Source organism: Symphalangus syndactylus, chromosome 7 (genome assembly GCF_028878055.3).
Source record: "Symphalangus syndactylus isolate Jambi chromosome 7, NHGRI_mSymSyn1-v2.1_pri, whole genome shotgun sequence".
Taxonomy (NCBI): domain Eukaryota; kingdom Metazoa; phylum Chordata; class Mammalia; order Primates; family Hylobatidae; genus Symphalangus; species Symphalangus syndactylus.
Window position 1 is genome coordinate 135,955,014 of NC_072429.2, and position 576,716 is coordinate 136,531,729.

The window sequence follows — 576,716 nt, forward strand, 5'->3', positions numbered from 1 at the left end:
ACTCACAGGTGGGAATTGAACAATGAAAACACTTGGACACAGGGTGGGGAACATCACACACTGGGGCCTGTTGTGGGGTTGGGGGGAGGGGGGAGGGATAGCATTAGGAGGTATACCTAATGTAAATGATGAGTTAATGGATGCAGCACACCAACATGGCACATGTATACATATGTAACAAACATGCACATTGTGCACAAGTACCTTAGAACTTAAAGTATATATATAAAAAAAGATTCTATGTAAAACACTCTCCTTTTCAGTTTCCACGGTTCTCACTATCATGAGAACAGCATGGAGGCAACTGTCCTCGTGATTCAATTACCTCCGCTTGGTCTCTCCTTTGACACGTGGGGATTATGAGAATTACAATTCAAGATGAGATTTTGGGTGGGGCACAGCCAAACCATATAAATAACATTATGAGAAAGGTACTATTATTATCACTTCCATTTTACAGATAAGTAAACTGAGGCACAGACAGCATGAGCCAAAGCAGAGATTCAATCTCAGAGTCCATTGTCACTCTAGGTACAACCTTAAAGCCACGATTTGACCACTAGGCCATGCACCCTCTTACAAATGAAATTTGTACAAGGCTTTCTTTGAATTAATTTAAACCCCAAACTTATGGAAAAATAATAAAATACAGTGGTAATAATATTGGCAGCTTCTGAACCCATACGTCTTCTTCTAGAAGAGATACATTCAAGCCAATACACACCTCAAGTGACCTGTAAATGGTTATTTAATACATTAGACAGTTTTTAGTAGAGTCCATATTTTAGTAAAATTCCAACCATATTGATTTGCTTTTCTTTTTTTTTTGTTTTTGTTTTTTTTTTTTTTTTTTTTTTTTTTGCGACTGCCTATCTCTGTGGGAAAAAATGGAATGAGAAATCTGCAAGTACTCAATTTTAAACATCCGTCTCCACACTCAGGGCTCTGAAAACTGGAATCACTCTGTCTCAATCCAGCTGGTAGGTTTATCACACCCTAGTGAGGGAAGTGATTGTCAGTTGGTCTTTCTTTTTGCCTTTATTGTAGGGAAGTTTTTTTTGTTTTTTTTCTTTCAAAGTGATTCACAGGGCTTTGTAATTAGGCAGGCTGATTAGAATATCTCTAGTCGCATGCAGAGGATTGCCTTCTGAGAGATGAGTGAAGGTGGTATCTGCTTTGTCTCAGGAGATACCCTGTTGGTAACCCCCCCACAGGGCTTTGTTAGGAAATGCTTCCTTTTAGAAATGGACCCCCACTTCCCTTTGAATTTGGTCTTTCCTCAAGCCAGAACAAACCCACCTGGTCACTCAGCATGACAGTTACTAGATATAAGGAAGAAAACCACAGGAGTTGGAATCCTTTCCAAGATAAATAATTCTAACACACTGCTGACTTACAATAAGGATTAACTGTTCTAGCACTCATCTAGGGAAATATCTACCTACTGGGAAGCCGCTCCTTTCCAATATATTAAGGATTAATTGCTTGCTTTATGATTGTTATTAGCTAGGCTAAATATTCCACTTACACTACAGAGGTCCCCAGACACACTGAAAATAGGGAATGGAATACAGTGGAATGGACTGATGATAAATTTTTTGGCTCCTTGTTAAGATTGTATGTAAAACACTCTCTTTTTCCATTTCCATGGTTCTTGTCCATTTTATTTGTTTTTTCCTACATATCTTCCTATCAATAACTCTTCTGTGTCTTCCTCTTCTACCTCAACCTTATATATAGTACTGTTGGGTTCTCTTGTGTCTCTTTTTGTTTAATCTCTGGATCTTCTTGAGTTTAATTTGTGGATCTTTTGAATCTCCTACTCCAATAATTCTAACTAATCCTACATAATCATTACTCCCAAATCCTCATCTCTAGTATAGATCCTTTGTCTGACATCATATTGGGATGAGCTACCGGCTCCCTCAGATAACAACAACAACATTAGCCATGTTCTCATAGTTTAATGGTGACTGTTGGCATGCTGTTCTAGAAGCTGTCATTCACTGAGTACTAATTACATGCCTAGCACATTGTTATACACTTTAAGTACATTTAATTAGGCTTTACAGCTTAAATAATTGGTAACAAGTTAATGGCTGAGCATGAACTTGAATCTATGTTTATTTGACAAAAAGTCTTGTAAAGACTTTGGACAACTCAATGAAGTGACTGGTAATCATGAATTATTGACTGCCAGAACAAGTCTGTTTATCTGCTTTGAGATTCTCAAGTTTTCTTTACTCAATGCACTATTATTCTCTCCTAGATCCCTCAGACTGTTAAAAGATTAGATTCAGATCCTAATGTCCAAGCTGTCTCCCCAGGCCAAGTAGTATTATTACTTTTATGTGTTTATTCACAGCAAAGACAATAATCTTAATCACTCTATTTAAACCAAAGGGTTTGTTCTTTTTAAACACAATGCTAGTTACAATCACAGTAAATCCACACACCCATGAACATGAAGTCCTGCCATTTCTCCACAAATTTGTCGTCCAACACTTGTGACCTTAAATATAGTCAAGAGAGTGAACTCAAGGCTGTTGGCCCAGGAGTGATGTTATATACGTATTTATGGTGCCTGGCCCCAGAAACACTGACAGAAGATTAAGGTCTGTTTTGTGGTTTCTATGTGTATTAGGGCATTCTTGTATTACTATAAAGAAATACCCAAGACTAGGTAATTTATAAAGAAAAGAAGTTTAATTGGCTCATGGTTCTGCAGGCTATACAGGAAGCATGGTGTTGGCATCTCCCCAGCTTCTGGTGAGGCCTTGACAAGCTTACAATCATGATGGAAGGTGAAGCAGGAGCCAGCACTATACATGGTGGGAGCAGGAGCAACAGGTGGCAATGTAGGGGTGTTGGGGAGGTGCCACACTTTACAACAACCAGATCTCTCGTGAGAATTCAGTCACTATCACAAGGATAACACCAAGTCATAAGGGATCTTCCCCCATGACCCAAACACCTCGCACCACCTCCAACATTGGGAACTACATACATTTCAACATGACATTTGGGCATGGACAAATATCTAAAGCATATCTGCATAGAGTTTGTGAACTGTCACACAAATGTCATTTGCACACTTACATATCAGAATGTCCATATATGGCATTCAAATTCTCTACAAATCACTTGTTAGCAAAGATGGATTGTAAAAAAAAAACTATAGATGGAAATTTAGAAAGAAAGAATATCTGAAGTTGTCTGTTTCAATTAACCATGGGCCTAACAAGTGACAATTTAAAGTATCTTCCAAATAATGTATAAGTATAGGGGAAAACCCTTTTTTTTTGTTGTTGTGGTTGAGACATCTCAGCAGTGACTGGTTCTTTGTCACAAAGGGTCATGTTCATGGGCACATAGTGTGGGATCCTGAAATCATCCTGCCCTAAGAATCAAGTCTAGCAGATACTAAGATTTTGAATGAACTTACAGGAGCAATAAGCATCTGAAATAGGCATCAATCACTAAGAAATTTAATTACCTTTCTATTATACCTCCATTTACCATAAACATGATTTTTGTATTGATCTAATTTTGCTAATATTGAGTGTTTGTCTAATTTATGAGAATATGTTATTGGAAAGAAAGAATGAGTAATATTCAACCTTGCAATATCATAATATGATAGAATGTCTGTGTAATTGCTAATATATTTCCTCAAAACATAGTAGCTAAAAGCAATGACAGCATTTATTTTACTGCAAAATGTGCAAGTTGGATAGAGGGAGGTGAATATAGCTCATCTCTGCCTCAACATCATCTAGAGTGGCTACAAGAGTGGCATTATGTGAAGGATCACTTACGAGCCTGCAAGTTGATGCTACTAGTTGAGAGCTGGGATGGAAGTATTGGTTAGAATATCTACACGTGGCCTCTTCATATGGATGGGGCTTCCTCACAATATGGCAGCTGCTTTCAATGGCTGTTATCCTGAGAGAAAACTGGTCAAGCACAAACTCAATCACCTTTATAGCCTAATCTGAAATGTGACCAAAAGTCATTCCCCTCACATAATATTCATTAGAACCTGGATGCAAAGGCTGGCTCATGCTCATATTCAAGGGGAGGTGGGAGGTAAAGGAGATCTTACTGATTAATGGAGAAGTGTCAACATCCCATTGCAGGAATAAAAGGAGTGATGAGATTTAGTGGTGGAATTGCTCTTGGAAATTTCAATCTGCTACACAATGTCTGGCATACACATTTTTTAAAATATAAAGGTTATATTAGAAAAAAATAAAGGAAGGAAGGAAGAAAAGGAGAAAAGGATGCAGAATAAAACTATTTACAGTTTACATCTGGTCATCACCTCCCACTACCTTAATTTCTATTCCACATGACTAGGTCTAATATATTTTTGTGCCTCCTAAGTATTTACTACATCTTTGCCCCAGACACGGACACCCTCTAAATTATTAAACTGTGTTTGAACAATCCCAATAGTAGTCTCTTTGTATTTCTTCCTTGCAGCTTTTTAGTCATAATTTCCTCCTAAGCATGATCTATAATATGTATAGGATATTTTTCTAGTATAGAAAAGATCATGTCAAGTGGTTAAATTTTCTTCAATCTTCCCTCACTGCTAATACACTAGTGCCCAAACATATACAGACTATGATAAACTGATGTATGCTACGTTCACAGAATCCGTTTCTTCTCTTGTAATCTGTTATTGACTTTGGGTTTATGCCAAATTTACTTTAATTACATTCGAGGATCAAGTGGAAGGGGGTTAGCAGTGGGAGGCATTGCCCAAATCCACCTTTTCCTATAGTGGAAAGGCTCCATTTCATTCTTAAGAGAATGATCTTTTTCACAAGCACCATCCCCTGCATGTTGTTTTTTTGCTTTGCTTTCACTATTTATTTAATTTTTCTTTCTTTCACTGTCAACAGTTTCACCATATGAAGGTGCCTATGGCTTTTCCCCTTTAGGAAACAAGGCATCAGCAAAGCAGACATCTGCATCCCAGTATGGAGTAGTAGAATTTGTCTGAAGTGCCACTCACTGGGCTCTGTGCATTGCAAATCCTAGTCATTGAAACAGGGCTTGGATTGCTTCCTTGACCTCTTCTTCAAATAAGATTGCCTCTTCCAGCATTTCAACAGCACTTACTAGGCTTGCCCAGCCTTGACTCTGAGGAAGCGGTACCTGCTGATAAAACATTTATGGGTTCCAAGGGAGGCCATCACCCACTCAATGGGAGCAGTTTTTCTGGGGCTGCATTTCTCCCCATACTATGTGCTTGTTCATTTTGTTGTTGCCAGAGGAATGAAAGCATTTATAAAATTGAAAATATCTAAGAAATAGTTTTGGAGGAAGAACTCTCTCCTCTCCTCCCCTTTCCTCCTCTCCCTTCCTCCCCTTCCCTCCCCTCCCCCTTCTCCTAATTCTTCCCCTTTCTCTCCCTCCCTCCCATTCTCTCTCTCTCTCACTGTACCAAAGTGCCCCAAGAAAAGATTAAATGCAACATGCAATTACTCAATATGAGTTTGCAAAATCATTTTTCTGGAAATATTTTGTCTTAAACATAATTTTTCCCATGTGTATTTGGCCTAAAACCCAGGTCATTCTAATTGTTACAGGAAAGGGGGTCCCGATCCAGATCCCAAGAGAGGGTTCTTGGATCTCCTGCAAGAAAGAATTCAGGGTGAGTCCACAATGCAAACTGAAAGCAAGTTTATTAAGAAAGTAAAAGAATAAAAGAATGGCTACTTAATAGGCAGAGCAGCCCAAAGGCTGCTGGTTGACCTTTTTTTTTTATGGTTATTTCTTGATGATATGCTAAGGGGTGGATTATTCATGCCTCCCTTTTTTATACCATATAGGGTAACTTCCTGATGTTGCCATGGTATTTGTAAACTGTCATGGCACTGGTGGGTGTGTAGTAGTGAGGATGACCAGACGTCAAACTCATCGCCATTTCAGTTTTCATGAGTTTGGGCCAGCTCCTTTACTGCAATCTGTTTTATCAGCAAGGTCTTTATGATCTGTATTTTGTGCCAACCTCCTACCTTATTCTGTAACTTAGAATGCCTTAACCAGCTGGGAATGCAGCCCAGTAGGTTTCAGCCTCATTTTACCCAGCTCCTGTTTAATTAAGATGGAGTTGCTTTGGTTCACATGTCTCTGATATAATCATAAAGACAATTGATGCGACTTATTTTTTTCTTTATCAGGAAACACTAAACATGTATTCAAATGAAGAACCCTCACAGTCATTTTAGAATCCTAGAAGATCGAAGGTAGAGGATGTCTGAGTGTCTGAGATTATTTAGGTAATGTCAGTTGATTCAGAAAATGAATATAAGTGGGTATGAGACTATGTGGACATACAAATTCTCAGCAAATGGTAGGTGTTCAATGAATGCAGAATGGGTAAGTAAATGAGTGAGTGAACCAGGAATGTATAAATTTTAGATTCAGGATATCTGAGAATTCAGGAAATCTGGATTTCAAATTTGAGGGTTTTGCTGGGCCCTGTTGGAATGACGTAATAACTAACTCTTACTGAGCTGCTTGCCATATGCCTGTTGTGGTTCTAAGTGTGTACAATTCATCTAGTCTCCACAACAGTGCTATCGGCCTAATACAAATATTGGCCCCACTTCTACAGGTCAGGAAAGTGAAGTTCAGATAGCCTCAGTAACTTGCCAAAGGCTGCACGGCAGGTAAATTTAGATCTGGAAGCAATTCCAGCTTTGTGACTCCAATGTCTGTCTTTCTATCTGTGGTATTAAAATACAAGACCTGACTTTTTGTGTGTCAAAATTGCTCGCATTTTGGTAGAGGAAACATACAAACAATATAGAAATCAAGTGCTGTAAAAAGTAGGTATATCATAGAGTGTGATAAGTATAATTTGTATCTTCTTATTTTAGGAGTGAGTGGTTTAGAAGATAAAAAGGTGAACCAACATTGCTGCTTTTAACCTACTAATTTAATATTGGAAAATATGCGCTGAAATTATTCTTACTTATTCTGGGGCTTGATCTAGTTATATTTTTCCTTGCACACACCTTTCCACAATCATCTTAGTCCCTTCTTTGTTATACCTAAAAATATGTCGTGAATGTTTAAAACACCTGATTTAAGCCAATTTTCTCTTATGAAAACCTATACATAGAGAAAGTTGCAGTGATAAGGGTTTCCTTTTTCATAGATAATGCATATGGGGCTTAATATAAAGGTACTAGCTACGTACCAGGTGGTGACTATGTGGTAGGTACTTCGCCCATATTTTCCATTTTGACAATTACAGTATTATGAGGGAGGTAATTTGATCTGTTTTTAACTGAAGACATCAGAGATTTAGAAATGTTGAGTGATGTACCTAAAGGAGGTAGAAAGTCCAGAACTGTAATCCAAGTCTCTGATCCCTGATCCAGGTTTTTTCTTCTACTGCAAGATGCTGCCACATTAAAAAAAAATGCCTGAGATATTTGTTGTATGTTCAAACTATATTGCCTTCCTATGCCTTTATCCACTGACTTCAAAATATATTGATACAGAGTAAATAATCAAATCAGCTTTAGGATCCCAACACATTTAAAAGAGATAAGACCTCATATAATCAGATCAAGGCAGATATAGGCAAAGTTTAAATTTTTAAATAGTATTTGGTTCTCTAAAAGTCATAGTAAAAAGATAAATTAATCCTCTTATGTTCGCTGAGCTGTCAGAGTGCTTTCAGTATCATTATCTTCCCTAATAAAACAGGTCTATGGTGGAGAGCTAACTTTATTTCAATCTTTCAACTTATCACTTGCTCTCCTTGGCACCACTTGAAAATATGTCATCTAGTATTTAAATATGTGGATTTTCATTCTAACTTCATAGATCAGAAAGTTGAAATGCAAAAAAATGAGGTCACTTTCCAAGGTTATACAATTTTGAAGTAAAAATCTGGCTATCAAAACCAAATCCACCTAACCCCAAGTCAATGTTCATGAAACTGTGAAAAATACCTCTGCATGGAGGAGACTAGAATTGTCAAATTTGTCTGAGAGTTTGGAATGTCAGTAACAGTTTTGTGCTTTTCTTCTAAAAATCCTAAATTCCTATTGTATATGTGTCTATGTGTAGGCTAGGGCAACATAACCCTTCGGAGCCATATATGAATAAAAGGAGGGCAGCCATCTGTTGCTTATCCTTTTCAAAATTTTATTTATTTACTTAAAACCTTTACATGTCCCCCAAATATTCTTATGTTGAAATCCTAACCCCAAGTACTTCAGAATGTGATTTTATTTGGAGAGAGTCTTTATAAAGGTAATCAAATTAAATTAGGTTATTAGGGGGAATTCTAATCTGAAATGACTGGTACTGTAAATAGGGGAAATTTGAAAACAGAAATGCACACAGGTAGAACACCATGTGACCATGAAGGCGGTTATTGGGCTGATGTTTCAACAAGTCAGATAGTGCCAAAGAGTGCCAGCAAATTACCAGATGCTGGGGGCGTGGCACGGGGCAAATTCTCCCTTGCCTCCCTCCTAAGGAACCAACACTGCTCACCCCTTGATCTCACAGACTTCTGGCTTCCAGAACTGTGAGAGAGTAAATTTCTGTGTCTTAAGCCACTTAGTTTGTGGTACTTTTTTATTATAGCCTTACAAAAGCAATACAGATGCTGCGCATTAAGATTCAAAATATACTGGATTTTCTTTAAAGACTGGAAATAATCTCCTTTTCCAGATTACACATACAGACTGCATCAGTATTTCTTCTATCTCTAAATAAAGGAAATTCCATTAAAACAATAAATAAAACATTTTACCATGGCTGCTACAGAAGGCATTTAAGTAGCTCTGGCTACCACGTGGACTAAATTTTTCAATTATGACTGCCATCCATGTGCTTCAGACAGTTTGACAAGAGCAGCTGAATCAGCGACAGACACCAAGTCCATGAGAGGGAACAAGAGCACCATAAATGAATTAAGAGTTGGGTGACAGAGGGTCCTCATGGAGAGCCTGATGTGAAAGGAAAAGCATGAGTAAGTGTGAGTCTAAATAGCAACCTACCCCACCCCAACAAACTCCATCCCGTTCTGCCCAATCCCCTGCATGCCATGGATTTGGGACCTAAGGAAGGCTTCTTTGATGTATTTGATAAGCCTGGAACAAATCTATTAATAAGCACAACTGCTTGGCTACAAAACACTTGTACTCTCTCCCTTTACCCTTTTGGTGAATTAAAAAAAAAAAAAAAAAGACATCTCCCTTTGAGGAGGAGACAGGTGGATCATGAAGAGACATGGCCAGACTGTGGTTATATAACTGCGAAAGGATGAATTGGTGGGCACTGGCATTGGAGTGGGGCAGCAGGCAGAGGGGGAATTGTTCAGTTGAACATTGTATGATACCACATGCAGCATTCTAGAGGAGGTGGCCGCAAGCTGAGCTAGCAGGGAGAGGGAGGTTGAGCAAGCAGGAAACTGGGAGCAACCGGAGTACTGCCAGCAGTACTGTTCAAATCGTGTGTAAAACAATTTCTCATATGTGCTCAAGGTCTTTGAGTAAGGAAAGAATGATAAAATTACTCTCATCAGCATCCACAAAATGTGCTTCTGAGAAGGCATGAGGGCTACGTGTCTAATATGCTGGAATTGGTGCTAACATAGGAGAAGTATACATTGAGTGTTTTGCCAACCATTTATTCTGCTTCCAGTGGTCAGGGAGGAGACGACATTTGAGCTGGCCTTGAAGGATATAGACAGCATTCATCTTCTGATTTCACATGCCTCTGCTCATCCCAGAGACCTCTGAACTTATCGGCTTTATACAAAAACGTTAGTGACAGTTGGCTAGCTTGAGCAATAACACTTCTCTGAGCAAACCAAATTGTCTCAAGCTTTCATCATTTTGTTGGTGGGTGTTCAGATGCTGTGGAATAATCTAGCTATCCAGCTGCATCAAATGCTGCATTACCAAAGAAAATCATTTCTTCAACTGAACATGAGAAGTTCAAGGCTGCCTGCAGACACAATCCATCTGTGAACGCAGCTTTCCTTTGCCCTGGTGACTGAATAGTACGTTAAGCTCCATGATATATGCACGTCCCAGGGTTCATCTTTGAGGATGAAATCTTAAATAAAGGAAAAAAATGATAACATGGCCTTTGGGTCATGTCCTTTTCCACGAGTTTCCCCAAGTAATTTTTTGCAAAAGAATAAGCTTTTTGTGTGGTAGTATGCATACCACACCGTGCAGAAATTGGAAATCAAAGGACAGTATTATACTAGTCACCCTCACCACTGACCATTTTAACATAGCAGAGGCATTGCTGCCTAGTGGTTAAACCTGCCCATTCTGTAGCCAGATCCTTGGATTCAAATTGGAGTTCCTCTGCTTACAAACTGAATGATCCCTGGAAATTACTTAATGTCTCAATACCTCAGTTTCTTTATTAGTAAAAAGGGAATTATCATAGTGCTCATCTTATATTGAGAATTAACTCTACTTCTAAAGCTCAACAAAAGTTGGTTGTAGCAGATCAATTTCTGAAATGTTGGATACTCCTTAGGATTCCTGGTAGACTCCATCTCAAATTTTTATCATCTCTGAAATTGACTATACACAAAAAAGTGTCTATTAAGCCTCTTAAAACAATGTTGATTACAATGATTTTAAGAATGACATTGTGATAGCAACAGCAATGACAATTCTTTAAAAATAGTTGTACCTAAGATTCTTCAGTGATTGTATATGCTCTGGGCTCAATGGTTTGTTCCACATCATGTTATTTAATCCTTCTCCAAGCCCTATACAATGAGAGTTATGGTTCTTCACATTTTATGGAAACAAAGAGAGATGTTCATAGCAACTAGGTAATTGGCTGTGCCTCTCATCTCTGATAAGTGCCAGGACCTGGATTTAAATTAGATTGGCTGACTCTAGAACCTCTGATCTTAATCTAATTACTTTAGTTTCTCATGTATCACTCTGCACTGCATTCATCAATGTAAGTACTGTATCTCCCTGTAGATTGAGATATAGAAGCTGCATTTTCTTCTCATTTCTCTTGTACCGTTCTGCAAAACCCCGATCTTTTCTACATCATGCCAATACTGTTAACAATGCTTATTGCTGGTGGTTCTTAGTTTGTTTATCTTCATACAGTCATTGATCTTTTAGCACTTAGTTTCTAATTTTTCTCCTCATCCCATTTCCTGCTTTTAAATCAAATCTGATCATATCAGGACTCTACTTAAAATTCATCAATGGCTCCTCATTTTGGGGGGAGGGAGTGAAAACCAGATCATTACCACAACCTGCAAACTTTGCACGATCCAGCCCTGTCAATATTTTGTTTCATGTGACTTGCTGTTTCCTCTTCATCTCTGCACTTCAACCACATGGTTTTCTTTTTTCCTATTCCTAATATAAGCCTTGATCTATCAAATCACAGGGTATTTTATATCCTATCTCCTCAGTTTAAGCATTCCTTCCTTCTGCATTTGTACAGGTTTTCCCCGTTCTTCCTAGAAATTTAAAATCAGTAAATGTTTCCTTGTGGAAGACTTCCTGGAGCTAACATTAGACATTGTCAAGCTGCTGTGTACCTCTCTTCTGTGGCACCTGTTGCAGATTACCTTGTCTGTTAGACCCCAAACTCTATTAGGGCAAGAGCCAGGTCTTTTAATAGAAATAGAAAATAATTCATTTTGACTACAAATATATAAAAGGGTGTGTGTATATAAAAGGGCCCTCAGTTCACTATCATTGAAAAATGCATTAATTATATTTTCACCATAATGGAGAAGATGAGATTTTGTGATTGCACATACAGACACACACATATAAACATACACAGACTGCAGACTTGTCTCTAAACTAATTGAGCTTGTTTTTCTAAGCAGATTTCAGTAAAGCAAATGTAAAATTGCAGTCAGAGCGTTAATGGGATCCCACTGGGAGAATCAGCATCACGGGGTATAGTCATGAGTGGTCCCTCTTTGCTATTTGATGTCTTCCACCACATGATCCCCAAGTGTCTATTCAGTCTCATCTGAGACATGCTGTCAACCCATTATAAAACATCACACTGCATCTCACCTCTTACACATCTGGCTTGTGACCTGCCTGGGCTCACTCCCAGATCTCATGCCTCCCTAGGCTCTTGCTTGCTTCATTCCCTGCCTCAATGTTGTCCCTGTTCTTTCCAATTGTCTTATTAACAGTGCTACTTCAAGAGCAGATATGTGGAGTTAGTGTTCAAGACCTATTTGTCAAATGAGAATGGTTCCACAGTGATGCTGTGAAGGTGTCCAGAGATGAAGACTGATGTGTAATAGGCCATGAATAAATGTTATTCTACCATACTCCATTATTCAGAAACCAGAGCTAAGTCCATCTTCTGCAGGAAGCCTCCATGGATTGCACCCATCCAAACTGACACTCCACCTCCACATTACACTACCATGTGCTATCTACGCTGTGCATTTCTACTCATCTCATCCCCTGGGATGGTTCTGTAACTATTTGATAGGTACATATGTGGCCTTTTAAATAGATTACTCATATACCAAGGGCAGAAAACTTGTCTCGTGTTAACTTCTTATTCTCATTCACAGAGCCTCATAATAAGTGAATATTAGAGCAGTTTAACTTTTAAGGAGTGAAATTTATATCATACTTATCAGCCACCCTGTATTGTGTGGGGGTATTAAGTATCTCACCTCATTAATTTCTGTGATAAAGAAGGCACTGTGGATATCTAACTTTAGCTTACTAAATAAGCACTCAGTCTTTTTGGTAATAAATAGCTTTGGCTTAAAGGAAGTATCCATATGGGAGAAAATATTCTGTCAATATATTTATTTTAGTCCTATCATTGCATGGTTCCACTAAGGTATCTAAATAATTGTATTATTGATTTACACATGCATGTGTACATATATTTGGCAAAATTTTGAAGATGTAAAAATATTCACCATGTAATATTAATTGAAAATAGGAGAATAAATGGTGTGTATTGTGATCTCCACTCTGTATAATGTAAAACTATCAGCTGGGCACGATGGTTCATGCCTGTAATTCCAGAATTTTGGGAGGCCAAGGTGGGCAGATCATGAGGTCAGGAGATCGAGGCCATCCTGGTTAACATGGTGAAACCCCGTCTCTACTAAAAATAATAATAATAAAAAAATTAGCCAGATGTGATGGTGGGCACCTGTAGTACCAGGTACTCGGGAGGCTGAGGCAGGAGAATGGCATGAACCTGGGAGGTGGAGCTTGCAGTGAGTGGAGATAGCACCACTGCACTCCATCCTGGGCGATAGAGCAAGACTCCGTCTCAAAAAAAAAAAAAAGAAAAGAAAAAATATTAAAACTAAAATTATCAATTACATACTAGAAGGAAAGTCATTAAATGTTAACAGAAACTGAATCTAAATATTAACAGAAACTTAATCTAAATATTTAGATATGATGTTCAAATATATTTATATTCATTACTATTATTTTCAATACATGTCATAAATGGCTATTACTTGCTCAAATTTTTCATTACATCGGTGTAAGATCTAGAAGTTGTAAACTTATAAACTCTTAATAAAATGCAATATTCTGTATAAAAATTGGCAATATGTTCATTAATTACTGTATCAGTCCATTGTCACACTGCTGTAAAGAACTACCTGAGACTGGCTAATTTAAAAATAAAAGACGTTTAATTGTCTCACAGTTCCACATGGCTGGAGAGGCCTCAGGAAACTTACAATCATGGTGGAAGGTGACAGGGAAGCAAGGCACTTCTAACATGGCAGCCAGAGAGAGAGAGAGCCAGGGAGGAAATGCCAAACCATCAGATCTCATGAGAATGAACTCACTATCACAAGAACAGCATGGAGGAAACTGCCTCTATGATCCAACCGCCTCTCACCAGGTCCATCCCTTGACACATGGAGATTAAAATTCGAGATGAGATTTGGGTGGGACACAGAGCCTAACTATATTAACTACCATATTTTTAAACTAAATGCTTTTGGTGAGTGTTTATTATGTGTTTCTGCTGGTGCATAATACAGTTTACTAGGTACAGAGAAAATAATAGCAGAATGTCAGTATTTTGAAAGCTTAAGTATCTACCTTTAGTCTATTGGGAAGTAAAGATAAGTTCAAGCCTAAAAATGTACTCAAAGTGAAATAATATAGTAATATAAGTTAATAATGGAGGTCATAAAAATCTTTCAAAGAGTATGATCACTAAAATAAAATGTAAAGTATAATAGGTGTTATATAAGTAAAGAAGAAAAAGTATGTGTGTGTGTGTGTGTGTGTGTGTATGTGCATGTGCTGGTATGGCTTATGATATGCATTTTAGACCTGTGTATGTAGAAGCATATTGATTTGTGTTTCTGTTGGCATATGTGTGGGAAAGGTTTGCAGGGGGTCAAGTAAAACTATGAACAGGCAATGCAGTTCAGGAAGGACCTTGAGAGGAACTGACCTCAAAAACCTTGGAAGAAATCTTGTTCCTAAGAGTCAAATCATGCATTTAGTCTGGGCATGGTGGCTCACACCTGTAATCCCAGCACTTTGGGAGGCCGAGGCGGGTGGGTCACCTGAGGTCGGGAGTTGGAGACCAGCCTGACCAACATGGAGAAACCCCATCTCTACTAAAAATACAAAATTAGCTGGGCATGGTGGCGCATGCCTGTAATCCCAGCTACTCGGGAGGCTGAGGCACGAGACTTACTTGAACCCTGGAGGTGGAAGTTGCGGTGAGCCAAGATCACGCCATTGCACTCCAGCATGGGCAACAGGAGTGAAACTCCATCTAAAAAGAAAAGAGAAGAGAAAGAAAAAGAAAAGAAAGAAATTTCCTCTGTCAGATACCCTAAATCATCTCTCTCAAGTTCAAAGTTCCACAAATCTCTAGAGCAGGGGCAAGGTGCCACTAGTTTCTTTGCTGAAGCATAGCAAGGGTGACCTTTACTCCAGTTCACAAGTTCCTCATCTCCATCTGAGACCACTTCAGCCTGGACTTCATTGTCCATATCACTATCAGCATTTTGGTCAAAGCCATTCAACAAGTTTCTAGGAAGTTCCAAACTTTTCCACATCTCCCTGCCTTCTTCTGAGGCCTCCAAACTGTTTCAACCTCTACTTGTTACCCAGTTCCAAAGTCGGTTTTACATTTTTATGTATCTTAATAGTAGCACCCCACTCTCTGCAGTACCAATTTAGTGTATTAGCCTCTTTTCTTGCTGCCATTAATAAGTATGTGAGACTGGATAATTTAAAAGAAAAGAGGTTTACTTGACTCATAGTTCCACATGGCTGGGGAGGCCTCAGGAAACTTGCAATCATGGTGGAAGGCACCTCTTCACAGGACAGCAGGAGAGACAGTGAGTGCAAGCAGGGGAAATGCCAGATGCTTATAAAACCATCGGATCTTGTGAGACTCACTCACTATTATGAGAACAGCATGGGAGAAATAGCCTCTATGATCCAATTACCTCCACCTGGTCTGCCCTTGGCACATGGGGACTATGAGGATTACAATTCAAGATGAGATTTTGGATGGGGACACCGCCAAACTGTATCAGAGATATTTCACCTGGTATCACAGTCCAGCAGCCAGGTGTATAATTGCCCTGAATGGGTTGCAGAACGTTGTGCGTGTTACTAAGCACTTTCTGCTGAGTTTGGGATGTTTGGTTATGCAGCAGTATTGTGGTGTGGCCAACGAATTCAGTTGCCATTCCCTTAAATTCTTATTATTTCCACATCTACTTAAAACACTGCCATATTTACTTGAACCACATGGAAGATGAGCCCTTAGTAACTTGAGACAAGTTAAGAGAATGGGCCAAGTTTATCCAGCTGGAAGGTAATGAGGACATGCTAGGGAGCCTAAACCTTGTCTGGGATAGATGCTTCCCAGAAGCAGCTGCTTTTAATTTATTCAGATTAAGGGATATAGTCAGCTGCCTAATCGCTAAGAAATTACAATTTACTCGTCAAATGAAAGCTTATTGAATACTTATTGAATACAAGTAATTATTAGCTCACGGTAACGTGAGGAGCTTCTGATGGAAGTCAGACATTCAAACCTTTTGACGCAATGACACTAAGATACCTGAGGATTTGAGCAGGTTTTGAAATTATCCACTCATGATAATGACTGGTAGGACAAAAAGGGACTGTTTTATATTGAGGATCCTGTGCCCCATAGACAAAATTACCCTGAGTCAATCTCGATATGAAAAATGAGAGCTCAAAATAAATGATCTCTAAAGGGTCTCTAGCTCTAAAATTCTAAACTGTAATGATTATGGCAGGCCTCTAGACTATATATTTCTGGTATTATTCATCAACATTTTCAACATTTCATCATGGGGAAACGACTTTATGACATGAAAAGTGTTACAAGTGTATATGTTATATTTGTGTGATGCTTTAGAGTTTCCAATGTACTTACAATGTATTGTCTTCTTGTATCCACAAAAATGTCCTCTGAAGTAGAAAGGACAGAATTTCAATGCACATTTAGTGGTTTTATTGACAGTGACCCTGAGTAGTTTAAAAATTCCCTAAAATTCGACAGAAAATTAAGGACACTGAGCTTGAAATCATATTTCTTAAAAATCTAACCTGTTTTTGACACACTATCTGTAAGGAGAACACACATATGTATAGAATATGCAGACAGAGACTTTTTTGTCTTTTTATTTTTCATTCATTAGTTGATTCAGTCATTCATTGATGTAATTATGAAATAACCAATTTATTAATTTTGTTTAAGAAAGTATTTTAAAAGTATTAAAACCAAAGAATTTGTAGTCAGTTGCCAGCGTTTGTATCTTAGTTCTGCCAGTATTCAGCTGCATGTCATGCCACTTATCTGCAGAATGGAATCAGTCATAGACTCTATCTTATAATTTTAAGACAATGAAAATACTAATAGATATTAAGGCTCAAGGTAGCACTTGTCCGATGGTACATACGTTATGCCCATTCTTATGCTTCTGCACTGTCTATGCTTGTATTGAGGGAAGAAAGGAGAATAAAATGTTGAACTTGGCTTGTAGTTGGGAGTAGGGGAAAGAAGGGGAATTGGTAAGTAATTTTATTTGTAAATAATTACACAAATGTTTTTAAAATGTTATGATGAATTAGGTGCAGTCTGAAAGCAGTTGACCTCTGTTCTAAAAACTCTCTAGTAATTGTGACTTTAAAAAATGTTGCCTTTGAGTTCAGACAATAGCCTCGGAGTTTCAGGATGAGCAGATGTCTGGTTTCCTACAAGGATCCCACTCTTCATTCTTCTGCATGTCACAAATATTCCTTAGAGAACTCTTCCCCAGTGAGCAGGAGGTGCATGGCTGGCATAAGCTCACCTCCATCCCCAGCTCCAGCAGCAAGCCTTCTTCCACTCTTGCCAATTATCTGGGTCCACAGTGGAGAGCCAACATTAGGATAAAGATGACTCCATGGGAGGCAGTAGGAAGAGGAAGTCATCATATGCTTAAGTGAATTTTTGACCTTCCGAGTTTCTCTCAAACCAAAACCACCTCCGATCCTGGAATGTACAGTAAATAAACCAATAAATCCAGTAACTAGCTTCTATTGTTTAAGCCAGTTTGAGGTATGCTTTGGCTTGCATCAAAATTTTTCCTAATTGATATCAATAACTTAGATCCATAAAACCGGGATAGTGCACTTAGTGGAGTCAAGTGCAAATTCCCCCAGGCATCCAGGTGTGATGTCCCACCACTGCTACCACCAGCCCCTTCCCAAGTCCACATCCCCATCTCAAGGCATATGTAATTGATCAGTCATGACCTCACCTGCCCTTCCTCTTCATTCTTGGGTTTATCTCTGAAACTGTATGCCTGCAGGTCTAAAGCCTAGGTGATATGATTTCAACTTCATGTAGCCCTAGCCCTGCTCATCAGACTATAGCACGAAAAATTGACTTCTGCTCTGCCATTCATGTTTTCTTCCTAGCACAAAAGGTGATCTTTCTATCTATTACTAATATATAAGGCCTGTATTCAATTAATATATTAATAGCTAACAAGAACCCACTTTTTCATAAAAAGAGAAACACAAGGTGAACAGGACTTGATATAAATGTTTCAGTAATCATTATGACTTGTAAGAGAGTGAGATTATAAAAAAGATTTCAGAAAACTCCATTTCAAGCTCTTCTTTCTTCTCTACTTTCTGTCTTCTCAGAATGTTAAAGAGATTTCTAGGTCCTAAGTGTGCTTCGGTTTATTTGTTTCCTGACCATTAAAGTATGTAAATAAATAATAAAAACTCATAACAACTGACTTGTCTTATAAACTCATCCAGCCCTTTCTAAGTTAAGTTGAAAAATCTTGATGCTTTTTGCATTAGCTCTCTCCTTTAAAATTCTTCTCACATTTATTATTCTATGAATTAAAATGTCTATTTTTTAAAATCTCATATTTCTTTCCTGGATCTTATCACTCTCTGTTTCTGCCTCCCTGATTTTCCATGGTGTCTTCAACTAATTTATTTCCATCTCTTTATAGCAAATAACATTTCCTTAACCTTTCTCTATCAGACATTACAAAGGATATTACTCACAGTGCTTAATTCCTTCCCACCTTTCTGGCAATTTTATGCTCAGTGAGGTGCTGTCAAAGGCGACAGAGAATTTACCAGGTAACATATAAACCTAAATACCTCCATAAAAAAATAAAGCCCCCTGTGGTTTGCCTGTTTTCCAGAATTATATCGATTACAATGTTTATTCTATCAGCTGTATATTTTGCATTTGTTAGGTTTTATATTCTCCCCATATCTGTGTGGGTTTTCTCCACGTACCACAGTTTTCTCCCACATCCCAAAGCTGTGCATGTTCTGTGAATTGGCATGTCTACATTGTCACAGTCTGAGTGAGTGTGGGTGTTGGTGTAAGCGAACCCTGTGATGAAATGACGTCCTTCCATGGTTGGTGCCCGCCTTGAGCTACTGGAATAGGCTCCAGCCACCTGAGACCCTGAACTGGAATAAACAGTTTGGAAAATGATGATTGATTGAATACAAATGATTGTAAACTAAACATTTGGAAAGCCCACAATAATTGCATAAATGCACGACAATAAACGATGCAGTAGGAAAGCATTCAGCAAGCTCGCCACATTTGTGGTTGTTTGATGTTGAAATGCGTGGTGCCAGGAGGTGCTCCTTATAATTTTTGATTTGCAAACATTTATCCATTGATTTAACCCACTACCACTACAATGGTCACTACTCACTGATTCACCAAAAATTGAGTAAATAATTATCTTACCTGCTTTTATTAATCTATCTTAAATATATGTATAGCCCACATTCATTTCAATGTTTAAAATTTGAAGTGTTTGGGGTCTTTATTTAGAAGTTTCATGATGTTTTTGTCACCAGAAATATGCCACAGGAAGTTGACACTTGTTCATATCAAATAGCCTATGATAAAGCTGGTTTAATTATGCCTCATTTTACTTAAAGTCACAGTTTCCAGTAATCTATCAACAACATTAAGTGAGGACTTAGTGTTTTGGAGAAAGAGATATACCCAGACCTTCTGGGGTTCTGAGTTAACACCAACCCATCAGAAGCCAAAATGCCTTTGTGGTCGGGGTGAGAGCTTATAGAAGTCAGGCAATAATGGACACTTGGCCTGAGTGGGTAACACAGGGGGTCCATAGAAGGTCCATTCTGTGGTTATTTCCCTAGTTTCTCAATGTGCAGTTGGAATAGAACTATTTAGCAACTGACGAGATCTCCATTTTCATTCCTTAGCAGGTTGAGTAAAAGCCAACACTGATTTTGAAGCATGACTGTGAATTACAGTAAACTTTATCACATGTTAGTACTAATCACAGGATGTGTTCCAGATTTAAACTCTTTACAAAGCAAGTCAACAGCTCCTGGCAAAACAACAACAACAACAACAACAAATAAAAAAATACACAGCTACCAAGCTACCAATTGACTTATCAAATGTTTTGTTTCTCATTCCCAATTAATATATGCACTTGGAAATCATCCACTTTACCAGGCAAGAACAGCAATACTTCTTTACTCTGTTATTTTAGGACTATATGAACTTTAATGTGCTTTTTCTTTATATATTCTGCAAAAATTTAGTCATATTAATTTCTTCCAGTATATCATGCTGTTGGTTATATAACATAAATGATGTTGTGCTCATTGGATTATATGAGACAGACATACAAAACCTTAAATACTTAAATTGGAGATATTATGCCAGAGAAAATTCAGTGGCATTTATACATCAATATAGTTTCTAGGGGGTTAATTGTCTGAAACAGGTTTGGATACAGCTTCTAAAGTAAATGGCATTTTCCTGTACCCTGCACCATTTGTCATAGTAAAAAAATATATATAAAGTATATTCCTTGTTTGGAAATTTGGGTTTGGGAGATAGATATACCACATAAGTGTGTGCTGCTTTGCTCCATTTATGGAAAAACTCAAAACTCTGACAATTGATTTAAGTTAATAGACTTTATTTATTAGAGGGTTTTTAGATTTCATAAAAATTGAGCAGAAAAGTACAAAAAGTTTGATTATATTTCTTTTTCTCCAACATAATCTTCTCTGTAATTAACATCTTGTATTAATGTGGTACAATCATTGCAATTGATTGGCCAATATGAATGCACCATTATTAACTAAAGTCCACAGTTTAGATTAGGGTTCACTCTGTATTAGAATGTTCTGTGGGTTTTGATAAATGTATAACATCATGTATCCATCATTGGAGTGTCATGCAGAAGTTTCATTGCCCTAAAAATCTCTTGTGCTCCAGCTATTTATCCATCTTTCCCTACCCAAAACCCTGGCAACCACGGATCATTTTTGAAAATACTTGTGTTAAAATATACATAACATAAAATGTACCATCTTAACTCTTTTAAGTGTGCAATTCAGTAGTGTTAAATGCATTTATATTGCTGTGCAACAATCTCAAGAACTCCTTTCATTTTCCAGAACTGAAACTCTACACCATTAACAATAACCGCCTATCTCTTCCTTTTTCCAGCCTCTAGGAAACATCATGCTACTTTCTTTTTCTATGAATCTGACCTAGGTACTTCATATAAGGGAAATACTATGGTGTTTGTTTGTCTTTTTGTGGCTGGTTTATTTCACTCAGCATAATGGCCTCAAGATTCATCTATGTTGTAGCATGTGTCAGAATTTCCTTCCTTTCTAAAGCTGAATAACATCCCATCGTAAGGGTATATTACATTGTTTGTCCAGTTATCTGTAGATGGTCACGTGATTGCTTTCACATTTTGGCTATTGCAAATAATGCTGCTGTGAAGACAGGTGCATGAATATCTCCTTGAGATCCTGTTTTTAACTCTTTGAGTATATAGTCAAAGTAGAATTACTGGATCACAGAGTAATTCTATTTATAATGTTTTGAGTAGCCACTATACTGTTTTCCATAGAATTATCCACAAATCTGACAGTTTTGTGGGCTATAATACAGGTTAATTATTTGAAACAAGCTTCCCTGACATATGGTCCTCATGATCCAGTAGATTCTAAGGGTACTTTATGTGATGCGTTGGTTAGGGATGCAGTATAAGGTCTTCAGTAAATTAAAATAAACATAATAAAGCTGAATATACACAGTAGTGTTTCATCCGTACAGGGAAGTAATTATGTAAGATCAGACCTTAGCAGATTCAATTTTCAAAGAGGGAAACAGATACTAATCTCTTCATTAGAATAGTGGGAGCCTCAAGTCATACATTTCTATCAAAGGATCAATGCACAACCTTGTTTTAGATGTGCTTCTGTTTAAAGACACCATGTTTAGTACGTATTGTTGATTCACTAACATTAAACTCACAGACAACAGCTCTATAATTCATGCCTGAAAGAAGCTTATTTCAATAAAAGTGTTTTTGCCCTATAAGACACATAACAACTGCCTTGTGCTTAAGGACACTAGATGACACGTCAGGCCTGCACTTGGGGATCATTTTAAAGAGCAAAATCACCAACAGAAAGCACAAAAAATAAAAAAGAGAAACACAGCACTGCACAGATATCAAAAAGACACTTGTTTACAGCCTGGGAGTAGAAACAAAAAAGCAACGCATTGCCTCGTTTCATCCCACTGGTAACGTATGTGTTGGGCAACTCAAACTTTTTGCCAATAACAAGGAAAACACAGAGATTATTACTTTTGATATTACAAATACATTTTAGCAAGTGGACAAATTATCAAACATGGAATCCATAAGTGATGAAGATGGACTGTATAAGAATATGTACCCCTATGTTTGGAAAATACAATCTGCTGTACGTCACACTCAGAGGGAATGAAAAAATAAAAAGCCTTCTCAGTGTCTGATTTTCCGATAGAGTGCCGGATTTTCTACTTTGCATGTTATGAAAGTTGTTTTAGGTGATCAAAAGCTTATAAAGAACAGGATGAGATTATTGATGATAAGACAGTAGGACCCAGAGCCATAATTATGCACCTCTCAGAATAGATACAGTAGACATAATACCCTTGCCTATATAAAAGCCTTGAAAAAGGCTTAACTGAAATTCAACAGCTCAACTGCCTGGATTTTATTTAATAAGCAGGTGGGAAAATGACACATTCTATAAATGCCGGTCTTTCCTCTGGCACTCTGGCATTTGCTATGTGGGCCTGTGTGCTGAGTACAGACAGAGAAGAGTGCTATACATAGACTCAACAATGTGGCTGCTAATGAGTGCCTGAGTTGCCAAAAGCAGAGGCTAAAGCTGAACCCTGATAATGCACCATGAGTGTATTAACCAGCCATCTGGGAGGAGGCTGATTGCACTGGTCCCCTTCTATTAAGGACAGTGATTTGTTGCACAGGAATAAATATAGATTTGCCTTTCCTGCCCCCACATCCCCTGCCATCATCGCTTCTCAGTGTATGTCTTATTCACATTGATGTTCTTCCACTCGACATTGCTTTTTACAAGAGAATAATGATAATGTTGCAGCAAGCAAAGTTTGAAAATGCACTGATGCCCATGGGATTCACTGATCTTATCACATACATCATCACCAGGAACAGCTGGCTTGGTAGGATAATGAAATGCCCTAGTGACATTTAGTAGTTATCACCTTAGAGAAACACCACCAGAGGACTTGGGATGCTGTTTTACAGCATGTAGAACAGGCTACACATAATAGATGAGTATATCTTGCCATTTTCCTCTTAGTCAAAATACATGAATCCATTTGCTAGGAAGAGATGTATGGGTGGTCTCTTTCACTATTACAAATAATAATTATCTTATACAACTTTTGTTCACCTTCTTTACAACCTTGAGTTTGATTGGTTGGAAGTCCCTTAGATGGAAGCTGAAAATATCCCCTGACCACTTGCATTCTTGTGTTACTAAGGAAAACGGGTTATCTTAGCTAGGGTCATTTGATCCTGATTACCAAGGACAAATTAGTTATTGTGTAGGATGTAGGGGGTTTTCTGGGTTTCTCTTAATATTTTTCTTAGGTTCAATAACATTATACCAATGGAACGAATAAAGACAGTACAAATAATTCAAATCCTGTGACAACATATTTATAAAATGGGCCTAATAAGAGTAGAATGATCTTGTGGAGGAGTGATGATTAAAATAAGTTAATAAATTCAAGAAATTTAGAACAATGCTGGAATATATCATGTACTATATATTTTTGGAATTTTTACTATTATTTTTGTCTCACAAATTTGATAGCTGAAAGCCATCACATCCAGTAAAATATAGCTAGGTTAAAACTTAAAAAAAAAGAAACAAAACAAAAAGATTTCATATCCCACCAATTTTCTCCACCCAGTTCTCCATCCACCTCATTTTCTCACAATGTCCACAACCCTCCCAAATGCAGTTCAGTCCATCTTTGAATAGCTTTGCACTTTCCTTTTTTTTTCTCTTCCATAGATTCAAAATTGGCATTTACTTATAAATTATGGCATGTCTGTTGTGTGGATACACTACGTGTTTCTCTCCCTGCCATCTCCCACCCCAAACACACACATTCCTTAGGGCTGCTGTGCTCTTTACTTAGACTATTTGAGACAATTTCCCCTGCTCCCTGCTATCTGGTGTATTCACAATCATCACTTACCTTTGTGGTAAGCATTTATTACCCCAAGTCATCTGTTTCCATGTTTTACTCTCAATACAGAGTAAACTTCCTGGGGTAGAAATAGTGTGCATGTGTATACACACACACACACACACACCACACACGCACACTCAACATATTTTTACTGATTAGTTTTCAGAACCTTATATGAATGCCTACATGAATTTGTTAATACATGCACCAGTATTTAGCTTGATCCCTTAAAATATTTCTGGAAACTGAACATTTTAAGAAGTTGGATAAGACAAACCAGCTAGCAAAGAAAATGTTTCTTCATGTTTCCAGATTATAGTAACCCACTTCCCCTTTCACTTGCCTGGTCTGTTGATTCTGTCTCTGCCTCTTATCAGCAAAATACCTCTCTAAATAATGGTCTTTCACTATAACTGTATCCTCTCTCCACTTTTCCTCTGTATATCACTTATCAGTTCCCACACTCATTCCTTTGGTAAATTTTATAAACAACATTCGCCCCCGGCTAGTAATTTTAGTGTGTCTTTTAAGGCAATTCTATGATTCTTTTAATTCAGAAAGTGACTTGATATTCTTTGCTTTTTCTAGAAACTTTATAAAATGATGATCGAGTGGGTTCAATAACAACCATGTGAAGAAGAATTCTCTTTGCTTATATTTATCAAAAATAAGTAAGGAGGAAAAACAAGAGATAAAAAGAGATAAAAAAATATGCAACAGTATGCATACTTGCGTTGTTTCCATGGTCATAGCCCAAATCGTAGTGAACTAGGTCTGGAGCTTTGGTATCATGCTTTTTCCTTGAGCTGGAGCTGCAGTTCCATCAAAATGTGCTTTACCTGATAAGGATGAATTTAGCCATCATTTGATCGTTAACTGAGATTTTTGAGAAGTAGCAACTTCGTTTGAATTAAAATCTTCTTAAAAATCTAGTGTCGTACCCTCCAATACTCTGTTGTTCTTTTGGACATACCTTCTCTTAGCCATCCTGGGCCATCTTTCACTTGGGTACAAGATCCATGCCTTCCTTTCCTCCTTTGCACAAACAGACGGAAACCAATTATTTAATGTTTTGCTTTCTTCTTTATTTTCCAACTCTAAATCTCAATCACCATTCTTAAGCAAACCTACGTTTTTTTGTTTCAATATCACTTATCATGAACAAGAAGAAATGATTGCCTTTGTTCAGAGAAGCAGATTACACGTAGGTTATTATAATTCACAAAAACACTCAATTGTTTTGTTGAATGGCTTCCTTTTCCATGTGTTTCTTTGACTTTACTGTTTTGTAGCCAAGGTATCTAATTATCAAATTGGTTCCTTCCTTTGAAATGCTTTTGATGCGTCTTATTGTCTTGATTACATCATGGTCTAATCACCTTGCCTATGTCTCCTGCTGTCTTTATTTGACAATTAGGCCACTATTTATGAAACAAGTATATCATTTACAGGACAATGGTTGGAAGGAAATATACCTATCCTAAGTAAATTGCCGGTTTTCATGATTCATCATTCCCACTCTCTATTTCTCTGGCAAAAAAATCCATTAACATCATACTAAGAAAGTGAACATTTCTATGAATCATAAATTATGGTTGTTTTTTCATGTCCTGTGAAGGATTACTTATGGGAAATATTTTGTTTACATTTAGACTCCTACAAATGAAAGAAGAAATAGTTCATTGAAACTTGTCTATAGTGAGTAGGTTTTAAAGATTTCATGAATTTTAATCTTAGTAGGCAAGCCCTTTTTGCCCAGTTTCTCTCTATGCAAGTCTGGGAAATATAGTAGTTACTATTTTACTGTTAGCAAAACTCCCAGATTTCTATATTTAGCCCCCAATTCACATCAAATTTACAAACCCACCACTGTGCTAGACAACTAGATTATATATTTCAGACATTATAAAATCAGTATATACCAAAGCAAATGCTGCATGTCTTTTTTAACCAACATTACCTCATAGTGAGGCACAGTTAGGCACTGCATACATAAAATATCCCCAAAACATTGAATTTATAATTTTAATAGTTAATCTCAATATCTAACCAGAAAAACAGGCAAGAAACTTAGGGTTTGTCCTTGCCTGTTTATTTTCGTAGCGTGTACGTAGGAGCTTGTTTGCTTATATTTTTTATGCATCTTCCTAAAGAGTACTTTAATGATTTCCCATTGGTCTGTTTGTTCTGGCATAAAGACTGTTGAAATTACCATCAAACTTCCATTTTTGACTATTAATACAAGTTTTCTAACACTATAAATGGGATGATTCTAAGATTTCTATCTTGTCAACTGACTTATCTATTCTACATCAGTGAGGATTTTCATTACTGTCGGAATTAACTCCCAATTAAGTTAGGTGAGGTAGGACATCGTATCAAAGACTCTACATCATCTGTACTGATGTTATAGCTGTTAGCTTTCACTCATCTAAACTGGAGCTTTTCTCGTCTGTACTTTGTTGATGTTGGTGTTAATGCTGGCAATTCCATTCCATGCCATCTATGCATGGTATCGTGCTCACTCACTTGTGACTGTGGGGAGAATGAGGCTCGCTCACTCAATCCACATGTGGATTTTTTTATACCTGTTTCATTAAGAAGCAAGCCTACATAGCATCTCATACTAATTGATCCCAGAAAGTTGTCTGTGGCACACATGAAGATACTATAATTTTTGGCACTACTTCTGAAGTGATTAGTGGAATCATATTATCAGCATTTAAAATAAAATTACTACCCAAAGATAAAAGTTCCTCTCTGTATCTATAATGTTTTCATGGACAGTCATGCACACACTATTGGATACTTAACTCCACAGTCCATTATGTTGCTGTGGTCTTTCAACAGAACTTTTTACTGCCTTGGCAGTGCCCCTTTTTACAAACTCAAGTGTTTTTTTTTTTTTTTTGGTTCTTGCTAGACATTGCACTAAACCCCTTACCTCCAACTGTAAGCTTTCATCTTCTCTATATAGCATGTGAAAAACAGCTGGTTTTCATAAGTCATGTAATACTTTTTAACATAGCACTAAAATTTTCCACTTTTACTTCCCCAAAGGTCAAATGTACACATTTCTCCAGTTTGGGTTATATATGGAAAAAATAAATTTACTATTTCCCTTATCAAATAGATAACACACTGCTATAAGCAATATAGACATTCTGTATTTTATGGCAGTTATTTTTCTCTGAGTCGTATTTTGTAAGTTCTATTCTAAGCTCCTTGAGGATGTGAATAAGTATAAAAGCCATGGTGTACCTTTTGTAGTGAAATCTAATCAAACAAAGTCACAATTCTATACCATGAACATATCCTGAATTACAAGGTAAGACAGATGGAATCTGGGTCCACATTGCTGTTTTAGCTCAAAGTACCCCATTCACAAGATAAATTCTATTTCTTTACTTAAAAAATATAAAGTAAATTGGCTGAGTTAGATGAACCCTTAGCAGGTGTAGTGTAAGTTAAGAAAGAGTCATCTAAGGTATGGGCTAGCTGCCTTGGGGCAGTCCTACCTAGGGAGAGTCATAGATTGAAAAGAAGTAGCAAAGCTGGAGTCAAGGAAGTCCATAGCAGTAGATGTTGACATAATAGAAGTGGATAGGGGAAAATATTCCATACTCAGCTTATCACTAGTAACCAAAATGCCACATTTTGGGGTGTTTAGCAGCCTAATTGTGGCAACAGTTGTGTGGCCTTATAAAATACAAAATCGGGAAGACTCTAAATTTCCATTAAACATTTACAATTCTATTTATAGATTTTTCTTGAAAGCAGATATACATCATTGACAAAAATAAATAGCACCCTTAGGTATAGGCCCTTTGTTAAAAGCTTGCATGAATCACAGCCCTCTCATAAAATCATAGCACTGTTATTATGATACTAATATAAACACCTTTTAATGTCTGCTGCACTTAATTTGCATAGGTAATTGACAGCTCATTAGAAATAATGAAAGCATAATTATGAAAACAAGTCTAGAAGAAAGGACAAAGCCTCGACTGATGAATTGTATATAGCTAAGTGTATATTTTATTTTATATTATGGGCTTGTTATTATGCACATTAATTAAGTTATTTTCCCTCTAAGACCCTCACTCTAAGAAATCAGAAAGTGAGGTGCAAATACATACAAAAAAATATTAAACAGTATATGCATAGCCAGGCAGAAAGTCAAAGTCTCAATTGAAATTTACCACCATGTCATCAAGTTCATGATACAGTAATACTGTAAAATTTAGTTGGAATTTCAGAATTCCAGCTCAATAATAAAGTGCTTTAAACTTTACCTTAAAGATTAAACATGTCTGTTAACTTTAAAGGTCTACTAACTTCCCCATGAAGTTATAGATCTCTCCTCATGAATTTAAAGATATCTCCATTAACATAATATCTACACCATATATTGGATCAATGTATCTAATTATGTATTTATTAATTTAATGTATAATTATTAAAAGCCTAACTGTGGCTAACAATCCTGAATGAAATAAAAATATAAGATTTATAGATTCAGGAGTGTCTCAATAAAATATAAATAACTTTTAAAATGACAGAGACAATTACCCACAAGATACAAAAATGGGCAATATATGAACTAATAGTTCACAGAAGAATAAATGTTTACCATTAAACTTAAAAGAAGGTATGTTGTAGTGTATTTTTCCTCTAATATGAAAAGAATGCAAATTAAAACTACACTGAGAAAAACTTTCACATCTGGCAGTGGTGGAGTATCTCCTAGTGGTTTTATCATCCCATAGATAACTTCTTACACTCTTAAAACATAAAATGGAAACCAATTACAGACACAGAGGAGTGATAACATTAGGCAGAAACTAGAGGAAACGCTAACCTTAGAAAAGAGGCGCTTCTTTTGATAATGCTTGGACTGAGGGTAGCCTCTATTCGGGTATGAGGGGTACCTAGAACTTCAAGAGAAACTTGAAATCTTTTTGGTTTTGAAAAGTAGAGGACAGGGTTCTAGGCAATGACAACATCTGGAATGTGTGGTGAATATTGCAGAAATGAAACAGAGAGAAAAAGCTATGAATTCTGCATACAGTGTCTGCCCAAAGCTTTCACTGATTTTTGAACTACACATGTATGGGGCATATTTTTAGCATTCCAGCTAAGGTTAAAACACATATTTCAACTATTGCCCTGTGTAGTAGAGGCACTAGAGGTTGAGTTCAGTTGAGTCAACTGACTGCTTGAGAAAGCAAAGCAAAGCAAAATAAAAACAAAATTAATAGTGTTGAGAGGAACATAACAGAATTTCTAAAATACATTGTTCACAAGGCCCAAGATATGATTTTAAATTATCCAAATTGTTAGATACATGAAAAAGAAAAAACATGACTTACATATAAGAGACAAGAAACAAAGATCAACCCTGAAATGACAGGTGATAAAATATGCAGATGATGATTTTAAAGCAGCTATTATAATCATTCTCAAGAATAATAAAAAAGATGCTCATGGTGAATAAGTAATAAATCTTAGTAAAAAAATAGAAACTATAAAGAACAAAATGGGATTTCTGGAAATGAAAAATACATTTGAATTTAAAAAACACATATGTACATTATTTTCATGGAGTTACCAACATTGAAATTTAAAAAAGAATTAGTGAACTTGCAGATAGATTAATCTATAAAAATTATTCAATTGGAAGAATTGTGAGCAAATATATATTATACACATCTCCTTCCTATATATGTATATATACACACACGTACATATATATTATGTGTATATATACACGCTTACATATATACAGTATATATGTATCTATATACACACATACACATTATATATGTATCTATATACACATATACATATATAATTGACACATTTATACATATGTATATATGTAAAGATATATTTGCATATGTGCATATATAATGCATGCATATATGCATTATATATGCACATATATACATATATTATTGATCCATTATAGTATTATAGTAACTATGTACACATATGTGTATAATGTATACATTGTACATGTTTATATTTGGGTTAAATACATAGATACATGTTTATGTATGGGTTTACATAGATACATGTTTATATGGATACATGTTTACATATGGGTTCATAATGTATATATGTGTGTGTATATATACACATATATAATTTATATGTATGTGTATATATAAAGAACTAATGCTATATATATGTTTACATATAGACATGTATATATGTGTATGCAGAATTCAGAGCCTTTTCTCTCTAGCTTTCTTATTTCTGTATACACACATATGTACACATATCTATATCTATGTGTGTATGTATATATTCAATTGGAAGAATTGTGAGCACACGTATATGTCAGAGTCTCAGTGATATGTGGGACAGTATCCAAAATAACATACTTATAATTGAAGTTCCAGAAGAAAAGGAAGTGAGAATGGGTCAGAAAGAAATTTTTTTTTCTTTTTCTTTTTAATTATACTTTAAGTTCTGGGGTACATGAGCAGAACGTGCAGGTTTGTTACACAGGTATACACATGCCATGGTGGTTTGCTGCACCCATCAACCTGTCATCTACATTAGGTATTTCTCCTAATGCTAACCCTTCCCTAGCCCTCCACCCTCTGACAGGCCCCGGTGTGTTTTGTTCCCGTCCCTGTGTCCATGTGTTCTTATTGTTCAACTCCCACTTATGAACGAGAACATGCGGTGTTTGGTTTTCTGTTCTTGTGTTAGTTTGCTGAGAATCACGGTTTCCAGCTTCATCCATGTCCCTGCAAAGGACATGAACTCATCCTTTCTGTGGCTGCATGGTATTCCACGGTGTATATGTGCCACGTTTTCTTTATCCAGCCTGTCATTGATGGGCATTTGGGTTGGTTCCAAGTAGTGCTCAGAAAGATCCCCCAAGTTGTAGAATACATAAATTTATAGATTGAACAAGTTTAGTGAACCCTACGGAAGGTAAGTCCAAAACTAGAAATAACACGTTCATCTTGTTAGAAATCAAAGTTAAATTTTGACAGGATGCAGAGACTAGTGCAGTGATCCCTAGAGGAAAACGGCAATAAAAATGGCTGCCAACATCTCATCAGAAAGAATGCAGGCCAGAAGAGAGTAGAAACACAAATCTAGAATGGCAAGAGAAGACGATCATCTCAAAAAAAAATATTATGTTCATACTTTTTTTACAATTAAGGAAGAATAAGGCATTTTTCTTTATTCTTCCTTAATTGTAAATGAGCAAAAAAAAGGGAATTTTTACCAGCAGACCTGCAGTATGTGAAATACTATGGGAAGATTTTTAGGCTGAAGGGAAACAAGACCAGAGGGAATCTTAGATAAGGAATACAGAGTCCTAGAAATAATAAATGGAGGGTGTAAACATAAAGTGATTTTTTCCTTAATCTTTTAAACTATATACGGAGTCACAAGTAAAGAATATACTGTCACTGTAGATTTATTTTGTATGCCAGTATTAAATATACAACTACTTTGTATAAAGGAGAGGGATGGTGTTAAATTAAACTTCGTTATTGCATGGTTCTTATATTTTATGTATAGTGTTTAAATATTATGTCTGATATTGTATTCTCCAGAATAACCACTTAAAAATGAAAAGAATTATAGCAAAAAGAAAACTGACAAATCAAAATGATACTGAAATAATTGAAAGTGCATTGAAAAGCAAATACAGAAACCTCCCAAAGATTTAGAAATTTAACATGCTGACAAATGTTAAGGAAGAAATTACAATCAAATTTTAAAAAATATCTCAAATTTATTTACAATAAAAATAAAATATCAGAATTTGTGGGATGTAGATAGAGCAGTGCTCAGTGAAAAATATAGCTTTTAATTTTGATATTACAAATGAAACAAACTATATAAAGTCAATGACCTAAGATTCTTTGTCAAGCGTCTAGATTAAGATGAGCAAGGTAAACACAAAATAAGTAAAATGAAGAAATTTATAAAGATTGGAGCAGAAATAAATGATACAGAAGTAAATAATGAAGAAAGAAATAATCTAAATTTCCATCAAAAGATGAGTGGAAAAAGAAAATGTGATATATATATAGATCAAATAACATTTAGCCTTATAAAAGAAGGAAATTGTACCAGTTTCAATAGTATGAATGAATTTAAAGGATATTTTTTCTAAGTTAATAAATTGATTATGGAAAGAGCTAATAATATATGATTTCACTTATATGAGGTATCTAAAATAGTCAAATTCATAGAAGCATAAAATAGAATGGCATTTATTAGTAACTAAAGAGGGGGAATTGGAGAATTGAAATTCAATGGGTATAAAGTTTCAGTTCTGCAAGATGAGTAAGTTCTAGAGATCTGCCATACAATATAGTGTCTGTAGTTAATATTTCAGTATTGTGCACTTTAAAATATCTTAAAAGAATAGATATCATAGCATGTGTTCTTACAACAAATGCATGTAAAAGCGCACACACACACATACACAAACAAAGGACAAAGGACATTTTAGGAGATTTTATATATTTATATATAAAATATTATTTTATATTATTTATATAAAATATTATTATATATTATTTATATAAAATATTATTTTATATCATATATATAAAATATTATTTTCTATTATATATAAAATATTATTTTCTATTATATATAAAATATTATTATTTTCTATTATATATATAAAATATTATTTTATATTATATATATATAAAATAGTGCCTTGATTGTGTTGATGGTATCACAGGTTTATACATATGTTTAAACTGAAATAAACGTATACATTAAATACGTTCAATTTTTTATATTAATTATACCAAAATAAAACTTTAAAAATAATACAAAATTCAAAAAATTAAGTTATTAGAACTTTCAAATATTAACATAAAATACTTTCAGAACTCATAGATATGAACTGAGGAGAGAATACTTTGTCTCTTGTTTTATGAGGCAGACATAAGTCTTATACCAAAACTTGACAAGGAAATCACACACACACACAAACGTACACACATACAAATAAGTTATGGATTGATATCTTTCATGACTATATATATAAAAATCTTTAACATTATATTAGTAAATAAAATTGTGCAATGTATATTCACTATGGAAGATTTTGAAAAATATCTCATTCAGAAAATTAGCAATTAAAGGGAAAATGTTAAACATATATCCAGCTTTCCTTACATAAACTGCATTTCAGTGAAATAACAATAATTGATGAGGGTTAGTTTTATATAAAATAAATATAGATAATTAAAATAGAAGGAATTATAGGCTTAGAAAAAATCACCTTATTGCCAGGCAACAAATATCAATGGATGAAATTATTAGATGAAATATTCATTAAATACACATCCACACACACAAACAGAGAGAAATTCTCAGTGGAGTCATCCGTCAGTCATCTTCTTAGATTCTGAGGCCATTAATGAAATTTAAGTTAATCAAAAGTGAGATACAAAAAGATTTTGCAACTGATATTTGCATACAGCAAAGCATATGAAGTATTCTTGCCAAAAATGTCTAACTTTAGTTAAATCAATAATTTAGTGCTAATTTTATTTTTTACAAGAAAAATGGGACAAAAGACTAAGTTAAGTATCATTTTGAAACAGCAAATAGACCGTTATGGAATATGGGATAGTACACAGGACAAAACCTAGGTCTTTCAAAAATCAATTTAATGATTAAAAATAAATAAATAATTATACATATATATAAAAAATTGAGGACAAGAATTTACATTTAAAGAGTCAATATTTATTTTTAAAAACATAATAGGTAAAATCTGTTTGGATCCTAATTATTTTAAAAGATACATTTTAGACTATTGAGAAAATTTAAATGCAGCCTAGATATTAGATAAGAACAAATAATTATTCATAAGTTTTTGATGTTTTTTAAGAATACATTCAAAATTTTATATATGTGTTAAAATATAAATGGGTAACATCATATATTTCTTTCTTTGTAATAAAACAGTATATAAAATATTTAAAATAAGATTGGAAGTTGAAGTAGCAACTATTACAACATCTTGATAATTTCTACTGATGGTTGGCAGTTATATAGAGGTGAATTAATATACCCCTCTTTACTTTTACGAATGCTTAAAAGTACTCATCATTAACAAACATACCTACACACGCATTTCTGAATTTTACAGACTCCACTATAAGCATACTATATCTAAGTTAATTTAATATTGGTTTTCACATACTTTAAAAAGTTATCAACTTTAATTTTCTCAACTAACAAAAATTAGGCAAAATTTTTTATAAACATTTTAAAAATTCTATATTGTATATTTTAATTTTTTTCTTATTAAACTGGGGAAACTTTTATACAAATTTTTTATTATTTTAGAACTGAAATATAGATGCAATTAGAAAAAAAAGAAACTCCTCTAAGTTTTGTTTTGGTTCTGACTCTTCCAGTATAAGCAAGAGGACATGGAATGTAGAAACCTTCAGAAATGATAGCTTTCATGTGTTAATTGTGAAACTTCTAACAAGAATCAAATGAGATAATGTAATCAAAACCCTTTCCTAGACCATTAATCACACAAGTGAAATTCATTCCAAATTGAAAAGAGAGATGAGTAGAGGGTTTAAAACTCACAATTGAATGTGTATTAATGCATACAGGTATCTTAACAATCCACTAATAGAATGTTAAAGTCTAACAAAGACCCAAGAAATGGCCAGATAATGCACTGATCCAGAACTAAATTTTATAAAGTCCTTTATTGGCTTCCTGTTGTTTGATCATTGTGTCTGAACATTTTAAAAGCATGTTGCAGCTTTACAGAACCGTGAGATCCAGTTATTAAGTAAAAATAACACTAGCTACTATAACAAATAAAACTCAAATCTCAGGGACCTATCATAGCATAACAAAGATCTATTTCTTACAGAGGCAAAATTTGATGCAGTTGTTATTTGTTTGTGCAAGTCTCCTCCATCGCTTCCTTCCAGGTGGTGAAGTCAGTGAGGATGGCCCCTTCCATCATGTGGTCTTGTATCTCTCTCTTCTGCATCCAGCTTCATGGAGAGAGTGTGGAGAATCTTGTAAAAACAATTTAGTAACTAGACCTGGGAGTGGCAAACATCATCCATTACATTTAATGGCCAGAATGGGCCCCACTCAAATACAAGAAAACTAGAAGCTGTGGTCTTTTTGTGTATCTAGGTGGGGAAAAAAATGATTTGTAAGCACACAGGAATAATTCTGCCTAATATTTTTACTAAAATCTTCTAGTACGTATTCTGCAATTATACAGCCATTTTATAGTTATATATTTTATAGTTATATATCTTTTAAGAGATATATCTTTCAAAAATGTCTTATCCCATACCAAATCATATACTTTTTTAAAAACCTGTTTTCTGTTTCAAAGCAACATGAGTTATAGTCTAATTGTGCTCAGAGGTCAGCTATCATGCTTCTTGCACCATTTTGGGAACACTTACAAAAGAAGAGTCATGCTGAATAAGAGAACATGTGTCAGAACACCGTGTTTTAGGGCTGCTCAGAGATTCCACTTTAATTCTACTTTTACCTACTCATTGCTGTCTAATAATAATTGATTCTGTTTCGCTACACTATGAGGACTTTAGTTTCAGCCTGAAACCCGAATCACTTTCTATAAGAATTTGTGTAAGATCAGCACAAACAGCTTGGAGTTGTTTTTAAGTTAAAGATTTAAAAGCAATATGATTTCTTAGTGCATACGTATCTCCAGACTGCTGAATATCAACTTTTTTTAGAAGTTAAAAACAGTTGAAAAATTGTCTTAAAGCACAGCACTTAATCAAGAGGAAAACTTCCACTACATCTAAACTTGAGGGTTTCTGCTGTTGAAGCCTGGCAGGTTCAGTTTGCATAGATACTTTTCACTGTTTATGGCTGTTTTCAGCATTATTTACCACCTTGTAGGCCATCCCACATTCGTGGTGGAATGAAGTTCGGGAACATTGTAGCACAGCTCTCTCAATACATGGGAAAGGGAAGAGAACCTGCGAAGTTAGACTGAGCCAGGCTTTGAATAAATATCTTCACAGTTCTAGGTAAGAGCTAATCTAGACATTGCTGGAAATCCAGACACTAGAACCACATTACCAAAGGAGTGATATGGATAAAATAATGATGATACAGTCATCTTACAGGCATGCGTTCTGCTTTACTCACATTGTGTATCTTGAAATGCTCTGGTTTGCCATGCTTGTTTTCATTCATTTGCTTTCGCATAAGCCCTTTCTACTCTGTGAGAGCAACCACTGCTTATATTCTGAGTTTTACAGCAGGAATTGGCTTTCCCCCCACTCCCAGGCTAGAGTGCAGTGGTGCAATCTCAGCTCACTGCAACTTCTGCCTCCAGGGTTCAAACAATTCTCATGCCTCAGCTTCCCAAGCAGCTGAGATGACAGGCGTGCACCACCAAGCCCAACTAATATTCTGTATTTTTAATAGAGAACAGGTTTCACCACATTGGCCAGGCTGGTCTTCAACTCCTGACCTTAAGTGATCCTCCCGCCTCAGCCTCCCAAAGTACTGGGATTACAGGTATGAGCCACCTTACCCAGCCTGGTGGCTCTTTTTTTTTGTATCCAGCAGTAGACTGTCTTGAGCTCCTGCTGCTCTGTAGGTCCTCAAATATTCTGATGCCCTGTGTTTCTCCTCCTCTCTTCCACCCTTCCCCATCGTAGAATAAAGATGCATGCATAAGTTTGTTCGTACATTTTTTCAGTTTTTATTATATCATAAATTTCACCCCAAGACATGTTAGAAGGTGGCATCATATTAATTAAGAGCTGAAGAGTATAAAGTCTCACTTTTGAATTCTGACTCAGATGCTTATTGATTGATTAGTTATTAGGCTAGCTTGAAAACATCCTAGAGTTCAGTTCCTTAATGTAAAGCAGAACAATAACAGCTAGCTCTTATGTTTACAGAGAGCATTTAATGAGATCATCCATCTAAAGCAAGGTCAACAGATTTAGCAAGTAAAAGTACAGGATGTCCAGTTAAATTTCAATTTTAGATAAACAACATTTGTTTTTGTTGTTGTTGAAATAGTGCATTAATTTCCTACGTTTGCCATAACAAATTAACACAAACAGGGTGGCTTTAAAACAACAGACATCTACTCACTCATAGTTCAGGATTTTACAGGTCCAAAATGAAGATGTCAGCAGGTCTGTTTCCTTCTGAGCCTGTGACAGATAATCTATTTCAGGCCTCCCTCCTGGTTTCTAGTGGCTGCTGGAAGTCCTTGGTGCCCCTTGGCATGCAGATGTTTCACTCCGAATTGCCTCGATGTTCACATCGTGTGTGTGTGTGTGTGTGTTTGTGTGTGTGTGTGTGTGTGTGTTCTTCCCCCTTTTTATAAGGATACTCGCCATTACGTTTAGGGCCCTTTCTAATTCCAAGATGACTCATCTCCAGAACCTTAATTACATCTGCAAAACCTTTTTCTAAGTAGGTCATTTTCACAGGTTCCAGGTGTTAGCACCATGAACATACCTTCTTTCAAGGCCATTACTCCAGTCACTATATATAGGTATCAAATATTGCATACGATATATGTAAGCTAAAACTTCTTTTCTGCTTACCTGGAATTCAAGAATTTGAATTCCTGTCTTTTATTTGCTAAAGTAAATACAATGTCCTGAACTGGATACCTAAAACTTAGTAATAGCTAAAATGAATGAATAAATAACTGTAGATGGTTATTAAAAATAAAGAAACTACCATCAGAGTGAACAGACAACCTACAGAATGGGAGAAAATGTTTGCAGTCTGCTCATCTGACAAAGGACTAATATCCAGAATCCACAATGAACTCATACAAATTTACAAGAAAAAAACAAACAACCCCATCAAAAAGTGGGCAAAGGATATGAACAGACACTTCTCAAAAGAAGACATTTGCGGCACTATTCACAATAGCAAAGAGTTGGAACCAACCCAAATGTCCAACAACGATAGACTGGATTAAGAAAATGTGGCACATATACACCATGGAATACTATGCAGCCATAAAAAATGATGAGTTCATGTCCTTTGTGGGGACATGGATGAAACTGGAAAACATCATTCTTAGTAAACTATCGCAAGGACAAAAAACCAAACACCGCATGTTCTCACTCATAGGTGGGAATTGAACAATGAGAACACATGGACACAGGAAGGGGAACATCACACTCCACTCCAGGGACTGTTGTGGGGTTGGGGGAGGGGGGAGGGACAGCATTAGGAGATATACCTAATGCTAAATGACGAGTTAATGGGTGCAGGAAATCAACATGGCACATGGATACATATGTAACAAACCTGCACATTGTGCACATGTACCCTAAAACCTAAAGTATAATAAAAAAAAAAAAGACATTTATGCAGCCAAAAGACACATGAAAAAATGCTTGTCATCCCTGCCCATCAGAGAAATGCAAATCAAAACCACAATGAGATACCATCTCACACCAGTTAGAATGGCGATCATTAAAAAGTCAGGAAAAAACAGGTGCTGGAGAGGATGTGGAGAAATAGGAACACTTTTACACTGTTGGTGGAACTGTAAACTAGTTCAACCATTGTGGAAGACAGTGTGGGGATCCCTCAACGATCTTGAACTAGAAATACCATTTGACCCAGCCATCCCATTACTGGGTATATACCCAAAGGATTATAAACCATGCTGCTATAAAGACAAATGCACACATATGTTTATAGTGGCACTATTCACAATAGCAAAGACTTGGAACCAAGCCAAATGTCCAACAATGATAGACTGGATTAAGAAAATGTGGCACATATACAGCATGGAATACTATGCAGCCATAAAAAATGATGAGTTCATGTCCTTTGTAGGGACATGGATGAAGCTGGAAACCATCATTCTCAGCAAACTATCGCAAGGACAAAAAACCAAACACCACATGTTCTCACTCATAGGTGGGAATTGAACAATGAGAACACACGGACACAGGAAGGGGAACATCACACACCGGGACCTGTTGTGAGGTGGGGAGAGCATGGAGGGATAGCATTAGGAGACATACCTAATGTTAAATGACGAGTTACTGGGTGCAGCACACCAACATGGCACATGGATACATATGTAACAAACCTGCACATTGTGCACATGTACCCTAAAACTTAAAGTATAATAAAAATATATATATATATAATTTGTTTTAATAGAAATATAGTATACATAATTATTAACTAAAAATTAATATAGTCTCTGCCACACTTATTTGCAATTTTGATGTTTTAGAAAACAGATTAAACTTAACTTTTGGGTCAATCATCATTAATGTGGTAAATATATTGCATTGCAATGAACTACCCTGCTTTAATATAAAAAGTCTTCACCTTTGAGTATCTTATAATTTAGTGAGAAAATATGCAGATGTCTACATTTAAAATACAATTCTGTTTAAGAAATCTGCTATCCACCCCCATCTCAATGTAAGAAATTATTGAAACTGATAGGATGATTAATGCAAGGGGACGTGAACAAAAAGTTGGGAATAAGGTAGCAATTATGTCCCTTTACAGAGAATTCCTAAACTGCTCATATCGTTATTGAAAAGGAAATAAAGAGCATGAGGGAGAATAGAGAGGGAAAGAGAGAGAGTAAAGGGAAGATCTTAGTTCTCAAGGTATTTTTCATAAACTTTAAACATGTTTCTGTATTCTTTTAGTTTTTCTCTGTGGAAAAGTCTGGAAGGTAACTTGGATATATAATCTACAAGACAAAGCTCTTACTTAATCACCCATCCCACAGCTGCTGGCCTGTTTCTCATGAAGAACCTTAATTTTTATATTATCATCTTTACAATGAACTAAAACTTGTGAGATTCCTCTTTGTATCTTATTGAAATAATATGTAATTTATTATGTTTTTCTTTAATGACAAAATGGTGATGACTTTCTTTTTTTTTTTTTCTCTGCCACTTCTTTATAGACTCATTATTCAGATGCCAACGTATCACCCATGTTCTCTTGTACAACTGGAGATTTAATTTAAAATATCTCTGTATGGATGTGCATGTTTTATGTCAAAACATTAAAAAGAACAAGCTGCCAGTGAGAGTAGTAGTTTTGTATTTACATTTAAGTCTTTAATCCATTTTTAGTTAATTTTTGTGAATGGTGAGAGATAAGGGTCTGGTCTTCTGCATGTGAATATTCAATTTTCTCATTACCATTTATTGAAAAGGCTTTCCTTTACTCGTTATTTTTACTTGACACTTTTGTCAAAAATCAGTTAGCCCTAGACGTGTGGGTTTATTTCTGTGCCCTCTATTCTGCTCCATTGGTCTGTGTGTTCTTTTTATTCCAATACCATGCTATTTTCATTACTATAACTTTGTAGTACGTTTTGAGGTTTGGTAGTGTGAGGTCAACAGTTTTGGTCTTCTTGCTCAAGATTGCTGTGGCTATCCTAGGTCTTTCATGGCTCCACACAGATTTCAGGATATATATATTTTTTCTTTTTTTGTAAAGAATGTCCTTGGGATTTTGATAGAAATTGCATTGAAGTTATAGGTCACTCTGGGTAGTATGCACATTTTAGAAATATTATTCCATGTATGTACATGGTATGTCTTTGTGTGTGTATGTGTGTTTGTATGTGTGTGTGTGTTTCTTCAATTTCTTTCATCAATGTTTTATAATTTTCATCGTAAAGATCTCTAACCTCCTTGGCTAAATTTCTTCCTGCTACTGTAAAACTGTAAAATGGATGGCTTTCCTGATTTCTTTTCCACATAATTCACTAGTGGCATAATGAAACTACTGAATTTGTATGTTAATTTTGTATCCTGCCGCTTTACTGAATTTTTTAATTAGTTCTAATAGTTTTCATGGAGTCCTTGGAGTTCTCCATAGATAAGATTGTTTAATCTCCAAACAGGGTCAATTTGATTTCTTCCTTTACCATTTGGATGCCCTTTATTTCTTCCTTTTGTCTGAGATTTCTGGCTAGGGCTTCCAGCAGTATGTTGAACAAAAGTGGGGAAAGTGGACATGATTATTGTATTTCAGAACTTACAGAGAAAGTGTTGAGCTTTTCCCCATTCAGTATGATGTTAGCTGTAGATTTGTGGTTACCAGAGAATGGGAAGAGGAGGCTGAAAGGGAGATGATGAGGGATTGGTCAACAGGTACAAAGTTATAGTTAGATAAAAGAGGTAAGTTCTAGTGGTCTATTGTATACTAGAATTACTAGTGTTAAAATTTTTTTTTTTTTTTTTTTTTTTTGAAACAGAGGCTCTCTCTGTCACCAGGCTGGAGTGCAGCGGTGTGATCTCGGCTCACTGCAACCTCCGCCTCCTGGTTTCAAGCGATTATCCTGCCTCAGCCTCCTGAGTAGCTGAGATTACAGGTGCCCACCACCACACCCAGCTAATTTTCGTATTTTTAGTAGAGACAAGGTTTCACCATGTTGGCGAGGATGGTCTTGATCTCTTGATCTCGTGACCTGCCCGCCTCAGCCTCCCAAAGTGCTAGGATTATAGGCGTGAGCCACCGCACCCAGCTGTATTGTATGCTTTTAAGTGGCTAGAAAATAGGCTTTCAGATGTCATTATGAAGAAATAATAAGTGTTTAAAGTGTTGGGTATGCTAATTACGCTGATTCAATCATTATGTAATTTATGCATGTGCCAAAATCTCATACTGTACTCAAGAAATATGCACAATAAAAAATCTTAGCCAGTCTGATGAGACAATGTTATTTTTCGTACATTTTTCAAACTCCCGTTCAAATGCCATCTGTTTTCGGGACTGTCTCCTGAACTTGTCTATCCTAATTGCTCAATCCCTGTCCTAGGTTACCATTACACCAGGCCTGTGGTTGTGCTGTGACTGTTATTCCACTTCATTACTTTAATCTGCTGTCCTCTGGCAATAGACCTGGCATTCTTCTGGAGCTATATCCATGTTTTATTTACTTTTGTTTCCCATGAGTTTAGCCTGGTATCTATATGCAGTAGCCACTAGGGAATACTAAATGGATTAAAATTATGACTTCTTCAAATATTTGCTTAATAAAGCTATCATTCATAGCATAAATGTGCCTATACCACCATTGGCCTATTACTGTTATGCAGAATCTCAGTTGAATATACTTCGGTCAGATTTTAAGTCCTCATATTAATGGATCCATAGGTTTAGACCTCTTGCATCAGTTGAAATTTCTCCACTTAGAGATCACAGATGCTGCCCCTCACTTCAGAAAACCCTCTTACCAGAGTAAGCAAGAACCATGGATCAGGAGTAAGATGATCTCACTGTCAATCCAAGTTTACTATTACAATAACAACCAAAAATGAAAATCATGAAAATATGGGGTAGGCAGTGACTTCTCTATGCAGAAATGTAGATTTTCTTCATTTTTCTTTAACAGCTTTATTAAAATATAATGAAAACACCATAAACTATACATATGTAAACTGTACAATTTGATAGGGTCTGACATAAACATAAATTTATGAAACACTTCTGTGATCAGAGAGTGGACATATTAATTACTCATAAAAGTTTATTTTCATCTATTTGTATATCTGTCAATTTCTAATATAAAAAAACCTCTCTGTGACTATATATCAGAATCAGAGAACAGATAACCTGTCCATAGGTAATCATGCATTTGAGTATATTTCACTTTCTCATATTTGCAGATTCTGTCATTATCTGTTGTATGTTGTTTTTATGAAGAATCTGTAGGGGAAGAATTTGAGGGATGATTTAAATAGGCTTTGTATTTGACCTTGCCTTATGAAGAGCTGTTGCAGTTTCCACTGAAATCTTCCCATTACTCTGTTAAGTCTAGGCCTAATGAAGACATTAACCTCCTAATTAAATCACATATGTGTTAATTTCTAATTCACAAGGCTAGAGCTGACACAATCTCCTATGGTTTTAAGTTGTTTAATATCTGCTAAGATGTTCTATTTCCCTTTTATTCATCTGCTATGTTCTACTTCTCATTCTAGACTCAGTTCAGAGGCTACCCCTCTAACAGGGAAACTGTCTTGAATGTCTTCACCACCCCCCACCTCCATAAATAGATGCATGTTTTTTCTTGTGTTTATTCAGATTAACTTTTACTTTCATCTGACAATTTAAAGGTGTTATATGGAGATTGCTGATGTACTTATCTTTCATATTAGTCTGGGAATTCCCCATGGTGGGGGCTGTATCTGATCCACCTTGTGAATCCAGGGCTTGACACAGTATCAAGCCCAGTGAACTCGATGAGTGACTCGTGGCAGGGAGGAAATGGAATCCCCTCAAAAAATAAACATTGATTTAAAAAATGTCCAAAATATAAACACTGTGGCAATAAATAGTCTAAGACCAGAAAAAGAAAGTTTCTATATTTAACATTCCTCAAATAATATTCATCTAGTATCTTTCACATACTTCCACTAATATTTCTAATTTCTATAGTTATTATGTATTTAAATATTACCAAAGCCCCAAACCTAAACAGTTTTACCTTTTTCTTTGACTCATTCAATTTTTCATGGATCGTTAATAAAAATTTCATGGCTTGTCAATGGCTTGTCATTGCCTGAATGATAAAATTTTTATATCATTCTAACAGATAATTGATTTACTACATTAAATAAAAGGATAGCTATTCAATGGGTACATGGTTTCAGTTATGCAAGGTGAATATTTCTACAGATTTGTTGTACAATATTTTGCCTTTTACAATACTATATTGTACACTTAAATATTTTTAAGAGGCTATAGCCTATGTTAAGTATTATTATCACAAAGAACAGACAAATAAACAAAAATGACATTGTCTTTTGGATTAATGCTGCATGTAGAAACAAATTGTATAAAACAATAGTACAGAAAACAGAAGGTTACAAAAATCTATATTACTTTGATTTATATTGTAATAAAATAAAGATTGCGTGTGTGTGTGTGTGTAGATATACACATATACATAGGGAAGTTATTTCTAAAGCTATAGAAAAGATAAACCAATAGTGGATAGCATGGAATTTTATATGATATACAATTAATCTAAAACCTGGCAGACAATAAGTAAGTAAATTTTAAAGAACAAACAAGCACAAAACAAATAAGATAGTATGTTTAATTCCATAATATCAATAATTAATTCAAATATAACTGGTATAAAAACAAAAATTAAAACACGTGATTGTTAGATTAGATAAAAATCAAGACCCAAATATATGCTATCTATAAGAAGATTTCCTTACATATAATGATAGAGATAAAACATGAACAGAAGAAATGCATAAGGATCATCAAGTCACTTATCAAAAAAAAAGTGGTGTGACTAAATTGTAATAGGGATGAGTATGTCCCAGAACAAAGATAAATAATAAACCAATAAAGTGATAAAGAATCCAAATCTCCAAAAAGACATATAAAAGTCAAGGAGGAATTCAAAATAAATGAAGAAAGAACTCATAGAACTGCAAGAAGGAATAGAGGAATCTATAATTACAGTTTGGATTTTGTCTCCTCTCTCTCAGTAATCTATAGAACAAATGGACATAAAATCACAAAAGATATAGAAAACCTGAACAATTATCAACAAACTTTTTCCAAATTGACATTTATAGAAAAACTTCACCCAACTATAGCAGAATGAAACCATTTTCAAGTACATATAAAACATTTCCTGGTGAAACCCCGTCTCTACTAAAAATACAAAAAATTAGCTGGGCATGGTGGTGGGCACCTGTAGTCCCAGCTACTCGGGAGGCTGAGGCAGGAGAATGGCTTGAACTCGGGAAGCGGAGCTTGCAGTGAGCCGGGATCACGCCACTGACTCCAGCCTGGGCAACAGAGGATGACTCCGTCTCAAAACAAAACAAAAAATACAACAAAAAACATTTCCTAAGGTAGAACATATTCTGGGTCGTAATATATATCTCAACAATTTTAGTCAAACTGTAATTATACAATATATGTTCCATAAAATGTAACATTGAAAATAAATGACAGAAATATTTTTGGAAAAACATAAAATGTTTTAAAATTGAAGACCACAATTCTATATAATCCAGTAAGGAGAAAGTGGAAGTCATAAAGAAAATTAGAATATGGCTTAGGATTTTAAGAAAATGAAAACACAATATATCAAAATGTGTAGGATGTAGCGAAAGTAGTGTTTAAGGACATTTCAAAACATTAAATGCTTATACTAAGACAGAAATGAAGTCTCAAATCAGTAATATAAACTTCTATCTCAAGAAACTATAAAATGAAGAGCAAATTAAACCCAAAGCAAGAAGAAAAAAGGGAATAAAGGATAGAACAAAAATATATTAAAGTAAAAACAGAAAAACTAATGGAGAAAAATCAATGAAATCAGTTGATTTTTGGAAAAAGTTAATAAAATTGATAAACATCTAGCTAGATTGACAGAGAGATAAGACCCATATTACCAATCTCAAGAATGAGAGAACAATAATAAATAACTCATAGACATGAAAAGGATAATAGAGAAATATATAGAAATACTATGCACAAAATGTGGCAACTTAAATGAAACAGAAATATTTATTGAAAACAGGACTACCAAATCTCACTGAAAAACTAAATAAAATGAATAGTGTCATATTTATTAAGGATGCTGAATCTGTAGTTGAAAACTTTCCAATAATGAAACTTGCAGATTCAGATGACTTTACCAGAAAATACTACCAAACATTTAAAGAAGAAATTCTACAAAAAGTAATCAACAGAGTTTAAAAGTAATCAACAGAGTTCAGTGTCTAACATTTCAATAATTTGATAGATACTTGATAAAAAGAAGGAAAACATGAGTTGTTACCAAGTATTTTTTGTAATTGAGATTATCCATTTGTCAACATTTCACAGCAGTTTCAATTTAACTGTGTGTTTATAAATATATTTGTAATTTTTGATAAATATCAATTCAACCCCATTGGTAGATTTACTGGAAGCTGTTGATCACAGTCATGATTATTTACTATGCAAAGAATTATTTGCTTGTGCAACACAATCAATTCCAAGTACATAGAAGCCTTGTTGATTTCTTAATTCAGCAAGAACCTTGCTTTTACCATAGCAATGTACTCCTCCAAAATTTTTATTATTAGCACCAGAATAACCACTAATTTCTATCTTCAATTTTAAACAGGCTAAATTTTAGATTAGATTTTCAGAGCACTCCTATTAATGTCAGATGTTTTACCCTCAACTTAACAAATTTCTGGAATATTTATTTGATTCTATGAATTGAATGAAAAATATAAATAGAACCACTATTGGAATTAAGAGATGCTATGGTTTGAATGTTTCCCTAAAAGTTAAGATGTTAAAAAATTAATCTCAAATTAAAGTGTTGTAAGGTGACCTTTAAGATATCATTCAATCATGAAGGAACTGCCCTCAGTAATGGATTAATGACATTATTTTGGAAATAAGTTTCCGATAAAGTAATGAGTTTTGCCCAATTCCTCTTGCTTTCTCTCACAGGCTCTCCTGCAATTCTATTACCTGTTTGAATGTGAAGATGGGATGATGTAGCAAGAAGGACCTCACAAAATACCTCCCCGACCACCCCACCATCTTGCACTTTCCAGTCTGCAGAAATGTGAGAGAGAAATTTTTAAAATTATTATTATACTTTAAGTTCTAGAGTACATGTGCATAATGTACAGGTTTGTTACATAGGTGTACATGTGCCATGTTGGTTTACTGCACCCATCAACTCGTCATTTACATTAGGTATTTCTCCTAATGCTATCCCTCCCCCAGCCCCCCGACCCTGATAGGCCCCGGTGTGTGATGTTCCCCTTCCTGTGTCCATGTGTCCTCATTCAACTCCCACCTGTGAGTGAGAACACATGGTGTTTGGTTTTCTGCCCTTGTGACATTTTGCAGAGAATGATGGTTTCCAGCTTCATCCGAGTCCCTGCATAGGACATGAACTCCTTTTTTATGGCTGCATAGTATTCCATGGTGTATATGTGCCACATTTTCTTAATCCAGTCTATCATTCATGGACATTTGGTTTGGTTCCAAGTCTTTGCTATTGTGAATAGTGCCACAATAAACATACATGTGCATGTGTCTTTAGTAGCATGGTTTATAATCCTTTGGGTATATACCCAGTAATGGGATCGCTGTGTCAAGTGGTATTTCTAGTGCTAGATCCTTGAGGAATTGCCACACTGTCTTCCCAAAAGGTTGAACCAATTTACACTCCTACCAACAGTATAAAAACTTTCCTATTTCTCCACATCCTCTCCAGCATCTGTTGTTGCCTGACTTTTTAATGATCGCCATTCTAACTGGCATGAAATAGTATCTCATTGTGGTTTTGATTTGCATTTCCCTGATGACCAGTGATGATGAGCATTTTTTCATATGTCTGTTGGCTGCATAAATGACTTTTTTTTGAGAAGTATCTGTTCATATCCTTGATGGGGTTGTTTGACTTTTTCTTCTAAATTTGTTTAAGTTCTTTGTAGATTCTGGAGATTAGCCGTTTGTCAGATGGGTAGATTGTAAAAATTTTCTCCCATTCTGTAGGTTGCCTGTTCACTCTGATGGTAGCTTCTTTTGCTGTGTAGAAGTATGGCAGTATGGCTTTTTTATTCCTTTTTTCTTGCCTACTTCTCCATTTTGGAATAGGAATGTCTAGCCTATGCTTGCTCCAACACTGTTTTGGAAGCACGTAACTTGTTAATTTCACGGGCTTACAGCTGTAAAGGAACTTGCTTCTGGATGAATCATGCTGTTAATCTCACCCATCTCTGATAAGACTCTGAACTCTGGACATTTGAGTTGGTGCTGGAAATAGTTAAGACTTTGGGGCTACTGAGATTTAATAAATGTATTTTACATGAGAGAAGGACATGAATTTTGGAGATCATGAGCAGAATATTATGGTTTGCATGTGCCCCCAAAATTCATGTTTTGGAAACCTAATCCTCAATGCAAAAGTATGAATAAGTGGGACCTTTATAAGGTGATTAGGTTATGAGGGCTCTGCCATCACTAATGGATTAATGCTATTATTTAGAGTGAGTTCCTGATAAAAAGGATGAGTTTAGCTTCCTTCCTCTTGCTCTCTCTTTCCCTTTTGCAATAAATTATGCAGCAAGAAAGCCCTCACCAGATGCCAGCTACCTCCCTGTTGAGATTACCAGTCTTCAGAATGTAAGAAATAGCTCTCTATGTTTTATAAATTATCCGGCGTATGGTATTTATTATAGCAACACAAAATATACTAAGAAAACATATATCATATTTGAGGCATCTAATTTAAAATAAAAACAACTTTAAACACATGAACTTTTTTTCTGTCTTTTTATACTGCAGAAGGAAACATGAAATAAACATAAATAAACTTAAAACAATAGGTGTTTTGTCAACATTTAAAGTGAAGCTTCACAGATTGATGAGCAAAACCAACCAGATTGGTAAAATTTCTATCTTCAGGCAGAGACATGTTAAAATTACTCTACTGTTTTAGGTAGATGCTGAGACAGGTTGATGTTTATTGGTTTTTCACATGGTCAGAGACATCACTGGTGGAAAGTGATGTGATTTGGCTGTGTCCCCACCAAATCTCATCTTGAATTCCCACGTGTTGTGAGAAGGACAAGTGGGAGGTAATTGAATCATACAGTCAGGTCTTTCTGGTGCTGCTCTCATGATAGTGAATAAGTCTCATGAAATCTGATGGTTTTATAAGCAGAAATTTCCCTACACAAGCTCCCTCTTTTTGCCTACTGCCATCCATGTAAGATGTGACTTGCTCCTCCTTGCCTTCTGCCGTGATTGTGAAGCCTCCCAAGCCATGTGGAACTGTTATTCCATTAAACATATTTTTGTTCCCAGTCTCAGGTATATCTTTATCAGCAGTGTGAGTATGGACTAATATAGTATATTGGTACCAGTAAAGTGGGGTGCTGCTGAAAAGATACCTGAAAATGTGGAAGCAACTTTGGAACTGGGTAAAAAGCAGAGGTTGGAACAGTTTGGAGGGCTCAGAAGAAGACAGGAAAATGTGGGAAAGTTTGGAACTTGCTAGAGACTTGTTGAATGGCTTTGACCAAAATGTTGATAATGATATGGGCAATAAGATCCAGGCTGAGGTGGTCTCAGATGAAGAAGAGGAACTTGTTGGAAACTGGAGTAAAGGTAACTCTTGCTATGTTTTAGCAAAGAGACTGGTAGCATTTTACTTCTGCCCTAGAGATTTGTGGAACTTGAGAGAGATGATTTGGGGTATCTGGCAGGATAAATTTCTAAGCAGAAAGGCATTCAAGATGTGACTTGAGTGCTATTAAGGGCACTCAGTTTTATAAGGGAAGCAGAGCATAAAATTTCAGAAAATTTGCAGCCTGACAATGTGATAGAAAAGAAAAAATCCATTTTCTGAGGGGAAAATCAAGCTGGCTGCAGAAATTTGCATAAGTAGTGAGGAGCCAATGTTAGTCCCCAAGACCATGGGGAAACTGTCTCCAGGGCCTATCGGAGGTCTTCATGGCAGCCTTTCATAACAGGTCTAGGAGAAAAATGTGATTTTGTAGGCTGGGCCCAGGGTCCCCATGCTGTGTTCAGCCTAGGGACATGGTGCTCTGTATCCCAGCTGCTCTGGTTGTGGCTTAAAGGGGCGGACATAGAGCTTGGGCTGTGGCTTCGGAGGGTGCAAGCCTCAAGCTTTGGCAGCTTCCATGTGGTGTTGAGCTTGCCAGTGCACAGAAGTAAAGAATTGGGCTTTGGGAACCTCTGCCTAGATTTCAGAGGATGTATGGAAACTCCTGGATGTCCAGGCAGAAGTTTGCTGCAGGGGGAAGGCTCTCATGGATAACCTCTGCTACGGCAGTATGAAAGAAAAATGTGGGGTTGGAGCTCCCACAGAGTCTCTACTGAGGCACTGCCTTGTGGAGCTGTGAGAAGAGGCACACCATCTTCCAGACCCCAGAATGCTATGTCCACTGATAGCTTACACCATGTGCCCAGGAAAGCTGCAGACGCTCAACCCCAGCCCATGAAAGCAGCCAGAAGGAAAGCTGTGCCCTGCAAAGCCACAGGAGTGGAGCTGCCCAAGACCATGGGAACCCACCTCTTGCATCAGTGTGACCTGGATGTGAGACGTGGAGTTAAAGGAGATCATTTTAGAGCCTTAAGATTTGACTGCTCAGCTGTAATTTGGACTTGTATGGGGCCTGTAACACCTTTGTTTTGGCCAATTTCTCCCGTTTAGAATGGCTGTATTTACCCAATGCCTGTACCCACATTGTACCTAGGAAGTAAATAACTTGCTTTTGATTTTATAGGCTTATTAGCAGAAGGGACTTGCCTTGTCTCAGATGAGAAGTTGGACTGTGGACATTTGAGTTAATGCTGGAATGAGTTAAGACTTTGGGGAAGGCATAATTCATTTTGAAATGTGAGGAAATGAGATTTGGGAGGGCCCAGGGGAGGAATGATATGATTCGGCTGTGTCCCCACCCAAATCTCATCTTGAATTCCCATGTGTTGTGGGAGGGATCCAGTGGGAGTTACTTGAATCATGGGAGTAGGTCTTTCTCATGCTGTTTTCATGATAGTAAATAAGTCTCATGAGATCTGACAGTTTTATAAGGGTGAGTTTCCCTGCACAAGCTCCCTCTTTTTGCTGGCTGCCATCTATGTAAGATATGATTGCTTCTCCTTGCCTTCTGCCATGATCGTGAGGCCTCCCAAGCCATGTGAAACGGTAAATCTGTTAAACCTAGTTTTGTTTCCAGCCTTGGGTATATCTTTATCAGCAGCATAAAAATGGACTAATAAAGAAGGCAAATATCAACAAATATGTTGTGCAAATTTTACATGCATCATCAATTTGAGAAATAGAAATGTGGTACTTGATATTTTTACAAAACTTTTATCTCATTGCTGTTGAAAAGATTCAGTTACATTAAAGTATTGTCAAAAATACAACGAATACATAGTTATGCATATAATAAATGGCAAAAACACTATGGCAATATGTTGAGGCTATTCTCTATTCCATAGTCAACAAAACTGTCTGTAAAGAGACAGCCATTTTATTCTTTTTAGGCCATACAATCTCTGTCACAATTACTCAGCCCTGCCACTGTAACAAAACAGTAGCCATAGAATATACAGGTGCTCCTCAACTTACGCTGGAGTTTCATCCCAATAAACTCATTATAAGTCAAAAATGCATTTAATACGCCCAAGCTACTGAACATCACATCTTAGCCCAACCCACCTTAAATGTGCTCAGAACACTTACAAAGCCCACCATTGGGTAAAATTATCTAACACAAAAGCTATTTTATAATTAAGTGTTGAATTTCTTATGTAATTTATTGAATACTGAATGTGAAAAACAGAATGGTTTTATGGGTACTTGAAGTACAGTTTCTACTGAATGTGTATCCCTGGTGCACCATTATAAAGCTGAAAAATTGTAACTCAAGCCATCATAAGTTGGGGACTGGCTGTATATAAAATAGAAAACATGGTCATGTTCCAGTAAAACTTTATTTACAAACAAGAAAAAATGTTTTATGTAATTATTGTGTCATAAAATATATTTGTTTCCAGCTAGTTAGAAATGTAAATGCCATTTGAACTTTGCATTTTTGTCTTATTTTGTTCAGGCTGCTACAATAGAATATCTTAGGCTGGTAGCTAAGAAATTTATTTCTCATGGTTCTGGAGGCTATGAATTCCAATGAGAAGATGCCAGCACATTTGGTATTTGGTGAGGCCTGTGTCCTGGTTCATAGATGGCCATCTATGTCCTCTGGACACTAACCCATTTATGAGGGCTCTGACCTCATGACTTAATCACCTCACAAAGGCCCCACCTCCAAGTACCATTATATTGAGGATTAAGTTTCATTGTATGAATTTGGAGAGACATAAATATTTAGTCTATAGCATAGGTAGTACCAAAATATTTAGCAGGACAGATTTGGCCAATGGGTGGCAATTTGCTGACCCTTTCTCTATACACTCTATGGAACATATTTTTATGCTCCCAGCTGTAATGTTTAAGTATATCAGAATGGATAGTCACCACAGTTAGAGGCCAAAGTTGATAGCATTGCACAAGAAGAATTAGTGAGCCAGGAAAAAGTTTGGAATCCATAATAATAAACTATGCAGAGTGTCAGAGAAGTGACCCTTAAGGATCCAGCAGTTTGGGGTTATCAGAAAGCCATAAAAGGATATCAACATAAACCATGACATTCCTGTGATGAGCAGGGGCAGAAAGAGGTTTCTACCAACTGATTTGCAGGTAGGGGATGTGGACAAGCAGGAGTTGAAGTAGGTGAGAGAGAATTGAGCCATTTGGGTAATGCCTGCTGGCTGCTGCTGCTAAGAAAACATTTTATTTGACTTCATCTTGTCTCTCAAAAGTACCAAGGGGATTTCTCTCTCAGATATAGTTGCTCTCTGGCCAGGGCACATACACAGACAGACATTTATTTCTCTGGAAGTTTTCCTAGCTCATTTCATTGGCTTTGTTACTTACTTTTCTGATCTACTTCTGCACCACAAAATTATATAGCAGGTCTTACAGGTTATCGTACTCATTTACTGCATGTCAGTCTCCCGCAATGAGACTGAGCTTCTTAAAGCTATGGGCAGTTCTTTCTTTACCTTTGTAACTGCAGGACCTAGGACAATGCTTGAAACTGAGTTACAAACTCCTTAAGTATGTGTTGTGCAAAACCTAATTATAGCATAGATATGATTTTGCATTCTGCCTTTGTCACTCAATATTTTATTATAAGCATTTCATTTTGTTTTATAGTCTTCGTAATTATCATTTTAATGGCTGCATAAAAGTCCATCAATTTCATGTGTCATAATTTTCTGTACTATTTCTGCTTTGTATATTGAAGTTATCTTCACAGTTTTACTATTAGTTAAGTATTTAATTAGATATTCTTTATCATTTTAAAATTTGGAAGGCTTGAAGGCTTGATTTGGATTACCCATTTCTTTTGAAAAATATTTATAAGAGAATGACTACTTTTCCTCAAACACATCCTTTATTAATGAAAGTCGTATTTAATATAACAAGAATATACATATGAACAAAGAATATAAAATATATATACATAAACATACATAGACATGTAAATATATAAAGTATAAATCCTAGATATTAATATTTAAGTATGTATATTAACATAAGATATGTTTAGCATATCTTTCAGGGGGAAAAAAGACCTTATATTTAAGTTGAAAAAGTCTGAAGCAAGATTTCAGTCTGGTAGAACTCCATTACTAAGAAAAATCTAGTGCCAGAGATAGAAAATACTCAGTAAAATTTGGTACATAGGTGCCAATAATTATAACCTGGAAATTAAGGGGCCAGATGACGGATATATAGTTTATTCATTCTTCTTTAATTGATTTAATCCAAATATAATTCACTAGATGTTTAAATTATTTATATGTAATTATTAATCAAACTTCAAAAAGCATTACCAGTAATTTACTTTTTAAACAATGTTATTGAGGTATACTAAACCTACAAGAAACCACATAAATTGTATTGAAGGGGTACCATGGGATAGGTTCTGTTATGTGTATGCACACATGAAGCCATGGGCACAATCAAGATTGTGTACAATGGCATCGTCCCCACATTTTCTTGTGTCTCTTTCTGTTCCCTCACTGCAACCATTCCTTGCATCCCCTAGTAACCAGACAACCACCTATCTGCTCTTGGTCACCAGAGATTAGTTTGCTTTTTCTATTTTTATATAAAATGAGTTATACAGCATGTAGTGTATTTTATCTGATTTACTACATGCCAGCAGTTATGGCAAAAGTGTGTGATATGGTTTGGCTGTGTCCCCACCCAAATCCCATCTTGAATTGTAGCTCCCATAATCCTCACATGTCATTGGAGGGATCCAGTGGGAGGTAATTGAATCATGGGAGCGTGTTTTTCCCATGCCGTTCTCTTGATAGTAAATAAGTCTCAGGAGATCTGATGGTTTTATAAAGGGCAGGTCCCCTGCACATGCTCTCTTTCCTGACACCATGTAAGATGTGCCTTTGCTCCTCCTTCACCTTCCACCTTAATTGTAAGGCCTCCCAGCCATGTGGAGCTATGGGTCCATTAAACCCCCTTTTGTTAATAAATTGCCCAATCTCAGGTATGTCTTTTTTAGCAGTATGAGAACAGACTAATACTGTTTGACACTGATTTTTATGAGTGTCAAATTCTTTTGATGGCACAAGACAAGAGATAGGTTCAACATTCCTACCTGAATTCTCATTCTGCTTTATGGACTTTTTACACTCACACACTGTGGAACTGGCCCCTGAGAAAAAGAAAATGATCTGACTCCTCTCTTGTTTAACACAGTACTTATCCCAAAACCTTGCACTAGTCCTGCAAGGCATATTTGTGTTGATATAAATCAAATTAGTATGGACTAAATTTAGAGCACCAGATAGAGTTCTACCCAATGACTCATGAAATCCCTTTTTAAGAAATGTCTGACTAAAGAATAATCAGTCACACTGAGTGATCTTGATTGCCTACAAGCCTGGAAATGAACTGTTTTGAGTTGGCCCCACAAAGTATGTGGCAACACTTATGATCTTTTCGTATTATAAAAATTTAAAAATATATATTGAAAAACAGGACTTTGAGACCCTATGTGTGCATATCCACATTTCAGAATATTTGCATAAAGAAAATCAACCTGTACAGCGTTGTTATAGCACGATCAGATTCTTGCTCAGTGCACGGTGACCAATCAATGCATCCAAACAGCAGGAATTGCAGTAGATGAAGAGTTTAATAATCAAACAGCAGCCAAAGAAAAAGATGAGAGGGAACCTCAAATCTACCTCTCCTAGAAGTTTTGGACTGGGGTTTTTAAGGGAATTTTGGTGGGTAGAGAGCTGAGGAGCTAGGGTTGCTGATTGTTTGCAAAGTGAGAGGTTGAGTCATGGGATAGGGAGATGAAGAAACCACATTCCTATACCGAGTGGCTTCCTCAGAGGGGGTCTTCAGGCTGGCTGGCATCAATAGACTTGTTGGAATGCAGGATCTGCTAAATATCTCAAATGAAAAATGAGGTTTATTAGTGGTAAGGATGTTATCTACAGAAGTTAGGATCTTGTGATGGGGGTAGGTGACTTCTAAGTGGTAGCTTTAAGGAAGCGGCTCTAGGGCAAGCTGGTTCAGGCTTTGCTCTGCGTCTACTCCAAGCTTCCGTTTGTGTTAAGAATCCAGCAATTAAGTTGTATTAATTTTATTAGGACAGTTTCAGTGTCAAATTACAAGGGTTCAAGGCATAGTTCTAACATTTCCTACAGCGTGATGTCACTTGAATTTTTTTTTTTTTTTGGAATTCCAATTACCTCTTGTGGTACATATAGATAAAAGAAACCAATTCAAAGGGCTATTTTTGTAAGGGTAAAGTAAAAATGGATAATATGTAAAAATATCAAGTGGAAGGCTCTGTGCATTGTCTTTCATGAATAATTGTGAATCGAATTAATTGAGAAATTAGATGGAATCTGGACACATATTTGAAAACACCGTTAGGAGACAGGGAAGCTAGACATAAGATCAGCTAGCATTTGAAGCTTGATTCAGTCAGCCTCTCTCATTCAATGATTTTGACCTGTCTTCTTTGGTTAAAATTATATCATTGGTCAGTGTTTATCATTATGAACCTGAAGACTAGAAGGCTTCCATTTAAGCCAGGGTTAATTAATGACTATGTATTCAGCCTTGGGCAAGCCATTCAGTCTCTCTCAATCTCAATGGACTTATTTATAAAATGGTAATAATTGTACCTATTTGTCTTATCTCACAGCGTTATTTTGAGAAATAAATAGGATAATATATGTGAAATCCCTTTGCAAATGACCACATATGCTGCTAGAAAATTGTCAGAGTGTGACCATTTATTGAGCCCTAGAGCAACCATCTGGGTGATTAGCTTTATTCACACTCACCCTTTCTGAGACTGCTACCTTTTGTTCCATTGAGAAGGGATTCACAGCATTTGATTGACTAGATCTATTACACTCCTAAGGGTCATACTGACACATCTCTTAACCTGAGGTTAGGCTGGAAACTGACATGAATGGAAAGACTCTGGTTAGTGAATGAGATGCCCATGGCAGCTCCAAGTCTTCTCACCATCAAGAAGGCTGTCAGCTCCAAATGACAGCTGATGGTGCTACAGCCCCGGTGCTGCAGCTGTCCCTGAGCAGAGAGCCTTTTGTTCTTATTATGCAGCTGTCAAGGTGGTGGCAGGCAGCATCATCTAACGACACAAACCGGTGTCAGAACTTCCCAAAAAGATTTGTAGGTTTCTCAATGACCATTTCATCTCATTACAAATGCCACAGGCCTCAGTGAGTCCTCTTTCAATGTGTCACACTCTTAAAGTCATTTTGTGATGATCTTCTCTGCCACGGCTTCTTCTGAAGGAAGCCTTGTAGTCTGCCAGAACAGGGATGAGCCCCTGTCCTATTCCAAGAACAAATTAATCAAATATGACTGGAAGGAAAGTCCTGCGCTTTGTTTTCTGGTGACATAAGACATAATACACCCAGACAGGTCTACAAATGTCAAACAATGAAAAAAGGTAATAATTACTATCAAAGAGATGTTTGTAAAATATGATAGAATTTCAGTGGTAGAAAGGAATTTATTTATACTGTTATTTAATAAATAATTTGATTTTTGACAAATATTTGTTGGTGACTATCAAGGCCGACTCGCAGCTCTCTGTCTGTCTTGGTGTATAATGAACAGGCTGGAAATGATGCCGGCTCCCTTGATACTAGTGTCCCCCATGGGAAGGCACACATACATTTAAAAAATACATGCTTAAATATAAAGAATGGGTAAATAATTTTTTGAGGGTGTCATGGTCCTCTCAAACCAAGTTTATAATAAAATGCATAAGAAATGTTTCTATGTTGAGTAAATTAAACCTCTAATTTTGGCTAAATAGAGATTTATGGTCTAATTCTAGAAGCAGAATCTAGAGCTATGATTCTTTTAAGTTTCTTGCTCTTATAACTATGAAATCAATAGTTTTGTTTTGCTATAAGAGCATAAGAAGTAGCACACTGTATTCAAGAGTTCCAGAGTTTTTTTTATTATTGTGAATTCCAAAAAATGACCAAAAATAATCAAAGATTCTAAGATATTATTTGGCCTCTAGAAGGAGCCTGGGGCAGAGAGATCCAAGGCTGAGCACAGCTGGGATTTAGAGTGACTGGTATATGTGTAGGTAGAAAGGGTAGCAGAGAATGGCAGTAATGGTATCAGGCCGTTACACATCCTCGCAGACTTGGCTTTAGGATCTGGCCAAATGCATCTACCTCTTAACACGCCCAGCCTCCCCTTCACTCTTCAAATGACTGAAGTGTTTTCTGGATTCACAGGTGGAATCAAGATACAAACTGTGGTGGAACAATCAATTTGGGCAACTCCTGTTGTAGTCTTCCTTCTGGAAAGAAAGGGCAGCAATTTAAGGCCAGATGATGCTTGGAAATATCCAGGAATAGAAAGTTGTGTGTAGCAACTCAGGCAGAATCACCAGGACTCAATTTCTTTCTCTTGTCATCTCTTGGTTTGATTTCTTCTGTTGTGGCTTTATGTTGAAGAAGATGCTTGGAATATACTTCAAAGATAAATCTGGTTGAAAAACAAAACAAAGGAGGAGAAAGAGAGAGGGAGGAGTCGGGGAGACAGATAGAGAGCTAGAGAGAAAGAGAGAGAGAGAGAGTCAGAATACTAGGTAACCTGGATACAAGAAACAGAATCAATACCATTAATACCACTGAAAAGATGTTATATGGCCAGAATAAAATCATGCATACCAAATTCGGTGGTATTGTTAGTGTCAGCATATCATAGATGCTCAGTTAATATTGGTAGCTGAATCTAAATTTAATGAATGCCTGTTTGGCTATCAAAATACCTTTCTTCCTCATCCAGTATCATTTACATTGTAAATATAATAAGAAAAACTATATAAGAAAAAAATAACAAGAGACAACCACTGGACCTCCAGAGTCAGCTAAGAGAGAAAGCCTTGTGAAATACAGCCAATGTAGCTTCTAGCTCCCAGTTCTACTAACATAAATTAGAATTACTGTAGCTCATTTTTATCAGTATATGTTCTAGATATTTTATGCTGAAAGCTTTTAAGTGGAGTAGAATAACAATTATCAACTTTGTCATCATATATTCCTGATTTTAATCCTCAGTCACTACCTATTTATTGTCTGCACAAATGTTAACAAATTGCTAACTCCTCTGAACAGATAAAATGAGGCCAATATTGTGTATTTCATCAGGTCATTGAGAAGTCCAATTTTGAGAATATTAGTACAGTGACTAGCATGCAGTACTTTCTACATAAATGGATATCATAGAAGTATAAATGACAAGAAGGTGTGAAGCCTGTCTCTCTACTTTTCTCACTTAATTATCAATGAAATTTCATGCAGCTTAGGGATTTTTAATTGTCTATAACTTCTTTAACATTTGCCAGTTTGTTAATAATGCTATTAAAAACAACTTGGATTCCATGAATTGTAATACAATTCAGAAAGCTACAGCATAAAGCTGATAAAAATGTTTTCATTGGTGGGGCTTAAATGTTTATTTTAATGAAAAGACACATTAAGGTGAGTTGATTCCTGATTCCTGTCTTTGTGCTTGTTGTTATCTACTTATTCAATTCCAATAAAATTGGTTCATCAAATATTCGGAGGCTCCTGAGTATAGTGGTCATGAGAAATGGTAAATTTCTGAAATTAGCCTTCCCCCAGCATTGCTACTTAATATCTCTGTAATCTTTGGCAGTTTGAACATGCAACTCTTATAAGTAAATTTCCCCTGTCCTTCCCGCCCTGCTAGCTTAAGTTAGACCCCATATCTCTGTACTCTTTTTTTCCTCCCCTATGAATAACTTTACAGTAACATTGTGGTATTTTCTTTCCATCTTACTGGTAGACAGCAAATTCCTCAAGGGGATTAGTTACATCTGGATTGGCATAGAGGAGGTACTTGGTGAATAATAATTGAATGAATGAATGAGCGTGTCTTACACTAAAAATAGTAATGCGCACAGCAGTTCCTGTAGGTAGAGCAGTATTGTTACAGAGGTAACAATAATACAAAAGTAACAAACAATTAATTAAAATTAATGCTGAACTCTTAAGATTGACTAGGCACTATTCCAAGGGCTTTATTATATTCATTCAATTATTTTCTCATTGCAAGAGACTACGAGGTATTTACTACATTTTCCCACTTGCATAGATAAGAAATCAGAGGCAAAGGAAACTTTATAACCCTCTTAGGATCACATAGTTAATGAATGTCGAAATGGGGATCAAAATATAAGCAACATCAGTTTTCTGAGGATCCTAAAATTTCAGAGGGTCTAGTTAGTGTTAGGTGTGTGTATTTAAATTTCGTGGCTTCAGTTTTCTCCTATGGAGAGGTTGGACTCCATCATCTCCAAGATACTCTCCAATGGTCATTCTTGTGATTCTGTCCTTTCTTTCTTGACTCTGTTGTCCTTCTTGGCCACCTCAGCCCATCTCCTGTCTTCTCCTTTAATGGGATCACACTTGCCCTGGGGTCTTTGGTCCCAAGGGCTCAGGCTCCCCTGATAGTGTGTCTGTGCTGCTGTTCAACTTTCTCCCATGCATTGTTCATTCTCTTTCTAGAGGGGAAATCAACTGTAGTCAGGGGAGTAATTAGCTGGCTGATTACTGCTGATCTATTAATTGGGAAGTGCTGTAGGCCCTATTTAGAGTGATCTGACTAATAAAATCACAGTATCTTTAATCAAGGATTCAGTGATGTTTCTAGCTAGTGGAAATGGGATATATTTTACTGGTGAAAATATTCCTCCTCCTTCACCATGATGTTTCGTGAATGCAGCTCCACATTCAAACTGCTATGCCCTAAGCCTCTCATTGCTTGTACGTTCACTTTATTGTGTCTGTCACTAGACTATTAGTGTTATAAGGGCAGGTACTTGGTGGATTTTATCCGTGAGTCTCTAGAATCTGTCTCATTGCCTCACACAGGATAGGAACTCAGTAAATGTAGGTAGACTGCTCAAAGCTTCAGCGTTTGTCCTTTGTACAAAGAGGATATTAATAGATACTTTGTTGGGTTATCAAGCGTTATCTCAAGAGTGTATATAATGATAGTGGTGGTTGTCAATATATAAAAAGAAGATAGTAAAGAGTAAGTGCCCTTCATATTATGATTAAGCTGTGGGAATAAATTCTTATGGTTGTGAATGACTAATAATAAATTGACAAAAGAAGTGAATGAATGGATTGTTGAATAAATGACAGAATAATTTAACTCAGAGGTAACCTTTAAGTCCGATTTATTTGATTACTACACATATTAACTATAGCCCAGTATGTCTTCTTTCTTAATGAAACTCACCACTTACTCTCATTTGGTTCTGATGTCACTAGCCAATTACTATTCTGCCTTGAGAGAACATTGTAGCTTTTTCCTCCTGCATGATGGTTACTAACATTTCTAGATAAAAAGAAATATCTTGGGGATACTATCATATGTAGTCATTTGTTAAGTTGTTTTACATTTCTTTATGAATAGAGAATAAACTAGTATGCTGGGTACTATTAATTGGTTGCTTTAACCTTCATTTCAACCTCCTAGTTGGAGAAGCTAAAAGGTTAAAAATGGCATTTCAAAAACTACCTTTAACCAGGGTTCTGGATATAAAATAAAGTTCTATGAACTGAATACATTTGTATGACACCCAGATACCAGATATAAAACAAAGACCACATTTCAGCATAATTTGATTTTTTCTGATGCCAAGAAAACCCACAGACACGAGAAGTTTCCTTCAGCCTCACTCCAGGGTTTATTCTCCTTTTACTGGGCTAAAGGGGGACATTGTGGAGACCCCAGTGGCAAGATTGTCTTTTTGACTCCAGAGTAGAAAGTACGGGCATAAGTCCAGTAATTATGTCTAAAGTAGGGCTCAATGATGGGTGCCTTCTGCATTGACATGGGAATCATTCCTAGACACTAAGCCTATAAACTACTGCTTTAGGCCTGGTATCCTTTATTAAATCACTTCCTGCTTAAAAAGACCTGGAGTGATTTTTTAAATTTATTTCACGGAACCCTAACCAAAAGGTAGAGTGTAATATTGAACATGACTGTAAAAAACACTTGCTAGGCTGGGCGTAGTGGTTCATGCCTGTAATTCCAGCACTTAGGGAAGCCAAGGTGGGCGGATCACTTGATGTCAGAAGTTCGAGGCCAGCCTGGCCAACATGGTGAAAACCGATCTCTACTAAAAATACAAAAAAAACTGGCTGGGTATGGTGGCTCGTGCCCGTAGTCCCAGCCACTCGGGAGGCTGAGGCATGAGATATGAGAATTGCTTGAACCTGGGAGGTGGAGGTTGCAGTGAGCCAAGATCTCACCACTGCACTCCAGCCTAGTGACAGAGCGAGACCATGTCTTAAAACAACAACAACCAAGCAAACAAAAAACATGCTGAACCTGGAGGTAGTGGGTCCAACTGCATTTTCACCCCTTCACTAGCATCCCATCAGTCCCCAGAACAGCCCTCTGTATACAAGAGCTGCTCACAGCTTCTTTTAAAACATTCCCAATATGTAGAATATATGGATGATACATACTCTCATAGACCTAGAACATTTATACCTGGATATAAGCATCTTTTCTATCAAGGCTTGTTAGGCCAAGGCATTCACATGCTTGTGCTAGAAGAGTCTTCGCTCATTAGAGAGTTCACACATACAAGGATCATAAGATCCACAAGCAATATCTCTCTATGGACATCAAAATGGTAATTCAGATGGCTGCACATTCTTTCAACAGTGGAAAAGCCAGCGCTTACTTGAACGTACCCTTATTTTTTCATTTTGATATTTAATAATATAGTTAGAAAAACAATCAATGTTTTCAGTATATTGTCATCTTCACTCAATTTTTTTTTCCTTTGTGATACATTTCTATAAAATTTGCTCAGGTTAAAACATGACTTGTAATTGATTTAAAAAATGAAATCACTTTTCTTCTCTCTGTTCTCTAACTTAACAATGACTCTGTGGTGAAGAGAGAAATACATTAATCTCTAAATTACATGATTCTATTGCAAATCTTCTCCACAATCCTCTTCTCTCCTCATTGTAGCCTTGTTCCCTGGCAACAAATCCCAGAGTAGGGGATGGTGGAAGAAAAAGCACCTTTTTTTTCCCCCAAGAAATAACAGTTGAATTCAGTGAAGGTAAGATGTCTAGCTACCATGAGAATGCCTTGTACATTTTTAATTCATTTTTTCATCATAAATTGTTATAGAAAATTAATGGCTATTTTCCATTCTTTCAATATAGTTACCATTTTTGTCTAAATTTGTATATGAAAATTGTCTATTTTTTGTCTTTCTTATAGAATTAGATTTTTAAAAATCTTGATAGAACAAACTCTCTGCCTATAGAACTGCTGCTTAGACCAAATTGGTTGGTCAGGTCGTGGAAGCAGAATGTGGGCCAGGGCAGTGGGTGGTTGGTATGGACAGTCACTGTTTTAATTTGAGACATCAAACATGAATACATACATAGGGTACAAAATTTGCCCAGTGTTATACAAATACCTATTTAAAGAATCACAGATCCTCAGTCCTTGACTTTTCCACCATGACATTCTTTAGAGAAGACAAATACAAACACACACATGCATACACACACATGCACGCACATACACACACACACACAGACAACACAGTTATTTATTTTTAAAAAATCAAGTTTCCCCAAGGCTATATCCAAACACAGTATTAGGTTTTTAACATCAGTCCAGGAAGCCTGGAGTCATAATGTGGAATTGGGGCAGAAACAAAGGAGCGGGGGCGTACTGGCTGTTTGGTTAAGCTTGTTTGAGAATTTATTTTCAAACTTCTTCTAATATATTTACAAGATAATCTTAAAAGCCAACCTTAAAAATATCAAAGAGGTCACCCTTCTGCAGAATTTGCTAGAGAGTAACTACTTTTGTAGCAAAACTTCTCTTTGCAAAATATAGTTTATGACTGAATATGTAGAATTCATATGTTCACAGGCTGTTTTTCCTTTCCCAAAATAACACTAGAAGCAACTATTCTGAAGATCCTTTTAACAGGCAATGAATACGCTTCATGAAGGCACTTTGATCCCCAGAGAGTCCTGTCTGAGTTAAATTTCCTGGAACACAAAGGCACAGATTCTGCCCTCAAGTTGGTCAGGATGCATGAAGAAAGCATGGATGACATGGCACTCTGGTGACTGTGACAGACACAAAATACCAAGAAACTGAGCGTGGAGACAGCACCCAGAGAGAGGACAAACTCTGTCCTGGTGGGGCAGAGCCAGGTTCTCAGGAGCATTGACATCTGAGTTTCTACTTTGTTTGAAGATGAAGAGAAGTTAGTTGTCTGATTGGAGGGTGTGGAAAACAGGTTTGCCTGGATGAGGGTGACATATGTGGAAAGGTGAGCAGTGATGAGCTCTAGCAGATTCTTAGTGGCAAGTGAAGAAAAGTCTAGTTCGAATGGGAGCAGTATAAGTGCTGGTGAGGGACTTTTTAATGTTTTTATTGTATGTTGCTTTCTATACATCTTTTATTTCCATTTATTTGAGATTTTAGCTACTTAAAAAGCCTCTTCCTAATTTCAATAGATTTTCTAATCTTTCTGGTGATGTAGCTTTGGTATTTGATAGCCCAAACATAATCAGAAATTTGTTTGGTTCTGAGCACTGTTGATTTTAAACTCCAATTTGCATTTTCATTTAATTATATTTGATGGCTATGCCTTCCTTTTTATATTGCTGCATCGCTATCCAAGCCAGTACTCACCGCTTTCCTGAATACCTTGAAATCCGAGTGTAACCTCTAACAGAAATAAAGAACTTTGAACAAAACAATTTCAATGCCCCACTCCAGGAAGGAGGATGGAGGGGAGGCGGGGAAAAATCTGGAAGAGAGACTTGAAATATTATTTTCTCAGACCTAGGAATTTCAGGCTTTGAAAGTGAAAGCCGGCAAGCGTTTAAAGACTGCCTTTGTTAAAAAGAGAAGCTCTAGGGGAAACGATTCCATTCTGGGTATCTTATAATCTCATTTTAAGAGCGTGACACTTCCAAGTTCTCTTTGGCACTAATTGCCTTTCTCCGATCAAACTCTCCTGTCTCTAACCCTGACAGTCTGTCTCCAGTCAAGTTTATATCTATATCTGTATTCTACAGCTCTGACGAAAAGCTTGTCTGTGCTCAGTGGTTAAGGTTTCCTCTGAGAAGAGTGACTATCTCACCACAGCATCTGCATTTTGAATCATTATTTCTTCAGAAAGGTGTATCTCTGATTGCTGGATTTTGGATTGCACTCATGGGAGATTCCATGCCTTCTCTTTTGATAGATTTAATAATATTTTGTGCAAGAAGAAAAGTAAATAGGAAACTGTTATGAAAATGATGAGAGGCAATGCATGGTATGAGCTGACATCTAATGTGAATTTGTAAGCGATCTGATAAATAGGAGTTTCACTTCTGCCCCTAATCAGTCAGAAAGTCATGGGTTTTAATCTCAACTTGATTTTTAATTAGGCAAATTAGCCTTCTTGTTTTTATGCCCTGTTCTTCTTTCCCTCTTCCCATTATTAATTTTAGATGATGTGACTCTTTTTGCCCACTGGGCTGTGAGTATTTGAGAAGATGGATAGTGCCCTAATGATTTTGTATCCTGTCACCCAGCTCAATGCTTATCCAAGTGTGTCCATGTGATATATGTTTCATAAATGAACAAATCTATTCTATCATGTTCTTCCCATTCACTTTCTAATACGTGAGAAAGATTGATCCAATTCCTCAATATTATTGAGTGCTGTCTTCTCCCCCCATCTCCACTCCACCACTCTCAGGAAATACTGCTTTGTGCATGCATTCACAGATCTTCAAAAAGAAAACAGTTCTACATTACACCCAATATTGCTAATCAGCTATATGGGTAGATAAATGTGGCATCCTTATTTGAATTAGTAAAACAAGTTATGGGTAGGGAAGTTTGTTTGTTCTTTTGAATTTGAAACAACAGCACAATTTGTAGTTAGTCCTTAATACAGGCATGGGGTGTCAATTATTTTAATTTTCAGGGATTAATTTTCAGAACTTTGGCATTTTGGTCCCCACAAGGACATAACTTTCATTAGTATGGAGAGTAGATAATTTGCTTACACTTCATGGTGTTTATTGTCAACTTTAATTGTTATTTCCAGCACGGTTCTCAATACTTCATCTTAATTGCTGCTGATGAAGCAAATGACAGAGAGGCTAACTTGACTTTGTGTCACCAACAGGCTCTGTCAAAATTTTAAAACCCACTGACAGGGTTAGAGAGATCATTGAGGCAGGAAATTAACGAAGATATTCAGGACCTAAATTCAACACTTGACCAAATGGACCTAACAGAAATCTACAGAATATTCCACCCATTAATAACAAATATATATATTATTCTCATCTGCACATGGCACATACTGTAAGATCAATCACTTGCTTGGCCATAAGGAAATTCTCAACAAACTTCAAAAAATGAAATTATACCAATCACGCTGTTGGACCACAGTGCAATAAACTAGAAATGAATACCAAGAAGATCTCTCAAAACCATATAATTACATGAATGTTAAACAAACTGCTCTTGAATGACTTTTGGGCAAAGAATGAAATAAAGGCAGATATCAAAAAAATTTTTGAAACTAATGAGAACAAAGATAAACTATACCAGAATCTCTGGAACACAGCTAAAAGAATGTTAAAAGGGAAGTTTATAGTGCCAAACACCTACATTGAGAAGACAGAAAGATCTACAATTAAAAATCTAACATCACACCTAGAGGAACTAGAATAACAAGAGCAAACCAACCCCAAAGCTATCAGAAGAAAGGAAATAAGCAAAATCAGACCTGAGCTGAATGAAATTGACAGGCAAAAAAAAATACATACAAAAGATCTATAAAACCAAAAGTTGGTAAAAAAAAAAATAAAAAGATTGATAGACTGCTAGCTAAATTAAGAAGAGTAAGAAAAAAGAGAGACTATCCAAATAAACGCAACCAGAGATGACAAAGGTGACATTATGACCAATCCCACAGAAATACAAAATATTAATAACACCTTCAGAGACTATAATAAACACCTCCATGCACACAAACTAGAAAACATGAAAGAAATGGATACATTCCTGGAAACCTATAGCCACTCAAGATTAAAGCAGGAAAAAATTGAAAAAACAATTGAGTTTGAAAATTGAATCAGTAATAAAAAAACTTACCAACCAGAAAAAGCCTTGTGTCAGATGGAGTCACAGCTGAATTTTAACACATGTATAAAGAAGAGCAGATTCCAATCCTACCAAAATTACACCAAAAAATGTAGGAAGAGGGACTCCTCCCTAACTCGTTATATGAGGCCAGCATAATTCTGATACCAAAACCTATGAGAGACAAAATGAAAAAAACAACAAAAAAAAAGGAAATTTCAGGTAAATATCCCTGGTGAACATAGACACAAAAATTCTCAAAAAGAAATTAGAAAAATTAAATCCAGCAGCACATCAAAAGGCTAATCCACCACAATCAAGTAGGCTTTATTCCTGCAATGGAAGGTTGGTCCAACATATGCAAATCAATAAATGTGATTCATCACATAAACAGAACTAAAAGACAAAAAAAAATTAGATGCAGAAATGACTTTTGATAAAATTCAATATTCTTTTATGTAAAAGACCTTAAAAAACTAGGAATCAAAGGAACATACCTCAAAATTAGAAGAGTCATCTGTGAAAAACCCACTGCCAACATTAGGTAGTTTAACTTAAAAGAGTCATCTATGAAAAATCCACTGCGATTCCAGTGAAAACAAAACAGATAAGTGGGACCTAATAAAAATAAGGAGCTTCTGCACAGCAAAAGAGACTATCAACAGGGTAAACAGACAACCTATAGAATGGGAGAAAATATTTGCAAAGTATGCATCTTACAAAAGTCTAATATTCAGAATCTATAAGGAACTTAAATCAACAAGCAAAAAATAAACAACCCCATGTGCAAAGGACAGGAACAGATACTTCTGAAGTACATAAGAAACTACAAAGGACAATGAACATGAACATGTGTTTAAAAAGACATACGTGAGTCTAACGAGCATATGAAAAAATGTTCAACATCACTAATCATTGGACAAATCTAAATCCAAACCACAATGAGATATTATCTCAAAATAGTCAGAATAGGTGTAATTAAAAAGTCAAAAATAACAATTGTTGGCAAGGTTGAGGAGAAAAAGGAATGTTTATAAACTGCTGGTGGGAATGTAATTAGTTCAGCCAATGTAGAAAGCAGTTTGGAGATTTTTCAAAGAATTTAGAACAGAACTGGTATTTGACCTTGCAATCCCATTACTCAGTATATACCCAAACGAATGTAAATCATTCCATTGAAAAGATGTGTGTACTCTCATGTTCATTGCAGCACTATTCACAATAGAAAAGACATGGAATCAAACTAGATGTCCATTAGTGGTCGACTGGATAAAAAAAAATACCATACATATACACTCTGGAATACTATGCAGCCACAAAAAAGAACAGTCATGCCATTTGCAGCAATATGGATGGAACTCAAGCCCTATATGAATTAATGAACAGGAAACCAACTATACCACATATTCTCATTTGCAAGAGGGAACTAAATATTGAATACACATGCACACAAAAATGGAAAGGGAAACCCAGGGCCTACTTGAGCATGGAGTGTAGGAGGAGGGTGAGGATCAAAAAACTACCAATCAGGTGCTATGCTCAGTACCTGGGTAATGAAAGTATTTGTACACCAAAGCTCAGCAATTTACTCATGCAACACAATTTACTCATGCAACAAACCTGCACATGTATTCCCTGAATCTAAAATAACCAATTGTTTATAACAATAGTTATAATAAAATAAAAGTTGAAAAAGAAAAAATATATTTAATTAGAGGTCATGGAATGAATCTATTATTAGTAAAAATACTACAAACCACTGCTCAGTGAAATCAGAGATGGCACAAACAGAAAAACATTTCATGCTCACGGATATGAAGAATTGACATCATTAAAATGGCCATACTACCCAAAGCAATTTATAGATTCAATGCTATTCCCATTAAATTACCAATGTCATTCTTCACAGAACTAGATAAAACTATTTTAAAATTCTTATGGAACATAACAGAGTCCAAATAGCCAAGACAATCATAAGCAAAAAAAGCTGGAGGCATCATGTTACCCTACTTCAAACTGTACTACAGGGCTATAATAACTAAAACAGCATGGTACTGGCAGAAAAACAGACACATAGACCAATGAGACAGAATAGAGAACCCAGAAAAAAGACCACACACCTACAACTATTTGATCTTCAACAAACCTGACAAAAACAAGCAATGGGAAAATGATTCCCTATTCAACAAATGGTGCTGGAATAACTGGATAGCCATATGCAGAAAATTGAAACTAGATCCCTTCCTTACGCCATATACAAAAATTAACTCAAGATGGATTAAAGACTTACACGTAAAACCCCAAACTATAAACACTCTGGAAGACAACCTAGACAATGTCATTCAATGCCATTCAGGACACAGGCACAGGCAAAGATTTCATCATGAAAATGCCAAAAGCAATTGCAATGGAAGTAAAAATTGACAAATAGGATCCAATTAAACTAAAGAGGGTCTGCACAGCAAAAGAAGATATCAAAAGAGTAAACTGACATCTGCAGAAAATTTTTGCAAACTATGCATCTAACAAAGGTCTAATATTGAGCATCTATACGGAACTTAAACAAATTTACAAGAAAAAAGCAAACAACCCCAGTAAAAAGTGGGCAAAGGACATGAACAGACACTTTTCCAGAGAAAACATGAATGTGGCCAAGAAATATATGAAAGAAAGCTCAACATCACTGAACATTAGAGAACTGCAAATCAGAACCACAATGAGATACTGTCTCAAACCAGTCAGAATGGCTATTACTAAAAGTCGAAAAATAACAGATGCTGGCAACGTTGTGGAGAAAAGGGAATGCTTATACACTCTTGGTGGGAGTGTAAATTAGTCCAACCATTGTGGAAGACAGTGTGGCGATTCCTCAGAGACCTAAAGACAGAAATACCATTAGACCCAGCAATTCCATTACTGGGTATATACCCATAGAAATATAATTTGTTCTATTATAAAGACACATGCATGCACATGTTCATTGCAGCACTATTCACAGAGCAAAGACATGGAATTAATCTAAACGCCCATCAATGTCAGATGGGATAAAGAAAATATAGTACATCTACACTGTGGAATGCTATGCATCGATAAAAAATAATGAGATCACGTATTTTCCTGGGACATGGATGAAGCTGGAGGCCATGGTCTTTAGGAAACTAACGCAGAAACAGAAAATCAAATACCAAATACCACATGTTCTCACTTATAAGTGGGAGCTAAATAATAACACATAGACACATAGTGGGGAACAACACACACTGGGGCCTATGAAGAAGGTGGAAGGTGGGAGAAGAGAGAGGATCAGGAAAAATAATTAATTAGTACTAGACTTAATAACTGGGTAATAAAATAATCTGTACAAGAAACCCCCATGACAAGTGTTTACCTATGTGACAAACTTGCACATGTACCCCTGAACCTAAGATAATAGTAAAAAGAAATACACAATTCTTTCATTTAATTATCAAGAATGGTACCTATCAAATGTTAGAAGACCCGCTACAGCAAAGATTTCAAGATCAATAGAATACAGCTTTGTCTTTAGAGGAAATTACAGGCTAGTTAGGAAGACATATATTTAAAACAATCATTAGTGGCCAACTGTCTGACTCAGGGACTGCACAAACGGGGTTCATGAATTATGCTCGGGGGTAGGAAATTCAATAAGGCTTCACAGAGAAAGACCTGCTGAGACTTCAGCATCAAAACATGGTTCTTGGGTGCACTAAACTCCAAGAATTCACCACTATACAATTCATTCACATAACAAAAAACCACTTGTACCACAAAAGCTTTCGAAATTTAAAAATATTGAACATATAAAGTTAATGTAAGACAAAAAAGATATTGTTCTCAAGCTGAATAAGGAGTACAGGACATTACAAAAAGAAAAATACATTTCTGCAGCTCTTAGTATTAAAAAAAAGCATGCGTGTTCTCGGAAGTCTAAGTAAGTGAAGTGACTAGAGTGTAGGTATATACAGACAAGTGAGTTTAATTGTAGAGTTTCACAGGGTAGAGATCACAGAGGGATTTGAATGACATGCCGCAGAGTTTCAATTACATAAGGATCCAGCACAGCTGTGCCTATTTCTCTGCTTTCATGTGGGAAAATGAATCCCATATCTTTCTAAGTATAGCTAATAGAAATATGAAAGTTTCTGAATATGGGTTTCTGGTCAATAAAGATTTTCATTTCAGGGTGTTTAATTAGCTTTACAACATCCCCATGCCTGACTTGGCTTGCACATAGCTATCAGATAACCATAGCATGGACATATGCAGCAAGAATCCACTGAACACTTTATTAATCACTGAGGCAACTGAGTCTGGTCTCGTGGACATGGGCTTTAGGACCTACTCCGCTGCTAGTTAAAAGTAAAAAGATAAATAATTCACCGTATGTGGAGTTTGTAAAATTAAAAGAAGGAATCAGCTTTGTATTGGCGGCATAGTTTAAAAAGTCATTTCCCAATGCTTAAAAAAGTGGGATATTTATCACAAACAACCTGATATGAGGCTTTGCTTGGAAGAAGTTATGGTAAGATGGAAGCAGGCACTCACAAGGCAACCATGAGCAGGACCTGAGATGGAGCTGCCACATCTGATGGAGCTTGAGGGCCCTCCTTTGCCAAAATCTCCTCTACTTCCTGTGAAACACACATGCTCAGGACAAGTGCCAACCATCATTTATCATCGCTACTGCATTGTTGATTTTCTTCATTTAGAGTTATAAGAAAAGTGAAATACTTGCTGAGCTTAACCTTCCATTACGTGTTGGGGGTGAAAAAGGGTAGTTCTGGCTATGCTGTATATTTCAAGAAAATATAAGTTGTACATATATATTTTTTTAACCGAGAAACATTTCTCTGATTTCAACATGCAAATAAAGTGTTCATGGGCCCTTGGAATTAACATGAGATAAAATTGTGAGCCCATCTTGATTTATTCCTTTCCATACTAACTCAGGAAATTTATTGTAATAGAAACTCTCTGGACATCAGCCTCCTCTTTGTGCCCCAGGTTCAAGGTAACTTACCTATCTCCTGTCTGGCCTCTGGAGCACTGTGAACACTGCTGTCTCACAAAAAGAGGTCTAATCCTGTGTTCTGAGCAGAAAGGGTCAAGTAGCTACCAGGCCTGGCCTCCAGCAAGTTGTTTAAATTTTCTTGTCTTTGGTGTTTTTGTCTTTAAAATCAAATAAAAGTCCTACTTGTTCCATTCTATAAGATGACTTTTAAATACCTAGAATGATAATACACAAACAGTAGATTCCTTATTTTATCTTATTACATTATTTATACCGTAGCTAAAGCAACATATTTTAGTGCACTTGAGGGTCTTAATAATAAAATATTGGCTACTATATATGGGCAGCATTTTATTAGTAAGCTCAGAACTGCTAAGTAGTGTCAATAGATTTTTTTTGTTTAATTCACCAAAAACAAATACATGATTCTATAACCCCTATCCAAACCCAGTTTTACAGATGAGGAAACTGAGACCCAGGAGTCATAGCTAATTTGTAATCCCATATTCATTCTATTGCAAATCCTGTGCTTTTATTTTGTCAAATGGGCCCCTGACAAACAACTAGTAAACAGTGTGTCAGGATTTGAACCAAATATGAACTCCAACCCAATGGCGTTAGCTGTAAGGCTAGACTCTAATTTTACAATTCTTTGTGCCTAGATTGGCTATTGAATACCAGGATCTAATATGTGAGTAAAGAATGCTTTAATGACTGTGTAGATGAAATATATCCATAAAACATATAAAATATATACATACTATTTACAAACATACGTACAAACTCATATTCATGAACTCTCTCTGATTTTCTTTGGCAAATATTCTAGAATTCAGCACAGCTAAAAATCATTTCAGTTATTTCATGTGTTGGCAATACCATCTTAATAGCTCTCCTTTGTTTATGTAATTTTGAATAGAAAGAAACATTTCCAACTCACTTCAGGCTTATAGCAAAAATAATCCCACATTAATAAACTGCCATAGCCATCATTTACTTTGACAACATAAAAATCATACATGTCATGAGATAATTTATATACATCGTCTCTATTAACAGTCAGTTTTCCTATGTGATTACCTCATGAGGCAAGCCTGTTCATCTTTATTTTATAGAAAGGAAACCGAGGTTCAGGAAAGTTGGCTCATTTATCTAAGGTGTCACAGCTAATAACTTTCAGAACTGTATCTTCAATCCAGGTATCTGACTCCGAAACATATTCTACCTCCAACTTCAATTCACACATTGCCTGCATCAATGTTGATCCATCTCTTCTGGATGGCAAATGTCCATCATATGACACAGATTCATTGTTTGAAATGTCCATGTGTGATTTGGAGACCAGTCTATAAATAAACAATCTTGGTCAAACTGCCCCAAACCATATGACTATAGAAATAGAGATTTTCCACTGTGGCTTCAAAATTGTTTTCTGTATGTTATCTACTCTCTGAACCCACTTTCCAGCTCACATGCTCTCAGAATATCAGACTAGATAAAGGTTGCAATAATAAATCCTGATATTTCTGTCTCATCTTGGCTAAAGCAATGAAGCAAACTGACATTAAATTTTCCTTCTTTCTGCTTTCTTTCTCCACTTGGCCCTTCACCTGTAAATTCCCAGCTCAATTTAACTGAAGGTTGTACTGAGAGACCAAAGGCTAAGACATTTGTAGCTTAATGCATGACATAAATGATGGCAGAACTTTGATGAACTGGATAAATGAAACACTCCATTATTTGAAGGAATACCTCTCCAAACTATCAGGGCAAGAGTGGGGGTGGCAGCTCTAGCTTATACACTGCTTTCTTTTTTTTTTTTTTTTTTTTTGAGACGGAGTCTCGCTTTTTCACCCAGGCTGGAGTGCAGTGGCTCAATCTCGGCTCACTGCAAGCTCCGCCTCCCGGGTTCACGCCATTCTCCTGCCTCAGCCTCTCCGAGTAGCTGGGACTACAGGCGCCCGCCACCACGCCCGGCTAATTTTTTGTATTTTTAGTAGAGACAGGGTTTCACCGTGGTCTCGATCTCCTGACCTCGTGATCCGCCCGCCTCGGCCTCCCAAAGTGCTGGGATTACAAGCGTGAGCCACCGCGCCCGGCCTTATACACTGCTTTCTAAAATCTTTAGCATCTGTGTGTAGTGATGAAAGCTGAGAGAGCCCCGAGATTAACCAAAGGAAGTGCTTCAGAACCATAAGAGTCAAGTGGCACCTGGCCACACAGCTGTGCAGTCTTACAATGTCCTTCAATCAATACTTTCCTGAAACTCAGCTTCCTCCTCTGCTAAGTTAAGACTAAAATATCTATCTCTGAGCATCATTGTGCCAAGACCAGCTCAGTCAGGGAGACCCTAACCCAGTGGCGCTAGAGGAATTAAAGACACACAAACAGAAATATAGACGTGTGAAGTGGGAAATCAGGGGTCTCACAGCCTTCAGAGCTGAGAGCCCCGAATAGAGATTTCCCCCCGTATTTATTAACAGCAAGCCAGTCATAAGCATTGTTTCTATAGATATTAAATTAACTAAAAATATCCATTATGGGAAATGAAGGCATGGGCCAAATTAAAGGAATAGGTTGGGCTAGTTAACTGCAGCAGGAGCATGCCCTTAAGGCACAGATCACTCATGCTATTGTTTGTGGCTTATGAATGCCTTTAAGGGGTTTTCCACCCTGGGCGGTCCAGGTGTTCCTTGCCCTCATTCCCGTAAACCCACAACCTTCCAGCGTGGGTGTTAGGGCCATTATGAACATGTTACAGTGCTGCAGAGATTTTGTTTATGGCCAGTTTTGGGGCCAGTTTATGGCCAGATTTTGGGGGGCCTGCTCCCAACATCATTGGGATAAGGTTTACTAATCGTTTTGAAATGATCAATTTAATAAATGGAACATAGGTGACCATTAAATGGTAGAGAACGTTATTGCTGTTTTAAGTAATACATACATGCAATGTATAATATTATATAATAGTAGTAACTACAAAGTGACAGTTCAGGTTGAATTAGGGAAGACAAGCTAACAGAGAAGTCTGATGTGGTGGGGAGCAGTGTACCAATAAAATCAGGCAGCAAGGAAAGAACAAAAAGAATTGTATAGTGGTTGAGAACTAGGATTCATGTCAGCCAGATCCCCTTTCTGCCATTTAACACTTGAACGACCATGGTCGAGTTAGTTAACCTTTAAGGGTCGGTTTCCCTATCTTTGAACTAAGCACAATACTGGTTTTATCTAATAGACTTTCTGCAGCTATATATATATATATATATATACGTATATATATGTATATATACGTATACATATATATACGTATATATATATATACACACATATATATAAATTAATACAGATTTTAACATATTAAATAATACATGTTTATATATTCTTTAAATATATGTACTTATATTTAATATACAATATGTATTATTAAGTAGATATTTGAATCCATATATATTAAAATATTTATGTAAATCACTTATGTACCTGACACACATTGAGCCCTCAACCAACATTACTTATTTCCCATTATTATTCATTAAGGACTACATAATACCTGACACATGATCAAAATATTTAACCTAATTCTCTCCACTAGCTACACCTCTAAATTCATTTGTGTTTCTCTCTAACCCAGGATAATTTACTTCATACGTCATGGCTAACTTCCCCTACAGTGAGGATTCTAGGAGAACCTGCTAGAAAACGACAAGGCTTCTTATAACCTATCCTTAAAAATCTCAGAACATCACATTTCTTAAATTCTATTGGCCTAGCAAGACACTAAGGCCAGTCTGAGTTCAAGAGAGCAGAAACTGTATGCTACCTCTCCATGGGAGTGGTACCAAAGAATTTATAGCTAACTTTAACCTATCGCAAGGAGCAAACCCACAGTGAAAAGCTGCGTTACTCCACTTGGGCTGCCATAAGAAACTACCATAAACTGGGTGGCTGAAACAACAGGAATTTATTTTCTTACAGTTCTGGAGGCTGGAAGTCCAGAGATCAGGGTGTCAGCAGGGTCCTGTTCTGATGAAGGTGCTCTTTCTGGCTTACAGGCTTCTGACTGTGTCCTCATGTGGTCTTCCTCTGTGAAAGCTCACTCTTCTTGTAAGGGTACCAATCCTGTCGGATTAGGACCACATCCTTATGATCTCATTTCACCATCTTGAAAGCCCTTTCTCCAAAGATGGTCACACTGGGGGTTTGGGTTTCAACATCTGAATTTTCAGTGGGCACAGTGCAATCAGTAGCAACATCAGAGAAATGAACAAGGTACACATAACATCCCTTGAGCAATTGTATCCAGTCATGCCTGAAGCTATGTCTGCCACCAGAATTCCTTAATAATGAGAACCAGTAAATTCTATTTTATTTTATATAAGCCAATTTCGATGAGATCTTCTGTTATTTGTAACAGAAAGTGTCCTGGTTGATACAACAGGCAACTCTTTAGTGCCACCTTACAGGTCGCCAAGGGCAAAAATGGGATTTGTGAGAAGAAATTAGAGTCCTGAAACAGAAGCACACACAGGAAATAGTGACATCAATCGAGGATCTAAAGCTACAATGATTTAATTCAGAAAGGTGATCTGTTTCTAGCTTGAAGCTACTTTTAAAACACAGGATATGAACTTTCTAATTTACTGTAGAAAATCTTAAAGGCACATTCAGTACCCGAGAATCAAAAGCTAAAAAACATCACAGTTGAATTCAAACGACTTCTAGAATGTAACATAGATGCCACTTAGAGACTCTTGAGTTTGATTAGAAATGAATTTATTCACAAGACTGATTATATTCAGTTTCTTCTCTTTATGGAAGAGAAAACCAATGGCCAGAGATTCAAAGCAATGTTGCATCCTGGAGTATAAAAACACTAGCTTTTACAGTAAAGAACTTGACTCATATTTAACTTAAGCATAATATTTTCTGCTTTTCAGAAAGCAACAACTCTCCATTTATTATAACCCTGTCCTCACTCTGATTATTCACTTCGAAGGAAGGACAATCAGGGTGAGTCAGTGGCCCTGAAGGCAAAAAAGAGGGTTTTCAAGCACAGGTGGGGAAATAAGGGAGTATCTCCAAACAACAAAGGTGACCTGAGGTTTACTAAGGTAAGATGCCCAGAATAGATGCCTATTAATCCCTGTCGCACAGGTCACAGGCCCCTCTGTCAACCAAATGTGTGGCTGTGTACCTAACGGTGTGTGTTCAGCCAGGATATTAAGGCACAGAGAGCAATACATCTCTCTGCCGCCCTTCCTGCCCCTGCTGAATGCATTAGGTCAGCATCCTACTCTGACTGCAGAGAAGAAAATGACATGTGCATAGAACAACATGGAAAGGAAATAAACGTCCTTGAGCAGAGACAGATGAGAAAAATTATTTTATATGGTATGTTAAAGAAGGGAGAGAAAACTCAGCAGGTTTATACTCCTGGGGCCTTAATAAACTGACTAAAAATAAAATAATTATCCTAATGGTTCTCATATGATAGTTTTCTCTTCAAAGGATACTCCTTAGCCACTTTTTTCACAAAAAGAGATCACTTCTTTTTATATAAGCACTAATCGTGTTATATATTTGTTAACCTATGTTTCCCCCTTTCATTTCCTCTCTCTCTATTTTTCTCACATATAACACGTGTACACTAAGTATGGATGAAATTAAGAAATCAGTGCATGATTACGTATTGTTATAAGTGACTTCATCCTCCTTTATTTCTGCCTTGTATTGTTTCTCTCTGTTAAATCCCTGATGCAAAATTTGCCAAAAATTCTGCAGTTTAAATGTCATGGGCTATGAACAAAAAGAATGGATGAGATAAAAATGTTTGGAAAGGTGGGGGAAAAGTCTGTAAATGTTAATAAAAACTCAAATTTGTGCTCGCTTTGGCAGCACATATACTAAAATTGGAACGACACAGAGAAGATTAGCATGGCCCCTGCACAAGGATGACACGCCAATTTGTGAAGTGTTCCATATTTTTCCAATTTGTAATACAGATACTTTTTAAAATTAAAAAAACCCCTCGAATTTGTTAGAATGTTTGGGGAACTGGGACTCTGGGGAATTGGATTTGCTGTCGATGAGCTCCCTTATTTCAGTTCTCATCAGAATGATTGCAAATACCTAAGTCCCTAGTCATCCTTCATCAACCTAACGTGATTGCATCTTTGCTTAATGAATCTGAGTTCTTTGAGATCTTGGGCTCATCAGTGTTCACTATGTGGAATTTGATGTTGATGTAAATGTTTTAGGAGGTAGAGTTTGTTTACTTCTGAGTTTAGAATGCAAATACCAATGAACTTTTATGGTTTTGGTGGAATCTCGATATACTTGTATATGAAGTATCAGAAAATATTAGAGAAATTTGATAGTAATATAATGTCTGTGATTATCTACTGTTTACTATAATCAGGCATTGCAAGTTTTTCATGTGCATTACTTCATTTATCTCTGAAAACCACACTAGGAGTTTGATGCTAGGAATCTCTTTTACAGAAGATGAACTGCTGGGCTAGAGCAGAGTTTCTCAAACATTAGTATTCTTTCAAACCACCCGGGGGATCTAATTAAAATGCCAATTCTGAATCAAATACCTTGTTTCAGGCCTGAGATTATGCATTTCCGACAGTTTCCTAGGCAATGTCAATGATAAACACTAGGAGAAATGAGGACTTTGAAACTTCCCGGCCTCCTAGCTAGTTGAGAAACTAGACTAGCACTTGTGAATTCAGATGACTACCCTTGACCACCATCAGGTTCAGCAAACACACAAGAAGCTGCTGGGATTCCTTCCCGGTCTATGGCAGACACTAACATTGTACTCCAGCATTCTCTCCTTCCCAGCCAGGAAAATGAACTCACATTTCTCCTCAATAAAAAAATTCCAAAAATTCACTGGTAATAAACCAATCAGGATAGGCCTGTGACATGAAGCTTCGTTTCATGATGCTACAGTTTCTACTTTGGCCAAAAGGCTTACATGTCAATCTTCCTAGAAAGAAAGAGTAAATCAGTTGTTTCTAAAATTATTATTTAAAATGAGTTCCCTGAGAAGCATAGATTCTTATAGTGATATATAAAAACAAAAGGAGAAAATAGTATCTATAATCTCACTACTCAGAGACAAGGACTTTGCAGATATTCATCCAATCATTTTCTTGTCCATGAATTTTTTTTGCAAAGCTTTGATTGTACAGTATATAAACTTTTGTGTTCTGATAAAATATATTATTTGTCTTTTTAAAAATGAGTACATACTCTATAAAGCAGATACATCATGAATTAATTGAAAATTGTCTATATGAGCTTCCACCCCTGATTTTACTATTAATTTGCTAATTTTACTGTTAATATAAAACTGGGAATAATATATTTCTGCCAGGCTTTTCTTCTGTACATCAATTTTATGTCAATTTATTGATTAGAACATTCTAAATTCTGACTCTCTTTGTTTTTGTTTTTCAATTTTGTATGTGCTTCAAAAGAGTAGGATGGCCTCTTTTAGGTATGCATTTGGCATATTTTACACATTTTCACTGATTCAACTGCACACATGATCTATACTTCCTGCTATCTGATACACATTTGGTAGGTTTTTGTTTTTTACCCAAACACATATTCTATCTCAGAGATTGTGCTGTAACACAAAGACTTCTGTTTGAAGAGAGTTCTAGGTATAAAAGAAAGTAAAATAATTGAAGTAATTATCCTTTCAAACCTTTCATTTTTAAAACAAAAATTAGCTCAACATGAATTCTCTTCTTGATTTGTACTTCACCGTCTTTCCCCCGCTGCCCATGGCTTGATTAAAACACAAGAATGTAATTATCTGTTAATTTGGAGTCTGAACTGATTAAAACAGAAAGAACTTGCACAGGTCAGAGGTTATCATGGTGCATAATTAATTGTCCAACATCATCTTAATCAACATCTCTTCAGTTTGAGCATCCTGCATTTCTTGGACAGTAAGGGGGAGGAGAGATGTGCGATTTAATCAACTATGCCTGAGTTGTCAGAAATGGATTTGGGAGGCGTCATCCCCCAGTTATTAAAGAAAGAACTGAAGTGTTTCACCCTTCAGAGACAGGTCGTGCATTACCAAGTTTGTAAGATACAAAGCGCATTATTGAATACAAGGCTTCCTGCATGTGGCTAGCTTCAACTTGATTAATAAATTGAAGTATTAGATCTGAGAAGGAAAGGTGTGCACATCTGAATGTAATCTAACATTATATGAATTATTAGCCACAAAAAGCCATTGCCTTTTACCAATGTTAGATTTGTTGTGCTATTACCAATGTGCATTAAAGTATAGAATCAGTCCTTTTGAAAAAATCACAATAATGTCACATTTTCCGTCACATTTTCATAAACATGCTTTAGGTCAAATCAGATAACAATAGAGAATGTAAGTTTCAGGCAAAGTCTGGTCTTATACATTCAAATAATAGAGAATCCTATTCATGCTCTAGAATGCTGCCTGGACTATCTATGGATTTTCAGCATGGGGTCACAGAATTAATATGCCTTTTTCTCTTATTTAATTAGCATAACACTATGTTAAGGTCGAGATTATTGTTCCCATCTTACATAGGTGGAAACTGAGATTTTGAGCAACTAATTCTCTTTATTACTGACTTGTTGGTAGGAAGTGGCCCAAGTTGAAACCTGTGTCCTTTGGTTTCTGCCAATCCTGGATATGGTGTGAAGTTGGTTACAATAAACAAGCATTTCTATGTTGCTTGATCACACTTGTACATTGCTTTGGTTATTTCATCAGCTTCTTCTCTTTCTCTTTTTTTTCTCCCCCAATTTGCCATACATGTCTGCATCATAGAGTCTTTGAATAGCAATGTCACTAGAAATTTTGGGTTATTTTTCCTGAGGCAGAATTATTGCTGGTTTTCCTTTTTTTTATTGCTGGTTTTCCTTTTTTTTTTTTTTTTTGAGATGGAGCCTTGCTCTGTCGCCCAGGCTGGAGTGCAGTGGCGCGATCTGGGCTCACTGCAAGCTCCACCTCCCAGGTTCACGCCATTCTCCTGCCTCAGCCTCCTCAGTAGCTGGGACTACAGGTGCCCGCCAGCACGCCTGGCTAATTTTTTGTATTTTTTTAGTAGAGACGGAGTTTCACTGTGTTAGCCAGGATGCTCTGGATCTCCTGACCTCGTGATCCGCCTGTCTCGGCCTCCCAAAGTGCTAGGATTACAGGGGTGAGCCACTGTGCCTGGCCTGGTTTTTGTTTTTTACTGATCTGTCTTTCCAAGTGAGGATGAGTATTTGTGGGGAATTTTGTGTATTTTATGATTCTATAGAACTTAGATCAACATCCAGCTCATTAAATGTATAAAATATGTTTGTAGAATAAATTAGTAAAATCAACAAATGTTTGAGTGGATTGATGAACAAAAAATGCATAGATAGGTGGAAATATGAATGGTTGGATGAAAACATGGATGGATGAGAGAAAACTAGGCTAGGTCCCAAAGGGAAATTGAGAAGCAGAATATGTTGGGTTAACCCTGTGATTCAGCAGTGGGAAAAAGAGAGCTGCAAGTTGCTGTAAAGTGTTGAAGACTTTCCAGAAGCCTCTCCACTCTGTTGTCTGTTGTTTTATCACCACTATTATAACAGAGGAAGCCTTAAGGATGATCGTTTTATTCCAATGTTGTAATTATTAAAATAATAGTTTTTTAGTGTTTTGTCTTTTTTATTGATGCATACTATTTGTACATATTTATGGTGTACACGTGATATTTTGTTGCATGCATAGAATGTCAAAATCAAGTAAGCTGAATGCTGGGTAAGCCTAAAGTTCAGGCAAGGTCGGAAATACACAGAGAAAATCAAGGGCATAAAAATAGATAGACCATGAAATGGGCTTGTGGGAGAGAACATGACAGTGGCAAAGTCCAGAGAAACAATTGGGAGAAATTTCACTGACATTTGGTATGGTTATTTAACTAGCAGAGAACTCTGGACAGAGATCTCATAGACAGCTGGGGTCTCTATCTCTCTTGTAGACCACCGCATTAGCATTTCTGAGTTACATGGCTACCCCAAGTAATATGCAAGTTTTTGTGGATTCATTAATTAATCCGTAAGCAAGTGAATTATATTTAACAATTATCAAGTGCTTTTTCAAAGAGTAAGGACTTCAACATCCTGTCCACCACTGTAGGTTTGTAGCCCTGCCTTGCATCCCTGCTCATGTCCGTCTCCTCAGCTTTCAGTTAACCAGGAGACTTTCTGATTCTCCAGAGTAGACTCCCCACCCACCATTATATATGCTTATACTGTACCACTTCTTTAGAGCACTCCCTACATTTATTGATATTGATTTGCTCTGATGTCTATAAGCCACAACAAAGACACGAATAGTTGATTCATCAAACATTTACTGAGTAACTCCAATGTGGCACAGAAGATTCAGCAGTGAGGAAGGCAGAAGAGGTGTTTGAGCTCCTGGAGCCAGCATTTTGTCTACTGTTGGGACTGAGCATGTTCTAAAAAGTGAAGCATAAACATGATAAATTCAGAAAATGAGCAATTATAGAAAGAGTACAATTATGGGAATGGTGATATATTAGAATATACCAAATTTTGTTTATCTATTTATCAGTTGATGGACATACGAGTTGTTTCAATCTTTTTATTATTATGAATAATGCTGCTATCAATATTTGTATACAAGGCTTTGTAAAGACATATGTTTTCAATTTTCTTGGATAAATTCCTAGAAACGGAATTGCTGACTCATATGGTAACTCTAGATGTAACATTTTGAGAAGCCGACAAACTGTTTACAGGGAGGCTACAGCATTTAACATTCTCACCAGGAGTATATAAGGTTCCCATTTTTCCTTATACTCATCAACACATGATAGTTTCTCTCTTTATAATTTTATCTATCTAGTAGATGCGAAGTGGTATCTCTTTGTGATTTTGATTTCGATGTTACTTTTAATGGCAAAAACCGCCTGTAATTTTCCACCAACCTAATAACATTGAGTGTCTGGTGCACCCCTTGACATTAGATGGTGAGGTGAGCCCTTTGAAGAGTAGCTGAGATGAAAATGATAGAGGAACTAAGGAGAGAACTTTCTTTACAAAGAGAACATGTTCTCCCCATTCAAAAGCCTTAACAAGTCTAGCTTTGAAAGTCTGGGTAAGACATTCAGATTATGTTTTAAATATGATACGATGTATGTACCTTAAAGTTCATCTTGTCAACAGGGTGGAGAATGGGTTGTTGTGGCTCAAGGAGAAAAGGGGTTTGTAGTATCCTCTCATTAGTGTAACTCTAATGGTTAAGATAATGCATGGCCCAAAGCTCAGTAAATGTTTGTTAAACGAAATAAATGAATGAATTATTCTCAGAAAGTTTATTCTCCACCATTGCAGGTCATTTACACTTATAAAATTGAAAGATTTTACTTCCTTCCTCAGTGTTTTTGACAAAGAAATAAATCAGAATATATCCAGAATCATAGACTGGTTTGGAGAAAATTTCTCTCACCTTTCTCATTCAGAATACTAGTCTTCTTCAAAATCTAAGAGCATCATTTTTTCCCTGCAATAAAATTTCTCTCATTCACTTTTAAAGTGTTTTCCAATATAACACTGCAAAATTAACTGTCACTGTAAGCACAATTTGGCTAAATCTAACAAGACTTGCAGTATTGGTTTTCTCCTATATTTCTATAATAAAATGCTCTGAATACAGATTAACATTATTTCCTCAGTATTTGTTATTGTTTTACCTACTTCAAAACACAAACTGAAAGTTCTTTGATAAATGGACATAAAACTCGTTGGGTTTTACTTTATTGTCAGCAACCTCTGTTTTCTCATGCAAAATGTGATTTTGTAATTTTCTGCAGAAATACAGCCCAGCAGAACTCAGCTAATGCCTAGATGTCTAAGTTTCTTACTGAATGACTCTCCCTGACTCCCTGCCTTATGTTACTATTATAACTGCCACCAGTAACAGAGCCAGTTTTAGGTGTTGCTTGCTTTTAGCCCTGGGCACAGTGAAGATTTAGAGTGAGTAGATCCTGTTAGGTTTGGAAATCAGATGTCAATCCAGAATCTGGTCCTTTTGGAGGTCTCCAAAGATGTAAGAAGCTCCAACTCATAGAGGATGGAGAGGAGCTCAAGAGCTAAAAGGTGAACAAGAGTACAAAGTCATGCAACCTGAAATGAGGTTTGTTTACTTCTTTAATAAACAATTACATTTTTACTGAGATATAATTGACATAACATACAATTTACTCCTTAAAGTGTATATATAATTCAGCAATTTTTAGTAAATTTGCAGAGTTGTGCAAACATCATCATTGTGTAATTTTAGAAAATTATACCCTTGTACTCAGTCCTCATTGCCCCCTCATTGCTAATCTACTTTCTCTCTCTGTATTTGCTTATTCTGGAATTTTTATATAAATGGAGTCATACAAATATGGCCTTTTGTGGTTGGCTTCATTCTGTAAGCATAATGTTTTCAAGGTTCATTCATTTTGTAGTATATATCGGTACTTCATTTCATTTTATTGCTAAATAATATTCTATTGAGTAGATATACTAAATTTTATTTATCAGTTGATGGACATATGGGTTGTTTTAATCTTTTTATTATTATGAATAATTCTGCTATCAATATTTGTATACAAGGCTTTTTGAAGACATATGTTTTCAATTTTCTTGGGTAAATTCCTAGAAATAGAATTGCTGACTCATATGGTAACTCTAGATGTAACATTTTGAAAAGTTGACAAAGTATTGTCTCTATAAAAACATGAAAAATTAGCCAGGTGTTGTGGTGGGCGCCTGTAGTCCCAGCTACTCGGGGGGCTGGGGCAGGAGAATGGCGTGAACCCAAGAGGTGGAGCTTGCAGCGAGCCTAGATTGCGCCACTGCACTCCAGCCTGGGCGACAGAGCGAGACTCCGTCTCAAAAATAAAAAAATAAAAAATAAAAAATAAAATAAAAATGAAATAAAATGAAAAGTTGACAAAGTGTTTACAGGGAGGCTGCAACATTTAGCAGTATTTAAGGGTTCCAATTTTTCCGTACCCTCATCAAGACATGATAGTTTCTCTGTAATTTTATCTATCCTACTAGATGCAAAGTGGTACCTCATTGTGATTTTGATTTCCGTGATGATGTTGAATACCTTTGCATATATTTATTAACAATTTTTGTATCTTCTTTGAAGAATTATCTATTCAAGTTATTTGGCCATTGAAAATTAAATTTTCTATATGTTTGTTGAGTTATAAGTGTTCTTTCTATATTCTGGATACAAGTGCCTTATCAGATATATGATTTGAAAATACATCCCCCCATTCTGTGGCTGATTATCGCTTTCTTGATGATTTTCTGTGAAGTATAATTTTTTTTCTAATTTTCGTGAAAATCCTATTTTTTTTTTTTTTGCTCTTGCATTTTGTATCATATCCAGGAAACACTGCTTAACCCCGAATCATGGATATTTATTCCTATTTCCTTCTATGAGTTTTATAGTTTTTGGTCTTAACATTTATGTCAATAATAAATAATATGTGATATGTCAATGATCCATTTTGGTCTATATAACAATTTCTGTTACATGTAGCATGGAGTAGGAGTCCAGAATAATTATTTTGCCCATAGGTATCCTATTGTACCAGTATGATTTGCTGAAAAGATTATTCTTCTCCCATTGGCACACTTTCTGAAAATCAACTGACCACAAATGTAAGAGTATATTTCTTGACCCTCAATTCCATTCTTTCTATAAGTCTTTATGACAATACCACACTGTCCCAATTAGAGTAATTTTATAATAACTTTTTGAAATCAAGAATTGTAAGATCTTCAAATTTTTTTATTTTTATTTTATTTTATTATTATTAATATTCTTTTAAGTTTTAGGGTACATGTGCACAACGTGCAGGTTTGTTACATACGTATACATGTGCCATGTTGGTGTGCTGCACCCATTAACTCGTCATTTAGCAATAGGTATATCTCCTAATGCTATCCCTCCCCGCTCCCGTCACCCCACAACAGTCCCCGGTGTGTGATGTTCCCCTTCCTGTGTCCATGAGTTTTCATTGTTCAATTCCCACCTATGAGTGAGAACATGCGGTGTTTGGTTTTTTGTCCTTGCGATAGTTTGCTGAGAATGATGTTTTCCACTTTCATCCATGTCCCTACAAAGGACATGAACTCATCATTTTTTATGACTGCATAGTATTCCATGGTGTATATGTGCCATATTTTCTTAATCCATACTATCGTTGTTGGACATTTAGGTTGGTTCCAAGTCTTTACTATTGTGAATAGTGCCACTATAAACATATGTGTGCATCTGTCGTTATAGCAGCATGATTTATAATCCTTTGGGTATATGCCCTGTAATGGGATGGCTGGGTCAAATGGTATTTCTAGTTGATCCCTGAGGAATCGCCACACTGACTTCCACCATGGTTGAACTAGTTTACAGTCCCACCAACAGTGTAAAAGTGTTCCTATTTCTCCACATCCTCTCCAGCACCTGTTTTTTCCTGACTTTTTAATGATAGCCATTCTAACTGGCGTGAGATGGTATCTCATTTTGGTTTTGATTTGCATTTCTCTGATGACCAGTGATGATGAGCATTTTCTCATGTGTTTTGGCCATGCTAGGACTTTTTAATGTCCATATGGATTTAGGACCAGATTGTGAGTTGTTTTTCTTTTTTTTTTTCCAAAAAATCCATCTAGTATTTGATAAGGGTTATTTTAGATCTGTAGCTCAATTTAGGGAGGGTTCCCATCTTAACTATGTTATATCTTCATATCTATGAACATAAAAATATAAAATGTCTTTTCATCGATTTATGCCTTCTTTAATTTCCTTCAACAATGTTTTGTAGTTTATGGTGTACAAGTTTTATGCTTCTTTTGTTAAATGTATTCCCAAGTTTCTTTTTTATTTTTCCAGATGTTATTAGAAATTAATATATTTTTATTATTTCCATTTTGGATGATTCATTGACAAAGTATACAAAAACAATTGATTTATTTATATTGATCTTATATTCTAAAACCTTGCTGAAGTCATTTATTTTTCTGATTGTAGATTCCTTACTATTTTTTATTCAATTTAATGTCATCTGTAAATAGAGATTTACTTTTATCCTTTTAAATATTAATGCTTTATATTTTACTTTTATTCCTAATTACTCTAGGTAGTATGTCTAAAACCATGTTGAATAGATGTGGTGAGAACAAATATTCTTGCCTTGTTCCTAATTTGATGAAAAAAATTTTCGATCTTTCACTATTAAGTATGAAGGTAGCTATGGTCTTTAACAGTTTGAAGGAATTCCCTTCTATTCCAATTTGTTGAGTATTTTCTTTTTAAAGCATGTTTGATTTGTGAAATGATTTTAATTCTTTATCTATTGAGAAGATCATTTGTTTTTTTTCTTTATTCTATTATTATGGGATATTACATTGATTTTCATATGTCAGACAAACCTTGAATTTCTGATATAAATTCCACCTGGATGTTGTATATAATTCTTTTTATATATGGTAGATTCAGCTCAATAGTATTTTGTTGGGGATTTTTGCTTCTTTATTCATAGAGGATGTTGTCCGAAGTTTCCTTATAATTTCTTGGTGTGGTTTTGTTATCAGAGCAATACTAAATTTATGCAGTTGGTTATAAAGTGTTTTGTCCTTTGCGATTTTTAAAAAAACAATGTATAAAGATTGGTGTAAATTCTTTAAAGACTTAGTAGAATTCATAATTGAAACAATTTTGGGACTGGGACTGTTTTGTGATAAGCCTTAATAATAACAATTCAATTGTTTTACTTGTTATAAAACCAGTCACATTTTCTATTTCTTCCTGAGTCAATTTCAGTAGCTTAGGTCTCTCTATGGAATGTCTATGTCATCTAAATTACACAATTTGATGACACACAACTGCTTACACTATTTCTTTATAATATTTTAATTACTATTATTTCCATAAGATCAGTAGTAAGTCCACTGTTTCATTCTACACTTTAGTAATCTGACTCCTCTCTTTTTTTTAATTTAAAGTTTTTTCAGTTTTGTTGCTGGTTCTTTCCAAAGAAGCAACTTTTGGTTTTGCTAAATTTCTCTATTATTTTTCTATTGTTTTTTAATTATTTTCACTCTAATCTTCATTATCTCTTCCCATTTGGGCTTTCTGAGCTTAGTTAGGTCTTCTGTTCTAGTTTCTTAAGGTATAAACTTAAGTTGCTGATTGGAGATACTTCTTCATTCATATAGGTGCTTACAGGCATGAAGCATTTCCTTAGATGCATGCCACACACTTTGTTATGCTATATCTTTATTTTCATTCATTTTAAAATATTTTAAAACTTATTTTAGTGATTATTTGACCTATTGCCTATTATCACATTATGACATATTATTATCAATATTAATTGTGTCCAGAATTGGTGGGTTCTTGGTCTCGCTGACTTCAAGAATGAAGCCGCAGACTCTTGCGGTGAGTGTTACGGTTCTTAAAGATGGTGTGTCCAGAGTTTGTTCCTTCAGATGTGTCCGTAGTTTCTTCCTTCTGGTGGGTTCATGGTCTCGCTGACTTCAGCAGGGAAGCAGCAAACCTTCGCGGTGAGTGTTACAGCTCTTAAAGGTGGCGCGTCTGGAGTTGTTTGGTCCTTCCTGTGGGTTCATGGTCTCATGGCCTTGCTGGCTTCAGGAGTGAAGCTGCATACCTACACCGTGAATGTTACAGCTCATAAAGGCAGCGCTGACTTTATGAGTCAGAGAGTGAGCAGCAGCAAGATTTATTGCAAAGAGCAAAAAAACAAAGCTTCCCGCACTGAAGGAGACCCTAGCGGGTTGCAGCTGCTGACTTGGGTGGCCTGCTTTTATTCCCTTATCTGGCCCCACCCACATCCTACTGATTGGTCTATTTTACAGAGAGCTAATTGCTCCATTTTACAGAGAGCTGATTTGTCCGTTTTACAGAGAGCTGATTGGTCCATTTTGACAGAGTGCTGATTGGTGCATTTACAAAACTTTTGCTAGACACAGAGTGCTGATTGCTGTGTTTACAATCCTTTAGCTAGACAGAAAAATTCTGCAAGTCCCCACGTCCCAGAAGCCCAGCTGGCTTCACCTCTCACTGGCACTGGCAGTGGGAACGCAGGCACCCACCTGGAACCCACACTGGCCCGGGGCTCTCCCTCCACACCTCCCCGGGAGCAGAGAGAGCCAGCTCCGGCCTTGGCCAGCCCCAGAGAGGGGCCCCCACAGCACAGTGGTGGGCTGAAGGGCTCCTCAAGTGCAGCCAGAGCTAACACTGAGGCAGAGGAGACGCCAAGAGCGAGAGAGGGTTGCTAGCACGAGATATTTCGTCTTCATTAATATAGGTGTTTATAGACATGAAGCATTTCCTTAGATGCATGCCACACACTTTGTTATGCTGTCTTTATTTTCATTCATTTTGACGTATTTTAAAATTTATTTTAATGATTATTGTTTGACCTATTGCTTATTATCACATTATCACATAATAGCATTATCAATATCAGTATTATTAATAATTAATATAATATAGATATATTAATTATTAATTTTAATTGTTATTAAAGTAAAATTATTTACTATTGCTTATAATTTTTAATATTTTTAATTAATTAAGTGATTATTACAAATATATTAAATATTTGATATTTATATTATACATTAATAATATAAATAATTTTATGTTATGGTGTAAAATATATTAATATATTTTTAAAACAAAGATGTTATAAATACATTATTTATAAATATGTTAAAATGCATTTAAAAATATGTCTTCACATGTTTTTTAATTTCTCAAATACTTTTTGTATTAATTTTAAATTTTATTTTGTTCAGTTGAGAGAATGTAGTTTTACTTTAATTGTTTTAAGTATACAGGGTCTTGTTTTACGGCATAGTATATAATCTGTTCTGAAGAAGTTTTCATGTGCCCTTGGGAGGAATGCATATTTTGATGATAGTGGATGGAGAAACAAATATAGATGTGTTAACACTAGTTGCTTTGTTGTTAAGTCTTCTGTTTCCTTGTTGATCCTTGTGTATTTTTTTAATTCATTATTGAAAAGTAAGATATTCAAATATCCAACTATCATTGTTGGTTTGTGTATTTCTCTACTCAATTCTCTTAGTTTTTTTCCATGTATATTGGAGTTCAGTTATTAGGTGCATGAAGTAAAGCTTTGTAGAATATGACGATCTTCTTGGGGCACTGCCAAAAGTTCTTCCCGTAAAAATACTGCCTTGAGACTTGTCAACCTAAAATAATCAAAAGGGTCTGAATCAAATTTAAAGAAAATTTATTCAAGTGCAAAGTTTGAGGATGGACCACCCAGAAAAATCAACTCCAAAGAAATGGAGTAAGTGTTTTGAAGTAAGACAGTGAAGGATTTATTTATATAGTCAGGGACAGAGAACTTTTCAGCATTTTTAGTATTTTTTCATACAAAATTGGTGCATAATTACAAAAATTTGATTAGCTATAGGCAGTTTCCTTTTTGGGAAGGGTATATTTACTATTTTTTATAGGTGTTGTAATAGTCATGGCTTTTCTGTCATCTGGTCTAAGCAGAGTGGGAAAACACAAGGGAAGTTAATTTTTAACAAGGTTTGTTACTTAAGAAGGCAAGAGATTTTTGTCCCTGACGCTTAATTCTCTGTAGTTACTGTGCAGAAAAAGAAAAATGAGAAAGTGAGTTAGTCTATCATCTGAGAAACAGAAATCACAATCATATGTGACTCAGATCGCTATTGTCTCTCTCTCTCAAGGCTTAAAGTACTTTGAGTGTTCTAACAGCTTTTAAGTTTTATTTATTTTTAAAAACTAGAAAATCTACAACATTTTACAGATGCATACTTCTCTAATCCCACTTTATACCCCTCATCTTTATGGACCCCGGTCCTTACTGGACCCTAAGTTCAGCTGGATTGAGTGATTTTTCATCCGCTGAACACATCATCATGCACTCTACTGCCATTGAGTTCCCAGCTATTTTCTTATCTGGAATTTCTTTTTCTCTACATAGCTATACTTTTTCCAATCCACCCTGCAGTCGTCTGTATGAATCTTTTGTCTTTTGATTTCTCAAATCTCAAAATGTCTGCTATTTCCAGGGATAAGTAGCTATTTGAGAAATATTTGTGACCAAAAAATGCATGTGTGAGAAATGAGTATTTGGACAAAGAAGTCTTTTTTCTGGATATTTATAGATATCTCAATTCATACATTGTGCAGTTTAACTCATCTAAAATTTCCTCAAGAAATGTAACTTCTGTTTGTTGACATGTAATATGGAAGCAGTGCTGTTAATGAGAAGAGCACCGGCTATAAAATCAACATTCACAGCTCAGAATAAAAGCCCTGTCACTATCCATATTTCAGAAAACTTACTAGTTTCTTAATTGAAGAGGTTTCACTTTTCCATCTAAAATGGGGATTATGACTATATATCACTGTTTTATTGTTGGTATTGTTATTATTGATATATTTCTGGTTATGTTTTGTTATCTGTTTACTTTTTAGGATTAAATGACATATGTAATACAATATCTAGCCCTAAGCAGGTGGTAGATTCAGAATAGTTAGAAACGTGAGTCTAAACTTGTGTAAAGTTCACTTTGAAAAATAAAATTGCTCCATATAAGTAAATATGGTCTTCCTTCTTAGGAAAAAAAAAAAAAACCTGGAGGACAAACTTTTGTGTGTATTGTGATACTTTGACTTCAGAAAACCTGGTATTTGGATCTAATGGATCTAAGTCTTTGAGGAAAGATAAAAATTTCCATCAATTGACATGGAGACATTGCTTGTTTCCTGAAAATACATCAGAAACATATTGGGAAGTTTTAAATGCCTCAAGAAAACAAAAGTATTTTAAAAAATCCTGTGTTAAATAGGAATCTAGAGAAGCTGGGCAATGCACAAGCATTTATCATGACTCAACTATGTGTGAATACTGCATTACAAATGAGGAGAGATAAACCATGTTACACACAAGCTCACATTTTGTTTCATTATCTTGGGCTGATAATGCCCTCTTCCCATCTTAAGGTTAAAGGCTACACTACTTTTTTTTTTTTTTTTTTTTTTTTATCAATTTCAACTGCTTCTTCCATGAAACCTTTCATAATTAAAGATGTGAAGCTTCATCCATGCAAAAGAATGGCTACTGTATTAGGTATCCTTTAAATCAACATTTGAATTTTGTTTTGTAGTTATTGTGTTAATCTGTGGAAGAGGAATCTGAAAAACAGGCTGCTTTCTGAATTTCTGTCAGCATTTGGGTTCTTGATGAACATTAGAAAACCAAATAATAAAATAAGATTCCTACTATCAGGCTATTTTATTTTTCTTTTAATTTTTATTTTCAATTAGTCTAAAAGCTGTACATTATTACTTAAGATCATCTGTGCACCTCTCTTTTGTCTGTCCCCAGCAAGAAACCTAAAGACCCCAAAATTTAATTTTAAATCTCATTTTAGAGCTTATCCTCTGTCTGACCTTGGGCATGTCACTGCCATCACCTATAAAGCTACAGGTGTTCTTCAGGTGACATCTTGTCAACAAATGAACCAACCAAATAGACAAAAGCAAAAAGTATTTCTTAGAATCATATCATTAGAGCTAACACATTTCTTGCAGCTCTCTATGTCTATGAGTAATCAAATGGAAGCAAAAGCTGAGACATTTTTTGATTAATTCAATATAGTAGAAAAAAACCTTGCTGCAAACTCCTGAATTTCTAAACTATAACACCCTCTGACATATATAGACACCTCATTTTTTTTTAATTTTAAATTCTGGAGTACATGTGCAGAATGTGCAGGTTTGTTACATAGGTAAATATGTACTATGGTGGTTTGTTGCACCTATTAACCCATCACCTAGCTATTAAGCCCAACAGGCTTTCACTATTTTTTTTAAGCTCTCCCTCCCTCCATACTACCCCCTTGAAAGGCTCCAGTGTATGTTGTTCCCCTCCCTGTGTCCATGAGTACTCATTTTTCAGCTCCCACTTGTAAGTGAAACCATGCGGTGTTTGGTTTTCTGTGTCTGTGTTAGTTTGCCGAGGATAATGGCTTCCAGCTCCATCCACGTCCCTGAAAATCACATAATCTCATTCCTTTTTTAAGGCTGCATAGTATTCCATTGTGTATATGTACCATATTTTCTTTATCCAGTCTGTCACTGATGGGCATTTGGGTTGATTCCATTTCTTTGCTGTTGTGAATAGTGCTGCAATGAACACAGTTGTGCTGTATCTTTATAATAGAATGATTTCTATTCCTTTGGGTATGTACCCAATAATGGGATTGCTGCATCAGATGGAATTTCTGGTTCTAGATCTTTGAGGAATTGCCACACTGTCTTCCATAATAATTGAACTAATTTGCATTCCCACCAAAAGTGTAAAAGCATTCCTATTTCTCCACAACCTTGCCAGCATCTTTTGTTCCTTAGCCTTATAATAATCACCATTCTGACTGGCATGAAATGGTATCTCATTTTGGTTTTGATTTGCATTTCTCTAATGATCAGTGATGTTGAGCTTTATTTCATGTTTGTGGGCTGCATAAATATCTTCTTTGAGAAATGTCTTTTCATGTTCTTTGCCCACTTTGTAATGGGGTTGTTATTTCTTATAAATTTAAATTTTTTTAGACTCTGTTTATTAGACCTTTGTCAGATAAATAGATCACAAAAATTTTCTCCCATTCTGTAGGTTGTCTGCTCTCTTGGATGATAGTTTATTTTTCTGTGCAGAAGCTTGATAGTTTAATTAGATATCATTTGTCAATTTTTGCTTTTGCTGCAATTGCTTTTGATGTTTTTGCCATGAAATCTTTACCCATGTCTACTTCCTGAGTCATATTGCCTAGATTTTCTTATAGGGTTTTTATAGTTTTGGGTTTTACATTTAAGTCCTTAATTCATCTTGAGTCAATTTTTGTATAAGGTGTAAGGAAGGGGTACAGTTTTAACTTTCTGCATATGGCTAGCCAGTTATCCTGGTGCCATTTATTAAATAGAGAATACTTTCCCTATTGCTTCTTTTTGTCCAGTTTGTCAAAGATCAGATGGTTATAGATGTGCGGTCTTATTTCTGAGTTCTCTATTCCTTTCTGTTGGTCTGTGTGTCTGTTTTTGTACCAGTCTCATGCTGTTTCGGTTACTGTAGCCTTGTAGTATAATTCAAGTTGGGTAGCATGATGCCTCCGGCTTTGTTCTTTTTGCTTAGATTTGTCTTTGCTATATGGGCTTTTTTTGGTTCCCAATGAATTTTAAAATGTTTTTTTTTTTCTCTAATTCTGTGAAGAATGTCAATGGTGTTTCAATGGGAATAGCATTGAATCTACAAATTACCTTACAAATAACTTACAAATAACATATATATTAGAGCTAAGGTAAAAACTAATGCAAGCAAGAAGGGGAGATTTTAAATGGAAAGGCTAGGGAATGTCTCACTTTGGAGGCAACCCATGAGTAAAGATGAGAAATGCGTGAGGAAGTAAGCAGCCAGGAGCTCAGAGGAAGAACATGCCAGCCACCTTTGTGATTGGCAGGGGAAAAGATGCTGAGACAACAAAAATGGTGTTCTGCTGGAGCAGAGTAAACCAGGGAAGGAGAAATGGGTGTCAAGTTGAGAGGCAGCAGAAAGCCTGATGATGCATGGCCTTGGATACGTTGAAACCATTTTGACATTTTTAAAAAATAAAGGAAATGAAAAATCACTCCAGGGTTTTAGCAAAGGGATGGCATGATCTGGTTCTTGTTTTTTTTTTTTTTTTTTTTTTTTGAGACGGAGTCTCGCTCTGTCGCCCAGGCTGGAGTGCAGTGGCGCAATCTCGGCTCACCGCAAGCTCCGCCTCCCGGGTTCACGCCATTCTCCTGCCTCAGCCTCCGGAGTAGCTGGGACTACAGGCGCCCGCCACCACGCCCGGCTAATTTTTTGTATTTTTAGTAGAGACGGGGTTTCACCGTGTTAGCCAAGATGGTCTCGATCTGCTGACCTCGTGATCCGCCCGCCTCGGCCTCCCAAAGTGCTGGGATTACAGGCTTGAGCCACCGCGCCCGGCCCTGGTTCTTGTTTTAAAGGCTGACTCTGGCTTCTTGTGAAATAATGAAGTTTATTGTCACTATGACTCAATAAATATAAAACCATGAACAAAATTATATAAGGATAAGAACAATTACAAAGTTGATTTCAAAGCAAAATAAAGTAGATTAGATTTACTCAAATTGTAACATGTATGGCTTTATGGTTTTTGTTGCATTTGACCACATATTTAATCACATATTTAATACACATACTACAATTGGAAAATAGTTTATAAGCTACATCTAAATATCTTCTTATTTTATTGCAATGATATAATACATTTGCATTTATTGTTATAACACATATTTGATCATTTAGATCTGTACCTTTTGTGTTTTTACACTTACTTTAATGGATACTTGTTTTACATCTTTAACACATGAAAAATGCTTAATTGACTACTTTTATGTTCAATTTGTTTAAAGAGCACACATTATGTGGACCATTTCATATTCTTCCAAAGTAGGATGTAGAATGAAAACTATAATCTTTTCTGTTTTCTTAATTGCTTATTTTTGGCTTACAATGTAAATAGATAAAATGTAAATAGATTACAGGTGGGTACCTGTAATCTCAGCTACTCGAGAGGGAGGCTGAGGCAGGAGAATCACTTTAACTCTGGCAGTGGAGGTTGCAGTGAGCTGAGATGACATCACTGCACGCCTGTCTGGGTAACAGAGCAAGACTCTGCCTAAATAAATAAATAAATATAAAAATAAATTAAAAAATAGTTTTATTGAATAGACTGGAGTCAGAGTTCTATTTGCTAACAAAGTTTATTTTTATTTTTATGTGTAGTAGTTAGACTGCTAGTTTTGTTTGTATCTATATTCTATTTACATTTTAAGCCAAAATTCTCATGTTTGTAGTTGCCAGCATGTTAAACAATGAAAACTGGTTAAGTGAAAGAAGTGATAAATCAAATATCATTTGATTACATTTATATGAAATGTCCAGAACAGCAAAACATAGATATGAAAAGATTAGTGGTTGTCCAAGGCTGGGGTGTGGGGTGGAGTGGTATAAGGGGGTGATGATTAAGGAATTTAGGGTTGCTTTCTGGAATAATGAAAATGTTCTATAATTGTTTGTGATCATAGAAACACAACTCTGTGAATATACTAAGAGCCATTGAATTACACACTCTGAAAGGGTAATCTGTATGGTATGTGAATTAGAGTCAAATATTTTAATATAATAGGAACATCTTAAACATGTACAAATATGTTTATAAAAATAACATCTTTATAAATAATTTTATATTTACAACCACAGGCTTTGGAATCACATATAACACAGTGTGAATTCTTGATTTCCTATTTATTAGCCATCTTAAATATTTTTCTTAATCTCTCTAAGCTTTGGTATTAATTAAGTGTATAATGAAGAAATAATGTTCTTATTTTAGGCTTGTTTTATTTAACATATTTGGTGAACTTCCTGTAGTATCCCTTAAAAGTGCAGGTAGTAAAATTATCATCTAATCAGATTTATTTAAAAAAACAAAACTATTTAGGCTTAGCTCTACACTTTTAACAAAACTTTTAGTGTAAAGTTTCAGGTTTGCAGCTTGATCTGTACTGGAGAGCTGTTATACAACATCGTGCCTAAGATTCACTTTCTCTAATTTCTTTATGTTGTTTTATTTTTGAACTGGAGAAATCAATTTTGTTTTTGTTTTTTCCCCCCTCCACAAAATCAGTACACTAAAAGTAAAAATGATGAACATTTGCATATTTGAGAATATATTTTAGTTATCTTACACCTGAGTGACAATATGAAATCATAAAGTATTTTGTCAACTCAGAAGCATTCCCTTACAAATGCAAAATTCTGAATGCTTTCAGAATTTCGTTTTATTGGGCTGAGTGTGGTGGCTTATGCCTGTATTCCCAGCACTTTGGGAGATTGAAGCAGGTGGATAACCTGAGGTCAGGAGTTTGAGACCAGTCTGGCCAACATGGCGAAACCCCATGTCTACTAAAAATACAGAAATTAGCAGGGCATGGTGTTGGGTGCCTGTAATCCCAGCTACTCGGGAGGGAGGCTGAGGCAGGAGAATCACTTTAACTCTGGCAGTGGAGGTTGCAGTGAGCTGAGATGACACCACTGCATGCCCGTCTGGGTAACAGAGCAAGACTCTAACTTAATAAATAAATAAATATAAATTAAAAAGTAGTTTTATTGAATAGACTGGAGTCAGATTTCTATTTGCTAACAAAGTTTATTTTTATTTTTATGTGTAGTAGTTAGACTGCCAGTTTTGTTTGTGTCTGTATTCCCTACAATAAATGTCACCAGGATGTATTGTATGTTTTCATCAATAGACAGAGACATTTTGTCTGTTAGTTTTCTTGGTAATTATATCCTGTATCCTTCTGCTCTGAAAATTTCCAATGCTTCTTTAGGGTTATCTATGTGTTTTAAAGCAGTAAATCTCAGTCCTCAATTAAGCTCATCATTACTAGTTGAATAATATATTAGTTATTAACATAATCTTCAAGAAGAATTAGCAAGTCAAAAAACAAGAGAAAGCGATTTTTTATTAAAAGAACTAGAGATAAAACCAAAAAATAAGTTTAAATGAGTACATTTAAAATTTTTCAAGAAACAAGCCAACATTGACCATAAAGTATGGAGCAGTTAAGTCTTAAGAAAAACATAATTTAGAGAACTAAATCTATATGCTAAAATTAAAATATGATAATTGACAAAGAACACAAGCACAGTTAGAACAATGTGACACAGCTGAAGAGTGATTTGCTAAATTAGAAATGAGATTAAAAAAAAAATTAGCCAGAATGAGGCTAAGTAAAATAAAGAGTAATAAAGAGTTGGAATATATAAATATATATGTGTGTGTGTATATAAATATATGTGTATGTGTGTGTGTGTATATATATATACACACATATATACACATATATACACATATATACATATATACACATATATGTATATATACATATATACACATATATGTATATATACATATATACACATATATGTATATATACATATATACACATATATGTATATATACATATATACACATATATGTATATATACATATATACATATATATGCATATATATACACATATGTGTATATATACACATACATATATACATATATATGTGTATACATATATACATATATATTATGTATATATACACATATATATGTATATATATATATAACAAAAATAAAGATACTTGGAAGATAGAGAGTCCAGCAAATATCTAATAAGAATTCCAGAGAAAATATTGGGTAAAGGCAAATCCTGAAGATGAAATAATGAATACTTAAAACCTGGAAAATAAAAGCAGGAGTCTATAGGTAATAAGAACATTGAAGATTAACATAAACAAGGAGAAAATTGAACATAAGCAAAGAAAATGGGATCACAAAGCAATGCTAAGCCAATCATTCTTCATATGCATTCAGATATCCAAATAAATATTGCCTATAGTGATATGGGTCTGGTGGTGGTTGTAGTAGATACTTTTTTTTCTTTTATTCTGTTTATCCTAGAGAAATTAGCGTTTAGTGAGCGCTTACTCTTTGGCATTGCAGTAACATATATGAACTATTTTAATTCTTATAACCACACTATGGTTATAAGATTACTATAGTTATCTTTATATTATATGCATATTTTTAAAAAGAAATCAAAGGTTAAGCCATTACCTAAGGAAAGCGTGTAAGCAAGTAGAAGGGTACAAAATTCAATCCTAGAATTCTGGCTTTGAGCCCACGTCTTAACTGCTAGGATATAGTATTATAATTAAATACTAGTTAACATAGACAAGGATTACTAAATTCTCATGTTTGTAGTTGCCAGTGTGTTAAACGGTTAAAATTAGTTAAGTGAAAGAAGTGATAAATCAAATATCATTTGATTACATTTATATGAAATGTCCAGAACAGCAAAACATAGATACGAAAAGATTAGTGGTTGTCCAAGGCTGGGGGTGTGGGTGGAGTGGTATAAGGGGGTGATGGTTAAGGAATATGGGTTGCTTTTTGGAATAATGAAAATGTTCTGTAATTGTTTGTGATCATAGAAACACAACTCTGTGAATATACTAAGAGCCATTGAATTACCCACTCTGAAAGGGTAATGTGTATGGTATGTGAATTAGAGCCAAATAAAGCTGTTCACATTTGTGCACAGCATTTGAAGCAAAAAATATATACACATCTTACAGAATTTTAGAGAGAAAAAGTTCCAGTAATCTTATAAAAGCTTGAAACTAACAAATTATAAGTAAAATGATCATTAAAATTAAATAATAAGGCAAAAAGTCTAGTGTATATTTAATTTCAGTAATTCTGGACAGATTAAATTCCCTTGTTAAAACTAGAAATTTTCAGAAAAGCTTTAAAAAATCTAGCTATATTTTATTTGACATGGATATTAACAAAAAACTTCACAAGACGTTTGAATAGATGAAATATTCTAGATAAATATTAAGCTAAATAAATTAACTGTAACAATGGTTTATACTAATATAAATGAATACAGAAAGTATTAAGACAAGTCTATTATTTAATGATAAGTGGAAAAATCCATCTAGAGTATGTCATAGCTGCAAACTTTTATGCACTTCATTTTTTCTTGGGAAAGACAAAAAATAAATCAAAGTAATAAAATCAGGATAATAATTCTGATCAGATACTTATCATCATTATAATGAGATCCTAACCCCTAAACATTCCAGGAGAAAACGGTGGGATTGGTGAGCATGAGGGACTTTATATAGTGTGTACTTGGAAGGCCTCTGATGAACTGCAATTAAGCTGAGATCCTAAAGAAATGTTGAGAGGTAACATAGAGATATCTAGCTCATAAACATTGGAACAAGTGCCCTGAGGAAGAAAAGAGCTGCTATTTTAAAGAGTGAATGATAAGGTCTGTGTGGCTAGAGAAGAAGACATAATAAGGGGACTGATGAGGCACGTGGTCAGAGCCAAGAGCAGGTCATGAAGGGCATTGCAGGCAAACAGTGTAAGAAATTTGAATATCATGCTATTTGCTGTGGTAAGTCATGAGAGCATCTTAAGTAGGATTTTAAGTATGCCACGATTAACTTGGAGTTCAGAAAGATCATAGTGGTTTACAAATATGGTGGATTGCAGGAGTAGGTTTAGCACAAGGATTTGGAGACAAATACAAGAGATAGCAGTGGCAACCCTTCAGGATGGTTGCTAGGTAGGGAGATAATTGTAGGAGGGAGGATTCAGCACATACTGTGAAGATAGTGTCTATGGAATTTATTGATGTTTTGGTCATGACAAGGAGAGAAGTCAGAGATTTTTCAGCCAATGTACTGTGTTCGGTCTCTGTCATGGCTCTGAAGAAGAGCACACTGAGCCTTGTCTTTTGCTTGAACTCCATGCATGTCAAGCTTGTGTCCAGGGTTGCTCTGCTTAACATGGCATGGACTGCCAACTTCACTCTCTCATTTCTTTTCAATATTAGTCAACAGGAATATATGTAGACATACAGTTATTCTTGCCTGGTCTTCATCTGCTATGATTTTCCTTCGGGAATCCTCCTCCCTAGAGAAGCAATGCAGCATCACCAATCTACACAGTCCTAGGCTTCGGGTCTTTATTGTAAAGTCCTCATTTAATGAGAGCGCAATCCTGTAGATTAATGAAGAGCATAGGCTATCTCTTAGAGGCAGAACCTGAGAAACAAGAAACTCCTCTGTTTACTGTGATATGAATCCTATGACTTTAGGTTACAGTAAGAGACTGAGGAAAGTGTTTACCTATCTTCTTCTAGTGTTACAGATTATTTCTATGCACATATAAGATATAGTTACATACATGCATTTAATTATCCTTGGCAATCAGTATTCTATGCATTTCCCTTCTTTCATTTTTTAATGTAATATGCTTTCATTTTTAATCTCATGCATGTATTATATTGAGAAAATGAGAAATACTGAGTCAAAATCGGCACTGAGGTTTCTGTGGGAAAAAAAATCACACACACAGAAAATGTTGATATTCAAAAAGTGATATTCAACAATGAGTCTTACGTAGCATCTAAAATAAAGGCTGGCCTAATACAAAACAAACACAAAAAATAATTATTTGTTTTAATAAGTTGTTTAGACTCTGCTAAACTTATTATCTGCATTAATTATGAATCAACATACTAGCCAAATTTGGAAAAGACAACAAAGTTTAAAATACATTGCATTTCTTGATTTTTAATTAAAAATAATTATTCATTCGGTGCAGAGACAGACAAATACACAACCTATTTTTAATTAAAACCATCTCAAATGCATTTTTGTAAAAGTGGACTGGCTTTGGAAAAAGGAGTGAATTTTAAATAGACAAACTAAATGAAACAGGCTATTACTCTTATGGTGATAAAATATAAAGCTTACTATAAGGAAACACGTTTTTAAAAATATGTATTTTTAGACTGCCATGGATATTTTGATTTGCAAATAAACACTCTTTCCACAAGGAATATTTGATATTTGATTCTTGCTAGATTTTATGTTTTACTTGATGCAATCTTCCCTTTATCTTGTCAGATTCTTACAACAATCTTGTGAATTACATTAGAAAGTCACTTTGTCTTCTTTAATGTAAAACTGATTTGTCCAAGGTTAACATAGCATGTGAGTGGCAGAGCCAGGATATTAATATTGTAACCCTGTGGGTTTTTCCTCCTCTAATTTCTTTACGCTTGGCATGATACAATAGCATAGGATGTACCCTGGATTTTTCAAGACATTTATATGGAGGGTGCCACTGTTCCCATTTGAATTATTCAATCATATGCATACTTGAAGTCACATTTTAAGTTGGAAACTATGGTAATTATAATAAACTGTTAACTCCATTGTTTTTTCAAAACCATAAACAACTACAAAGTTTCCTGCAATATTGAGCAATCAGAGATAGAGGGAACTCCATTCTAAAACAAGAAAAATAGGGGAACTAATAAATAAATGTCATCCATCTTAGTTGATCATTGGCTTCTCATGTTTTACTTGGAGAAATGTTCTCTCTACATAATTCCTCAGAAAAGACTAAAATTTAACGTATCAGCAACTTGATGAGATAAGCTGTAACCTTTGAGTAATCACCCTGTCACCCAGCTCCTCGATTCTAGAATGCTGGAAATATTAACAAAAATTTAATTTACACATCAAAGTTCTCGTTTGAAATAGTATAATATTTCATTCTATTAATTCAAAAATATTAATATTTATAATAATCTGCTTTATCTTGAAATCCAGTACACTGTGTTCCAAGGACATTATAATTTGGTTGTATTTTAACATGCTCTGTGAAGGTCACAGATTAAATTCCTGATGTGTGGCATTAAACATTATAAAAGTGGCCTATATTTCTGTGAAAGAAGAATCCTCAGTTACGATTTTATTAAAAGAATAGAAATTTACAAATGCAAATCTAATATCTGGAGAGACATGGAGTAAATGCATAGGATGTGGCACCAAATGAGCTTTAGGTATAAAAACAGGCCACCTTTTGAAGCTGTGCTTGAAAGGCAAGGACTCTTACTGCTCATCCATTCTGCGGAGGAGAAGAGGAGGCCTAGTAATTGAGAGTGTAAGACCTCACGAGGCTTTGCAAAGTGGGGAACCATTAGGAACAATGACTTGACATCAGTCTCTTGCTGTTTGTGACAATAACTCTCTGAATATCTCCACCAGGTCATCCCAGAATACTTTACACTTCAGCATCTGGTTTCCTCCACTTACCTCTCTTGGAGATTCTCAGTATAGACAAAAATTATTTGTCCATTTTTTAGGAGCTCAAAAGATATTTTTTGAATGTATGGCATCTGAGTGAGCAGATCAAACGTGCTAAGATCTTTTTAAGAGTAAAACTACTTTAAATATCCATTTCATCTTTATCACTGAAGAGTAATCGAGAACGCTATGAATTTAACCTTTCTGCACCTCAGTGTTCTCACCTGCCATGATTCAGGTAATAATACCTCACTCAGGGACTTATTCTAATTGTGAAAACGTTGTCATTTACAAAAGTCCCTAGATCAGTGCCTGGCATATGTAAGATACACAATATGTATGAATTTCTCTTTTTCTTTCAAAGGACTGCTGGAGCCAGTCCAGGCTCTGAGGATCTGAGGGGGGCAGAGAGAGTGGACCCAAAAAGTGAGGAGGAGATGGTGAAGCAAGCTCTGAAGGCAACTTCACCGCCTGCAGTTAAACCTGCAGTGTCTCTAGGCAGGACCTGATTGTGCCACGGCAAATCAGTGAAGAAGCTGTTTTGAGTAAGAAAAATCTTTGGTTCTAAAACTCAAACTTGAAAATCAGACAATGCCAATTAACCCCTGGACTTCTGGTGATCATGGTCTATGGTAAATAATGTTATTAAACAAGACCGTAATAGCATATTGATTTCACATTTTGAGGGGCCTTGGATGAATTATACTATTGTTTAATTTTATGTGGCCAATAATAGGGAACTCATGATATTTCTAAAAAGCACTGTGAAACAACTTGATAATGCAAAGGTTGATTTCATTTCAGTGTGGAAGTGATAAATTAGGGGTTGGAAAGATTAGAGTCAGGGAGGCCAATGATGACGATTGTTTAAAAAGATCAATCTCCCTACAAAATAACCTCTTCCTGAAATCATAGCCCTGTCTAATATATGCAACACAAATCTCTATTCTCTTGAACATAATTTTGATTTGTAATTTAGATTAACTTGGAAAAAACATTGCGAACCCAACTAGTGACTGTATATTGCATGTCACTTCCTTGAGGATTTTCTTTATCTTTAAAAAAAATTTCCTAGAATAGCTACCATATCTTGCAGTTATTCAAGTTATTTTTTCCTGATTACTTTTATCTTCTTTTGCCTATTGAGCTCATTTTATTTAATAAGTTATTGTTTGAAGTGTTATTTATTGAGCACTTCCCAAGTGGTAAGTACACTACGAAACATTTTGCGTACATTACCACATTTAATCCTCACAACAAATCTCTGGGTACTGCTTCCCTGTTAGAGACACGGATGCCAATACTGAAATGTTTAGTTAACTTAGCCAAGGTCAAAGAGACTGTACAAGTCATTGGCTAAAGGGTAAAACTCATATTCTGTGGAGAACAAAAATCTATAGTATCTTCCTTCTTGAAGTCTGACCTAACTCAGAAAAATAAAGAAAATTACCTTTGAAATCAGAAAGATTCAAGTTTGAATATGTGCGCTCTCTCTCTGTCTCTCTCTCTCTCTCTCTCTCTCACACACACACACACACACACAGTTTCTATCTATAAGATCATTTGCCTAAACTATTGGCACCCTTATTAGTAAAATGAAACGAATAGTATCTGCCTAATAAAACTCAGGTTGAACTTGACCTAAAATAGCAGTTGTAGAACAACCAGCTGGATTGTTCAAAAATGGCAAGTTCCTTTCTCAGCTCTATACCTACTTTTGCACAAAATCCATCGTATTTCAGTGATTAGTTAACACTTCTTCTCTGGTCTGGTCAACTGTTCATACCGAGATGGCAAGAAAGTTTTCCCATTAATCCTTGTGTTCCCAGTCCTAATTCAATGCCTGGAATTTAGGAGCTTGGCAGTCATTTAATGAACCTTTAAGTAAGTAGGCAAAGGCATAAATAGAGTGCCTTCTTCTGCTTCAATCACTCCTCCTACAGTCTTGGAAATAATAAGGCATCCAATGTAGAAGTTTAGAGAAGAGCCCTGGTGTGTGTGTGTGTGTGTGAGTGTGGCAAAGAGAGGATGGGAAAACTATCTCCAGCCATGCTCTAATATGATGCATAAACCAAATTAAAGAAAATATAAATAGAAATTAGATCTGTGGAAAACAGAAAGAACGGAATATGATAACCAAGAGACTAGTGAAGCACCAAATTATTCTCTACACTTCCTGGTTACCATGGCAAAGAGTAAAACACAGTAAGCTACGTAATTCTGATTATCAGGAAGAAAGATGCCTACTTAAATTTGTCCTGGCATCTAATTATAAAAATGTGATAAAAGGGGCTGTCAGAGGCTGAGCTCAGAGGAACATACCTGCAGAGAAGTAAAGGCTCAGAGCATCACAGTACATCTGTGAGAACCACTGTATACCGAGTGCAGCCCTCTCTAATCCCCACATTAAACTTGTTTTTGGCATGTGAAACATTCACCACATCCACCTCTTACTCACATGCACTTTCTCTGGCATGGGATCCACTTCGATTTTTTTTCCTTTCCTGTATTAACCTGGCAAGGGATTCGACCATGCCTGACCAGTGCCTCCACTCAAGTACCTAGCATTCCTGCCCTGCTCAGATTCTCTTAGTCCTTCTCTCTCCTGACTCAAGCACCTGGCTTCCTTCTTCTACCAGGAAAGTCTTCTCACATTTCCTGTTCGTAGACTGAAAATACTTGCTGGGTTTATTTGTTCCTGTAGCTGCATCCTCTGCAAGACTGAAGATAGTGAGACAAAACTCTCATTCTCATATTCAGCTCTATGTACCCAAAACTCAACATAGTGCCTGTCACAGAGCAGGTGCTCAGGAAATGTAGAGAATGTTAAATTGGGGAGTTTCATCTTGTTAAATGGCTGAAATAGTGCAGGACCTCATAAAGGAGACATAGTACTATCTAATGGACGATATACTTCAGAATGAGTCATGATTTCACTATCAAAGGATGAATGTAAACTTAGACTTCAACGAGCACATTAGTCCCGATTCAAAAAAGGAAATTGCTCTGCTTCGTGCTGCTAAAGAATAAACTTCAGTTCCTTAGCCCTGCAGTTAAATCCCTGCATGAGAATATTAATTTAAAGCCATGATCTCAATGGTATCCATATTTTAAGAATCACACTCCCGTACCCATAAAAGAATAGTTGGGCATGGATCACTAATATATGTGTAACTATTTAATAATTACATACCAGAATCACCTTATTAATGTAGTTCCTGTACCTTAATATGTTTTGTACCCAAAACCTCTGTTTTGTCTCCTTTCACATTGTGTCTGTTCCAGCATCCACAACTCTAGACGTAACAGATTGATTGCTAAGAAATTTTTATTCCTTTTTGTTTTTATACCATCTGTTCACACAGCCTTGAAAGATCTTTAGTATTTTTATTGTCCAGTATCTTGAAGACATTTAAAATGTCACCTCCTATGTGAAGACTTCCTTCATCTTTTGTTTTAATTAATAAGTCCTCTGGGCTTTCACAAGCATTTTGCTTAGTTTACATTCTTATTTCAATATGCTCGATTTGTTTGCCCTACTAGATTTAAAACTCTTAAACTGTTAGAGACAAAGACCAAGATTTTAAAAGAAAAAAAGCTTCCTGGCTTATTTGTGAGCTCAAATACACACACACACACACACATACACACACACACAGACGCTATACACACACAAAAAAATACATACATACATATGGTGATATATATTATATATACACATAATATATATAAACACACATATGCATTATACAAACACATGAGTGAAAGGTGTATTATGTATTATATATAATATATATTATATATAATATGTATATTATATATTATATATAATGCATGTAATATATAACATATGAGCTTTCAAAGTTGAACAGGCTGTCAGGGGAGCACCTCTCCAACTTTATGCTTCAACTGTATGCTTCAAACTTTGGACCTTTAACTCACATCCATGCACACACAAATTTTGTAGCTAGCCACTCATAAAATAGGACACTATGTGGCCCAATAGGGCTCCAGCTTAAGACAAGATATGACATAAATATAATGTATATAATGTATATATATATACACAATGTATATAATCTATATTATATATAATATAGATTATATGTGTAATACATACACATACATATTTACACATAAAATAGATATACACATAGCTGGGCATATACACATATATGTGCATACACATGTACCTATATATGCATGTGCATGTGCACATATGTATTCATGTGGATATACACACATGAATGCACACATATATACTTATGAACACATATATACATATATTTAGTAACATCAAAGATGGTTTTGCAAATCTAGTAACACCTAATTTTCTATAGTTTACAAGTGTTGTCAGATATATTATCTCATTTACTCAATTTGGATTAATATATTATATAATATATATTAGACATTTCACCCATGTGTTTGTATAATATATAAATATATAATATATAATACATTAAAACATATTTATATATTATATATTATTACATATATATTATATTAAATATTATTACATATATATTATAGTCTTCTATATAATATATAATATATGTAATATCCTTCACCCATGTGTATCTTTGAGTTTCCAGTGTTACACTATCATAATTTCCAACCTAAATTCAATAGTAAATAATGCTCTTTTCTTCTGCAGTCTCTTGCATTGATGTAATTTTTGGTATATATATGCATTGAAACTTTTTTTAAAACTATTGGAGCTGAAAGCTATGGTGTGTTTTCACATTATTTTGTTTGCTATTTACAACAATCTTTCAAAGAAGTTAGAAAAGGTGAGAAACTCCATTTGATTGACAAGAAAACAGAATCTTTAAGAAGTGGACTTGCTGATGGTCACAGGGCTAGCGAAAGGTGAGCATGGTACAAACAACATTTGGTGGCATAAAATGTGGTTGTCCTGTGTGTGAAAGTTCCATACGGAAGTAGCTAGAGGAAAGTGGGATATTTACTATCAATAAAAGCAACGCAGCCTCCTACTGGAGATGTATTCATCCATTGTTAAATTTTGGTCTTGAATAAACCCTAAGCTGTGTTTAAATGACTGATGAAGATATTTTCTATGACTAATTTTATGAGACTTAAGTAAGTTAATGGTCCTGAGCTCTAAGAAAAATTGCAAATATGTTCTCTTTTCCTCACATTAATTATGAGAAGCAGTTGGCTTAAACTTAGAATAAATAATTGGACCGTGGTCTGAGATACTCCTACTAAGCTATTGTGTTATGTAAGGTAAATTACCCGACCTTTCTGCAATGGAGTTCCCTTGCTTGTTAAAAATGGAAAGCTGGAGAGGTGCTCCCCTGACAGCCTGTTCAACTTTGAAAGCTCATATAATTCCATTATTACATTCAGCTAATGAAGTATGTGTGTTAGCTGAGAAGTGACTTCTTTTTCTTCAGCATGACTCATTTTTCCCAATAAATGATTTATCCAATCTATTTCCTAGGAAGAATATTTATTTTAGTCTGATGATGTACAGTATGCATTTTACCAGTAATAGAAGTTTCAATAGTTAATGAGCCATGACTATTTCTAAGCATGATATATCTTCATCTTTCCTCAGCTTCACTGGAAGAGCACCTTGCTGTAATTGACTTAAAAAGGAGGCTGTCCACCACTTTTCAAGGAAAGTTTCTTAAGCCTCAAATTCTAATAGGATTTGGCTCAAAATTAGAAGTATTTGTAATTGTATGTGTCACTTTTGACTCACGTAGCTGATTCCAATATGAAACTGAGATTACAAAACCCTATTCCTACTTATGATAAATGATGAGAAACACTGTATGCTTCAAACTTTGGACCTTTAACTCACATCCATGCACACACAAATTTTGTAGCTAGCCACCCATAAAATAGGACACTATGTGGCCCCATAGGGCTCCAGCTTAAGATAAGACATGACATAAATAATCTTTCTCTAGCCTGTTTTTTTTTTTTAACTGTTTCCTTCTCTGTCTCTCTTATGATTGCTCTCTTTATGGATAATGCTTTCCTTCTTTGCACCCAGTGACATATTTGACTTTTCTGGCATGATTATATGTTCTTCGTCCTAGAACAGATTTGTTTTCCTGTTCACTCCTTACAGCCTGTAATTGAAGTTACCCTTGGCACTGGTCAGCTTGGCTAGCTTCATACTAGATTTATTCCATATCCCTATGAAAGAGGATTTGGTGACTACAACACCAAGGGAATTTAATCCAAATTGTCTGAGTAAATGAGATAATGCATCTGACAACACTTGAAAGCTACACAAAATTAGGTAAATGTTACCAGATTTGCAAAACCATCTTTGATGTTACTAAATATATGTATATATGTGTTCATAAGTATATATGTATGCATATGTGTACATCCACATGAATACATATGTGCACATGCACATGCATATATAGGTACATGTGTATGCACATATATGTGTATATGCCCAGCTATGTGTATATCTATTTTTATGTGTAAATATGTTTTATGTGTATGTATTAGGCATGCATTTGTATGTGTACGCCCTATGTATGTATTATATAAGCATATTAGTATCTGTATATGCTATATGTGTATGTATTATGTGTGCACGTGTTTGTATGTGTTAGTTATGTGTTTGTCATAAATTTAAGTCAGTTTATTGGAGCTCTCCTTGCTGAATAGTGTCTACCACCCTATTTAACTTTATTCTTAACTAACATTAGCACAGCTCTATTCAGTTTTTGATTTCCTGTCTCAGCTTATTTCTTTCTCTAGAGGTGCAACTACCTGATTCCTTCATTGACACACGACCCTTTCCTGCTTTCTGAGGTAAGCCTTGATAGAGGGCATGAGGGATTTTTAAAGCACTCTGGTCTCATGTGCTGGGAGAGACCATTTGATGCCACTCATAACACTTGATTAGCTCCATGCCCCATTTAGATTACCTGACTTTTGCCTTGTTACTGCATATGTCCAAATCTTTAACTCAGTTCTCCCTAACATCAGAATATTCCTCTTGCCATCCCAACCCCTGCCTTTGACTAGAGTCTAGCCCCTGCACAAGAACCATGCTTCTAGCAACTGCCTGCATTGCCCTGGCTATTATCAACTCAGGGTTTCCCAATTGATCTCCGCCTGCCTGTTGGAACACTGCATTGTCTAATGTTCAACATTTTTGATACTGACAGTCATTTGTGGTTTAACCTTTCAGATAGCAGTGACAAAAAAAGTGACTATTAGGTTGGTGCAAAAGTAATCGTGGTTGTAAAAAACCACGATTACTTTTGCACCAAAGCACATATTTGTTTGCCCCCAGTGGATGTATTTTAAGACTTTTTGCAAACAGCAAACAATAGCAAGAAAGGTGAAAATGTTGTTTGATATGATTTTCTTCTAACCCACAATCACACATAGGTAGAAGATATCATTGTTGAGATCATTGTCATTCTTGGGTTAATCAAAAGAGTAAAAGAATTTAAAAATTGGGTAGGATGCAAAAATAGAAATTGCTTCAGGTATGAGTTAAAGATGTAAATTGTGTATTTACTTGAATATTTAAATAAGGGTGAAAATGTAATAATTTTGTGTTTCTGTTTTTCTAGAAATGTCTAAATTATATCTTGGATATTTCTTTAGTCACCTTATTCTACTACTTAACGTACTTCCTTTTAGCCTTACCTGCTAAAGCCTGCAAACTGCAAGGGGTTGCCCTGCCTTAGAAAATCAGAGCAGACCCTCAGATATGATTGTTTACTTTTACTTTCAACAATCTAGATGTGTTAAGCACAAGTGATAACCAAGACGTTTCCTAAACCTGAAATTCCCCTGTGCTCTTCAGCAAAATCAGAAAAATAATGAACTCTTAATAACAAAAATGAGATATGAAACACAAAGATTCTGCATTGAAATGAAAGTCTGAAAACCTTACAAAATAATTTAAAATGTTTCAAAAAACAAGCATGCAATTCCAACACTATAATATGGTGAAAAGTATATTAACACCAGAATTTAAAGGGGTGCTTCTCCTTTGCATCTGAATTATTTGGCTAACCTAAGGCAATCCATAGAAACCCTCCAAACTTCATTTGCCTCAACTAGACATTTGGAGTTATCATAGATACCTTTTCTCAAGATAGGGGCTGTCTCAGCCAATCTTGTATACTTTCATATCTGATTATGCAATTTCTACCTAATCCTTGTAGTAAGAGGAAAAGCTGAAATAGAAAGATTAGAATAGTTGTTTTCTATAGAAATGCAAGTCAAACTCATGTGCTCAGTTAGGATGCACATATGCACATCTTTCTCATTGCCACAATCTGGGCATATTGGAATCCAACCAAGCACATTAGAAACAGAGAAGTAAATACAGGAAGTACAGAACCCTGGTTTTTTCCCTATTTCACATTCAGGCTCCTCTTTAATATCTCATGTACTCACTTAGCCAACCTTCTCTTGTCCCCAACTCATCAACCCCAAACCCACTACATCCACGTGTCATCATTTATTCTTGAGAAATAAAAATAAAATCCTAAGCCTCCCAAACAGAAGAAGAGACCCCCTCTTGGCCAAGGGGGACCCACACAGAAGGTCTGACATGCCTTGCTATACCAACTTCTTCACTAACCACCATTAGACATTTTATCCTAAGGGTTAAACAGAAAGTAGTTTTTTGGGTTTTTTTTTTTAAGTCTTTCCATACCCCCTTCCTTTTTTGTGGTTTCCACAAACACCTGTCAGCATTACTTTCCGATAAAAGACCATGAGCTGTGGACTAGTTCTGGCTGGTTTAAAGGGGCAGCACACAGGGTGCCTCTGTATCCTCTGCTTCACCTTTTGACATATAAAGCATAATTTTAATGCATTTAAATGTTAAGTCTCCAACCCAGAGTGAATATGGGACATATGTAACATCACTGTTGGTTTACTATGCACGTGTGCCCCTGCTTTGTGAATATCGTAGCTCCTCCTGTAACCTGAGGAATATGTACACTTAGCCAACCCATTCTATGTAAATTCCTGTCTCATTTTTTCTTTTTCAAAGTGCTTTCAGTTTCTAGCAGACGCTGTGCCTCCCAGCCTGCAGGTTGGCCAGCCTGTAGGACACAACTTCCTATAAGAAATAAAACTCTCCACTACAAATTCATAAACCACCTGATTCTTCAGTTGACATTATTAATTCCCTCAACACAAAGTTTCTTTGCCTGGCTAAATTTTACACATTTGGGGGGTAGGTTGCCTTCTCTATATGGTCTCATAACAATATCTACCTCTACAATGTCCCTTAATCTATATTATTATATTCACTGGCATTTTGTTTCATCTCTATTAGTAAAATGTAAGCTGCTTATGGGCATAGCATATGTCCTGTTCACTATCTTAAGTGCCTTATACAGTAATATACCACTATGGTGTCATTGTTCCTGCCTAAACTTATGCTGAAGTTTTTTTTTTGTTTGTTTGTTTGTTTGTTTGTTTTTTTGAGACGGAGTCTCGCTCTGTCGCCCAGGCTGGAGTGCAGTGGCGCAATCTCGGCTCACTGCAAGCTCCGCCTCCCGGGTTCACGCCATTCTCCTGCCTCAGCCTCTCCAAGTAGCTGGGACTACAGGCGCCCGCCACCACGCCCGGCTAATTTTTTGTATTTTTAGTAGAGACGGGGTTTCGCCGTGGTCTCGATCTCCTCACCTCGTGACCCGCCCGCCTCGGCCTCCCAAAGTGCTGGGATTACAAGCGTGAGCCACTGCGCCTGGCCAACTTATGTTGAAGTTTGATCCCCAATTTGGTGGCGTTGGGAGATGGGGCCTAATGGGAGGTGTTGGAGTTATGGGGGCAGATTTATCATAAATAGATTAATGCTCTCCTGAGGGTTGTTAAAAAGAATCTGGCTTTCTTCGTTTCTCTCTTTTCCTTGCTCTCTCACCATGTCATTTCTCTGCACGTGCCAACTCTCCTTCCACTTTCCACCATGAGTTCTTCCATTTTTTGCCACGAGTTGAATAATCCTGAGGACCTTGCTAGATGCAGATGCCCAATTTTGAACTTTGCAGCTACCAGAATTGTAAGCCAATAATCTTTTTTATTAGACTACCCAGTGATGTATATTCTGTTATAACAATATTTAATGCACTAAGACACACAGTAGGTATTAAATAGCTAACTTTTGACTGAATAAATGAACACACACATACAGACAGACACACATACAGACAGACACACAGACTCAAACACATAGTTCACATGCAATATGCAAAGAAATTATAGAAGTTATAACCAGCTTTGCCTGGAATTCCTTCACTGGTTAGAAAATCATGAGGTCATATAAATCATCTTAATTTATGAACAGCTATAAATACAACAACTTTTATTTTTATGCTGGAAGCAAATATACCTCCCAGTAGCATTGACAAAATAATTACAGTTCTAATATCTGGAGTCACACATGCAATGACTAGATCTTAGTCTTCAGGATAACAATGTACAAGTGTAACTACATAACCCTTTGTAATGTAAAAAACGTCTTTTACATATCATTATTTAATTATCCCAACAACTTTATGTGATAGACTTTATTCATATCAATATTATCAGTCAGGATCTAAAGGGGTGCTAGAAATCATGCCAGCTATTTTAAAAAAGAAAAAATATATATATATAATGATTGTTAACCAGGTTTTGAATATTTGGAATAAAAAAAACGGGAACAGAAATAAAAAGTTGAAATTATTAACACTTAGAAACTCGGAGGAGGAAAGCCATAGATCTGGGAATGACACAGCTAGTGAGGTATGCTGGCCAGCTAGTGCTGGTATCTCTAGGAGTAGGTAATGTGGCTTGTTTCATGAGTGTTAGAAACACTGCAGATTTGAATAAACTGCCCACCTCTTCATGAAGGACCATTGCACCAGTGACACTCACAAGCACAGGAAGCAAAAACAGGTATATAGAGCAAACAGGAAGGGATACACCTCCGTTTTCTCCCCTTTTTTCTGGTCTTCCTCCAGAAGTCTCTATTGGCAGTTGATAAAAAGAAGCCCATTTTCAAAACAGAAGTTTAGTTGACCAAGTCATAGCCCCAGCACCACAAAGCAGAGTATAAAATGATGAGTCTGCTGTCCGGAGACAACATGATAATCACAGGCACCGAAATATGGTGTTTCAGAGCATTGGAGATCAGAGAGGTTCACCCCAAATTTTGCAATAAACTTGCAATCAGTAATGTACAACATAGACTTAGAGTTCCATATTTTTTCTACACACAGAGTGCAAAATAATTAGAACATTCCTTATTCACCCTCACATCAAGGAAAGTGCAGTGTGTGCGTGTGTGTGTGTGCGTGTGTGTGTGTGTGTGTGTGTTAGCAAACTATGGTTTGTATTTGCTGACAGTATCTAACACTGACTAACAAAGAGAAGTCTAGCAAGTTCCATTACCTTTCTAAGCCTCAATTTCTGCATCTGCAGATGCACATAATGGGTTTCCTATTGAACAACGTTGTTTAGTGAATAAATATTGAGCATCCATAATATGTAGGACACTGTGCTATGTGCTATGAATAAAATGATAAAAAGAACAATCGAGACCACCCTCTCCAGAGGTTAGAATCTTGTAGGTACAGCAGGCATTAATTAAACAACTACTGAAATGATATGGAATAAATACAGTATGTGATTGCAACTGAGATAATTGCTGTGGTGGGAAATCCTAGGCCAAAAGAATCATGCAGAGCAAAGGAAACTGATTCGTAGGGAGGTCAAGGAAAACTTCCTGGGGAAGGAAAGTTTGAAGTAAAATCTGTAGAGTGAGTATGAGGTGCCTAGATGAAAGGGTTGGGGAAAATGCAGGGGGTTACGGATGGTAGACTTCCACGTGGAAGGAGCAGCAAAATTCCTGTGGGAGAGAAAAAATGGCTCATTCAAGGACCTGAAAGAGGAACCATGGGGCTGAGTTGATGCATAGAGAGCAAGTGAGTGATAAAGAGAGGAGAATGGTACAAGAGGAGCCTGGAGAGAGAAGCAGCAGTCAGAACCTTGAGTTAATAAAGCTGAGAGCTTTGTAAACTGCTAAGTGCTAATAAAATGTCTGCATGATTATGGCTCCTCGAATAAAAAATACTGGAATTTTTACTCTGCCATTTAGAAAGTGGGTTACTGGAACCAGAAGGAAAGATTGAAACTGATATCAGTATTAGGAAAATTTTCAAAATTCATGTGTATCTCCCCCAAATCAAAGTTGCTTCCCCACCCTATGCATTAAGGGAGCCAACACTTTGCAGAGGGAAAAGAACACCAACACCTTATTGTATATATACTTTCATCAGTATTTAAAATGTAAGAATAATGTGAGCTTAAAAGGTTTGATTGCTTGATCACAGCAGCTTGTTAATTAAAGGTGCAAAGAGGAGAATGATTAGAGAGGGGAAGTTTGCACCTGAGGGAGAAATAGGATTAGTTTGCCTGAGAAATCAGATTAGCGTTCCTGGCAGCAGGCCAATTGCAAAGAAAGAGTACAGAAGCTGCAGAGAAATGAAATCTGTATCTTTCCAAGCCCTCCGTGGGAGGACAGGCCTCCCCGCTACATGTCCAAAAGCAGGAAAAAACAAACTCTTGCAGACAGCTCACCCCTGACATTGACTTGCTTCCCCAATATTAAATGTGTGTCTTGCTAATTGCTCTTGGTGGAGATAACTGTGTTTGGAATTTATTTGGCTCTGAAGTATGTGAGGTTGTGGAATCGCTGACATCACAAGATTAATGAGGAAGGTTGGTTTCCACATCCTCTGTTGCAGAGATTGGAGGCTCATCTCATCCTTAGGGCCCCCTGGGTCTGCCTCACATCACAGTGGCCTGTGTTTCATTAAATTGAGCAGCTTGGTTTCCAGAGGGGTGATTAGGAGAGAGATGATAAGGTGGGACAGCCTGAGAAGTCCGGAGTGCAATGATAAAATATAACGTGTGTACAATAGCCAAGAGGCAGTGTGGTGAAATGAAAAAGCGGGGCTTGGAAGCCAAACACGCCTGAGTTAGAACCTTGCCTTCTACAAGTAGAAGTCCTGTGACCTTGGGCAAATTAGCTTAACCTCTTTGAGCCTCAGATTACCTATTGTAAAATGAGATCATAAAACCTACCTTGAGGGGTCTCTAGAGAATTTTTAGAAAAAAAGGGCAAGCCATTCTTGGTGTGCTGCTCTTGTTCAATAAGAAAAAAGCTGTTGTTATCAAACAAAGTGTTTTCACTCATACTCTTTAACCTTGCCTGAGATTGGCCCAGAAATCCCAGTCACCAAGGAATTTACAATCCTTATTGAAATACTCTAACCACACAGTAGGCATTCTGCCACCAATGTGTTCAGTAGGGCCACCTCCCAGAAAGACAGGAGACAGTCTCGGTTTCAGCTTTCATGATTTCATTCAGTATTCCATTATCTCAGCCGTCAGTTGACACCCTCTGGATGCAGTCATTCACCTCCTAAGTCAATCCCCACTCCCCACACCAGTACCCAGCTTACCGCTCAGGCGTGGTGCATACTACTCGGCCCAGTGTGGCTCTTTAGCAAATGCAGTGGGCACATACACATTTTTTATACCATTTGCCCATGACCTTGTTCTTTTTTCTCCCACAGAATATTGGATCAATAGCATACCTTGCCTTCCTTTCCCAGTTACTTCACTGTTAATGTTCTTATAACTCCCAGCAAGTCACACACAGATTCTATGAAGAAGGTACAATTGTCTATTTTTGCCATTCTCAATTCATTGTCATAAAAAGCTGAAGCTCAGCCATGGCAAATCGCTTTTCTACGGCCAATGAGCTTATAAATAGTGATTGAGAGTTAAGTTTCAATACCTGAAACTACTTTAATGTGATGATTCCAGGATGCCCATACCATGGACTCCAAAAAGACTAATGCCACCACTCACATCTTCATTGATCTGCTGTCATTCATTCATTCAGTAATTCAGGCCAATAGTTAATTTGATTTCTTCCTTTCTCTTGTTCTTTACATCTGAACCATAAACCAACTTTGTCATTTCTACCTTCCCAATTGTGTATATCCCGAAGTCAAACCCTTTTTATCACTTCCATCTCTACCTGCTCCCCATCACCTGCCACCTGGCTATAGCATTAGCCAGTTAAGGGCCTATTGCCTCCCACTCCCACATGGCCCCTTATTGTCTATTCTGCAGAGTACACAAGGAAATTTGATGATGCCAAATGTCTTAGTTCATTCTCCCACTGCCGTAAAGAAATACCTGAGACTGGGTAAGTTATGAAATAAAGAGGTTTACTTGGCTCACGGTTCCACAAGCTGAACAGAAAGCATGGTTGGGGAGGCCTCAGGAAACTTACAATTGTGGTAGAAGCAAAAGGTCAACAGGCACCTCTTAAAAGGCTGGAGCAGGAGAAAGAGAGAGGGAGAAAGAAATGCTACACACTTTTAAACAACCAGGTCTTATGAGAACTCTATCACTAGAACAGCAAAGGGAAATCCACCCCCAGGATCCAATCACCTCTCACCATACCCCACTTCCAACACTGGGGATTACACCTTGACATGAGATTTGGGTGAAGACACAGATCCAAACTATATGACTAAATATTTGCTCAGAAGACTCAGTGGCTTCTTATGGTACTTGGAATAAACCCCAAAGTCCATATCACAATCTATAAATGCTTCTATGATCTGGCCCCTGCCTCCCTTTCTCTCCGCCTTCACATGGCCTTTCTTGCTGGCTCTACCCAAGCCTTATACTGGCCTCCTTACTGTTCTATAAGCATTTTGTCTCTTTTAGTCGTCACTGTATCTGTACTACTTAGGGCATTGACTGATGAGAAGTGCTCAATAAATCTTGTATTAGTACATTTGTAAAATAATATTAAAATGAATAAAGTAAGATTTCTGCCCATAAATTTTCAAGGAATTTACAGTCAGATGGGCCAAGTAGGATCCAACAAATTAAAATACAGCAATGCACACCGTGATACTATCTATAGAGGTTACCAGATGAAGGGCAAAGAACCCATAGTGGTCAACAGAAAACCCTGGAGTGTGACACATGAGTCACAGCTGCAATATTTACTACATGTTCAAGCTTTGGCAAGATGGTAAACCTCTGAGTAACTATATTTTGTAATCAGAGAATAAAATAGTACTTTTATTATTGCATGGTTTAGAGGATTAAATTACTTAATGAAGCACTAAGAACAGTGACTGTCACATAGTGAATACTTGATAGAATTAACTAGAAGTACTAGTTGCAGTGGGAGAAGTAAAATTATTATTATCCTCAAAGCATATGCCAGGGAACAGGGTCTGAGATTTCATAAAAATGAGTTTAAAGGTTTTGATCATCACTAACATCAAGTGTTCTCATAGCCTATGTCTGCCATGAAGGCCAGAGTACGTGACAAAGAAAGCTGCTGAAAGACCCACATATTCATAGCCCATTGAACATCTGTTTCCCACATGCAGTGCTTCCTGTTCTACAGGCTTCAGGCTGGTTGCCAGAGTTAGGGTAGCCTGGGGTAGTCGGGGGGTGGGGGGGGGCGGTCCCAGGAAATGCAACCCTATAAGGGCAAAGCTTGATAACTTTAGAGAGTGAAAAAAGCCTCCATCCCCCTTTCTGACCCACCTTTCTCTCTAGCCACCCATACCTTTCCTACACATAAGAATCCAAACAGAAAGCGAATGCACAGGGTCAGTTTCTTTACATTAACTAGTGAAAATGACCCTGCCAACCTTGCAGAGTGATTATGAGAATCTCACTAAAGCTTGCTAACTCTAATGTTTTAAAAAGGAGGCTGCTGTGGAGGAGGATGAGTGTCTGTTTCAGTTTATGCAGTAATCATGAAAAGTAGTGCTGTGTAATAAATAATTTGATTGGCTTTTTTCCCTGTTTTCTCAAAGGGAGACTAAATCCTTGGAATTTCCTGAGTAGTAAGAGTTGTTTTGTTATTCATGAGTACTGTGAGCCACACCTGAATTTATGATAAGAGGATGAATCAGGATAAGAGCCTACCATTAAAAAGACTAACCTTGCCATTAGAGGATTAGGGATTTGACCCAGTCTGACTGCCATAGAGGGTAGGACAACTGGAGAATTAGTTCAGTTGTATGACAGGTTATACAAGCAGGTATGCCTATTTAATGAAACCCCAATAAAACTCTGGATACTAAGACTTAGTGGAGCTTCTTGGCTGGTGAACACATTGATGTGCTAACAGGGTGATGCAAACTGTTTCCATAGGGAGAGGGCACAGAAGCTCTGTATTCAGGACCCTCTCTGACCTCACTCTATATACCTCTTCATTTGGCTCATCCTGATTTGTATCCTTTACAGTAATCTAATCATAAGTATAGCATTTCCATTCTAGTGAGCTCTTGTACCAGTGTGAGCACCTTGGATTTACGTCTCGTCCTGATGATCCTACTTGTGGTTCACATCTAAAGTGGGAGAAGTCTTATTGGGGACTGTGCCTTTATACCTGTAAATATGAGGCTAACTCAGGGTAGCTAGCATCCGAATTCAATTCCAATACACAAGTTAGTATCAGAGTAAGTTGGAAGAGCACCACTGTCGAGATAGTCTACACTGGCCAAAATCTGTATACTTCTTTGCTGTGTGGACTTGCACCAATTATTTACCCTATCTGAGTCTCAGTTCTACCACTGGTCAGCCTGGAATAATGAGGCCTACTTGCTGAGCTGTGGGCCATAGGAAAGAACATAAGGTAAGAAATATAAAGTACTATACGCAGTGCACTGAGTATAATAAATGCTTAATAAACGTTACTTTTGGTTATGACCATTGAATCTATCACACTGTATTACTCCAAGTTTCCATCACTGTGTTTACATCTTTGTGGCTACGTAAGAGATCAGTTGAGGGCCTAAGACATTAGGCAGTTTGCCAGTGGGGCACACAGCCCATCACTGCTGTTGCTAGTGGTGGCCTTTAATATGAATGGGTCAATGGGAAGATACACAGAGTTAGACAGAAACAGTGGCAGACACAGTTTGGCTTTGGCCTTGGTGTTTTCTGTGAGGCAGAGTCAGCAGCATCCTCTTGTCTCTTCTACAGTAGCTTGCTGTGGCATTAGAAAACAAGCAAAACAAAAGCAGACAGAATGTTCTTTTTTTTTTTTTTGTACACTCAATAGTTTTAACAAAGTTAAACTTCTTTTATCTTCATGTCTTCATGTGACGGGTTGATGCAAAGACTTGATGAAATGATGTATTGCAAAAGGGCTTAGATTAAATGTGAAACCAGGTCAGTTTCAATAACAATGTCAGTTATTACTGTAAGCCAATGGAGTGACCTAAATTTTTATTCTATAATCAAATACTAAAAGTCCAGATTAGTGGACAATGAGGTACTAAGACCTAGTTGGTGGGAAGACACCATTCCCCATTTCGCTGCCCTTAGCACAGTTTCTGGCACATTGCAGGCACTGAATAAAAATTAAGAATTGTTAATATATTTTAATCTTGAAAATGCACAGCTCAAATAGATTGCAGAAATACCCACGATGATACCCTGAAAATAATTCAATTTATTCTGCTTCTACGGGCCTTGAGAGGTTTTATGTTAGTACTGACAATTATAATATAAATCATATTCATCTGTCACATTATGAGCTATTAACAACATTTCTTGAAAGAAAATGAAAACTTCAGAAAATATGAATAAGCCTGCGTTCCATTTTTTCAGATTGACAGCAGGAATTTTATGCCTGGTTCTGTTCATTCATCTGGGGCTTATTACATTTATTTCCTAAGGGAAAGAGACCTAAAATATATCAGGTTTCCTCAATACTATACTTTCCTATATTTCTTATGAGTCCAGTGAGAAACTAACTGGGGAAAGATCTCTTATTGGAAACAAGGTAATATTTACCTTTAATATTGCTTCATGGGAAAAAAATATACAAACATTATTCATTCAGTCTCCTTCCAAGTGACATGGGCTGAGAGATAAGACTAAATGTAGATTTATATGATGATAATAATAACAACAATTATTATATTGTTTTTTCTGTCATTATTGTTGTAATACTAACAGAATAGGGGCAATCATCCATCTTATGTTAAAAGAAAACACAAAATGGAACAGCAGAGAGAAGGAAGGACTTGGAGAATAAAAACTTGGTTTAAGGCCCTGATATTTTAACTCTGAGTCAATATTGAATAATCTATACAATAGGTAACTATGATAGACAAATAAGTTTTTATACAACCATTATGGAAAACAATATGGGGGTTCCTCAGAAAACTAAAAATAGAACTACTATCTAATCCTGCAATCCTACTGGGTATGTATCCAAAGGAAGTAAAATTAACATGTTTAAGAGAGTTCTGGACTCCCCTGTTCATTATTCCATATTCACAATAGCTAAGATATGGCAGCAACCTCAATGTTCACCATCGGATGAATGAATAAACAAAATGTGGTGTATTGACACAACGGAATACTATTCAGCTTTAAAACGACAGGGGGGATCCTGTTATTTGTGACATCATAGATGAACCTGGAGGACGTTGTACTAAGTGAAATAAGCCAGTCACAGAAAGACAAATACCACATGATCTCAAGTGGAATTTTAAAGAGTTGAGCTCATAGAAGTACAGAGTAAAATAGTGGTTACTAGAGGCTGCATGAGACAGGTGGAAGGAGAAAAGGGAGATGTTGATCCAAGGGTACAAAGGTTTAGTTACACAGGAGAAATAAGCATTATCTATCTATTTCACAGAATAGTCACTATGATAAATATAATGCATTGTATATGTCTAATTGCCAAAAGAGTCGATTTTAAATGTTTTACCACAGAAGAATGTATGAGGTGATCAATTTATTAATCACACTGATTTAACCAGTCCACATTGTAAGTATATATTAAAGTATTGCATTGTATCTCAATATATATAATTGTTATCTGTCAATTAAAATTAAAATTTAAAAAATAAAAATAAATACATAAATTTATATATTCAAAAATACCTTTTCTGAACCAAAGTAACCTGTATTACTAATGCACCAGTGGGTGGGAATGATTTTCCCAGTATCTCATAGGTTCATAAGATTGTTTTTTTTTTTTAATTATTGTACTTTAAGTTTTAGGGTACATGTGCACAATGTGCAGGTTTGTTACATATGTATCCATGTGCCATGTTGGTGTGTTGCACCCATTAACTCGTCATTTAACATTAGGTCTATCTCCTAATGCTATCCCTCCCCCCTCCCCCCACCCCACAACAGTCCCCGGAGTGTGATGTTCCCCTTCCTGTGTCCATATGTTCTCATTGTTCAATTCCCACCTATGAGTGAGAACATGCAGTGTTTGGTTTTTTGTCCTTGCGATAGTCTACTGAGAATGATGGTTTCCAGTTTCATCCATGTCCCTACAAAGGACATGAACTCATCATTTTTTATGGCTGCATAGTATTCCATGGTGTATATGTGCCACATTTTCTTAATCCAGTCTGTCGTTGTTGGACATTTGTGTTGGTTCCAAGTCTTTGCTATTGTGAATAGTGCCGCAATAAACATATGTGTGCATGTGTCTTTATAGCAGCATGATTTATAGTCCTTTGGGTATATACCCACTAATGGGATGGCTGGGTCAAATGGTATTTCTAGTTCTAGATCCCTGAGGAATTGCCACACTGACTTCCACAATGGTTGAACTAGTTTACAGTCCCACCAACAATGTAAAATTGTTCCTATTTCTCCACATGCTCTCCAGCACCTGTTGTTTCCTGAGTTTTTAATGATGGCCATTCTAACTGGTGTGAGATGGTATCTCACTGTGGTCTTGATTTGCATTTCTCTGACAGCCAGTGATGATGAGCATTTTTTCATGTGTTTTTTGGCTGCATAAATGTCTTATTTCTTAATTGACTCCTTTATCACTACATAATGTCTCCTTTTTTTTTTTATCATTTTCTTTCTTCAAAAACATGGTTTGTGTGAAATTAATATAGCTACTATAGCTTTATTTTGATTAATGTTAGCCTGGTATATCCTTATTCTTCTCTTTACTTTTAATCTATCTGTGTGTTTATAGTTAAAGTGGGATTCTTGTAGACAACATATTGGTGTCGTTTGTTTGTTTCATCTACTATGACAATGCCTGTTTTTAATCAATATCTTTCCAAATAAAATGAATATTGATATAATTGGATTAATATCTTCTATATTTGTAATGTTTTCCATTTCTTAAATGTGTATTTTGGCCCTCCCCTTTTTCTGATTTCTCTGATTTTGATTGAGCATTTCTTACCATTTAGTTTTATCTTAGCATAGATAAACCATACTACTTAAAAAATAGTTAGGTGTTACCCTGAAATTTTCAATATACATGTTTTACTAATTTGATTTTACCATCAAATAACACTGTACCACTTCACATTAGTGAAGTGCTGAAGTGCCATGAAAGAGAACAGCTTCAGTGCCTCCCTCCCATATCTTATGACGCTGCTACCATTTATTTTACTTAGCAGTATGCTGAAATCACCCAGTGCAATCATGTTATTATTATTTAAAAAAAACAAGTATCTTTTAGTTCTATTTATTAGACAAATTAAATATTTTGTGCCTTCATTTTTTAATTTTAAGTCAATGTATATTTATTTTTTAATTTTTATGGGTACACAGTAGATGTATATATTAATGAAATACATGAGAAATTTTGATATAGGCATACAATGCATAATTACCACATCAGGGTAAATGTCGTACCCATCACCTGAAGCATTTATCCTTTCTTTATGTTACAAAAAAAATTCCAATTACACTGTTTAAGTTATTTAAAATGTATAATAAATTATTGTTTACTCTAGTCACCCTGTTGTACTGCCAAATACTATATCTTATTCATTCTACTTTCTTTTGTACTCATTTACCAACCCAGCCTCTGGTAACCATTCCTCTACCCTCTATCTCCATAAGTATAACTGTTTTAAATTTAGCTCCCATAAATAAGTGAGAACATGCAATGATTGCTTTTCTGTGCCTGGCTTATGTTGCTTAACATAGGGACCCCCAGTTCCATCTGTGTTGTTGCAAATGACAGGATCTTATTCTCTTTTATGGCTCAGATGGAGATGGGGAACTTGTTGGGAACTAGAGCAAAGGTCACTCTTGCTATGCAAAGAGACTGGTGACATTTTGTCCCTGTCCTAGAGATCTGTGGAACTTTGAAGTTGAGAAAGATAATGTAGGGTATGTGGCAGAAGAAATTTCTAAGCAGCAAAGTGTTCAAGAGGAAGCAGAGCATAAATGTTTGAAAAATGTATAGCCTAACAATGCAGTAGAAAAGAAAAATCCATTTTCTGGGGAGAAATTTAAGCTGCCCACAGAAATTTGCACAAGTAATGAGGAGCCAATGTTAATCACCAAGACAACAGGCAAAATGTCTCCAGGGCATGTCAGAGATCTTCAAGGCAGCCTCTCCCATCACAGGCCCAGAGGCCTAGGAGGAAGAAAATAGTTTTGTGGGCAAGGCCCAAGGACTCTCTGCTGTGTGTAGCCTGGGGACTTGGTGCCCTGCATCCCAGCAGCTCCAGTCGTGGTTAAAATGGGCCAAGATACAGCTTGGGTCATGGCTTCAGAGAGTGTAAGCCCCAAGCCTTGGCAACTTCCGTGTGGTGTTGAGCCTGAGGGTGCACAGAAATCAAGAATTGACATTTGGGAACCTCTGCCTAGATTTCAGAGGATGTATAAAATGCCTGAATGTCCAGGCAGAGGTTTGCTGCAGGTCCAGGGCCCTCAGGGAGAACCTCGGCTAGGCCAGTGCAGAAGGAAAATGTTGGGTTGGAGCCACCACACAAAGTTCCCACTGGGGCACTTCCTAGGGGAGCTGTGCGAAGAGGGCCACCATCCTTCAGACCTCGGAATGGTAGATTCACCAACAGCTTGCACTATGCAACTGAAAAAGCTGCAGACACTCAATGCCAGCCCATGGAAACAGCCGGGAGGGAGGCTTGACCCTGCAAAGCCACAGGGTGGAGCTGCCCAAAGCTATGGGAGCCCACCTCTTGCATCAGAGTGACCTGGATGTGAGACATAGAGTCAAAGGAGATTATTTTGGAGCTTTAAGATTTGACTGCCCTGCTACATTTCAGACTTGCTTGGGGCCTGTCTTTAAGTTTACTAATTGTTTGTTCTTCTTGATACTTTTTGCAGGTAAGAGACTCTGATGTATTCTTCAGTATATCAATTGCATTTTTCAACTCATGAGTTTCTGCTGGTTTCTTTTCAATTATTTCAATCTCTTTGTTAAATGTGTCTGACAAAATTCTGAATTCCTTATTTAGTTCATTTGGTGAAGTCATATTTTCCTGGATGATCTTGAAGCTTGTGGATGTTTGCAAGGTTCTGGGCATTGAAAAGTTAAGCATGAATTTTAGTCTTCACAGTCTGGCCTTGTTTATACCCATCCTTCTTGGGAAGGGTTTCCAGATATTTAAATGGACTTAGGTGTTGTAATCTAAAAATTTTTTGTTTATGAAGTCATATCTGCATTAGGAGGCACCCCAAGCCCAGTGATGCTGTAGCTCTTACAGACATGTGGAGATACCACTTTAGTGATCTCTTATAACATCCAAAAGAATACTCTGAATTAGCATGCAGTGATTTGTTCTCTTATTTCACTTTCTTCCAAACAAATAAAATCTCTCTTTCTGTGCTGAGCTGGCTGGAGCTAGGGCAAGAGTGACGTAACCACACCTGTGTCCACCACCACAAGGATTATGCTGGGTCAGACCTGAAGCCAGCACAGTACTGGGTCTCACTCAAGGCCCACAGTAACCACTTCCTGGCTACCACCTATGTTTGCCCAAGACCCTAGTGCTCTACAATCAGCAGGTGGCAAAGTCAGGCAGGCTTTTATCCTTCCCTTCTGGTGGTTGAGTTCTCCTTGGCCCCAGTGAAGTCCATAGATGATATCCTGGAACCACTGCCTACTTAGAGATGGAAATCTTAGGAATGTAGCTAGTACACTATTCTGTTGCAGCTGAGCTGGCATGAAGCCACAAGACAAAGTCTTTTCCACTCTTCCCTCCCTCTCCACAAGCAGAGGAGTCTCTCTTTATGGCCATTACCACCCCATGCCTATGGAATGTACTGCCTGGCTACCACTGACGTTGACTCAACATCCACGGGCTTTTCAGTCAGGTTGTGGTGAATGCTGCCAGGCCTGAGACTCTCCCTTAATGCCAGTGGGCTTTCTTTCAGCCAAGGGCAGGTCCAGAAATGCCATCCAAGAACCGAAGCCTGGAAGTAGGAATGCCAACAGCCCACTTGGTGCTCTACCCAATATGTCCAAGCTGATACCTAAGTTGTAAGACAAAGTCCCCTTTACTATTCCCTGTCCTTTTCTCAAGCCTAAGGAGTTTCTCCCTGTAACCACTGTATCTGGGAATTTGCTGAGTCGCACCTAAGCCATATAGTCTCTGAGTGTCACCTAGGGCCCACGACAAGTATTGCCTGGGTGTTTCTGCTGATTATTCAGGGGACAAGGGCTCTTTAATCAGCAGGTAATGAATCCTGCCATGATTGTGTCTTTCTCTTTAAAGTAGTAGGTTCCCTTCTAGCCCAGGATGTTTCTAGAAATGCCATCTTGGAGCTGGGGCCTGGAATGTAGGCCTCTTGACTCTACCTGGTGCCCTATCCTACTGTGGCTAAGCTGGTATCCAAGTTGCAAGACAAAGTCTTCTTTACTATTTCCTCTCCTTTCCTCAAGAAAAGGAAAGCAGTATCTCCCAGATCTGTGAGCTGCTCTGCCTAAGGTTGGGAAAGGGGTGGTGTGGGCACTCCTGTGGTCACTCAAGCTGATGTCTCATAGGGTCACATGCGCTCCATGTCCTCTGGCTTTAAGCCCAGCATAGCACAAGAACTTGCTCAAGAATTGCAATTCTTGTGGCCAAGGCTGCCTTTCAGATATACTTAGAAACTTAGAGCACTTGAGCCTGTGGTGGCAAGGCTTGCCGGAACTCAAGTTTCAGCTACTGAGATGAGTGGTTTCCCTCTTGCTAGGGCTGGTCTAAATACTTCTCAATGGGTGCCAGCTGAGTTCTGCTGGTGTGGCTTTCCACTGTGACAGGGCAGCACTGAGTTCCAATACAAAGTCCACCCATCACCATGTTCTTTCTTTCTGAAGCTCACAGATTCTCTTTCCACACCACATACTTGCTGCTGGGGAATGAGGGCTGCAGATAAACACTTTCCTTCCTATCACTTCAGTGCTTCTTTCTGTGACATGATGTTAAATCTAGATCCTGTGATTACAAACTTGATTTTTGGTTCTTATGAAGGTGCTTTTCTTGTGTGGATAGTGGTTCAATTTGGTGTGCCTGAGTGGAGGGTGATCAGTGAAGGCTTCTATTTAGCCATCTTCCTCTGCCTGCAGAGCAAGCTCGTATCTTTATTTTTTTCTTTCTCTGATACTCTTCCTTTATACAGATTTGTGTTTCTGACCTACATAATTTTCCTTTTCCTCGAAGAACTTTTTCTTCTTCTTGAAGAGAAGATCTTACAGCAATGCATTCTCTTAGTTTATGTTTGTCCACAAAAGTCTTTATTTCTCATTCACTTTTCACGAATAATTTTACTGAATGTAAAATTATAGATTGGTGGGTTTTTCTTTTTCTAACAACAATATAAATATTTAATCAAGTGTCTTTTTGCTTGCATCATTTGTGACAACAAGCCCTCTGTAATTCTAATTCTTGTTCCTCTACAGGTAAGTTGTGCCTCCACTGTAACCCCTGGATTCCTCCTGGTTCCTTTCAATCGTACTCTTTGTCTTTGCTTTTTTTTTTTTTTTTTTTTTTTTGAGATGGAGTCTCATTCTGCCACCCAGTCTAGAGTGCAGTGGTACCATCTCGGCTCACTTCAACCTCTGCCTCCCGAGTTCAAGCAATTCTCCTGCCTTAGCCTCCAGAGTAGCTGGGATTATATGCATTTGCTACCATGCCCAACTAATTTTTTTTTTTTGTATTTTTAGTAGAGATGAGGTTTCATCAAATTGGCCAGGCTGGTCTCAAACTCCTGACCTCAAGTGATCTGTCCACCTCAACCTCCCAAAGTGCTGGGATTACAGAGCCACCATGCCTGGTTGCCTTTGCTTTTCTGCAGTTTGAATATAATATAACTTGGTATAAATTTTTTGCTATCTATGCTGTTTGGTATTCTCTCAGTTCCCTCAATCTCTGTGTGTGTGTGTGTGTATGTGTGTGAATGTGTGTATGCATGTGTGTGTGAATGTGTGTGTTTTACATTTTCAAATGTTCTTGGTCATTTTTGCTTCAAACATTTATTCTGTTCACTGTCTTCGTCAGGCATTTCAATTAGACATATGTTATACCTTTTAAAATTTCCACACAGTTCTTGGATGTGCTGTTCTGTTTTGTATTATGTTTTCATTCTTACTGTTTGTCTTTTAATTTGGTAGTTTCTACTAACCTGTTTCAAGTTTACTAAGTCTTTCTTTGGTGATGTTCAGTCTACAGATGAACCCATTGAAAACATTCTTCATTTATGATACAGTGGTTTTTTTTAATATTTCTAACATTTTCTTTTAATTATTTCTTAATTTTTAAATTTCTGCTAACATTACCAAACTGTTACTTTATGTTGTCTACTTTTACTGATAAGCCTTAGCACACTAATTAGAGTTGTTTTTAATATTCTGTCTGATAATTCCAACATCTGTGTCAGATCGAAGTTTGGTTCTGACAATTGCTTTGTCACTTCATACATATTATTGTTTTTCTTGTCGTTTGGCATGACTTTTGATTTTTTATTGAAAGCAAAACATGATGTACCAGCTTTTAGGAACCAAAGTTAGTTGGCACTTAGTGTGAGGATTTATGGCTAAGAATTGAACTATGTTTAATTTTTATTTTATTTGAGATATTGGAATCTTCTAATTCCTCTAGTATTCTTGTTTTTGTCTTTCTTCTTGATGTTGGGTTTCCCTAAATACTTTTCTTCAGAGAGTGTGTGTCTTGAAGCTCTTTCAGCTGGTTTATCCCCTGTGAATATACTGAAGTCCTATTGGTGTGGTGGTAAACTGGAGAGAAGAAGGGTTCCATAATCTTTTGATTAACTCGTTGTTTTAGTAAGCCAGTTTTCCTGGCCTGTGACCTTTACACATATTTCTTAACCTTTGTTTTCATCCTGATATGAGATAGGATGTCTTGAGGGATCTGGAGCAGGAGACATGCTCTTTGTCTAGGTGAGATAAGGTTTTGGTAAAGTTTTATAACCTAGGAAATGGGCATTTGTTACGGATAATACTCTGGACAATTCCCAAGAATTGGCTTTCATCTCCCCATCCTAGAGTCACAAGGGAGTTTGTTTGGCTTCTTCACTATGAGAACCTGGCTGGATTCCTGTTGCCAAAGCTTACAAAAGTGTGGTGATCTTCCTAAGTCAGTAACCCTCAATAATTTCTCATTCTCACAATTGTCCAAACTTGGACATCAGCAATTCTTCAAAATTACTATTTAAGTGTTTTTTTAAACAGCTTATGGCTCCAGCATCTTCTATTCTTGGTAAGCAAATCTCGGGTATCCCTCTTTAAATTTACCTGTCTATATACATTCCAGGGTGGCGGTTTGTCATGCAACCCCAGTTCTCTGATAAGTCCAATAAAAGTTGTTTAATATCAGTTTTTCAGCTTTTTCTTTTAAGAATATGAATAATGAATTCCAAGCTCTTAACATGTTGAAATTGTGCAGTATATGAATTACATCACAATAAAACTATTTTTGAAACAAACTAACAAACAAATACGATGAACAGAAAACAGTTACAAATAAGGTGGATCATTCTAATTATATCAATAATCTTAAATGATAACGGTTGTTGTTTTCATTATGTTTATTAATTTTTTAATAAGTATTTCATGGCAGGTCGTACTGATTTTCCATTCATAGTGATAAGATGAAGTTTATATTCTTTTAATAAAAACACTTAACTAAGATGTCAGTAAAGTAAGGAGGAATGTAATTTAGATAGCATCATAAAGACTGTGCATACATTACTAAGTTTGGGACATGCTAACTCACAGCAAAGCAGCCTCCTCCCGTTAGACTGGCCTTGAAATATGGCCATTCTGGAACATGTCCCATAATCCTGTCCACTTAGAACAGCTACTCAGAAACCAGGACAGTCCAGCTGGAATATACAGCCTCCTCTGAGCTGACAAGGCAGTTCCATAATTCATCCAGTGTTAAAGCAGTGTTGTCTCATTCCTGCCAAAGTTGCCAGGGCTTCCTGTGGCAACCAGGCCTGGAGGTTGCTTCTGGGGACATGAAAGCATAGGTTAATAAGATTGAGGCTTCCTTTGCTTTTCCCTGTCAAAGTTCCCCAGTCTCATGCCTGAAGGTTGAAGCCGTCAGCAGGAGCATAATTTTCAAAGCTTGACTTTAAAGTCCCAGTGCTAGATAGGAATGTCTTCCTAGTGCACTAAAATCTCACCAGTAATTTCTTAGAACAGAAGACATCTTTTGGCATTTTGAATATTGTGTTCTGCCACATACAAAGTGGGAAATCATGTAGGGTGCAGTAAGAGGTATGAGTCCAACAAGCTGAGGTATGTTTATGTAGAACTTTATATTTTGTTAATGAGAAATGTGATATTAAATTTGGCAGTCTTTGTTTTACATTAATAAAAACTGAAGTACTTAGAAAATGATCATATTAGAAATATGGATGTCAAAGGTGTAGCATTCCAGGAGAGCATGATGTTCAGACAATATCATTACATTGATGGAACTCCACAATTAGGAACTGAACAAGGCCATGGTAGGACTGGGTAAGTAATTTCTCCCAGGATGCATCAATTCAAGGGCATGGGGGAATTGTGCACTGAGCCCCGATCTATGTTGGAGGAAATTTTAGTTGTAATGAGAGTGTCAAAGCTGAAGACCTGGGACCAGTGGAGAAATTGCTGACTGAAGAAGCTTAGTTGTGACTCAATGGGTTGCATGTGGGCAGCTGGATGAAGGAGGAGCTGCAAAGGGTTGAAGAGTGGCAGGCAATGACAAGCAACAGGTCACGTGGGAATTTCTACGGTAGTGTATTGCAGGCTCTAGAAATACAAGGTTTAAAATCCAGCAGGAAAGCACAGATCTGAATCTTGGTTTTACCTTCTTACAGTAGTCTGAAGTTAAACACTCCCAGAAAGTGGAACTAAGTGAATGTGACTGAAATTACTGGGCATGTTGGCTTTCACTACTAGTTGTTGTTGTTTTTTTTTTTCCCCGTGAGACCTTCATTTATGGGAGCTAGACCCCACCCAAATCTGCTTTACCCAAACCTCTATCCCTCTTGTGAGTCACTTTCTCAAAATCTCCTATGTCTAAATAGACCTTGAGTTTTATGACTTGGAGCAGAAGTCAGACAAGAGGGACCCACCTGAGAAAGACAGCTATTCTGCAGCTCTGCTGCCCCTACCTTTAACCTCTGTCACCTTTACTGTAAAGAGAAAAATATGATATTCCAGTTATCCTCAGACCCAAAGACATTTTTCAGCACAGTTTACCCAGAAATGCAAACCTTCAAGAATACACATATTTAAAATAAAATTTGACTTTACCTACTCTTATTCTTTGGGATATTTGTAGGGAAGAAAATAAATTACCCTAACTCGTGAACACTTCCCATCTGTATTTTCTGAATATATTATAAAAGTGAAGATAAGCTACCATTTGCTAAGAATGTACTACATAACATACATAGTTTTCTGTGAATCACATGTATTTTCTCATATAAACTTTGTAACTCTTGAGGCAGATTCAGAGACGTGAAGCACCTTGCTCAGTTACACAGCCAGTAAATGATAGAGGCAACAGTGCAACCTGCACAGTTTAGCCAGAGACAGGATAATTTCCCTGTGCTACCTCTCTGTAACCAAAGGCATCGGTTCTTGAAATGCACTACTATTTGTATTGGAAAGGCTCCCTGTCCATGCTGCCAGAATAGGACCACTCAATTACATTTCCAGTCCAACTGCCATAAGCTGCTTTGCCATACAAACTGAGGAACGGCCAGGTGCTCAAGAATTACAGAAGGTAGTCATTTCACCAATAGCTTTGACCACCTCCCCACAAAGCATTTATCTTCCTCTCCTCAAGTGCCAAATGTACACCCCATTTATTTTTTGTAACTTGTCTCCACATTATTGCTTCCTGAGCAGAGAGACAGGACAGAGGCTCACATTTGTGCAAATAACAGACGTGTAAGGAATCTCAGCATATCTTGGGATCTACAAGTAGCCCTGCATTACTGGAGCAAAGAGTAATGCTTGTTTGATTTTTAAATTATTTTAACATTATCTGGACACCACCACCACCTGCTGAATAAAAGCGCCACGAGATTAGGTACCTTGTCTACGTATTTAGGGCTACCCTCTGCCCACCCTGCTTTCTGACCTAGAATAAAGCCTGCTATATAAAAAATGTTCAATCAAACCATATAATAAATAAACATAAGCACCAGGACAATGGTGGGCAACATAGTGGATGACAATAAAGATTATAGTCCCTAGAGTTTTAATAACAAAAACAGGATACTAAGATAAGGAATTTAGGTGGATTCTTCTATAAACAAGTAAGCAGTCACTGAAAACTGAGGGAAAGTGGGGTAGGATGATGTGATGATTCTCTAAGGCAACAACTAGGGTTGTCTAAAATACATCTCCTAGAATATTCTTCCCAGTCAGATGGGGACACCACAGAGGTTCTCGCCAGTTTTGCTGCTTATCTGGTATTTTGGCTTGCAATTGTTCTACCTTCCCTGGATTCTCATTCAGCTTTTCTGGCTCCTATCTATGTGTGTTTACCTCCATGATGATGAGACCCTGGTTTCTTCAGGATATCCGTGTGCCAAGACCAGTGGCAACAAAATAGATACAAATTTCAGTCTATTTGTGTGCTGTCCAGTTTATGCTCAAAGGATTTCATCCTGCTCAACATATTCCCTGCCTGCCTGCCTGCCTGTGGACTTTAAGCTGTAGGAAAACTGCTCATAGAGATTACTTAACTAGACCCACAATAGCATAAGCCAAATTCTCTGTAACAAATAAGTGTGTGTGTGTGTGTGTGTGTGTGTGTGTCTTAGTGTAGTAGTTTTGCTTCTCTGGTTGATGCCTGACTGATAAGGATTATTAGTTTAAGTATCAGACAAAGGGTTTTACAACAATGTCAGATACATATGGGAGAGGGAGGTAATTCTAGAAGGTGAGATTTCAGGAGCCACATAATAATTTTGAACTGAGAAATGAATTGATTCACTTCAGCTTGACTGGGTATTGTGTTCAGCCCTGGAGATAAGTCAGTGAATACAACATGGTCATGTTTTGGCATCGGTGAATGTGATCAATGGGAAGGAAGTGTCATGTGTAACACAGAACATGCCAGGTAACTATTGATAGAGTAAAAGCTGAGTTAAAATGCCCAGAAAAAGGGCCACAGAATCAAAAGCTAAAAGATGGTGAAATATAGAAAACAAAACATAGCGAGCTTTCTTTTTCTCATAGTAAATTAAGGAAGAATGTGTGGTATTCTAGGACGTGTATACTCTTATCTTATATAAAATATTGAGTTGCAAGAAAGACAAATTTTTTATCTTTCCCAGCTGCTTACAGTACTACCCTGCCATCTTCAGTGGGGTCCCTGGATCATTAAAGAAGAGTTACATTCTTTGGAGATGCACCTGATAATTATCAGTCAGAAAAGGCAGGTAGAGGGCCATGGAAATGAATTAGCACCTCCTGTCACCAGGTGGCCACTTTGCAGTGATTCTCTGTTTTGAGGCCACCTCTATATGCCAGGGATTCAGTAGTTTGGAAATTAGACTTATTAGGCTATTCTGCAATGACATGGTATAATCTGGCCCACAGATAATCATAAACTACAGTGAGAAAAGACTTTTTTTTTTTTTTTTTTTTTTGGCAGAGTCTCACTCTCTCGCCCAGGCTGGAGTGCAATGGCACAATCTTGGGTCACTGCAACATTTGCCTCCTGGGTTCAAGCAATTCTTATGCCTCAGCCTTCTGAATAGCTGAGATTACAGGTGTTCACCAACACGCCCAGCTAATTTTTGCATTTTTAATAGAGACAGGGTTTTGCCATGTCTTGGTCTTAAGTGATCCGTCCACCTCAGCCTTCCAAAGTGCTGAGATTACAGGCATGAGTCACTGAGCCCAGCCAGAAAAGACATTTTTAAATTTGTCTAGATTCCATAAACAAAAGGAGAGGTGTTCTTCTTCCGATTCATCCTCTCTGGAAGACTCAGACATCTCATGGCCCATAGTAAACACATAACATATTTTAGCTATAATTGTTGTTCTGATTATAACTAAAACTTTATTTAAGGACTGGAAAGTTAGCATTTCTCACAAACATTTTAAAAATAAAAGCAGTGTACTAGAGTGGAAAGAATTTGGGTTTTGTGAGAGAGAATATGGTTCAAATCTTTGCTCTACGTGACTCTGAGCCATCAGGTCTTTCCTCAGTGAGAAGGGAATGCCACTGACACTGTTGCAAAGACTTCAAGAACTATGGAACCTCCATGCATTGTGAACCTCCACGCCTCCTATGGAGTTAACATTAAACATATTTTTTTTTTTCTTTTAAATCTTCATCTTCACACCACATCCCTATTCATTTCCCCTTTGGAAAAAGTCACCTCTCTGGGAGGCAAATTCTCATCTATAAAATGCTTACATGAAGAAGTTTTAAGGACTAAGTGGGCTAATTTATTCATATATAAGTGATCTACAAGCATTTAATTATATGGCTCTGGGTCAGTTATTTAAGAAAGTATCTTATTCTTTAGGAAGAAGGAAAGCATTATTTTCTTATTTGCACAGATGGGAATATTCAATATGTAGGTGCATTTACTCCAAGAATAATGGCTCAATGGCCTCCTTTGATGAATTAAGGAGGTCGTTGGAAGAGGTAGCAGTATAAAGTAAAATTGTTCCCAAAATGTCATCACAATGCAATAGTGAGTTTTATCAACTTGTTGAAAATTTCATGTAATTTGGGATGAAACAGATAGCCTGCTAAGAAAAACAATATTAAAATAATTGTAGATATGGGGAAAAAAATGAGTATCTCTTTTAACATTTAATGGTTTCTAATCTGAGGAGGAGAGTCCTTTTAAATTAGTCATCAGCACAGCCTTAGAAATAATAACGCATTGAACCACAGTTTTAACATCATGTGGGATATGGAAATGAACATTGATGTGCCATCCAGATCCTTCTTTCAGGAATGACAGGATAAGTCCCTCAGCTGCTGGGAGTGTTGTCAGTGAAAAGCTATGCTTTGTCAGCCCCCTGTGGGAATTGTCTCAGATGGAGAACACAAGCTTTGTCAAAATCACACCACCTTCCATGGCCATACCATATTTAATGACTGATGGAGTGAAGATGAAAATAGCAGCTCCCCCAATCCCAAATCAGAACAACTCTGAAGGGTCATCAAAGCATTAGAATCTCCCTTAGGTTGAGACCTCCAATGAGATTACCTCATAAATTCACATTTCCTTTTACCCAGTCCTGCTTTCTCAGTTACCATGAGTGCAGTTCATCCCAGAAACACTTCCTAATAATTTTTCTGCATGCTAACATCTATCTAAGAGTCTGCTTCTGAAGAAATCCACAACTGGTACTGGAAATGATCTGAGAAAGCTGATCCTGGGATGAGAGTTGGAAATTTAGCACCTATCCCCTGCTGACAATGAGGATCCCATCACAAATTAGGACTTTACAAAAAGTAGCAGTGCATTTATTAAAGGTTTTGTTGGTGTTGAAGTGGAATGGCGTGCCATTAGAAAGCAATTCATTATCTGGTACAATAAATATGTTATTTGAAAAAATATGGGGAAAATAGCCACTGTGAAAACAATGAAATTGGGAATCTATAGCTACGCCCAAGTCTTGCTTAAAAAATAAATAATAAGAAGTTGAGATTGTTTAATCAGCAAGTAAGAGCTTAATGTGAAAACCAGAGGGTGTCTTTGGAACACATAAGAGAGGATCTCGTCTCCTGCAGCTGTATGGCAGAGAAAGATGCGGACATGGTCAATTACTTAATTGTAGGAGTAGTCAAACTCCAAAAATAAACTCCCAACTAGGAACATCTTTTATGCCATTCCAGAATCCTGGTTATGAAAGAATGAGATTCTGATACATCTTAGCTGATGCATGAAAAAGTTTTGAATCTGTATGTTCCCCTGAATCTCCTGATCCTGCAGAAGTACCTACTGTCCTATTGCTTGAAGATGATAAGAAACTTCTTCCTAGAAGGACAACATGTCCCCATGTAGATCTTCCCTCAACTCCTCTCCTGGATGTTAGGCCAATAACTAGGGTTAAGTCACAACATATTCTGACGGGACAAGTTTGTCCTTGTAAAGGAAGAAAGGGGCTATGCATCAAATAAACTGCAGGACCTAAGGAACATCCACTGACAGCAGTTGGCAAAGGTCACATGGGTTTGGATTCTGAGGGTGCTATAAAAAGATAAGGTGCAGAATTTAAGATTAAATAGAGGGGAATTTACCAATTTGGGAAGACTCTTCCAAGTCATAGAATTTAATGTCTTGGCAAAGTGCCCAGGAGATAGTGCAAACATGCTACAATGGTAGTTCTAGATGCGTGGTAAAATTGGTGGCTCACATACTCGAAATGCCTGAATTGCATTGCAGATGGTTCCAGATAGGATAAAAAGGATGATACAAGTAGGCATCATTAAGAACATATATTGTGTAATACTGGAACCACCAATACTCCCTGACCCCCAACAGAAGATTATGTTCCACAGAAGAGCCCAGAAGACGTATCATTTACCAAAATAATAAAGAATGCACAAATAGGAAGTACATCACCACCCTGAGAATTTCAGTAATGGCTTTCCTCTTTATGTCAGGCGCATGCTACAGAAAGGGCATTGAAGAATGAAACTCACTCCTAGAGATGTGGTTAATAGTATCGTGATACAAATGAGGCCAGGTTGTAGTATTTAACCTGCAGATATCACATTGTTATGTGAAGTCAAGATCTTTTTTCAAGAATGAAGGACTTAATTCCTCAACTTCAAGTCCGAAGACACATTTCCTTCCTAAAGTGACCTGCCTCTAGTGACTCTTAGACATGGAAGTGTAGTGGCTCAGCCTCCTTACCTCATCTTGGAACAACTCTCAATGACCATTTGAGGTTTAAGATTTCCATGGGGCTGGCTGAGGACTGCACTGAGACTGCACTGAAGGTCAGCTTCTCCTCCTGCCTGAACATACTTTTTTAACCTTTATCTCACAGTCATTAATTCCATAATCATAAGAATTCCTTAATATAAAGCTCACTCATGGAAATCTCTCTCCCCCAGGGAAGCCATTTGGTAACAAATGTCACTTAAATCTACATTGATGGGGCTGTCTTATCTTACACGTGTGTTTTCATCTTAGTTTTTCAACTCTGTAAGGAACATTTGTACCTCCGTGTCTCTAAAGACTTATTTTTAAAAAATTTATAAACAATGTAAATATGGTGCCATTCTTAACTCTTTTCTTCATGTTGATTTTATCCATTTATTTTTCACTATAATAATAGTAAAGTTTAGTATTTGATGAATTATCATTTTATGCAAGGTACTATGCTAAAATGAAAAAAACTTGCCTTGGGTCCTCATGCATCCCCACTATTTATAGAGCTTGAGCATTCAGGTATATTACAACCTCTCTGAGTTTCTGTGTATTTAACTATAATTTGACAGAGAATGCCTCCCTCACAATAATGGAAGGTTTACATTTATGTGGCAAGAAACTAGGTACCTTTATAAATGGTACAAGGGACACCAAAGAACTCTCATTGTCATAGGCATTGGTTACTCATGAAAGCAACATCAGATCCATGGGCAAAATAACAAATACAAAAAGGCATTCACATTAGTAATAATCCATCGAATTATTGTAAGTCATTTCTCATCCATAGCTAGGATATGAGCTTTGGAATCTGGAAAAAGTTAGATTTGACTTCTATCTCTACCATTAATTTCTGGGTGAATTTGGAAAAATTTAGGTTGACTCTTTTGTGACTGATTTTTTAAATCTATAAATCTATAAATAAATGCTATTTATTTCACAAAATTTTTGTAAGGACTGAATGGGGTAACATATGCAAAGTACTTAGTTAGCACTTAGACATATGTATGCTAAGCCCTAAAGGAATGAGAACAATTATTGGTTTTATTTTACTGATTGCTGCTATTTCCATAAATCTTTGCTCTATACCTATGAAATAGACTGGAATGAGATTATTAGTCCCGTTTAGGACAAAGAACAAGAAATAAAGTAAGTAAGTTTCCAGTCATATAGCTAGAAAGTGGTGAAGCTGGGTTTTCAGCCAAACTCTTTCATGTTCCTATATGTGTGATGTTCATTCCATTAGGCCTGGTCCTATAACTTACTTGGGATCTAAACAATACTACTGAATAGGGGTTCAGGTTATGTTGAGTGTTAAGGTGTTGGGTGACAAAGGTGTAAAGAGTCTTAGCCCTTAACTTTTGGAGAAAATTTTAGTTTCTCAGTATTCTCTATCATCCAGCCCAGTGGTTTATTTAATGCCTCAATCCTTCAGGCCATAACCTGACTTCTGATTCCACAGGAGTTTCTTACATTAACCTTTTTCCTAACTCAGCAATTGCTCTCTTGTTGATGCCTTTTGAGGAATATCTTTAATATAGAGTTGTTTGGTATGACCTGACCTGGGAAACAAAACTCCCCTCACAAGCAAAAGAGGAAATAAGGAAACAATAACATGTCTTTGATTGCACAGTTTACATTACAGGGGTTATCATAATGATGGTTAATGTAAACACCCTGTGTTAGAGTAAAAGGAAGGAAGGAAGGAAGGAAGGAAGGAAGGAAGGAAGGAAGGAAGGAAGGAAAGAAGGAAAGAAGGAAGGGAGTGAGGGAGGGAAAGAGGGAGGGAGGGAGGACAAAATACAAAGGCCTAGAGTGGGAAATAAACAGTTTAAAAATCCTTCCTTAATGTCTGTTATTTATTTTCCATCATTTAATGAAATGTCATGGCATTAGGGTGCAGGCTGTTTATAAGATTTCATATGCTCCAACCTGCTTAAGAGAGGTCTGCTTATACCTCTTATCCTAGTATAATTATTAAGAATGACCCTTTTCACTCTCACAAAGGTCCTCTATTGGTCTAAAAGTTCTATGTTAACTCCATGTATACTTGACCAATTGTGTACTATGTTTGGTAGTATACAATTGATCAAGAAGATATGAAATAATTAAAACAACAGATTTCAGCCTTACTGAGTCCCTCATACTAATGCAGCACTTCTTAAATAGCATCCCTTTTAATTAAGACACAAGTAAGGGCAATATAATGCTTGTTGTCTGGGTTGTTCTTGGCTGTGCGCCTGGATACCAACTGCTGTTGCTGCTGCAAACCTTCATCTCCGCAGCAGAAAGGAACCTGCCAACTCGCCTAAATGTGGCAAGCCTGGAGGTCTGCAGTGTACAACCAAGAGTCCCAGGACATTTATATTTTTCTGCCTACCAAAGGCTGTGTTTGTGGAAGGAGGTGGGAGGAAGGATGTAGTAGGACTAGCTCTCTAAAGTCAAACTCAGAAAATGTCTCAGACACTCTGCTTAAGTCTGTGATGTAGAACTCCAACTGCCTTCCTCCAGATGCTGTTTTGGAGAGTTCCGCCTGATCATCAAAGGTTGTTTCAAAATTTAAATATGATTACCTCCTTTACTTTCACAAGCTAGTCTTCAAATGGTTGACCTGAGGTGAATCTTGTCTTGCCTTCTTTCTGCAGAAGATGGTAGAGAAAAACCATAATGGAAGCCATGGGCTTTATTTAGCTTTTACCCACTATCAAATGTAAGTGCTGAGGGCCAGGCGCAGTGGCTCATGCCTGTAGTTTAGCACTTTGGGAGGCCGAGACAGGTGGATCACTTGAGGTTGGGAGTTTGAGACCAGCTTAGCCTACATGATGAAACCTCATCTCTCCAAAAAAAAAAAAAGAAAGCTGGACGCATGGTGGTGCACACCTGTAATTCCAGCTACTTGGGAGGCTGAAGCAGGAGGATCACTTGAACTCAGGAGATGGAGGTTGCAGTGAGCAGAGATCACACTGCTGCACTCCAGCCTGAATGACAGAGTGAGAATCTGACCCCCCCCCAAAAAAAAAGTAAATGCTGGCTTTCTAATCTATCTTTTCTGCTTCCAGCCCTTAGTAATATTCATTCATGTTCATATTCTCTTCTGTGGTTGAGCAAATATTTTCTGATTTCAAAGAGGATTGAAGGGAACTGAGATAAAGACACTTGCACTGCTCCCCACACTCAGCTACTTAATCTTGGATATGCTATTCCTTTAGCATTTAGATAAGTTTCCCTTATTTAGTCCCACTGTCAGAACCTAGCTCTCCATGTTTTTCAAGTAAACTTATCCCACAGGCTTCTTTGGGTCCTCCTGAGTGCCAGCTATCCCTGCCATTACATCCATCAAGCAGCCTGCAGGGGCAACTTCTCCAGTAAATGTGTCCAACACCTCTCCTGCTTAAACCCTGCAGTGGCTCTCCACTGTTTGTGGTGTAAAGCAGGAACTTAGCCTGGCACCCCAGGCCTTGGAGCCACTAAGACTATTGCCACTTCTGTGCTGATGTCTACCTCCTCTTGACATGGGCTTCATGCTCTGGCCCACTCATTTTTCAGTGTTCCTTTCCCTGAATACACACTGGGGCTTATTCCTCCACATTTCTGAAGATGTCATTCAATGGGAAGTGTAGACTAAGAGCAGACCTGATGGCACGGGAAAAGGGCAAAAGATCCAGGTTAAGCAGGAGAAGTTACATGAGTAAATTCAGGAAAAGCACGTATATAAAGAAGACCTTCTGGGTGAAAGTTAGAGAAGGAAGGAGGGCTGTCATCCCTCTTGTGAATTCTTGTCAAGGTCACTGGTCAGTAATGAATCCATGTTGACTCCCTCCACCTGTGCTTTTGTGTCGTTGCTACACAGAGGCTTGGAGAAATCATCCACCCTCTCCTGGAGCCAAGTGATAGGAGCTCAGAGCATTGTGGACTGTCTGAGTCTAGAATTGCTCTCCCTCAACAGCGTTGGAACAGTCTAAAAGTGGGACATAAACCAGCCATCAAAGCTTTCTACTTCTCTTGGCTGAGAAAATCTCTTGCTCCCCACTAAGGGACAGATATTTCTCATTCTCCTAGACTGCATTTCTTCCTTTCTCTGAGAAGCCTTCTTTGATTCATCTTTCAGCAAAAACTGCACATTTCCTTTGAAATGTCTTTTGCACATTTAATACAACAGTATTCACACTCAATTGCAAAATAGCTTTACGTTTCTCCTTTTCTGCTGGAGCATTCAGTCGGTAGAGGATCAACTCATCTGCCTTTTTTCAGTGCCTAACATAATATCTGGCTGATACGGTTTGGCTGTGGCCCCACTCAAATCTCATCTTGAATTGTAGCTCCCATAATTCCCATGTGTTGTGGGAAGGACCTGGTAAAAGTTAGCTGAATCATGGGGGTAGTTCCCAGTTCTTGCCGTAGTGAATAAGTATCGTGAGATCTGATGGTTTTTATGAGGGGTTTTGCCTTTCACTTGGCTCTCATTCTCTCTTGTCTATCCTCATGTAAGACACGGCTTTCACCTTACTGTGGGTCCATTAAGTCTCTTTTTCTTTATAAATTACCCAGCCTTGGGTATGTCTTTATAAGCAGCATAAAAACAGACTAATTCGCTGGCAAAGTTGGTGCCAATTCAGTGCTAACTACATGAGTACACACACACACACACACACACACACATAGAATTTAAACTGAGGTCTTAAGTTATCCAAAGCATAAACCTTTATTCTGTATTGTATTTCATTATTTCCATGGCTATTTTAGGTATATATATTCAAGTGGAGGAAATATAACACACATGCGAGAGAATCACTTTCTGAGAGCTGAAGACCATTTGATGGACCACCATAAATTTCATCAAAGGAAACAGAGCAGAGAATTGACCAATAAAAAACAGCTGGAAATGAAAGAACTATGGGCAAGGTAGTGATAAAGTAATCACCCTGGGTTTAACTCAAGGTCTAAACTTTTCTAGTTTATTTTAATGAAACACTATGTTCTGCCTACGTAAATCATATATTTCTATTATATGGTTAGTAATAAAATGCCTATTTATATAGCTGAAAAATATGTCTGGCAGCAAGTAGGTGCTGATGGAGATAATTTGGGGTCCAGACAGATTATCTGCATTAACAGAGGAAGAGAATCTGCAGCATTTTAATGAAAATTTGAAATGAAACTAAATTAGGTATTAAAACGAAGTATAATTTCTCAAGCTAAGAATAGGAAAATAATATATTGAGTGGAGCTCTTTATAGCTTAGAGACGTAAGAATAAAAGTTTAACACAATTAAGTTATTCTTGATGTTACTCTTGAGCTAGAGATATCATCTCTTTCTTATCCTAATTGAGTTTCTCTATCTCACTTCCATTAATAACAGTTAGACTGAGATACTGGTCAAGTGGAAAAATGACCATAAATGTTCTCTTATTCTGTAGAGGATTAGGGACTTCCAATATGCACAGAATGATGATAATATGACCCTTGTTGACCTAGTCCTAAAGAAGAAGATGAATAGAAAGAAAAAATTTAAAAATAATATGTTCTAACTCTTTGAGTTTTAGATACAAAGCCAGCCTATTGAGCAACTTTTGATTAAGCATTATTATGTGTGAGATATTTTGCAAGTGCTGTGAACAAAAAAACAGTGAAAAATAATTAAGCAAAATACAATAAAATGTTGTCTCTACCCACCCACCTAAAAACAGACAAAGTAGGAAGAAAGACACATAAAACAGGAAAGAAATTATGCAAGTGCTCTATGTTGTACAAGTCTAATCAAAATGTGTAAGATGTTCTGGAGAATCCCAAATGTAGAAATATCCAGCTTTTCCAAGGTGGAAAGGGAAAGAAGGGTGGCATTGGAACAGATACCTTAAAGGATAACCAAGTATTTGAGGGGACAGTATATACCACCCCGAGTATCTTCTGACAATTCCAAGGAAATATGCATAGTGGGTAACAAAGCAACATATGTCTTGGGTATGTTCGAGGAATCTAAATGTCATGGTGAGTCTAGAATCATGATGAGAGGGGGTGTGGAAGGGGCAGTGCAGTGGCTCATCACATCCGGTGTCACTTCTCTATTTTTGGCATGTGGACAACCACTTCCCAGTCTCCTTGCAATCCGATAGAACCACATGACTGTTTCTAACCCATAAAATCTGAGCAGTATTAACGTGTGCTCTACCTGAACTGTGACTTTGAAAAGCCCCTTTTCCATATATGTCTCCAGTACATTTCTTCCCCTAAGGCAGTGAGCATGGGAGCCTTCAAAATGAAGGTATCAAAAAGGTTAAGGCAGGTTGGTTTTGGGTCACCACGTGAAGGACCATTGCAAAGAGAGTCATCTACAACAGAATTAGTGTAAACTGTGTTGTTAGGTGGTGCTTTGTGTTAAGCCATTGAGACTGAGGAATTGTTTGTGACTAAAGCATAAAATTGTCCTATCTTGACTACTAGCAAGGGTGGTGGTAAGAGTTGGACCCAGAAAGAAAGGTAAATGACATATCATATAACAGTTGAATAAACTCTCCTTTGACTTCTTAATGAGAACTAATTATTTTGTCTGATGCTTCCCAAGCCTCTCATTGGTTTTCTATTCAGCACTCATTTCCTTCTGCAGGCCCTATTGTTCCTTGTTGGTCTATTTTTCTCATTATGTTTTACAATAACATCATTCAAGTTACGTCTAGTGTAATAAAAATTCCCTGAATAACAAATACACTAAAATTTGAATACTATTCACTAAGAATATATAAATATGGAGCATGACAAGAACTCTTCTGGATTGAAAAAAAGGAAGGTGGAACAAAGTAGAACCAACCATATGGTCTATGCAATTGGAAGATTCAACAAAGATTTCTACTTTTAAGTGAAAATTTAACTTCTCAAGACAGGTGTCTTTTTTTTTTCATAACTGTATTCGGGTAAAATTGGTATAACAAAAACTGCATATAACTAATGTACACAATTTGGTGAGTGTGGGCATAGGTACACACCCATGTTAATATAACCAAAATCCAGGTAATAAACGTATCTATCACTTCCAAAAGTTTCCGTGTGTAGCTTTGTAAGTTTTTTTCTTTTTTTTTGTCTTTTTTGTTTATGTAATTTTTATTTTTGTAAAAGTTAAGATGAAATCCACCCTCTTAACAATTTTTTTAAGCATCCTATACTTTCTTGTTAACTATAGGCTCTATGCTGTTCAGCAGATATCTGGAACTTACTCACCTTGTGTAACTGCAACTTTATACCTACTAAACAACAACCCTCCATATTCCCTTCCCCTATCCCGTGGTAAACAACATTCTATTGTGTATTCCTACAACTTTGAGTATATTAGATGTCTTACATAAGAGTAATCCAACGATGTTTGTCATTCATTGACTAGCATTTTGGTGTCTTTCAGTGTGTTTGTATTTCTTCTTTTAGCAACTATCAGAGTCTCTGTACTAGAATCAGGGGCTATAGAGGAGTTGAAGGTACAATGGCCCTACTCTACAGAAGTTTGAATTCCCAGACTCCAAAGTATGGTTTCTAAAGCACAGATGCAGCCTCTATTACTTCCGCAAGTAGTATTTTAGCCTAATGTGGATCAGATTGAAACACAGAAGCAGCCATATCCTGCAATGTATCAGATGACCCCATCAAAGTTCCACAGATGGTCTTTAGGAGGCCAGCCATGCAATTATTTGCTAAATTAGATGTTCGTGTGTATAGGCATGTATATTTGGAAAAGATATTCAAAGCTTTAATTGGGTATTCCAAAGAATGGTCCACTTTGCCATATTTTTAAAGAACTGCTGATGCAGTGGGAGGCAGACATATATAAACTTCTTTCAATTTAATGTAGTAAGTGTAACAATAAATATAAAGGCATTTCTGTAGTTTTATAATGGAGTGAGTGAGGGCTTGATTATGTTGTAATCGAAGTTTATTTTGGGGGGTCTGACTATGTTTTATATGTGACGGTTCCCTTATTTTATTAATGTACAAAAATTTGAATCATAGTTAATTATGTCATTTGACAGCTGGGCAGATTTACAAATAATTAATTTTTAATTTATTTAGGAAGCCTAGTGATTATTAGACTTCTTATCAATTGACAAGCCAAGGTTCCTACAGGGAGAGCTCTGCTCTGTAAGCAGTGAACTCCCATTGCCCAAAACATTTACAAAACATTGTCAAGCTTCAACTAAAGATGTGATTGTTTTGACTTTTTGATAGTGATAGATCACCATACCAAATCAGACTTATTCTCTGCTTTGTGTATCGGGTTTTTCTGAATGCAAATAGAACATACAACAATTGATCAGTTAATTATCAACATTTTGTATGTCAGAACAGGGGAGGAAAAGCCATGTATGGCTTCCCACACCTCAATTGATAGCATGTTCATTCCAGTCATTTTCTCTCTCTCTTTCTTGGGTGCCTCATGTTCAGTTTATCCGGAAATTATCTTGTTTTTACCTTCAAAATATAGCCAGAATCTGACCAATACTCAATATAATCAAACAAAAACCTACAAGTTTTCCTTGATCTTCTATTCCTTTCCCCACCTCCACCCCACCCATCAAAACCTGTGCTCTGAATCTTCTACTTTTAAGGATATGCCAGAGTTACCACCTCCATCCATGTGTCCTTTTTTCCACTTCTATCATCCTGATCCTGGCCACCATGACCTGTCACATCCATATTTAAAACTGACTATTGTCCATTGCATATAGACATGAATAGAAACACATCATTTGAAATGTTTGATATAGTTTGCCTGTGTCCTCACCCAAATCTCATCACGAACTGTAGCTTCCATAATTCCCATGTGTTGTGGGAGGACCTGGTGAAAGATAATTGAATCATGGGGGCAGTTTCCCGCCATACTCTTCTCATGGTAGTGAATAAGTCTCATGAAATCTGATGGTTTTATAAGGGGAAACCCCTTTCACCTGGCTCTCTCATTCTCTCTTGTTTGCTGCCATGTAAGATGTGCCTTTCACCTTCTGCCATGATTGTGAGGTTGCCCCAGCCACGTGGAACTGAGTCCATTCAACCTCTTTTTCTTTATAAATTGCCCAGTCTCAGGAATGTCTTTACCTGCAGCATGAAAATGGATTAATACAATGTATATCTCCTCCAATGACATTCCAAATGACTTATAATAAAATCCAAAGTACTGCCATAAACTTCAGGGCTTGCCTTGATCTGTACCATTATGTCTCCTCTTCAGGTGCATGTCATGGTAGACCCTGTTGTGCTCAATGGATTTCAGTCATAGTGGTGTTTCCTGTGTTTTTGAATCATTGAACTTGTTCTAACCTTAGGGGCCTTGTACTTGGGATTCATTCTCCCTGTAAGTCTCTTCCTACAGATTATACCGTACCTCACAACTTTTCAGTTCTCAGTGGACTGCACCATTGAAAATACTTCTTCCCAGACTGTCCAGCCTAAATTACTTCTGCTTTCACCTGATCACCCGCTCTCATGTTATTCTGCTGTTTTATAAACATTATTGCTCTGAAAAACTTGTTTATTTATTTCCTACTGTATTCATTGTCAAATGAAATTTAGGTCCCATGAGAACAAGGACTTTGTCAGCTTTGTGCTGCTGAATTACTAGACAGTAAATGCCATACATGTAGCAGCACAAAAATTGTTGCATGAAAAAATGAGTTAGGTTGAAGGGTAAAGTATGGGGGTAAGAAAGGAATTAAAAATACTTAAGGGGATCTTTTGGGTTTTAGTTCTGACAGATAAAGAGCTTGGAAGTCATTCCACCTGTTCTCATAACAAGAAAAACATAAATGAACAAAGTGAAAATCAACGAATTTTCTTAGATACATCAGAAAATTGAGATCACTGAGCAAACAACCACCCTAAATCTAAGGAGGCAGATGGATACACAGAATAACAGCTAAGATCAGCTTACCTATAACAGTAGCTTCTCGTCCTAGTAACTGCTAAGTATATGTAAAGGCAATTTTTACAGATTTCTACACGTAAGTGTGTACTAGTTGGAGAGTTAAAAACTCCTGGGGAACTAATCCTAGGGAGGCTTACATACATTTCCCAGATTTTACCTTCAGAAGCCCTACCAGATTTTCATGATGATGATGATCAGAAAAATAGGCTCTTTCTTTTTGGGGCAGAAAAAGGAATAAACAAAAAATACAAAAAAACTGAAGCCTCAGGCATCTATAGCTACAGCAAACATTAAACACAGCCCAACTTCTAGCCAGATTAACATAAAAACTGATACTAAATATCTAATTACCTCAGGTCCTGAGGGAAGGATCAATAGGAGGTGCACAGAGAAATTTTAGGGCAGGGGAAGGACTCTATATGACACTTTTAGGGTCATATGCCATTACACATTTGTCAAAACCCATTGAACTGTGTAACACAAAGAGTGAAACTTAAACTACAGACTTTAGTTAATAATAATGCATCACTACTGGTTCATTAATTTTAACAAATGTAGCACACTTATGCAAGTTATTAATACAAGGGAAAACTGGTTGTGGGGGGGTTGTATATGGGAACTCTCTATAGAATTTTCTCAGATTTTCTGTAAAACTACAACTGTCCTAAAAAATAATGTTCACTTATTAAAACCAAAAAAAGACTCCCCAGGATTTGGGTCTGAAAAACTGGGGAAAAAATGGTGAAATAAATTTGGCACTCACAGAAAGAGTCACAGAAGGAAGGAGAATGCAAACATTTATTTATAGACCCTTTTCTGCACTGGATGCTTCAAGAATCAGAGCACTAGTCATTTCAGATATAACAGTTAAATTGCCAAGATGATGTAATAGTGCAATGACTCCTTTTAAGTTATTAATCCTGGAATTTCACAAATTTTTGTGCGTATAAATGCACTTGCTCTCCATTTAGTGTGGATGTTTATAACATATTCTTGAAATCTCAATTAATGGAGAGTGGTAGACTTTTTTAATGGAACATGACTAGAAAAAGCTGGAAGGTTGCGTAACTCGAGGGTGACACGATCCAGGAAGCTATAATAAAAACAGCTTGACATAGTTGTTGAGGAGAGGAGGCCACGAAGAAGAAATAGTCCTGCTCAATGAAGAGGTACAGCACTGTGCTTTGGGGTGAGGGCAGCAGAAGGGAAGGAGCAGCAGTCTGTCCCCAAGCCTGAAGATGTTACGTTCTCTATCACAGAGATGTTGATTTCTGTCGTACTAAAATAGGTGCAATTATCTAAGGCCACAGCAGCCTCCTCCTCGCTCAGATATTCAGGAGATTTGGAGGGGGGTCGTCTGTTGACATCATGGCCCCACTGTGCAGCTTTCTGTCTATGCAGACAACTCTGGCTATGAACAGCTACAGGTGCAAGTGCTGGTGGAGATTGTCGGAGGTGATCCCTGAGAAGCTGTGCATAATTTACTCTGCCTCAGAAGGCACAAGCTAATTTTGAACAAACCCCTGTGCTGTCATCTACTATAACAGAGACAATTTACATTAATCCTTGAACTGGGATTCCACGTGCATAATACAGTCTCCAAAACAAAGAAAGGCAAACCAGAGACACGAATAGTATCCAAATGATTGCTTAGGTTTAATGCGAAGCTCTTTTTAAAATGTCCAATTTTTAATCTCAACTGTGCAAACAAAGCCTCCATCAAAGGATTAAGAGCCTCAAAGAGGCGTCTACCAGCACAAAGAGGGCCTATATTTTAAACAAGGGGTGCCCATCCTTCTTGCCTGTTTTGACCAGATGATTTGGCTGCTAATTATACTTTAGAAAGAAAAAAACAATTCTGTGTGTGTTTCTTCAAAAGACAGTGAGAAAATAAACTTCGGATAACTTTGTTATCATGGTTTTGTAAATAATGGACCAATGGCTGCTTCTTGAATTCACTTACAATTACAGATTTACATTTAAATTAGATTGGACTTCAGTTTGCCCAATTTATCCCCAGATGTATCTCGCTCAATTGTTATGTTCCATTTACTATATTCTGATAGTTAGTATCAGGGGTTTGAGATTATTACATTTCTTAGTTCCAGCTCCAGATTGTGAGTTTGGATAAAATATTTCGTATTTCTGAGTCTATACAATGAAAATTATGATATAATTTATTTCATAAAGTTTGTGGGAAGATTGAATGTAATATGCATGAGAGGCATTTATTGCTAATCCTGTACATACACACTTAGGAACTCCTCAGGAAACCTGTGGCCTAGTAAATGTCTTGATAATATGGTAATGTAAAAGAATAACCTTTTCAGGGGTCGTAGTACTGGAAACTAGAAAGACCTAGGTACAGGCAACATCCTGGAGTTCCCATCCATGAGCAAATGGCCTCATTGCTATCCTGTTCTGACATGCTGTCCTCTGTACTTTCCTCTCTGGTTTTTCTCATTGGTTTCTTCCTCAAATTCTTGACACTTTGAAACCCAGAAATGTATTATTAAACAAGTATTTATTGAGTGTTTATGATGTGTCAGGCCAGGTGTTTGTCATTGGTGATACAGTACTAGAAATGATAGATATTAGTACTCTCTTGTGAGGCTTACAATATGTTAACAGAAAAAGCAATCATTTTTTGATGTCAATGCAGCTTGTGTTTTATGGCAAGAACTTTACCTGCATTATTAATTCAACTCATTTTCAGGCAGACATTGCTGTAATCATCTTACTGTTGAAGAGACTAAAATACAAGTAACTTACTCAAAGCTACAGCCTGTAGATAACAGAGACTTAGACCTCCATTGCTTTGATGACTTAATAGGTTTAGAGAATACATCAAGTCTTCAGGTTTTGATATGAGTTTTAGATGCCTATTGGACATTTAGTTGAAAGCTTCAAACAAGTAGGTGGGTATATATATACCTGAACCTCAGAAAAGAAAGCTGGAAATACAGCTATAAGTTATCAGCTCAGAGGAGGAATTTGGAGATATGGGAATGAATGACTTCACCTAGGGCTGAACAGCAAATAAGGGACTTATGCAAAATATCAAATGTCCTTCTTCACCTCCAGACATTTTTATTTCATTGGTTTACAGTGGGAATGGGAGATGAATGAACAATTTTTAAAATTTTTCATGTCATTTGAATAGAGATAGGATTGAATGCTCTTGACTTAGAAACACAGTGAAAAATATGAAAACAAAAAAAGAGAAGGCTCAAAACAGTCCAGAGTCTCAACTCCAACATGAAAATTAATGTAGAAAGAAAAAGGGCATCAAAGAGACAGATGAGCAGTGGGAGGAGGTAGACAGAATGCCAATGAGGAGAGTGGGAATTCGAATAGTAACATTTAGAAGTACAGAATATGGGACTGAGTGGAAATTTGGGGAAAAGAGAAAAAGGCATTCCAACTGTAATGAACGTCATAAACCATAAAGAAAAGATTGAGAATGTATAGGAAAGGCCTATTCAGATCAATTGGTCACTCAACACATTTAAGTCTTGACAGCCACTGCCCCCAGACAGACTTCAGCCCATCTCCTGTTGGCCATATCTCAAGGTCACACCAGGTTTCCATCCATAATGCAGAACCAGGTGACAGTTAATTTAGGTCATCGGATACTGTCTGGGAGTTTGAGATCCATCTACTTTTTCCAATCATCAGTTTAAAGAAGGTGACATCACTGTAAATGTCTTGCAATGCGCTGCCACTGATTGAGTGGGCAGGCACAATAGAATTCTCCAGATTGATGATTGGAATAACTCAAGAAGAAGATCTCACCCTGAATGCCTGTGGAGAGATGTGCAGTAACAAAGTTGTTTAGGAAAAGGGCAATTCTTTGATTCTTCTGTTTATCTGTTGCACTGCATAGAGTGTTGTGCTTTGTATTTTTTTTATCATATTTGAAGTCACAATTTCTTTCATAAGATAGGCGTTCCCTAAAAAGGCAGAGTTAAAATGTGCTGATTATATAGGTAATGAACACAATATGTACGAATAACCACGATTTAAATCCCAGTTATATCACTCACTTGTTCTGTTATTTGGGGCACATTACACATATTCAAACGCTCAGTTTTCTGATGTGAAAAATAGTGATACCAGTAGAACAAATATTACAAGGGCGTCAAGAATTCCTAGCATGCAATTAGGGCTCAATCAATGTCTATACTATTATAATACTATTGTTATCAATAATATTTCTCTTTTACCTTAGTTACCAGGAAGTTTTGGATCAACTGTGTTTTCTACTATGTATGCAACCCTGAGTTGTGACAGAAATATCAAGTGTAGAAGATGAAATGTCTCTGCCCTAGAGAAACATATACGCTGGTGAAAGGTGCAAACATACAAAGAGATAACTCTATGTTGCTGGTGCTGAGTACAACACAGAGTTGCCAGGCTCTATAAGAGCATTTATTTACTCATCTCAAAAATAATTTTCAGTGCTTCTCATGTGTTAATGCACCAAGTACCCGGCACATAGTAGGTACTCAATATGCAGCCTATGTACTGAATGAGCGGTTAAATCTCTATCCTAAATTATTCCTTTAGGGTATGTAAAAATCCTACGTAGAGCACAGCCTCTATGTCCTATGCCACATTATATCTAATGAATTAACATTGAAAGTGCAGCTTTAGAATAGAAAATTTCTCACTCTAATTTGTGTCAACACTTTCCATTTCATAAGTGTAATCCATTGATTTGATCATGTAGGATATCTCAGGAAGCGCCAGCTGTAGAACCCCTTCATCAATTTTTTTTGTCTTAACATGAAAATAATATGGAAAATTAAACCATAGAAGAAAAAAATACTCTCTCTCTCATTTTTCGTTTGAGCTCATTCTGCTCAAGTGAGATAATTCCCTGTGTCTGGAAGACACACTTCTCAATCTCACTAAACCACAATGCCACCAGTCTTCTTCCCATCAGCTTCTGAGTCCTCATTATTTCTCTTGTCCTCCAACCAGAGCAAGGATTTTCTCCTTCATTTAATTATTCTGAGTGTCAGCTTGTCAGTGGAAGTGTGGAGATTCCCCTCCTTTGAAATGTTGCAATTATTACTAACAGCATCACCTATAATTACCATTATTAATTGGTGGGAGTCAATAGAGCCAGTGGCATGAACATAAGACTGAGAGTTGAGGCTTGACATGCAGGCTGACTCTCAAAATAAACTCTAATGACTTGTCTGGACCCCAGTCCCAGAAATTCCTAGAGTTTACGAGCACACTTCACCTGGGTGCATGAACAAAAATCCAGACCTGGACTCCAGTTCCCTTTGCTGCTTTGCTAGGTTTTGGTTCCCGTGATCTAGTCTTCCCTTGCTTGGTAGAAAGGTGGAGAAACATAATTATCATAGACTCTTGCAGAATGGGAGGCAAACCAGCCTAGCAGGGGTTGCAGCCCAAGGAACAGAACAATGAGGGGAGAATTGGAATGACACTTACCAGTGGAGATAGATAGTTATGGTGGAAACCCTGAAAGCCCAGCACCTCACCCTTGGATGTCTCCAAACTTTCCAGAAATAGTCAATATCATTAAATAATCAAGTTTAACTAGATTTCTTACAGGTTCCTCCTCTGTAAAATTGGATAATAAGATATGCAATTAAGTGTTCCATATATCCCACAGGGAGATGAAAAGAATGCAATCAGATGAAGATTCAAAAACAATTTATACGCGTAATGTGTAACTCCTGATTACTCTTATCCCTGCTGCGATGGACTATATCATATAGTTTACGAGTTTGGTTGTGTACTATCAGGGGCCTGTGTGTGTTGCATGTGGAGGACTAATTGGGATTCAACGTTCCGTTCAACTCCACAGAGACTTAGGCAAGGGGCATCTATGCTAATTGTCATCTTTACCCCCACTGGGGTCTTATTCAGCCAGAGAAGGGGCCCTCCCTTTAACAGAGCAGCCCAGCTGATGGCTCTGATCTTGCAATTCGGTGAGAGGTAGTGGGCAGGAATTAGTGCTAATCAGTCTGTCTCTACTTGCTGAGCTTTTACAAAAGGGTGGTCACTGTGCTAGGTCTATGTTGTGCCTAAAACACTGTCAATCCATAAACTGACCAATGCTGACCCCCCAAATGAAGTACCCATTCCTGTTTTACAGTTTTTCAGGTGATTTCAAGGCCAGGGGAGAGGCAGGAAGCAGCAGTTACCATAAAAATGGCTTAAGACAATCTCAAAGCTAAATAATAATGTTATATTTATTTATCAGGGTCACACATTTACTCACAATTTACTCAAATGTATAAATAAATAAAAACAAATTTATTTTGTATTTAATCTGATCTTCTTCACAAGCCCTATCGTCTGAGTAGTAAATACTTAGATGTCATATATTTTGATAAAAATGAATCAAAGTTTATCATTTAATCATTTTTTTAGAAACAGTCTCTCAAAAATGCAACCCCTTCTCCCTCCCCATCCTTTGATGGTGGCTTCTTCTTGTGATGGAGCAAAGAAGAAGCCTGCTCATCTCTGGTGCTTCCGTGGGATCCCAGCTTTTGTCTGATGTGGAATGGCTGCTCTGGGCTCCTCTGTGGACTAATGGAAGATGAGGTGTGCTGTTGGCCCTTTGTGATGGTGTTCTAACACCCAGGACTGGTGTTCATAGAACTAGCCATATGCCGTGATCTTAAAGTCTTTTTACACTGTAGCCTCTTCACTTTGACCTCAGCCCGTCAGTTTTCAACACCTCCTTCAACACCTCCAACTCTTCCCTGGCTGTTCTGAAAACCTGATGTCCATGCATGCATTGTCAGCCATTCTAGGCATCCAGGAAAACTGCTCCAGCCACTTTCTCCAGTCATCACTTCCATTCTTCCCACACCATGCCGGGCACAATGCCCAGGTAAAGGTGAATGTTCTCCAAGGGCCATCAAGGGAGCGTGTGGAAGGAAACAGAAGGGGTGAGGGCCCTAGCCACTAACTTTCTTGCTCTCCTCTGTCTTCTCTTCCACAACATCCCCTGAGTTTAGGAAATGCCCATTTTTCCTTTACGTTCTCTTCTTTCCTAACCAAGACTTCACCTAAAATGTGAAAGTCAAATAGACTGATTTTGAAAAATTATATAGTATCCATACTAATTTATGTAAATTAAGTATAAAACATATCAATGGTATTGATGGAGTCAAAGCTTATTATTTTGAGTTTTTTTTTTAAAAAAGGCTAAAATTTTGTTTCAAATCTTTATGTGGTCCCAGAGGAGATTATTACGGGAAAAGCAGCATGAGAAAAGAAACTGGGATAAGAGGAAGGCCTGATATTGAGTGTGATATATTCGAGTTAGTTCTAGGAAGTGGTATGGTGTAGTGGAAAGTGTTTAGTCTTGCATCAGACAGATCTGTCTGTAACCAGAGCCCTGACCCCTCCAAGCTGAGTGACTTTGAACAAGTCCTTAACCTCTCTGAGCTTCACTCTAACATTTTGCAGTAAAACCCACCTTTTAGAATTGTTGTGACCATTGCGTAGTGCTTAGTCCAAGCCCTGGCACGTACATTATTCTCTGTTCTCTTTGCTGCTTTTCTTAGTAATGAATAGAAAATGATAGAGAGATAGATAAGCGATTATGAGAAACCACTAAGAAGAGCTATTCGCTTACCCTCTTGTAACATTTAGAAAATTAATGCTGCCTTTTTATAAGTGCCTGTTCTAGCATAGAAATCAGAGGCTTAAAGAAACTGGTGATTTCAATGCTAAGTTACCATCCACTTCCCTAAGCATACCAAGTGCACTTCTAAAAATTACTCCCAGTGAATGCTCTTCCGTGTTGGAGTTTCTAATTGTGGGCTTATTTTGGAAAGCAAGTCAAGGACATTCGCTAATGATATTTCAACCACACAAGCACCCTGATGACATGTGACAAATCAATTAGAAACATTATCCTGGAAATGCCTTGCCTGGAGCGGTTACCATGGCTTTTGGGAAGGAGCATGTGGCATGCAGCTTGGCGTAACTGCATTCTCACTCATCCTGGGCACTGAATTCTGAATCTTTTCACTGTGGATGTGCTTACTATCCTATTTTCTGGTGTTGTAAAAATTAAAGGAGGGAATTACATGAGTCTCATTTGTGAAGTTTGCAAATTTCTATATAAATATAAAATTACGAAACACATGCATTAAACTTTCTTTTTAATGCTAAAGACACTGGCCAACACTTTTAGATATTTATTGTCAACCATAATACTATTTACAGATTTGTAAAAAATTACTCTGGTTGCAATTTGTAAAAAGTAATGGTGACAAGTAACAAGATTAGAAATAGAATAACTAGATGGGAAGAAAGATTCATTAGTGTTTTAAACAGGGGAGAAAGTATCGGAGATATGATGGGATGGGGGACATAGGCACTGAGCGAGTTGAACGAGGGAAGAGAAAGTAAAGGAACGTTCCGTGCATTCTACTATGTGAGCAGCACAGAGAAGAAAGTAACTGCACGATTGGCCCTGAGATTAATGAGATCAGTCTAACTGGAGTAGCTGTTTTCCAGGTGGTGCTGAGATAATGGAGAATTGCGAGATTGAGACTAGTTACAGCAGAGCAAAACTCCCAGAGACCTTTGTCCCCACGATAAACAGCTTAGGGGCTGTGCACAGTGGCTCACGCCTATAATTCCAACATATTGGGAGGCCAAGCTGGGCAGATCACTTGAGGTCAGGAGTCTGAGACCAGCCTGGCCAACATGGTGAAACTCCATCTCTACTGAAAAAAAAAAAAAAAAAAAAATATATATATATATATACACAAAAATTAGCCAGGCGTGGTGGCAGGTGCCTGTAATCCCAGCTACGTGTGAGGCTGAGGCATGAGAATTGCTTGAACCCGGGAGGTGGAGTTTGCAGTGAGCCAAAATCGCACCACTGCACTCCAGCCTGGGAGACAGAGCAAGATTTAGTCTCATAAATAAATAAATAAATAAATAAATAGCTTAAGGACTAAGGAGCAATGAGGAGTTATTGACTGTTAATAAGGTAGTTAATGACAATATTAAATTTAGCTTTGGAATAATAAAATAGAAAGCATTTTGGAGTCAAAATTTCTGGATGCGATCCTCAGCATACTCCTACAACCCAGCCACGTTGCCAGAAAGAGAAGTCTCCCAGCAATTGCACTCAGTGAGCTCAACACTGACAAGGAAAGTACAAAAAACACAGAGGTGGATCATCTGGGGTCAAGTTGTGTTTCCAGAATTGGTGATGAAAGCAGAATCTTAACATGTGGATAGGAGTTCTTTGGGCAAAGAAAAGGAGAGGCATTTGATTCTGATTATGCATTCCAACACGTTTTGCTCAGGAAAGCATGTGTGAAAGTCAGGACGTGGTATTCAAGTTGCAAGGAACAAAAAGAAGGTGGTAATCTCAGAAGCCTCCTGGTTTATCAGCACTGGTCCCTGTGGCAGGAGAATCACTGGTGGACCAGGCCAAAGAAGGTGTTATACTAACTGAAATGATGCCTGAAGATTTGTCCTAAACATTTTGTCCACTTGGGCCCTCTTCCCATATCAAGGTCAATTTCTCTAACTTTGTTCTAATTTTCCAAAGCAGGATATTCAGCAATGATTTCAAACTTCATGCAAATCTGCTTTCTGTCCCTCCTGCCTGAACTGTCACAAACCCACTATGAAACCTGATTTGTTATATTCAGAGTATTTTCTTCTTAAGGCAATACTGAGTGCTCTGGAAAAGTAATGACTAAAAGGAAACTTCCCCCAGAATCTCTTGTCAATTGAAGAGAAAAAAAAAAATAGAAAGAGAGAAAAAATACCTGCCTGGCACAGATATTGTAAATGGAGCCATCAAAACTCACTGTGGGTTTTTGTGATAAATATACACACAAGGCAGGTATTTGGGTGAGAAACTATTTCTATTTTAATGCAAGACAGACAGACCAATACATCAGCCTCCTGCCTGTTAATTCTCATAATATGTTGTCTCAATTTGCCCACTTTCCTCCTGGCTATGGGACAAACTTTTAAAATACATTAGTGACATGCACTTGGTCCAATTAGACGTTAGTTCAAGGTAAAACCCTAAACTGTGATTTCCCTGAAATACCCAAAATCAGCCCATCATCATCATCATCATCAACATCATCAACAACAACAACAAAATGCTGCTCTTCTGCTCTCCGCCCTCCTAGGAAATTTATAATCTGAGAAGCCCTATGGCAGAGATTATTTTTGTGCCACCCTTGGAATTCCCAAAACTGATATCTTTGTTTGGAAATCCTAAAAGGCAGAGTCTCAATATGACTATTCTCCTTGGAATTTCTACAATTTCCTGAGTCTGAATGCACAAGTGATTAATGACACATCTCCTGAAAAAGACAAATTATGCCAAAGTTATTGAAAAGTCTATGATTAACAAAGGCAGAAGCAAATGGATACTTTAGAAGGTAAAATGCTTCCTGTTGGTTACTTTATTGACTCTGAGGACGGAACTAGAGAGATGTAGGGGAAAGGGAAACTGCATATGATCTCCTTTTGTCCACTTTCATCCTTCATTTATGGCAAGATGAATGCCCGCAGGTGACAGTGTAGCCTGATCAGCATTTGATATCTTGGAGGAGATGAGCTGGTGGTCAGGCCGCTCTTCAGACATTTCTAAAGAGAAGTTGTTACAGAAAAATAGTTTACCTTGCAGGACCTTGCTCAGAGACTTTAATACACTCGGGAGGTATTGAGGTTGGGGACACAGCACCAAACATCGCATTCTCAGACAACAGCATGTAAGATAAGAGTAGGAAGACACAATGGGGCTAAACCTTCACGTGCCATTCTTTTTACTAGGAGGGAAACCGTTCCATGAACACCTCCTCAGATCTTTCCTCAGGTCTCTTTGCCAGAATTGTGTCACATGCCCATAAAATAGCTGGAAAGGAGGTTATTAATGCAAACCTATGGCATTTTGACTCCATGGTGGGAGGTGCGAATGGTCAGTTTGGAGGAATGGGGAGAAATTGTGGAGTAGTCAGCCAACAGTGCTATGTAACTTATTCCTAACTTTTGTTGATCATGGCTCCAATCAGACAGCACCACCTCTGAGCTTTCCATGAAACCTCATTTCCCAGGTGGGATCAGTGCCACTCAGCTTTGCTTTCATCAAAACCTTTGCCTGTCATCACTGCATCTCTATGACACTGCATTGAAATTGCATGTTTTTCTATCCCTCCTTACAAAGGGTGAGCTCCTTAAAGTCAATGAACATATCTAGCTCATGATTATATAAGCACCACCTGGTGTACTGCTTGGCCTACAACAGATATTTTAAAATACATAGCATTTAACTGAATGTTTTCAAGACACATTTCATTTCTAATTTGACAGCATTTGGATTACATACTGAGAGAAAACTTGTCTACAGGTTTTGATTTTCCAACTTGTGTTTGAAAGAAAAATAATATAAAATATGAAGCTCAAGGAATAATTTCTTCTGAGGCCTGGCATTTAATCATTTCATTAGTCTCACTGAAGGGATAAATTAAGTGAGGTCTCAGAGAGAGACCTGCTTTAGCAATCTGGGCTCACTGTAGGGAACAGAAACCCCTCTAAGTATTTTAAATAAAATATAAATTAACACAAGGAATTATGTGTTTATGGAATTTTGGAAGGACTAGAGGAGCTTGCAACAGTTAAGCTTAGAATACATTCTGCCACAGGTGCTGGGGGACCCAGAAGTGGCTGATACAGCTGCCATCACCACTGCAGCAACCGCAACCACTTGTTGGTAACCACATGGCTAAAACTTTACATTCTGACAGAAATTACAGCAGGAAGACCGCCTCCTCTTCACTCCTCTCTTCTAAATCACTTAAGTGAATGTAATTGGTACAGCCAAATTTGTGTCAGAAGCCTGGTTGCAATAGAGCCAAGAAAGGTTGACTTTGCTTTCTAGCCTTTATTATATTAAAAATAGCAGAGCAAGATGACAACATGGATGTTGTCAATTGAACATATCTAATGTACTTCCTGAGAGTCATTCAATGAGTAATTTGTAGGCAAGGACCTGACCTTCTAACCTATAGTCATAGGTAATATTGATGATATCCAAGGAGTTAGCACTGTGGTAGCTCTCAATTACTGTGAGAGAGCTGGAAGATTTCTAAGGTAGACGAATTGCACAGTAAAACCGGTCTCAGTTTCTCCAGGGTATCCACTTACAGCATTCTTGACCCATAAACATTTGCTTTTCTCTTTTCAGTTTGTGGCTTTGCTGCTGCAATGGGATTATCACGACACACATGGGCTTAGTCAGGAACTTTAAAGTTGGATGCTACAGCCTATTTATTGTTACCATGCAAGGTAGAAAATACGTATTTTAAAAATCCAACTCATACTTTTAGATTTAAAAAGCGATCTATGTTAATTTAGCATTTTAGAAAAGCTTCAGAAAGGAAATAAAAATCACTTTCTAACTGAGACTCAAGCGGATGATAAGCCCTCACAAAAACCTGGGCTGATACAGTCACTATGCTTGTATAATCTGCTTAGATCTCCACTTGGAGATGACACCCAGCCTAGAGGAAGATTCCACTTCAAGTTTTACTTAATTCTGAAGTCTTACCACCATGAGCTGTGGGCAACTAGGAGGAAAAATACATTCAGGCACCTGATTTGTCAAGAGTCTGATTTGACATTATAATTGAGAACCCAGAAGTGATGCTTGAGAGTGCCCTGGCATTCCGTTCATGGCTGTAAGTCTTAAATGTGTCATCACGTCCTTCTGACCTGTCTTCGAAATGCTGCTCGTGTCTGTACACACTTAGATAGGCTCTGATGTATCTAAGGATATGTCAGACATGGGATATATCATCTAAGATGACATCTTGTTTGTTCAATTGTTCATTTATTCATTTACTATTTTAAAATCAGATGATTTAGTACAGAAAAATCTTCATATCAGGCTATCCATTCTTTATATCAAACAATCTATTCTCTATATTAATTTTTGAGTTTTCTTCTTCAAGCAGGGGTCTAATATTTCAATATTTTTTCAATTATTTGTGTCAGAAATGATGCTAGTGACTAGAGTCTAAAAATCAGATAAGCAAAGCCCTTGCCCTGAAGAAATTCATAGCCAAATGAGGCAACACATAATAGCAGTTAAACAGATGGGCTCGGCCAGGCGGGGTGGCTCACGCCTGTAATCTTAGCACTTTGGCAGGCCGAAGCTGATCATGAGGTCAGGAGATCAAGACCATCCTGGCCAACATGGTGAAACTCTGTCTGTACTAAAAATACAAAAATTAGCTGGGCATGGTGGTGTGGTGGTGTGTGCTGTAATCCCAGCTACTCAAGAGACTGAGGCAGGAGAATCGCTTAAACCAGGGAGTCAGAGGTTGCAGTGAGCCAAGATTGCACCACTTCTCTCCAGCCTGACGACAGAGTGAGACTCTGTCTCAAAATAAATATGTATCAAGTGCATGTGCTTATATGACCAGCTTGGTAGAAAATGCTTTGGCATTGGTGACCTTTTTAATGCCATCCACACAAGATTATCATGCAAATAAAATTATCCCTCATTTTTAAGTGAGAAAACTAAGTCTCAAAGTTGTATAAACTAGACAGGAAGAAAATATAACTTAGTGGTTATGATTATATGTTCATCAAATAGTCAGCAAACATTAAAATCTTGGCTCCAAAACTTATCAGTATTACTATAGGTAAGAGCTTAAGCTTCCTGTGCTTATCTCACCTGTCAAATCTCAATAAAAATAGTGCATGACTCATAGAGTGGCTACAAGGACAAAACAAAAAGGTTTATGGCATTTCTTAGGAGAGTGCTTGGTGATTAGTAAGCTGTCTAATGTCAGTTACTACAATCATATAGCTTGTCAAAAATCCTTGATGTTAAGACGTTACAGAGCTGGGATTTGCACCCAGATTTATCTCATTTCTGAACTCATTCTTTTTACAACATTGCATTAACACACCTCCAACAGCATTTTGTTGTTCAGTAAGGAGGGTAATTAGCAACACTACCCAGGTCAAATGTGCAGTCAGATATGTACCTTAGATGAAAGCTACTACTGCACATTTGAAAAGATTAAAATCTTGGAGAGACCTAAAGAAGCCAGGACCCTCCTATAGATGCTATTGTTGACTGGACTGTCACTGAATAGGTACAGACACAGTGAATTCCAATGTAAAAATTACATTTTTAATTATTGACTGTAGAAACCTGCTAAATAAGTGCAAACGAGTAAGTGAATCAGGATTGCGAATACTGTCTGAATGGTGTTATTTTGTCATGACCAGAAACTTACTTCCCTTAATGAGTACTTTATTTATTCAGGATTTCATTTTCTCCTTCAGTGAAATTTCTAACTTTTAGAAAAAATTTCATTCCATTGAAGTTATAAAATAAATTTTTGTGATGTTTTCATGGAGTATTTTTTTGTTTAAATTTCAACTCTATAAATAATTATCTCATTTTCTTTATTCCCATTGGGGTTTTTAAAGGTTTTATTGAAATATACGTACAGAAAAGAGTTCAAATATAGAGCTCAAAGCATGATCACAAAGTGAACACATCTGGTGACTAGTATCCAGTAAAACATCACCAACATCTCAGAGTTGTGCCCCTCCCAAATACTAATCTTTCTCTACTTCTCAGGATAACCATTATCTTGAATTCAAATACCAAAATTATTGTGGCCTTTTTTTTGGTCTACTTTAACATACATCGAACTAAGTATCACTTAGTTTTGCCATTTTTTCTCTTTTAGGTTATTTTTATGAATTTTGCATGGCAAATCTTTGTTTTATTCATGTTTCTTTGAGGAAGCACTGTTTACTGGTCCTTTGGATGTCCTCTTTTGATAGAGGCCTGCTTATGGCTTTACCCACCTCCTATTTTTAATTGTTGGAGTTATTTTTCCTTCTTGATTTCTAAGTGTTCTTTATGTATATTCTGGTTATGAAACTTTCATTGATTATAGGTGTTCATAACTATCTCCTCCAACTTTGTGGCTTTAGTTATCACTTTGTAATAATATATTTTGATGAATAGAAGTTTCTGATTTTAGTAGAGACTAATTTATTGATATTTTATCTTATGGCTGCTGTTTTTTCTTCCATTGAAATTTTTTTCTCTATTAATATCTGAAAGATAATCCATTTTATCTTTCACATTTAGATGTAGAATCAGGCCACATTTTATAATTCCCTTTAGTATGAGATGGGAGTCTATTGTAATATTTTACAATGTTTATATCCACTTGTCTCAGCAACATATATGAAAACACTTGTCCTTTCTTATTGTTCCATAATACCATCTTCACAGTAAACTATATATCTTTTATAAGTGGGACTAATTTTTAATTCTCTTATCAGTTATGTTTATATTAACCATCTACTACATTAAAGTCTATGCTTGTGCCGATAGAACACTGTCCTCATTACTATAACTTTCTAAAATGTGTTCACATTGAGAGAAGTAAAATATTTTGTTTTGCTGTTCTTCAATTTTGTATAGACTATCCTTGCTCATTGCATTCCCACACACAATTTAAAGTTGAGTGGAACAAACACCTGTACCTGGAGTTTTCTTTGTGAGAAGATTTTAAACTACAAATTAATGTATTTAGATATATAAGACTATTTAGATTTTTTTTACTTCTGTCAGTGTTAATAACCTGTTTTCTTTTCAGGGAACATATTTTTTATCTAGATATCCACATGTACTAACATGAAGTTACTCATTATACTCTAATATTTTTGATGATAATTGATCTGTAATAAAGTTCTCTTTTTTTATTCCTGATACTTACCTGTTTAATCTCTCCCTCTCTCTCTCAAGTTTGGCATAAACTTAACATGTTTTAGGGAAATTTTGAATAAAATAAGATGCAGATGTAGTCCCAGCATTTTGGGAGGCCGAGGTGGGCGGATCATAAGGTCAGGAGATCGAGACCATCCTGGCTAATACGGTGAAACCCCATCTCTACTAAAAATACAAAAAATTAGCCAGGCGTGGTGGCGGGCGCCTGTAGTCCCAGCTACTCAGGAGGCTGAGGCAGGAGAATGGCGTGAACCCAGGAGGCGGAGCTTGCAGTGAGCCGAGGTCACGCCACTGTACTCCAGCCTGGGTGACAGAGTGAGACTCCGTCTCAAAAAAAAAGCACAAATGTAAAGTACCCAGTTTATTGAGTTTTTATAATTTTATTCAGTCATGAAACCACTACTCCGAAAGGACAGATAATGTTTTTATTTACTCAAAAAAAAAGTGTTTTTTTAAAGAGTTGGGGAATTCAACCCCAACTCTGATGACAAAGAAAATTTCCCCAGACCACTTTCTTCTGTCAAATTCCCCACACTGGCAACCTTTTACTGATTTATGTCAACATCGATTATTTTTGCTTGACCTTGGTTTGATTCCATTTATGTGACACCAAGGTCAAGCAAAAATAATCTATGTCTTCAGTGTCTACTTCCTTCACCCAACATACTGTGTTTTGTGATTTAATTGTATAATTTTTTATATAGCATTCCTTTCTTTCTTATTGCTGAGTAATATCCCATTATATAAATATATCATAAATTGCTCATTAATTGCCCTGTTGATAGACTTTGGGTTGTTTCTAGATTTGAGCAATTATAAATAAGTCCATTATGATTATGAACTTTCTTGTATAAATTATTTATTGAATCTGTGTTTATATTTCAGGTAAATGCCCTTAGACATAGATGTGCTGCAGCAAAATGCAGACACAAGTTTACACGCACACACAGACACACACCCACACACACACACACACACACACATGCACATACATTTACTAAACAGCTTTTCCTAGTTATAATGACATTTAAAGTTTCCACCTGGAGACTCTCGGTTTATGTGTGATGCAGAGAGCTGGAAAAAACATTGCTCCACCCTTACAACAACAGAAACTGACTACAAGTTTATGACTTGTGTGAATCTGTGAGAAATAAGGTCATAGAAATATGATGCATCCAAAATCTAAGGAGACAGGTGCCTATTTATTGTTGCAATTCTCCAAAATTCTTGTTTCGTATTCAGAAAACAAAGGCAAAAAACTTGATATATGAAAGAAATTGAAAGAAGTGGGAATTCTGCAGAAATCAAATTCTGCTGTCAAGAAACTAAACACACAGAGGGCCCAGAATCGAAGGAATTGACTGAAGATCCAGGAGGAAGGGTAAACACTGGTAGGCTCAAGTTCAGCTTTGCAGTCCGATGAATCAGTAGATCAGCAAAAATGCATGTTTGCTACAAAATGGATACTGTCTCCCTCTCATCTTTCAGCCACTGGGAGAGAATCTCTGAAAACTGAAATAATACTAGAAAGGGAATTCTGGAGAGTGTAGTTCAGCCTAGGCAAGTTGACACATCAAAAATTCACCACAGCCAACTCCATGAAAATGCATTAATTATCAAAATACAAAAAATTCAAATAAACATTGTGTGGTATAAATCTAATAAATAATTCACTTACACTAGGAAAAACACCTGCCATGTTAAAATGTTTATTTTCAATTTTGTATTGTTTTAAATTAAGGTATGCCTTCAGTCTTCCAATGATGAATATAGTTCACTGATAAAATTGTTAGTGTCATCTTTATATTATATTAGTAAAAGAGAATTTTCAGGCCTAATAGCTCTTCTAGAAAAGATATATAATTGTCCCATGAAGGGTTACATTTCAGGAAAGAAGAAAGGAAAGAAAGGAAGAAAGGAAGAAAGGAAGAAAGAAAAGAAAGAAAGAAGAAAGAAAAGGAGAGAGAAAGAGGAGAGAGAAGAAAGAAAGAAAGAGAAAGGAGAGAGAAAGAGGAGAGAGAAGAAAGAAAGAAAAAGAAGAAAGAAAGAAAGAAAGAAAAAGAAAGAAAGAAAGAAAGAAAGAAAGAAAGAAAGAAAAGAAAGAAAGAAAAGAAAAGAAAAGAAAGAGAAAGGAGGAGAGAAGGAAGGAGGGAGACAGAGAGGGAAGGAGGGAGGGAGACAGGCAAGGAGGGAGGAAGGAAGAACGGAAGGAAGGATGAAAGGAAGGAAGGAAGGAAAGCAGGCAAAGAAAGCTGACACATATTTAGTGCCAAAAATTGCTAGTGACTATTCTATGAACCATGACGTGCAGTTAAATGTTCACAACTAGTCTCTCTATCATAGGGTCTACAGATAAAATACTGGAAATGCATAGAAACAGCAGAGTCTGTTGTTGTTTAGTATAAGTAAGTCTCAAGTATTGTATGTCTAATGCAACAGTATTTCAGATAACACACACACACACACACACACACACACACACAATCCTAAATATTGCAGGAGACGTATTTATTTATAGTAAAAAGTTTTTTTGAGGTTAATTTAGAATTCAAATTTAACTCGGCAGCCTACATTTTTTTTTTTTTTTTTTTTTTTTTTTTTTTGAGACGGAGTCTTGCTCTGTCCCCCAGGCTGGAGTGCAGTGGCGCTATCTGGGCTGACTGCAAGCTCCGCCTCCCGGGTTCACGCAGTTCCCTTGCCTCAGCATCCCGAGTACCTGGGACTACAGCCGCCACCACGTCCGGCTAATTTTTTTTGTATTTTTAGTAGAGACGGGGTTTCACCGTGTTAGCCAGGATGGTCTCGATCTCCTGACCTCGTGATCCACGCACCTCGGCCTCCCAAAGTGCTGGGATTACAGGCGTGAGCCACCGCGCCCGGCCCATCCTACATTTTTATTTGCTGAATCTGGTCACCATGTTTGGGAGTGAAAAAGCCTAGCTGTTTTGATTTTCCAATTTCTGTGAGGTAAATACACCTGTGGTATAAATACCCTTAACAATACTCTGTGACCAAAGTTTATATCCATTTTATAAGTGAATAAACTCGTAAAATAGAAGTTTGGTTAAGAAACATGTTTAAGTTGACATACCTAGTGTTACAGAGGGAATTCAACCCCAACTCTGATGACAAAGCTATGTTCTTTTCAGAACTGTGACTTGCTTTTCCTGGTTGATCCATCTGTGCTGGCATTATGCAGACTTTACCACAAGAGGAGAGGATGCGTAACTAGGAACTGTTTGTGAATACGTATCAAGGTTAGAAAACAGTATGTTTTTACCTCCTGAAAAGAACCAACTGTGCTTCAAGTATAATAGGTGAGAAAAAGTACAGCTAGAAGACAAATTGGGAGACACCAGCCAGTCACACCAGGGATTAGCTGTATGACTTTAGACTAGCTTCTTGGCATTTCTGAATCTCAATTTTTGTACAATTAGTAGGTTCTGTAGGAGTGAAGACTAATGCTAAATAGCCCCTCAGTAACAATGCCAAAAACGAAAACAACAATTCAGTAATTAAGAAGCCACAAGAAAGTGGAAAATCATAGTCAAAATTTATTTCATAAACATGCCCAATCCAAACGTATTTATAATGGTAAAATAATGAGAATGACTTACTATCTCTTACAAAAAAGAATTGGTAAAATTATAATCACAGAAAAGAATTAATTCTGTCATTAAAGTGATGTTTATCTCATCCTATTAGTTATCTACACTATACCTTTAAAAGCATGTTAATTGGGCAGCTTCATGCTGCGTCCTTTTTTTTTCCACTTCTCTTATTCTCTCTGGAGTGCTCTGACATCTGCATATTTTTCTGTCTTCTCAGTCCTTCCTTTCTATTTCCCTTTTTCCCAGCTTTATCTGGCCATTGAGATCAGTATCATTTGATCATCAAGAAGAATAAAAATCTTTGTTTCTCCTTAAATCTACTCAGGGGGTGCTCAAAGGGATATCAGTGGAAAGATAGTAGTAGCGAAGAGAAACAGAAAGACTAGCAAAATAATCACCATCATAACTTGAGATATAAATCTGACCTCAGACCACAACAAAAACCTAGAGAAAAAAAATGATCGTATAGGTAGTAAACCTTGCGCATTCGTTCTACTTCTGTAATTCCATGGTCTTATGAATCACAGAGGTAGCATTTGAGCTACATACTGAAAGATATTATTCACTGTTTATAGTAAGAAGGAGAAAACATCGTAAAACGCCACATAGTTAAATAACCTGAAAATTTCAACAGAGGAATAAGAAAATCCTATACAGTGTCTGAAGTTTTCATAGACAAAATATTGACACTGTTCATTTGTTTTGGTCTTTTTTTTATATAGAGTTCAACTCAGGAAAAGAAAAATCCATCCTGTATCAAAAAGCAAATAGAAAAATATGTTGTTCAGGATTAAAGTAGCCATGATGCTTTTGAAAACGAAAACCAATAATGCTGTGTGTCTCCTTTTCATATTGATTCCCTCCCCCTTGTCACACAGAGGTGACATTTTACAATTCATTTGCTTTATGAAAATTTTGAGACTTTTTTAAAGCCTTCGATTTAACTTGAATTTCTTTCTATTCAATTTCCAGTGACGGAGGTGACAGAATATTGAAGATACTTTAAGTCAAATATTTTAATACATAGACAACCAGGTTTTTCTGTTTGAGCACAGAATTTGATTTCACTGTAAGAGTACATATTTTGAATCCTGCTTAAAACAAACAAGAAAACAAACAGGAAACCTTCACACTTTATTGAGTACTTCCTATACGTTAAAATGTATACTGGCTTTTTTTCCTTATGTCATTTTATTTAACCCTTTCAAGAGTTCTGATAAGCAGACTCCTTTCTCCTAGTTTGCAGATGTAAATAATTGAAATGATTGTTTTATGACAGAGGTAAAATATATAGATAAAAGTAAACAAAGAAAGTCTCAGGGGTAATCCACATAGACTTTTATTCAGAACATTCATTGTACTATGAAGTATAAATGTGGTTATTATATGGTAATATTTAGAAGTTACTGGGAGATCCCATCCTGCTATTACACTCCTCCTTATTGTGAAAGGATTAGTGACTCTTCTCCAAATGACAGTGTTTCTAGTGAGGAAAAGGAATAAGATTTTATTACCTTGAAGTTGTTTATTAGATTCATTAATTTAAAAAAATTAATTGACCTTCCCAGTTATATTCAAAGGCTTCCTCTAAAGGATTATATGTTTATATAGGCAATTATTTCTTATCTGTTCTCAACAGAATAGCCAGCAAGATAGTTTTACTCATTAGTCAGTTATATTAAGGTTCTCCAGAGAAATAGGGCCAATAGAAAATCTATCTATGCACCTATCATCTGTCTATCTCAAGATATTTATTATGAGAAATTGGCCTAAGAAATAGCAGAACAGATGGTGTGAGCCTTAGGCTAAGAATGGGAGAAGACAGATGTCTGGGAATAAGCAATTAGGCAGGGGGAGCAAATTCTTCCTTCCTCCACTTTTTGTTCTACTTGGGCCCTCAATTGATTGATTGGATGATGGTCCCCTACATTGGTGAAGACAGCTTTTTTTTACTCAGTCTACTGATTCAAATGTTAACCTCTTCCAGAAACATTCTCACAGACACACCCAGAAATATGTTTTATCAGCTCTCCAAGCATCCTTCAGCCCAGTCAAGTTGACACAGACATTTAACCATCCTAAGTTGATTTGGGATATAGGCCCTATCACGTCTTCCCTGGAACTCATGGCAGTAGAGGACTGCTGTGGTGCAACACGAGACCTGGGTTCGAATCTGCTCACTCTCCTTCTAGCTGTGCCACCACAGACAAGCCATTTACCCTCTCTGAGCACACTGCTCATCATCAGGAAAACAGGAATAACAGTAACCTGTCTTTCAGAGGCTGCCCTTCACTATCCAATTTAAAACTTTAACAGCCCTTAACATTTGCTGTCTTTCTCCACATTATTTTCTCATTAGTATTTATCATTGTTTTACATTTTAATTTTTTTAATGATTTTCTTTTTTTGTTGTTTGTTTGTTTTTGTTTTGTTTTGTTTTGTTTTTTGAGACAGAGTCTCGCTCTGTCGCCCAGGCTGGAGTGCAGTGGTGCAATCTCGGCTCATTGCAAGCTCGACCTCCCGGGTTCACGCCATTCTCCTGCCTCAGCCTCCCGAGTAGCTGAGACTACAGGCGCCCACCACCATACCCAGCTAATTTTTTGTATTTTTTTTTTTTTAGTAGAGATGGAGTTTCACCATGTTAGCCAGGATGGTCTGGATCTCCTGACCTCGTGATCCGCCCGTCTCCGCCTCCCAAAGTGCTGGGATTACAGGCGTGAGCCACCGTGCCCGGCCTTTTTAAATGATTTTCTAAAGTAGAATATAAGCTGTAGGATAACAAGGTAGGTGCAGTCTCTATCCTCAGAACCTACATTCCTTGAAGGAAGATGTATAACTAAACCAGTAATGACAGGAATATACACTGGTATGACAGAAGCTCATGGTGCTCTGGGAATCCAGAAAAAGGGCCACTGGTCCAGGCTTGTTTAGAGAGCTAATGAAGAATCTTAGGATATTTACCATTATTCACTGTCCCTTAGATGATATAGTCTCTTTATGCTTAAGGGATAGTAGAGTCAGAGGTCCCCAGGATCTGAGCTGTGCTGTTGATTGACCACTCAAAACCAGTGTCAGAGAAATGTTCATACTGCCAGGATCCATTCAGATATATGGAAACAGATGTTGCCTGAGGACATGATGTGAGGTTCAGAGAAGTGAATCATTTTGTATGTGGCCAACAGACAATTGTGTGCTATAAATTACAGTCATTGTGACCAGATTCAAGGGTTTTTCTCCAGCAACTTTGTTCGTCTTTTGTCATAGGGTAACATGAGAAAAGAAATCACAAATATAGATGACATCAAAATATTCTCAAGAAACTAGTGGACTGCACAGGGTAAGTCAGAATAGAAAGTTCATCTCAAAGAAGCACATTGTGACTTTTCTGAAAATGGATTACACACACCCCTTCTGCAAAACACAGATCAGGATATACCTTTGATGCTTGTCTTTCTGGGACCTCATCTCTTTCAGGGCATTCACTGCATCTTTGCAGCTCCCCTATCTCTATTTTACATAGCTCATACTTCCCTTGATTTTCTAGAATTCAGGCAGGCAATTCATTTTGGAAGATTACAGATTTTTTAAAAAAAAGTATATACCACAAATATTGAAGTTTCTATAGGAGAATCATAAAATAAAATAAATATGGGGATAGGATCTATATATTTATTTTGAAATGAATAGCTAGGAAATTGAGGAATTAGGAAGTATTTATGCCAATGACTGGCCTTAAGACTATGCTGCCTTAAGATAACAGTAAGTCCATTGCTAGTAGTAAGTGAGAGAAGAAGGTTAATGCTGTGCAAATATTAAAACATTGTAACACTAAGATTCTCTGTCTTCAATATGTGTTAATTACTAGAATAGGCCTTCTGGGGAAATTAGTGTTTGGCTGGTACCCAACAGCATGGCAATTTTTTAGCTACTTATCTGCTGAGCAGGCATCCTTCCTGCCATTTTCTCCCCATATATTCAACCTCTTCCCAACTCTGAATGGTGTCCAATATGGGATGCTTTGCCTATAATGTAGTGACTAAGTCTTGATAATTATGAAAATGTGTCAATTATTAAAATGCTGTTAAAGCATGCAAATGGGATCATATGCTAAAGAGAGGGAAAAAGGATTAATTACCCCAATTACAGGTTATGAGGGAGTTAGATAAGGAATTTCTGAACAGAGAACAGTTTCCACCACTTACAAGAAACAATTTGTCTATTATTGCAATGTCTCCTAATCCTTTACAGGCCACTAGGGCTCATGGATACCTGTTACTGAGAAGCGCAAGGGAAACTCACGCCAATGCTGTTATATTGGAGGTCCCTTTGAGGTCCTTAGCACAAATCTGTAAGGGCCTCAGATTAAACCTGCTTGTTTCTAGTGTGTATCTGTTGGGTGGTTCATGAAATGCTGCAGTTAAGGTGCTGGTCTATCTGAGGCAGGCCACACCTTCTGCAGACCCCCAGTGATGAAACCTACCCATGTGCAACCAGGGTGAATGTAGCTGCCATAGTTTCCTCAAAGTCTGCCACTGCTGTGATCGTCATGATGTTTTGCCACTGCAGTTTCACTGAAAGCCACCCCACCACTCCCATGGTGGTTATTCCACAATGTCCTACTATCAACACACCTTCATGTTTTATCCCTCAATGTAATATTTGACTGGTTAACTTGCACTCAATTGAAAAATTTGAGATTATATTGCCTTTTCAACATTATTATAGGAAAAGGTGTAATGTAAGGAAGGAACAGGATGTCTTCCACCTATGGGTGAATAGAAGGATGTTGGTAAGCCTCTGTTTGGATCTAGAGAGAAGAGTGTGAGTCCTGTGGGGCTCTCAGTTACCATCTGAGAAATTCATTTCTTAATTTGTGGAACACTAGCTCAGGAAGAATAATATAAAAGAATAACACGTCTGAGCTTCTGGTCACCTTTTCATATTCACCATGTTTATAGGCTTATTTTGGTCATAGTAGAAGGCAGTAAAACCCTTGAGGAAATAGACAAGCAAACAACAACAAAAAAACAATAACAACAACAAAAAATGCATTTTTTTCTAAGAAGAAAGAAGGGGAATCACTTACAGTACTGAATTTCTCAGGTAATTTTGGTGGCTAATGGAGACAGTCATTGAGGAAGGCTGAATGCACTCTGAGTCTGGAATGCGGAAGAGTAGACAATTCTGCAGGGCAGGCCTATAGTGGAGGAGCACAGGAAAAAATTGTGGACCACCTACTTAAAGAGGAATTCCAAAGATTTGCTGTACAACGTAGTACCTCTAGTCAATAATATGGTATTGTGTGGTTTAAAATATGTTAAGAAAATAGGTCTTATATAAAGTGTTCTTACCAAAAAATGAACAAACCAACAAAAAACACAAGGAAATTTGTGGAGGTGAGAGACATTTAGTACCTTGATTGTGGTGATGGTGTCATGAGCTTATCCATCTGTCGAATTTCATCAAACTGTGCACATTAAATATGTACAATTTTGTATATCAAGTATTTTTCAATACAGCTAAAAATACATTATTTACAAAAAACATAAGATTTTTTTTGAATACAGAGCATTGAATAGTTTTAACAAAGAAAGAAGGCATCTATGGCTGGACAAGAGGAAGTTCTTAACCCTCCCTAAGCCATGGATTATCCACACTCTGTGACCTCTTCTCCCTGGGGTTATGGTCTCATTTATTTAATATGAGGGCAGGAAGGTCATTCTCTCAAACTCATGTAGATTTTCATGACAGCTAAGTGATTTATACTACAGAAATATAATCTGTTAACAATCAATTATGATATATATTTTTCTTAATGGGCAATCTGATCATAATGATAGCATTGTTTTGTATTAAAGGTTAAAATAATAAATGTAAAATTCTTAGCAGAGTGCCTGAGGCAAATAAATACTTTTTACTGTTAATAGTATTATTTATTATCATTATTTTTATTTCTAATAAGCCAGCAAATATGGTGAAATCTTCCAGATGCCCTTGCTGAAGGACTCCAGGTATCAAAGAGAAGTAGCCATTTGTTAGACAACTGTTCAGTTAACCTGTCTGTCCTGATTAAAAAAACACCTGCACATACTGTCCCCAATTCAATCAGAGCCCATGGCAGTGACAAAGTCTGTGGGATTTGGGTTACCTCATGGGTGGTGAACCATATTGTTGGATAGATCACTCTCTGAAAAGCCAGCTATCCTTCATGTTTGAAACTATTAAACATGAAAGCTCATTACAACAATAATGGCTGTTTTGATATTTCCAACTAGCTCTAGTGAGGTGGCCACCTGAGAGTCCTCAATGAGGTGTAAAGCATTGGCTATGCAGTGGGTGTGAAGCCCAACTGGCCCATTGGTTTTCACAAATCTTACCTTCTGGGGATAATGTTAAGTACAGGGATGACTTGGCACATAGTGGCCTAATTCAAAGTCAACCATCCATGTTCTTTCTACTACAAACTACTGAGGAGTCAGGTTCTTTTGATTCTTAGCACCTCTTATACTAAAAAGCACCATATAATGGTCATTTGGATGCTATTATTATTATTGATGTAACTCTGTGCACTTTACAACACTCTTCCAAACTGATTTTTTTCCTATAGTCCTTAAAATTATCCTTAAGAACAGAGTAGTTTATTATTAGTCACTTTAAACTGCAGTTTGTTATTAGCCACTATTATTTATGCCACTATTATTTAAAGATTTGGAATTTAATTCACATTTAAGCAAGTAGTAAGAGGTATGTGGCAGACACAGTCATGCCTATGCTGGCTGCCATGCAGAGCCCAAGGGAAAAGAGAAGATGTGAGTTCCCTTCAGGAGTTTGTATTCCAGGATTGGAATGAGATTTGTTCACTCACTTTTTATGTGTCTCTTTACTCAGTAGATGATATGGTTTGGCTGTGTCCCCACCCAAATCTCATCTTGAATTGTACTCCCATAATTCCAGCATTTCATGGGAGGAACCTGGTGGGAGGTAATTGAATCATGGAGGCAATCTTTCCCATGCTGTTCTTGTGATAGTGAATAAGTCTCACAAGATCTGGTGGTTTTCAAAACCGTAGTTTTCTTGCACAAGCTCTCTCTTTGCTTGCCGTCATCCATGTAAGACATGACTTGCTCCTCCTTGCCTTCTGCCATGATTATGAGGCCTCCTTAGCCATGTGGAACTGTAAGTCCATTAAATGTCTTTTTTTCATAAATTGCCCAGTCTCAAGTATGTCTTTATCAACAGCATGTAAACGGACTAATACAGTAGACTTACTTTGTGCAAAAAGTCTTTCTGCCTAAGTGGATGCAGCTGAAGGTTTTGGTACCATTCTTTGTGTAGCCGATGGTCAAGGAGAGGGTAGATGTCTATTGGAGAGGAGAGGGCCAGCAGCATGAAAATTGTTCATGGAAATTGTGCATCATGGAGATTATGCATAAGACAATCACAGGCCAAAGCCAGTTGGCCACACTGCATGACATATGATCTATGAATATGCGACCCTGACAGAATTCAATGGACGTGTAATCTAGGCTACCTGAGACAATCTCAGTCTCCATTCAGTGTTCTACACCACTGTTTAGAGCTGAATGAGATGTTTCTTTCTAAGTTCTGATTCAGAGTATACCACGATATATTGCCAACCCAGAGAAGATTAAGAGGAAGTATACAAATACTGACAAAGTGTAAAAGTCATTTGAGAGAATAACTCTTTAGTGAATGAATAATGACATTGTAAATATTGAAGGGAAACTGTGATGTCTCTAAGCTCCCTTGCTTATTTTCTTCTTTCTTTCTTCTTTCTTTCTTTTCTTTCTTTTTCTTTCTTTCTTTCTTTCCCTTCCTTCCTTCTTTCTTTCTTCCTTCCTTCTTTCCTTCCTTCCTTCCTTCTTCTTCTTTTCCTTTCTTTCTTCTTTCTTTCTTTCTTTCTTTCTTTCCTCTTTTCTTTTGCTGCCTTAAACGGCCAAAATAAAACAGTCAGTCAAGAGAAATCACCCAGGTTTGGCCTTGGTAATCATGTGCAGAACAACACAATTTTCTATATTCCTTCTTGAGATGTTCATTACCCTTTATCTCAGAAAGATATAAAAAAGGCCTCAAAGCATAGGAAACACCTTTGGGCTTCCCATCATTCAGAACCTTAGGTTCTTATACATAGAGTTTCAAAGCTAAGATAACTTAAGTCAGTCGCAACCACTATTATTCTTTGGGGAGGACAGGATGGGTGATAGGGACCTACATGCTCATCATCGAGACCATGCCACTTATTTCATAGTAAGGACACTGAGCCTTAGAATTAGGAAGTAAATGTCCAAACCACACAAAAGTTTGTACCAGGAATGTGATTAGAATACTTTTCACCAAGTTCAGAAACTTCTAAAGTTCCACTAGAGAAAGAAACAGGGTAATATTTAATAGCATGATCAATGGTTCCCAGAAACTCACTGGCACAGGTAGAAGTAATCAGGTTCCTGTCTCCCAGTCCACTCCTCTTTCCCTTGACCACATTAAATCGCTGACCAGGCTTATGGAAAACTGGACTGCAGTCTGCAAGGGCAATTGGATAAGATGAGATAGGAAATAAGTAACAGGAAGAAATGTAGAAGAAACTGAGGCTGCTTAACCTGGGAAGAAAAAACCCTAGGTATGGGTCCATAATCACTTATCTTCAGATATGCTGAAGATACTTTAGTGGGTAAGTTTCAGAATTAATCCAGCTAGTGTTTATGATCATATACTGTGGAGCTTAATTGGTTGAGTTTGAATACCAACTCTTTCTCTTACCTAATTAATTTTTCTGAGCCTAGGTTCCCAGTTGTCATGGAGATGATTGTAGCACCAGTCTTAGAATCCTGATATGAGAATTGGATAAATGTTTACATTTAAAACATCTAGCACAGAGCCTGGTAAATAGAAACCACTCGAGAACTACAAACCACTGCTCAATGAAATAAAAGAAGATAGATACAAACAAATGGAAGAACATTCCATGCTCATGGGTTGGAAGAATCAATATCGTGAAAATGGCCATACTGCCCAAGGTAATTTATAGATTCAGTGCCATCCCCATCAAGCTACCAATGGCTTTCTTCACAGAATTGGAAAAAACTACTTTGAAGTTCATATGGAACCAAAAAAGAGCCCGCATCGCCAAGTCAATCCTAAGTCAAAAGAACAAAGCTGGAGGCATCACGCTACCTGACTTCAAACTATACTACAAGGCTACAGTAACCAAAACAGCATGCTACTGGTACCAAAACAGAGACATAGATCAATGGATCAGAACAGAGCCCTCAGAAATAATGCCGCATATCTACAACTATCTGATCTTTGACAAACCTGACAAAAACAAGCAATGGGAAAAGGATTCCCTATTTAATAAATGGTGCTGGGAAAACTGGCTAGCCATATGTAGAAAGCTGAAACTGGATCCCTTCCTTACACCTTATACAAAAATTAATTCAAGATGGATTAAAGACTTACGTGTTAGACCTAAAACCATAAAAACCCTAGAAGAAAACCTAGGCAATACCATTCAGGACATAGGCATGGGCAAGGACTTCATGTCTAAAACACCAAAAGCAATGGCAACAAAAGCCAAAATTGACAAATGGGATCTAATTAAACCAAAGAGCTTCTGCACAGCAAAAAAAACTACCATTAGAGTGAACAGGCAACCTACAAAATGGGAGAAAATTTTTGCAACCTACTCATCTGACAAAGGGCTAATATCCAGAATCTACAATGAACTCAAACAAATTTACAAGAAAAAAATAAGCAACCCCATCAAAAAGTGGGCAAAGGACATGAACAGACACTTCTCAAAAGAAGACATTTATGCAGCCAAAAAACACATGAAAAAATGCTCATCATCACTGGCCATCAGAGAAATGCAAATCAAAACCACAATGAGATACCATCTCACACCAGTTAGAATGGCCATCATTAAAAAATCAGGAAACAACAGGTGCTGGAGAGGATGTGGAGAAATAGGAACACTTTTACACTGTTGGTGGGACTGTGAACTAGTTCAACCATTGTGGAAGTCAGTGTGGCGATTCCTCAGGGATCTCGAACCAGAAATACCATTTGACCCAGCCATCCCATTACTGGGTATATACCCAAAGGACTATAAATCATGCTGCTATAAAGACACATGCACACATATGTTTATTGCAGCACTATTCACAATAGCAAAGACTTGGAAGCAACCCAAATGTCCAACAATGATAGACTGGATTAAGAAAATGTGGCACATATACACCATGGAATACTATGCAGCCATAAAAAATGATGAGTTCATGTCCTTTATAGGGACATGGATGAAACTGGAAACCATCATTCTCAGTAAACTATCGCAAGGACCAAAAACCAAACACCGCATGTTCTCACTCATAGGTGGGAATTGAACAATGAGAACACATGGACACAGGAAGGGGAACATCACACTCCGGGGACTGTTGTGGGGTGGGGGGAGTGGGGAGGGACAGCATTAGGAGATATACCTAATGCTAAATGACGAGTTAATGGGTGCAGCACACCAACATGGCACATGGATACATATGTAACAAACCTGCACATTGTGCACATGTACCCTAAAACTTAAAGTATAATAATAATAATAAAAAATAAAATAAAAATAAAGGAAAAAGAAAAAAAATTAAAAAAATAATTAAAAAAAAGAAACCACTCTCTGTATAACATATCACTATGAATATTCCTTCAAGATACAGGGCCTGGTCCAAAGTGGAAAAGATAACAGGAAACTGAACTCAGTTGTCTAGGTAAGAATGATTTTCAGAGGAAAACGCTGATGGTATTAATAATTATGCTGGAACTTTGCTGGGTAAACTAGACTGTGTAATACCCTTGGTTTCTGACTATTTATGTATAACTGGATTGCATTTATGTAAGCAAAAAGTATATGTATTCATGTTATTTAAGAAACCAGTGTAAGAAAAATTCCACCTTGAACCCATCATGAGGAATGCCATCAAGACCAATTTTATTTTAAGATGTGAAGCTGTGGGACTGAATTTAGATTTTAAAAAAATAATATGATTATTTCAAGAATGGTGTCATTTGGAACTGCGCTGTCTATTCTGAACTCTGCTTTTAAGAATCCATTTGTATGTGGTCAATACTGCTCCTGGATTGGGCAATGCCGGAGACTTCTTTCATTACATAGCTCCTTAAATCTCTCTCTCTCTCTCACCTTTTTTTTGTTGTTGTTTTATTTGTTTTTGAGATGAGGTTTCTCTCTTGTTGCCCGGGCTGGAGTGCAATGGCACAATCTCAGCTCACTGCAATTTCTGTCCCCTGGGTTCAAGTGATTCTCCTGTCTCAGCCTCCTGAGTAGCAGGGATTACAGGCACCCACCACCACACCTGGCTAAATTTTTTTGTATTTTTATTAGAGACGGGGTTTCACCATGTTGGCCAGGCCAGTCTTCAACTTCTGACCTCAGGTGATCCACCTACCTAGGCCTCCCAAAGTGTTGGAATTACAGGAGTGAGCCACCGTGCCCCTCCTGATAGTTCCTTGTCTCTTAAATGCAGTCTCCTGTTAGCAATCAGTAGTCCTCCATTTTCTTGGTCAACGGTTCACCTTTATATTATTTGAGAGATCGATAAATGATCACGGAGCTGGGGAAAGAAACAAAGGCCGAAATGTTTATCTGAAGTATCTCCAGATGTTGAGAGAATAGAGGAAGAAAACAGATGACTCAAATTAAGGCAAATGTCTTCAAATTAATGAAGATGCCCTGGAAGAATGCTCACTCCTTTCATGACTACATAGCATAGGTGATTACGATGGCAGAAAGGAGTTGGAAAAGCGAGGACATGGAGATAACTATATTTCCTTCTTGCTGGAGGAAGATTGAGACCAGTTAGAGTGAGCATGAAATACCTACACATACTTGGTGCCCTCTCTATGCCTAGTGCTGTTTATAGACTCTATTCCATTTAGGGCTATTCAAGAGGAAGCATTTTCTATCCACTGTAAGTGTCCTGTCCCTGGAGTGTGCTAATGTGGTCCAAATGACCACCTAGAGGGCATGTCACTGAGACAACTCCAGTGTCTCATCAGGAAGAACTAGATAACCCTTAAAGTCCCTAAGAGTTAAATTTCCAAACTTACCTTAAGGGAAAAATAAAAATTAAAATTAAATAATTAAAAAGTCCTGGCCAGGTGCTGGTGGCTCACTCCTGTAATCCCAGCACTTTGGGAGGCTGAGGCGGGCAGATCATGAGGTCAGGAGTTCGAGACCAGCCTGGCCAACATACTGAAACCCTGTCTCTATTAAAAATACAAAAAATTAGCCGAGCATGGTGGCGAGCACCCGTAATCCCCTCGGGAGGCTGAGGCAGGAGAGTTGCTTGAACCTGGGAGGCAGAGGTTGCAGCGAGCTGAGATCACGCCATTACACTCCAGCCTGGGTGACAGGAGTCAGACTTCATCTCAAAAAAAAAAAAAAAAAAAAAAAAAAAAAAAAAAAAACAAAATTAAAAAGTCTCTGAGTCACAGAATTACAAGATTTCTACCTACAAGAACTTTGATGTATTAGTCGACCTTAAGTAAATGGTGAAAAAAAAAAATCTCCAGACTGTATCTATATGTCTATATGTAGATCTGTGTCTTTGTCTCTTTATATCTCTCTCTCTCTACCCAGCTAGATAAGTGTGCATTGGAATTAAACTTAATGACATTATTTGAATCTGTTTTTTCCCTTTCATTTTCCTGTACGGACTACATCTACTTCAATAACATTAATAATGATTATTATATTTTCAAACTCCTCTCTATTTTATGCATACCTTTTGCATATATATCATTTCATTTCTGCCTCATGACAATAAAATTATGGAAAGACCTTCATTCTTCACTTAGCCACCTTCAGAAAATAGTTCAGTTTTACCCACTAGACTGGGTAAGAAAACGTTTACTCACAATATGATTTAATTCCATCTTTTGCCACTTTTTTTCCAGATGTAATCACCACGTTTCCTCTGCAGAATTATTGACACAGAACTGGTAAGCGTGTCCCCTTGAGGAGAAAAATCACCGTAAATAACTTCTCTTTAAAGAGAAAGGCATATTGGATTTTTATAACAGACAACGTGAGTGCTTGTTAAATACAGAATGATGCTCATGTCCCCTCTGGCATTCAAAAACCCAGTGTCAAGCTCTCTCAAGCCCAAAGGTAAGTCAGAGAAAAAGGATGCCTTCATCTTTTTGGAGTGAAGTTTTGACTGCCACTGGAAATTAATAAAGCACCAAAGCAAGGAGAATGTCTTTATTTCTACCTTTGCAATCTGTTGAACCCATGTAGAGTAAACGAAGGAAAAGTTGTAGTTAATTCATTTTCAATTAGCACTCATTACTTCAAAAAGAATATTTTTCCCAATGAAAATAGTATTGTTATTTTTAAAGTTTGGCTTAGAAAAATATGAAAATCTATGCTAAATAATTTGCAACATTTGGAAATTATTCTGCCATAAGAAGCAATTCAGTTTGAATATCACCTTGAAAGAGAGACTGCTTACCTGTCCTTGCCCTTCTGGCCATTAAAAATGTGATTTGTATACTTAGGAATGTTCTGTCTGGCTGTATGATAAGGTATGATAAATAAAATACTACTTCCCTGCTCAAATTTTGAATAAATGAGAACTAACAAACACTTGGAAAATAAGCGGCAATCAGAGAATCAACATTTCATATTTATTACTGACAAAGATAGACTGGAGGATACATACCATGACAGCTAAGATGAGCTGGTTTGATCCCCATCTAATTCCTCCATAATCCACTTAGACATAGGAGAGCCCACGCATGTGAACACTTGAATCCGCAGAGTCACACTTAACCAAGTATGTTTCTCACTTTTTCACGTGCATGGAATAAAGAGAGCAAATAAAACCCTAGTATTTAAGATATTTGAGAGATTTAAGTCTATCCATGCAGGACATGTGGACTAGTGGCTGTGGCCCACCTGGCATGTAAGTAAGTCCCTCCAGGACTACAGAATCTTTTTGTGGTTCAAAATGGGAGGAGAGTTTACAGAAAATTCTTTAAAATAAAAACTAGATAAATGGGGGAACAAAATATCTCTTTCTAAAACGAATTACTCAATAATGCATATTGAAGAACACCTAAATGAATCTATTAATTAAGTCACTTTTGATAAGAGTTACAATATGTTTGAGTGCTATTAAACCTGGGGAATAAAAAAAATTTAAAAACTATATTTTACTACATGTGCTTATAGAAAATGGGAGATCAGTAGTGAGTTGGCATGTATTGAAGAATTAACATGTGCTACCTCCTTTTCTATGTACTTTATATCATTCTAATTCAATTAGCCAGAAGGTCCTATAAGGAAGGTCTTATGTTTCTTACTTAAAATATTTGGAAATTGAGACACAGGGAAATGGAGCAACTGCCTGTGTTAGTATCTTAGTCCATTTTGTGCTGCTATAACAGAATAGCACAAACTGAATAATTTATAATAAATAGCCATTTATTTGGCTCATGGTTCTGGAAAAGTCCAAGAGCATGGTTCTAACATCTAATGAGACTCTCTGTGTTAGGAAAAACATCTTCATGCATGTTCTTGAAAAAATATGACATCGCATAGAATTATGGGAGTGCAGCAGCATCAATCTACCCTGGTATGTTTTGTTTATTTTGTTGAGACATAGTCTCACTCTGTCACTCAGACCAGGCTGGAGTTCAGTGGCATGATCTCAACTCACTGCAACTTCTGCCTGCTGAGTTCAAGGGATTCTCTTGCCTCAGCCTCCCAAGTAGCTGGGATTACAGGCGCACACCACCATGCCTGGCTAATTTTTTTTTTTTTTTTCATAGAGACAGGGTTTCACCATATTGGCCATGTTGGTCTCAAACACCCATGCTCAGGTAATCCACCTGTCTTGGCCTCTCAAATGCTGAGATTACAGGCATCAGCCACCGCGCCCAGCCTATCCTGGTATGTTTTAATCTCCTTGAGAACAGAAACTATGTTTATTTCAACATTATTACACTAGGGGAGGGACTTGAAAGCTGACCAATAAATATATATTAAGTATTAAATAAAACAGTCTTCATGAATTTCCAAACAATAGCACGAATTAACTTCCAGATGCCATCATCATTCTGTGATTATTATCAACAATTTTCTATATCCATGGAGACTCACTAAGGCCAGATACAGATGACTTATGAAGACTATCTGGTTATCTGGAGGGTATGATAAACCAGCATGAGATTTTGGGTTGTGACCATACCTGTTGGCCAAAGGTCAACAATCATATAGGTAACAATAAGTGCGCTGAGAAACATCACTCAGCTTCTGGGGTGCAAAAAACTAAAAGGAATTAGATATGTTTTTCCAGATGATATCCAAGCAATATGGTGATAAAGCAAAGGGGGTACAATTGGGAAAGCAAACTATAAGTAAGTTTGGTCATAAGTACATGATACAAATAGAAAACAAGGGTATATCTGCTCACTTACATCTGAGTCCATTTCTAGCATGATATTTTGCCATAAGACATACCTTGAATTCTACCTCGGACATTGGTGCAAAATGAAGCTGTAAGTTGTAATGGAGAGTACAGGAGACATAAACTCTAATTCCTCAGGAAAAAATTCTAGTGCAAGTATCAGTACCTCCTAGTAAATAAGGGTTCTGCTGATGGGCCTGAAGCATAAATGCAGTCAGCCTTAGGAAGAATTGGCTCTGGAATTATACAAGTATTCACTTTCCAAGGATGACCAACTTTCTTCCACTGGTCTCGATAAAATGGCAAGGGATGATGAGTTCAAATAAACAACGGTGCCCAAATTTAATATATAGGAGTTCACGGTTGATTGTCCTATTTCTCCAGCCTTCAGATACTCCTGTTTGAAATCTGCCTTTGCAATCACTAGGAATGTGAATCAAATTTGATCACTAGCCATCAGACAGCACGAAAAAAAAAAGAAAAGGAGTATGCCAACAAGATTGTCTCATCTCTAAAAGTAAATAATAATAGCATCTGCCATATTTAGGTTGTTGTAAGGATTAAAAGAGGTTATAAATCACATAACATAGTGTCTATTACCTAGGAGAGTGTTGATAGAGGCGATCTGATTTTTAAACGAAATAGTGATTAAAACAGTTTAATAGCCTTAACGCAGACGCAGCTGAATTGCCCACTATCACTCACCAGATACCTGTTTACTGAGGCATAGTTTTGGTCATAGAACACATGGAACAATGCCATAGAATAATATTTATGCCACTAATGCAAGCATCCAGGGTCCTCGAGTAGGGTCCAAGCCATTTTTTTCATTCTAATATTTTGCTGTGCATGCCCAATGTGCATGCTAAGCAGATGGAAATAGAATCTATTTTCCATACCCGTGATTCACATTTATCTCTTATGTTTTTCTCTAAGATGTCAGGAATTCTCAGCCATGGGCCCTGTATTACTTCCAGGAGTAACTACATGCATTTTAAAGCAGAAATTGGTGCACATTCTGTAAAGGATCAGATAGTAAAGATATTAGGCTCTCTGTCCACAGTCTGTGTCACGATTATCCTATGCTGTTGTTGTGGCACAAAGTAAGTGGTGCACATAAATGAATGAGAGTAGCATTTCAATAAAGATGTATTTACATAAACTGGTTGTAAGTGGTTTGCCAGCCTCTACCTTAAGCCATACCAAACAGCTAGGTTAAAAATGCTGTCAGGAATTTGTACTTATGAACATGAAAATTAACTCCAGGATCTGAATTCAGAAAAGCATCAAATGTTTCTTTGATGTCTCAAAGATTTTTTGCCTAGTATAACCTTTTTTATTTCTTTTTGCTTTCTGCCAGAGTGTGATTCTGAGAATGTAAAAATTACAAAAGATTCCCTGCTGCTGATGGGAAAATGAGCAAGATCCAATGGGTAGGAGACCCTGACACGCCATTGACCTAAACTTCTAGTGTTGCTGCTGCCGAGAATTAGAATGAGATCCTCTGTCACAAAAGACATGTAAGTTTCTAACAAATTGAAAATTCTTAAAAGGGCCAAATTTTCAAACTTATGATTATTTTTTGTGTGTCACAGAAGTCTTTTCAGTGTAACAGAAATACAGAGATATTGGCAACAGGAAGGCAGATAGGTTTATATTTATATTCCAGTTTTTCCCCAAAAAATTAATTCTTTTGACACATTTAAGAAATCCTGCCATATTGTAAATACTATTCATGATACTGGGAATAAAATAATAAGCAAAAACCAATACATGGCCCATGTCATCATGGCACTTGTACTGTGCAAGCTTTATGATCTGGATAAAAGTAATGGACTCTTCTGAGGTTCAAAACTAGTTTATGTTTTGTGAGGTGGAAGGATTTAATGGACATTTGCTATATGAAGTATATATGAAGTTCTTCACATAAATGAAGGTAATTATTAGATGCCTAGATATAGTGAGTGGTTCCCTTCTCTATACCCCAAATCACATCCATTTATTATTCCCTATTGCAGGTTCTAATAAATTAAAGACATATAACATGTTGCTTGCAGTATAGGCAAAAGCTTATTAAACTAATTAAGACTATGAACAAATTATGAATTTTTTATTTCTTTAAAAAATCATAAAAGATGCAACTAATTATTGGTACCTTAGTAATATATTTACCGGTTAACAATATAAACAATTGCAAGTTTATGAGAAAGGTAAATTTGTCGGCAAATAACCACTACAGATATAGTTTAAAAAACTTAAAAATTGATAAGTACTCATAACACGTCTATGATAAGCCTGGAGGATGACTGGATTTTGTGGAATAGAAGGACCTCTGATCTGCATGTGGGCATCTCTTCTACTGTGCAGGAGGTGTAGGAGAGAATGACTATCCTTTGGGTCTTTTGGCAGGGGGTAGAAAGGCGAGGTTACTTGGTCAGGTGGAAATGGATTTGGTATGGTTTATAAAAGATCTGAGCCACACGCTTGTAATCCCGGCACTTTGGGAGGCTGAGGCGGGCGGATCACGAGGTCAGGAGATCGAGACCACGGTGAAACCCCGTCTCTACTAAAAATACAAAAAGATTAGCTGGGCGTGGTGGCGGGCGCCTGTAGTCCCAGCTACTCCGAGAGGCTGAGGCTGCAGAATGGCGTGAACCCGGGAGGCGGAGCTTGCAGTGAGCCGAGATTGCGCCACTGCACTCCAGCCTGGGCAACAGCGAGACTCTGTCTAAAAAAAAAAAAAAAAAGATCTGAGCCAAAGATTCTGAGTTTAGGAAGATAAGCCCTGCTGCTATCTCTTGTCCAACTAACGCTTCCAAGTACTGCCCATAAGAATTTAAAAGAAGATCCCCAAATCTCTCTTGAATTCCTTCAATATTATGATGTTTGGTTATCGTTGGCTTACCATCCTCTGAATGCTTCAGACAAATCTCAGCAAAATCTTATCTTATCAGGTTAGCTTTCATGCTGACAAAGTCCCATGATTACAGAAAAGGAAAAGTAACTTTCAGATTCACATAATAACAATTATATTTTCATTTCCTCTAATTCTTTTTTTGGACAGAAATAATTTTCAGTGTATTAATGTAACAATAATAAGACAATTCTGAGTAACTTTTCTGTAATGACAGACATCATGATCTAAATTTAATTATAAGCACACTCATGATTACAAATAAGTCAATAGTTTGTTGATTCCTGCAGGAGCATTTCAAGCAGAGAATGTATATATGTGCATATATATATATACACATACATGTATAAATACACACGTGTATTTATGTATATATGTATACATACACATATATGTATATATACACATGTGTATATAGACATATATAAGTATATATATACACATATGTATATATACATATATGTATACCTAGATATGTGTATATATACACATATATGTATACATACATATTATATACATATATATAATATACACATATATACATATACGTGTATGTATGTGTATATATACATATGTATATATACACATGTGTATATATACACGTGTATATATGCGTATATATACTATATATGTGTATATATACATATATACACATATAGTATACACATATACACATATGTATATGTGTATATCTATACATATATGTATAGATATACACATATAGTATGTATACATATATATGTATACAGGTATGTGTATATATATACATATATGTGTGTGTGTATATATACATATAAACATACATATATATACATATATGTGTATATACATATATGTGTATATATACCTATATATATACATATATGTGTATATATACCTATATATACACATATATGTGTATATATACCTATATATATATACATATACACATATATGTATATATACGTATGTATATATATGTATATATACATATATACATATATACGTATGTATATATGTATATATACATATATACATATATATATACATGATGAAATAGATCCTGATCACCATTACAAATCAATATTTCTCTAGTTTAGTCCTCACATACGTATACATATATATGTATATATACATATATGTGTATATATATATACACATATGTGTATATATACACATGTGTATATACACACATACATATATACGTATATATATACATATATGTATACACACATATGCGTATATATACATACTTATATATACATATATGTATATATACACATGTGTATATATACGCATATGTGTGTATATACGTATATATACCTATATGTATATACACATATATACATATATGTATATATACACATGTATGTATACATATATGTATACACGTGTGTATGTATATACATATATGTGTATATATACACGTGTATATATGTGTATATATACATATATGTATATATGTGTATATGTATGTGTATACATACGTGTATATATGTATATATACGTATATATACACATATATATGTATATATACACGTGTGTGTATATATACACATGTGTATATATACATATGTGTGTATATATGTATATATGTATATATACACATATGTGTATATATACACATATATACACATATATACATGTACATATACACATATATACACATATATACATGTACATATATACATATATACACATATATACATATATACATGTGTATATGTGTATACATATACATATATGTATATATGTATATATACATTTACAGGTATAGATACACATATATATGTATATACACACATATATGTATATACACATATATATGTATATACACACATATATGTGTATATACACATATATGTATATGTGTATATGTATATATACACATATACGTGTATGTATGTGTATATACACGCATACGTGTATACATATATGTGTATATATACATATATGTATACACGTGTGTATATATACATATATGTGTATATATACACATGTGTGACATATGTATACACATATGTGTTTGTATATATGCATATATATGTGTATATATATATATACACACACACATACACATAATCGCTGTCTTTTCCTGGGAAAGTTTTCCATCTCATAGTGACGAAAGAGGTCCAAAGTACTCAACTTGGTACCATGGGATGCTGCATTTGGAGACATATCTTTGCTCTATGTTGTTTGCAGTTTAAGCATTCAGTTGTGATGAAGTCAAACCAACCCCAGAAATGGAGGTCCATATTGTTGAATGTATGGTAAGTCTGCCACCATGGCCACTTTGTACAAGTTCAAACTGAGCTAGCACAGGAATGGCTAGGAAAGAGGCTGACAGACATTTCAGAGCATACCACCTTGTACACCTTTGTATTGAGAACCTTCTGAATCTGTTAAGAAGTCACATCACATACAAATAACTTCAATATCCGTATCCACTTCTATAGGTCCAGCTACACAGCTTTTCTTCAGATCACTTTGAGCCAATGTTTGTATGTCTCTGAAGTCCATAACCATCCAACCAAATTATTAGCAGCTACTCAGAAATCAATAATGATCTGCACTTCTGGCCAACTTTTGGTCCAACAAAATATGGAAGGTGATATAGAGAATCATAGAGCAGGATCTTAGATAGGCAGACAGGGTGTCAGATAAGCAGGGACTATTTAATGTTGACTTTATGGAAGGAGTGAGTCTAGCAGACACCTAGAGGAAAGGAACTCTGGACACAGAGGGAAAAAAGGAGGACTTACTTAGTATGTTTTAGGGACAGCAAACAGCACAGTAGGTAGACAGAGAGAATGGAGGTGGGGACATGAAAAAAACAGTGAGAGCCAGACAGCCTAGCTGTCTGAATTCTCCACTATAACACAGGCTCCAATGTTAGTCAGATAGCAAAAATCCTCACCTTCCTTCAATCTCTATGATAACACTTATGTCACTAATTGCAAGCTGTCTCAATTTTTCTTTCTTTTTCCTTTTTTTTTTTTGTGAAAGCTCATGCAATGAATGATCACAATATTCAGTCAGAAGTTTAAATTTCAAGTCAAACCTTTTCTAATTATAATTATTGGCTTTGTGATGTCAATAAAAAATTGCTAGAGCTTAATTCTGCATCTGTGAAGGATGATTGTAATTCATAATGCACTGTTTCTTATGAGCTTAAGAAAATGTCTTGGAAAAAAAATGCTTGCAAATGCTGGACACTGTATCCATGTCCAATGCAATAGAAATTCAAGTCCTCTGCTTTCCCTTTAGCAACTCTAGCTTGGAGGAAAAATAACATCATCACAACCATGATGAAATAGATCCTGATCACCATTACAAATCAATATTTCTCTAGTTTAGTCCTCACAAACAAACAAACAACTGTGGAAACTCTAATTTCCTGTACTTCCTCCCAGCTAGCTCAAGACAAATCTTTAGCAGGTAGGTACAGTGATCCTGGCTGCTTTGCATAATCCTGAATTTTCTGGAGCATACTATGGTATTTTCAAAATATTTGTTAGAGAAATTTTGCAGAAGCCACTGAAAGTTGCTTTACAACTTCTCATCCTAGAGACTTGCCTGGTATTGCCTAGGGCTACCATTAAGAAAACAATTTAAGTAAGTAGTAGCTTATGCCAGAGGGCCTGAACTCTGTCTTTTCTCTCTCTATTTGACTTGCATAACTCAAACCAAATGGGCACACATCAGCATTCTTTACCTCTACCAACAACTGATTGACTGATACTTCATTCATTCAGTAACTATTAATATTTGTCAAAGACCTTCCAGGCTCCATGTTAGGCTCTGTATCATTGAACATATCATAAGAAACTAAATGCCAAGTTTCCTGTCCTTGTGGGGCTTTTATTTCAATGGAGAGAGGAGAAGATCATAAGAACTACAGTGTATTATGAATAATATTATTTAGGGAAAGCATTGTTTTTAATAAAGAAATAGCTTGAGAGTTGGTAGGGTAAGTCACTTCGCAGTTACTTTCTCAAAGAAGGTGTTTACACTAAGAAACATGTCTTTGTTCTTATACCAATTAGTTAGATGACTCTAAAGTCTAGTTTACAAAGGACAGTGCTGGTTTATCCTGTTATCTAAGTGTTATTATTAATAGTACTCCTTCACCATGGTTTTTAGAAGATAAATCACAAAGTCATAGTAACAATATGGGTTCTATTAAAAAACTGATACCTCTGGTAATATTTTACATGAGACTGACAGTCAGTCCAGCCATAATACTTATAAAAATTTTAATATATTCCAACCTTATTGCCTATATTAGGAAACAATTTGAGGATAACACTAATTAATTTTCTGATTGATTAGATGTGATCTTGTCTATGAGACAAAGAAAAGTGCAGCAGAATCGAGTTTTATAGGAATACGTAAAATGCACAAATGTCAAGCATGTATGAGCAACCTCATTTTCTACCGGGATTATGAGCCACACCCCTTCATAGATGGTGTTACACCTTTCTGTCTGATTTCAGGTCAACATTGTTTCACCATTTCACAATATCTCACAAGTTGGAGCCCGTCTGAAACCCAAGTCCATAGGTAAGCTCCAAGCATTCTTCAAAGTAAAGTGCCACATTTACTGTAGCATGTATGCAGATCTTGACAGAGCAGGAGCATCGTCGTCTTGGACAAGCACTGCCATTCTAAAATTCCCCTTGATCAAAAACCACCTAAATCCAAAGAGCATCAGCCTAATGGCTAAGGTCAGCATGATCATAAACCACAAATGACATCTCCAACAAGAAATATTCTAACCCTAAGATAAACCTCTCCATAACCAGAGACATGCCATCCCTGAGATAACCTCCCCTCCAACCAGAGACATTCCAACCCAGCAATAAACTTCTCCCTGACACAGAAACATTCTAAGTCAGTCTGTGATAAGTTTACTCACCCTGAACCGTTAAATACTCCTAGTCTGTGAGAGAGTGCTACTGACTGAAATCGGCCAGAAGCCCCTCTCAGGTTTATTCTCCAAAATAAACCTGTCTTTGACCGTTGAGCTGCTTTTCGTGTTTCTTTCCTCTTTCTTTAACTCTTACATTTCTAAAACATTTAATATGTAAAACTGTTACCACCTTTGTATTGGATCCCTATCTATCTTTTCATTGCTTTTATGATTCACTGATGAATTGTTTTAATCTTGTGTCTCCAACCCCATTCTTCCTGTACATTCTGTGGTTTTTATTGTACAATTTTGCAAAGTGTGGTGATTTTTAGGAACCCAGAGCTCTCATTATAGCAGAAGGGACTATAGTTTCTTATTGATTCAATCATACACATTCTTTTATTTAACAGCAAGCAGTTATTAAAATCTTCTTGATTCACAATAATTAGTTTAAATAGCATGCTTTGTGTCCATCCAATGAGACTTCATGATTAACTTCCCTGCTTTCCTAGACAGCAGTTATGTGGCAGGCCAGGACTCCCTAATGGCTGAAGAGGCAAACCTCCACACCAACAGTTTCAGCACTGACTGAGTGGTTAAGTTAAATATTAAAAGCTGAAAGAGCCAGTGCCCTTAGAGAAAGGCTGGGATGTAAACAAAGCCCACCAAGAGTTTTGCCCAGGCCTTTCCTGGGCCTTGACGCATGACAAGATAGTGAAGGAATTCTTAACAGAACCCAGTTAGAATTAAACAAATTTTATTGGGGGTCTGAAGAAGTTCCCCAGGCTTCCACAAACAACTTCCACAAACCCCAAATTTTATCTGGGGTCTGAAGGAACTCTCCAAACCTCCATGACTTAGCACGAGGTAAGATAAGGGGAATCACCCCAGCACCTGGATCCATTTAGATTAAGTAAATTTGCTGAGGCTCCAGAGGAAGGTCTTTAGGACTCAGATCTTAGTTATAGATTAAAAGAAGTTGATCACTTATGTCTTTAGATGAATGTGCATAGACATATAGCTTAGAAGGTATATAAGCTTCTAAGCTATATATACTTACATGTAGAAATATAGCTTAGAAGGTATATAAGCTCTGGAAAACTTTGTAATTTTTGAGTTGGTCTGGCAATATTTTCCAGGACGTCTTCCTGTACCCGATTACAGAAATAAACTCTCTCCTTTCCCAGTTCATCTGCATCTCCTTATTGGGCTGTGAGAATAAACAGCCCAACTCTGAGTTTGGTCTGGGAACAGTTAAACACTCAGCTCAGCTCTCAGCTGAACAGAGTCAGGAAAGTACAAATAGGCAGTAAAAAAAAATAATGTTGTATGTTTCTACTACACATTATATGTTTCACTTAAATAACATTTAGTTAAACCCTATGAGGTGGATTTATAAACTCATTTTTATATGTGAAGAAAAAAGTTTAAGAATTTCAGGCCAGGCGCAGTAGCTCACACCTGTAATCCCAGCACTTTGGGAGGCTGAGGCAGGTGGATCACTTGAGGTCAGGAGTTTGAGACCAGCCTGTCCAACATGGTGAAACCCCTTCTCTACTAAAAAATACAGAAATTAGCTGGGCATGGTGGCATGCACCTGTAATTCCAGCCACTTGGGAGGCTGAGGTGGGAGAATTGCTTGAACCTGGGAGGCGGAGGTTGCAGCGAGCAGAGATTGTGCCACTGCACTCCAGCCTGGGTGAGAGAGTGAGACCCTGACTGAAGAAAAAAAAAAAAAAAAAAGCAAATTACAGTGTATCGAGTTTGTCTGTATTAATACACTGATGAATTGATCAAGTCAGAATTTTCAACTATGGTCTGTCCAATTCTAAAGCTCATAACCTGTCACTCTAGTTCTTTATTGGCTTAGATAGAGAAAAATTGATATTTCAGACTCTCAGTATTTACCATATAACTCTCTATAAGGTAAACCTGATTAAAATAAATGCTGTAGATGAAGAGGTAATTTGCGGTTTTAATTTTGTGGCTGGATGTTATAAGAGTGAATCTCTTTGATAGTCTTAAAAAAAAAAAGAGGTAGCTACCAAGTTTAAGTCACATCCATAGTCCAGTGTCTATCACAAAGCTGGTTTGAGGGGAAAAAATGATGAAGGGAGAAAGAAAGGAAGACAAAGAGAAAAAAAGACAAAGGCACACAAGAAGAAAGGGAATTAATAAATAAGTAAATATTGTTCATCTGCAGTTTATGTTTCACATCAAAATTCCTCCCCATCTGGGTCATCAGGATGTGGAAAGCAATGGATTTTCCCTGTCAAAATAAATTACCTTGATTATTCGTGCTGACGAATCCCAGGACTCACTCATGGCAAGACAAAGGATTCTGTGGTCTCCAGCTAGTTCCTGAGATCTAGAAGAGCATGCAGACCGAAGGTTAATTACAATATTTGACTAATTGCATTTCCTTGTCCTGTACCATATGGAAACAATGGAATAAATGTGTCTATAATTAAGACTTGAAAACTCTCCACTGGGTAGCCAGTGAAAGCCTCATGATGCAGGTCTTAGATGAAGAGAAATCATGGTCTTTTATCTTTCAAAGAAAAAAAGCCTCTGATAACAAACAAACAGTATATTCATGGATTCTAGATCAGTCTTGTAACTTTTTTGTCACTTTTAGAAGTCCTTGTTGGACTTGTAACAGTTAGAAGTGGGAGACATTTGGATTCTTAAATAAAACTTATAAGGACATAATGATAATAATTTAGAGTAAAATCAGACCTCCTTGTTCTCTTGCAATGTGTGACTTGATCAACAAATTACTTCCCTTTTATTTGTAATTATGATATTATCCTGTGGGACCAAAGTAAAGCTATGGATTATGCAGCTACATCTTGGAATAGAGTATAAATTAATATTAAACAAATACAAACTATACATACAGAAAATTTTAAAAGGATACTGATGGCTTTTTTTAAATTATTAAATGCAATTTCATTCAGGGTCACTAAGCTTCAACAATCTTTCCCTATTAATGTGCAAGAAAACACTGTTGGAACTAAAGTAATCTGAGTACCAATTTTATCTTCCTGGAGATGTCTGTTATACACAAAAGAAAAAAATGAAACAGCCCACTTAAAGGAGTCAATTATTTTTGGAGGCTTGTTATGTGAATGGAAGACATTTTAGCTTTATCCTGGTACTTATATAAACCAGCTTAGAGGCTTAAAGGCACCAATTCACAGATGTCCTCAAGAGAAGTGGCTAAATGGTGTGATTTCAAAAATAAAAGACTTGAATATGTAATTAGCTGGCTGTTCCTCATTCAGTCATTTGCTCTATCTAGCTGTGAATTCACCTAACTTCCTCTTTGAATATATGCATCAGATATCCATAAGTAGCAATGCATAGCATTTTTAAGGTTCTTTAAGAAATGAATTTATGACCATTTTTGTTCATATCAATTGCTTGCTTGTTCTGAATACATTCAATGGAGGGTTCTGTTAAGCAAAGAAAAGTGAGCAGTACCAGGTGCTGTTAAAGTTATTGATCAAATTACTTTTTCACGCTACATTTGTTTATTAACTGCATCTCCTTCTCACTGAACTGGCTTGGAGCAGTGCATAATAACAGATTAGCTGCATGATGCATTTGTATGGAGAGAATGGGAAGCACATTATGATCACATTTGACTCAGTCTGAACCAGTGCAATAGGTACAGTAGGTAATTGTCCTGGTTTATAGATTTGTAATGAAGATTGGAAAGATAAAATAGTAATGATAAAATTATGTATTATATTCTGGCAGACTCAGAGTTTAAATTCATGTCAGTCCAGATAACAAAAAAATAATAATAATAAAAAGAAAAAGGAAATGACTTTAGACAAGTTCCTGAGAAGTCTGGCTGTACTGCTGCCTCACTCTTAGCCATGGGCAATTCTCCTAACATCCTACATCTCAGTTTTCAATCCCTCCAATGAAGGGATTGGTTTTACCTACTAGAGATGGTGTGAGAGTCAGTGAGTTTATACAGGTTATAACCTTAGTACGGTGTCTGTCACATATAAGCATTCAGGAAATATTGACGTATAAAACAACTCTTACATTTTGCACTGTATTTTAGAGCTTTCAAAGCAATTTTATTTACTCCCCAAATTTTAAATCAGTTCATTTTCCTACCCCAATTGACAACATCACTACCAAGGGAGAAAAGCCGAGCAAGGAGGGAAGAGGGTTCAGTTTCTATGAGAATGTAATGGGTTGCACTCACTTTTCGGTTGAGCTTTAATATCCTAGTTGGCTCAGCATCTGTGTTTGCAAAGAAAAACAACCTATGTTGATAAAACAAAGCCCCATTACTAAGGTCACATAACTCTATATGAAGCAGAAGTAGGATTGGAACCCAGTTTTTAAAATTTTTGTGGGCACATAGTAGGTATATATATTTATGGGTTACATGAGATGTTTCTATACAGGCATGCAACATGAAATAAGCACATCATGGAGAATAGGGTGTCCATCTCCTCAAGCGTTTATCCCTTGAGTTACAAACAATCCAATTACACTCTTTATTTTAAAATGTGCAATTATTATTGACTATAGTCACCCTATTGTGCTATTAAGTAGTAGGTCTTATTTATTCTTTCTAACTATTTTTGCCCATTAACCAACACAACCTCCCCTCCCAGACACCCACTACCTTTCCCAGCCTCTGGTAACCATCCTTCTATGATGCCAATATGTTCAATTGTTTTGATTTTTAGATCCCACAAATAAGTGAGAACATGAGATGTTTGTCTTTCTGTGCCTGGCTTACTCAACATAATGATCTGGAGATCCCAGTTAAGTAGAACCCCGTTTTGAATGACTTGAAAATTCGTACTGTTTCCTCTATTCCAGGTGTTTGCAAACTTTGGCGTTTGGGGCAAACCCAGCCCACAGCTTTCTTTTGTTGGATGCGTGAGCTAAGGATGATTTTTACATTTTAAAATCGTTCAAAAGCATATTAAAAGAAAGAGTATATTTTATGATATGTGAAAATTACATTTTCTTTTCTTTTTTTGAGACACAGTCTGGCTCTGTCACCCAGGCTAGAGTGCAGTGGTGCAATCTCAGCTCTCTGCAACCTCTGCCTTCCAGGTTCAAGTGATTCTCATGTCTCAGCCTCCCAAGTAGCTGGGATTACAGGCGTGCACCACCACACCTGGCTAATTTTTGTATTTTTGGTAGAGATGGGGTTTCACCATGTTAGCCAGGCGGGTCTCAAACTCCTGACCTTGAGTGATCCATCCGTCTACACCCCCGCAAAGTGCTGGGATTACGAGCATGAGCCACTGCACCTGGCAGAAAATTAAATTTTATTAATATTTATTGTCCATAAATAAAGTTTTGTTGAAACACAACCACACTGATTTGTTTGTGTATTGTCTATGCCTACATTTGCATTACAACTGTAGAGTTAGAGGTTGCAACAGATGCCTTATGGCATGTAAGTCTAAAATACCACTTCGTTGGCTCTTTATGAAAATGTTTGCAGATACCTGCTCTATATTGTTACTTTCCCAATATTTTTCAATGGTTCAACAGCTCCACTGATCTTCCATATTAGCATACTAATATTATTTACTTATTTTGTATTAAAGCAATTTCATTGCTTAAATAAATTTACTTGTTAAAAAATCATTTGTTGTTACCCCCTTACATATAAAGCCTTTATTTAAAGGTAAACATAAATAAAATAAATGCATATGTATTAAATTCATTTATGAGTGTACCAGCAAAGGCATTTTTAGTATCTCCTGTGATTGGTGTAATATAGTTGGAAAACACTTTACTGTTCTATTCAATAATCAAGGTAGATTGTTTGTCATAAAAACAGACGATGCTGCAATTTTTTCCTACTTCAAGTTCTGAAGAGATGCTACCTCATGTCTTCAGAGAGCATACATCAGGGAGCAATGTAGGTTGAAGGATTAGTATTTATAAATGAATGAGAAGAGAAGGGGAGAAATTGCAGGAGCAGTGGCAGAGATCATCTCAGTAGCATAAACTATGGTAGTGACATGGGAGACTCCAGGGGGTAGTGGCCTTTTGGAAGGTACAGTGAGGTTTCTGGGAGATGTTTTGCCTCAAGTACAATACATGAAACTGCTTATAGTATTAGGGGCTTTCTAACTTGGCGCCTGGGATACCTAGATGTATTTACACATCTAATATAGGAGAACATAGAAATTAAAAAAAAAAAACAACCTATTCGCCATCACTAAGCTTGATTCATTCATTTGTTCATGGCATAACCCTGTACCAGGCACCACTCCAGGCTGTTTAGTGATCAAGAGAGACAAACGACATGCCTTTATTTATTTATGTTTTTATTATTTTGGCCGGGCGCAGTGGCTCATGCCTGTAATCCTAGCACTTTGGGAGGCCAAGGCAGGTGGATCACAAGGTCAGGAGTTCAAGACCAGTCTGGCAAAGATGGTGAAACCCCGTCTCTACTAAAACTATAAAAATTAGCTGGGTGTGGTGGCAGGTGCCTGTAATCCCAGCTACTTGGGAGGTGGAGGCAGGAGAATCACTTGAACCCGGGTAGCAGAGGTTGCAGCGAGCTGAGATTGCACCACTGCACTACAGCCTGGGAGACAGAGTGAGACTCTGTCTCAAAGAAAAAATTATTTTTTCACATCTGGCAAGATTACCTCCATCTCCCACCACCCTCCTCTCTGAAGAAGAGTAAGAAAGATTCATAACATTTCTCCTGACATTCTTTACACACTCAATTTAGTTTTCTTTCTAAACTATTAGTTTCTTCTAGGTGTTTCTCTTTCCCTTGCCATGTGTGATTACATCAGAAAATGTCTTTTCTTTCCTCCTACTTGCAGCCACAAAGGACAGCTCTGGAAATGGCCTTCTCTGTGTAGAGACAGCACTGCCTTCATTATTAAATCATCCACAAGTGCTTTGATTGGATTGCTCGTGGCTGTTATAGCTATTTCTTTTTTATTTTTCCCAATTTTTTTCTTTTAACTTCCCCTTCCTTTTATGTTGTAGATTCTGTAGACTTTTTACAAGAATTTTAGTAGACGTTCAATAAAGAGACTTTCTAGAATTTTAAGTGACTTTTATCTGAGAAAGGGTCATTGATAATTATCTGTAGAAAGGCAATACATGTGTATGGGGGGTAGCACAAAGAATAATTTCAACTAAACAAGGAAGGCTAGCATTGAAAACAGTCTCAGAGAAGGATGAACGTGGACAGTGTAGTGTGCTTAGGTATAATAAATTGCAGGCTGGGCACAGTGCTCACACCTGTAATCCCAGCACTTTGGGAGGCTGAGATGGGTGGATCACCTGAGGTCAAGAGTTCGAGACCAGCCTGGCCAACATGGTGGGACCCCCATCTCTACTAAAAATGCAAAAAGAGTTAGCTGAGCATGGTGGTGGGCACCTGTAATCCCAGCTACTCGGGAGGCTGAGGCAGGAGAATCACTTGAACCTGGAAGGCGGAGGTTGCCGAGCCAAGATCACGCCATTCCACTCCAGCCTGGGCGACAAGAGCAAATCTCCATCTCAATAAGTAAATAAATAAATTGCAAAGTTTCTCAGTGTTAATGCACAGATCCTTAATAATGTAGTCTGGTTGCTAGTAACGAAAGCAGGTCTTCTCTTCTTCCTTCTTCCTCTCTGTTTCTTTTTTGATGGTCTTTTTCACATACCCTCATAAGTCGTTTGAGGCCTGAGACTAGACCCTGTTTATCTCAGCCCTCAAGACCTACCCCAGGATGTTGCCAACTGAGGGAGGACCCTGAACAGTTACTCATGTCTTTATACCCAATAACTCTTCTTGACCCCCTTTTCCCTGTCTCATCTCCACTTTAGAGTTGGGGATAGATACATCCTCACTGTCTCAGGTCGGGCTAGCATGTGACACAATTCTGGGGAAAGCAGAATAAGTAGATATTCACTGGGGGCTTTCTGGAGGGTATCATCCACCCACCCATTTTCCCTTTGCTTTTACACAAATATGATGGCTCAGCCTTGCAGAAGTAACATATATCCATGATGGAAAACCCCAGAAAGCCCCAGATATAAAGGCCCTAATTTTATTAATTCACAGAATCCTTATTAGTAGCCATCTGTCATTAGACTTTCTTCATCATGAAGAGAATAAGTTTTATTCAAGTGAAATGTTGGGCGACTTCTGTCCAAGCACTTTACCCTCTCCTACGCACTTGCGACAGATGAGTGAAAAAACAATGAGATATTTTGCTACATGCAGATGAAAGCATTCTAGGTTCATGAAAGATGCAGTTCTTATTTTCATCAATCATTCAACCCTGAGCTGAAGTTTATCCTGACCCTTCTTAGAAGACCCTCATTACCCCTGAGGCAGTCTATGATGGTGGCTATGACAATGGAAATGCTGCTGTCCATAATAACATCTTCACATAAGTATAATCTATACATTGAGGAAAGTGGCATCTTAATATTTACAAACTTTGGCCACATCCTTGTTCTTATGGGAAAGGTACTACCTTTTGAGGCTGAGAGTGGAGGTAACAATTAGCCCAATTAATAGATAAAGATAAAAGGAAAAGTCAAAGTAAAACAAATATGAATGACTTTCCCTAAGTCATGCACAGAATAATAGAAAGATTCTAAGACTACTCTCTTCTTGTGCCAAGTGTTTAGTCACATGCTGAATATGATGGGAAGGAAGCAGTAGTACCATTTGGTATTAAAAAAGACTGCTGGTATTCCCTGCCTTGAATGATCTCAATTTCAGGAGTTATATCTGATTCACAGCCATTCAATCTCGGCTCAAGTGTTCAAATCCCTTTGACAAGTATGTCTATTTTCAACGGAAGACATTTGAGCGAACCTCTTGGCATTCAAACTAGGATGTCTATAGGATCAGCCTATGTGGATTCACATTGTAAACTAGCTTGCTTCATAGCCATTGAAGGTCAATATAGGAAAGTGGGAAATTCATTTCTCATTGAATATCTCGAAGCTTGATCTCACACTTGGGCTGTTTCAGAAGCTGAATTCTCCCACTGGAGGTCTTTGCTAGAGAAAGTTCCCTGCCTAGCCACCTCTGTGTGCCATAATCATTGAGTGTTTTATGGTGTCCAAAGCCCCAACAGGAACAATTATTTCTCTCCCTCTCTCTGACATAATCTTAGCTTTTATGAAACATCCTCTATTCATATCATAGTTCTGTCAGTAGTGATGATAATTATCTTTATAATAACCCAATCCTCCATGAAATCCTAGACGCTATTCTACAGTTTAAAGGGTGGGTCAGACAGAATAAGAAAAATATGGTTTTGTAGTTTGCACTGGAATCTAGACAAAGGTCATGAGTAATAATAAAAGTGCATATTATAATAAAATGAAATATGTACCAAATGTGAGGCACAGATGAAAACCTTAATAAGAGTGCAGGAATAACAAGAGACCATTGAGGCTACAAAATTGAGGAAAGTCTGATTAAACAGATGATATTTAATTATACCTGAAAGAAGACTAGAAGACTATTACTCAAATATATAATTTTATATATATATAATTTTATATATATATATATATATATATATGGCACATAGGAATTTTTTTCTCAGTCACTTTGCCAGCTGGAGACCTCTGGCTGGCAATGACACTGCCTGGCCTTCTTTGGGCCTGGGCTCACTGCAGGAGATGCCCTGTCTACTCAACTCATGGCTTCAGGGCTAATTCAGCCCCGGTGCTGCCTCCCATTACATGGGGTGGCTGCCCTCCACTGGCAGAGGGCAGATGGCCACTATGCTACTGCTTTCTTCATACCTACATTCGGCAGGGTCTCATGTTCTTGTCCTGCATCCAAGCAGAATGAGGTTACATTGACAATTGAAGGGTCAGGTGGGTGGAGAAAAGTTTTATTGAGAAATGAAACAGCTCTCAACAGAGATGGGATGCAAGGGAGGTTCCCCACCAGAAGTCAGAGGGTCTCTCCCTCAGTCTAGCTGGATCCAAGGTTTTTATCAGCTCAGAAAGGGGGAGTATGTGCTGATTGGTTTGTGAGTATGCAAAAGCAGCTAAAACAAAGGCACCATTCAAAGGTGGGCACGACAATGTATAAAACCAATTAGGTGGCTAACATGGTGAAACCCTGTCTCTACTAAAAATACAAAAATTAGCCATGCATGGTGACATGTGACTATAATTCCAGCTATTCAGGATGCTGACGCAGAAGAATCGCTTGAAGCCAGGAGGCAGAGGTTGCAGTGAGCCAAGATCATGCCAGTGCACTCTACCCTGGGGAACAAGAGTGAAATACCATCTCAAAAAAGAAAAAAAATTAGAGAAGGATAGGTATATGTAAATTGGGTGAAGGGTGGGGATCAATCAGAGGAAAGCCCACCAAATGGGAGAAGAGGTTCTCAATCTTGTCCATGGATTTCAGGCTTTAAAGTGTCTTTGGCTTGAAGGTGCAGTTTCACTGGGGACCTTCCCCTATCTGCCTAAGATTTGTCTGCCTCCAACTGCTATCTATATATATCTATATGTGCAGAAAAAGTATTACAGACCAGTGAAAAAGAATAAGCAAAAGCCCAGTGGTAGGAAAGAGCTTGCCATATTTGGAAGGGTTGACATCACCCACTATACTGCAATAGACAGTTGATATGTAAGAATACTGAAAAATCAGATTTGAAAGATGAGTGAGAACTGTCAGACCTCTAAGCTGAACGTCAGCCATTATAATCCCAATGACCTGCACATATATGTCCAGATGGCCTGCAGGAGCAGGAAGTCTGGAGCAGCCAAAAAACCACAAAGAAGTAAAACGGTGGGGGGGGTGGAGCCAAGATGGCCGAATAGGAACAGCTCCGGTCTCCAGCTCCCAGCCCCAGCGACACAGAAGATGGATGATTTCTGCATTTCTGCTTGAGGTACCGGTTTCATCTCACTAGGGAGTGCCTAACAGTGGGTACAGGACAGTCGGTGAAGCGCACTGTGCACGAGCCGAAGCAGGGCGAGGCATTGCCTCACTCGGAAAGCGCAAGGGGTCAGGGAGTTCCCTTTCCTAGTCAAAGAAAGGGGAAACAGACGGCACCTGGAATATCGGGTCAGTCCCATCCTAATACTGCGCTTTTCCAACGGGCCTGGAAAACGGCACACTAGGAGATTGTGTCCTGCACCTGGCTCGGAGGGTCCTATGCCCACGGAGTCTCGCTGATTGCCAGCACAGCAGTCTGTGATAAAGCTGCAAGGCAGCAGCGAGGCTGGGGGAGGGGCGCCTGCCATTGCCCAGGCTTGCTTAGGTAAACAAAGCAGCCAGGAATCTCGAACTGGGTGCAGCCCACCACAGCTCAAGGAGGCCTGCCTGCCTCTGTAGGCTCCACCTCTGGGGGCAGGGCACAGACAAACAAAAACTCAGCAAGAACCTCCACAGACTTAAATGTCCCTGTCTGACTGACAGCTTTGAAGAGAGTAGCCCAGCACGCAGCTGGAGATCTGAGAACGGACAGGCTGCCTCCTAAAGTGGGTCCCTCACCCCTGAGCAGCCTAACTGGGAGGCACCCCCGCAGTAGGGACAGACTGACACCTCATTCAGCCGGGTACTCCTCTGAGACAAAACTTTCAGAGGAACTATCAGACAGCTGAATTTGTGGTCTCACGAAAATCCGCTGTTCTGCAGCCACCGCTGCTGACACCCAGCCAAACAGGGTCTGTAGTGGACCTCTAGTAAACTCCAACAGACCTGCAGCTGAGGGTCCTGTCTGGTAGAAGGAAAACTAACAAACAGAAAGGACATCCACACCAAAAACCCATCTGTACATCACCATCATCGAAGACAAAAAGTAGATAAAACTACAAAGATGGGGAAAAAACAGAGCACAAAAACTGGAAACTCTAAAAAACAGAGCACCTCTCCTCCTCCAAAGGAACGCAGTTCCTCACCAGCAACGGAACAAACCTGGATGGAGGATGACTTTGACGAGTTGAGAGAAGAAGGCTTCAGATGATCAAACTACTCTGAGCTACGGGAGGAAATTCAAAACAATAGCAAAGAAGTTAAAAACTTTGAAAAAAAATTAGAAGAATGGATAACTAGAATAACCAATGGAGAGAAGGGCTTAAAGGAGCTGATGGAGCTGAAAGCCAAGTTTCGAGAACTACGCGAAGATTGCAGAAGCCTCAGTAGCAGATGCAATCAACTGGAAGAAAGGGTATCGCTGATGGAAGATGAAATGAATGAAATGAAGCGAGAAGGGAAGTTTAGAGAAAAAAGAATAAAAAGAAATGAACAAAGCCTCCAAGAAATTTGGGACTATGTGAAAAGACCAAACCTACATCTGATTGGTGTACCTGAAAATGATGGGGAGAATGGAACCAAGTTGGAAAACACTCTGCAAGATATTATCCAGGAGAACTTCCCCAATCTAGCAAAGCAGGCCAGCATTCAGATTCAGGAAATACAGAGAACGCCACAACGATACTCCTCGAGAAGAGCAACTCCAAGACACATAATTGTCAGATTCACCAAAGTTGAAATGAAGGAAAAAATGTTAAGGGCAGCCAGAGAGAAAGGTCAGGTTACCCACAAAGGGAAGCCCATCAGACTAACAGCTGATCTCTCAGCAGAAACTCTACAAGCCAGAAGAGAGTGGGGGCCGATATTCAACATTCTTAAAGAAAAGAATTTTCAACCCAGAATTTCCTATCCTGCCAAACTAAGCTTCATAAGTGAAGGAGAAATAAAATACTTTACAGACAAGCAAACGCTGAGTGATTTTGTCACCACCAGGCCTGCCCTAAAAGAGCTCCTGAAGGAAGCACTAAACATGGAAAGGAACAACTGGTACCAGCCACTGCAAAAACACGCCAAATTGTAAAGACCATCGAGGCTAGGAAGAAACTATAGCAACTAACGAGCAAAATAACCAACTAACATCATAATGACAGGATCAGATTCACACATAACAATATTAACGTTTAATGTAAATGGGCTAAATGCTCCAATCAAAAGACACAGACTGGCAAACTGGATAAGGAGTCAGGACCCATCAGTGTGCTGTATTCAGGAAACCCATCTCACGTGCAGAGACACACATAGACTCAAAATAAAGGGATGGAGGAAGATCTATCAAGCAACTGGAAAACAAAAAAAGGCAGGGGTTGCAATCCTAGTCTCTGATAAAATATACTTTAAACCAACAAAGATCAAAAGAGACAAAGAAGGCCATTACATAATGGTAAAGGGATCAATTCAACAAGAAGAGCTAACTATCCTAAATATATATGCACCCAACACAGGAGCACCCAGATTCATAAAGCAAGTCCTCAGTGACCTACAAAGGGACTTAAACTCCCACACAATAATAATGGGAGATTTTAACACCCCACTGTCAACATTAGACAGATCAACGAGACAGAAAGTTAACAAGGATATCCAGGAATTGAACTCAGCTCTACATAAAGTGGACCTAATAGACATCTACAGAACTCTCCACCCCAAGTCAACAGAATATACATTTTTTTCAGCACCACACCACACCTATTCCAAAATTGACCACAGAGTTGGAAGTAAAGCTCTCCTCAGCAAATGTAAAAGAACAGAAATTATAACAAACTGTCTCTCAGACCACAGTGCAATCAAACTAGAACTCAGGATTAAGAAACTCAGTCAAAACCGCTCAACTACATGGAAACTGAACAACCTGCTCCTGAATGACTATTGGGTACATAATGAAATGAAGGCAGAAATAAAGATTTTCTTTGAAACCAACGAGAACAAAGACACAACATACCAGAATCTCTGGGACATGTTCAAAGCAGTGTGTAGAGGGAAATTTATAGCACTAAATGCCCACAAGAGAAAGCAGGAAAGATCCAAAATTGACACCCTAACATCACAATTAAAAGAACTAGAAAAGCAAGAGCAAACACATTCAAAAGCTAGCAGAAGGCTAGAAATAACTAAAATCAGAGCAGAACTGAAGGAAATAGAGACACAAAAAACCCTTCAAAAAATTAATGAATCCAGGAGCTGGTTTTTTGAAAAGATCAACAAAATTGTTGGACCGCTAGCAAGACTAATAAAGAAGAAAAGAGAGAAGAATCAAATAGATTCAATAAAAAACGAAAAAGGGGATATCACCACCGATCCCACAGAAATACAATCTACCATCAGAGAATACTACAAACACCTCTATGCAAATAAACTAGAAAATCTAGAAGAAATGGATAAATTCCTCGACAAATACACCCTCCCAAGACTAAACCAGGAAGAAGTTGAATCTCTGAATAGACCAATAACAGGTTCTGAAATTGTGGCAACAATCAATAGCTTACCAACCAAAAAGAGTTCAGGACCTGATGGATTCACAGCTGAATTCTACCAGAGGTACAAGGAGGAACTGATACCATTCCTTCTGAAACTATTCCAATCGATAGAAAAAGAGGGAATCCTCCCTAACACATTTTACGAAGCCAGCATCGTCCTGATACCAAAGCCTGGCACAGACATAACCAAAAAAGAGAATTTCAGACCAATATCCTTGATGAACATTGATGCAAAAATCCTCAATAAAATACTGGCAAACCGAATCCAGCAGCACATCAAAAGGCTTATCCACCATAATCAAGTGGGCTTCATCCCTGGGATGCAAGGCTGGTTCAACATACACAAATCAATAAATGTAATCCAGCATATAAACAGAACCAAAGACAAAAACCACACGATTATCTCAAAAGATGCAGAAAAGGCCTTTGACAAAATTCAACAACCCTTCATGCTAAAAACTCTCAATAAATTAGGTATTGATGGGACGTATCTCAAAATAATAAGAGCTATCTATGACAAACCCACAGCCAATATCATACTGAATGGGCAAAAACTGGAAGCATTCCCTCTGAAAACTGGCACAAGACAGGGATGCCCTCTCTCACCGCTCCTATTCAACATAGTGCTGGAAGTTCTGGCCAGAGCAATCAGGCAGGAGAAGGAAATAAAGGGCATTCAATTAGGAAAAGAGGAAGTCAAATTGTCCCTGTTTGCAGATGACATGATTGTATATCTAGAAAACCCCATTGTCTCAGCGCAAAACCTCCTTAAGCTGATTAGCAACTTCAGCAAAGTCTCAGGATACAAAATTAATGTACAAAAATCACAAGCATTCTTGTACACCAATAACAGACAAACAGAGAGCCAAATCATGAGTGAACTCCCATTCACAGTTGCTTCAAAGAGAATAAAATACCTAGGAATCCAACTTACAAGGGATGTGAAGGACCTCTTCAAGGAGAACTACAAACCACTGCTCAATGAAATAAAAGAGGATACAAACAAATGGAAGAACATTCCATGCTCATGGGTTGGAAGAATCAATATCGTGAAAATGGCCATACTGCCCAAGGTAATTTATAGATTCAATGCCATCCCCATCAAGCTACCAATGACTTTCTTCACAGAATTGGAAAAAACTACTTTAAAGTTCATATGGAACCAAAAAAGAGCCCGCATCGCCAAGTCAATCCTAAGCCAAAAGAACAAAGCTGGAGGCATCACACTACCTGACTTTAAACTATACTACAAGGCTACAGTAACCAAAACAGCATGGTCCTGGTACCACAACAGAGACCTAGATCAATGGAACAGAACAGAGCCCTCAGAAATGATGCCGCATATCTACAACTATCTGATCTTTGACAAACCTGACAAAAACAAGAAATAGGGAAAGGATTCCCTATTTAACAAATGGTGCTGGGAAAACTGGCTAGCCATATGTAGAAAGCTGAAACTGGATCCCTTCCTTACACCTTATACAAAAATTAATTCAAGATGGATTAAAGACTTATATGTTAGACCTAAAACCATTAAAATCCTACAAGAAAACCTAGGCAATACCATTCAGGACATAGGCGTGGGCAAGGACTTCATGTCTAAAACACCAAAAGCAATGGCAACAAAAGCCAAAATTGACAAATGGGATCTCATTAAACTAAAGAGCTTCTGCACAGCAAAAGAAACTACCATCAGAGTGAACAGGCACCCTACAGAATGGGAGAAAATTTTTGCAACCTACTCATCTGACAAAGGGCTAATATCCAGAATCTACAATGAACTCAAACAAATTTACAAGAAAAAACAAACAACCAAATCAAAAAGTGGGCAAAGGACATGAACAGACACTTCTCAAAAGAAGACATTTATGCAGCCAAAAAACACATGAAGAAATGCTCATCATCACTGGCCATCAGAGAAATGCAAATCAAAACCACAGTGAGATACCATCTCACACCAGTTAGAATGGCCATCATTAAAAAATCAGGAAACAACAGGTGCTGGAGAGGATGTGGAGAAATAGGAACACTTTTACACTGTTGGTGGGACTGTAAACTAGTTCAACCATTGTGGAAGTCAGTGTGGCGATTCCTCAGGGATCTAGAACTAGAAATACCATTTGACCCAGCCATCCCATTACTGAGTATATACCCAAAGGACTATAAATCATGCTGCTATAAAGACACATGCACACGTATGTTTATTGCGGCACTATTCACAATAGCAAAGAGTTGGAACCAACCCAAATGTCCAACAACAATAGACTAGATTAAGAAAATGTGGCACATATACACCATGGAATACTATGCAGCCATAAAAAATGATGAGTTCGTGTCCTTTGTAGGGACATGGATGAAACTGGAAAACATCATTCTCAGTAAACTATCGCAAAGACAAAAAACCAAACACCGCATGTTCTCACTCATAGATGGGAATTGAACAATGAGAACACATGGACACTGGAAGGGGAACATCACACTCCGGGGACTGTTGTGGGGTGGGGGGAGGGGGGAGGGACAGCATTAGGAGATACACCTAATGCTAAATGACGAGTTAATGGGTGCAGGAAATCAACATGGCACATGGATACATATGTAACAAACCTGCACATTGTGCACATGTACCCTAAAACCCTAAAGTATAATTAAAAAAAAAAAAAAAAAAAAAAGAAGTAAAACAGCCAGTTCCTGTCTGAACTGATTAACCAACATTACAACATTCTACCATTGTGACTTGTCCATGCCCTACCTTAGGTGAGCAATTGACTTTGTGACATTCTTCTTCTGGACAATGAGTCTTATGATCTCCCCACCATGTACCTTGTGACCCCCTCCTCTGCTAACATAGATAACCACCTTTTACTGTAATTTTCCATTACCTACCCAATTCCTATAAAACAACCCCTTCCCCATCTCCCTTCACTGACTCTCTTTTTGAACCCAGCCCACCTGCACCCAGGTGAATTAAAAGCTTTATTGTTCACCCAAAGCCTGTTTGGTGGTCTCTTCACATGGACGTGCTTGAAATTTGGTGCCGAAACCTGGGATGGAACCAGGGGATGTATACGTGCAGGCTTGGGCTCAAAGGCCTGACAAGAACCACAGAGGGAAGATGTTGAATGCCAAGCCTAAGCATTAGGAATTTATGCTGTAGGCAGTGGAGCGCCTCGGGGGCGGTCTGAGCATGGTAGTGAGTTCCACATGCCAGAGAGTTGGACACCAAGTCCAACACCCCAGGCAGGAAGTGGGAGAAGACTGTGAACATATAGTCTCTCCCTCTTCTGGGTTGGATTTGAGAAAGCATTTTTCTTCATTGTAAACTTTTTCTTTGACACATAAAAGCCAACACATCCAATAGAGGGTCTCAAAAACACTGACAGTGCATTTCCTGTTTTCAATACCCCCATCTAAGAAGCAGTAGCCCTCTAATCTCATTGAATTCTGGCTTAACTTTGAACTTGCAATTCAAAATAAAACCCAGTGATTGACTATTTCATGGTGCTATTAAAAAAGTCAAAGGAATGTTAATGATTCTTAACCTTCATAATGAGTTCTATAAAAGAAAGGAAAGGTCAACAGGTACAACTGAGAAGAGAAAGGAGGTTGTCTAGCAGCCACAGTGAAAGTTCTGGAGGATGACTACAATGGGCACCAAAAGACCCTAGAAGGACCTGAGTAATTCAATTTTAGCATAATAATGTGTGAGTGCTTGAGGACCAAACATCAATGCTACTTAAGATCAGAATCTTTAATTTTCTTTAATGGCCTTCAGATAATAAGAAAAAAACATAACATTTTCAGAGGTTCTGTGGCTGTTGAAAACAGACTCTGATCAGAACATTCATTTTAATAAGTACCCAGGTGACTCTGATGAAATCAGAATCAAATCCACAGAAATAAACCTAGAGAAATTCTGGTTTGCCCTTCACTTGTTTTTGATCCTCACAAAAGCCACTTCACAAATATTTTATGTACAGAGAATCATAGACTTGAGAAGGGTTAAAAGATACAGGGCTCACAGCTCCAGAGTGGTTCTGCTGTATCTTAAAGCCATGTCTTCTAATCCAAGCACTAGTTCTTTGTCTACAGTCCCCTAGTTTATATATAATGAAACTAAATTCATAGTGAATTGCTTAATTCCAAAAGTTAAATCAGTCTCGATTCCAGAATTCAAACACGTTACTAGAGTCACAAAACCAGGCCACCATTGTCTGCAGTTCACTTATGAATTTCCCCAGATTCATGACTCCACTGACCATGATCCAGCATTGCACTATATATGCAAAACCTAACCTTTTGCTATATATGCAACACTACTATATGTGCAAAACCACTGCACTATATATATGCAAACCTAAGTTTTGCACTTGTATAAAAAGGTTCACCCCGATTGTCCTCTGAAGTCCTTGAAGGAAAGCAAATGTGATATTTTGCTTGTTTGTTTTTGTTACGATTTCAGAAACATAGTAGGTTTATCTGTGGTTTGAGGTGGAGAACAGTCAAGGGAGCTGGAGCTGAAGACAAGACACTGGGGCTCTATGTTAGTCTCTCTATTATTTGAGGACCCCTGTGAGCCACAGGAAACTCTCCCATGAATGGGATCTGCTTTTCTGTCTAGCAGCAGAACCCAGACAAGGAGTTTGAGTTAGTTTCAACTCCCACCTCAGTCTTTGATGCCTCCTCAGAAATTAGGCTTTTAATATTTATTTTGGCAAACAGCAGAGTCCCTTTTTTCCAAAAGGGTATTTGAATAAAGCAGATAAAACTGGGGCTTCTCCACTTGTAATTATGCCACAACACAGACTCCGAAGTGGCTTCTGGGGGAATCTTTGGAAATGTTTACAAATCTGACAAGCACAAGGGTAAAACTTCCAGGCCTTCAAATTCCAGGAGTGTGTAGGAAGTAGCATGAGCCTGAGAAGACCCAGGACCATTGGTTTCAGTTCCAACCAGTAACTTTAGTTACCTGCTAGAGTAACTTTTCACAGATCACATGTCTTTTGCTAAACCTATATTTTATATTTTAGAATAACCAACAATTAGCATACGTGATTTCTGAGGTTTATTCCAGCTATTTCATCCTACATTATAAGTTATAATTCAGAGCTGAGGTCAGTACTAGGGCTTTTAAAATTTTCACTAGATTGTAAGCTTCATGAGGGCATCTGCGTATGTGTGCGTAGCACTGACCATGTGGTAGGCAAGCTAAAAACACAATAAAAAAACAGCCTCAGTGGCTTTCATAATACAAAACACAGATGGCACCAAAATCATTTACATTTGATTTGGAAATGTATCTTAGATTTAGCTTTATTTTGTCAAAGAATGTTTAAAGAATGTTTTAGAGTGTGTGTTGTGTATCAATTAAACCTTTGGTATAAATGTTTGAATTATATCCCTTCATGTTTAAACTTTGCTATTTATAAGCAGTCAGTTCATGTGTGTGTGTGTGTGTGAATACACACACACACAGACATATATACTAGCACGATGCATTATACATGACAACCACTGAATAAATATTTGATGGATTATATAAGACGTGTGACATATCTATATATAGGTATGCTCATGTGTGAATGTAGCCACATGTCTGTGTGTATATGTGTATATGTGTAATTATTCAACTCTGACCTCTAAACATGCCCATGTATAGTTAAGTGAGAAAAAAACCCAGATTAATTGATCCATCTGACAATAAATCTTTTACTCAATACCTATCTGACACCTCTTAGAAAATCATTATAAATTATTAATGAGTGCTTAAAGTACAAATGCATGTTTTGTTTCCGACTATTTATTTCGATAGCCCATTTTGGCTTCTAATCAAGACAGAAAGTAATGCATCCAACATTGAGGCCTCAGGCTTTGAAAGCATTTGAGGGAAAATGCACTGGAGCATAGGCCTCCTCTGGCACAGGCATACACACACACACACACACACACACACACTCGCAGACTGATAGATCGGTGCCTGCCCTTCCTGTACATATATCCACAGTCCACTATGATTTTAGAATGAAGAGCAATTGGCATATGATCAAAATAATTTTTAACGTGCAAATAATTACCCTAAATTAGCCTTCAGTCGCCACATGAAGAAGTATTTGTTTTGATGCCTCCACGATAAGTAAGTGGCAAGACATAGCCTCAAAAATGGGCTTCTTATTTCCAGTTTGAGCCTTAGTTTTCTTTGCCTATCACACTCCACATGTCTTCTCACATGTCACTTCTAGAAATTCCAGATGTGGATTTCCTGTAGCTCCCCCTGCTACTTTCCCTTTCTGAACATAAGGCACACGTCAATGTTTTTCATTTATTTATTTGTTTGTTTGTTTATTTTGAGACGGAGTCTCACTCTGTCACCCAGGCTGGAATGTAGTGGCACAATTTTGGCTCACTGCAACCTCCACCTCTGGAGTTCAAGCAATTCTCCTGCCTCAGCCTCCTGCGTAGCTGGGATTACAGACACACACCACCACGCCCGGCTAATTTTTGTATTTTTAGTAGAGTCGGGTTCTACCATGTTGGTCAGGCTGGTCTCGAACTCCTGACCTCGTGATCTGCCCATCTCGGCCTCCTAAAGTGCTGGGATGACAGGCGTGAGCCACCACGCCTGGCCACTTCAATGTTTTATTAAGCTGTGCTATGCTTCTCCAGGCCGGTCTGTCTTCTGATTCAGCTCAGTTCTAGTATCTTGCACTCTGGCACAAATCCTCACGGATGGTGCCTTTGCCTGGTTCTCGCTAGCCCTGAAAATTGAACCCATATGCCCAAAGGGTCAGAAGACGCTCTACAAAGAAGATCAACAAGACATGATGAAAACCAAGACCTTAAACGACTATGACTACAGGCTGGAGAATGGAGGGGACTTTTCCAAGTTCATATAGTTACACTGATTTAAAGGACCTGGGCTTTCTCATTCCTAAATTGACAGCAACCTACTTTTCAGAATTTAAAAATTCCTGCAAATATGCTTACATAAAAAAGGCAGTTTCCCTGTAAAGCAGAAACAAAAGGTAGCTTTTATTAATTTAGCAGGTTACTCCAAATATTATTGTACCACCAAAGAAAGTTACTGTTATTAGCCAAAAAGCAAACCTCCTAATTCCTAACTGTCACTCTCTCTTCCTCTCTCCCTCTCTTTTACTCAAAATAATCCAGTTACTGCAAGTGCTAGATTCTATTCTCATTGATAAGCTTGGGGAAATGGTGTAAAACAATTGATTCCACCCTCAGCTCCTCTCAGTGTCTGTGATTAGCATCCCACCAATCCAGATGGGTTCCCAAAGCTGTAAATCAGAAGCCGGCTAACTCTGTGTATGCTGAATTCTGTTCAGAACCTCTCTGGCAAAAAGGAAAATGAATCAAGTTACCTGATAAAACTCCAGTATATACCCTCTCATTCAACCTATGTTGGTTAATTGCTGTAATGCCTTGTTCCAATTCACGCAGGGGTCGGCAAACTAAGACCCATGTGCTAAATCCATCTCACTGCCTAAAGGTTTATCGGAACACAGCAATGCCTCTAGTTGTTATGTATTGTCTGTGGCCACTTTCATGCTATAAAGTCAAAGTTAAGTAGTTGTGATTCTAAAGCCCCCAAATACTAAAATGTGAACTACCTGGCGCTTTACAGGAAAAAAACATTTCATCCCTGGTTTCTAAACTTGCAATTCTTGCCTTTTCATATTAGATGAGCCATGTACCAGTGGGCCAGGGATCCTGAGTTTTCTTATCCAGATATACCTGGGCCGGGCATGGTGGCTCACGCCTGTAATCCCAGCACTTTGGGATGCCGAGGCAGGCAGATCACAAGGTCAGGAGATCGAGACCATCCTGGCCAACATGATGAAACCCAATCTCTACTAAAAATACAAAAATCAGCTGTGTGTGGTGGCACGTGCCTGTAATCCCAACTACTCGAGAGGCTGAGGCAGGAGAATTGCTCAAACCAGTGAGTTGGAGGTTGAAGTGAGCCAAGATTGTGCCATTGCACTCCAGCCTGGTGGCAGAGTGACACTCTGTCTCAAAAAAAAAAAAAAAGAAAGATGTATCATCTATCTGTCAGGGTGCAGTCAGGAAATAAAGACTCATAGTGCATAGCAAGTAGCTTATTAAAGGACATTTAATACAGAAAGACGGTTATAGATATGGTTTAAAAAAAAAAGCTAAAAACATGGAATTGACTGCTTCAGAATGACACCCTTACCCCTAGGACTGAGTGATAAAGGAGAGGGTGGTTTTGCCAGCGCCAACCTACGGAGCAGGGATCGGTGAGGAGGACTCACTGAGTGGGAGCTTCTACTCTAGAAGGAAGGTTAAGCAGCAGACGTTGGAATCACAAAGACCCAGCCACTACTCCAGGTAGCACCAAAGCTGAGACAGAAGGAGAGGACACCATGGTTTCTCCTTTTCTGGTTTCACTCTTATCTCAGTGTCCCTCATTGGTCAAGCCCAGTGGAAATTTAGGAGCCAGGGAGGCCTGGAAAATGTAGTTTTCACGAGTCAGATTCCTATAAAATAGAGTGGAGCAGGCAAGGAAGTGGAGCCAACTGAGAGAAAGAGGCATATGACAAGTGCAGCTGGTATGTAATTTTCGACAAGACACTTCAGCAATCTCGGGCCTCAGCTCCCTCAGGTGCAAAACTGAGAGGCCATTTATTTGTTGGGAAGTTATTACGTGGACTTCCCTACAACAACATATTCTAACACATGTAATGTATAAGCCCACGAGACAGCAGATGCTGCATTTGTCCATGGACACTGTTCTTGACAATACTTTCCTTCTGTTTTCTTCCAGGCCCACTCCTTACCCTTCAACCCTTCCTTGTTCTGACTACAGCTATAATCACTTGAAAATTTACTGACAGGCTAAGCCTCCCCACAACTAGTATGTCCCATCTTACAGCTCATTAGAGTAAATAAGGATCTTACAGTTCTTGAGCATTAAACTTGAAGACAGGCCTTCAGTTAGTTTTGTTCCTCCTTTTCTTGGTTTTGGTACTTTGAGCCTCTGGATTAGGCCTTTGAATCTGATGTAGCCTCTTTGCTATTGTAGTTTATATGTTTATATGTATTTATTTATGTAGACTGCCAGAACTTCACTTTTTTTTTTTTTTTTTTTTTGAGATGGAATCTTGCTCTGTCACCCAGGCTAGAGTGCAGTGGCGTGATCTTGGCTCACTGCAAGCTCTGCCTCCCAGGTTCATGCCATTCTCCTGCCTCAGCCTCCTGAGTAGCTGGGACTACAGGTGCCCACCACCATGCCTGGCTAATTTTTTGTATTTTTATAAAGACGAGGTTTCACCGTGTTAGCCAGGATGGTCTCGATCTCCTGACCTTGTGATCCACCCGCCTCGGCCTTCCAAAGTGCTGAGATTACAGGCGCGAACTACCGCGCCCGGCCCAGAACTTCACTTTCATCAGGACTAGCATGCTGCTTCCATTTCTAATGTTTTTGTCCTTTTTCTATGAATGCACCAGAGATTAAAATTGAAAATTTAAATCACAAACAAGTAATAGAGATTCTCCTTCCTGCTGAGAGATATTGGTAAGCTACTATGTTTCTGAACTTCCAAATCATTTCACATTCTAGATGTCAAGTTTGACTATGCGCCAAAAAAAATTATTTTTCTTATTTGTTAGATGTTTGCAAATTTACTAGATCCATTTGGTCAGCTCAAGACTGGTTAAGAAAACTCAGGTAAACTAGTCGCTATGACATAATGGGAATGTGCAGTCCTCATGGGAAGTGCAAGTTTCCAGGGAGGCCAAGAGCAGAAAGACATTTATTCTGTCTGTGATGGTGAGGGGGACATTCAAGAAAGACTGGGCAGACAGACTTAGTATTGGAGACCAACATTTTAAAAATGAGATTTACTCATTTTGAGACAGGGAGAAAAAGTATTATTCCAGATTGAAACAATAGCATATGCAAAGATACAAAAGTATGATCAGGCATAATTTGTTGAAAAAATGATGAGCAACCCGACATAACTGGAAACAAGCTCTACTCTAGTTTCGTTGTTCTGTTTTCCCAGTGACTCAGATTCTGCAGATAATTTGTATTTTTAAGAGCAATCCCACTTGGTTTTCTAAGCCCTTTCTGATAGAAGGGAATAAATAGGAGATGAGATTTATATTGGACACTTCCAATATCCAAGCCTTGTCATAACAGATGGATTCACAGAAGTTTCCTCTGCTCTTCATCTTTGCCTCCAGCCCCACCCATATCTAAATGACTGTATTGAACACTCTTGAGTTAGAGGTGTCTCCCTGTTTCTCTTTATTACATGCTTCTCTAATTTCTGGGAGTGATGCTCTGCTTGTGTCCCTCTTTGTAACCCAGATCTTCTTTAGAATCTTGGTCTTCATGTTAGATAGGTTTTTGTCAAGATCTCCAAGCCTCAAAGCAATGTTTCCATTCTCTTATCTAATTAACATCAGTTTTAGAAGTAGAAAGAACTTTTGTCTGGGAGAAGCATTGCTATTTGGAAATCTACTACAGAAATGAATTTGGTTAAGATCTCTTTATCTCTCTCCTCTGCTCTCTCTTTCCCTCTTCCTCTGCCTTGCTACCACTAGCCCTCACTTCCTCCTCATTCTCGCTCTCGTTCTTTCTTTTATTTGAACTTCAGCGAAGGTTCACTCGTACTCCTAGATGATTAAAGCTTTTTCTCCCTGACTCCTTCAGGCCCATTTGACAAAACCTATTAGAACTTATAGAAAGATTCACTGCAACTATTTTGGAGTTGGCATGGATGAAACCCTTGTTCTTGTATCAACTTGATGTTTCATTATCCTTATGGATATTCCAAACATTTTAATAAAATTCAGAGGGATTAATGTGGCTAGTAAAGTCAATCAGTAAATTAAAATCTATGGAGTACTATCTACTTATCTCCTAAATTGTTTAGGTAGTAATAGTAAAAATATTAGAAGATAATTATACTACATATTTTCTTCAGGATATATATATATATTTTATATATATATTATATATATATTTATATATTATATATATTTATATATATTTGTATATTATATATTTATATATATTTATATATTTATATATTTATATACAATTATATATATTTATATATTTATATACAATTATATATATTTATATATTTTATATTATATATATTTATATATATTATATATATTTTTATATATATTTATATATATTATATATATATATATATATATATTTTTTTTTTTTTTTTTTTTTTTTTTTTTTTTTTTTGTGAGACGGAGTCTCGCACTTTCACCCAGGCTGGAGTGCAGTGGCGCGATCTCGGCTCACTGCAGGCTCCGCCCCCCGGGGTTCACGCCATTCTCCTGCCTCAGCCTCCCTTGTAGCTGGGACTACAGGCGCCTGCCACCTCGCCCGGCTAATTTTTTGTATTTTTAGTAGAGACGGGGTTTCACCGTGTTAGCCAGGATGGTCTCGATCTCCTGACCTTGTGATCCGCCCGCCTCGGCCTCCCAAAGTGCTGGGATTACAGGCGTGAGCCACCGCGCCCGGCATATTATATATATTTTTATATATATTTATATATATTATATATAATATATATATTATATATATTTATATATTATATAATATATATTTATATATATTATATATAATATATATATTATATATATTTATATATTATATAATATATATATTATATATATTTATATATTATATAATATATATATTATATATAATATATATTATATATATATTTTATATATATCATATAATATATAATATATATTTTATATATTATATATTTATATATTATATATATTTTTATATATATTTATATATATTATATATATTTTTATATATATTTATATATTATACATATTTATATATTATATATATTTTTATATATATTTATATATATTATATATAATTTATATATTATATATATTATATATTATATATATTTTTATATATATTTATATATATTATATATAATTTATATATTATATATTATATAAATATATATTATATATTATATATATTTATATATATAATATATAATATATATTTATATATTATATATAATATATATTTATATATATTTTATATATATTATATATAATATATATTTATATATATTTTATATATATTATATATAATATATATTTACATATATTTTATATATATTATATATAATATATATTTACATATATTATATATATATTATATATAATATATATTTACATATATTATATATTATATATTTATATATTATATATATTTATATATATTATATATATTTATATATTTTATATTTTATATATATAATATATTATATATAATATGTATATTTTATATTTTATATATAATATATTATATATAATATGTATATTTTATATATATAGTATATATATATATTTTATATGTAATATATATATCCAGAAGAGAGAGATAAAGAGATCTTAACCAAATTCATTTCTGTAGTAGATTTCCAAATAACAATGCTTCTCCCAGACAAAAGTTCTTTCTACTTCTAAAACTGATGTTAATTAGAAGAGAGAATGGAGACATTGCTTTGAGGCTTGGAGATCTTGACAAAAACCCATCTAACATGAAGATCAAGATTCTAAGGAAGATCTGGGTTACAAAGAGGAACACAAGCAGAGCATCACTCCTCCCAGAAATTAGAGAAAATAAGCATTTTATATATATATATATATATGTATGTATGTATGTATGTATATATATGTATGTATGTCCTGGAGAAAATAAGCACAATTTTAAATATATGTATAAAATATATATGTAATATATAATATACATTACATATACAGGTAATGTATATGTAATACATATATAAATATATATTATATATAATATATTATACATATAATATATTATATATTATATTTATAAATATATAATATATATTTATATGTATATTTCTTTAGAGCTCAGGGCATTTCAAATAATCTCAATAAATCTTTTTCTTGTATCTCAATGGTCAATGAATATAATGATGCCTCTTAAAAACTGTCCTGGGTTTTAATTGCAGCCAGATCAGTGGTAGATTGGAAGTAACGCCTTTCACAGTCAGACAATATGTCACAGCTGGCAGCACTCCTAGATGCAGGGTACCTGCCTCCCTTGCAATCTGTGTCATGTTGATCTGAGGCCTGTTCTCCAGCTTGGAGCTTTAATTTTGACTGTTTGTCCATAGATGTGTGAAAAATAACACGTGTAAGCATTCTCCCAGGGGATATAAATAGAAATTTCATATAGAAAATGTGATTCGCTGTCTCAGTTTTACCCTGGACTTTCCTATATTCCCTAATTGTGCACATCAATGTGGCCTTACTTACAGGTTCAGCTCCATCTGAATTTTTGGTCCTAGTATAAAGAATATCAAGGGCTGGTCAAGACAACAAGAACATGTATATCATCTCAAAGTTATGGCATCTCTTACCATGGCTGAAACACACATAAAAGATAGTAAAAGCAAAAAACAACCTTCTATCTGTTGAAGCTACTATATCCTAGTGTTATATGTATTCACAGTTAATTCTTATGTGATACAGAGAAGAATGTGCTATTATCTTCATGTAAAGAAAATACATGTATCTTCGTCCACGTGGGTTGCTATAACAAACACTTTAAGCTGGGTAATTTATAAGGGCACTAGTCCCACTCAGGAGGGCTCTGCCCTCAGGACCTAATCATCTTTCAAAGCCCCACGTCCTAATACCACTTTGGTGATTAGATTTCAACATCAGAATTCTGAGGGGACACAAACATTTAGAGAAAAGGACCATGATGAATGAATTAAAGCTTAGTGGTAAATACCAGTTCATATCACCGGTAAGAAAGATGTAAGGATTGAAATCTGAGTCTGATTCCGAGTGTGGATTTCTCCCCAATAGAATATTCTGCCCCATGACTCAGAATCCTCTTGAACTTGACCAAGTTCAAAGAAAGTGGTGTTTCTCTGAAAAGGAGGATAGTAGAGCTCTTGCTCTCCAACATGAGTAGAGCTTTGCCAAAAACACGGTATATGCATCTTGTAGATCCTTGTAAGCTAGACATTGTTATTCCCCATTTATAGATAAAAAAGCTGAGGCTCAGAGAACTTAAGAAAGTCCTAGTGAATTACATTAAGTATAGGTTCCTGAATTTCATTAACTATTTGATTCTCGTGTTATTCTACTTCCACTTCACTGAACTGCATCAGGGATGTGCTATTATTAAAGATTTTTGAAGAGTTTTTTTGTTACTTGATCTGATATATTTTTATTTTTGCCGGAAAGTAGCAAATCGACTAAATTCAAGGACATTTTTGCCATCTCCAAAACACAGCCTAGAAAATCTAGGCCGTATTCAGATTGCTTTCCTCAGAGGACAGAAGTCTTACAACCCATTACTAACACAATCACAGTGGGAGACATTTATAGCTTTAAGTGTAAGGAAGGGTAATTAAAATGTTGTTGGTATGCATTTTCTTTTTCATTTCCCAGAGTTTGTTATATGCATACTGTGCTGTGGGCATCTTCTGTTGCCCTGCAGGATATATGAGCATCCTAATTTGTTAGGGCTGTGATTTTGCTTGGAATTTTGATGAACTGCATTAAAATCTTTGAGCTCTGTACTCTGTTTGGGGGCTATGGGGACAGCTACCCCATGCATTCACAGCCAACCCACAGCGCTTACGACCAGTGACAGCTCATTTTTACTCAGCTCTTCTCTGATTCTTCACAAATCTCTAAAACGACTGAGGCCTTTAGTTATTCAGGCCCCAAGTTTTGTTCTGTTTTCCAAACCTAAGTGTTTGCTGTGGACTGAATTGCGTCTCCCTTCATATGTTGAAGTGTAAAATCCCAATGTAACTGTATAGCAAGTTAGAGATTTTATGGTCATCATTAAAATTACATAAGGTCATAGGGTGGGACCCTAATCCTATATGATTGGTGTTTTTATATGAAGAGAAAGAGACACTAGCGCTTGCTCTCTCTCCACACTGACACAGAAGAAAGGCCGTAAGAGGATACAGTAAGAATGTGGCTACCTACAAACTGGAAGGAAAACCCTCATCAGAAGCTGAATTTATCAGAACCTTGATCTTGGATGTCAAGCCTCTTGAACCACGAGAAAATGCATTTCTGTTGTTTAAACCACTAAGTCAGTGGTATTTTGTTATGGCAGCTGATGTAAAGTAATTCAGCATCTATATCCTTCTCCAATAAAGAACCATTTTTTACTCCATCATTAATAATAACTCTTTACTGTATATGACAGCATGTTTTCACTTCTTAATTTTCCAGCTCAGCCTCCCCTCCTCTAAGAGGCCTTGCTGTTCTTCCTAGGCTGGGTGACTTGGCCTTCTACATGTTCTCCGTAAAGCTTGGCACAGAGTCTTTCCAGTCACCACCATGGACAGTGGTTGGAATAATTGGTTTTCACATATTTATCCCCCATTAAACTATGACTTCTCACAGGTGCAGACAAGATTTTGCTCCTTTTCAAATCCCCAAAGTAAAAACAAACAAACAAACAAACAAAAACATTATTTGGCACATTACAGCACTCAGTACATTTGAACAAATAAATGAATTTACATTTTTGCTTTGAATCCCCATAATAAGAAATGTTGCACGTAAAAATTAAAGATAATTTTAAAAAAACCTAATTCATAGAAGAGAGTAGATATTACTTGCTGAAGACCACAGAAAATAAATATTTACATGGATAATGTAAGCCAGGACTATAGACTTTTACCCCTTGTCCTTTTTCTGCTCTTTCACTGTGAGCTGTGTTGAATAAAATTTCTGAAACTCATTCATTCTATGCTGTAAATGATTCACAAACACTGTGTGAGGGTGGTTACTTGGTAGTTAGGTGAGGGAATAACAGCACTAACTGCAATAAAATCACATAAAAATTAGTTTTTTCAACTGTAAAATATTGATAATACCACCTCTGCATAGCTCAGAAGCGTGTTGTATGAACAACTGACATAAATAATATAAAAATAGTTTTATTTTATTTTTTCTGAATATGTCAGGCAACTATAAAATATAAAATTGTAGGAGTTACTTTTAGATGATCTCTAAGCCTCTTCTGCATGGAAAATTCTAAGATACAGTTACTTTCTAAAACATAATTGTCGATATACCTGAAATGTTTAATATGCTTTATCCTTAAGAAAGGTGAAATAATTTCAAGCATTGCTCTAAGATCTACTTTAAAATCACTGTATTTGTTAAATCCCTGAGAGGTTTTCCACTACCCCAAGACACGGTCTAAGTTCAATATCATAGCACACAGCCTTCATGGTTCAGCAATCACGTGAATCTAAACCATATCTCCCAAAAGCCTTTTCACCCATCACTTAGTTTATACTTTAGCACTACTCCAGCTCTGGGAGAGGCACGCAACACACCATGCTATTCTATGACAGATTTACACAAGAATTCTCACTTCTCCGTAATATCCACAACAGATAGATATTATACCTAAAACACCGATAGTTTTATTGGGAATTTAATTCATTCTTTATGTCTCATTTCAAATAATACTATTTAGGAAAATCAAGAATTTCTCCCACTGCAAGTCATACATATTACTATTTTAATACTTATTTTATCTTATTTATTTATTTATTTTGAGACAGAGTCTTCCTCTGTCACCCAGACTGGAGTGCAGTGGCATGATAACTGCTTACTGCAACATCTGCCTCCCGGATTCAAATGATTTCCCTGCCTCAGCCTCCAGAGTAGCTGGGACTACAGGCATGCGCCACCGTGCTCAGCTAATTTTTTGTATTTTTAGTAGAGATGGGCTTTCATGGTGTGGGCCAGGATGGTCTCAATCTCCTGACCTCGTGATCCACCAGCCTCGGCCTCCCAAAGTGCTGGGATTATAGGCATCAGCCGCTGCGCCCGGCCTTGTAATACTTATCTTATGGTTTTATATGAATCTTTTTATTTTCCTACCACCCATTGCATATTTATCTAGATCATGGCTTCCTTGCCTCAGTCTTGTTGTGTTGGAATGTCTTGTGCTTTGGAGGATTTTTTAATAGCATCCTTGAGTTACCCACTAAATGCTGGTAGCATCCTTAGTTGTGACAAATAAAAAACATCTCCAGATTTTTCTGGTGCTCTTCTAGAAGCAAAACCACCCCAACTGAGAACCACTGAGTTAGAGGCTGAGAGATTTTGTCACCACCAGGCCTGCCCTACAAGAGCTCCTGAAGAAAGCACTAAACATGGAAAGGAACAACCGGTACCAGCCACTGCAAAAACATGCCAAATTGTAAAGACCATCCATGCTGGGAAGAAACTGCAACTAATGAGCAAAATAACCAGCTAATATCATAATGACAGGATCAAATTCACACATAACAATATTAACCTTAAATGTAAATGGGCTAAATGCTCCAATTAAAAGACACAGACTGGCAAATTGGATAAAGCGTCAAGAGCCATCAGTGTGCTGTATTCAGGAAACCCATCTCATGTGCAGAGACACACATAGGCTCAAAATAAAGGGAGGGAGGAAGATCTACCAAGCAAATGGAAAACAAAAAATGGCAGGGGTTGCAATCCTAGTCTCTGATAAAACAGACTTTAAACAAACAAAGATCAAAAGAGACAAAGAAGGCCATTACGTAATGGTAAAGGGATCAATTCAATAAGAAGAGCTAACTATCCTAAATATATATGCACCCAATACAGGAGCACCCAGATTCATAAAGCAAGTCCTTAGAGACCTACAAAGAGACTTAGACTCCCATACAATAATAATGGGAGACTTTAACACCCCACTTTCAACATTAGACACATCAATGAGACAGAAAGTTAACAAGGATACTCAGGAATTGAATTCAGTTCTGCATCAAGTGGACCTAATAGACATATACAGAACTCTCTACCCAAATCAACAGAATATATATTCTTCTCAGCACCACACCGCACCGATTCCAAAATTGACCACATAGTTGGAAGTAAAGCATTTCTCAGCAAATGTAAACGAACAGAAATTATAACACACTGTCTCTCGGACCACAGTGCAATCAAACTAGAACTCAGGATTAAGAAACTCACTCAAAACCGCTCAACTACATGGAAACTGAACAACCTGCTCCTGAATGACTACTGGATACATAACGAAATGAAGGCAGAAATAAAGATGTTCTTTGAAACCAACGAGAACAAAGACACAACATACCAGAATCTCTGGGACACATTCAAAGCAGTGTGTACAGGGAAATTTATAGCACTAAATGCCCACAAGAGAAAGCAGGAAAGATCTAAAATTGACACCCTAAGATCACAATTAAAAGAACTAGAGAAGCAAGAGCAAACACATTCAAATCTAGCAGAAGGCAAGAAATAATTAAGATCAGAGCAGAACTGAAGGAGATAGAGACATAAAAAACCCTTCAAAACATCAATGAATCCAGGAACTGGTTTTTTTGAAAAGATCAACAAAATTGATAGACCGCTACCGAGACTAATAAAGAAGAAAAAAGAGAAGAATCAAATAGATGCAATAAAAAATGATAAAGGGGATATCACCACCGATCCCACAGAAATACAAACTACCATCAGAGAATACTAAAAACACCTCTACGCAAATAAACTAGAAAATCTAAAAGAAAAAGATAAATTCCTTGACACAGACACCCTCCCAAGACTAAACCAGGAAGAAGTTGAATCCCTGAACAGACCAATAACAGGCTCTGAAATTGAGGCAACAATTAATAGCTTATCAACCAAAAAAAGTCCAGGACCAGATGATTCACAGCTGAATTCTACCAGACGTACAAGGAGGAGCTGGTACCATTCCTTCTGAAACTATTCCAATCAATAGAAAAACAGGGAATCCTCCCTATCTCATTTTATGAGGCCAGCATCATCCTGATACCAAAGCCTGGCAGAGACACAACAAAAAAAGAGAATTTTAGACCAATATCCCTGATGAACATCGATGCAAAAATCCTCAATAAAATACTGGCAAACCGAATCCAGCAGCACATCAAAAAGCTTATCCACCATGATCAAGTGGGCTTCATCCCTGGGATGCAAGGCTGGTTCAACATATGCAAATCAATAAACGCAATCCATCAGATAAACAGAACAAAAGGCAAAAACCACATGATTATCTCAATAGATGCAGAAAAGGCCTTTGACAAAATTCAACAACCCTTCATGCTAAAAACTCTCAATAAATTAGGTATTGATGAGACGTATCTCAAAATAATAAGAGCTATTTATGACAAACCCACAGCCAATATCATACTGAATCGGCAAAAACTGGAAGCATTCCCTTTGAAAACTGGCACAAGACAGGGATGCCCTCTATCACCGCTCTTATTCAACATAGTATTGGAAGTTCTGGCCAGGGCAATCAGGCAGGAGAAAGAAATAAAGGTATTCAATTAGGAAAAGAGGAAGTCAACCTGTCCCTGTTTGCAGATGACATGACTGTATTTCTAGAAAACCCCATTTCCTCAGCCCAAAATCTCCTGAAGCTGATAAGCAACTTCAGCAAGTCTCAGGATACAAAATCAATGTGCAAAAATCACAAGCATTCTTATACAGCAATAACAGACAAACAGAGAGCCAAATCATGAGTGAACTCCCATTCACAATTGCTTCAAAAAGAATAAAATACTTGGAATCCAACTTACAAGGGATGTGAAGGACCTCTTCAAGGAGAACTACAAACCACTGCTCAACAAAATAAAAGAGGACACAAACAAATGGAACAACATTCCATGCTCATGGATAGGAAGAATCAATATTGTGAAAATGGCCATACTGTCCAAGATAATTTATAGATTCAATGCCATCCCCATCAAGCTACCAATGACTTTCTTCATAGAATTGGAAAAAACTACTTTAAAGTTCATATGGAACCAAAAAAGAGCCTGCATTGCCAAGTCAGTCCTAAGCCAAAAGAACAAAGCTGGAGGCATCACACTACCTGACTTCAAACTATACTACAAGGCTACAGTAACCAAAACAGCATGGTACTGCTACCAAAACAGAGATATAGACCAATGGAACAGAATAGAGGCCTCAGAAATAATACCACACATCTACAACTATCTGATCTTTGACAAACCTGACAAAAACAAGCAATGGGGAAAGGATTCCCTATTTAAGAAATGGTGCTGGGAAAACTGGCTAGCCATATGTAGAAAGCTGAAACTGGATCCCTTCCTTACACCTTATACAAAAATTAATTCAAGATGGATTAAAGACTTACATCTTAGAACTAAAACCATAAAAACCCTAGAAGAAAACCTAGGCAATACCATTCAGGACATAGGCATGGGCAAGGACTTCATGTCTAAAACACCAAAAGCAATGGCAACAAAAGCCAAAATTGACAAATGGGATCTAATTAAAATAAAGAGCTTCTGCACAGCAAAAGAAACTACCATCGGAGTGAACAGGCAACCTACAGAATGGGAGAAAATTTTTGCAATCTACTCATCTGACAGAGGGCTAATATCCAGAATCTACAAAGAGCTCAAACAAATTTATAAGAAAAAAAAACCCCATCAAAAAGTGGGCAAAGTATATGAACAGACACTTCTCAAAAGAAGACATTTATGCAGCCAAAAAACACATGAAAAAATGCTCATCATCACTGGCCATCAGAGAAATGCAAATCAAAACCACAGTGAGATATCATCTCACACCAGTTAGAATGGCCATCATTAAAAAGTCAGGAAACAACAGGTACTGGAGAGGATGTGGAGAAATAGGAACACTTTTACACTGTTGGTGGGACTGTAAACTAGTTCAACCATTGTGGAAGACAGTGTGGCGATTCCTCAGGGATCTAGAACTAGAAAAACCATTTGACCCAGCCATCCCATTATTGTGTATATACCCAAAGGAATATAAATCATGCTGCTATAAAGACACATGCACACATATGTTTATTGCGGCACTATTCACAATAGCAAAGACTTGGAACCAACCCAAATGTCCAACAACTGGATTAAGAAAATGTGGCACATACACACCATGGAATACTATGCAGCCATAAAAAATGATGAGCTCATGTCCTTTGTAGGGACATGGATGAAGCTGGAAACCATCATTCTCAGCAAACTATCACAAGGACAAAAAACCAAACACCACATGTTCTCACTCATAGGTGGGAATTGAACAATGAGAACACTTGGACACAGGAAGGGGAACATCACACACCAGAGCCTGTTGTGGGGTGGGGGTATGGGGGAGGGATAACATTAGGAGATATACCTAATGTAAATGACGAGTTAATGGGTGCAGCGCACCAACATGGCACGTGTATACATATGTAACAAACCTGCACGTTGTGCACATGTACCCTAGAACTTAAAGTATAATAATAATTATATATATATATATATATATATATATATATATATATATACATATATATATAAATAAAGAGAACCACTGAGTTAGAGGCATCTATAGACAGGCATAAGCACTCAAACACACCATTACAGAGGGGTGTGGTTGGCTAAATAATGCCCTCCACCCAAAAAATTTTCATGTCTTAATGCTGAGAAACAGTGCCTGTTTTACTTTACATGTCAAAGGAAAACTTTACAAATGTGGTAAGGATCACCGGAGCACTCAGACTCATGAAACAAATATTAATAGACCTAAAGAGAGAGATAGACAGCAATACAGTCATATAGAGGAACTTCAACACCTGACTCACAGCATTACACATATTGTCTACACAGAAAATTAACAAGAAGACATTCGACCTGCCTAGGTTTGGTGGCTCACACCCATAATCCCAGCACTTTGGGAGGCCAAGGTTGGTGGTTCACTTGAGGCCAGTAGTTCAAGACCAGCCTGGACAACATGGCAGAACACTGTCTCTACTAAAAATACAAAAAAAAAAAAAAAAAAAAAAAATTAGCCAGGTGTGGTGGTATGCACCTGTAATCCCAGCTACTTGGGTGGCTGAAGCACAAGAATCTCTTGAATCCAGGAGGCATTAGGTTAAAGTGAGATGAGACTGTGCCACTGCACTCCAGCTTGGGTGACAGAGTAAGACTCCATCTGAAAAAAAAAAAAAAAGTAGAAGAAGAAGAAAAAACATTGGCACTAAATTGGACTTTAAACAAAATGAACCTAACAGACATTTACAGAACACACTAACAATTGCAGAATATACATTCTTTTCATCAGCACATGTAACATTCTCTAAGATAGGCCATATGCTAGGCAACAAAACAAATCTCAATAGATTTTTAAAAATTGAAATCATATTAAGTATCTTCGCAGAGCATAATATAACTAAACTAGAAATCAATACCAAAAAACGCTTTTGAAGCTATACAAATACATAGAAATTAAACAACATGCTCCTGCATGACCATTGGATTAAAAACAGAAGTTAAGATGGAAATGGAAAAAAAAAGGGACAAATGAAAATGAAAACACAGTATACCAAAATCTGTGGGATACAGCGAAAGCAGTTATAAGAAGGAAGATTATAGCATTAAATGCTTAATCAAAAAACTAAAAAGGTTACAAAGTCAACATACCTCAGGGAATTAGAAAAGCAAGAAAAGACCAAGCCCCAAATTAGCAGAAGAAAAAAAAAATGGAAGCAGAACTAAATGAAATTAAAAATAAGAAAACAATAAAAAGGATTAACAAGACAAAAAGTTGGTTCTTTGAAAAAAATAAACAAAGTTGATACAATGTTAGCTCTTACAAACAAAAAGTGAGAAGACCCAAGGAAGCAAAATCAGAAATGAAAGAGGACACATTAAACTGATTATCACAGAAATTCAAAAGATCATCAGACTATTTTGAACAACTATATGCTTATGAACTAAAAAACCTAGAGGAAATGGATAAATTTCTGGAAAGACACAACCTTCCAAGATTGAATCAAGAAGAAATAGAAAGCCTGAACAGACCAATAATGAGTAGCAAGATTGAATCAGTAACAAAAAATCTCCTAACAAAGAAAAGCCCGGGAACAGACGAATTCACAGCTGAATTTTACCAAACATACAAAAAAGAACGAATAACAATTATCCTGAAACTGTTCCAAAAAATCGAGGAGATATGTTTATCTAACTTGTTCTACAAGGCCATTATCACCCTGATATCAAAACCACACACACACACACACAAACAACAAAAAGAGAAAACTACAAACCAGTATCTCTAATGAACATAAACACAAAAATCTTTAGCAAAATACTGGCAAACTGAATCCAACAGCACATCAGAAAGATAATCCACAATGATCAAGTGGGTTTTATACTAGAAATGCACAAACGGTTCAACGTATGTAAATCAATAAATGTGATATATCACATAAATAGAATCAGGGACAAAAAATGTTATTTTCTCAATGGATGCAGAAAAAAGGATTTGATAAAATTCTGTATCACTTTATGATAAAAACCCTCAAGAAACTAGACATAGCATAGAAGAAACATATCTCAAAATAATGAAGGCCATATATGAAAAACCCACAGCTCATATTATACTGAATGGGTAAAATTTCAAAGTATTTCCTCTAAGAACTGAAACAAGACAAGGAGGTCCACTCTCACCAATTGTGTTCAACATATACTGATAGACCTAGTCAGGGCGATCAGGCAAGAGAAAGACATAAAAGGTATCTAAATTGGAAAAGAGGGAGTAAAATATTCTTGTTTGTCGGTGACATGATTTTATATTTATAAAATATTAAAGACTCCATCAAAAAAACTCTTAGATTTAATAAAGGAATTTAGTAAAGTTGCAGAATGCAAAATTAACGTACAAAAATTGGTCACATTTCTATACACCAATAATGTTCAAGAAGGCAATCTCATTTACAATCGCTACCAAAAAAAATCCAGAGATTAATTTAACTAAGGAGGTGAAGGATCTCTATAAGAAAAAACTACAAAACACTGATAAAAGAAATTATAGATAACAAAAACAAATGAAAAAATCCCATGATTATGAATCAAAATATTTATGTTGTTAAAATGGCCATACTGCCCAAAGCAATGTACAGTTTCAGTGCAAACTTGACCAACATACCAGCATTATTTTTCACAGAATTAGAAAGCACAATCCTAAAATTCATATGGAATCATAAAAGAGCCCGGATACTAAAGCAATCCTAAGCAAAAAGAATAAAGCTGAAGACCTCACATTATCTGCCTTCAAATAATATTATAAATATATGGTCACCAAAACAGCATGGTAGTGTTATAAAAATAAACACATAGATCAATGGAACAGAATAGAGAATCCAGAAAGAAAGCCATATATTTATGTACAGCCAACTGACCTTTAACAAAGCTGACAAGAACTTATATTGGGGAAAGGACATCCTTTTCAAAAACTTATGCTGGGAAAATGCGATTACTATATGCAAAAGAATGAAACTGGATCCCTATCTCTTACCACATATAAAAAACCAACTCAAGATAGATTAAAGACTTAAACTACGACTCTAAACTACAAAAATATTAGAAGAAAACGCAGGGGAAACTCTTCACGACATTGGTTTTGGCAAAGAATTTATGACTAAGACCCCAAAAGCAGAAGCAACAAAACGAAAAATACCCAAATTAGACTTAATTCCCTGAAAAGCTTCCACATTGCAAAAGAAACAACTGAATAAACAGACCAGTAGAATGGGAGAAAATATTTATAAACTATTCATCTGACAGGTGACTAATATCCAGAATACACACAAAACTCAAGCAACTTAACAACCACCACAAAGACAATCCCTTTAAAAACTGGGCAACGGACATTAATAGACACGTTTCAAAAGAAGACAAATAACTAACAGATACATAAAAAAATGCTCAGCATCACTAATTAGAGAAATGCAAATTAAAACTACAAGGAGATATCATTGAATAATTGTCAGAATGGCCATTATTAAAAAGACAAAAAATTAGTAACAGATGCTGGTGAGGATGTGAAGAAAAGGGAACTTTTTTTTTTCTGGGACAGTATTTCACTCTGTCACCCAGGCTGGAGTGCAGTGGGATGCTCAAGGCTTAACAAGCCTCGACTTCTTGGGTTCAAGCAATCCTCCTGCCTCAGCCTCCCAAGTAGCTGAGACTACAGGTGTGCACCAACATGCGCAGCTAATTTTTCCTTTTTTTTTTTTTTTTTATTTGCAGAGAAAAGGTCTCACTATATTGCCTAGGCTGGTCTTGAACTCCTGCGCTCAAGTGACCCTCTCACCTTAGCCTCTCAAGTGTTGGGGTTGCACATGTGAGCCACTGAGCCTGGCCCCAGGAACTCTTATACATTGTTGATGGAAATGCAAATTAGTAAAACCTCTGTGAAAAACAGCATGGAGATTTCTCAAAAAAACTTAAAAATAGAATTATCATCTGATCCAGCAATCCCAGTATTGGGTAACTACCCAAAGGAAAATACATTAATATATCAAAAAGATAAATTCACTTGTATGTTTATCATAGCACTATTCACAATAGCAAAGATATGGAATCAATCGAAACATCAATCAACAAATTAATGGATAGAAAATATGATATATATATATATACACAATGGAATACTAGTCGTCTGTAAAAAAGAATGAAATCCCATCTTTTGCAGCAACATGGACAGAGCTTGTGGTTATTATTTTAAGTGAAAGAAACCATGTACAGAAAGTCAAATATCATATATTCTCACTCATAAGTAGATGCTAAAAATGTGTACACATTGACATAGAGAGTGGAATGATAGACAAGGGAGACTCAGAAGGGTGCAGGAGTTGAAAGGGGTTGATGAGAAGTTAGTTAGTAGGTACAATGTATATTATTTGGGCTATGGATATCTTAAGAGACCTGACTTTTGACCACTACACAATCCATGCATGTAACAAAATTGCACATGTACCCCAAAAATTTGTACAACTAAAAGTAAAATAAAAGGATCTTGAGAGGGAAGATTATCCTGGATTATCTGATGTGTCTTATGTAATCAAGACTTCTTAGAGAATGACTAGAAAGTTAAAGGCAGAAGGAGATGATATCAAGGAAATAGGTTGAAATTAAGCTCTTTGAAGATGGAGAAAGTGCCTAAGGAATGCTGGTGGCTTCTAGAAGTTAGGAAAGGCAAGGAAATGGCTTGTTTTTTACAGCCTGCAGAAGCAATGCTTTGCTGATGACTCTATCCTATTAGCTCACTGAAATTGATTTTAGATTTATAATCTCTGAAAGGGCTTACATGTAGTTATAATCATCAAATGTTACTGTGATGTCCTAATTATGTTGCACACCTGTCTTTGAGCTCGCTAGGAGAGCAGTCTCCTTGATTGTGTCCACTTGCCCTTGAATTCATCCCAACTTCTAACATGACACATGGCCAAGCATCGGTGCTCCAACATATTTGTTGGATGGATAAATGACCATCAGTGAACATGGTACCTAACATAATTTCAGTGTTCCAAAACATAGAGCTGAGCTCCAACATATCAGTGAGAACATACAAGGACACAAAGGCATAAGAATGATACAATGGACTTTGGGTTCTTGTGGGGAAGAGTGGGATGGGAGAGAGGGATAAAAGACAACAAATATGGTGCAGTGTTTACTGCTCAGGTAATGCGTGCATCAGGTTCTCACAAATCTCCACTAAAGAAATTACCCATGTAACTAAATACCATCTGTACCTTAATACCTTATGGAAAAATAACTTTTTTAAAAAAGAAACATCTTAAAGGATCTTTAAAAGAATATAGAGAGATGAGAACATTATAGACTCAAATTAAACAAATAATCAAAACAGTTTAATTATGTTTAACATTTTTAGGTCAAATAACTCATCTCATTCCATTGTTTTTATAGGTAAGGTATAAAAATAATAAAATACAGGAATTTTAAAGCCAATCAGAAATGAGTTTGAAACGTGGATCAGTTATTCACTAACTGGAATATTTTGCCATATCACTAGATCTCTCTGAGACTCAATTTTCACATCTATAGTAAAGAGATAAAATACTTAGGGGGAGCGTCTTGTACTACCCTAAAGTAAGTGCCAAATTAAAAAAAAAAAAAAAAAAAAAAACCACCCACACTCAAATAGATGGTAAATCATATCAAAAGGACACAGGAGGTGAGGGGAAGACTCCCAGGGGCCATAGCTGTAATAATTTCAGCACCAAAACAAAGTGCTATTGAATTATAACCCCCAAAAATAAAATAAATGTCTATGAATCTGTCCTGGTATAAATAAGTGATTGAATAAATAAGTAAAGGAGGAAAATAGACAAATCTCCCATGCAGAAGGAATCCAAATAATTTTACCAGACACTTTATCCTCAAGGAGAGGGACCATAACTATATGTGGGTTGCCCATAGTAACTTCCTTCCAAGGAATAACAGTATGAAAGGGGGAGGAAACTAACTTACAGTGGAAAGCCACACAGAAAATACCTCAACTCTATGATCAAGATTAACATCGACAATAAGAAGTCATGCTGATAATCTGACTTCATACGATGGGATGGAAATGACACTACTCCAGTCATACTTCCCAAAATCCATAACCCTAGTCTAATTATGAGAAAATGATCAGAAACATCACAATCGAAATAGAGTATACAAAACACTCAACGAATATTCCTCAGAAATGTCAAGGTCATTACAAATACGGAAATTCTAAAAAACTTTCAGTGAAAGAGAAGCTTTAACAACAACATAATGTCACATTGAGTCCTGGAATATAATATGGATGGAGTTCTGGAAGAGAAAATGAACATTAGGTAAAAACTAAGAAAATAGGCCGGGCGCGGTGGCTCATGCCTATAATCCCAGCACTTTGGGAGGCCAAGGCAGGTGGATCACGAAGTCAGAAGTGCGAGACTGGCCTGGCCAATATGGTAAAACCCAATCTCTACTAAAAACAGAAAAATTATCTGGGTATGATGGCACGTGCCTGTAGCCCCAGCTACTCGGGAGGCTGAGGGTGAAAAATCGCCTGAACCCGGGAGGCGGAGGTTGCAGTGAGCCAGGATCGCGCCACTGCACTCCAGCCTGGGCACCAGAGTGAGAGTCTGTCTCAAAAAAAAAAAAGAAAAAAAGAAAAAAGAAAAGGCCGGGCATGGTGGCTCACGCCTGTAATCCCAGCACTTTGGGAGGCCGACACGGGTGGATCACGAGGTCAGGAGATCGAGACCATCCTGGCTAACACGGTGAAACCTCGTCTCTACTAAAAATACAAAAAAATTAGCTGGGCGTGGTGGCGGGCGCCTGTAGTCCCAGCTACTCAGGAGGCTGAGACAGGAGAATGGTGTGAACCTGGGAGCTGGAGCTTGCAGTGAGCCAAGATCGCGCCACTGCACTGCAGCCTGGGTGACAGAGAGAGACTCCATTTCAAAAAAAAAAAAAAAAAAGTGTGAGTTTAGAAAACAGTAATGTACCTGTGTTGGTTATTAATTGCAATAAATGCCTTACTAAAGTAAGATGTTAGTATTAAGGGGATCCGTGTGTAGAATATATGGGAGCTTTCTCTGTGAAGTTCACAGTTATTCTGTAAATTTAATTTTTTTCTAAATAAAAAGTTGTGTGTTTTTTTGTTTGTTTTTATGAAACCTGACAAAGAACAATAAAATGAAGTTTCAGAGTGCCAGTTAAATAGGGCTAAGCAAAAGTTTGCATTGATAACAATTGGGATATAGTAAATGCCCAATAAATATCTTGGTATCAGTTGGTCGTGACAGAGGGGCATGCCACATGGGTGTGAATGGTGAGCTCCTTGAAGGTAGGAATGGCAAGCAATTCCATCTGTCCTCTCATTTGCAGAGCAACAAGAATGGGTTTTCTTCAACTATATAAATGTAATTCCTATTTCTGTTGTCTTTAAAATAAGTAGACCTATTTATATGCCACATCTTTTATTTAAACTTTGATGATGCTTTGCTACCTGTCAGAGCATAGCTGATACATGAATCTTCCCACTGCACCTTCATGTAAGATGATTTAGGCTTCCATTCTGCAATTCTGTCATTTGTGCTTTCCTTTTTTCTATTTTGTACACACTGCATCTCTGGGACTGTATAATAGTGGATAGCATTTGTAACAGGCCTAACTCCCCGACTAGACTTTGAGGACTTCGCGGACAAGGATTATGCAGTATTTATATCTTTTAGAAATCAAAATCTTAGTGTGATATTTGACACATAGCTTATTCAATGATGAATCAAAGAATGGTTATTTGAAGGGAGGAAATGATTAAACAGATGAAATAAACTGACAACCAAAATGAAGAATGCATTTGTAGGTGCGTTATTACTTCAAACTTTACCACTATAAGCCCTAAAGAAACATGCAGAGTATGAAGCATTTTAGCTCCCTACAGATGGATCCTAAAAGCTTTCAGGTGACACTGCCTGAGCTGTCAAAGAATGACTTGCCAAATCAAAAGAGACATCTGCTATTGGAATTCTTGAGTCAGCACATGGATAAAAAATTCCATTTAAATTCTCTCCTCTCTTCTTATCCTTTGCAGAGGCATCCTTAATTTTAGAGCTGAAAATTCAGGAATCAAATCCCTGGGTCATTGATAAGCATTAAATAATATTAACAACTAATATCTTTTTTTTTTTTTTTTTTTTGAGACAGAGTCTCGCTCTGTCGCCCAGGCTGGAGTGCAGTGGCGCGATCTCGGCTCACTGCAAGCTCCGCCTCCCGGGTTCACGCCATTCTCCTGCCTCAGCCTCTCCGAGTAGCTGGGACTACAGGCGCCCGCCACTACGCCCGGCTAATTTTTTGTATTTTTAGTAGAGACGAGGTTTCACCGTGGTCTCGATCTCCTGACCTCGTGATCCGCCCGCCTCGGCCTCCCAAAGTGCTGGGATTACAAGCGTGAGCCACCGCGCCCGGCCTTATCTTTTTTAACATTTAGTTAAAAATCACACAAAAAATGTATACCACAAAATTTTTACTACCTATGGAATCAAAGAATTTTAAAGATGGTAAGCGATGTTAATTCATTCAAGTTATTGTATTTGGGTCAAATTATAAAGCAAATCTTCTCATTTGGTTAGTATACCACCACACTGACTCTAGAAGCCTCTGGTCTCTCAAAGCTCATTGAAGACAGGGCTACGAATTGGTCATTTGAGATATTCAGTATCTTTGATATTACTTGGAATACTCTTTCAGGCACTATAGTGCTGTTACAAATTACAGTAAGGAGACTCATAATCTATTCCACTCATGTAAGTGACAGGCATTGTGTTAAATGACTTATATACATTATTTATTTTGAGGCTCACAACAATTTGATATAAGTTTTCTTGTTGCCACTTGATAGAAAAATAAACTGAATCAGCGATATTAAGTGACCTAATCAAATTACACAGCTAATAAGAGGAGAATCAGGGTTTGCTGAGGAATTGTGACTCCAGAACTTTTAATTTCATATTTACAAAATCTCTTGAATCTACACAAGTTCCATTTTTATATGTGTTGCACACAGGCAGATACTTCTATTTGCAGACAATGGGGCAATTTAAACAGTTCACCACTCAAGTTTTACTCTATACGTTTGCATTAACACATTTACTAAATCTGCCCAGTGACAAATGACATCATATAATGAAACACCTAAGATATCAGAGAAATCATTCAGCACAACTGAACCAGTTTACAAAGGCAGAAAGCAAGACTCTGAGAGAGGATGAGATGGGTGTACAGTATCTTCTCTCCATAATGGTTTGTGGAGTTGGGAAAAGCGGGGCAAGACTATGTATTGCTTGATGGTTGCAGAAATGTGCTAGGGCTGCCATAACAAAGCCTCACAAACTGGGCAGCTCAAACTACAGAAATTTATTTTCTCACCATTATGGAGGCTGAAAGTCCAAGATAAAGCTGTGAGCAGACCTAGTTTTTTCTGAGGTCCATGAAAAGAGGATCTATTCTAGGCATTTCCTCTTGGCTTGTAGATGGACAATTTCCCCCTATGTCTTTACATACTCTTATTTCTGTATATGTCTGTGTCCATATTTTCTCTCCTCATAAGGACACTAATAATGTTGGATTACAGTTTACCTGAATGATTCATTTTAACTAATTACCGCTGTAAAGGCCCTCTCTCCAAATACAGTCACATCCTTAGGTACCAAAGGTTAGGACTTCAGCATATGAATTAGGTGGAGCGGGGTGGGGGCAAAAATTCAGGCCCTAACAGTGTTTTTTTCAAGCACCACGAGGTTAAGCAAGTAGAACTTTGAATTTATGGGGCTTCGATTCCTTCAGAAAAGTAAGAACTAATCCACAAGTTAACATAAATATTAAAAGAACCCTACAATTTTTTTGGCAAAGCAAGAGGATGAGTTGTCAGGTACCACATCTCAGAAGTCACAGAAAATTGGAAAAATATATGTTTTGAAGATAGAAATTCACTGAATATTTAAATTCTTTCCTTCTCCATAGCTCCGTTATGAGCCACTTTCACCTTTTCTTCTTTCAGTGTCTAGGACATTTATAGTGTTTTACACTCATTTTAGAGCTAATTGAAATACCCTTTCTATTGGTCCATCACTTATGCATGCAGCTTTCTCCCCAGAGAGAAACTCAGAACTCCTTATGACGCTTGAACCATGTCTTTTTTTTTTTAAATTATACTTTAAGTTCTAGGGTACATGTGCACAACGTGCAGGTTTGTTACATATGTATACGTGTGCCATGTTGGTGTGCTGCACCCATTAACTCGTCATTTACATTAGGTATATCTCCTAATGCTATCCCTCCCCCCTCCCCCCACCCCACGACAGTCCCCGGTATGTGATATTCCCTTTCCTGTGTCCAAGTGTTCTCATTGTTCAATTCTCACCTATGAGTGAGAACATGCAGTGTTTGGTTTTTTGTCCTTGTGATACTTTGCTGAGAATGATGGTTTCCAGCTTTATCCATGTTCCTACAAAGGACATGAACTCATCCTTTTTATGGCTGCATAGTATTCCATGGTGTATATGTGCCACATTTTCTTTTTTTTTTTTTTTTTTTTTTTTTTTGAGATGGAGTCTCGCTCTGTCACCCAGGCTGGAGTGCAGTGGCGCGATCTCAGCTCACTGCAAGCTCCACCTCCCGGGTTCACGCCATTCTCCTGCCTCAGCCTCCTGAGTAGCTGGGACTACAGGCACCCACCACGACGCCTGGCTAATTTTTCATATATTTAGTAGAGACGCCAGGATGGTCTTGATCTCCTGACCTCGTGATCCGCCCGCCTCAGCCTCCCAAAGTGCTGGGATTACAGGCATCAGCCACCACACCTGGCCTTTGCGCCACATTTTCTTAATCCAGTCTATCATTGTTGGAGTTTTGGGTTGGTTCCAAGTCTTTGCTATTGTGAATAGTGCCGCAATAAACATACGTGTGCATGTGTCTTTATAGCAGCATGATTTATAATCCTTTGGGTATATACCCAGTAATGGGATGGCTGGGCCAAATGGTATTTCTAGTTCTAGATCCCTGAGGAATCATCACACTGACTTCCACAATGGTTGAACTAGTTTACAGTCCCACCAACAGTGTAAAAGTGTTCCTATTTTTCCACATCCTCTTCAGCACCTGTTGTTTCCTGTTTCCTGACTTTTTAATGATCGCCATTCTAACTGGTGTGAGATGGTATCTCACTGTGGTTTTGATTTGCATTTCTCTGATGGCCAGTGATGATGAGCATTGTTTCATGTGTCTTTTGGCTTCATAAATGTCTTCTTATTGAACCATGTCTTATACTTAAGTGTCAAGCACAGCATCCTATGCTGGTCTGGGCTTACTCTGCAGAGGAGACGTGTACTTTAAAATACAATTCAAAGATACAGTTTAGGAGAATAGTGAGGGTGTTGGAATGTAGAGGAGAGAGGTTCTTAGTTCTCTAAATAATTATGTTCTTTCTTCCAACCTTGGGCAAAAAAAGAAAAAAATATATATATTTAGCCAATTATTTGCTAGCCACATGTATCACTCAATCATTAATTAACTAACTAGAGATTTTGATAATGCCCATGGGTAGGTGAGCAGACAGAGACCTAAGATGCTTGTGTACTCTATTCAAAATCACACATTCAGCAAAGGGAAACTTCTCAACAAAACACACTTTTGGTCTAATTTCAAAGCCCAAATTCTTTTGTCCTCAAAAATGAGGTCAAATTTCAGTCTTTACATATTGGCTTGTAGAGCCCGGAGTGTCAGCTGAGATTTGCACAGCCATGGACCTGTGAATAACACACCTCCTGTTCCTGGATGTCAAGGCCTTCAAAGCCTTGCCTGAGATTTCTGACAACACTCTAGATTGAAAACCTCAGGGCTCCCCTTTGCTCTGGGTTTCTTTGTTTCCTTCCATTTCCTGTGTGCCTCACCACAGACAAAGGATCAAACGCATCCCTCTACTGGTTTTCTCCAAATAAAAATACATAAATAAATAGCACAGTGCACAGCCTTCCTGTCTATGATAGCACATGCTGGAGAATCGAGGGGACCTAGGATGCACCATTAAACTAAAAATCCTACCAACAGTAAAGGAAACAAAGGATAACAAAAGCACAAGCCTATATTAATTTCTTAGATGTTCTTGTATTAAAAAAAAAAATCCTTTCTGACCATCATTTCCCCAGTGATTTCTCTTTTTGGGCTCTTTGATCTGACTCAGAGTCTACAAATAATGTCTTCTCTATTAATCTCTTTTTTTACTCTTCACCAATACCCCCTTCTTTTGGTACTCTCATCTCTCGAGAGAGTAAGTCAACCTCTTATTGTGTCTTCTGCAGAGAAATTCTGTCCTTTCCTGAAATCCTTGGTAGGAACTTGGGATGAGGATCTTAATGAGAGAGGAAAGCATGAGGCACGCCCTACTTTGTGCTGGAGAGGTTCTGAGAGACAGCAAGACTGCAAGGGAGGCTCTTTGTATGAGAGCATGACTAACTGTTTCCTTAAAGGATAAGAGGAATTGGCTAATAGCAGGACGTTTTAGGCACAAGAGACAACCTTCCAGAGAAAGTCAAGTTTTTCCTAAAGCATCTTTTGTAAAGTAAGTTCTGAATCCTTAGGCGAACAAGTCAAAACAAAACAAAACAAACGTCTGCATACGTCTGTAAAAAAATTCAGAGGCACCTATGAACACAATCGTATTTGTTAAAAATTTGAGGCCACCTTCTTTTTTTTTTTTTTTTTTTTTTTTGAGACGGAGTCTCGCTCTGTCACCCACACTGGAGTGCAGTGGCGCGATCTCGGCTCACTGCAAGCTCCGCCCTCTGGGTTCACGCCATTCTCCTGCCTCAGCCTCCCGAGTAGACGGGATTACAGGCGCCTGCCACCACGCCCGGCTAATTTTTTGTATTTTTAGTAGAGACGGGGTTTCACTGTGTTAGCCAGGATGGTCTCGATCTCCTGACCTCGTAATCCGCCCGCCTCGGCCTCCCAAAGTGCTGGGATTACAGGCGTGAGCCACTGCACCCGGCCTGAGGCCACCTTCTTTTCCATCACTGTGCATCAGCGTCTGTGTAGCAGAGGGCAGAGAACGCTGATGGCATTTTCTTTTCCCCCAGCAAATAGGGCACTGTGATTTTTGCCCCAATACATTTTGTGCACTTTCTCGGAGCATACTCTCTTTGTTGTGTGAATGATTCAGAGTGTGCCGCCAGGCTCTTATTTGCCTGGGCCTATAAAAGCTGCCGGAGTTGTCTTGTACTCAACAATTTAGTGTGAAAGACATGGGCACCATTATCTCTAACGCGTCTGAAAGATTATAATTAAGGGCAACGGCGTTGAAAGAGAAGTTCAGATTTTCTCCAGCAACGAGGCTATAAATTGAGGATGGTACAGGATTCGGACAATTGAACCTCCATGCAGGCACTCAGTCATAATTGGCATTGATTTAACAGTCCACAGCTCACCCCCAGCATCATAAATTGATTGGAAATGACAAGAACTGAAGATTAACACCTTTCAGAACAGCATTCACTTTAAATAAATAAATATCAGAAAAGATAAAGCGTTTAACTGTATTGCATGTCATACCTCCTTCTGCCCCATGAAAATGCCACCAAGGAGCTATAAACTAGAAGACGTTTCCCAAAGCAAATCCAGTGACTTCCAGGATAATATAAACAGGATCAGTCTCTGCTTGACTGTCATCCTGGGAGAGCTGTTTAAATCATGGAGAATTCCACCTTTTAAACTTTGCAGTTTAATAAAGGCTTATGTCTGTAGCATTTGTTTACTTTGGGCATTTAGAGTAATGATGTGGGTGCAAGCTTTGGGTCCAGAAAGCCTGCATTCAAATCTATTTGTCCCTCCTGTGAATGTGCTCTCCTGGATGAATTGCTTATTTGATTCCTCTGTGCCTCAATTGTCTGGCATTTAGAATAAAAGCAACAATGGGACCTACCTCACAAGGAAGATAAGATGGTTTAGCGGCTTCCCTAAAGGAAAGCATTAAGAAAACGCCCTTATGCTATCAATGTTAGGTATTAAAATCAGCTAGCCATCAGGGATCCTGAGTAGGGGCTCCTTACTCAGACAGGCGGATGGGGGGTATAGATGAAGCCGCTATCCTTAACAGGAATTAAATTGCTTTCTTAATTTTGAGTATAAAAGTCACATGAATCACCACTCAAAACATATTAAAATGTATATAAGAAAAACTCTCAACTTGTGTCTGCTCATTTTTGGCCCAGATGCTCCTGAATTTCTGACCCACAGGAACTGCACGAGATAGACGATAAATGTGTCCTGATATTTTATGCCAACAGGTTTTGGGTTAATTTGTTCCTTAACAATATATAACTAATATGCAATGCAAGGATTTTAGATCTGGGCAAGCTATCCTTAAACCATTGAAGCTATAGACAAAAGCATTAAATATGCAAAAAGTCAGATAATATTTTTTCCATAAACTATATTTTCTTTTTAGCCTGATAGTATTCTTCATTAGTAAGTTCACCGATCTTTTTCTATATTTTATTTTTTATAGAATCTGTTTTAATGCAGGTTCCTTTTCTAACATCATCAAATGAATGAGTTGGACTTTTATGTAGGAAGTGGCCACTGTCATCTTCAAGGCACACTCGCTTTCCATATTCCAAAGACTCTCCTATTTTCTGTTGCCAAAGAGACAGATTACCCCCTACAGTTATGGTGCATATGTTAATTTTGATGTTGCAGCCTCTCCTTTGCTTTTATAAACCAAACCCCACGGCTTGGAGAGTTTTTTCTTCTATCCCTAATTGCCCCATTATTAATATTCCAAAGAAGACATACACTTGTCTCTCTTTAGGATGTACTCCTCTCTTTTAGAAATAATGTCTTCGCTGGGATTTCCAAAATCTACTGATTCTGAGCTGGCTCATTAATCTTGACAGTCTTCTTTTTGCTTCTTCTTTTTTTTTTTTTTTTTTTTTTGAGACGGAGTCTCGCTGTCGCCCAGGCTGGAGTGCAGTGGCGCGATCTCGGCTCACTGCAAGCTCCGCCTCCCGGGTTCACGTCATTCTCCTGCCTCAGCCTCCCGAGTAGCTGGGACTACAGGCGCCCGCCAACACGCCCGGCTAATTTTTTTTGTATTTTTAGTAGAGACGGGGTTTCATTTGCTTCTTCTTTTATGTGTTCTATCTCAGCTGCTTTTAGCCACCTTTTCTCATGATTGGAAAATAGGGACTTTACCTGATAAAATACCTTTGCCAAACATGAAGTTTTTATCATGTTTCAACTTTTATTTTTTATGTTTGATAGTTTCAGGAGGGAAATGAAAAAAAATGCCAACACATTTAGCCATATTCATATAAAATCATTTAACATTTTTTCATATATCTCTCTTCTATAAGGGTTTTTTCCCCTCCAATTTTGTATCAGTACCACATGAGGCTGTTGTAGAGGTCAGATGAGAAACTACATAAATACTCAACATATGGGTGCCAGATAGACTTCAAAGAAGTATATATGTACTGTTGTTATTAACACTAATTATAAGAAAAGTTGCTTTCCTAAGAGGAGCAAGACAGTTTAAAAAAAAAAGAATGAATTTTGTAATGTACCTACCAGCATCATAGATCTTCCCACAGTGGTACCTCATTAATGCAGGAGTCACAGCACCATTCCAGGGATTTCTTTTCAGCCTTTATTTATCTTGTGTTCTGGAACTGTGGCTGCCCAAGCCTGGGAGTGTTTACTGAAGCACCGAGTCTTCTTTTCCTTTAGGTACTTTGTGCCCAGCACTTAGGAGAAATCGTGGAATATTTATTGAATAAACGGCTTCACATCGCATTTCGGTCTCTTCCGATACTCTGTTACTTCCTGTTCTTTATTCATTTAAGCAACAGTACTCTCATTTCTTAAAATATATATGCCTCTTCCTTTGCAAAAGCTGGCACCTAATACCAAACTGATTTATGCAGAAGCATATAATCGTGTGTACAATTATCAAGCTTTGGGTTTTTCAACCTTTTGGAATGATTGATTTTTCTGGCCATTTCTATTCAGATTAGTTTTAGTCTGATCCATGATGCAAACATAATGGGACCCATGAATGAATTGACCCATGTGGCCCACCATTTTCTGGGGCTACATATTAGGTTGGTGCAAAAGTCATTGCAGTTTTTGCCATTTTTTTTTTTTCTTTTTTTTTTTAGTGGCAAAACATGAAGTTATTTTTAATGGCAGAAACCGTGATAACTTTTGCATCAACCTCATAACTCCTGCACTCCAAAGACATAATCAAATCTCTGGTGTTTTCTCTACTAAATCACTTAATGGAAAGTCACAAAGAAAGCAGAACAGGGTTAAATGATGTTTATTATGAAGTAAGTGCAGTCAGGTCCACTCATGTGTGACTCTAATTTGAAGCAATGACAAGCATAATGAAAGGGCAGCATACTGTCCCTTGATAGAGAATGACCAAGAGCTGAGATAGTCCTTTTGATTTCCACAGTCAGTGCTTTATGTAGGAAAAGGGATTGGGTGAAAGATAATGCCTCTTGAACCGAGACCTTAGGAGATGAGACTATTTTAGCCAGCTGGTGCTAAAATATACCTGATAACCTGAGGGTGGGGGGAGTTCACCCATAATAGACTTTAGTGTGAATAGACTGATGAAATATATTCTTTTCTTCTCTTTGACATCAGTGCTATTTATTATCTCATATTATGCTCTTGAAAAATGGAATTCAACTTAGACAAAATGTGATTATAAGTCCTCCTTTGGTTCTTTCACAATTTTGAGCTCACTACTTTTCAGTTTAGCTATACAGAACATACTGCTTTTTGGCTTTTGTTACTTCTGAGTCATTTTGTTTTTTTGGACATGGGCTTTCAACTTCTAATTCATGGTGACAAACATACTCAGTGTGATCTCATCTAAAGTGTTTTCTGAAAGTAATCTGAAAGCAGTTGGAAAATGGATTTATTCCTAAATATGCAATTATATATTTTTGCATATTTAATACGTAACAGGTATCACTGTTTATTATCTGGATACATTTACAAACACATACACATCTCCTCCTGAGACTAAGGGGCCCAAGACAAACAGACATGTTATTAGGACACAACTTATTCCAATCGCATTTAACCAAATCTCATCCAATCAAAGGAAAGCTTTTCTTACACCTGAGCGTGCTCTTGTTTCACCAGTTTAGAGGCTCCCTATGATGCCATTGGTCATTCTCAGTCCCCTCCCTAGTAGGAGTTAGACCTTCTCCCCTCTTCTTTCTAAATGCACTACTTTATGTGTCTGTCTCCATCATACAAAGTAATCTTCTTGACCAGGGATGGGCTGTTGCTTATCACTGAGTTGTTTACTCTTAGCCCATTCTTCTGGGAAAAAAAATAAAGTCTTGTATGGAGCACCAGTTGGATCTCAAGAACTGGTTTTATTCTTGAGTAAGAGCAGCCGTTCTGGCGTGAGAATGTACCTGGCAGATTCACTACAGGGACTGTATTTGGTGCAGGACCTCCGCTGCTGTGCTTTGCAATCTATAGCTGCCCTTACATTCAGGCCACACCTTCTGCAGCTGCTCCTTACCAATAATTCCTGCAGCATGAATGCTAAGGAAAACCTACTCTTGGGAGACTTGGGGACCCTTTGTCAGATGACTTTGACTCAAGGACTTGGTGGCCCTCCTGAACCTTTAGACTACATGGAAATTGAGGGCTTCCTCTCAACCCTCTTTCCTCTTTTTAACTTGCTGTCAGCCTTGCATCATGGTCTGATGAGTCTCTCAGCCTTCCTCATCTCAGGTATTTCCCCTAATACAATCTTGATACATTTAATTATTTTATGTCATGTGCTGCATAGATGCCCTGGACATCCATCTTAGCATCTAAGAATACAATTGGGTTTTCTACTCCTCTGAAGGTTATATTTTAGTAGGAAGGGAAGAATGAAATAAACGTAGTATAAAGGAAAGAAGAAAAGAAAATAGGAAGAAAGAAAGAAGGCAGAAAAGGTGATTTAAGACACGGATATATACTACTAAGTAAAGCAAAGCATGTAAATTGTAAATTAAGGGAGGAGAATACTGTCTTACTAAAGCTGGAAAAGACTCTCTGAGGAGGTGGACATGGAGTTCTGATCTGAAATGAGAAGGAGGCATCCATGCAAAGGTAGAAAAAAACATAATGAGAAAACATGGCAACTATCGTGCAATAATCACTAGGGATGAAGGCTTATGCTATCTACGGTGCAAAAGGAAAGCTCATGACATTTAAGCAAAGGATAGAAAAGACTGAGGTAGGAGATCAAGCAGAAGCTAAATTATGGAGGATTTTAAAGCCATTTTGGAAAGTGTTTCCATGCAATATATAATTTTGGAAAGTCTCGCAGATGATGGTGAAGAAGACAGTTATGAAGATCAGAATAGGACTCAGGAAAGCAGTTTGGAGGCCACTGTGTTGTTGTGTTACCACAGTCAAGACATGACAACATGAGGACCTATTTTTTGGCAGTCAATATGGTGAAAAATGATGAGATTTAGAATATATTTTGGAGACCTGATGATGTATTGAATATGAGGTTGGGAAACTGCATGCATGAAGGTGACATGTATTCAAGTGGGAAAAGCTGTAGGGAGTACATTACATGAGGAGAATAGAATCAGCATTTTAATTTAACATTATGTTTGGGTTTTTTAAAATTAATCCTAGCAGAGGTTTGGAGAAGGAGTTTTATAGTCCTCGAGCTCAGGGAAGAAATCTAGATGGAGATACAAATTTGAAAGTCTTCAACATAGTGATACTATTTTAAGCAACAAAATGTACACAATCATCTAGTGAGACCATGAAGTAAGGAAAGTCAAATTTGTTTTTTGTTTGTGTTTTGTTTTGTTCTGAGACAGTCTCGCTCTTGTTGCCCAGGTTGGAGTGCAATGGCGCAATCTTGGCTCACTGCAACCTCCGCCTCCTGGGTTCAAGCAATTCTCCTGCCTCAGCCTCTTGAGTAGCTGGGATTACAGGCACCCACCACCATGCCCAGCTATTTTTTTGTATTTTTAGTAGAGATAGGGTTTCACTATGTTGACCAGGCTGGTCTCGAACTCCTGACCTCAGACAATCCACCCGCCTTGGCCTCCCAAACTGCTGGGATTGCAGGTGTGAGCCACCACACCTGGCCATCAAATTTGTTTTTAAAAGCTACAGGAACTTGGACAATTAACCTCTCTTTTCTCAAGTAAAAGATAAAGTTGATAAGACCAACACCACAGATTTGTTGAGAGGATTAAGTAAAGAAATGTGGCTATCAGGAAGAAGTCTGGCTGACTAGAGTTATTCCAATCAAAAGGCAGGCTTTCTTAGACCAAGACTTTGAAACTCTTCAGGCCTTGATTTCATACCAGGCTAATATCAGTTTAGGCTACAATCTGTCAGGAACCCAGCAGGAAGCAACTGGCACACCCAAAGAGGTAAAGGGAGAAAGTTCAATGAAGAATTATACATAGTTATCCACAGTGATAACATAGGGGAAATGGGGGTCGGGGGAGATGAGATCTTAGATTTACCACACCCAAGCAAGTTGGCAAGGGAAGAGAGTGGTTACTAGACCAGGGGAGGCATAGCAAATAAGACAGGGACAGCCTGATACCCCCTGAGGCCACAGGAGAGGAACTCAGCCCTCCCCAAGCATGGCCAAGGGTGGAGGCCACAAAGTAGTGTGGTTGAATGAACACTCTGACCTTTCTTTCCTTTTCCATTTGTACCCTCCTGGTGCCTCATATTGGACAAAATTTTCTGAAAACAAGAAGGCAGGGAAGCCACTTAAAACCTCACCTACTCTCTGTCTTTATATCAATGAAATGGTTCTAAAGCATACATTTAAGACCTAACTCCCATCTCTTGAAGCGTTAAATAAAATGTTTGTAAACCCTAATGTATTCCACAGAAATAAAAGGTCATTACTAGACTTCACTTAGAAGACGTTCCTTACAATGTAGTTATACTTTTTTGCTTCAATAACTAAGATTCTTGTTAAGTTTTGCTCCTTGTTTTTTTAACTTAAGAAACCACGCTCCTTGACTGCTTTTTGTTTGTGGCATACTATCCCTCCCTAAAGGTCCAGCTCACTTCCTCCTTGGAAATCTTTCACAATGCCCCACACTGGATTCCTGTTTCTTCTCTCAGATTTTTCATAGCATGCTGCTTTCATAAAACGCTGAGATTTCATTTAATAAAATAAATACTCCAAGCACTTATTTTATTCTGTTTTTAATCATTTCATTTTATTAATGTGCCTATTTCCCCAAGTACATTTAAGATCCCTCATGAAAATGAACGTTGCAATATCATTGCAAATAGCAAATGGACAGCTCCTTCCAATTCTCTGGGCCTCTCTTTTTACTGGGAGAAGGAGAATATTTCATATTAAAATCAAGAGTTAAGAGAGGGTACCCGAAGCAGAAGATGAAATGTTGGTAGAAGACATAAAAGAGTAGGGAAGTTTCTTCCTACATATTGTTCATTATCTTTCCTTTCATTGGCTCAGTGTGGCAGCTAAGAAGAGACTAAAATTCTTTCAGTTGAATTGACAAATGGCATAAGGCTCAGGTGAAAGAAAGAATGGAAAAGACGAAATGGCTGGTTCTGCTGCAGGAATTAGAAGAGAGAAGAAAATAAGGGTTCTTGATATTTCTACATGATCTAGGTGACCTTGTTTTGGCAAGGGTATACAAATGGGTTTAAGGCAGAAGATGTAATACAGCAGTAGCAGAGTGTGTATTTGCCTAGAGCACGTTTTGTCACACCTTGTATTAATCAAGTGTGATATTATCTGTTGAGTGCTGGATATCATCTTTAAATACAAAAATCAGAGTTCATGAGCATCTTGACAGAGACTAATAAGCAGGAGCTATTTTAACTCATCTCCTTAAATCCAAATTACTAACACAGGACTTTGTACTCAGGATATCCTTAATACTTGTTGAAAGAGTGAAACAACATGTTTCTCCATCCAAAAAAATAAGACCAGCAGGAATCAGTAGAATGGTGTTGCAAAGCCTAATAAAGACTATTATACAAACCAGATTTAAGATTTTGCTATTTTGAATGAGTACCCAGCAGTTAGAATTAACTGATGGATACAGCCTTTTGAGATCTTATTATTCCATCTCTTTTCAGATAGTGCACAGGACTCAGAAACATTGATGTTCTATGATTTGCTGTTTTCACGAAGGACACAAAAGTATCTGGTATGAGAAGACAGATACATTTTACTTATGGATGTTGGAAAATTGTTCTGCAGTCTCATACTACTTCACAGAACTGGCCTATAATATGAGTATTGAATCTGAGAGCTCTTGTCTCAAATGGAAATCATGACAGATTAGACTGATGTGGTCCAGGAATTAGCAACACGATTTTCCATTTTGCAGCTTGTGACTGACAAAGTATTTTCATTGTTGGAAATACTATAAACAAAATAAAAACCTGTATGACTTCCATCTTTTATACACCTGAGGAGGCAAGTGAAGACTGTGACTCTATTTCTCGTTTCACTATTTCAATCAAGGTGGCTTACTAAATTCTGCCTATGAACTAAGCTCTGCCTGTAATTATGGACCACACTTCTACCAAACTCAAAAGCCCTTTCTGAAAATTCTGGCTAGGACATGTAAGGTCCACCTTCCTTGCTGTTCATACATTGTGCCTGGTATTCATTTATTATTTTATTTTTCCTAAGCTATTGATTATTCCATCTGCTACTGGTATAGCTGACTAAACATACAACATACTATATTTTAAACTATAGTCCTGTGATTACTGTTACTTTTTCTATTCCCTCAAATAACTTGTTTTTCCTCTGGGCATCTCTGATAATTTACCTGTGGAATAGGAATAATTATAGGCCAATCATACATTTACTATGAAAACATTTATGTAGAGTGGAATTGTGAAAAATTCAATAAATATTAGTAAAGATATTACTGTTAATATTATGACCATACCCGCTACAAGGAAAATTAATAATTATAAACATCTAAAAACAATAACTAGCTTAATTAACTATAAAATTACACTTGACTATTTACTGTAAAACTAAAGACAAAAAGAACTCTACACAAACATATTGATCGATAGCTGGTAAATCTGTTTACAGAAAAATATGAATTACTAATTCTGAAATTACTTTTAGGATAATCTAGGAGTAAACAAATTGGTAAACATACTGTGTATAATGAGTGCCTGATTTTTCTATTGTTGGAGAAAGATATTAAAAATGAAGAAATAGGGAAAGCTAGAATGAGCCTTATGGTGTTGGAATGGAATCAGAATTAGCATGAACTCATGGTTTGTAATGTATGCACAAACACTAAGATATAGAAACATATATACATTGTGACACATATAAATACTTCATATACATATATATCCTAGCTTGTGTTCTAAGGAACAAGAAATAACAACACCCTAGTAGCAATGAGCATACCTAGTATGCATATCTTAGCTATTAAATCTATTCTTCAATAAAAGGAACTAGGGCTCCTTGGAGGAAATTATTCTAGAGAAACTACGAGATGACTTTGGAATGTAGAGGGGTATAAAAAATTAGGGTAGTGTTTATAAAATGATGGAGAAATTTGATTAAAAGGACACAAGCAACAACCTGGAGATACCCGTGACCAGATCTGAAATATTTTGAGTAACATGAATAAGAATATAAATTGATAAAATAAATATTCATATTCTATACTAATATAAATATAAATTTGAATACATAAATAAATGAGGGTTAATGGACAGTTTATTCTTAAAATAGAACCCCAATTAGTAAATGTAGAGTGAATGGTAAAATTAGAAAATTACCATTTGGTAAACACTGCAGTTTATATTTATTGCAGATGAGAATCAGAAATGGCTCTTGAAATCAGAGGGTGAGCAAACGGTGAGAGAAATAATATTTGCATAGTCTCAAACTATCACCCATCCTAAATTTTATCAATTACAAGGGGAAAATAAAAACTTTACAATGAAGACATCTGGCATACACTACTTTAACTATATGATCACAAGCTATCACTACCGAGAACAAGACATGAAGCCATCATGTACCTCCCAGATGATGTCCAGAGAAGAACCTAGCATCCCTTCTATCCTTTTCTTGCAAAAAATGTATAACCTTCATTTAATCAGGAGGATACATCAGAGAAACTCAATTGTAAAGGCAGTTTGCAAATTACCTGTCAGCGTAAATAATGAAATTAAGATAGAAATCAAGAAATTCTTTGAAAATATTGAGAACAAATTACCACATACTATAATCTTTGGGACACAACTAAGGCAGTGCTAAGAGGAAAATTTTTACCACTGCATACTCACATCAAAAAGTTAGAAAGATTGCAAATTAACAGTCTAACATGACAACTTAAAGAACTAGAGAGGCAAGAGCAAACCAACCCAAAGCTAGCAGAAGACAAGAAGTAGGCAAGATCAGAGCTTAACTGAAAGATATGAAGACATGAAAAACCACTTAAAAGACCAATGCGTCCAGATATATAGGCCACTTGGTAGAATAATAAAGAAGAGGCCGGGCGCGGTGGCTCACGCTTGTAATCCCAGCACTTTGGGAGGCCAAGGCGGGCGGATCACGAGGTCAGGAGATCGAGACCATGGTGAAACCCCGTCTCTACTAAAACTACAAAAAATTAGCTGGGCGTGGTGGCGGGCGCCTGTAGTCCCAGCTACTCGGAGAGGCTGAGACGGGAGAATGGCGTGAACCCGGGAGGCGGAGCTTGCAGTGAGCCGAGACTGCGCCACTGCACTCCAGCCTGGGCGACAGAGCGAGACTCCATCTCAAAAAAAAAAAAAAAAAAGAAGAAAAGAGAGAAGATCCAAATAAACACAATTAGAAATGACAAAGGGGATGTTACATCTGACCCCACAGAAATACTAATAACCATCAGAGACGACTATGAACACCTCCTGATGATGCACACAAACAAGACAACCTAGAAGAGATGGGTAAGTTTCTAGACACATACACCTTCCTGAGCCTGAATCAGGAAGAAATTGATTCCCTGAATAATGACCAATAAAGAGCTCTGAAATTGAATCAGTAATAAATAGCCTGACAATCAAAAAAGCCCAGGGCCAGACTGATTCACAGCCAAATTTAACCAGATGTTCACAGAAAAGCTGGTATCAATCCTACTGAAACTATTACAAAAATTGAGGGAGAATGACTCCTCTCTAACTCGTTATATGAGGCTAGTATCATACTGATGTCAAAACCTGGCAGAGACACAACAAAATAAGAAAACTTCAGGCCAATATCGTTGATGAACATAGATGCAAAAATCCTCAGTAAAATATTTGCAAGCCAAATCCAGAAGCATATGAAAAAGCTAATCCACCACAATGAAGTAGGCTTTATCCCTGAGCAATGTTGGTTCAACATAGGCAAATCAAGAAATGTAATTCATCACATAAACAGAACTAAAGATAAAAGCCACATGATCATCTAAATAGATGCATAAAAAGGTTTTGATAAAATTCGATATCCATATATGTGAAAAAAACTCTCAATAAACTAGATATTGAAGGAATATACCTCAAGATAATAAGAACCATCTATGACAAACCCAGGGCCAACATCATACTAAATGAGCAAAAGCTGGAACTATTCCCCTTGAAAATTGGCACAAGTCAAGGATATTCTCTCTCACTACTCTTTTTCAAAATAGTACTGGACATCCTGGCGAGAATAATCAAGCAAGAAAAAGAAATAAAGGGTATTCAAACAGGAATAGAGGAAGTAAAACTATCCTTGCCTGCAGATGACATAATTTTATATCTAGAAAACCCTATTGTTTTGGCCCAAAAGCTCCATTCGCTGATAAAAAAACTTCAACAAAATTTCAGGATACAAAATCAATGTACAAAAATCACTAACATTTCTATACATCAATAACAGCCAAGCCAGGAGCTCAATCAGAAACAAACTCCCATTCAAAACTGTCATGCACAAAACATAAAATGCCTAGAAATACAGCTAATGAGGAAAGCAAAAGATCTCTACATTGAGAACTACAAAACACTGCTCAAAGAAATCACAGATGACACAAACAAATGGAAAAACATTCCATACTCATGGATAGGAAGAAGCAACATTATTAAAATGGCCATAACACCCAAAGCAATTTTCAGAGTCAGCAAGATTCCTATCAAACTACCAATGACATTCTTTACAGAACCAGAAAATACTATTTTAAAACTCATAAAAAAACAAAAAACAAGCCCAAATAGCCAAAACAATTACAAGCAAAACTAACAAACTAGAGGCATCATGTTACCTGACTTCAAACTATACTACAGGGCTACAGTAACCAAAACAGCATGGTACTGATACAAAAACCAACACATAGATTAATGGAACAGGATACAGAGCCCAGAAATAAGGCTGCACACAAAAGACCACATGATCTTCCACAAAGCTGACAAAAACAAGCAATGGGGAAAAGACTACTTATTCAATACATAGTGCTGAGATAACTGGCTAGCCATATGTAGAAGATTGAAACCAGACCTCTTCCTTACTCCAAATACAAAAATCAACTCAAGATGGATTGATGACTTAAATGTAAAACCCAGAACTATAAAAGCTCTGGAAGACAATATAAGCAATACCATTCAGGACATAGGAACTGGAAAAGATTTCATGACAAAGACACCAAGAGCAATTACAACAAAAGTAAAAATTGAAAAGTGGTATCTAACTAAGCTTAAGAGCTTCTGCACAGCAAAGAAACTATCAACCGGTAAGCAGACAATTTACAGAATGGAGGAAAATATTTTCAAACTACGCATCTGACAAAGGTCTTATATCCAACACCTATTCTAAAGAGCTTCTGCAAAAGAAGCTACCATCAGAGTGAACAGGCAACCTGCAGAATGGGAGAAAATTTTTGCAACCTACTCATCTGACAAAGGGCTAATATCCAGAATCTACAATGAACTCAAACAAATTTACAAGAAAAAAACAAACAACTCCATCAAAAAGTGGGCAAAGGACATGAACAGACACTTCTCAAAAGAAGACATTTATGCAGCCAAAAAACACATGAAAAAATGCTCATCATCACTGGCCATCAGAGAAATGCAAATCAAAACCACAGTGAGATACCATCTCACACCAGTTACAATGGCCATCATTAACAAGTCAGGAAACAACAGGTGCTGGAGAGGATGTGGAGAAATAGGAACACTTTTACACTGTGGGTGGGACTGTAAACTAGTTCAACCATTGTGGAAGTCAGTGTGGGGATTCCTCAGGGATCTAGAACTAGAAATACCATTTGACCCAGCCATCCCATTACTGGGTATATACCCAAAGGACTATAAATCATGCTGCTATAAAGACACATGCACACATATGTTTATTGCGGCACTATTCACAATAGCAAAGACTTGGAAGCAACCCAAATGTCCAACAACGATAGACTGGATTAAGAAAATGTGGCACATATACACCATGGAATACTATGCAGCCATAAAAAATGATGAGTTCATGTCCTTTGTAGGGACATGGATGAAACTGGAAAACATCATTCTCAGTAAACTATCGCAAGGACGAAAAACCAAACACCGCATGTTCTCACTCATAGGTGGGAATTGAACAATGAGAACTCATGGACACAGGAAGGGGAACATCATACTCCGGGGACTGTTGTGGGGTGGGGGGAGGGGGGAGGGACAGCATTAGGAGATATACCTAATGCTAAATGACGAGTTAAGGGGTGCAGCAAAACAACATGGCACATGGATACATATGTAACAAACCTGCACATTGTGCACATGTACCCTAAAACCTAAAGTATAATAATAAAAAAAAGAATTTAAACAAATTTACAAGAAAAGAAAACATTTAAAAGTGGGCAAAGAACATGTACAGACAGTTTTCAAAAGAAGACAGACACGCAGCCAACAATCATGAATAAGAGCTCAACTTCATTGATCATTAGGGAAATGCAAATTGGAATCACGATGACATACCATCTCACACCAGTCAGAGCAGCTATTAAAAAAAAAAAAAAACAGAAGCTGGTAAAGTTGCAGAGAAGAGGGAATGCTTATACACTGTCGGTATAAGTGTAAATTAATTCAACTATTGTGGAAAGCAGTGTAGCGATTCCTGAAAGAACTAAAAACAGAACTAACGTTCCACCCAGCGATCTTATTGCTGGGTATATACCCAAAGGAATATAAATCTATCTATTACAAAGACACGTGAATGTGAATGTTCATTGCAGCACTAATCATAATAACAAAGACATGGAATCAACGTAAATGACTATGAATGACAAATTGGACAAAAAGAATGTGGTACACATACACCATTGAATACTACGCTACTGTGAGCCATATAAAAGAGTGAGATCATGTCTTTGGAGGAACATGAATGATGCTGGAGGCCATTACATCCTTAGCAAACTAACACAGGAACAGAAAACCAAATATTGCAGGTTCTCACTTACAAGTGGGAGCTAAATGATAAGAAGACATGCACTCAACGATGGGAACAATGGACATTGGGGCCTGCTTGAAGGCAGAGGGTGGGAGGAGAGGAAGGATCAGAAAAAAATATCTTTTGGGTGCTAGGCCTAGCACCTGGGTGGCAAAACATTCTGTACAACGAACCCCTGTGACATGAATTTACCTGTATAAGAAACCTGCTCCTGTACCGCTGAACTTAAAATAGAAGTTCAAAAACATAGGAAGTGGGCTGGGTGCGGTGGCTCACAGCTGTAATCCCAGCACTTTGAGAGGTCAAGGCAGGTGTATCCCCTGAGGTCAGGAGTTTGAGACCAGCCTGGCCAGCATGGTGAAACCCCATTTCCACTAAAAATACGAAAATTAGCAGGGCATCCTGGCACGTGCCTGATCCCAGCTACTCAGGAGGTTGAGACAGGAGAATCGCTTGAACCCAGGAGGCAGAGATTGCAGTGAGCCGAGATTGCGCCATTGCACTCCAACCTGGGCAACCAGAGCAAATCTCCGACTCAAAAAAATAAAAATAAATAAATAAAAATTAAAATATATATATATGAAGAAAATTAAATTTTAAAAAAGAAAGAAATGTTTGAACAACTGAGCATGACTGTGTGCCAATAAAATGTTATTTCTAGACACTGAAAAAAAAACTGGCCAGAACTTCCAAAATTTCAAATCATGGAAAACAAAGAAAAACTTAGGATCTGCCCCAGATTGAAGGAAACTAAGAAGTCATGACAAATAAATACAATGTGTGATCCCACATTAGATCTTGGGCATGAAAAAGGACAATGGTGAGACAGTATACAAAATATAAATTACGGATTAGCAGATTTGTTTATTACATTAATGATAATTTCTCAGATTTGATAGTTATAATTTGGTTATATAACACGTTAACATTTTGAGAAGCTAGGTGAAAGATTTATGGGAACTCTTTTGTAATATTTTAAAGTCTGAAATTATTTCAAAATAGAAAGTTAAAAATTATATACATATGCACACATACATGATCATCAAAATATAATGTAGTCGATACAACTATTAAAATTATGTACAAAATGCCATGAGATCCTAAAAGAGTGGATAATAGCATATCTACCAGTTCTTAAATTCTCTCTTGATGAGAATGAAAGGAAATATTATCAAGATTACAGCAGAGCAATAGACCTATTGACCTAGGCAAACCAGGCTACAAGTCGCCCTAGTTTCTCAAGGAACTAGCAAGTGATCATCAGATTGAAGCAGAAGATGGCATTCCAGGTAGGGAGAAAATGAGAAAGAGGAAACCAAACCAAGGAAGCACAAGATGTGCCTGAAGCCAGGAGAAAGTTCAGAGTCAGACGCCTCAGTCCATCTTCAGATCCCAAGTCCTTGACATGCTCCAGGCTCCGGTTTTACAGGGATAAAACAATAAACAACATGTAATAGGTCCTTGCATTCATGGAGCTTATACACTAGTAGGGAAAACTAAAAGTAAATTAATAAATACCTATAATATAAAATAAATCATTTTACAATGAGAGTTACGCAAATAACTGAATGAGTTCCCTTTGGATGGTGTGGTCTGGGGACATGACACTGAAACTCAGATCTGAAAGTTCAGGGAGAACTCGTATACAAACAGGTGGTGTGTGGAGGATGCATGGGTTTTGTGGGCACATATTTTAGGCAGAGAGTCAAGTAGTGCAGAATTACCATGCTGGAAATGAACTTAGCATATTCTAGGGGCCCAAAAAAGGCCAGTGTGGCTGAAAATGGGAAGACCAGAAGGAAATGATGCCAGAGAAGTGGTCAGGATCCTGAGTATTTAGTATTTCAGAAGCCTGGAAAATAAATTCACATTCCTCCCTCTCCCCTGACACACACACACCCGACTCAGTTTAAATATGTTCTTCTTAGTAATTGAAGGATTTTCAGTGGAGGAGTGAGCTGATCTGACATATATTTAGAAAAACCATTCTGGCTGCTTGAGAAATTGATTGGGGTGGAAAATGGCAAAAGAAGAGGAAAATAGTGGATTTAGAAGACTCTCCAATTTACGTAGTAGACGATGATGGAAGCAGAGAGAGAGAACCAGAAAATTTAAGACAAAATTCAGATGTAGGACTTGCTGATGGGCTTGAAAGAGAACACCAACTGGATGTTACTATTTACTAAGATGGGATTTTAGTGAAACGATTTTAAGAAGAGTGTGGCTTAGTCGAAACTGAATTTTGAGAAATAATTCTGGCTGCAGTGTTTTCTAAACCTCTGTTATTATAATATGACCTTCATAATTGTACTGCAATCCTATGAGCCTCTTGCGTTATTACATTGATATGAACTGCTGCTCTTTAAATATACTGTTAATAATTTGCATGCACTCATTTTTTTGCTTACACATGTGTTATGTTAAAAAAAAAAAAACACTTTACTTTTATTGGGAAAATATAAGCCAGTAGTAGGCTTATTTGCTAAAGGTTCTACTTTGGTATAACCAGAAGAACTTAAAATAGAAATAACTTAATCATACATAATTCAATATTTCTTTAATGTTGTGCCTGTAGAACCACATAAAATCACCAGTTAAGAAACACCAACTTAAAGGCAGAAAAAGTTGTCAAGGGCTATTAAAATTCACCAACTGATGGTATCTTCTGCTAAAATCCAATACTCTATCATAGTATTCTTTCTGAAACATTTTTGTGTGGGAGTGGAAACAACAAAAATGCATAGATATTCTTTTTCTAAAATTAATTTTAGTAAAAAGCAGGCCTATGTGATGTAAAATATTCTATTGTTGTGAAAGAGTTAATTCCCTAAGCTCTCAACTTGCTCACAGGAAATGAATTGGGTTCTGGAATGAATCCAGCTCATTTATTCTTTTACTCAAGATTCACTCATTGGCCTCGGGCTCATGATTACTGGTGAAAAATAAATATAAAACATTTACATTCAATGTGGAAGTTAAAAAAGAAGACAGGCAGGATTCCCTGTAGGTAAACCACCAACAAAATAGACTCTTGTACCATTTACTGAAGGCTGACATTGAAGCTCCAGGGAGCAGAAATGTGTGAGATATTTAGAGAAAACATAAACCATTTAGAGTTATGATTTGCACTGGGTCAGACATTCAGGAGAGGGGTTGTCAGCAGCATTGGTGAATTCAAAATAGATATTACTATTCATGGCACACATGGAGGTGCTGCCTTCTCTCATAAGTTCTTTCTCTAAAAAACTATGAAGAATAAGTGTGTATGCAGAAATATTACTCTGAGGGTTCTCCTTCATCTCACTATATTGCCTAACAAATTATAGGAAAATTTAGCGTAAACAATGTTCCCAGTGTTTCTTTTTCGGTATTCATGCACATAAGAATTAGGTTTCCTCAAATTTTTATTCCAGGTGTATTATATTCCACTCTTACGCCCATTTTTCCTTGCTTGCAGCTTACATTATTACCATTTCAACCTTACAGCCTTCCACGGTATGTCTCGCAGTCTCCCATCTCTGGGAATGAGTCCTGTCAGTCCCCTCTACTTAAAATACCTTTCTACAAACTGCCTCTCCAGAAGTCCTCCCAGCTTTCAAAAACCAGCTGAAATTCCGCATTTTCCAGCAATCTTCCCGAAATCCTTCTCACCTAGTATTTTCTAGACTCTAGATCTCACTTGAAACTGCTGCATCAGGCTGTATTGCTATTTTTAGCAAAAGCTTCCAGTGATTTTGATAACCAGAAAAATCCAGAAAACAGTTCTCTGTCAAAATCCATTGTCTTGTGTTTTTACATTTGTTTGTACATAGTGTTTTATAATTTTAAGATGTTATATGAAATAATACATTTACAGAACTGTCTCTCCTAAACTGTAACAATTATTAGCACGTTGGATTTGCCTGTTATTTACACATCTAAGACCTGCGAATTTGGGGAGTATAACAGGCATATATTGTTATACTAATTCATATGTTAATTGTTCAAAGTAGTAGTCGATGCCAGTGGTTTTATTGCTTAAATACTACATATTATACATTAATTTTAATCAAATATTAGTTAAGTTTCTACTATTTCCAGACACTGTTAAAAACTGGAGACAAGAAATATTAATAAGATGTACTCTCTAACTTGAATACACTGAATCTAGAAAAGCTAAAATGTGCTGGTGTATAAATTATGATTTTTTCATGTTCCATAAAACAGAAGTATAGACAAGGTATTAGAGTTGAGCAGATAGAAGTTGACTTCATAGAGCAGCAACTTTGGCAGACAAGTTGAGGTTCATTCTAGGGAATAATGTGGGTGGTGGCATCCATCTGCAAAACGCAGACATGTGAAACAACGAGATGCTTTCAATGATTGCCCATTTTAATGATGCTATATTTTATGGGAAAATTAAAAGATGGTCTGTATTTCTATCTCACTGGAAGATGAAGCACTGTTTTCCAAAGCCAAGTTTAAATACTACTGTCAAAGTAAAAATTGCACTGGACACGTTTAAGCAGACGAGGAGACTTTATTCAAGAATATTGTAGTAGAAGAGTAGCAGTGAATCAATCTATTAGAAAGATACTAGAGAACTTATGGGTGAGGTTGATCAATGAGATGTATCTAGAATTTTAAGGTATAGTGGCGTGATCTTGGCTCACTGCAGCCTCTGTCTTGTGGGTTCAAGTGATTCTCCTGCCTCGGCCTCCTCCAGTAGCTGGGATTACAGGTGCCTGCCACCACACCTAGCTAACTTTTTGTATTTTTAGTGGAGACGTGGTTTCACCATGTTGGCCAGGCTGGTCTCAAACTCCTGACCTCAAATGATCTGCCCACCTTGGCCTCCCAAAGTACTGGGATTACAGACGTGAGCCACAGCACCTGGCCTAAGTTGGTAAATGTTTTTCTCTGTGATTAGCCCATCCTTGTTTGCTAATTGGCTCCCATCAAAGATAGGCTCCTATCCTCCCACAGAGATCAGAATACAGGGGCACCATCTTCTGTGATGATTACATTTCAACGGTATGCCTCCAGGTTCTTGAGAACTCTATTCCTGGGTTGTAAGACTTGTGAGAGTCTTTTGAAAAGATTTACATCTCAAGGGGCCAGAAAAAGACTTTAAAGTTACAAGATTTTGAAAGCCAGTGCTCTAAGAAATGGAGCTCAGGGTGCTAGAATCAGGAAGAAGGCTATCTAAAATTCATAATTTTTAAGATGTAAGCAATAATAGTTTTGCTAAAATTTATAGCTTTTGCTAAAAATTTACAGAACTGTCTCTCTTGAACTGTGGTAATTATTAGCATAATGGATTTGCTTCTTATTTACATGCCCAAGACCTATAAATCTTGGGAGAATAATATGTGTATATGATCATACAAATCCATATGTTAATGGTAAAAAGTAGTAATACATGCTAGTGATTTTATTTACATCTCAAAGGGCCAGAAAAAGACTTTATTATTACAAGATTACTAAAGTCAGTGTTCTAAGAAGGCGGGGGTCAGGATCCTAGAATCAAGAAGAAGCCTATCTAAAGTTTAGTCAAGCTGAGAGGAACACTAAGGCCCTTTGGTACCACCTATGGTAATTTATCTATGATCTAGGTCCCAGATACAAGCAATTCCCATTCTCATTCTATGGCCAGACATTCATGCATAGTCCTGTATTTTCTATGTATTCTTGTACTGACCTGAAAGAATGAATAGGAGTTTGATAAACAGTAAAAGAGATGAGGAAGATTCTAGGTAAATGCAGCAACATGAGTGTGTTAGTCTGTTTTGCGTTGCTATAAATGAATATTGAGGCTGGATAATTTATAAAGAAAAGAGGCTTATTGGTTCATAGTTCGACAGACTGTACGAGAAGCATGGCATCAACATCTGCTTCTAATGAGGCCTCAGCAAGATTCTAATTATGACAGAAGGTGAATGAGGAGAAGACGTATCACACAGTGAGAGCAACAGCAAGAGGTGCTAGGCTCCTTTGAATAACCAGCTCTCACGTGTAATTATCATGGGAAAGACACCAAGCCATTCATGACAGATCCACCCCTATGACCCGAACATCTCTGACCAGGCCTGCTTCTCCAACACTGGGGGGTCACATTTCAACATGAGATGTGGGGCGGATAACTATCCAAACTATATCAATAAGCAAATGAGTAGAGAAAAATGAAAGCACAATGTTTAGAGTCTCAGAGGTCATGTATTTCCATTTCTTTTCTTATTGTCTATTCAGTAGAAACAAAAATATTTTGCATAATTTCTCAACTTGAATATGCAGGAAAACTTATTCTAAAATTCTAGGAACATGGCTGAAAATGTGCTTTTGGTCTAATAATTACTATATATTTGTCTAGCTACTAACTATTGACTACAATTTACTACATGCTATGCTACACATTTGACTTTATTTTTTCTAATGCTCGCAACTCTTCAAAATAAAAAATATTGGACAGGCAGAGTGGCTCATGCCTGTAATCCCGCACTTTGGGAGGCCAAGGCTGGTGGAACACCTGAGATCAGGAGTTCAAGGCCAGGCTGGTCAACATAGTGAAACCCCATCTCTACTAAAAATACCAAAATTAGCAGGGCATGGTGGCGCACACCTGGAGTCCCAGCTACTTGGGAGGCTGAGGCAGGACAATTGCCTGAACTTGGGAGGCAGAGTTTGCAGTAAGCCGAGATCACGCCACTGCACTCCAGCCTGGGTGGCAGAGCAAGACTCCATCTCAAATAAATAAATAAAATATTTAAAAAATTAAGTCAACTTACTAAGGAGAGATCTTTTGCTCAGTGAAGTTTGGAGGCTGTGTAAAGCTACAGAGTTAGTAAGCAGCAGTGTGTATTCAAGCCTTGCTCCAACCTGGCTTCAATGCTGGAACCCATTTCATTTATATCACTCTGATTCTCCACAATCTGTTTGCATTATGTTATGTTGTTTTGTTATGGTGTTTTATATTATGTTCTTTCTTCTCAAATAATCCGATGGATTTTTTTTAGAGTTTAGTATCTCTGAAGTTTCAAAGAAAGATTAAGAGACTCAAGCCTTCTCAAAGCTAAAATGTTGCCTGAGATCACAACACTTGTTACTTCTCACTTCTAGGGAATCCCCATAATTAGTATTGCTTTTCAGACACTACTCCCGGGAATTAATTGCATGATTAGAACCCAATCAAATGCTATTACATTTGTGACCAAGATGTTGAAAATCTAATATTCAGACAAACAGATCTGACTAATCATTTGAAAATGGAACAACTCTTAAATTACAAGGACTAGAAAGAAAATCTGAAATAGTTAAACTACAGCTTGGGCTCTGCAGAGAGGAATTTTTCTGCAGCCATTTCCTCTACCCTCTGATCCTTCCTGAATCATTCTCCTTTTGTCTGACAAAGACATCAAGTTGATTACCTTTTTGTGTCTCCCTTTTCAAACACTTTGCTGAAGCCAAGAGTAACTGTGCATTCAGAATTGAAAGAAAACCCATGATCACGTTAAAGTAATTGTAGCTTTTCATTCCCTGGCAAACAAGCTTTAAAGAAACGAGAGAAAATTTCATGTCAACTCTAAACAACTTTCTTCTTTGTCCTTAAAACATTTATCAATGCTTAATTTTTGAAGAGCCACATAGTCGTGAAAGGTGGTGGCAATCATGGCAAGAGAAATAACCTCAGGAGAAACAAAACAAATAAATGTCAAGAAAATGACCATAACACTGACAGCAAATGAGCTTCCACAAGTTTAATTACCAGGAAATGCATGACCCTGTTGTTACTAACAAGACTGAAATCAACTAGCCTGAAGTTTCCATGGTAGGGACTGGAACTAATTATTTGGTCAAGCTTCTTTGATAATGGACTGTGGGATATCTGCCATTGGCTTCCTACCTTGGAATTGCCTCTCTTTCTGAAAGCAGTCTTTTAACAAGAGAATTTGGAAAATATAGACAATCTCCCAAAGTAGTTCCCAAATATTAATTTAAAGTAATACAAAGAATAAAGAAACCATTTATTCTATTCCAAGAGAAGTGTGATCTCTGATCCTGTGAATTTTTTCAGACTCAATCAATAGTGGCCCTTAGTAGGCCCTCAAATATAGTTGAATATATGAGTGAAAAAAAATGCCAATGGGGATTCACTTTATTTTCATATGGTAATGTGAAAGGAAAATAAACCTTGGAGACCCCAAATCACTAAGCGAAAGGGAAAAGTCAAGCTGGGAACTGCTTGTGGCAAACCTGTCTCCCAGTCTATTCAAAGTCATCCCTCTGCTCACTGAGATAAATGCGTGACTGTCTCCTCTGGAAAAGCTAATCAGAAACTCCAAAGAATGCAACTGTTTGTCTCTCACCTACTTGTGACCAGAAGCCCCCTCGCTGCTTGAGTTGGCCCCCCTTTCCGGATAGAACCAACGTACATCTTACATATATTGATTGATGTCTCATGTCTCCTTAAAATGTATAACCAAACTGTGCTCTGACCACCTTGGGCACATGTCATCAAGACATCCTGAGGCTGTGTCATGGGCCTGTGCCCTCAACCTTGGCAAAGTAAACTTTCTAAATTAACTGAGACAGTCTCAAATATTCAGCGTTCACAGTAACTTTCAATAAAGTTTTTCTTTATTGAAAAAAGTTGTTGTCATACATAATGATGGATTCTAAATGTTCAAGACTAAATATAAAAAGTATGGTTAGACAAAAGACTCTTGAATGTCTAAGTTATTGTTTCCTTTACCTATTTATTTATTTATCCATTCATTTATAAGTATTTATTAAGTGAATTTCAGAGGTTAGCAACTATAGAATTAGTCATTAAGGGATACAAACGTGTTGTGATCATCAATTTTATGTATCAATTTGACTTGGCTAAGAAATGCCCAGATAGCTGGTGAAACATTATTTCTGAGTGTGTCTGTGAGGGTATTTCCAGAAGAGATTAGTGTTTAAACCAGCAAGCAGAGTAAAGAAAATACTTTCACCGGTATGGAACAGCATCATCTAATTAATTGAGGGACCAGATATAACAAAAAGGTGGAGGAAGGGCAAATTTATTATCTCCCTCTGAGTTGGAAGATCTATCTTCTCCTGGTTCTTGGGCCTTGGGACTAGAATTGGGACTTGAATAATTGGCTTTCCTGCTTCTAAGGCCTTTGGGCTTGAATTAGAACTACACCAGTGGCTTCCCTGGGTCTCCAACTTGCAGAAGGCAGATCAGCCTACATATGATTTATTATGTTACATGTATGATTTATTATGAGGCATTGGTTAACACTGTGAGCTTATATACATGTATGTGTCTGTGTGTATATATATATATACACACAGACACATACATGTGTGTATATATATATATACACAGACACATACATGTATATGTGTGCATGTGTAAGATTCTACCCCAGGCCTGAAAGCTTAAGGAGATGAGTAACTCCTCCCTTCTTAGGCCCAGTCCCAAGACACAAGGCCACTTGGCACCAGCAGCGTGCATCAGCAAGAGAGCAGAAGCAGGAAGAGAGCCAGATGGAAGACAGGTACCCCTGAAGTTCGAGAAAGAGGCCATCCAGGTACAACGTAGAAGTTACGTCAGACTAGGACACTTCCTGTTTACAGGAGACTATAAAACCTTTGTCCTATCCTCACTTGGGGCTGATGCCATTTTAGGCCTCAGCCTGCCTGCACCCAGGCACTCATTAAAACAACATATTGCTCCACACCGCATCGTGTTGTCTGTTGGCATGCTTTTGGGGTTTGAACCAATACAAGAACCTTACATCTGGTACCAAAACCTGGGAGTGGCTCAGGTCTGCATACCCTGTGGATCTAACCCTCCATAGGCCACAACTGCCAGACAAAGGAAGCTCCTCAGCCTCCAGTCACCTCTCTGTGCACGCACATCGGTCACTGATCTCGCCGACTGGTAAGTTTCCCAGGAGCCCGGTTAACAAGGGAAAATCCACACCGCCTCTCTTGGTTTCTCTGGTCCAAAAATCCAAAGTTAGTCCAAGAAGGCTCTGGTATGTGCCAGGCACTCGCTGATCATCTGGTCTTAGGGGGACGCCTCTAAGCCATTTGATCCCATTCCGGGAACAAGAAAAGCAGCGGTGACGATTGCTCCTTTTATCGTCTCCCTCCAGCCGTCCAGGACGGTCTCCTTTTTCCCTGTTCTCCCAAGCTGACCCTCCCTTATGGGAAACTCCCGGTCCTCCATTCCAAAAAACAGCCCTCTAGGCTGCCCCATAAAAAACCTGTAAACCTTAGGCCTCAGGCAAGATATCCACTCTAAGCGCCTTATCTTTTTTTGCAATACAGCCTGACTGCGGTACGAATTAGATAACGGGTCCAAATGGCCCGCAAATAGAACATTCGACTTTACAATTTTAACTGACTTAAGCAATTATTGCTGACTACTGGAAAAATGGGCAGAAATTCCTTATGTCCAGGCCGCTTTGCACTCAGATCACAACCTGACCTCTGCAATTCTGGCTTACCTGTTCAAATACTTCTCCTCCGTTCTCACCGCCCTAATCGCCTTTCTCTTCCCTATCCTACCTCTTTTTCCTTGTTCAATTCAGCTGACTGCTGTCCACCACTCCCAGCCCCTACATCTCCCTCTCAATCATCTTCTTTAACCCCTCAGTCTTCCTTGTCGTCTTCTCAGCTGCCGTCTTCCCAGCCGCCATCTTCCCCACCATCTTCTCAGCCGCTGTCTTCTCGGCTACCATCTTCCCACCCGCCATCTTCCCAGCTGGCATCACCTCCAAAAGTACCCACTCCTTTTCTGACACTGTCCCCTCCTCAAGACAATTCTAGTATTGCCTGTACCCATTCTCCTCCCTGACCACCCTCTCCCGAAGCCTGTAAACCCATCACGCCACCTTACATCCCTATCTATCCTCCACTGCCTATCAACTCAACCCCTCTTCCCCCTTCAAACCCTCAGCAGGAACCACTTCCAGCTTCTTCTTTCCCTCCCGCCCATACTCTCTCAGGAGCCATCATTGGCTCATGCCCTACCCTTACTTCAGTGCCGGTGCTAGAGTGCCCCCTTCAGGAAGTAGCAGGAACTGAAGGTATTGTTAGAGTTCATGTTCCCTTCTCCTCACTGATCTCTCTCAAATTAACAAAAGATGCAGTTCATTTCCAGAAGACTCTACCTCTTATATTAAGGAGTTTCAGTACCTTACCCAGTCTTATGAACTAACCTCACGTGACCTCTACATTATCCTCTCTTCCACCCTCACCTCAGAAGACCAAAACTGTATCTGGACCCTAGTTCAGGAGCATGCTGATACAATTCATCGCCAAGCTCCTGCCCAGCCTACTGGCGCAGAGGCAGTCCCCAACCAGGACCCCTACTAGGATTATCAAGACAGGGCCTCTAGACGCCACCATCAAGACCACAGGATTGTGTGTCTCCTTGCAGGACTCAAAAAAGGTGCCCATAAAAGAGTAAACTATGAAAAACTTTCAGAAATTACCCAAGGTCCTGATGAAAACCCAGCCCTTTTTCTCTCTCATGTAACTGAAGCCATGAGAAAGTATACCAACCTAGACCCAGCCGACCCAGAAAGAACCACTGTTTTAAACCTTCGGTTCATCTCTCCATCCACCCCTGGTGCAAGCTTCAGAAGCTTGACGACGGCCCTCAAACCCCACCACGAGACCTTCTTAATTTAGCCTTCAAAGTCTTTAACAATTGTGATGAGGAAAGTAAAAGGCAAAAACAGGCAGAGTTTCAAATGCTTGCCTCCACCATTAGAGGCCCTGCAGGCCCAAGAGGCTGCAGCTCCACAAAGAAGCCTCCTAGCAATCCACCTCCACCTGGTGCCTGTTTCAAGTGCAGCAATGAAGGCCACTGGTCCAGACAATGCCCAAACCCAGGTAAGCCCACCAGCCTGTGCCCCTTCTGTGGAGGACCCCACTGGAAGTCGGACCATGAGAGGCCCCTGCAAGGACCACCCCCATCCCTGCCTGAGCTGACCAAAACCTCCTACTTGGATCTCTTTGACCTTGCCGCGGAAGACTGATGGTGCTCTGGAACAGACGCCCCAGCAACTGCCATTGCTTCATTCAAGCCAATGGTAACCCTGATAGTGACAGGTAGGCCAGTATGTTTTTTAATTAATATCAAGGCCACCTACTCTGCTTTACCTAATTTTTCAGGACCCACCCAGTCCTCTCATGTCTCTGTTGTAGGAATTAACGGACAAGTCTCCAAACCCTTTTTCTTCACTCACTCTTTCTTAGTCCTGCCCTCATGCCCAACTCCGCTCCTAGGCAGAGCCATCCTTTCAAAACTCCATACTACTTTCCACTTCCACATTCCCCATAATACCCAATGCATCAACCCAGACTCCTCCGAGGCTTCTAACTTTCTTCTACTCCTCCGACCTCCCACCCTAAAACATGCAACTTTTCCTTATCCCCTATCCATAGTTAACCCCGCTATTTAAGACACTTCCACACCCTCAGTCGCAAAACACCACACCCTCGTTCCCATACCCTTAAAAACCCCACCCAGTTCCTATCACAGAAGCAGTATCCCATCCCCCAAGCAGCTCTCATAGGCCTAAAGCCTATCATTTCTCGCCTCCTTGCCAGTCACCTACTCCGCCCAACAGACTCCACTTTTAACACACCAATTCTACCTGTGAAAAAGCCGGATGGAACTTATTGCTTAGTCCAGGACCTCAGGCTCATTAACCAAGCTGTACTCCCAGTATATCCAGTAGTTCCTCACCCATACACTTTACTTTCCACAATTTCCTCCAATACCACCTATTTTTCTGTTCCAGACCTAAAGGATGCTTTTTTCACAATTCGTTTACACCCTGATTCTCAAAACCTCTTTGCCTTTACTTAGGAAGAGCCAGACACCCACCTTACACGTCAGCTCACCTGGTGTGTACTATCTCAAAGTTTCAGAAACAGCCCCCACCTTTTAGACAGGCCCTTGCTCACGACCTCTGTACCTTATCCCTAAAACTGTCCATTCTCCTTCAATGTGTTAATGATCTGCTCCTATGTAGCCCCTCTCAAGGAGACTGCAATGTCCATGCTATCTCTCTCTTTTAAACTTCCTGGCAGAACAAAGGTATTGAGTCTCCCCTAAGAAAGCACAAATATGCACCCCCTCAGTCACCTAACTAGGCCTAGCTCTTACACCGTGAATCCAAAGGCTCACAACCGACCACATATCCTTCCTCCAGTCCCTCCCGCCTCCGCAGACTAAGCAAGGTATTCTCTTTTTTCTAGGACTAGTAAGATATTTTAGGCTCGAAGTTCCCTCCTTTGCTCTCTTGCCAAACCATTATACCAAGCTACTAAAGGCCCTCTCCATGAGCCTTTAAACCCTGCACAGGCTATTACCCAACGTTTCCATCTACTCCAAAATGCTCTCATCTCAGCCCCCGTCCTCATTCTCCCAGACCTCAGCAAACCTTTTTCCTCTATACTGATGAATGCTTGGAGTTGCACTGGGTGTTCTAACCCAGTCAAAGAGAACCACCCTCTGGGTTATTGCCTACCTGTCTAAACAGCTTGAAGCCACAGTTCTCGGATGGCCTGCCTGTCTCCAGGCATTGGCGGTAGCTACTGTCCTCACCCTTGAAAGCCTAAAATTATCTCTCCATGCCAACCTAACAGTTTATTCAACCCATAACATCAAAGACATGCTAGCTCACCACAGTGTACTAAGTCTCATCTCTGCCCCACATTTCCTCCAACTGTATGCCCTATTCATAGAAACCCCTCAAATCACCATGCTAACCAGCTCCTGTCTAAACCTGGCCACACTCTTTCTTACCTGAAGCTACAACCGCCCAAAACCCTACACACTGCTGTGTAAACATTTTTCAAATCTTTCTTATACCTTTTCCAAACCTAACAGACCAACCCCTTCCAGATGCCTCCTTTATGGTTTGTAGATGGCAGATCCTTCCTACATCAAGGGCACTGGCATGCTGGCTATGCTATAGTGTCACCACTCCCTGCACACTATTGAAGGGAATCCACTCCTCCTAGGCACCATCTCCCGAAAAGCTGAACTCATCGCCCTCACTCCAGCTCTCACTCTAGCAGTCAGACAACAGATCAACATAGATTCAAATTCTTGTTATGCATTCCACATAGTGCACTCATACTCGATTCATCTGGAAAGATCAAGGTTTCCCAACTGCAAAAAACTCTCCTGTCATAAATGGCCCTTTCATCAGCAAGCTCCTTCAAGCTGCCAGGCTACCGCAGAAAGTTGCCATCCTTCATTGCAGAGGCCACCAAACCCCGGACAATCCTATATCGGCTGGAAATGCTTTAGCAGATCAGGTAGCCAAACAAGTAGCCCTACAACCCATGCAAGGCCAGTTTCTGTCCCTGTCGTTGTTCTCTCCTCTTTACTCCTCGGAAGAAAAGGAAGACTTCCAGGCCCAGAACCTTCAAAAGCAAGGACCACGGTACATCAAGGAAGGGCGCTTTGTTCTTCCTCACTCTCAAAGCCTTCCTTACCTCTAAAGACTCCACAACTCTTGCCATGGTGGTTACAAACCTCTCTTGCAACTTCTCTGCCCTATTCTCACTTGTGTTCAAGAAATTACCCAGTCCTGCGCTATCTGCCACTCAGTGTCACCCCAGGGCTCCATCTGGTCGCTGCCTTTTCCTACCCACAAAGTTGGAGGCCAGAGACTTGGGCAAGATTGGCAAGTAGACTTCACTCACATGCTGCCCAATAAACAGCTCCGCTATCTTCTAGTCTCTGTCTGTACTTTCTCCAGGCAAGTAGAAGTGTTCCCAACAACTTCAGAAGGTGCAAATGTCGTCACACAAATTTTTATCATGCATATAATTCCCCATTTCAGACTCCCAACATCCACCCAGTCCAATAACAGGCCTGCCTTCATCAGCTAAATTACCCAAGGCATCTCTACATCCTTAAAAATAAAGTAGGATCTCCACACATCCTACAGGCCTCAACCTTCAGGCAAATATGAAAAAATTAACTCTATTCTTAAAACCCAACTCACCAAGCTGGCTCTAGAAACCCATCAGTCGTGGACAAAAAATCTCCCTTTTGCCCTTACTAAGACTCCACGCAACACCAAAGGCACCATCTTTTTATAGTCCCTTTGAAATCATGTATGGCCAAACTTTTGCCTTAGGGCCTCCACCCTTACCAGACTTTGAGCCACTCAACAATTACCTCCCATCCTTAATCCAGACATGGTCTTTCATTCATGAAGCAGCAAATGAGGCCATTCATCTCCCTGTTGACACCTCCTGTCCTCTCAACATAACTGTTTTGCAGGCACAGACATGTTTCCAGACAATCCAGATGATGCTCCTGCTACGACAACACAGTGGATACCAACCCATCTCTCAAGAATAGCCCAAAAATGAAAGCTTTTCTTTTTCCAAGATGCCCACGCCACCTGCTATGTCATGCCTGAATTAGTTATTGAAAAAGTCGTCCCTTTTCCCTTTTTTCTATAACCAAATAGAAAGGAACGTAAGATCCTCCTCCCTGGGGCTTGAAAGCTTAAGGAGATGCGTAACTCCTCCCTTCACAGGCCCAGTCCCAAGACACAAGGCCACTTGGCGCCAGCAGCGTGAATCAGCAAGAGAGCAGAAGCAGGAAGAGAGCCGGCCGGAAGACACGCACCCCTGAAGATCGAGAAAGAGGCCATCCAGGTACAACGTGGCAGTTACATCAGACTAGGACACTTCCTGTTTACAGGAGACTATAAAACCTTTGTCCCATCCTCCCTTAGGGCTGATGCCATTTTAGGCCTCAGCCTGCCTGCACCCAGGCACTCATTAAACGGTATATTGCTCCACACCACCTTGTGTTGTCTGTTGGGTTGCTCTTGGGGTTTGAACCGATACAAGAACCTTACAGTGTGTATATACATAAATATGCATATACGTGTGTGTGTATATATACATCTGTGTGTATATATACATATGAATATATATATATACAGACACACACACACAGACGCACACATACACACACAAAACCAAAAACCTCCATGTGACCTTGGGGAGACCTCCCCTGCTTCTATATAGTCAGCATTATGAGAACAATGGACGAGGGACCTCCAGGGCTCTGTGTTCTCATGGGCAATCTCTACTCTGCCTCCTCACTCATACTCAGAGCCACAAGTTCCAGGTCCTGTGATGGACTTTATTGCCATTGAAGCCATTTGCCAGCATAAACTCTACAAGCCTAGTTCACTCTGCATCCCTTGGATTCTCGCTCCCATGTGGTTTTGTGTGTTTTTAAAGTGACCAGTCTTCCATTCATCACAAACCTCCTAAATATTTCCGCTCTGCTTTTAGGACACCAGTACGTTATCTGACATCTCAACATCATTCCTTGTGTTTTGTTGCCCTTCTTGCTCTAACTGGAACCTGGCTCACCGTGGAGATTGCTACTTCTCCTGAAATGTTCTGGAAACCATGATTATTTACTTGTCCACACCCGTCATGCAACTCAAGGAGTTTCCCTTTTTACTGCTGTTGCCAAAGCTTCAGTTCAACCCCTCCTTTGATTTAACCTCATTGGAACTCATGGAAGCAGGCAGTACCACACTAACACTTTAGTATGAATCACCTTCCAACCCCCAAAGTTCTTATTTATAAGAGACTGTAGTACCTGACTCATCGGGTTCTCATGGAAGCAGGCAGTACCACACTAACACTTTAGTATAAATCATCTTACTAGCCCCAAAGTTCTTATTTATAAGAGATTGTAGTACCTGACTCATTGCTATTCTCAGTAATATTCTAACTATTTTAATTTCTGGTCAGTGTAATATCCACATAGATTACATTTCCAATAATTAAATTAGATTTATTAAGGTATAATTCACACACATGAGTGTACAGCTCATAAGTTTTGACAAATGCAGGCAGTCCTGCCCACCACCACAATCAAGATATTAAAAATGTTCATCAGCCTAGAAGATCCATTTTTCTCTTATGTGGTGAAGCCCTCCATTAACCTTTAGGCTCTGGTAACCACTGATCTTTTTTATTTTTTCTATCCTTGTGACTTTTTTCTTTTCCAGATTGTCATATAAAGAAATCATATATAATATAAATGTTGGCTTTTTTCACCTAGTATAATGTATTTGAGATTCTTCCATGCTGTTCTGTGTAACAATATGTCATCTTTTATTACTTGTTAGCATTCCATTGTATGGATGTACCACTATTTGTTTACCCATTGACAAACTGAAAGATATTTGAAGTTTTACAACTTTGGTGATTATGTTTTTGTGTGAATCTAAGTATTAATTTCTCTAGTATAAATATCTAGAAGTAGAAGCACTAGATCATATGGTAAATGTATGTTTAAATTTGTAAGAAAATGCCAGACTCTTTTCCAAATTAGCTGTATCATTTTGTGTTCCTACTGGCAACGTGTGTGAATTCCAGTCACTCTGCACCTTCTCCAGCAATAGGTACATTCAGGTTTTTTGTTTTTAAGTCTTTCTTATAGGCATGCAATTTTATTTTACTGCACATTTACCCTCGACTAATGATGTTGACTATTTTTTCATATGCTTATTTGCTGTTTTTACATCTCTTTCAGTGAAATGTCTGTTCAAGTCTTTTGTCCACTTTTTAAATAGATCTCTTATTTGCTTATTATTGAGTTTTGAGTCTTAGTTGTATATTGTGGATGCATGTGTTTAATCAGATATGTTTTACAGACGTTTTCTTTTTTTTTTTTCTCTTTTTGAGACAGAGTCTTGCTCTATCGCCCAGGCTGCAGCATAGTGGTGCCATCTTAGTTCACTGAGGCCTCTGCCTCCTGAGTTCAAATGATTCTCCTGCCCCAGCCTCCTGAGTAGCTGGGATTACAAGGTGAGTACCACCATGCCCAGTTAATTGTTTTCTTTTTTATATTTTTAGTAGAGACAAAGTTTTACTATGTTAGCCAGGCTGGTCTCGAACTCCTGGCCTCAAGTGATCCACCTACCTCAGTCTCTCAATGTGCTGGGATTACAGGCATGAGCCACCTCACCTGGCTTTCAGTTAATGCACTTTTTAATACCTAGAAGTTCAATTTGGATCCTCTTTATATGTTTCAGTAGCTTCCAAAATATGTTTATACTTTCTCCACATTCTTAGACATATAGAATATATTCATATCAGCTGTTTTAACATCTATGAATTATATTATCTGTGTGATTTTTTTTGGTCTGATGATATTGATTGCTTTTTCTCCTAATAATGGCCCCATTTTACTTGTTCCTCTGATAATTTTGTATTGGATTTCAGACATGGTGAATTTATCAAATTTGGGTATTAATTATCTATTTTGTTTCTTATTTATTTAAATAGTTTTGAACTTCTGTGATGGTATATAACTCCTACGTCAAGGAAAACCACCCAAAATAATACTCTAGAACTCACTGCAATATTTGTATACTCTTTATAATCTGATTTCCAAGTTTTTCATTTTCTATCACCTCTTATTCTAACTTATTTTTTACTGACACTCAATTCCAACAATGTATTTGCCCCCCAGAAATCTGCATTTAATTGATCCTGCCACATCATTATTGCTTCTTACACTACTCATGACCTTACATGATGTTTCTTTCCATTTAGAGTCCATGACCCATCATTGTTATAGTTCATTTAAATCAAATTTCCACATACTACCCTCTGTTCCCTCACCAAATGAATCTCTTATGGTAGTGAAATGAACGTACTGGCGTTATCCTGTTTCAGCAGCCCCATAGCAAAGCATGGCTGGAGAAAAATGAAGCAAGCTACGGTTTCATGGTAACTCTATGATTCAAAGATACCCAATCTCAAATTGACTATTAATACTGCTGTCAATTCTTCATTATTTCATCAGTCCATTCAATCTTTTGATCTCCAGGATGGTTATCTTCTGATTCATCCTCTCTCCTAAAATTTCCAAAACCTCACTTATTGCTTTTATTTTCACTCTTATCTAATATGCTTCTACCTATCATATTAAGAAAGCAGAAACAATTATAAGACAACATCCACATGCTTTCACTACCACATTGATTTATCTACTTTGCTTCTCCAGTGCTGAAGTGACTCAGCCTCAGACCTCCTCAATTCTCTACCATACTTACTCCTAGGAGATTTCTTTTATTTATATGAACTTAAATACTGTATGTATGCTGAAAAATTTCAAATTTGTAGCACATATACACATAGTCCAAACTTTACTCCCAACTGTAAACTCATAGTCCAACTACCATCTAAAGATCTCTAGTTTATATGTTCCCCAAAACTCTAGACTTATTAATCAAATTACTTACTTGACCTTATTACACAATCACCTTCAAGACATCTCTGCTTAACATATTAAAAAATATATATCTTGCTTTTCCTACTTCAATATGCTCCTTCAGTCTTCTGTGTCTCAGTTCATTACACAACTAATCACCCATTTTTTGCCTCTTCTTTCCACTCACTGCTAATCTATCAAAAAATCCTATTGGATCTACCATTGAAATGAATCTGAATATATTCAATATCCTCACTTCCTCCCCTGTCACCAGCCTGACTGCACTGTTATTTCTTATTTTAAATGCACTAGCTCTTTAACCTTCCTGCTGGTCTCTCTTGCCATCCTGTCCTCTAGTGTATGTTCAACACAGCAGACAGAGTAGGAACCCTATAAATCTTAAATCAGATTATGCTACTTTTCTTCTGAAAATTCTCTTATGTTTTCTCATCTCGGCCAACACTTTTGCAGCTGTCTACAAAGCCCCCCCATGATCTGATACCTGTGATTCTCCTCCATCCAATTTCCATGACTCACTCTCTCAATCACTGTACTCCAGTCGCAATGGCCTCCTCACTGCTTCTCAAACACACTTAGCATGCGTTCTCTTTAGTGTCTTTACACACTATGGTATTGGTTTTGTATTTTCTGGGTTTACGTTCTTCTTTACGTTAAGCCTCTAAACAAACACAGCCTACTTGCTGAGGCCTTTGCTGAGTATTCTATATGATACAGTGACTCATCCCCCTTACTCTCTACTCCCTTTTGCCTGGCTCCGTTTTATATTCCTCTTGGAATTTTATCACAGTGTATATACACAAATGCATCTATAAACATATACATATTATCACAATATGTATACATAATGCATCTATAAACATATACATATTATTACAATATGTATACATAAATGCATTTATAAAATACTATTATAGGCTTGTGGTACATCCCCTTCCATAGAATATATAAGCTCCTTCAAGACAACGTTATGTGTTATATGCTATGATTATATCTGAAGTATCAAAATCTAGAAGAAAATTAAAACATGAAATAGTGTAGTCACTCTATAAATATTAAATAATTATTCTTGTAAGAATGAGTAAACAAATAAATTTACTGTCTCTGAGTCAGAGCTTAGCAGTGAAAAGGGACATTATATTTTCATAAACCTCCACACAAACATTTTAATTATTGCAATTTTTTTTTTTGAGATGGAGTCTCACTCTGTCACCCAGGCTGGGGTGCAGTGGAACCTCTGCCTCCCAGGTTCAAGTGATTCCCCTGCCTCAGCCTCCCAAGTAGCTGGGATTACAGGCACCCGACACCATAGCCAGCTAATTTTTATATTTTTAGTAGAGATGGGGTTTCCTCATGTTGGACAGGCTGGTCTCGAACTCCGGACCTCAAGTGATCCTCCCACTTCAGCCTCCCAAAGTGCTGGGATTACAAGTGTGAGCCCCCACGCCTGGCAATTTGTTGCTATACGGTAGTCCGGAAAATGAAAAATATATGTAAAATTCAAACATCAGTTAAGGCTATATTTAATAAAATGTCTTAAGTGTAAATAATAGAATTTCCCAAAATAATTTGTAGAAGCAATTTTTATGTTTATGTTTATATATTATGGTGAACGCTTAAAACTTTTTATCTCTGCTATTGATTGACATAACCTCTAGCTTAAGCAATCAAACTTGGGGAGTCAACTTTTTGCCAGAATGTAACTCTTTTGCTCTTTTCGATCACTGTTGTAGACCTCCAGCGCCTTCAAACTCTGCTCTAGTAGTCTCAGAGTTTTCCGTATGTGTCATTTTCTCAGGTGGCCTTCCCTGCCAGCACTCAGGGGCTTGCCCCTCAATCATGGATTAAGAGACAAACATATAAATAGCAAAAAAATAAAAGAAAAAATACAAGTTTGATAGTTGATCCAGGTAGCAGCACATAATAAGTACACTCTATGAGTCACATCCTAATGTAGACAAATATGTCCTTTTGGTACTCGAGGCGCAGACAGTGAGATAAGGTAGAGCAGGGAAAGAGACACTGGCAAATGCCATGAAATAGTTAAAAGTCTGCCCAGCTCTGCAGTTCAGACTTTGAGAATTCCTCCAGCTGCATCCAAAATGAAGTGCCATTTTGTGCTGTCATTCGGTTTCCAAGTTAGATCAACTGCTGAGAGGGAAGAGGTCAATGACAGTAAGATGTTTCGGCGGGGAAGGAGAAGGGGTGAAATACTCATCTCAAAGCAGCAGAAGAGAGCAAGATTATGAAAGTAGGGTGATATGTATTCTGGACAGCTCAGAGAGCTATTAGAAGTATGAAATCATAAAATTAAACCAAATTCGATCTTCCAGGCTGTGTGATTTTCTCCAGCGAGGTTCAGCTATTCTGTTATAAGCACACAGACGTTCATTTTATCTAGAAATATTTTCTTGTGTGTGAAGAAAGAGGAAAGGGGCAAGTGGATTGAAGTAGCACATGTGAGAGTATCCTGAGTGACAAACCCTGAGATTCAAACAGAACAAGAAGGTAAGTAAAGGCAGAAGTGAGAAAGCCATGGTATTTATGGACAGGTCCAAGTATGGCTAGAGCTACGGTCCTTGAGCAAGGAAAATGAAAGGATAATTATCATTACGTATTTTTAGTATGGTCTGCTTGTGAAAATGGTATCCTTTTGAGTAGTTATGACAATCAAAATACTATTGTATACAATATAAAAGAAGAAAAGTACCCAGTTCCCCTTGATAGCAAAGCTAGAGTCTTGCTATTTTCTGAAGGGGTTGACAGCACCTTAATCTGCTTCATTCTGCTGCTGGCCTCGAATCCTGTGGAGCTAATGGACCAGTCTTTCCTCTCAAAACTTAATGTTGGCTTGACATCACCTCAGGTACCACTGGGGCCAGACTGCTCCTGTGACCTATTTTACCCAAAATCTCAGCACAGTATACAGATGGGGAAAAAGCATTCCAATTTCCGAGCAACAATTATATGTTGAACTTAATGTCAGGAATAGATATGTCACAGGAATAGATAATATCAGAGGAATAGATAATGTCAGATATATATATATATATGAATTATATATATTCATTGTGTGAATGTATTTATTCAAACTAAACAGATATTATATATCTGTACATATTTATTATATATCTGTACATATCATACAGTAACTTACACGTAGTATTCAAAAATATTTTATAGACAACACAATGAAGGGATGTAATTTTATTTACCAATACTGAGGGATTGTTATTTGTTGCTTTCTCACTAGGGTACACATGGGATTCAATGTTAATAACCGTTTTTCTTTTCAAAAAAAGATAATATTATAAAAACATAGTAGCTGCTGTCACCTTTGTGTTGCGTTTCTTTACAATTAATTAGAAATACAGTTTGGATCTCTGCAGGTTAGAATGAATGACAAAATCCATTCTAATCAATAGCTCAGTGATATAATATTTGAGCTCACTACTAGATACTCTCAAGCCTAGAAATAAAATATCCTAACGGAATAGGTGGTACTATATAATCCTCATCCTGGGATTCATTACATCTACCTCTCAGAGAGGACAGCTGGTGGGTAGAAAATGGAAGTATTTCAACAGCAGGTTTGTCAGCTCATAAGTCAGCATTATTTACTTTAAAACATGCACTAAGAACACAGCCACTGAGAATTGTCAATGAATAGTTCATTGGTATGCAAAAGAGATCATCAACAATTTGCTAATATTTTAATGAAAGACTATACAGCAAATAATTATAGGGACAGACTCATCCAAGAATATTTTATCTGCACGTTGAAAAGTTAGCATTCAATAATGAGACTTGCCTGGAGACTGGAGAAAAAAGATTAAAGAAAACAAGAGGGATTAGCATGTTTGCTGGATATGAAAAGTAAGGGATATGTGAATATTTTTATGAAGAATGAGGGAAATGCATTATATATTGATTTTAGTATTGCTACAATGAAAGAAACTAATAGTTTTTAAAAAAAATTAAGATAATACACGCTATGACTATCTTTTTTGTGTAAAGCTAAAGAAACAGTGTTATCACTTCACTACAAACTCAGTTCTGATTTTGGCCATAATGTATGTTCTTGTGTCTATATCACTGGTTTCCAGAGTGTGTTCCAAGTAACATTCGTATCAAAAGAGGGAATGGTCAACATGTTGAAGAATCTGTGTATTTTAATCCTCACTGGGTATTTAGGATGCATCTTAAAGATTCTCAGATTTTCTGCAGTAAACATATCAATTAACTAAACATACCAATCCTCATCTTAGTTGACAGTATGTTTACACATCTATCTATTTATTCACCTATTTATTTATTTATTTTTTAACACCTTTCAACGTGTGTATGTGAGGGTTAAGTTTAGATGTCAACTTGACTGGATTACTGGATACCCAGATAGCTGAGACAGCATTATTTCTGGGTACATCTGTGAGGGTGTTTCTTGCACAGATTGGCATTTGAATCTGTGGGCTGAATAAGGGAGCTCTACCCTTACCCAATGTTCTTGGGCACAATCCAATCAGCTAAAGACCAGGATAGAAGAAAAAGGCAGAGAAAAGATGAACTTTCACTTTCTTCTTTTCAGGCAGAGAAAAGATGAACTTTTCTCCTTTCTTTCTTTCTATTTTCTTTCTTTCTTTTCTTTCTTTCTTTCTTTTTCTCTTTCTTTTCTCTCTTTCTTTTCTTTCTTTCTCCTTCCTTCCTTCTTTCTTTCCTTTCTCTTTCTCCTTCCTTCCCTCCTTCCTTCCTTCCTTGCAAGAAAGTGGAAACAGCCCTATCTGTAACACATTATGAATAAATTTGGAGTGGCTAAAGCTGTGATTGTCCCTTGAAACTGACTATGACAGCTTCCAGGCCACACCACTCCCTTTAAAATTGAACCCTGTGGGCATATTGAAATGTGAAATAAAAATGTTTGGCTGGTGAATCCTAGCAAATTTTATTAGTTACGTGGACTACCACATGCCATTGGAGTAAGATCCCCACCTGATCTTATGCAGAGTCAATTTCACAAAGAAGTTTTAGAATCTAAATATAACAATTTAAAAACCTTCCCACTAATCATGTTTCCACCCCTCCTGATGTGGCCCCTAAGCCATGCCCATCCATATGCATATGATGGAGTAAGAGTTATGGCGACATGAATGGGGGGCAAAAAGTATCTGGGGAAGAAGCTCACTGTGGCAACCTTTGACCTGGAAGCTTTCACTGTGTCCTTTTATAAACCAAGCAAGCCTTGTTGAGTTTTTGTGTTGTTCTCTGATGAACTTCAAATACTTAGTTTTTTCTCTTAGAGTTTGTATTCAAGATGGGGATGAGAAAAAGAACAGTTGACCCTTGAACAATACAGGTTAGAACTGGGGGACTCTACTTATAAGTAATTTTTTTCAATAAATACAATTGGCCCTCTGTATAAGTGGGTTCTGCATCCACAACCAAAGGTAAAAACAAAATTCAGAATTGGCAGGATGTGAAACTCACCTCCACAGAGGACCAGCATTTCTTAGCTGCAGGGCCCACAGGCAGGCCTTTTGGAATTGAGTAGGCATGGATTTCCGTAGCTGCAGGTGATCCTGGAACCAATCCCCTATGAATTGGGGCCATTCCAGCTACTTTTCCCTAATAGTGTATCTTTTTTTGTGCTGGCTATAATTGGATCTAAGTCCAGAGGCCCATTTGAAGAACACAGGGACTTTTATTCAGTGGTCAGTGAAGAAAAAAAACAATAAATCAGAAAAGAAAGGCAAGTAGCCAGATTTGGGATTTGACATTTGGCATATGTTACCTTATTTTTGGCTCTCCCACACTGAGATAATAGAAGGTCCTATAATGAGGACAATGTTTTGCAAAAATTAAGCCCAAAAATTTACCCCCAAGGTGGGCTCCTGTGCAGTCCTCCACTTCTGGGCCAAACCCTGAAGTTCATTGCTCTTGGGAAGGAGGTGATACTATTTCCTAGAACACAGAGGCCATCAAGAAGCCTCGAATTTTGAAACTGAGTTTCTTTAGTGACTAGCTGTTTTGTAACAATAACAACAAAAACAACTAGTCATGTTAGGAAAGGAAAGGGTTTTCCAAGTCTCTCCATACTGCAGATTGTGATCCATTAGTATGTGTCAGAAAATCAATTGAGTAGTATTAAGACAAGTTTTGAGTATTGTTTTTGGTGGGATTTTTTTTTCAGTTTGTTTTCGTTAGTTACTGATTAGGACACAACAGAATTAAGTAGAATAGGATGCAGATTGAATGCACCACTCACATCAAGAATACTGTTTTGTGAAACACATTGTGCATGTCACGGTTCTCCAGAAAAATGGAACCAATGGTATATATATATACACATACATGACAGGGGGGTTATTAAGGTAAATGGCCCACATCAGTATGGAAGCTGAGAAGTCCCACAATATGCTGTCTACATGCTGGAGAAACTAGGGGACTGCTGGTGCAAGTCCTGGCGTCTGAAGGCTGGAGAACCTGGTGTTCTGACGTCCAAGGGCAAGAGAATATGGGTGTCTCAGCTCCAGAAGAGAGAAAGAGAAGGAAGGATGGAAGGAAGGAAGGAGGGAGGGAGGGAGGGAGGGAGGGAGGGAAGGAAGGAAGGAAGGAAGGAAGGAAGGAAGGAAGGAAGGAAGGGAGGAAGGGAGGGAGGGAGGGGAAAGAGAAAGAAAAGAAAGAAAAAGAAAAAAGAAAGAAAGAAAAGAGAAGAAAGAAAAAGAAAGAAAAAAGAAAAAAGAAAGAAAGGAAGGAAGGAGAAAAGTTCATCTTTGCCTGAAAAGAAGAAAATAAAAGTTCATGTTTTCTCTGCCTTTTTCTTCTATCCTGGTCTTTAGCTGATTGGACTGTGCCCAACAACATTGGGTAAGGGTAGAGCTCCCTTATTCAGGCCACAGATTCAAACGCCAATCTGTGCAAGAAACACCCTCACAGATGTACCCAGAAATAATGCTCTCTCAGCTATCTGGGTATCCACTAATCCAGTCAAGTTGACACCTAAACTTAATCCTCACATACACATATGCATCTTAGCATGAGAGAAGAATATAATACGCAGTGAAAATCCCAGAGGCAAAGGGGAGTATGAGACGGGCTGTACAGGATGATGAGAACACCAGGGCTATGGTCCCTCTGTTCACTCCCTTTGTGGAACCCTAGTAGGGGATGCCTGGCAGTCCTCCACCTTTGCCCTTTTCTATTTTCTCAAACTTTTCATCAAACTAGGGGCAGCCATATCCAAGTGGCTTGGTGAGCAATGTTTGGTCAAGCAGAGAAGGAGCCTATTTTGTCTCCCAGGAAAGAGTCTTTGCCCCTTTATTCCAGGATGTGGCATTTAGCAGGAGGTGACATTTAGCAGGATATAGAGAGACACTGAAATCAGAATGAAATGCTGAGGGGCCCAGAGAACTGTGAATGTTGCCAAGGATTTTGGGGGCAACCTCTTTGTCTGGGAACCATAAGGCCATCACAGTTAGGGGAGTGGGCTGAGGGGAGATCTATTCAGCAGTATATTTTTCTCCCTACCACCTTCCAGCTGGCAACATCACACCACACATAAACTCAGGAACAGACCTCAGCAGAAGCCACCAGCAGAATATCCAAGGGAGGTCTCACATCACTGCTCTGCAGTCCACTGTGCAGCCAGCAAAACAAACGTGTAAACAGCAAACAAAATCCCCTGACGCAGAGACCAGAAAGGATGCAGTTGCTCCCCGTATTGAAGCACGTCCCCCACCCCCACTGTCCCTGCAACTCTTTCCTTTCTACCACCACAAGATTATGTAACTCACAAATTCTGTCAATCGTCCATGTAGCATTTGGAGGAAAGAGCTGGCAGACAAAAATCTGAATGATAGAACTTCTAAGCAGATACTGTTAACCTACAAGACTGATAGGGGTTTGCTTACCAACTCACAGTGCTTCTACCACATCACCATCTAAGAACTTAGAGAAAATTTTATCTAAGTTTACAGAATCTTCCTCAACACTATTTTAGAGCCAGGAACCCACTTTACGGCAAAGGAATAGCAACAACAAGCATGATTATAATGTATTCCAAATCACTGGAAAGTGGTCCGCTGAAAAACACACTGAAGGGTTGGGGTGGCCTATTCCAGAATGCTGCATATGCACACAGATAGCATATCTTTTATGCATGCTCCATGAGCTGGATTGCATGGATCTGTGGTCCAAATGGTCAAAGTAGAATTGGTCCTTCTCAACAGACTACTCACGTCTCGTTTGTGAAACTTGTGCTTCTTAACCTTAAAGCTTTAGCTCAGCTAATTAGAAAGCCTTGTTCCCAAGGAAGGGCAGCTTCTATCAGAACACACTGTGAAAGTGCCATTGAACTGAAAACTGCACATTCCATCCTGTCATATGGGGCATGAGGAAGGTCCAGGAGACAAGATAAGGTGTTACTCTGTTGGTGAAGCCCACTGACCCTATTGACTTCGGTTCCCTAGGGTTGTTACCTAAGCAGAGGAATAGGAATGAGAGTGCTAGAATCTAGGAAGCCCACCAGATCAGTTCCTTTTCTATCACATCCAAGGATGACTATAAATAGGTAATTACGGTAACAATGGCCCTATAAGGACAGGCAATCATAGCCTCACAGAATCATACTCAAGGCCACTCCATTAAATGAGTAATCTAGAGGGCTTAGGAAAATTAGGTATTTAAGGAGTAGATGCTGAACAACAATTGCAAGTTTGGGGAATACAGGCAGAAAAAGTAGCTCATTCTACCTCACCTAAATTAAGTCTTTTGTAGAAATTGAGCTGGCTGCCACACTGAAACTATTTGGACTTAAAGAAGGCACAAGTAAATGTGTGCTGTGATAGGAGATGGCTGTATCCCATATGCTTTACCTCACATCTTCCCAGTCAACCTTTTAGGGCTTTGGAGTTTGCAGACTTCTGATTTGATCTCTGTTGCCAGCAATATTATGGTTTAAGCTAATGGAACTAAGAAGCTGGTTTTTGACTCAGGCATCAAAAATGACCTGATCTTGCTGAATTCACATTGATGGGCCATAAGAGTCCTAGGCCTCTGCTTTACTCATCTTATTGTAGGGATCCAAAGCAACCCTAGCCAGGATGCAACTTTGAGTTTTAGTTTTAGCAAAGTGAAAACAAGATGAAAGATTCCAGCCAGAGGCAATGAGGCGACATAAGAAATGCATGGGCAGACTGGTTCACTGGTGCAAGCTGGAATCTAAATACTAAAAAGTCTGAACCCCAAAACCAAATCTCAGAGGAAGAAACAGACATTTTCACAAATGAAAGACATTGATCCCAGGGGTCAGATCTGGGGAGAAGTGTAATGTAAATGAAAATAGGTCATCAAGAAGAGTAAAAAGGCCAAAAAATTATGATAAACACCAGAATATATTAGTCATATACATATTTTGGCAGTGTAACAAAAATACTGAACATCTCAGTGGTTTACAACAAAACATAATGATTTTCCTTGCTTGGCTAGGCTAAGCAAGGCTGATCTAAGCTGAGTCCACTTGGCTTGTCTCCAGGCCACAGGTAAGATTTATTTCTGCTCCATACATCTCATTCTGAGGTCCAACCTGCAGATGCAGTAGCCATCTGGAATTTGACCTTCTTATGAAGGAATACAGCAGCACAAGAGGAAACATGAAACCAAAGAAATGTTTATTCTCTATCCATGTCCTATACCTTTATATTCCATTGTTCCAAACAAGTCATGGCCAAGCACAAAGTCATGGGAACAGGGGTATATACTCCACCCTAAGGAATATGTGCTGATCAATAATTTAATCTAGTACTACTGGGCAAATGGTGGCTTTTCCTGACGATTCTTTATGGAAATTCTTATAAATAAATAGATGTATAATATTTGTGTTTCTGTGATTAGTGTAATGGGCCAGCGGCAGAGTGTGGTGGGTCCTCAGATCTGCGGGTCCTGCAGCTCAGCTATGTCACTTTAACAAGAATGAATCAGACTATGACTCAGCTCAGCTGAGACTAATGTGCCCACCAAGATGCTCATCTATTATGCGTAATAAGTTGGCTATTTTTGCTGGGTAATCTGGACATTTATTTTGATTGAGCAGAACCTTTTCTTCTTAAACCACATCTATTAGGATGCTGGGTTAATAATTGCTTCTTGCTTGGTGAGTGTGAATTCAAAGCAGAAGGACTCAATGGCTTGGTGCCACTTGATCTTATGCTCTAAATCCCTAAAATAGAAAGGAACCACTATGGAGGCATCCAGGCTTGTTGTGGGTCAGTGTGACCCCTGTCTTAGCATCAAAAGCAGAGTGCCAGTTTGATTCTGTCATACGGATTAATCTTGGTCACTCTCTGATTGAAATTATCTTTTTCTGGTATACATAAGACAACTCATGTGAAAAGACTGGGTATTGTGCTTCCAGCATAAGTGTCATTTTGACTCTTTTAAAGTCATCTATGTAAGAGAGCATCTATATAGATTGTTTTAACTTGTCAAAAATCTCTGAATTACAAAGTTATTCATTTTTATCAAGTACAGTGGTTATATATATGTATGTTATGACCTATATGCCTTATATATTCTAGTAATTAAGTTTTAAATAGTCTGTCTCATTGTTATATGGCATACTTCTTTGGGTATAGTAAATATAGTTAATATGTAAAGAAACTTCTTAGGGAGATTGCCTTTTTTCCCCAATCAGATGCTTTTATGATGTTTACATAGATACAATGCTATAGCCATTGAAATATTAGTGATACCTGGCTTCATACTGCTGTGTACATAGTACGTTACAAAAAAACTTTTGGCATTGAGAATGTTGCTTGAATATGTTGAGTGTCTGTGTTCTCATCTGCAAATTGGGAAAACAACATGCTTGCTCTGCTTGCGCTGTAGAAATACTGAAAAGGAAATTACATAATACATGAAACAGCTGCTTGGTCTATGGGAGGGGCTCAACAACTGATTGATGCATCTGATCAAGATATTGAAGTGTTTCTATAAACTCTAAAACAATATGTAATGTAAAATAAAATTATTAAACTCACTATGGTATTTATTGTTGTTGTTATTTTACAGGCACCTTATGTTTTCTTCTTTAATGTGTTAAAAGCTTTTTTGTCAGGAGGCCAAATCATGTTATGTTTCCTACCCTACCCTTTGTTTTTCAGCCCCATTCTGCTTGTATACAGAAAAATCTTGATTGATTTATATCTATTGTTCCGTTCATCAACACATGACAATTCAAGTCAACACACAATAGGAAAAGAAAATATGAAAAACAATGGAACAATAAACCCAATTTTAATTTTACTGCAAAATCTCCCAAAGGAAGGCGGCAACAAAAATGCCTCTTTTGTCATTAGTAATATGCATTTTTCTAATTTATTCTTCTAGCATGACTCTCCCTGGTTCATTTTAATCCTGTTGGAGTACTCTATAATGGTCATTAAATTTCAAAGTACTGCACAATTAAGGATTAGTTAACTATCAGACCATGTAATGCCACTCTGATTTATGCAGGCTTCATTAAAATCTTTTTCAGCTGAGATCTGACTGGGATATGAAACGTATCAAATTTAAGAATTCAAATTAGTTTAATGAGACTTTTCTTTCCTTGAACTTCAACCATGTGCTTGTATAGTGCTAGATGTTTCAGAAGACGCAAAGGTCTATAAATGGTTGGTAATTACGAAAAAAGAGGGAATTTGTTAGTTGAATAAGAGAAGAAAATTTAAATGTAAGCAAAAACAGTCTTGTTTTGTTTGTTTGTTTTGCATGATCATAGTGGCAAAATGTAAGAAAGTTTGCATCATACTGAAGTGGTCAATTTCCACAATCCTTCTAATTTTGTTTCTAAATTAGCCTTTCTCAGTTTCATTTACTTTAATATGTGTTTGCTATTGATGTATAGACAATTATCAAATGCAGTAGCGTAAGACAACGTCCATTTATTGAATCTTAGTTTTGTGGGTCAGAAATTAGAGTGGGCTTAACTGTACCCTGCTTAGAGTATTTCAAACCTGAAAATAAGTTATTGGCTAGTCAAGCTCTTATCTGGAGCTTGTCGGGAAGAACCCACTTTCAAGCTCATTCAGGGTGCTCCAGAATTCAGTTCTTTGTGACTGTTGCATTAAGGTGCTATTTCTTTCCAGGCTGTCAACAGAGTACTCTCTTCTTCTAAAGATCATTTTCATTCTTTCTTTCTCTCCATCTTCAAACCATCAATGGCATATCCTGACCATCTCATGCTTTAAATCTGAGTTCCCTTCATGCATTCCTCTTCTTTGGTATCCAGAAAAGATTGTAGGCTTTTAGGGGCTCATCTGATTAGGTTAGGCCTGCCTGGATATTCCCTCTATCTTAATGTCAACTGCTGAGAAATCTTAATTACATCTGCAGTCTCCTCACAGCAGTACCTAGGCTACTTTCTGATTGAGTAACTGGAAAACAGAATCTTGGAAGGATCGGGAGGGGAGAGGGGAGAATGGAATTTCACTTACAACAAGCTGTAAAATGGGATTGATAAAAGGACATAACCCAGAGGATTCTTATGAAGATTCTATGATACTATGTAGGTAAAGAACTTATCACTGGCACATCATAAACTTAATGAAATTCAGCTGTTACTATTACTGTTGCTATCAATACTATTATCAAATTTAAATTTGAAAGATGGATAAATCATAAATGGACTGTCAATGTACATCGCTGTTTTATGTTAGGGTTTATTCAAGTTTAACAGAGACTTATGGATGAAACTTAGACTATACCATTCTATATCTTGAAGAGTACTTAAAATTATTTTGTTTTTAAGTAATAGAACACCAGCTAAAAATCAGCATAATCACAAAATAGTACATATTGGTTCACGAAAAAAATAAAAATACCTAGAAGAGACTGATGATGGTAGTCTCAGAAATGCAGCTCTGCTCACTCTTCACTTTGGCTTTATTCACTCCTGTTGGCTTTGATATGGTTTGGCTATGTCCCCACCTAAATCTCATCTTGAACTGTAGTTCCCATAATCCCCACGTGTTGTGGGAGGGACTTGGCGGGAGGTAATTGAATCATGGGGGTGACGATTCTATAAGGGGCTTTCCCCGCTTTGCTTGGCTCTTATTCTCTCTCCTGATGCCCTGTGAAGAGGTGCCTTCCGCCATGATTGTAAGCTTCCTGAGGCCTCCCCAGCCATGTAGAAGAACTGTGAGTCAATCAAATCTCTTTTCTTTGTAAATTACCCAGTCTAGGGTATTTCTTCACAGCAATGTGAGAATGGATTAATACAGGCTGCTTTTCAGTGGCTCACAGTTTATGCTACTTTATTTTTTAAATGTCTCATATTTCAGTTATCCTCCAAAATAAAATAATAATGCATTTAAATAAGTGACAAAACATGATAATAAAATGAATCTCTATGAACACACTATTTTAAGAACTAAAAAGTCAAAAATATCCATCACTTAATTGTTTTTCTTTCTTTTCTCAGCCACTGCTTTCTATACAAAGTCTAATTCCATCATGGATTTTCTGTATATATTTCCCTTGCTTAAAAAAAAAAAAGTTTACTAATGTATTACTCAGGAGACAGAAACACTGGTTATTTCAACTCATAATTTGACAGAAATCATTGTTAACTAGGCTTAAATGCATTATCTAGATCATTGAAAAGATAAAGAAGAGAACACTAAGGTATGGTAGTAGCAGCAGTTTCAGCTACTATCTCTGGGCCTGGGGAAACATAGGGAAGAGTTTGGAATTATTAAAGCTTAGAAGTCCTATAGAGCTGCAACTCACTTTCTAATGTAGCAAAGGATATATTTAATATAATTAATATAATAATTTAATAATTTATAATACTTTGATTTCATTGTTTTATATAAATATATATTTATATTATATTTGATCTTAAATTATATATGTGGTGGCCCTCTGAGGAGGGCACTGGTATAGACTAGAGCAGGTTTTTCTGAGCTCAGAGGAGGGGGTTTGCATGGCTGGAATCCAGTCCCTTAAATAGAGGGTGACAGCCAGTACTGGCGTTTCTGCACTTCCATGAGAGCCCCAGCCCATGGGAGTGCAGTCTCTTAAGTTCATAGAAGGGGGCACTGGAGGAAGGCCCAATCCCTAAGTTTGGAGTAAGTCTGTCTGGTACCGATATCTTTGTGTAAACACAATAAAACAGGTTATTCCAATGCCAAGGGAAAAAGAAAACTTCAAACCAGTTAAACTTTTGCCATAGCAAAGAAATTCTCATGTTTGGAATGAAGAAGGATTGACAGATTAACTCACAAGAAGAGAAAATGGGAAACAATCAGAAAACAGAAAGAAGCCAACCTTTTTTTCCTCTTCCAGTTTTTCCATGTACCCCTAGTGTCTTTTCTTGGAATAGACAAATTTGGAAGTAGCTGAGTTTGCAGATTTCCAGTGTGAGGTTCACAAAGCAAATTTTTACTTGTATGACATGCCTATTCATGACTTTTGCACATTTTTATTGTTATTTTTATCTTTCTAAAAATTATTCATAGAAAACTTTCATTTTTTGCTCACTTTAAGTTTTATATTTATCGTATACTTTTTCTTCAGTTTGTGCTTTATCTTTTCACTATCTTCAAGGTTTTATGATGAAAAGAAGACATTTTAATTTTGTTAGTATTTAAGTGAAACATAGGCTAAAAGTAAAAGGATGGAAAAATATATATTGTTAGTCAAAACAAAGTTGGAGTAGATACACTAATATCAGAAAGAGACTTCTGAAGTAGCATTTTCATTAGGCTAGAAAAGAAAGAACATTTAGAATTGCAAAATAATGATAATGGGGTAAATAAGAAAAAATGACAAAATAATTTTAAACATATGTGAACCTAAAAGCAGAGTTTCCTTAAACATGATGCAGAAAGCTGATAGAACTGAGAGGAGCAATCGGTGATGAAATTCACAATCACAGGTGGGCATACCGCACACAATTTCCTCAGCAATTAACAGGGTGAAAGATTTGAGAAGATATCTCACTGAGCACATATCGGTACAGAGAATAAGCACAGTAAAATTTGCATTAGGAAAATGCAAATCGAGTTGACAATGTGAAACCTCGACATACATATTAGAATTGCTAAAATAAAATATTAAACAGAGAAAACCATAACAATATGAAGTACTGGTGATAATGTGGAACAATCAAAATTTGCATATATTGATGATGGGAATGCATCACTTTAAAAAACTGTTTGGCAATTTCTCATTTTAAATACAGGACCACCACATGATCCAAGAATCCCATTCCTGGGTATTTGCAGATGAGAAATGAAAAATCATATTCACAAAGAAGTTTATAGGCAATTATCCACAATGGTTTTATTCATAAACACAAAAAGCAGAAAACAACCTAAATGTCTTTCAACCATTAAAGGGACAAACTGCGGAATATTCCTAAAATGGAATATTAAACACCAGCAAGAGACTTACTAATACATGCAAAAATATAAACAGACCTCATAGGCATTATACTGAATGAAAGAATCTGGAGTCAAAAGGCTAAATGCTGCATGTTTTCATTTATATGACATTCTGGAAAAAGCAAAACTATAGTTTAGTGGTTTCTAGGGCTGAATGTAGGGGTGAATAGTGGACCACGAAGAAGCATGAAAAAGTTGAGGGTATAATGGAACAATTCTTATCTTGCTTGCAGTGGTGATTATATCAATAAGGGTACATTTTACTGTTTGCATATTATGTCTTAATTAATATTTTTGAAAAAATACTGTCAAACCATTTTCAAAAATAGATGTACCAATTTACATTTCTGTGAGTCCTGTAAGAGAATTTTTGCTGTTTCATGTTCTTGCCAACACTTGATATTTTCAGTCTTTTACATTTTAGTGATTTTAATAGTATGTAGTAGCATTCTATGTAGTATTATTTTGTGTGTTTCTGATGACTAATGATTTTGATTGACTTTCGTATGTTTATAGAGCATTTGTATATTTTATATAGTCACATAGCTATTCGAAATAGTCAGTGCACATTTACCTACTGAGTTGTCTTTTTCATTGATTTGTAGTATTTCCTTGTATGTTCTAATGCAAGCCTTTTTGTAGATTGGATTTGGACTTAGAAGTTCTGGTTTGTGCTTTGCCCAGCTTAGCCACCTTCTGGCTGTATGACCCTGTTGATGTCATTTAAACTCTGCCCTATAGCTTGCTCATATACAAACAAATATATCAATTATATCAATTATGTATATTATATATAATTCTACATATTAAATATATAACTCAAGATCAAATATAATATAAATATATAATACATTTATATAAAACAATGAAATCAAAGTATTATAAATTATTAAATTATTATATTAATTATATTAAATATATCCTTTGCTACATTAGAAAGTGGTAAATGTTCTAATGATTCCTATAATACTGCTTAAAGTACTAAATCAACAGGCATATTAATCAATTGTCAATGTATATTTTAAAGATTGCAGAAATGCCTTTCTTCACACATGGACCAAAACTTCTTCATTGGTAATTCCTTATTAGGTGCATAGTGCATACAATACATGTCTGGACATTTTCTGCCTTAGAGAACTCCTACACAGTGCAGGACTCAAACTGGAGGTAATATTGTGTAGTGCATATCAATATTTTTATCACATTTTTTATTTTTAATTCATTAACTACCAACATGAGTTTTCTTGTGAAACGTCAGGAGACCTGTTGACATGGACCTGATTCCCACACACCAAAACACAGCTATAGGAAAGCAGTGCTGTACAAACTCTGTTTTCTTATTTTCTGTATTCTTGATTCTCTGGCATCTGGGGCCTCAGTGACTGGGGAGAAAGTGCCTTTCCCAGGAGGAGCCTCTTCTTAGAGAAGCAATTCTTAGAGTTATTCTGTCCAGGAGTGTAACTTTTGTTACGCAAACTAACCAATCCAGGGCCCATCACTATACTGCTCTGCCCTATTCACCCAGGGCCAGGCACCAGACAATCAGTCCTCTCCACCGCAGAGCCTGCTGAAGTTACACTGGTCAGTCCTGAATCGGCTTAGCCTGCCTCACCTTGCCTTTCCCACAAAAATCACAATAAAGACCAGTGTCATGCTTTTCCCCTGCTCCTCCTGCCTCTTTATCCTCAGCAGTGCTTCCCTGTGTGGCTCTGTACGGCATGGGGTGCCCCATGCTTTTGAAAACCATGAGTAAAAATTATCTTTTCAATGATAATTATCTCCAGATCTGTTAGCCTCAGCAAACCTAAACAATAATACATTCTACATTTTAAAAGAAGCAGCTTTTCCCTTCAGGAGGTTCTGTGGCATTCGGTTTTATCAGCCCTTTCCAATCCTAAAGGAGTGAGGGCTTTTTAGTCCCTAGGTCCTACCTTATCCTGAGTTGGGTGTCGGTAGCACTCACTGATTTGCTTACCCCAAGCCTGATTCACTCACTGTTGTGAATACTCTTATTCCAGAGGCATTTGTGTTCATAGTCCCTGACTGAACTACTAAAGAAAAAATCAGATGTAGCTGAAGTGAATGCATATCTGTATTTTTAAGAAGTAAATATATTGGCCGGGCGCAGTAGCTCACGCCTGTAATCCCAGCACTTTGGGAAGCCGAGGTGGGTGGATCATGAGGTCAGGAGATCGAGACCATCCTGGCTAACATGGTGAAACCCCATCTCTACTAAAAATACAAAAAATTAGCCAGGCATGGGGGTGGATGCCGGTAGTCCCAGCTACTGGGGAGGCTGAAGCAGCAGAATGGCTTGAACCCGGGAGGCGGAGCTTGCCGTGAGCCAAGATCGTGCCACTGCACTCCAGCCTGGGCAAAAGAGTGAGACTCCGTCTCGAAAAAAAAAGAAGAAATAAATATATTAATATTTGAGATTATCTATGATTTAGGTGCTATATGACACCTCTGTTAGAGAAGATCGTTAGGTTGTGATTACAATTCAGCTTTCAGAAATACACTAAGATATTGATGGTCTCTAATGCTTTTCCATTCTTTTATTGATAATTTATAAGGCAAAGTTTCAGCAAAATTATATATTGAGATGATCTCTGAGGTATTATATCAGCATAGAAACATTAAAGTGGAAATGTAAAATTATTTATTCGGAATATGTGGATTAAAATTATTTGTGGGGCAAAATTACTAATTTTTGCTTAATTCAATCAATAATTTTATTTTTCTTATTAGACCTTCTAAATAATTATCCAGGTGCATGCCATGTAATTTTCAATCAAATGAGCAATCAGTCATTGATACTTTCTAGTTACCTGTTAGATGCCTATTACTTTTCTAGAAATTGTGAGAAGAATATGCTTTTTAAAACTTCAAAAGCTCACAATCTAGGAACATTGACAGGAATTACTCAAAAGAAAAGGTACAAGTAATTCTACAGTATATTTTCTAGTAACCAAAATACAAAATACTACGTTTATTTCAATACATGTAACAGTGGGGTCAGTTAATGTTAGATTTATTTTATAAGTTTATGTGACACATACTCATGTTAGGTTATTAAGTCTTCCAGAAGTATACACTGAGCCAAATATTCAGGTGCAACTGATAAAGTGAGAAAATGCTCCTGGGACAGTGAGAGTTGGGTAAGGGAAGCAGGGTAGGGAAGAAGTAGAAAATAATGGTAGGCCAGGCGCCATGGCTCATGTCTACAATCCCAGCACTTTGGGAGGCCGAGGTGGGTGGATATGAGGTCAGGAGTTCAAAATCAGCCTGGCCAAGATGGTGAAACCCCGTCACTACTATAAAAAATACAAAAAAAATTAGCTGGGCGTGGTGGTGGGTGCCTGTAATCCCAGCTACTCGGGAGGCTGAGGTAGAGAATGCAGTGAGCCGAGATCGTGTCACTGCACTCCAGTCTAGGGGGCAAGAGAGGAAAACTCCATCTCAAAAAAAAAAAAAAAAAGGAAAGAAAAGAAAATAATGGTAAACCTTCAGATTAAGTCCCAGACCCATTCTAATCCTGCAGGGACCTCTGGAGTATAAATTTCACCACATAGGCATTACGACTGGAGACAGGAGAGCTGGAATATTTAAATAGCACATGGTGCTTGGTTGGCTGATAAAGTACACCCCAAGATTCTTCCATCTTTCCATGCAGGCAAGGTGACTTCATTTGTCCAAAGTCAATTGTTCGGAGAAAACGTCATATGTGAGCCTTTAGGAGCAAGGCCCACAAAGGCTGGGGGTTAGACACACAACGCTAGTAAAAGGATAGAGGGCATCCGTGTGGGCACTACAGCTTCTGGCCACAATTCTTGACCCCTTTCTAAACACAGGTGACAGAGAGATGCCAGACGTTCATTAATAATAAAGATTCTAGTAGAGAGATATGGAACAACTGAAATACAAGGTAAGACTTGCAGTTCCAGTGTCAACATGTAATGTACTTGGAAGTCATCGTTCCAGACTTAAAAGCATTGAAAAGTTAAAGAAACTGAAAATTAACTTCTCTTGACCCTATCAGGAACTGAAGATGCCAGGCATATTGCCACCACAAATTCTGGAGAGAGAACTGAATCCAGAGAGTCACAACTGAGATTTGTTTATCCAGAATGGAAGCCACTGGAGTTAAACTGTTAGGAACACTTAAGTAGTAATTTTGATGAATTACTGTTATAGGAAATTAAAAAAAGATAAACTCCCTGCCAGGCTAACCAAGAAAAAAAGAGACAATGCGAATTACCAATATCAGACATTTGAAACAACTTTATCATTATTGATCCCAGGGGAATGAAAGGCTAATGAAGGATGAGTCCACATATCTGATAATTGAGATGAAATGGGTCAATTCCTTGAAAGATATAAGCTACCAAAATCCACACAGGGAAAATATAAGTAAATGACTTTGTATCTATTAAATAAATTTAATTTATAATTAATAATCTTCTAAAAAGGAAGCACCAGGCACAGAGGATTTCGCTGGCAAATTTTGCCAACCATTTAAGAAAAAAAAAAATCAGACCTTTTTTGACAATGTCCTCCAGAAAGTAGAAACAAAGGAAGTATTTCCTAATGCAGTTTATGAAGTCAGTATCATTTTAATATCAAAAGCAGATAAAGGCATCTCAAGAAAGAAAATCTACAGATGAACATCTCTCGTGAACATAGATACAAATGTTCTCTACTAAATATTAGCGAATGCAACCCAACAGTGTAAAAAAAAGGGCAATGTCCCATGGCCAAATTGGATGGAAGCATAAGGTAATAAATGCTGCAAGAGAGAGTTCCTAAAAGTTTTACCTGAGTGTTAGCAAGGGTAATCTAACACGGATCATTTGTAGAGTCAGAGAAAGCTTTTTGGAGAAGTTAACGTGCTCTAAGATATGGAAGAACTATAGAAGGTCTCCAGCTGAAGATGTGGGAAGGCTATTTTAGAAATGGGAAGTAAGATATAGTATTTTAGAAATGGAAAGTAAAATATGCAAAATTGGTAAGAACAGCAAGGTGTGTATGAGCAATATCTCCAAAACTCTGTGTACTGTGTGGCGGAGATTTGAGACCATGGGGCTGGATAAGGAGGTAAAACTCAGCTTGTGAAAATAGCAGAGAGAAGTGATAGAGTGGGTTAAAGCATCAACTTTGTAGGACAAGGCCTGGTTTCAAACCACAACTTCCCAATTCCTGGCTGTATGACCATGGATAATTATTTGAAATTTCTGTGCCTGAGTTTTCTTGAGGAAATGGGGATGTCTCCTAGTGTTTTGATATATGTTAATACATGTAAGCCAGTATTAGTCTGTTTTCAAACTGCTGTAAAGAAATGCTTAAGATTGGATAATTTATATACATATACATATACACATACGTGTGTGTGTGTGTGTATATATGTGTGTATATATATATATATATATATATATATATATGAGGTTTAACTGACTCACAGTTTGCATGGCTGGGGAGACCTCAGGAAACTTGTAATTTTGGTAGAGGCAGAAGAAGGCACGTCTTACATGGTGGCAGGAGAGACAGAGAGTAAGTGAGAGTGCAGGAAAATCTACCATGTATGAAACCATCAGATCTCATGAGAATTCACTCATTATCATGAGAACAGCATGAGGGAAACTGCCCTCATGATCTAATCAGTTCCCTTCCTCAATGGGTAGGGATAACAGATCCCTTCCTCAACACGTGTGGATTATAATTCGAGATAAAATTTGGGTGGGGACACAGACCCAAGCCATATCAATGCCACTAAAGTCCCTGACACATAATTATGTTTTATTATTTGTTAGCTATTAATGTTACTATTCTTCTGTAATTTACGTATATTGGCAGGCATTTAGAGTGTTTTCTAATGGCAACTGGGAGTCATTGAAATATTTAAAGCAAAGAGTTTGTGCAAGATTATATTAACGAAGTAGTTTGGAAAACAGCAAGATGAATTATTGAGATGGATTTAGAGTCTTTAGTAGCTGTCCTGGACAGGAAGAATGAAATCTGGCATGAACACCATGCCATTGGGAGAGGGATTGTAGCAGGGAGACAGCTATGAGAGACGTTTAGGAGGGAGAATCAACAGGACTTGGCACCTGATTTAGTGTGGAGATGGCGGGAGAAACGCTACCCCGGGAAGCAGTAAATAATCTGCAAAGAATGAACACGCCCACAAGACAATTCTTTACTGCTGAAAACGTCACTGTGGAGCGACAGCTTTGTAAATCACTGGAGTGAGTTTCTTCAGCAACATGGAGAATCAGAACATGAACACTAACCCTTTGTGAACAGAAATTTCAGAAAAGAAGACGCTTGGAATGTGGCTTGAAGTTTGTCCAGGGAATGTATAGCAGCAAAGAAGAGGAGCAAAGATTATGTTTCTCATGCTCAAGTGATAAATCTCACTTACATATAAACATGTAGATCACGAAAAGTCTCCTCTGTCACATGGTCTAATCTGCTAGGATAAAAAAACCAAGGTTACGCACATACACACACACACAGGCACAGAGGCACATGCACGCATCATTATGTTTCCTAAAAAACATTGTAGCATTGAAGATCTCCCTAAAATATCTAGCACCACCCAGCAACTTTCTATTCTTTTGAGATATACAGTCAATAATCTCTAAGAAATCATTCAGTTCAATGCTCTCATTTTCAGATGAGAAGACTGTAGTTAAGAATTAAATTGGCCGGGTTTGTTGGCTCATGCATGTAATCCCTAATCGCAGCACTTTGGGAGGCCAAGGCAGGCGGATCACAAGGTCAGGAGATCGAGATCATCCTGGCTAATATGGTGAAACCCCATCTCTATTAAAAATACAAAACATTAGCCAGGCGTGGTGGCGGGCGCCTGTAGTCCCAGCTACTAGGGAGGCTGAGGCAGGAGAATCACCCTGGGAGGCGGAGCTTGCAATGAGCTGTGATCGTGCCACTGCACTCCAGCCAGGGCGCAGAGCGAGACTCCATTTTATATATTATATATAATATAATATATAATATATATTATATATTATATATTAATTATATATTATATATTATATATATAAAATATATTATATATATATAAAACCTTCCATATAGTTTTTGAACATAAGGTTCTTTTTGTATTCTCATCAACTCCCCCAAGCCCCAATTCTTAATGGTTGCATTTTATCTGTACAGGTAGATCATGTAGCCATGAAAACATATTCTCTCTCTCTGTCTCTTTCTCTCTCTCTTACTTTCCCTTTTCTTTATTTCTAAAAACTATTACATAAACAATGATTCCGAGGGGTCCTTTTTGTCAGTCTTTCTCCAACTATTCTGTTTTTCAGAAATTTATTTTATAATAGACTCCTTAAGAAGAACTCATATGTCCTCTGTATTTCAAGGCCACTTTAGCTGAATATAAATTTATTGGCTTACATTTTCTTTTCTTGAGTGCCTTTAAATATGTTATTCCATCTTCTTCTGCCATAAAGCATGACTCCCAAGAGTCTGATACAAAACTAATTTTCTCTTATGAATTACATACTTGTGTGTTTGCCTAAATATCCAAAATCATGTTTTTCTCACGTCTTTTAAATTCTAGCAATTTTACTCAAATGTGTGTCTTGGTGTTGGTCATTCATGGTTAACATTCTCATAGACATAATATACTGTTTGCGTACGTGGTCTCAAATGCTTTCATCAATATTTGTTATGCCTGGCTTTCATTTCTTTTTCCTTTAGGGATTCCTTCTATCATTGTTGAATCTTCTTTGCATATCTTCAATATTTTTTCTTTTTCTGAAATCATTTTATAAATCTTATTTCTCATTTGTAACAGTATTATTCCACTTTTCACTATTATAACTCTTTAAGCATCATTTATTATGTTTGTTTATTGGTGTTCCATCTGGCTTACTCTTCATTTCCAAAATTATATCCTTTTATTTATAATTCCTTCTTGAGTACTGCACCTAAGTTTTAAAAAAATTCTGATAGACATTTTCCCTTCATGCCTTGTATGAATTTCTCGACGTCTTTTAAATAGTTTTGAAATGATGTATTTCACTTTTGATCTTTCTGGCATATTGTCGTTGCCAGCAGAATGTTATTCTGCCCCTTATTCTCCTTTATCTTATAGTAACTTTGTAAAAAATTTCATCTCTGTATGTTTCTGTTGCTCATTTTGAAACAAATTCAATTCTGAAGTTTTAAAAGAGGATCAGTTTAGATAGCTACCTTAATATCACAAACCATATTCTTCTGTTGTTTTCTTGCAATAATACTAAATGTGCCAGCTGGACTTCTAATTTTCCTGGCTTCATGTTCTTTCTCCACTTGGGTATTTCTTCATTTTAAAATATTTATTGACCTTAGACTTCTTAGTTTTGATTTCACTCATAGTAGTTTCTTCTCAGCATGGGCCCCATCCTGGAAGCAAGCCCTGGTAGCTCAGTTTTCAAGGTGCGTAGGAATACAGGCTGGTCTAGACCTTTAGACTTCCCTTGGATTGGGCAAATTCCTTCACAGTTTCATCTGCTTTCTCAAATAGACCCAATAGTCTTTCCAGTGAATACTTGTGGGGGATTTTGCGGTTCCCCATTTCTCAGGTTCAACATGTTGTGTTGATTCCTCTGCTAGCGTCCACACAGACACTGATAATGTACAGGTCTTGTGGCTATTGATGGTTTATCGCCACATGTATTTTATTTTAGAGTTCATAGAAATACATCATGACCTAGTTTTGTGGAGAGTGAGAAGTGGTAAATGACACGCATGACTTTTTAGCTTTCTAATGTAGTTTCTCTGGGTCTTTAGGCAGAGCCAAATCTGTGCTCCTAATGCTGTTTCCATCTTTTCAGAATTCTCCCTTAAGCTGAGATTTTAAATGCAACATCCATGCTCCCTTCACCAATGTTTTCTCAGTAATGTTATTAACATTAAATGTGTGCATTCTTTGGTTTGAGGACAGGAGAAAAAAATTTTTTAAGTCTATGGTATGCATCCAAATCTTACGTTGCTTTCAAATTAGCAAGATAATGCAAAAGAAAAAAAAGAAGATATTATTTTGAAAGAGATGAATAGAAAGTAAGTTTGAAGTCAAATGTTTGGACCTGATTTTTAACATATTAGTTCAAACTACATAAAAATGCTGATATTAGATCATTTTGAACTCGAAAAACAGGAATTTCATATGGTTCAGCATGCTACTTCAGATGGAATAAATATCAGACAACGAAAGACAACCAAAAATAAAATGAAGTTCCGTTGATCTGGATCAGCTGGCTGAGATACATAGGTTTTTTTTTTTTGGGCCCAGAATATGAACTATCTTCGTTTATGTCCCACGGGCCCTTGAAAAGAATGTGTATTCCACTATTGTTGAATGCAGTGTTCCATAAATGTCAATTAGATTCTGCTGAGTGATGATGCTGTGGAGGTCTTCCACATCCCTGATAATTGTCTGTCTATTTGTTCTATTGGTTGTTGAGAGAGCAGTGTTGATGTCTCCGACTACAATGGTAGATTTGTTTATTCATCCTTATCTCTATCAGATTTTGCTTCTCATATTTTTCACCTCTATTATTTCATGCATACACATTTAGGATTTTTATGTCTTCTCGGTGGATTGACCCTTTTATCATTACATAACATTCCTCTCTGAGTCTGCAATTTTATTTTCTCTGAAGTCTACTTTATCTGATATTAAACTTACGCATTCTTTTGGTTACATGTACATTTTTTCTTTCATTTTTAAAAAAATACTCAACCTACCTATGTCATAGTATTTTGAGTTTATTGTAGACAGGAAGTGTTGGGTCATTTCTTTTATTCCAGTCTGCCAATATCCGTACCAATCGTTAGTATATTTAGACCATTTGCCCTGGACATCACTATTCTTATGTTAGGACTCAGAGCTGCCCTTTTTTTCCTGTTTGTTGTGATTTTTGTGTGTGTATTTTCTTTTTCTTGCCCTCTTGTGGATTACCTGAATATTTTAAAAAATTCAACCTGGATTTTTCTATAGTGTTTTTGTTATGGTTGTTCCCGCTTATTGCAATATATAAACATAACTTATCACTCTTTGCTGTGTCATTATTTTAGCAGTTTGAGTGAACTGTTGAAACTTTACTACTTTACATTCCTTTACCTTCCCTTCTTTATAATGTAACTGTGTTATATTTCCTCTCTCTGTATGTTACAACCTCCTCAGCATGTTATGATGTTTGCTTCAATCATCAACTTAGAAAACTCAAAAGGTGAAACAAAGCCTATTGTGGTTACTAATACTTTTGTTTACAATGTTCTTTCTTCCTTCCTGATGTTTATGGGTTATTAGTTCCTTCTTTATTGTTTCCTTTCTGTTTAGATAATATCCTTTGGGCATTTACTTAGGGTAGTTCCTCTGAGACAAATACTTTTGGTTTTCCTGCATCTGAGAATGTCTTGGGTTTCCCTTTATTCCTGAAGGTTATTTCACTGTGTGCAGGATTTGGGGTTGACGCATCTTTTATTTCAGCAACTGAGTTGAAACTTCATAGTTTTTTTTCATTTGTTTCACATGCGCTTCTATTTGCTGAAGCATTTTTATGATGACTCATTTAAAATCTTTGACAGAGGCTGGGTGCAGTGGCTCATGCCTATAATTCCAGCACTTTGGGATTGAGACCAGCCTGGCCAACATTATGAAACCCCCGTCTCTATTAAAAACACAAAAATTAGCCAGGTATAGTGGTGGGCACCTGTAATCCCAGCTACTCAGGAGGCTGAGGCAGGAGAATTCCTTCAACCTAAGAGGTGGAGGTTGCAGTGAGGTGAGGTCATGCCACTGCACTCCAGCCTGGGTGACAGAGCAAGACTTTCTAAATCTATATATTACATATAATATATATATATATAAATTATACGTATACACACATTTATATATATATATATATACATATTTGACAGAAAATCTTAGCATGTTTGTCATCTAGTATAGATGTGTATTGATTATCTTTGTTTCATTCAGTTTGAGATCTTTCTGGTCCTTGATATAACAAGTGATTTCCAGTTGAAAACAGCATTTTCTTATTATGTTCTGAGGCTCTGGATCTTACGTAGTCATTCTGTGACACTCACACTATTTCAGCCAGGCTTTGATGTCACCTTGTTACTGCCAGATGGTCACAAAAGTCCAGGTTCTGATTGGAGCCTTCATTGACTCGTGGTGAGGGGGTGACCCCTCATTATAACAGGGTGGAAGGGGGAATGTCAGCTCCCTGAGTGGGCTCCACTAACACCCGGATGAAAGGGGCCTCCTTACAGTCTCGGCTTCCTGTGAGTTCTTTTCTGAAACCTTCTTTGCAGAGTTGTTGGATGCCTTCTTAACGGTCTCCAAAAAGTGGAAGGTGAAGTTCTTCACTAGGCCTTTGATAATCTGGGTTTGTGGGAGACCACAGGTTTTTCTGTGGTGTTTGATGGAAGAAGAACAGTCATTGTCTTCACATTTTCTGATTTACCAAGTTGCTCCTTACCTGATCTTTGGCTGGACAGATCAGTTTTGTTTTTATTATTGTTACTGTGGTCATTATTTTTGTGTTTGTCGGTTTGTGTTTGTTGCGATTTCCAGGTTACCAAGTTTTTCAGTTTAAATTCTGGCATATTCAAGGCAAAAACAAAAGAAAAGAAAAGAAAACAAAACAAAACAAACATGGAACTTTCTAAGGTCACAAGATTTCTAGCAGTCTGCCTACCACAACCGCCTTCTTCTCTACCACTCTCGCGCACGTATGTGCGTGCATGTGTCTGTCTGTGTGTGCGTGTGTGTATGTATATGCAAAGGTCATTAGTTGTACTTAGAGGAATAGGGGAACGTACATCTATTCCATCTCCATAGGAGCAGAAGTCCCTCACCCTTGCTACTTTTAAGCTCAGGAAGTTTGGAAAAGCTTCAGCAAATATAAGCACACGCAAAACAAATGAAAAAAAAAAATTACCACATTCTAGATGACATGAGTTGCAGCCCATGACCAGATGGGTATATTTCCTACATAATAAAATATTGACTCATTCACTTGATTGAATATTTCTACAATGTATACATAGATCACAATACCACATTGTACCTATAAATATACATGACTATTATTTGTCAATTAAATACATAAATAAATTCTAACCCAGAGTTTCTTAATAATGATTGCATATAAGAAGCTTCTGGGAGGCCTTGAAACTATGCTGTTATCTGTGTCACAAGGGCAGATTCCCATAATAGGTGTAGGCTGGGAAGGCACATAGAATTCCGCAATGAGTAACGGAATCCTCAGATTTATCTCTGGAGTCTAATCTGAGGGAAGCCCCCTTTGCACCTCCTTCGGGTTGTAGGATAGATAGTGAATGAAAGGGAGAAAAGCTGGCCTTAACTTGTAGGCTGCAGATCAGCATCCCTATTCACCTCTTACTAACCTGTCACTTTGTGGTTCTAGGCAGATTACATACAAGCCATGTAGATTGCCTGGAATACATGCTGCCTGGGACTCGTCTCCCTAGCCGAGCTTGGAGGGAAACATGAAATCTGTGACAAAAGGCTGTGTCTAAGAATCATTGCTAAATTCATAGATCATTGGAGCTTATCCAAGGAAAGAATTGCTAAACGTGGATTATAACCTAATCTTGCCAAAAGATTTTCCGTGTCTCCCATGCCCCTCTTGTCAGTCTCCCCATGGTAATGCTGCCAGAGGAGTCTTGATCTCATGACACTTCTTTGTAAAAAGCCTAAATTCTTAGCATGGAATCCAGGACACGCCCTTCGTCTTCTCTCCCACCTCATCTCTCACTGTCTCCCACACTGAATGTTCCCACAGGCTGCCCTGAACTGCTGACTTTTCCTTGTCCCTTTGATTGCCTGACTCGCCCTGACATTCGTAAGCCTCAGGAAGCCTCCATCTGCCTGGGGTGCCTTTCTTCTTGTACTTAGTCAGTCCACACTTCTTTTTCAAGAACTCACTAAAATGGCCCTTCCTTTGGAAAACACCTCTGCTGCTTTCAGGGAGTTATTAAATACACACATAAATTCTAACCCAGAGAGTTGCTTAATAAGGATTGTGTATAAGAAACTTCTGGGAGGCCTTGAAACTGTGCTGTTGTCTACGTCGCAAGGGCAGATTCCCATAGTGTAGTGCCACTCAGACTGCCTGAGCTCAAATTCTAGTTTGTCATTTACTAGCTGTGTGAACCTGGATGAGCTACTTTGTTGTACCTCAGTATGCTCATATGCAAAAAGGGTTTAACAATTGTACCTCTAGATTATTTGTGGGGGTGGAGCCAAGATGGCCGAATAGGAACAGCTCTGGTCTACAGCTCCCAGCCTGAGCCACACACAAGATGGGTGATTTCTGCATTTCTGTTTGAGGTACCGGTTTCATCTCACTAGGGAGTGCCAAACAGTGGGTGCAGGACAGTCGGTAAAGCACACTGTGCGTGAGCCAAAGCAGGGCGAGGCATTGCCTCACTCGGGAAGTGCAAGGGGTCAGGGAGTTCCCTTTCCTAGTCAAAGAAAGGGGAAACAGACGGCACCTGGAATATCGGGTCAGTCCCATCCTAATACTGCGCTTTTCCAATGGGCCTGGAAAACAGCACACTAGGAGATTGTGTCCCGCACCTGGCTCGGAGGGTCCTATGCCCACGGAGTCTTGCTGATTGCTAGCACAGCAGTCTGAGATCAAACTGCAAGGCCACAGCGAGGCTGGGGGAGGGGCGCCAGCCATTGCCCAGGCTTGCTTAGGTAAACAAAGCAGCCAGGAAGCTCGAACTGGGTGGAGCCCACCACAGCTCAAGGAGGCCTGCCTGCCTCTGTAGGCTCCACCTCTGGGGGCAGGGCACAGACAAACAAAAATTCAGCAGGAATCTCTGCAGACTTAAATGTCCCTGTCTGACTGACAGCTTTGAAGAGAGTAGTGGTTCTCCCAGCACGCAGCTGGAGATCTGAGAATGGACAGACTGCCTCCTAAAGTGGGTCCCTCACCCCCGAGCAGCGTAACTGGGAGGCACACCCCAGTAGGGACAGACTGACACCTCACTCGGCCAGGTACTCCTCTGAGACAAAACTTCCAGAGGAACTATCAGACAACTGAATTTGTGGTCTCACGAAAATCCGCTGTTCTGCAGCCACCACTGCTGACACACAGCCAAACAGGGTCTGGAGTGGACCTCTAGTAAACTCCAACAGACCTGCAGCTGGGGGTCCTGTCTGGTAGAAGGAAAACTAACAAACAGAAAGGACATCCACACCAAAAACCTATCTGTACGTCACCATCATCAAAGACCAAAAGTAGATAAAACCACAAAGATGGGGAAAAAACAGAGCAGAAAAACTGGAAACTCTAAAAAGCAGAGCACCTCTCCTCCTCCAAAGGAACGCAGTTCCTCACCAGCAACGGAACAAAGCTGGATGGAGGATGACTTTGACAAGTTCAGAGAAGGCTTCAGACGATCAAACTACTCTGAGCTACAGGAGGAAATTCAAAACAATAGCAAAGAAGTTAAAAACTTTGAAAAAAAATTAGAAGAGTGGATAACTAGAATAACCAATGGAGAGAAGGGCGTAAAGGAGCTGATGGAGCTGAAAGCCAAGTTTCGAGAACTACGTGAAGATTGCAGAAGTCTCGGTAGCAGATGTGATCAACTGGAAGAAAGGGTATCGCTGATGGAAGATGAAATGAATGAAATGAAGTGAGAAGGGAAGTTTAGAGAAAAAAGAATAAAAAGAAATGAACAAAGCCTCCAAGAAATTTGGGACTATGTGAAAAGACCAAACCTACGTCTGATTGGTGTACCTGAAAATGACGGGGAGAATGGAACCAAGTTGGAAAACATTCTGCAAGATATTATCCAAGAGAACTTCCCCGATCTAGCAAGGCAGGCCAACATTCAGATTCAGGAAATACAGAGAACGCCACAAAGATACTCCTCGAGAAGAGCAACTCCAAGACACATAATTATCAGATTCACCAAAGTTAAAATGAAGGAAAAAATGTTAAGGGCAGCCAGAGAGAAAGGTCGGGTTACCCACAAAGGGAAGCCCATCAGACTAACAGCTGATCTCTCCGCAGAAACTCTACAAGCCGGAAGAGAGTGGGGGCCGATATTCAACATTCTTAAAGAAAAGAATTTTCAACCCAGAATTTCATATCCAGCCAAACTAAGCTTCATAACTGAAGGAGAAATAAAATACATTACAGACAAGCAAACGCTGAGTGATTTTGTCACCACCAGGCCTGCCCTAAAAGAGCTCCTGAAGGAAGCACTAAACATGGAAAGGAACAACTGGTACTAGCCCCTGCAAAAACATGCCAAATTGTAAAGACCATCGAGGCTAGGAAAAAACTGCATCAACTAACGAGCAAAATAACCAACTAACATCATAATGACAGGGTCAGATTCACGTATAACAATATTAACTTTAAATGTAAGTGGGCTAAATGCTCCAATTAAAAGACACAGACTGGCAAACTGGATAAGGAGTCAGGACCCATCAGTGTGCTGTATTCAGGAAACCCATCTCACGTGCAGAGACACACATAGACTCAAAATAAAGGGATGGAGGAAGATCTATCAAGCAAATGGAAAACAAAAAAAGGCAGGGGTTGCAATCCTAGTCTCTGATAAAATAGACTTTAAACCAACAAAGATCAAAAGAGACAAAAAAGGCCATTACATAATGGTAAAGGGATCAATTCAACAAGAAGAGCTAACTATCCTAAATATATATGCACCCAACACAGGAGCACCCAGATTCATAAAGCAAGTCCTGAGTGACCTACAAAGGGACATAAACTCCCACACAATAATAATGGGAGATTTTAACACCCCACTGTCACCATTAGACAGATCAATGAGACAGAAAGTTAACAAGGATATCCAGGAATTGAACTCAGCTCTGCACAAAGTGGACCTAATAGACATCTACACAACTCTCCACCCCAAATCAACAGAATATACATTTTTTTCAGCACCACACCACACCTATTCCAAAATTGACCACATAGTTGGAAGTAAAGCTCTCCTCAGCAAATGTAAAAGAACAGAAATTATAACAAACTGTCTCTCAGACCACAGTGCAATCAAACTAGAACTCAGGATTAAGAAACTCACTCAAAACCACTCAACTACATGGAAACTGAACAACCTGCTCCTGAATAACTACTGGGTACATAATGAAATGAAGGCAGAAATAAAGATGTTCTTTGAAACCAACGAGAACAAAGACACAACATACCAGAATCTCTGGGACACATTCAAAGCAGTGTGTAGAGGGAAATTTATAGCACTAAATGCCCACAAGAGAAAGCAGTAAAGATCCAAAATTGACACCCTAACATCACAATTAAAAGAACTAGAAAAGCAAGAGCAAACACATTCAAAAGCTAGCAGAAGGCTAGAAATAACTAAAATCAGAGCAGAACTGAAGGAAATAGAGACACAAAAAACCCTTCAAAAAATTAATGAATCCAGGAGCTGGTTTTTTGAAAAGATCAACAAAATTGATAGACCACTAGCAAGACTAATAAAGAAGAAAAGAGAGAAGAATCAAATAGATGTAATAAAAAATGAAAAAGGGGATATCACCACCGATCCCACAGAAATACAATACCATCAGAGAATACTACAAACACCTCTATGCAAATAAACTAGAAAATCTAGAAGAAATGGATAAATTCCTCAACAAATACACCCTCCCAAGACTAAACCAGGAAGAAGTTGAATCTCTGAATAGACCAATAACAGGTTCTGAAATTGTGGCAATAATCAATAGCTTACCAACCAAAAAGAGTCCAGGACCTGATGGATTCACAGCCAAATTCTACCAGAGGTACAAGGAGGAACTGGTACCATTCCTTCTGAAACTATTCCAATCGATAGAAAAAGAGGGAATCCTCCCTAACACATTTTATGAAGCCAGCATTGTCCTGATACCAAAGCCTGACAGAGACATAACCAAAAAAGAGAATTTCAGACCAATATCCTTGATGAACATTGATGCAAAAATCCTCAATAAAATAGTGGCAAACCGAATCCAGCAGCATATCAAAAAGCTTATCCACCATGATCAAGTGGGCTTCATCCCTGGGATGCAAGGCTGGTTCAACATACGCAAATCAATAAATGTAATCAAACAGAACCAAAGACAAAAACCGCATGATTATCTCAATAGATGCAGAAAAGGCCTTTGACAAAATTCAACAACCCTTCATGCTAAAAACTCTCAATAAATTAGGTATTGATGGGACGTATCTCAAAATAATAAGAGCTATCTATGACAAACCCACAACCAATACCATACTGAATGGGCAAAAACTGGAAGCATTCCCTTTGAAAACTGGCACAAGACAGGGATGCCCTCTCTCACCGCTACTATTCAACATAGTGCTGGAAGTTCTGGCCAGAGCAATCAGGCAGGAGAAGGAAATAAAGGGTATTCAATTAGGAAAAGAGGAAGTCAAATTGTCCCTGTTTGCAAATGACATGATTGTATATCGAGAAAACCCCATTATCTCAGCCCAAAATCTCCTTAAGCTGATTAGCAACTTCAGCAAAGTCTCAGGATACAAAATTAATGTACAAAAATCACAAGCATTCTTGTACACCAATCACAGACCAACAGAGAGCCAAATCATGAGTGAACTCCCATTCACAATTGCTTCAAAGGGAATAAAATACCTAGGAATCCAACTTACAAGGGATGTGAAGGACCTCTTCAAGGAGAACTACAAACCACTGCTCAATGAAATAAAAGAGGATACAAACAAATGGAAGAACATTCCATGCTCATGGGTTGGAAGAATCAATATTGTGAAAATGGCCATACTGCCCAAGGTAATTTATAGATTCAATGCCATCCCCATCAAGCTACCAATGACTTTCTTCACAGAATTGGAAAAAAATACTTTAAAGTTCATATGGAACCAAAAAAGAGCCCACATCGCCAAGTCAATCCTAAGCCAAAAGAACAAAGCTGGAGGCATCACACTACCTGACTTCAAACTATACTACAAGGCTACAGTAACCAAAACAGCATGGTACTGATACCACAACAGAGACATAGATCAATGGAACAGAACAGAGTCCTCAGAAATGATGCCGCATATCTACAACTATCTGATCTTTGACAAACCTGACAAAAACAAGCAATGGGGAAAGGATTCCCTATTTAATAAATAGTGCTGGGAAAACTGGCTAGCCATATGTAGAAAGCTGAAACTGGATCCCTTCCTTACACCTTATACAAAAATTAATTCAAGATGGATTAAAGACTTACATGTTAGACCTAAAGCCATAAAAACCATAGAAGAAAACCTAGGCATTACCATTCAGGACATAGGCGTGGGCAAGGACTTCATGTCTAAAACACCAAAAGCAATGGCAACAAAAGCCAAAATTGACAAATGGGATCTAATTAAACTAAAGAGCTTCTGCACAGCAAAAGAAACTACCATCAGAGTGAACAGGCAACCTACAGAATGGGAGAAAATTTTTGCAACCTACTCATCTGACAAAGGGCTAATATCCAGAATCTACAATGAACTCAAACAAATTTACAAGAAAAAAACAAACAACCCTATCAAAAAGTGGGCAAAGGACATGAACAGACACTTCTCAAAAGAAGACATTTATGCAGCCAAAAAACACATGAAAAAATGCTCATCATCACTGGCCATCAGAGAAATGCAAATCAAAACCACAGTGAGATACCATCTCACACCAGTTACAATGGCCATCATTAAAATGTCAGGAAACAACAGGTGCTGGAGAGGATGTGGAGAAATAGGAACACTTTTACACTGTTGGTGGGACTGTAAACTAGTTCAACCATTGTGGAAGTCAGTGTGGTGATTCCTCAGGGATCTAGAACTAGAAATACCATTTGACCCATCCATCCCATTACTGGGTATATACCCAAAGGACTATAAATCATGCTGCTATAAAGACACATGCACACGTATGTTTATTGCGGCACTATTCACGATAGCAAAGACTTGGAACCAACCCAAATGTCCAACAACGATAGACTGGATTAAGAAAATGTGGCACATATACACCATGGAATACTATGCAGCCATAAAAAATGATGAGTTCATATCCTTTGTAGGGACTTGGATGAAACTGGAAGACATCATTCTCAGTAAACTATTGCAAGGACAAAAAACCAAACACCACATGTTCTCACTCATAGGTGGGAATTGAACAATGAGAACTTATGGACACAGGAAGGGGAACATCACACTCCGGGGACTGTTGTGGGGTGGGAGGAGGGGGGAGGGACAGCATTAGGAGATATACCTAATGCTAAATGACGAGTTAATGGGTGCAGGAAATCAACATGGCACATGGATACATATGTAACAAACCTGCATATTGTGCACATCATTGTGCACATGTACCCTAAAACCTAAAGTATAATAATAAAAAAAAAGAGAAAAAAAAAAGTGAAAAAAAATATATTTTATCTCAAAAAAAAAAGAAAAAAAAATTGTACCTCTCTCAGAAGGTTCAGGAAAATACTATATTATACTAATTATTATACTATATACAATATTATACTAATACACAGTATTAGTAGTAAGTTTTTACTTTTTTGATTTTTGTTTTTCATTTTAGATCATAAAATTGTTAGGTCAAGAGCTGTGTTCCCTCTTCCATCCATTTTAATTTCTAATCTTTCCATCTTCTTCATCTCCTTTGTTTTCCTCTGCTCTGAAACATTTATTGGAAGACTAAGGTGTGGCAACCACTATACAAGGCAGTAAACAAACAAAACAAAACAAAAACAAGGAGGCATGATTCTTTTTTTTTTTTTTTTTTTTTGAGACAGAGTCTCGCTCTGTCGCCCAGGCTGGAGTGCAGTGGTGCAGTCTCGGCTCACTGCAAGCTCCACCTCCTGGGTTCAAGCCATTCTCCTGCCTCAGCCTCTCCGAGTAGCTGGGACTACAGGCGCCCGCCACCACGCCCGGCTAATTTTTTTGTATTTTTAGTAGAGACGGGGTTTCACCATGGTCTCGATCTCCTGACCTCGTGATCCGCCCGCCTTGGCCTCCCAAAGTGCTGGGATTACAAGCGTGAGCCACCGCGCCCGGCCAAGGGAGGCATGATTCTTTCACTGAGAAACGAACTTCCAGAACTAAGTATTAATATAATTCCTGACAGGGCAGTTACTTTAGGGACAAAGAGATGAATGGCAGTGCAGCTGTGGAGGAAGAAGTGGCATTCCTGACTGAGCTCATGTGAGGGGCATTATACAGATCAATATTTTGTCTGAGTAGAAATGAGATAGACAAAGGTAGGGAGCATTGAGGAAAGGACAGAGACAGCGCAGGTGTGTGAAGGGCACACAGTGGCCTGTCATTTGTCTTTGCCAAAGCTGCAGATCGGTGTGGAGGACTGGGGGCTGTGGGTGGAGAGTGTCTGGGCCAGGCCTGTTGGGAGTGCCTTTGATGCCATGCGAAAACCTTTGCATTATTTTGTTCTCAGACAAATAAAGGATTTTAAGTGACATAACCATTTTTTTCTTTTAGCTGTAGTGTTCCTGCTTCCATGTATAGAACTGTGTGAGAGAGGAAGAGAGAGAGAGAGAGAGAGAGAGGAAGGAAGGGAGAAGAGAGGCATTAGGAAGTAGGGGACTGAGTAACATTTTCAGACCAGGAAAGATGAAGATTTGGACTAAGTTTTAAGTGTGAGGATATTTGCTGAATACACAAGGGAGGTGTTTAATAGAGTAATGTAGTACTGGACTCAGTAGGTTTATTCCTGCTTTCTCTTTCTCTCTCTCTGTCTCTCTCTCTCTCTCTCCAGATTAATGCCACAAGTGTCTTCTCGCTCACTCCAAAAGTGATGATGCAATTTCTTGCTGTCAGAGTTCACTGTCTTCATTATAATTGTGTTTTTATCTCTTTGGCTCCAACCCTTTATGCAAGGGCTTCAAAGAATGGTTTGTTCTGCTTTCTGGTTTTATGTCTTTTTATTACACCATAGTGCAGTCTTAAAAACCCTTAGTCTTTAACATTTCCAAAACAATCTGCAAATATTAGCTAACCAATTCGCATCTTGACCCCGGGAGGCTGGGTCAGTGTGATTATTTCGGCTTTACAGATGAGCGAGCTGGATGGGGAAGGTTAAAGGATTTGCTTGGGTTTGCAAAATAAAGCAGAGAGCAAGTGCATCATTCGCAAGAGGATCATTCCTGACTGATCATATTTCTGTTTGGAGAAGCAGCTGGTGGAAAAGAGGAGGATGGTGTGGGTCAGGGGAAGTCAGAGGATAATTTTATGGTCTTGGGCAAGACATATCACAAACATGAGCTGGTTTCCTCACTGGATATAATTATCTATTTATGTGTCTCCTGCCCGTTGAGTGATTCCTGAGGAAAGGAAGAGACAAAAACTCAATGTTATAATAAGCACAATACCTGACATATAGTATGTGTTTAGTAACAATATATGTGTCTAGAATTTAGAAGGTGATAGAAATACAGACTGCTTTCCCTTCCCCAGTGTTTCTACCTGACTAGAGTATGATGAAGCGTATTAGTCACATTTACATTTATGTTTTATTTGTGGCTGTGGAGTTAGCCTATTTTCAAATTGTGTTTTCATTGCTTACATGCCTTTCAACTTTGGAAACACTGCGTAATCTTAATAAGCCTTATTTTCTTGATCTGTAAAACAAAATAAAACAAAAAGAGCAAGAACAGTATCTATTCATAGAGTTGTTGTGTCAGTGGGACTGAAATGATCTGTTCTAATTATTTCAGTTCCCATTGACACAAAAACTCTATGAAGCCGTCAATTCGTCCCTGTCTTGAATCTATGTATACACAAAAGCATTATTTTTTATTTTTATTTTGTATTTATTTATTTTATTTTATTTTATTTTATTTTATTTTTTGAGATGGAGTCTCGCTCTGTTGCCCAGGCTGGAGTGCAGTGGCGTGATCTCGGCTCACTGCAAGTTCCGCCTCCGGGGTTCACGCCATTCTCCTGCCTCAGCCTCCCAAGTAGCTGCGACCACAGGAGCCCGCCACCACGCCCGGCTAATTTTTTATATCTTTTGTAGAGACGGGGTTTCACTGTGTTAGCCAAGATGGTCTCTATCTCCCGACCTCGTGATCCGCCAGCCTCAGCCTCCCAAAATGCTGGGATTACAGGCATGAGCCACCAGGCCTGGCCCATTATTTTTTATTTTTCTGCACTGTGCCAAGTAAGAGAGTCATCAAATGTTAAATGTGACATACATATATACATATGTGTGTGTGTGATATGAGAGAAGCACTCAATTCTTCCCTGTCTTGAATATATGAACACACAAAAGCATTTTTTTTTATTTTTCTGCACTGTAGTAAGCAAAATAATCATCAAATGTTAAAAGTGGCATACATACATATACGTGTGTGTGTGTGTGTGTTTGGGAACTTACTTCCTCCATACAAACATTAGAAATACCTGAGACTAGTTGGACTAAGGTTAACCGTATAGCAAACGTCAAAGGTCTAAGCCAACTTGGTTTGATAAATGGAATTATTATATATTATATTATACTAAACACTACTTGAAATCATTTGATAGGGCAAATTCCTTTTGTTGCCATGGAAGATGTTAGAATAGGATTCCACCTATACAAGCATTAGGACAGCTGTATGTAGTAGCATTTTGCCTGTACCTAGTATAGAACTTTGAAGCCATAGGTATTTATTAAACGTTTACTATTAGGATAATTTTCTTGGAAGTAGTTTTCACTAATAGCCATTTGAGAATAATATAAGAAGAAAAATGTGTTCACTATTTGACATGAAATTGGTCAAAAATTTAACATTATAGTTATACTTACTGATATAAAATTAGAATAAAACTTCTTACATTTACAGATAGACTGATATACTAATCTGAAGATTATGTTGAGTACATTACAAGTCAGTTTTACCATTTTATCATTTTATCCTGAAATATATTTTGAAATCCACAGTATTAAAATATTATATTAATTTTCAAACTCACCAGATGTTGAATTTATCTTTTTTGAAATTTAGTTTCGGTATTTACTTTTGTGGCACTATTTACTATCAATATCATAGGGTATTCTCTCCACAGGTTTTAAAAAGTGTAATCATTTGTTTCAAATATATTTTGAGACACCTGTAACATCCCTGAGAAAATGGAAATAATCTAACTGCAGTTGAGCCAGAATTGGAAATCACTCAACACTGAAGCTTCACTTGCAAAAGAGAAAATAAAGAAGCGCAAAGTATAAAACCATGTATATTCCTAACACCTACATTCTAGATTTCCACTTCCAAAATTCTGATTCCGACTTCGCCTGCATCAGAGAAAAATAGATGAGAAAGAACACAAAATACAGATTTAAGGAAAATGGATCAATAACATATTTCCCAGAAGAAGATTACACATACAGTATGCAAATTTCTTCTTGAATCTCTTGTTGAAGCAAGAACAGAACAGCAGAAGCCATATGAACATGGAACATTCTCTGGATTACCTCACCCTAAAATAAGAAGGAAGAGGAAGAGGAAAAGGAAGCTGAACACACAGCAAAATAAACACTGAAATCTTTTCTAAAAGTACCCTGTACGTAGGTGTGTTCTTTTGAAATTAGAGGTTTTTTACATCTTTGAGTGCCATAAGAACATTTTGTACTGGATTGGAGGAAGTTTATTTTTTAGATTGTACCATCCATTTTTGGGTTTGGGGTCTCAGAAAAATGCTAATAAAACTCTTACGAGTTGCTTTTATTTGGGGGCATGTTGACACCGGGGGAAGCCCTGTTATGGGTCTGTTTCCTTGACCATGATGGTACTATCTAAATATGCAAACTTTCCATGGGCAATAGACTATAAAATAAAATAAAAAATGATTATTACAAGCATATTATTCTTGTCCCATCTATTTACAGTTTAAAAGTTCTGTCTTTAATCTTTTTTTCTCTCTCGCTTTCATTATTAACTTGTACATACCTCCATTGCAGCAGACACATTTGAATTACATTTTCTGCTTGATAAATTTCCAGTTCCCTATCTTTTCTTAAAGGTAACCCTGGAACTTAGAAGGGCTAAGTAATTGAAGAATCTCAAAATTTATTAAATTGGTAGAAAAATAAAAATGAAATTATTCTTTAAACATCTAAAAACATATTATTTGCCTATTATCATTGCAACAACTTGCAACCTAACTAGACTGTAAAACGCCTGAAGTCCATACTATTTTCAGAGGAGTTGCCTTCAAATCCACTGTAAGTGATTTTGATTTAGACTTAGATTTTGCTTTTGAGTGAAAGAGAGGCCATGCTCTTTTTAGCTGAGTTCAATTGACACGGCACGCTTTTTGTTTTGTATGCTTCTAATTGGCTGTGGTTGAATTCTGTTTGGCAAGTGGTTGATGGGGTTTGCATCATAAGCTAGTGTTAGAGTCTACTGATATAAAAATGAATAATACATGGCCTCAGATATTGAGAACTTACAGGTTAGTTATGGCAAATGGCTTGTCACCAATCATCTCATAATGGAAGTATAAGTGCCTTAAAGGAATATAGACATTAAAGTAATTAATTAAATGGAGCTCATATAGGTAACTGATGGTAATGAAAACCAGGACACAAACAAACAAAACATTAAAAAAATTAAGTTGTGCTTTAGCAATTAGAAAAGGAGCAAGGGATATTTCAAATGGAGAAAATAGCATAATCAAAGGTAAGGGCATATTGGTCTGAAACTCAAAATTATTTATCAAGAAGAGGTTCATTTTTGCACATAACAGAAAATCCAGAGTTTAAACATTACTTATATAGATTAAATATCTTGTTCTTTCCAAGTCTCCTTTCTGTCATCCCCTGTATGCTGGCTTTTGACCTGGGGCTCACCCTCTCATAATTACTGGATGCCTCAGTAGTTCTTAGCCTCATATTACAGAAACATCAAAATTCTCGGGTTATAAACATTATAGTATTGAGTCCTCTTTTAGAAACAAAGAACCCTGCCTGGAAGCCCCTTATGTCTATTGGCTAGAATTGTGTTATAAGTCAATTTTTCAATCAAACACTGGAATTGAAAATGGAACTTATATTATTGATTCAAAGTAATTAAGATTTGCTAGCAGGGCTAGGTCTGTCTTCTCTAAAGAACCTGGTACCTGAACAAGAAGAAGGTTCTTTCAACATGGAAGAAGTAGGTGTTAAGGATGAAGTGGGATTAGCTTTTTGGAAGCATCAAAAAATGAGTAAGTAAAGAGTACAGGCCGGGCACAGTGGCTCACGCCTGTAATCCCAGCACTTTGGGAGGCCGAGGCGGGTGGATCACAAGGTCAGGAGATCGAGACCATCCTGGTTAACATGGTGAAACCCCGTCTCTACTAAAAATACAAAAAAATTAGCCGGCCTGTTGGCAGGCACCTGTAGTCCCAGCTACTTGGGAGGCTGAGGCAGGAGAGTGGTGTGAACCTGGGAGGTGGAGGTTGTAGTGAGCCGAGATCATGCCACTGCACTCCAGCCTGGGCGACAGAGCGAGAATCCGTCTCAAAAAAAAAAAAACAAAAAAAAAACAAACGAAATGCAATCATAGGGATATTAAGGAACTCTGAGCAATTTGACGTGGACAGACAATAGGATTATTTGTCCAAGCCAAATATAAGGAGTTTGCATTCTGGGTGAGATAATTTGGGTACCCAAATTATTTTATCTTTTACTGGTAAGAAAAAATGTGAAGCAAGCAAAATTCAAAGTTTACTTACTTAACTACAATGTTCTTAGATGCTTGAGATCGATGAGCCTATGTATTTTCCTTACACGTATTAGGAGACAGGTATTATATCCACTTTACACATATGAAAAAATTGAGACTTGGGAGAATCAATATACTCAAAGCTTGATCAGCTAAAAAATAGTAGAAATGAAATGTAAACTTAGGGTGGTCTAGCTCCAAAGCCTGTGTGGGTTATCTAGTTCTGTGGAGGATGAGTTATCTGTGCATACCCCATTAGAATTTTATAAAACCTATAAGGGGCCGGGCGCAGTGGCTCACGCCTGTAATCCTAGCACTTTGGGAGGCCGAGGCGGGTGGATCACGAGGTCAGGAGATCGAGACAACGGTGAAACCCCGTCTCTACTAAAAATATAAAAAAAAAAATTAGCCGGGCGTGGTGGCGGGCACCTGTAGTCCCAGCTACTCGGAGAGGCTGAGGCAGGAGAATGGCATGAACCCGGGAGGCGGAGCTTGCAGTGAGCCGAGATTGCGCCATTGCACTCCAACCTGGGCGACAGAGTGAGACTCTGTCTCAAAAAAAAAAAAAAAAAAAAAAACCTATAAGGAAGATATTGTGATGTAGTAAGTTATTGAACTTTTCTTATGCCTCTTCCTGTCTCTGGTTAAGAGATGAAACAGAGTTGCAATAGCACTCAAAGGGATTTTCACTGAGGCAAGGAGGTGTGGACTTTGGTGACAGAATGCTCTCTCTACCTTCTGGGTCCCTTCTTTGCTGTCCACCATGATAGTAAAATTCAAGTTTGTCTCTGTCTTTTATTTTCAGGATGGCAGAGGTTAATAGCCTAGAGAGAATTAGGAGGGACACATTCTTCAGCCGTGGCTACTCAAGGAGCTTGTAGATCTGGCAATTGGGGCTCCTCCTCTGGGCCCTCATTCATTAGAGAACGTTACTCCATTCCTCCTCTGCTGTGCCCCATCCCTTCTTGCCCCATCCCCTGAGGGCAAGGAGTTCATGGGACAATTGGACCTATTGAAGCACCAATCCAGAACTCACTTCTTCCTTTCTAAACCATTGTTTGGAGACTCAGGTCTCTGAAATGTGTAACAGCCTCATGCCCACTTGCAGGTACACACGGATCAGTACGCAAGAGTCTTTTACAGACTAACCTGTACGTGTACATACTCTTCAGTACGACAGGTAGCAAAAAAGGTAGTGCTTTCAGAAACTGGAGTGCTGTGGAGCTTGGCTTGGATGTGAGGAAGAGCTTGTCCACAGATATGTCCACCAGATCATTTTAAGATGACATGCTGCCAGGGGTCAAAGAGAAGGCAGGGGACCTCTATTTGTGTTCTTGCCTCATGCCTTCTGAATACTATTAGTGGGCCTAAGGCTATCTCTAACTTACAAAGAAGAAGGAATAAACAGAAGCTATACAAAGTTATATGGAATAAGGGCCAGTACATTAGTAATAATAGTAGCTAGCACCTATGTATCACATTCTGTGGGCTGTGCTCATTACATGTATTGGCACGTTTAATCTTCATCACAACTCAGTCAATAAGCTGCGATGTGAATTTAACCTCTTGTGTTGTGCAAAACACAGCATGATTTGACAGCCCCAGAAATTTATAATTTAGGGCACCATTGTGTTCTCCATTTTATACATAAGGGCCTTGAAACACAGAGATAAAGCAATTCACCCATAGACACCTGGTCAGATTTGTTCCCAAGCCATCTGCCTCTAAGTCTAAGTCTGCGTTTTAACCATTGCATCATTCTCCCAGGTGGAAAGAAATTGAGAATATTGTGTCAGGAACAGGTGTGTACTTCATTGTCTTCTTGTGTCATATTTTTAGGGCCTTTGACTTTAAGTGGCAAGTTCTAGAACCCGAGAGGCGAAGAAACCCAAAAGCGGCCTTTCTTTTGCCTAGCTCTAACCCATTTCCTACCCACGGCCAGAGGAGCTCTAGTAAATGTATCTGTACCGCCTCTTGCTTAAGAACCCACAGTGGTTCCCTGTTGCTCATCGATGGATGGAATTCCAACTGTTTAAACTGACTTGCAAAAAGTTTTAATATTTGGTAATCTGTTTAACTTCTAAAATTTCACTCTTTTCCTTGTCAACTTCCATTACCATATTCTGCTATTTTCACTTCCTGACACTCATCATCTCTCCTTTGGGCATATGCTCACAGGGTTTTTACGCCCAGATCCGTTCACATTCCCCTACTCTCTTCTTCCACCCCCTTCTCCCAATTAATCCCACTTATTCTTCATGTTTTTTTTTACCTCTTATCACTTTTTTTTTTTTTTTTTTTTTTTTTGAGACGGAGTCTCGCTCTGTCGCCCAGGCTGGAGTGCAGTGGCGCAATCTCAGCTCACTGCAAGCTCTGCCTCCCGGGTTCACGCCATTCTCCTGCCTCAGCCTCTCCGAGTAGCTGGGACTACAGGAGCCCGCCACCATGCCTGGCTAATTTTTTGTATTTTTAGTAGAGACGGGGTTTCACCGTGGTCTCGATCTCCTGACCTCGTGATCCACCCGCCTCGGCCTCCCAAAGTGCTGGGATTACAAGCGTGAGCCACCGCGCCCGGCCCTCTTATCACTTTTTTAAAGAAACCTACATTGACCAATCTTCCCTTGTACTGTATGTTCATTAGCACCCTTGCAATGTTCTCTTTTGTAGCCCTCAGCAAACTTGGCTGACATTGCTTGTTTATTGTGTGTGTCATCCGTAAAACTATACATAGTTTCATAGGAGGGACTTTGTATTGTTTTTCACTGAGTCCTCCACAGCCTAGTACATAGTAAGTAAGCAAGAGTTGAACAAAAAACTGAAAACTGTCATTATTTAAGACTTAAGTTAACAAAATTTCAATAGCTTCCAAACCATGAACTCTAATTTTGGTAATAATTAGCATTATGTTTTCTTTTTTATTCTATTTCTCTTGGCAATTTGCAATGGTAGGACTTATGGTGAATGTTCACAGAGGAAAAAAATAGTAGGAAAATAAGTGGGGTGCTCCTGGACACTTAGGTGATGAAAAATACACAATTTTTAAAAATCAGGATTAGATTTAACACATTCTAACTAGTTCAGAGATTTCTTTGAAACCATATGCTTATCATCATATTTTTCTGCCATTTCCTTTTCTTTTCTATTTCAATTTTAGCAGACACATACAGTTCACATCCAGTTTTAGGTATGGTACGAGAAATTTAACATATTTTTTCAGAAGCAAGAAAATTAATTTTTTGCATTTTCACTGACTTTTAGCATAAGACTACATACCCATGAGACATCAACAACAACAACAACAAAAAGCAAAACCATATAGTCTGAGTTTGAATATGACTAGATGAAAATTAAAACTATATGTTTTAAGAAAAGGCCACCAAATGACCTAAATTCATCCTCAGTTTATAAAAAGTATGGAGCAGTATTACAGGCAATAATGAAGAAGGTAGATAAAAACAGTGCCAAAAAACTTAAAAGTGTTTCCAAATATTTACATTTGCTTAGAGATTCTAGAAGAAATTACTGATTTAAGCATTAGGCAATGAATGAGCACTTTTAATAACAATACAATACTGACACAAAGAGAAACAATCGGAAGACAGCTGCTTCTGTTCTGAAAAGCATGTGGAGTGTACACATTTGGCTTCAAAAGATAAAATGAAATTCTTGCTGGAAAAAAGAAAAGAAAAGAAAAGAAGCATCAAGAGGCACAGAGTGTTGGGTAGAAGACAAAGATGAAGATTGATGATTACTTTTATAACGGTGATGCCACAAAATATTGGGACCCTGGGAGCCATCTTCAACCCAAACCTATGAGGTTGGGCTATCCATCTCTCGTTTTCCTATAAAATGTGCACATAATATTTTAAAGCTCTAAAAATTACTCCGAGGCATAGAATAAATAAGCTGTACTGCTGTTATCTCTACATTTTCTAAGTGCTCTGTGTTATGAGAAGTAATAATAGCTTACAGAGACATGAGAGGAATAGGAAACAGCAATACAACAAGGCATAAATCCCCCAACCCTTGTCAGAAGGAGTAAGCCTCTTTGGCCATCTGTAAAATGGGCTTGTGTAGCTGAATGAATTTGTATGGTCCTGTTAAGATTGACCTATTCATTATGTAATAAATAATAATTTAGTGAGCCCTCCTGTGCAACACACATTTTTTCAGGCTCTAATACACAATCCAAATGTTAGTGTCAAGGAGAAGATAACAATCAATTAATCATAAATAAATAAACACATGATTTAAGAAAAAAGTAGTCTATATAATACAAAGATAATAGAGTTAGGTATTAAAAAGTAATTGGTTGAATAGGGAGATGGTGGATTTGAAAGAGAAATCTCAGTTGAGTATTATTTGAGCAATATGTGAAGAATCACAAAGATATGGCTATATTCAATTGCTGAGGAATAGTATTGTAAAAACCGGGGGCATCATGCAAAACAGACTATAAAATAAGAAAGAACCTGCTGTAGGCCAAGTGCGGTGGCTCATGCCTGTAATCCCAGCACTTTGGGAGGCTGAGACGGGAGGACCACCTGAGGTTGGGAGTTTGCCGACAGCCTGACCAACACGGAGAAACCCTGTCTCTACTAAAAATATAAAATTAGCCAGGCATGGTGGCAGGCACCTATAGTCCCAGCTACTTGGGAGGCCGAGGCAGGAGAATCGCTTGAACCTAGGAGGCAGAGGTTGCAGTGAGCCGAGATAGTGCCATTGCACTCCAGCCTGGGCAACAAGAGCGAAACTCCTTCTAAAAAAAATAAATAAATAAATTAGAAAGAAAGAACCTGGTGTACTCAAGAAAGAAAAAAGAGGCCAGTGGTGTGTATTGAATGAGGAAGAAAATGGTAGGAAGTATGTTCAGCAAGATACAAAGGACCATGCTACATAGACCTTTTCAAGCCATGGTAAGCAATGTGGTTTTACACGTCCTATCTGGAGATGTCACTGGAAGGCTTGCATTGTCAGGTATCAATTTGACTCAGGTTATTAAAATGCCACTTTGGCCACTGTGTGGGAAATGGATGCAAACAAGCAGGAACAAAAGCAGGCAGGACAGTGAGCTGACAATTTTGGTGGTCCAGGTGAGAGACCCTGGTGAAAAGCAACACACAGCGAGCAGTGGAGATAAAGTATCATACTTGAGAAAGATTCTTGACATAGAGAGATTAAAATCGTTCATAAATTGCAGGTGGATTCAGGTAATGTTAGAAATCAAGGGTAATTATAACTTTTGGGGCCTGAGATGTGAAATATTAGGAACAAGCCAGTTTAAGGTAAAGAACAAAAATATTTCTGGTTGGTCCATGTTTGGTTTGAAACCTCCATCTGACGTCTGGAGAAAGTGGAAGCTTGAAACATAGATGCTGTGGAGTCATCAGCATATCCATAGTTTGTAGAGACATGCACCAGATAAGAACCTCAGGAAGAGGGAATAGAGAAGGCTTCAGGGGTCATGAACAGACGCCTTCCAACCTATAGAAGTTGGGAAAAGAGAAAATAGCCTTCAAAGGAAAACAAGATCTAAATAAACATTCCCTAACTCTAGACCTGCTGGGAGGTGATAATCTCTGATCTAAGTCTCAAATATTAAGAAGTGTACATTCATCTGGCTGCTACTGTGAATGAACAGCAAAGAGTATTGAACACACTAAAGTGAAAGACGCATTTCTTTTTCTTCAATAAGCTCAATAATTGATTGGTGAGAAAAAAAGTTATTTTAAAACCTGAGTGCTAAATTCAATATGAGATGCAGATCTGACGCAGGGACTGAGATTACGCAGGAGAAGAGAGATTAGCTATTTGGAGAAAGGAAGACAGAGAGAGCCTCTTGGATAAGGTATACTAACTAGGCAAGAGGTGCTCAGAAATAAACCCTAGGATACATGTCCTAGGTGAGATATAGTCATGTACCACCTAACAGTGTTTCAATGATGGATGGGCTGCATATAAGACAGTGGTCCCATAGATTGTAATAAAGCTGAAACTTTCTTATCACCTAGTGACATTGTAACATTCTTAACCATAGCACAACACATTACTCATGTATTGGGGGTGATGCTCGTGTAAACAAACCTACTGCAATGCCAGTTATATAAAAGTATGTACTATATGGTCAATATGATGCTACATGATATTACTTGATAATGATAATAACCAACTATGTTACTGATTTACATATTTACTATCCTATACTTTTTATTTTTAATTTAGATTATACTCCTTCTACTTATTTTTTTTTTTTAATTATCCTCAGGCAGGTCCTGCAGGAGGTATCCAGAAGAAGGCATTGCTACCACAGGAGATGACAGCTCGTTGTGTGCCATTGCCCATGAAGACCTTCCAAGTGGGACAAGACGTGAAGGTAGAAGGCAATGAAATAAATTACCCTGAGCATGTGTATTAGGATAATGTGAGTTTGTGTCTTCGTTTTTAATAAAAAAATTTTAAGTAAAAAATTAATAAAGACAATTTAAAAATAGAAAAAAGCCTATAGAATAAAGAAAATACTTTTGTCTATGTGTACAATGTGTTTGTGTTTTAAGCTGATATTACAAAACAATCAAAAAGTTTTAAAGTTTAGAAAGTAAAAAAGTTCTGGTAAGCTAAGGTTAATGTATTATTGAATGATTATTATTACTATTATTATTATTATTACGGAGAAGGAGTTTTCCTCTTGTTACCCAGGCTGGAGTGAAGCGGCTTGATCTCGGCGTACTGCATCCTCCACCTCCTGGGTTCAAGGGATTCTCCTGTCTCAGCCTCCCGAGTAGATGGGATTACAGGCGCCCGCCACCACACCTGGCTAATTTTTGTATTTTTAGTAGAGAAGGGATTTCATCATATTGGTCAGGCTGGTCTTGAACCCCAGACCTCAGATTATCTGCCTGCCTTGGCCTCCCAAAGTGCTAGGATTACAGGCGTGAACCACTGCCTCCAGCCTATTGAATTTTTTAATAGAAATTTAGCATAGCCTAAGTGTATAGTGTTCACAAAGTCTATAGTAGTGTACAATAATGTGCTGGGGTTTCACATTCACTCACCACTCACTCACTGACTCACCAAAGCAACTTCCAATCCTGTAAGCTCCATTCATGCTAAGTGCCCTAGCAGGTCTAGCCTTTTTCTTTTCTACTGTATTTTCACTGTACCTTGTTTATGCTCAGGTATGTTTAGATATACAAATACCTACCATTGTCTAACAACTGCCTACAGTATTCAGTATCGTAACATGCTGCACGTTTATAGCCAAGAGCACTAGGCTATACCATATGGCCCAGGTGTGCTGTAGGTTAAATTATCTAGATTTGTGTAAGTCACTCTGTAATATTTGCACAATGGCACATTTTTCAGAAGGTATCCCATTGTTAAGTGACGTATGTGGGTCAGGTTGTCTACGTGGGGATTCACATATTGAAGTATAACCTGAATCAGACGTCCTCTTGCCAACGATGTTATCTCCACCCCCATCAGGTGCTGAGACAAGCATCCTTCCTGTAGTGTATCCCTGTTTGTTTGTGCAAAGACGTGTGCCTGCCTGTTTGTATGTGTGTTCAATAGTATGATTATTTTCCACTTAATTAAAAAGATAACATATAAACACCTAGGCCATTCAAGCTGAAGCATCTTAGTTAAAATAACTCATCTCTGCTTTGTCTCACATTCTCTGTGCACATCTCTCTGGATGGCCCAGTGGGTAAGGGCACAATGGTATTAGCTCCAGGCTTGTGTTAAGGTGCCCTAATGCACTGCACATCTGCCTAAGTCCCATGCTAAATCCTTCCAGAAGCACCATTTCTTCATCCCTGATCATTAAAGGAGCTAACGCATTTAATTCCATGCATAATAATTGGCTCTTGGGGCTGGGCACAGTGGCTCACACCTGTAACCCCAGCACTTGGAGAGGCTGAGATGGGAAGATTGCTTGAGCCCATGAGTTTGACACCAGCCTGGAAAGCACTGGAAGATCTCATCTCTACAAAAAATTTTTTAAAAATTAGCCAGGTATGATAGCACATGCCTGTGGTCCCAGCTACTAGGGAGACATAGGCAGGAGAATGATTTGAGTCTGACAGGTTAAGGTTGCAGTGAGCTGTGATTGTGCCATTGCACTCCAGCCTGAGTGACAGAGCAAGACACTATCTCAAAAATCAAAATCAAAATAATTGTTTATTGGAAATTATTGTATAAAATATTGTATGATTGAGATAGCTATTCATGTTATGCAGAATGAATATGAGGCAAGAAGCAAAACAATATTGCTTTGTTTTCAAAATAAAAAGATGAGGTGATAATATAAGCGCACTGGGTTGCCATGGGAATCAAGGAAATTAAGTGAATACAAAGATGTAAAACTAGTATTTGTTAAGTGCACACCATGCACGAAGCATTCTTCCAGGCAGACAACTCTTCTAGGTAGGAATTTCAGAGGACTGAAATTGAGACTGAGAGAGGTCAAGCAAAGGACTCAAAGTCACACAGCCAGCAGTTGGTGGAGCCAGTCTCCCTGCACTGTCTGAAGGCTGAGCCTATGCTTATCTTGCTGTCCAACACTGCCTCCCAGTGGTCTCCCTTACCCTCCACATCGAATCCGTCACACACCTTCCTGATTTCAGCTTCCGATTCTTTCTGGTTCACTCTACTTTTTAATTACTATTGCCCAAATTCAGCCTCTCAGCAGCAGAGGAACTGGTCTTCTCCAAAGTTCCTTCTTTATTTCACCTGCCACAAAAATATGTGCTTTTTACAATGTAGAACCTGCCAGTTTGAATTTTTTTCAGCGACTTCCCACTCTTGATGAAGAATTTCAAAACACATTAGGCTAGTGACTAAGACAACATGCAGATTGTCTTTAGCCTAGCTTTCCAGCATTATGTGGTACAAAGATGCTAATTTCAACTAATGCCCCTACACACACATATCATGAATCATTGGTAAGTTTGAATTCATTCTGGGTACCTCACTTAAGTGGTGGAGTCTGAGTATTATTAATAATACATTCTTTTATTTTTTTCGTGCAATGACTATTTCTGTGCTTTCTTTGTTGTAGGATGCTTTAGCTATTCTTTTTTTTTTTTTTTTTTTCTGACGAAGTCTCGTCGTGTTGCCCAGGCTGGAGTGCAGTGGTGCCAACTCAGCTCACTGCAACCTCCACCCACCCCTGGGTTCAAGCGATTCTCCTGCCTCAGCCTCCTGAGTAGCAGGGATTACAAGCACTCATCACCACGCCCAGCTAATTTTTTGTATCTTTAGCAGAGATGGGGTTTCACCATGTTGGCCAGGCTGGTCTCAAATTCCTGACCTTGTAATCCACCTGCCTCGGCCTCCCAAAGTGCTGGGATTACAGGTGTGAGCCAATGGGCCTGGCCTTTATTTTTATTTTTATTTATTTATTTATTTTTGAGATGGAGTTTCATTCTTGTTGCCCAGGCTGCAGTGCAATGATGCAATCTCAGTTCACTGCAAACTCCACCTCCCGGGTTCAAGCGATTCTCCTGCCTCAGCCCCGCAAGTAGCAGGGATTACAGGCACCCGCCACCATGCCCAGTAAATTTTTTTTTATATATCTAGTAAAGATGGGGTTTCATCATGTTGGCCACGCTGGTTTTGAACTCCTGACCTCAGGTGATCCACCCTCCTCGGCCTCGGAAATTGCTGGGATTACAGGCATGAGCCACCGCACCCGGCCAGGTATTCTTGAATATATTTAAATCTACATGATTTAAAATCTATATTTAAATCTATTTATTTGTGTGTATCTGTAAAGTGTTTATTGAAACTGGATTTAAGAAATGAATATAAATGCCAAATTATAGCAGTGTTTGTGGGTAAAATGGAAAGTTTTTATGATTTACTGAAATGAATACAGAAACAATAACATGAATAATAACTCTAGGATAGGCAAATAATCTAGGAGCAGGCACATTGCTCCCATGTTCCTGATGGAATGTAGTGTGGTATACTGCCGGCGGGGACTGAACCTAGAATATATTGTAAAAGGGTAACTAGGGGATCTCTTATTACATGCTGTGCCTTCTTCAGATCTAAATGGGAAGTTCTCATAACCTAGATATTTTGGAGCCTCATGCACCATAGTATCTGTAAAATCACATATTAGTCTGAAATTCAAACTGGCCTGGAATTAAATTCTATCAGACTCTCTACGATCTCCTGAAAACTGAAAAGGGATTAATAGCAGAGGTAGGATTTCCTGTTTACCATTTTACAACATGCAATCTTTCTTTATGTCTTTGAATAGGTTTTTATTTTTCTTACTGACTAAAATGCTCTGTGGAAGGCTAAATAATGGCCACTGTGGTATTTAAGTTTAAATCTCCAAAAACTGTGAATACATTACATGGCCTGGTAAGAGGGATTTGTAAATGTGATTAGAAGTTGAGGATCTTGATGGGACACAGTGGCTCACGGCTATAATCCCAGCACTTTGGGAGGCCGAGGCAGGTGGATCACGAGGTCAGGAGTTCGAGATCAGCCGGACCAACATGGTAAAAGCCGTCTCTACTAAAAGTACTAAATTAGCCAGGCGTGGTGGCGCATGCCTGTAATCCCAGCTACTCAGGAAGGCTGAGTCAGGAGAATCGTTTGAACCCAGGAGGCGGAGGTTGCGGTGAGCCGAGATCACTCCACTGCACGACTGCACTCCAGTCTAGGCAACAAGAGTGAAACTCGGTCTCCAAAAAAAAAAGAAAAAAGAAAAAACAAGAATATATTTTTGTATAAGTAGGTTAGAAATCTGGTAGCACTTTTGCATATTTGAGCCAAGAATGATACTGTTTTGATAAATGTTTATTCTCTACAAACACTGGCAATAACAGGAAAATCAGAAAGTGGCTGAAATTTTGCCAGGCATATCACTCATCTTGTTCACTGTGTATGAACTGTAGAGAACAATTAGTTTGAACTCTTTATCAATCAGATAAATCACATAATAAGGTTGAGCCAGTACACGTTGTTTGTCTAATTTGTTGAAAGCATTTGTAGCTGGATTTATGGACTCTGCCCTATTTGCTTCTCCAGAAAGCAGAGTGATGGTTTAGGTGGAGCCTTCTGGGAGGCATGAACCAGTGTCAATCCAAATAAATCTCTCCAATGCAAAGCAAATGAATGGAATGAGCCATGTAGCTGACTCAGAATTCTTTAAGTAATTGGGACATTCTCAAGTTTCCTGGAGCAGTTTTCTAAGGTCATTCCAAGCCTCCAATTTAGTCATCATCTCACTTTATTTTCAAAGTGTCAGTTTGGATGACACCTTCGTTAAAACCATTATGAATTTAATAATGACGATAATTCCAGAAACTGACAGCTCAGTGGCATTAGGGAAAGACGGGCTTTTGCTAATTTATACATTTTGGTGTGCTGTCAAGATGGAAGGCTGCCCAGTTCACTCTGCCCCAGCCCGTTCCTGGCATCTTTTCCTTTAGCATGATCAATGTCATAACCAGCCCCCCTGGTCAACTCAAGTATTAACAGAACCTTAGGCTACCATGATCTTAGTTTCTCCACTGTCCTCATATCTACCAGTTTTTACTTTCTATAATTTCTAATTTAAAGATACCTTTCAATCCCCTTCTCCACTTCTGCTGCCACTAACTTCAGAAGCAGACATCAAGCCCTTTCTAAAGAGGCACAGGCTGCTTGGCTTCTTCATGTTTCTAAAGTCCCCTGTCAAAGTCACACTGCTCACAAAAATAAGCAAAAAAACAGTGCAACCACATTAAAGACACCTATAAATAATAAAAGCATGAGAGTGTACAAAAAGGTTTGGGACTTGTTTTAGAATTGAGATATAACAATGGGACAAAATTAGAAGTACAGAAACAGGTCAGAGAGAGAGAAAGTCTGTATTTTTTTATTAAATACTTTTTTCTGAAAGAGAGGAGGTAACATTTCAAATCTCAGAAATGGGGTGGATTTATTAACAAATAATCCTAAGAAGACTGTTAAATTATTTGGAAAAAAAAAACCTCTGGTAGTTAATTCAAGTATCTACCAAGGCAATTTCAAATTTAAAATATTACTAATAAAATTTTAAAAGCACTATGAAGAAAATAAATAACTTTAACCAAAGGCTGGAGAATGCCTCTCTAAGAATAATACCATAGGGAAAAATCATAAAGAAAAGTATCTCTAGATTTGATGAAATAAAACTATAAAATTGTCATACATTATAAGATATAAAATATTTAAAACCAACAGCAAATTAGGAAAAATGTATTTGAAACACATAGGAAAGATATAGAGTTAATATATTTAAATGACTTTAATAAATCAGAAAAGCAATTCCCTAATAAAATAAGCAAAGAAGAAACACTCACACATACAGACACACTACACACACACTTAAAATTTCATAGAACAAAAATGTATAATAAAAATATTAAGTTTTTAATTTAACTAGTAAAAACAAATATAACTTAATTTTTTAAAAAATAATAATTGTTTTTATTGCTTACCAAATAGGCGAGATTAAACATAAAATACCTAGTGCTGATTCAGATATACTGTTCCTCCCACTTAAATTGAAAATAATCTACATTGTAGATTTTTGAAGAAAAATCTAAATTTAAAAATCTATTTTGAAGTTTCTTTTAGAAATTGGCTACTACCTGGACCAACTCTGCATTGCTGTCTCAGAACATAAACTTAGCAAGATGAGCAGCTGAAGGTGTATAAATATATTAACCCAAGTAACCTAGCACAGTGAGCCTTCTACAGTGAGCCTCCTGCTGTACCCAGTGCTGGGATGGCTCTAGAAAAAAAAAAGAAAAAAATGCCCGACCCATCCAGAATGTAAAACTGGGTCTATGGAGGCCTTCACCTCCTGTCTACTAGTCTCTTAATTCAACAGGCTGCTCTTGTTTCTCCATGAGGCTGCCTTCATCATGCCACAATTAACTGTGTGCACAGAGCATGAGTGTGCTTTGATCACTAGTTGATCCCTAGCACCAACCAGAATGTCTGGCTCTTTAGATGTGTTAAAAAAAAAATGTGTAGTGATTTCATAAATAGTTTTGGCCATTCTTGAGCATATCTGTAAATAGCTCAATTAGCTGAAAGATCAGGGCTCTTCAGAAGCATATTCACAGAAGTTGTTCTCTTGAATGTGTCAAAGACACAATCATGACCACTATTCGAAGCCAATGCTTGAACCTGCTCAGACACTCTCTGTTGCTCACACCTGTGTGAGGACAAAAAGAGGTATCAAGAAAAACATCCACAGATTGTTCATCTATTTCCAGAGCTAGGGAGCTCAAGTTAGAAAACTCTGTGGCAGCACCACCACTAAACAGTGTAAAAGGGCAGCCCCGGTGTCATCTCTGTTGTTTGTAGAACGAACATGCTCCTGAGTTTCTAGGGTCTACAATTGGTATTGCCTCCCTGCTACTCAGAAGAGATGCAGTTGCAGTTGCTGTTAGAAGGTAACACTGCAGATAAAATAAAATACAAATACAAAATTGTATCCTGGGAAGGACATTAGGAAGACTTTATTAAAATTTTCCTCCCTCTTCTAGTTAATATAAAAGAAACTAACAACCTTAGATTGAATGTGTCTTGACTAAGGTCACAGAGAAAGCTCCTTCCTTCCTTCCTCCCTTCCTTCTTCCTTCTTTAACAAAAACTCCTTGTAGTAAAAAGAATCGTCGAAGTCCCAAGCTCCTCAGAGCCAGTTGGTGGAGGCACTGAAGGAGGCCAAGGGGCTCAGACACTGATACAGACTTTTGGTGAGTGAACAGGCACCAAATATTTTCTTCACACCTGTGGAAGCTTATTATCTAGATAGGGGTAGAAAACTGTCTACATTCTAATTTTGGGTAATTGACAGAGTACACACTTGACCATTTTAGAGGAATCTCCTAAGTATTTCTACCTCTTATAATGTAAGCTCCAATGGGAAAATTATGGCATAAAGAGGAGAGACAGAGATCACAGCTCACCTTCAAATTATTTAACCAGGAATCCAACATGTTTAGGAATGTTTATAATAATATATGGAGCACAACCACCAGGGGCAATTTTGATTAGAGACAGAAATCCACCTGAGAAAGAACTTACGCTGAGTTGGTTATTAAAAATGGAAGTTATCTAACTCAAACTTATGGCAGTTAATCACTGTGGACTCAAATTATGGATCCTTGGGAAAGTGGCTCACATTAGACATGAAAATACAAACTGCCCTTTTTCTAAAACTTCCAAGCACATAAGAAGCATTAACCTCTAATTGCAGCACAAGGCTCCGAGCTTTCATAATGATGGTAGAAGATGACAGTGGTTTGGAGAATTCTGGGACACACCTCTGAAGCACATGTCAGGCACTCTGCAGGAATTCTGAGATATGTTGGTAGTAACTGAGAATTGGCAGAAGAATCTTCTTTACCAGCACTCAAAAGGAAAGAATACTATGTTAACTGATCTGATACTAGGATGCTGATTGGGACCTGTTTCCAAGTATGTTGTATAAACATGGGTCAACATGTCTTATTCTCCTATCAGTCCTTCCAATTTAACCTTCTGATTCCAAGTTCATGGAGATATCAGAACAAGACTAGTTTCTTTTCTTTTCTTTCTTTTTCACATGGGTACTTGGAATGGTAACTGCATGGTCTTTCATCCAAACCATGATAGTTTTCAGAATGAAAAGGTAATCTGTGTAAAATTAAGCTGGAACAGTGTCTATGAACTAGAATAGCTCAATCAAAGGCATATATGTAGTCACTCTGGAATTTGGCGCTAGCAAGTTCTTAGAATTTCAAAGCAGACTCTGGCTGGTAGTCAGGCAGGCATTTAAGGGGATACATCATGTTTGTTTGTGTTTTGAACCTAAGACATATTCTTTAGCACAGTTTTGCAGAGAAGTCTACTCAGGGATATCAAATACTAACATCCAAGTACCTGTCACTAATATTGTTGAATATTTTTATATTGTCCATTGTCACGGAAGGAGATGTGGTTGGGAAAGCAGAAATGAAGGATACCTATATTTTCTGGCCTTGGTATAATCTAATAGAATCCCAATCCCAACAATTCTAGTGTCTGTTGTTATGGTTAATTTTATGTGTTAACTGAGCCATGGATGCCCAGATATGTGGTTAAACATTACTTCTGGATGTGTCTGTGAGGGTGTTGCTGAAAGAGATTAACATGTGAATTAGTGCACCGACTCTCCCATCCAATTTGTTGAAAGCCTGAATAGAACAAAAATGTAGAAGAAAGTGAATTAACTTTGTCTGACTGTTTGAACTGGGATATCAATTTTCTCTTGCCCTCAGTACTCCTGATTCTCAGGTTTTCGTGCCTGGACTGGAATCTACACCATTGGCTCTTGGCCTATTAGGCTGTTGAACCCCTGCTGCTAGCTTTCCTGCCTCTCCTCCTTGCAGAAGGTAGATCTGGAGTCTTTTTAGCCTCCATAATTGCATGAACAGACACCTTATAATAAATCTCTTCCTGGATATCTACGTCTCCATCTTTCCATCTTTTTCTTTATATCTACATATCCTATTGGTTCTGTTTCTGTAGGGCACCCTGACTAAGACAGTAATACACTTGTTTTTTGTTTCAGGGTCCAAAGTCACCTGTGCATTCTTATTAAGCAATGGTACAGCTCTTCTGCTTGCATTTTCTCATTTAATGAACAAAACTATCCAACAAAATGTGTTTTCCTTTTTGTTTTCTAATACTTCATATATTTTCTAGATGATATGTCTAATCCACATGTTTTCATTGACAATTGATAGTTATCAATCAGTAAAGAACCCAGGCATGAAAATGGCTATGAAAATCTGGTTCTGTCAGTGCTAGTGGATCCAATGGCGCATGCTCATCAAGGAGAGAGTACAGGGAATAAGCTCTAAGATGGCATGATTTTTCCTGTCCATTCTGAAAATATTAATCCTAACTTTTCAGTATTTTGGTTGAGTGGATAATGTATTTTAAGGGTGGGAGTTTAAGTGGGAGAGAATTGTATAATGCGTCATTGTTAGAAAGTGTTTCTTTGGAAATGCATGTCTCATGTCAGAGGTATTTATCCTTTTTGAGACTTGAGTACAGTTTGGCCCATGTTGCATGTTGCACACTGGCTTCAGTAGAATGAAGAGAACGCCTATTTCTTCAGTAAAATAAACATACGTACTTAGGAATTAGGTGGAATTTCAGAGTGAAATGCATGAAAACACTAAGTAAAATGACAAGCTATAACGTTCTTGTTGTATTTTTTTAAAAATTTCAGTTATATTGGGATGGAGAAGAACATGCCACACAGTTGTAATTGTCTGTCTGCATGACTCTATTTGCCTTTCTCTCCTTTTTCTTCTAAAAAATACCCTTTTTAGTATCCCAATGAAATATGAATTTAAGTTCCACCCACTTTGAAAATGGAAGCATTAGACTTTTTTTAAAGAAAAAAATCTCTTGCAAGTTTTCTTCACTGATTAAATATGTGCTTTGGGTCTACAAACCTGGGTCCAATTCCAAGTTGATCCCTTGAATCTGTATGTCCTCATCAATTTCCCTTAACCTATCTGGGCTTTGATTTATTCAGCTGTTAAGTGGTGAGAGTGTTTACCATGAGCATCTTCTTGTGAACTTGTTTTTACATGACATATATAAAATACTTATCAACATGTGTGACACCAAGTATGATCAGAAATTTGATATAAAAGGCTACTCTAATACTAATACTGACCCTAGTAAAATCAATGTTTTCTAATGGAGTGCCCAGGGACATTGTGTATCAATTTATCAAAGTTCTCAGTGAAAATCGAGTTTCCTGGGTCTGACACTACACTGACAAAGCACAGGCTTGCAGGAGAGAAGGCACAAAAATCTTCAGTTTAGTTCCATATGAACTTTAAAGTAGTTTTTTCCAATTCTGTGAAGAAAGTCATTGGTAGCTTGATGGGGATGGCATTGAATCTATAAATTACCTTGGGCAGTATGGCCATTTTCACGATATTGATTCTTCCAACCCATGAGCATGGAATGTTCTTCCATTTGTTTGTATCCTCTTTTATTTCATTGAGCAGTGGTTTGTAGTTCTCCTTGAAGAGGTCCTTCACATCCCTTGTAAGTTGGATTCCTAGGTATTTTATTCTCTTTGAAGCAATTGTGAATGGGAGTTCACTCATGATTTGGCTCTCTGTTTGTCTGTGATTGGTGTACAAGAATGCTTGTGATTTTTGTACACTGATTTTGTATCCTGAGACTTTGCTGAAGTTGCTAATCAGCTTAAGGAGATTTTAGGCTGAGACGATGGGGTTTTCTAGATATACAATCATGTCATCTGCAAACAGGGACAATTTGACTTCCTCTTTTCCTAATTGAATACCCTCTATTTCCTTCTCCTGCCTGATTGCTCTGGCCAGAACTTCCAGCACTATGTTGAATAGTAGCGGTGAGAGAGGGCATCCCTGTCTTGTGCCAGTTTTCAAAGGGAATGCTTCCAGTTTTTGCCCATTCAGTATGATATTGGCTGTGGGTTTGTCATAGATAGCTCTTATTATTTTGAGATACATCCCATCAATAAGTTCACATGGAACCAAAAAAGAGCCCGCATTGCCAAGTCAATCCTAAGCCAAAAGAACAAAGCTGGAGGCATCACGCTACCTGACTTCAAACTATACTACAAGGCTACAGTAACCAAAACAGCATGGTACTGGTACCACAACAGAGACATAGATCAGTGGAATAGAGCAGAGCCCTCAGAAATGATGCTGCATATCTACAACTATCTGATCTTTGACAAACCTGACAAAAACAAGAAATGGGGAAAGGATTCCCTATTTAATAAATGGTGCTGGGAAAACTGGCTAGCCATATGTAGAAAGCTGAAACTGGATGCCTTCCTTACACCTTATACAAAAATTAATTCAAGATGGATTAAAGACTTAAATGTTAGACCTAAAACCATTATCCTACAAGAAAACCTAGGCAATACCATTCAGGACATAGGCGTGGGCAAGGACTTCATGTCTAAAACACCAAAAGCAATGGCAACAAAAGCCAAAATTGACAAATGGGATCTAATTAAACTAAAGAGCTTCTGCACAGCAAAAGAAACTACCATCAGAGTGAACAGGCAACCTACAGAATGGGAGAAAATTTTTGCAACCTACTTATCTGACAGAGGGCTAATATCCAGAATCTACAATGAACTCAAACAAATTTACAAGAAAAAAACAAACAACCCCATCAAAAAGTGGGCAAAGGACATGAACAGACACTTCTCAAAAGAAGACATTTATGCAGCCAAAAAACACATGAAAAAATGCTCATCATCACTGGCCATCAGAGAAATGCAAATCAAACCACAGTGAGATATCATCTCACACCAGTTAGAATGGCCATCATTAAAAAGTCAGGAAACAACAGGTGCTGCAGAGGATGTGGAGAAATAGGAACACTTTTACACTGTTGGTGGGACTGTAAACTTGTTCAACCATTGTGGAAGTCAGTGTGGCGATTCCTCAGGGATCTAGAACTAGAAATACCATTTGACCCAGCCATCCCATTACTGGGTATATACCCAAAGGACTATAAATCATGCTGCTATAAAGACACATGCACACATATGTTTATTGCGGCACTATTCACAATAGCAAAGACTTGGAACCAACCCAAATGTCCAACAACGATAGACTGGATTAAGAAAATGTGGCACATATACACCATGGAATACTATGCAGCCATAAGAAATGATGAGTTCATGTCCTTTGTAGGGACATGGATGAAACTGGAAAACATCATTCTCAGTAAACTATCGCAAGGACAAAAAACCAAACACCGCATGTTCTCACTCATAGGTGGGAATTGAACAATGAGAACTCATGGACACAGGAAGGGGAACATCACACTCCGGGGACTGTTGTGGGGTGGGGGGAGGGGGGAGGGACAGCATTAGGAGATATACCTAATGCTAAATGACGAGTTAATGGGTGCAGCAAACCAACATGGCACATGGATACATATGTAACAAACCTGCACATTGTGCACATGTACCCTAAAACCTAAAGTATAATAATAAAAATAAAAAATAAAAAAATAAAAAAAATCTTCAGTTTAACAAGATCTGTGTGTCTTTTGTATACACATAAACATTTTAAGAAGACTTGTTCTAGCTTTCCATAGTAATCTGGACTTCCTCACTTTTTTTTAACTTCTAGTGATTTTTTAAACATTTATTTATAATTCAATCTTTCAAACCTTTTATTTAGACTTCCATTAAAATAAACATTACATAAGGTTTTATAGCAAAACAGAAAAAAGCAACCATTCCAGCTGGGGAATGCAGCCAAAAATGTTATGTTTTCAGTCATCACAAACATGTTATCAAGGAAAACTACAGCAATGAAGCAATTATACAGAAAAACTAATGGAAAACATACTAATTATCTAAATTGTTCAGGTGAGAGAATTTTTTTCTTTCTGTTTAACTTTCCTTTCTTTAATTAACTGACAAATGAGCAGAAACCCTAACCTTGGTTTATCACATGATGTTAAAATCAAAGTTTTGTCTAACGCAAATACCAAAATGAAATACTAGACAAATGCAACTTTGCTTTTCAAGTTAAGTTTTTGAGAACTAGTTAGATGTATAAATACTCTCCCCATAGAAAAAGTGTTAAAGTGTTGAGGATTGAATGTGACAGATTTTTTTAAATTGTGTTTTATTTCAATTTTTAAATAGCTTGATCAGGATATGATTGACATACAATAAGCAATGCATATTTAAAGCATACCATTTGATCAAATTTAAAATGTATCCATGCCTGTAAGACCACTTTCATAATTAATATATTTAATATATTCATTAACTCTAAGAATTTCTGTCTGCTCTTTTATAATACATCCCTCGTTCCTTAAGCCCTTCCCTCCCATCCCTAGGCAACTGTTGATCTTTCTCTTTCATGATAAATTAATTTGTATTTTCTTTTTCTTTTTTTATTTTGTATTTGGTAAATGGAGAGATGAGTTTTAAAGAATTATTTTTGGGGCAGAGCTCTACTGTAAGTGCTGACCACCCACCATAGAGACAGAGGTACTACCTTTCTCCCAAGTCAAGTTAAGGAGACAAGGAGTTTACTGCATGCCTCCTGTAGGCTGGGGGACATGGAATTCTGGTGTTTGAGTCACACTGGAGAGAACCAACATAAACATGCACCTTTCCCCAAATAAAGCTCATATCTAGACTATCATGAGAAAAATAATTTTATAAAGCTTTTAAAATCATTCATAATCATTTATATATTTTACAAAAGAAAATAGGAGAGCTAGAGATAATGTATTATTTACAATTACCTAGCAAGTTAATGTATGAGACGACGTGCCTGGAATCTGCCTGACCTACTAACCTGTAAACTGTTTTACATGAGAAAAATAAGGCTGGAATACTAACAGTAAAAGAGGTGGTGATCCTAGTGAGACACTGACATAAATAAAAATAAGGGAGAAATTGGGTCTTTAATGAAAGTATAGTTTATATTTACTATTATACTAAGCCTGGGGTTTAGCTTTAAAGTATTGTACCAAAGTGCTCTGTTATTATTCATGATATAGTCCCATAACCTTTAGAGTTTATAAATTATGTTTCCATATGTGACCTTACTTGACTCTCCATAACTCAGTGAGATGTACTTTATTAATTCTCATTTCACAGATGATGGAAAAACAAAGTTGAAAACCTAAAGGATTTCTGTAAATAAGTAACTCACTTTAAATATTAGAAAGAATATATCAAAGAAGTGAATCATGCCAAGGAAATGAAGAGACACAAGTGGTGGAATCTGCACTACAACCCCAGCACATCTTCTAAGTCTGAATCTCAGCCCATGTATTACCTGCTACAATTGTCTCTCTAATGGTATTGAATTCATCAAGGGGTCAATTTTACAATAGGCAAAAATATAGATCAAAATATCCATTCATTATTTGTGGTGTACTTACCACTTGCTGATCATTGTGCTTGTCTTATATCATCTTTCTAATCCTCAATTCTGCTATATAATGTAAGTATAATGGTTGTCGTTTTATATATAAGGCAAAAGAAGACTCCAGAATTAAGCACTTCGTGGCAGACTCAGAGCTTGGATACTGATCTATCTGAATTTAAAGCTCATAGTCAGAGTCAGCTGCCAGTTTTGAGTTATATCTCCCTTAAAGAAAAACATTTGTCAGCCACCTACCAGGATGCAGTCAGGGCAATTTTATAAACAGTCTTCATCAGGAGTGATTTCTTGCTTGCCTTTTCAGTCTCTACTGCATAGTTATTGTAGAAGATATTCTGGTGATCCTTGAAGAACCTTCCTCTCTTTTCATGACCAAGACTCAAATTCCCCCAGCTTCCAGGACTATAGTCTGTTGATGACTCATAGCTGAGTCTTTCCCTGGAATTGGCCTTCTACAGAAGGGAGTTCCATCACCCAAGTTTACACTCCTTGCACAGAAGCAAGCTGCAGCCAATGTCTAGTTGATGCAAAGGTAAAATGGCCCAGGATACACATATCATTTAAGGACATCTCAAGGGCCTATTCCGACCCCAGAACTCTGCATATGACCAGCTGAGCCCTTTGTTGTAGCTGTATCACATTTCAATGCCTCTATACAGTTCTGCTCTCACTACTTAGCGGCATTATTCCTCAGAGCATTTCCTAATGAACTTCTCACACACAAGTCTTCAATATAGAGCCTATTCCCTGGAGAACATGACCTAAGAGACTTTGAAATGTGATTGGACCAACGAAACTCAATCTAAATGGGATTTTGGAGCTGCGTTACTTGTTGACTGGCTGGCATAAAGGCCCTTACCATTGGTGGTGGTTGGATTACTAATAGGCTCTTACAGGCTGTAACACTGCAAACACGAAAATTTTCTGGCTGTAACGTGGAATGAGAACCAGTAGAAGGGAATACACTCTTTTCTGCAATATCTCAGGTATTTGAATTCAGTGAAAAAAAAGTAATTGTAAGAAAAATGGATTGAATGACTCTCACTAAGTGCTTTGAAAGTGTTGGAACAAGTCAGTAAAAGGCTTGTGGTTATTAATCAATAATTCAAGAAAATGTGGAAAACAGACAGCTTCCTTGGCACCATATGAAGAGATTCACCTCTCTTGGAGTTAGAGTACATAAAAAAGCAAGGATTGGGATAAAATGTAATTATAAAGGGAATGGAGCCCCGAGAAGGTTGAATTTTCAGTCTCCTCTAAGGCTGCTATGCCAAGGTCAGAGGCCTGATGAGGAAGAAGAAATATGACTCAGAGACTAGATAGAGAGATATCTGAGTGACAGCACTCAAAATCCTTCAATATTAAGATTCTTCTGAACACTCTGCATGGATGCAGGTTAGTGATGCTCCTTTGCTTGGAGACAATACAGAGACATCTGACCTACATGACATCACATGTGCCCCGTCAGGATTTACTTTCATTTCTCCCCCTAATGCCCAACAAATAACTAGAACCCAGCTCGCTCTGACCAAATGTGTTGGGCCTGAAAAGAGAGAAAGGAAGCTCTTATTAAAGGTGCTTCAAAATCTAAGTAACATGGACCCGTGGCAACTGGGTGATTGTGTTTTCAGACTGGATCCTTAATATGCAAAATTGAATAGGAGCAGAACATAAAGTTGAGTGAGTTTATCAACATGAGAGCACTCTCACGACAAAGGGAATTTTATACCCTGGCAAAGTCCCTGGATGTGGTGTGATCACATGGCTAGGATATCATGGAGACTTGGGGAAAGTGATGGTCCACACTAAATAAAGTGCAAGCTCCAAATCTGCTATGGCAGACCATAGAAAGAGGGATCAAAACACATAATAATGCTGGAGTGGGTATTCTTTATAAGTCCAGAAAGCTCAGCAGTCAACTCTCCTCTGAAGAAAGGCCCTGAAGACATTGTTTACCAATGCAATGGCAATGTGATGGTGAGGGGGCACCAACATCCCTGGGAAGCTTATAGGTGACCCTTGTCTTTGTAAGAGATGCTGTTATAGACTTGGCTTCCTGATAACCGTAGAGATAAGATTCCAAATAATAGAGACCAAGTGGTGGCACATAAGCATTAAAAAACCAGGTAAGTGCAATTATCTCAATAAGTTGCAAGGTTGGTGGGGCAGCCAGAAAGATCTGACCCACTGGCTGAGCACAGTGGCTCACATCTGTAATCCCAGGACTTTGGGAGGCCAAGGTGGGCAGATCACTTGAGGCCAGTTGTTTGAGACCAGCCTGACCATCACAGCAAAATCCTGTCTCTACTAAAAATACAAAAACTAGCCAGGCATGGCACACATTCCTGTAATCTCAGCTACTTGGAAGGCTGAGGCAAGAGAATCACTTGAATCCAGGAGGCGGAGGTTGCAGTGAGCCAAGACTGTACCGCTGCACTCCAGCCCAGGTGACAGAGTGAGACTCTATCTCAAAAAAAGACCTGACCCACTGAGGGCTATTGAGATAATTAACAGAACAAGGTGACTTCAGGGGCAAATGAGATAGGTGTGGATGTCTGGAAAGGGTATTGCTCAATTTACATTATCAAAGTAAATAAAGCTGGATCAGTACACTGGTAAAAAGTAAGAATCCTTCACCATTTCCAGATATGAGGCAGTTTTCAAACCAGAATTCATAGACTGAAAGGAAAACCAGGTCCTCATGAGGAAGGACCCTGAGATGCCATGGAAACATGTCAGTTCTTTTTCCAATCATTTACCAAAGAGATCGATGGTAACTTTTTGGTTAACTTTACAGTGGAAGTAAATAAAAGCCAGGTAACCCAAAGAATGTTGGCCAAGTTTTGGCTCACAAGGAACGCACTAGGTCCACAAACCTACCCAGTGAGCATTACTCTTGTTTCTACATATATCACTGGGATGGACGTGCTTGGTAGTTAGAAGAAACATCATTTCCTTGACCTCTAGAATAAATAGTATACTAGAAAATGCCAAGTGGAAGTATCTGACACGCTCTCTCCTTAGTCAAAATAGTAAATAAAAAATAACATTTTATCATAAGAGGAATGGTGGAGATTACTCACTAAAGCAGGGGTCCCTACCCCCAGACCATGGACCCATGCTGATCTGTGGCCTGTTAGGAACAGAGCCGCACAGCACAAGGTGAGCAGAGGGCGAGTGAGCAAAGATGCATGAGTATTTGCAGCTGCTTCCCATTGTTCACATTATCACCTGAGCTCCAGCTCCTGTCAGATCAGTGGCGGCATTAGATTCTCATAGGAGTGGGAACTTACTGTGAACTGCATATACAAGGGATGTAGGTTGTACACTCCTTATGAGAATCTAACTAATGCCTGATGATCCGAGGTGGAACAGTTTCATCCCGAAACCATTCCCACTCATACCCCAAACCTGGTCCGTGGAAAAATTGTGTCCGTGAAATGGGTCCCTGGTGCCAAAAAGGTTGGAGACCACAAACCTAAAGTATGCAAGGGTTGTAGTCTTCATTATAGTCTCATTTAGCGAAAAACCAGAATGACCTTGCAGGATAGCGGGGACTACTGTGACACTCACAAGCAGTCGATCCTATTGTAGCTTTTGTGCCAGATATGGCCTCCTGACTGGAGCATATTAGTTAAAATTCAGGTACATGGTACGCAGTCATTGGTTTTGAAAACACATTTTCCTATACCTATCGTAATGGAGAACTACATGCTGTTCACATTCATATAGACAGTATATGTTTATAGTCTTTCCCTAGAGCTATGTTAACTCTTGCATTCTCAGTTATAGTATACTCTGAAGTGACCCGGGACACTCAAATATATTGCAAAATATGTGTCTACTATTTTAAAGGCATCATGATACTGGGCTAAAATTTGCAATAAGTAAAAAATTTTTGAAGACGCTTGCACTTCCAAAGGTGGGAAAGAAATGCTACAAAGATTCTCAGGCCTACTGCACCAGTGAAGTTTTTATCACTCCAGTCATGCTCAGTTCTGAGACATCCATTGCAATGTAGATGTCAAATTATTGCATCTCACACCTTTCATCATGAAGAAGGAAACACAATGCCTCATAAACCATGTTGGGCTCCCACGTATCAGGGAATTCTGAGAATACTACTCAGGCTTATTTTCTGAACGGCATGAAAGACTATAAACTTTGAGTGTGATCAAGTATAGTCAAAGGTTTTGCAACAGATCAAGGCTCTGATGCAAGCAGCTTTGCCACTGAATTATATGCCCCTGCATACACTATAATAGCTACGAATGGAAAAGATGTCATGTGTGACTTCTGGCAAGACACAATAGGTGGCTATTGGTCAGAACTGTGGTCATCCAAATATTTTCCTGGGGTTTGAAAATTCACCTCAAATCTGACTTCCATGGTTGTTAGTGTAACACACTTTCTCTCAGGCTGTTCAAATAAGGGTCTCAGGTATTTTATTTTATTATTTTATTTTATTTTTGCCAGATAGGCCTCTCCAAAGGCTGAGTGTCATGAACACATGGGGGTTCATGTGTTTTATGTGTTCATATGTTTTATTATTTCAGAGCAAGTAGTTCAAGAGCAAGTAGCACGCACCCAAGACAGAAGCCAATGCCTTTTTATAACTCAATGCCAAAAATTATGCCCCACCAATTCAACCATATTCTATTCATTTATTCATCAGACGTCATTAAGAGCAGCCCACATTCAAGAGGAGAGGATTATATCAGGACATGACATCAAGAGACAGGGATTGTCGAGGGCCATCTTACAGGCTGCTCACCACTGGAGCTGTGTCCCCAGTAGGTAGAATATACAGGAAAAATAAACCAAAAGGGAGAAATAGGAGTGGTCCTACTTACCATCCCCCTTGTGATCCACTTCGGAGGATTTGTGCTTTTCTCTTTCTACAACACTAGGCTCTGTGGAGCGAACGCTCTGGATTTCTGTAGGAAGATTGCTCCCATCAGGCAATTGTACAAGAATATCTTCAAACCCTAATCTATAGCTATTTTCTGGACATTGTGGGCTTCTTGTTCCCACAGAGCTGTAGGCGAGCGACAGTGTCATCAACATGGCCAAGGTAATTGACTCTGATTATCAGGGCTATTGTTCCGCAGTGGTGTGGGAATGAGAGAATATATTTATCACCAAGGTGACCCACCAGTGTGCGTCTTGAACTGTGGCCCAGTTTTGGTGATTGACAAGTACAAAAGCTACAGCCAAAGGAGAACATGATCAATAGTTCAGAGCCTTCAGGAAAAGGGTGTATGTTACCTCTACATGTATGCCATATAGAATGGCAGAGCTGCTATCTGAGGGTAAGGGGTGCCTAGAATGAATAGTAAAGAAAGGATAGGATGCGACTATTTGGGCTGCAGCTCATCCCACTAGCCTTTCTTTTGAAAGTTTTCACAGGAAAGGAGACTAACATGATCCTGCAGGATATCTGGTGAAGTGGCCTTATTTTATAAAGAAAGTAGAAGTAAGTAGTGCAAGAGATAGACTGTAGTCGTTGCTGTGGTGTACTATAAAGAATCCTCTGCTGGGTGTGGTGGCTCACTCCTGTAATCCCAACACTTTGGGAGGCCAAAGTGGATGGATCACCTGAGGTCAGGAGTTCGAGACCAGCCTGGCCAATATGGCGAAACCCCGTCTCTATTAAAAATATACACACACACAAATAGCTGGGTGTGGGTGTGCACACATGTAGTCCTAGCTCCTTGGGAAGCTGAGTCAGGAGAATTGCTTGAACCCAGGAGGTGGAGGTTGCAGTGAGCCGAGATTGCGTCACTGTGCTCCAGCCTGGGTGACAGAATGAGACTCCATCTTTCAAAAAATGCAAAAAAAAAAAAAAAAAAAAAATCCTCATACACTCTACAGGAGCAAGGCACCCTTTTCTCCAGCCACTGAGAGTTTTTTGCTAATGTGTCACAGCAGATTTTCTTCTCCACAATTGCTAGTGACCAGAAGTTACTGACACAGATTTACTGCCCCTCCTTGGAGAGTAAGGGTCTTGTATCCAGTGACTTTCCAATGGGGGCTACAGAGGCCTGAGCTACTTGACTCAATTTGAATTATTTTGACGGTCCATCCTAGCTCCTGAGCTTTCCATGAGATCAGCTTAAGCTTTGGTTGCAACCATATGGAAATTTAACTTCTCTCCATCCAGTCATAATGAATGTTGTTGCTGAGTAAACTCTTCAGTAAATTTCTGGCATGCAAATTACTCTCTCAGTTTCTATTTTCTGAGGCAACCCAATCTGAGATAGTCTGGTTTAAATTTTATGGGTTTTTTTTCCAAATGTATTAAAATTAAACATCTTTAGACCATTGCACTGTCCACGTCTACTCATCCTTCATTCAACAGAGTAACCCACCCAATAGACAACTGGGAAACATTTGTTCAATAAATGCATGTTTTTGTTGTTGTTTTTTAGGTTTTTTTTTTTTTTTTTCTTAAGAGAGACTTCATGTCATTTATCAACCTCTTGGGTTATAGTCCCTTTACTAATGTCCTGGAACCTAAGAAAGCAACAGTTTTAAAAACAGAAACATATAAAAGCCAAATATTACATATGTACTCAAGGGGTAAATTGAACCACTTAAGCTTATCTTCGGTCCAACTAGAAGCCCTTTGATTCCAGGTTTCTTAAAGATGATTCCAAAAGTTGTAACCAATGAAATAATGGTATAAAAATAAGGGGTAAAAGCAGTGGACAAGACACGGAAAGGAATAGACCAGTTATGATGAGATGCTTTGCTGCTTCTGAGAGGCTAAGTGCAGCCTCTTTTCATAGTAGTATTTGCAAATGTGCCTGGCAAAAATATCATTTTAAAACTCAGAGCACTATGGTCAAGACCTAGCTAAAATCTTCACAGGGGAAGACTTCAAATCTACATTTTAATAATATCTGGTGAATGTTATCTTCAAGCATGTTGGCAACAACTGTTTTTGAAGAAGTCATGCTTAAAGACTGCCAATGAGATACTAAGAAGGAGGGAAAATACAACATCAGGGGCAGTCTTGGGAGGCAAAGCCAGATGGTCTTTATGGAGAAGTCTATGCACATACACATGAAGAAAAGAAACAAAGGTTACTCCATGAGAAGTCTGGACAAGATACAAGAAGGCATAAGAAAGCCTGTGCTTTGTGAGGCTAGGACAGTCGGTTCCTCTCTCTGAGTCTCATTTCAGTGGCCTCAAGGATGTTCTTGCAGGCATGGTTTCCCAAATGTTCTTTTGTGTCCAAGTTTTTGTGATCCTCTCTTGAATGTCATTTTTTTCTAGGGGTTTAAAGGTCAGTATTGAAGAAAGGACCTGGCTATTCACTGTTGTTTCAGATCCTTAACAGCTGTTTCTCTTTTCTTTAAAATAAATTTAATATACCTATATGACGCAAGTTTTATACCAATAGCTAACACTTAACTGTCACTTGTGTGTACCAGGCTCCGCACTAAGGGCTTTACATATTACAACTCACTTAATGCTCACAGGAACTCCTGAGTTAAATACTTCTTTTTTTTTTTTTTTTTTGTCATTTTACAGGTAAGCAAACTATGTCTCAGAGCAGCAGTCCCTAATCTTTTTGGCACCAGGAACCAGTTTCATGGAAGACAAATTTTCCACTAACGGGTTAGGTGGGATGGTTTTGGAATGATTCAAGCACATTTCGTTTACTGTGCACTTTAGTTCTGTTATTATTGCATTGTAATAAATAATGAAATAATTATACAACTCGCCATAATGTAGAATTGGTAGAAGCCCTGAGCTTGTTTTCCTGGAACTAGATGGCTCCATTTGGGGGTAATGGGAGTCAGTGACAGATCTTCAGGCATTAGATTCTCATAAGGAGCGCGCAACCTAGATCCCTCACCATGTACAGTTCACAATAGGGTTCAGGCTCCTATGAGAATCTAATGCTCCCACTGATCTAACAGTAGGTGGAGCTCAGTGATGGGGAGCAGCTGTAAATACCCATAAAGCTTTGCTGCTCGCCCGCCACTCACTTCCACTGTGCAGCACAGTTCCTAACAGGCCACGGAGCGGTACCACAATAAATCATTTATTTCCGTAATAAATCATGAGAAAAGTTCTAGTCATTGCACATACACTAAGCTAGGCACCTTATATATTTTAACTTGCTTCATGTTCATGCCTACATGTAACTGGAGTATCATTTATAATTTTTTTAGAGATCAACAAGTGATACTAAAAAAAAATGAGACTACACAAGTTCTCACAATTGAAACTAAAATTTGAAAACATGTCTTAGAAACCGCAAAGCCAATGTGAATTCTGCTATACCAACTTCTATAACATGAGATATGTAGTTTAGATCTGCCCAATTCCTGATACATTGCAGGACTCAGTAATTATTCATTTTTGCCTCTCTCTTATATCAACCCCCAATAGCAGACTCCAATCTACTGAGGAATTCTTGGCTGATATTTGAGACAATGTGTGGAAATTAGGTGTGCAGGACCTCAATTATGTATGGGTTTAGGGGTACATGGCAACTTAGGGCATGTTTTACTTTGAATAATTGTGAAGGTTGATTTTATTTTTTGCATTAATTACAGAATGTCATTTAGTTTTGGACCTATTTAGAAGCAGCATATAGTCAAGGAATAAGACTCAAATCTATTGATACGTTTGGGTAAATACTCTTCATATAGTACACAAGGCAGAATTTTTGTAATTGAAAAGTGATTGTAATAGAGAATGAGTGGATTTTTCTGCTCTTCCAACCCCTTCAGTATGTGGGCTTGCTGATATTAGAAAGGTCATTGACATTTATCAATTGCGTGTGTTTCTATGTGGCACATTTAGAATCTGTAAATCATCCTTGCCCTCTAAAATATATATTTTTGTTGTTGTTCTTGATTAACAGGCATTTTCTTATCTCTAAATTAGTATTGTCTTCTTAAATTTGTCCATAGATTACATTCACCCTTCAGGCCCCACTAGCCTATCAAAAATGTTTCCCCTTATCTGACCCTAGGAAGCATTTTACCTGTGGCAATTTCTTCCTGGGAAATCTATTCATGATATCAAAGTATTGTGGCTGTAACTATAGCTCACAAAAAAACATAAAAATGAATGTGACCTTTTATTGGCACAGCTTTCTCTGTTTGTCCTTTCTTTCTTCCCATATGTAATTACCATTAGAGCCCTGTGCACATAGATGCTGGGCATGTTGACAATTAACTTTTGTCAAAAGCTACCACTAGAAATAACATAAAAATGGGCCAAATTTTTAATTCAACAGGATAGTAAATAGTAGTTAGTTTCATACTGTTTATGGCAGAGTGAAGTGGAAATAACATAGAATTTAACATGGAATTGAACAAATGTAAGATTAAATTCTAGTGTGATTTAGGGAGAAAAAGTATACCTTTTGAGAAGTAAAATGTCTCATTATACAAAGTCTTCTAAGCTTGTGTTTGGATAACAATTGGTCTAGATTTGCATAGTTGTGTAGGTTTAATACTCCAACTGTGTTTACTGTCATTGCCTGAGAGCATGATCAAATTTGAAAGGTACATCTTTGTGGTAATACATCCTTCTTAGGGACCTAGTACCCAATCCTCAGCTTAAAGATTTTCTGTTTTGTGAGTACATCTTTCTGATATATTACTTCATAAATATTGATCTGCCATATTGACTATGTTGTAAAGCTAATATGATGCATTGTTAAATAAAGTTATCAGGTAGAGTAGCATAGTAACTCTACAATAGTCAGACAGGGAGAAATATTGGCACTGATTAAACATGCAATTGCTTTAATGAAAAAAAAAATGGTTTCATGTATGGACTTCTGCCTGAGAGTACCACTTCTTGTAGCCTTACCATTAAAAACAAGCAAAGAGAATAACTTAACATTAACTAATATTGACTTCAAGGGGAGTGATATTTCTCAAAGACAGAAAGTTCAAAGCCTAGTGTCACACAGCTTAAAAATTAGTGTTGACAGGCCCAGATGTCTGTATCTACATTGCATGTTCTCCTGCAGGAAGTATCTATGGAAATCATCACCAAAACAATATCATTTCTACATCCACTTGGACTGTGTGCTTTTAATAAACAGTGCATCTGTTTAGAAGGGTAAAGTGATAATAAGATGTATTTTAATGACATACAAGTTGTACTTTTTCATAGTTTCATTTTAGAACCATAGCCAATACATCATTTAGATTCCTGCTTCATAAAAAGAAAAAAAAAGTCACATGTAAAAGTCTCCCTCAATTTCTCTTCTCCATTCTACCATATCATCACCTATTATTCCCAACTGTCTCTCTCAGAGGGAAGATGTGTCTGATGAGAGTCACTGTAGCAAAAGTCTATGAACTTGAGGACAAACAGGTCTGATTCTCATCTTGGCATTTCTCTTTATAAGCTGAATTAATTTTGATTTGTTATCCAAGTTGGTGAACCTCATTTTCCTCATCTTTCAACTAAGGATAAATATATGACAGTGTAGAGACACTTAGACATGTGTCTTTGAAAACCACTTGCCGTATATATAAAGGACTCAATCATGGAAAGAGTAGTGATGCTAATAATTACATTAGGAGAGACGGCTCTCCAATTAACAGGTTCATTTAGAAGCAAGTCTCTAAATTGTATAACTAAACATAACTAAGCATATTTCACTGAACCTATGAAATGTCAGTATGACCATATTATACTGACATTTATTATTCTTATGCCTTTAAACCTATTCTGTCTTAGATTCTTTGGGACTTCACAGTATCCATTATTCCTTCCCTTCTTCTGACTTTTGCTTGTTTCTTCCTCTTAACTTTCAAACATTCTACATTCTTTACGTTACTTTCAGTTGATACCTTATCTTAATTCCTGCTAACAACAAAGTCTTTGTTAAAGATGCCTCTGCTTGCTGCCTTTAAAAACAAAATCAGGTTTACATTTGTTTGCTCCAAAAGATATCATTGCTTTCCAAATATCACCCACTTGTCTATAACTTCAAAATGTATGTATTCATGCTCCCACCTCTACTCATCTCCAGCAAATCCTTCCTAATTAACTATCTAGATTAGCAATTAACAATTAACAAATGCATGTCCCCTAGGCACTTCCAACTCACCATGACCTACAAAATAAGCTATTATCTCTGAGGATAATCTCTACCATGTGTGTCATCCAAACAATTACTCCTCAACCCCTCAACCTCCCCTGTTTTCTCAGCCTCAAAATTGTGGTCAGACACATTCAATATATTTCTACTTGCAGAATGTCTATAATGTCTCTCCTTTCCTTTTCATCTGTAGAGGTGTTGCCTCCTTTTCTTTTTTTAAATTGTAGTTTCAAAGGGTACATACACTGGTTTGTTAAATGGATGTATTTCGTAATGCCAAAGTTTGGGATTCTGTTTAAACTCTCACCGAAATTGTGAGCATAGTACCCAACGGGTAGTTTTTCAACCCTTGTCCTCCTTTTTCCCTCCCCTCTTTTGGAGTCCCCAGTGTCTATTGTTTCTATCTTTATATCTGTGCATACTCATGGTTTAGCTCCCACATGTAAGTGAGAATATGCAGTATTGGATTTTCTGTTTCTGCATTAATTCACTTAGGATAATGGCCTCTAGCTGCATCCATGTTGCTACAAAGAACATAATTTCATTCTTTCTATGACTGCATAGTATTCCATGGTGTATACATACCACATTTTCTTTATGAAGCCCCCAGTTGCTGAGCACCTAGGTTGATTTCATGCCTTTACTTCTTGAATAGTGTGCAATAAAAATACCTGCATGCATATGTTTGTCCCTATCTTCCACCTTTGTTCTTTTGTTCAGTCTCCTCTCTGTTGTTATTTTCTTGCTAAAATCACAAATCTTACAATTTGAAAATATCTCTTTCTTCTTAGCAATCCATACTCTCAAAGCAACATAGCATACTTATTTTTGTCTATATTTTTCATTTTTTTCTAGAGCACTTAGTTCTTGAATATTACAAATATATTTAATTACTATTATATATTTTAAATAGTTTGGGGTCAAAATGTTTGTTCAAAATTTCTCTTACTCCTGAACAACTGCACAAGTACAATTGTAACAAAAAATCAATTATGATTAAATTGAGCATTTATGACAAATAGTAAAAAACAACTTTAAATAGTCACTATATGTCATTTTAAACCAATTTCAATGTGATTTGGCCCATGGATAAAAGCTGCAGAGCTAGGAGGTTATGTTAAGTGGAATTTCTGATCCATATACTCCCACCTCTTTGTTATTCTGTTTTTGTTTATTCATATTTATCTCTAGTATGCCACAACAATGTTCATCTAGCCAAAAACACATTAAATATATGCTGCAAATATTTATTTAAGGAGTTAAACAGTTAAACTTCTATGATTTCTCAGTGGGGTACATGGAGAATCCAAAGGGCAAGCAAATTTGGTTGTGAAGAAATATCATAATTTTGGAATTCTCTTAGAACTGGGGGACAGGTGAGAATATCAGGCTTACAGAGGCCCCAAAACATGTTGCCAAGACGAAGAGCCAGCTCAGCTTGTACATGCAGGGAACAGGGGAGCTACCCCCCAGAATATTCACAGACCTTCCTCTAGACTCCCTACCCCAGCCCCTACTTACTGCATGAATTTTATTATTTTTTCCTCGACTGCATTAGAGTGATTGCAAAACATCTATTATTGTCTTGCTAAATATCTGGTGCATTCAAGTAAAAACAGGCAAACAAAAACATGTTGGCTTCGGTCTTAAATGGAAAGAGGCAGTTATTAAGCTGCACAGAGCGGTTTGTTGTTAGGATACTATCCAGCCTTTCATAATATAGCTTTTCTTTCTTGCATTCGTTCATTCAAAATAATGTAATTAGCACCTTCTATGTTCCACCAACTGCACTGTCCAAAGTGTCAATTTATGGAAAAACAGAATCTAGGCATAGGCTATACAAAGTGTGCAATATGATAAAAGAGAAAGAAACAGCATTGCAGGCCTTTCTACTTGGGATTTTATATTTGTCTACTTATTTGAATAAAGTCTGCCTCCCCCACTGGACATTAAGTCCATGAAAAAGGGGTTTTGTCTCTATTTTATTCATCTCCTTGCCTATTAAACAGCACAGTGTCTGAAATATAGATGTTTAAAATATTTGGTACATAAATCATGAATAACTAATTTAGCCAATAATTTTTTTAGCTATTAATTAAAAAAAATTCCTCTAAGTGAAGTTACCTAATGTAGTTATTGCTTTAACAGATAGTTAACCAACAGTTTACTTATTTGGAAATTGGTAACCAGACACTCCTGACTCAGATAATAATATTATTTTCAGGTTCCAGTAAGCACTGATCCTCTTCAGTCAGTCAATTGGCTTATCTAATTCTGCCATAGGATCCTGGATTTATCCTTAGAATAAATATGCCACCACACTCTCTTGTAACTAGAAATAGTATAAAAGGTGTCTGCACAGGATATGCATCTTGGATCTTTCCTAGGATGACATGACCCCCTGAGAAGGTATCACCTAACAGCTTCATTGGCAGATATAGGTCAAGTTTATAGCCCTTAGGATAGCTGGGAGACTGTGCCACATGCGTAAGCAGAGATAGGGCCAGTCATCCTCTCAGACCCAGATAAATGTCCTGTACCACATTTGTTGCTAGGAGACAAATAATAAAATGTGTTCTCATCCACATCTGGTAGCAATTTTTAAATGGAAATAACAATAAGAAGAATAATGATAATAATGATAATACCTAAATCAGATAGATGTGTAAGAGATTATAAAATCATAATCTCTACAATTTCCAAGCCATTTAGTTCCCTGGCTGGATGGAACAAAAATGCAAAAGCATATTCAAATGTTGTTAAACATAACACCTATTTAAATTATTAATATCATATTGTATAAAATAAAATGGCAACTAAAAATTTATGCAGAGAAAACTCTTTCAAAAATCATGTTTGATTATGACCAGAATGTTATCTCACCCAACCATTTTTCCATGACTGAATCTATTCTGATCTCCCAAGAGCCTATTTATTCTTTGTGGGAATCTCAGCAGGAAAGTATACTATTCATTTCAACTGACAGCTCTCCAAATACTGTAAAAACAAAAACAAAAAAACCCAGAACCGAAACCAAACCAAACCAAAATAAATCTATAGGGTGGCTTCAGAACTCATGTTCTTACCTCATACTGTGATTGCTTATCTGTTATTAAGAAAAGCAATCTATTGCAAGTTCAGAAGAAAAGAATGTCAAGCTTCTAAAAGTATGTATTATAAAAGTATGTAATTTATCCAGGTGAATCCCCTGGATAAATTCACCAAATGCACTGTGGCAGATTTTAAATGGTAGAGAGAAATATAAGTAAGTGGGCAACAAAGTGAAAATAAAGGTGAGATATTTAAGAGCAGTGGCAAATCCAGAGGTATGAGAGATAGTCAAAGGAAAGATCCTGCAGGTTGACACCATGGGAAAATGCAAGGGCATAAACTTGGGAAGCTTCTCGTTGTTAAAAAAAAAAACTTCCCAATGGACATACAAAGAATCCCCGCAACATGTGCACACACAAATACACATGCACACTCCTCCAAATCAAATCAAAGGGCGTGTACTATTCCTATCTCTTTCACTGTGTTGGAAACAGTTGTCCACCTCTAGAGGTACTGCCATTACAGTATTCAAAAGATGAATCTTGACATCTTCATACTGGATGAATTGGATGCTCATGTATATTAAAATATCATAAAACTGTGCACCCCCATGGTTTTATGTAAAGCATTCTATTTTCTGGGTATCCACAGGTTGGGTACCATTGCTGAAATTTTCCTCTGTGTGATTTTAGCTACCTGGTCATAGCTACACATAGCTTTCACAAGTCTCACTCTGCAGTTATAATATTTTGTCTCGTTTTATTACTGAAGGGATAGAAGAAGGTTGTAGAACTGCAATATACAGCCCTTGGGTTCAGAGAGGATGAGCATGTTACATTTTGCAGCTTATGAACCTTAAGGACCTCCTGGTAAAGCGTGGGTACAAGCTTCATGTTGGTTCTCTAGCCCAACGCTTGCATACCATGATTACATCCCACCATGGCAGGACAATTGAACTTGGCATGTAAACCCTAATGTTGATTCTGGTTCTATGATGTATGTGTTTCAGTCACTGAACATAAAATCTCAGTTTCATCTTTTGATCAAAGAGAGAGAACAAAATTCTTACCTCATAAGAATGTTATAAGAATGTTATATACCTCATAAGGTTGTTATAATTATTTACTAGTTGTAAAACATCTTCAATTGTTTGATAGGTAAGATATTATTATTCATATTATTATTCATTCATAGGTAAGAATCTTTCTAGATTCTTGTCATGATGATAAGCTTTACTAGCCCACATATTTTAGGTAAGAACTAGAAAAATTGAGTCATTTAGCCATTGTCACTAATCGTGTCTTCAGACACTCAACATAGATCTTAGAATTAGGTTTTCCGTCTGAAGAGGAAAAAATAGTAACTCTTATTCTCATAATTGTGTTTTATTAAGACAATTGGGTATTTATGTATTTAACAAATGTTGATCAAGTACCTATTCTATCCAATTACCTGTATTAGATTTTACATAAATGTGTATGTACACATGCATACACATATGTATAAATATGTGTGTATATAATACATAAATATTTTATTTATGTGTATTTAATATACACATATTTATGGGTATATGTAAACACAAAAAGGAGTGTGTGTGTGTATTATTTAATATAGGGACCTCAACACAGCAAGTGTTCAATAACAATTGTTCAATAGCAATTGTTATTTTCTCCCCATGGTTTGAGAAGATTTAATGCTTCTGGAGCTTAAAGCCAGGTTAGTTTTTGTGAGATAGGGTTACAATAAAGTCTCCTATAAATACAGAGACATCAAAAAAAAGTGACTGATCAAAAATTTACCTCCTTATGGAGATGGGGGATAGTATGAAGACGTATTCTGTACACCAGAAATAACACATCTAAATACACAGAGGCAAAAAACATATAAAACTTCTTTTTTTTTTTTTTTTTTAGTTTACACTGAGATATTTAGCAAAATTGAGCATGTTTCCTTCGGTTAACTGTTGAAAAAGGAGCAAAACTCTTAGTTCTATATCAGCAAACGCAATAGTACAGTGGCTGAACTCCTGTATAAACGTTAGGAGCTCAGAAGCCCTGGGCTGCTCTGCTGTGACAGCTTTGCAGTCATCAAGGATGGGGGTTCTTTGTACTTTTCTTTTTTAAGCATCAATTTGTATTTCAAAATTACTACTGGAAATCCAGTCATCTCCATATTACAGGAAGGGGAAAAAGAGCAGAAGGGCATGAGCTGACTCCTTTTTGAATAAGCTGCTTTTGAGGAGGCTTCCAGGTTGCCCCTCGAATTATAGTCATCCTATATTTAATAGAACACCCCTTACTGAAAGGCAGGAGTACGTCTATTTTAACTGGGTGTATTGTTACCTGGATAAAACTACGAATCTGTCATTAAGGACAATAAAAGTTGTTTAGGCAGTTAAAAGTTTCGAAAGAAAAAAAACCTTCAGGGATGACATTGTTTCCAGTGGTCACCTACTATAGATGTTTTATGGTCAAAGTTGGAATCATTGACCTATGATGTTTCATCTAGTCTCCACACTGAAAATAAGAAATATCTTCATCGTTAGAAAGATTAGAAATCTAAATTCTGGAGGTGTTTAAATATTTGTCCAAGATCACATCAGGAGCAAATGACAGCATCAATTTTTAACCTAGATCTTCCTGAAGCCAAACCCTCATCCTACCACATAACACAGTCTTGATAAATTAATGCAGGAAAGACCCTCTGTTCCCATGACAGGGGCGATACTTTTCAAAATTGTTGCATAAGTAATAATTTAAATACTCTGCTTTGTCTGATAAACCATTGAATAATTTCACAAGAGGATAATAATGTATGCCTCCATTAAATAAACTTTGGGGTAATTATAATTTTACTTATAAGCCACTTAACTCATGTTCACTGGAGCATACTTTTCCTAAATTGCCACTGCATATTTGTATGATATTAATTCTGAATATTTTGGTGATCACGAGGGCTTCAGATTTTCTCAAGAAAGCTGGAGTAATGGCTGTACTGGCACCTTTCAGAGCCTCTGGGTACTAAGGTGCCGTAGCAAACAATGTAAAAATGGACGCCTCCTTCATCCTGTGGCTAGTGTCATCCAAATTTGCAGATACCACCTCTTTCCTAGGACAAGGTTTAATTTCATAGAAACAAAACCATCTTTTCTCTTTCTTGGAAGTATTTGCAAGACCTGGGTCTCTGTTTCCTGCTTCTTATACTCTAAGATACCCTAATTATAACCCTTAAAAATACAAGGGCTGTCCCCTCCATAAGGAAGGCAAAGCTTCTCACCTATGCTTTGGAGTTCTTTCTGTTTCATCCTTCTCAAATTCCGTTGACATTCTCTTCTCTCTCTGTTATATTTAGCCCTTCCCTTTAACTTCCACTTCTTTCAACTAGCTATTACACACATAAATCTTTCCAATTTGAACGCAAGCACCTAAAAAGGTTTTATTGACCTCATGTACACCTCCAGCTAGGACTTCCCTCTTCCATTTCACAGTTCACTGTTATTTTAAATAGGTGCCTCTAACTTCATACTCCATTTCTTCCCCTCCCAGTCTGACTCCAATAGAAATCCTTCCCCATTACTCAGATAATAGCTCTGCCAAGGTTGCTAATGACTGGTGTGACCTTACTTCTTCAACCAAAATCGTTTGCTCCTCACATTTCTTGAGCCCTAAGCAAGACTTAACCCCACTGATCACTTCCTCCTTTGAAACAGTTTATTTCCTCTGCTGCCATCTTATCCTACTTTTCTGATTTTTCTCCTAAGTCTCAAGCTACTTCTGTTTGTCTCACTCTAACCCTTTTCTAACAGCTTATTATTTATTGGTGCCTCTGCAAGCTCAATCATAGGCTCTGTCCTTCTCAGGATAACTTTATCCACAACCACAGACTTAATTGGCATCTGTGCACAGGTAGAGGCCACATTTATAAGTCAAGCTGCTATTTCCTTCCTATGCTTTCCTTAATTGTCTGGAAATCATGTAAAATTCAAGATGTCTAAGAACAAACTCAACATTGTTCATTCTCAAATTGGTCCTCTTCCAGTATTTAAGGAATGCTACCTCCATTTACTCAGTTGAGGAAATAGATACATTAGTGTTTCTCATTTTCATCTCTCATCAGAATTTAAAAACTAATTGTTTTATTAAGTTCATGTAAATATATCCCACCTTTTTTTTTCCCCACACCAGACCACGTTGGTCTACGTTATCATTTTCTCTCATTTGGATGCCTGCAGTTTTCTCCTAATTGAACTACTCACATTCCCTCCTCTATTTGCAAGGCCTCCCTCCTCCCCACCCTTACCCTATTTCCATCTGTTCTCCATAATACAGCCAAGAGAATTTAATCTCATCACAAACCCACACACTGGCAATGGCTCCACACTGCTCTGAAGATCAAAACCAAAATGCTGAACATGGCTGTGACTTTCTACTTTCCCTGACCCTCGCTTCTCTTGCCCCATCTGACACTATCTTCCTATGCCCACTGGGTGTATTTCAGACATTCTGAATTTATGCTGCAGGGCCCCTTCTATTGCAAAGCTACTGCGACACAGGAGTTCTTCTCCTTTCGGTGTCCTCTTTTCTAGTCTACCTCCAACTTCACCTCATTTATGGACTCTGCCTTGACCTGAAAGACCTTTGTTAAATCTAGGAAGTTTTTCCTACCCCCTACACTAAGTCAGATCTCACTGTTATACAAAATAGTAGCAAGTGACATTTGCCGTATTGCAAAACAGGGAAAGGCAGCCCATCTTAACTGATAATGCATTGTTAACAGTGTGCAGGTTCAATGACATAAAAACCTCGCAAAGAACAGGGCTACCTTTATTTATTTTACATTGTAGGTCTGGTGGAATCACCCTTCTGTTCTTCTTCTCCACAGGAATTATTGTCCTGTCTGTTCCTTTTTCTTTTTCAACAGTTTCTGACCGAAATGGCTTTCTCAAATTCAGAGGTTTCCAAAAGGTAAGGGCTGCCTTACTTCCTTACTTGTTGTGAATTCTTCCTTACTGGCCATGTTTGTCACCCTGCCATGACTGGTTCCAATGAGCAACCTCTTCTTTCTTTCTTTCTTTTTTTTTTTTTTGAGACGGAGTCTCCCTCTGTCACCCAGGCTGGGGTGAGTGGCACCATCTTGGCTCACTGCAACCTCTGCCTCCCAGGTTCAAGCGATTCTCCTGCCTCAGCCTCCAGGGTAGCTGAGACTACAGGCATGTGCCAACACGCCCGGCTAATTTTTTGTATTTTTCATAGAGATGGGGTTTCAGCATATTAGCCAGGATGGTCTTGATCTCCTGACCTCGTGATCCGCCTGCCTCGACCTCCCAAACTGCTGGGATTACAGGCGTGAACCACCGCGACTGGTAATTTCTTTCATTCCAAACCTGGTGAGGCCATAATTAGTACTAGTTTCGCTTACACCTTCTAAAGTGGAGCAATATTACCTTTAAAATGGCAAAAACTTGTCTTGAGGGGGGTAAATTTTCTCTTTTTATATATAAATTACAGATATACATACAGTACATAAATGAAGATATAGCATATCTATAATATCAAAGTTTGATAAGGTGAAGGAATGAGTAGAGAAAATGATGTCTAAGAAGACTTCTTGATGGGGACAGTAATGAAAAAGATTGCAAAACACTGAGTTACAGCCTGCAACCACTTCCCTTCATTTCCATTCCCTGCTCCCTGTAGAAAAAATCCCACTCCTTTTAAAGAGACAGCTCACCAAGTCCCAGCACAGTTGAAAATTCTTAAAACTTGATTATGAGCAAAAGAAAGTCTGATGCAAACCATTTTTTGTTGGCCAGGCTGGTCTCAAACTCCTGACTTCAGGTGATCTACCTGCCTCAGCCTTCCAAAGTGCTGGGATTACAGGCATGAGCCACCGTGCCCTGCCCATTGTTTATCTTTCTAAGAATCAGCTGCACTCTTTTGTGATGAAAACCACAGCATTGTCCAGTCCCAAATATTTTACAACCCTTTTAACCTAGATATGAAACATCTACTTAAATTATATCTACCATGATGAGAATTGACCAAGTCTGCAAAGATTTCAGACATTAAACTTCATGTCCATCTTTATACTCATATTTCTTTAACATAGAACCTGCCTCCAAGCAGAAGCTAAATGTCTGACAATAAATAAAACAGGAGGCACATTTTATTGAACATCTACTATACAAAGACACTGGGGTTGTATTCTAATCTTCTAGACTTAAAATAACCGTTGGGTGTTGGTGTTATTACTCCCATGCTATAGACGAGACATATGAAGAGGCTTTGTAAACGTGATCAAAGTTACACAGCCAGAACAGGACAGGCCCAGGAGGAGGACTAAGGTCTGTCTGTCACCAAGTCTCCCCCCTTCGCATTGTAGGATCAAACACCAACACCTTCGAGAATGCACTAATTCTGGTGTATTAAACTTAACAGAGCCATGTCTTACCTGTTTCATGTGCTATCTCAGTTTATTAACATTTATGAAAAGCCATTTAGCAACCTAGCTCTGATTAAGAAAATCGACACCTGTACTTTAACTCCCTTCACAGGGATGAAAACTCTTCATCTAATGAATCAATAATCAATTTTTAATGCTCTGGCAGGTTGAATAGAGAAATGCAGTAAAACTCTTAGAAGGTGGCTCTCGTCACCCCGCCAATCCCATGTGGGCTAATTATAAAGGGTAAAGGTAAAACTCGGTGAAAGATGGGAGGCTTGAGCTGGGAACTTGGGGGGTGGAGGGAGCTTTGACAAGTCTACCATAGCCTCCTGGCCCGTTCTGCCTATATCAGGTCAAAGAAAAGGATCCCAACACACCAGGATAATTATGGACTCTCCACTGCTCTCTTGGAAATGCCAGAAAGGCCCAGTATCAACAAAGGCCTTATGCATATTTAAGCCGATGTGTTCTACTCTAGTGAGTTCTAGACAGATTTTGATTAAGGAACCAGATCTTCAGAAATTTATTTTAGACAGAAGCACAAGATTTCTTCAGTCCATTTATTAGCATCAAAATAATACCACTGTGATGTTAACTTTATGTGTCAATTGACCTAGCCACAGGGTGCTCAGGTACTTGGTTGAACATTATTCTCAGTATGTCTGTGAGGAAGTTGTTGGATAAACTTAACATTTAAATTAGCAGATTGCGTAAAGAAGGTTACCCTCGCTCATGTAGGCAGGCCTCATCCAATCAGTTGAAAGACTGAATGGACCAAAAAGTCTGACCCTCCTCTGAGAAAGAGAGGATTCCTCTTGCTGATGGCATTCTAGCTGGAACATGAGTTTTTTTCCTGCCTTCATACTTGACCTGAAACATCAGCTCTTTTGGGTTTTCACCCTGTAGATCTTGGAATTTGCCAGTCTCCATAGTCACCTGAGCCAATACTGTATAATAAATCTCTTTATGTATGCATGTATATATAAATAGGCAGATATACCTATTTGTCTATCTACATACATAGAGAACCAATTGATTTATATAGATAGAAATACATTTTATAGGTTCTGTATCTCTCTCTCTCTGTGTGTGTGTGTGTGTGTGTGTGTGTCTGTGTGTATTTATATGTTTGTCATATATTGAAATGGTTTGGCTCTGTGTCCCCACCCAAATCTCATTTCAAATTGTAATTCCCACGTGTTCAGGGAAAGACCTGGTGGGAGGTGATTGGATCATGAAGGCAGTTTCCCCCATGCTATTCTTGTGGTAGTGAGTGAGTTCTCAGTAGATCTGATGGTTTAAAAGTGGCAGTTTCCCCTTCACTCTCTCTTTCCTGACACCATGTAAGATGTACCTTGCTTCGCCTTAGCCTTTAGCCATGATTGTGACTTTCCTGAAGTCTCCCCAGCCACGCAGAACTGTGAGTCAATTAAACCTTTTTTCTTTTTAAATTACCCAGTCTCAGGTAGTTTCTTTATAGCTGAGTGAAAACGAACTAATACAAATGTCTTTCTCATAGGTTTTACTTTTCTATGAAATCATGACTAATACAGTTACCTTGTATTTTTGTGATTATATTTGTTGTATATTCATGAATACATGATTTATGGGACTTATTGTATTTTCTTCAAAAAATTATTTTGTTCTACCTGAACAGAATAAAATCGTCCATCTTCTGTGCTATAGTCTGTGCACTCTAGCCTTTACGTGGGAACTTCCTCTAAATGCAGATTCTCAAGTCATAGCTCAGATATATTAAATCAGAATCTGCATTGGTAACAATGAGCAAGTGATTTGTATGAACATTTATGTCTGATAAGCTCCAGCACAGGGAACTTGAACTTTAGCCTGGCTATATACTCTGTGACGTTAAGTATGTCAATGTAGCCATCTGGACCTCATTTTCTTTATTTCTGAGGATTTGGTCAATCAGGTACTTAGGATAGGGCTTGACATAGAATAGAAAATCATTATGATATAGCTAGTAACAGGAGGCACAGATAGTAGTATAAGAAGTAACAACAACAAAATACAAAAATAATAGCATACCAGAGAGAACCTTAATTTAATAAGAAAGGATCCTGTGTCTGGGTTTGAGTACTAGCCTGGATGGTTGAATGACTTTACGTCATTTTAGCTCCTAAGGCTTGTGTCCCCCACTTCTAAATTCATGCTGCTGGACCAAGTACATTTGTGTGTCTTTATACAGGGAGGTTTGACTCTGCTTAGAGAGCAGCTATACCCATTTCATCACTCACTTAGTGTATCCTTCCTAAGCTTAAATGTTCTGCTTTAGACAGTGTCTACTTGGCCAACCTGTAAGCACCAGAAAATAATAATGGGCATTACTTCAGCATGGTTGACATCAGTGAGAAGAGGAGAAGCCACCCACAGATCCCTTTGCCTCTAATTCATTTCTAACCTGTGGCAATAGGCAGATAAGAGGATGCTCACTCATCATAGTTAACATGCTATAACATCACACCACTGAAACAAATGTCATCTGATACTTCATCGTCTAAATTCTATTTCAGGATCACACTAGGGATACTCCTGAGGCATTGTCTTACTTGAAAAATGTTATTTCAATTAGTTGCATATCACTCTTTACAGGATTTAGGTCAAATGAGGGGCAGTACTAAATCCAAACCAAACAATATGTGTCTGCAATAAATTTTTGTTCCTGAATTATTCATATGTAATGGCATAGGTGACTCTTCAAGCATTCTGAATTAAGTAGAATTGATTTCTTACTTTTTTATGCTCTGTTGTACAAGCCTTTTTGTACTTTTACTTCTTCTTAACAAATAAAGTATTGATTCATCTCCACCGAACATGTTTTATTTAAACTTTGGTCTTTGTCAGCAACTTTGTCATTGGTACCCACAATTCCCTTTCCTAACTTCCCAATTGTCTTTAATTCTGAAGGTGAAATCCGTTAACCTGGCTGCTTAGCATGAAGTAACTGCAGAGTGGGTTAAAAATTTGGCAAGAACAATATTACAGTGACTTTTTGCCTTCCCTTTGAGTTTTTACTCCATTACCACTCCCCACTCCCCAAAAATATCCTTCAAATTTTTATTCCATTTGGATGATTTAGGAATTAGCATCGGACTTGAATTGCATTGTGTTTTTATTGGAAAACCATCAAATCTCTTCTTTCTAAATCCTTGAACAAGCATGTCTGTAGGTAGATGGGTGCAGGAAACTGGGTACAATAGTAATCCCAGCATGAAGCACACAGCCTGAATCAAAATTAAAACTTGATAAATATTTGTCAAGAAAATGAATAAACTTAATTTTTACTGGGGTTTGTTTTATGTCTTCTAAAAATAGTTGACAGACCATGAGTCAGGACGCAGAGCATCTAGCTTATAATTATTAGTTAACTTCGTAGCACTCAAGTTTTATACAAAAATAAAATCTTGAAGAATTGAATTAATTAAGAAAAAAGTTGAGATTCAGGAGAGTTTATGTCCAAGCCCAGATCTATTTTTGTGTAACCTTGGCCTTTGGCCAAGTTTTTCCCTCTAGAGTAGGAAAGTATTCTGGACAGTATCTTCCTTGCCTTCCAATGCTGGGACTGTGATTGTAACACACGTGTTCTCTAGTTTACTCCCATGGGCTAAGACAGTCATGTTTATTGCCCACTTTGATTCCATGCTTCACCTGGAACTTGGCCTTTCCTCCTCTCCTTGCCAATGTTCTGTGTGATCTGTAACAGATCCCTCTTCATGGGTTTCGGCAAGCTCTTACTCATGCAGTCCATTGCAAACTGGCCACAGTACGTGGCCTTCAAAGCAAATTTTTCCTTGTCAAAGTGGCTGCTGCATATGCCCATTGAGTCACACCCCCAGGTACATTGCATAGAGAATCCCAGGCCATTCTTTCTTCTGCAGAACACTGCCATGTATGTAGATCAATCCTCTGTTCTTTTGTCCTGCTCCAAATATATTAGTTATTCAGCATGTGGAAATCACTTTTCTTTGTAAGCCAAAGGCCTGAGCTGCTGCACAAGACCATGTCAGCTTCCTGGTTTTCTCCTTCAGTAAAGAGTCAGATGCACATGTATCGAAGACATTCTCTGTAATCTGTGCTACTATGATAGGTGCTGATGATAGAGGGGTGAATTGAGCACAGCTCCTATGCTGGAGAACTTTTAGCCTGATAGGAGGCATATAAATGCAGGCATTTCCCTACAAACAGACAATTGCTTTCACCGTGGATATTTCCTATACAAACAGGTAATTTCTCTAGGCAATCACCTATAGCAGCTGTGGAGTGGAACACCAAGGCCCTCTTCTGCTTTGCATTACACTCTGAAATCAATGTTACTAAGGCTGCGTGACCTTTACTCTTATACATTTTGATGGAACAACTTATTTTCATTCGCTTCCCAACTCTAACTTCCCATATGAATTATCTAGAGGCCAGACCATTAGCCAAATATGAATACTAAACAATGGGTTCTACCCAAAAGTCCTTCCTCTGGTACTCAACTTTGCACTGAGTTAAGTTTTCACTACCTGTGAATTTCTTTTCTTAGGAGGAATTCCCTCCCTAATGGGTCCACAGTGTCTTTCTCAGAAAAAAATGACTACATTCTTTTTCTTGGCAATGTTCTAGTGAGGAATATGTACAAGCACTTGCCCTGTTGACATTTCCTCTTGCCTTCTCTATGTTTTTTACCTTTCCACCTAAATTATCCCTTACATCTGCTTGGTCAAATACCTTGGACACTCTACCTGACCGTTTTATAAATCGATTTCTCCATTAAATAGCATTTGTAGCATGACATTCCTTGTTGTTCCCCGACCCTTCATCCCTACATACCGCTTCTACAGAAAGAAGCTTTGATCCCCAAATCATCTTTAAAAAGATACTTCTGACCCCTTTTGTTAGAGGATTCACTTTAATTTCTAGTTTTGCCTACTTTTTTCTAGAGCAAACCACAAACAAAATACCTGTAAATGGATTTCAAAACATATGTTTAGAGGAGACCTCCCAAACATGTCACCTATACACAAACAATAAAAACCCATATCTGATACTTTGGAAAAAATGCTTAAGTTCACCAAGTTTGGGGTTAAATCTTGTGTAGAATGCATGTGCTAGTCAGGTTTTATGGACTTTCTCTGCATTTGTATTGTTACTCAGAGCTGAAAAAGCTGACCCAGGACTGCAGACTACTAAGTTGTGGCCCATGGGCAAATCAAACGCTCCCTCAAGAGGTGAGAAATGTGAATGAAAAAACCAATAAAATAAAGTAAAATAAAATAAAATAAGATAAAAATTGGCAGCCTTTCATGATTTACAGTCACTGTCTTTGGTGTAGTAAACCTAATCACATTGGTTACTATTTCACTGCATTTGCCGCTAGAGTCCATTAGAACAGTCTAATTTACACTGCAGTGTAATTCATCTGTTTTATTAAGGTTGTTCTTGTATTTATGTTAGAGGTAAAAGCAGCCTCTGGCTCAATGTTATACAGTCATTCTGAGAAAACGCCACAGTGCACAGCAGTTAATAAACCTGGGAACTAGATTACAGCACCCGTATTGTTGACATCTGACAAGTTTACTGTGAATGTAGTTACGATGATGCAGGATCTTATAAAAATAGACATTAGCATCATCATTACAAGCTCATTGCAAATAATTGTAGATCCCGTTTATGGAGGTACTTAAAGTTCTTTGAATACACTTTATTGAAAATGTTAGCATTTAATCTTGCCCCCATCTTCTTCCCAGGAAAACCTATTTAGGGTTAGCTTACACAGATGGTAAGAAAATTACCTCATCATAGAATGATGACAAATTGAAGATCGGGAGATTTCTTGGAAAAGGCATGCCATCATTCCAGCAAGATTAGACATTTTCATAAAAGTCAGCTTCAGCTGTGCAAAAGCTTCTCTATTCTGTAGAAGGCTCAATGGTCAATTTGTAAATAACCTGCAGCAAACCCTGACAAGGTACCTTCCATTCAACTCCCTTAGTGGCGCTCACAGACAAGACACTCTTATACTGCAGAATGCCAGTCATTCTCTGGGCATCTCCCAAGAACTTTGTTTCAAATAACTCATTATTTGCACTGGTATATGGATAGAGAATCTTATTTTCTGAAAGGAAACAAACAAGATGGAGTGTGGTACAGAATAAGCTAATGCCAGCTATAACTCATAAGATATGGAAGAGGCAGAAGAAATATAAGAGCTAAAATATTATTAAAAAAATAAACTGAAGACAGTTTTCAGCTTCGTATTTTTCTGCCTCACAGAAAGAATGTGAACTTTGGCAAGAAATAGACTTGAACTTGCATGCAGATAATACAACTCACACTCCATGAGAAGAATGCTTTGAATAATACTTGGCATGCAACAGACATCTAATGAAAGATTTATCAATAGGATTGAGGCCACAGAGGACAATACAAAGAACTACCTAGCACAATGCCTTCTATAGTGTAGATTACCATCGATATTTGTTAAAGGAGTTGATAAATTTTCTCAGTATCATTTTAACAAGACATTTACATGAACTACAGAGGATGGCACAAATGAAGGGAAAGATGTCAGGAAAAAAATATCTGACAAGTCCTGAAATCCATGACTGCTTCGATCTCCTCTTGATGTAGGAGCCATGAGGGATAACATGGCATGGCAAAAAGAATAATTTAAATTGAGGATACACAGGTTCTGGCATTGACTCTGTCTCTATCTGTTCAGTGAATTCAGAATGTAATTTTGCCTGTCTCTAATGTGTCTCTTCATTGCTAAATGAGGACATAGAAGGAGAATATTTGTATTATCCATTCTAAAACTAAAATTCCATGCTTTGACATTCACAGAAAAGCCCAGCATTTCAGATTTGTGACTCCCATAATTTGGGGGTAACCCTATTATTTCAATCTTCCAAGTCTTTTAAAGTTTTTGTTTGTTTGTTTGTTTTTGAGGTGGAATCTCGCTCTGTCACCCAGGCTGGAGTGCAGTGACGCGATCTTGGCTCACTGCAAGCTCCGCCTCCCGGGTTCACGTGATTCTCCTGCCTCAGCCTCCCTAGTAGCTGGGACTACAGGTGCCCACCACCATGCCCGGCTAATTTTTTTTTATTTTTAGTAGAGAAGGCGTTTCGCCATGTTAGCCAGGATGGTCTCGATCTCCTGACCTCGTGATAAAGTTTTTTTACATTAATCCTTACCACCTAAATTCAACAAGCCACCAATTCTTATCAGTTCTATCTCCCAATTATTTCTCAAAGGCATCATCCCTTCTGAATTACTACAGCTGTTTCCTTCGTTTGGTCCCATTAACATATCTTGCCAGGATTACTAGTGTCATTAAACTGATTCTCTGACTGTAACTTCACCATTTTCCAGTTTATGTTCTGAGTTTTCTGAAGTTCAGATAATTTAAGCCTTTTTTACATAAACTAGCAGTTTTGGTATTGACTCATCCATATCTTTTTTCATTTATTTACCAAATACTTGCCATCCACCTGACCTTGAGAAATTAGTAATACCCTTGATGCCTAAGTCTATTCGTCTGTAAAATGAGAAAAATAATAAAAATGTCTATTTCATTGGCTTTGTATGATTATTAAGTAAGTCACTATATGAAGAAAAAAAGAGCTTAGAAAAATGTCTGGCTTGTAATAACCACTCAAGGGTACAGTTTCTTGTAATACTGATACTATCACTCAGCTAATAGTACCAGGCACCATGATGAGCACCAGAGACAGATGAAATGCTAACAAGAACCTGTGGCTCCACTCCCATATGTTTGACAATGCAGTAATCACCTCCTTTAGTTTTGTCTATTAGTTGCTTAATTCTTAGGAATAAAAAGCTATGGAGTCCACTCTTCTGTTTGAATTTCATATCAAATGTATCATCAAATCTTGTTGGTTTTAACAATTTTAAACAAATCACCACTGTATGTAGCTGACACCACCATGTTTTCCCACTTGGAGTTCTGCTGGAACTTTCTAGTAGGTTCTCCTGCCCCAACTATTGCCCCATGACAGACTTCTCTGTCGCTGTCAGAGTGAAAACTATGGCAGCAGCTCAAATCCAGCAGATGCTGGAGAAAAGTCGAACCTTGAGAACATTAACCAGGTCACATTAAAGTGTGTAAGGCTATTTTTTTTTCAGACAGTCCCTCAATTCCGATGGTACTTTACAACAAACGATTAAGAAAAATCAAAATCAATACAAAACAAAACATCATGTCACACAATTATTCAATAAAATGGAGTAGAATGGAAAAAAACTCACCAGAAGTGGCCAGCATGCCCAGAACACAAACTAGAAGAAAAGAAGTATGATTAAATTAATTCATGTAATTTGGTTAGCATTAGAAAATCAAGTAATAGAATTTGTCATAGTAAGAGAATAAAAGAGAAATATCACATGGATGTCTTAATAGATGCAGAAAAAATATTTGACAGATGTCAGCACTAAATTATGACTAAAAAACACTCAGCAAATTAAAATAGAAGGGTGTATCTTCATCCTTATGAAGGATATCTACTATAAATTAACATTATTTAGCCATATGTTAAATGCCTTGCCTATAAATTTTGAAAAAAAGGGCTCTTTCTATTTAACATTGCACTGGAATTCTGACCAGTGAAACAAGACAAGAAAAATAAGAATCATATGAATCAGAAAGGAAGAAGTTTGCAGATAAAATAGTTTCCACAGAGATTGTAAGAAAACCTGCAGAAAGGATACTATAATTTAAAAATAAATTAAGCAAAGCTTAGAATACAAAATTAATATGCCACAGTTACTTGTATCTCTGAATTATCATAGCAAGCCACTGGATAGTGGAAATTAAAAAAAATAAATTCAATATACATAAAATACATTTAATTTTTATATGTAATGTGATAAATATATGTATGCATAACAGCTTCTGACATGTAGCTCAGAAATAATTTTAACAACAGACACACAAGATCTATGCCCTGGAAACTATAAAATATTTCTGAAAGAAATTAAGAAAAATCTACGTAAATGAAGAAATAACGTGCACAGATTACAAATATAAACATGTTAAGATGCCAAATTTTCCCAAATTATTCTACAGTTTCAATGCAAACATAAACAAAATCTTGACTTAATTTTTGAAAAAATTGAGAATGTAAATATAGATTTTATAGAGGCATGCAAAGGCCTTGAAACAGGTAGGGCTTATACTACCTGATTCAAGACAGTGAGGTTCTGGCGTAAGAATAGAAAGTAGATAAGCCCAGTAGAATAACAGTACAGAAAAGGACCCACACTTACACGGTCAATTAAAAGACAACAGAGTATTTAATGAGAAAAAAAATTTTCAACAACTGGTGTTGGAACTACTTATACATATTAAAAATATATACAAAGCCAAAATTGAGGTCTTGGCCATGGTTTCAAACCATATACAAAAATCATTTAGAGATAAGACTATAAACTTGCATACTAAAGCTAAATTTATAAAGATTTCGGGAAAATTACATAGTACAATATCATTATCATTGCAACATAGAAGTAGGTAAAATTTTCTTAGAATGGGCATATAATGTAGGAAATACATTATCTAGAAAAACAAGAAACGACACACTAAATCAAAATTAATTTTTTTCTCCAAAAAAAGTTTTCATTAGAAAAATGAATTGGCAAGTAGCAGATAAGAAGATATTATTTATATTAAAAAAAACTGTGTCCAGCCTATATTAAGAACTTGCACATATGAACAGACACTTCACAAAGGAAAATACATGAATGTACAAACACCACACAAAAAAACACTCAACTGTGATCAGGGAAATTCAAATGAAAACCATAATGATATTCCAATATACACTCACTGAAAAGGGTAAAATTAAAAGACTGATTACACCAAATAATGTAATTTTACACTGAAGATGTGAAAGAACCAAAGCCATATGCTTTCTAATAAGTTCCATTAAAAAACACACATTATTTTGATTTGATTCCTAGCAAAAATATATAACATGAGTTTTATGAGAAAAATTTAGACAAACACAAATTCAGTAATATTAAATAACTGCACTGTACTTTACAAATGTCAAGGTCTAGAAACTCTAACAATGGCTAAGAACTTCCAGTTTAAAGGAGATTAAAAAATGACCACTACATGCAATATGTGATCCTAGTCCTGAAAAAACTAAATAAACATGAAATTATTATTGTAACAGTTGTAAAACATGGTAAATGTTAGCTGGATTTTATAGTACTAGTACTATGTACCAATATTAACTATTCTGATTTTGGTATGTTTGCATTGTACCAAACGTACATTGTACCAAATTGCATTTGATACGTTTGCATTTTTAATGCATTTTTCTTATTCTTATAAAAGGACTTTATATCTCCAACTTACTGTTAAATAATTCAGAAATATTTGTGTGTGTGTGCATATCTTGACACATAAGTGGAGAACGAGATAAAGATTAATAAAGCAGATTGGACTATGTGTTAGTCTGTTCTCATGCTGTTAATAAAGACATACCTGAGACCGGGAAACTTAAAAAGGAAAGAGTTTTAATAGACTCACAGTTTCACATGGCTGAGGAGGCCTCACAATAATGGCAGAAAGTAAAGGAAATGCAAAGTCATGTCCTACATGGCGGCAGGCAAGAGAATGTGTGCAGGGGAACTACCCTTTATAAAACCATCAGATCTAGTTAGACTTACTATCACAAGAATGGCACAGGAAAAACTCATTACCATGATTCAATTACCTCCTAGGAGGTCCCCAGATGACATGTTTGGGTAGGACACAGCCAAAGCATATCATTTGCCCCTGGCCCCTCTCAAATCTCATGTTTTCATATTTCAAAACCAATCATGCCTTCCCATCAGTCTTAACTCATTTCAGCATTAATTCAAAAGTCCACAACCCAAAGTCTTATCTGAGACAAGGCAAGTCTCTTCTGCCTATGAGCCTGTAAAATGAAAAGCAAGTTAATTACTTCCTAGATACAATGGTGGTTCAGGCACTGGGTAAGCACAGCCATTCCAAATGGGAGAAATTGGCCAAAATGTAGAGGCTAGAGGCCCAATGCAAGGCCAAAATCCAATGGGGCAATCAAATCTTAAAGCTCCAAAATGATCTCCTTTGATGCCATGTCTCACATCCAGGTAACGGTGATGCAAGAGGTGGGTTCCCATGGTTTTGAGCATCTCCACCACCCCTGTGACATTGCAGGATACAGCCTGTTTGGCTGTTTTTTCACAGGTTTTTCCAGGTGCACAGTGCAAGCTGCAGGGGGATCTACAAATCTGGGGCTGGAGAATGGTGGCACATTTCTCACAGCTCCACTAGGCAGTGCCTCAGTGGGGACTCTGTGTGGGGGCTCCCAACCCATATTTCCCTTCTGCGCTGCCCTAGCAGATGTTCTCCATGAGGGCTCCCACCCCTGCAGCACACCTATCCTGGACATCCAGGTGTTTTCATACATCCTCTGAAATCTAGGTGGAGGTTCCCAAACCTTAATTCTTGACATCTGTGCACCCACAGGCCCAACACCACGTGTAAGCCACCAAGGCTTGGGTCTTGCAGCCTGAGTCAATGCCCTGAGCTGCACATTGACACCTGTTAGCTACAACTGGGATGCAGGGCACCAAGTCTTGAGACTACACAAAGCAGCAAGGTTTTGGACCTGGCTCACTAGCCCATTTTTTCCTCCTAGGCCTCCCAGCCTGTGATGGGAGAGGCTGCTGTGAAGACCTCTGACATGACCCGGAGACATTTTCCCCATTGCCTTAGAGATTAACATTTGGCTCCTTGTTACTTATGTGTTTTTCTGCAGGGGGCTTGAATTTCTCCTCAGAAATGGGTTTTTCTTTTCTATTGCATCATCAGGCTACAAATATTCTAAACTTTTATGTTCTGCTTCCCTTTCAAAATAGGTTCCAATCTCAAACCATATCTCTGTGAATAAATAAAACTGAATGCTTTTAAGAGCACACAAGTCACATCTTCAACACTTTGATGCTTAGAAATTTCTTCCACCAGATACCTTAAATTCTTTCTCTCAAGTTCAAAGTTCCACAGATCTCTAAGGCATGGGCAAAATACTATCAGTCTTTTTGCTAAAGCATAGCAAGAATCACCTTTGCTTTGCCTGGATTTCATTGCCCATATCACTATCAGCATTGTGGCTAAAGCCATTCAACAAGTCTCTAGGAAGTTCCAAACTTTCCCACATCTTCTTGTCTTCTGAGTCCTCCAAGTCTCTAGAAAGTTCCAAGCTTTTCCACATTTTCCTCTCTTCTTCTAAGCCCTCCATAATATTCTGACCTTTGCCTGTTATCCAATTCCAAAGTGAATTCCACATTTTCAGATACCTTTACAGCAGCACCCTACTCCTGGTACCAATTTACTATACTAGTTTTCATGCTGCTAATAATGATATACCAAAGACTAAGTAATTTCTAAAAAAAGAGGTTTAACTGATGCACAGTTCCACATGGCTGAAGAGGCCTCACAATCAAGATGGACGGTGAAAAAAAAGCAAAGTAACATCTTACATGGTGGTAGGCAAGAGAGAGTGTGCAGGGCAACTGCCCTTATAAAACCATCAGATATCATGAGTCTTATTCACTATCACAAGAACAGCATGGGAAAAAACCCACCCCCATGAATCAATTACAACCCAGTGGTCCCTCCCATGATAGGTGGGGATTATAGGAGCTACAATTCAAGATGAAATTCAGTTGGGGACATAGCCAAACCATATCAGACCACATGTCAAAAGTGGATGATTCTAGGTAAAGCGTATATGCTTGCTTTTAGTACTATTTTTGTAGCTTGTCTGCAAATCTGAAAATATATTTAAAAATAAACATAAGAGCTCATGCCACTTTCCTGATTTCAGCTTTCTAATGATATTTCATCACAATTATAATAAAATCCAACAACCTGCCATGATTTATGAGGCTTTATATAATCTTGCCTAAGAATTTACCTCTTCAATTTTATTTTTATTACTTTCCTTGCTCACTCTGCTCAGATGACACCAACCTTTTTGCCATTTCTCAAGCACTCCAAATGCAGTTTCTTCCTGTGCCTTTTGTATGTGGCAGTCTTGTTCTGCCTGAATCATTCTTTCCTCAGATGCTTCCCTATCATATCCCTGCACTTTATATGGGTCTCTGACCAAAAAAGAATTCTTTGGTCTTCCCATGTTAAAAAAAAATCTTCCCTGTTGCTCTCTGTCCCCACTTATCCTGTGTTTCGTTTCTCCACAACACTGAATGCTTATTAACATATTATTTTCTATTTATTAGTTATCTTTTATTCTAGAGTTTACGTGTAATTTTTATTCTTGTTCATATCCATGTAGCTAGAACATAGAGAAGCATTTGGCATTTGGTCTATATTCATAGTCTTGTAAGTATTGGAGGAGCACACAAATGAATTAATAAGATATTCAAGTAGTTACGTGCTACATAGAGGTTTTTCAGTCAAAGACCACAAAAACAAAAGTGTTCCCATAAGATTACAATACAGTATTTTTACCGTCCATTTTCTATATTTAGATACACAAATACTTATTTTTGTGTTGCAGTTGCCTACAGTACTCAGCACAGTAACTTGCTGTACAGATTTGTAGGCTAGGAATAGGCAATACTGTATAGCCTAGGTGTGTAACAGACTACATAATCCAGGCTTGCATAAGTACATTCTATGGCATTCTCACAACAACAAAATACCTAAGGACACATTTCTCAGAATACATCCCTGTCATTAAGCGACATATGACTATAATTGTTTGATTATGATTGGGATAATGAATGCCTCAGAAAAGGGATAATAAACCTCTAGTTTATCATAAAAGCAAAGATCAGAAAAGCTTCCTTTATTGTGTGTTTCTGTAGCCTCTCTCCATATGCTGTGTTTATTGTCCTTAAATATATTCAGAGAACCTGAACATTGTCAATGATGTGCTGTAAGTACCACCTCATCCAGAATATGAAATTCACTGGGACTTTGTCCAAGTTATTTTTTTATGTTCATGTGTACTAAATTTTTATATATACCCCAAAGAGTGTTTAGAGTTGTGAGAAATTTAATTTTATTCCCCAACTTTGTGCAATTTGTGAACTCGATAATCCTTAGTTTTCATTTCTTCTCTCAAGTTTGTGTTGGCCTTATTAAAGGTAGTGTCGGATCATCTACTAACCATAAATCATAAATGAAGAGAACTAAATAAATATCATGTATTTGAAATATAAGAGTCAAGGTAGACTTCGAAGTATTTTCTCCAAACAACTGTCAAATGATGTGTGGCTTTTGAAAATAAGAGAGCTCCATTACGTAGCATGGTTGGTCTCATTAATAGGAAGTTATAAATGTTTGCTGTTGTTGTTGAGACAGGGTCTCACTCTGTCTCCCAGGCTGAGTGCAGTGGCATGACCACGGCTCACTGCAGCCTCAACTGCCTGGGCTCAGGGATCCTCTTGCCTCAGCCTCCCAAGTAGCTGGAACTACAGTTGTGCACTACAATGCCCGGCTAATTTTTGATTTTTTTTGTAGAGACAGGAACTTGGTATGTTGCTCAGGCTGGTCCTAAACTCTTGGCTTCAAGAGATCCTCCTGCCTTGGCCTCCCAAAGTGCTGAGTTTACAGGTGCAAGCCACTGCGCTTGGCCAATAGATAGCTTTTAACAGCTGACAAGAAACGCTTACCACATAGAATTAAAACTCTGAAATGTGATGTAGTGACATGGGAACTGATTCTGGAGTGTGGGGAACTGGGTTCTGTTCTAAGCTCTGTCACTAACAGACCTACTGCCTGCTTCCACAAGTTTTTACCGTTGAAGCCTCTGTGTCTTATAACCAAAACAAGGAATTTGGGCTAGATAAAAACTAAAACTCTTTCCTGTTATAATATTCCATGATTTTAGGCTGATCCAATTCAGGGACATTATTTTTTATAAAATGATTAAGCGGCAGAAGCAGCCATGAAAACATTTGTAAGACTTCCACATTTTTAGGGGAAATATAGAGCTTACATCTCAGAGAGCACAAGGTTAACCCTGGTCCATGATGATGAGCTTTTTTAAGGTGTACGTGCCCTTTCTGTGATTCCCATCACTGCAATGTATTTAAGTCTAATTAAATCTTTTTGTACAAACTTTAAATACTCTTAATTAAAACAGGTAGACTAGGGATGATAAATTCCAAAAGTAAGTAGGTTAAAGTGCAGGCTCATTTCTTCTGCTAATTAGTTGAAGGATGATCTTCCTTGCCGAGGGGCCAAACGACAGGAGATTCATTTCTTCAATTTAAATCTGTTTTTAAATGCCTTTCTGAAGCCTTTAGGCTTTGGAATTTGGATTCTATAAAATAGAATGCTGGGGATTATCTGTTTTTCTTTTATACTTAGTTAAACCCTAAGCAGGGTTCAATAGAGATCCAAGCTTTATACAGCACCCAGTGGTCATTGAATCCACACACTCACTCAGCAAAACTGGCCACATGGTAATTTGATTGTCATTCCATCACTCGTGAGAGACTGGCCTAACTTCATCTATTATGATAGATTTTCAGAAACTGTGACTTATTCATTAAATGTTCGATCCTTTGAAATACTTAGCTTGGCACTGAAGTGATAAATTTGATTTCCCAGCACTGCAGCCATAATCATCCTGCGTGTTTAAAACTGCTCCTATTCAAGGGTCAGTAGTATGGCTGGGGAGGCATAGTCCCAATTGGTGTTGAAAATAATTCTCACAGTCCCCCAAGGTGGTGACTGCAATTTGGATTTTGTTTCATATTGTGATGAAAATGTAATCATTATACTATTACAGAAAATAAAGAATTGCGGCATATATGAGGTTGGTGAAAAAAATTGCAGTTTTTGCTATTACTTTCAATGGCAAAAACCACAATCACTTTTGCACCAACTTAATACAATCCATAATTTATGTTGCTGATTGCAAGTATTGTCTGCATTCACATCACTACATTTTATTTTATTTTGATGTTGGGGCATGATATGAGGAAGACTCCTTTTGGCATGCTAAAATGTTTCTATCTTCTATATTCTGTATAGGAATAAACATTTTTTTCTATGAAATTTCACTAATGCAGAACATGCTTGACATGAATCTGGGGGAAGGTTTGGGGGCCTCACAAAGGCCTGGTACACCTGCTGACACTAGTGTAGACATTGTGTGGTGCCTAACAGAACTCCTTTCCGTGGAGCGTCTTCTTATCATGTGAGTAATAAGTGCTAAGCATTCAAGCTGGCCTCACCTTCCTTCTATTTCTTTGCTATTATCTTAGAACCCTTCTAATGTTTCTCCTATAATAGTGTTCCAAGAACTGTACCTGCAAAAAGGGATCTATGATCTCTATAATAATTTTGAATTGTAATATACTGATGAGCTAAAAAAAAATCCAAGCATTTTTTTCTTTATTTGTCAAGTATTTATTGAAATCACTCTTCTAGGCTCTGAGAGGAAAAACTGCCCTAGTGGAGTTTTATTTGTTTGTTGAATGATAATTGAATTTATAGTTCTTGGCTCACTTTTTAAGACATTTTTAAAACCAATTTTGGGTTCACAGCAAAATTAAGAGAAATATATAGAGATTTCCCATATACTCTCTCTCCTACACATTTACAGACTCTTCAATTACCAACATCCCTCACCAGAGTGGTACATTTTTTTACAATTGATGAGCCTACACTAACACATCATGATCACCCAACGTCTTTAGTTTACATTAGGGTTCATGATTTGTGTTGTATATTCTGTGGGTTTCGACAAATGTGTAAGGACGTGTACACATGGTTGTAACAGCAAAAGAGTATTTTCACTGCTCTAAAAATCCTCTGTGCTCTTCGTATTCATCCTTCCCTCCCCTCAAACTCTCTGGAAACCACTGATTTTTTTAGTGTCTTCCTAGGTTTGCCTTTTCCAGAATGTCATGTATATGGAATCATATAGCATGTAGCCTTTTTAGACTGGCTTATTTGACTTAATAGTATGCATTTAAGGTTTGTCTATGTCTTTTCATGGCTTCATAGCTCATTTCTTTTTTGGTATGAATAATATTGCATTGTCTAGATGTACCATAGTTTATCCGTTAACTGAAGGATATCTTGATTCCTTCCAAGTTTTGACTGTCATGAGTAATACTACTGCAAATACCTGTTTGAAGGTTTTTGTGTGGACATAATTTTTAAACTAATTCCGGGAAACACTATGGAGTGTGATTGTCAGATCTTAGGGTAAAATTATAATTAGTTTTGTAAAAAACTGTCAAAATTTCTTCCAAAGTGGCTGTGCCATTTTCCATTTCCATCAGTAATGAATGAGAGTTCCTGCTGCTCCACATCCTAGCCAGAATTTGCTGTTGTCAGTGTTCCAGATTTTGGTCATTCTGATAGGTGTGTAGTGGTATATCATTGTTTATTTATTTATTTTTATTTATTTATTTGTTTTGAGATGGAATCTCACTCTGTCGCCCAGGCTGGAGTACAGTTGTGCCATCTCAGCTCATTGCAAGCTCCGCCTCCCAGGTTCATGCCATTCTCCTGCCTCAGACTCCCCAGTAGCTGGTACTACAGGCACCTGCCACAACGCCCAGCTATTTTTTTTTTTTTTTTTGCATTTTTAGTTGAGACAGGGTTTCACTGTGTTAGCCAGGATGATCTTGATCTCTTGACCTTGTGATCTGCTCGCTTCGGCCTCCCAAAACACTGGGATTACAAGCACGAGCCACCACGCCCGGCTGGTATCTCATTGTTTTAATTTGCATTTCCCTGATGATCTATGATGTGAAGCATCTTTTTATATGCTTATTTGCCATCAATAAATCTTCTTTGGTGATGTGTCTTTTAAGGTCTTTAGCCTATCTTTTAATTGGGTCAGTTTATTTGTATTGTTGAGTTTCACGAATCCTTTGTATATTTTAGATAACAGTCCTTCAGCAGAATTTTATTTTTTTTTGCAAATATCTTCACCCTGTCTGTGTCTTGTCATCTCATCCCTTTGACAGAGTATTTTGCATAGTAGAAGTTTCTAATTATAATGAAGTTCAATTTATCAATTGTTTCTTTCATGGATCATAACTTTAGTGTTGTACCTGAAAAGTCATTGCCATAGCCAAGATCATCTAGGTTTCCTCCTATTTTATCTTCCAGAAGTTTTATAGTTTTGCATTTTACAGTTAGGCCTGTGATCTATTCTAAGTTGATTTTTGTGAAGGTTATAAGGTCTGCATCTAGATTTTTTTTTTTTTTTGCTTGTTGATGTCCAATTGTCATACAACCAGTTGTTAAAAAGAATAACTTTGCTTCATTGTCCTGCAATCACCCCTTTGTCAAAGGATAGTTGGTTATAATTACGTGGGTATATTTCCGAGCTTTCTATTTCATGCCATTGATCTGTCTGTCTATTCTTTCACAATTAGCATATCGTCTTGATTACTATAACTTTATAAGACTTGAAAGCAGGTAGTGTCAGTCCTCTCACTTTTTTCTTCTCTTTCAAGATTGTCTTTGCTTTTCTGAGTCTTTTGCTCCCTTCTATAAACTTCAGAATCAGTTTAGTGTATTCATAAAATAATTTCATGGAGTTTTGATTGGGGTTGCATTTAAGGTATACATCAAGTTGGGAAGAACTGACGTCTTGACAATATTGAGTTTTCCTGTTCACAGACATGGAATATTTTTCCATTTATTTAGTTCTTTTTTGATTTATTTCATCAGAGTTTTATCATAATCATATAGATCTTGCATATATTTTGTTAGATTTATACATAAGCATTTCATTTTGAGGGATGTTAATATTAATGATACTATGTTTTTATTTTCAAATACCACTTGTACATTGCTGGAATATAGGAAAATGATTGACTATTATATAATATATTATTCTTGTGTCCTGAAATATTGCTGTAATTACTTATTTCTTCCAGCAGTTTCATTTTTTGTCAGATATTTTGAATTATCTACAAAGGTGATCATATCAGCTATAAATATTTTTTTAAATTTCTTCCTTCCCAATCCATAGACATTTTCTTTTCTTGTCTTCTTAATGATGATGTTGAAGAACAGTGGTGTAAGGGACATTCTTGTCTTGTACCTGTTCTTAGTAGGTAAGCTTGAATTTCTCACTATTTACAAAGATGTTAGCAGTAGGTTTTTCATATATATTCTTTATAAATTTGAGGAACTTTCCCTCTGTTTCTAGTTTGCCAATAATTTTTATCATAAATAAATGTTGGAGTTTGTTAAAATCTGTATCTATTAATATATGTTGTAATTTTCTTTTTTAGCATAGTGAGGCAATAAATTACAATAATTGATTTTTGAATGTGGATCCAGACTTGCATACCTGAAATAAAACCCACTTGATAATGGTGTATAATTATTTTTATTTATTTTTATTCATTGTGCAAGTATTTTGTTGAGGATTTTTACATCCTTGCTCACTAGCAATATTAATCTATAGTTAATCTATATTAATCTAATAGCTTTGTCTTCTTTTTAATATTAGGGCAATGCTGGCCCTTTTCAGTAAGGTACGAAGTATTCCCTATTTCTATCCTCCAAAAGACATTGAAAAATGGTATAATTTCTTCCTTAAATGTTCAATAGAATTCACCAGTGAACTCAGTGAAGATTAATGCATTCTGCTTTGGATTATTAAATTTTGTCTCAATTTCTTAGTATATATAAGCCTATTTAGATTGTTAATTTTTCTTCTGTGAATTTTGACAGCTCATGTTTTTAAAAGAATTGGCCTGGCTGGGTGCAATGGCTCAGGCCTGTAATCCCAGCACTTTGGGAGGCCGAGGTGGGCAGATCACAAGGTCAGGAGTTCAAGACAAGCCTGACCAACGTGGTGAAACCCTGTCTCTAATAAAAATTCAAAAATTAGCAGGGCATGGTGGCACATGCCTGTAATCTCAGCTATTCGGGAGGCTGAGGCAGGAGAATCACTTGAACCTGGGAGGCAGAGGTTGCAGTGAGCTAAGATGGCACCATTGCACTCTAGCCTGGGCAACAGAGTGAGACTTCATCTCAAAAAAAAAAAATAAAATAAAAATAAAAAAAGAAAGAATTGGCCTATTTAATCTAGGTTTTAAAATTTGTGGGCATATTATGGTTCATAGTATTCTTTCTTTGTAATTATTTTATTTTCTTAAGTTCCAGGGTACGTGTGCAGAATGTGCAGGTTTGTTTCATAGGTAAATGTGTGCCATGGTGGTTTGCTGCACCAGTCAACCCATCAACTAGGTATTAAGCCCAGCATGCATTAGCTCTTTTCCCTAATGCTCTCCTTCTTCCAACCATCCCCTGACAGGCCTCAGTAAGTGTTGTTCCCCTCCCTGCATCCAGGTGTTCTCATTGTTCAACTCCTGCTTATAAGTGAGAACACGCAGTGTTTGGTTTTCTATTCCTACATTAGTTTGCTGAGGATAATGGCTTCCAACTTCATCCATGTCCCTGCAAAGTACATGCCTGGCACAAGATAGTGATGCCCTTTCTCACCACTCCTATTCAACATAGTATTAAAAGTTCTGGCCAGTGCAATAAGGCAAGAGGCAAAAATAAAGCATATTCAATTAGAAAAAGAGGAAGTCAAATTTTCTCTGTTTGCACATGACATGACTGTATATTTAGAAAACCCCATCGTCTCAGCCCAAAATCTCCTTAAGCTGGTAAGCGACTTCAGCAAAGTCTCGGGATACAAAATCAGTGTGGAAAAACAACAAGCATTCCTATACACCAATAACAGACAAACAGAGAGCCAAATCATGAGTGAACTCCCATTCACAATTACTACAAAGAGAGTAAAATACCTAGGAATTCAACTTACAAGGGATGTGAAGGACCTCTTTCAAGGAGAACTACAAACCACTGTTCAATGAAATAAAAGAGGACACAAACAAATGGAACAACATTCCATTCTCATGGATAGGAAGAATCAATATCGTGAAAATGGCCGTACTGCCCAAGGTAATTTATAGATTCAATGCTATACCCATCAAGCTACCACTGACTTTCCTCACAGCATTGGAAAAACCTACTTTAAATTTCATATGGAGCATATTATTTATATTTTTCTTTTACTTTTTTTGTTGCTTTACAGTTTTCAATACGCATTTACAGCTAAGCCATGTCCACTTTCAAATAACACCATACTGCTTCACAGATTATATAAGTACTTATAACAACAAAATGATTCAAATTTCTTCCTCCTGTCTTTGTATCATTTCAATTCTATTATAAATGAAATGAATGGCAGCAATAATACAAAGATGAAAGCAAGAAATTAGAGTACACTTATATACTATATACACACACATATACACACTTACACAGAATATATATACACATACACAGACACACACACATACATAGAATATGTATATATATACACATACACACACATATAGACACATACATAGAATATATATCAAATAGATTGTTGCTATTGTTTTGAACAAACGTCTATCTGTTAGGTTAATTAATAGGAGAAAAAAGGTTTTATTTTACCTTCACTCATTGTTTTTCCATGTCCTTTCTTTCTTTAGGTAGGTCAGAATTTCTGATCTATATCATTTTTTCTTTTCCCTCAATAACTTTTAAATTTTTTGAAATGCATATCTACTGGCAACAAAGTTTCTCAATTTGTGTTTGTCTGAGACTGTCTTTATTTCTTCTTCGCTTTTGATTGATAATTTTTCAGGGCACAGAGTTCTATGTTGATGAAGTTTTTCTCTTTCAGCACTTTAAATATTTACTCTACTCTTTTCTTGCTACATGGTTTCTAAGGAATTGTATGTAATTCTTTGTTCCTCTATAAGTGACGAATATATATGTTTTCCTCTGACCTTGTCAAGATTTTTTTCTTTATTGTTGATTTTTTTTGTATTTTTCTGTGACGGTGGCTTTTCTTTTAATATCTTTAGCATTGTTTTTTCCTTAAGATTTTCATCTCTGTTTACGTTACCCTTCTGTTCTTGTATGCCTTCTATTTTACCCATTAAAGCTGTTGGTATATTAATTACAGTTGTTTGAAATCCTGTCACGTCTGATTTTGATATTGTTCTAACTATATAAATTATGCTTTTGGCCTTCTTTTATGCCTTGTTATTTTTTAAATGGAAAGACAAAATGTACTGGGTAAAAGAAACTGCTATAAATAGACTTTAGGTAATGTGGTGACAAGGGGGAGCGGGAGGGCCAGTGTTCCACAGTCCTGCAATTGGACCTCAGTCTTTTAGTGAGCCTATGCCTCTGAACTGTTAATTTCACAAGTGTTTCTCAGGGCTTTTTTTTTTTTTAATTTTTAATTTTATTTGTTTACCCTTCCAAAGATGGAAGAAGATGGGTAGAGTAAATTGAAGTTGGGTATTTCCCTTCTCTCACATGAAAGTTAGAGATAACGAGAGTTGTGTATTCTATTTCCCCCATATCAGTTTGGTTCTGATAGTATCCCAGCAGGTTAGGTCCTGGTTAACTAGTTTCTTCTGAGAGCAGGCCTTGTTAAGAAGAACAGAATGTTCTGGAATATTTTTAAATGGTTCATTTCCCCTCCCCCTGCTGGAAGTATGAGGGGATTATTCTCCACTATTTACTATAAGAACCTCATCAAGCTCCTGGAGGTAAATATCCACAATATTGTTGGAGTCACCTTAAGACTGTGTCCCCCCTGGGGTTTTTAACTCTCAGACTTGTCCTTCTAAGCCTTCAGCAATTCCTCAGTTATAGTACAGGTTTTCCTACCCCAGCACTGGTTTTACTCATGAGTCTTCATTCTGGGAAGCCCTGACTCTCTGTATTGACCCATCTATCTCTTCAATCATGGGGGTAGCAGTTTGTCCTGTGTCCTCAACTCTTTTCTTGCTCCAGGAACAATTATTGATGCTTCATTCTGTTCAGCTTTCTACTTGTTGTTAGGGCAGAATGAGGAGGAAAACTCAATAAGTTCCCCCACATTCAATTTGACTTTTTGTCTCGAGACATTTTGCAAAACACAACACAGGTAAGTAGATACAAAATAGAGATGAGGTTAAGAATAAAATGAGAAAGAAAGGAAAGCCATGAAAAGATCAATCATAAGAAACCTGGTTTGGATATATTGACATCAGACAAATAAGATTTCAATAGAACAAGTATTATCAGGGATAAAAAATAATATTTTGAAGAAATAAAACTTCAATTCATTAAAAAGATATAACAATGCTAAATGATTATGCACATAATAACAAAGCTTCAAAAAATGAAGCAAGAACTGACATAGCTAAGGAGAGACACAAATCTACAAATTTATTTGGGGGATTTAACACTCATGCATTAGTAACTAACAAAATGAGTAGACGTAAATCAATACAGAGGTATATCAACCAATATAATTTGAATTTATAGAATAATATTAACCAATTTGATGTAGTTAGCAAATGCAGAACAAAATACCTAACAATGGCAGAATGCAGCCTTTTCAAGTACACCGAAGACTTTCACCTAGATGAGCTATGTAAGAAATTATAATCAATTCCTAAAGATCAAAACAAAATCAGACAAAGTATTTTTCTGACAAAATTGGGATTAAATTAGAAATTGATTAAAAAACATACAGCTAATAATATACTTAATGGTTAAAGATTGAATGTTTCCTCCCTAAGATTAGAAAAAGGCAAAGATTATTTATTATTTATTATTCTTATTTATTCTATTAATCTTGAACTGGAGATCTTGGCCAGCGCAATAATACAAGTCAAAAAAAAAAAAAAAGTAAATCTTATAAAGATGGGAAACACAAAAATAAAACTTGTTTTAAAAATTTTTGGAGGACATGTTTGTGTACATAAAAAATCTTAAGCAACTTACACCAAACCACTGCTATAAGGAATAACTGAATCTAAAAACCTAGCAGGATATAAAACCAATTATACACAAATCTATTTTATTTTCATAAACTTTTTATGACAACTAAAAAATTAGGTGAAAAACATTGTTTACAATAGCATCAAAATTAAATAATGAAGAATAGAAAATTTGAAAAAAGCTGGCAGAAAGGGGCTGATTAGATGCATCCAGGAGGAACATCTGCCACTAAGGGACAAGGACACTAGGAAGACTGGTGCACTCTGAGCAGATCTTTGCAAGGAAGGGATTGAGAGTGGACAGAGGGAGGACAAAGATGCTGGGCTCAAGGGATAGGAAGCTGGGTAAACTGCATGGGCATTACATGAAGCAGGACTCATTCCTGGTCCCTAGTGACTCCTGTGATAGGGATGAGTTGAACAGACAAAGAGCAACACACTCTTACCATGGACACCTGGAATACTGGGAGCAGGAGACCCATGACCCCCACAGACACTTGAGCTAGTAGACACGGCTGCTTAGAGAGGTGGTAGGGGCAGGACTTCTGCCTGTGCAGAGCCTAGAGGGTTTGATTTGGGAATGTCTACAGGGGAGCACAGCCAATGACACCCATCCCCCAAGGCATGTCGTGATCCCATAGGAGATTCTAGCCTTAGGGAACATGTCAGACCTGAACAGAGCAGGGTGATCTTGCCTGTGAGATGGGGCCAGTTTTACCTGAGTGCAGTTCTGTCTGCTGGCCTCTCCCAGGGCTCCAGCCCGGCCGTGTCTACTTGCAATGCAGTCTTAGATGCCCAACTGAGGTGCCTCCTGGGGGCCTGCATCATAGTTCTTACACTGGCAGGTAATGCTTGACTATATCAGAGAGTTCCAGTAGAGCAGCATCCACCAACGTGCAGCAGCCTATCTCCCTCAACTGCATCTCCCTCAAGTGGGATCTTCCTCAACTGCAATCTCTCTTGTGCTAATTTGCCAGCACACCTACACTCACCTAAGGCTACCCCCCACCATAGTTTTGCCAATAAGTGTGTGCACAAGCAAACCTCACCTCCCCTTCCCTGCTGGAGCAGGGGTGTATGTGCACCTTATTGTGCCATTGTTATTGGTGTCTGTGCACCCAACCTTGCCTGCACTTCATGTTTGTTGTTGCTGCTGGTACAAGTGAATAAGAATGGATTCTGCTGCTACCACACAACAAAGCATGTTGGCTGGCACCACCTTTTGGAGTGTGGTGGCCTCCAGCCAGGGAACACTTTGGGTCCTCTAGGGCAGCAGGTTTCCAACTTCAAGGGGCCAAAGAACAAAGCTTGACTTCACATACCAGTTCCCCAGTGTTAGAGAATGAAGCCCAGGAGTGCTGAGCTAAGCCATGGTCCCCCTCAAATTTACCAGAAACGTAGGCCGTTGATTTAACCCACCTTATACCACAATCAAACTTCTAGGGATATCAAAGAAGCTAAAAGAAAAAAAAAATCCCATATAAAAGACAAACTTCAAAGATAGAAGAACATCAGCCCATACAGACCAGAAAGAACCAGCACAATAACTAGTGTAACTAAAAAAGCCAGAGTGTCCTCTTATCTCCAAATGACCATACTGGTTCCCCAGCAATGGTTCTTAACCAGGCTGAAATGGCTAAAATGACAAAAATTGAATTCAGGATATGGATAGGAACAAAGATCATTGACATTCAGAAGAAAGTCTAAACCCAATCTAAGAATTCTAAGGAATATAATACAATGGTACAGGAAATGAAAGGCAACACGGCCATTTTAAGAAAGAACCAAACTGAGCTGACAGGGCCGAAAAACTCACTTCAAGAATTTCAGAATACAACTGCAAGTATTAACAGCAGAATTGACCAAACCGAGGTCAGAATCTCAAACCTTGAAGACGTGCTCTATGAAACAACTCAGTCACACAAAAATAAAAAAACAATAAAGAGTAAACAAAACCTGCAAGAAATATGTGATCATGTAAAGAGACCAAATCTATGACACATTGACATCCCTGAAATACAAGGAGAGAAAGCAAACCACTTAGAAAATACATATTTCAGGATATCATCCATGAAAATTTCCCAACCTTGCTAGAGAGGCCAACATTCAAATTTAGAAACTGCAGAAAACCCCATGTGAAATACTGCACAAGAAGACCATCCTCAAGACACATAATTATCAAATTCTCTGAGGTCAAAATGAAAGAAAAAAATGTAAATGGCAGCTAGAGAGAAGGGGCATGCCGGTCACCTCCTAAGGGAATCCCATCAGGTTAACAGAAGACCTTTCAGGAGAAAACTACAAGCCGGAAGAGAATGGGGGCCTATATTCAGCATTCTTAAAAGAATTTTCAAGCAAGAATTTTGTATGTAGCAAAACTAAGCTTCATAAGCAGAGAAATACGACCCTTTTCAGACAAGCAAATTCTAAGGGATTTCATTACCACCAGACTTGCATTATAAAAGGTCCTGAACAGAGTGCTAAATATGGAAAGACCATTACTAGCCACAACAAAAAGCACACTTAAGTACACAGACAAGTGGCACTACAAAGCAACCACACAAAAAAGTCTGCATAATAACTAGCTAAAAACATGATGACAGGAGCAAATCTACAAATGTCAATACAAACCTTGAATGTAATTGGGCTAAATGCCCCTATTAAAAGTCATAGAGTCGCAAGTTGTATAAAGAAGCAAGACCCAATGTTGCCCTGTCTTCAAGAGACCCATCTCACTTGCAATGACACCCATAGGCTCAAATTAAATGAATGGAGAAAAATATACCAAGCAAATGGAAAACAGAAAAAAGTAGGCATTGCTATTCTAACTTCAGACAAAATAGAATTTCAATGAACAAAGATCGAAAAAGACAAAAAAAGGCATTACATAATGGGAAAGTTTTCATTTCAACAAGACTTAACTATCCTAAATTCCTCTGCACTCAACACAGAAGCATCTAGATTTATAAAGCAAATACTTAAGAGACCTACAAAGAAATTTAAATAACTACATGATAATAGTGGGAGCTTTCAATACCCCACTGATAATATTAAACAGATCACCAAGGCAGAAAACTAAAAAAGATATTCAGGACCTGAATTCAGCACTTGACCAAATAGACTAAATAAACACCTACAGAACACTTCACTCCCCATGACAGCACAAAAAAAAAAAAAAAACCCACAAAATATACATTCTTCTCATCTGCACATGGCATGTACTCTAAAATCAATTCCAAAATTGGACATAAACAGTACTCAGCAAATTCAAATAATCATACCAACTGCGTTCTGGGACTGCAATACAATAAAAGTAGAAATCAATATCAAGAAATTTGCTTACAACCAACTAATTCGATGGAAATTCAACAACCTGTTCCTGAATGACTTTTGGGTAAATAATGAAATTAAGGCAAATATCAAGAAATTCTTTGAATGAGATCAAAGATACAACATACTAGAATATCTGGAACACAATAAACACTGTGTTAAGCGGAAAATGTATAGCACTAAACACCCACATCAATAAATTAGAAAAATCTCAAATTGACAACTTAACATCAACTGAAAAAACTAGAGATATAAGAGCAAACCAACCTCAATGCTAGCAGAAGATGAGAAACAACTCACATCAGAGCTGAACTGAAAGTAATGGAGATGAGGATAACCATACAAAAGATCAACAAATACAGAAGTTTTGTTTTGATTTTTTTCATAAGATATCTAGACCGCTAGTAGAGTAATAAAGAAAAAAACAAAGAAGATCCAAATAAACACAATCAGAAATGACAAAGAGGACATTACCACTGATCCCACAGAAATGCAAATAACCCTCAGAAAGTGCTGTGTATACTCCTATGTACATAAGCTAGAAAACCTAGAAGAAATGGATAAATTCCTGGACACATACACCCTCCCAAGACTGAACCAAGAACAAATTGTATTCCTGAAGAGACCAATAAAGAACTTCAAAATTGAATCAGTAACAAAAAGCCTGCCAAACAAAAAAGCCCAGGATCAGATGGATTTACAAATTCTACCAGATGTATAATGAAGATCTGGTACCATTCCTACTGAAACTATTCCAAAAAAATTGGAGAGGAGGGACCCTAACTCATTCTATGAGGCCAGCATCATCCTGATATCAAAACCAGGCACAGACACAACAGAAAAAAAAAAAAAAAACTTCAGGTCAATATCTTTGATGAACATAGATGCAAGCATCTTCAACAGCATACTAGCAAACCAAATCCAGCAGGATATTAAAAGCTAATCCACCACAATCAAGTAGGCTTCATCACTGGGATGCAAGGTTGCTTCAACATACACAAATCAAGAAATGTCAACACAGAAACAGACCTAAAAACAAAAATTTTATGTCTATCTCAATAGATACAGAAAAGGCTTTCACTAAAATTTAACATCACTTCATATTAAAAACCCTTAACAAACTAGGCATTGAAGGAACATACTTCAAAATAATAAGAGCCATCTATTGCAAACCCACACCCAACATCATACTAGATGGGCAAAAGCTAGAAGCATTCCTTTTGAAAACCAGAAAAAGACAAGGATGCTCTCTGTCACCACTCTTATGCAAAATTGTACTGGAAGTCCTGGCCAGAGTAATCAGTCAAAAGAAAGAAATAAAAGGCATTCAAATAAAAAGAGAGGAAGCCAAAACATCCCTGTTTGCTGGTATGATTCTACACCTAGAAATCCCCATATTCTCTGCCCAAAATTCCTTCAGTTGATAAACTTCAGCAAAGTTTTGGGAAACAAAATCAATATGCAAAAATCACTAGCATTCCTATACACCAACAACAGCCAAGCCAACAGCCAAATCAGAAAGGTAATCCCATTCACAATTGCCACAAAAAGAATAAAATATTTAGGAGTACAGCTAACCAGGAAGGTAAAAGACCTCTACAATGAGAATTACGAAATAGTGCTCAAAGAAATCAGAGAAGATGCAAACAAATTGGAAAATATCCCATGCTCATAGACAGGAAGAATCAGTATCATTAAAATGGCCATACTACCCAAAGCAATTTACAGATTCAATGTTATTTCTATCACACTACCAATGATATTCTCCACAGAACTAGAAAAACTATTTTAAAATTCATATGGAACCAAAAAAAAAAAAAAAAAGCCCTAATGGTTGGGGCAATCCTAATGGGAAAAAAAAAAAAAAGCTGGAGACATCACATTACCCAACTTAAAACTATACTACAGCACTACAGTAACCAAAACAGTGTGGCACTGGCAAAAACAACAACAACAACAACAACAACAACAAAACAGGGATAAGGACCAATGCAACAGAATAGAGAACTGAGAATTAAGAGTGCACACCTATGACCATCTGAATTTTCGCAAAGTTGATGGAAACAAGCAATGGGACCAAAAGAGTGCCTATTCAATAAATGGTCATGGGATAACTGGCTAGCCGCATGCAGAAGATTGAAACTGGACCCCTTCCTTACTCCATATACAAAAATCAACTCAAGATGGATAAAGACTTAAATGTAAAACCCAAAACTATAAAAACCCTAGATGATAACTGAGGAAATACCACTCTGGACATAAGACTGGGCAAATATTTCATGACAAGAATGCCAAAATCAATTGTAACAAAAAGAAAAATTGAAAAAAATTCAACCTAATTAAACTAAAGAGCTTCTGCACAGCAAAAGAAACTATCAATGGAATAAACAAACAACCTACATAATGAGAGAATATATTTGCAACTGTGCATCTGACAAAGGTCTAATGTCTAGCATGTGTAAGAAACTTAAACAAATTTAAAGGCAAATTCATCCCAAACCACCTCACTAAAAAGTGAGGAGAGAACAGGAACAGTCTGTTTTCAAAAGAAGACGTACATGCAACCAACAAGCATATGAAAATTTTTCAACTTCACTAATCACTAGAAAAAAATGCAAATCAAAACCACAATGAGTTATCTTGTACTTGTCAGAATGACTATTATGAAAAAGTCAAAAAATTACAGATGCTGGTGAGGTTACAGCAAAAAAGGAATGTTTATACACTGTTGGTGGGAGTGTAAATTAGTTCAGCCATTATGCAAAGCAGTTTGGCGATTTCTGAAAGAACTTAAAACAAAATTACCACTCAACTTAGCAATCCCATTATTGTGTATATATCCAAAGGAACTTAAATTACTGTATTACAAAGATACATGCATGCACCATTTTCATCACAGCATAGTTACAATAGCAATGACATGGAATCAGCTTAAATGCTCATCAATGGAAGACTGGATAAAGAAAATGTGGTACCTATACTCTATGGAATACTACACAGCCATAAAAAAGAGTGAGATCATGTTCTTTGCCGCATAATGATGGAACTGGAGGTCATTATTCTAAGTAAAATAACACAGGAACACAAACCCACTTACTGCACGTTCTCATTTATAAGTGGGAGCAAAACATCAAGTATATATGGACAGAAGGAAGGGATCAACATACACCGGGGACTGCTTGAGGGTAGACAGTGGGATGAAAGTGAAGATGAGAAACTACCTATTGGGAACTATGCTTATTACCTCGTTATGAAATAATCTGTACACCAAACTCCTCCACACGCAATTTCCTATATAATAAACCTGCACATGCACCTCTGATCCTAAAATAAAAGTTGCAACATAAAAAGAATAAAGGGAATAAACTTAATGTAATGTACCTAACAAAAATATATTAAATAATTAAGTACTAAAGTAAGAAAATATATTTCAGGTGTCTGAAAGCTATAAAACATTAGTGAGACAAATTACATAACACACGTACAAAGAGATGTATCATATTTATGGATTACAAGCCTCTTTGTTGGTAAAATGCCAATTATCTCCAAATTTGTCTATAAATTTAATGAAACCCTAATCAAAATTCTTTTTTTGTAGAATTTGAGAGTCTTATATTAATATTTATTAGGAAATGCAGAAGAAATCTGGAATAAAGTTGGAGTATTTAGATGACTTATTTAAAAATGTAAAATAAAATTAGAGTACTCAAAATAGTGTAGAATTGGCATACAATAGGTTTAAATAGGTTTAAAATAAGTCCAGAAGACAGAATCAGATCTAAAAATAGATTGACATATTTTTGAGTAATTAATTTTTAACAAGGTAGCCAAAGTAATCATGAAGTAAAGAAAACATATTTTTAATAGTTAAGGCTGAAAAATACACCTATCTTCTATTTAACTCTACTTTCTAAAATTAGTTTAAATGGATTATAGGCCTATGCATAACATTTACAAAATAAGATTTCTCAACCTCTTAAGGATTGACATTTTTGGCCAGCTAGCACCTCTTTTGTAACAACTAAAATTGTCTTCACATTTTACTAAATCTGGGAGGCAAAGTGGCCTCCATTTGAAAGTCACTTCTCTAGAAGAAATAATGGAAATATATCTTCACATCCCTATAATAGGATACACCACACACACACACACGCACACACACACAATAAAAACAATAAACAACTGATAAAATATATTTTATCAAATTTAAAATTTCTTCTCGCCTAAGGACGTCATTAAGAAAACACGTAGAACACAAACTAAGAAAAATATTTACAGCAAATAAATAGACAGCTTATATTTAGAATATACAAAGAAGGATTAAAATCAATAATAAAGAGACGTTATTGCTTGGGCTTATCTTCACTCACTCTTTTGAACTTGACAAAAGGGGAAAAAGTCTATATACAAAGTCTTTATATGTAGAGTGTCTGTCTTTTTCTCCTGAAGAGCAAATAAAATTTACTCTACTTTCTTGGTAATATTCCTAGAATTAGCATCATGATACTGAGTGTACCAATAATTACATCTTTCCATCCTTGCCAATGAAGGAGACCATCAACAATCAACGTCAAATTTGTACCCCCTGGCAACTACCTTCCTGATTGTCTCAGGTTACCAGACACTCCCATAAGCATGCTGTGGCCCTTTGAAAGGACATCTGGGAGTTCCATTGAGCTTCCTGCTACTAGGTTATTCACTTGATGATTCCATTGCTCCTACTAAGATGTATTTTAATTTTCCATTTAGAGTCCTAACTCCTGAGACCACATGTTTTAGGAGGCAAAAAACACATCTAATTTTTGCATCCCCAGTTCTTGGCCCAGTAATGGCAGCACAACAGTACTCAGTAGGCATGTACTTAATTAGTAAGTAAAGAATACTCTTTTAAAACTAGTTTGTCTGAATAAGTTCTTAATCTCCCGCTGTACCTTAATTTTGCATAGAAGCAAAGCTAGAATCGTAAATGGTAGGGATGAGCATTCTCATCTTCATTAACCTTATGATGACATGGAATTTCAATGAGAATGATTTACTTAGCCAGTGTCACATGCCTCATTCCCTTTTACCTCCTCTTCCCTCTTTGGCATTTTTGTTTTGGTCCCTTCTCTGCATTATCTTGTCAAGGATGGAGGAGTTTTCAGAGCACCCCTTTGTTTTCTGACATCATATGCAAAGCACTCCCCAGGGAGAAAACCATAAGGCGCATTAGTTCTCTGCAGCCTTGGATCTGCCAAGAGAAATTAAAATATCCAAGGAGATATCACTGCTCAAAAGTCATCTAGGGGTGCATAATTGTCTAGCTTACTTCTATAATAAAAATTATTTTTCTTTAAATGTTGACCCTAAATCATGAGTTAGAACCTAAAATTGCATCCAGACCACCCCAATATCAGCATACTGCAAGGGGCTTTTCAAAGAGACTCAGGTATGTATCCCACATTTGAGAATGACTTTAGTTCTCAATGGGCACATCTTTTTCACCACACCCCCTCAGCACCCTATCACAGTCAAGTCTTAACCCTCTTTAGTTCCAGGGTAATACCTTCTCTGCTTAGGTCCTCCTTCTTGAGGTTTGCATGACAGCTTGGCATGGTGGCAAAATGGAAATATGCAGAATTAGCAGGTGGAGATCTAGGCGCATCCCTCAGCTTCACCACCTGTTGGCTTAAAGGAATCAGGGATTAATTAAATTATTTGAGTTTCAGATTAATTAAAGAAAATGTAAAAATTTTAACATAAATGTGGCTGAGTGTGGTGACTCATGCCTGTAACCCCGGCACTTTGGGGGGCCCAAGATGGGTGGATCACCTGAGGTCAGGAGTTCTAGACCAGCCTGACCAACATGGTGAAACCCTGTCTCTACTAAAAACACAAAAATTAGTCGGGCATGGTGATTGGTGCCTGTAATCTCATCTACTCGGGAGGCTGAGGCAGGAGAATCGCTTGAACCCGAGAGGAGGAGGCGGCAGTGAGCTGAGATTGTGCCACTGCATTCCAGCCTGGGCAATAAGAGTGAAACTCCATCTCACATGAAAAAAAAATTTAAAAAGGGGAAGGAAAGATGGGATGGAAAGGAGAGGAGAGGAGAGGAGAGGAGAGGAGAGGAGAGGAGAGGAGAGGAAAGGAAAGGAAAGGAAAGGAGCAAAATATGAACATAAATGGGAGAATGTGATAGGGCCCTTTAAATTATAAAAGTATATATGTGTTGGTTTTGTGTTTTCTTTTCCTTTGTATATTTTTATTAGCTATGAACAAAATATGTATGTCTTTTTTTTTTTTTTTAAGTTCTGGGATACATGTGCTGAATGTGCAGGTTTGTTACATGGGTATACATGTGCCATGGTGGTTTGCTGCACCTATCAACCCGTCATCTAGGTTTTAAGCCCTGCATGCATTGGGTGTTTGTCCAAATGCCCTCTCTCCCCTTTCCCCTCACCCCCTGACAGGCTCCAGTGTGTGATGTTCCTCTCCCTATGTCCATGTGTTCTCACTGTTCAACTCCCACTTACAAGTGAGAACAAGCAGTGTTTGGTTTTCTGTTCCTGTGTTGGTTTGCTGAGGATGATGGTTTCCAGCTTCATCCAGGTCCCTGCAAATGATCTGATTGCTGAAACAATTTTTGTAATGGCATGTTCAGCAGAGGTTTCAGCTAAAGAATCAAGAAAACAATTGACAAAAATTCAGGCATTCAGGAGTGGTAGGAGACAATCTAGACAGGACTTACACATGAAATAGCTGAAAAACAGACTGTGATCCCTCTGTAACACATAATTTGAGGGCAAAAATGGGTTAACGTTGAGGACAAGAAGTTCAGATTTATAGAATACCTGTCGGGAGAGATATAGAGTTACTTTGTATCCTGCCACTATCATTGGGGAGATATGTTGGACACAGAGTTCTATCATGCAAAGTTAAGGGAGAGAGGTTCTAATGAGATTGTTCAGACAGCATGATATACTGTTCCCCCTGTCCTTTCAAACTGAGAGATCAAAGTATATTCATAATGGACTTATACCTAGGAAATGCAAGAGAAAGTGAGAAGATAGAAGTGACTATGGCCATACATAGCAGGTTGAAACTGCACTCCCATGAATTAATGGACACAGATTCATGATTTTTGTTAATTTCATGTGTGTGGGGGGTGGGGCACATACATATGCATGAGATACACAACCTGGGTTGAAACCTACATCGGTTGCAACAATAATTGAGGCTTGAACTTGGAGTTTTAAGCAGCCAATAGCTTTTGCATCATTGAGGATAAAAATTCCCCAGCAATGTGAGTCTCCAAGGATATCATAAAAATGGTGCATTAGAAAAAAGTGTAAGCTTTACTTCCCTAGTCCAGAGAGGATTTTATGAATCACCCCTTGTGGGCACTAGAGTTTAATTCCAGCTTCAATAGAATGAGATTTATCTCACTTTCTTACCCTTCCTCCCACCCTCAGCTTTTGTTCCATAGAAGATGCAGTTAAGAGTTTCCTCTCCTACTGCAGGCTGATTTCTTTCAGCTGACCATGGCTGGGGAAGAAAAGAATCAAGGATTGTGTATGAAGTTCAGAATTAGAAGGAGACCCAGGTCATGACATATTAGTAACAGAAGTAAGACCATTCTTGTGATAAAAGGTCATTATTTTATTTGAAGTGGCCAAATGTGTGGTGGATTACGGAAAAGAAATAGAAGAAATAGAAAAGGTTGTAGGGGCAGTTGTGCGAAAGAATACAATTGCTTTATGGTTTTATTCTAAAATTGTGCTCTTTCAATCTAACATTGACATTATTATTTTTATCTTTACTATAATAATGATCATTATCTTCATCATTATTACTCTAGATGCTTGGGAAACTAAGCTAGATTTCTAATGGCTCTTTTTAAACAAAACTTAGAAAAAAAGCTTATTATGGGATTGGCTCATAATTAATCTCATAAGGATTTGGGCATTTCCTGACAAAACCACAGAATGAGTACTTGATATATTTGGCCTCCAAAGGGTCTAGTGCGGAGTTTAAAAGGAAGATGCCACACTGTTTTCTATATTATCTATCCATTCATTCACTCAATTAGCACGTATTTCTTGAGCACTTTTTAATGGGTTAGACATTATGCCAGGCGCTCGGGTGGCAAGGTAAGTATAGCAACACACTTAAAGGGCCCACAGACTGGAAATAGGAAGAAACAATTACACACTTGCAGTAAGACACAATGACCATTCTAATATGGGGGAGGATGTGCAGGGCACTAGAGGTGTGGTACATAGTGACGTGTACATAATCCAGCAATGTTCCTGGAGAAGGATGGGATCCAAGGAAAAAATTGAGGTAAGCAAAGAGTAGGAAAGGGTGTGTTCCTGTACAAAAGGAACAATGTGCTGCAAGGTTTAGGGGTTTGAGAAAGTGCAGCACGCTCTATCCATTAAGACATAAGAACTTGCAGGTAGATCTCAATTTAATTGGCAAACACTGTATGATTTTGGGCAAATTACATAAGCACTATGTAAAGTGGGGAAGAATTTAGGAAATGAGGTAAGAAATATGGCTGGGAACTTGAGGAGTATCATCAGTCATGTAAGAATTTGGGACTGGACATTTCTTAGGGAACCACTGCAATTATCCTGTGAGAAAATGGTGGTTGGTCAAGAATCAGGGCAAAATCTAGACAGAAGGAATTGAGAGTCTTGGGTGGATTCAAATGTTGAGGATATGGTTTCAAAGTTGTGAAATGGATATGAGAGAAAGGGAAGGATCGAGCATTTCTCTTATGTTTCTAGCTTAGATATGGTGGTGTTCTCTAAAACAGTAAACAGTGGAGTTAGAATCACTTGTTAATATTGCACAAGCATTATTTAAAGTACCTGCAAAATATTGGTGTCTTGTTAGAAGTCTTGTATGAAGGCTGCAATAGGGGTATGGACCTGAACAGTGGGATTTAGGTAGACAGTAAGATTTTAGAAATGGAGAACTAGTTGGTGTTCCAAATAAAAAAAAAAAGTGGAAGATATTGTCCATGAGGGAGCAGAGAGCACAGAGAAGCTAAGAGGGTCCAGAATTAAATAAATTATTCTAAAATTGCTGTGTATTTTGTTGTGCTTTTCATGTGTTTAAGTTAATGTTTTATTCAAAAATAATATAAGATATAGTTTTCATGCACGTCCATGTGAAGAGACTACCAAACAGGCTTTGTGTGAGCAATAAAGCTGTTTATTTCACCTGGGTGCAGGGGGGCTGAGTCTGAAGAGTCAGTGAAGGGAGATAGGGGTGGGGCCGATTTATAGGATTTGGGTAGGTAAAGGAAAAAGGGGGGTTGTTCTCTGGCAAGCAGGAGTTGGGGTCACAAGGTGCTCAGTAGGGGAGCTTTTGAGCCAGGATGAGCCAGGATAAGGAATTTCACAAGATAATGTCATCAGTTAAGGCAGGAACAGGCCATTTTCATTTCTTTTGTGGTGGAATGTCATCAGTTAAGGCAGGAACCAGCCATCTGGATGTGTACCTGCAGGTCACAGGGGATATGGTGGCTTAGCTTGGGCTCAGAGGCCTGACATTCCTGTCTTCTTATATAAATAAGAAAAATAAAATGAAATAGTGGTAAAGTGTTGGGATGGTGAAAATTTTTGGGGGGTGGTATGGAGAGATAATGGGTGATGTTTCTCAGGGCTGCTTTGAGTGGGATTAGGGGTGGCGTGGGAACCTAGAGTGGGAGAGATTAAGCTGAAGGAAGATTTTGTGATAAGGGGTGATATTGTGGGGTTGTTAGAAGAAACATTTGTCATTCAGAATTATTGGTGATGGCCTAGATACAGTTTTGTATGAATTGAAAAACTAAACGGAATAAGAGAAGGAGAAAAACAGGTATTAAAGGACTAAGAATTGGGAGGACCCAGGACATCTAATTAGAGAGTGCCTAAGGAGGTTCAGCATAGTCCTGCCAGCAAAGATTATTTATTTACTTCAAGAGTTAAGAGTGGCAGTTTGGGGATAGCACCAGGAGATATCAGCTGTGATGGCTTGGAGAAAGTGTAAACCAGCAGTGTAAACAAGAGCAAGGCATGTATGAGTAGTTGAGAATGGTGAATAGGAGCATGACTAGACAGAAGATAGTAGGGATGACAAGTTTTTTGGGCACAGTCTAAGTTGGTCTAGTGTCTGGAATGAGACTGGGGCTTAATAAAAAGGAGCGTCTGTACAGGAGCTCAAATGGGCTGTACCTTGTAGCATTCCAAGGACAGGCCTGAATTCTGAGAAAAGAAAGAGGTAAAAGTATTGTCTAGCCTTTTTTAAGTTGGTGGCTGAGCTTGGTGAGGTGAGTTTTTAAAAGACTATTAGTCTGTTCTACTTTTCTTGAAGACTGAGGACTGTAAGGGATATAAAGGGTTCACTGAATACTAAGAGCCTGAAAAACTGCTTGGCTGATTTGACTAATAAAGGCCAGTCTACTATCAGACTGTATAGAGGTGGGAAAGCTAAACTGAGTAATTGTGTCTGACAGAAGGGAAGAAATGACCGTGGTGGCCTTCTTGGACCCTGTGGGAAAGGCCTCTACCTATCCAGTGAAAGCGTCTAAGAGGTATTTTAGTTTCCTGACTCAGGGCATGTTGAGTAAAGCTAATTTGCCAGTCCTGGGTGGGGGTAAATCCTTGAGCTTGATGTGTAGGGAAAGGAGGGGGCCTGAATAATCCCTGAGGAGTAGTAGAATAGCAGATGGAACACTGAGAAGTTATTTCCTTGAGGATAGATTTCCACGATGGAAAGGAAATGAGAGATTCTAAGAGGCAGGCTAGTGGCTTGTACTATAGCATGGCCTGCCTTTGCTGGTGTATGGCGATTAGGCCTGGTGGAACTGCCATCAATAAACTAAGTGTGATCAGGGTGAGAAACAGGGAAGAAGGAAGTGTGGGGAAATGGAGTGAATGTCAGGTGGATCAGAGAGATGCAGTCATGAGGGTCAGGTGTGGTATCAGGAATAATGTGGGAGGCCAGATTGAAGTCCGGGCCAGGAACAATGGTAATTGTGGGAGACTCAACAAAGAGTGAGTGCAGCTGAAGGAGCCAGGGAGCAGAAAGTATATGTGTCAGGTGTGAGGAAGAAAATAGATTTTGGAAATTATGAGAGCTGTAGAGAGTGAGTTGAGCATAGTTTGTGATTTTAAGGGCCTCTAAAAGTATTAGGGCAGCAGCAGCTGCTGCACGGAGACATGATGGCTAGGCTAAAACAGTAAGGTCAAGTTGTTTGGACAAAAAGGCTACAGGACGCGATCCCAGTCCTTGCATAAGAATTCTGACTACACAGCCCTGCACTTCAGCTGTGTGTAACGAAAATGGTTGGATGAGTCAGGGAGAGCTAGGGTCGGGGCAGTCTCTAAAGCTGTCTTCAATGAATAGAAAGAGGAGTGAGGAAATGATTTAGGATCTATGGGTCAGCTAGGTTTCCTTCTGTGAGTTTATATAATGGTTTTGTTAGGATGGCAAAACCAGGTATCCAAAGGCGAAAGTATATAACTATGCCCAGGAAGGAAAGGAGTTGTTGCTTTGTAGAAGGGATTGGCGTTTGGGAGATTAGCCGGACACGATCAGCAGGGAGAGCACATGTGTTTTTTTGAGAATTATGCTGAGATAGGTAACAGATGAGGAAGAAATTTGGGCTTGACTGAAGTAATGGGGGCTGTCTGTGAAGCTTTGCGGCAGTACAGCCTATGTAATTTGCTGAGCTTGATGGGTGTCAGGGTCAGTCCAGGTGAAAGCAAAGAGAGGCTGGGATGAAGGCTGTGAAGGAATATAAAGAAAGCATGTTTGAGATCTAGAACAGAATAATGGATTGTGGAGGGAGGTATTGAGGATAGAAGAGTATATGGGTTTGGCACCATCGGGTGGATAGACAAAACAATTTGATTGATAAGGCATAGATCCTGAACTAACTTGTAAGGCTTGTCTGGTTTTTGGACAGGTAAAATGGGGGAATTGTAAGGAGAGTTTATAGGCTTTAAAAGGCCATGCTGTAGCAGGCGAGTGATAACAGGCTTTAATCCTTTCAAAGCATGCCATGGGATGGGATATTGGCACTGAGTGGGGTAAGGGTGATTAGGTTTTAATGAGATGGTAAGGGGTGCATGATCAGTTGCCAAGGAAGGAGTAGAGGTATCTTATGCTTGTGGGTTAAGGTGGGGGGATACAAGAGGAGGACACAAAGGAGGCTTTGGATTGGGAAGAAGGGCAGCAATGAGATGTAGCTGTAATCCAGGAATAGTCAGGGAAGCAGATAATTTAGTTAAAGTGTCTCAGCCTAATAAGGGAACTGGGCAGGTGGGGATAACTAAAAAGGAGTGCTTAAAAGAGTATTGTCTAAGTTGGCACCAGAGTTGGGGAGTTTTAAGAGGTTTAGAAGCCTGACTGTCAACACCCACAACAGTTATGGAGGCAAGGGAAACAGGCCCTTGAAAAGAAGGTAATGTGGAGTGGGCAGCCTCTGTATTGATTAAGAAGGGGACGGACTTACCCTCCACTGTGAGAGTTACCTAAAGCTCAGCGTCCGTGATAGTCTACGGGGCTTCTGAGGCGATCGAGCAGTGTTAGTCTTCAGCCGCTAAGCTGAGAAGATCTTGGAAGGAGTCAGTCAGAGAGCCTTGGGCCAGAGTTCCAGGGGTTCTGGCAGTGGCTGCAAGGTGAGTTGAACAGTCCAATCTCCAGTGGGGTCTTGCACAGATGGGACATGGCTTAGGAGGAATCCCGGGCTGTGGGCATTCCTTGGCCTGGTGGCCAGATTTCTGGCACTTGTAGCAAGCTCCTGGGGGAGGGGGTTCTGGAGGAATGCCTGGCCACTGCGGTTTAGGCCTTTGGAAGTTCTTGTGTGCTGGAGATGTGGCTGGGGTTTGTCTCACAGTGGAGGCAAGGAATTGCAAGTCAGAAATATGTTGCTACGTGGCTGCCTCTACTGTTATTGTACACCTTGAAGGCGAGGTTAATTAAGTCCTGTTGTGGGATTTGAGGACTGGAATTTAATTTTTGGAGTTTTATTTAATGTCGGGAGCAGATTGGGTAATAAAATGTATATTGAGAATAAGATGGCCTTTTGACCTTTTAGGGTCTAGGGCTGTAAAGCGTCTCAGGGTTGCTGCCAAACAAGCTGTGAACTGGGCTGGGTTTTTTTATATTTGATGAAAAAGAGCCTAAACGCTATCTGATTTGGCATAAAGAAAAAGGAGCACTAACCTTGACTATGCCTTTAGCTCCAGCTACCTTTTTAAGAGGAAATTGCTGGGCAGGTGGGGGAGGGCTAGTCACGGAATGAAACTGTAAGCTAGACCCGGTGTGAGGAGGGGAGGTGATAAAAGGATTATAGGGTGGAGGAGGGGAGGCTGAGGAAGAATTGGGACTTAGCTCAGCCTGGCAAGGAGGGGAGAGGTCAGATAGGTCTGTAGAAAAGGAAGATTAGAAAGACTCAGTGATGCTTGGGGTTGGGACTGAGGGGACAGGCGGGAGGGAAAGAAGGAAGATTTGGGATGAGTTGCATTGGGAACAGAGACCAGGGAGAGAGCCCGATGTGTAAAAGAATGCCTGGACATCAGGCACCTCAGACCATTTGCCCATTTAAAGACAGAATTATTTAGATCTTGTAGCATGGAAAAATTGAAAGTTCCATTTTCTGGCTATTTGGAAACTACTGTCAAGTTTGTAATGGGGTCAAGCAGTATTGCAGAAGAAAATAAGACACTTAGATTTTAGGTCAGGTGAGAGTTGAAGAGGTTTTAAGTTCTTAAGAACACAGGCTAAGGGAGAAGGAGGAGGAATGGAAGGTGGAAGCTTGCCCATAGTGAAGGAGGCAAGCCCAGAGAAAAGAGTAGAGACAGGGAGAAGGGGTGGGGGTTTCTTGCCTTCCAGAAAAGCAGAGAAGGGGTCAGGGTGTGGAAATAAGGGGTTGGGGTGCAGAGATAAGAGGTTGGGGCACGGAAATAAGGGATCAGGGAGCAGAGATAAGAGGTCGGGGCATGGAAATAAGGGATGGGGCATAGAGATAAGAGGTCAGGGTTCCTGCCCCTCCCCCAGAAAAGCAGGACTTGCCTCTAAGGGTGAAGGACCAAGGCAGGCGTCCCTGCGTGGTCTGACACTTCTGAAACCTGGGTGAATAATCAGAGAAGTGTCCCTGCAATAATTAAACACCAAGGGAAAGCCGCCTTCCCTAGTCTGTGACCGGCGCCGGAGTTTTGGGTCCACAGATAAAATGTGTCTCCTTTGTCTCTACCAGAAAATGAAAGGAATTGAAATTAAGAGAAGGGAGAGATTGAAGTGTGGCGCCAAGATTGAAAGGAGAAAGAGGTTGAGGGATAGTGAGAGAGGTTGGAGAAGAGAGTAAAAAGAGGCTGCTTACCGGATTTAAAATTGGTGAGATGTTCCTTGGGCTGGTTGGTCTGAGGACCAGAGGTCGTAGGTGGATCTTTCTCGTGGAGCAAAGAGCCGGAGGACAGGGTATTGATCTCCCAAGGGAGATCCCTCGATCCGAGTCACGGCACCAAATTTCATGCGCGTTCCTCTGAAGAGACCACCAAGCAGGCTTTGTGTGAGCAATAAAGCTGTTTATTTCACCTGGGTGCAGGTGGGCTGAGTTTGAAGAGAGAGTCAGCGAAGGGAGATAGGGGTGGGGCCGTTTTATAGGATTTGGGTAGGTAAAGGCAAAAGGGGGGTTGTTCTCTGGCAGGCAGGAGTGGGGGTCACAAGGTGCTCAGTGGGGGAGCTTTTGAGCACGGATGAGCCAGGAGAAGGAATTTCACAAGATAATGTCATCAGTTAAGGCAGGAACAGGCCATTTTCACTTCTTTTGTGGTGGAATGTCATCAGTTAAGGCAGAAACCAGCCATCTGGATGTGTACCTGCAAGTCACAGGGGATATGATGGCTTAGCTTGGGCTCAGATGCCTGACAATAGTAACCTACAATTTTAATTGAATATCATTAGGGAAACACAAAATGGACAAAATGAGAATTCTCTAATAATATGTTTAAAATTTTATAGGTAAAATCCATAATCAACTTTAAAGCATTAAAATAAAAATTCACAAGAACTTTCACTACAAAAGTAAGGAAGGCCACAATATAGGTACATAGATACATGCATATATATATAATACAAGTAATTATTAAAATAACACAAATATTCCAATTAAATAATTGGTAATAGAGCTGCAATATAAACAAAATTAAAATGCAAATGGTCAATTATTGTATGGAATATGACAGGTCATATAAATAAGAAAGAAATATTAAATGATAGTGACATATCAGTATGCTCCTCTACATTTAGAAAATATCTAAATAAATAAAATGTGTATTGAGAGCTAGGCAACCAGCAATCACATAAACAGGTATTCACATTTATATGAAGGGGTGGGTTGCCCCTCCACAGCTGTGGGTGTTTCTTGTTAGGTGGAACAAGAGACTTGGAAAAGAAAGAGACACAAAGTGTAGAGAAAGAAAAAGGGGCCCAGGGGACCGGCATTCAGCATATGGAGGATCCACACCAGCACGGGCCTCTGAGTTCCCTTAGTATTTATTGACCATTATCGTGCGTTTCCTGGAGAGGGGAATGTGGCAGGACAATAGGATAATAGTGGAGAGAAGGTCAGCAGGTAAACACGTGAACAAATGTCTCAGCATCATAAACAAGGTAAAGAAAAAAGTGCTGTGCTTTTGATGTGCGTATACATAAACATCTCAATGCCTTAAAGAGCAGTATTGCTGCCAGCATGTCCCACCTCCTGCCCTAAGGTGGTTTTCCCCTATCTCAGTAGACGGAATATACAATAGGGCTTTACACCTAGACATTCCATTGCCCAGGGATGAGCAGGATATGGAAGCCTTCCTCGTATCTCAACTGCAAAGAGGCGTTCCTTCCTCTTTTACTAATCCTCCTCAGCACAGACCCTTTACTGGTGTCAGGCTGGGGGACGGTCAGGTCTTTCCCTTCCCACGAGGCCATATTTCAGACTATCACATGGGGAGAAACCTTGGACAATACCTGGCTTTCCTAGGCAGAGGTCCCTGTGGCCTTCTGCAATGTTTTGTGTCTCTGGGTACTTGAGATTAGGGAGTGGTAATGATTCTTAACAAACAGGCTGCCTTCAAGCATTTGTTTAACAAAGCACACCCTGCACAGCCCTTAATCCATTTAACCCTGAGTTGACACAGCACATGTCTTAGGGAGCACAGGGTTGGGGGTAGGGGTACAGATTAACAGCATCTCAAGGCAGAAGAATTTTTCTTAGTACAGAACAAAATGGAGTCTCTTACGTCTACTTCTTTTGACATAGACACAGTAACAATCTGATCTCTCTTCTCTCCACATTTATGTAAGTTGGATTTGAAATTTACCAACATTTGTGCATTTATACATTCATTCCATAAATATTTATTGTGTTTGTGAATGGATGAGGTACCATTACAGATACTGTAAGTGTAAATATAAATTTTTTAGGCAGCTGTGTTCTGTGGAAGCTTTCATTCTGATTATACAGTCTGGAGCTGTGCTGTTCAATGAGATAGCCACTAGCCACATATGGCTATTGAGAACTTGAAATGCAGCAAGTCAACTGAGCTATGATTTAAGTGTAAAACACTTATTCAATTTTGAGGGCCAAGTACCATAAAACCTAGAAAATGTAATATCATTTTAATTATTCTTAAATAATTACACACTGAAATATTTTAATAAATTGGGTTAAATAAATTATTACAGTTAATTTTACTTATTTCTTCACTTGATCTTGGCCAAAAGGCCAAGAAGTGATTAACTTCATTTATTTCTTTTTACTCTTTTTAGTGTGGCCACTAGAAAACTTAAAATTATATATGTGGCTTGCATTATATTTTTATTAGCACAAATATAGAACAGATTGGAAGTTTCAAGATATTAATTTCTTTTACTGTATTGCAGTGAAGTACTCAGAGATGCATTTAGAAATCAATTTTAAAGAAAATTCATTTTCATATTGTTTATGGGACAAATAATTATAAACAATGTAAATACTTAACAATTGGAACTGTTTTCTTTTATATGGTTTAAATTGGGAATTTGGTAAACTATGTTATAATTAAATACATGAAAAAACATTCAAATTAATGTTAGAAAAGCAAAGTGAGGTAAAATTTATATTGTTTTTCTAACATTTGTCATATGTACAAATATACATATAACATATATTGAATATATATTTTGACTATACCTATAGGCATACACACATATTTATATAACATATTTGTTGAGAGTTTACTAAAAGAACAGACTTTATCACTGCAACGTAGCACCTCTACTAAGGACAGTCTATTTTGTTCATCTCTTTCTGAAATGCCTAACATTTTTGACACTGTAAAGAATAAATAATTGCCTGTTGAATGGCACTCATTTGGATGAGATACCATCCAGTGGTATCTATTTTTTAATATTTGTCAATGTAAGAATTAAAGAGGGAAGGAACATGAAAGGTGGCACGCCAGTTAATACAGGTTTATTTTAGAGAAAACAAACCTGAGAAGAGCCTTCTGGCTGAGTTAGGTCAGAGGCATACTGTCTTACAGACTAAGAGTTTTTAAGGATTTTGGCAAGCCACCTTTCATGTTTCTTTCCTCTTTTTTAATTCTTACAGTCTATACTCTCTGTACTTTTAGCACATATTTTATGTCCAATAAACAAGAATGAACTGAAAATATTAGTAAACATAAATGGTTTAGTTTCACAATTACCTTACCAAAATAGAAATTGGAGGCTTTAGAATGTTAATAATATACTAAAGGTTTAAATCTTATCTCTGGGTGAACTGAGACTAATCTGTCTCTTGATCTAGTCGTCTTCTTATTACACTGCTATTATCATTGATGTGAACTGATTGTGTGTTTAGAATAAATCAAAGGGGAAAGTGATATAGTGGAGACTGTTTAGGAAATTCATCAAGGGGCAGAGGAAATTAGTAACTGAATTAGAAATGTTATTTATTAGTTGAGAAAAACAATGTAGAGGGGAATGAATAAAAGACTACTGTACATACATTAGAGTCTGAATAATAGAAGTGGTGATAGTGTCATAAATTGAACAAGAGAGGGGATTAGGCAGGCAAGGAAGATAAATCCAACTTCAGACACAATGTATTTGAGAAACTGTAGAACACTCAGTTTGTAAGTTTCATCAGAAAGTTAAAAACACAAGGGGAAAATGTTGGAGTGATAAAGAAATATGGGAGTCAATTTATAGAGGTTAATTTTAGTAGGGTCCTCCTGTGAATCTTTTAAATTGGAAGATCTGAGTACTATCACCTGCTCACTTGAGCACAGGACAGTTTTGTAGTGTTGCAAATAGCACAATTCAACATCTTACAAAGGCATTTAAATTCTGGAAGAAACTTAGGGGTTGAAGAGAGTAAAGTATTTCTAGAGCAACTCATAAACATGACATCTATTTTTCTAAACATAACGCATGCCAGCTGTAATGTAACCTCATAATCTAAGGTTCTTCCTACACCCAATTATAGCTGGGTAATTCCTCCTGAGTGAATGGCAAAGAAAGTGTTGTATTTTTTTTTTTACAAATTCGAATTAATACTTCTTATATCTCGTGCTACTTGCATTCAAATTTTTGATATATATATATATATCTGTATATATATTTACACATATAGTTGCTCCAGATTTCCCAGTAAAACTAAGTCATCACTAAGCAAGCATACATACACACATATGCAGTATGGGTATGCACACACACACACACACACACACGGTCTAGATAGCTGTATTTGTATTAGTCTATTTTCACACAGCTAATAAAGACATACCCAAGACTGAGTAATTTACAAAGAAAAGGGGTTTAACTGACTCACAGTTCCACATGGCTGGGGAGTCCTCACAATCATGGCTGAAGGCAAAAGAGGAGAAAAATCACCTCTTACATGGCAGCAAGCAAGAGAGAACTTGTACAGGGGAACTGCCCTTTATAAAACCATCAGATCTCATGAGACTTATTCACTACCACAAGAACAGTACATGGGAAACTGCCCCCCAAATTCAATTACCTTCACCTGGGCCTGCCCTTGGCACATGGGGATTATTACAATTCAAGTTGAGATTTAGGTGGGTACACAGCCAAACCATATCATTCTACACCTGGCCCCTCCCAAATCACATGTCCTCATATTTCAAAACCAACCATGCCTTCCCAACAGTCCCCCAAAGTCTTAACTCATTTCAGCATTAACTCAAAAGTCCACAGTCCAAAATCTCACCTGAGACAAGGAAAATCCCTTCTGCCTATGAGACTGTAAAATCAAAACCAAGTTAGTTACTTCCTAAATACAATAGGGGTACAGGCATTGGGTAAATATTACCCAATTACACCCATTCCAAATAGGAGAAATTCTTCAAAACAAAAGGGCTGTAAGTCCCATGCAAGTCCAAAAGCCAAAAGGGCAGTCACTAAACCTTAAACTCCCAAAATTATCTCCTTTGACTCCATGTCTTACATCCAGGTCATGCTGATGCAAAAGGTAGGTCCCCACAGCCTTGGACAGCTCAGCCCCTGTGGTTTTGCAAGGTATAGCCCCCCTTCCAGCTGCTTTCATGGGCTGGCATTTTCCGCCACATGCTGCAAGCTGTTGGTGAATCTACGATTCTGGGGTCTGGAGGACAGTGGCCCTCTTCTCACAGCTCCACTAGGCAGTGCCCCAGTGGGTTCTCTGTGTGGGGATTCCCACCCCACATTTCCCTTCCATGCTGCCCTAGCAAAAGTTCTCCATGAGGGCTCCACTCCTGCAGTACAGCTCTACCTGGACATCCAGGCATTTCCATACATCCTCTGAAATCCAGGTGGAGGTTCTCAAACCTCAATTTTTGACTTCTATATACTGGCAGGCACAACACCACTTGGAAGCACCAAGACTTGGGGCTTGTACTCTCTGAAGTTACAGCCCAAGGTGTACCTTGGCCCCTTTTAGCCATGGCTGGAGCGGCTGGGTTGTTGAACACCAAGTCCCAAAGCTGCACACAGCAAGGGGGGCCTGGACCCAGCCCAGGAAACCATTTGTTCCCTCCTAGGACTCTGGGCCTGTGATGGGAGGGGCTGCCTCAAATGTCTCTGCCATGCCCTGGAGACATTTTCCCCATTGACTCAGTGATTGACATTTGGCTCCTTGTTACTTCTGCAAATTTCTGCAACTGGCTTGAATTTCTCCCCAGAAAACAGGTTTTTCTTTTCTACTGCTTTGTCAGGTTGCACATTTTTTCAAAGTTTTATGCTCTGCTTCCTCTTGAATGCTTTGTCACTTAAAACTTTCTTCAGCCAGATGCCCTAACTCATCTCTCTCAAGTTAAAAATTCCACAGATCTCTAGGGCAAGGGCAAAATGCCACCAGTCTCTTTGCTAACACATAGCAAAAGTCACTTCTGCTCCAGTTCCAAGCAAGTTCCTCATCTCCATCTGAGACCACCTCAGCCTGGACTTTATTGTCCATATCACTATCAGAATTTTGCTCAAAGCCATTCAACAAATCTCTAGGGCATTCCAAACTTCCCCACATCTTCCTGTCTTGTGAGCCCTCCAAGACTCTAGGAAGTTTCAAACTTCCCCACATTTTTATATCTTCTCCTGATTCCCCCAAACTGTTGCAACGTCTGCCTGTTACCCAGTTCCAAAGTCGCTTCCACATTTTTGAGTACCTTTACAGCTGCACCCTACTCTACCAGTACCAATTTACTCTATTAGTCTGTTCTCATGCTGCTATAAAAACATACCTAAGACTGGGTACCTTATAAAGAAAAGAGGTTTAATTGACTCACAGTTCCACATGCCTGGGGAGGCCTCACAATCATGGCTGAAGGTGAGTGAAGAACAAAGATACATCTTACATAGCAGCAGGCAGGAGAGCTTGTGCAGGGGAACTCCCATTTATAAAACTATCAGATCTCATAAGACTTATTAACTACCATGAGAACAGTGTGGGGGTAAACACTCCCATTATTCAAGTATCTCCACTTGGCCCTGCCCTTGACACATGGGGATTATTACAATTCAAGGTGAGATTTGGGTGGGGACACAGCCAAACCATATAAGTATTATAGACTATATATATATATATATATATATATATATATGAGATGTGTATGTATAAATGTGTATATATCTATCTATCTATATGTGTGTATATATATAAAGTGTATATATACGTATGATGGGTTTGTGTGTTCTAAAATTGAGACCCAGTGATATCTGAAGTGCTAAGATAGTCCACATGCATAAACTCATACCAACAGGTTCCTTGTCTGAGAATTCCTTAAGAAAAACATAAACATCAGCACAGGGGAGAATAAACATGTGATGCATGTAAATGCACATGTAGATGATGGGATTAGTGTCTTTAATCACCATAGAAATCAGAAATCATGCACTCACTCACTCTCTTTCCCCACCCCCCCTTTCTCTCTCTCTTTTCCAAGTGATGACACAAGGTGGCCATCAGCAAACTAGGTAGAAAACCATCATCAGAACCTGACCATGCTGGCACCCAGATCTCAAAATTCTAGCCTCCAGACAGTGAAAAAAAATAAATTTCTATTGTTTAAATTATACAATCTATGGCATTAAAAAATGTCAGCTAACACTAAAACACCCTCTAAGAAATGGAAAAGTAATAGCAATCATTTGTTTAGATTATTTAATGATTCCTTGAATGGAAGCCATTGAAGATACTGCCTGTATTGTAGTAAATTACCTGATTTAAATGCTGGAGTTTTGCTTGTGGTCAGGATAAAGTAGTTAATCACAGCCCCTGAGATGCAAATATAAATTGCTATAGAACTGAACACTGTATTTGAGAAAATAGCTACCAGGCTTTGGACAACAGGACAAGATCAAAGTTCTGTAATTCCTAGGAGAATGAAAACAAACTAGATGAGTCCCATCTTGCCATGTCTTTTTACCTGAGGGCACTTCGTGGATTGTAATGTAATTAGGTAACACCTAAGCAGAGAATGGCAGTTCCACTGAGCTAATGAGGCAGAGACAAGAGTTTAATGATACTGAAGCAGCTTTCACATGGTGAACTGAGCACTGGAGGGGAGAGAGATGAGGGTAAAGACACAGGCATAGGACTTCTCCACAGGTTCTTGTTCAAGACTTGGCCTGCATTTTTGTAGAATAAACTTTGCAATGTCTAGTAGAGAGTGGTGGCCGCAGGGATGAGAGCTAAAGAGATATGTTGAAGATATTGCAGAGCTAGTATATGCTATATTTCTGGCCTTGCAGTATGTAAAATACTCTAAATGAGCAGTTGAGGTCCTAAAAATGTCACAGATTAAGGGTAAAGGATGACATCCTCAAGTAAACATCGTAATATAGGATGATGGAGCAGATTGATATAACGAAGAATAATACCATTTCAGAAATTCAGTATCAAATATCATTAATTTAATAATATTAAGCCACAGAGAAACATAATACCCTATAAGGGAAGGCATCCTCTAGAGCCCCTACGACCAATCACTCACGACATTCAACACAATTTTAAAAGATTTCCAAACACAAAATGAACTATGATCAAGATAAAATATCAATCCGCAGAAACAAACACAAAAATGACATAAATGTTAGACTTAAAAGCATTACAATAGCTATCATAAATGTGTCGAAGAACTTAAATGAAAAAATAGACATAATGAGAAAGGTAATTTTTTAGAAAAAAAACTAATAAGATCCAAAGGAAATGATAGAACTGAAAATCAAACTATTTAAAAGGAAATGTTCAATGAACAGGCTGAGCAGAAAACTGAAGATTACAGAAAAAAAGATCAGTAGACTTGAGGGCAGATCAATACAAATAGTCAAATAAGAAAATAGATAGAAAAAAAAAATCACCTTTGGAGAAATATCAAGTGATGAGCATGCATGCAGTTAAAGTCCTAGTAGGAGAAGAGAGAAAGAGTGGAAAAGGAGAAATATTGATAAATTAATTGCCAAAACCTCCAAAAATTTGTTTTAAAAACTCGATCTACAGATCCGAGAGAAACAGTAACACCACGGCAGTAAAACCACACTCAGGCACATTTGAGTAAAACTGAACACAATAGATAAAATTTTATAAGCAGCCAGAAAAAGAATAAAGCCCTACTGCATGCAAGGAAAATAAAATAAAAGATAATTGACATTTAATCAGAAGCAATGAACAGAAGACAATAGAATGATATTCTCAAAGCAATTAAAACAATATATCAACCCAGAATTACGTGTCTAGTAGAAATATTATTCAAAGCATGTAGACAAAATAAAGACATATTGACTTGAAATCTGAAAGAATTTGCCATCATCAGAACAACGCTATATAACATGCCAAAAGTAAGTTTTATTTGTGTAATGGAAATTATACTGGGATTGGAGGGCAATCAAATCTACAGAGAACTAAATGCTTGAGGAAGAGTGTCTATGGGGATAAATATTAAAGCTGACCTTCATGTATTGTTCTTACATAATATCTTTAAAATATATGTTGCTGCTGTAAGGTAAAATGTTAACTTGCAGTTTGGAATTTATAACATCTGTAAAAATATATGGTGAAATAGCAGAAGGATAGGGTAAAGGGAATTTTAGTTTGTAAGTTTATTATGGTTTACATAGTGTAGCATAATATTAACCTAATTAGCTTTTAATTAATGAGGAATATTCATTGGAATCACTGAATCAAACATTGGGGAAAAAGTTGTAGAAAAAAGTTGATAAAGTAAAAGAACTAGAACATTATTTAGTTAAACCCTAATTCCCCCAAAAATGGCAAGAATAAGGGAACCAAGAAAAATAAAAAGCTAATAAGATAAACAGCAAATGAAGAGGAATGAATGATAAGATAGGCTCAAGCTCCACCATACAAATAATTAAATGGGAATTGACTAAATATCCAATTAAGAAATGAAGACTGGACTAAAATTCAAGATTTAAATCTGTGCTGTCTTCCAGAGGTGAATTTAAAATTTAAACATAGCTAGGGTAAAAGATAAGAGGATGGAAAAACATTAACCATGCAAACAGAAATCATAAGTGAGATGTGTGAATCATACTAAATTTAGGAAATGCAGACTTCAGGACTAGGATTTTATAGCAGATTAGAGGAAATGTTTACCATAAAGAACAGCAGCAAAATGATAAAGTGAACATAAAACAAACTTTTAAAAATTCTATTTGCATGCATAGTTTACTTTTGTGCTTCTTCCCCATCTCCCTCTTTCCCTTTCTTCCTCTATTTTTTTTTTAACTGTATTATTATTCTTTGACCAGGAACACTTTTTATTTTTAATTTACTTATGTGTATTTTTTAATTGAGTTTGGATATTTTTATTTTTATTTATGCTAACACATGATGTGACATAATGTTTTTAAAATCTACTTATTTCTATGTATTTAGGGGACACAAGTGCAGGTTTCTCACAGGCGTATATTGCACAGTCACCTTTGGATGTTGCTAAGGTGAAAATATTGTCCTAAAAAAAAATGTTTAAAATACAGGAGAGATATGTGAAATAAGATTGACAAAATGGTCATATTACTGAATCTGAGTGATAAGTGCCTAGGGTTTAATAAATATCCCTTCTGGCCGGGCACGGTGGCTCAAGCCTGTAATTCCAGCACTTTGGGAGGCCGAGGCGGGCGGATCACGAGGTCAGGAGATCGAGACCATCCTGGCTAACACGGTGAAACCCCGTCTCTACTAAAAAAAAAATACAAAATAAATAAATAAATAAATATCCCTTCTAATTTTATGTATTATCAAAATATTCTATTAATAAAGAAAGAAAGAAATGAAAGAAAGAAAGGAAGGAAAGAAAGAAATGAAAGAGAGAAAGGAAAGAAAGAAAGAAAGAGGAAGGAAGGAGGGAGGGAGGAAGAGGGAGAAAGCAAAACAAAAATAAGTGAGCCTTTTTAGGCTATTTAACATAATATGCTCAATGTTACATTCTCAAAGAATAAACTGGCACACACTAAATGCTATATAAATGTTTAAATACCTGAATTAAACTGATGCTGATTCATATAACCATGTCAAATTCAGCTAATTACATTTTCTACGTGCAGACAGTTAATTAAAAAATAAACCTATCGGCTCTGCTATATGCTACTGGTAAAAATAAAAAATAAATAAACAAAAGCTAGGTAGCAAGGATTAAAGGTGAGAACTGAAATTAAAACATGACAGGGAGTGACGTTTTGTTATAAAAAAAAATCTGGGATTTGGCATCAAAAGTTCTAGTAATGAAGACTGATTCTATTTTGGATGGGTTATATGACCTCTGCCAGTTTATATAAAGCCCATCAGAGACTCACTATTTCATCTTTCATATGTGGAAAGTCAACATCTGCCTACTTCACAGGATTGTTGTAAGGACTGAATGGAATGTATATTAAAAAACACTCTAAATTTCTGTATGTATAAAAAAATCATTCTTTGTAAAATTCAAAGATAGGCACTGAGGGATATTTTTAATGCAGAACAGCAAGTCATGCTAGAATATGGTATAGAATGTAGGAGTGAAATGATTAAAGTATTAAAAATCATAACAGCAATAATCTTTAATTTTTTTCTGGAAAACAAGGTTTTGTTTTGTGTATTTGTAGCTGTAGCCACAGCTTGGAAGCAAAAGGGAGGGTGGGAAAGTCCTGGAGAGTCAGGGTGTCTCTTGGCCCTCAGCAAGCAGAGTACAAAGGCTGCTCAGGGGCCGGCGAGGGTGTGGGTGCAGTAGCCATGGCAGCAGCACTAAACCTGGTACCCCTCTCAGGTGGGGTGCCTGGTGGACCATGGGTGATCTCTGTAGCATGGGCAAGGGCCAGCCCCCAGGGCTGGGACTCTGCAACTCTAGGCCATGTCAGGGCCCTGGATCAGGGAACTAGGGGTGCTGAGGTGGGGTTGGGAATGGAGTAACAGATGTGGGAGTGGGTGGTCTAAGGGTGGGTGGTCCAAGATGGGGCATGGCCTACAGTCTGGAGAGGACCCATCCTCACTCAGGTCGTGGGTCCTGCAGGAAGGCAGTTCTCACAGAGCACGTGGCCTTCCAAACGGAAGCAGCTGCTGTCTTCTGCCTCAGTTGACAGGGGCTTCCCACAGTCCTCTCACTTGTAACACTTGAATTGATTTGACATCCTTATGGAAATACCCCTGAAGTTGGATACCTGAACTTAAATCTCTGATTGACTGCTGATTGTCTGTGAGTTTCTTAGTGGGACTAACTTCTCTCATTATCTTTCCTCTCTTGCCTGTAACTCCCCTTTGAATATACACTAAATCTAACTTCATTTGATTTAGTGTCTATCAATCACCATAAAATTATATATATTAAAAATAAATGACCCACTTGATGACAGCCGCCTTGAAATTGTCCATGGGACAGTACAGAAAAAAAGGAAATAGAAAACTATTAGATACTGAATTAATATGAATAAATTACATAGAATTAATTCATTAAAATTATTGATTAAAAATTATATGCTTAACATATTGGCAGTTTTGAATAGAGGTCTTTGGTTGTCAGTCTCCAAAATGCCCCCATGTGCCTGGCTTCCTGGTACCCAGGTCTTTGTGCAGTTCTGCCTGGGTGGAGAAGGCTGACCTGCATGACCAACAGTATATGGAGGAAATTGCAACTGTGATTTCTGATGCTAAGACCCAGAAGAACTTATGGCTTCCACTTTCCTGTCTCTTGAATTGCTTGCTCTGGCAGAACCAGCTACCATGTCATAAATATGCTAATGCATCCCTATGGTCTGGTCCTTTTGGCAAGAGACAGGGGTCTCCTGTAAATGACCAGCACCCACTTCCAGGCATGTTCATGGATTGCCTAGAAAGTGGCTCCCCTGCTCAGAGAAGCCCTCGGTTGACTGTAGCCCTGGTAGCCACTTGAGACCTTAAGATCAAACCACCCAGCAAACATACTACCAGATTTTGAACCAGAGATGTCAGGTGTGTGAAATTATCAATGCTTAATGTTTTAAGACATTAAATTATGATGTAATTTGTTATGGAACAACAGACAAGTCATACAAGATCTAAAATATGAACCACAGGCCGGACACAGTGGCTCACATCTGTAATTCCAGCAATTTGGGGGGCCAAGGTAGGCGGATCACCTGAGGTCAGGTGTTCAAGATCAGTCTGGCCAACACGGTGAAATCCTGTGTCTAACAAAAATACAAAAATTAGCCGGGCATGGTGGCAGGCGACTATAATCCCAGCTAGTCGGGAGGCTGAGGCAGGAGAATCGCTTGAACCTGGGAGGCAGAGGTTGCAGTGAGCCGAGAGATCGCACCACGGTACTCCAGCCTGGGCAACAGAACGAGAGTAAAAATAAAATAAAATATGATTCACAGATGTATTCTGTGGCAAACAGTATCATAGTGCAGTGCATTTGTATAAATCAGTTATTGATGTTATTGATGTATAATTTATATATGACAAAACGCACACATTTAAATGCACATTTTAGTGATTTTTTACAAGTGAATCCACCTGGATGACTGTCACCATTATCAAGATACCAAATATTTTTATCACTCAGTAAAGTTACTTTCTACCCATTTCCGACTTCCACTTTCCACAGGCTCCAGGCTAGTCTACTTTCTCTCATTAGAGAATATGTCTAAATTTTCTAGATCTTCATATAAGTAGAATCATATGATATACTATTTTGTATCCAAATATTGTGGGTAGTTTACTCCTCTCAAAGTAATGTGTTTGAGATTCATCCATGCTGTGTGTATCAGTAGCCAATTTCCTTGTTTTGGCACACAGTATTTTATTGCATGGGCATATCCCATCTTTTCTATACAACCTCTTAGTGGACATGTGTGGTTTCCAGGTTTTAGCTACTATAGGTAAATGTACAATTTGTTGTGCAGACATATATTTTTATTTATCTTGTGTAAAATACCTGGGAGTGTAATTGATGGGTTATATGGTTAGGATATGTTTAACTTTAAAAGAAAGTGCCAAGTTATTATCCAAACATTTCATTTTGAATTCCCTCTAGCAATGTATGCATTCCAGTTCCTCTGCATTCTCACCAATTTTTTGTATTGTCAGGTTTTTTTGTTTTGTTTTGTTTTTTTACTTTAAGTTCTAGGGTACATGTGCAGAACGTGTAGGTTTGTTACATAGGTATACATGTGCCATGATGGTTTGCTGCACCCATCAATCCATCATCTACATTAGGTATTTCCCCTAATGCTATCGTTCCGCTTGCTCCCCACCCCCCGACAGGCCCCAGTGTGTGTGATGTTCCCCTCACTGTGTCCATGTGTTCCCATTGTTCAACTCCCACTGATGAGTGACAACATGCAATGTTTGGTTTTCTGTTCTTGTGTTAGTTTGGTGAGAATGATCGTTTACAGCTTCATTCATGTCCCTGCAAAGGACATGAACTCATCTTTTTGTATGGCTGCATAGTATTCCATGGTGTGTATGTGCCACATTTTCTTTATCCAGTCTATCATTGATGGGCATTTGGGTTGGTTTCAAGTCTTTGCTATTGTGAATAGGGCTGCAATAAACATACTTGTGCTTGTGTCTTTATAGTAGAATGATTTATAATCCTTTGGGCATATACCCAGTAATGGGATTGTTGTGTCAAATGGTATTTCTGGTTCCAGATCCTTGAGGAATCACCCTATTGTCTTCCACAATGGTTGAACTAATTTACACTCCCACCAACAGTGTAAAAGTGTTCCTATTTCTCCACATCTTCTCCAGCATCTGTTGTTTCCTGACCTTTTAATGATCACCATTCTAACCAGTGTGAGATGGTATCTCATCATGGTTTTGATTAGCATATTTCTAATGACCAGTGATGATGAACTTTCATATGTTTGTTGGCTGCATAAATGTCTTCTTTTGAGAAGTGTCTGTTCGTATGCTGTGCCCACTTTTGGATGGGGTTGTTTTTCTCTTGTAAATTTTTTTTAAGTTCTTTGTAGATTCTGGATATTAGCCCTTTGTCAGATGGATAGATTGCAAAAATTTTCTCCCATTCTGTAGGTTGCCTGTTCACTCTGATGGTAGTTTCTGTGGCTGTGCAGAAGAAGCTCTGTAGTTTAATTAGATCCCATCTATCAATTTTGGCTTTTGTTGCCACTGCTTTTGGTGTTTTAGTCATGAAGTCTTTGCCCATGCCTATGATTTGATTTCAAAAGTTCCAGGATACATGTGCAGGATGTGCAGGTTTATTACATAGGTAAACATGTGCTATGGTTGTTTGCTAAACCTATCAACGCATCACTTTTTCTCTCTTTTTTTTTTCTTAAGTTTACTCATTCTAATGAGTGTGCAGTGGTATTTTATTGTGGCTTTAATTTGCATTTCCCTCATGACTATTGAAGTCAAACATCTTTTCACGTGTTTAGTGTTCCTCTGTTTTGCTAATTTATAAACTGTTTTTTCAAACATTTTCCATTTTTAGAGGATTGTTTTTCTTTTTCTTGCAGAATTGCAAGAGTTTTGTATATATTCTGGAAACAAGTCCTTTGTAAAATATATGTGTGGTCAATAATTTCTCCCAGTCTGTGACTACCATTTTTCTAATAATGTCTTCAGATGCAGCAGAGATTTTAATGTTGATGTAGTCTAATTCGTCTTTGTTATTTTGTTTACTGCATTTCATTACCTGTCTAAAAAATCTTTGTCTACTCTCACATTGCAAAGGTATTATCCTATGATCTCTCCCAATGGTGTATAAGTTTATATTTTATGCATGTGTGACACTAACTAATGAGTTCTATAGTTTGAAGTTTAAAAAAATAAAAGTAGCTCATGTATTACTTAGGTAGCCTTGGAAAGTTGTTTAATATTCTGAAAGTGAGATGTTTCATCTCTGTAACTGAGATTATAATATTATCCATTTCTGCCTTAAGAGTTGTTAGAAAACTAAACATTATACAGACCATACAAGTTTTGGTAACTTACATAAGCTATAACACACATGATATTATGATAAGCAGTATCAATAACCAGAATATGTTATGGACTAATTAAAATATAAATACCATTTTTCCCTGTGCTCACGTCTCCACTCTCTGTCTCTCTTTCTGTTGCTATTTATATATCATAGTCTTTATTGTTTGATTCTGAATTTAACCATGTATGAGATGCGATAAAGAGCTTCTGAACCACAGACATGTTGTTTTATATTCCATATAGCTATAGACATTTTAGCAATCATTTCTTGAGTAACTCTACGTATTAGAACCACAGTTGGTGATATGCCTTACTACATTATTTTAGACTCTCTATGAGTGAATGTAAAAAAAAATTAGTGACATTACTTCCAAATAGTGAAATAATGTCCATTTAAATGACCCTTAATGATGTAATTTTTACTTAAATTTTTTTAAGTGATATTGTATCTGAGAAGTAAAGAATAAGGCCAGTCTTTAGAATTTGAGCTTTGTGACATCTTTTTTTTTTAATTTTTCCTACTTTAGGATTTATGCTAATGCTTTATAAATCCTTCCAATATTTTAATTATTTGGTAAGCTGGAGCTGTTGCATTTGCAATCTATTTTTCGATTCTCAGGGAAAGTTTTATTTATTTTGTAAAACTTATTAAACTGTATCAGATCTTAACAATGAGATAAAATTCTTCACCAAAATCTTAATATGACTTTGTACTTCTTTTTTTTTTGGCTTTTTAAATATTTATTTGTGTAAATATCAGAATTACACTTTTAGATATTTATTATGGGGCAATACAAAGCTAATATTCCCCAAATCTAGTTCTCTGCTGTTCCAAATGCTGTCAGATGCTCTAGAATATCTGACGAACGCAAATTAAAGAGTATATAAATCAAACAAAAGTTGTTAATGACTTCAGATCACAAGGGATCTTTCACCTATTCATTCATTGAAGAGAGAAAGGGAAAACTCCTGTTCAGACATGGGATTGGGTTTCTATTGACAACACTCAATACATTCACAGAAAAATGCCAAAGCTGAGATTTTAAAAAAAGTACTCTGTTTTGCACTCACCTTTTAATAAACTGTATCTCTGCTATCAGCTCAATACTACTGAGGGTTCCTTTGATCAGACTTCCATGGAAAGGCATTTTAAGTAACCATAAGTCTCGTTTCTTGGCCAGCTCCCTAATTACTGCAACTAACTTGGCCCTCTATTTCTTCTTTTTATGTTCCACTCCATTAGGAAAGAAGATCATATTTTCTGGGCTGATGAAATTAAATTCGCCCATATTTTCCCAGTCATCATAATTTTTACAAAGAGTTCATCTAATCAATTTTTGGCATGAGAATGACAGTACTACACTAGATAGTGCCATTACGATGAAATAGTCATGCTGCTGAATTACAGATACTTAAATTAGGTAGACTAAAATTTAGTTTGGCTTTTATTATACTCATTCTTCTAGCCCTTAAATACATGTTTTGCAAGGCTGGTCATTTAACTCACATAAATATTTCTCTTAGTGTGGAAAAGAAATCTTATTTTCCAGAAGTCTTCAAACAGAGATGTTATATAAAAACTCAATCTATAAGCTTAATGTAGAGATTGTCAAAGGATGCAACGAACACTTTCTATCTAACCTAGCACACAAAATTCCAAATGCAATAGTCAAGCACTAGCAATCTACCTCATTGATGCATACCTAATATTGACAGAGCCCAAGGCATGTCCAGGGTCACTTCTAGAACTTCAACCTCCATTTATTTTTTCTAGTAAATGTGGATTAAATACTTACTGTGCATAGGCACCTACTAGATGTTGCAGGGTCTATGGAAATGCATGAGACATAATATTTGCCTATTAAGAGTTACATCTCAGTAAAAAAGCAAGATTGTGTACAAATAAACCACTGTGCCATACACAATTGCATAAATCCAAAGAATAATTACTAGACATAGTATTCTGGAAAAGTACCAGTTCAGACCCAGCCTGTCTATAAGCGAGTCATCAATCAAAGGGGGAAGATTAAAGAGGTAAACCAGGCAAATCTGGAAAAACAATCACAATCCTAAAAATTAGGACCTGAGTTCTTTGGCTTGATTCGTTGGGTTTTATTCAGTAAAGGGCAGAACTTGCACATCACTTATCTGTAGGATACACTTTGGGTGCTAAGATGGGAGACACAAAAGATACTGTATGTAAGAGAAACCAAATACAGAAGCCAGATCAATAAGTGAATGTAAAAAAAAAAAAAATGAGTTACCAGTGCAAAGGAATTAGGAAGAGAATATTTGCTTTGTCATGAGGAAATGAAAAAGAAATTTAGGAAACCAACAAACACAAGGAGATTCTGTGTAAACATTCAGATGAAGAACCCAGAGAAAACTCCTGTGTATAAACAGAAAATTGTAGAGTATTTTGAAAAGTTGACTACTGCTTCACCATTGATTATACAGAGATACTGATTACACAGTATACAGAGATACCGATTATACAGATACAGATTACACAGAGATACTACACTATAATAATTCATGAAGCAGTAGTCACCTACTAAAAGCCAAGATTCATATCACATTTTGTGAAACTGTTGGAGACAAGTGAGAAAAAAAATTTCATAACAGATATGGAAAAAGTGTCTGAACCAAGGATCCTATCAGGATAATGAGGCTGCTTATGGATTTTTGGTTTCTCATAAGACTTCCTGTGGCTCAGCTAGATTAGATAATAATTGTGTTACTAAGTTTTATCCATTTACTGAATATAGAAATGTTAGAAAACCTACCTTCTGCACAACACTAACTAGATTTGAGGATAAAGGCATTAAAAAAACATAGACATGCTACCCGCAGAGCTTATGGTGCAGAAGAGAAAACAGACTTGCCAAACCATGACACAAAGTTACTTGGTTAGAATTGTGATGTTCATTATGAAGGAGAAGTGTGAAGCATCGTGCAAGCTTATAAAGTGAGGAGGAACCAGAAGGATTTAGAAAGACCAGCAAGAATTGTTTGAGGATGTGATTTGAAGCTGAAGTCTCAGTTCTTGGAAGGACCTGAGAAGTCAAATGCCCTATGGCTATAAGGATAATAGACATATTGATCAACAAATAAGGAGGGCACTAGGTTCTGTGGGGAAGTGGTCAGAAATGGAGTTGAGAAGTAGGTAGGATTCAGATCACCAGGGCCTTATATGTAAAACCAATCATTTGGTATTTATTCCAAGTTTTGGGGGAAGCTAATTGAGGTTTTTAAATTGGGTATTTGCATGATGCAATTTATGTTTTGCTATTATACGGTCAATGTGTACATAATGAACTAAAAAGGCTCAAGAGAGTTTGGTGATAGATCACACAGGAGGTTCATACAACACAGAAGAGAGATAATAGGAGCTTGGGTTTCAGTGTTAGGGGTGAATATAGGGAGAAATAAATGGATTAAAAAGTAAAGCAGGAGTTAAATTGATTAGAAATGAAGCCTGAGGGAAGACAAGTTATCAAGAGGCATGTCCTAGTTTCTGGCTTGTATGACTAAAGGATATTGGTATATCTTAATTGTAGCCAATTTGCAAAATATGGAAGATTATAAATAACAAGACAAAAATTAACCTAGATTCTGCTAGACTACCACTGTAAACATTTTTCTCTTCATAAATATGTATTTTTTTATCAAATTGAAAGCTTACTATAATTTTATATTTTGGTTATTGACATACTGTGAAGCTTCTGAATATCATAAAGAATACCACAAAATCATGATTTTAATTTATGCTAGCTTATGAAAATATCATAATTTACAACAAAATAGTCACTTTTTATTAGGCATTCTATTTCCAAATTTTTTATACTTATAAATTTTAATGTTACTGTAAACATTCTTGTGTACCAACTTTGTAAACACCTCTGAATGTTTTATTTTTATTAAATCAGGAGACAAATTATTGGGCTAAGGACATTTACTTTATTATAGTTTTTTTTATGTTGCAAAGTTGTCCTCAGCAAGTTTTGTTCCAAGTTGCAAGTCCACCAGCAAAGTACAAGAGCATGCATTACAATGAAGTCACCAACACAGGCTTTTAATATACGTATATATTTTTTGTCAGCTCATAGGTAGTATATCCACAGGTCAAGGGTCACGTTTCAGGGAGACAGACCCTCAAGCCCACCTTGGCTCAAGTATTTGCCCCTGTACCTGTTGTCCATGGGCAGGGTGCATAGCCGGGCCTGTGATACTCACTCCTGTAGGTGGAAAAAGCTTTCTGAGAGGAGGAAAAAAATGTGTGAACTGGACAGAAAATCCTTTTAAAAATGTTTAAAGTGGTTAATGTTAGTAAAAAACTACAAAATCCCAATATACCTTTCTATATACACCATAGTGGACAAAAAATAAATACAAATTATTGGAAAATGCTTTTTTCTCTTGTTATTACAAACTATGTGGGACAAGCAATATAAAAATTCCAAATATGACATTTTTTGCTAAATCACTCTTTAAAAATAGTCTACTAAGACAAAAGAATTCTGTATATAACATAGACTATTTTAAAAATTTGTTCCCTATAATCATTATGGTTAAAAAATATTCTATTTGATGGCAATTCCTGCTTTATTGAATTTACAAGTAAAAGAACCACAGATTTTTGGGGTACCAAAATCTAAGTTAGTTTTGTTAATTAGGAAGTCAATAGCTAGTTTATATATGCTCAAATGAATGAGGTTATTCAGAGAATGGAGGATTTAGGATATTAAAAATATAGATTGAGGAGGTCAAAATATTATTCAAGGTGGTCTTAAAAATTATTTTCTCATGTCCTTAGAATCTGCTTCCCCATTAGTTATTTCTTGCCTTTTCTCGAATCTGTTAAATACCCATGAAGAGCCCTTCCTAGACCCTGGATGAATCCTAAAAATAGACTCATCTGCCTGTTTTCGTCTCCCAGAGCTGCAGTAACAAATTACCACAAAGTTAATGGCCTAAGACAACACAAATTTATTATCTTATGTTCTTGAAGGTCACATATCCAAAATGAATTGTATAGGGCTACAATCAGCATGTTGGCAAGACTGTGTTCTTTCTGGAAACTCCAGGGGAAAATTACATTTTATTTTTATTTTATTTTTTATGTTATTTTATATTATTTTATGTTTGTTATTTTATGTTATTTTATTTTATTTTGTTATTTTTTATGTTATTTTATTTTATTTTATTTTATTTTTTTGCCTTCTCCAGCTTCTAGAGATTTTCCACATTCCTTGGCTCCTGGATACACCTCTACAACCTCAGCTTCCATTGCCACGCTGCCCTTCTGACACCGACCTTCCTGCCTCTCTCTGTATGGACCTTTGTGATTATATTGGACATAATCTATGGTGATCCAGGATAATCTCCCCATCTCAAAATCTTTAACTTAATCACACCTGCAAAGTCCCTTTTGTACTATAAGGTAATATATTTGTGATTAAGATATAGACATTTTTGAGAGGGGATATTTTTCTACCTTTATCACTGAGCAGCCAGTCCCTCAAAGCAGGGCACAGAACCCCCAGACATGGGTGTCCTCATCCAGGCCCATGCTGCTCCAGCTCCCGGACGCCATGCTGCTGCTGTGGTCATCTTGATCTTGACCACTTGTTTCTCCCACTTTCATGACTTTGTGATAATTATTTAATTTTTCCACTTGAGTCATTGGCTTATCTCTCCAAACTGGCTGTTGCATTTCTTCTCAGAGTAAATCTGCAGCCTGTACCTGCCCCAGCTAATCTATTTTGAACTCCCTGATCCAACCCAGGCATTCACCTGTGTAACTGAGATAAACACCAGGGCTCATCTTGTTCCCTATGAGGGTAAGTGGGGGCTCACATAGATTGCACCCAGGGTACTCATGGGCCCAGGTAAACTTGTTGACCCATAGGTTCCACCACTGGACGTTTTTCTGCTTTGGCTCCATATTATTTTGCTCCAATTTTCCCTTTTGGATATCATTATCTGGAGTCTTGAAACCAACCTGTCCTTTCCTGTCCTCTGCAGTTACTGGCCTGGAGTTTGCTTAAACTGGAAAACAAAAAGACAAACAAACTGAAAAGCATAAATTTAGCAGCAACTTCTTTAGAGTACATAGAAGTATATATTGGAAATCTCTACTTTTATTTTCCACTCAAAATATCAAACACTTGAGATAGTTACTCTTGCTTTTAACTCGATTGTGGTTCTAGTATATCTCTGTCTTTGGACATTTTGAAACCCTCTCATAGTTTCTAAACTACTTTAACATATCAAATTATGCAAATCCTCATAACAACCCTCTGTGTATTAAGGCAAATGTTATTTATTACACTTACAGTTAAGAAAATGGATTCAGAAAAATTAAGTGACCAGCCAAAAGTAGCACTGCTAATAAGTATAGTAGGAAATTGGTTAAGAATTTCCATGTATTCTCGAATGCAAATTAAGTATTTACTTGTTTAAAACCTTCTGCCTAAATTCTTATGTACACACATGTATAATTAGCAATGTAGTTATATGTGGTAGTGGGGTTCAATCAGAGTTAATCTACATCCAAATCTAGAGACACTTCATATAAAAACACATGATGTTTGTTTTAGTTGCTATTATATCTGTAAGAATAGTATACACTTTTTTCTATTGTTCAGTTTGCATTGAATGCACATTTTTATAAAGTGCTGTGAAAATAAAATAGTGCGAACATCCAACCTAAAGCAAGGAATATTTCAAAGCAATACCTATTTCTGATCAATGCTGATACACTCCATCTTAATTTTTCTCCAGTATACTTTGAGAATCTCCTCTTCTGTCAGCTGTTTCTGTAGCTATTCTAGAGATTCAGATCTATGTGTTAATGCTATTGACCTGGTGTTCTGATTCCCAGAATCTGATGCTAACATAGAAATATGAGAAGCCAAACCCCCCTGCTTCCCGGTACTCATTCTACCCATGCAGATGAATATCAGGAAATGGCTCGATCACATTTTATGTCTCCAGCCGATTACAATTACCACAAGTAGGCCTGCCCAAGTGACAATTTACAGTTTACATGGGGCTGGCGTTGACAACAATGTCGATATTGACCAGAAACATCAAAGCTGTATTTCAATTCTGGGCTATCTGAATGCAATGTTAATGTTTGTTCACCCTCCAGTCTGCAACCATTGGCAAGTTTCTAAAATTTATTTTTCTGTTATCTCAGCAGTCATCGTGTCTCTTCAGCGTTTAGATTGAAGATGGGCTAGTTCGTTGTCATGTTCCTTTCTAATGTAATTGGATAGTCATTTTATGTCAGGATCAGTGTGGTATATTTGCAAGAATGTTGGCCTTGGAATGAGGAAAAAAGTTTGGCATCTGACCTCACCACTAACTAGAAGCCTGCTCTTCCACTAATCACTGCCTCCCTGAGCCTTAGATTTTTAATGTGTCAGATAAAGAAAATGATAACTATCCTCCCTATTTTAATAATGATATCATAAAATTCAAAAAGATCTATGTATCATTCGTTTATAACCCATAAGGTCTTGCATATGTAAAAGACTGGGAAAGAACAGCTAATTAGGAAAATGAAACTTGGCTTCTAGAATATTCTTTGTAACTCTTTGGGGTATGCCCTCGACAAAGTCCCTTGGGCTTTCTTTCCTTATCAATAAAAAAGGAAGGAAACATTTAATAGTCCCCAGATTGGCTTTCAGCTCCAATAATCTAGTTTCCTAAGTATACATGTTATTTTTGTTAAATGTAAGTTCTGCATTATGTATTAATACTTTTGCTGTTCTCTTCTAAATGACTATTTTCCAATTATTTCACAACTCCAATGCACATATGTTTTATCTATTTTCCTCCAGCATGTTTTTTCATGAGACATCACATTTTATAAGCATCTGTTTTTTTGCAAAATCTATTCAATCCTCTTCTATCATTTTTTCTTTCTTTATATTCATAACCCTTCCAAACTAAATAACATTGGAACATTTAATTTAGTAGGCACCTACTTGATTCTTGGTAAGAAGCTACATGAAAAGAGGTACAGTACATGAGATTTCGAAGCGAGAGTAAATAGCATATTAATGTAATTCACAAATTATACTGAGCTATAAGATATAGCAAGCAACAGAGTGAATAAAGACATAATACAAATGGATTTTCAGGGGTTAGAGACTCAGAGATAAGAGCAACATTGGATTTAGTCAAAAACAAATTCACTAAGGGACAAATGTTATAAAAAAAAAAAAAAACATACCATAGGGGAAGATAGGGTGAAAGGGTGGTGTAGGGAAAAGTGTCGTTATTTATATTAGTAGCCTCTAAATATATGAAAAAATTCTATAGGTATGAAGGAAAAATTGGAGCATATCACTGTGTTTCTCTCACTGCATTCATTTACTAGGACATTGAGCAAACAGCTGTCAAATGCTCATCCTCTGCCTAGCACTAGCACTACTCTAAGTACTGGAAGTAAGAGCTAAGTAGGACACAACACTTCTTTTCCTAGAAAGCTCACAGTCTCCAGGGGCTGGGGGACAGGCACACAATTATTGTACTGGGTGATAAAACAGAGGCATTTATAACGTGTATTAGAAACATGGGTAAATATGTGAATTACTGGTTTTCACATGATCCTGGAAACTTCTGTTGAAGCTTGCCAGTCGGACAAATTGCTCAGGAAGAAAGAAAGCATTCCAGAAGGAGCAAAAAACAGAAACCAGCCCAACCTTCTTCCTTTGTCAGCCCCCATCCCACTATAGACCTTCACTTTTTTAAGTCGGATCTAATCATTGACCTCCACTAAAATATATGGCAGTTTCTGAATTAGCACTGTTTATCTTTCCTCCATGATGGATCAATCTTGTTTGGAGACCCTCCCCCTTTCTACTTGTCTGGAAAACTCTGTTTTTTATTTAAGGTACGTTGCCAACAATGTTCATAGAGGTCTATCTGTCTCCACCACCACACACACCTGAATCAGGCTGGGTAGGTTTTCTACTTTCTTCTCCCAAGATATTTACATTTCTTATGCCCTAGGGTAAATCACTAACTCATTACTTCCGTTCCCGCGTTTTCTACTAGTTGGTGATATTTTGAAGTACAGAAGCTGGAATTTATTACAAGGCATCTTGAGGTGTGTAGCCTCAGACATAATCCTTAGTAGGAGCCCAATCAATGTTTGTGAAATAAGTGAGAGAGGAATAAGCACGTTCAGTCTAGTAAAAACCAAAGAGAAACTGGAGGGATGCTGAGGCAGGAATGTGGTTTAGTGCCTGCACCTTGAGCAGAGCATGTGTGTACGAGGGTACCTGTGAATCAGGTAAAACGGTAACCTAGTTCTGCCATTCTATTTGTTTTTTAAAGGTGGAATCTCTCCCTGTCGCCCAGGCTGGAGTGCAGTGGTGCAATCTCCACTCACTGCAACCCCTGCCTCCCAGGTTCAAGTGATTCTCCTGCCTCAGCCTCCTGAGCAGTTGGGATTACAGGTGCAAGCCACCACACCTGGCCTCTGCCTTTCAAGAATCATATAGTTTTAGGCAATTTGCTTTATTTCACTGATCAACAATACCATGGAGATAGCCCCTCAGAGTTTAGTTATAAACTAAATGGGATACCGTATTTTAAAATGGAACAATACCTGGTGTGTTACAGGTGGTCTGTACATTTAATTTCCTTACCTCTTTTAGTCTTGACCCTAAGTTGGCCAGGCTTCTAAGGCACCGTTTTTAATTGGCTGAGCAGATGCTTGTTTGTAGCAGCCATGTGGAGGCAGTCTTAGAGTTACCAAAAAAGCAAGACAGGATACTGGGGTAGGATGCTGTGAGCGGTGTTACATTTCAAGGACTGACAGATACTCAGCTATAGTAGGATATGAAAGCTAATATTTGGGAAATTAAATGAGTTAGTATCATTTGAATTTCCTGTGATAACATCATCGTTTGTTCTCTCAGCATTTCTTTTTGAAAATGCCACTATGTCTTAACTCTTGTAAGTAGAACTGGAAGAAGGGTCATCTATATCCATTGATGGACAGAGGTTATTATTTTATTAGGCTGAACTCATGGATGAAGGCATCCAAATCTGAGGGCTCTCAAAAGAAAGAAGTTTTTTGTTGTTGTTTTTGTTTTTAAGTGGGGCCATTAAAATCCCGTTCATTTGCTTAGTTTTCTCCAATGATAAGAAGAGTCACTTTCCAGAGCATAATATATGGAGTTGAAATTGGAATCTTTTTTCATTTATCAGTAGAACAAGAAAACGGCACCTAATTGTTCCTAATGTATCATCAAGTAAATTAAATTTTGAAACTAAAAAAAGAAAAAGTGCCTTTTGTAGAGCTATTCCAATGGCTTCAGTATCCCCACTTAGAAAGTATGTGATTAAAAGAATAAAAAGAATATATGTTATGGCTTCCTTTATTTTATTATGATTGTTTTATTAGAAAAGGCATTAGCTATTCATCTATGAGTGATAGATGCTTAATAAACTGAATTAGGGTTATTATTAAGGCTTCATTAAGTCAAGCAATTTCAATCATTCATTTATGCTCTCTTTAAACTTGCCATTCCAATTGCACTAAAGGAATGTGTATATCCGAAAACTCGTCTGGCTTTTGAGACCCAGCTCAGGCCCCACTTCTTCCAAGAAGTCTTCCTTGTCTACTTTAACCTCCACAGGACTTTCAGTAGCGAGCCAACATAACCTCCCTAGTGGGGCTCATAAAGCTCTAGAATAAAGGCTAATTTTGATTTTCCCTAAAACAGCTCAAAAGCAAAACTCAAAAGGATCTGACTAGTACACAAGGAACTTGACCTCCTGCCAGTAAAAGTTCAAGAATCTTTAAAGAATGCAATAAAATGCTTCACAACGTAAAATGTACAATGCCCTACATCCAATTAAAAGTTACTAGGTAGTAAAAGAATGAAGAAAAGGTGACCCAGAAAGCAGAAATGATGAGGTTTATGGAAAATACTATTATAAATATGCTCTATATACTCAAGTGTATAATAGAAAACATAAATATAATGATTAAAGCGTGAAAAATGTTTCCACAAATACCAAAATTTAATTTCTAAAAATGGGGAAACAATATTTTTTAGCAACAGTGACTACTACTATCATTTATTATTTGCCATTTTTCACTGATTGATCCAGAGGTATGTTAAGAAACTGGGCTCTGGAATCAGAGGTCTGAATCTGAGTCCTGAATTCACCATTCAGTGACCATGTGACCTTTAGCAATAAACTTGGTATCTCTGTTTTCAAACGTCTCATATGCAAATTTGAAATAAAGTAATAATGATTAAATAGATTTGTTGTAACATTTAAATAAAAAAACGTAAAATACTTTGAAGAGTAGTTTCAAGATTAAGTACTCACTTGATGCTAGGAAATTTAATTACAGGGGTGAAAGTGAGGGTTAGAGAGTGCAGTATCCTTTCCAGCGAAACAGATCTAATAAGAGACAGAATTCAAATTTGCACACTTATTCTTGACTTCAAATCCCAGGCTCCCACAGAGGATACATGTGTTTTCATGCTGTGCTTCTGCCTCTTTCTGGTCTTGGCTTGTTGAATTGGATGTTGACTTTTGTATTGCCAGATTCTCTCAAGATATATTTTTTTTCCTTTTCAGTTTCTTCACTTTGACAGTTTACTTTCGAACTTTTGATGAACGAGTCTATGCACATTTTACCTTCAGGTTTGCTTTCTTTAGATACAGGATTTCCATCTTAGAGGAAGCGTAGGAAGCCATGTCTTCCATGACCCAGGCTTCTGCCCAGAGCAACTCAGACCTCAGGAACTCAGACTAGGAGAAGTTGTCAGAAGAAGCAATTACCTTTCACAATAATCTCAGCTCTCAGGATACCTAGATTACTATGGTACAACTTTGGACTTAATTATATAATTTAGGTGGAAAAAGACAAGTATTAGGTATCCTGAGGGATACTTCCTTTCTAGCATTTACTTCAAAGATGAGGAGAACATGCTGTCCTGTGGTTGTGTTGCCCTGTGGAGAGGGTGGAACAACTAACTAGGCTCCATAACCCAGCTTCACCCTTGGTGGAACAGTCACTGAATGGACTTCCCTTTCTCTGCCCTGAGAAAACAGCTGAAACTGGAGAGTTCCCTGACCCCCCTCGCAAGACATGTGATGGGGTGTGACTCATCTGTTTGGCCGCCATGGACACTCAAACCCTTTACAGGAAGGGGAGCATGTAGATGGGCAGGTGCAAGAGCCAGGGTGAGCACCCCTGGGCTCTGGCCCCAGTGGCAGCATCCAGGGGTGGGAGCCTGTGACTCCTGAAGCCCAAGTGGGTATTTGTTACGGTGCACTCTTTTAGCTTTGCTGTCCATGGACTGCTTAAGTGTTAGCCAACTCAGTGTCCTTTTGGTACCCAGGTCCTTGTATGGCATCCAGGAAGAATCAGGCTGCACATGGACTTGAAGGATGAATGTGGTGGAGATGCCTCTCAGCAGGATGGATGGGGAGCTGGAAGGGGGATAGAGTGGGAAGATTATCTTCTCCTGGAGTTTGTCAATTCCAGTTGCCAACCTCCTCTCTGACCATCCCCAGATGAACTGCTCTGGCGTAGAGATGCTCCTCTGTTCTCTCTGCCACACCATTCTGCCATTCTTCTGCTCTTCTGTTAGTCCTCTCATCTCCTTGTGAAGCCTGGGGCTTGGGGTTTACATGAATACAGGATAGGGGGATGTGGTGGACCAAACGGCAACATTTGGGTGCAAAAACTGGAATGCCTGTTCCCATTTGTGGTTGTGGGTTTCCAGGCTTGTGGGTGGGGCCTTTGCCCGGAGCTGCCCTCTTCTATCCAGTATTTCCCTTTCTCCTGTCCTTATTACAGCTGCTCAGCACCACTGACAGCCACAGCAGGTGAGAATACTAAGCATGCCAATCTTAGTCTGAATCAATCTCAGGTTTACTCCTCCTTGATTCTAGAGGGCCATCTCTTCCTATCACTGGTCAGGTAGTTTACCTATACCTGTCTCTGGTCCAGACACCAGGGAGCTTGTAAATGAGCTTTGGGTTAGAAGAGTTAAAGAAATTATGTAAGGATAAGGAACTTGTATTTGGGAAAACTAATACTTTTAACAGTCTTTTTAACTTTTTGGTAAACATATACATTTAAATTACTTTTTGCATCCTGAAAATACTAATTCAATTACATCCTTGGATCTTCTGAAATCTTTCCTTGAACTAATAAAAACTGGTAGAAGGTAGCTTTCTTTATAGAAATGCCCTTAAGTTGTATCAGGACAACTATACTATTTTCCTTGCCCCCTTAATGTTACAACTTTGTGAAATAAGGTTGCCTTTCTTCATATGGATGGTGGTTTGCCTTGTCCTCATTTCCTCCATGGCCGTTATCTGTCCAAGGAAATGAACAAGTGTTTTCTAATGAGCAGATTCTACTAAATGTAGTGAAACTCGATTATTTTCTTGAATTTATAATCCAAAACCAAAGAGATTTTGCCGCATTCCAGTATACGTCACACCTCTGCTTCAAACTCTCCGATGAGCTCCTGTTGAGTTAGAACATGCCCAGCAGCTCTGGCTGTGACCTATAAGCTCAACCTAATTCAGTTTCTATTTCTTACCCTCCACCCCCAATTTGCACCATTTCTTCCTGCTCATCTGCACTGTAGCTTTTATTATGCCCTTTTCCAGTCCTTCAAAAATTCTATTTTCTTTCTTGCTTCAAAGTATTTACATTTCTGCCTGAAATCCCTCATGTTATGCTCTTTATATAACAAACGTCTTTTCATCTTGCAGTTATCGGGTTCAACTTTAGAGGGGCTTCCCCTGAAGACACTGTGTAGACAGACAGCAGTCCCCCTCCCCATTCGCCAGACACCCTTCACCTGAAATCAGGACATGTGCTTCATTGCACTTATTATAATCTATACTTGTGTATGTGTCTTTTTTTGTTAATATCATGTTTTTCATACTAAATGAGGGTTCCATGGTAAGAAGAAACATGCCAATTGCTTTTACTAAAGTCCGGATACATTCTGGCCCAGAAAAGAATCTCAGCAATATTTGCTGCAAACACGTTGAAAACAAAGCCCCAGAGGAAGACACAAGCTTTGGAGGCCAGCAGAATGTGGCTCTAATCCTACTCTTTTACTGATAAGCTGAATGACTTCCTTTTCCTCATCAGTAAAATGAAGATATTTTATAGCTTATAGGGTTACAGTAGACATTCAATGAAAGGTAGCTGTTACTAATTTTATTTCTCCCAGTTTTCTCAGCAATGGCACTAATTAGAATCTGACTCATTTTTTTACAGTGAACTTGGGTAAAAGTGTTGAAATGTGATAAATTAAATTGAAATGATTGCGATATAAAAATATAATTTGTTAATTTGTGTGGCTTCACATACAATAGATATACCATGTCACAGAAAGTGGTATGGTCTTAGGTAAATCCAAATAAAATGACTCCTAGTCTCAGTCCATCTAGAGCAATTAGAAAAAGAAATTGGCCAAGGAATTGTTTTGATGCTCTGATTAGATATGGTTATTTGATTGTCTTCCAAATTGAGAAGCATTAATCAGAAGCAACATGACATCGTTTTTAAATATAATAAGGGTGCAGTGGTTTCCAGGTGTGTGACCTCCCTTTCAAATGTATATATTAACATCCTAATGCCCCACGTGATGGTATTAGGACATGGGGTCTTTGGGAGATGATAAGGACACTGCTGTCATGAATAGAAATATAAAAGAAACCAGAGAGAGACCCTTCGCCCCTTCCATCATGTGAGGTTACAGGGAGAACACAGCTATCCATGAGGAGGCATGCCTTCACCAGATGTGGCACCTGCTGGTGCCATAAACTTGGACATTTCTTAGCCTCTTGAACTGTGAGAAATAAATGTTTGTTGTCTATAAGTCACTCAGTTTATGGTCAAACAAAGTACGACAAAAGGCAAAAAACGAGTGTAATTTCTCAAAACCCACATCCCCTGGGAGAAACAAGACACCTCAAACCATTCTCTTTTTTTTTTTCACGGAATTCAAATAATCATCAGAAAAGCTAAAAATAAGATCCACGTTTCTGTCAATATCTAACTTCAACAGCGTCAGGTACATCTTAGCTGCAAGACTCTGTTTCGTGGGAGAAATCTCTACACTTTGGAAGATGACTTTATTGGATTTATTGGCCGAGTAGCTCATCTAGACAGTGCATGATAAAAGCCCAGTGCTGGAATGGATAAGATTATGGTTCAAATTAATGGACTGAGAAGGAAATAGGAAGGTTGCATATTAAGTGCTTTCCCGTGAAGGATCTAGAGATCTAAACTGAATGCGGCGACACTAATAAGTGACTAATGTCAGCCTACGATGCTTCAGCTTTGTTAATGATTTTCCTCTTAAAAACCATAGTCCCTCCACACCTTGAACCCAAACATCATCCCATAGAAAAATCATTTTTAACATGCAGATTTCAGAGTAGAGTTAGATTTAGGACAAAGCAAAAGAATGGTTTTATGCACACCTCGTGGGCTTCATAGAAATGAGGATTTTGTTTCAGTAAGTTCATCAAAACTCAAAAATAAAAAGGATTCTTGTGATTGTAACCACATAGAAGAACCTGGAAGATATAATGCTAAGTGAAATAAGCCTGGCTTAGAAGACAGATACTGCCCAATCTCACATATATGTGGAATCTAAAGATATCAAACTCATAGAAGCAGAAAATAGAATGGTGATTGCCAGTACCTGAGATATGGGGAAAATGGAAACGTGTGTTATAAACTACAAGCTATCAGTTATAAGTAAACTAAGTTCTAGGGGTCTAATGAATAGCATGGTAACTATAGATAATAATACGCTATTGTTTACTTGAAACACACACACACACAGTAATTTGTGTTAATTTAACACAGTGTTAATTTGATTTTGGTAATCGTTTGACAATGTATACATATATTAAATATGTTAATATTTTATACATATATTAAATATGTATATATTAAATAATCATGTTGTACATCTTGAATAGATACGTTTTTAAATTTGTCACTTACACCTCAATAAAACTGGAAAAAAAGACCTAAAAACAGAGCATTTGACAACATGGCACCATGCGAGAGTTTCATTTTTTTTGCTGGGAATATTGAAAATCTTCCTGTACATTTCAAGGTTCTCACTTTTATCTTCCTATGCAGAATAGTTTTATGGATAGGCTTTGCAGACAAAATGCAGATGTCCAACTAAATTTGAATTTAGCTACAGAATGGATTTTCAGTATAAATGTGGCACAGGCAATGCAAAGAATATACTTACAATATACTATTATTGGTGATTTACCTGAAATTAAATGTGAGGTTGGCAACTTATATTTTTATTTTCTGAATGTGGTATTCCCTATGCATGGATGGCGTACTGAGAATGAATATCTCATTCCCTGCTGGTAGTTTTCAAGTGGGAAGTGTTGCTTGAGGTAAAAAGTGAGTGAAATTAGAAATTTAAAATTAGAAGACGCAAGACGTAGAGCAAACTGCACAAATATATTTTGAAAGAATCAGATTTGTAGATCCTACGAAGGTTTTTTTAATAAGAGCTATCTGCGTAACAATATTGAAACCTAAAATCCCACCAGAAAAGATAAATTTATTTGAACCATGTGTTATAATATCTTACCTTTAAAAAGAAAGATGTTTTAATTTGTTCAATCTATTATTCAAAGAAAAAGCAATTGTGTCAGGAACTATAAAGGCACATCCAGATCCAAGATTCTGCCCCTTTTTACTTGTTGTTCCTTTATGTAACATAAGATCTTCCACAAAGATTTTCTAGAAATCAATTCTCATTTTTTTAACTTCAGAATATTTTGTATTTTTCAATCTATGAATTATAGTCCATTAGTAGATTCTAAAATCAATTTAATGGTTTAGGACAAGTACTTTTTTCTTTTAATGAAACAAAATATCAGGTATAGAGGATTAAAATATTTTCTGAAAACCTGTCACCAATCATAAATAATATAGATACATATAAATAGCATTCTATGGTATATTTGGGCTGTGGCTAAAATAAGAGGAAGAGACTCCCTTGAAGGAAATGGAGTAGAATTGTGACATTTCATTGCTCAGGCCAAATTCAACCTACTGCCTATCTTTACACATCAGTTTATAGTGGAACACAGTCACTTTCATTCATTTACATATTATGTGTGGCAGCTGTAGTGAGGAGCTGAGTATTTTTGACCCAGGACCGTATGGCCTCCAAAGCCTAAATATTTACTGTTTGACTCCTTGCAAAAATGTTTACTGATCCCTGGTTCAGAATACAAGGTCATAGTGACAGGTGGTCCTGAGTACCCAGTGGTGAGAATGGAAACACAGATTATCTGGCCATTATTAAAGAAAAGAATGAAACACAGAATATAGATTGGACAATAATCCCACAATGCTGGCGTGTGTCATGGCTTAGAATTAGTAACTCTGAATATTTAGAACAAGTACTCCATCATAGAAAATATTATTATCATAGGCTCCAAAGCTGTGGTTAGGAACATGGACGACAATCAGACAGATGGGACCGGCTTTCTGAATATTTGACTTACTCGGTATATATATTCAAAAGATTAGTTAATAGTTGTGAACAACAATTTCCTAGTCACTAAATTGAAGATAATAAGGTAGGACATAGAAAATAAAGAAATAATGCATGCTGAGGCTTCGCTTATTGACGGCTCAAAGTAGGGGTTGAATGCATGATAAAAATTAAACACGGGAGCTTATTGAACTAGCTGAACTCCTTTGGTTCATTAATTAATTTGATAATTATATGTTGGATACTATCTCCGGCATACAATTCTTTTGCCTGGCATACCTGTTGCTTTATGCTCTTCTTGTCATCTACAGATCGCTTCTCTCTTTTGGACCTTGTCTCTCCCATCCCAGTTGGATTTACACACAGGTTTCCGTTGCGTGCGCTCAGCTGCAACTTATGTTGCATTTTCACATTTGTCTCTTCTACAAATTTATTCAAGGCATCAGTCTTTATTTAAGATACAATAGTTCCTAAAAACTAGGGCAGAGGTAATGCACTCCTGGATGATAAGTTAATATTTTGAAGTCTAACATGTTCTCTCTTCAATAGTAATTAATTTTAAGATAAATATATTTCACCTCAAGAGTAAGTTTCATATTCCAGAGGCTTCTTCAATTTTGTACTCTCAGATCACTGAAAATGACAAAAGATATTAAATGTGTTTTAAAGTAACTAGAGAAAAGATGTGGTTGGCCTCTCTTACTGTTTCCCATCAAGTTGTGGGTCATACATAGGCCAAGGGTAAATAGAGGTGAGGATGCCTACACCAGATGGTTTCTGTTCCTTCCAAAGGAGAGTTGGAAGGGAAGATGTAGGGCATGTCTATGCACTGTCATTTGTGGAGGCATTTTACAGTACACACTTTATTCCTCTGATACTCATCTTACAACAATCAAGTAAGGTAAAGAAAAATAATGGTTTCCTTTGTAAATAAGGTTTAGGTCAATTTTTTTTTTTTTTTTTTTTTACCTGGGTACAGTTATTAGTAACCCTGGGACCAGGTAGCACTTAGGTAGGGCATGGGTCATTCTGTAGATATGTTAGCTGGAGATTTTAACTCTGTCCTTATCTAGGAAACTTTTTGATCTAAATCTCAGTGACAAAATGTAATTCCACTTGTTTAAGGACTCTAAGCTTGTCCTGGGAAAAAATGAAAGATCACATTTACCTAGTCAACAAAACAAAATGCATTGATTATGTCTTATTTGCCAGTTATCCTATTAGCTACTGGGAAATACAAGAATCAGCAAGATATATCCCCTGCCCTTAAGACCATGGCAGCTAAGTAAGCATGGTATTAAAATACAAGGATGTAAGTGCTGAAATAAAGGTAATTTGAGATAATATCTGGAGCACATAGAAAAAGCACCTATTTAAAATAGGACTAACCCTTTACTCGTGAGCCATGTGACCTGAGAGCAGTATTAGGTATCAAGGAAGGCTTTCTGGAAGTGGTGACATCTAAGTTGAAACCTGAAGGATGACTGAGCCGAATAAAGAACAGGCACCAGTGCCTTCTACACAAATGGGGCAATACATGAGAAGAGAACAATTCATAGAATGATACAACGCAAGAGAGTGAACTTTCAGACAAACTATGGATTTCAGCTAACAATAGAGTATCTCAATGTCAGGTCATCAGTTGTAATGTACTACACAGATGTAAAATATCAATAATAGGGGAAACGATGGGGGCGAAGGTATCAGGAGAAGGAGTGTCAAGGAACTGTGCTTTCTGCTTAATTTTTTTTTACAAATCAACAAACGATCTTACCAATAGAGTTTACAAATTTTTTTTAAGGCTAATGCCACAGATAACTTATTGTTTAGAGAACACAACACACTAATGTCTGGCTAGAATTGTGCAATGTTGATAAAGAGGATGGAGGAAGGCTTGGGAGGTCAGCAGGGGCTGCACCATGAAAAGCTTTACAAGGAATATAAAGGATTTATGGCATTAACCAAGATGACATCAGATTATTTCATCTGTGGAAGTAATGTAATTAGATGTTGTTTGTGTCTATTTGTTTGCCTGCTTGCTTGCTTTTGAGACTTTTTGAAGAACTCTTAGGAAAATAGATTGAAGGGAGGCATGACTCAGCATGAGTGATCATTTAGGAGGCTATAGATGCACTACGGTAGATGAAAGTGGAATTGGTATCAGGCCTTGTGAACTCTGATCAGAGTTGTGACAGACAGACGGAAAATGAGCATTTTGCCACCTGAAGGGCGAAAGGACATCCTGTGTAAACAAGGCTTCTGTTTTTCATTTTTATTTTTGTTTTGTAGAAGACCATCCACATAAGTCACATGAACTTACGTCCTGAGCAGTGCCTCTGTCATGTTCTCTGTTTATGATCAGGAAGGTCTGGCCTCCATCTCTACTCTTTCAGGCAAGTGTGGGCACTAGAGAAATAGCTGCATCAATTGCATGAAGGCTGTGACAGACCTTTTAAGTTTTATTCATACTTTCAATAGAAATGTTTTCCCATGCCCTATGCTGGAGATACCAAGATCAAAATGATGAATCTTTCTGTTGAGACATTGGCGATATGGTGAAAACACAAACATAGAAATAGGAACTGTACTTTATTAATGGATAACTGGACCAAGTGCACACCCAAGAGGTTTTCTCTTTTTTAGAAAAAAAAAAAGGACCCATAGAGGTGTCACCTGAACCCAGTATTGAATGATAAGTTGGGAGTCCCCTGAGGTGAAAGAAGGACATTCAAAGCAAAGCACAGAAAATGGCATGAACAGAGACAGACACACCTGCTAAGTGGCATGCGTGAATTAGCTCTAGAGTTGAAGATTGAAGATCAGGCAAGATCCAAATTATTGCAGACTCTGAATAGGGCAAGTCATGCTCCAGCTTCAGGATCATGAAACCACTGTTAGAAAAAGGATACTGGGTAGACCAGAAGGGCTCAAAGGGAAGTGTCAACAAGAATAAGGAAGACAGTAGCTGTCTTGTGGCATTCAGATGAAAGAGACACTGAGAAGAAGAGAGATCCACATGGCCCCTAGATTAAGAGTTGATGTCTGGTAGTGCCAGCATTCCAGTTAGAGAATTTAATCAAGGCTGAGAACTGATTTCTTAAGAAGGTAGTCTCTTGTGCTCAGGTGAAGAAGGGACAAGAGTCCAATATCTGCAAACAAGTCTGCCTATCCTAGTGGTCTACAGGTATATTTTGTACTATGCATGGCCTTGGGAGTCAGAGGGCTCTTTAAGTCCTTGCTTGCCCAAATACTCATGAATTATGTGACCATGATCAATACCTACCTCAAATTTTTTTATCTGTTAAGTTTTATTAGTAACATTTAACTTTTAAATTGTTGTGGATTTTTGGAAAGGACATGGAGTAAGACATATTATAAAAGTGGCTGACCCCAAATAGTCCCTAAATCTGAGTTATCTACCCTCTTATCAAGAAGCACATCTGACTTATGTTAAATCTTCATTTCTAAGACCAGAGGCCAGCTTGTAGTGTAGGTGTTCAATGTACATGTGTTGACTAAAGGAACGAATGAATTTAAGAGTAATCTTGGAAGAATTGACTTTTGCACGAAATGACTTCTGTTTTCTCCATTTGTGTCCTTCTCTTGACATTCCAACCGAGTTTTTGAATTCTTCAGATGTTCACTTGTTTCACACTGTCACTTCATTAGCACCGTATCTGTTTGTGGGGAAATTTGGCAAAGTCGATTTCTCTAGGCAACCGGTTTGTACTTTTTGTCCTTTGATTGCAATTAATGAGATTGTTTATCTACTTCGCTGTTATGCTTTGATGATGCCCACATGAGAACATTTTCCAGGAATATGTATGTGGTATTAGTGTGTTGTCTTACTGGGAGAGCAATGTTATTATACTGCTTTATTAATGTCTGTACATGTGATTTAATTAAGATTTACAAATTAGGTTTAATTAAGGTTTATAAGCAGTGAGGTGAACTCCTGGCTGTGTTCATACTGCTGATTTTCCTTCTTTATTTTCTTACATAGTCCTAATTGTGATTAGAAAAATCCAGTGGGCACTGAAGCTGGGAAATGAAATGACTTCTCCAAGCATCTGATTCTGCCTGCTGTCCCTATGTTCCCTCTGTAAATGAGACCCAGCACCTAAGTGCCAGAAAATGCACTGCATCTGGAATATAGCAACTCATTCATGCTACCTAGAAAGAGTCCACCAATATTGGAATGAAACTATCCACATCAGCTGTGTGACTTTAAGGTGGTTACTTACTATCTCTGATCCTCAATTTCTTCATCATCTGAGTGTGTGTGTGAGAGAGGTATTTTCTTTGATGTATTATCCTACAAAGCTATTAGATAACGTAATTTTAGAAAGGGTATCTGGCTCATAAGTTTAACAAATAGCTATCATTCATAAATCATGTATAATTGAGGCAAAAATGAAAAGATGGAATAAGTCAAATGGAAGCTTGGACAATATTTGATTGTTTGTTTTATGTAATTAAAATCTGTCAGGATATCAGTGTCCTGGTTCCCCATTCTAGTCAAACCCAGAAAGTGTCTAATGAATACCTACAAAGTGTCAGGCACTAAGCAAAGTAAAAAAGCAAATAAGGCAAAACTCACACTCTCTGTCCAGAAGGAGGATAAGGCCAGATACGAAAAACACAAGTGAGTGGAGTCCGTGATAGAACTAGGTACAAATTTCAGTGATGGCAGAAAGGATAGAGGAGATTTTTCTATATGAGTAAGTCAGGTTTCAGTTCACTTGCTGTTTCTTCTTGAATGCTGACTCATCCCTTGTTCTTTATGCAGAATTCTGACTTGTTGGCTGCAACCCTTGACTAGATTCACATGCTTATTATTTTCTAAATTATCAATCATGGCTGGTTCTGGGTCTATGTTGACCTACCTGATGCATACATCAACCTGAAAGCACTTGTCTAGAGTGAGATACCCTCTGTGTTCTTTCCTGAGTTGTGAAATGCCATGTAGAGGCAAAGTAATGGTGAAATGGGACCTTTAGGAGCAACTCAGCAAACATTGGATGTCTAACTTCTGAAGAGACAAAGCAACTCCCAATATTCCCAAGGCCATATAGAGACAGAGTCAAATAATGAGAATGCTTAGAATGTAGAGACCAATGGCCATTTGTAGAGACCAATGGCCATCAATTTCTGCACACTTGACCACACAGCTAAAAAGTTTGAGATTATTGAACTGCTATTTGAGGGAAAAACAATATAATAATAATCCTATAATAGGTAAATTTAATTAAACTTTTCTGATATTTAATTTACTGGTTTTCTTCACAATTGGAAGATAAAGTGGTGTCATTAACACCTTTATAATTAATGCTATTCAGGGAAATTATGTACGTTCAACTTAATAGTTAAAGGTAAAACCTAAATTCCCAATCATATCTATCCCATTCCATACTCTTTCTATAAGTTTCTGCTTTCAAAATAGTCTACACAATATAAGATAATGACTCCAAAGAGCCAGCAGAGTTTTCAATACTCTATTATTTACATCACACTGTAATAACAACTAAGCATGTCTCTAGAAAACGCCCTTGCTTTGAGACTAACTTACATAGGAGAGAGTCATATGAAGGATTTACATCCATTTTTATTTAAGTAAATGAAAAGAGGGTTTTGACTAATACTTGGATTGTACTTCAAGTTATACCATAGATGTATCCGGTCATGGAAAAGTAGGAAAGCAAGCAATATTCGTATAAAATTGCAATAAATGACAGGTAGAACAGCATCGAGGATGGAACTGTTTTGAGAAACATGACCTGGACATGGCTTTGCCCAACTCAGAACCTCATAGTCTAAGAGACTAGAAACATTATCACAGACCTAGCTGTGCCGCTCTCTGAATCTTTACTTTCCTCTCTTAAAACAATAATAAATGTGGGGACATTTCTTCCTGTCTTACTTTCCCCTAAGAATCATTAACAAAATCCAGAGATATGGTGGATATAACATTATAAAGGATGGGAAAATGCTTGGTAAATTGTATATGGCTGCATAAACATAAGGAGTTATTATTATGTTGATTATCATTGATGACAGCACGGACAAATGTGCTAATTATACTCATAAAATGAAGATGCAAATGCTTTACTCTGGACTTTCAAGAAAGGCTTATTCGTCTCCTAAAAAGAGTGATTATAAGCACAAAATATTACTTTTTATTAGTACTGCAATAACTGTTCCATGTAATATTAATAACAATAATAAAATGTAAGCCACTTCTACATTATTTTCAGGGAGAAAAGAACACAACAGCTAAAAACTTGTATGAATAGGAACTTGTCCCTTTTAATGATATCTGTAAAAATGCAATAGATGTTGCAATAAATCTCTGTCTCCCTCCAACATTCCCTATTTTGCATTTTTTCTCAATCATATTTGCCTACTTTTGTTTGGCATCATTTGTGACCTCAGTGGATATACTAATAAAAGTAGCCACAATGAGCCCTGTAGCTAATTTTCTCTATTATCCAACTGACATATTTCCCTCAAATTGTCCCAGACCTGTCCGTTGGTATTTATTCCTACATTTGGCTGGAACCCTTGGGTACATTTTGATTGCATATGACAAGGTTCCCTTCAAGAGTCCTTTTTAATTTGGGTTGCACATGCACCTGCCAAAACTGCTGCCTAGAAAAACTATGAGAATTCCATATTTCTACACCATTTGTCACAAGCTATGCTTCTGCAGCTGGGAGAAATTTGGTAAGAAAACATATCTGCCTTGATTTCCAATGACCATTTCTGATGGTCATGTTGGATATTGTATTTTTTGGTTGGCTACAAACTGAGTGTCTAATGTGTGTCTTGTAATATTCTAGGTGCCAAGGATGATACAGATAAGAGGTATCTTTGGTTTTGTCCAAATCATTTCTAATTTAGTTGTGTGATTATATATTAATAGTTTCCTGTTGTTGTAAAACATTACTATACAATTAGTGCCTTAAAAAAACACAGATTCATTATCTTTCAGTTTTGAAGGTCAGTTGTTCAAAACGGGTCTTGCTGGGCTAAAATCAAGATGTCAGCAGGGCTGTGTTTCTTCTACAGCCTTCAGGGGAGAGTCTATTTCTCATCTTTTCCAGATTCCTGAAGTACATGACCCCTTTCTCTACCCTCAAAGCCAGTGGCTTTGTATTTTCAAATCTCTCTCATTTTGATCCTCACTCTTCTGCCCCCTTCTTCCACTTCTAAAGACCCTGGTGATTACACAGAACCCATCTAGATATTGCAAAATCATCTCCTCATCTGAAGGCCAGCAGATTACCAATCATAATTAACATCTGCAACCTTAATTTCCTCTTCCTATGTAACATGCCATATTCATAAATTCCTGAGATTAGGACACGGACCCCTTTGGGCCCATCATTCTGCCTATCACAGTGAGGTTACTTACATTATAAAACAACTAGTATGTATTAATAGAAATTGTACAGTAACATTCAATTATGTGTGATTCACACCATCTGTGTAAAGGGAAAGTCACCAACAAGATACAACACAGAAGGGAAAAATAAATCACAATACTCACAAAAGGATCAGAGTGTAGAAGTTGAAAACAAAAAAAGGAAAACAGATTGGTTAACTTTCCTAGTGCTTCGGTTTTGAATCACGCATTTATTAGAATGGCTTAGGAATTAGTAACATTGATTACTAAGTTAAAATGGAAGCAGCATAAAAGTTTATTTCCCTCTGTCAAACCGCACATATCTAATATTTACATTAGCAAGTGGCTTTCAGGAATTCAATCTGTTTCCATCATGTTTGTCTGACCTCCCCTAGAGACTTGCTCACTGCACCTGGCCAGTGAAAAGAAACCTTGGAAGACACACCCTTACTCTCTTAAAATCCTCACTCCAAAACAGCACATATCATTTCTGCTGGGAGTCCATTGATTAGGTAATAGTTACTTGAGTACACAAATCTGCAAGGAAGGATGTGGAATGAAGTGCAGCCAGGCCTCACCATTATCCTATGATGGAGAGAGAGAATGGATTCTGCTAGGATGTTAGCAGTCTCTGCCACAGATCAGCAAACTTAAATACCATGGTTCCACTTTCAGCTTTCTGACCCTCTCCCTTACTTTTAAGCTCGTTTCCCCTATTACGTATGTGTTTCCAATTGGAAGGCTCAACAAATGTACGTTGTTGCTACTTTGGCACTTGTAAAGCCCACTGATCTCAAATGCGGTCCTCAGACCTTGGCCCACACCAACCTTATTATGATAGATACTTAAGAGAAGACAGCAGGGGAATATTAAGGGAGTAATATTTGGAAAGGATCATGACATAAACCACAGTAGCAAACGAAAGAGCAAAGACACTGGAGTCTGACCGACCTTTACTTTGTTACTTTCTTTTTTTTTTGAGACGGAGTTTCACTCTTGGCATCCAGACTGGAGTGCAGTGGCACAATCTTGGCTCACTGCAACCTCCACCTCCGAGTTCAAGTGATTCTCCTGCCCCAGCCTCCCAAGTAGCTGGGATTACAGGTGCCTGCCACCACACCCGGCTAATTTTTGTATTGTTAGTAGAGACGGGGTTTCGCCATGTTGGCCAGGCTGGTCTCGAGCTCCTGACCTCAGGTGATCGGCCCACCTCGGCCTCCCAAAGTACTGGGATTACAGGCGTGAGCCACCATGTCCGGTCTACTTTGTTACTTTCTTAAACAAAGAAAGAAAATTAAAGAAATTTGTTATCTGTTTTTGTCTTCACCTGTAAAGTAAGCATGATCAAACCTATCTCAAGAGGTATATTGGATGGATTATTATATGGTATATACAAATGTCTAGTGCTTTGCATAGCAAATGATAAGTCCTAAATAAAGGATGCTATTAGCATCATCAATATTTTTATTGTTTTGTTAAAATGGTAATTCATTCTTTACAGTCTTCTTTTTAAAGGCAAGAAAATTAAATTTGAAAGATTAATGAGATCTAGCTAAATATTTTTTTCTCTTGAGTTAAATTGTAAGTTTTATCTGTGACTTTACCGCTTATATTTCTTAATGGATTTTCTGTCACTTGGACTATGAGAAAACAAATCAATGCAGCATTAATAATTAAGCAGAGAATATTACTTTCACAACCATCTTCTTAGCAAAATGAAAGATTGAGAAATAGCTCCTAACATGATCCTTTGTGCAGTGGACATGAAAACATACATTTCTAAATCTATACACCAGGGTTTATAAATAAAACTCTTGCTAATGTGATCCCCAAGTGTAAATTACATCAATATTATGCTGTTTCATTACTTCAGAGACAAATAAAATCACCTCTCTAAAAGAATGTCAAATGATGCTGAATTTAATTTTCAGCACATGGGATCACAGACACTAAGGTTTGGGCAAGACTGAATCTATACTTTCACAAACTATCATCTGGTAAAAGAGTAATTGTTACATGTTCATCAAGTGGGTATCTAGCCTCTCCTTTACTAATGACAGGGAGTTTTCTATTTCACAAGGAAGTGTTTTTATCTATGGAAAGGTGTGAATGTTAGTAACCTATCAATTAATTGGTTAATTAAAATTAATTGATTCAAAATGAATGGTATTGGTTACAAATGTACAGATAGTAATTGTCTTCCAATTCTAAGTAGCTTCTATAAGTCAGGCACTGTATGCCAACTCATTTAATCTTCAAGAAATGTATAATTAGATTTTATTATTAGCTCCATTTTAATATGAGAAAACTGATGTTTAGAAAAATAAAGTAATTGGAGAATGGGACAGAACCTTCACCATTGTGTTATGCTAACTTCTAAAATAAGTGGTAGCCAGAGTTCTTGAGAATCATAGAGTCAAGAATAAGACATTAAACAGTTGAACTGACATGGAGGTTAGAAAGGGCTAAAACTGACATATATATACCTGTGATGGGAACACAGGAGAATATCCTATTAAAATTTATTTTTATTTATTTTTCTCAAATCTATCTCCTTATAAAATTCAAGACTAAATATTAAAATTAATTATTTTGGGCTAGCTAAAAAAATATAAATTCTTTAAGGGCACACCTACATTTCCCTGGACTTTGAATTTTAGATGCTAACATAGTGATGCTTCAAATTGGTACTCAAGCAGTTAGAAATTATACAATTATAAGGATTCTTCTCACCAACTCCCTTTCACCTATGTCAGGCCAAGTTCTAAGTACCATTCACTAAGATTCGTTTCTTCAATCTTAGTTTCTCCATTAATTTCTTTCTCACATGCTGACATAATAAAAAAATTCCAGAAAGTCAAGTGGTCAGACAGAAGCTGCGATGATACCAATTAGCAAAGGAAAGTTGCCTGGATATTCTCAGAGACCTAACAGCCTTGTGTTTAAGGATTTGGATTCTGGAGTTAAACTAGATTTGGAATCATCACTTTTTGCCTTTGTAACCTTGAGAGAAGAATTTAACCCCATTAATCTTCATTTGTTTTCTCATTGGTGAAGTGAGCCTCATAATATCTTCCTCAAATGTTTTATGAGGATTACACACAATAATCTATCTGAAGTGTTTAACATAGTGCCTAGCACACATCATTATTAAATAAAAGTTGACTGTGCTTGTTTGTGTAACTTTGATTACTGTTTCAGAAATGCAAAGTGAAAGGTATACCATACCTCTCCCCCAGCCAGTTCTATCTTGCCTGTTGGAGTAACAAGAAACCACTCACAATTTGACTAATTATGGATGATTTTCCATCAATGATCCCATTTAATCCACTGCTAACATAGGACATAGGCACTAATGTTACCATTTTGAGGGTGAAAATTGAGATTGAGGAAAATGAGAAAGCTTCTTGGGATTTTCTTGTGATATTTCAAAAGGCTAATGAAAGCACTGAATTATATTAATGACATCTTCTTGAACTACAAAACTTTCTTTATTTTGCAGGCTTAAAAATTTTAAACAATTAAGTTTTATTATCACTAATTTACTAAGATTGATTTTTATTAATTAATACTTCAAAATAATTGCTTCATTTAATAAGACAAAGTCAGCCCCATTGCATTTCAATGTTAGCTATAATTAATGACGATATTATGAAAATTAATGCTTTTCCATTATCCATTATGACATCATCAGTGCTAATGATCTGTTTATTGCTTCTCTACAATGGCAGTTGAAAGAGGCCGATTTTGGAGAGCAGAGAAAAAGCCTAAAATATTTTCCAATCAGTAAAACCCTTTGCATTTAGAGGATATTTGATTTTGTAATCCACCAGTAAACCTATTATGAAAAATAACCAGTATTCCAAAAGCCTAAGGTGTATTCAGGCAACTAACATGAAATAATTGATGCCATGAAGCAATATTGTCTAAGCATATATTTTCAAACTTTCCACTGTGACATTAGTTCTAACATTTAAGAGCCCTTTTTGAGTAACTTGAAATGGGAAATTGGAGAAGCAAAAAAAGTAGAGAAAATTAGTTTTGTATATATTGATTATTTAATATCCACTCAGCCCACAAAAAGTAAAATGTAACACCTTCATTTAACAGACCTGGAAACCAGGACTCCAAACATCAACCTTATGTAGCTAACAAGAGAAGGAGCTTGGACCTCTTAAATGTAAGCACAGCTGGGATGTTAATAATGCATGCCTTGTCAGCTATAACCTAATAGGAACATTTGCTGAGATCGGTGGGTAACAAATACTGCCCACTTTTTTTGTGGCTTCGGCCAGAGAATTGGAAGATTTTTGCTTATATAGGTATTGATTTGAAAATATTTTATGTAAATAATTGATGGATAAGACAATGACGGCTTTGCCAACAAACTAGATGGAATCAGAATGTTAGATGTGGGGACTATCTCATGAACTCTCCACAAGCAGGAAACTCAAAACATGAATATTTCAGGGGCATACAGAGTATGTTCCGAGTCTGTACTAACGCTCAGACGTCCTGACTTCTCAGGTCAACCCTCGTCTTTCCACCAACTCTCATGGGCACAAAAATAAGTGCTCATTGGGAAATTAATAAAACAAAAAGATTGCGTAAGAGAAAGATTTTGTCTTTCTCAGATAAAGGGAAAAAATTAGAAGGGTATTAACTTTTTTCTTTCTCGCAGGAAGATTACAGCCTTTGTCTCTTTCACTGCATGGAGTCCAGGGTTGATGTGTCTCATCTGACTGACTGTGTCTGTATCCCCTCCCCACTCACTACTCCTAGTGAGTCATCCTCAAGGGTAAAGTCTCAATCCATTATGGCTTCTCAGAGAAAGGAAATCTGCTCTTCAGTCACAGATATTGTTGCATGGCTCTCCTATTACAATGTGCAGACACACACCACCAAGATCTCTTTGTTGGAAAGCATAAGCTACTAAAATATCCAAGCCTTCAACCCCACTCTGAAAATTCCCCATGAGGGGAATAAAGTCCTTTGTTTATTCTGGAATATTCTTTACCAACCATTGGTACAATAATCTGAAATGTCTACAGCCTCAAATTTTCAAGATAAAATTTTCAATTTCCCAAAAGATCCCATGCATAACAAGTATAATAGAACTAAATAAAGACATTGCTTTAGCTGGCTTTTGCTGACTATAACCCAGGGGTCTGACCCACGGATTAGATTTAAAGTGACACAGTTCCAGTTAACTAGTGAATCATGAAGAAGGTTTTGAGAATGAAAATGTTTCAAGTAATAATTCTCTCCTCCACCCAAATACTCAGGAATTAATAAATAAATAAGAATCTCAGATAAAGAGTCTTAGAAGTACAGATTTCTAGGCATTCACTCAAGACATGTTAAAATATAATCTTCTTAAGAATATTTTTACTTTTTATTAATTCCATAGATGATATAAAGTGTAACTAGTGCTGAGAATCATGTTTTATGGGCATGCAACCCTGAACTGTGCAATTTCTTCTGATTTCAAAAGCCAGATGGAATACAACCTAGTTAATAAGCATCAGGATTTGGGGAAAGACAAGGGGGATGATTGGTCAGCTTCTTTAGCTTTCAACAAATCCTTTTTATTTAAATAATAAGGAAAATCTCAGCCAGATGACCCACTTAAGTCAACATAGAATGTGCACATTTGATAAGTCAGCAAAATCCAAACCATAACCAATGACAAAGACATGCAACTGTCGTGCAGCATTTTATATTTCACAACATTTTTATGAGCTTTGTTTTGAAATTTCATCTTGATGATTCTGAAGGTAGGTACTATTATACTCCTTTAAATGCAAGCAAAATTAATCTCACATTGTTGCATTATTCAAAATTATTTGGAAACAAGTGATGTAATTGCAACTCAACTTCATAGCAGCAAAAAGAGAAACGTAGTGATGTAGTGGCCCCAAGAATTTATGCTGTGCATAGGTAGAAGTTGAGTGGTAACATGTGTCCTAGTGCTGGGATTATAGGGCATTTTCTCTCTTCCTCTTCTTCCTTCTCCTCCTTCTTCTCCTCCTGTCTTTCTCCCTCTGACTATCCTGGGTGCATGGATAGAAGTGAGACATGATATTTTCAGTAAAAAAACTCCAGAATCCAAAACAGTGGAAGTGTAGTATAACAGCCTTCCAGTGTTTAGAGGCAAGACACACAGATCACTGGAGAAGCAAATATAACAAATATGCATTAAATTTTCAAAAAGGTTATGTGTGCCAGAGTCCAGATTCCCACTTGAGCATATCTGATACCCAACATTGCTATATTAAACACTTTAATACCCTTCATTGTCAACCATACTAATTTTTATTTTTAGGTCTAACAAAGAAAACAAGACCCTAAACAAGGCTAGTCTGTGGACATTTTCTGGGGCCCAAAATGAACTTTTATTCAAAGTGATCCAGGGTGCTATAGGTCAATGTGATTTAGGAGGGCAAGTTATAGTTGGCTCTAGATAGAACTGGAAATAAAACAGTAGAATCAAATAAAGAATAAAGTAAGATGTCTTGAGAAACTTGAATTAATAGAGGACACTGGGTGTGGGTGGCAGAAAGTAATAAAGAGAAGAGGTTAAATAGAGACCAGAGGGCCAAATCCAAAATCTCAGGATCTTGGTGGCACCTTCTTATTTTGTCTGTGAACAAAGCTGATGGAGCCCTGTCAGAGAGCCTTCTAGCAATAACTTTGTCCTAGCATGTCCTAGTTTCCTAAGCCAAGTTAAAAATGGTAGAAGTCAGTGTGGCGATTCCTCAGGGATCTCGAACTAGAAATACCATTTGACCCAGCCATCCCATTACTGGGTATATACCCAAAGGACTATAAATCATGCTGCTATAAAGACACATGCACACGTATGTTTATTGCGGCACTATTCACAATAGCAAAGAGTTGGAACCAACCCAAATGTCCAACAACGATAGACTGGATTAAGAAAATGTGGCACATATACACCATGGAATACTATGCAGCCATAAAAAATGATGAGTTCGTGTCCTTTGTAGGGACATGGATGAAACTGGAAAACATCATTCTCAGTAAACTATCGCAAGGACAAAAAACCAAACATCGCATGTTCTCACTCATAGGTGGGAATTGAACAATGAGAACTCATGGACACAGGAAGGGGAACATCACGCTCCGGGGACTGTTGTGGGGTGGGGGGAGGGGGGAGGGACAGCATTAGGAGATACACCTAATGCTAAATGACGAGTTAATGGGTGCAGGAAATCAACATGGCACATGGATACATATGTAACAAACCTGCATATTGTGCACATGTACCCTAAAACCCTAAAGTATAATTAAAAAAAAAATAAAATAAAATAAAGCTAAAAAAAAAAAAAAAAAAAAAAAAAAAAAAATGGTAGACAGGCATTATCATTATTTTAAACAAATGAATTCACATAATCCCTTGATTTTATGAATTTGTCATAAACTTAACAAGAGGCATGATTTAACAAATATTATCAAAGTTATGATGTATGGGTGAATTCTGTTGAAAGAAATACAGGATTGAGGCAGAGGCATCCATTCTCATTACTCACAGTTAGGAAAATTAAGATCAGGGTCTTCTTCCTTTCTTTGGTTCATTGAAAAACTAAGCTTTACTCTTGCAACTTCTGAGATTTCCAAGCTTTTTCTTTTGTTTTATGTGTTTCTTAAAACACAGGCTGTTGGAATTGGCCAGGGTACTGTTGGGACTTAGGCTGTCTTCCACTATATATTCCAGGGCTATTCCAAGTTGAAAGATTTCTTCTGGGTGGGCATGTGGGATGGACCTCAAGTAATGCTTCAACATTCCTTTAATACACTGCTCATGCCACTGCCAGGTATGTACTGCTGCATGATTGCTGTTTCTGATGCTGCATGATATCTGTCGGTTGTTTTCCATCCATCTCAGAAATAATACAATTAGTAGGGATGACTTTGCCTTGTCTGTCTAATGTATATCAGACGCTCAAGAAATGTTTTGATTAAATAAGGAGATATCTTCCAGGCTAGAAATAAATAAATGGCTTATCTGTGGAACTGAGAGACCTGGCAGAGTTCACATTGAGTTTTACTCTGCACTCATAATGAAGTGTTGGGTCAGGAAGAAAACATGAAGAAAGACAGAAAGACAAGAAACAGACAGACCAGGAAACAGAAGGCACATGCAGGGAGGCGATGGGGGTGGATTTTTAAGGAAATATTTAAAAGAAGGGACGCTGTAAGAGGTGTGGGCCTGATAAAGGGAATTAGCAGTTGACATTGAGGTGCTAACCGGAGAGGAAGCCATTACTTCCCTTAAGCTTAACAGATTAATGGGGGCAGAGACGAGGTGATGTTACTGGATGGGAGCTGGTGCACTGAAAATGAGGTGCCCAAAAGACTCTGTAGATGTTGGACCAGCCACAGACAGAAATACACCAAAGCTGGGAAGTTGTAGAAAAAATACATACCTTGAGCATTCATTCGCCTTCCACCATCCAATCCACAGTTAAATCCCCAGTTAGAAGTGCCTATTTGAAGAACCATTCTGGACATCACCTGGGAAAAAAGCCCAGATGATGCAGTACAGAGGACTCCACAGGCAGAGAAAGCAGAGGAAGAACTGGGGACGAAGAGATAAGTGGGAATAACCAGTATGCACGTATCCTTCCAGGACATTGGGAAAGGGGTGGGTGGGGAAGCAAGTTACTTTTGCACCTGAGTTTAGCCAGCAGGTCACAGTTGTCCTCAAAATTTCTATAAGTGGCCTGTAGCTTGGCTATGAAGAAGCATTCTACCTAAAATACTTCAAATTTTAAACGAAATATTGCAAGAATTTTTTTGCACTCAAATATCAGATCCAGCAACAAAGTCATCCCAGTTATTTACTGGATTTCTCTCTTTTGTCAAAGTTTGTATTCTTCATCATTGACAAGATATGGCCATGAATCAATTTTCAATACTATTTTAAATCCTTTTTGGAAATTAGATTAATATATGATTATTCAGTACTAATGTTTTAACCAAAATGTATTGAATACTGACTGTATGCCAAATTCTGTTTTTATTTTTCTGGGATATATCATTAAACACATTAGATAAAACAGCTGTCTTTCAGGGTGCATATATTAGTGGCTAAGGACAGACACTAAATAAATAGTATTTTTTGATGCCCAGTGTCTCAGTGAATGGTTATTTGCTATGGATAAAAGCAGATGAGAAAAGGAGGTAGGAACAATTGCAGGGAGGTGTCTAAATTACCCTAGGGTAGTTAGGGAAAGACCCACTGAGAAAGTGCCTTTTGAGCTCAGAACTGATGGAGGTGAGGAAGTGACCCATGTACATCTGGAGGAAGACGTACATTCCTATTAGATATACATTAGCTGTACATTTCTATTCCTCCAGGCAGGAGGAATAGAAAGTGAAAAAAAATTCCTGCAATGAAACATTCCTGGAAATTTTATGAAAAAAAAAGAGTCCAGTGCAGCTGGAGCAACGTACAATGAGGAAAAGATGGAGGAGACAAAGCAAAGAATGTAAGAAAGGATATTTGGGGTCTTGGTGCTGCTAATGCAGACCGGAAGCCTTTGGTGGGCTTGAGCGGCAGAGTTCCATGATGCCTCTTCTTCTTTTTCTTCTTTTTGTTTTAATCACTCTCATTCTGAATTTCAAAATAGATTTTATGTCTTGATGTCAATGACCTTGTGCAGAAGTGAAAATTAATGATGCCGAAAGAGAGAAGAGTTGGTGGGGCAGCACCCTTCACCTGACAACAGGAACATGATTCAGTCATTAACAGAAGCTCCAGACAGGAGCTCAGGGGTCCTTCCTGAGCCATAGTAGGGAAGTTAGCATGAGGGTCCCAGAAGCCTGTGGTTGTAAAATGAAGTGGTGGGATTTCATGGAGCTTCTCCTCTTACTGCTTCTATTTTCTCAGGAGAGGAAGGCTCTCCGCTGAGAGTAAAGATGGTAGAAGGAGCTTTGGGGATGGCAAGAGAGGTCAAGTTATTAAATTACTCCCTATGAGATAGAGTAAGCACCAGGAAAATGCTGAACTAGTAACAAGGAGAACAAGAGGATTCCTTGATGGCAATGAGTTGAAAGCTTGTCTAGTTTTCTTCAGTGTCATTAAGTTGTGAACATACAGGGGTAACCAAGAAAGAGTGTTGGGTTCAATTACTTTGAGAATTTGCCAGGCAAATTGAGGGAGAAAGAAGTGACTCTGGCTTTCTTTGACTACTCCCTGTGGATGTTAGATCAAAATTTCCAATGCTGTAGGGATGAAGGATTAATTTCTGGAATGAGAAATTCACCAGACTGGAGCTTTAGTGGGGCTCTGCAATACCCACAAGTCATCTTTTCACTTTGAGTTCAGACCACATGCTTCATTCTCTTTATAAGGCTTAAACACCGTAGGAATTCAACTTAGACTTTCCTTAATTTCTCGTGGGTCCGTTAAAATGTTTGCAAAAAAAAAATTAAGCTTGGACATTCCTACTTCCTGCATGGGTAAGTTTGCATTTTTTATTGATGGTTCATCCATCTCTAATTTTGTTAGATGGTGATTGCATAGGCTTTGTAAGGAAAATGAAGCAGAGAATTCCTGTCATGTAATTATATTTTAAAAGCCAAGTAATAGTGGCTACTTTTGTTAGCATTAGCAATTATTGGACCTTTTAACTTCAGCTGTGATAAAGAAATCCCTTGTAATGATCTTGCAGTGGCAGTTTTACATACCTGTCATATTAACGTGAATAATAGAATTAATGTCAAGGGGAATTGACGCAGTCATTCTTTATTTAAAAATACACAGGAGAAAGGAAAACATAATTTGGTAGGTAATCACATAAATGCCAACTGAGGCTCTTAGTTCAATACTCTGGATTCTCAGTACTCCAAATAAATTTTTTGATTGATTGAAAATACATTTCTTAAAGATAGGGGTCATGTCTTATGCTCAGAATCACAAAATTTTCAAGTTGAAAAGGATCCTAGAAATTATCTCAGCAGCCACAAATACTGAAGCCTTGGGGGTTAAGCAGATATCACAAATGAGTGAAAACTATAGGCAGGGGGTATGGCAAGTTAGGAAACACAAACCAGATCAAAAGAAAACAACAGCTACTCACATCCATGCTAAGATTTTCTGTGAAGGCAGGCAGATCCTCTCACTTCTCAGGACAGCTTTGAAAAATAACTTTTATCGATGTGCTCTCAATAGTTTACTCTGGCAATATTTGATGTTTGAATGCTAACACAAACAAACTTTCACACACACACACACACACACACACACACACACACAAAATTTACAAGACTAAATAAAACATGAATGTACTTCGGTCCCTGGCCACCAGTTTGCAGCTGAGGGAGTCCAGCTGAAAGTAACTGAGTTGTAAAGAAAGGTCATAACTACAACTTATCCAGTGGAATTCCAACAAGTTAGTGACAATGTTAATTGTCAATGTTAATTTAGGGGTCTCTTGCCTCTCAATCTAGGACTATGTTTTATGCAGAGAAATTATCCCAAAATTTCTCTTTGGTGTTCAATATATTTCATTAAAAAATTTTAGGTAAAATATTTTCCCCCTGGATTTAATGACTGAATCTTACAGAAACTAAGTGACTTTTCTAAGGATGCACAGATAAGGAGAAACATAGATATGTCTAGAAAGTTGCCTGGCATTCCTTCTAATCTCTAATAGTGAGTGTCATGCAGGTAAGAAAATGAAACCTGATTATCAAGAGTCCTTGGTGTGTACTTTAAGCGGTTTTCATGCTGTAGCTCAGGCCATGAGACCATGAGCCGTAAGCCATGTCTGGATGCAAGTGAAGCCTTTGCCGAGCTATGCTTATGCATCCACAGAAGAGGCCTAGGGTATGACTGAGGTTTCCTGCTCCTAAAGAAATAGTGACAACGTATTAGGCAGATAGCGGTGTACTGCCTGAAATCTCCATCAGCATCCAACCTTCAGTGATTCTAATACTCATTCAAGCTCATTTTTAAAGTCCAGTTCCTGAAAATTCCATGCTGTGTCAAATTCTGGTCATCCTTGAAGTCAGCCATCATAACACATATTCATAATTAGAAAACATAATTAGAGCTTAAAATGTATGAAGGGATTATATAGGAGATAAGGAGATATGCATATACAATATGCATTATATATGTATATATGCACACATTTGATTTCTCATTGCTAAATTGACTGCAGACATTTTAAAATGTGCCTTTTATATATTTATACATATAAATGTATATTTAATATTTACATATTTACTATATATTATTATATATTCATTCTTTATAAATATATAAAAGGCCTATTCATAATATATGATAAATATATTACTTATAAAAAATCTTATTCATAAAATAGATTTATAAGTGATTATACATAAATAATTGAATATAACTACATATTTATAAATGATTATGTATAAATAATTAAATATAATTATAAATAATTTACAAAATATATTATAAAAATGTAAAAAGCATATTGTAAAATGTCTTCACAGTCAAGTTAGCAAGTAGAAACCAAATGTCTCATGAGCCACGGACTGAGATGGCCTGGCCTCCCTTGAGAGAATGAACACAGGAAAAGTGAGAGCTATAAAGCAGAGGGGGATTTGATTAAAGACAAAACAATTACTAGGATATAACTGCAAAATCACAGGGATGACTGGAATTAGTTTAACAATAGTAGGACAAAGAAGAATGATATTGGTTCCCACTCTCATGGTCCCCATCCCGCTTCCATCATCTGGGATCTCATTCTATCACTGCCATTCTGTGTGCAACACTTCTTCAGAATCGCTTGGATCACATCCTGGTCCTGATTTCCTTGGTATATGTTTGTGACATGTACTTAACCTGCACTTGCTCCAATGTTGTCTTGCAATTAGTCTCTTCTCTTTTTTTCTTTTTCCTGATTAATTTTGGCCCTGGGGCAAACAGCTTGGTCTTCTCTACGAGGCAGCCCAGAAAGCCAGGGCAGCCTGCTGAGCAGCCTCCTGATTCAATCTGACACTGAGATATAGCTGGAAAGCAAAGACCGTATCTCAAACTTGCTTGAGTAAGTTAGGTGTGTCCACATCCTTAAATCGGAGTGACTTCACACCGAACGAATGTGCTTTCCTCTGTAGATGTTTCCACACTGGGTAAATCAACGTGAAAAGTTTTAATTTTTTTTAGACGAGGGAGGCTTATAGTCTTGGCAAGTGAGCCTCAGGTGTACAGCCCTTCATCTGGGTTCTCTCTGTCTCCATCTTTTATCTTTTTTTAACAGCTATCATCTTTTCTTTTTTTTTTTCTCCTCTCTGCATTCTCCAATCTCTGTGTTTGGCAGAGTGAAAAGAACATGATCTTTAGAGACATACAAACCCAGGATGGATTTCCAGCTTAACCACCTACATGGTCTTGGATAATATTTTCAACCTTTATAAAATATAGAAAATAGTAGATATATGACATGTTTTTGTGTGCCTGTGTGTGAATTATGTGTGCCCAGCCTGCAGGGCATCTAGCACACTGCAAGTGTTTCCTTGAACTAAATATCAGTTTAATTATCTTCTTATGGTTGTTGTTTTCTCTTTCTGGTAACTCTCATTCCCTTTTCCTCCTATGGTATCTCCATTCTTTGCAGATCTCTGTTTGCTTTGCATTCTCTCTTTCTGTCAATCTTAGCTCACAGAAGAACTTTTTCTCTCCGTTTCTTCTCCTTTTTGTCCTCCTAGAGCTTTGGATAGGTTATTTTTTGTCCTCTACCTGTTCCTCTTCCTTTTCTTGGTTTCTCCTTTCTGTCTTTACTTCTTACAACACTGCCGTATTTCTCCTTCTTTGCCCACTGTGTATTCTTCCTTCTCTCTCCTTCTGCCAAATTGTCTCTTTCACTGTTGGTCTTTGGATATAGTGTGCCCCATCTCTCATGACTGTTTTTGCCTCTTTTGAAAATGTTGCTTTGCTCCTTCATATCTTACTTTTACAGTCTCTGGTCTATGCTTTCTGTTCATTTGGTGCTTACCACCTTTCATTGTTTGCCTCACACTATCTATATTTTACAAGTCTACTTATTTCTCTTCCTTTCAGACTTAGCCCCTTTCCATTAAAATGCCCTAATACACTCAATCTACATAATGAAACTGGGGCTTTGTTTTTTGGAGAATGACACATGGTACCTTTCTTTAGTTTTCATTGACCTTGATTTGCCCTTGGATGATCTACAAGCTGCCATTCCATTTGCATGAGTCAAGTCTCTGTTGGTTTGATGCTCGTGCTCCACAACATTGCTTCTCAGTGCAATTTCATATTTTACGCGCTATGAATATCATGCCCAGAAGCTCACAATCTTTCATTGCAACAAAGCAAGTGACACAAATAGAATTTGCTACAAAAGAAAATAAACCTAAAAGCAGGTCACTGTTGAATTAATAACGAAAGGTCAAAAATCTTGTGGGAGAAAGAGGAAAACATGTAGGCTTGGAAATACAAAACATTACTTTGCACCTTCTTGATGAAGGTCACATATCTAATAAAATATCAACTTCATTTTGTTTATGAAAAGACTGATACTCAGAAGTACTTTGTCCAGAACCTCATCAATTGCTGGTAAGTGAATAAGTTGGAATTCAGATCTATACTTTTCTACCTTCCCTTCTGAGCAGATGGACTAATTGTGGAAGGCCATCACTAATACTGCAACAAATGTAGATATATAGAAATAGCGACAAATTATAAAATTCATATTTTTACCTTTATTCGAAACTTGTGGAAGCAGAGCAATGGGAATGAAAATTCCAGAGCAGAATGAACCATTTTGAGATGAGCTAAGTCCTTCTGCTGTTTTTCTTGAAGGCATGTGCTGATGTTGGATATGGGCTAAAGATTGGGTTTCCATCAAGCAAGCACATCCACTTCCGCGCTGCATCACAGAGAAAGATTTTAAAACAGTTATTAAAAACAAACAGAAAAATAATATCTTAAAAGAAAATTCAAATAGATATTGTAGACACCAAACTACAATACCTAAAATTAAGTACTAATTGGATGAAAAGATAAAGAAAGATGAATCAAAAATATCCAAATTGAAACATGAAAGCAAAAAAATTAAATTAGCAAAATGGTATACATGAGACATAAGTGACATATTTGAATGTTCTCATGTTTGTGTTGAACAGGGGTCAGAAACACAATTTGAAGATATAATGTCCAGAAATGATCAAAAAGTGATAAAAAATATTAATCCATAAGTTTAAGAAGCTTAGAAAAAATATCTCATAGAAATACACAGGAAAACCTCACCTTGGCCCATCCCAATCACACTGCTAAAATGAAAGATAATAAGAATAATTATAAAATTAGCTGGAAAAAAAAGAGAAAAAAAGCACATTATCAGAACAACAATAACGCTGATGGCCAACCTAGCAATGATAACAACTTAGTTGGAAGCCAGAGAAGCAGAGAAAAATGCCTTTAAACATGAAAAGAGCATATCAACACAAAATTCTAAATACAGACACTATATTCAACCGATTGTAACTATGAAGTTTGGGAAATATCATTTTTTTCTTTATTTTGTGAAGGATATTTTGTGTCTTTTGTGGCCTAATCCCTGGGTTGTTGTCAGCACATGGGACAGGTCTCTAAGGAGAGAATACAGACTCCTCTCTTTTATCAAACCTTCAATTTCTGTCTTCCCCAAGAGGAATAGATACAAGTGTGGTCTGCCAGATTAAAAGTTCCGATTTGGCCACGTGTTCAATTTCAGTAATTGAAAAGGTGACACATGTAAATAAGCCTTTTCTTCTTCCTTTTCCAAGATTATTTTTTGTCCTGCACCTCAGCTGAAAAAGTAGTGTGTAGTCTCAAGACCTGCCTTCTGAACAACTGAGTACTCAACTCCTCCTTCCTTTCTTCCATGTTGCCAGAGACAGGAGAGTACATTCTAAAAATGTTGGGTTGGTGGCATAGTTCAGATGTCCCTTTTGAATCTCATGTTGAGATATAATCCCCAGTGTTGGAGGTGGGGCCTGGTGGGAGGTATATTGGTCATGAGAGAGGATCCCTCATGGCTTGGTGCTGTCCTAGCGATGGTGAGTGAACTCTCACAAGACTTGGTTGTTTCCAAGTATGTGATACCTTCCCACGTCTCTTGCTCCCACTCTCACCATGTGAGATACCTGCTCCCCCTTTGCCTTCCACAATGATTATAAGCTTCCTCAGGCCTCATCAGAAGCAGAGCAGATGGGAACACCATGCTTCCTGTAAAGCCTGCAAAACTATAAGCCAATCAAACCTCTTTTCTTTGTAAATCACTCAGCATCAGGTATTTCTTTATAGCAATACAAGAAGCTAAAACAGTTGAATGTCTTGAGTAAAAGATATGCATTCCCTTCATAAACAAGAAAAATAAAAGCAAGAAGAAAAAAGGAAGGTAGCAAGCATTACAATCTCTTATGGAAGAACTTAGAAGTTGAATTGTTTTTCTTTGCAAAAGGATTCACAAATATGAATATTAGAATTAAGCCATCAACTTCAGTTTCAAAGAAATCAGCAGAGCAGGGCACAGAGCTGAAAAGGGGAGCTGGGCCTTACAGGAGCTAGTGGACAATTGAAATTCCCTAGTTGAAATGAGAAAGCAGGTTGAGTACTTGTTTCACCATGTGGGGTGCACAGCAAGGACATTCCAGGCCAAGGCCAGGGAGACTCACCACCTCTCAGGGACTGTGATTGAGCAAGATCTATTCAACACATTGGGATTTTTTTTTGTGTAGTATATGGGATTGGTCTCCCAGAAGAAGATGTAGACTCTTTTCTTTCATTCAATTCCTTTTTTCAGTTTTAAGAGGAAAGTGTTTCTAAGCGTTTCGCTTGATTGCTTGCTTATTTGTGTTTTCCTCTAGGGGAGGGATAACAGACAAAATCAATATATAAATGATCTCACATATTTTATTTTGTAAACCTCTTTCTATAACCTCATGTTAAGATTTCTTCATAGGAGAGGACCATGGTGTGTTAATAGTCTAATAATTGCATATTTTCAAATAAGCTCAATGTCTGTGCCAAGTGAGGTGGGATTTTCATCTTTTCAATGTGGCCCTTTCACAGGGTTTAGTTTGCATGTGTTACCTCCAAATAATAAGCTGGGATGAAGACACAAGCATTCACTGGGGGACAGTAGAATCAAGGGAGGGAATGGGATTGGAGTATGAGTATAGGAGAAAATCAGAGAGGATCTGGAAGAATCTTGGAAGGAAGGCATTTATTAGTGACAGTCTGTCATCTATTAAACACAGCCACAGCAACAGTCTAGTTATAAAGTCAGATGTATATTTAGAGAAAGCCAAGACCAAAAAATGCATCAAAATTAATAATTTCCAACTCAACCTGTGAAGCCTGAATCAAGTGGGATCATCTGAACTATGTGGGAATTACTATATAACAATTTATTTGGCCTGCTATAGAAAAAGACCAAAGTCTATTCCCACTCTTCTTTCCCTTAGGCCACCAGTCCCTGAGTTGACTTATAATAGTGAAGAAATACATCTTGCAACTGGAAGGAGGCTTCAGCCCTAATAAGTACATCAGCTCTTTGGAAAAGAGAAGTCAACATCAGGATTGTGTGGAGTATGTCATACAGATGCAAAAGAAGTCAAACTTTTCTAGGCATTCCAGAAGTCCTATTATCCCAGAAACCTGGCCTTGGCCAATATCTGTGTTTGTCTCTATCGCTGATGGAGGAAAGCAGACAGGAACTCTGAGATCATTGAGAGGTCAGCATGTGGCAGCTTGTCATGACCTTAGGAATATACCTGTTTCTCTTTCCTTGGACTTTAGAGCACTTCGAATTTGTATTTGACAGACATCTTCTCCCTTAGAGTTCCTTGTTTTTTCACATCTTCAGCATAAGTCATTTTAAACATGGTGGACTATGAGGTTACTTTCCAGTTCTTTGATGCTACAGATGCAAAATAATTTGGTGTGGAAGAATTTGTGGTATCTCTAGAAGGGGTACGCGGAATGGAAGATAGAGTTTTTCTCCCCAAAATAGAATTTGATAAATTGCTGAACCAAAGAAACAAAATGACAGTCACACTCAGATAGCACTGGGAGCATGAAATTTGAATCAAGGTTTTCTTTTTAATTTTTCATCTCCAAAAGATTAATCACTACTGCAGATAGGTATTGATTGTGAGGTCAGGGAAGATTATAATTCTCTATGTTCTTATTTGCCTGTGTCACAGAGGCAGAAAAAAACATCTTCAGTGAATATCAGTGAATTATGATAATATGTGAGATGTTATCTTTTTATCTATATTCAAGACTTGAGTGACCCCATGTCTATGTTTATTACTTCCTAGGAGAGCAGTGCATTCATATTCCTGTATACAATACACAGCTTCTCCAGGCTATTTGATCACCACCTCTGCAACTGGCCTGAGTTTGCCAAAGTCCGATAATGTGGCCAGAAATGAAGGTCTTTATCTATTAGGACTCTCCCTTACCCGGTCTGTGAGCAGTTCAAAATAATCCTTATAGTATATTAGAGTAAGATTTGGCGTTAGTCTTCCTGTCTCAGACCACTTTTGTCTATGGTAAAACATTAGGTGTGCATATGCCCAGAACAACATTCTTTCCCTATAAATCCTAGATTTGTCATTGATTACAGGATTTGGTCTCCCCCTTGGATCTAAAATTGAACTCTAATTGCCCACTGGTAGAGAAGTTCTGTCCTACATCTCAGTCTACACGACTGGGGCTTTAATATACTGCAGTGCAGTGCCTAGGATCTCTGCTTAGAGGGCTGGATGTCCCAGGATTGGCAGTTCTGGTGGGCTGGATGGGTTCCCTGTTAACTTAAACTGACCTCCTGATGTAGAACCTATGGGAAATTAGCTACGAAGCTGTAACAAATATCTTCACCCTGACACTCCTATTGCTAAAGCCTTCGTTCAGCAGAGCATACCCATCAAATACCACAACCAGTCTCAACCAATTAATTACGTTCTATTGGTTACTGTTATCCATTCGGTTGGCTCTGTCTTTGAGAGTCAGCCTATCACTAAGCAAGGGTCTTTGGAATGCCCCATTTGATCCTAGAAAATCAACATCAGTGTGAATACTTTATTCTAGGCTCTACTTATCATAAACCTTGAATCTATATGTATTATAACTTCAAGGTTTATGCATTTAGGCATGTGGGAGTATGTTCATCCTTTATCTTCATTTATCTTTCTCTGGGTGTGTTTCTTTAACAAGATTCTTCATAACCACATAAAAGTCTGACTTGCTGTATGTCACTGTAATTTTGGAAATCCTAAATATGGTGATGGCTTCAGTGGTGCCAGTCCTTAAAAGATATGGAAGTTCTCTGGAAACCAATAACCAAACTGTAAGTTCACTCTTTCCCATTTGGACATCAGGCATTTCTATTATGTTGTCTCTTCTGCAACTAAGCCTGAAATTCTCAGCCTTTGTGCTCGGAAAGTCTTATTGATGCTGGGGAAGCATTTGGGCATTATTTTTTTTTTTTTTTTTTTTTTTTTTTTGAGACGGAGTCTCGCTCTGTCGCCCAGGCTGGAGTGCAGTGGCGCAATCTCGGCTCACTGCAACCTCCTCCTCCCGGGTTCACGCCATTCTCCTGCCTCAGCCTCTCCGAGTAGTTGGGACTACAGGCGCCCGCCACCACGCCCGGCTAATTTTTTGTATTTTTAGTAGAGACGGGGTTTCACCGTGGTCTCGATCTCCTGACCTCGTGATCCGCCCGCCTCGGCCTCCCAAAGTGCTGGGATTACAAGCATGAGCCACCGCGCCCGGCCGCATTTGGGCATTATTGCTAAGAGATAAGGAGATGTCAGTGGGGTGTCCTTATTGAGTATTAGGATTCGAGGAAGAGGATGATGGTTATTTCTGATACTTCTTAACGTGAATTAGCTACAAGACCTTAGATTAACGATATCATTTCATTGGTCTGTTTTTTCTCAGATATAACTTAAAAATAAAATACATTTTGCGCATAGCTATTTCTAAGATCAAATGAGGAAATATATCTGGACACACTGAAAATTCTAAAATTCAGCCCCCCAAACGAATGACATTAAACGGTTATCTCATGTTAATTTGCATTAAAATGTCTGCTTCAGCCACTAAATTGTGAGCTTCTTAAGTACAGAGATAACGTCTTATTCATCAACACATCTCCAACACTTAAACAGTACCATACTGTTAATATTAATTTGTTTGCGTATTTATTAATCAATTAACATGTATCATATATTTACTATATTCCAGCCACTTTGATCATCCAGTCAATGCTTATTAGATATATAGGTGTAACTGAACGTATTTTCCAAGACTTTTGAAGGAGAAAGGTGAGAAAAGAAGTTTGGGATTTCTGAGCAGTGCATATTGATTTTGTACTTTCATTTTTGTCTGATCTTTCTATTTTCTGACACTGGAATTCATTCTCCTCAATCACCCACAGCTGGGGATACTTAGTAACTAAGCAACTCTAACTAAATCATTTTGGTGCTAGCATGAAGATCCAGATCTGATATTCCTGCTATTTACCCGACAGAAACTAGGTGCCCTAGTTCTGATAACTAAGCCTCTCTCTCCCTGGCTCCCTCCCCTCACTTTTTTTTTTTTGCCCTTACATGCCCCCAAGGATCTTGGTTATATTACTGTTTTGCTGCCTTGGGTTTTATTCTCAGTTATATCTGTAATAGCTTACCATTATGCCTACAAGTGGATGGAGTTGGTTTTGCTATTTCATCTTCCAGCTGAGATGTCATCGCCTTAAACCTACAGTTTAAATGTGCTGCTTCGTGGTAATGATAAAGTGGAAAAAACAAGTGTAGTTGTGTGTTTTTATTTAATTTTTATTATTCTAGCTGACATATTATTCTTATGTGTACCAGCCACTATACTCATATGTGCACTATTTCATTTAATCATCCTAATAACCCTAAGAAAACATAGCTAGGGACTATCATCACTATCAGCAGCAGCAGCAGTTCATCCTGGCCTTTTTAGGTGAGGAATTCAGAAAATTTAAATACTCCTAGTGTTCCAAGGCATTTGAGTGAAAAAGCTACACTTGAGGTCAGACTTGCCTAAATCCAAACCCCGTTCTTTTGGCCATTATATATTTTATTTTTAAATTGTTCATAATCTCTGACTCTGAAGCTCTATCATCCTGTTGCTTGAGTGAGACATCACTTCCCCTCTAAACAGGCCTCAATCACTGGCCAAGTAGAGAAACAAAGCCATGTTTATGTATCGGGTTATCAGTCTCTGTCACTTTGCCTACAATTAGTTCCTTCTGTGTTCACAGTTGGTTTTGTCTCACACTGCTAGAAGATATGGGCACAATCAACCGAGTTCTGAGACATAGTCTTTTAGTGAGCCATTATGTAAAGAAGAAAAAGAACAGAACATCCATTTTCCCTGAGTTTGCTGGATAAATTACTAATAAAAGTAATTCTATCAAAATTGCAGTCTCAGAGCTGAATTTTATCTGGGAAAAAGTGAATAATCACAAAGAAAGCCTGAATTGCGTGATTGAAATCCACGTGGTCATTCTATTTTAGGTCAGAGTTTAGTAAATTTCATCAGCTCTTTGAAACTGAAACTGTTCTTGTCCTCAGTGCCCTCATGTTTTTTTTAGAAGATACAGACTTTCTGGATGCCAACAAAGAGGGGGTGAAAATAATAAGCATGGAGAGTTGTATGAAGAGGAAAGAAGCACTTGCATCAATCAGATGGAGCGCTTGGCCAACAAAGCATTTGTATCAGCAAACGAAAATCTTATTCAGGATCCAATAGATGTAACTCATAAATGTTTAATTCACAAAGAAGAAAACAAATATGATTTGAATTGGGAAGGATATTTTTTTGCCAAGCGCTGCAGTCTCTAGACATTCACAGATAAATTCATAGTTCGCATGTTTGGATTTTCATAAATTCCCCGTGCAATTTATAAATCATTTTAATACAATAGTATCATCACCACTCACATCTTTATTCACCAGTCTCCTCAACAAGAAGATCTACTTTCCAGTGCAAGTTACATATCTGATTAGTGGTGTGTCTTTAAGTAAAGCACAACTTTTCTGGAACTGAACTATAAAATTGGTTCATAATTTACGTATAAATATATGGAAACGTTTTAAGGTACTTTAGAGAAGGGATTGACAAACTTTTTCTATAAGGGGCCATATAGCACATATTTTAAGCTTTAAAAGACACGCAGTCTCTAGCACAACCACTTAACTCTCTCATTATAACATGGAAACAGCCACAGATAATATGTAAATAAATAAGTATGCCTATGCTCCAATCATGCTTTTTTAAAGGAAACTAAAATGTGAATGTTATATAATTATCATTCGTCAGAAATTGTGCTCTTCTTTTGATTTTTAAAAACATTTCAAAATATAATGGTCATTCTTATTTTGTGAGAACCATGCAAAAAATGTGGCAGGCCATATTTATCCAGTGGGCCATAGCTTACTTACTTCTGCCCTATAGGGTTATATTTGTAACTCTACATGAAACTTAGATGTATGTAAAAAAAAGATAAAATTTCAAATGAGAAATTAAAATAAAATTAAGACGATATTTTATGATCACAAGTAAAAAAAGTCTAGTCTGGTTTGTTTTTGGCTGAGCCGATTTTTAAAAATTAATAGGCAGACAAGTATTCTGACAAGTGCCACTCTAAAAATATGTAATACAAACATTATCTAGCTGCAAAAAACATCTATTTTTATCAGGCAAGAAGTTGAGGAAAAAATCTTCAATCACCTATTTAACTAGAAATATGATTTTCTTTGCCTCAGGAAGTAGGCATAGTGTTTTTTTTTTTCAATCTTTTTTGCTTATTCTCTTCTGGTATAAAATTTGTTGAAAATATGTAATTCAAGAATAGATGTGGAATTAATTAATGAAACTCTATAAAAATAAAAGTATATATTTATATTTTTTTCTACTATGAAAACTACTCAGTTTAACTCAAAGAAGAACTTTCTGTTTTTCACTGTTAGGAAGAATACATTCTAAATTAGGCAATCCGGAAAAAATGTGAATCTTAGATGATTCAAATTTAATCCATATTTACTGACTGCTGTTGATCAGCCAGATGATATGCTAAAGTCTTATACCCAAAATCTTATTTAATCTTTATAATGACTTTTGTTGTAGATTGTAACGTTTCAGTTTTGAAGATAAACATTAAGTCCAGAAAGTTTTATTAACTTGTGATTGCTCCCTTAATTTTGCACTTCCCTGCCCACAACATAAAGAGCCTACACACAAAGATGAATGCCTATAAAAAGGTGTTAAATGAAAAAGGAAATGAGGGAAACACAATTTGTGGATGCCCACTGCAAGCAAGGCATTATGGGAGCATATTCATTCGTCAATTTACTCCTTCACTCATAGAGAATCTTCGCTGTGGCAGTGCACATCAAATTTGGTTTGACCCTCACAATATAAGTATGTATTATCCGATCCTTCAACAGCCTTGCAAACTAGGGGTTATTACCTCTGTTTAACAAATGAGAAAACTAAGACATGGATTTAGGAGCTCAAGGTCATAGTGCCAGTCAGTGTTGGATTCAAGATCTGAACCTTCGTTTGTTTGACTTAAGAGACTGTTCATTACACACCACACTGCCTCTAATGCCAGAGAAATAACAGAGTCCTTTCATCAAATGTCTTCAGCTGCTTCTCTACACTTCTAGCTCTCTGTTCATTTGTGCACTGACAATGAAAAGAAAGGAGGAAAATTCCGCCATGCCTAGAATGCACCTAGTTTCCTGATAATTTTGCAAATAGTTTTCTTTGTTTCAGAAGTGTGTGTATAATGGAGAGGCTATGGATGCTTGGCATGAATTGGAAGTAAGTTTTTATTTGTTTGAAATTATTACACCAGTCTTTCTTGACATTTGCTGTTAATTATTCACTAGGAAATAGAGAAATATGTCAACACAACATTTGTCACTTGTTATTTAGAGGCTCAGGTTGACAGATCTTGGCACAATCTTTGAAAGATGTATCTGATGTGGTTGCTTTTAGGCTCCTTATTTATTTTACGTTCTCAAGACTGTAAAATAAAATCTTCTGCTAGTGAGATAGCTACTGACAACAAAGACACATGCTTAGGACAAGGTTAGCAGTCTTGCAACTCTGATTGGAAAAGCAGGTGGTCATCAAAAAGGGAGTGAAACTGGTATGTTTCAGGGCTGATGGAAATTTTAAGAAGAGCAAATTAGAGGATAAATGTAATCATTACAAATTTCTTTACCATTCCCTACCAAAAAAGAATGGCCACCCTATATCAATTTGTCCTATAAGTGATGGGTTGTATCACAAAATGTAAAATAAAGTTTTAAAAATACTAACATGACATTATAAGCTGTTTTCTGTCACAAGTCCTATCTTATCAAGCTTGGACTTTCCCTCTCTCATTATGTTTCTTGTGTCCTGGGTCTATTAAAGCTACTCTATTCTGAGGCAGCTGCTGAAATCACACTGTTTTCAGTTCCAGCTTTGAATGCAAGTACTGGTCCTACTCTTACTGACTGAGTGAAATTGGTCTACTCACGTAACCTCCCAGATTCATTTTCTTTCTTACTTTTTTGAATTCAAAAATGGGTGTTTAAGTAACTTATTCCTCTCCTCAAAATGACCTAACCTATTAAAAAAATCAAAGTCCTAATCACTGTCCCTAAATTCTTACATAATCTTTTTTTCTAATTTACCCTCAGTCTATCACCCCCTCTTTTTGTTTTTCACTGCTCCACCAACGCTGGCCTTCATGCTATTTCTGGAAAACACGAAGCACGCTCTGTCTCAGGGTCATTAGAACAATGACCTTCTCCACTGCCTGGAGCTCTCTTTTCTCCCACATTCTCATCGTGTCCTCTACTAACTCTATGAGGGGTCTGTTCAAATGTTACCATTTTAGCGAGGCCATCCCCATCTATCCCACCCAAACTGTTCCGCTTCCCCACCTGGCAGTTGTTAGCATCTTTGGCTCCTGACAATAGAAGCCCATGACAGCAGGGGCCATTGGGAAAGCAGATGCACAGGGGAGGAAGGGTTTTTAGTGGGAACAATCTGGTCATGAGTGCAAGGTGAAGATAAAATGGAAGAGGGAGGCTGAATAAATTTACACAGGTCCTCATTTATCACTATGAAGAGTTTGAAATTTGCTAGGAGTGCAATGAGAATTTACTGAAGAGCTTTAGGCAAATGAATGGCATAATATGATTTGCATAGTAAACAGATTGTGCTGGTACAGGTGGAAAATGGATCAGAGTGTGCAATATGCAAGGACATTACTTAAGAAATTCTGGAAGGTTGAGCTTTAAGCATGTCTAAGCCCACCAGATTCTATTAATACCTCAAGTCCAGGTGGTGAGATGTTGAAACATTTCAAGTCAGACAAATAGAAATGATGAAGGATGGCAATAGGATACTTTGTCTTTGGGAAGTGGAAACTGGAATGAGCTAGGGGTAAAGCAATAGAGGTTTAGAGGACTAAAACTTCCCCTAAGCTTAATTTTAATTAATTCATATTAGACATTTTCTTGAGGGAGCAAAGGAACTCCAGCAGAAACACAGTCCAAGTAGTTAATGCCAAAATCTGGCCCCATGGTCAGGACTTGGTGAGTTTAAACAGTAATTCAGCCAGTAATGAAAGTAGACAGAAGTACTAATCCAATGAAAGAAGATGGATATAGTTTCAGAGTTTCCATTTGTAATAGAGAGTGATATAGTTCACCCAGGGAAAGTTAATTCTGCCTAGGAGTGACCATGAGTCTTAGAATGAGAAATAAAATCACAAACGTAGCAAGAGTTTGTTACTGCAAGAAGAGTAGCAGTCAAGGAGAAAAATCAGATTCAACTAGAAGGATTAAGATTTTGGCTTCTATTTGTTCTTCTGGACACTGAACACGGGGTGTAGGGGTAAGAAATAGATAATATTTTAAGTGCCTTGTATTTTAACATTGTGTGTCTGTCTCCATGTAGTTGGGCCAAAGGAGAATATGTGTCCCGATGAACTGTACTTGTCTGAGCTTGTCAAAAATCAAAAGAGGAACATGATGATATGTGAGGTCAGGATGGTTACTTGGAATAATTTCAGCTTTTCTTGATAGAAAAAGCCTCTTGTGACCAGGAGCCTGATGTCTGTGGCCCCAGGTCTGCTTCAGCTTATGTTTTGTTAAGAAGTCTTTATGCCTTCCTGTGTCTGAAAAGCTACGATCTGTAAGAGTCAATAGGTTATTTCAGTAAAAACACAGAGAGCAAAGAGAGGTACAATAAGTGAACATTTGGGAAGAGAAGAGTTGCACTTATCACAAGAAATGTCCTTCCAAATAAGAGTTAATTGGGAAAAATGTTAGTTTTTCTTCTGTTACTGGAAGTTTCATATAACTGAGTGACTGTTGCAGAGAATGTTATAGATGATATTAAACTATCAGATTGCTGAGCTGGAATTCATTAATTTAAGATGATCTTAAGGCTCTAGTTGTGTGTATTTTCTCAATTATTTAATTTGTTTATTTGCATGTTCAACCAATATTTATTAAGGACCCTCACTTAATCAGATTAGGATGCTGTAACAAACTACCATAGGCTGGGTGGCTTAAATGATAGAAATGCATTTCTCTGTGTTCCAGAGGCTGGGAAGTCCAAGATCAAGGTGTAGGCAGATTTGGTGTCTGCTGAAAGCTGTCTTCCTGGCTTATAGACAGCAGCCTTCCTAATGTGTGCTCACATGGCCTTTCTTTGGCTTATTCTTACAGAAAGAGAGAGGCAGAGACAGACAGAGAGAGAGAGAGAGAGAGTATCTTTCTTTTTTTGTAAGGACATTACTTCTATCATTGAACCCCTACTATCATGACAGAATCTAATCTAAATTATCTCCCAAAGGCCTCATCTCCAAATACTATCACACTGGAAATAGAGACTTCAACATATGAATTTTTGGGGGACAAGAACATTTAGTTTGTGGTAGGCCCATGTATACTTTAAATTTTTGCTAAACTTTAAAGATATAAAGAATTAAGCTTCACTCCATCTCTCTAGCCAACACCCTTGGGCTTGTTGAGTTTGGGATGTCTATAAAGCAACCAAATATTATGTAGGCATTCAGATACTTGATTCCAAGGTTTGGAAAGATGGAACAGGGAGACTTGTGAATTGTCAGTACATAGATGCCCAATATGCCATGGGAGCATATGATACGACTTAAGGGTCTAGTGGAGAGAGAAAAGAGAAAGAGAGGAAGTACAATAACTGAACTTCAGAAAATGAAAAATCAGGACATAGGGGTGATGTAATTGAACTATTCAGAATACCCCTGTAGCAGAAAGGAAGAGACAACAAAGAAGGGATGACCAGAGAGATTGGGAGAGAGAGACTAGGAAATAAGTGAAGAACATCTTCAATCAGAAGGTAGTAGAGAGCTTTCTTGACAGGGATTCTGATAGTTTGAGTAAAATGAGGACTAAATATTGACCACTGAAATTGGAAACATTCAGATTAACTATGACCTTGACCAAAACTGCTTCTGTGGAATGGTAAGGACAAATGCCTGAGTGCTCGACTGGCTTGGGTTTAAGGGAAACAGAAGTAATGAGGGAAAAGGAATGTAAACTACTCTGTGAGGAACTTTGTGGTAAAAGCAAGTGAAGAAGTTAGGCATCACCTGGAAAGACGTGGGAAAATAGCACAGATATTGTGAGATGGTAAATATTTTAGGATGTTTATATGAATACAGAAAAGTTATATTACAAGAAAATAGCAAGCAAAAAAATGACAGGTAAATTGCAGAAGTAGTGTCCTTAAGTACACGTGATGCAATGGGATCCATTACACAAGTGGAACCCTAGAGTTAAATGCAAGCACAGGCATTTCATTAATTACAATAAAAATTAAAGCAGTATATATGCATTTTTATGTAAAGATTCTTGGATTTAGTGGTGAGAACATGTAGAATTTTTCAGGTTGTTTCTATTTTCCAGGGAAGAATAGAAGCAGCATCTTCAAACCCAAATTATTCTGTAGAAGAGATGGTAATATTTGAGGAGAGAGAAGGTAAAGAATGAAGGTCTTCCAGTTCAGAGATTTCCAAGTGGAATTCTGCTAATGGATTATGAGTGTGCTATTATTGATCTCCTCAGCATTCAGGGCAGGTGGGTGATTCCTAGGGTTGTCAGAGGTCCCTTTCCTCCCTCCCTTTTCTTGTATCAATTTCACCATCATTGTATCATTGATTTATTTTTTGTTTTAAGTTGGAAATTGTAGAGCTAGGACATTGAGGGAATGAACTGGGAAATTGAATAGAATTGCTGGGGAGATCTAAGGAGATACATGAGAATAGCCAGTAAGATTTTGTTTTTTTTTTTTTTTCCAGTTACCAAATGAGTTTGATTCTTTTGGTATAGTCACAGAGTAAGCAGTGACTGAGACTTAATCAGATTTACATAGAGCCACACACATCCAGTAGTTGAGGGTAATGGAGTGGGGATATGTTTTGATGCTGTGTGTAAAAGACTGAGCAAACTGGAGCATCTGTGGTGGAGAATGAAGGAAGTAAATAGGACATGGGCAGGGAAAAGGTGGTATACCATTGATTAGAGGTTCAGGACAAGTCAAGAAATTGTTGGAGTCAAAGTTCTAAGGGGAGTGTATTAGGGTTCTCTATAGGGAAATAACTAATATGATATATTAATATATGTAATATATTTATGTATATTACATATATTAATATATAATATATATAAGATATTATATATATATAGGGGAGCTTATTAAGTATTAACTCACATGATCACAAGGTGCCCTGATAGGCTGTCTACAAGCTGAGTAGCAAGGAGAGCCAGTCTGAGTCCCAAAATTGAAGATCTTGGAGTCCGATGTTCGAGGGGCAGGAGGCATCCAGCACGAGAGAAAGATGTAGGCTGGGAGGCTAAGTCAGTCTCATCTTTTCACATTTTTCTGCATATTTATAGCCTAGTCATACTGGCAGCTGATTAGACGGTGCCCACCCAGATTAAGGGTGGGTCTGCCTTTCCCAGCCCACTGGCTTAAATGTTAATCTCCTTTGGCAACACCCTCAGAGGCACACCCAGGATCAATACTTTGTACCCTTCAATTCAATCAAATTGACACTCAGTATTTACCATCACAGGGAGTAATAAAGAAAAAGTCAGAGATGGGCTGCTTGAAATTAAGATCATAAAGAGAGAACATTTTAGTGACAAATTCTAAGGATGAACATAGGTTGAGTTGAGAAAAAAATTGGGGAAAGTCAGGGAAAAGGGAGAAAATAAGATAACAGGGTGTTGAAATGATTGTCGGTGTAGCTAATGAAGGGTTTCCCATGAGAATTTTGAAAATTAGCCTGGAAGCTCTGGTGGGAGACGACAAGGAATTTAAGGCTAGAACTCGGATGAGCACTGGCATTTAAACTCAGGTCAGTGAAAGAAGAAGCTATGAAAAAGCCTTGAGATAGTACAGCAGGGAAGATTTAAAGAACATAAGGATAACATGGTATACCTAAATCAAGAGCGAATTTAATTCCTGGAAGTAAAAGCAGTAGTATGAGTTAAACACTTAACATAAACCACAATATTCTAAATAAGAGCTTATCATTCTGGTTTTTCTCAGAAGGTTGTGTTGTGTTATAGAAGACCAGGATGGTAAGAAAAATGAGTTTTCCCTCTGTGACTTGAATGTGAATCTTTGGTGTAGCTATTTACTAGCTATTAAAAAAAACCTTAATATTGTAATATTTTCTACAGTGTGCTTATTGTGGGAAATAAAATTAAATAATAAATGTATAAGCCTAATGCATGGGTAAGCATTGGATATCGAGCACCCTTTGGGTCCTTTTCTTAGCAGTTCAATGTATTTCCTAGCAAGTAAATAGACCTGGATGGAGACACATTACAAATTCTGTCATTAAAAGGAAAACAAATATATCCATACATTTGTTTCCACAAGCTATGTAGAATAGTCACCATATATCATGCCTATACTTGGGCTCTGAATACAAAAATCTAAGTATAATCAATTTTACAGCCCCAAGATCACCAAATCTAGTGAAGATTTCTTGCCTTTAGGATAAATAAGAGACTTTATAAATTTGAAACTGAACTCTTGGTATGCGACTAGCCCAGGATTCTACAGAGAGTAACTAGTGGTACTGGTTCTAGAACAGCATTGCCCAGTGAAAATTTCTGTGATAACGGAAATTCTATGTTTAACATCTTGCTAATGAGGCTAATGAGGCCAAAGCTAATGAGGCCAAAGCCAGCACTAGCACAACCAGATAAACTTTATTTTACTAATTTAAGTTGTATTGTCAATAATCACCTATAAGTAGTGGTTGCCATATTGGACAGAGTTGCCATATTGGACAGAATCGCTCTATAGCTTGAGTCACCTGCATCCTGACACACTTAATGTTGCTCATCTTTATCTAAAGGAAGGAAGAAGCAAAAGGTGACATCAGATGAAGAAAACTGACCATATCTTATTATCCATATAAATTGCCCCCAGAGACTTCCTAACCTCATATTTGTCATAGTTTGTTTCTTTCAGGATATCTTAAATGGAGTATGAAGTTATAAGAGGTTGTAAGAGCCTTGAGCATTTCAGAGGTTTTGCTTAGTAAGCAGCTTCTACCACAAATTAATCAGAAAGGGGTTCTGCCTGGAAGTCATTGACTTTTATTTTCTCCTTTACCTCTTTCCTCCTTCCAAAATTAAGCTAAAATGTTGATCAGCATGTTCCCACTTGCTTCATTTGTAGGCTTATAAAGAAACTCTGGATAAGTAGGTCTGAGCTATATATTGAGTTGGAATATCTAAATTCAAGTCCTTTATTTCCAACCTGAACAAATCAGTAAGCCTCAGTAATTTTATTTATAAAATGGGGACAAAAACATCTACCTAAGTGAAATAAGTTTTGTAATAATGCACATATAGACACTGAGAAATGTAAGAGTTAATCCTTATGTAATGAATGGAATAAGTAAAACAAGCCCTAAACTAGAAGTCAATTTTTAGAAATTAAACTTTTATCAGAATAAAAGAAATGCACTGTAAAATTCTATCCTTTCAAGTATTTAAAGTGGAAATTATGATGTTTTCAGAAATAATATCACTTTTTCAATTTACTCATGTTTCATGGCAACACACATCAGCCGGGTGGATGGTGTCAAGCTTAAATGTCAGTACTTTGCAAATATAGAAAGGCCATGTTAATTCAACCAAACCTAGAACTGGTGTGCAAGGCTCTCTGTAACTTGCAAATAGTGAGTCTCATCAAGTAAACCATTCAAGATAAAAATGTCAACTTTAGCAGATGACATTTTCTGTTTTGATAAGACTAGCAAAAGCCTGGAAAGGAACAACCGGTACCAGCCCCTGCAAAAACATGCCAAATTGTAAAGACCATCGAGGCTAGGAAGAAACTATGGCAACTAACGAGCAAAATAACCAACTAACATCATAATGACAGGATCAGATTCACACATAACAATATTCACGTTAAATGTAAATGGGCTAAATGCTCCAATCAAAAGACACAGACTGGCAAACTGGATAAGGAGTCAGGACCCATCAGTGTGCTGTATTCAGGAAACCCATCTCACGTGCAGAGACACACATAGACTCAAAATAAAGGGATGGAGGAAGATCTATCAAGCAACTGGAAAACAAAAAAAGGCAGGGGTTGCAATCCTAGTCTCTGATAAAATAGACTTTAAACCAACAAAGATCAAAAGAGACAAAGAAGGCCATTACATAATGGTAAAGGGATCAATTCAACAAGAAGAGCTAACTATCCTAAATATATATGCACCCAACACAGGAGCACCCAGATTCATAAAGCAAGTCCTCAGTGACCTACAAAGGGACTTAAACTCCCACACAATAATAATGGGAGATTTTAACACCCCACTGTCAGCATTAGACAGATCAATGAGACAGAAAGTTAACAAGGATATCCAGGAATTGAACTCAGCTCTACATAAAGTGGACCTAATAGACATCTACAGAACTCTCCACCCCAAATCAACAGAATATACATTTTTTTCAGCACCACACCGCACCTATTCCAAAATTGACCACATAGTTGGAAGTAAAGCTCTTCTCAGCAAATGTAAAAGAACAGAGATTATAACAAACTGTCTCTCAGACCACAGTGCAATCAAACTAGAATTCAGGATTAAGAAACTCAGTCAAAACCGCTCAACTACATGGAAACTGAACAACCTGCTCCTGAATGACTATTGGGTACATAATGAAATGAAGGCAGAAATAAAGATGTTCTTTGAAACCAACGAGAACAAAGACACAACATACCAGAATCTCTGGGACACGTTCAAAGCAGTGTGTAGAGGGAAATTTATAGCACTAAATGCCCACAAGAGAAAGCAGGAAAGATCCAAAATTGACAGCCTAACATCACAATTAAAAGAACTAGAAAAGCAAGAGCAAACACATTCAAAAGCTAGCAGAAGGCTAGAAATAACTAAAATCAGAGCAGAACTGAAGGAAATAGAGACACAAAAAACCCTTCAAAAAATTAATGAATCCAGGAGCTGGTTTTTTGAAAAGATCAACAAAATTGATGGACCGCTAGCAAGACTAATCAAGAAGAAAAGAGAGAAGAATCAAATAGATGCAATAAAAAACGAAAAAGGGGATATCACCACCGATCCCACAGAAATACAATCTACCATCAGAGAATACTACAAACACCTCTATGCAAATAAACTAGAAAATCTAGAAGAAATGGATAAATTCCTCGACAAATACACCCTCCCAAGACTAAACCAGGAAGAAGTTGAATCTCTGAATAGACCAATAACAGGTTCTGAAATTGTGGCAATAATCAATAGCTTACCAACCAAAAAGAGTCCAGGACCTGATGGATTCACAGCTGAATTCTACCAGAGGTACAAGGAGGAACTGGTACCATTCCTTCTGAAACTATTCCAATCCATAGAAAAAGAGGGAATCCTCCCTAACACATTTTACGAAGCCAGCATCATCCTGATACCAAAACCTGGCAGAGACTTAATGAAAAAAGAGAATTTCAGACCAATATCCTTGATGAACATTGATGCAAAAATCCTCAATAAAATACTGGCAAACCGAATCCAGCAGCACATCAAAAAGCTTATCCACCATGATCAAGTGGGCTTCATCCCTGGGATGCAAGGCTGGTTCAACATACGCAAATCAATAAATGTAATCCAGCATATAAACAGAACCAAAGACAAAAACCACATGATTGTCTCAATAGATGCAGAAAAGGCCTTTGACAAAATTCAACAACCCTTCATGCTAAAAACTCTCAATAAATTAGGTATTGATGGGACGTATCTCAAAATAATAAGAGCTATCTACGACAAACCCACAGCCAATATCATACTGAATGGGCAAAAACTGGAAGCATTCCCTCTGAAAACTGGCACAAGACAGGGATGCCCTCTCTCACCTCTCCTATTCAACATAGTGCTGGAAGTTCTGGCCAGAGCAATCAGGCAGGAGAAGGAAATAAAGGGTATTCAATTAGGAAAAGAGGAAGTCAAATTGTCCCTGTTTGCAGATGACATGATTGTATATCTAGAAAACCCCATTGTCTCAGCCCAAAATCTCCTTAAGCTGATTAGCAACTTCAGCAAAGTCTCAGGATACAAAATTAATGTACAAAAATCACAAGCATTCTTGTACACCAATCACAGACAAACAGAGAGCCAAATCATGAGTGAACTCCCATTCACAATTGCTTCAAAGAGAATAAAATACCTAGGAATCCAGCTTACAAGGGATGTGAAGGACCTCTTCAAGGAGAACTACAAACCACTGCTCAATGAAATAAAAGAGGATACAAACAAATGGAAGAACATTCCATGCTCATGGGTTGGAAGAATCAATATCGTGAAAATGGCCATACTGCCCAAGGTAATTTATAGATTCAATGCCATCCCCATCAAGCTACCAATGACTTTCTTCACAGAATTGGAAAAAACTACTTTAAAGTTCATATGGAACCAAAAAAGAGCCCGCATTGCCAAGTCAATCCTAAGCCAAAAGAACAAAGCTGGAGGCATCACGCTACCTGACTTTAAACTCTACTACAAGGCTACAGTAACCAAAACAGCATGGTACTGGTACCACAACAGAGACATAGATCAATGGAACAGAACAGAGCCCTCAGAAATGATGCCGCATAGCTACAACTATCTGATCTTTGACAAACCTGACAAAAACAAGAAATGGGGAAAGGATTCTCTATTTAATAAATGGTGCTGGGAAAACTGGCTGGCCATATGTAGAAAGCTGCAACTGGATCCCTTCCTTACACCTTATACAAAAATTAATTCAAGATGGATTAAAGACTTATATGTTAGACCTAAAACCATTAAAATCCTACAAGAAAACCTAGGCAATACCATTCAGGTCATAGGCGTGGGCAAGGACTTCATGTCTAAAACACCAAAAGCAATGGCAACAAAAGCCAAAATCGACAAATGGGATCTCATTAAACTAAAGAGCTTCTGCACAGCCAAAGAAACTATCATCAGAGTGAACAGGCAACCTACACAATGGGAGAAAATTTTTGCAACCTACTCATCTGACAAAGGGCTAATATCCAGAATCTACAATGAACTCAAACAAATTTACAAGAAAAAAACAAACAACCCCATCAAAAAGTGGGCAGAGGACATGAACAGACACTTCTCAAAAGAAGACATTTATGCAGCCAAAAAACACATGAAGAAATGCTCCTCATCACTGGCCATCAGAGAAATGCAAATCAAAACCACAGTGAGATACCATCTCACACCAGTTAGAATGGCCATCATTAAAAAAGCAGGAAACAACAGGTGCTGGAGAGGATGTGGAGAAATAGGAACACTTTTACACTGTTGGTGGGACTGTAAACTAGTTCAACCATTGTGGAAGTCAGTGTGGCGATTCCTCAGGGATCTCGAACTAGAAATACCATTTGACCCAGCCATCCCATTACTGGGTATATACCCAAAGGACTATAAATCATGCTGCTATAAAGACACATGCACACGTATGTTTATTGCGGCACTATTCACAATAGCAAAGAGTTGGAACCAACCCAAATGTCCAACAACGATAGACTGGATTAAGAAAATGTGGCACATATACACCATGGAATACTATGCAGCCATAAAAAATGATGAGTTCGTGTCCTTTGTAGGGACATGGATGAAACTGGAAAACATCATTCTCAGTAAACTATCGCAAGGACAAAAAACCAAACACCGCATGTTCTCACTCATAGATGGGAATTGAACAATGAGAACTCATGGACACAGGAAAGGGAACATCACACTCCGGGGACTGTTGTGGGGTGGGGGGAAGGGGAAGGGACAGCATTAGGAGATACACCTAATGCTAAACGACGAGTTAATGGGTGCAGGAAATCAACATGGCACATGGATACATATGTAACAAAACTGCACATTGTGCACATGTACCCTAAAACCCTAAAGTATAATAAAAAAAAAAAAGAGTAAAGCAAAAAAAAAAAAAAAAAAAAAAAAAAAAAAAAAGACTAGCAAAAGCCATGGCTTTCATAAGGTGTGTATTTAATTAAAAATTTAAATGTTCCTTTTTGTTGTAGATTTACGACGTATTTCGTCGTGAATAGAAATAGAATTACCTAATTCAAAACGAAAGAAGTTAAATAAGAATTATATTATTTTGTTTTATTTTATCAGCAAAAATTTATTGATCATCTACTAAATGCTGGATATTGCAAAGTCTGCAGATAGAAATGTTTATAGTGCATAGTTCCTGTTCTTTAAGAGCTGCTAGTGCAATAGAGGGAATAATCTAGTGAGTTTTATGTGCAGGAAATGTGAAAGCTCAGAGAACAGAGTCAGGGTAGGGAGAAGGTGCCATGAAGAAAGATTTTCCAATGAAATGTAATTCCTCAGAATATTCTCAAAGGTAGAGGAGAGCCTTGCAAGCTGCATGGGATTTAGGTAAAGAACTCAGCAAAGGCATGGTGACATGGGGACCAGGACCTATCTCTGTTTCAGCACATAGTCTGGAGTGTATAGCCAGAGATATTGTGGAGCTGTAGGACATAAAACCGCCAATGTGAGAGTTGGGGCATTCGGGTTTATGGAGCATGCTTAGAAGTCTTGTATTTGCTTATGGGAAAAGAAATAGCACAATAGAATGGGAATTGATGTACTTACTCCTGAGTTTTGGAATAGATGCTGCAGCAGAGCAGAAAGAGACCTGAGACAGAAGGTGCAAGTACTAAGTAAGAGGTGAAACATGCTTGAATTAAAAAAATACCAGGAGTGGAGGAAAGGGGGGTAATTTGAAAAGAAGTTGTATTAGTTTCTTCTCACATTGCTATAAAGAAATTACTGAGACTGGGTAATTTATAAAGAAAAAGGCTTTAACTGTACAGCCTGCTCATGGTTCTGCAGGCCATACAGGAAGCATGATGCTGGCATCTGCTCAGCTTCTGAGGAGGCCTCAGGAAACAGAATTATCACAGAAGGCCAACAGGGAGCAGACACATCTTACATGGCCCGAGAAGGAACAGGAGAGAGCAAGGTGGGAGGTGCTACACACTTTTAAATGACCAGATCTCGAGAGAATTCACTCACTATCATGGAGAAAACAGCATCAAGCGGATGATGCTAAACCATGCATGAGAAATCCACCACCCTGATCCAATCATTGCCCACCAGGCTCCACCTCCAAGATTCGGGATTACGATTTAACATGAGATTTGGTACAGACAAAGATCCAGACCATATCAGAGGTATAGAAGGTAGTAGTGAAAGACTTGGTGACTACTCAAGTTAACAGGAATTTTACAAAGGGAGAAACTGAGACAGATGCTCAGATTCTCAGTTTTGTCAATTGAATTTAAGATAAGGGATATAGGGGAAAAAAACTATAAGAAACATATATGTTTCCTCCTTCTTTCTTTTCCTTCTCTTTCTCTTTTTAAACTTTCTTCTCCCCCTAGTCTTCCTCTCTTTCTTTTTCTTCTTTGTCTATCCAGGGACCCATGGTTTGAGAACTAACTAGTTTAATTTTGGATATTTTTGTTGAGGGACCCATAGTTTGAGACATAATTAATTTAATTTTGTATACTTCTGTTTGAAGTATCACGGTAAGGTCTTTGTGATATTTGTTTAGAGGGCTTCTGAAAGCTGAGCCTGGGGCTGGAGAAGGATACTTTGACTAGAGACTCATCTGAGAAAATTTCAAGGTTGCTAAAACTATGTGAGTATTTTCACTTACCCAGGGAGGATACTGGGTGAGTAGAAATATGATTGGATGGTGGAAGCAAACACGTATGATATCTAGGTATGAAAAGGAGCTCGAAGAAGATTAATAATGAGTTGGTCATAGACGAAGAGAAAACAGCTGAATGAACCAATTCACAGACGTAGTTTCCTGTCTGTTAATATGACATGAGCATGTATCAGTAGCACCTGATCAATGCATCATGCACGTGCACCACAGGTGAATGGACAGTCTGAGAGCTGAGCGACCCAGGAAGGAATAATTTGAAACAATGATGAGAGGGTAGAGAGAGGCATGCACAGGATTTTATGAACTATACACAACCATGGCACAAAATTTAAGACCAAAAAGTTGGGAAGTAAAGGAATTGAGATGTGTATAAAATGTGCGGGGTGAAGAGAATTGCTCATCAGTGGGACAGTTCGCAGAAGTCATGTAAAACATGGGAAATTAGACATTTCCATAGGACTTAGCAAGTGAGCAACCAATAGTAACTTCGGCAGAACAGTTCCAAGAGTGGTGGCATCAGAAGCGAGATTAGATAGGACAGAGTGTGCAAGTGTGTACAGCAGATTGTGCTTGGAGGCAAAGGATCTGAGAGTGAGGGGCTGATACCTAGCAGAGTCACAGGGTCAAGTGAGATTTTGTGGGTTTCTTTTGTCTTGTTTTGCCGTTCATTTATTTTCAGCTAGGAGTAACTGGTATGTTCTGCATACTTGACGAAAGGAGTCAGTAAACATAAGAAATATGAGAGGAAAAAAAACAAAGTAAACATATAGGGGGGCAAAAATGTTTGAGAAGACAAGAGAGGAAAGTAATAAAAGAGATGAGTTTATCACAGTGGCTCCCAGACGAGGGCGATTTTGCTCCCCAGGGGACTTCTGGCCAGGTCAGACATCAGTTTTGATCCTCTGAGTTCTGCAGGGTGCTATTGGCACATAGCGATGCAGGCCAGGAAGGTTGCCACCCCTTTTATAACGCACAAGGCAGTCCCTCATTACCAATACTGCATGAAAGCATGGCCAGAACACGGGCAACGAGAGCTACATAAACAAACCTTGCTACCAGGTGATAGGAACATGAATTGTTGGGAAACAGCAGACAGGAGAGGCAAGTGTGCCCCAGGGCCTTTATTTTCTGTGAACAGATGAAGTCATCAGAAAGATTAGAAGGGAGATTGGAAGGAAATATGAAGCTGAGGGGCGAGGTGAGGGTTTGGAACATGCCATGGAGAAGGTAAACAGGTTTTGATTGAAGAATTAAAGGATGCCAGGTATTTGAGAGTTTCATGGGTGTTGGCCAAACAAGCCACTGGAACTGGCATCTTACTTGACCAAATCTAAACCAGAACCACTATGCATATATTGTTGAGCAACACACAGAGGCAGTGTTCCCAGGCTGCTGTGTTTTACTTTGGTCCAGGCTATCTCACCCCTGGACGTCTCTAGAAGGGAAGGCTGTGAATTTTCCAGAACATGTTTCCAGGCTGTGCCCTTAGAGGAATCCCCAGAGTCCTGATAAACCAGCTTTTCCGCTGTATTGCAGAACTGCAACTCGGGGATGGGGAATTGCATTTCTTGCCACTGCTTACTGAATGACACCTTATCAAGTTCCTTGGAGTAGAAAACAACAATAACATGCTCTTCCCAGTCCCCTTACTGGGCTCTGGGTCAACCGTAGCCTTGAATACAAATCACAAGATGGCTTAGACAGTGCAGCTGGAGCATGCTGGTAACTTAAAAAAGGAGACGGTCTTAAGAATGTGGTTGTCTTGTTTTTACAGAAGTTTTATTACTCACTTATTGAGGAGCAGTCATAAAGATGCCAAAGCCAAGATCTCCACTCTGAATCCTAATACATGTCATTTCAATTCAAATTTCACTGAGCTTGAGCCCTCTCTACTATCCTAAATTATTACAGCAATGCTACAATTGAGAAGACTTGGTAAAGTATAGAAAGGCTATCTCTGGATTGTTTGTTACAACTGTATATACATCTATAATTATGTCTCTAAAATAAGTAAATACATACCCCTACCTTGAGTTAATAAACAGTTTTAGACAGTAATATGAATTGTTTATTCATTCAGTATTTCAGCCAGTCAAAAACCTTGAATTAATAACTTTATACTACAGGACCTTGGAGATAAAAATGTATTCAACTCTTTATAAGAAACTATGAAGTTGATACTATGACTACGACCCTCAGAAAGAGGAATAGAATGAATTTCATCCTGCCCAAGGTTGTGTATCTAATAAGCTGTAGACTTTTGTGAGGTTTTCTTTTATATTTTTACTTGTTGCATGTTTTTGTTTTTCTGTATCATGCTGCTATCTAGCAAGTCACAGCATAGCATCAAGTTGCTCAGTGTCAGGCAAGGAAGGCAGCATTCTTATAAATGACTTCAGGGCAAGTGAAGCTACAACACGGTTTGTATCTGAAATAAGCCAAGTTCTCTAAGGAAAAAATTAATTCCAAGGGGGTCACAGACACCTTCATGAAGGAGATAGCTATGCGATTTCTCTCAGCTCTGTTGAATATACAAAGGAAAAAAGTATGTGTGATCAAGCTGAAATAGTGAGGAGGGAATGGCACCCACTGGGGGGTGGGGGTGATTGCAAATGGCAGAAGGAATCAGTGTTAAAACCACTATACTCAACCCAGACCCAAAAGGAAGCTGAGATTGGAGAGCTAGGGTGAGATGAAGAATTGTCTAGTCTCTGTTGAATCTCCTCTCCGTTATAAACTGTAGCAATTTGGAGTATGATCTGAAGGAAGCTGTTTTCTTTTACATTTATCAACCATGCAGAAACAGAAGAGACTCTCCTTTCATCTCCTTTCACCCAAAATATCCATATTATTCACACTGATCAGACTCTAGTACACTGATTGGATCAAATCTGCAAGTGGCAGAAATTGTGTGTGTGTGTGTGTGTGTATGTGTATTTCTTCTATCCACTTATCCTGAGTTTAAACTGACCTAGACCTGGTTCTAAGAATCCCAAAAACAGCCTGGTAAGCTCTTGAGACTCAAACCTGTGTTTTGAAGTTCAGCTGTTAGGCTTGCTAATAATGATATATTCTTTGAGACATTGGTCATTCTTCCTGCTTTATGTGCATCCTTTAAGGAAGCTTCAAGTAGGATTGGCTGTGGATTTACTGCAATCTATATTCCTAACTCCAGTTCAACTCTCATAATCCTTTTGTCCCCCAAAGCCTGTTCTTTGGTTTGGCTAAATTAATTTCAACCCTATTAACAGTTAAGGAATCTGTGCAAGTCACTCCCTTAAGGTTTATAGGGAATTCAAGATGGACAGGGCAAAGTGAGTGTGTGAGTTTTAAAAAATTCCATATGCTTGGGCTGAATTCTATTTCTCCCGTCTTCTTTTTACAAAATAAATTTAAAGTGCCTTTTATCCACACTCCAGAAAACAAAGTGTCTGAATATGGCATGCCAAGGGAGCATTCCTTTGATAAAAATTGGGATGGACAACATTTCTATATTCAAAAAAAGAGAATATCTCCCATTCAAATTTCATTATTTTCTGAACTACAGTTAGAACGATTTCATTATTCTGGGCAAGAAATTTAATAACACAGCTATCTCAGCACCCATGATGGTGAGCTCGGTATATGGGTGCTCAAATGTTCCGTATGTTTGGCCTAAACTCATACACAGCTAGATTCAATTTAAGGGAAATGGAGAAAGACACCTCTCCCCGCAATTCTCTCCATTTATGACAAAGCCCCATTACATGCTGAACCTCAGCAACCAGGAAGTAATGTTGCATATCAAATATGATCGTAGATGAAGAGCAGTTTCACAAAGCAGCTTCGAGAGGACCTGCGTGGCTCCTGACGTTGCCACTTGAGTTAGCAGCATTCCCACTCCAACTCCTGTCACCAGAACTTGTGCAAACTACTGCATTTTTCTGCAATAATATGTCACCATTAACCATATGTCTTTCTTCCACCACTTTTTTTTTCAGCAATTCACCATCATTAAGTTTTAGTACAGTTTCCTGAAGACAGTTGGCTCCTATCCAAATGTAATGAGGTTGAGACTCGTAAAGTTCGATAATTGTCAGGGGAAGAATATAAGTGTAATAAAATGCAAGTTTCTTTTTTAAATGTCTCTCAGTAATATGAGATGAATTGACTATGGCCATGTCTGAGCATTCTGTTTGAGTTGAGATTACTGGGGTCATAAGGAGACCTTACTTAGCTCAATACCAATCAATTAGTAATTATTTTTGATAAATGCCAGGAACGTATTAATAATAATGAATTTTATAATTTTCACAGAACATGTTATATCTGTAAAGAGTTTCATTATTTAATTCAAATCAAAAAGTATTTATGGAATTCCTGTAGTGTGCCATATATTGATCTAGAATCAGGAAAAATAAAATGTTAATAAATGTAGGGCATCTGCTTTCAAAAGATGCCCAGTTATGTTTAAGAGAAGAGCTATGCCAATAGTACAATAGTTCTCAGTTTAGCAAATTCCCCAGGGAGTTATAAAATGATTGTCTTCTTTTTGATAGCAAGATCCACTGAGATTACTTTCAGCATGTCATGGTTCCTTAAATCTTAAATACGGCAGCCTCGAGCCTCTCCTGGTTATTAAGTATTTGATATGTGGCAAGTCCATCTGAATAGTTGAAATTTTAGTCTTACTTAAATTGAATTAATTTAATTTAAATTAAAAAATAATCAACACTCACTGCGTTACTGGAAAACATTTAATTGTATTTGTGATTTCTTGGGTATATGGATCTACTTTTTTGATTGCAACTTTTATGAAGTCTAAAATCAGATCACGTATTTCCTATGAAAATATAACATCCAGATTGAGATGTGCTAGAAATTCAAAACACACATCGGTGTCTAAGGGTTAGAACAAGGAAAAATAATGTGTGATCTATCTCATTAGTAAGTTTCTATGTTGACTGCATGTTGAAATAACATTTTATATATATATATATATATATTAGGTTACATAAGTATATTTTAAAACTAATTTACTATTTTTATAAATATCACTACTAGAGAATTTTAAATTACATACTTGCCTTACATAATATTGGTGTTGGAAGCACTAGTGGAAATGAAGGCCATGTAGTTGCCCTTTCTTCCTTATGGAAGAAAGAGATGGCATCTGGCCAAACCCACTGACCCATGGCTCTGTTAGCAAGAAGTAACCCACACACACAGTCCTTGGCACGTCAGGCCAGCAGCAAAAAGAGGCGCAGTAGCAGAGCCTAAAGCCTGACTGCAGGTTCTGCAGGTGACAGCTGAAAGGTCAGTCCCCTCAGATTTACATGCCATCTTAGCAAAAATACATTCTATACCCCTCATCTGTACTTACAGCAAGACTGAAACCCATATAAACATATAAAATACCCTACTTAGCATTATAATAAAAGTGAATGAGAATGTAAAGGCCAAGAGATCTGTGTCAAGCACCACACTTCACAAGATAGACTAAAGTTTTATGAAAAATAAATCACTGATATTTCTTGGTGGGCGGGTGTGGGGGGGAAGTATTTTCCATAGGAAAAATTTGTGTACTTTGTTTGTCAAGGACAAATATCTATGATGTCTGATATTCTTTGTAAAAATATGTGATCCTTATCAGAGTGGAAATTACTGATCAACTCACCTGCTTAGACAAGAACTCATGCACCTGTTTGGCAAGGCTTTGTCGATTTTGCAGTAACAATAGTGCAATGGATAATCATGGGAAGGTTCCTGGCCCTAGAATGCAGGGCAACACCCCCACCTAGTGGCTCGTTTGCCAAGTTGTACAGTTTGTCAAATAATAAGTGCACATCCTGAGTGTACACATCTTTGCACATGTATCCTTGCCTGCTATTTATACTGCAACTATGATCTTGCCGTCTAGAAGCCTGCAGTCAAAAAAAAAAACTGCTTAAGAGTGGATAATGGACTCACAAGATTTAGAGAGTTACAATACCCTTAGAAATCATTTTAAATGAAGACATCATGTGTTTGGAAAATGCCTATGGTAAATCCAGGCAGGCTTCTGAGAAAGATATCCTTAAGTCGTGATTTTTAAAATGGGAGCATGGAAGGTATAAAGAGGATACATTGATACGCCAGGTTTGCCTTTGCTTCAGGTTGAAACCCAAGTTATTTCTGGGCGAGGTATCTACCCCCATTATATCATATTAGGATGTTGAATGTATTCAGTATGGGAAAGTCACGTGGAATTATAAAAGATTTGTTATTTTCAGGTTCTTGGTTGGAAGAGGAAGAAACCTGCTAGAAAAGCCAAAAAAGTATCTAGCAGTAGGATCTAGACGTTTAATGGGAATATTCAAAGTCTTGTCGGATGTTGAGATAAGAGCTTAAAATTTAGACTTTCAGGGTGTTAAAATTTTAGATTAATACACTGAAATTTAGACTTTGAGGGTGTTAAAATATTAGATTAATACACTGAAATTTTTCATTTTTATTATCATAGAATTAGAACCTTAGAGGCATACAACGGGATGCTCGCATCTTAAAATCAGTTACTTACAAAGCTAGTCTTGGAAGGCTCTGGAAAATAAATAGTCCCTTTTCCTAACATCAGCTTCAGGGACAAAGTTGAGGGACTTACTTCCTTTTGAGAGTTTCACAAATAAATAACTCAGGAATGTTTTTAGGGAGATCTGTTTCCTTGGAATTGGTCCCTGAAATATTCTCTATCATATAGATAAGTTAATGTTGGGAGTTCTTTATGGGTAATTTCAGTACGAGATAGCCAGACTAGGATAGCGTGCCTTACGGGGCTTGAAGACTTAAGAAGGTCAGTACTGTGGGCATTATTTTGTTAAATTTGGGGAAAAGGGGTGTTTGGATAACTAGCCCTCCCAAAAAGAAGTGGATTGGCACTTATAGTAATAAGATCTACTTGTAGCGAAGAGCTTTCTGAGTAGTATTCACTGCCCTGGACCTTTTACTAGTTTATTAAGCTCAACTTATCTGTATGTAATAAAGAAATGAGGAAGAACGTTAAAAACACAAGGGAATATGTGAAGGTTATGGTGATGACTGTATACCAGAAATTTCATTCAGTTTCATTAAATTCATGACAACCTCTAAGCTGAGACTTGTTATTTTTTCAGACATGAAAACTGAAGCACAAAATGATGAAATAAGGTCTCCAAGGTCAAATAGCCAGCCAATGTAGATCAGGATCTTAATATAGATCTATTTTACTCTAAAGTACTTTCTCTTTCTAAAATACTAGGTAGTTTTCAATGACGAAACTAGAACATGCGTTTACTCTATATTACAACTTTGCATGCAATAATTAGTTGTATTTCCTCAATGATGTCACCTTGAAGTGGCTATTATTTTTCTTATTTCACTGATGAGAGATGTGAGGGTTACCTGAGGGACATATCAAGTGGTCAAACCACTACTCAGTAGCTATCCTTCTTACTTCAAAGCTCTGTGGTCTGCTCAAAACGCTCTACTAAGTAAATACGCTAAAAATGAGTTCTCTTCTGTTACTGACCTCTTATCTTGGTCCTTGTTAATTTCCCTCATTTTCTTCAAATCTGGAAAATTAATTCAAAAGAAAACACAGTTAGGAATAATCTCTCTCTGATGCAGGTCCTGAAAGCCAAAAAAAGAAAAGAAAAGAAAATGGAATTAGAAATAGGATGACTGTGGTCTAAGCATTGCAAAGCTGTCTCTCTTCTGGTTTTCTTTTTCCGTGTTCACACAGCCTTATCAGAGCCCCTGTGAGATTGTACAAAACGCTGGCCTTATTTCCACTAACAGTTGTTGGTTTTGTTGTTTTCATCCCAATACCTTAGTCATAAGTAATTGGATTTCCTTACTACAGAAGAACTGGCATTTTTATGATAATGAAGTTGAGAACAGGGATTCATTTGATATTAAAGGTGCTTTGCAAATATACTATGAAAACCTGGTTTAGAAGAGTACATTAAGGAATAGAGTGAGGATTTAATCTTCAAGAAATATACTGAAATATCCAGAGGATACTAGGCAATGGCACGTGAATAAGCTCTTAAAGCATCCCTGCATTACCTGAAACTCAGGTATGTTTCTTAAGTGTGGCCCTTGTTTTAAATTGCAGATTGATTTCCCATATTCTTTAAGTCTTCCAGAAAAGTGGCAAGGCTACTGTCAAAAACGATAACAAAAACCCAGGAAACAAAAACTGAAAAAATACAGAATTGGAATATGATTATTTTCAAAGGCAAGGAAAAGACTCATCAGCTAGAAGGAAGAAGATCCATACAGACACAAAGGTAGAAAAATATACGATGTATAATACTTTGATTTAAATACATTATCACAGATGTCTAACATTTTCAACAAAAACACATACCTAACCAGTCTGGATTGAATATGCTTTGAGGTTATTGACTTATTCATATATTCATATGTAAGTTTGATTCTCACTTGAATGAGATCTTCAAAAATAGGTATAACGTGGATAGAAATAAAATCAAGTATATTAATTTATTAGTTTAAGTTAGCCATTTTTAGTACATTTATCACTGTTAGAAGTAAATACTGAAGCCTAGATGTTCACTGAGAAACATAAATGCTAGAGCATTTTGAAGGATTTTAAATGGTTTCATTTAATAGTGCACGTGTATGTTTGTAAGGAAATTATTGGGGATAATATAGAGAAAAGTCTTAATGAGACTGTCAAAGAAGAGAATGTGAATTGGAGATCAAGAAATGAAAAAAAAAAGCCATACATTCACATTTTACAATTTACAATTCTGCAATATATAAATTTTTGCAACAAAAAATACAAGAACTATAATGTGTAAATATTTTACTTTTTGAAATATTAAAAAACATTTTAAAGCATATCATTTCCAAGTGTGCATATTTTCCTAAGCCAGGATCAATAAAATACCCTCATAAGGGCACACAGTGGATTCATTTCAGAATCAGACCTGTAGCTAAGGTTTCCTGAGACTTAGTCAAGTGTGTCTAATGGTACAATATTCAAAATGGGTGCAGGATCAAGCACACGCTAATATTCTAATAAGCTAGAGTGGCATTTTTAACACAGAGATTTTCTTAATAACATAAAATGGACTCAGATGTGTATCTTTTCAAATATTAAAATTCTGTCATTTCTTTAAGTATCTGATCCACTTAAAAACAAAATATGTTTTAAAAGTATGTTAATGAACAAATAATTCTTTGAAAGTAAATTAATTCAATTATAGATTCACTCACTCCATCTTTCATAATGACTTGGGCAGTTTAATTGCCAGTATTTTAATTTCCAATTGTTTCCTGCTACTCTGTAAGAATGGAATTAATTTTGAATTATTAGCTTTGTGTATCTAAATTCATGAATAATGTTGAGTAGGTTTTTGGTTTCTTGTTTTGTTTCGTTTTTATTTTCTTTTAATTTTTGATTCCTTGGGATTTTCTACGTAAACAATCATCTCTTCTGCAGCTAAAGACCATTTTACTTCTTCCTTCAAAATTTTTAAGCCTTTTCTTTATCTTAACTCATTGAAATCTCCAAGACCACCAATGCAAGGCTGAATAGAAGAGGTATTTATTTTCCCCAAAACAAGAGGAAACAATTCAGTTGCCTTATTTTTGAAATCAGAGAGAAACAATTGTCTCTCACTGTAAGATTTGCTGTCAATTTTCCATGTGATTTTTAAAATTTGAGGAATTTCCTTACTATTTCTACTTTAGGTGAGTATTAAATTCTGTCTAATATTCTTTACGTACCTATTTAAAAGAAGCTTTTATTCCCTGAACGTGGTAAATTTTATTGACTGAATTTTTGTTAACATTAACCACACAATCCTGGGTTACATTCCACTTGATCATGAAATATTTAATTTTTAATATCTATTATTAGGTTCTATTTGGCAATATTTTGTTTTGTGCCTATAAATGTAAAGAGCATGGGTCCGTAATTGTCTTTTTTGAATGCCTTTGTCAGATTTGGTATTAGGGTTGTGTAGGTCTTTTAAAACAAGTTAAGCAATGATCACTCTTGCAATATTTTCTGAAAATGTTTGTAGAAATGTGTGTAAATCTTCCATATGCACACACTCAAACACACACCTACAAACCTCATTAGTTTTCCTTCATTTGAGAAGGTCTATTTTTCACTCTCATTCTGAAAAATATTGTGGCTGAATGTAGAATTCTGTTGTAACACGGCTTTGATTCTTTTAGTTATTTCATTTTCTTCTGGCCTCCATATTTCTGATGAGAAATTCACAGTCATTCAAGTCAGTATCTCCTGTGTGTAATATATGATTTGTCTTTTGTTCTAGCTATTTTCAACATTTTATACTTACATTTGATGTTTAGCAGTTTAATATGTTGTATCTAAAAATGGTAACTTTGAGTTTATTGTGTTGAGATTTACCGAGCTTTTTTAAAACTATAAATGTAAAATTTTTAGTGATTCTCTAAAAATGTTTTTCAGAACTACTATGTTTTCTCTATTTCTGTTACCCCAATGGTATGTATATTAGACATTTTGAAAATTTCCCACAGAATTTTTAGATCTGTTTCTTCCCTAATATTTTTGTCTGTTATTTAGAATGGATAATGCCTATTGATCTATCTTCAAATTGACTGTCTTTCTCTTCTATTATCGATTCTGCTATTGAGCACATTTAGTAAACTTTTCTTTTAAATTCTATATTTCTATGCTCAAAATTTTCACTTAAAAAATATATCTCTTGACTCCTGACCTCTTTCATATGAATTTGAATGCATAGCTCTTTACCTCATAGAACATGGTTTTAATAGCTGGCTTAAAGTTCTTCTGTTTTTATAATTATTTTAATACCTGAGTCATATTGAGGTCAGCATCTATTGATTATTGATAGCTTTTCCACCTGAAAATTTGTTTTTTGTTTATTTAATGTGTATGTGTATGCATGTGTCTGTATGTATGTGTGTGTGTATATATATATATATATATTTTTTTTTTTTTTGAGATAGGGTCTTGGTCTGTTACCCAGGCAGTGGCGCAATCTTGGCTCACTGCAGCCTCAACCTCCTGGGCTCAAGCAATTCTTCCACCTCAGCCTCCCAAGCAGCTGGGACCACAGGCATACACCACCATGCCTGGCTAATTTTTGTATTTTTTGTAGAGACAGGGTTTCGCTACGTTAACTAGGCTGGTCTCAAAGTCCTGGGCTCAAGCAATCTGCCTGCCTCGGCCTCCCATACTGCTTGGATTACAAGCATAAGCCACCATACCTGGCCTATTTTTTGTATATAAGTAATTTTGAATTTTAATATGGGTATTATGAAGGTTATCTTGTGAGGATGCTAGGTAGTATTATAATCATATAGAGGATAATAATGTTTTGTTCTAGCAGGCAGTCAGCCCAGATAGGTTCAGATTGCGAATTCCATCTCGTCTTCTTTTTGTGATGGCTCAAATCTCAATCATTTCTCTAACTCTACTATGCTACTTTGGGTCTGATTTATGCCTGCATAGCTCAGGGAATGGTGTGAGACACAGGTGTTTACTTTTGATTTTACTTCTGTTCTCTAAGCTTTTGGTACATTGGTTTGGATGTCTTCCCTGCATATGTAATCCTGGAGTAAGTTGGAGACTGAGCAGCAGTCCAAATCTCAGTTCAGCTTGCCAAACCTCTGTTATACTGGTTTGGGTCTCTCTTACACATGCATAGCTCAGAAATAAGTCTGCAATTTTGGTTCATTTATAGATTTAGCAGATGTATGTCTATAGTTATCAATAATCTCAAATTTTTCCCACATGCTCCTGTTTTCCTCTTTCCTCTGGCCAGATATAGGAGATTCCTCTTTTTGTTTAGCCAGCACCACGGTGCCTTTTCTCTCCAACTGGGGGTTGATCGTTGGACCGAAGTTGAGAGAATTTTTTTTTAGAAAGCAAATAGATACGAAAAATTATAGAACCTCACCCCTAGGAGGTCACTTCTCCAAGTTTTGACTCCTCTGTTTTTGCCTACTTTACAGAGTCCTCATGTACATTTCCTTTGTGTTTGTATGTTTTAGTATGTAAGTCCAAATGCCTGCTTCTGAAGCTTATGTTGTAATTTTATATGTCTTTGTATACACACTTATCCATATTAAATTTCAACTCAACAGCTATTTACCAAGCAACTACTATGTAAAAGTACTGTATTGTGCATTGCTGCTACAGATGTGGGTATCTGTAATCTTGAAGGAGCTCAATATTTAACGATGCATTTATCCTTTTACGTGAATGACCATGACACAATATGGAAACTACTATCAGCGATAGATTTGCAAAGTATTGTGATCACACAGATGCCAACTTGTTTGATTCTACCAAGGGGCTCAAAAAAAAGAAGCTCTAGATGTTTGGTTGTTTTTCCTTCAGTTCCAGAAGTAAGGAGGAGAGAATTGTAGGAAAATATGAATGAGAGGTGGAATGATAGGAAGTTCTTTCATGTGGTTATGGAATTAACTGGATAGGGATAGAAGGTTATTAGAGAACAAACAAATCTCAGAGTATGCTCTAAAGGAGTTTCAGTCGAATGGGTTGGTAATACTGTGTTTTTAAAGATGAAAGTTAAAGCAATAGACCTTTTGAAATAAAACATATAAGTGTAATTTTGGTTTATTTCCTAAAAACTTAGGAAATGTTTTCTAGGGTCATTCAGCAAATCTGTATGCTATAATTTGAATGTGTTCCCCAAAGTTCACGTATTGGAAGCTTAGTCCCAAATTCAACAACATTGATAGGTGGGACCTTTAAGAGGTGATTAGATAATAATTTCTCTTCCCTCATGAATGGACTAATGTCTTTACCATGAGAGTAGGTTAGTGTATTAGGCTGTCCTTGCATTGCCGTAAAGAAATACCTGAGACTCAGTAATTTATTTAAAAAAAAAAAATAGGTTTAATTGGCTCATGGTTCTGAAGGCTTTATAGGAAGCCTGGTGCTGGCATCTACTCAGCTTCTACGGAGGCCACAGAAAGCTTATAATCATGGCAAAAGGTGAAAAGGGAGCAGGCACATCACATAATGAAAGCAGGAGCAAGAGAAAGTTGTTGGGGCAGGAAGTCTGCAAAAATGCCGCACACATTGAAACAACCAGATCTTGCGGGAACTCACTCGCTATTGCAAAGACAGTACCAAGCCATTAAGGATCCCACCTCCATGACTCAAACACCACCTCCCACCAAACATCACCTCCAGAACTGGTGATGACAATTCAACATGAGATTAGGGTGAGAACAAGTATCCAAACTATATCATCTAGCTATTATGAGAGTGGTCTCCTGACAAAAGGATGAATTCAGCCCCATTACACTCTCTTTCTCTCTCTCTCCCTCTCTCTCTTGCGTGTGCCTGTTTGCTGACCCCCATGGGATGACTCAGCAAAAAGGCCCATACAAGATGCAGGCCCCTTGACCTTGGACTTCTCATCCTCCAGAACTATGACAAGCAAACTAATTTTATTTATATATTATTCAGTCACTAGTATTCGGTTATAGCAACAAAAATGAACCAAGAACTCTGCTAGCTTCCTGCCAGGTGCTAGGTTGACTCTTCATAAACATACTTTCTTTTTTGGGGGGGACAGAGTCTCGTTCTATCACCCAGGTTCAAGTGCAGTGGTGTTATCTCGGCTCGCTTCAACCACTGCCTCCTGGGTTCAAGTGATTCTCCAGCCTCAGCCTCCTGAATAGCTGGGACTACAGGGGCATGCCACCACACCCAGATAATTTTTGTATTTTTAGTAGAGAAGGGGTTTCACCATGTTGGCCAGGCTGGTTTCTAACTCCTGGCCTCAGGTGATCCAACCACCTCAGCCTCCCAAAGTGCTGGGATTACAGGTATGAGCCACCATGCCCAGCCATACTTTTATTTATAAGCTGACATCACCAATGTATAAAGTAGAAAAGGAAAATGTTGAGTTCATAATGAAGGGCTTGTAATGGGTACTATAACGATATGCTTTTGAATTACCCTATTTGTTGACATTATATGTTTATGATACAAAGCTCCTGCTTTGCCTTATTTCCTGCTGTGAAATTCAAACTTATTTGCAGAAAAAGTAAAGAAAAAAATTTCCCAAGAATATTAATGTATTCAGTAAAAGCCTGAGCATTTCCTATGAAGTACACAATTATTCCTAGAACAGAATCTTGACCAGAGAGCTCTCCTCAAATTTTGCAGGAGCCTTCCTCTCATTTGGACATCAGCCTTCCTGCCGTCTGTGGCCTTGGCACATGTGGGAGTGTGTGTACGTGCAGGAAAACTGTCATTCAGTGCCATTCCCAAAGACTTTCAAAGACCCAACAGAGATTTAAAATAGTTCCTTTTGTCCAGTTCTGTTATGAAAGTGGAATTTTGAATCTGCGGAAAGCAAATTTGAGACCCATTTAAAATTTAATAAATAACCATAATATATTAAACGTCAAATTATAATAGTGTGATGTTATTGAATTAGGGCAAATACACTACACTGTGAACTCCTTAATAAATTATGCATGAGGCTTTCTGAATTGTTTACCTCAATTTGGACAATTTCAGAGATTAAAGAGTACTGTGTAATTTAGTTTGTAGTTTTAGGGCATAATGGGGAGAAGAGAAACATAGCTTGTATTTGTTCCAGCTTATTTTTGTATTAGTGTCTTACTTCACAATTGTGTTTGAAAACATTTATTTATTTATTTACATTAATATTGCTTATCGTTCAATGTTTTCAGAAGTAAATCAACTTCAATAGAAGTTAAAAATGAAAGCTTCTTTTGGAAATAAATGTGATTACTCTCAAATCTTATCTATCTCTTGACTCTTTGCAAGACAATTGTCTACTCCTACATTTATTTTCAAAATCATCTGCTTCAAGCTTTAACAGAGCAAAATGTTTCTTGCTTGGAAACAATGAGAAATAGTAGTGTGCGGTGGCTCAAGCCTGTAATCCCAGCACTTTGGGAGGCCGAGGCGGGCGGATCACGAGGTCAGGAGATCGAGACCACGGTGAAACCCCGTCTCTACTAAAAATACAAAAAATTAGCCGGGCGCAGTGGCGGGCGCCTGTAGTCCCAGCTACTCAGGAGGCTGAGGCAGGAGAATGGCGTGAACCTGGGAGGCGGAGCTTGCAGTGAGCCGAGATCGCGCCACTGCACTCCAGCCTGGGCGACAGAGCGAGACTCTGTCTCAAAAAAAAAAAAAAAAAAAAAATAGTAGTGTGTGTGTGTGTGCGCGCGTGTGCGTTTGTGTGTGTGTGTGTGTGTGTGAATTTTCCCTGGAGGAAGAGTTGGATGTCTAAAACAGGCAAAATAAAGCATAATAAGATAAATGTTTTCATAGAGATACTTAATTATTTGACGGGTCTTTGCTGCATATGAGGAAAGTAAGCATCAGGGTAGAGAAATATGAACTCCCTCTGCTAAAAAAGAACAGAATTGCCGGTGGGAACCTGGCAGCAGCTTAGGCATAGGGACTCAGAATTGGAAACACAGAGAACCTGTAAACAATTGCCTCAAGAAAATATCCTCAAGAAAATATATTTTGTCTTTCGTCAACTTGACTTGGTGGTAAGTTAAGATGTAAGTATCAACCCAATTTTTCAGTCCATCTGCATTCTAATATATATGTTCATGCACCAGTGAATCACAATTATTCTTGTTCATGTTCAGAGCTGAGATGTGTCCCAGCTTTGTGTTCTGATTCACCAGGTATTAGCACTTCTCTGTCAGCAATATCAGTGTGCTTCTCTGAGGGGTGTACTGCATCATGAGTTTTGCCCTGGTCCTCTCCTAAGGAGAGAACATAGTTTTACGGTGCAAAACTATCTCAAGAGGGCTGGTAATTGTAATCTTCCTGTGTGCATAGCAAACAGGTGAAAAAAACAAACAAAACACAAATTGATAAGTAGTATCCATCTCTGCCATACCCACCTTCAGTTTGAAACTTTGACACCTCATTTGGCAGAGCCAGTATTGTATGCCCATCAAATTATTTCTTTTTTTGTCCTTAAATAGGAAGAATACATTTCTCAGAACTCTTACATTTTCTTAGGATAACATGACAAAGTCTGGCCGATGAACATGGACAGGCATGATGTATACCACAAAACTCTCCAGAGAGATCACTGATATCTCTCTCTCTCTCTCCCCCCACCCCCGACTCCCTGAGTTACAGTAAAGGCAGTCTGAAGATTTAAGCCACTATAAGTAAATTTCTCAAGGCTCTTTCTAAAATGCTATAGATGGCCCTTCACAGTGAGTGGATTTGGCATTGAAAACAGAGAAAGGCAAAACTTCGCTAAGCACACAGCCAGTGATGTAAATTCATCACAGTCTACTGATAATCTAAAAAACAACAGCAACAACAACTCATCCTCGTGTCCTCATTCATTCCTGTGTTCATTGTGACTGATACAATCCATGATACTTTTTAGGCTCTGGGTAAATATTTGGTGAAAGGCAAAGGCAGTCTGGATAGAAAAAAATAAAAGTCTCACTCTTGAGCAGATGTTATTTTGGAGGATAAAAAAAAGTAGAGAGACAACATCTCTGTATTTTTACAAAGGTTTCTTTTAAAAAAAACAAAAGTTATTTCTGCCTTTCCTATTTGTGAGTCAGCAAGGGTTGGCTGGTCTAGTTGAACACGTCTCCAGGCTGTGAATTAGAACCAGGTCTGGCCCACTTTTCTTATTCTTCTGGGCTGAAGGGAAAATGTTGCATAACTTTTTCATGGCAATGACAGAAGTACAAAGTGGCAGGTGAAATCACACAAACACATTTTAAGCCCCCACTTGCATCATGTTTGCAGTGACCCATTGGCCAAGTTCAAAGCCATAGACAAAAGAAGTAGCCTTCACCTGCTACCAGACCATGGCAAGGTGGTGGATGTATAATGCTTCATGTTATAGAAGAGTTAAGAAGAGTTAATATAGGCCAGGCGCGGTGGCTCATGCCTGTAATCCCAGCACTTTGGGAGGCCGAGGCAGGTGGATCATGAGGTTAGGAGATCGAGACCATCCTGGCCAACATGGTAAAACCCTGTCTCTACTAAAAGTACAAAAAAAAAAAAATTAGCTGGGCGTGGTGGTGGGCGCCTGTAGTCCCAGCTACTTGGGAGGCTGAGGCAGGAGAATCACTTGAACCCGGGAGGTGGAGGTTGCAGTGAGCTGAGATCGCACCACTGCACTCCAGCCTAGGTGACAGAGTGAGGCTCTGTCACAAAAAAAAAAAAAAAGGAAAAGGAAAAGGATGATGACCAATAACTTAATCTGCAGTATGTATTGAGAACTTAATTTATAAAACAAAATATCAAAAAATGGAAGGTATCGGGAAATAGAATAAGACAGTAATAAGAAAAAAACAAAAAAAGAATCAGATGGTGAAATGTGGCTTCACTCTTTGTTATCTTTGTTTTCTCAGAAAATTTATTTAACTCAATTTCTTCACTTAAACAGTAAAAGACTTAATAATCTAGACTTAAAAAAATAGTTTTAACACTTAAAGTTCCTGACACATAGCAGTGGTTTGATAGTTGTTAGTTCTGCAAAATTAGGACTGAGAAGCAAATGAATACTTGGCTCCAAATTTCAGTCTTTTAATCAGGATGCAAAATTCATGCACTTGATATGCCCATCATTATTGATAGGGCCAGCCTCATTCATTTTTTTTTTTTTTTTGAGACAGATCTCGCTCTGTCGCCCAGGCTGGAGTGTGCAGTGGTGTGATCTCGGCTCGCTGCAACCTCCCCCTCCCTAGTTCAAGCAATTCTCCCCCCTTGGTCTTCTGAGTAGCTGGGATTACAGGCAACCACCACCACGCCCAGCTAATTTTTGTATTTTTAGTAGAGATGGGGTTTCATTATGTTGGCCAGGCTGGTCTCAAATTTCTGACCTCAGGTGGTCAGCCCACCTCAGCCTCCCAAAGTGCTGAGATTACAGGCGTGAGCCACCACGCCTGCCCCAGCCTCATTCTTGCAATGGATATGTTTATCAATGTATTAAAATGTCAGTGGTTTAATACAAAATTAAAAAAATCCTGTGGCGGTGCATTCTACTTCTGCACTCATTTTCAAACCCATTTTCAGCACGTAGATTGTGCCATTTCAGCACAAAGCTCAATCTCAGTTTTATGACACAAAACTATCTCAAGGAGGCTGTTAAGTGTAGTCTACCTGTGTGCTTAGGGAGGAGGAGAAAAACACACATATGGGTAAGTAGTAGCAGTCTGCAATACCCAGTCCCTTCCATTTGAAGCTTTGGTGATACCCTAGACTCCTCATTTGGCAGAGACAATATTGTATGCTCATCAAATTATTTCCTTTTGTCCTCAACAAATAGGAAGACTACATTTGCCAGAACTCTTGCATTTTCATGGGATAGTATGAGGAGGTCTGGCCAGTGTGCATGGACAGGCAGGATGCACAACACAAAACTCCCCAGGGAATTCCCTGATCCTTCTCTTTCAGCTATTTGGCTGGTTGGATGCAGAACCCTGTGGAGGATTTTAACAAGACACAAGATAAGGGCCATGTTACAAAGTAGAAGGGTCAGGATCTCTAAATAACTACGTGGAAGACCACTCACCAAATATTCAATTAGACAGGCTGTGTCAGGGACATCAGACACATTTTTATTTTTTTAAATCATTGATGTATGTGTGTTTGTTACAGTAGCTAGTATTAAGACAATAGAGAAAGCTACCTTGAATTAGAAGTTGGCAAAAACAAAATTCTACTAGTTTCAGTCTCAGCAGTCACCACAGTAGACAGAAAGGACACTAACATCAGAGGCTGGGAAAATGTCAATGCATGATATAAACGAGCAAAATATTTGGTAAGCACGTAGGCCCTGTTAAGTTGAGAATCATACCATATAACTGTTGAGCTCGTGGTTGGAAAACAGAATATTCATGGTCAACATAGGGGGAAAAAAACAAAAACAAAAACCAGGTAATTTGTAAGCTGATGCAAAGCTAAGTAAAGAAAATCCAGACACTCAGGATCTTGTTGAATTAGAAAACCTGATTGTTTCTAGAATCGAAGAGATGGTATCTTCAAAGGACATGAGTGACATGTGAGTGAGAAAACTCTGGCAAAACTTCTCTGTTAAACAAAGTGACTCAGGGCATGGACGTGATTGAAGTGTGACCTTCTCAAGTGCTCCTCCTGGTGTTCTCAAGGTTACTGCCATTAATTTGAGAGAAAGCAAGATGTAAACAAATATAAAACAAAACAAACAGCCAAGTTTGGGAACCATGCCCAGGAATCATGCCCACTTTGATTGTGGTTAACTAAGCGTTGGACTGATAGCTAGCAAGGGGATCACAAGCATACCATGTGTTTGAAAGACCTGTGTCTTCAAACAAAACACAAGCAAGGACTTAAAATGCTTTTGATTTTCCAAACGGTAAAATAATTTCAGATTGCAAACCTCCCAGAAGCAGAAAGCAGATTCCACAGACTATAAGTTTCCCAAAAAAGGCATATTCCTTAAAATCCATTTCAGACATGGCCAACAAAGGAAATGTATTCCCAGAGCTAAGAACCAAATGGAACAATAGACAGACCAGTTTTTCTTTGAGAAAGACCAGAGTCTAATGAATGAATTTCCCCAGGGCACAGGGAAACTTGACCATTCCATTGTCCTTCCACAAGGTACTTTAGAGATTCCATGGAACATCAACTACTATATATATCAACTACATCAACTACTCTATGTTTCCTATTTTCCCTAATTTGAAAGCAAGTGCCAACTATGGGGTTCCTTTTTGGGTTCTGCCATCATGTATCAAGTAGGAGTCTGGAGGCAAACAACTTGTATTATTCTGTTCATAGGTTGAGAACCGGGAAAGTCATATCCAAATCTGATAGAGGGCACTGCATTTCACCAGGAGATCCTGGACTTATGATTGGATGAATTCACTGAATGAGATTTGAGGTTGTAACTCTTTGGAAGAGGAAGTAAAGAGTTCTATAGGAGGGAGGAAAATGAAACAGAAGGATAGATCACATAATTTCTTTCTTCCCTGTTCCCCTCATGCTATTTTCTTCACGAGAAAACCTTCTTCCCCAAATTTCTGACCAAACCCCTCTAAGTTTTTTGAGTTAAGACGAAATAACCATCCCTTCCATAGAGCATTTTCCCCTACAACAGGAAAATGTTATCTGTCCTTCCACTAGAAGCCCACAACAGTCTATCTGTGTCTTTTTACAGCTCATCGACATCAAGATTAACTATCAAGAAGTGGTGTGGTTTAGGCCTTATTCTCTCACTTTTCTGAACTTCAGTTTCCCCAACTATATAACATGAATATAAACATCAAGATAATGGGAATATAGGCCGGGCGCGGTGGCTCACGCTTGTAATCCTAGCACTTTGGGAGGCCGAGGCAGGTGGATCACGAGGTCAGGAGATCGAGACCACGGTGAAACCCCGTCTCTACTAAAAATACAAAAAAATTAGCCGGGAGCGGTGGCGGGCGCCTGTAGTCCCAGCTACTCGGAGAGGCTGAGGCAGGAGAATGGCGTGAACCCGGGAGGCGGAGCTTGCAGTGAGCCGAGATTGCGCCACTGCACTCCAGCCTGCGCGACAGAGCGAGACTCCATCTCAACAAAAAAAAAAAAAAAAAAAAAAAAAAAGATAATGGGAATATAGTAAGAATTAAATGAAATAATTATGAAATTATTCAAAGGAAGAAAGGAAGACACCCAGTTACTATGTTTCACCCCATCCACTGCTTTTCAAGACAGAAAGATCTCTAAGATTTTTTAAGAGGCGTAGCACATATTAGCTCTCAATAATGTTATTTTAAGAAAATTAGGCTGGGTGTGGTGGCTCATGCCTGTAATTCCAGCACTTTGGGAAGCTGAGGCAGGAGGATCATGAGATCAGGAATTCGAGACCAGCCTGGCCAACATGGTGAAACCCTGACTCTACTAAAAATACAAAAAGTTAGCTGGGCCTGGTGGCACATGCCTAAAATCCAAGCTACTCCAGAGGCTGAGGCAGGAGAATGGCTTGAACCTGAGAGGCGGAGGTTGCAGTGAGCCGAGATCATGCCATTGCACTCCAGCCTGGGCGACAGAGCAAGACTCCATCTCAAAAAGAAAAAGAAATTTAATTAAAATGTCTTCACTAAAATATATTTTGAACTATGGTTCAGACTTAATAGTCTTTTATAGCATTTCTCAGGTGGACAGTCCTTTGGTGTCCTGAGCACAGCTGAGACTGTCTCAGGTGCCCCAGGCTTAATGAGAAACTCTGTCCCCCTCCTGAATATATGGTGTGATGTCCTCTCATGATGTTTAACAAGACAAAATAAATCACAGAAAAAAATGCTGGAGTTTCAGGGAAATGGTAAAACAAAGAAAAAAGAGAACAAAATAATTTATTTCCTCTGTGTGTGTGTGTGTGTGTGTGTGTGTTTTCTAGCAGTTTCCTTTACTTATTTTTAAAGGTTATCACCTGCTTCTCTCTGGCTAAAAATAAATTAATGAAAAATTTTTCCAGAAGGCTTTTCTTTGAAAACTCTAAAACTGCAGTGAATGATGCCTAGACTGAGGTTTTTAAAGCTGAATAACAACCAGAGAAAGGTAAGACTGGGTGAGGAACGAGGAGGAGAAGGGCATCATGTCTATCTTGGTAGAAAAGTCACATTCTTATCACAGCCCTGACAGCTGCTCTGAGTCACACATAGATGACAACGAAGCTGTGATTAAACTCATTGTTTTTGGTTTGGTTTCTGTTCTCATCATTTTTTAATATACCCAGATGTTTGGCATCTTGGAGTGAACGCAGACGACTAAGTTTTTATGGATGCATGTGTAGAAATATGCATGCAGGTATTAGAGAGATTTCTCCCGTATCCTGTGGAATGGCATGGTCATGGAGATGTCAGGGGGGCCACTTCTGGTGTACTGCAATCTCCTGTCCACCTCCACCCGGGCCTCCAACCCAACACACACACGCACACACACACAAATCAGTACATTTCTCTACATTTATGCATCGCAACTTGTGTCTGTAACTGTAGAGCAGGAGAGATTTTGTAGTGAGATGGATTCAGAAATAAAATGGAGGCAGATTAGGATAGTGCAACCTCAGTTTTCTATCACATTCTGGTGACCTGGGTAACATGGACCAGCCAGTGGAAGTCAGAAGCTATTGCAAATATTCAAGAGATATTTTCAGAGGCTCTAGGCATTTGTTAAATTGTTCACGCCAGGAGGATCAAATGAGGCATTAAGTAAACTAGAAAATAGTTGTCCATCCTTCAGCAGGGAATTCAGACAGGGGCTGCGACCCTGCAGAAAGGAAACCTAGGAACAGGCATGTACCAGTCCAGGCAGTGGGAGTGGTCTGTCCTGAGGGGCTGGTCATGGGTTGCTCATTGTCTGTGGAAATGCAGAAACAATGACCTCGACCCAGTGTCAGTCTGTTCGTTACAATTACAATGTATCAGACTTTCTAAACACCATCAGTGATAAAGCACTCTCAAAAAAAAACAAAAATAAAACTACATATTTTCTTCAAATTTTACACAACTGCTGCTGCTGTTGTTGCTTTTGAAGTACACATACACAGTCACAACACAGATTGGCTTCAAATTAGTGCATTTTTCAAATTACTTTTCTTTAAATAAACATGATGTTCTCTAAGGAGGTGAAATTCTTAGAAATCTTGGAGAATCAGGTCCTGATATATATGGACTGAGATACACATAAGGGATTCAAGAGTGAGTTTGTGAAGATTCAAAATCATTGAGCTTGCTCTGGGCGTACTTCATGTTCCATCCCATGTGTCACGTGACAGCCGAGGATTCAAGGTGACCTTGATAGCACAGATTGCAAAGAAAAAGACAAAAAAATGAGATAATGAGAAATGCTCTCTCTCTCTCTCTTTTTTTTTTCTTTTTTTTTTGTGATGGAGCCTCACTCTGTTGCCCAGACTGGATGCAACCTTGGCTCACTGCAACCTCCGCCTCTAGGGTTCAAGTGAATCTCCTGCCTCAGCCTCCTGAGTAGCTGGGATCACAGGTGTGCACCACCACGCCTGGCTAATTTTGTATTTTCTAGTAGAGATGGGGTTTCACCCAACATGTTGGTCAGGCTGGTCTCAAACTCTTGACTTCAGGTGATCCGCCTGCCTCAGCCTCCCAAAGTGCTGGGATTACAGGCATGAGCCACCATGCCTGCCCTAATGCTGTCCTTCTTAGTGACCACTTGCAGGTTTCATTTATGCTTAACGTTCACTACGGTGAAGCACTGTGTGAATTGTGAGGTGTAAGATTTCTGTTTGGTGGGTGCAGATTTTAGTTCATATGTCAAATATTTAATTAAATTTATAACATTTGAAAATTGCATTTTGATCTCCTTTATGGTTATTTTAGAACTAAGGAACAATACAGAAAATAGTGATTATAATGAAAAGCAAGTTTGCCAGAAAGAACCAGGCTGTGCAAATGCCTTCTGGACTCCATGGCTTGGGAACACCAGAGCTGGTTTCATTGGCTTAGTCATACAGCTGTCTAAGCAGATAGAAGCAGTGAGGCTTGCCCACTCAACTCGATGAGTGGGAGAAAAGAAGTGGGAGGCAGGGCAGGAGAGGAGAAGTAGGGGGATTGATGGGTGGTGCCTACAGGTGGGAACTGGGTTTGTGAAAGCCATGACACCTTTGGGTATTCTGCAAAATGACTAAAGAGTTCTTTGAGAAGTGCTTTAAGTCCCGATCTTCCAGTGATGTGCTGCCAGGCAATGGGTTTAGATCCGTCAACCTCCTCATTTATAAAAACCATAGCCTTCATGTGTCTGGACTTCCTCTCTTTCTAGTACTCACCCATACATTATCTCACAGGCACTTACAGCAAGTTGATCAGGCTCCAAGAACCCAAACTTCTGAGAGCAAATAAGGCCTTGAAAAACATTATTTCAATAAACAGAGCTAATATATATTGAGAAATAGTCTATTTCAGGTGGACATTCTTCTAATTTAAAAAGTGAAAAAACCTGAAATATGGAGAATTTAAATAATTTGTCAGGGATGTATAAAGTTATTCATGTAGGAAGTAGCTGTGTAGGATTTTATCTCAGGGACCCATTCAAGGATGTGTTCTCTTAAACAAGTAATCTTTTTGATTATTGATATGATTTGGCTGTGTCCCCACCCAAATCTTATCTTGAATTATAGCTCCCATAATTCCCATGTGTCATAAGATGGACCCTGAATCATGGGGTGGGTTTTTCCCATGCTGTTCTCATGATAGTGAATAAGTCTCATGAGAACTGATGGTTTAATAAAAGGGATGTTCCACTGCACATGCTCCCTCTTGCCTGCCACCATGTAAGATGTGACTTTGCTGCTCATTCACCTTCAGCAATGATTGTGAGGCCTCCTCAGCTGTGTGCAACTGTGAGTCAATTAAACCTCTTTCCTTTATAAATTACCCAGTCTCAGATATATCTTTATTAGCAGCATGAGAACAGATGAATACAACTGTCATAAAAGTGCTGCTTTTAAAAATATTTCCCCCCATGTCTTTCCCATTTAAGATTTACCTTTTATTAATGCAACTGTAATATCTTTCCCAACACTACATTGGTGCATCTGCATTCCATAATGTTTTGTTCAAGTAAGGTCATAGTATCTCCTTAGTCGCAATGTACATGGCTATATAGTATACTAGGCTAAATAGTACCAGTCCTAGTCATAACAATCCACAATTCTGATCACTTCATTTAGTAGTCATAGTCTTCTCAGGGCTGGAAACATGGAAACACTCAACACGGCACTGAAGTATCATAGTTTTTGAAAGATTGATTTTCTACCCAATCTAAGACAAACCAAGGGAAATAACAGCTTACTGCCTCCTCCAATCCAGGAAAATGTTGCAAGCAACCTAGTGACCTTGACAAAAATATAGATATTTGCTTCTCTTTACCTTCCAGATTCTCATATGTCAGTGTTATCTCCTGGGTCCCATCCCATGCCTCAAAGCTCTTTTTGTTGTATAACTTTTTAAAATTTTGTTTACTAAATTTGCTTATTTAAGTTTATTCTCTTTCTCTTAGACATGAGTATAGTATTTACATTTTACTATCCCATTATTCTACATTTGAAATTTTTCAATCTATACCAAAATCCTAATGTTTTCCATATTTCTCTTTCCTGATCTTACCTGACAACCCCTGTAGTAGTCAGTTTATGCTGCAGCAACAAATAGCCCCAACCCCTCAACCCAGTGACTTATGAAAACAAAACTCCTTTATTTTCACCCCCAGGCCAACAGGGACATTCTCTTATTCTAGTTATTTATGACTGCAGCAGGTGGAAGCATCATTCAAAAATGTAAGAAGCAAACAAGGTGAAGAGAGCAAGACACATTATTCACTGACTATCAAAGCTTCATTATTGAAGTGACTGACACAAGTTCTCTTCATTTTTATTGGTCAGATTAAGTGACATGATTGTGCCTGATTTCAGTAGGAGTGAGAAAGAACAACCTATATTGTGTACCATTGTGAACAGCCCTCACTGCTGGGATAATCACGTGATTATTCACTGCTATAAACCAATGATAGAAAGGGAAAGTGACACGCCACTCAACTTTAGTTAAAGCCTTTCAGTAACCTAAATTCAAAGAAAAACAATAGAAATACAAACTTCGAGATAAACATCCCAGTTCTTTCTGTAATATTATATCCCAATGTAGCAAACCTTTTTGGGTTCATAGTTTGCATAGTCCATTTGATATTCTAGGAATTATAATAATATTTTAAAACTATATAATGCTTTACCTGCTTCTCAAATTTTCAGGTTTCTGCTCTTTGATACCAATATTACACAGCTCATAACACACCTTATTGGTAGTCAGGATTGCACGTACAAGGTCCAGGCTGCGTAGTAAATCAGGTGTGATATCTGCCCTCTCCTTAATTAAGTTTTCTAGTTTTTACTCTATTAAAGCATCATCAGACTATGGCTTCTGAGGTTTCAGAATCTGCTAACACTGTATTACTGAGGGAAGCAGGTGATACTAATGGAATAAAGATGAGGAGGAGAGGAAGACTGTGATGTAGAGGGAGAGGCCTCGATGATCGAGATTGCATTAACACAAAGGGGATGGGAGAGGATATGGTGGATGGTGTAACCTTCAGAAATACAGAGCAGGTGGTTCCAGGAAGGAAGAGCAATCATTGTAATATGGGTGTTTCCATGTACACCTGGAGGTAAAGCAAGGGAGGTGGGGGAGCACAGGCGCAGCCTCCTTTTAGACCGTCATGTTTTTATCTAAGCAAGGAGGTAAGAAGACCATTTACAGCAAAGAGCAAGAAGATGTAGGCAAGGTCCTTGCCCTCTTATCATGACTTTTTACCTCTGTGAAACCGGAATCTAGGACCCCTTTCCTTCCTCCTTCCTTCCCTCCTTTCTCCCTTCTTTCCTTCCTTCCTTTAGTTCAATGAATATTTTGAAAATTTTATATTTACTGGATTCTATTCTGGGGGCTTAGGTCCAGCAATGAACTCAACAGACTGTGTACTTGCTTTCTTGGGATGGAGATACACACACACACACACACACACCCTGATATGGCCGTGTCCTCATCCAAATCTCATCTTGAATTGTAGTTCCCATAATTCTCACGTCTTGTGGGAGGGACTCGGTGATCTGATGGTTTTATAAGAGGAAACCCCTTTCGCTTTGTTCTCATTCTGTCTTGCCTGCTGCCATGTAAGACGTGCCTTTTGCCTTCCACTATGACTGTGAGGCCTCCCCAGCCCCATGGAACTGTGAGCTGTTTAAACCTCTTTTTCATTATAAAACACCCAGTCTCAGGTATGTCTTTATCAACAGCTTGAAAACAGACTAACACACCCCAATACATATATGTTGTAGTCTCATTTATCAATTGTGAAGAAAAAACAGCATAAAACGACATAGATGATGGCGATGGGAGTTGTCTCTGGAGATGGCAGGTCAGTGGACACCTAAATGAAGTGACAAAGCAGCTGTCATGTAGACATCTGGGGGAAGAGTGTTTCAGGCAGAGCAGGCATCATGGAGAAAACTGGGGATGTACTCTCTGTATTCAAGGAAGAGTAAGAGGCCAAGGATATCTGCAGCCAAAGAAGCAAGGAAGTCATAAAAAAAAAAAGGGTAGGAGTGGCAAGGCCATGCAGAGCACATTAGGAATCCTGGAGTTTGTTCCCATTTTAATGAGAAGACTTTGGAGAGCTTTGAACAGAAGAATAATATTATTTTCAATTACGAAGATGAAACTGAATGTTGTGTGGACAGAGGTCACCAAGAAGAATTAGACAATTCTGAAAAACCTTCAACACATATATAGGTACCCAGTGAACATTTGGTGAAAAATAAATAAATGAATTATTTATTCCCCATATTCTTGTCACTTAAAGGTGAAAAAAATTATGTAGGAGCCTGATGCATATTTTCTGTGTGTGCACATGAATGAGTAGGCAACACTTGTCACTGTCTGGCTCTAAGCATCTAGTGCCAGGTTCTCTATTCAAGACAAGCTATCTGGAGGGAGGACAGACATGTGACTTGGTTGGGGGCAACTGAAGCACCCTCTTATTTGAGTCAGTAATGCAGTGGCATGTAGCCCAGTCCAATCCAAAGACGTGACCTCTGCCAGCTTTCAAAGAATCTCATCCCCTGTTGGCAATTTGCTGGGGCCTCCAGTTTTCAGTTCAAACTATGAGTTTCCAAGAGCATTTTAACAAATGTCCATCATGCTTAAGATAATGTCGTGGACACTGTTATTGCCATAGCTAGCTCCCTTCCTGTCCCTTTTACCATATCTGTACATTCATCCCTCTGCTTCTGCCTGAAGTGACACTGATTACACCTGATATATTCAAAAAGATATCTTGGACACTGGAGCTGCATATCAGCTGGTAGGAAGATCCCAAGGTCTGTGAGTTGAGAGTTTTACATATATCCCTACCCTACCCCAAACATACACAGAGCCTACTGTTAATTCTTAATAGCCAATTCATATAACTAACGTGGAAGCCCAGACGCCCAGCTCCTTTTGCTTGAGGCAGGACTAACTGAGGTGTCTGGCACACTGAGAGCTTCCTTCACAATCAGGCTGAACCTGGAGCTTCTCCTGAAATTGCAGCCATGTTTGTCTCTTTTCCATTCCCTTTCATGCTTCAACCACCCCTTTCTGTTTTCTGTTGGTCAGATTTAGAAAAAAATATATATGAAAGACACCCGGTAAAATTTGAATTTTAGTTAAATAACAATTGTTGCTTTTGTTGCTGTAGTTCTTGTTTTTGTTTTGATTTGTTTCAGTACAAGTACGTCTGATGCAGTATTTGTGATACAGTTATACCTAAATATTATTTGTTGCTTATATAAAATTGAAATTTAGCCAGATATTCAGTATTTTATGTGGTATCCCTAGCTGGAAAGTCTTCCACCCAAAAATCACCTGCACCCTTATTCTTTGCTCAGGGTCTGCTTCTGGGAAAATTGTTTCAAAACAGGCAGCTGGAGTCCGTTTCTGTTGTCTACAACCAGTAAAACTGAGGAAGGCAGATGTATTCTGTTTCCAGAGTTATACCATAAGGATAATATATAAGCTTTATAGTCTTGTAACAACCAACTATAAAAGTAGATATTGTGTTGGATATTATTTGTTGGCTCCTCCAAATCCATTTTCTACCATTTTCCACTTTTGTCTATGCCCTAAGGGCTGAATGGCCGAAATTTGTATCAGGAATAACCTGTCCTATCCTGCCCTATGACCTCTGGGGTTTTGGGGGTAGGAACCACGGAAAACCCCCACAGGAAGTCTGAGTATGGCAGGCAGAAGATACATGTTTTGGTGTTCATGTACCTGATTCTTTTCCTATCAGGCCAAGGGTTGAAGCAGCTATGCCTCTCTGCTTAAGGCCCCAGCTCCTGTAGGTGGCTTCATCTCCTGCTCTGTTCTCTGTTGATTTTAGTGATTTCTCACTCCTCTTGATCTCTCAAGCCTAGGGGTAATAACCTTCTTTATTTTGTCAAGCCCAAGGATGCTTCACCACCTCTTATAAATTTCCCTTATCTTGGCCCACACCTTTGTAAATATTCCTACATTAATAATCATTCTTCAATCAACATTTAGCCATGTTTCTGCCAGGGCTACAACTATTCCAAATATTAAAGCATTAAAAACAAACAAACAAACCCACCCAAAGTAGTAGTAGAAATTATTCTTATCTTATTGTAATAACATTTTTATTAATAATATCTGGGATATTACTAATATCCCAAATTTAATTTATTTAATAAATTAATACATGATGATGTGATAACTTATTTATTTAATTTTTTTTTTAAGACAGAGTCTTGCTGTGTCACCCAGGATGGAGTTCAGTGGCATGATCTTGGCTCACTGCAGCCTTCGCCTCCCAGGTTCAAGCAATTCTTGTGCCTCAGCCTCCTCAGGAGTTGGGATTACAGTCAGGCACCACTACACCTGGCTAATTTTTGTATTTTTAGTACAGATGGGATTTCACCATGTTTCCCATGCTGGCCTTGAACTCCTGACGTCAAGTGATCCACCCACCTCGGCCTTCCAATGTGCTTAGGAGCCACTGTGCCTAGCCTGATAGGTTAATTTAATTAATCTATTATTAATTTATTAATTTAATGTAGATATTATTTTACTTTTAAGCCAATGTTTCCAATTTATGTATAATATTTATATTGCTTTAATAGCAATATTGGAAACCTAAAATATGAAGTTTATTTAACAATTAGAGGAGTTATTTTAAATGTTGCCCTTCATTGATGGTCAGAACATGGACTTTGATGCCAGATAAACATGTGTTTGTTTCTTGGACCAAATTCATAATAAGTTTAAAACCTTAGTTACTTTATCTTTACAGATTTCAATTTTGATACCCGCTAACTTAGAATAATAGAACTTACTTTGTGGACGGTAAGTTGTGAAGAAGAAACTAAAAATATATGTAAAGTTCCCAGCACAATCTGGTATTTGTGTTATAGATAAATTTTCTCTAGTTTTGTGATAGTAGTAATTTGCAAAATTTTTAAATAATTATAAGCACTCTATATGCAATGTATGACCCCATAAATGTAGGCAATCATTATCATGAGGGTGAGAAGAGATGGAAGCCAGACCAGGTACAAGAAAATGGTTTCTAGTCTTTCTCCAGGAGTGTAATAAATTATGAGATCAACTACAACAACAAAAAATAATATTCTTGTGGGAGTTTAGAAGAGGTTAATATTTCTAAGTAAAGAAAGTTTTTGTGGCCATTCACTAGTAATGACCTTAATCTTCCTGATTGCTAAGACCCTTGCTCTCTTCCCCAACTGAATCCTAATATGTCTTCTTATTCTAATAGGATTCAGCCTGGAATAATTCTGAGGCCAGTACCTGAATGAGGCACACACGTTACCTGCATCCATGTTCCTAGAGGTGGGGTGCGGTGGCTCATGCCTGTAATCCCAGCACTTTGGGAGGCCAAGACAGGCGGATCACTTGAGGCCAGGAGTTCCAAAACAGCCTGGCCAACATGGCAAAACCCTGTCTCTACTAAAAATACAAAAATTAGCTGGGTATGGTGGCAGACACTTGTAATCCCAGCTACTCAAGAGGCCGAGGTAAGAGAATTGCTCGAACCCAGAAGGCAGAGGCTGCAGTGAGTCGACATTGTACCACTGCCCTCCGGCTGGGGCGACAGAGTGAGACTCTCTCAAAATACATATACATATATGTATATATATGTATGGAGTATATATATACATATATGTATATATATATAAAAGGAGTATATATATGGAGTGTATATATATATGGAGTGTATATATATAATATATATGGAGTATATATATATGGAGTGTATATTATATATAAGGAGTATATATATATGGAGTATATATATGGTGTATATATATATGGAGTATATATATATGGAGTGTATATATATATGGAGTATATATATATGGAGTGTATATATATATGGAGTATATATATATGGAGTATATATATGAATATATATGGTATATATATGAATATATATGGTATATATATGAATATGTGTATGGAATATATATACATATATATATATATATGGAGTACTAGGGATTCCTGAACCAGGAAGCAAGGATGCAGTTCTTTTTTAAAGTCATGATTTTATTACATCAAAGGCAAGCATGTTCTGGGGTTAGAATCCAGGACAAAGGATGTATTTATCCTTTTTCACTTCTCTGTGCTCACAGTATCCTTCTAATACTGTGTTAACCCTTTCATCATACAGATTAAGGAGAAATATAATTCTCACATATACCTCCTCCATCATAATATGCTTTCTTAGCTCTGTTGCCTTAAAGACGATGTTCAAGAAATCCACCACGGCACACATTTACCTATGTAGCAAACCTGCACATCCTGCACATGCACGCCAGGACTTAAAATTAAAGTAATTTAATAAATAATAAAGATGATATTCAGACACATTTTCATGACAAGTGTAGAGCGCTTTTGATGCAGAATCCCTGTCTACCTCTCCTGCTCCCTTTTTTAAATCAATATCCCAAATGTCTTCATGCCAACCTGACTAGTCATTGTCACTCTCCAACCTCACAAGCAATTCAAACACACAGTTGGTGACCATGACCACCTCTGCATCCCCTCATTTCTCCTCCATGAAACAGATTATTGGAACTGTTTTCTTTTTCTTTTGTGATGCAGTATTGCTCTGTTGCCCAGGCTGGAGTGCAGTGGTGTGATCTCGGCTCACTGCAGCCGCTGCCTCCTGGGTTCAAGTGATTCTCCTACCTCAGCCGCCCAAGTAGCTGGGATTATAGGCGCACACCAGTGTGCCTGACTAATTTTTGTATTTTGGGCAGAGACAGGGTTTTGCCAAGTTAGCTAGGCTTGTCTCAAACCCCTGACCACATGTGATCCACCTGCCTCAGCCTCCCAAAGTGCTGAGATTATAGGCACGAGCCACTGCGCCTGGCCGCCTGAACCTTTTTTTTTTTTTTTTTTAATGGAACTTATAGGGAGTCACATTCTTCCTTTGGTTCAGTTTCCCATGCTTCATATCCCCACCAAAATAGTAAAGCCTCTACATCCACCATCAGGGCCTACATAGAGGAAAGACAGGAAATTTGTTCCCCTATTAGGCCAGCTGTTTCCAGTGATCCCTTCAAGCAGCATGCTGCAAGCGTAAGCAGCCTGTCTGCTCCATACCATCTCCTTCAAAAACTTTGGCACACCAGTTGAAGGCACGGGAATCATCTTCTTGCTATTTTGTCAGGTGTCAAATATCATGAAATAAGTTGAAAATTATTTTCTCTAGGCTTTCAATGAACAAACAAAATGAATCCTGGAAGTTCATCTGTGGTCTTGCGTAGCTCACCAGCATATGTCTTCAGCAAGATTTAGGTGTGAAAAGCTTACACGGGGAGAGTTTCCATGAAATTGGAAACTTTATGGAAGCTCAAAGTTGCCCAAGGAGTCAGAGGTCACGCCTGCCTCCCATATCTGCGTTTTTAATGTACATACACCTAAGAGCTGGCAGAGATCAGCAAATTAAGAGGTTGGTGTTGGAAGCAAGGATCAGTAAGATGAGAAAGAAAACTCCAGTGACAATGCACCTGGATTTTTGTAGACAAAACATTTCATTGGAAGAAGGTGGGGACTAGTATCGGCTCAGAAAGCAAGGTCTGGTTTTGATGGGGAAAAGGGATCAGTTCTGGAGGCAGGAAGGTGTCATCTCCAGATGAAGAGACCTGTGATGTGCAGGCACTGGTGGCAGGTATGGCATTCACTGCTCCGAGTGGATGTGGGGCTCCCTTTGTTTCAGTCTGAGCCCCAGAAGGGATTTAGTATTATTGGGGAAATTGCTACTGGTGAGAAACTGGAAGAAAGTTTGTTTCATGATGCTTTTACAGTAGTCAAGTTTAGCCAAGTCTTAAGGAAGAATTCAGATATTAATGCAAAAGAAGGTTTGAGATGGGAGGAGGGGCCACTGGCACTCTCTGGACTCTGGGGCCTTGGAAGCAGCTCCGGCAGCAGCCTCTCCTCCCATCTCTCCTTAGAAAAAGTAGCTGCAGGTCCAGGGAGCCTTTGTCTCTTCAACATACATACAGGCTTCTGTAAATTAGGTGTTCGCTGTTAAGTTTGCAGATGGAGGATTCTAGATAGCCAGCAAGGGTTGAATAGCGCACGTGATAAATGCACCCTAAACATCTTTCTTTGGTACTTTCTTTTAACTCTGCAAAATCAGATAGCACTAGTAAGAAAGAAACCAAGGAATCTGCTTGCTAAAGTAAAGAGAAAAACATGTTTTGGAGGTGAATACATGGCACATCAGATGGGACATAGGATGAAAACTCTCCACAGCAATGAAGAGTTCACTGAGTCTATATGCCCCCATGGAAAGAGACAGTGGAAAAGCTGAATGCCCAGTAGAGCATGTGTGAGTTGAAGAACCAAGCCACTTCCATCACCTTTTATCACAGACATGACTTAGCAAAGGCCTGGTATCCAGGTCCCTCTCACCTCTCTGGGTCTTGGCCCTGATGCCCTCTGCTGTTTTTCTTTCCACCTCCTCTTCTGTCTCCCAAACTCTAAGTCATTTTACAGCTTGTTGGCTTGTGACTGTAATCTGACCTGCAATTTTTAGATTGCTTTTAAATTGAATGTAAATGTTTTTAGTTACTAATATGCTCTCTCCAGTAAAACAGTCAATATTACATGCTTTACTTCTGCTTTATACACTTTCTTAACTTCCTGATGGCTATTATGAGTCTGTGTGCCTACCAGTGAGTCTCCCTTCACCTCACCCAGGAAGCCTTTCCTCTCCACCCTGTGATGGTTAATATTGAGTGTCAACTTGATTGGATTGAAGGATGCAAAGCATTGTTCCTGGGTGTGTCTTTGAGGTTGTTGCTAAAGGAGATTAACATATGAGTCAGTGAACTCAGAGAGGCAGACCCACCTTCAATTGTGGTGGGTATCCTCAAATCAGCTGCCAGCAAGGCTAGGAAGAAAGCTGGCAAAGGAATGTGGAAGGACTAGGCTGCCTGAGTCTTCCGGCCTCCATCTTTCTCCCATGATGGATGCTTCCTGTCCTCGAACATCAGACTCCAAATTCTTCAGCTTTTGGGCTCTTAACCTTACACCAGTGATTTGCCGGGGGCTTTTGGGGCCTTCAGCCACAGACTGAAGGCTACACTGTCAGCTTCCCTACTTTTGAGGTTTTGGGACTCAGACTGGCTTCCTGGCTCCTCAGCTTGCAGATGTCCTGTGGTGGGACTTCACCCTGTGATCGTGTGAGTCAATTCTGCTAATAAACTCCCCTTCGGGTATTCACCTATCCCAATAGTTCTGTTCCTTTAGAGAACCCTGACTAATACATCCTTAATATAAACTGAGTGATCTTGTTATGAGTTCCCACAGAAAAGCATTCCTATATACAGCATAGCTCTTATTACACTGCATCTTTCTTGAAAACAGGGGTTAGTATTTTATCTGTGTCACCAATACCTATCACGGTGCTTGACACATATACATACTATTTTATCTATCTATCTGTCTGTCTGTCTGTCTATCTATCCTCTTCTCCCTCTCTATTTAGTTTTAAGGATTCTGAAAACAGAATATTCAGATTATGCTGAGAAATTGTGCCATTCAACAGATGATGAAAGAAGCTGAAGCCTGTTAATTTAGAAAAGTTAAACCATTTGAGGACACAATGTTTTTATAATGCACCATTTCATAATAGAGCAAACTATTTCACTTTTTCCCCCTAATTGCATGCACTGTATTTTTTACTGGACCATGCACTCCTTAGGAGCAGAGAGCCTGCTTCCTACTTCTGCATTATGAAGTCTCCAGAGCCCTGCAGGTGGTATATGTGCAGTAAATCTATTATAAATGAATAAAATATCTGAAGCCTTGGGGGTAAGTTAGCATGTTTATTTGCTTTTCAAAATGTAGAGCTAGATCCCATGGGTGGCACTTAAAAGGAAGAGGACTCGAATTCTCTGAGAGAGGGGATGAAATGACTGGAGTGGCACAAACATCGGATGGACTATTTAGTGAGAGTCATGAGTGTCGGGGTTCGTGGCCATTTGAGACCCCTCTTCAAAAGTACACCCTTCCCTTTGAGGCCATGTGGTTCGATGCTCTCATAACTGCAAGTCCCTGGCACTCTATCAAGAAGAGATTTATTAAATGTAACAGACCAGAATATTATTACATAAAGAACACTGTCCCTTAGCTGTAATCAAATTACCCAGCCATCTGATGGTTTCCCTCATTTCCTGAGCAGTTTCTATTTTCTATTGCTGCTGCTTGGTGAGAACCAGATTTGTGCCTGTCCACCGTGCTGGACACAGCCACATTGGAAATTATATCTCCAATATCAATTGAATAGAAATATCAGAGGACTCAGTACCAGGTGGTTTTTTAGTTTGTTGGATATTTACTGTTATTTTGGTGCTTATTTTTTGGCACACATTTCTCTTCGGTGTTCCAACAAATTTAAAGTAGCCAGTTAGTGACCCTTGATTTTTATCCCACCCTATTACTCCTAGTTTCTGGACAGTTTTTGAAAATCTTTTGAAGTGTTATGTCCAGTGATTTACATACAATTAGAAGGCTGTGAAGTTGATAGTTGGCTATCACGATGATGGTATGATATAAGAACCCAGGGATACCTAATATGACTCTTCAGCCAAACATGACTCCACAGGTGAATGAAACATGAAGACATTGAGACATCTGCAAGTTGGAAGCATCCCAGGTGACAATTCACTATTAGGTAGGACTTTAGACACAACTCCTGGTCAAACTTGAGTAAGCTGTCATGGACACAAATGAATTGCAAGTCTCATATGCTGTATGAGCCATCTATGAATTTGATTCCTTTTAGCCTCATCACCAAAAGCCACACTCTAATTGTCACGACATATTTTGCTCTCTGGGCTAATCCAAAGCTGTATCCAGTGTGTCAGACAAGTATTTAACAACACCTGTGAGATCCTGGGAAGTCCTTCATCTAGCTGAGAGGGTCTACCAGGCATCACCTTAATTATTTAAGAATTCTTAAATATTTAAGCTTTGACTTCAGGTTTAATTTGACTTAGAGAATTGTATTTCCTAGGGAGAGTCTAGCTTTAGTTTTTACTTGGCAATTTGAAGATCTTCTCTATGTATGTCCTGCTTGTAGACTTACACTATGTACAGTTGATCCTTGAACAACATGGGGTTGAGTTGCACAAGACTACTTATACGCAGACTTTCTCTACTCCTGCCGCCCCTGATATAAAAGACCAACCCCAAATCATCCTTCACCACCCCAGGCTACTCAACATAAAGATAATAAGGATGTAGACTATATGATGATCCACTTCCACTTAATGGATTGGACATATATTTTCTCTTATGCTGTTCTCAATAAAATTCTCTTTTCCTCTAGCTTACTTTATTGTGAGAATACTGTATATAATACATATAACATACAACATATGAGTTAATCAACTGTTTATATTATCAGTAAGGCTTCCAGTCAATAGTAGGCTATAAGTAGTTAAGTTTGCAGGAAGCCAAAAGTTGTACATAAATTTTAAACTGCATGGGGGGGTGGTTTTCCCTCACCCCCACATTGTTTAGGGATCTGCAGTACCTATGACAACTAGCTGTTATCTACAGCATACTGACTACAGATTTGTTCAGTTAAACGAAAAGTTTATTTGATACTTTTTTTTTTAACCTTTCAAAATGCTGTAGGCTATGTTTCTGCCATTTACTTTGATACTCCATGAAAGGGACTGCCATTTACCCAGCCAGCTCCAAAAGTTACCTCAATGTTTTCCCAGCCTATGGTGTTTCCACGCTTTTCAGCTTCTTTCTGCCACTCTTTATCAAAGCCAATGAAATATACTATGTTAGTTCCTGAGTCCTAGATTCCAACTTCTGTATCAGTTAGCTATTACTGTTTAACAAAAATCTCAAAACCTAATTACTTAAAATTACCATTTATTTAGCTCGTGATTCTGTATTTTGGAAAACGTCTGGGTTCAACCTTTGCTAAACTTTTGGCTTTGCTCTCTTTTGTGTCTGTGGCTTGTAGTGGGAAGTTATTCTAACTTGTCCTAGCTCATGTTGTCTTTTATTTTCCAGCAGGCTAGACCATCTGGCCTCCTGATGACTCAATAGCTGATTGCACGTACATGAGTGAGCGAAGCTGGGAAATAAGAATCACCCATTTGAATTCAGATAAAATTCCCAACTCCGAATTTTAAAGCTAAATATGTGGTTGTTGTTTTAAGCCCCAGTATTTAAGGGTGTAAAAGCTAACACTTATTACTACAGGACATGTCAAAAATCTGTAGAACATATACTTCCCAATGTCTGTGGAATTAAGGCAGAAAGGCTACTGATAAGTCTGCATACTTAAAAGTCTCTTGTGTATCTGTATGGAAACAAGTAAAAATAAATGAGTAATAACTAAATAAATAAATAGGAAGAAAGAATGAGACAGATTTGGTTAGAAAAAGACTAAAAGAATAAGTGAAGGCCGGAAGTGGTGGCTCACACCTGTAATCCCAGCACTTTGGGAGGCCAAGGCAGGCAGATCACAAGGTCGGGAGTTTGAGACCAGCCTAACCAACATGGTGAAACCCTGTCTCTACTAAAAATACAAAAATTAGCTGGGTGTGGTGGCGTGCACCTGTAATCCCAACTACTCAGGAGACTAAGGCAGGAGAATTGCTTGAACCCGGGAGGTGGAGGTTGCAGTAAGTGGAGATTGTGCCACTGCACTCCAGCCTGGGTGACAGAGCCAGACTCTGTCTCAAAAAAAAAAAAAAAAAAAAAAAAAACCCACAAACAATAAGAGAAAAATGACTTGGACATTTCCAGATCTCAATAGAAAAGAACATGGATGCGATGTATGGGTAGAAGCAGCAGATAACTTTAATTTCCTTCTCCAGAGATCAACACTGATTGTTGGTTGCATGTCAGAAAGTGTGTATGGGGTTGGGACCTCCATTATTGTTTGGTTGGCTTAACAAGAGGTCTTGAGGAGATGAACTACTACGACAAGTGTTCAGAAATAAAATTGCATCTAAATTAATGATGACTTTCCCTTGCACGATGGGTCCTTTTTTTGGTCCTGGAAACTGGACTCTTTCCATGAAAACAGACACATGGCCCCACTACTACAATGAACGGCAGTCTTCAGGTACAGTGATCATATCCCCCCATGCACACAAAATTATGTTCTGCAGGTGTAAGGGAAGTATAGGAAAAATACTGTGACAAGATTTTCTTACTATTCCAGAGAACATGTTATCCTTGAAAAACCTAAATTACAGTTCAGGCCATAGGCCTATCAGTCAAGTTAATCCCTGAAGAGAATGAAAAGATGAACTTTTAATACAATCATAACTCTCTTCACTCTATCTCTTGCCCTTTCTCTCTCTCGGTGATGACTTTGTTGAACGTTTACATAACGTAACAACTAATCAAATAATCTGTCCTATAAACATTTAAACTTTCTAAAGTTATTACTAATTACAACCCTACTTTTGCTGCACTAGAAACAGATTAAACGCCATAACAATAATCCAATGCCTTATGATAAAGTAGTAGGTGCCTTTGCAAGAAAAATGTGGTTGTGTTTAATTTAGATTCTTCTTGTAGGCTCATGGCATATTCTAGCATAAAACATTTACCTTTAAGCCTTGGAAACTGGCTTTATGGATCTAGGCTTTTACATTTAGTGGTATATGTCAACAAAGAAATCTTGTATTTTCCCTCGCATCCAACATTTGCAAATCAGTGGAAAGGTCACATTTAATAAGCCCTACGTTCCAAGTTGGAAAACAATAAACAAAATTAAGTTAAAGTTACCAGATGGTGGGTTAATAGATGCTGAGTAGCAAAAATAACATTGGCCACTATAATTAACATTTTCTCATGCTGAATTATCCTATCTGTTAAACCATGCGATAACCAGTGCTCTCTTTTGGTTTAATTATTGCCAAGATGGGCCAGGGACTCTGTAGACACTTGGATTATACAGCACTGCAGCTGTTGTAGCTGGCTCCCTGCAGTGGGCGCAATACAGTGCCTGCTGAGGGCTGATCCTCCCCTGGAGGAATATTGAAAAAGACAAAAAGACAGTAGTTGTAGAAGACCAGGAGACAGACCTGTTGGAGCTCTCCATTGAGGAGGTGGCTCAGGAGGCGGCTCAGGAGGCATGTGGGGCTAAATAAATCTTGCAAATGGAAAAAAACTGGGTTTTTTACAGTAAAGAATATTTGTTTTAATTTCAAACTACAAGATCTTAAAACATATTTCTCCTTTTCATTATTTATCCCCCTGGTCCATGAAGATTCGTTGTATTGTTTTTATTGATGTAACAAACCTCACTGGTATTTACTTACATACAGCTGTAGCAATATTTATTTTAATTATGAATGTACTATTTGGACAGGAATTGGCAGTAGGTCATTACTGCTCCATTTGGCTTCAGCTGGCTTTGGGGGTGAGAACAGCTGGGACAATGTCTCCAGTATCATTCGCTTTGTGGACTCCCCAGCACGGTGGCTTCAGGTAGCTGGACTTCCGGTACGGCAGCTCAGGGTTCCAAAGACACATTCTGAGAGAGTTAGAGAGAGAGAGAAAGAGGTGGAAGATGTAGCCCCTTTTCTAATTTAGCCTCAAAAGTCACAATGCATTGCTTCCACCTCATTCTATGCATTATATCACTAGGCCGGGCGCGGTGGCTCACGCTTGTAATCCCAGCACTTTGGGAGGCCGAGGCGGGCGGATCACGAGGTCAGGAGATCGAGACCACGGTGAAACCCCGTCTCTACTAAAAATACAAAAAAAAAATCAGCCGGGCGTGGTGGCGGGCGCCTGTAGTCCCAGCTACTCGGAGAGGCTGAGGCAGGAGAATGGCGTGAATCCGGGAGGCGGAGCTTGCAGTGAGCCGAGATTGTGCCACTGCACTCCAGCCTGGGCGACAGAGTGAGACTCCGTCTCAAAAAAAAAACAAAAAAAGTCACTAAAGCAAGTTTATATTCAAGGAAAAAGGAATTATTCCTCACCTTTTTATGAGAAGATTGCCAAACATTTAGAGGTAAGTTGAAAACCCCCACTCTTTGAATCTTAATATGTTAAAATTATGTGCTTTATATAAGTTTTATTTATCTTTAACCAGTTCTTTGGACAGATGCTCAGAACTTATTCTTTAATAATGTCATTTTTAACTGGTGTACCTCCTCGTATAGCTGGATTTTTGTTGAACTAAACAATGTGTATTCCACTGTCCCTCTGACAGTTGTCTCAAGTGATCCTGCCAGTAAGATAATTGGGAGGTCATGCTTAGAAAAAAAAAAAAAAGAAAACATAACAGGAGAATATATCAGGCCACAGCTTAAGATACTTTCCAATTAAAATCTTTTAAATGGAGGGCAGTCCATATATAACTTCTATATAAACAATCTCAAGATGAGTATTTTATTGAAAGGAGCCATGTCTATTTTCTAATAATGTAGCATGCCAAGTACCTTGGGATATAACCCAAACACACTCAAGAAATGGTTGTTAGCAGGATGTATAGTACTCTCAAGATAACCATTATAAGGAATGTAACCATTAATATCTATTGAACACTTCCTATAAGCCAGACATTGGTACCTAAGTAGAATCCCATAAATATTTTTGAATGAGGTGAAGCACAAAACAAAGCAAATCAAATAAATAATAATGTATTGTCATTATTTGACAGGCTTCTTCCTGAAGCCCCTTCTGAAGAGCTCCTAGCACAGTGCTGAGCTCTAGAGCCATTTGTGTTTGTGTGGGGGGGTGGGGGTGGTGCAGATCCCCATGCCACAGCCACAAGGAAAGGCAGAGGGGGCTCAGTAGAGGTACCTGCAGTGGGCCATATGCACGGAAGCGGTAGTGAGATTCCGACTGTTGTTGCTGGGGAAGAACATTTCATGATGGAGAAATCACGCCCAGGGAGAGTAAAAGTCTTCCTGTGTTCCAGAACTAACTGGTGGAGGAGCCAGGATATGCCCACATGGTCTAATTCAAGCCTTTATTTAGTGAGTGGTCTCCAGAGCAGCATGGTCTCATGGCATTGTCTCCAGTGATCCTGCCAGATTTACAGATAGATCTACTGGGGTGTCAAAGTAAAATAGAACAATTTTCATACATATTTTTATCACATTTTAGAAATAAATTACTTAATATGGTTAAATGTATGCACGAACACATATATAAAGAATTAAGATATATTTATACACACACACATACCTATAGAAAAAAATGTTCATTTTTTAAAATTTCCATGTATATGTGAAAATGTTTTAAGGTGATCACTGAATTAAGTCATAATTGGTGCTGCCCACTGGTGTTCTTAAAGTGAGAACCACTTGTTCCAATATTTACATCAAGAACACAAAGGCCGGGCACAGTGGGTCATGCCTGTAATCCCAGCACTTTGAGAGGCCGAGGTGGGCAGATCACCTGAGTTCGGGAGTTCAAGACCATCCTGGCCAACATGATGAAACCCTGTCTCTACTAAAAATACAAAAATTAGCTAGGTGTGGTGGCATGCGCCTGTAGTCCCAGCTACTCAGGAAGCTGAGGCAGGAGAAACGCTTGCACCCGGGAAACGGAGGTTGCAGTGAGCTGAGATCATACCATTGCACTCCAGCCTGGGCAACAAGAGTGAAACTTCATCTCAAAAATAAAGAAATACGCAACATTTTTCTGAATTGGAATATGTGTTCAATTACTCTGAGTAGCTTTCCAGTTGATAGTCAAGTGGCATGATTATTTCAAAAGCTATTAGTTCCTATAGATTAAATTATATCTAACACTCACCACCCTCAACCCCATTAAAACATCAGGACATTTTATACCGTTCTCTCAGCTTTCTCAAGGGCTCCATTAGCATCATGAGAAACTTAACACTGAACTGGCAAGTAATTAAATGAAGCGTATGATGAGCTTCCAAAGCCCTGTTTCTTTTTGGAGGAAACCCAAGTGTCTCACCTGAGTTGAAGTATCCGAAGATTTTTGTCATCTGGAAACATTATTCCTGGAGCAGGAAAGATCATATTCTATTGTTGATGAGGGGGATAATAGAAAATGTGCTTATCAGGAAGAACAAAGTTATGTTACCTGGCACGGCTGAGCGTTCACAACCTTTTGTAGCAGAGCTAAGACAATTCACTTCCTTTCAAGACACTGTGAAGCACTTACAATGTGTCAGATCCTATAGAAAGTGAAGAAATAAGCCAAACTCCCTATCTTGAGGGTCTCATATTCTAGCACAAGAGTCATATAAACAATAAAAACTGTATAATGCTATGTCATAAATTCAAGAATAAATCACTACATAAGGTATGTAACTGTTCCAATTTCAAACGTGACCTACACTTTTTCTGACATGCCCCACTGTTCTGGCATACAAATGTCATCAGAAGACTCAGACACTTTCTTACATAATTGCATCAAGCAATTCATCAAATGTCTTATGGGTTACAATAAAAATATATACAGAAAAGAAGAGGGAAAAATATTATAATATTATACGCTTATAATCATCCTCATCCCATATCTCCTGGAATTAACCACTGTTAGAATCTAGGCATTGTTATTTTCATTTTAAATTTAAAAAGTATATTTTGTCATAACATCATACATGGTTATTAAAAATCAAAAAGCATTAAAACAATGAAATAAATCACTGCAAACCTCATTATTTAAAAATGACATCAGGTGCTACTGTAACAGATATCTTTCACTAAGGGTGAACAAATATTAAGGGGATTGGATATGTTGAAGGCATGGAATATTTTATAAAGATGGAATTGTCTTTTTCTTCTTTAACTACTCTTTAATTTGTGCCCTCTTTATTGTCTATTTTTTTTTTTTTTTTTCTAGGTAATCTCACTCACTGTACTACATTTTGCTTATTTCCTTAAGTATTAGATGACGGGTTCATTTTCTAATACATGTTCCACTCAAGATAGGGTCTACTACATGTTCCACTCAAGATAGAGTCTGCTTCATTTGTTCTTACCAGTTTTTCCTTGTTATTTTTCTAAGCAATACTTATGTTTTTTCTAAGCAATACTCCTATTTGGCTAGGTTGGGATAATAGTTTTTATTTGATTACTTTTAAACTCCTTTTTTTAGTTCATGTCATTCATTTTTTAATACTGATTGGATAACTTTGATTTGTTGGGCACCATGCCAAGTTCTGGCTTTTGTTCTCCATGAGGGAGAGAGATATAAAACAAATAAACATACAAATAAAATTATTCCAAATATGTACAAAAAGCACAAGCACAGTGCTAAGGAAATAATCATGAAGAGATCTTATTTATATTTGAGGGGAAGACAATGCTTCTCTGAAGAAGTGAGAATTGAACCAAAATGTAAATAATGGTACTCCCAACAGTAGAATAGTGCCTGTAATGTACTAGCTGCTTGATAAATATTTGATGGTTTGTAACTCAAAGGATAAATGCTTGAAGGGATGGTTACCCCGTTCTCCATGATGAGCTTATTTCACATGGCATTCCTGTATCCAAACATCTTATATACACCCATAAATATATACATCCACTATGAACCCACAAAACTTTAAAAAATATTAGAAAAAAAATTTGATAAATCAATTAATGGATAAATACCTTAATATAAGTATTAGAAGAACTTTTGGGGAGAGAGGTCTACAAGTGCCCAGAATATTTTACTATACTCATATTTACTTATTAATTCTCCTTTTAGTTTTGACATCTTTTATTACTAGAATGATAATGATGATAACTACTATCTTCATAGCTATTATGTATGTATTGACACCACAAATCAGGCACTGAAATTGTGCCTGGATCTGTGTCCCCACCCAACTCTCATGTTGAATTGTAAACCCCAGTGTTGGAGGTGGGGCCTGGTGGAAGGTGATTTGATCATGGAAGTGTTTTCTCATGGTTTAACACCATTCCCCTTGGTACTGTCAAAGTGATAATGAGTCACTGTGAGATCTGGTTGCTTAAAACTGTAAGACATAAGACATGCCTGCTTCTCTTTTGCTTTTCACCATGATTATAAGTTTCCTGAGACATCCCCAGAATCAGAAGCTGCTGTGCTTCCTGTACAGCCCACAGAACTGTGAGCCAATTTAACCTCTTTCTTTATTAACTACCCAGTCTGTGATATTTCTTTATAGTAGTGTGAAAATGGATTAAAATAGAAAATTTGTGCCAAAGAGTGGGGCATTGCTATAAAGATACCTGAAAATGTGGAAGTAGCTTGGGAAATAGGTAATGGATGGAGGTTGAAACAATTTGGAAGTTTGGACTCAGAAGAAGACAGGAAGATAAGGGAAAGTTTGGATCTTCATAGAGATTTTTTGAATGGTTGTAACCAAAATGCTGGTAGTGATATGGACAATGAAGTCCAGGGTGAGGAGGTCTCAGATGGAAATGAGGAACTTATTGGGAACTGTTGTAAAGGTCACTTTTGCTATGTTTTAGCAAAGAGCCTGACTGCATAGTGCCCCTGCTCTAGGGGTCTATGGAACCTTCAAATTCAGAGTGATGATTTAGGGTATCTGGTAGAATAAATTTATAAGGAGCAAAGCATTCATGCTGTGGCCTGGAGGCTTCTAACCACCTATGCTTATATACATGAGCAAATAAATGACCTGAAGGTGGAGCTTATATTTTTTTTTTTATATTTATTTTTGTTTTAAGTTCCAGGGTACATATGCAGGATGTGCATGTTTGTTACATAGGTAAATGTGTGCCATAGTGGTTTGCTGCACCTATCAAACCATCACCTAGGTATTAAGCCTATAAGTAAAAAGAAGCCAAGTGTGAGTAATCAAGACAATGAGGAAAAGGCCTCAAAAGCATATCAAAGACCATTGTGGCAGCCCCTCCAATTACAGACCAAGAGGCCTAGGAGGATAGAATGGTTTTGTGGGCCAGGCCAAGGGCGCCACTACCCTGTGCAGTGTTGAGACACTGCTTCCTGCATCCTGGTTGCTTTAGCTCCAACCATGGCTCAAAGGGGTCCAGGTACACCTGAGACCACTGCTTCAGAGGGTACGAGACTTCAGCTTGGCAGCTTCTACATGGTGTTAAGCCTGCAGGTGCACAGAATACAAGAGTTGAGGATTGGGAGCCTCTACCTAGATTTTGGAGGATGTATGGAAAAGCCTGGATGTCCAGGCAGAAGCCTGCTGCAGGGGCAAAGCCCTCATGAATAACTTTTACTAGGGCAATGTTGAGGGAAAATGTTGGATTGGAGCCCCCTCACAGAGTCCCCACTGGGCACTGCCTAGTGGAGCTGTGAGAAGAGGGCCACCGGCCTCCAGACCCCAGAATGGTAAATCCACTGGCACCTTACATCCTGCACCTGGGAAAGCTGCAGCCATTCAATGCTAGCCCTTGGGAGAAACTGTTGGGGGCTGAAACCTGCAAAGCCACAGGGCCAAATCTTCTCAAAGCCTTGGGAACCTGCCCCTTGCACCAGCATGCCCTGGATGTGAGACATGGAGTTAAAGAATATTATTTTGGAGATTTAAGATCTAATGACTGCCCTGCTGGGTTTTGGACATGTGTGGAGCCTCTAATCCCTTTCTTCTGGCCCACTTCTCCTTTCTGTAACTGGGTTATTTACCTAATTCCTATACCTCCATTGTATGTTGAAAGTGACTAACTTGTTTTTGATGTTACTGGCTTATAGGCAGAAGGGACTTGCTTTGTCTCAGATGAGACTTTGGACATTTCAGTTAATGCTGGAATGAGGTAAGACTTTGGAGGACTGTTGGAAAGACATGATTGCATTTTGCAATGCAAGAAAGACATGATATTTGGGAGAGATCAGGGTGGAATTATGTGGTTTGAATCTGTGTCCCCACCCAAATCTCATGTCAAATTTTATTCCTCAATGTTGGAGATGGGGCCTGGTAGAAGGTGAATGAATCATGGTGGGGCAGGATTCTCATGGTTTCACACACCATCCTTTTTGGTGCTGTCATGGTGTTAGTGAGTTCCCGTGAGATCTAGTTGTTTAAAAGTGTGTGACACCTCCTGCCTCTTTCCCTTCCACCTCCTCCAGCCATGTAAGACATCTCTGCTTCCCCTTAATCTTCTGTCTTGATTGTAAGTTTCCTGAGGACTCCTCAGAAGCAGAAAATTCTATGCTTCCATTACAGCCTATAGAACTGTGAGTCGATGAAATTGCTTTTCTTTATAAATTACCCAGTCTCAGGTGTTTCTTTATAGCAGTGCAGGAGTGGACTAATACAGGCACTCTTATCACTTTCATTGATATCTCAATTAACCATCAGAAAATTATAAAGTAAAGCTTTGTATGTGTAAGATAATGTTGCGTTTTGTTTTGTTTTTCCAGATGAGGAAATTGCAGCTTAAAGGAGCTAAACTAATTTAGCCAAGGCCACAAAGCAATAGGAAATAACCCAAAATTTAAAACAGGCTTGCCTTTCTGCAAATCCAATGATTGACATCTCCAAGCCTAATATAAGGTCCTATGTGGACAACTGCTTGTCTCAGCCCAAATGCCACAAAATATAACAGGTCTGAGTAATTTATCCACCTATATAAAAGGTGGGTAAGAGAATTATGAAAAAAGGTAAAGCAGGGTCAGTTTGAGATCCAGTACTGGGTCCAGGTATATCTAGATTCAAATATAAGTCCAGACATCTACAAGGTGACTTTGGGTGAATAACTGAATCCAAGTTACCTAGGTTTCAACACCTGCACCATGAAGACAATAATACATTGATGTTTATGATGATTAAATTATATAATGTAAATAAAATGCTGAGCTCTTGGCTTGACAAAGGGTGGTTTTTGTTTAGAGTGCACATATCAAGATAAAGGAAGTAGTTAATTTTTATGTATAGAAAGCATTTGGGTGACTTTTTAGATGAAATGACAGATAAACTGAGATTCAAAAGACAAATGAAAGTTTGCAAGGTAGAGAGAAGGGAAAAATATTCCGCATATAGCAAGTGCTATGCACAAAGACAGGAGACAAACTCCTTATGTGGAAACCACGTATCAGCAATCATTTTTTTCTTTGCATTTTATAGCAAGTTGGGGGCACTGGAATGCAATGTTTCTGCTTAACAGAAATGTTGGCAATATTCCTAAAATAGTGTTCATGATGAGAAGAATTATAATAAAAGGACTTCCCAGAAAAGAATAAAAAATTCCTCCTTGAATTGTGTATTCATGTTGTATTTGCAAACGGGACACTTGTTTTACTTTCTAAACCAACTGGGCCTGAAGGATTTATTTTTGGCTACTTTTTTTTAAGTGCCAAAATGTCTTCCTGTATCTTCCTACATTTATTGTCCAGATTATAAGTTCTCCTAGGCAGAGAGTTTTCAGAATTATAATGTTCACTGAGCATTAAATGCTAATAATTTTATTCTTCCTTTCCTAACACTTTGCAGTTCTAGCTGCACCGAGAACTCAAGGTGTGAAGCTAAAGTACAAAAGCTGGTATGAGAGGTATTTCAGGAAAGGAGTACAGGCTGAAGTATTGCAAATGTCTTTGAAGAATACTAGTGCTTTGCTGTTTCTAGCTTAATTTAGCAGCCTTGAGAAATTAGAGGAGATTTTTATTAGCATCTTATCCCTCTATGTTCACCAGCACCATTTGGTAGGAATAAAATTTAAATCTTGCTAGCTATTATCTTTGTTAGAATCATTAAATACTTTCGCTTGGGAGGAATTATTAAATAGAAAAGGGAGTATCTCTTCCTGACAGCCTGCTTGGTGTCACTGTATTGCTTAATCCTCACAATGTTGTAATAGTTAGTGTTGTCCCCATTTGCAAATATAAAATGAATGCACAAGAGGCAAAACTGCTAAAAACAGGCAGCACCAGGGGCACTAGTACTTCTCACACATTAAAGGCCAACTTTAAAGACATCACCATGGATCAGCTTAGGCTGATCATTAAATAGATGTGCTTTACTGCTAACAAATTCTATGCATCATAATCATGGACAAATGCATTGATAGATAATGAACAAAGGACATTCATACATTAGTTTTCTTTTTGTAAACATGTCACCATGTGAAACAGGATTTGGAGTTACATGCTTTGAAAATCACATGCATTTTTGAAAAATAAAAAGATACAAATGCTAAACTATGTTTTTTAAGTAAAGAATTGTAGCAGGGGATAAGAAATAAATCAATTCAACACCTAAAGCAATGGAAAAGCACAGCATAAACTATTTCAGAAAGTCTGGTAATTAATGTAACGAAGCAAATTGCATTATATCACTCATTACTTAATAAAAAATTGAGCATTTGTTTTCCAGGGAAGATAAATGTGGTTGGGGTTCCTACTTCATAACATTTGGTGTGGATTTTTACAAGATTATTATGCAATCCGTCAATGGACTGTGGGCGGTGCGGGGGAGCACGGATTCCAAATATTTACAAATCACATGCATTACCTTGAATTGTGTTACTACGGCCTCCACAACCATTGTGCCATCAACTCGAAGGAAGAAATATCTTCCTCAAGCTCTACTTGAAGGCCAAATATATCTTCCCACCTTTGTTTCTACCATTCTAATTTATCACCTGGTCATTTTCTGACATCTCCCTTTAATACAGCTTCATTTTACACCTCTAGGTCTTTTGATGCATGCTGCACACATCCACAGTGTTATTTAGACTCACATTTTCACCTACTCTTTCAGCTTCTCTCACACCTTTTCTCAATGTGAGCCCTAGGAGTCATCCTAACTACCAAGTTTGGTTAATCTTTATTATGGCAAAGAGATAAAGTCACTCTCTTCCAAAGCCAAGGCTTCTAATGATCAGGTAGGTGGATAGTCACCTGTTTATATACTCGTTAGTCCCACTAGATTGTGCGTACGTTTCATGGGACAGTGCATGAAGCTTGTATTATCTTTGAAACTTTATGAGGAATGCCACAGGTCCATGTGATATCTGCAGACGTGAGCAGGTAGCAGATGCACGTGGGTATGAAGGCAAACAGGCAAGACCCTGAAGGTTGTGAAAGGTGACATTCCACGCTAGTGGAGGAGGTATCACAGGGTGGAGAGCAAGCCTCCTGTGCTCCAGCTTGCCTGGTCGCATCATTCTGCTGTTCAGTATCCTTTCATATCTCTTTTTCCAAGTGTACAGACCTAGATGCTCACACAACCTGAAAACTCTGTCATAGTTTTGCACTGTCTAGCTCTGCAGCCCAATATTGACTTTCCCCCTTTTTTTAATCTGCTCAGCCACTCCGTCTCTCTTTCACTTCCTTCCTGCTGCCAGGCCTCTGGCTGACTCAGCGCTTTTGCTCATGATTTACAGAATAAGTTTCCCCATTTTGCCTCATTCATGCTCTTTCAGGTTGCAAGAATCACCTCAGGGCAGGTGTGGTGGCTTATGTCCGTAATCCCAGCACTTTGGGAGGCTGAGGTAGGAGGACTGTTTGAGCCCAGAAATTCGAGACCAGCCTGGACAACATAGCAGAACCTTGTATCTACAATAAATAAATAAATAAATAAAAATCTAAAAGCATTTGCTGTGTGCAGTGGCACGCACCTGTAGACCCAGCTACTCAGGAAGCTGAGGTGGGAAGATTGCATGAACCCAGGAGGTTGAAGCTGCAGTGAACCGTGATTGCACCACTGCACTCTAGCCTGGATGGCAGAGTGAGACCCTGTCTAAGTAAAAAAAAAAAAAAATCACCTCACAAATTGCTTCTTCAGGGAAATTGTGTTCACCCTACAAGCCTCTCTCCATTTTGTTGTCTAATAGCAATTTATAATTTTCTTAATAACATTAATCATAATTTATAATCATGTATTATTTGGGTACATATTTTGTGCTCAGCAAGCTGAGGCAATATTCTCATCTTAGTCTCTGGAGTAGCTGGGAATACAAGTGCATGCCACCACACCCAGTGAATTTTTTTATATTTTTATATTATTATCTTTTTTTAGAGACAGAGTCCCATTGTGTTGTCCAGGCTGATCTCGAACTTCTGGGCTCAAGCAATTATGTCAGCCCTCCAAAGACTATAGCTTTTGGAAACCAAGGTGGATGTATTTTTTAAACTCATCATTTTATCCTCAGCAGCTAATAACTAAAAGACATCTTAAAAATATTTATGAAGAATAAATTAATATGTGTACTTAGTTATAGAAGGAAAAAATTAAAGTTATTAAGGGTCCAACTGAGCTGACATACATGAAACACCTTGGAAAGATTCTATCTCTCTATTATAAGAAATCAAATCAGGCCGGGAGCTCTGACTTAACGCCTGTTATCCCAGCACTTTGGGAGGCCGAGGTGAGTGGATCACCAGAGGTCAGGAGTTTGAGACCAGCCTGGCCAACATGGTGAAACCTTGTCTCTACTAAAAATACAAAAATTAGCTGGGTGTGGTGGCAGGCGCCTGTAATCCCAGCTGCTTGGGAAGCTGAGGCAGGAGAATCGCTTGAACCCAGTAGGCGGAGGTTGCAGTGAGCCAAGTTAGTGCCATTGCACTCCATCCTCAGTGACAGAGCAAGACTGTCTCAAAAAAAAAAAAAAAGAAAAAATTAAATCAAGTTCTGAATATTCTACTTAATGTAAATCAAGGAACAATCTTAATCATCATCTATAAAAGCTGTTGATAATAGGATGTACCTTACAATTTTGCCATGATGATTAAATAGCACCATACCTGTCACAAAACAGGCACTTAATATTTATTGAATGTATGAGTCAAAGAATGCATGAAAACCTGTTAAAATATATCTATGATGTACTAAAATGGTGAGGGGTAGGAATGTACTGATGGCATTAATAAAAAGTAATACAAGAAGAGAGTAGGGAGGGTGGACCCTGTGGCTCACGCCTGTAATCCCAACACTTTGGGAGGCCGAGGCGGGCGGATCGCGAGGTCAAGAGATCGAGACCATCCTGGCTAACACGGTGAAACCCCATCTCTACTAAAACATACAAAAAATTAGCCAGGTGTGGCGGCGGGCGCCTGTAGTCCCAGCTACTGGGGAGTCTGAGGCAGGAGAATGGCGTGAACCCGGGAGGCGGAGCTTGCAGGGAGCCGAGATCGCGCCACTGCACTCCAGCCTGGGCGACAGAGCGAGACTCCGTCGCAGAAAAATAAAAATAAAAAAAAGAGAGCAAGAAAATAAAATGGAGTGGAAAGAAGACCACTTAGACAAAGAAAAGGAACTGATTTTTCTCTTATTCTTTTATTTGAGGATATGAGGCTTCAATAGCAGATTTCAGAATCCACAGATCTCAGCAAGTAGCTTGAGATATGTTATTTGAATGTTTCCCTTAATACTGCCATGGGAACCTCCCCCAAAACAAAAGTCTCCAGACTTCCACTTAAAAATCTCCCTTGTATTAATAACTCACGGATGGTTGGCAGAATCTGTATTATTGACCAAGATCCATAGTCTGTTTGATGATGGGTCACATGGGGAAATACCTGTTGGGGAAGTGTTTTTCTCAGAAGAAGGCACAGCACTATGCCACGTAAAAGGAGGGGGACCTGTAAAGAGGAATTTGTACACCATAAGGCCATTTGGTTTCTATATAAAGATTGATTTTATGTTCACCAGACCTCCCAATAAAAAGCAAAGCTCATTAAAATACCTGAATTCCATGCCCTTTCTACACTTACTAACTATTTAACTTCAGGCAGATTACATAATTGTTCTCCAACTCTATTGTACTACTTATAATTCTCCAGAGAAACAGAAAGAGGAAATTTATTATGGGAATTAACTTACATGATCATGAAAGCCAAGAATTCCCAAGATCTGCTGTACATTAGCTAGAGACCTAGGGATCATTTACCATCACATTTATTCCTTAGGTAGAAAAATAGGGTAATAATTTCCATTTCTCAGTATTGTTTTAAATACTATCTAAAATAATGTGGACAAATAACTAAGGGCAGTGTCGACAAACACATAATAGATGCTCCATAAAAGCCAGCAAAGAAAAAGAGGAGAAAAGAAAGGAGAAGAAAAATAAAGTTGAGGAGAGAGATGGGAAGTGTTTTCTTCTGTTCTTTCCTTCGCAAACGCTATATAAAATTATTTTTCAGAAATTAAATAACAATGAAGAGCATATAACCCAGACAGCTGTCAATGAGAAATTTTAACCATATATGTATTTATATATTTAAGCTACATGGCAGGCCACGGATGTCTATTGATTTCTCTGCTCTGAAATAGATGGTTTTGTTTAGCTCTGAAAAGTGAACAATTTTCTTGACACCAACCACTTGTTTAATAGTTTTGGAATAATCCATATTTCATTAAGATGATGACTTATCATGCCCAACCTTCTGCTGTCTTGCAAACTATTGATTTAAGGCAGTTTAGCACTTGTATAGCATCTAATAAATTGGTCCCAATCGGCAGTGCTGTGTTATATACTCATTCCTCACACTGTAAACACTGGCATCACATATTTTAGAACATGTCCATAGATTCGTTTTCTCGACAAGATCCTTCCCCTCCAAACCCTTGCACTGAAACAGTCACTGCGTTTTTTTTTTTATAATCCACATAAAACTTTTAGATAAGTAGAGGGCACCACAATCAATATTCATAGTGTGATTTATTGGAAGAGGTAGTATTTCACTAAATCCTCCCTGTAAATACAGTGTGCAAAGTAGTTAGTACAGTAATCTATCTCCTGGATATTTGAAACAGAGCATTAATGGGCTTGGAAGGTAGATGGGCTGTGAATCATTTGCCTGTGATGGAGGTAGTTAGAGACTTTATGAGCTCAAATGCTTCAAACTCAGCTCTGCCTTCTGCCCCTTCCTCCCATCCTCCAGGCCAAAGCCCATTAGTCTTCACTTAGCTGCTCCTTTTCTCTGAATGTTTGCCCATGACTTTCTTGGGCATTCCAGTTCTCTTTTGTATGGATGCAATGTCCTTCTGAAAGCCATCAAGGATACTAATTTGACTTTTATAGTTCTATTCCATTTTTAAGGCTTTTTTTTTTCTCCAGGGTCAGTTTTACACCCAAATTCTTGTTTTTTTTTTCAAATATCTATTGATATGGTTTGGCTCTGTGTCCCCAGCCAAATCTCATGTTGAATTCCAATCCTCAATGTTGGTGGGGGGGACCTGGTGAGAGGTGATTGGATCTCGGAGGTGCATTTTCCCCCTTGCTGTTCTTGAGATAGTGAGTGAGTTCTCATGAGATCTGGTTGTTTAAAAGTGTGTAGCATTTCCTCCTTTACCCTCTTTCCTCTGTTGCCATGTGAAGACATGCTTGCTTCCCCTTCACCCTTCTGCCATGATCATAAGTTTCCTGAGGACTCCCAGCCATGCTTCTTGTACAGCCTGCAGAACTATAAGTCAATTAAACCTCATTTCTTCATAAATTAGCCAGTGTCAGGTAGTCCTTTATAGCAATATAAGAACAGACTAATTCATCTGTGTAAGAATTTGTTTGGCACACAGGTAACTTACATGACTTGCCTATTCATCTTTCTAGAATAGTTGAACTTGCAAAGTTGTAGACTGTTTGTAGGAATCTAACAAAATGCACATTAACTGCTTTAAAAAATCTTAGGTAATGTCATGAATGTAAAATTCAAACAAGATCTTAAAAATGATTTGGTAAATCCTATGTAGAAAAATGAGTATTACAAATGAATATATACTTGGCCATTTAGAAACAGAAAAGGGCACTGTGGTTTCCAATAACTGTAATTAGTTCAGTGTTGTTACAATATAAGATGTACAACTATCCATGATAAGAGATAAGTGTAGAAAGAAAATCTGAGGCAAATTTGCAGATTCACATATTCAATAACCATTTGTTGAGTAAATGAATGTATGAATTAATTTCTCAACCAAACAATATGTCAGTGGATAAATTATTTCTACCCTTCTATTCACATGGTTGTGTTCTTCTTCATAGACAAAGTGCTTTTTGTTTTTTTTTTTTACTAATATCTCTTTTTTATTTGTATCATGGCATTTTACAAAGAATCCAGAACAATTGTCTTACCCCTTTGGGAGATTTGCTGACCTTTGATATAGACTCAAAGTCTCTCACTGTTTCCTTTAAAGTACCTGATAGCTTTTATGTCCTTGAAGGTGACAATAATTAGATCAGAAATATTGCCACACTTACTTCCAACTCTTCCCACCTTACAGTTGATAAAAATACACTGAGCCAACACATCAGCTGGTCTTTTCAATTTATTAATCCAAGAATCCATCTGTTCAAATTGAGGCTCTAGCAACACGACTGTTAAGGCCAGATGGGCTAGTTGTCCTTACGCTGCAAAGCAACAGCATCCTCAAAGCCTAGCACAAGGACTTTATGCTTTTGTATTAACAGATGGGGCGAGTGGCATTTCCTATCTAGGAGCTCTGCAATTTGCAATTTCTACCCTGAAGGCATTTAGGAGGAAAATATAGTAAGAAAATAAAATATTAGCATTTTCACTTTCTTTTATATTAATGCTTTATGGAACAGAAAGGTGTAGACAAAGAAGTCCTAAGATTGAGAAACTTTATTTAGAGAAACTTTTCAGAATGACATACAACTTAGGCCATTCTTGGGGATACTGGAATATATCTATTGGGCTTATTGTTCCAGTTGCAATATCAGTGGGACATTTAGGGAATAATGACAAATTGTGTCAAATCCACTGCAAAGTCCTTGTGATGGTAGTATACGATTCAGTTTCGGGAAAGCTGCCCAAAAAATGTCTGCCTGGATGTCCATCTGATGGCCTTTTCAGCTACAAGTTGAATTGATTCTCGGGGGTATGAGGACATAAGAGGAGGAAATGTAACTGAAGGGGAGACACCAAGGTGTTTCAATCCTAAATTCAGAAATTCAGTCCCTATTTTGCTAATATCTCAAGATTATTGCCCATAATTTAAGTGACTTATATGACTACTGTCAGAGACCTAGAAACATTTTATAGTTTGTATTTGCATTCTATTTTTGGTATTTTACTTGGGCTTTGACTTTTCTGTCCTCAGACCCTTTCATATTTTGTTGTCACACAACCTAATATCAGGTCTGGTGTTAGTTTCTGGAACTCATACCCATGGTAATCACCCAAAAAGTAATAAAATAATAATAATTATGAAATTATTACACACAATCCTATTTATTCTATTATAAGCCAATTACACACGTTTTATAGATTTTAGTGTATGTCTTGCATGTTTGTTAAATTTCTAAGTATGTTATTCTTTTGTATACCATGTTTTTTCAATGTCATTTTCAGATAATTCTTTGTTAGTATATGGAAATCCAACTGGTGTTTTATGTTGATACTGTATGCTACAACTTTGCTAAGCTTATTTATTAGCTCTAGTAGGTTTCTTTTTGTCTTGTTTGGTTTTCTTTGGTGGAAGAGAAGTAGGTCCTCCTTATATATAAGACAATGTCATCTGCAAATAACGATAATTTTATTATTTCTTCCTATGCAAATGAACACCTTTTATTCCTTTTTTCTGTCTTTTCATTTTTTTTTCTTTTTGTTACACCCTCCAACGCAATGTGAACAGAAATGGTGTGAATAAACATATTTGTCTTACACCTGACCTTAGAAGAAAGACTTTTGCCTTTCACATTTAGGTGTGATGTTTGTTGTGGAGTTTTCACAATTGTCCTTTTGTTCTTTTTCAGATTGAGAAATTTTTTTTCATTTTTTTTCATTTTTTTTCTTTTTCTTTTATTTTTTTGAGACAGAGTTTCACTCTGTTGCCCAGGTTGGAGTGCAGTGGTGCAATCTCAGCTCACCACAGCCTCCATCTCCTGGGTTCAAGTGATTCTCATGCCTCAGACTCCCAAGTAGGTGGGATTACAGGCATGTACTACCATCCCCAGCTCATGTTTGTATTTTTCATAGAGACAGGGCTTAATCATGTTGGCCCAGCTGGTCTCAAACTCCTGACCTCAAGTGATCCACCCACCTCAGCATCCCAAAGTGCTGAGATTACAGGTGTGAGCCACTGCGCCCAGCCAAGAAGTCTTTTTCTATTCCAAGTTTATTAGGTATTTTTACTATGAAAACATGTTGGATTTTGCCACATGACCATTTAGTGTGTGTTGAAGTGATCACGTGAATTTTATTATTTTTTACCTATTGTCGTTTACATATGATATACATATTGTGACTTATTAGGCTGGTGAAAAAGTAATTGCAGTTTTTGCCCCTATTACTTTTGAAAGTAATGGCAAAAACCATGATAACTTTTGCACCAACCTAATGGTTGGTATATGGTGTTGTTCACATCTCCTATGTCCTCATTGACTTTCTGTCTAGTGGTTCTATCCATTACAGAAAGTGAAGTATTGTAGCCTCCAACTATAATTGTTGATTTGTCTACCTTTTATTCTGTCAGTTTGGTTTTATGCGTTTTGGGGATCTGTTCTTAGGCGCTTATATGTTTATAATTATTGTATCTTCTTGATTGATTGAAACTTTATCACTATATAATGTCTTTCTTTGTCACTCAACAATTTTTATTTTAATGTCTATTTTGTCTGATAACACAGTTACTTCAGCTCTCTTTTGAGTACTGTTTGCAATTAATTTTTTTATATTTTTGCTTTAACCCTATTTGTACAATTGAATTTAAAGTGAGTCTCTTGTAGACTGTGTAAGGTTGGATTATGTTTTATTTTTAATCTATTCTGCTAAATTTAAAGAGTTTAATTTATTTATAATTAATTTAATTACTGATAAGGCAGAAGTTAGTCCCACAGTATTACTATTTATTTTCTATATGTGTTATGTCTTATTTGTTCTTTAATTCCTCCATTGCCGACTTTTTAAATTAAATAGATATTTTCTCATGAATCATATTAATTATATTTTTTTCTATATTTCCTTAGATACTTTATTGGTAGTTACTATGGAGATAAAAATTAAAATTTTAAATATAATAATCTGATTAGATTAATACAAACAAGTTTAATAGCATACAAAAATGTTGTTCTTATATATTTTTTCCTAAATTTTATGCAGTCATTTTCACAGATTGTATTTTTATACAGAGATTGCCCATCAGCCAGAATTAAGTATTATTGCTTTATGCAGTTGTCTTTTAAATTAGATTTGTAAAATACAAAGAAAAATGCATGTATAATGTCTTTCTTTTACCTATGTAGTTATATTTCCAGTGTTCTTTTTTAAATGTGATTTGAGTTACTATCTAGTGGTCTTTCTTTCCATCCCACAGGCTCTCTTTAGCATTTGTTGGAGAACAGGCCTTAGAGTAACAAACTCTTATATTTTATCTATTGATGTCTTTATTTCCTCTTCATTTTTGAAGGACACTTTTGTCCAATATAGAATTCTTTGGTTCCCATATATTTTTCTTTCAGAAATTAGAGTATGTCACCTCACTGATTTTTGGCTTCCATAAGTTTCTGATGAAAAATTTGTTCTTCTTCTTCTTGAGAGCCTTTTGTACTAATGATTGCTTCTCTCTTGCTGCTTTCTTGATTCTTTGTTCTAGTTTTCAACAATTTAATAAGGATATAATTCCACGTGACTCTCTTTAAGTTTTTTCCTACCTGGACTTTGTTCAGCTTCTTATATATGTAGATTGATGTTTTATGTCTAATTTGATAAATTTTGAGTCGTTATTCTTTCAAGTATCGTTTTTTTTTCTTACTTTCTCTCATCCTTCTGGAACTTCAAATATGTGAATGTAATTGTGCTTCATGGTGTTCCACAAGTCTTTTAAGCACTCTTTATTTTTCTTTATTCTGGATTTTTTCTGTTCCTCAGAATGGATTACCTCAAATAACCTATTCAAGTTCACTGATTCCTTTTTCCTGTTTGCTCAAATCTGCTGTTGAGCTCCTCTAGTGAATTTTCATATCAGTTGTACTTTTCAACTTCAGAATTTTTATTTGGCTAATTTTACAAATTTCTATCCCTTTATTGATATTCTTTATTTGTTGCCATATCACTCTCATACTTTCTTTTAATTCTTGAGGCGTGGTTTCTGGTTCATTTAGCATATTTAAAATAACTGGTTTAAAATCTTTCTCTAGAAGTTCTAACATTTGGGCTTGTTCAAGCATAAGTTTTTATAATTTATTTTTTCCTATGTATGAACCATTCTATCTTTTTTAATCCCTTGAAATTTGGGGTTGAAAATTGGAATTTGAATATTATAATTTGATAACACTGAAAATCATATTACTTCTCTTTCTCAGGATCTGTTATTGTTATTGCTTATTTCTGTTGTTGTTCATTTGGTTTAGTTACTTTTTTGAAATAATTCTGTTAAGTCTATATTCTTTGTTGTGTGTGGCCCCTGAATTTTCTGTTCCATTATTTTGGTGGTCAATGTCATATTGGAGAGAGGTTTTCTTAAATGCCTTGTACCATAAATCTTCCAGTCTTTCCATGAGGCTATGTTTGTTTGTTGTGGCATGCCTTCATCGTTCACTGGGCAGTTTACAACTTTGCCTTATCTTTTACTTCCTGCTGCCAAAGACTGTCAATATCAGTAGGAGGTGAGAGCAGAGGGTCTTTTTAGATCTTTCCTGAGCATGTGTGTAGCATTCTATGTTCCTGGAATATGTTAGAGGTTTTCAAACCTCTTAAAGATATCTTATTCCCTAGACGTTTCTTCTAAGCTTTTTGGTTAGTCTATTGTTATCTATAGCCCACACGCAGCAGCAACTGAGACAACAGCCTGTAAATGTTTTCTGCAAATATTCCCCATCCAACCTAGGAAGCAACTTTGGCATTAAGCCAATTTCAAGTTAGGCAAAAATATGATAATCCATTTGAGCCAGTCTATCGGGGAGGCACAAGCCAGGTAAAAACAAATAATTAATTATAATTCTTTATGAATAAGGTCCATTCATCTCTGTATCCTATAGACAATACTGGATTGTGGAACATGGGGCTAGGGTAAGTTAAAATGGCACAAAATTTATTGCTATTACCCAAAATTAGACTTTTGTAATGAACAAGTGTTTCTTACTGGATTATAGAGGATAGGGCTGGGGTAAATTAAAATGCCACGAAGTTCACCGTTATTACCAAAAATTAGCCTTTTGTAATGAACAAGTGTTTCTTTGGGTGGCTGCAAGCCTTTGGTTCATTTCCAGAATTCGGAAAAGTTGATTCTGATAGTTTTCCAGTTTTTAACTGTCTTTGTGGAGGGGCAGAATTTGAAGTTCCTTATACTATCATTTTCACTAACATCCAGTCTTCATTTCTTGGCAGGGAAAATAGTTATAAATCAGGAGAAAAATATGTAAGAATATATATTTACTAAAACACTTGTATATATGTTTAGAGCTATGCTACAGACTGAAAGCACAATTTTCTCCTTCCTGTTTCTCTCAGGCAGCAGTGTCTAAGACCACAGCTGACCCTAACGGACCTCCACAAGTGATCTATTTTTTTTTTTTTTTAACAATTTTCATTCTTATTTTAATTAAGGAAGTTTATTATGTTTGTTGTAAAGGTCTAGCATAATTTCCTCCTTGCAAAATTAGTACAAACTCATTATAGATATTCTGCAAGATAGACAAATTTGAAAAGAAATCAAAATAATTATACTGAATAATTGACTATTATTTCTAGTTAAGGACCATTCTGTGTATACTTCTTTTCACATAATTATGATATTCTTTAGATGGAAGTGTGCATACTGCTTATTTTCACTCAAAGAAGTGTTGGCTGGAGCATTTTCCTATGTTAACAATATCGCTTAAATTCCAACTGGCATCTGTATACAATGTAGTATTACATAGCCATTGAAGTGCAGTCACCATAAAACAAGTTATCTCATATATGATGGTTATATAATATCTAATCTGTAGATATAATATAAGCATTTAATAATTCAGAGTTTATTGAATATTTAGAACATCTCCATCATTTTAATTATTAAAAGTATCATTGTTGTGGGATAAATAGTGTCCTCACAAAATTCACATGTTGAAACCCTAAGCTTCAGTATCTCAGAAAATGACCATATTTGGGAAAAGGACCTTTAAAGAAATGATTAAGTGAAAATGAGATCAATAGTGTGGACACTAATCTAATATGGCTGGTGTACCTCTCAGAAGAGAAAATCTGGAACTATGTAAAGACATCAGTGACGTGTGGGCATAGAAGAAAATCCATGATAGAACACAGAGGGGAGCCAGCCATCTATCAGCCAAGGAGAGAGGCCAAGGATACACCAAACCAACGAATACCTGGTCTTGTACGTCCAGCCTCCAGAAAATGAGAAAATAGATTTCTGTTGTTTAAGCTGCTGCTTCTGTGGTAGTTTATTATAGAAGCCCTAGAAAATGAATACAAGCATTGTGATGTACATTTTGATAATTAGTAGCTCACTCATGATGTACAGCGATGACACTTTTTGGAACAAAACTACTAAAAATGGCACTTGCTAAAAAGTTCAAAATGTATTTTCATTAAATATATTTCCCATGATACAATGCTTGATAATAATTGCTTCACACAGTCCTTCCTGAAGCCCTATGAGTAAAGCAAAACATCTAATGATTAATTGTGAAAATTATCTATACTGCTGAGCTTTTCCAGTATCTGTGTTTACTACCTTTTAAATGCCCAGTGGATAATATTTTACTTCCAAAGATATGAGAAGTGCTTTTGCTAATTGTATTTGGGTAGGGCAAAATGGACCATTATCTTTTTTGGCAAGTCACTCCAACGTAAAGACCAAAAATGCCCCTGTTGCAAAACAAAAGAAAATTATTTTTTTACTTATTTCTTTTTGTTCCCCTAGGGTATTAAACATGTTCTGATGTATTTGACCAGTAAAAAGTCAATAGAATAGACCCAACAGCAGATGGCATCTGGGTTAGAAAGACATCTTGCTGAAAAGAGAGTTCAGGTAATCAATTATTTGTGATGGAATCGTGGTGAGGAAGGAAAATATGATAGTCCAAAGGTGATTCTTTTTGAAAGTTGTTATCCATATCATGTGTGTAGTTGTGTCCATATACTTATACATGGTGCATATTTTGATATAAATTACCCCAATATATCTTTGCACCCTGCATGTCACAATGTCTCAATTTATATTATTAGAAATATTGGGTGACTGGCACAGCACTGGATATTATGCATACATTCTATTCCATTCTCAAAATTTCTCTGTGATACTCCCATATAAGAAATTAAACCAGAGTTCTCTCAGTCTACATAACTCCAAAAATCAGACCATTTTCCAAAATTCTATGCTGTTTCTTAATGAAAATGTGATGGTGAATATAAGCCCAGGTGCACAGTGCCAGCACTATTTGTAATGATAAAACAGTAATAAGAAAAAGAAAAAATATGTCTATGAAATACATTTATAATACCTATTTATTTGCACATAATGCAGCTCTAGAGAAACAGATCTATGTGTGCTTTTATGGAAAGGTATATTGCTTTATTTTAAGTTAAACAAGGTGTAAATTAATACATAAAATTGTACTAGTACAAAATTACATACATACACACAAAATACATGTATTTACTCATTTTTCTATGATATGTATGAATACACATTTCTCAAACTTTAGTGTGCTTAAGAATTACCTGTGACCTGGAGAATAAAACTCTAAAGTAGAATCTAAAAATTTGCACTTCTAAGAATTTCCCAGGTGATGTTAACATTGCTGGTGTTCCAACATTGCAGTAGAATTGTTATATAAAATATAGTATGTATGCATGAATCAGATTCAAGCACATATATCTATACACATATACATATATGTGCATGTATGTATAATTATATGAAAGTTTGAATACTAATTAAAAAGTGTAGAAACATACATATGAAACTCAAAGTCATGCTTAATACAGGAGAATAGAAATGTGTCTATAAAGGGAAGAAGAAAATCCCTTTTCAACTTAATATACACTGTATCTCTGTATTTTACATATTTATTAATAACAAATTAAAGCAATATATTTCTGTTGTACTCTTTAACAACATATCAAAGACATGCAAATTAAAACAATGAGATATCACTTCACACCTGTTAGAATGGATATTTTCAAAAGGGTGAAAGATAACAAATGCCGTGGAGGTAAGATGTGAAGAAAAGGGAACACTTGTACATCATTAGTAGGAGTAAACATTGCCACAGTCATTATGGAAAACAGTATTGTTAAGTATAGTTTCTCAAAATCTTAAAAATAGAGCTACATTATAATCCAGTAATCACACTTCTAGGTATATATACAAAGCAAATGAAATTGGCATAGCAGAGATACCTGCACTCTCATGTTCATGGCATCACTATTCACAATAGTCAAGATATGAAAGTAATCTAAATATCCATTGGAAGATGAATGGATAAAGAAAATGTGGTGCATATATATATATCTATAGATATATAATATATCTCTATATATCTATAGATATATAATATATCTCTATATTATATATCTATATATCTCTATATTATATATTTCTATATATCTATATTATAGATCTCTATATATCTATATTATATATCTATATATCTATAATATATCCATAGATACATTATATATAATATCTCTATATTATATATCTATTGATACATAATATATAATATCTCTATATTATATATCTATAGATACATAATATATAATATCCCTATATTATGTATCTGTAGATACATAATATATAATATCCCTATATTATGTATCTGTAGATACATAATATCCCTATATTATGTATCTATAGATACGTAATATATCCCTATAATATGTATCTATAGATATCTATATTATATATCTCTATATATCTATATTATATATCTATATATCTATATTATATACATCTATATATCTATATTATATATAATCTCTATATATCTATATTATATATATATCTATATTATATATATGTGTGTATATATGCAATGGATTACCATTCAGTCTTAAAAAAGAAAAAAAAATCCTGCCATTTGAAACAATATGGATGAATCTGGAGGACATTATGCTATGTAAAATAAGCCAGGAACAGAAAGACAAATACTGTGCAATCCCACTTATATGTAGAATATAAAAATGTCAAACTCATAGAAACAGACAGTAGAATGATGGTTTCCACAGGCTGGGTGGAGGAGAATATGGGAAGATGTTAACAGAGGGGTCCAAAGTTTAAGTCATGCAAGATAAATAAATTCTGGAAATTTAATGTACAACATGGTGGCTATACTTAGCAATACTGTACTGTGTAATTAAAATTGTCTTACAGGTTAGACTTCAAGTGTTCCAACCAAGAAAATAAAAGCTTACTATGTGAGGTGATAGATATGTTAATTGTTACTATGTGAGGTGATAGATATGTTAATTGATATATATTGTTAATATTATATATATACACAATATATCAAGTTGTACATCTTACATATAAATTTTTATTATCAATTATACCACAATAAAGTGGGGGAATAATCCTCTAATTTATTTTCACAAGCCTCTAATTATCTTATTTTCTGGGAGTATTTTTTATTTAACCCCAGCCTTCCACCAGAATCTGGGGACAACTCTCTTTTGAAGAGTACATTGCCTCCCTTCATCAGCTTGATAGCCACAATAACTCAAAACTGATTTTTGTTAACAATAGCCATATGACATAGCAACTCAGAGCTCCACAAATCTCTCGGTGTAACAGTGTTCTAAAACATGTATTTCCATTTTTTGTACACAAATAAGCTTTTCATTTCCATCTGTGACTGAGTGACATGATGTGCTGTAGATGTTGTCAACTCACCCTTCTCTGCTAGCTAGTATTCACATATGTAAGTAGTAAATATTCAGTATGTATTAATTAAATGGTAGATGGATGAATGAATGAATGATTATGGTCTCTATTTGTTCAGAAGCTGATAAAAACTCACAGTTTACTCGCTATGAACTGAAGTGTAATGGAAGCATCAGCATTTTTTTTTTTTTTTTTATACTTTAGGGTTTTAGGGTACATGTGCACAATGTGCAGGTTTGTTACATATGTATCCATGTGCCATGTTGATTTCCTGCACCCATTAACTCGTCGTTTAGCATTAGGTATATCTCCTAATGCTGTCCCTCCCCCCTCCCCCCACCCCACAACAGTCCCCGGAGCGTGATGTTCCCCTTCCTGTGTCCATGAGTTCTCATTGTTCAATTCCCACTTATGAGTGAGAACATGCGGTGTTTGGTTTTTTGTCCTTGCGATAGTTTACTGAGAATGATGTTTTCCAGTTTCATCCATGTCCCTACAAAGGACACGAACTCATCATTTTTTATGGCTGCATAGTATTCCATGGTGTATATGTGCCACATTTTCTTAATCCAGTCTATCGTTGTTGGACATTTGGGTTGGTTCCAACTCTTTGCTATTGTGAATAGTGCCGCAATAAACATACGTGTGCATGTGTCTTTATAGCAGCATGATTTATAGTCCTTTGGGTATATACCCAGTAATGGGATGGCTGGGTCAAATGGTATTTCTAGTTCGAGATCCCTGAGGATTCGCCACACTGACTTCCACAATGGTTGAACTAGTTGACAGTCCCACCAACAGTGTAAAAGTGTTCCTATTTCTCCACATCCTCTCCAGCACCTGTTGTTTCCAGATTTTTTAATGATGGCCATTCTAACTGGTGTGAGATGGTATCTCATTGTGGTTTTGATTTGCATTTCTCTGATGGCCAGTGATGATGAGCATTTCTTCACGTGTTTTTTGGCTGCATAAATGTCTTCTTTTGAGAAGTGTCTGTTCATGTCCTCTGCCCACTTTTTGATGGGGTTGTTTGTTTTTTTCTTGTAAATTTGTTTGAGTTCATTGTAGATTCTGGATATTAGCCCTTTGTCAGATGAGTAGGTTGCAAAAATTTTCTCCCATTCTGTAGGTTGTCTGTTCACTCTGATGATAGTTTCTTTTGCTGTGCAGAAGCTCTTTAGTTTAATGAGATCCCATTTGTCGATTTTGGCTTTTGTTGCCATTGCTTTTGGTGTTTTAGACATGAAGTCCTTGCCCACGCCTATGTCCTGAATGGTATAGCTCCGGTCTCCAGCTCCCAGCCCCAGCGACACAGCATCAGCATTTTAAAAAACATTATCAGTAACTAAAGTCTGTGCTTTTTCCAGATTTTCTCAGTATTCACTTATCTGTTTCTTTTTTATTATCCCATCAGATACCACATTACATGTAGGTGTCATGCTGCTTTAGACTCCTTCTGATTGTGGCCATTTATAAGACTTTCCTTGTTTTTGATGAACTTGGCAGTTTTGAGGTGTATTAATAAGGCATTTTGTAGGATGTCTCTCCTTTGGGATTTGTCTGTTGTGTTACCCTGCTTACACTGGAAGATCACAAAGGTAAAGCACGATTCTCATCTCAGCATGTCAAGGGGATATACTCCCATGTGGTTTGTTGCTCTTTATGTTCGCCGTGATCACCTGGTTCAGGTAGTGTTTATCAGGCATCTCCCATGCAAAGTTATTATTTCTTTTTCTCTTTTTCATACTCTAATATCTGGAAAGAAGTCACTCTCTACCACAGCTTAATGAATGAAAAGTTATGCTCCACATCCTTGAGGGCAAGGAGTATCTACTTACATTACTTGGAATCCTTTTGCATGGGAAATTTGTCCCTTATGTCTATATTTTGCTAAACATTAGTTTCTACCAGTGTCTCCAACTCATATCCAGTAGCAGAGGGATCATTTCAGCCTCTGTCTGTTGCTTGTCTGTAACCTCCCACACCAACAGTGACAGCTTGATCTCATCTCTTGACATTCACTTACCTAATTGTTCAATTGAAGTAAACTCGTAAATCGGTTTCAAAATTGTAAACCCTCGCCCTCCCCCCACAGGGAATCAACTTTATTAACTAGAGTACAATACTTAGACACAGTTCCTTTTACCTTTAATCCTTCAGACTTCACCCTTTTACAAAATTAATTAGACCTTTTCTCCTCTCCAGTAATTCCATATGTTTATAATAACAGATTCTTTTATTAAAGTATGGGTTCATCCCTCCATCCTCAGACTTCCTAAAAAATGTCATATATCAAAGTATGCTTTAAATGTTCTAGTAAGTTCTGCATACGTCTATGGGTTTTGACAATTGTATGGTGTCATATATCCTCCATTACATTTCATACAGAATAGCTTCAATGCCCTTAAAAGTCTCCTGGACTCTAGCTATTCTACTCTCTCCACAAACACTTGGCAAACCTCATTCTCTTTACTATCTATAGTTTTCCACTTAATGTCATATAAATGAAATCATGCAGTATGTAACCTCTTTAGATCGGGTTCTTTCACTTAAACTGTGCATTTAAGACTACATTAGTCCATATTTTTGCATGACTTGATAGCTCATTACTTTTTATTGCTGAAAAGTAATCAATTGCATATAAACGTATGACATTTTGTTTACATAGGCATCTATTGAAAGTCATATTGGTGACATCCACTTTTGAAAAACTATTTTAAAAAGTTATGAGTCTTTACATACAGGTATTTACATGAATATAGGGCTCCTAGGTGATGAAGAAAGCCTGGAAAGGGGTGAGTGACAAGGAATTTTCTTCCCCTAGCTTGGATAATATTTTGGCAAATTCCTTTCCCCTGAAGAGTAGGCTTTGTTATAGACATGACTCTGAATATATTTAATAATGACTGTTTCCTCTAGTCCCCAAAGGGATCTTTGTTAGATCCTCCCATGGAAGTGTGGAGCATCCCCTAATACTGTGTCTTCAAGGAACTTCACCTTCTAGTAAGCAGATCTTGGCTGTAACTCCCTGGATTCACCTGTGGCTCCACCATTTGGGGTTCATGATTTGCCTGGTGACCTCGGTTTTCTGATGAACCAAGAAAATTAATTAGTTTACAGATTTTTCAGCTTTTTATCATGAGAAAAAAGGAGGAATGACTTCCAAGTTCCTTTCATATCAGAGCTGACTCATATTTATCACATATTTTTCAATAATAATGTTCAAATAGTAAGACTCTGAGATAATACTGAGTTTTCAGTTTTTTCTTTTTTCTAAGAATTTGCCTATAATTTACCTAAGTCAGGAACCTGACTTTTAATCATTGTACCATTTTAATATTACCCAAATTGTATTTGTTTCCAATTTATTTTTAATAGCACATCTACGTACCATCTAATATTATTATAATTAAACCACAATTTACTATAATATAATAAGTTATATAATTCACCAAAATACTAACAATGTATATCACTGGATAATAAGAATATATGTGTGTATGTGAAAATATAAATATATACTTTAGTTACATATATATTGGCATTTTTGGATTTACAAATAAATAAATATTTACTATGACACTTATATATTCACTATTAAGATGGTTCAGATACTTCTGTTGCCCCTCAAGCCTAGTGATCTGTCTTATCAAGTGATTCTAAGACTTTAGTAGAAGAACTACTGGGGTGGCATGGTAAGCAGATTTTTGAGGACTTAACGCTTGAGTTTCTGATTCAGTCCTTGAGAATTTCTATTTCTAGCAAGTTTTCAGTTGATGTTGATGCTAACTTTCAGGAAACCAAAATTGGGAAATCATTTTAATATGTTAAAGTTCAGGCACCAGTACTTATTACTTATTGAAAGTTCCCTACCTCATTGCAGTAGATAGCTTGGCCTAAGAGTCACAGGAAAAAAAATTTCTCAAACCCAAGTCCCCGCAGTGATAACCAATATGAGCTAATTAGCTTTTTCATGTTAGATGTAGCCATCCCTTTATATAGCTTGCAATGTGTTTTGGGAAAGAGAACACTGTAAGCATTAAGATCAATGATATTGACTCAGAATCTCATCATCAAAGCATTTAGCTTGTTATCATAGGGGACAAAAGGGTAATGCTTATAACTGAAGTGCTACGAGAGCATTGTTACCTACTGGGTACACACAGGGCTGTCATCTGTTTTAGGAGTGAAGGACCGCTATTGAGTCTAGTCAGAACACAGCAAAGTAAACTATTAATTTGTATATGAGTAAATTTATTCATTCAATATGTTTCTCCAACATGGCTGCCAGACCATAAATTAAAAATTAACCTCTATGACTCATTTTGGTGGCAGTGTACCAAATTTCTTCAAAACCAGCCAAGATTATTAAATGTTATTGTGAAACAACAAGCTTTCTAAACATGAACTGTCAGAATGTAGGCCTTTTGTTCACTAATTATTCATGTAGCAATTGTTTATTAATTTATTGGTATGTGCTAAGGAATAATACTAACCCTGCCCTGGATTTCCCCAAAGTGTGAAATAATCATGGTGCTCTGGGATTGATGCTGATATGAACAAATAGGAACAACTGGAATCCATTTTATGTTTGGGAACTTTTATCTTTCTTTAAAAATCTATTTAAATTCCATTTTGATTTGTTAAATTAACACATTTGGAAAACAATTTTAATTTTATATTTCTGTGATAAACATATTTTGAAAATGCTTCTGAGATGATATAGGGTGGTGGCAAGAGAAGTGTAGCTACCAATTCTAAAAGGTCAAGGTATAAAGATCCTGGCATACACAGATGATGCTATAACCCACTTTTGAAAGGAAATGATATCATAATGTTTCTTGGTGAGGCTTGCATCATTTATTTGCTGGTTAGTTACTATTATATGATTATTCATGAGCTGTTGCGTTATTGAATATACTATTGTTAATATTTTGTCTCTGAAATTTTAGAAAGTAGTATATAATATCCAGTAGTCTTATAAATTGCTGTATCTATCTATCTATCTATCTATCTATCTATCTATCTATCTATCTATCTGAGTGTACAAAGTTAAAATTAATCAAGTGATAGAAAATTACTTAGCATCTGTTATGGGTTGAGTGGTGTCTCGTCCTAACCGCCCACTTCAGGGTTTGATTTTATTTGGAAATTGGGTCATTGCAGATGTAAATTATTTAAAGTGAGTGGTACTGGAGGAGAATGCACCTTACTTGTAGTATGACTGCTGTCTGTCTTTCTCAAAGGGGGACATTTGGACACAAGACATGTGAAATCCATGTGAAGATAAAGGCAGAGATTATGGTAAAGATTTTCAAGCTAAGGAATGTGAATGCTTTCCAGCAAATCACTAGCAGCTAGGAGAGAGGCCTGGGACAGATGCTTCCTTGCAGCCCTCAGAAGGAACCAACCCTGCCAACACCTTGATCTCAGCCTCTAGAGCTGTCAGACAATAAATTTCTATTATTTATTTACCTACACATTTATTTAATTTTTTTTTTGAGACAGAGTCTTGCTCTGTTGCCCAAACTGGGATGCAATGGCACAATCGTCAATTGCTGCAACCTCCGCCTCCCATATTCAAGAGATTCTTGCACCTCAGGCTTCCAAGTAGCTAGGACTACAGGCGCACGCCACCACACCCAACTAGTTTTTGTAATTTTTTAGTAAAGATGAGGTTCCACTATGTTGGCCAGACTGGTCTCAAACTCCTGGCCTCAAGTGATCCGCCTACCTCAGCCCCGCAAGGTGCTGGGATTACAGGCGACAGCCACCGTTCACGGCCAATTTATGTTATTTAAGACACTTGATATCCTGTATTTTGTTAAGACAAACCGAGAAAACAACAGCAAATCACCAGCAGCTAGGGGAGAGGCCTGGGAGAGATTATTATTAAATCACATCGTTTTATTATTTTATGTTGTATATAAATAAATAAAAATATAAGTACATACATTTGGTCCTTTTGAATGTCAGAGTTGGCCTAAATATTCTGGTAGCCTTGTAAAATGAGGTGAGAAACTTTTCTCTCTTCAGCACTAATATTTTATTTTTAACCCGAATATTTTATTTTTCTTGAAGATTTGGAATAATTTGCTTGTAAAAATTTCTAAGGCGCTTTCCATTTTTTGTTTTTTTAATCAATCTCTAGATTTTCAGCCTATTGCCAAACCAATATTGACAATTTATATTTGAAACACATCTTTTACATTTTTTCTAGATTAAATTATGTATAGTGCTCTTATGTATTTATTTAAGCTTCTCGATATTTCTAGTGATTTATGTTCCTCACCGTCAATGTTTTATTAGAATGTCTCTTTCTAGAACACAATTTAAAAGTTTTGTTTACTCATGCTCATTTTCTCTCACACTTTGTTTTTCCCTCTTCCATCCTACCTATATAATACTTCTGCTAAATACTGTAACGCCTAACCGTTTCAATAAGCAAGAATAAGAAACTAAATTATTAAGTTTTGAAACCAAAGACAAAAATCTCCTATTTTTAACATATGAGATGATTTTGTGTGTGAAAAATAGAAATAAATTTAAAAATATAATACTAGAAATAAAAACATCCCTTAAATTTGTCAAGGTCAAATATAAATTTTAAAAATAAAAATCAATTGCATAATGATTGTAACAAACAATTGGAAAACTAAATTTAAAATATCACTCACAATAGCATTATAAAACATTGAATACCTAGGAGTAAACTTAACAAACATTTGCAATATATATATACCATGAAAACTACAAGTAATTCTGAGAGAAAGTAAGAAAGACCTAAATCAAAGAATAGACATATCATGGTGAAAGACTCAATATTTCAAAGATGTTGATTCTCCCAAAATGGATTTACAGAGTCAATGCAACCCTAATCAAATGCTATCTGTCTGTTTTCAAGTTTTGAGCTGATTAGAATATATATGTGTAAATACAAAATACCTAGATAGCCAAAAACATATTCAAAAAGAAGCAGTTTAGATGATTTATACTACCAGATTTAATGACTTTCTTCAGACGTTAAATTTCATATAGTCCATGGCATATCTATATAGTAGCACCAAAGAAGTCTGCTGACTCTGTTATTGTTTGTGGTTCTGCTGTTTTGTTTTTGTTTGTTTTTGTATTTTTTAGCTAATCATTTCTTCAGCAGCAATTATGTTTAACAAGCTCTTCCTCAGAGAGAGAAAAAGTATTTCTCTCTTTATACTTCCCCCACCCTCATTGGACTTATATTGTCTTCCAGAGTAACACAAAATAACTTAGTCTTAAAATGAGGGAATGAGATGAGAGTTTCCAAGGTATTATGCTTTATCTTAATTATTAATGTTATAGTAGGACTTGCACGTTTCATTATCAAAGTAAGATGCAACTGCAGGTGGGTGGATGACCCTGTTCCAATTATTTTTAATAAAATGGCAGAAGGCAGAATCCAAACCCACCAAAAACACTAAAATAGCACCATCACATCCAACACACCTTAGACTAGTTAGTTACATTCCCTCATCCAGCCTCCGGAGCTATAGAGGAAGAGATGAACATCCATTTTATCCCTCCTACACAAGGAAGGAGCCAACATTTATTATACTGTTCAGGGCTACTGGCAAAATTAATATCATGACACATAACAAAGTTGAATTAGTGCCTTAGGGATTAATTAATGTTTGAGAAAAATTAACTCCAAAACGGTAAGGTTTCTTTTCCTTTACACGTTTTTCTTTCATTTGAATGTAACCTCAAGTAATTATTAAAGTGGCATGTATCCTTCATTTTGTATGTAAAAAATTTGGACAGAAAATGTCAAATATGAAATTTGAAAGATTCATTTAAAATATCATTTAAGAAACCTATAGCTTCCAAGGAAATGTCACTTTAATTCTACGGAATAATGTCATCAGTACTTGATATACTGCATTGTCTCTTTCAGGGAACTTTGCTATCTTAGGAATAACTTTCAAGACCCTATTGCATCATTTAGAAAGAGAAAAAAAGTAAGGAGCTAACTACCTTAGGGTTAAACCTAAGGTTATTTCACACTTTTGAAAGTGGCCCCATGAGTATAGATCTGAAAAAATGAAATAAAATATAGTGCAAAAATATATCTAAAAATGTGTAACTTCTGGCAAAACGCAGTTACTTTATTTGTTCCCCTTGGATTCTTGCATGATTTAAGAAATGTATAGCTTGCAAGGAAATGTCACTTTAATTCCAATGAATAATGTCATCAGTACTTGATGTACTGTATTTTCTCTTTCAGGGAATTTTGCTATCTTAGGAATAACTTTGAAGACCCTATTGAATCATTTAAAAAGAGAAAAAAAGTAATGAGCTAACTACCTTAGGGTTAAACCTAAGATTATTTTGAAATTTTGGAAGTGACCCCGTGAGTATGGATCTGAGAAAATAAAATGAAATAAGATAAAATAAAGCACAAAAATATATCTAAAATTGTGTAACTTCTGGCAAAGTGCAATTACTTTGCTTGTACCCCTTGGATTCTCGCTAAAAGCCTATTTCGTTATAAGTACAGAAAGTTTGATTATCTGGCCTTAGTAATCACTAATTATTTAATATTTACTTGTTGCTTAGTTATTGTTCAGGCACTGTACCCTTAAATACTAAGATGAAGAGATACAGACTTTGATTCTAAGCAATGCAGCTGAAGAAAGGACATTACATGAGAGGAAAAAGGTGTAAGAACAGAACTGAGAATAGCATGTGGCCATCAGTAAGGCCATTTTTTTTAAACAATTTTTATAAAACAAACTACAAGAGTTATGGAGATAAGAATGAAGGCCATTTGGAGTAAGGTTGTACCACTGTGTAGAATTAGCATATAACACAGTTTAATAATTCATGTTCATAATACCCATGATAAATCATCCACAAAGCATTTGCTATTATAATCAAATAATTATTTCTGATATTACCAATGCATTCTTAAACTATAAGTGGAATATTTCTTAAATTATAAGTGAAATATTGTATTTTATTACAATAAGCAATTATTACATTTTAAAATAATTCCCAACCATATGTTTATATATACATATTTTAGATAAAATTCTCAAAATGTATCCTGAAATTTTGTTCACAATAAACTATTTGTTAATAAAACCAGTATGAGGCACACTATTTTACAGTTATAATTACAGAAATTATCTTTTAATATTTGATAGAAATTATTTTTTGGATAAATTATAAAAGTATAAATTATTTTATACTTTTTTCCCTTTTATACCTTTATTTCTTTTAGTTTTAACCCATGCACACATAGAAACACACAAATATTACAAGTAATTTGCCACACACAAACACAAATTATGTGATTGATATGTCACTCATGAATCAGCCACACATATTTCAGTATTGTTGTGTGCTTAAATTACATTCTTTTATTTTTTTTTTCAGACAGAGTCTCACTCTGTCACCAGGCTGGATGCAGTGTCGTGATCTCAGCTCACTGCAACCTCCGCCTCAAGCAATCCTCCTGCCTCAGCCTCCCAAGTAGCTGGGACTACAGGCAAGTGCCACCACGCCCAGCTAACTTTTTGTATTTTTAGTAGAGATGGATTTTCACCATGTCGGCCTGGATAGTCTTGATCTCTCGACCTGGTGATCCACCCACCTCGGCCTCCCAAGGTGCTGGGATTGCAGGCGTGAGCCCCACCACGCCCAGCCATAAATTACATTCTTTTTTTTTTTTTTTTTTTTTTTTTTTTTGAGACAGAGTCTCGCTCTGTTGCCCAGGCTGGAGTGCAGTGGCGCAATCTCGACTCACTGCAAGCTCCTCCTCCAGGGTTCACGCCATTCTCCTGCCTCAGCCTCTCCGAGTAGCTGGGACTACAGGCGCCCACCACCACGCCCGGCTAATTTTTTGTATTTTTAGTAGAGACGGGGTTTCACCGTGGTCTCGATCTCCTGACCTCGTGATCCGCCCGCCTCGGCCTCCCAAAGTGCTGGGATTACAGGCGTGAGCCACCGCGCCCGGCTAAATTACATTCTTGTCTTTACCATAGCTACCCAAGACAAGCTTTTTCATCACAGTGTATTACACCTCGCTTTTATTACTCCTGATTATATTACATTAATTTCCCTTGAATCCATATAGTAACTAATATATTTTCATGTTTTTATAATATGTTAGCAGAATCATGTATCATAATGATTCATATGTATTGATGTTTTGCATTGTTTATTTGCCATTTATAGGTAACACTGTGGTAAATATCCTAATACACAGTGTTTCATGTGTCTGGATTTCTCCCTTAGGTTAAACTGGAAGAAACAAAGATAAAAGCTTTGCATATTTCTATGATTATGTTACACATCTTTTCTTTTATATTTTAAGTTTTTTATCAAACTTATTGTATCATGTGTTAGAGTCTTATCAGCAATTTTTCTAGGGTCATTCATTCTTGCACGTATTCAGCACATTTATTTGATGATTCATTCCACTCTCATTAATAGCACCATCACAGTTTCAACTAGATTCACATTTTTAAACTAGATTACTTTTAGGTTGTGAAGGATACATTGCTATAGTTTTGCCTTTTTTAATACTGGCAACTTTTGACTACTTTTTTCAAATATCATTTCAACTTTGTGCAAATATACTTGATAAATTCACTATCTGTCTCTTCATCTCTGTTTATCTACCTATCTAATTGCTAGAAATAATTTTGCATATGTTAGTAGCAATATTTCAATTTTATTTAAAGAATTTCTGAAAGTGTCTAAATTACAACTCAGGAAAAAGTGAAAATTTTTAAAAAGCCACCAAATGAGATAAAGTAGGTGAAATTATTTGCAAAATATAAAGCGAAGTCAATGTATTGTTATTCATATTTATCTTCTGATGATCTTCATAAAATTAGTCAAAGTTTAAGGAATTTAGCTGTATGTGCTGTAATAAAAATAGAAGCCTATAGCTTAAAGTGATTAAGTTACAGATCCAAGAACCTGAAGAAGAATAATTAAGCTAATCAATCTAATCCCAAAACGACATTCATTAACTAATATCCTATTGGAACAAAAAAGCATTTGCAGTAGAATATAAAAGTAAGCCCTAAAAAAGCATAGGGAATTAGTATTAAATACGCAGCAGCTTTCTAATTCTTAGAAAGGACAAAGTGCTTTGAGCTTTAAAAACCCACATTCTTGGATAGTTGGGTAAGCAAGGTGGTACTAGAAATTGACAATATGCATTTACTGAGCAGGACGTTTTGAGCAGTTATCTCTAAGCTTTATTTCTCAGTGTGTTTGTTTGTTTGTTTCGTTTTGTTTTTTTGAGAGGGAGTCTCCCTCTGTTCCCCAGGCTGGAGTGCAGTGGTGCCATCTAGGCTGACTGCAACCTCTGCCTCCCGAGTTCAAGAAATTCTGCCTCAGCTTTCTGAGTAGCTAGGACTACAGGCACGTGCCACCACATCTACCCTTTTTTTTTTTTTTCTATTTTTAGTAGCGTTGAGGTTTCACCATGTTGCCAAGGCTTCTCTCAAACTCCTGACTTCAAATGATCCTCCCATCTTGGCCTCTCAAAGTTATTTCTCAGTTTTTGAAAATCATTCTCAAATCTATAATATCCTCTCCTGTCCAATATATATGTCAGAATGAATTTAGCAGATTTTAGAATGGAAGCTTTTCCCAAGAATATTAACCAGACCCATAGTAGGCATTTTATAAAATTTGCTACCTAATTAATAACGTACTCTGAGCATGAAATTTGGCCATGCTTCAAATTAAGTAATTTAAAGCCAGAATATTGGAATTTCAATTACAATTTTGTCATTTGTGAGCTTACTTTAACACTAGTTTGCTTTAGTTAATTTTAGTTTAGCAACAACAATAGAAGAGCTATTGGGCATCTGCTGTGTTCAGGACATTGCTGGGACATTAGTTGGGGTGAAATTTAAGGATACTACCATGTAGATAAACATTTTGAATAGCAATGTGGTGAGTATGAGGATAAGAGAAGAGTTTTGATTTTCGCAACCAGAGGGAATTCAAGCAAGCTTCCTGAAAAGGTGGTTTCCAATATGAATGGAAAAGATAAACTGGGGTCGGGCGCGGTGGCTCATGCCTGTAATCTCAGCACTTTGGGAGGCCGAGGTGGGCGGATCACAAGTTCAGGAGATCGAGACCATCCTGGCTAACACGGTGAAACCCCATCTCTATAAAAATACAAAAAATTAGCCGGGCGTGGTGGTGGGTGCCTGTAGTCCCAACTATTCGGGAGGCTGAGGCAGGAGAATGGTGTGAACCCGGGAAATGGAGCTTGCAGTGAGCTGAGATTGCACCACTGCACTCCAGCCTGGGTGACAGAGCGAGACCCTGTCTCAAAAAAAAAAAAAAAGATAAACTGGGAGTTAGGTAAATAAATAATAGAAAGTAGAAGGATATCTAAGTAGAGGGAAATATGCAAACCATAGAAATACAAAATTCAATTTTAGGTTCTTTTTTTTTTTTTTTTTTTTTGAGACAGGGTCTCACTCCTGTCTTCCAGGCTGGAGTGCAGCAGTGTAATCTCGGCTCACTGCAGCCTCAACTTCCCAAGCTCAGGTGATCCTCCTACCTCAGCCTCCCACCTCAGTCCTATCCCTAACTGGGACTACAGGTGTGCACCACCATGCCTGACTAATTTTTTGTATTTTCAGTAGAGACAGGGTCTTGCTATGTTGCCCAGGCTGGTCTTAAACTTCTGGGCTCAAGCGATCCTGCTGCCTCATTACAGGCGTGAGCTGCCACTTGGCTGATCATAGATTTAATGCGGAAAATGGAAAGTCAGTTGATATAAGTGAAGTGTAGAGCAGAGAAGATTGTCTGAAGGTGATGAAGAGGAATTCAGGAGTCTGTTGAACGTAATTCAGGCTTTTTTTTCCCACACTTTAGAAAGACTCTGTTGAATTGTAGGCTGGAGAGTGGTATGCAAAGTGGTTTGTTTAGATGGATTGCTCTGGTATTTGTGCTTTTACAAATACAAAAATCGAAGATATAAATAATGCTTGAGATATTGGGTCAGTAGCTTGCTAAAAACGTAAGACATCCTTAAGCTTGGGTAACAGTAGTAGATATTAAAAAACTGGAGTGCTCTGGGAAATATATAGGAAGTAAACATAAGACCGCCATAGCTTATGACTGCTGTGAAGTGATAATTAGGAATGGAAAGCATTCCCTGTTTTCCAGCCTGTGGTCTGAACGGACAGTGATGTCGACTCCATGCAGGGGAATACTGATGGAGGGATCCATGTGATGTTTGGAAGAAGAATATAGTAATCTGATTCAGATGTGTTAGGGTTTAAAAAGTCTAAAGAATATTCTAGTGGATATATTATCTTTAAAATTAGGAGAGATATATATACACACACACCTATATATACACACACATACACACATATATATATAAAATAATTGCAACTGTCATTTGATTAGACATTGTGGTCAAATACCTTTCTAATTATTTTTCACCCACACCCATGTATTTTATCTTTGTGAAGCCTTCACAGTGACTCTGGGCTAGGCCTTGTGATTTGTTTGGGCCAGTGGGATGTAGTAGACATCACACAATCAGAGACTTGAAAAAAATCAATGTGCGTGTTTTTATTTGTAGTCCTTGCCTCTATCATCACCATGGGGAGGGACAAACCTACAATAGTGGGATGCTCCCAGCAGGAGTTCCATGGAAGAGCCAAGCTCCCCCTAATGTTTCAGCCAAGGGCCATCTCAGATCAACTAAAAGGCAGCTGATGTTAAGATATCTGGATGAAGCCAGGCAAGATCAGCAAGCTATCTAGCTAACTACCTCAGAGTATTAGCAATAAACACGTATTTTTATATGCCACTGAGGTTTTCTGGTTGTTTGCAGCACCACAAAAGTTGTATTGTAGCAAATGTTAATTATTATTATTCTCCTTATGGTTTTTGTTTTTCCAATTTACTGCTTGAAATTGAAACAGAGTAACAGATTGGTGTGAAATCTACAGAGTCTCAAGACATACTATAGTAGAATGTGATTTTCTGTACTGTTTAAAATAAATCCCTACCTCCTTTTATCATTCAGCATTCCTGCAGAACATAAATGACACATTTAAAAGGACAGTTTAAACAAAAGATAATAATATTTGAAAAAAATATAGGCAGGTTTGAAGGAAGCAACAAGGAAAAGTGAGGCACATGAAATAGTAATAGCAGGAAGCTGTTAGCACCCCTGGACCTGAAGGTCAAAGAGGTGGAGCTGTTGCAGAAATAGGACCAATAGCCAATTGGAGGAACTGAGGACTTGAGGTGGGCCAAACTGTGATCCAATCCAGATGGACAAAGATGGTGCATTTCTGAATTCTTTATTCTCTTCTCTCAGGGGGGAAAATACTATGTAGAATTTGATTAGGGCATAGGAGGCAAACATTAAATGGGGGAAGGTGGCTAACAAAAATGTCTAGCAAAGTCCGCAACCTCTTTCCTCTATATCTACTTTTGCCTTTTGTCTACATGAAAAATCTGAAGCCCTAACACAAGCCTCCCCATTTGATTATGGAATTATATTAATTCAGTGACATCACCACCTAAACATGTTAGCCCTTACCAGTGCTCTTCATAAAAGATGGCAATCAAAACTGAGGACAAAAGAAATAAATGACATACAACATATAACTTTTGACTTGTGCATTTACAAGTAATTAGATATCAATAAAATCAGCAATCAATTATAAAACATTTACCATTTTGCATATAATAATATAGAAAATAAGAAATATTTCTATTTTATCAAGTTCCTCAGTTTGAATACTGCATCCAAGGCCCACAGGTATTAAGAGATGCTCTCAGCTGTGTCTCTCAGTAATATTCTATCTATCTATCTATCTGTCTATCTATCTATCTATCTATCTATATCTATCTATCTATCTTTCACATATATAAATAACACATGCATCTTGTGTGTCTATGTGTATGTATGTATATATATTTCTTATATATGTTATATATATATTTCTTGTATATGTGGGGGGTGTGTGTGTCAGCAAGAAATCTACAAAAACCAAATATATAGAAATATTCTTACAGGTTGAAATTATTTGATTTATCTCTATTATTTAAATATAATACAGAGAAGTACAAATAAAAATATTTTACTTGTATTTCAATAAGTTTAAATTTTTGGATGCAAGAAAAGCATACAAACCTTGAAATAATACAAACCTTAAAACAATAAAGAAAATTATATTATTGATCTTTTTGAATAATTTTTAAATAAGAATTTTACTGCCTTCTCAGTTTTAGCTTGTCTTGAAGACTTTGTAAAAAATAAATCTTCCTGTTTTACATAATAATAAAACTTAAAAGTTAGGATGGCTTTCATCTTCAAAACCTTTTATAAATGGCTACAAATATTGCTTTAGCATTAATTTAATCTGTGAAAGTATCCACTAGAGAACACCCATTATTCCTGATTTATGTCAATTTTATTAGCTCCAGTTACAAGAACACACATATAACAATCTTTTAAACCAGCCTTTCTACCCCTGTAAACTGTAAGTACAATCTCAATTTATCTGTTGGTATAAACTTGATATCTACTCTACTCTGGAAGTCTTAATTTAATGAGCTATAAGAAACCACAGGCGATGAGAAAGTGTTTCATGACCAAGAGTTCATCAGATCTCTGGACTTGTTGAGAGAGCTGTGCCTATAAGCAATATAGATTTTTCATTGAGGGGATTGAACCATTTTCAGTTAGAGACTAGTATATCAGCCAAATAGAAATATTCATATAACATGCCAATATTTTTTCTGACTACTCTTTTATTTTGCTTTCCTTCCCCCAACAAACAATAACACACTAAGACCTGGAGAAATAACTCTCAGGAGAGGTCCTTCTCTGCCTATTAATTCTCCCACAGGTCTTCTTGCAAAGGGACATGAAGATTTCCAGTTCGGACTTCACACTGCCTACATTCAAATGTGGGATCCTGAATTATAGTGATGCGATTTGAGCTTGGCTCAGTAACCTCTCTGTACCTCAGTGTTCTCATTTAAAAGGATGACTAGTAACCTTGCTTTACACTTAATATTACTCAACTGGAGAAAGAATTTACCCAGCACTTAGAAAAATTCCTAGGCCCTCAATCAATGTTTGCTCTTAATAATTATTATTAGAATTATTAAGGTTATTTTTGTGTTAGGTTTCTTTTTTTTTTTTTTTTTTTTTTGAGACAGAGTCTCGCTCTGTTGCCCAGGCTGGAGTGCACTAGGGTGATCTCGGCTCACTGCAACCTCCACCTCCTGGGTTCAGGTGATTCTCCTGCCTCAGCCTCCCAAGTAACTGAGATTACAGGTGTCTACTACCACTCCTAGCTAATTTTAGCATTTTTTTTTTTTTTTTTTTTTTAGTAGAGGTGGGGTTTCACCATGTTGGCCAGGTTGGTTTTGAACTCCTGACCTCAAATGATCCTCCCACTTCGGACTCCCAAGGTGCTGGGATTATAGGCATGAGCCACCATACTCAGCCAAGTGTTATCTTTCTAAATATAAACCTGACACTTAATGGCAATAAATATTCATGGAATAAATGAATGAAAAGTTAAAGAATAAGGACTCACACAGCCTGTATATAAAGCCCTCTGCTATCTCTCTGTTGTCTATCAAATAATGTCTGTATTCTAACTAGCAAGGGCAGTCTGGCATGGACTCCACATCCACATCTCTGACCCCTTTCAGCTGCCCTCTACCACGTACACCCTATGCTTTGCCTAGGGAGCCTGTCCAGCACTATCCTAACATGAGCTGCTCTAGTGCTTTCTTCCTTCACACTGCAAACTGCTTCTCATCCTTTTAGAATCAGCTCAATTATGGCCCCACTGGGAAAGTCTTTCCTCATTTCTTGTGGTGATGGTATTTATCTCCTCAAGGCCTGGGAGATGCTACCTATTGTTGTTGTTATATCCCATATTGTCTGCCTGGTATGGTTTCCCAGTCAACCCAACCATTCTTGACAATGACTATTTCAAACTCTACGATCCTGTTACCCTTCGATCACCAATGCTCCATCATGTTTCTTGTATTTTCACCAGATAATCTTGACACATACTTCACAGTCAAAATAGTCTCCAGCAGAAAAGGACTTTTGTCTTTTGTCCACCAAATCTGGAACTTACAGACATTTCTTCCACCCCCTCGATCTAGCTAACGTTTCTCTCAGATCCTATTACATGCTAAGTGAGTGTTTCAGAAGGCTATACATTTGACCCCAGTGCTCAAAGCTCAAAAATACTTTTTCATTTTACTTAAAGTAAATGTGTCACCGATCGTGTTAGTAAGATTACATTAGAGCAAGCCTTATTTTCCTTAGCTGACTGTGGCCTGGTCAGTCCCACTAGTGGAAGAGGGTGACGTATAATTGCAGTCAGAATGGGTTTGAAAGAACAAAGAAAAGAAAAATAATAAAATACACAATTGTGTTGATATATATTTGGAAGACCTTGGGAAACTAAACTTGCCTGCCATATTTTGTATTGGTCAAGTGTGAGGTACCACTTGGAAACAAACTTACAAGTTTGCATGACTTACTGTGTTGCACCTCTGTTACTTGTCAGCAGTGAACATTTTTGCACACATTATCCATTTAACCCTTATGAGAAGCCTATGAGTTAGCCTATAATTCATCTCAATTGTACAGATTTTATAAAACGAGGCTCACAGAATGAAATGTCTACCATATGGGGAAGCCTGGTCTAGAATCCATGCATACTGAAACCAGGGTACAATTCCTCAAACACCAAATTGTTATTTGATGTTGGAAAATTTTAATTGTGTCAAGACGATGTAGGCATAGGGCATGTGTTTGTTAATAAAATCCTTTTAAGCCAGGATAAGTAAATGGAGATGATATAGCAAGGATATAGGGGGATCTCATTAATACCCAGAGCAGGAAGTGCTTCAAAGCTTCAGGAAGGGTTTGAACTGGGGACTGAATTGTTATCAGGAAGCAATCGGCTCCTCTCAGCATCCCTATCTCTGCCTCTGCGTCTCTGAGTCTCTCTCGTGCTCTCTTTTCCTGAGGTAGCCGGGATTCTAAACATTCCCCTAAAGATTCCAATTCCCTGGTTATTTAATTAAACATGAACTTAAGTATTGCTATAAAAGCATTTCTATAATTAAGATCAGGGACCATAAAATGCCAGTATCCTGGATATCGGATGGCCCCAGTCTAATCACTTGAGCTTATAAGAGCAGGGGAGGATTTCTTTCTGGACCTAATAGGAGAAATTCAGCTACAGGAGAGAGAGAGCAAGGAACAGAAGAGGCAGAAAGGGAAGTGAGAAAGATGTGAATCATGAGAAACATTCGACACCGTTCCTGACTTTGAATAAGAAGGAAAAAAGCCACAGTTCAAGGAAAGTAATTAGCTTTTAAAAGCTGAGAGGGATCCCTGGTTAACAGCCAGCGAGCCAGCAGGGGCTCCAGTCCTGCAATCACATGGAATGGAATTCTGCCAACCGCTTGAATGAGCTTGGACATGGATGCTTCCCAGAACCTCCAAAAAGGAGTGCAGCCCTGCCAGCACCTGGATGTTAGCCCAGTGAGACCCATGTCAGCCTCCTGACCCACAGCACTGGGAGTTGTAATTGTATGCTTTTCAAAACCACCTAATTTGTGGTAATTTGCGGTAGTTTGCAACAGCAGCAATAGAAAACTAACACATTTGTATACTTTTAACTATGCATCTCCCATATTTGTGCATTTTATAATTTTTTCTCTACGTACAGGTTCCCTCATTTTTTTGTGTGTATTCCATTCTGGCAGTCTCTGACTTTGCCTGCAGTCCTGAGTCACATGAGACTTTCATCTAGTCTGTAACCTATGATTAATTAAACCCATCTCCACATTTCACTTCCAAATTTCTAAGTGAGGGAAAATCAAATTTTGCCAACCCAATCACTGAGTTAAATCCCCCTGGTCAAGACACCGATTCCCACCCGGTCACATGGAAAAGAGTCATGGAGAATGTTGACAGCTCATTCCAGGACTTGGAAGGTCAGGTTCCTGAAGAGGGTCAAAGTGAAGGGGAGAAGATGTCAGGGAGGGAAGGAAGAAGCCTATCTGTAGTAGAGATATTTAGAAGACATAAACTGCATGGGATAAATTCAAACTGATGACAATGTAGAACAGATTAAGATGCTGAGAAAAGGACATGTAGGAAGGAATAGGACTGTAATTTTTTTTTCTAAATATGAGTTAGGTTTACATCTATTTTCTAAACCCAGGGAGGACTAAAATCAACACCAGACCCTCATTAATGCAGTATATAGGGGTTAATTATGAGTCTTTTGTGTAAGTATGTGAGCTTGTGCTAAATGTATACAAGTATGTATTGATCACTTAATTTTGCTGTACATCAATTTTTTCTCCAGTTTTTCAACCCTAGAGGCTCAGCAAAATAAAATGGCAAGAGGCACAATGAAAAGCACAACCAGCTGAGATGAAGTTCTGCGAAGATTCGTTCTGGCACAGGTTTTATTTAATGTAGGGTAATGACGTGGGGAAATAAAAATGCATCCATTTGAGAAACTATTGACAAAACAAGAGTAGAAATGCAACAAAATTCAAAGTGCAAAAGCGGATCTGGAAAATTGCATTCTGTGCAACTCAAGTAAACACTGACTTCATAAATCCAAATGTCCACCTCTGTTATGTAAAGCTTCCCCTTCGGTGCAGTTAGGGTGCTTGGCAATGCACGAGGTCAGTATGACTTATGCTGGATAGGCAGACACTGAGCAGACATTCATGAATCCAATTTTTTATTTTTTGACTCTTCACCGTCTATTGAAAACCCACATTTTGAGGCCCACTTTCTGTGAAACTTTCTTGGCATCTTGGACATATTCCTCTTAGAAGGGTGCATGTTTTAGTGAAGAAAAGCACCCAAGAAGGAGAGTGGCTTAAACTGAAGAACAGTTTGATAACTTTTCATCAATGCATTTGCCATCAAATATAAGCATCAATGTAACCATGAAAGACATAAGATATTATAGTACCTAATTTTTAAAATTCAATTAACTCAACAAATAGTTACTTGTTATCGATTACGTGTCAAGGGCTGTTCTGAATGTTGGTGACACATGAGTATGTAACTAAAATTAAGTTTTTGTCCTCGTGGAACCTTGAACTGTCAGATAAAGAAATTGAAGTCCAGATAGCAGCTTGTCTAAAGCTACCTGTTGTATTGAGATGGAGCTACAGAGTCGAGCTTCTGTCTCCATATTCCTACTTCAATTGTGTTTGAAAGCAGATGGAATATACAGCATAAATAACAACATAGAATGGCGTTCTTGTTGCACTACACTAAGGTACTACTTCTCTGTCATTTTTCTTCAGGAAAGAATTTGGCCACCTCAAAATAGTTTTTACCACTTTTAATAATATGGAAATTAAATTGAATTGAATTGTAAATAAAGAGCAAGCAGTTACTATTTTTAATTTAAAAAATAAAACTAGGTCAATAGATTTAACCACATGTGAGCTTGAGACCCATAAAGAGAAATACCTACTGAACAACTGCACCTGGAAATTACAGTTGATATTTTCAAGACTGAACTCATTACCTCTCTGAACATAGGTGACTCTCATATTTAGCATTTTGTTGAATAGCACCCTTCTCTTTCAAGCAGTGCCAGTCAAGAACCATGAGAATCATCCTAGATGTCTCCACCTGTTTGATCATTCTCCCTCAAGCCATACCTCACTGGCCCACGCAATGAATGAACTTCTAAGTTAATTTCATTTTATCTCCTGTGATGAATTACATTTTTGTTCTCAAACATTCCCTCCCCTTAAAGGATTATATATCTCCATTTCTAGAGGGCTTGGCCATAAGAGTTGCTTTATCCAAAGGTGTATGAAAGGGTATGATGTATGCTACATCGGTGCAAAAGCCTTAGTGTCATTGAATATTGGGGCTATTCTCTTTCCTTTCCTCTGTGCTATAATAATAGATGTCCTGTATAGGACTGTTCCTTCAGTTTAAGCCAAAGCATGAGAAGAGACATGAGCAAAGTCCCAATGACCCAGAGAAACCAAAATGAGTGAGAATTACGCCATTTTTGTAAGCCACTGAAAATTGGAGTGGTTTGTTACTGAAGTATCTCCTAGAAGCAAATGACTATAACCTCCTAACCTTTCTTATAACTGATGTCTTCCCTCCAGTCTCACTGTCACATCTTCACTCGGTCTGTCGTCATTTCTTCCTGGAACCCTGGAATATCATTAAGACTATTTACCTTCCTATAACCTCCTAACCTTTCTTATAACTGACATCTGCCCTCCAGTCTCATTGTCACATCTTCACTCAGTCTGTTGTCATTTCTTCCTGGAACCCTGGAATATCACCAAGACTATTTACCTTCCTACTTCCATTCACCTCCCACTTACAATCAATTCTCAATATGGAAAAAAATAGTGATGTTTCTAATTATAAATCTTTTTATTTGAAGTTATTTAAGGTCTCCCAATCATTATTGTGGCAAATTCCATCTCCTTCGCATTCAACAGATATGTCTTTATAATCTCCTATGTAATTACTTTACCATCCTGATCACTAGATATCTTAGTGTTGAGATTCTGCAGTGCAGCCACATTGAAGAGTATAAAGTTATGCAAAGACAGCTTAGGATTTTATGTACCTTCACATATGTCAATTTTTTTTCTGAAACATCTTTTATATCTTCAGCCACATAGTAAATTCTGATTCATCCCTTAAGAATGATCTCAACAACACCTGTCATTCCTTATGTGACCCCTTCTCTGTTCCTGTAGTACTTTGTATATATGTGTGTTATCACATGAATTACACTTTGTACTGAGTGCTGTTTTAATTTTCTGTCTTCTCCTCTGAACGATGAGAAATTAGAAGAGAGGTGCATGTCTTACTAATTTGCACATTCCAAATGGCAAGCTTGGAACACAGCAGATAATAAATGGCCGGGCGCGGTGGCTCACGCTTGTAATCCCAGCACTTTGGGAGGCCGAGGCGGGCGGATCACGAGGTCGGGAGATCGAGACCAAGGTGAAACCCCGTCTCTACTAAAAATACAAAAAAAAAATTAGCCGGGCGCGGTGGCGGGCGCCTGTAGTCCCAGCTACTCGGAGAGGCTGAGGCAGGAGAATGGCGTGAACCCGGGAGGCGGAGCTTGCAGTGAGCCGAGATTGCGCCACTGCACTCTAGCCTGGGCGACAGAGCGAGACTCCGTCTCAAAAAAAAAAAAAAAAAAAAAAAAAAAAAATAAATGTTTGATGAAATGAATTTATTAAGTTACGAAAATATACTACATTGAAGGACTTAAGGACTTATCTATGTTTTGTTTATGTCTAAAATTAACCAAACCGCAAAATTTAGTGTTTGGGGCTTTCTGCCAATATTTCAATATTTAACCAAATCTGTATTTTTGAACAGAAATAATTAGTTGGTTTATCTGTGTTAGCAATGAAAAGTGTTTTCCGTTCCTCATGAGCAGAACTTCGCTGCCACCGTTGCCCCATAAGTGTAAGCTGGAAGGGTTTTTGTTTCTGTGTTGGTTTTCCAGGCTTGTTGTTCATCCTCCTATAGGCCTTGGAAAGATTTGCATGCCAACACTGACTTGCCTCTTCACCAGGCATCTTGATCCCACTGGATAATTTTAGTGAAAATAAATATTCCAGTCTCACTGAAATAAATGTTAACATAACAATGTGGTACCATGTGTCAACTGCAAACTAGCCAAAACAAAAATCAATGTTCGTAATGAGCAAAGGTTGAAATGACTGCTCTCATGCACTACTGGTAGACATATAAAATATCAAATACTTTCTAGCCTGCAGTTTCGCAATACTCATCAGCAGCCTCAAAATAAACTTAGTTTCATCTATATTAAGGAATATTTCTTTAAAGAAGTCAAGCATGATTTTGATGGTCTCCCAATGTTCAGAGACCTGTCACTCAATTATCCCTCTGTACTTATTAATGAAGATATTTATTTATGATGGTAGTATTAGTAATTTTGAAAATGTTGAAGGTATTTAAATTTCTCTACTTCAGAAATTAGTTCAACAAATAATAGTATGGCCCAAGATTGCGTGTTATGCATCTATTTTCATGGTGTATCAAAGAATGTTTAATGCTATGTTAAAGCACTCTGGATGATAATGTTAAGTAAAAATGTAAGATGTGCAGCCTTGTAGAAAATACAGTCCCAATTATATAAATATCCATTAATCCAATAAGATGTTTTAAGAACCTGCTATATGTGCCAGGCATTATGTTAGAAATCAGAGATATAGAACTGGAGAAGGGAGTTAGGGACAAAAAACAAAAACAAACAAAAAATCCCACGGCCTTAAAGAGAACGCCTAGAAAGAGTGACTTTCTCTGAATATGAGGTCATCATTGATTTATAGTTTGCCTTCCTTATTTATTTGCCAAATTTGTAGCGTAAACATATAGTACTTTTATCATGATTTATTAAGAAGAAAAATTATCACAATTATTCATCTCTATCAGCCAGGTCTAATTCAGCCGAAAAAAAAAAAACAAAACCCTGAAATCATAATTTGTAACTAGTTCATCCTGAAAACCTCAGCAGGCAGCAAAGTAATGTACAATCAGATTAACTACACTGTGGTTCCCACACCCACTGTGGACATCATTTAATGCTTCTGTGCACAGAGTCCAGTAGGAACCCCTTTCCCAGGACAAATTACAGAGTGAAGAAAATACGTGCATGCTGACCCTTGCAATGTGCCTTCTCCTAGTATTTTCATCCTTGATTTTAAAATATCCTCAAAACAAATATTGGACACGGGTGTTGTCTTCACTGCACAGATACAGAAAAGGAGACTTGGAGAGTTAAGTTGCTTCCCAAGGTCACACAGTGTGTGAAACCAGTTCTTCCTAATACCGAAATGTATTCTTTCAACTGCATTGCATCATTCTTTCTTTGTTTCTTTCCTTCCCTCCCTCCCTTCATTCCTCCTTTCGTTACTTTCTTCTTCTTTTATTTCTTCCTTCCTTCCTTTCCCTCTCTGTGTGCTAGGCACTCTTTTCACTAGGCATGTAATAAAGTTCTCAAGTATTCTGTGAGGCACTGCCCCCCACTTGTAGATTTCTAGAAACAAATAAATCCCTTGGCAGAAGTGATGGAAAAAATAAGAAATAAAACGTGTAACTAAACGAACAAGGAAAACCATACATTTCTCCAGCCTGAAAACACTGAAATGGACTAGAACCAAGTTCATATTAGAAAGAAAAGGTAATACATGGGTGAGTTTGGGGATACAGATGGAACAAAAGCCAGCGAAATAAATATTTTTGATTCCTCTATTTGTATATGTTAAAATATAATGACCAAGTTGGACAAGCTATATAAACTCTCTCAGTTAACGTGTTCTTACCTTTAAAATATCTATCCATAGGTTTGTGCAAAGATCAATGAAGTTTACTCACCTAAGGTACTCAACGTCATATATAGCAAACTAAATAAGTGAAGCCCTCTCTATCCTCAGATATTACCTGCCAGCCATTAAAATCCCTGAATTAAAATGTTTATACTCTTGGGAGACAGATTACTATACAATCAAGTTATTATAAGGCAGCACCATTGACCTTTACTAATTCATTCAACAAATACGTAGAACTTGCTTTGAGTCATGCCCTATTTTAGGTGGTAGAAGTACAGTGTTGAGCAAAATAGCTAAAATTAGAAGTGCAGATAAATGGTTAGGAAAACACTGCAGAGGCAATGATTTGTTCTGCCTAAAGGTGGAATGTAAAGAAAGATTCGGAGAAAGTGCCATTTAAGAAAACTGAAGAATTGGGGAAGTTTGGTGAGGCAATGTATTCGCTGCAGTCCTCCTTGCCTGAAGCTGTCTAAGTGCTTGCTTCCTCCAGTGTGGTTTAATATAGTATTCACAAGCAAAGGACCATCTGGAGACCTTCAAATAGCCTCTCACCATGACCCTATGTAGCTTAAGAGTTGACAGTTTTATGGAAATCTGTTCTCATGATTGTATGATTTTCCTATTTGCAGGTGCCATTGCTTGGCTTTTCCATTCAGGTTTTAGCTTGCCCTTCTTTGCTCCAAGGGCGGAAGATCCAACTAGTGGATGAAATTAGAAAGAGACTTTTTTTTTTCTCACAAATTAAGAAACTATCAAGAACACTCAGAAATAGAATAGGTGATCTGGAAAGGCAGGGAGGTTTTTGTCCCAAACATATTCCCCTGAGGAAGAGTAGATAGCTGTCAATGATATGCCATTGACATCTACGCCAAATAGAATGGGTCCTCCCTCTGTACTTCATTTTACTCGTCAGTAAAATGGAGACAAAAAAAAAACATCCCACCTACATCACAGGGTTATTGTAAAGATCACATGTAAACAATGATTTGCACATAAATAAAAACCTCAAGAAACATTTAACTCATCATAGTAATAGTAATAGATGGATTAGTGGTGGCAATGCTACATCATGACGATTAGCACTAGCATTATTAATATTATAGTTCTTCTCAAAATGCTGGATTAAGATTGTAATTATTCCTTTGCAATTTGTCTTTCTGATTTTTCTTTTCCCCCTCATTTTCCTTCTAATAAATATCAAATCAGTATTTTCTATATAATGGCACAGTTTGGGGGCACTTTGGATAACATAGTTAGATCAGGGAATAATCACGTGCTTAAGATATTGTAGGACTGTCCCCTTAGTTCAGCTAAAAGCCGGGCTCTTGTCACATGGCCATGAGATATTAGGCTTGCAGACACATTGAAGGGTGAGAAAAATGGAATGTACTGGGCAAAAAGCAAAAAAGGGAAACAGGGACTCTCAGCAAACCTAGAGTCCTGCTAGCCAGTTTCCCGCCTCACAGATTGAATTCCAGCTTCCACCCCAGTACAGGAGAGGCCAGGCTCCTCCTGGCTGCAAAGGGCTGAAACTTCCGTGGCTCCACTTTGTTCTCCCAGTGCACAGGCCAGTCGGAGTTTCTCTGGGGACCCCTTTATACTTGGCTGTTTCAAAGAGATTTGATCCTGGGTGTCTGTGGGACAAACTCTAGAACCAGGGAGTCCATTTGGAAGACATCAGTCACATCAGTCTTTGTATATTTGAAATAGTTAGAATTAAATGACATCAAAACTCAGTCTTTTGTTCATAGGAGCTACCTGTGGTCAGTGGCTAGCAAATTGGAAAGTGCAGACATGGAATATTTACATGATGGCAGAAAGTTCTATTGAACAGTGTTCTTCTAGAAGAGCTTGGATGTGCACACACGTAAAAATGAGAAACCAACAATCACAAGGATTTGGGGACCTTCCCTCTGTGGCCACCCTGCCCCCTTACTTCACCACCTCAGACACATCATGTTTCTTTTGCTGCAGGGCCTTTTCCCCTTTCTGAAAACTCCTAAAATGCACCTGCTATCCTCAGTACACACCTAACACCCGTAATCTTTCTCTAAACACACACAAGCCAGTCATTCTCTCTTGTTTCAGACTTTAGCTCAATGATGGTTTCCTCAATTAGCCTCTCCCACTCTGACTCACCTACCATTTCTCTGTTACATACCCACATTCCATTATCGCCTCTTTGCAACACATTATATGAGTGTGACTTTACATTTATTTATGAAATTACTTTATTAAAATCTGACCCTCCTAACATACTGAAATCTTCACAAAAGCAAATATTATGCCTAGTTTTGCTCACCATTTTATTTCTGTACCTGACATAGTGCCTGGTCCATAGTAGGGTCACAATAAATATTAAATGAATAAACAAACTGAGGTCTTCTAGTGGACCTCAGCAGGCCTCAGGGAGAAACGGATGCTTTAGCTACACTGGTAAGTCTAGGTTCTAATAGCTCATCAAGATAGGCATGGCCCTTGTTAGGCAGAGAGATGAGATAATTTCTAGTTACCGAAATATGGCTGGATGGGATAACCGTTGACCCATAGCAGGGAGAAAAAACCAGCAGGTTTTTCTTTCCAAAGGCTGTATTATTTATGCAACAAGCATGCTGAATTACATCACTTCAACACAACTTAGAAATACAGGAGGAGTGCTTTCATTATAGATGTACTAAAGTAGATGTACTAAAAGTAGAGTCAGCCTTCTGTTTAAAGCTTTCTGTTCCAGGCACATCACTCTTCACTTATTCTCTGCTATACCCTTTCTGCTAATAGTTAACGAACAACCACCACTTTCTTACTCTCTTTCACTCTGCAAATGTTGAGATAATAAATGGCCAAGGCTTAGTGAGCAGTTTACCCAGTATCAGACACTAAATGCTTTACTTGTGTCATCCCATCTAATCCTAAAAGCAACCCTATGGGAGAGCTACTATTATTATTTTAAGTGAGATTTTAAGATAAGAACTTGATGAAAAAGTAAGTTTAATAGTTTACCCAATGTGATACAGCTCTTCTTCCCTAACGGGATGCCCCAGCCAATGGTAAATGGGACTACTAGCTGACCTAGACTGTTGCAACTCTTAGGTCGATTATTGTAATACTATATGATCACAATGGCAAGGTATTCTAGCTGCTGGGAGGAAACATAGCGAAGGCAGCCTGCCGAAAAGACCTTGGAAGAATGAGGGTAAGTGTTATGTTCTGCTGATGGAGCTGGGTTTTTATTTTACTGCAATTAGTGCCTCCACCTAAAAACACACATCTGACATGATGTGTCATGTGTGCTGTACATGACGTGTACATGATGTGCTGTAATCTCAGCACTTTGGGACGCCAAGGTGGGTGGATCACATGAGGTCAGGAGTTCGAAACCAGCCTGGCCAACATGGCAAAACCCCGTCTCCACTAAAAATATAAAAATTACCAAGGCATGGTGGCACCTGCCTGTAATCCCAGCTAATCAGGAGACTAAGGAAGGAGAATCACTCGAACTCAGGAGGCGGAGGTTGCAGTGAGCCAAGATCACGCTATTGTACTCCAGCCTGGGAGACAAGAGCAAAACTCTGAAAAAAAAAAAGAAAGAAAGAAAAAAAAAAAGAAAGAGAGAAAGAAAGAAAGAAGAAGAAAGAACGAAAGAAAGAAGAAAGAAAGAGAAGAAGGAAAGAAATAAGAAAGAAAAAGAGGTAACGAAGTAGGTAGTGTTAAAAATGTGCTTTAGAGAGAGACTACCATCTTTTCAACTACTTAACCTTTCTGTGCACATATTCTCATTGACAAAATGTGAATACCCACGAGCATCACTACACTGATAGAAGGATTAGATGAGAAGGTATCCATAAACCCCTTAGAAGCCACTCAAGGCGCACTATTATTTCAATTACGGTTAATTCATTGGCTGCACCGTGAGTCACATCTGCCCTCTGATGGTCCATGGGCTTGCTCTAAAATCACCAACTTTCACAGCTGAGAGAGGTTTCAGAATCTAGAAGGTCATTTCACTGCATCTCAAGATGCACCCCAAGTACGTGTGACTGGTGTAAGGGGGTATCAGACTGTGGCATCTGCCCCTCCAGGGATGGCACTGAGCATATCACATGTGAAATCTGATTTCCTTTTCACACAGTCCTCTAGGAGGTGTGAAAAACCTGACAGTTAAAGAAACAGGCTCAGGGAGATTATGTAAATTTCTCAATGTCATGCAGTTAATGAGGGAAAGGAAATTCCAGCACTTTATTAGGCAGGATCATACATTTTTATCTGGGTTCTAATTAATGAGACGTGCCTAAGGAATTTTATAATTGTACTTAGTAAATTGGTTTCAATTATTTATATTTTTAAAAATTCATTTTATTTCCGTATTGATGAAATACTTTCACTATTTTTTCCTAGCCTACTTTTGGAGGTGTGATAGCAATAATCCCAAATCAGATAATACTTTTCTGGAAAAAAAAAAAAACCACATGTAAAAACATGTTTCCTTTGAAACATTTAAAAAATAGAAATCAGACTTTCTATTTTGTCTTACAAAAACTGTTTTAAGTTTATCTGTAAAATATCTTTTTTTTTACTTTCATGAATTTAATCTTTTTTTTATAGAGATGGAGTCTCGCTGTGTCACCTAGGCTGGAGTGCAGTGGTACGATCATAGCTCACTTTTAACTCGAACCCTTGGAGTCAATTGATTCTTTTACCTCAGCCACCTGAGTAACTGGGACTACATGCCTGGCTAATAAAGATCCATTAAGCTGTGTTAAGCAGCTATTTTTTTTTGTTTCATTCTAAGATCCTCTGTCAGGTAACACGTTCACATCAGCCAGAGCATTGCAGTGGCAGTAGAAGTCTCCTAGGCCATGTTACACACAGAAAACTCCAATCACAACAGAAAAAGTGAAAATAAAACCATAGCAGATGGTCACTACATATATGTTTAATATTAAACTAATATTTAGTCATCAGTTAGTTTAACAAATGACTAAATACATACTACCTAAGTCTTTACATGTATGATACATGTTTGTGTTCCAAAATAACATGAAATATAGTGTCAGCTGCGGCCAGGCGTGGTGGTTCACACCTGTAATCCCAGCACTTTGGGAGGCAGGAGATTAAGACCATCCTGGCTAAGACGGTAAAACCCTGTCTCTACTAAAAACACAAAAAATTAGCCAGGTGTGGTGGCGGGCACCTGTAGTCCCAGCTACTCAGGAGGCTGAGGCAGTAGAATGGCGTGAACTCGGGAGGTGGAGCTTGCAGTGAGCAGAGAGACTCCATCTCAAAAAAAAAAAAAAAAAAAAAAAAAAAAAATAGGTATATATATATACACACATATATATAGTGTCAGCTGGGCTTTCCTCATTTTAGTACCTCCGCATTACATTTATACCTACCATGCCAAATGCTCATTGGTTTTAGTGAAACTGACCTTTTATTCAGTCCTCAAATTGATCCTTATTTGGACAGCATTTAATTGCATCTCTATTATATAAATAAAACAAAAGCAATATACAAAATTAAGTACTCTCTTACTGTCTCCAGAAGATTAGAAAATTTGGATATGCTTAAAATCTCATAGAACCTAAATCCTATTCTGTGTTTTAGACTTCAAACCCCACAAACTCAAGCTACAAAACTCTCCCTTGATTTAAGAGGTCACTGAAGGGGGTTGAATAGTATCCTCCAAAATTCATGTCTGTCTGATTGGGAATAGGGTCTCTGCAGATGTAAATAAGGTATGAATCTGAAGAAGAAATCATCCTGGATTATGGTAGGTGCCAAATCTAATGATTTGTGTCCCTATAAGACACAGAGGACACATAGATACACTCGGGAGAAGGTCAGGTGAAGACAGAAGCAAAGATTGGAGTTTTTGCTCTCGTAAACCAGGGAAGCCTGAAACTATCAGAAGCTGGAAAAAGTAAGGAAGAATGCGTCTCTAGATTGTTCACAGGGAGAGTAGCCAGGTCAACACTTTGATTTCCGACTTTGGGCCTCCAGGACAATGAAAGAACACTTTTTTTCTGTGATTTGAAGCCCTAGTTTGTGTTAATTTGTTACAACAACCCTAGGAGATCAATAGAGTCACTGTCCTTAGATCTCCCTGGAAACATGGACCTACTGGAATGAGCTCTTCCCTCTGAAACCACAAGCTCATGTAGATGCTCTCTCTTGAGGAGCAGCCTTGGCCGTATTCCATAGGGCAGTTCTTTCTCCTCCAGGGCCATGTCCAGATGCTAGCCCAGAAAAAAGATGCTGTGCTTCATGTTTTAAAGATCAAAGGTTCCAACCTTGCATTTTACTACAAGGAGCTTGGTTTTCTCCAGGTGCTCATTCCCAAGCAGGTGGGCAGAAGCCACATGGAGTGCTTAGACTCTATTGTTATTAAGAGGCAGTAGAGACAGTGAATTAGACAGACAGGATGCGTGTGACTACTTTGCATGCTGTTACATGCCTCTACTAAACAACTCTGGGGGAGATTCTGCTCAGTTGCATTTACTATTTCTAGACATCATTCTCAAGGTTTTGTGCTGTACAAGGAAGGCAATGTTAGTGCTTTTACTCATCAGGCTTACAATATATCTTCATATTTTTATGTAGAACCACCTAAGAAGGGGAGAGTTCTGGGGGATGGTGAAGATGGATTTGGCTTTTCATCTGAAGGAGCTCACTTTCTCTCTGGGGAGAAGCACAAAAGCTGTAAGAGTTTCTAGTCCCACATATAGAGCTTGGTATGCATATCTGCTCTTCCTTCTCCCCTCTCCTCATCCTCATCACCTCACCTGGCATAGGTCATCCAGTGCCTTTTCTTTGGGATACTGTACAGACTTTTGTACCCTTAGCTTGTGGCTCAGCCCAGTTGTCACATTTCTAAGAGGGCCTCTGATGGCCTAATCCAATGCCACCCCACCCTTCCATTGCTCTCTATCACATCATCTTTCATTTGCTCTTGGCATTTTTTTATTATTATCGTGTAAGATATATATATTTTTCCTTTGTTTGTACTGCATTTTCATCTTGTATCCCTACCCCATCACCACACAACTTGATAAGGGTAGATGAGTCATTTTTTTCCTCTGCTGTGTCCCTAACCCCTTGAAAAGTGACTTCTTCAGTGAATGTGTTCAATAAATGAATAAAAGAATGGAAGAGTGTATGTTTCACAATGCAACCCTACAGAATTCTGTAACTACCCAACAGGTTCTTCCTGCCTGCTGCACAAACAAAGATCATGACACTGCAGTAAAGAAAGAGTTGAATTGATGTGAGGCTTGCTATACTATATAGAAGACAGAATTATTACTCAAGTCAATCTCATAGAAGGTTTGGAGGTTAGAGGTTTTTCAAAGGTAGTTTGGGAGAAGGGGCAGGGGCAGTTTGGCAATGAGTGCTTGCCACTGATTGATTAGGTCAATATGAAATCATAGAGACTTGCAGCTGTCCTCTTGTGCTGAGTCACTTCTGGGTGGTGCAGTAGGAGCTGTGTCAGGTCCAGGTGGAACCATGGGTGTCAGACATGCAAAAAAACCTAAAAAGATACCACAAAAGGCCAATCTTAAGTTTCACAATAGTGGTGTTATCTGCAGAAGTAATTGGGGAAATTGCATATCTTGTGACCTCTGCAATAATGGATGCCAATTCTTTATGTGTATACCTTAGCAGAATTCAGATTCCTCTATCCTCATATCCCAGTGGTCTCTCATTAACTTGACAAAGGCATTTGAGTTTTGGGGAAAAGCTATGATCATTTAAACTATAAACTCGACACCTGGCAGCTTGAAGGTTAAAGGCAGGATGGAGATTGGCCAGATCAAATCTCCCCCACTGCCATAATTTTCTTACTGATGTAATTTTTGCAAAGATGGTTTCAATTCCAGGACCATCTACTGCAGAGTGGCACTACCCTTCATGTACTCCCAGGTCTCAGCTAGTAGTTTTCCTATAACCTGAGATCAACATTTCCAGGAAGAATCTTGACGTACCATTTGTAAGTGGTGCCTTAGAGTCTTAATGAGTGAGTCTTAATAGTCAAAATGAACCCACCATGAGCCAAGGCAAGAAGGTTTAGACAACGGAATGTGATTGGCTAAAACTTGCTTCGGGGCTTTGTTCTACCCCTAACAAAGACTTCCAAATCTAATAGACAGAAGTGTTAGTTTTATAGCTAGGAAGCACTTCATGGGTGCTGAACATATCCTAGGTATTTTTCATCTATGCATGAACTCAGGGATAAATGTAAACCCCTTTTTATGGCTGGCTTAGAGAAAGAAAAAAATGCTCAAGACTACATAGTTTGCAAATGAAGTGGAGAGCTGAGACCAATCTCTAATGCCTTATCTCTCACTGTCTCCACTTCTTAAGGTCTTGTAACCCTATCTTTGGAAAATCACATCTTATTATCAAGTCCAAAAGTTAGGGGTTTCTTGGGGCAGTTTTCAAGACAATGACTCCCTGCCAGCTCTAGCCAATTCCTAGGATGACAAATAGTGGCAAACTCTCTTGAATACAGTAGACCAACGGCAATGTCTAATAGTGAGGGGCCTGACTCTTTGGAGCACAGCAGAACCAACATTTCGCTGACCCAGGCCTGGATAAACATGGCAAGCACCTCTGGAAACAAAAAATAAAAAAATAAGAAAATTCATTTTACCTCTCATTTTTATTAAGAGACACTTTGGAATAATTACTATTCACGGAGGTGGGCCTTGAATTTGTGCGGCTGGATATTGTCTTTCCCTAAGCTACTGACATTTGGAAGACACTGCTTAAGGTTCTTTGTGGAGGCAAATCAGCACTTGGCATTTTCTGTGAATGTCCTTCTTCTGTGAAAAGGGCCTCCTGATCATCCTCTCTGGAAAACTTCCAGTCTCAAGAATGAGAGCAACCCTGACATAAAATGTTGCTCCTCTTGGCAGGTGGAAGAAATGACATCGTTTATCACAATAGGAACTCCTAAAGAGCACTCACTGGAAGTGCTCAGAGTGGGACCCGCTCTGCGCACAGCCAACTCCCAGCTGATCCTAGTCTGGTCACTTGCTCTCTAGGTCACCACTATTTCTATGTAGAAGAAAGAGGGTGGTGACAATGACAATCACTAATGGTCTCTTAGCAATAAAATTCAGCTTCTAAACAAGCCCATGCCCCTTTTGTGTTTTACAGCATTTGGGACTTGTAAAGGTTTAATCAAGGGTAACGACACACTAAACCATATCCTAGATTTGTGTGTGATTTCTTGCCAGAGGAAACATTGTGTCTCTCGAGAGTCAGGTTCATTATTTTCTAACACTGGTGAGAGTACCTGGATTACATGGGACCTCGTGCCTCTGAGGCTAGAGGACTTGCCCAAGGGCATGGGGAGTTTACTGTGAGGCAGGGTTAGCATGCAGTATCCTGACTGAGGTCAAATTCACTTTTCACCAAACTGTACGCATACCTTGGTGTTATCTTTAGATTGTTAAAGCTGATCTAAATAAAACAAATCTGCATTGCTGTGTTTGAACAAAGAATAGAATGACTGCACTAGTCAGGGTTCTCCAGAGAAACAGAACAGAGAAAGAAAGGGAGATTTTAAAGAAGTAACTCATATAATAGTGAAACCATCTTTGCAAAAATTATAACAGTAAGAAAATTGTCACAGTACAACAGTAATAAAATTATCACAGTAAAAGAGATCTTCTTCATCTTGCCTTTAACCTTCAAACTTCCCTATCATTTCTGGATTTGGGCCAAGTTAACTTTAGGATAAACTTAGTTTCTAGTTTAAATAATCATAGCCCTCCCCCAAAACTATTCCATGTATGTAAAGCTAATGAGAGACCACCAATTTAGGAGGATGAGAGGAGCCTGGGTTCTGCTAAGGTATAGATGTAAAGAGATCACATGATTTGTGCCTTCCCCAATTACTCCTGCAGATAGTATCACTATTGTGGAATGTAAGATTGGCCTTTTGAAACGTCTTTTTTCTGTTTTTTTTGCATTTCTGATGATTGACCCACCAACCTGTCCTGTGGCCCCAACCAGAAGCGAACTCAGCATGTGGGAGGACCACTTTCCACACCCCTATGATTGCATCTGCAACTAATCAGCAGCACCCATTCCTTATCCACCTACTCCCCCCAGCCCCAGAATATCTGAAAAATGCTAATTTTCCTTTCAGGAAGGCTGATTTGAGTAATAATGAAACTCCAGTCTCCCATCTAGCCAGCTCTAGGTGTGTAAAGATCTTTCTCTATTGCCATTCCCCTGCTTTGATAAATCAGCTCTATGTGGGCAGAGGGCAAGAAGAATCTATTGGGTGGTTCCAATAGTAGGGCCTGGTATGTCTGAAATCTGCAAGATAGGCTGGCAGGCTGGAAATTCAGGTAAAAGCTGAGGTTGCAGTTTTGAGTTTGAGTTCCACAGAGCAGCAGGCTGGAAACTCAGGCAAGGGTTCCATGTTGTGGTCCTGAGGAGAATTCCAGAACCCATTCTTCTTCAGGAAACCTCAATCTTTTCTTACAGTTGTAAATTGATTGGATGAGACCCATACACATTACTAACAACTTTTCTCAAAGTTACTAAACTTAGTTACATCTAAAAAATACCTTCACAGCAATATCAAGACTTGTGTTTGGCCAGACAACTGAGCATCTTAGCCTAGCCAAGTTCTATGTGACACATAGAACATCACAGTGACCATATTTAACCTCTCAAAGGGGAGGAATAATTGGGTGGCATGAACTTCAGATTCGGACAAACAGGATTACAAGGTTGAATCTGCTATTGACAAGTTGTGTGACTTTAGACAAGCGTCTTAACTTTTCTGAATTTCAGGTTTCTTGATCAGATGGGACATTAATAGGATTCCTTGAGATAATTTGTATAATTCCTTAGCAGAAGGGCACCTGGTTTGTACATACAATCTGTTGTCTTTTCTCTAAGACACCTTTTCTAATCCTGTCTAAAGCGGCTCTATCTCTTTTTCCCCTGTGGAATGTAGTTTCAATTTTGATTACCTGACATCTAGAGTCTGTATTAGGCAACATTTCTATTATTTTTTCGCTATTTTTACTTATTAATTCACTCATTCATTCATTCATTAAACAAATGTATATACCATAAAGATGGCCACTAGTTACTGACCAATTTATTATAGGCCAAGAAGAGTATTCAACATTGACCATGTATTAACTTATTTAAACCCAGGAATAACCTTAGAAAATAGGCATTATTGTTATTACTTTCATTTAACAGATGAGGAAACTGAGGCCCAGAGAGACTCAGTTAACTGTCCAAGGCCACACAGCTTAGAAAATATGAAAATGGTGAACTAGAATTCAAACCTGGGACTTAAATTACAAATAAATATGAACCTAATAAAAGGAGCTGGTGTTTGTCTTGTTTACAATTTCTATCCACCCTAGCTCAGTAACTGCTTATGGTCAGCAGAATAATAGCCCCTCCAAATATGTCTATGTCTTCACTGACAGAACCTCTGAATATATTACATGGCAAAGGGAAATTAAAATTGCAAATGGATTAAAGTACCAATAAGCTTACATTGCATTGTCTGGATTCCACATGTAACCACATGGGTTATGATAAGTGGAAGAGAGAAGCAGAACAGAGAGAACCAGAGAGATGGCCATGTGAGAAAGACTTGGCCTGATGTTGCTGGTTTTGAGGATGGAAGAATGTGGCCACAAGCCAAGTAATGTGGGTGGCTTCTAGAAGATGGGGAAGGCAAGGAAACAGATTCTCCCTTAGGGCTTCCCAAAGAAGTACAGCCCTGCAGACACTTCGATTATAGCCTAAGAATACCTATTTCAGACTTCTGGCTTCCAGAATTGAAAAATAATAAGTTTGTGTTGTTTTAACCCACTAAGTGTTTGACAATTTGTTATAGCCGCAATAACAAACCAATACGCCCTTTATTCCTTCATTGATGCAAGTTCCATATTTAAAAAAAAAAAGAGCTTCATCTATGTCCCTACAAAGGACATAAACTTATCATTTTCTATGGCTGCATAGTATTCCATGGTGTATATGTGCCACATTTTCTTAACCCAGTCTATCATTGTTGGACATTTGGGTTGGTTCCAAGTCTTTGCTATTGTGAGTAGTGCCAAACTATAGCAAGGACAAAAAACCAAACACTGTTCTCACTCACAGGTGGGAATTGAACAATGAGAACACTTGGACACAGGAAGGGGAACATCACACACTGGGGCCTGTTGTGGGGTGGAGGGAGCCGGGAGGGAAAGCATTAGGAGATATACCTAATGTAAATGACGAGTTAATGGGTGCAGCACACCAACATGGCACATGTATACATATGTAACAAACCTGCACATTGTGCACATATACCCTAAAACTTAAAGTATAATAAAAATATATGTTAAAAAATGTAAAAAATAAAGAGCAGACATATTGACAGTGCTTCCCGATTTCAAAAGTATGTCATATGATTTGACCTTCACTCTATTGTCATACCCATTTTATGAGAGAACATTGATTCAGAGCAGTGTGGCATTTTCTTAAGGTTGTGCACTGAGTGAGTGACGGAGCGGCCCTGGAGTTCAGCTTATGCTTGCAGAGGCGATCTCTGCTCCCTGCACCAAGAAAATACTTAATCCAAGTTTGCTGTGAATAAAAGAGTAGGACAAGACATTTTACTTAGACTGTGCCAGATGCCAAAAGAGGATTTCAAAGGAATATCTGTGTAAGAGAGAACTCATCACCTAACTCGCCCCTCAGACCTCTGTGGCCCCATTGGTGTCACATGTGGCTGGCTGCTTTCATTACTGTGATTTTCTAAATCTTCTAATCAGGGCTGATGCCTCCAGCGGGCTTAGACAGAACCCTCAGGGCTGGGAGGGAGCTGCAAATGCGGTCTTTAAAATAGCGCTCTGTTTATGTCTTCATATCACACACTGGCTGACCAGAATGCCAGAGTGCATATTGTACCCCACCCCTTGCTTTTATTTTATTTTTTTCTAAATCAGGCAAATGACAGAGCCATGTGACTCTACTTCAGAGTCCACTTAACTTAATTGAACAGAATGTGATTTCTGTGAAGCACAGGTGGCTGGCAATGGAGGCAGCACCCCGGCAGCTTATTATCTGATTGAGGTGGTGGCCTCCAAATGAATGGCTTGCGGAGTGTATTTTAATGTGCAGAGCCTGGGGGAGGCACTGGGCTGGGAGGCAAGGTGTGGAGGGCTATTTGCTGATAAGGACTGCAGTGAGCTGGGGATTTAGAAGGAACCAGCCCAGTTAGTGATCCCAATAATCCCCAAGTGGGAGGATTATTATCCTGAATAAGAGATGAAGAACTGACATTCAGAGAGCTTGTGTACATTCCTCAAGGTCACACAGCAAAAAGAATGTGTCTTTGTCTAAATTCCCAGCCCAGCTCTCTCCCCTAAAATCCCTAGAACATGCCACCTTTTTGAAGTACCACAATTCTTCAAGGGCTGGGTGATATGGGGTATTGTGAGGAGTAAGAGGTCAAGTCCTGTTTCTGATGGGCAGGTCATTGAAAGAAGAAAGCTGGCCATCTCCGTGACCCCAACGCCTCATATTGTGCATATAGTCACAGGCTCTACTCTTAGCAGGGCTGGGTTGAATCCCAGCCCTGCCCTTTCAAGCTGTATAAACTCCAGAAAGTTATTTATTCTTGCTGAGCCTGTGTTCTTGTCTCTATGTTAGAATATTAACAAAGTATTTCTCTTTTATTTTTTATTGATACATAATATTTGTACATATTTATGAGGTTCATGCTATATTTTGTTACATGCATAGAATATATAATCATCATAGCCAGCTATCCGGGGTGTTCATCATCTAGAATATTCATCATTTCCATGGGTTGGGAGAATTTCAAGTTCTCTCTTCTAGCTATTTTGAAATATGCAATACATTGTTGTTAACTGTAGTCACCCTACTCTGCCATCAAACAAATTATTTCTCCTAAGGCTGTTGTAAAGATGAAATGAAATAACACATGTAAAATTGTAGCCTAAGACATACAGCACGTGCTCAGATACTGTTAGCAGAGCTGACAATTATCAATAGTGTTGTTCTTCTCTGTCATTGTTGGAAAGGCAATCACTTAGCTGGGAGTACTTTAGGGGCAGTGGAATAGGCCCTTCATCTTCTTTTCAACAAACTTTACTCTCTTGTTAATAAAACTGACTCTAAAGTAAAAGTGTGTTCTCCAGAGCTGTCGGATCCTGTGGTGGTTCCGCAATGATCCCTGTGGCAGGAGTAAATAGTTAAGAAGTTGAGATGCACAGTTTGCAAACGCCACTGCTACTTTAAGTAGAGGAGCTCCACTTTTATTTTCATCAAAATTGGCATTTCTCATAAGATTGCAACTGAATACAAACGGAGGTGAGCTTACAGGTCCCTCTCCAAGAAGGCCTCCTTGGCCATCTCCGACACATTGATTCTTCCTCTGACCTCCCCATTCCTCACCACTTGATATGGTTTGGATGTTTGCTCCCTCT

At 37.6% G+C, this 576,716-nt stretch overlaps 1 long non-coding RNA gene and 1 other non-coding gene across 2 annotated transcripts; one reads left to right on the forward strand and one right to left on the reverse strand.

The window, feature by feature from the left end:
• Positions 1-77,452: 77,452 nt before the first annotated feature.
• LOC129487146 (U6 spliceosomal RNA) lies at positions 77,453-77,559 on the forward strand. The gene has a single exon (XR_008659248.1). It is a non-coding gene; the product is annotated as a U6 spliceosomal RNA (small nuclear RNA).
• A 308,797-nt stretch (positions 77,560-386,356) lies between these two features.
• LOC129485866 (uncharacterized) lies at positions 386,357-396,354 on the reverse strand. The gene is made up of 3 exons (XR_008658798.1): positions 396,102-396,354; positions 387,288-387,409; positions 386,357-386,972 (listed from the first exon to the last, which is right to left on the reverse strand). It is a non-coding gene; the product is annotated as an uncharacterized lncRNA (long non-coding RNA).
• Positions 396,355-576,716: the final 180,362 nt, after the last annotated feature.